The sequence below is a fragment of the Anomalospiza imberbis genome, chromosome 8, assembly GCF_031753505.1.
Source record: "Anomalospiza imberbis isolate Cuckoo-Finch-1a 21T00152 chromosome 8, ASM3175350v1, whole genome shotgun sequence".
In the NCBI taxonomy this organism is placed as follows: Eukaryota; Metazoa; Chordata; class Aves; order Passeriformes; family Viduidae; genus Anomalospiza; species Anomalospiza imberbis.
The window spans coordinates 9282994-9859709 of NC_089688.1; the positions used below are offsets into that span (position 1 = coordinate 9282994).

The 576716-nt window shown below is 39.9% G+C and overlaps 6 protein-coding genes and 4 long non-coding RNA genes across 27 annotated transcripts in view; 4 read left to right on the forward strand and 6 right to left on the reverse strand.

Moving 5' to 3' along the window:
- Positions 1-9775: 9775 nt before the first annotated feature.
- RGR (retinal G protein coupled receptor) lies at positions 9776-52048 on the reverse strand. 2 transcript variants are annotated; one of them, XM_068197274.1, is made up of 7 exons: positions 51916-52048; positions 19381-19537; positions 18541-18662; positions 13366-13519; positions 12690-12807; positions 11147-11260; positions 9776-10243 (listed from the first exon to the last, which is right to left on the reverse strand). In XM_068197274.1, exons 1-7 carry the CDS (start codon positions 51941-51943, stop codon positions 10100-10102), a joined length of 837 nt encoding a protein of 278 aa, XP_068053375.1. In that variant the 5' UTR covers positions 51944-52048; the 3' UTR covers positions 9776-10099. The 2 variants fall into 2 exon arrangements, with proteins under 2 accessions (XP_068053375.1, XP_068053374.1); XM_068197273.1 differs by lacking the exon at positions 51916-52048 and adding an exon at positions 22379-22671.
- LOC137477904 (uncharacterized) lies at positions 12701-14605 on the forward strand. Its single transcript, XR_011001263.1, has 2 exons — positions 12701-12816; positions 14230-14605. It is a non-coding gene; the product is annotated as an uncharacterized lncRNA (long non-coding RNA).
- On the forward strand, positions 31877-42745 carry LRIT1 (leucine rich repeat, Ig-like and transmembrane domains 1). The gene is made up of 4 exons (XM_068197272.1): positions 31877-32795; positions 35190-35656; positions 38868-39173; positions 41502-42745. The coding sequence occupies exons 1-4, from the start codon at positions 32674-32676 to the stop codon at positions 42485-42487; spliced, it is 1881 nt and encodes a 626-aa protein (XP_068053373.1). The 5' UTR covers positions 31877-32673; the 3' UTR covers positions 42488-42745.
- On the forward strand, positions 49467-52747 carry LRIT2 (leucine rich repeat, Ig-like and transmembrane domains 2). The gene is given in 3 exon segments (XM_068197275.1): positions 49467-49638; positions 49641-50435; positions 51928-52747. Coding segments are annotated over 3 exon segments (1773 nt in total). The 3' UTR covers positions 52734-52747.
- A 3239-nt stretch (positions 52748-55986) lies between these two features.
- Positions 55987-397846, reverse strand: CDHR1 (cadherin related family member 1). 9 transcript variants are annotated; one of them, XM_068197287.1, is made up of 21 exons: positions 397788-397846; positions 106944-107065; positions 103772-103829; positions 99486-99629; positions 98635-98730; positions 90574-90719; positions 89721-89771; positions 88808-88897; positions 88234-88320; positions 86385-86501; positions 84676-84819; positions 82318-82396; positions 79430-79530; positions 77460-77663; positions 74286-74438; positions 70081-70245; positions 67968-68035; positions 65258-65486; positions 64092-64346; positions 63893-63993; positions 58139-58294 (listed from the first exon to the last, which is right to left on the reverse strand). In XM_068197287.1, exons 4-21 carry the CDS (start codon positions 99544-99546, stop codon positions 58279-58281), a joined length of 2163 nt encoding a protein of 720 aa, XP_068053388.1. In that variant the 5' UTR covers positions 99547-99629; positions 103772-103829; positions 106944-107065; positions 397788-397846; the 3' UTR covers positions 58139-58278. The 9 variants fall into 9 exon arrangements, with proteins under 9 accessions (XP_068053380.1, XP_068053382.1, XP_068053381.1 ...); XM_068197279.1 differs by lacking the exons at positions 58139-58294; positions 63893-63993 and adding an exon at positions 55987-57514; XM_068197281.1 differs by lacking the exons at positions 58139-58294; positions 63893-63993; positions 397788-397846 and adding exons at positions 55987-57514; positions 112106-112257.
- On the reverse strand, positions 127355-137581 carry GHITM (growth hormone inducible transmembrane protein). 2 transcript variants are annotated; one of them, XM_068197277.1, is made up of 9 exons: positions 137511-137581; positions 136028-136179; positions 134404-134503; positions 134053-134164; positions 132633-132774; positions 131445-131553; positions 130144-130332; positions 129408-129579; positions 127355-128585 (listed from the first exon to the last, which is right to left on the reverse strand). In XM_068197277.1, the coding sequence occupies exons 2-9, from the start codon at positions 136154-136156 to the stop codon at positions 128498-128500; spliced, it is 1041 nt and encodes a 346-aa protein (XP_068053378.1). In that variant the 5' UTR covers positions 136157-136179; positions 137511-137581; the 3' UTR covers positions 127355-128497. The 2 variants fall into 2 exon arrangements, with proteins under 2 accessions (XP_068053378.1, XP_068053377.1); XM_068197276.1 differs by lacking the exon at positions 137511-137581 and having other exon boundaries at positions 136028-136214.
- LOC137478560 (uncharacterized) lies at positions 138979-170852 on the reverse strand. The gene is made up of 3 exons (XR_011001651.1): positions 170572-170852; positions 140977-141097; positions 138979-139045 (listed from the first exon to the last, which is right to left on the reverse strand). It is a non-coding gene; the product is annotated as an uncharacterized lncRNA (long non-coding RNA).
- Positions 194957-196387, forward strand: LOC137478561 (uncharacterized). Its single transcript, XR_011001652.1, has 2 exons — positions 194957-195011; positions 196247-196387. It is a non-coding gene; the product is annotated as an uncharacterized lncRNA (long non-coding RNA).
- A 5160-nt stretch (positions 397847-403006) lies between the features above and the next one.
- On the reverse strand, positions 403007-435097 carry LOC137477907 (uncharacterized). Of its 4 annotated transcripts, XR_011001265.1 has the most exons (5): positions 434951-435097; positions 421397-421482; positions 421050-421112; positions 403871-404038; positions 403007-403063 (listed from the first exon to the last, which is right to left on the reverse strand). It is a non-coding gene; the product is annotated as an uncharacterized lncRNA (long non-coding RNA). The 4 variants fall into 4 exon arrangements; XR_011001267.1 differs by lacking the exons at positions 403007-403063; positions 403871-404038 and adding an exon at positions 410479-410497; XR_011001264.1 differs by lacking the exons at positions 403007-403063; positions 403871-404038 and adding an exon at positions 416025-416491.
- An 8297-nt stretch (positions 435098-443394) lies between these two features.
- The window catches only part of NRG3 (neuregulin 3), a 343618-nt gene continuing 210296 nt past the window's right edge, over positions 443395-576716 (reverse strand). For 3 of the 5 annotated variants that reach the window (XM_068197289.1, XM_068197292.1, XM_068197293.1), the window contains exons 3-9: positions 542932-543005; positions 509154-509180; positions 470877-470979; positions 465788-465914; positions 458564-458691; positions 451351-451521; positions 443395-447323 (exon numbers count right to left, since the gene is read on the reverse strand). In XM_068197289.1, the coding sequence (XP_068053390.1) occupies positions 446816-447323; positions 451351-451521; positions 458564-458691; positions 465788-465914; positions 470877-470979; positions 509154-509180; positions 542932-543005 (1138 nt within the window). In that variant the 3' untranslated portion in view covers positions 443395-446815. The remainder of the gene's footprint in view (positions 447324-451350; positions 451522-458563; positions 458692-465787; positions 465915-470876; positions 470980-509153; positions 509181-542931; positions 543006-576716) is intronic. The other 2 variants (XM_068197290.1, XM_068197291.1) reach the window with 2 other exon arrangements.

Consider the following 576716-nt stretch of genomic DNA (forward strand, 5'->3'; position numbering starts at 1 on the left):
AGTTTTCAGTCAGAAAAAGAACAGGCACTGTTTAGAGACATTTAAGAAGAGAACACCATCCCTTTGGATAATTATTTGTAAATCTTTGTCTGAGGCATTGTGGTGGTAAATCAATGGAGTAGATTTCAGTGGTGTCCTGGTTTAACCCCCAGTCGGCAACTAAGCCCCACACAGCTGCCCACTCACTCCCCCTGCAGTGACATGGGGAGGAACTGGAAGAGTAAAAGTGAGGAAGCTCATGGGTGGAGATAAAGACAGTTTAATAGGTAAGACAAAAGCCACGTCCATAAGCTGAGCAAAACAAGGAATTCATTCAGCACATCCCATGGGCAGGCAGGTACTCATCCATCCCCAAGAAAGCTGAGCTTCCTCACATATAACAGTTACTTGGGAAGTACTTCCTTCTTCTCCCAGCTTTATATACTGAGCATGATGTAATACGGTCTAGAATATCCCTTAGGTCAGCTGGGGTCAGCTGTCCTGCTTGTGTCCTCTCCCAGCTCCTTGTGCACCCCCAGCCTTCTCACTGGTGGGGTGGGCTGAGGAGCGGAAAAGGCCTTGGCTCTGTGTAAATGCTGATCAGCCATAAGGAAAACATCACTGTATTATAAACACAAAATATTGCTGTACACCAGCTGCTATGAAGAAAATTAATTCTGACCCAGCCAAAACCGAACAAATGGCAAGTTCGGGCCCCTGAAATATAGCAAAAAGAAGTAAATAAATGCTCAATATAAGCAGAGACTGTTGGGTGATATGATTCTGACATGCCTCTAGTCCTGAATTCCTTAGTTTTGTTTGTAATACTCTCATTTTTGCTGGTAATTAATTCTAAGAAAGAGTCACTGTAAAAGAACATAAATTTTATAATTTGGTCCATGTAACACAATGGTATTGCTTGTCTTACTGATGCTTGCAATGCTTTCTTCTCTTTTAATTTCCTCCTAATCCTATTTCAAAGCACCGAGGTTCAGCCAGCAGTAGTTACACAGCTGTTTGGTGGTAGATGGGAGTCTTTAATTGTGGACAATGCCATGGGATTAATGTTTCTAATTTCAGCTGCTGGGTGGGGTTTCACTGGAGTCAAGAACCATGTTTTTTTCACTGATGCTTCAGGTAAAAACTCGTTGCTGCTTCATGTGTTGTATTTATAGGTATGGCTGCTATATACATTTGATTTCAGATGCTATCTTTAGGCAATTGTTCAGAGGTGCTGACACTCTGCTCCCCCGATCTGTCTATCCCACAGCAGGTGTATCTGTCTGTCTGCAGTGCTCTCCAGTGTACAGTTTCCCCTGCCCCTGAATAAGCACCTGGTGTCTTCTGAACTTTTAGACCAGTGAAGTTGGCTAGTGTGACTCCCTTCAGCAAGCACATTGGGATCAGATCTGACTGTATCTGTGATGTGATCCACTTTCCAAGTACTCTGTGGATGAGTTTGGAGAAACCAGGAAAATGTTTCAAAATAGTTTTGACCTTAATATAAAGGAAAGCATTCATAGCTTCACAGGGGTTGATCACTCTCCACTGCTACCCAAGAAGATTTTACACTTGGTTTGCATCCTTAAGAATGAATGATCTCTCAAACACCTGCTATCAAAATCTTACCTGACTGTTTATGTCAGAACAGGACATAAGGTTACCCTTTCTCCCTGACCATCAGGCCAATGTGGCCCTACAATGCTAACCCTTCATCCTTGCCAATCACAGCCCCTGTAGCATCATTTGAGCCTTCATGGAATCACTGCAAGCACACTGATTACAGTATAGGCAGCCCTGTTTCACCAAAGGCTGAGGAAATAAAGCTGTGCATAGGGAAACTAAGGGGTCAGGGCCTGCAAGCCAGGAAGGACAACCATTATCATCTAGTCTGAAACTAGGCCAAAAATGTATCTTCAGAGCTATCTTTGTCTAAAAGGTTGCAAGTGATGGTGGTTTCACTAGTTCCCCTGAAAAACTGTTTCTGTCTTTCATTACTTTGTTGCTGGGAAATTTCCCCTTATTTCAAGACTGAATTTTTCTGACTTCAACTTTTATTCATTGGGTCTTTGTCAGCCAGATTGGAAAGCTCCTCACGTATGTCTTCCCCAAGAGCAATTACCTATGCAGTGTGGTGAAGGTATATCTACACTTTCTCTTCTGTGAGCTGAATATGCTGAGCTTCCTACCCATCATGTCAGAAGGCATGGGCTTTTTTTAAAGCCAGAGAATTCATTTGTGACACTCACTTGAACTCTGTCCAATGTCTTCAAATCCTCTTAAAATGCAGACACTAGGACAGCATTCAGTAACCTAGTAATGGTCTTGGCAGTGCTGCCAAATGATGCTGAAATCCTTCATTATTTCTGCTTCATATTATTCTCCCCTACCCATATTCAAGAATCTCATTAGTCCTTTTTGCAACAGCATTGCCCCGACAGCTTACATTGAGGCGATTATCTATAATGACCCCTAAATCCTTTTCTGAGCTCTGTTTTTCGAAGCAAACTCTTCTGTCATGTAAATATAAGCAACTTCCATTCTTGGATCTCAAACAGCTGTTCTTACCAAAATACATTTTTTCAGGTTACGACTATTAACCCTGATGGCTCATTTACCCATCTCTCTCTTAGTTACTATTCCACACAGTTTTATGTCATCTGAAGATGGGACTACAGCACAGAGAAGCAAAACCAAAGAGTCAACGAAGAAAAATTCTCTGGTTTTAAAATGTCCCCATTTAGTGGTGTCTACCCATGAACTGTATTTTAAGAGCTGCCAGTAACCTAGTATTCAGTTCATAGAACATGTTATGTGGTAATTCCATTAAAGGTGTAATTGGCTGTATCTTACTTATCCTTACAAGTATCCTGGAGAAATTCAAGTTTTCACTAGGAACACATGAGTCTTTGCATTCTATCCCTGGAAAAAAATATCATGATCTAAATTTCTTCACATCTAGTCAAGTCAAATAAATTCCAAATTACTTGTTCTCATTCAGTTGGCAAAACCAGGTCCAACCATTAATTAAAAATAATTATTCCTAATTGGTAGTACAAGAATATGATTCTAGGAAGGTCTTTTCTGGCTTAAATAATTCAATGATGCTGAGTTGCCTAGTCCCAGGTTTTGAAACCTTGCTGAAAACAGGCTGCAGTGAAATGGCTCAATGTGCTGAGAAAGGACATGAAACAAAAATTCCCCCTCTTTTCAGATTTATAGTCTGTTTAAGGTGCCTTTCCTTACTTTCTTTGTGGATTCCAATTTTGGGGAGAGCTTATGTACCAAACTCAGGCTTGGAGACTATCCTCCAGGAGCTGATGTATCACATGGTGATGGCACACATCTCAATATGCAGATTCTTTGTAGATAAAGGGCTAACAGTAAATCAGCCCACTGTCTTGTCTCCATTAAGATTTTTGTTTGTTATCTATTTCAAGAAAGGTGAACCTTCCTAGTAAAGGAAAGGCTTCAGAGTTCTCTGGGAAATGCAGTCTTTAATCCATGCCTCAGAGGCACCATTCCATGTGATACCTAGGGCATGCTGCCACTCAGTGAGCTGCTGAGACAGAAGCACAACTACAGGGTGCTGAAACTTCAGCTTTAAAGTTTGAACTGACTGTGGTTCAGTAGTGAAAGAGCTGACAAATATTGCCACTAAAGCATTGGGTTTGCCTTCCTTCTGTTTGCTTGATGGCATTTTCCCTGCCCCAGCCGTAGATAATAACATCCTTAGCCTGCTGCTTCTACAGCTGATTTCAGCACAATGGTTTCTTATGTGATATAATTTAATTGCAAACTGGTTCTTTGAATGATGGGTCAGCTTATTGATAGAGAAATCAAGAATGTTGCTCTAGCACCTCACGGTGTAGATCAGTGGAAGAAATCTCAGGACAGTCGGCATGAATCAGTGAACACCATGAAAAAATCTGTTTTCTCACTGTTCACCAAGAAGATTAAAAGAGTGGCTTCTCTAGCAATTTGAGCCTCCAACTGTTGCTGTCAAAGTACAGTTTGTTTTCACTGTCAGGATCTAAAGCACATTGGAAATTTAGCACTCTTGCTGTAGCACTTGCAAGTTTGCTCCCTGTTTCCACTTAATATTCTTTGCTGGTTTTTATAACATAGAATGGCTTTATTTAGTTTGGAAAGGATCTTAAAGATCACCCAGTTCCAGTTCCTCTGCCTTAAGTAATGACACCTTTAACTTGACCAGGTTATTCAGAACCCCATCCAACTTGGTCTATATGTAAGTGAAATATTGCTGTCTCCATTTAAAAAAAGATATATGTTTGTAGGATACAAATGTTTGTCTTCCTAGAGTCATACTTTTGTACTACAATAATTAGAATTATTTTTTAAACTTGACTTTTGACAGAATTGTAGAAAAGTATTAGGCCTTGCTTTATAGCTACACAATTATTTTTCTAAATCCCAAGAACAAATTGTTGGTAAAGAAAACACATTTTCTACCATTAGAGACCGTCTGAACTAGGTATTTTCTTCTGAAACATATTTCTAAACGATGTTTAATTAGTTTACATTAATTTGAGACCTGGGTTAATTAAAATTAGCTTCCTTTAAATCAGGTAATTGAATTTGCATCTGAAAGACATTAAATTGGCATTTAGGTGTAAAATCTTAATTGTCTTGACCATTTCTGTGGGTCAGAGTCTCAAGGGAGGCATCAGCTCTCTGCAGCTCCCTTTGCCTCACCTCTCTGGCACTGCTCAGGGGTATTATTCCTAACCAGTGAGTCTTGTGCTTGTCTCCTGCTTCTTCTGAAACAAGGAAAACCTGTAGCCCAGCACAGCCCCTTTACACAGCACTAGCTCTCCTCTTCTGACAGTTCTGTGATCTGATGTTCTGTTCTGAACAAAACCTGCTTTGGAAATTTCATACATGGCGGACACTGGAAGAAATTACAGTCTGCAGAAATCCAAGGATCTCAAAGTGTTAAAAAATAATTCTTAAATGTTGCATGTACAATTTAAATTGTGTTAATAATCATTCAGACTTGCATCTCACTGAGAAGCATTTTTGTGCTTCCCAATGCTGTTACTGGATGCTTTTGTCTTTTAATGATATACACAAAAGATTACTTTACATTATTAAGCTTCCAAACAACATCTAATATAGATGTGTAGGCATGTGTGTTCACCATTCAAAAATTCTTATTATTTTACATAATATTAATGCACCAGGCCCACCCTCCTTTTATCTCTGCAGAAGGTGGAATGCCTGTTTTCATAAAAAAAAAAAGCCTTGTGAGTATTTACTGTGTTGGCCTGGCCAGGGTAGCTCATACAGACCATTGACTGTAATCCTCTGATGAACAGTCTCAAATAGGAATATGTATAAAAATGCAGATGGTACAAATATTTTTTGCAGTTTAACTCCAACATGCAAACTCTCACTATCATGGGCTGAGGTGTGAGCCTCTACTTTGTCATCCTTGCAGGTGGAACACAAACAGAAATTTAAGTGAGATATAACAGGAAGGATGAGTACTTGTGACTAACACTTGCCATTCATCATGCTATAAGGATCTTATATTTCACTTTTTGTGTTTGTATCCCACATTGTTGAAGCAAACCAATCACTAGCACTTGGTCCATGTTTAAGATTTTGGCAGTCCTTTTTTTTCTCTGTGATGACAAAACCAGCTCACTGCCCTGTTTTACAGTAATGCTGTTCAAAGAAGTATGATGATAGACTGGGAACAGTGCAGATTCCTCCTCTGGCCCTATTGCAGAATTGTTGTGTAATGCTCCCACCTGTATTGCAGGTGCTGGGAAAAACACATCACAATGTGTGTGAGGCACATGAGGAATGTGCACTGCAGAAAAGCCTGACTCCCTTTTATTGAACTGTAGGGTGTTTGTGAGTGTGGGCAGTGAAGGAAAACTGAGTCAGCCAGATCTGGATTTGCAGCATTATTGAGGACACAGTAACTTCATTTGGAGTTGTGGGTGTTTAATAACCTTGAAAATAGAACTGTGTGAAATGCTGTTTGAGGTGTGAGGCATTTATGGCTGCTGAAAGAAAACCTGATGAAATTACACTTTGTATCTAGAGATAAGGAGGAAAAATTGCCTTCTGTTTTTTCTTTGAAAGTCTGTTTTTCATCAGTGTGTCACAGTGCTCACTCTGACACAAATGAGCAGAATTAGTTTGCCTGTGAGAGGCACAGGAGGGTGTTTAAGTGATATTGGATATAATGCTGCAGATCGCTGGGCATTAAGAGGGGTTGGATGCTGAATCAAGTAATTGAAGCCTAAGGAGAGGCCCACCTTCCACTTCTATTTTGGTTGTGTTCAAAATCTCCCCAATAAAGAGTTGCAGTGGCTAATGTGACATAACCTGAGGTGTCATTTAATTACTTTTAACAGTGGGCACACAGTTTTTGTAGTCACTCTCATCTTTAGTGACAGGACAGGTATTAATCACTGCTGTTCATATTGGCCGTACTGGCTTAAGCTGAGTCTCCATTTTTTTGCTCTTATGCAGTTTGCTTTAGAGAATAGGTGGGATACTATGTGTATAGGTGTGTCTTGCATGCCCTGTGTAACTCCCTAGCCTGTACTTTGGTTAGGGTAATGTAAATCCTGTTTCTAGCCATCTGTGACTCTTCAGAGTGCAAAAACAATAGGGGATTGTGTATGCTTCAGCCTAAACTACTCAAGATAACACCTTGTTGTGACAGGTGTTATCAGGATGGTAAGAGATACCCATTGGCAAGACCTGGACAACCTGCAGTGCCGTGGGGCACTGGGCCAGCACATTGTGGTGAAGGCTGACTGTGCTAAGGATAAACTGTGTAATTAACTGGAAATATGTGTTGGGCTTCTTGATGCACTGCAGTTTGCTTTCAGACATTTTCCTGAAGCACAGTACGCTTCTTTAGGCCATCAGCCTAAACACTTGTTAGTGGTCATCTCCTCTTCTTAACGTGGATAAACCAGTGGTGAGAACTAGTCATAGCCAGAAGAGTGACCAGTTATCAGGTACTGCTAGGTCTTGGTGACCAGTCCCTGGAAACTCTCATGTTTATTTCCATGTATTTTTTGTTTCAATTTTTTTTAAAGTATCCATAATCCAATAAATGAGCCATGAACAACCTTAGTTCCTCCCCTCATAGGCAGGGAGTCAGCAGCCAAGGCTATAAACTAGAGTTTGAACAGTTTGTTAAAATGCTTTGTTTACCCCTCTTCACTCAGTCAGGAGCTTTTGTAACTTGTATAAAGGAACCCTCAGGTTGGAACAGCTATGAACCTGACTGGCTGAGAAGCATTCATTGAAGATATTTAGTGGGGAGATAAATGACAGGAGAAATCACTCGAGTTTTGTGTACATCTTTAGGTTTAGAGGTGCAGAGTGAAACCAGGTGAAATTTCTGACCCAATGTGCACAGAAAACCATCTGAAGTGAGGTCTCTCACTCTTGGGTGGGACAGGCTGTTCTCATCTCACTGTAATGCACTCTGCTGCCTCTGCTTAGTCCCAGGCTTATAACACTACGCTGGGCCATATGAACACGCCCTGTGTTCTTCACAATCCATCTGTAAGTTTTGCACCATCTGAAAGGTTTCAGTGACTTTGTTACCTTGCATTTCTTCAGTGGGGTCTAGAGGACAGCTTTGGTTGCTGCTCGGGACAGAGGCCCCATTTGTCTCAAGGCTTGAATACCATTTACCAGTTTTATGCTCTCTAAGTCATGATATTCAGCTTTACCCATCACTACTTCTCAGTAATCAATATGAAAAAGAGTGCACAAACCTGAGCAGAGGCACGTTTAGATTTATAGGTGTCCAACAGAATGAAGAAACAGCTCTGCTGCTTTCTACTCCCACATTACAAAGTTTGTAGCAAGAGCAAGTCTAAAGTCATTCTGCAAATGGACTAAGAGGCAAAGTCTGAGATGAGTTCCTGATGTATGTTTCCTTTAAGCCAATGGGACTCAGTCCCCAACCCATTGTCTTTAGCTGTTATTTATTAGATTATTACAGTCTTTTTATGTAAGCCATAATGTGTTTCAGTAGGCAGATATGAAGAACTTTCCTCAAACCATGAACTTCAGAAAATGCACACCTCAAACTAAGTTTACTGTATGGCCCATCATTCTTCTGCTACTGGGAGCAGCAAACAATCATTCCATCTCTCATGCCCTGTATCCCTGGTTCAATAAGGCTGTCTCTGTTCTCCTCACCAGACACCTCTTCTGAGCCTACACTCTCCTTCATTTCCTCCCTACTGTGTTCAAACTGCTCCCTGTCTTTGATCATCTCTGTAGCCCTTTTCTAGTTTATCCTCTCTGAGCTGGAATGACCCAAACTATGCACCCTGTTCACTAAGTCTGAATAAATGGTTTCCAAATGGTGTGACTGTGTCCTGTTTTGTTACCTACTCCTTTTTTAGTTCTTTTTTAGTATTCTGCTGGGGTTTGTCTTTGTGACCCTGCTGACAATGGAGCTGGTGATTGCAAGACCTACCCAGGCCTCTTTCCTGAGAAAGAGATAATTGCATGTTCAGAACCTGTCACTGTAGATACATACTTAGAGATAATTTTGTGCCCAGATGCATTATTTTGCACTTATCAGTGCAAACATTTTGTCATCTGCTCACTTTATAGTATGTGTACCTAAGATGTAAGTCTTAGCTGTCAGCATTAGATGGTATTATTCTGCATAATTTTGTCATGGTATTATTCAGTACTCTGTCAAATAGTTTGTGACCAGATTGAACCTCATAAAGTCCCAAAGCACATCTCTGAATGGGATCCTGCTGGTTAACTGCTGACAAAATGACATTTATTCCCTATCTCTAGACATGTTCCTTCTACCCACTGATTGTTTAGCTTGCAGGATTGTACCATTTACCCTTTTGTATCTCATAAATAACTGGTTTCTCTTTTAGTGTGTTGGAAGGCATCAAAAGGATGGGTCAGCTTTTTCTTTGGTTAGTTTCAAAAACCCTTTCACTGTCAGTGCTTGGAAATGAACCATATGATCCCTGTAAGTATCAATTAGGTTTGCTTTTTTTGTGCACAAAATCTCTCCTAATCTTTGTCATGCACATATTTTTTTACAAATGGGCAATTCTGAGACACATCTTGTAATAACAGGCAATATCAACTGACAGTTTTTCATCCCATAAGCAATATGAGCAACACGGGCAAATACAAGTGTTTAAAATGGACATTTCTGAGAGTTTAAAATACATACAAATTATGAAAGTGCCTTTTTAATTGCTCAGACTCTTTAATCACCACTGATTCATGGATTTCTCTCTTATGTAGAACATAGGGGAATTTAATGGAAGATGTGAAGTTAATTTTTATTCTTATGACATTTTTGAACAGAATCTGACTCATACCTCCCTTTAGTTTTTGCTCAATGTTCAACAAAAAGATGAATGGTTTTTATGAGAGACTATAAGCTTTTGATTGTCCTACTAAGCAGCAGCTGCACAATCCAATGCAGTTTAGTGTGTGACAAAGCTGAATGTCATGCAGTAACTCATTTGAATAGGAGCCAAGCCAGTATTCCTTACTGGGGAAACCTGCTCACTGAAATGTTTTTATGGAACTAGGATGTCAGATTCATGATAGAAATTTGGAAATGCCTGTTTTGGGTGCTCTGAAAATGAGTTGTTCAGATGAACAAGCTATTTATACAGACATGTGGTCAATACTGGATACTGGTTTAATCTTCTGGTAATCCAGACATTACCATATGGACAACCTGCACAGATTGATCTGATGAGGCCTCACTGGGTAAATTAATATCCTGCTCCAGTTAATTTGCTGAGCTTTTATGTTAGCTTTTATCAGGAGAAAAAATAAATGCTTTCCAGCACATAGTTTATTCATAGTGACTTATAAAATGAGACTGATGACAATCGACACAGGTTTAAGGCTGCTTGTTTGACGAGCAGCTCATGATGGTTTGGACAGTTATTTGGAGGGCTTTCTTTCCATACTTCATTGTTTGTAGCCAGTGCACAGTCTTTCCAATGTGGAACCACCCTTGCACATACATATCAGATAATGCACTCAGTTTTCTCTTGAATTTTGCTTTCAGTGATGTACCTGCAGTAATTTTGTTTAATACCATAATGGGTTATTTAGTTTTGTTATCAACCTCTGCTTTCTCAATCTTCTGTCCTGTGAGGAACTGCCATATTCCTCCTCTGTAGTTCTCATTTCCCAGGGCATATATGAAGGCATCCACCGTTGGCACAGTCTTGGCAATAAGAGCAGGAATCTGTCATGAGACACAATATTTATTACTGGGAAAACACACCGAGAAGCCAATGGGCTGATGTCAGCCTATGTTTAGTTTCCCTTTACCAAAAAAGAAAACCTTGTCTCCAATGGCATTAGCTTGTTACTCAAAGACAGGGGAGAAATAAAAGCAGTGTGGCTGGTGGGGAGCCCTATTCAGGAAATTATAGCTTCCAGGAGAAATAGTTTAGGTTGGCATTGCCTGAAACAGTGACAATTCAGTTGAGAGTGAATGCAAACACTTAGGAGGAGTGAAAGGTGTGGACACCTTTGGATGGATAAATAGGCTGATGTTGCTAACACACTTAATGTGGGATACTGAATACAATAATGCATGTGGTGACCTAAAACTGGGCTCATTTTGGGGAATGAAAGTTGAAAGGTTTGATGTGATATTACTGAGTCCCAGCAGTGGCTTTGGAGCAAGACTCGTATAAGAAAGGGGAAAAAGGAGGCAGCAGAACTTTAAGAGTGATCAATTACAGCTTCCTTGAGGAGAGAGAAGTATTAGAAATATGCATGAGACAACCAGTCTCTTTAAAACTGAAAATTCTGAGCTGGTACCTCACTCTGGGAAGGACACAAAAAGCTCCTACATGGCACAGAACAGTACAGGTTACACACCCCTAACTAATTGCTGAAGAAAAATACCCCTGACTTCCTAAATCTTTTGCTTGATCAAAGCAGTAATGCAATGGCTGTTGTATCACTGTGCTTACCTGTTTTCACTTAAAAATTGTAGATGAACAGAATGCTTTGAGGAAAAGGACTACTCCTTATAGATGTTTTTACAAGTAAACCCAGAAATGAGTAAATTGGCAATGTTCCATAGAGATAGAGTGAGGAGATTGTCAGTTTGGGTTCTGGGGTGGCACCGACGTACCATGCGGTATTTTGGTGGAATGAACATCACATTTTCCACTGCTGCGTAGGAGCACAGGAGGCAATAGGGACCCCAGCAAACGACCAGTGTCTTCAGTGGTAAACCAGTATTAAACTGGAAAACAAGAGCAATCGGTTTCTTTGTGTTTCACAATCACACACTACAACAAATGGATGGGAGAGGTCCTGTCTGACCGTGGTATGTGTTCAGTAGCAGGAGAGGATCAGCCAACAGGATATGGGACAGAACAGCGCAGCAGCACCAAAGTCCTGATCCTGGGCGTGGGTGGGGAGGGACAGAGGTGGCAAAACACCTTATGGTAGATCAGATAAATCTGTGTGTGCTAGATATAGAAGTCATGGCCAGAAACTGCTCCTGAGGGGAGAGAGCAGTGTGAAAATTTAAAAGCAGATTAAAAGGAATGATATTTTGCTGACTTCCTAGATGATCTGGCAGACAAACTGTGAAGCCACTGCTATGCTGGCACAGATGCAGTAGCTGTGCTGTGGTAGGAGAATGTCTCTTGTCCATTATGCTAGGGCCTATCCATGGTGTTCGTGACCAGCTGTTCCCAAGTATTTTATAAATATTAATGACTAAGGAAGTAATAATTTCATCCTTAAATTTTCTGCATTGTAACTTGTCTGCACAGCTACAGAGTTTCATAAGAAAGAAATCACATACTAGTGCATACAAACTCACTGGAAAAAAGTAATAGACATAATAATGAACACTGATATTTGTTCAAGAAATATATAGAGGGCACAAGTATTTATTCCAGTCAGCTACAAACAAGTCTGCCTGACTGTCTCTGTCAATATAACATTTCTCTTGAGCTCTGACTGTCTTTACGGAGTGCAGGGGTTGGGCTGTGCCCACCAGCCATGCACAGTGCCCCATACTGTACAGCCTGCACCTCAGCAAACAACTCATCACCACATTAGATTGCCATAAACCTGCCACACCAGAACAATTCCTTTGTTTCCAGCTCATAAAGATTTCTGAATTTCCTCAGCCAAGTGTTAACACAATGTGGATGGGAAGGTCCTTCTTCCCCCATGGGGTGCCTGTGTGTTTCCTTGCAGAGCTGTAGTTCTGTCTGACTTTCTCAGCCATAAGCCAAAGGCCTGTAGCAAAGCAGGAAATAATCCTTTCTGAGATAAATTACCCTGGATAAACATTTATATGCTATTGGCAAATATTCTGTATGCTCTGTGTTTGTTTTTTGAGGAGAGTTGGGCCAGTGTTGATGGAGGGAAATCTTCAGGATCACCAGTGCAACTTCTTCTTTGCTGGGGAACTGTTTACAGCACTAGGTTGGGGCAAATGTGGCCATCTGGTAAAATGTTGACATTTTCAAGGATGGTGTTTCCATGAACTTTCTGAATGGCCACATCCTGTGTTGCACTACCCTCCTACTCAAGTAGCACTGGGGCAGAAGAAGCTGAGTCAAAGTCATTGTGAAAGAAATTGTTTTTTTTCCAAGGACTTCGTCTCTACTATTTTGTCACGGTGATTTCAGGGGTTCAGAGAGCTTTCTTACCTTAAAGTGCCCAGTTTTCCTGAACTTTTGGTGTATGGACTGATAGGCTGTCAGCATGATGAAGCCTGGGATCATGAAATTGAAAGTGGACAAAGCAAAAAGGAATGTGACATAGTTTCTGGGAAAGGTGAGGAGAGAAGAAAAAAAGAGGGTGTTAATTCAACTCTAGTGCATCTATGTAAACTTGCTGTAAGTATTTACCAAATCGTAATTTTAAAATTGCTAAAACCACTTTTGTCAACGTGCTTCAGCTGCAGCATTTGCTGAGGGCCAGTTAAGCTGTGCCATGCTATTGTGTGTGGGATGGTTAGTCTTGTAGAAAATCACAACAGGTATTTGTATTCTAAACCCAAACACCACTACTCAGACATCTGTGCTGGCCTGCATAAAACCAAAAGCATTCTGAAATAGTTTCAAGCCCTAAACCCAGGAAAGATGAGTGAGGGAGTGGCAGAAAGTGGAGCACCAGCCTCTCCCACAGAGGAAGCCGACTTTAGCTGTTCCGTGTGCCACCATGCAAGTCCAGGCAGCCTGGGGTGGTTCCCGCCTGCTGGGGAGGGACATCTGCCCCAGGAACAGTGCTGGGCACAGCTGGGGGGGTTTGTGTGCCACCAAGGCTATCCCAGGGGATGGCAGCCTCCACTCTGCTCCTGTGGGAGCTGGCCCTGGCCCTCACCTGTCCCCTTTGCTGTAGTCCAGGGTGCAGCAGGTTCGGAGCGGTTCATAGTCGTATTTTCCCCACCCCAGTAAAGGCATCACGGACCAGAAGGCAGCAAACAGCCATGCAAACACCATCATGGAGGCAGCTGTGCTCCACTGCAGCCTGCTCCCTGTGGGAAGAGGAAAGGGGGTCTCCATGCCCTGAACAAAACCACTGGAAACAGCTGGCAGGCCCTTGGGCCTCAGGCAGAAACAAGCAGTTGTTCGTGCTTTGTATCCTGAAGCTGACCTGAGTCTGGAGGAATCAGTCTTCCATAAAATATGAAGGAAGCTTTTAGGAAACAGCAAACTGTACTTCCCTTTTGTGTGTTTTACTTAGACAAATGCTGTATTGCTGCTCAGCTTTGTACCACACCGGAGATACAGCTGCCTTTACAAACATTATATTCTTGTGTTTTGGGAACGTGTTTTAAGACACAAATGAGGCAGCAAGTAGAATGACCAGGGTGTTGCAATAAACAGTGTTTGGAGGAACAGAGTCCCACTGCAGAGTGTGGGTCAGGTCAGAAATGTGACTCTGCACACACTCCCCAGCCCCTGCCTTCTTCCTTCCTGCCAGGCCAGGAGTGCATGGCATGTGTGGATATCTCATATGCCCTGTTCTAAAATTACTGGTCATCGATATACATGTGAATATATATATACACAACCTGAGAACAGAGCTTGCTCTAAAAATACTACCTAACAAGTAATTTTGCCCTTAAAATCATCACTTAGCCTATAACAGGAAATGTGAAGCTTAGCATTAGTAATTTTTTTCTAATTTTATAATAAAGTGTTCCCTTGTGCCTATCTCATCTGGTTCCATCAAATACTATAGGAATGTAATGGAAGACTGGAAAATTGAGAAGACACAGGAAGTATTTATTTATGGAGAAGGCAGGCAGGGAGGCTTCCTTGCTGCTGCAGGATATTGTGCTAGCCTCACTGCTTGCATGTAAAAAGGTCTGGATAATTTTGTTATTGAGGCCAGTGTCTGTCATCATGCCCACGCTGAGCAGCCCATGACGCCAGCAAGGAGAACAGTGACTTTCCCCAGCGCTCCTTTCTAATCCAATCTCCCATTAGGGACAAGTAATGATGTCATTTTTACTGAGGTTCGGAAGCAATCTTTTTGTCTGCCCTTAGACAGCAGCATCATGACAGCAGGCAGGAAGATTCAGGCCAATTCTGATCTGTCCCTGAGAGGTGAAAGACTGGGGATGAGGTGCATTTATTTTTAGACCTGGTGAAATCAGCTGCTGGTTGACCCTTCAGAAAATATTCACACACACATCAGAAGCTAAAAATGTATGAATGTAAAATTAAACAAGCTTGAGATTATTTTAGTTTTACTCAGAAAAACACTTTCAGTACAAGAACAGTGAAAGAATCGTGCTGTCCTCACGTGGCAAAAATGTCCTCTCCTGAGAAGGCTGAAAGCAAGAGCACAAGTTGAGAGCAGTTATGTTGTTTTTGTGCACAGCAGGCTATTGCTTTACCTTGCTTTCTTGGCCTGAAAAGAATTTATATAATAGCTGTATAGGTTCTAATTCAATTAAATGCACATGTATGGGGTTCAGCATATGCTTGCAGATATAATTCTTAATTAGGCCCCAGTGCTGGCAGTTCGGTCCTATTAAGTCCAATCACTCTTGTGCTCTGGTTTTCTCTCTTTGAAAAGCAAAAGAGAAGCCCCTCTTTTCCACACCGTGAAATAGTAATACAGGTAATTTAAAACAATTTCTCTAATTGCTTTGGAACAGAAAGACTGCTCCCTCATCATTCAAAGATTACTAAAATTGTGATGCCAAAAGATGAACTTTTAGCAAGTGCTAGAATAGAACAGGGAACCTTAATCCTTTTGATCATGAAGCCAGTTTTTAGTGATATAATCATAACTATATCACGGGGTTTAGTTTTTGGTAACATTTATGAATGTATGATTACAAACATTTATGTTTGTAAGATTTAGGATTTATTCAAACATTTAGCTGATTTTCACAGACTGAAAAATACATCTCTGACACTGGGCTACCTTTCAGCTTGATTTCAGTCTGCTGTTCAAAAGGAGTGTCTGAAATAAAAGGTCAACAGGATTTTCTATGAGGGAGGGGAAGAATAGTCCCTTTTTCTCATTCTTGCAAATGGTTAAGTTATAATAGCTGTATAATATTAAGTTATAATATATACCAGGACAGTATATGGGTTGTACTAAACTTAATGGCATGCATCATTTAAAAATTAACTAAGCTCGTCAAAGGCAGAAATATCTGAAAATCTGACAAGGAAAAATATATATCAGTCATAAATAAAATAGGTGTTAGCACCTACTTCATCTGCAGTGCAAAAAGCACCAATCACTGGCATTCACAAGTATAAAATTTTTGTAGGAATAAGAAAGCTGTAATGTGTAATAGCTTATTTTGTGCATATCATTATAGAAAGCTCTTTAAAATAATTAAGGGATTTTTTTTACTCAATTTTTAAATTTATTTTGCTGTGGTTCACCATAATCTTGGTGACTGTCTTGGTGATTACCTCTTGCTTCAGTGAAAAACATGAGATCTGTAAAAACATCAGCATTTTGTCAGGGAAAACTGATACAGGTGCAAAACTAGATGAAGGGAATACAGTCAGTGTGACAGGAGTTTAGGATTTACTCCTAATTTGACAGAGCTGACAGCTGCCATTTTACCAAATGGTAGTTTGGTAATCTTTGAATACTGATATAACAACCCAGGTACCTCGGTTGTTAAGGATTAGATAAAAGTCACTGTAATGCTACTTTTAGAAATTGAATGCTGCTGTGAAATCCCTGCTGGTTTTGTTTGTCTTCTTTTTTATAATATTGAGAAAAGTACTGATATAAATCACTTCAGATTTTCTGTTTTTCCCTAATTCTTAAATGCAAGTTAAAAAATTACATTTTTTTCTTTCCTTATAAATCTATAACTTCATGCTGTGCTTATGAACTGACCAGGATGCTTCCCCTCTTCCCAAACTTCTAATGGCAATGTGAATGGAGTGTGAATGGCCAGAGAGGAGCTGACAATGTCTGCCTTGATCTAAACTGTCACCTTCTGTCCTGAATACCTGGCTGCTGAGAGACAGCTTCCTCAAAATCTGCCCTTTTCTTCTTCACTGTCAGGCACTAACATATAACTACTTCTGTTTTCTCCTTTCCCCCTAATGATCAAATTTTAAAATATTTTTTCCCATCTTGCTAGAGATTGACACTGATACCCTTCAGACTACCCTGCTATTTCTCCTCTTATTGCATACTTTTAGGTTATTTCTCTAGTTCTCTCCTCTTTGCTGTGAAAGTAGCATCTCATAGACCCCAGAGCCACACTTAGGGGATAAAAAGAGAGTTGCCCAGTGTGCTTGCCTAGAAGTAAAAAAAAAAAAACCCAAAAAAACAAGAGAGAGGAGAGTAAAATATCCTGACCTTCTCTGTCACATGGGGTGATAATACTATTTTCTTCCATATGCCAAGCAACGTCAACCTGATTTCTGGTGAGTGACTTGTCTAGTTATCAATACACTTTAAAGGTAGAGCTTTGTTGCTTAGGGCTGTGCTGACTTCCAAATCCAAACACCTAGTCTATTTTCAGAGTGTTGGTGAACAAATTTGTGATATTAGCATCCAGAATGGTTGTAATGTCCCAAGCTGTCATCATAGTAATCTCTTACATTCTCATCAGCTCTTTCTTCCCAGAAATACGGATAGTGAATAATTAGGTGAGAAGCGGAGGAATACCACATTGAAGGTTTTCTTGGGAAACAGTTAGAACATAACAAAAAACTGGGGATGATGTAATTGAGCCTGGAAGGAGTACCAGATCCTGGGGAATGAAGATAAAAGGCTGATAGCTTTGTATTTTAGGTAAAGGTATTTTGTACCTCCTGTACAGGCGTGCAACTCGCACCAGTGTCAACAGGAGTTTGATGTATGGATTGAGAGCACAGCCTCTGGGCTTGATATAGCACAGCTATGAGATATGACTTAATCTTCCTTGCAATCAGCATGTGAAGAATTGAACTAGAAAGGGCTAGGTTTACTGGAATAGCTACAGGGCATGAGTACCTTCTGGGTTTTTGGTTTTGTTGTTCAAAATGTTCGCTTTAGGAGCCATGTTTGGCCATCAGTAAGTAACAATTTGAGCAAAGTAAAGAAGCTTGTGCCCTTAAGGTCCTTCTGTCCTCTTAATGTAGTGTATGTTCTTGACTGGAGGAGCACATGACACAAAAGCATTAAAGTCAATGTGGCAGAGAGTAAAATGCCTTTCCCAGACATGCTTATTTTCAGGTTCTCTCTTGTAAAATACAGATGCTCCTCTTCTAGCTCCAAATGCATTTCAGTGTCCAAGGGGTGTTAGTATGGATTTAGCTCACAGCCTGCATTATTTGGGGCCTTTGTCTAGACATGAAAAAATAGATGTCTTTGCCTGAGCTGGATTCCTGCAGAAATTGCAGAACAAAAAATTTGGCCACCTTTCCTCAACAGGATCATCAGACTGACCATATTCCCTGTGTGCTTTGGGTGTGTTTTGCCATTTGCTGGTGGAATCATGTGGACACTGTGTCTGAAAGGCTCTGTGGGTAAAAAAAGTCTCTTGTACCCCAAAATGCCTGTGTGTTGCACAAAGGGGCTGCTGAGCTGTGTCTGCCCAGTCATGCCTCTGCATGGGCTCTGTTCCAGCCACAGTCTCTGCAGAGGCAGCTCTCTGCTTACACCAAATTTATCTGTCAGTAGTAAACTCTGCATGGACATGATGATCTCTTTGGTACACAGCAGGGTGTTGGATGAAAGCCCAAGATGAATAGATTTTCCTTCAATATGAAGAATTGGATTTTATCTGGGATTTGTTTTAAAGTTTACTTATGGATTAAAAGAAAGCATGGCAAGAGGGTCACAAATTGGATGTGATCTGGACAAGGAAATATCTCCTGAAGGTGGTTGATAATTTCCCCTGTATGGGAAGAGGTCCTTTGGAGAAACTGTTTATATTTGCTCTATCTAGTTTGAAAGAAAAACAAACTTATATATAAGATACACAAATATGTGCTTGCTTTGATTCTCAGAAACGTAAGCCAGCTGCCCTTTGCAGCATGTGGGTAAGGTTGTGAGGTAAATTGTGGCCCTTACTTGTACAGTAGTGATGGTATCGGTCCCAGGCGACGGCAGCGCTGGAGCTAATGCTGGCCAGGGCTGTCAGGAAGCCTTGGAATCCATGGATTTGACAGCCATCGGAGCCATAGGGCCAGTATCTGTTATCAAACAAGGAATATGTTATGAAAATGATAGAGAAAGGTGAAGACATGTTGGGAAATTGCATTAACAGAGAGGGTAAAATGATAGCCTGTGCTCGTCCTGAGACTCTTTCTTAGAAACACTGCGAAAATGTTACTGTGCTTGTTTTTAGGTATTTGACAGCATTTTTCTTGCTGTGGTGTCTCTTACAGTACAACAACTATTTGTACTCTTAATACTGAGGAGAAGATATAACCCTGCATCTGTGTATTAAAAAGCTGGGGTTTTAAAATTTGAAATCTACATTTCATCCAATTATCCAGATCTTCAAGATTTGCTTCCTTTGTGAGGAGCTAATTTGTCAATGTGTGCAAGTCAGTGCAACACAACAAACAGAAAAGACTTGCAGACAAATTTAGGGTCAATCTAGATGTTTAGTGAAGTGATATTTTGATATTCAAATAGCTTCTATAACCACTGGCAAAGCTGTCTGGCTAAATGTCTTCTCTAGTCAGTCTTATAATCTGTCAGTGATGTTATGCAGTAAAATCTGATTTTCTACTTGCCTGGTAGAACCATGTAGGGTTTTGTTGTTTCAGATTGAGGGAATGAGAACTGTGGCCATGACTTATGGTAGAAAGAGAGACATTTAATTAGTTAGACCTCTTAGAACTTAAGCAGTTAATTTTCATGTGGTTCTTCTGAACTTGCTTTAGGAAAACCTTTGTGCCATACCTGAGGAAGCTGGAAAAGGCAGCGATGAAGGCGTTGATGCAAATCCCGCAGTCGGCCAGGGCAATGCTGAGAACCAGCAGATTGCTGGGTGTTCGGAGCTCTTTGATTTTTCGGAAAGAAATAATTGTCAAGCCATTCAGACAGAAGCCAAGCAGGGCTGAAAGACAGAATTGTTTGGTGTGATTCAACCTGAAATTGAAAATAACTACAATGATAGTGCAGTTTTCTTTGATGAAAGAACAATAATTACAGTGGAATCTTATGCACAGGGAATAGATCTGTAGTGGTCAGTCTGCACACAAGTTACAAAGGCTTTCAGAAGAGAAGTCCTGGATGACAGCTCAAGCCAGTGCTTCAGACTTCTTCAGTCATGTGGAGCAGAAGCAGTTTGATCTTATTTGTAATTCTGACTTTTCTTGTAATAAGAGAAACAGGATTGTCAGGCTCCATGCAGGAACACACGGTTCAGGGTTCAGAGCAAGTGAGACGTAGAGGAGGCAGTTTCAAGAGAGCTGACAGCCAGTGCATGCTGCTGGTGTACACATGTCCAGGCCTGACTTTGATAGAAAAATGGTTTGTATTTAAAATCCATCATAACATTCCTTTTTGTTTAAGCACAGAAATCCCTCAGCCATGTTTCAGTCAACCTGCCTCCCTTTGGGCTTCTGTCTCAGGGTAGCCTACACAGTGCTTGAATTACACCAGCTCAATCTTATTACTGTCCCTCGTCAACAGACTATACATGGAAAGGAAGAATCTAATTATGAAAAGCAGTCACTGAGATTTAAAAAAATAAGTTTATGTTGTTCCTAAGAGAGGGATCCAAGCAACCCGAGCTATTCACCCAGCACAGAGCTGTGCCACTCTGAAGCCCATCCTTCACTAGTTTAAACTCAAGCTTTGTCCTTTAATGCCCTTTTCAAGGCGACCTGAATTATTTTAGCTCTGATGAGGATCTGACTCAACATCCACTCTCTAAGTCTCAATCAGATGAGAGGCACTATGCCTTTGTGCTCTTCTTGGGAAAAGAAATGCTGTAGCACAGAAAAAATCCATATCCCTTAATTCTGTAAAGTAGTGTAGTTACTTATGCCTTTTGTCTTAATTCTGTGGTTACATAAGATGGATGATTTTTTTTCTAGTCAGAAATCCTGCTTCTACCTTTATTGCATTAATGGCTGATGGCATAACCATAGTAATAGCTGATGTGTGTCTATCATTGCACAATATATAACAAAATATTTCCAGGAGAAATATTTGGAGTCATTTGAGATCTGCTGTTTTTATTTCCTCCCTGCCAGATTACCTCCCATCCACAGGGTAAAAATTATGTCAACTCTCTCAAATGCAGAGAAGCCTTTAGGAGAAATGTGTTCTGAGCATATTTAGAGTAGAGTTGAAGTTATTACTATATGAGATTTTTTTCTATCTTTTCCCTCTTTTTGGAAGCCTCAGGCTTTACCAGATTCTACTTTCTTGAAGGTCAGCATGAGTGTACAAATAGAGAACTTACTTAATTATTTTTTAAAAGCGTTGAATTTTCATTTCTAGATCAGCAAATATGTTCACTTAATAAAGTGAATGCAAGTCTTCACCACAACCTTTTTTTTTGCAAATTGCACTTAGAAGCTGCCACAAGAAAAGGAGAGGTCTTCATTGCCTTTGTCTCAGAGTGTTTCAAAAAGTGAATTAATCTTTGATTGTTTAGATTGGTCTTCTAACCCAGATGACAATAATAAAGTTTTAATGCTAATCTACTGGGCGCATTCTGCCTAAAACTCGATGGAAAATACTTATGTTTAGTAAATCACAAATGTATTAGACTACACCTAGTTTTAACTGCAGGTTGCCACAGGGCTCTTTGCTGGAACTTCCACAGCTGCAGGACCCTGGCAGAATGCAGCCCCCGGCACAGGTCAGGGCTGGCAGAGCCATGGTGCCACAAGCAGGTCCCCAGCAGGACCCAAGTCTCAGGCTCTGCCAGCCCTCAGTGCTGTCCCTGTCCTTCTGCTGCTTCCCACCCCTCAGGATCGGAGCGCAGGTCCCGCCAGGCTGTGCACATGGCTCAGGGACTCCTGGCCAGGCTTAGTTCTGTTTAGGCAGCAGCCTGGCCCTGGGCAAGAGGTAGAAGCTTTTTCCCCTCTCTTCCAAGGAAGAGTGTCTGACAGCATTTCCAGCTGTCCTTTGCAGCCAGACGCGAGCTCAGGTGCACAGCAAAGGTGAGTGGCCATGCTCCACGGCCATGGGGTGAGCTAACGAGCATTTATCCCACTCGGAGGGTGCTCACAGCTTCTCCTCCTCTGCTGCTGGGCCCCACAATTCCAACATCCCCCTCTGATCAGCACTATGCAAGGAATGGGATCCCAGGCCCTGGGACTGACACCAACATTATCCTGGCTATGAGCCTTTGCTAGCTGCCAGGTAGCTATAAATTCACAGCTGTGTTGCAGTCTCTCAATAAGTGGAATATGACTAAAGAAAAGATCACATTGGCTATATTAAATTGATATGGTTTGTTACTTTTCCCAGCAGCCATTAATTGCAGTGCTACCAATACAGTCTGGATGTATGCTAACAGTTTGCACGTTTCTTTGGAGCTGTCATGTTTGATTGTAAGACAGCCATCACAACCCACAAAACAAACAGTCCAATTTTATTGAGAGACTCAGTCACTTCAACTTCTTTCCCCACAGGAAGATAAAGTTGCCTTTAAAAGTCAGCAACAAAATATTACACCCCAATTTCCTGAGAAAAGAGCTGAGTAGCAAGTACTTCACTGCCACAGCTATGCACAGAGTGCAGATCTTCACAGCAAAAAGCTTGCAGCTCACCCTGATTTACTCATCAGAAGTAATGAGTGGGGGGTGATGTAGCCACAGTAGCCAGGGTCAGCATACCACAAATGCTTCTGTTCACTTCAATTTTCCTTCCCCCCTCTTACCAGAAATAAGAGGAGGAAAAACATCTTATTGCTGCCGAGGTCCTACACCAAACTTACCTTCAACCAGCAGGGCAGTGCCAATGGCAAACACTTCTATTTCAGTGAAGCCTTCAGGGAGAGGGTGTGCAGTGACCATTCTTATGGTAAATATGCCAAAAGGTTTAACCTCTGCCCTCTGATATAGCTGTGGGGCTGCCTTTTCTCTGGATCTCTCTACTTCCAGTAGCCCAAGGCTTCTTAAAGGAGCAGCTCACGTGCAAACACATGCTGTTATTATATAAAAGCTTTGGGGTTTTTACTCCCACCACTACAATCCCTGCAGGAATGTTATTAATGATGGGACTAGCATCAACCCGCACTCCCCCTTCCCCTGCAAATCGTATTTCAGACACCAGCAAAATGAAAGCATTCATGGCAATTACAACAAGTTCTTTGTAGATACAAGATTAAGAAACCTGTCCAGTTAATTTTGCAACACTGGAAAAGAATTAAATGTTGTGGAACAAAGGAAACATGTAATTGGGGAGTGACCTGAAAAACAAAGGGGCATTCATTAAGTTGATAATTACAGGAAAAGTATGAACCAATAATTTCTGCAGCTTGTGGATCTTCCCCTCACCCATTTTTTCAGAAACTGGCCAGCGTATTTTTCTGGTAATGACTGTTCTCTATATTAACATATTTCATTTTTGTAACTGAGGCTTAAATTAATATGCACACTGGCACAGCTTGATTAAAGACAAACACAAAGTACTGATTTGGGGCCCTAAACATACAAGGACGTGAGTTGCTCAGTTGTGAGCACTCACAGGAATCACCTTACTGTCCTTTTGGAGATGTTTGGGGACTGGAGTCTGGGTGTACAGCGGCTCTGGAGTATGTGCAGCCTGCAGCTTTCCAACCTCCAGCTCATTGCCTTAACAAGGCATGCTAGCTCCTTCTTTGATACATAACTTTCTTCATCCTGATAATCCTACTGCAAAACAGGAGCAGAAAGGGATATGAGCACAGGGGATATGAGCTTCCCCCAGCTCAAGCCCCACGCTGTGCTGACCTGGCTCCCTGTTGATTGAGGTGTCAGAGTGAATTCACTCCAGATGCCACCAGAGCTTGTTCAGTTCTCCTGACTATGTGGTGAAGTTTACATTTCAGGGGTGCATTTACAGTCAGGGGTGTTGGTTGAAGACGGTGGATTTTTTGCAGTTTTCCTGAAATCTGTGCTTAAAGGCTGTGATGCCAAGGAGAACTGATTAGAGCTTCAAGGCTGTTGTGAAATCATCTTGCTGAGTTTTTTTGATATCTGGTATTCAATTTTCAGCTCTTTTTGATGTAGGTAATTGCCTTGATGGATATGCTCTTAGATTTTGAAGTAGAATTCAGGAGGGTATGATATTTGTTAGGCTATACAGATATTTGGTTTAAGCAGAGTAAAATTACATTGCACCTCATAAATCCATTGTTATATTTGCCTTTCACTCACCTACATGTCTTGATGACGAAGAAGGTGATAGTCCTGCCTCCTAGCATGGCAAATGAATGATATAAACCTGTGCTTTAATAGTGATCCATTGTATGTTCTTGCAAAAAAATTAGTGCTACATCTTGTAATTGTGCTGTAGATCTTCCTAGTGTGATAGTTCTGAAAATGGATGGCTCATTGCAATGCTTGTCAACATAAAGCTGCACAGCTCTAGACTGGGGACAAAGTACCCAGATATTTGAACTGCCCTCCTGAGGCCTGTCAGGTACTTTTGGTTGCCTGCCACTGTACTTCACCTTCGCTCCCAAGCAAATCTCCCAGATGTGTTACACTGCTGGTAGTTTTTGTGGAGTGTATTAAAGTCTGTGGGGCAAACTTTGCTCATTCCAATACTATTTCTTCCATGAAAGTAGGCTACTACCCCAGTCCCCTTGGATTTAACAGACCTTTATTAGAATGATTATTAGTAACTTGTTGACTGCTTTTCTTAAAGAATCTTTTCATGTCTAAATCTCATTTAATTTATCAGTGCAGAGTCTAAATGCACAAGTCAGTCATAGACAAACTTTCCAATGGCAGTTCAGCATCTGACTCAAGTGAAATTAATGTTGACAGAAACTTCCTGCATCAGTCTCTTAAGTCCTTTGCTGATGCTGTGTTAAGCTGACTTTTAAGGGGACGTTGAGATAGTATGGAATGATATATGGTCCAATATGGCTGCTAACTTCAGTTATAAGTTCAGGTTGTAAATGGTTTTCTTCAAGCAAAGAGGAGGTGCAAATAAGGAATAAATTACTGACTTTGATAGAATCTTCTAAAGATAGTTCTTTTTCCAGTGGTAAAACAAAGCTGCATTCATTTCCTTTCTGTCCTTTTTATGTAAGATGTAACCTCACATTGTGTATTCCTGTGAAGTCAGGGAAAACATGCAGATGATAACAGGTTTGCAAAAGACGCTCATTAACTCCTTAGTGATGAAGTTTTTAGTTATGACTTTCTACTTTATGCACTCTTTCAATAGCTACTTGCTCTTTCCAAATTGAGGGGGAAAGGTCTTTAGATCAACCTGATGTTATCCTAGAACTACATAATTTGAATTCCACTGATCTCCTTTCTGCATCAATAACAGATCCATTTCCTTTTACCCTCTCACTTAAGAATATTTCACTGGTTACTAATCTGTTTGCAAGGAATACACAGAAAATTATATGATAGGTTCTTGCCAGATGTTCCTATGGATTTCATAGAACTGTATAGATTTGGTGGGAGCATATTAATCTCTGTAAAATATGCATTGGTACCAGCACAACAAAAAAAGGTGCAGTGCAAAGATAACAGAGTGCTCATGCACTCTGAATTTTCTTCAAGCAATCAATGCAGATTACTGACACAGTATTTTATATTCACAGCAAGAACTTTGCTAAATTGATATGTTATTATTCCTCTGCCTTCCTAATCTTTTCTTCTGATTCAGGTTTAGCCAAATTTGACTTTTTATATTGAAATACGCCTTTAAATGAAAAATGGCAGCATTTCAGCAGAAGCAGGCAGGGAATGCAGTCACCCAGAACTGCAGTTTGGTATCACTGAAATGAGTGATAATCTTGGTCCTCATGGGAAAGGCTTCTTGCCAAAGAAAGGAAACAGAAAGTGTATTGTCTGGAGACCTTCTAGTTGCAGTTGTGTAAATGTGTTTCAGTCTGGTAGGGGTGACAGGGAATATGACCCAGATTGTAAATAGGCACCTGGTGTTGGCCATAGGAGGGATGATGCAGGGGAAAAAGTCATCACAGCAGTGTGCGGACAGGCATCAGCCCTTTGGAAATGCCTGCAGCCACATAATAACCCTTCTCCTCAACAGTCGGTATAACACAGTATGGCACTCTGTGCAATCTGATTTTCTCTGCAGTTGTCTCAGAGCTGTTGGAGCAAGATGTAGTGGTGAAGGCCTGGGCGGGGCCCAGGAAGCTTGGGGCAGGCAGGAGCCAGTGGCTGTGCTTTGAGGAGTGAGCCCCAGGTGTGGTGGGGATGGTGTGAGGGACCTAGGACAGGGTGGGGTCCAGGGGTGGAGATGCTGTCTGTGCAGAGGAAGCTAGAGGAAAGGGCTCACTTGCAAGTACAGAGAACGCATCAAGATCAGGGATAATATCTGGGGAAAGCTTCTTGGCCATGCTGAGCAAAAATGAAGGAGCTGTAAACTTGGTGGGAAGTAAGAATGCCAGGAGGGGCAACTTCAGAGTCAGAGCCAGAGCAGTGCTGTGTCAAAGTCTCTTCATAAAAGGACACAGATCTATCACCTGCTCCCCAAATATCACACTTTAGCCCTGTGATTGGCTCCATGAGGATGCAACGCCTGGGACCAGGCAGCGCTGAGACTGGCTTCTCTGCCTGCTGCTGCACCTCAGTCTTTTGAGAGTCAGAACTTCCTGTAGAGCTGGGAAGCATTGCCTCTACTGTTTGAGTTACCTCTCCAGAGACAGGTAGCTTAATTCACCATAAATTGAATGTGTAATTCATAAATATATGTATATCCACCCAGGCTAGAAAATTAATAAAGTTACTAGAACATTTATTGCATCCTAGACTTCTTAGTCTTTGCTGGATGTACTAATCATGATCGTTATCAAATATGTATAACTGTTGCCCTTGTCTGTTACCCATCCCTCAAAATGCATTCTAGACACCTATAAATATGTTTTTCTTTCAGTTAGCCTACTAGTTTTAGAGGCATATAAGTATTCACGGTATAATGAGATATGCTGTCTCTCCCTGCTGAACAGTGACGTATTTCAGGACTTTGAAGGAGAAGGCAGTCCTACAGAATGCAGGATGTACCTAACACTGGTAGTGCATTTCCCCCTTGGCGCTGAGAATAACAACTCCTCCAGGGATTACAGTTCAAAGACCAGTACCCAGTTATTGAAAAACCCTCTGCTTTCAAGAGGTGCTTTAGTTGTATTAAGAGAGGATTTGCACACCAGTTCTCCTGTTTATTATTGCTCTTGTAAAAAAGCAACGTGATTCTCCCTGAACCATTTCTCATGAGTCTATGCTACTGACCATATATGTAGATGAACTTCCAGACCACATATGACATAAGCACATCTTTTTTCCTGTCACTGGAGTACTGTATATCTTGTTTGTCTTAGCGGTCTTCTACCAGTGTCTGTGTGTCGGGATTTCCCCGAATTTCCTGCTATTTCCTTCACAAACATTACTTTAGCCTGAATTCTGCATAGCTTTCCTCAACTTCAGTGTAAGATCTATGTTTACTTTTACAGGGATTAATCACATCTAAATTTTTTCTCACATAAAACCCTAATTTGTTAATTATCTAGTCTAAGCTAGGCTTTTGTTTACTGTTACTGGATGGAATGGACAGAAAAGAATAACATAAAAAAATAAAAACAAGGTAAAAGCTTTGCTTTTCTTGTTCTTTGTACTTTTTTTTTTTGTTGTTGTTTTGTTTTCCCAAACATTTTCTTGGTCCTTGTAAGACTTGCAGCTTCCAAGAAGTATACTAGAATGGCCACAAAGGTATGTACTCAGCCTGCAAAATCTTGGGGCTGTATTCAGGTAAATCAGAGTAGGAAAGCTGGTGACTGTCAGACTGGCAAGAGGACAGAGGGTGGCTGTGTAAAACACTGTGCTCCATCTGCATTCAGGAGCCAGATAAACAATGCTGGAAGTTCTTGCATGCCTGAAGAAGCAAAATAAAACAGCCACTGTTTCCTTAGCAGAGGTGGCTCTGCTGGGCTTAGACTAATACTATTAAGGTCCAAATCAGAAAAGGTGGTTGCAGTCAGCAACATGACTGCATGACTCCCTTTGTCATGCAGCTGAAGATGCTAAGCCCAAAATTAGCTGAACTAATTGTTGAACTGAGGGAACTGCACTGGATTTTAGGCAATAAAGGTACAATAGAGATATGGGACCAGGAATATAAACCTAAGAAAGCGTCGCTCATTTAAAATACATCAGATATGACCATGGTATGTCCAGTCATTAAACTGGACTACTGGGGATGTGTATGTGGTTGAGGCATCTCGGAGAACAGTACTATTGTCAGTGAGAATGATGCTGCTGGACAGACATTTATGCTGTTCTAGGTGTATGTTTTGGTAACTCCCTGATAATCAGTTCCTCTGCTGCCTTCCCTGTGTAGAGGAGTTCACAAAGGGCTTGTCCCAGAGAATTTTGCTCTGGGGCCCTGAATGTCCAATCTTGGTGGAATTTGCCTGTCACTGTGGGGCCTTTGTAGAAGAGTAGAAGAGCTATGGCCATGGTGGCTGGCCCACTCCTCCCCTAAGGTGAGGCAGGGGTTTGTGTCCAGCTTATCTCACTGGTTGCTGAGGGGCTCATTCTCCCTTGGACCTGGAGGCTCTGCCCAGCCCTTCACATCTGCCTCAGCCAGGGTGAGACCTCTCTCGCTGCCTGAGCGCAGAGGGAGCAGACAGGGAAACACCGGAGGGGGGTTGGGTGAACCCCTCCATCCTCTGCCAGGCTTTGCCCTGCTGGGCACTGCTGACCACAGTGGGGCCTCGTGGTGGCTTCTGCTGCACGGACAGAAATGGGTACAGTGCAGCATTCATGAGGGAGGTGTGTGAGTTCATCTCCCCCATGGGCCAGAGGTCTGCCCTCACATCTGCTCTTCTGCTCTGGCTGTAACAACCATGGTAAATATGCACAAAACAACTACCACTGACAGGCTTGTAATGTGCCATGCCAAAAGCTGTGTGGGTTTGTTTTATTTCTTCAGCATGTCCAGAGCTCTGGTAATGACTTTGGTCCTATAGGTCTGGAGGAGCTGCCTTCATCAGCATTAAGTGCGAGATCCAATTTAGAATGACGTCGTGCATTAACGCACGCTCGGCTTGCATCAGTGGCAAGGATTTTCCACTTTACATGTGCCCTGCCAGAAGCTTCTTGGAGGTGCATTTACCTAATGAAATTGATTGTGTCTGGCCTGTGTTGCCTGCTAATAAAATCTTTCATACAAAATCATGATAATAAGGTATTTTATGGCTTTCACTTATGCTAATATATGCTGTTTGATTTGTTTTATGCCATATTTTTCTAAGTATATGGAGAAAAGAAATAGAAATAAATTCTGTCTAATTGCCATATTAAAAATGAACTACTTAGTGGAGCATGCTGTGTTTGTCACTCAGGTTAAGCTGGAGAGTTTGTGAGGAGAATCTTCTGATAAAACATTTCTGGCTTTTCTGGGAAAAAAATTGAAACTATGATGTCAAATAATTAACTTAATCTTATTAAATACAAAGCAAATTTTTTTCTCTGCATTATAACCCTACCTAAGAAAGATAAGAAAGACTGCCATGGCTGAACACAGCTGAACTTTGCTGACAGTAGACTTTGACCCCATTTGCTTTGCATTTATTTACACCAAAAATATAAATGGGAGATCTGGTTCTTCTCAGAGAATGAAAAACAAATTACACTTCAGATGAATGACACTTTATGACTGCTTTTTTGTATGTTTTTTCCTACAACTGCTATTTTTAGTTTGGTGTGGAGAAGAAAGTGTTTACTTCCCTTCCTAAGTAAACAGCAAGGAGCACAATTATTATGATTGGGAGTGCAGAACTGTACTTTTCTGGAAGTAAAGAGCCTAACTCCCACTAGTTTCATTATGGAATGGAATTGTCTGTCATGAAAAAAAAATGTTTTTACTCCTGCACTGCAAAATATGGTATTGATTTTAAAGTCTCAAATAAATATCACCTGCACTTACAAGGAAATTATCTAATGAGTGTTCATTTTACATTAGATAGCATAATGTGTGAATTACTGTTCAGTAGTTGGGAGGAGGTAATACACTTAAGCCTTAAAAATACCATGAAAATCTAGAAAGCTGTTGTACTGCAAACAGTGCTTCAGGATAAACCAGAATTTTTTGTAGAAGCGAATTCATAGTCTTGTTGAACACAGCAATCAGATTTTGCTTCCAGTTTTATTTCTTCCATCTCCCTGAATTAGGGAGGGAGCATGAATATAAGCAGAAGCAGCATCTTCTTGCAGCCCACTCATCAATGCTGCCTCATGCAGTCCTTGATGTGCAGGTACTGGCATCTACTCTTACAGCTTTAAGGATCTCGTTTCATTGTCTTTGTTCCATTGATCCTCTCTGCTCTCTTCTGCTTGCTCCATTCTGAGACTTCACCTCGAGTACTGCATCCAGTTCAGGGACTCCCAACAAAAGAAGGACCTGGACCTGCTGGAACAAATCCAGAGGAGGGTCACGAAGATGATCAGAGACTGGAGCATGTCCCCTATGAAGACAAACTGAGAAAATGGGTGTTGCTCAGCCTGGAGAACAGAAGGTTCTGGGGAGGCCTTGCAGCAGCCTTCCAGTACCTAAAAGGAGCCTAGAAGAAAGCTGGGGAGACTTTTTGCACAAGGGCATGTAGTGGCAAGAGGGAATCACTTTAAATTGGCAGAGGAGAGGTTTAAATTATATATTAGGAAGAAATTATTTACTGTTTATGAAACAGTGAAGCATTGGAACAGAATGGCCACAGATCTATGTAGCCTGTGAACCAGGGGAATATATTTGCTCCCTGTGCACCAAGGCCTTCCCCCTCTACTTCTTTCTCCTCCAGTTCCTTATGTCCAAAGCCTACCTGAGCTGGTTTCCACTATCCTGATGAACCTCTTGTTGAGTTTCTGCAGGGTGAGGGCAGACTCACTCTCTTGACCATTCAGATCAAGCCTAACATGGTGTCTGTGTCTTGATGGTTAACCCATCATTTGCATCATTTGGTGGTGATGTGTCGATGAAGGATTATAAAATAATCCAGTCAACAGGGAGGGAAAACTCCAGCATGTAAGGGCTGATAAAACATTAGCTGGGTTAATAGTTAACTGGTCCTTTTCCCTTCCTTTTCCTCCTTCCAGAGACACACTTGTGAATACACTCCAAGATGTGAAACCTGTTAATGTTACCTCTTTTATTTATCTGGTTTTATTAATCTCTCAGCCTACCTCTAGGTCATTCTCTTTCTTGTTCAGAAGTGACTCTGTCATGTTAAGTAAATAGCAGCTTTCTCGACAAAGTGCAGAGCATTAGCTGCTGCTAAGGTATGCTTTATTGATTGCTGTTGATTTTTACAAATTAACTTTACTTCTACTGCTCCTGACATTTAGTGGTAACTTAAATGTTTCATTAATGAGGCAAAATTGAGGTTCATGAAAGCAAACTTTACACTACAGTTCTGCTTTCTAAAAGTTTATTATCTAAGAGCTCCAATGGAGGGAAACTACTTTATCAGATGCATTGAAAAGAAAACAGATGCAAGAGGTTAATTATCTTGCATTGCCTTTTCAAGTAGAATTTAATGTCAGATGTTTCGGTCAATGTTGTAAGTATTGAGCTGAGGCAGAGTCTGGGCAGCAAGGCAAGCTGACCAATGAGTACACTAAAAAAAAAAAAAACAAACAATAAGCTTGGTCTTAGTTTGGAGATCATTAAGGGAACTGGGAAATCATTAAATCTAGAAATGAGACCTAATGGAAGTCAATGAGAGCACAACTATGGATAGTTAATGAGCAGCATTGCATTATGTTCTCACCTCTTCAGAGATAAATAATAAGATATTTGAATTTCTCTTTGAACAACAGTATTTGTAGAATGTGAAAATAGCAGGGGGGAAAGTAATCCTTTGGGCCATCCTCTCAATAAATTATTTTTGCAAGCCTTAATTAATTATCAGAATAACTTGTGAAACAAGCTTATGTGAAACTACGGCACCATAAAATGTCTGTTTAATAGATAGCCCCAAACCACATCTGGATTACCTTGAAACTTCAAAAGTTCATTACCAAAAATTATTGAAAAATCATCAGCATAATTTCATTGCGAAGAACACAGGTTGAACTCTGCATGAGAAGGTCTCCACTCCAGAAATCCTGGCGAGCAATCTGTTAGGAACAAACCTGATGTAAGCACAGTCATTAACCTTCAGGTAGATTGTACATAGATAGGTGTGTTATTGCTGCACATCTGAGTGGTAACTTCTCATTATGTATTCCAAAAGGAAAAGCAGTACCAACAGGTCCACAACAGGGAGGAATGCTGGAAAAGTGAGGTGAGTCTTTGGCTGACCTTAAGAGAGAGCTGAGCTTTTCTTAGCATTCCTGAATTCCTGCCACTCAGCCCTGCATCAGGTGGCATCTCCAAAAGGGTCGCTTATCTGAGCTTAGCTGTGTCAGCGAGTCAGAGCACAGTGGTCAGTCCTGCAGGTGTGTGCTAGCCCTGGTAGAAACTGAAATATGTACATATTTACTGGGTTATTAACTGTTTATCAGTAACAGGCTTGTTGCCAACAGTTCAATAACTGCTTTATCAAACTAGGAGTCTTTAAAAGAAAATAAAGCCTTTTAATAACATCACTATATATATATTAATGTTCTTAGATAGAAGGCTTACATTCTATTAGCACAAATAACTGTTTTAAATCTTCCCAATACCTCTGCGGGGAACTAAATTATTGCTAATTCCTGGTTAGATAATAGTTATTTTGCCTGTGATGTAGGTCCCCCAAAATATATTTGCTTTTTTCTTGCATGAGAGCCCCAGACTGCCAGAGGAAGGTGTTTTGAAGGGGCTGCTGAAGGAAGAAATGCCGTTAGTCCGGTTCTGGGAAGCAATAAGCACCTTCATGAAAATAACTCAAGTCCCCATCCTTAATCCCTGCCTATCCTTTTTTATCTGATGGACTCAGCGAGGGCTGGAAGATCACAGTGCGGCTGAAAACAAAAGGGAGTTAACAAGATGTGAGCGGCCGATGGATCAAATAGGCGAAGCCCTCCACGCTGCCTAGAGCCAGGTGTGCTCCATGCCCAGGTCGCCATGTGGGTGGCGGTGACTCTGCTGTGCTGCTCGGCGCTGGCGGGGCTGCCCAGGGCGAGTGGCTCCTGCCCCTCGCAGTGCAGCTGCGCCTTCCACAGCCTCGGCGAGGGGACCAAGGCCAGGTACGCCGGGCGCTCTCGCGGCAGGGTCGGGGGGTGTTTCTGCTCCTCTGCAAGGATGCTCGCAGGAGAAAATATTGTGTCTGGACTTCGTGGCCATTATTTTTCCGGTTGCTCCACACTCTAGCTATATTTGCAGAGGATTAGCTTCTGAAAACACAGTAAGCTGATTTCAGAGAAAGCGTTTGGGCATCTCTTCTGTGAGAACAGAAGTGATATAATTATTGCTGGTGTAATGGCAAAAAGGGAATAAAATTTAAACAATATATTTTTTTTATTTTTCTGCTGAAAATTCTGGTTGTAAAAGGTTTTATTCTACTCTGCTGACTTGTTGCTAAAGTGTGACTAGATTTGATTCATGTTGTGGTACAAAAGCCAACAATTTACTTAAAAAATCCTTCAGCTGGAGATTTTAGGCATAGCAATATACTTTAGACAAGAATGAACTAAAAAAAAACAGACAGTAACAAAAAAAAAAAGTTAATTCTCAGACTAGAAACTTACCATTAAAAAAGAAGGCAAGACCAGAAGGACATCCATCTTTGAATGCAAAGCCATTGAACATACATTTCTCTGGAGGACTGTTATAAAAGATTCCTTCTGAAGGGTAAGCACAAAGTATCTGACTTAAAGAACATAGAGGCCATATTTTTATAAGGTGTGGTTCACAGAAGAGGAGGTTTTGTGACAGAGATACAGGATTTGCAAAATCCTTTGTAACAAACTTTTTCTAGGCTGAAATATTTTTTCATTACTGAAATGAGATATTTTGGAACCCCATGAAATAGCTCTACTTTCTTATTTCTTTTATGGTGCTATAGATTTAATACTAGAAACTTTCACAGTAAGAAGCATGGTAGACACACAAGTAGACTGCAATTGCTAAAAGGGAGTGTAACAGTGTGAGAGCCAATTATTTCTCCATAACTGTCACAGTTCCCAGGGGAATTTCCTCTCAATGACTGGAAAAAGATGTTGTGCATTTTAGTAAGATACATAATGAAGCAAATATCCATTAGTCCCTTAAGGAGCATAATGCTGCCTTTTTTCTGTATTATGACTCATATTTCTCACTAGAAGGAGATTATCCCATAGATTATCCCATAGTTCAGTGCTCACTGACATAATTTAGGGACACTATGAGAAGCATTCTGCTTTACTGCCATGGTGTTTCTGTTTAGTAACATTTTGTGACATGACTGCACAAAGAAAAAATGTTTTATTGAAAGTGGATTTCTGGATTTTTCTTATTTGATAGATTTTTATCTTCCTCAAAATCTCAACTTTCAGCAGAGGGTGGGCAGGATTTAATGCCACAATAAAAGTGTTGGGTGAGAGTAATGTACTGTGTTTTGATTATAAATTAACAATTTAACTGCAGGCTCAAATAGCATTTAAATCTGGGAAGTGTGCCTGAGCAGTTCAGCAGTGTTATATATTTTTGTTGATAGTAGAGGAATAATTGCTTTCAGCCAAAACCAGCCTGGTTTTGACAGCTTTGTAATATTCTGTTTATAGAGACAGTGTGATAGGAAAACGTTACTTATCACATTACATTTCTTGTGGTGTCTTGTTCAGCAAGTGGACTGGAACACGCCCATCCAACCTCTTACCTTTTGCAGGTGGCTCGGTGTTTTGTTAAGAATTTGCTTTCCCCTACTTGCTGATAGGCAAATTAAAATTCAGTCTGAGAGACCTGTTTTGTCTCTTTTCATTTCTTATGGCGCTTTACAATCCCAAGTCACAATATTTTTATGAAGGCTGCAAAAATGCAGCACAGGCTTTTCATGCTTTGACCTTTAGAGATTAGAAATGAGGAGGAATGATTAAAACACATAAATCTGCCTTGCTTTCAGTATAGCATTTTCCAAAGAGTTGATTTTCTGTGCTTTCACTCTCATGACTATAAGTGCCTATGGTGCAGTGACTGCTACCATATTTACACACCCTCCATAGTAAAGCAGAGCTTACTCCAGAGTATTTCCAAGGAGTTGTTACCTGACTTTCTTATTCTCATTTCTCAAACCAGAGTTCCCGTGTCATATTTAATCTATATAACTTCTTGCCCTCCCACATGTCAATAAGGCTTCTTTTTGTAGGGATTTCGTAGTCCAATTTATGGATCCTTGTTTTAACTTGCACTAGAATCCTCTGTTGTGCATGAATGCTGTCACTGCTATCATCAGTACTCTAGAAGACCTGATAGCAAAACCCAGCAGGACCAGGTTCGGACTCACACCACTCCAGTGATGCAGAGATCAGCAGCAAGAAAGAAATGACAAGAAGAAATCTTGTGAAAATAGAAAGGCAGATCAAAATCTTGCATTAAAATAAGGTTTCAAATATTTTCAAAATAAAAGAAAGACATCTTTGCTTGTCCTTGTCTTTCCCCACCAGGACAGTGCTGTGTAATGACCCAGAGATGACCCTCCCTCCTGTGAACATCCCTGTTGATACAACCAAGCTTCGGATAGAAAAGACAGCCATCCGGAGGGTGCCAGGAGAGGCTTTCCACCTGCTTCACAACCTGGAGTACCTCTGGATGCCCTATAACTCCCTGGCCAGCCTCAGCAGCATCACCTTCAAAGGCCTTCGGCGTCTGCAGGAGCTGAGGCTGGATGGGAACAACTTAATATCATTCCCCTGGGACAGCCTGGCTGGCATGCCACAGCTGAGGCTTCTGGATTTACACAACAACGAACTCACCTCAGTCCCTCCAGATGCTGCTCGTTATGTCAAGAATATCACATACCTGGATCTGTCTAGCAATAAGCTGATGACTCTTCCTCAGGCTCTCATTGCCACCTGGGCCAACCTCCAGGCTGTTCCCTACTTCCCCAGTGATAACTCCAAGATCATCCTAGGTAAGTGAAATGCCTGCCATTTTGCAGGGGGCACAAACGTCAAGAGTTCTTCATCTCCTTACAGCATTTTCACCCACTGTGGTTACCATAGCAAGTACACTGCTATTATATGTATACTATTTCATACCCCAAATAATGTGTGTAAATTCATTTGCATATTAACAAACACACCTCAGGCTCATCCTATTATGCCATAAATTTGATTACTTGCTTGGATCTTTGCAGCACAAAATTGGTGACTCTTGTTCAAAGCTTTTTTAGTTATTGCCACTGCCATTTTGGATAGAAATACAAATATGTTTACAGCTCTTCATAATTTGTGTGCTCTTTTCTAATAGCATTGTGTTTGGAATTGACCCATTTTAAGCAGAACTAAATAAAAGGATGGATCATTGATTATGTCTAAATTAAAGAGGAATAATGCCATGACTGAGCATAAAATCTGGGTCAGAGCTGCCAATTTGTCTCTTCCCAGAGCCTTGTTTATCTGTTCACAGAGAATTAAACCCTAGTCTACCCAAACACACCAAGACAGTGCTGCCTTAAAGGGCAGCTATGAAGCTCCAAGAATACCCTTTCTGGTGGCAGCTCTAGGCTCCTCAGAGGTACAGCTTTGGGGCAATTATCCATTTTTGTGTCAGGGTTTCTCACAGCTGACTCCCAGTTGCAGGATGCCCAATTGAGGTTTTGAGCCTATTTCCTAGTTCAGGGGATTATTACATGGTCTTTTAGCATTGTTCACTGTTCAAATCCACGGCAGGCTGATGATGGCTCAGAGCTGTTGCCATCTGCATGTAGAGCCTCTGCAGCCAGGGGTGTGAGCTCAGGCACCTGCTGATAATCTCAGCAGAGGCACTGCTAGTTTCATCTCACTCTGGCAAGTACTTGCTGCTCTTTGTTCCCTTGATAAATTTAGGGAGGTGAAGTTTTTAAAACCAGATTGCATTGGAAAGAGATAAAAGACTTTAAAAATATACAAAATACTACCTACATAGCTTTTAGTGCCCTTAGCAGATGTTGCTGAAAGTTTCACTAGCATCAGGAAAGGAGCAGGTGTTTCATGATCCTGTTTTGCTAGATGCAGTAACAAGTTCTTTAAGCCAAAATTGGCAGTTTGGGATTGCCCATTTCATTCGTGGCAAAACTGCCTAGATCATACTTTTCCCTTCTTATTTTTAGAGTCAAATTATGTGTAAAAATGTTATTCCATTCAATACAGATTAGGAGAGTGTTTTATCATGAACAAATCATGCCTTGATGCACGTGGCCAAATCGAGTAGTATCCAGCTATGCACAGGCTGATTGTGCCAGGATCTTAAAAAATTCATGTAGTACAATGCTAAAATTAATGTAGTAATGTACATACACTCCAGCTTCTAGGTCCTATCCTGGGGACACCCATAGGAACCTTGGAGATAAAATGCATGTCCCTCACAGGAGCAGGCTGGGAAAACACAGCTGCATGTTTCTGTTTCACTCTGCTCACGACTGTTTCTCATGGAGGCATAAAAAATCATGAATAATAAAGAGTCAGCCCAATCCATTCCTTGTCTGCAGTGCATCACTGTGACTCCAGAGCCACCGCTTGCAGACTCCTTCAAGAAGTAGTAATTCCTCTGCTAAGTTGCTGGATACTAGTCTGTGCCAAGGGTGCAAGCTTTTCCACATGAGGACTGCCCACGTGAGCCCGTGGAACTGTGCTGTGCAGGGCAGCAAAGGCCTCACTGGGCTTTGTGGTGCTGCTGCTTCAGCTGGAGCTGGGGCACCTGCTGGGGAACCAGGGACCAATTGTTATCTAGTGCATGAACGAGAAACTGCTAGCACAAATGCCATAAAACCACAAAGCCAAGCTGAAGTCCCCTTCACTTTAATATATTAATTTACAAGAACTGACCTCCTGCCAAAACCCATCATTTCTAGATCCTCTTCTGAGCCCTGGGAAGAAGATATGGAATGCACTCAGAAGTTTTTTCACAGCATCTTAAAAACAGTTTGAGGGAGTATTAGTACTCTTCCCTTTCAGGCAGGTGCCAGCCCCCAGGTATGTCCTCGGGCTGTGCGTGGAAAAGAGGAGGTGCAGCCCCCCCAGAGGGAGCAGAGCTCACCCCTGTGGCAGGCAGCATGCCTGGGAGCCATGCTCCTGGCTTAGGCTTCAAATGTGTGCCTGGGGTTTGATGGCATTAATATCCCTGGTGCCAATGCTGCTAGCTAAAATCATTAGAGACCACAACCTGTCCACAGCACAGCTGGATGTGAACATTTGTAAGTAGGATGACACAGATTTAATCAGAATGCAGCAACTTCTGTACATGGATATGCATTGCTCCAGTTCCAAATCTGCTTTTTCAGTACTATCTTCACAGGTCTATTTTTAATAACGTATAATTTTTTCAGAATTGGAATTCAATAGGTGCAAACTGGGAGAGCAGAATAAAGAAGAGAAACATTCCAAGAGTCTGAAACAGGAGTATGTTTTTCAATATATCTCTTTCTGTGTCTATAGCCTTAATATAGTTATGGTCTATCTACATTTTTTATATACTGTAACAGGCATACTTTCCAATTTAATCCTTAAAACAGTTCTTTCATGTTATCCAGTATAAATGAGCATTTCAGGAAAAGCAACTGATCACCAAAATAATGAAAATAACTTAGACTAACAGGGCTGGAAGAGAACTATGACAGGCAAGTAAGATCAGCCACAGTTATTTCAGGTGTGAAAAGTGGCATGACAATCTGGCTAGTATTTTAAGAATGTCCAGTGACAATTTTCTGGCCTGTCTGAGACTTCATAGTCTCCTCATGCCAAAAGAATCCACAGCCCTTCTCCCGTGAGTACTTGTTTCTTTTATCCTGGAACAAAATGTGTTTATAATAAATTCTTGTTTTGCTTCTTTAGATGCACGAATCGCAGTGTTTTCATGATATGAATAATCCTGCTTTGAACTTAAAGAATATTATTTCAGATCCAGATTTGGAGATACTTTAGCAAGTCACATTTATTCCATCCTGGCAACTGTGGGATCCATCAGATGCAGCCAGCAGCAGTGGGGGGACACACCCATCCCTCCCCACATACTCCTGCACAGGCAGTTCTTGTAGAGCAGACTGGGAGTCTACCACACTTTGTCCTGCTGAAAAATAGACACGAAAGTGGCAGAAACAAAAGGTGCTGTTGGAGTGACTTAGTGCCCCAATTTCTTTTTGACAGGCTTGCAAGACAATCCTTGGGTGTGTGACTGCAGTCTGTACGAAATGGTGCATTTCCTAAATTTCCAGTCTCCTAACATAGCCTTCATTGAGCCCAGGCTGAAATGCTTCACCCCCCGGAGCCTTGCAGGAGTCTTCTTCAGCCAGGTGGAGCTGAGGAAGTGTCAGAGCCCCGTGGTGCACACATCTGTGGCCAAGGTGAAGACTATCCTGGGCAGCACGGTGCTGCTGCGGTGTGGCACCACGGGTGTGCCCATCCCCGAGCTCAGCTGGAGGAGAGCTGATGGGGCTCAGCTGAATGGCACAGGTGGGTTTGGTTTAAGCTTTTCTGCACACGTAGAATGAGTGAGGCAGACCTGTACTAGCTGCAATCCACTCTTGCATTGATTTTCTATGGATTATAGAATTACTTATATGTTCATCTTAATATTATCAGATAAATGTCTGTTATCATGTGCAGGAAGTTGGCTTTGCCTTCTTTCATAGCAATTGTGGTGGTGAGACGAGGATTTCTTGTGAATCTGTTGGAGCTAAAGCAGTGAAATATTTCCAACAGTAGCAATTAGCTGTTTTCAGTTAGTTAATTATTCAGTCACTAAAAAGGCTTCCCACTGAATTATTCTATATTCTATTAATCTGTTCTATTGCTAATCCATTAGGAAACATCTCTGGCAGAGAGATGTCTGATGTGAATTCAACTGGGATTCAGATCAGCTGTAGAAGAAAGAAAAGGTTGCAAACATAGAGCATTACTGATATATTAAACAACAAAAAAACACCCACTAAAATGCTGAAGGATACAATACTTCAGCGGGAATGTCCCCAAGGAATCATTCCCTCTGACAGACTGACAAGCTGTCCTGGAAAAAAAGGCCTATGGAAGAAACCCTGACTACCTGGTCTGAGCACCTCTCCTGGGGGAAGCCTTCAAACAGACACTGGTTTTGTGACTGATCATGATTTCATTTCCGTTCACAAGAAAGTTTGGAGCTGTAATTGCAACACTGGTCCTTTAATTTGTGGGGAATTTAGGGAAGAAACCTTTGTTCTGCTGAAGACAGTTGTCCTTAGCTTTTTGTCCTAGAAGTTTTCAGTCAGGACCTGAACCTTCTTGCCTCCAACCTGCCCTGAATACTCCTGTATCCTAGTCCTGCCCTGTCATAGAGGCTCTAAACCCAGCAGATAAATTGCTAAGTATTGGGTCTGATCTTCCAAGGGTTACAGGGCTCCTCGGTGCACATAACAGGGAAGAGAGCAATTTTCTCTCTCAGTAGTAGAACCATTTGTAATAAGTATCGTTTCCTGGATCTGCACAAGTCATTGCTCTGCTGTACATGATGTGCAGGACGTAGCAGAGCTGCCCCTCATGATGATGTGTACCCATCATGCTGCAAACATCCCCCCTACACTTGAAAGAGAGCCACTACAAAAAATAGAACGGGATGATTTCCTGAAAGCCTATGTTGAGTTTACTTTGAGCTACAACTGAGAATGATGGATTTTGTGCCCAACTAAATCAGATGCTAGCATCTTTCAATAAAAAGCTGGCTGGAAAGATAGGTTATTTCTCAGCAATGGCAGCTTCTGTGCCAATGCTATAATGTGACTATTTGAAATGCTGGTGTTCTGAACAGAAAAGAGTGAGAAACAGTCCACAGTCTGTATCTACAGGTTATTGCCATAGGTAGACACATAGCTTTATGTTTTTAAAAATACTCATTCAATAAATAATTAAACTGAAAAAGTAACTTCTTTTACCTTGTATTTTGCTGCCATTGGAAGGGACCCTGGTTGCCAAGGCTGGATCCTGACCCCAAGAGGGTTTGGGAGAAGTTTGCATTCTCTTACCTTTGCCTTTCAGATATCTACCTGGTTTACCTTTCAGCAGGAAAGGGCTGAGACAGCACACGCCCATCCTAAGGAGGCTGGTTAAATCATGAAGAGGGTGCTTTACCCTTCCACAAGATCCCAACTATTTTTTTTTTTTTCTGCACCAATAGAAAAAGGCAAAAAAAGCTAGTTTTAGTCTGCAAGTAAATCACATGAGCAAATCAACACTCAGCTATATACATATCATTTGGTGGTAACTAAATGTACACCTGTGTAAGGATAAACATCTGCAATAATTAAGCAGTAGAAAGGACATTATCTTTCAACTATTTTTCCATATACTCTAGGCTAGTCCGTGTGTGTTTATTACAATAAAATCTCCATTGTTTGTATTTTCTTTGCCTCCACAGACTGCATCTAAAGCTTGAATAGATCATGTTGCTGCCTGCTCCTTCCACTCTTTCAATTATTGTACCTACATAAGAATTTTAATTTTGCTTTTATTTTTAATGGAAGAACCTCTCCTGTTATGTTTTCAAGCTGTACATCAGTTTGGAGGAAACAGCATCAACTGTTTCACGTATATTCATTCTGAAGCAGTTCAAATCCTGACATAATCTAATTATAGTCCTTTTCTTAGGTTTATTTTGATTTTGTAATGTTCTTGGTGGCAAGCAGAAATGATGATTCTTTATCATATACTTTATTGAGCAGATATTTGGTGATGGAGTCTTAATATTTTACAAACTTGGAATTAATTCCATTTATTATTGCCTGTTTATTTAACATTTTTCCTGCCTTGCAGTTCACCAAGAGATTTCCAGTGATGGGATGAGCTGGTCTATCCTGGGCCTGCCTGTAGTCTCTTACCTTGACTCTGGAGAGTACATCTGTAAAGCAAAGAATTTCCTGGGGGCAACAGAGGCGTTCATCTCGCTCATCATCACAGACTCAGAGAGCACGGATGACCCTAACTCTAGTGCCAAAGGCACATGGAATGGCAAGGCCAGTGGGATGGAGGCAGCTGCCTACAATGACAAACTGGTGGCAAGGTATGTTATCACCACCTCCACCGTGCCCACCCTGGGGGCTGGGGCGGGCACCGGAGACAGCGTCCTCCTCCCGGACATGGCACAAGACAGCAACCCCCAGAACCTGCTGGTGAGCCCCACCACGGGCCAGCAGGAGCCAGAGAGAATGGTGAGGTCTGTCAGGGTCATAGGGGACACCGACCAGAGCATCACCCTGGCCTGGAAGGCGCCTATGGCAAAGAACACCACAGTGTTCAGTGTCCTTTATGCTGTCTTTGGGGAGAGGGACATGCGGCGGATCAACGTGGAGCCAGGGAAGACCAAGGTCACTCTTTATGGGCTGCTGCCAAAGACCAAATACATCGTGTGTGTCTGTGTGAAAGGGCTGATCCCCAGGAAGGAGCAGTGCATCATATTTTCCACAGATGAAGTTGTCAGTGCAGGAGGGACGCAGAAGCTCATCAATGTGGTTGTCATCAGCGTGGCCTGTGTCATTGCTCTTCCTCTGACTCTGGTGGTCTGCTGTGGAGCACTGAAACGGCGCTGCAAAAAATGCTTTGTGCGAAAGCCCAAGGACGTGCAGGAATCGTACGTCACCTTTGAAAGCCTGTCTCCTGGGGCCAAGGCGAAAGGCGTGGAAGGAGAGTACTTGACCAGGCACACCCCTGACGAGTCCAACAGGCTGCTGTCTGCCCGCTCCAGCGTGGACTCGGAAGCCATACCAAAGATAGAGGGACAGCCTAATGAATACTTCTGCTGAGAGTACCTAGGCTGACTGGCAGCTTGTCCAGTGGGAAGCGTGTGGCTGTACCTGTGATTCCACGCCAGTACTGCAGCCACCCTGTCCATGCTTCTGACATGTTCTGGAAGAGGATGCAAGAGAGTAGATGGTGCCCAAGCTTTATGGAAACATGTTGCTCACACCACCTGGGGTTGGCTGCTTTGTATCCAGTCAAAAGCTTCTCTGAATATAGCCTCGTTCTCCTGGACCGCTTTTTTTTTTTTTTTTGTTTTGTTTTTTTTTTCCTGTCAAATGAAGTATGCACACTAAGTGTAAGGACATTAGGAAACATTTCTGAGTGTGTTCTGCTTGGTATTGTTTAGACCTGCTCTGCAATATGCTACGTATTTTTTTTCTCAGCTCTTTAGATGTTCTTTTGGTTGACAAGCCAGGGGAGTATTTAGTAATTTTAATAAAAACACTCATGAAAGTGAAGATTGAGAGTCTTACCTTTTACATCCCCCATGTTTGCATGAAACATGCAGCTTGATGCTTAACAGATCACCAGAGATGTACAGCAACCCTTTTTAATATGTCCAACATAATTACAACTCTATGCTCTGAATTCAGAGAAATGTGCAAAGGAGATAGAAATGAAGAGACAAAACCCAATCCACTGCTAAGAATGCATAATAGAGAGCATTTGCTGATTGCATTTTGGCCCTAAATTCTGTTCTGAAGATATGCAACAATAGCAAAGGCCTTTCAGTATCAGTCCTAGCTGGCATTTTGTATCTGTATTGTAATTAGTAGAATATGTTTTATACCAGCTGTGCTAGATTACAATCATACAATGGCCTACTTTGCACATTGTGTGTGGTGGTGTAATGCTTTGTAATCATACTGGAAAACCTACATTAGACAGTTTTGCAAAATTCTCCCAAAGCAGCTCTGTCACTGCTGTCTGTGCTCCTGGCAAAACTGATGGTGAAAGCCCACATGATCAGCCAGGTACTTGTGACTTGGTCATGGAAAGAAGTTGCTTTGTGAAGAGCAGGAGATAGTGATGTGGTGTCAGAGGCTCAGTGCAGTCTTTTTGGGTTTCAAACGTTTTACAAATTCAAGGACCCTGAAAAAAGCCTGTCTAATATTAATCTAAATGTAGTCAGGGTGAACTGATCAGTCATTTAAGTTCTGCAGCTTCACTGGAATTTGAATCTGAGTGCTTATCACAAGCTAATTCCCAGATGTGTAATTTTCCACTCAAGTCCCTCATGTAGTAATACTGTATATAACATTTTTCTCTTTGTAATAAATATTATTCATGAAGAAAATTATATCTGTTCTGCCAAATGTTGAATGGGAAAGATCCGGTCAAGTTGAAATGCTAATGGATAAAGCTTGCTGAATTGTTCTGAAATGTGGTTTTAAATTTATTGGAAGGACGTCCACTCACATTCTGGATGTGTATGTACAGTGTGGCTTAACAAAATTCACTGGCTGGAATGGAGCCCTGTATGGATTTTGCAAGTCCTCCTTGTACAGAAGGGTTTCACTTATGTCCGATTACTTGGCCTGATGGAAAAAGCAAGTCATTTGATCTCAACATAAACACCAGCAACAGGGACACATCACAAGAGTTTTTGAGAGGACTCCCTGTATTCCTTGCATTTATAAGGAACTTCTCTTGTATTGGGAGAATTTGTCAGTCCCTGTATAAAATAATTAATGCTATTTCTATCACTGGACTGTGTAGATTTTTAGATTTACAAATAAAGTTTTGTAAAATTATATATTTTAATGCAACAAATTGACTGATGAAAGATGGTGCGTAATAGATCTATTCCTTATTTACAAAGTTTAATAAAATGTTTTAAAGTTTTGTCCCAGCCTGATTATTAGAGTCAGGGAAAAAGTGTCTTTCCAGTAGCAGTTTTTGTGCTAAGTTGCAAGGATTGCTGTATGTAAGCCTGGGTCCTGCCCACATACGCAGCAGGAGCACTGGGCTGTGCAGAACTCTCCCTACCATGGCACTCGATGGGTAAGCTCCTGAAGAACCAAGGTTGTCCTGAAGTTTTCCTGTGGTGAACAGAGTGCACCTGCTGCCCAAGGACTTTCCTGTAAGTCAGGTCTGCAGGAGCTGACTGGGAACCAGAATTATTCACTTTTCAGCTGACCAGAGACATGAGCTGGGCCATTTGCTGCACCGGCCCCGGTGAGGAGCAGCCCTCACCTGCTGCGAGCCTCGGTCTGTGAACTGGCTGTGGAGAGGACACCAGCTGGGCCAGTGCTGGCCCTCTTTGCTTGTGCTCCATCGAGGGATCATCCTGGGACATTCACTGTGGATGTGCTCAGTTCTACAGACTTTACTGGATATTTTTTGTACTTGCAATAAATAGTGATCCCAAATAGAATAAATGTGACTTCTCTCATTCCTGTGCCTTCTCTCATGGTCTCATAGCTGAGGCATTGCAGTTTATCATCTCAGCTGCTGCTGTTCAAGACAAGCCTTTCTCTACTGTACTGATGGTTCATGCACAATTGGCAATAGGAACAAACTTGCACAAGCTCTGTCTTGTCTGGCACTGGTCAGAGAAGAAACCCTGTATTTGCTAAATTATGAGAGAAATTTCAAACCATTAAGGAAGCTGATGTGACTTTAATGCTCTGGGTCAGCTTTTCAGAGGTATCAGACATGTAAAGATGTACCTCACTGGATCTTCTGTTTGTCATGGAAGGGCTGTTAGGCACCTAGTTTCATCCTTACCTCCAGGTAAGGAGGAAACCATTTCTTTCTTGATTAAAGTCAATTCTCAAGATGTGCTGTAAGACACATCTGCTATTGCACTCCCTCTTAACAAGCCTGGGCAGGATATTACCATGCCCACTAAACCATATTATGTCAACTAATTTTTTAAGCACTTTGATACATGCACTGTGTAAAACACCCAACTGTAGCCTTCAATGCCTATGTCCTGCCCAGCAGTGATTTCTAACACTGAAAGCCATGGCAGAGGGACTAATTGAAAAGCATCAGCCCAGACTTGATTTCTTACAAGAAGAAATGTCATTTCAAGATGGAGTTTGACTCCCCAGCCATAGCTGGCAGCACACAGTGGGTGATCTCTTGGCATTTGCTTTGGCAATCAGCGCAGTCTCTTAAACTCCACTTCCCATAGACACTGTCTCTGTGGAGATTTATTTTGACAGCTTGAGTTTTAGACAGCTTGTTCTACATTTTGGCTTCAGCCGGGATGCCACATGATGTTAAAGAGCAGCTGAGTGGACATCTGCTGTCACAATAGTGACCATTACATTTACAAGCAGGCATAAACTGGGCAGAATTAGAAAGGCAGCAAAATCCCAGTCCAGCAGGGAACATAAGCATAATGATTGTGGCTAACACTGGGCGATTTATTTCCCTTACTTCCCCCTCCCCCCTTCTCCTCCCCGTTCTCTCTACCCTAATTCATCCAACTTAGGTAAGTGGTTCACCACTGGACTCTCAGGTTAATACTGAACCTTCTGAGTATACTTGATATATTTAGATAAATGGCCTCTCAAGCAGCAAATAAATATCAGCCTGAAAACAGCCAGAGCATTGGCCCATGGTACTGAATAACACCACTCTTTGAAAGGCCATTTTCTAGCCCTGTAGAAGATAGGTCAGACTGGCAGGAATTCTCATGTGGGAAAAGGAAAACAACTGCAATTATTTTTTATTGTTTTTTTTTTCCTGTTAAGCAATTCATTTATTTAAAATAAGGTATTTCTAACAGAGAACCCTGGATATCATTTTGCTTCTTGCATCCCAGGACATTTGGCATTGTGCTTTAAGATGTACATGGAGGGAAACACCAGTAGTTTATAAACCTGTAAATAAATAACACTTCACTTTCCATGAAAGATTTTTTGAAGACATGACTTAGCTGCCACATACTTTAAGACCCTCCCCATGGGCCATGGAGGAGGGGTAGGAAGGTGGCAAGGAAGGGTGCTTCCTTTCAAGCAAAGGAGGTTTTGGGCCTTAAAAGTGGTGAATCCCTCCAGCTGTCCCTCCTGGTGCCATTGGCACAGCCAAAGCATCCCACCCCAGAGCCTCCCTGGTACCATGTGTGCTGTTGTCTATCCTCCCTGCCTGGCACTGATGGGTGTCTCCATCCCTCGTGGCTGCCACCTGTCCAGCCTGACTGAACATGCCAGTGATCTGGGGGGGCTTCAGCCACTGATCCCCTCACAGGGAGGTGTGCCATCCCCTCTAAAGCTGAACATATCAAGGCACTGATTTTCTTCTGACTCTACTGGAAGCTTTCTGTTCCCAGGCCCTGCAGCTCACACATAGCCAAACTCCAGGATTCACTCCTGACACCCAGGAGTGTCTAACTAATTACATCATAAATAGTTTATTACTGTTATTGCCTGTTGTAAAGGGTAAAATAATATTACTTTATTACAGTAAAATTATATTATTATGGTATATAATACAATATGGTATATTATATTTATTATATTACCTATACTATAATATAATTTGATATACTATAACAGGAGGGGGAGATGTTGTGATGCAAGACCCTCAGGGCACATGACCAGAGGGAAATCCAGGCACAGGAGTTGAACTGAAACCCTTGGAGAAACAGAAATATATGAAGCCACAAAGTGAAATAGAAATAGAAATATAGATTTAGAATATAGATATTAGCTTTTAGCAGAAAATTATACTAAGTGTCTTGAGTATATAAAAAGCTAATAATAATACAGTATAATATAACATAATATAATATAGAATTATTTTATGGTTCTATTTTCTATTTAATATTTTATAATATAATACTATATTATATTATTTTATTTATTTATTATTTTATTATATTGTATCATTTTATTATTGTAAAACTGTATTTATTATTACTGTAAAGTGTAAAAATAGAAAATTATTATAATAAAAAATATAACTGTTTTATTAGGGAATATTTTCATGGCAGACCACAGAAAGAGACTAAAGGCACCAGTGACTGCGGCATTTGCTGGGTGGGAGTGGGGGTCCCTGAGTCCCTCTGCTTCAGTGGCTGATGGGTGATGGGGAAGGACACACCCTCCCATGGCAGCTGCCACTGTTGCTCCTGCAACATCCTCAGTTTAGCCAGCCAGCCCTGCTGATGGGTGTCCCCTCTATGTGGCTACATGGGAAGTGCACAGGGAGTGTGTGCCTCAGGTGACGGGGGCTGTAGTGGTGCCACCCCCACTGCAACAGCAGCAGCTTCACCAAGAAACTCCCCAGCAGCCACCACCCCCCAGTGGGGGATTTATAGCTGCTGCATCTGCTGTGCTACAGACCAGCAGCCTTTCCTGTTCCCAGCTCACTGACAGGTTTGAATGCAGGGCAGTTGAAAAATCAAATACTGCACTATGGACAAATAAGGAAGATTTCAGCTGAAAAACCCAAACCATAAAAATCCCCTATGCCTGTGGTTAGATGTGAGTCACTGCCAGAAATAGCATCTCCACAGGCCCATTCCTTGTGGCCTGTTCCCTGTACATGGAGGACAGAAACAGAGCACTGTATCAGTCCCCAAAAGTTCCCCACCAGTTCATTTTGCTGATTTGCCATGAAATAAAAGCTCCTGTTGATTTAAACACTGCAGAATCAAGCCTGTGTCTTTTGTAGGCTGAAAGCAGCACAACCATGAGAGCCACATATAGCTCTAAGCTGCAACACTTTAAATACTTTCCTATCCTGGTCCCATAGGTTAGAGGTTAAGCAGGTCCAGGGTAATCTTGCTTTGTGACCCAGCATCACACACACGGGCAGCGAGGTGCAGCCCTTTTCCCAGGCGTGCTCCTGTGCAGGCTGTAGTGAAGCCCATCCACACTAGATGGCCCCAGGAGAACGCATAACTGCTTGGAAAGCATAACTAAACCTGCTATTTTGGCTTAAAAGAGGTCAGTAAATTTGGTTACTCAAAATCCCTTCTCAGAACGGCTTAGTTTTTCAAGATGACTGAAAGGTAGTCAGCATGTATCTTATGAGGAAAGCCAGAGAATAGCACTGAAAATTTGTATTTATACAAAAGAGATTGACTTCCTAGAGACTCTTGTCAGAGAAACCCATGGACTGGCCACAGCTGTGTTTCAGAGGAAAAAGTTGCCATGCTTATGCTTTCATGCTTTTAGGTTTGGGGAGCAGGCTTCATGCTCACCATGAGCAGAACACACCGTGCACAGTGCTGCAGGGAGGGTTTGGGGGAGGATGGACTGTGCATTGGGGCACTATGGAAATTACAGCTGAAGTCTGGCCCTTACTGTGGCTTTCTGCCTTGATAAAAGTCATTAAAATATAAGAGATAGAGACAGACCTGGTGAAATTAAAAAAAAAAAAAAAAAGAAAAAAAAATTTGGCCTGGTTAATTATTTGCAAGGGCTTGGCAAAAGAAGTGGTTTTGGCTCCATCTTCATATTCCCAACCAAATAAATACGTCTGTCAGAATCCCCTCAGCTGGAGAAGAAATGCCAAGAGTGATACTGGGGGTGGTTTTTAGCACTAGGACACAGACTGAGAACCACACTACATGTCTTCCTTAGGGTTGGGTCCCCAGCAGGATTTATTTCTGCGTCAAGGAAGATTACAGCTAATAGGATTTGCTTCTTGGAGGCTGTTGGCGTGTTTGGTGCAAACCCCTGCACAGTGCTTTCTTAAAGGAGAATATGGACCCTGTCTGTCATATTTTTCTTCTTCTTCTGGCCTTCCACAAGATAAACCCATCTGTTTCATCTTGCATCACAGGATGCTCTTGTTCTCAGGACAGCTTTGGAAGGTAAGAACACTGTTACCCCTGTTGTAGCATCAGTGAAGTGGCTCAGACAGCCCCAGTAGGAACTTGCTGATTATGTGAGCACCAAAACCAAGCAGATTTATGCATGGAGTGCCACCTCTAATACTTGAATTGTGTTGTCTTGAGCATAGAATGAGATTTCTCCTATTTGTCTGAGATATGTAGTTACATACATAACCATTTTTATGACTTAATTGCATTCTTTATGGCAAAATTGGTGTAAACTCCAGGGATGGATGGATGGATGGCTTATGCATGCCCTGTATACAATAGCTTATAATTATTCAAGTGCTTGTAGACATGCATAGGGAACTGGTTTGTTGGCCTCAAATGTAGTCTGTGACCTGGAAAATTTTCTGGTTTCCTCCCTAGGAGTTTGCTCTGCATGTCAGCACTGCTGAGGCAGATCCCTGCAAACATCCCTCAGGACATCCGGAAAATCAGAATAGAAAATTCTCACCTAACAGAATTGCCTCGTGGGTCTTTTGAGAACGTTAGTGCCTTGGAGTATCTGTGGCTCAATTTTAACAACATCACAGTGATGCACATCAAGAGCCTGGAATATCTGCCAGCTCTGAAGGAGCTGCGCTTGCAAGGGAACAAATTAAGTTCGGTGCCATGGACAGCATTTCAAGACACCCCGACTCTGAAAATCCTGGATCTGAAGCACAACCGGCTGGATGTCCTTCCAGAGCACGCACTCCGCTATCTGCCCAACCTGACCTATTTAGATCTATCCTCAAATCAGCTTACCATCATATCCAGGGATGTCTTCTACAACTGGCCCGTGTACCAGAGAAGCCAGAGGACAGAGGGGCCGCTAGAAGCTATTTCCAATGTCGTCCTGGCCCTCCATGACAACCCCTGGATTTGTGACTGTCGCCTGCGGGGATTTGTCCAGTTTATCAAGTCTGTGGGTCCGCCTATTATTCTGATGAATTCCTATTTAACTTGCTCAGGCCCAAAATTCAGGACAGGGAAGTTTTTTCACGAAGTGGAGCTTAACAGCTGCATGAAGCCCCTGACCTCAGCCCTTGACACCAACCTGACAGTCCCAGCAGGGTTAAACATCACCCTGACCTGCTTTGTGCAAGCCAGCCCTTCCCCGGCTGTCTGGTGGACCTATGCACTCAAACTTTTAAGGGCATTTAATGGTAAGCAAAGCTTTTTCTTCTTCTTCCTTTTTTTATTTTAATTAAAAATTTATGCTGTACTATTCTACTTACATAGGTCTGCAGGCCATCACAGTCACCACAGCAACCCAGCCCCTTTAGAACACCACAGTTATTGTGGTGGCAGTAATCCAAATGATCTCAATCATCCTGGGCAACTAAGCACATCTGACCAGCATAAGAAGAGCTGCTTCATGCAGGATATCAGTCAAAGATAAAAGGAGCATGGCCTCATTTTTATACAATTATCATACTTGTGGATTTTAAGAAGCAGCTCTTTCTTCATGATACTTGTCATACTTGTGGATTTTAAGAAGCAGCTCTTTCTTCATGATACATGACTGTAGGAACTACTAATCCTATATTAGTTGCACATATTTAATATAAATGTAGTTATCAAAATATGAATGTATACTTACTATATATTATATACTACACAATTTACTATGTCATATACTATATATATTTGCACACATTCTGTATAATTATATGTACATGTAGATGTATTTGTATGAGCCCACACCCATATACACAGACTTGTATGTTCCTACACTATTCCCATGTATTCATTCCCTCAAGAAATAGAACACAAACCACAAAACTGTGCAGCCCTGTTTCCTGTCTCTGCCCATTCATGTTCAGAATGAACTGAAACGGAGGTTGTTGTTTACCTGAAGTATTGTTTATTTACATTCCTTAGCAAAGGTGTTGTAATATGAGACCTTTTCCTCCCAATCCATCCTCCCTCATGTTTATTTTTACTAAGAGCCTTCAACAGGACAAGTTGCTATTTTCATCAGGTGAAGTAAGACACACAGGCAGCCAGCACACAGGTTCTGTGTCCCTAATAAACCATCTAACTAAATAGGATAGCATTAGCCCTTAATCCTGGGCTGATATTTGCTACAATTGCAGTGCAGTAGCAGCACTTGTGTGTCTTTCCACAAGCACACGCTGATTAATTACATACAGTTTCTTCTTAACCACAGCCACACACCTCTGTTTGGGCAGATGACAGGGTTTCACACTGTTCTTAAAACTGCATTTCACTTCCAGCCCAACACTTTCTAGCTTCATATACCTATTTTGGTCTGAGCCTCTTGAGTCTGACATTTTAATCCTAACACAGGATGTGTCCAAAATGTAGGTGTGCCTCCTCAGTGCCTCTCTTGGTTTGCCCTGGCCTAAGAATGCTGATGGCAATGGGCAGCTCGGCCTCTGCCCACAGCAGCTTCTCCAGCTGCTTGTACTGGGTAGGGGGCCGGACACACTCCTTGTCTCCCACGCCTGGGTGTCCCAATGCGTTTATTGCCCTTCAGACAGACAACGCTTTGCTGTCAGCTCTGTGGGGTCTGGCACATTCCTGTGCCCCTCTTCCTTTGTCCCTGGGCAGGGCGGGTCCCGTCCCACACCGGCCTTGGGGCTGCCCAAGGGCACGGTGGCTCCCAGCTGACCCACTCACCTCTGCCCGCAGTGTCCACGGAGCCCATCAGCGAGGACACCGTCCGCTCGGAGCTGCTGATCCCGGCGGCACGGCCGGCAGACGCCGGCAACTACACCTGCACAGCCGCAAACTTCTTGGGCAACACCTCGGTGGCCATCAACCTCCGCGTGGTGGCCCCGTGGGCGTCCACCACGCCCCGCGGCTGGGCGCCCATGGCCCCCGCGGAGCCGGGCGCCCACGTGGAGGTGCGCATCGCCAAGCAGACGGTGTACGGCATCACCCTGGAGTGGTTCGCGGCGGCGGCGGCGGCGGCGGAGCCAGGGGAGACCTGGTACACCCTCCTTGTGGGCCGCTACGACGCCGCCCAGAAGGACACCATCTACATCGGGCCCGGCGTCAACACGTACTCGGTGACCGACCTGCTGCCCGCCACCAAGTACGAGGTGTGCGTGGCCGTGCGGAACCAGGCTCCCCGCAAGGGCCAGTGCGTCGTCTTCGTCACCGGCAGCGACGTCAGCCAGATGGAGCAGCGCGAGAAGCTCATCCACATCGTGGTCATCGTGTGCGCCATGGTGCTGGCCGTGCCGGCCGGCATGTACGCCTGCACGGCCGAGGCGCTGCCCGGCTGCCTGGCCCGCTGCCCCAGCGCCTGCCCGCGCCGCCGCCACGGGCGCCCGGCGCAGGCCGCGGGCAGCAAGGAGAGCACGCTGGACAGCCTGCCCGCCGGCAGCGAGGACGGGCTCTGCCGCCCCGACGGCGGCGCACGGCGGCCGCCGGACCGCCCGGAGCCCGGCAAGGCCCGGCCGCCCCACAGGAACAGCGCCGACCTCTACTAGCCCGGCCCTGCCGCGCTGCGGCACCTTCCGCACGCCCCCGCGGGCCGCAGCCGGTGCCGGCTGTCTCCCAGGGCAGCGCCAGGGCGGCTCTGCGCTGCGAGGCCCGGGGCACGGTGCCGGTGCTTGCCGCACGCCTGGGGAGCCCTGGAGTGGAGGTGCCCGGGCTGCCCGGCCGCAGGGGTGGGTGGAGCTGCGCCTCGTAGCCCCGGGCTGTCCCTGCAGCACTGTCGCGGAGCAAAGCACACTGACACACCAAGAAAACCAACACTAGCAAAAAGCAACCCCCGAACCAATAGCAATGCTTGTGGCCAAAGGCAGAAGTGTCCCCTCACTCACCCACACAGGTGTGTCTTTACATATTTGTGTCCGCAGCTCTGTCCAGTGCTCGGTGCCAGGTTCTCCTGTGTGCCAGCTGCTGGGAATGGACAGGGAAGCTGGGCACGCCTACCATCACAGCCCAGCAACAGCAAATGGTGGGGAGGATTGGGTCAACATGATGAAGAGATTTTATTTTAGTTGGAGAAAAAATATTTTTTGACCAGAGGTGTTGGTGTTTGGGGTGGGATTTTTGTTTGTTTTGATTTTTTTTCCTTTTTTTTTTTTTTTTTTTTTTTTTTTTTCTTTTTTTTTACTCCTCCTTAAGGTTTACGCAGCCCTAAGAGATTCACAGCTTTGGTTGTACCACAAACAGGAAAAGTGCAAGTGCTTGAACCAGGCTAGTGGGTAAGTGGACAGGGGGGCTAGGAGCTGAAGATGCAAGCCAGGCACATTCCCTAAGTGCAAACAGGTGCCTGCCTATCTTGCTGCTTTGAAATCAAAGCTCACCTCTTTGCTAGAGGCAAACAACCCAAAGATATATGTAAAAGCAACTGCCTTCTGCTTGTGAAGCAGCTCAATGCTGTGATTCTCAGAGGTCTGAGGACATGTGACTTACTATTTTTTTGACCTCATGCTTTCCAGCACAACCAAAGCATGTGGCCCACAGACCCACAGCCCTTGTTATATGTGTTATAGATCATCTCAAAAAGAAAAATCTAGACTAGACACCCCAGCTGTTGTGAACTTCATGCTGTGGTAGCTTGGCTTTCTAATTGTGGTGGTGTGTGTTTTGGTGTGTGTTTTCCATGCTGTCTCTCCTCAGGGCCTATGATTCCTCTCCCAGTACCTCCTGCTGTACCGTACTGCACAGCTTTTGAACAGAGCTCTGTTTTGTCACTGCTGACTCTTGCTGTTAATAGTTCACAGGACTTCCTAGGCTTGTCGGTCTTTTAGTGTCAAAGGAATAAACACGACAGGTTTTCAGAATACACAGAGGTCCTCTGCTTCATCTCTGGCCTTTTACAGTTACTAATTGCAAAGAAACCTGGATTCCAAGGAGCTCTGGGGTTTGGCTGCAGGGATGGAGGAGGCCAGGCAGCTTCAGTACAAGTCACAGGGGTCTGAAGTGGTGAGGAAGGGGCAGCAGCAGCTGGCCAAGCAGGAAAACTTTGTCCTGGGAAAGCCACCCACAGACACAGCTAGTACAGAGTGAGGCATGAGCTGATGCTGGTTGAAGACCAAAGTGGGGCCGTGGGTGAGGGGGAGTAAATAACAAAGCACCGTCAGTAATGACCGGCCTTCTTCCATCCTAGTCAGCAGGGAGGGACAACAGCACACTGTAGAAACTGGAGTGATCTGCTGAATCACAGTGAGGAAACAGCCAGGGCAAGACAAAACATCCCCTGACCACGTGGAGGAACTTGATAGCAAAGCCCACTGGACACGGGCATCAGACTGAACCTCCCTGCCCCAGGACCTTGCTGCAGTGGGCTGTACCACGGGAGCTCGGCCAGGGGCTCTCTGTGACCCTGCCCTGGGCCTGTGTCAATGGCGTCCAGCTTCTCATCTCCCCTCCTTCCAGCCTGGTGGTGTCCAAAAACCACACAGCCACTCTCCTGACTCACAGCCCACAGAAGGGTCTGTTTGGCCATCCTAAAAAGTGGCCTGGCTGCCTGTGGCTGTCTGGTACGTAACAGGTGAGCACAAGGCATCGTTGCCAGCAGAAACACACAGAAGCACCTTTTGCAGATTTTAAAAAAGTTTATTTATTAAAAAAATCCTTTGAAGTTGAAATACAGAGTAACTGGGAAAGAGTCTCACAACATAGTAATAAAACATCTTTATTGCCTCTTAAATATAATCTCTAAGACTATAAGCCTGTAATTCCTGTTAAATCTCACTTAATTGAATGGTCTTTACAGGCTTTCCTCATTAGAGAATGAACACAGAATACTGGCAATAACACAAAACTGGGAAGATAGTGGAACGGGGAATAAATCAGGAACTTGGGGAAACATTGCAGAATCTGCAGACATTCAGCCAGCAGAAGTCAGGTGCTTGCACAGGGCAGCAGGACTGGGGTCAGAGGCTGCACGTCCCCTCCCTCCAGCCAGCTTATGGCCAGGGGACAAGGACGAGGCGATTGGACAGGTGAGAACTTGGCCTCACATCACAGTGCCCCAGGAGGAGGGATAAGCAAGAAAATAGTAGAGAAAATGAGAGATGTGACAGGAGGGGCTCTGGGAGCAGCGCTCCTGCCATGGCCCCCAGCTGGGACTCTCCTGCACCTCTTGGCTACAGCTGCTGGCTCAGCTCACGGGTGACATGAGCAACGAGCACTATGGCTTCTAGGCAGATTGAACTGAAGTTAAAAAATACAAGATTTTCCTTGTAACTGCATAATTTCATATCCAACCAGCCATCCTCTAAACAGATGAAGTCCTGGTGCAAAAAGGGGAATTATTTTCAGCTCCTGGAGTGAGAGGAGATTCTGAGGGCCAGGTCTGCTGGTTCAACTGAAATGACAGCTGGAGAACTCTCATGAACCCCTTGAATTAACATGGTGTGCTCCCCACCTTGATGTTCCTGGTACCATGACAGCACAGCTTCTCTGCAGGGCTGGGTCTTAGAGAGAGGGTGCAGGGTGCTGCTCCCCAGCCAGCTCGGTTGGTGCTGCCTTCTCCCCGGGGGATGGGAAACAGGCCCAGCTAAAAAACATCTCCTCAGAAACCAACCTGAGGGGGAGTCTGTGGGGTAGATCCAGTGAAAAAAGTGCTTTGCTCTTGGGTCTTTTTTACTGTCATGTAACAGGAAAAAAAACCTGTCAGCTGCCCTGCCAGTCCCCTCCCATTAACTGTTGTTTAATTCACTCAAAAATACTGATATGAAATACCTGAATATTTTATGGAAAATTCCTTTTGCACACACCAGTCCCTGCAACAAGCCAGGAGACACGATGACATATATTCCTTGACACCTTCTGCTAGCAGTGTACAACACCACATGATCTTTCCAGACACTTTCCTGACCAACATATGCAACTTTCCAGCACTGGTCTCTGTCTTCTGCTTATCATTTGCCTCTCAGTTTTATCTTGTCTTCCCAGTGTTTTTATTCATGTCCTTCTCCTGCTGAGCTCCTTCTCTTTTGGGGCTCAGTGTCAGAAGAGGCAGTGCTGGAGTGCTGCTATTGAACTTCTGTGCTCAAATCTTGCCCCTGCTGGTCCAGGGAAGGCTGAGGTGCCCATCCCATCCCTCCCCAGCATGCAAGTCCAGGGCAGAAGCAAAGCACAGCATCATGTCAATGTGCTCTGGCAAAACCCAGCATAAGCTGCAGGAAAACAAAGAACTTCTCCAAGCCTGCCTGCTTACCTTTTGGGAATGAAGGTACTCAGGCCACGAGCACATCGCTCCGCCAGCTGTTGCAAAACACATTGTGCACGGGACAGGGCAGTGTCACTGCTGTACCTCACACCTTGACTCAGTGCTGCTGCCACAGCCAGGCCAACATCTTCAAAAATGGGTCTGGGATTTGAAGTGATGGATTTTCAGACCCACCTCAAACCAGGTCAGAAGAAGCATCCACCAGGGCCTTGGCTGCAGAGCATCTTGTTTGAAAACCCAGGCTCTGGGTAGAGATCTTCAAACCAGGGGCAGCCTGAGTCCCTGTTCACCTGCGGAGACTGTGGCTGGTGCACTCAGCACCGTGGTCAGACACAGCTGCAGGGAGGGCCCACGGGACACGGCCGAGGGAACCGCAGTCTCGATGCTACTTGCAGAAGGTGAGGGGTGGCTATCACAGCGAGAAGCTGCTCTGGTTCACAGGGTGCTGACAGACACAGGGAAGAGACAGCAAGCAAAAACATCCATGCCCAGCCACAGTCTGCAGTCTCTGGGGGCTGCTGAGAGCACCTAGATGTGGGGCTCCCCAAAAGCTGCATTCCTCTTCTCAAACCTCATTTTTAGCTCTGACACGAGGGCATTGTGGGTGCTGCTGTGACCTTTCTTCTTCGGTGGCTTGATTATATGCTTGGGAGTGAGGGACCCAGACACGGTTGGCACCCGCCACCCTGGGGCATCGCCCCGGGGAGCCAGGGCAGGGGCTGGCGGGGGCAGGGGGGCTGCTGGTGGCACGGGGACAACCTGGACGTTATTGTTGCTGTTCTCATTGTGTAGGCTCTTCTCGTCCTCCTCAACGACAAACTTCTCTGCAGCGTTGCTGGGCCTCTTGAACTTCAGCCACTCCATCCTGACTGTCCGGGATGGCGGCATCTGTCTCTTTTTTATGATCCTTCTCACCGGCATGACTTTGTTGGACCGCTTGTTGCGCCAGAACATGGCAGTAGAGATCATGATAGTTATCAGCACCATTATGCCCATGACACCAGCTAGCACTCCTAAGGCTTTCATGGGGTTATCTTTAGTTTGCATCAAAAAGGCGGCCATAGGCCCTTTGTGAAGAGTCTGTAAAGGAGTACAAAGAAAACACATGACTTACTCTTGGGGACAGACAGTGACCCAGGAATTTCATTTGTCCAAAATATGTTACAAGTAGAGCTGATTGATGAAAGTTGTCTCTAAAACAAAATATGAGAGTCACACAGCCAGTTCAGTCATGGAGAATTTAGATGGGGCTGGAGACTGGGTAAACATTATAGTATTGTGAGGTAGGTGACTTGAACACAAAAGCTTACAGAAGCACTGCCACCAAATTAGGGCAGATTCCTGCATGTCACCATAGTGTTTAACTTGCAAGAATGGAACAAGAAAATAATTGGCTCAATAACTGAACATAGCATTGAAAAGGATTAGGAGAAAGCTTCTGCTTATAAAATGTCAGTGTACAAATGAGTAGTTAGCAGATATGTGCTGCATTCTGTTTTCAAGTACTCTTTTACAGACATAACAAAACTCTTTGAGGTAGGGGAGATAAGTGGAGCTAAAGAGCTTTGTTTATAGAAAGAAATCAGCAATGACATGAGCTACATATGGCATATTAAGGACAAATGAATGGCCAGTTCACTTTCCAGCTCAGCACACTGTGCGTCTTGGAGGTCCCCGTATAATTTTGCGGATTTTGCCCTGCGGGTGGAGCTTGGATCTTTTCACACTTTTCCAGTACATGATGGTGGAGATCACCATTGTAACAGAAATGGTGGAAAGGACGCCACTCATGCATATTCCATATATTGTCCATGGACGCTTCTTGAGGCCTAAAATATAGGATTTTACCCTGGACTTGATCTGGAAATATCAAAAATAAGAGAAATGGTCAACCCTCACATGGTTATATTTGAAAGAGGCCAGTATATATTATAAATACAGCTGGGGAGCTAGGCTGAAATGTGTACAGGATAGGAGCCTATAAAATAAATGGAGCTAAGTGTTGAACTAGGCACAGGAGAGGAGGCAGTTGCAGTGATGTTGAACTGAATCCAGAAACAGTAATAGAACTCAGGAAGCACATATAAACAGCTGCCTGACTGGGGACTAAAGGCTAGAGGCATGGCACATAGATCACCCTTATTCAGGGTGTGGTAGCCTATCCTTGGACTGCATTTCCAAGGTAAGCTCATTGTGAATATAGGCGGTGTCTGAACAGACAGTAGTGCTATGTAAGGCCAGGAGATCATTCAGAAAGGGCACAGTCACATGTAGGTTTGGTTACTGAGAGTTGGTCATAAAGTGATGTGTGGCTGCAGAAAGACAGGGCTGTCCACTGTGCCCTAGTCCCCTGTCTTTGACTACAGGAGGGAATCCTCACCTAAACTTTGCATGTCTAGTGATCTGTGTTTTAGTTAGAGATCTAAGCTCCCAGGCTTTTGGTCACTGGGGAGAAAGGGACCCCTCTGGAGCAGTAGTCACCATGTGCCAAAATAGGTATCACAGACAGTGTGTATAAGGAGAACCTTGTCAGTAGCTTGGACTTGAACCTCTGACTTGTAGATCAGGTGGATTTCCCTGTATGACTCTAATCTAGGATGCTCATCTCTTTGTCCTCCCCAGTCTGTGGGGGAAGATGACTAAGAGTATACCAGAGTGTGCTTCAGAGCACCTCTCACCATTAATGTTGCATCAGTAAACTTGGGGCATGTATATTAGCTAATAAACACCTCTTTGTCTTAATTTCTGTTTTTCACAACCTATCTCAAACACATTATCAAGCTCACTCTTCTCCTACCCTGAATGTGTCCCATTGCCAACAAGAAAGGGACAAAAATGCTAGTGAAACTCACAGACCATGTCACTGGGCAGGCAGGGACAATTTTAATCATTTTGCTGTACAGAGAGTTCTTCCAGTATTTAATTAGGAGTGGACCTGAAACCAAAAGCAAAGCAGCCCATGGCTTTGGTGGAGCTTAGACTCACATCAGCTTTGCTGTTCTGCATTACATGGATTTTTTTTTTTTTTTTTTGGTACTTAAATACCATCAGATGATCGAAATTCCATCCTGGCTTACTTAACTTCATGTGAAAGTCAGATGAATTAAGTGTCAGATAAACCCTGCTAAGTAGTACATGACCTGAGTCCACCTGTTATGAGTTTTGTCAAGATCTATTTTATAGGAAGGCACTGATGGCTGAAGAGTATCTGACTAGCTATTTGAAAACCTTGAATAAATGAGATTAGACAGAAGTATGTGTTGCCTGTGCTCTACAGCTGCAGAGGTAAGAACAGATAAAAACTGTATGGAGAGTTTTGACATTTGGCTTTGTTCAGTCATCTGGTCTCAGAAAGTCTGGCATCTATTCAGAGCTTCCAATGATGAAGAGATGATTAATACCAAAACTAAACCCATTAACAGCTAGCTGGTTCAGCCTCTATTTTAGTTACTTGACCTCTATTATACAAAGCTTTGCCTGGAATTAGCCTTGGACAGCAACTCTTCTGCATAAAGACATCGGACATTTTGTAAGCACACAGTGGGAGAGTCTGTTTGTCACGGCCATGACACTGGCAGGATAAATAGAAGGAATAACTTGCAATACAGGCTAGGAATGCCATAATCTTAGCCAGGCTGTAGAGGGACTTATGGGAAGTGCACATTTAAAACATCAAGTCCTTGTGTTGATTACCAGCAGTGCCATGTAGCCAGCTCAACAACCAGTGCCACTTTGCAATGGCTGAAGCCGTTGTTTTTTCCTAAAAGACATGCTGCATTTTAAAGGGTACTAGTTTTTCTGGTACACATAAAATAAAAGCAGATACATGACTAAATTAAAGAGGTCATATCTCTGTGGGCCAGGACCTGGAAGAAACACTCCTTCTTAACAGACATCAAGGGAGTTAAAATACAGAAGATTATGCTCTGCTGCTTTTTTTTTTTTTTTTTTTTTTGGCTGTGGTAGCTTCTCAAGAGCCTTTCCTAATGCATGGGTTGCAGTGAGCAGAGCACGTGGGCCAAATATCCAGAAGCTGGACCCAAAAGGAATGCAGTTGAACTCTTCAATCACAAGAGCAGCTAAGGCTCACCAGCTATATTTAGGAGTCTAAGTAAGTAAGCAAACCTGTTAAGAGCCCAAGCTATTGCAGATTGTTTGTAGATGTGGCACTTAAGCGACATAGTTTTGTGATGGACTTGGCAGTGCTGGGTTAACAGTTGGACTCAAATGTTTGGTTCAATGATTGTGTTAAAGACAACTCGGGCTGTGTTGACTTGAGCAAGTGGATCTCTACAATCTGTGCAATGAACCAGCTGGTTCTGAGGAGCCCACTTCACGCATTCAGTGTTTCTGGGGTTTTGTTCTAGCCTGGTTGCAGGGAGGGACTGCCTATTGGTGCCCAGGCACACTAGGTGTGCTCTCAAAGCACATTTTCATTTTCCTCTGAAAGAAGTCCACCTTATGTGCTTGGAGCTGTGTGAGGAACAGGCCATCCCACAGTATGTAGGGATGATCAGGAGATTTGCTGCAGAAGTGACTCCTGATCCGAGGTAGAACACCAGCTGCCCCTGCAGTGCTTATCCCAAAGCTCAGTGCCATCACTGTATATGAAGGCTGTGTTTGCATCATTTTGCAATAAAAACACCAGTGTGAAGCAAGACTTCTCAAATCAAACCAATATTTTTTCAAGTCCATGAAACTGTGGAAAGAGGATAACTGCTCTGCAAATGTGGCAAGGGCTGTTCAGTGCCACCAACCACAGCTCCCATGGTTGCCATTAGTACGAGAGAGGAAAAGATCTCCATGTTACTTCAAATATTTTTGTTGAACATTTCAGTTAAGAGAATCTAAAACTGAGACTCACCAGCTATATTTAGAAGTCTAAATGAATGGTCAAAGCTATTAAGAACCACAGATTATGCTGTCTAAATATGGACTTAAGCCTCAGTCTGTGAGGAGGTGTAAATAAACGCCCCCTCTACATTTGCAGAACCTCAGTGGAGTCATCACGAGACCAAGGGATGCCCCCATCAGGCCAATTTTCAGGAACAGGAGTGGGAATCAGCCTTCTCTGAAAATATCAGGCAGCAGGAATAGATTTCTGAGTGAGACATATGGATGGAAAAATACTGGCTTTACCAGCACATGTTTTTTATTCTGTAAAAGGGTATTTTTTATTTATTGTGAAAGGATAGGATATTAACAGATGCCCCTCAATACCAATTTCCATAAAATCAGACAGTTAAATTAAAAGGCCTTTGGATTCTTTTAGCACTGTATTATTCCAAGAGAAAGTCCTTTTGATGTGCAATACTGCTGAACTTAGCCACAAGGCATCCATCTCGAAGGGCACAGACTCGTGCTAATTGCAATGGTAAACGTTAATCAGAAAATATGCCTGTTTAATTACTGACTGTGATTAACACTGCAGGAAACCTCTAGAGGATGCATTCAAAAATATCCTCCTTATCCAAAATCAGTAATACATAAATGCCCACCAAACAGCGAAATAAGAGCCTTTGTACAGCTGGAGCACAGAGGGATGAAATGCACATTTGTAACAGCCTCAGAGAAAGAGAGTGTGTATGCAATATGCCTACATCAAGAGATTGTTTGCTCCACAAAGTGTTAGCAGTGACTGTGCTGTCCCTGGGACACAGGCAATGACCAAGTGTTTTGCATCTCACCTACCTGCAAACTGAAATCTGTTCCTGCAAAAAAGATGGCATGCTATGGGATAAAAAAAAATCCCCCAACCCAACCAACCCAAATCATTACAAGCCATGGAAGAAGTAATAGACACATGTACAAAAGGTTATGGAGGATGTGACACTAGATTAGTAGCCCAGATACTGCTGAAGAAACCCACTCGAAGAAAGAAGATGCTGTTGCTATCTCAGACTCTCTGTTGGGACTTGGCATCAAGAAGAGCATGGGAAGAAGGAAAAAAACTGTGTCTGAGAAAATCCATGTCATCACATGCTCTCTGCTTCCCCTTTAGACTTTATGAGGAGGGCTCTCCCTCACTATGTGCTAAATATCTACCCCTGGAGGGGGAGAAAAGGTAGCAGGGACATGCAGGGAGAAAAGGTTTTGTTTCATACAAAACACCATCTTTCATCAGGTACTGCTATTGCGTCAAGCACTAGAAGGAAATTCAGGAAACTCCTTATCCCAAAGTATCATCTACTTTTGTTTTCCTTGCAGTTGTCCTTCATCAGCTGGGGACATGCTGTTCCCCAGCAGGGGAGGTGTGGGACACCCTCCCTCCACTCACACCCATCAGCCCCACATGCTGACAGAGGTTTCCAGCTCATCTAGGAGGGAAGGGAAGGCTGGTGGCCACCAGCAGGGACATGCCTGAGGACTGTGCCTGGGTCCATCCACTGCCATGCACTCCTGAAATGTGCAGCCTGTGAGGAGCCTGGAAACAAGGCAGGGAGGGCAAGTACTCCCACTCGGCTGTGGGCAGCAATTCTTGTTTGTTGTATAAAACCCACCAAAACTTCATTTCCATGAGAAATCCAAGTGTTGAGCATATCCTTTGTATGTGTAAGAACAGCTAAATCTTACCACAGACACCCCACATGCAGAGTCCCCCAGCTCCACATGGCAGAGCCTTGCAGCAGCAAGCTCAGCCCATGGCCACAGGCTGGCCAGCCCCAAAAGGCAGCCCCATGCCAGGCACTGCCCTGCTAGGGCAGACCCAAGTCCCCTGGCAGTCCAGCAGGCTCTGAACCGTGTACCAAACCTATCATATGAATATGTCTCATATGGAGTATCAGTGGAATAAGAGATGGAGAAAACAGAGAAAGATTATAACAGACCTAAGAGCCGTGGGAGCATTATGACCAAACAAAGAGAAGGCCAGCTGCTGTCTGTAGGGTGAGATTTACATCTTTTCCCAGTTTATGTACATGGTCCAGAGACTGTTAGGCTAATGATGTGTTTCTTTTTTACTTTAAAGCCCATTTCCTTCCTGCTGGTACCTAGTTAAAGGCATGGGAAGGCAGTTACAATAAATAAGAATCATGCAAGTGTGTGCTGCACACCATAAATCGCTGCTTGTTCTTCAGCTGACATAAAAGCTGGACTAAGGAAAATCTCAACCTACATGTGCAAGACTCTAAAAGAGTCTTCTTGTTTCATCTGCTAATAATACTGCAATTATTAAACTCTCATCCAAAGTTCTATGTACTTTAAAGTATTTCTGTAAATTTTTTTCTCACTTTTTCTATGTCACTTGGGTTGATTTCTCTGATTTATTTCACTCTGACACCAGCTGTTTTCCACTCACTTTTTGTAAGGCAAAAATATTTTTTTTTCTTCTGGATGAAAATAAAACAGCAGAAATTTAGCAGTTGGGATTTAGCTTCACTCTCAGATGTCTATAGACCTTAATTCATATCTAACAATCTCAAACAAAAAACTCATCTCCCAATTACATTATGCTCCTACCTTTTTACCTTTGCAATATTTCTGATCAAAGTATCTTTCACATTTGTGACTGTAGAATCCAACTTCACAACTAGGCTATAGAAATACTCTGCAAAACAGAGCTGGCAAGAAAGTCTCAGAAATGGAGTAAGCAATGTCTACCCTTTGGTGCCTTTCAGGTATTGTCTCCCATAAGAATTTTTCTAAAACATTTGCTTACCTCTTCTGTGATATCAATCTTCAGAACTGCTGTGGTACTGAAGGACGGGGAGCCTCGGTCTTTGGCCTGGACCACCAATGACCATATGCAGTCTTTATTGTTTGTGATGTTGTGGATGATGTCCAGAGATCGGATATAGGATTTCAGCTTGATTTCCCCAGTGCTTTGGTCTATGTCAAACACATTGGCTGGATCTGCTTGCATGATGGAATAATCCACAATGTTGTTGGGTTCTTCTGCATCTTGGTCTATAGCCTGGTAGGAGAAGTGTGAAAAACAAAGGTGTTATTGTTTGTATCTTTGCCTGAGGACAAACCCCTTCTGAGCATTCAGGACAAACACCTTCTGAGCATTCACTTCTGATAGTATCTTTGCCAAGACTGGGCTGCTTTCATTTCATCTTGGAAGCTAGGCTACATTTTCTAGTGAAAAACAGCAGGACTAGGCTCCTTTCTTTGTAAATTATTTCCATTTGACATGAAATAAAATCAGAGGAAAAACTGAACCGTAACCTATCTGTAGAATGCAAAGGGTCATCAGCTGGGAGCTTCTCACACAGTGTGGGGGACAAATGTGGAGTGATACAGAACAATGGGATTAGCTTGATGCCATAAACTATAGCTGCCTTAATTTTTGTGCTGTAGTATTTATTCTACTAACATTAGGTGTTGTGTGATCAGGCTTCATGATACGCATTTAAATGTGTGTAACATAGGATGTTCTGCCTGGGAATTGTTATTGCATTTTTTCACCTTCTGTTCCACACTGGATTATTGGATATGGTTCTTCAAAATTAAGAGAACTACGTTGTGTGGTTGAACACAAAGGGGTGTCAAGAAGGTTATGAGTTCAAAACCCTGTACTTTCATTCACTTATCTTATTTGGGCTTCTTGTGATCACTGTATAATCCAGGACTGTCTCCCAGCTGATTGTTCAAGTACTATAACAAGACTTTATAGTCTGCCTGTAGAATCATTTCTCCTCAGCAGTCAGTAAATACTATAATTCTACACTTTAATCCATTTGTTACATCCAAAAGGATGTGCAAAATAAAGCTGCAAGAAAAGGCAACTTTCAGACATTCATCATGACCCCTGAGAGCAAACAGCAGAGCCAGGGCTTTTCCAAAGCACTCTGCTTTGTGACACATGGTGCCATCTCTCACCTCTATCTTCACCGGTGACCCAATGATCATCGTCTTTTCCTGGATGTTTTCATTGAACTCTGGAGAGTGGTCATTGACATCTAGCACGGTGATAAACACTTCAGCCAAGCTGTATTTCCCATCTGTGTCCTCTGCTTTCACATAGAAATTATACTTAGAGTTCACTTCAGCATCTAGTACAGCCCAGGGCTGGGTGTAAATTATACCTGTTGATGGGTGGATTAGGAACCTGGAAAAGAAGCAAGAGAAGATTTTTGGTCACTTAATGTGTGTTTAGATCCCACCTTTGCTCCAGGCTGTAAACACTGAAATGCTGTACCACAGACACTGGTACTCTTCACCTAATTCCTCTCTGGGTGATGCTTCCAAATCCTTCACTCTACCTAGTTTTTGTCTAGTTCCTTTAGGCTTGAAAACCAGAGAACTATCAGTGTCTCATAGTTTTCTCTCTCTTATGCCATTTTAGCTGCATTTTTCATTAAAAGTCTTTGTTCTCAGTAAATGCTCAGTGTGATGGCCTTCTCCCAGTGTGATTTTCTTGCATTAAAAGAAAAAACATTAAACCTAATTTTACTTTTTTTTCCAGTTTAAAAGTACAGTGTAATAGACTATGTCCTGCATAAATGAAGATTGATTTATTGCACCTAAATATCTAAAAGAAGTGCGATGAACATCATATTTAAGCTCTTCACTTGGGTAGGAAATGGGTAGGGAAAAAATCTGCTCTTAAATCTCCCAAACTACAGGGCAAATTATCTTCTCCAAAAATAATAATTTTTTCCATAGACTGACACTGGGATGGAGTGGGTGTTCAGATTTATCTGTTGCCAGTTCAGTTTTACACATTTGTAATTACAGAGACACTGTCAAAAGTGTCAGCCCAAAGTTTGGATTTATAGAGAGGATACCAACACAGTGTCTTTTTAAAATGGACTGCCACTGTAGGCTCCAAGCAGTAGTGCTTTTAACAGATGAAAGTTTTTATATTTCCTTTGATCAATGTACAGGTAGCAAAATATTTTCTGTATTCCAAGTCTGAATACAATTGAGAGTGATTATAAAAGGGGCATTTAGCAATCCAGAATCTTCAATTGTTCTCATAACCCAGTTAAATACAAATACAAGTTTTGATGAAATCCAAGATCTGGAGGTGGGAATAGCTGTGTAGGAGACAGTGCCTGTGCTGTCTCCTCAGCACCCAGCCCAGCCTAACCATGCAGACAGCACTCTCATAATTCCCATTTTAGTGGAAGAAAAGAAGTGCTCCCACTGGCAGCTTGGATTACCATAGTAGGATTACCATCAGATGGGCTTCATCTTCAACACTTAACACTATTTCTCTTACTCCAGTACAACTCATCTTTCCGCCCACGCAACTGCACGCCCACTGATGTAACATCCAAGACAGAAACATCGTGCCTCTAGTTGAAATTCTCCTATCTGCATCAAACTGTGTGTTCAGCACATCTAGAGGTGCCAGGGCTAGAAAATCAATCCAGCCTCACAGAGCTATGCCATTCTGGCATGAGGAAAACAAACAAAAATACTTAAGAAGGAAAGGAGAAGTTCACATCATAATGTCTTCATTCAACAGCACAAGAAGAGTGAATTTGAGCATCCCCATAATGCCAATCAGAATAAAGTTGTGCTTACATTTTTTCCCCTGTAAATCCTTTGTCAACAACCTTCTCAAGCTTCTTTCCACCAGCTGCTACATTCTAAACCTAAGAGGTCTGCCTGCATGACATGACCTTTTCTTGCTTCTCTCTGTGCAGTTAGCAGCTAGCTTAAAGACTTAGTGAAGAGCTCAAAATAATCCATCGTGGAAATGCTCCCATATGTGTATCCTTCTGGCTACAGAAGAGGTTCACCCTTAACATCTTGGATTTTGGACTTTGATTGTGCCTCCTAAACGACTTTCACCTTAACAAGAAGAGTTCAGCTTTAGCTCCAGGTGGATAATGTACAGAAGAAAAAGATTCTTGAGATGAGTGCCTGAAAACCTCATTCATTTCCAGCATTCTGCCCTGCAGAATGCAGGTTCCAGCAGGAATATCTGTGACAGCCATGCCACTGATCCCAGCCATGTCTGGGAGTTGGGATGGACATGGTGTGACGGAACCAGTGTTTCAAGATGTTCTACCCCCTGCACTGTCCCCAAAGAAAGGGAGAGGGAGGGAGGCATTATTACCAAATCAAGTAAGCATCAGGTTCCCTTTTTCCTGATGCAGGACTATTATGTTTAAATCTATGAAAGGCTTTTCACACCCAGTGCAGCTGACCTCCAAAGCTGAAGTGTGTATCCTTGAATATCTTGTCTTCCTTGATTTATCTTGACAAGAGCTATTTGTAAAGCCATATGGGAAGGCAAGGGGAAAAAAACAAGAAATTATTTTTCTGTAGAACTGACTTTTCACAACTAGACCAAAGCCTCTCTTTCTGTTACAAGTGTTTTTCAAATGGTGATTGAACAAATCCTGTGTATTGATACTTCTCTTTGGGGGTTTTGGGTAGAATTCCTTGGGATCATGAAGCAGATGTTTAATGATCACAGTAGTTTTACTGTTGTGTTCACAGAACTCACAAAGAGCATGGCATAAATGTCCTTGGAAATGAGCAGACCAAGAATGAGCCTGCTAGCTTTCTTTTAAAATTATTTTAGAACTCTGCTTAGAGGTTATATAGTTTTCTTTATTTACTTGTTACTTACAGATCTGCTCCTGTTCCATAGATAGAGTACTTGATTTCTCCCCAAAGCCCTGAATCTGGATCTGTAGCCTTAAGAAAAAAAGAGAGTTTTACTTTACTAAAATGGAAAAAGAACAGTTTAATTTTTCTTTTAACAACAGGCCCAAATGCTTTTCACTCTCTTTGCCATCACATTTTTAGTGGGAAACCTCATGAGCAAATATGCACCTAGAAATTGCACGACCTAACCAGGAAATGTCCCTTCCAGTCCCAGGAGCACTATCCCTGGGGCCCGGGGGCTCTGGCACGGAGAGCGACGCTAGATGGCCCCATCCATCCACAGTTACCTCATCCTCCTTTGATGGAGACAATCTCAATGACATGAACACACTGCCAGCTCTCAAACCCTCCTAATTATCAGTTAAACTTTAATGAATATTCCCTAGACAAAATTATTTACTTTATAGATTGTATTTTTAAGCTTCTGCTTATTTAATTGAGTCAATTTATAGTAATGAATAACAAATGTTTCAATCTATACATTGTATTTCAGCTTTGTTTATTTTTTAATCACTCTTGTGCCTGTGTGACTTTTAATAATGCAAATACTACTACCAGATGATATCTTTGTTTCATACTCTTGTTGACTTCCTTTCTTAGCTCAGGCTTAGGAAAACTATTGATTTGGTAGCAGCTATTTCCATAAGCTCCTGCTTCTCTGGTAGCTCTGAGGAGGTGTTATACCATTGTATCTGGCCATCAAAATTCATGGTGGTGCTGGTTGATTAATTCATCTTCCTGTTTAAATATTTGAAAACTGGAGCAATGTCTTTGATTCCTGCATGATTAACATAACACACCTGCAGCCCTACTGGTAGATGTAGTTTTGTTCTTTGGCATGAGCTTGTCAGATTCTCTCACCCCATAATTTTGACCACAGCCTAGTTTAGTACTGTCTAACTTTACTTATAACATCTGCATACCTGGGACTTCTTCCAGAATTGCTATTCTGAGTACTTGAAACATCTTAGTTTTTCACATATAGTTGTGAATCTGGGTCAAGTACTGAGTTGACAGAACATGACTAAATTTTACATGGGATCCTCAGCTACAGCTTCCCCTGCACTTTAGCTCAGAAGTTTTGTTGCTTCTGTAAACATTTTTTAAATATCTTTTTTTTGCCGTCCACATCATAGAAATTTTTTATTCCTCTTACCTCAAAGATAGCAATGTTTAAGAGTCTCTAACAGATATCCTATTAGTTTCATGCAATAACCTTTTCTCTATTGTTTATGTTTCAGTTCTTTTATTCTTTCATTGCTAAAATTTGCCTTCAGCACTTTAGTATTCTGATTATTTAATTGTCTTTCTTACGTGTTGCCAGCTTCTGCTGGAGATCTCTGGCAACCTGCCCCCACCATCCTTACCTGTGTGGCCTCTGCAAGGTGACTTGCATCCCCCACCAAGGCCAAGGCGGCCAGGAGCTTTCTTGGCTTTGTGACATGAGGGCTGTTTCCAGTCTCAGCAGTTGCATTAGAGCGAGGCAGCTGGAAATGCTCCTCCAGCACTCAGGGCCCATCTAATACCCTGGCTTGCTTTGTATGAACATGCAAGATACTGGAAAATCTATAGGCATATTTTTCCCACTGTGAGAAGATACATACATAGGGATCTTTTTTCCCCAGTCCTAAGCACTTTAATTTTATATTCTTGCCCTCATTAACTGTTTAATTATTCCTTTAGCAGCCAGGTTCTTCCCGAGAGGAGGACACTAATACTGATTAAGCAGCCATCTTGTTTTCTTTTTACTCATACTTAAGCAAGCAAATCCAGTAAATCCAATTCCAGTTAGCCATAACTGAATCTTCCCACTGGACACTGATTTGGCTGAGGCTTTCTTAATACCCAAAGGCCATGTGATTTCTCTTAAAAGCAGATGGCCCTTGTTCTAAATAATATTTGTCTAAAACTTTTTTCCCAAAGTGTTTTTTCTGGAAGGGACTTGAAGTTTGGTCCAGAAGTCAAATGTTGAGTAAGATTTTCTATTTGCCCTGTCCTCTATTTTTACTGTGCTTGAACTGTCTCCAGAGACATCCAGAAAAGAGAACAATTCTTAAGAGGTGAATGAAACTTACTGTGACAGCAACTACATTGGAGCCCCCTGGGGAGTTCTCGGGGATCCTGGCAATGTAGTAGTCAGAGGAGAACTTCGGGACATTGTCGTTGGTATCCAGCAGGTGAATCACTACGTCAGCTGTCGAGCTGAATTTCTCCGGTGTGTTCACCTCTATTGCAAGAAGCTAAGAAGAGAAAAACCAGAAATCACTACAAAGCAGCTATTAGTTCTCTTAAAGGAGCTTCCTCCACCACCCATAGCACATCAGTGCATTTTAGCTTGGCTGGACCAGACAGCTCAGAACCAGGGAGATGATGAGCCAGGTCAGCGTGTGGCCTCAGCTTGTTTGTGTGTGCTTGCTTGAGATGGGCAATCAAGCTGTGGGGAGAGGCCTCCAAACCTGTGTATTGATATTGGACTTCATGTGACAGATGTGACTAGTCATAACTAACATAACTAACCAACACACATCTAAAAGCCATAGCAGGAGCTGTCAAACAATCATCTAGGCAGCTCCTAGAACTTCAGGAAACATAAGCACTGAATTATTTTCAATAACCATATAAATTTAATTGTGATCTTTGTAAAGGAAGTTCTTCATCAGGAAAAGAAGTCAGGAACAATAAACTGCCAAACAGGGTAAAAAGATGAGGGAACCAGTTGTTTTGAAGCAGCATTACTCCCACCCCAAATGCTGGATGGTTGGGAATCCGATTTCCCAAAGATTGTGAGGACTTCTACTACCAACTTCATGGCACTTCTACCCTCATTGCCTCTTGCTGATTGGGACTTTATCAGATACTCATGGGGGCTTTTGAATTGCCTCACTGTCTCTGAGGAGAACAGAGCTCTCTGACATCACACATTCTGCTCATCTGAAAGGACATGCAATCACATAGAGTAAACTGGGTATTTACTGTATCTATCTGCTCCTTACTGAGCAAAATCTACTGGATTTGGGGAGCATCAATAGGATGCCTCAGCTGGTACAGCAGCAAGCTCAGGTGGTCTGTGGCTGAGCAAGAAAGAGCAGTTTCTACAATGGGTACTGAGAGACACCGGGACCTTCACAGCGTCTGTCCCATGGGTGGCTGCGTCACACAGGATCAGCAGTAGGCCATGAGTCCTGGGCTCTGTGGGGGCTGAGCCCAAATGGCTAACACCAAAAGCAATGGTCTAACGTTTGCTTTTCATGCTTGGGCAGAGACATTGTTAACACAAAGCAGGAGGGCTCTAAGAAGACAGCACACCACTAATAGACTAGAGCAGGACATCAACTGAGATCTAAGAGGCTCAGCTGAAAAATCTGGCTGCAGGGGTTATAATTCCTAGGAGATGTGTCCCAGGAGCTTCCACAAAGAGGGAGTGCCTAAGTGAGCTTTGGCAGGAGCAGCAGGGCTGCCACAGCATCCCCTGCTCCCCTGGGCCACTCACCAGCAGTGGCACCACTGACTGCCTGGGGGACACATGCTGGGCTCAAGCCTCTGCTCTGCCAGATTTGGACACATTTGTACCACCTCGAGGTGAAAGTAGAGGGTGGGGAGCTGTTCAAGTAGACAGGGAAAAGGCCATCTCAGTGTCATCTCAGAGCTGTGCCTGCTGTGTGGACACTTATAATGTTTGGAAATAAAGAGAAGAAATGAATCTCGAAGGATTGCTTGCAATTACTGCAGGACACTTCTGCTCTAAAAGGGGAGCCTGATCACTCCATTGCTGTGCTAACTTTTGTGTTTGGGAGTCTCAAGTGGTGTTACAGCAAAAGAAATTTTTGAAGGGACAGCCATGCAGACATCAGCAAAAACCTCCTCATGACAAATCTCAGCTCCTTAAGCAGTACAGAGGTAAAATCTTAGTGCTGATTGTGCACATGGAGCTATTATTAAATTATAACATCTGCTGTTAAATCAACTTTGCTGCTGCAATCAGCCCATCTTAGTGCACCTTATTAAAGCTCACTGTTTTTACTTTTTTTCTACATTCATTTTTTACTCCCTTTTCTTTAAGCTGCACGGTCCTGCTATGTCAACATGCTGACATCATCTTCCTTCAGGGAGGAAATTTTGTCAGCTTACTTGCCTGCAGTCCCTTATGCAGACCTGCATTGTTTGTTTCATGCAGAGAGAAATAAATAGTGTAAAACTATTATCTCACAGGACTACATATCAACCATTCATACGTAAGTGCCAGAAGAGCAAACTGACATGCAATCTTAAAAGTGGTAGGTAAATTTCTAAAATAGAGCTTGATTTTGGCAGCTGAAGATAATTGCAGCCTCGCCAGGTCCCAGTCTCTAGATGTGAGTGTCTGCAGCATGTCCAGGCTCCTGCCAAGGCAGGATGTGCTCTAAGCTGAAGGAGATGGAGGCAGAAGGTTTGCCCCCAAAGCATGGCAGACCACAACAAGGGACAGCAATATCTGGCCCCTGTGGCAAAGGGATTGGAGAGATGCGTGAGTTACCACAGCTGCCATACTCTGGGAAACACATTTGAGCTCTTAGACAGCTGAAAATGAAGGAACTCCTGACTACCACCTACAGTTAAGAGCCAGCACTAAATGGAAGATAGGTTTCTTTAGTAGCCTTTGCTTCAGAAAGTTTTTCAGTGCATCTCCCAGACAAATTAGCTTTAATTACTCTCTGGCATTTTACTCTTCAAAAATGAACTAGAGGAGAGGGATCATTGCTTACAGAAAAAAAACCAAAACCCTGAGGATAACCTCTCAAAGCTGTTGTGAGATACACATTAAAGAGAAATATATTTCATCCAAAATTCTAACCAGAATGACTATACAGACAGCTAAAACTGGGTAGGAAGTGATTTGAACTTTGCAGGAAAATGAAGCCAGGAATGAGGTCTTTATGAAGTATTTGCTGCCATATATTGCTACCATATCATCCATCTGCACCTTCTCCATTTAGAATCCAGAAAAAGGCTGCACTTTTTAAGCCAAGTCTTATAGTCTCCAGTGGAAATAATTTTGGAAAGTCTTTCTCCAGTGGAAATAATAATTAAAAAAAAAAAAAGGTGAATAACTGCTTAAGCTGTAAAAATATATATCCTTTTTCCTGATAATTAATTCTTTTGGTGTTCATGGCAATCACATTAACTACTTTGATTTCTATTGGCATTCATGAGGAGGCCATGTGTAACTCCTTTACTGGTCTTTTGTTTGTTTAACCTGAATAAATGTGCACTTGTTATAATTAGTTTCAGTAGCACTTTATGGCCCTTTCAGAATCTCCCACTTTAATACAGTAATGATGCCTCATATTTTTGTAGCATCTATAACCTATAAAGCTCAAAATGGCTTAGGAACATTGCAAGAAGAGGCCTAAAACATACTGAAGTGAAACTTGCTAAGGACACAAAGAAAACCGTACAGCAAGGGGGAGAACAAAACTGTGGGATTTTGGCTTTTGGACTGTGCAAGAAATGCCCCTCTCTGTATGTTACAAAACTAGCATATGTTAATACTCAGCTAGATTGTTTTGGCAGTTTTTTAAATGATTACAGGGATTGTATATGCAGTTCTTTGCAGTCAGAACTGAAACATCTACACTCGTGTTCAGAGGCAGCTGACAGAAAACCAGACTACTTAATTATCTTGTTGACGAGCCAAAGAATCCATCAGGGAAGGTGATAATGCGAGGTTCCAACTTTTGGATGAGACTGGTTCTTGCAGGGCTGGTTTAGAGCCTGGGTGAGCCTCAGGTCAGCCTGCAAATGGCCATATAGATAGATAGACTCTGACAAAGGCAGGGAGCAATTTTGGGGAATTATCTTCCAGTCAGCTGGGGTCTTCAGGCTGCCAACATCCAAAAGCATGATCATGAATCAAATTACTTAGCACTAAGTAGGTAAAGTTCTTGCTGCAGAGAAATTAGGATTTCATCCTGTGAATCCTGTATCATTGTGAGTGCAGAAGTAACACCCTGAGGGTTCAGTCTAGAATGATTCAGCGCCACCAACACGTACAGTTTCCAGAGAGACATAAAAATCAACATTTTGCACTGACTGGACTAAAACAGTCCATAGGTGCATCCATTAAACCTTGTGAAGGTGGTGAACCAGAGGCAGAAATGAGTTTCCCTTACATGGACTGTCATATCTCTGATAATGCATCAGACAGCTCTGGGTGGATTAAGAAGCTAAATCACATCAGATACAAAAGCCATCATACTCATACTGTATATACTGAAAAAGAGGACCTGGAAAGCAGAAATACCTTGAAGGTTAACACCTTGAAGCTTTCATAGTCAATAGCAGCAGAATTTTCCACTATTATTGTAACCTGAGCCTCATTCAGGACAGTTTGAGGAACCACTCGGAAGATGCCACCAGGTCCAACAAGACGGAGGTTGAATTTAGCATTGGCTCCCTGTTAATAAAAGCAGATATGACATTGATTGTTTTCAGTAATGCCACATTTCTTACAGCCTAGATTGCTCTGTTTCTTCAAACTGTATAAAATGAGAATGAGCCTTACTGCTGAGAGCCCTCTGCTCTCCATCCCCTGGGCAGGAGATCACTAAGAAGCTTAGTTGTATAATTCCTGCAGCCCTAGTCACAAGACAGACACAGCTTTTCTTAAAATAGATTGACAAGCTTGGTTATTCTTTCAGTCATAATGAAAAAACCCTGCAGCAGGCCTGGCTAAGAGAGGAATCTTGTGGCAAGCAGCCTTGGGTTTTGGCTTGCACATGGCAAGCAGCCGTGTGTATATTGGCAGGGAAGTTCTGCCTCTTCCTGCTTCCTACCAAGGAAAGACAACTGAACTGCTCGAGGAAAGACAACACAACCCTCACAAACCCAGTCTCATAGAATGGTTTGTGTTGGAAGGGACATTTGAAATCACCACATTTCAACCTTCCACTAGACCAGGTTGCTCAGAACCCCATCCAGCCTGGCCTTGAACATTTCCCATGTCCAGCCTGTGTCCTAATAACTCACATGATGTGTGAGTTCACGCATTCTGCATGATGTGTGATGAAAATGCAGAATCACAAAGATAGGCAATTTCCAAACAGAGGTGGTACTCCACATTTTACACTGATTGGATTAAGCTAGCCCGGAGATGCAAACACCAATTTTTTTGGAAGTTGATGCACTTATGGGGAGAGAGGAGCTCCACTTGTGCAGGACAAAATCTGACACACACGTGACAGCTCCAGGTGAAGTGAGACGGCAAATCTCATTACACAGATAAACCTTCTAGCCAGAGAAAACATGGGAAGCAGCAGTATCTAAAAGGTTATCACCACCTGTGTGTGTGCAAATTGGGAAGAGTGAGCCAGAGCCAGCTGGCCAAGCTATTCTTTCAAACCAAACTGGAGCATGTAAAAGAAAAGATGAAAGGGGGATCATCATATTTCTGCCTTACAGGGAAGATGTGAAAATGAGCTGAGCCTACCTCACCAAACTCTCTGAGTTCACCAATTTCTCAGTGTCATGTATACATTGTGACAAACAGCCAGATTTACTGCCTGCCTGGTGCCATATTCTGTCTGAGATGATGAATTTCTAATAACAACTTTCAAATAGGACAACTTTAATTTCAGCTGTATCCCTGGAGAGCTTGTTATGAGCAGTTCTTGAGCAGCCCTAGCTCATGTCAAGAGCAAAAGTATTCAGCAGTAGTCCCTTAAAGGAAACAGAATGACCTTGTATCCAAATTCAATGGTCTGTGTTGTTTGGTCACACAAACCCACTCCCCAACTGCAGAGATGATAACGGGCTCTCTTTTTCTGGTTGGTAAAGCCAAACACACAAAGCCAGAGCTGCTGGACTATGGACAATAGTGCTGATGGGAAGAGTGGACAGAGTGACAACACAAAGTCAGAAAAAGTCATACAAAGAGTGTGGCACATGGGACTGTACATGACTAGAAGGGTGGCATGGGATAGGGGGAGAACGGCCTCCCTCCAACAGCTGAGTGATTTCTGCCACTGATGTCCACAGAACCCAGATTGCTCAGAGCTGGCCATGATGCTGCATGTCTCCAGGGACATGCAGCCATGGGACTGCAAGGGGCAGGAATGACTGAGGGAGCAGCAGCACTGAGTTTTAAGCCGTGTTGAAGAGGTCTGGGAGAGAAGTTTCTGTATAATTTTCTTGCAAGTAAGCATGGCATTTCCATCATACTGTAGACCTAAGCCAGATCTTAACCACAGCTTCCTCCTCCTCCTCACTTGTATCATCCACTCCCCCAAAACAAAGTCTCTAGCAACTGTGACAGAGACAGACACATTTTAAATTTTCTTCTCTATGGAATCATCTTGGATAGAAGGGAAAACATTGCATTCTCTGCCTTAGAAGAAGAGCAACCCATCCCCCCTAGAGTGATGCCTTACGCTGTACTAGGAAGCTTCTTGAGAAATCTATACAGTGTATTTATCAGTGTTTTCTGCTTATTTTATAGCCTAACTTGCAGCCTGAATATTTTGTCAGCCTAGATATATATTTTGTCTCTAAAGAGAAGAGATGGGTTTTGTTTCTCCCCTTCTGCAGCACCATCCCCCATGACAATAGCAGGATAGACATAGCACTGCTTTGAAAGCAGTCATTTATCTGCTCGCTGCAGAGCAGCAGGAGGGAGGGGGAAGAAGCCAGTGGGTTTGATAAAGTACAATACCATCAAACCAGCACAATACTGAGCACAGTTACAGAAGAGAGTTCTTTCCAATCGTAATACAATTCTCAGATGCATTAAGCTTTTTTCTTGTCACTACCTAACCTGAGGCTAACTCAGATGGATGTCATTCATACAGTATTTAGCTTAGGGGTCCCTATAGCAACCACTGCCATAGTACCTACAGGCATCACAGGTCAGTTAGACAGCAGGCTGAGATGGATGGAGTCTTCTTTCCTTTTCCTTGATCTGGTAAGAGTTAGTTTGGCTCAGGCATAATTTTTAAGACTACCTAAAAATATAATTTCACTGGGAATGACTAATCAAAACATGCACTGCAGACCCTGACTGTAACATAAAGGCCAGAAGAAGATGCAGAAAGTTATTGCACCTGAAGTTACTAAAGGGCTTGATACCTCCAAGAAAATCTTCAAAGGGAGTATGTTCTCAGAGAATACACTGGCAACAAATGAACACAACCAGTAGTTAGGGAAGTTCATAAGGATTGTTCAACTTCAGTTGCCACAAGACCTGGGCTGCAGGTTTAGGACCACCCTTCCCATTGGCATAACAGTATTACGACAGACTAACTGAGCTCCTGGGTCCAGTCTCTCTGTGGTACTGGACCCTACAACTACTTTGTCCTAGGCTTTTAGGGGATGCAGGTGAAACAGCTGAGTTTCTAAAATGACATTTCTCCATCTGAGAGCTCTTTCTAGTCTTTAGGAAAATAGGACAGGAAAACAGAAGGTCTGCACAGTTTCCATTTACCTGATCTGAGTCACTGACTGTAATCTTCAATCCCCTTAAGATTTCACCTTCTGGGGGATGCTCGTACATGGTCAGTTCAAACTTGTTCTGGGGACCATTTTCTCCATAGAACGTTGGTGGATGGTTGTTGAGGTCCACCACCCGTATGGTCACCATGGCAAACGTGTGCTCCGAGGTGTCACCTTCCTGACTGACTTCTGATGCCTGCAGCAGGCAAGAGGGAGAAAAGAATGATTAAGCAGTTTTCTCCTTCTTCAGATTCATGTTCAGGTATTATTCCACATGTACAAAGCATTCTAACTTGTAGGAAGATTCATAGACTTATATTTCTCTAAAACCTCAGTCCATTTCACACTGAAGTTTATGATGATTAGAAGATTATGGTAATAAACCACTCCCAGTAGAGCCCCAGTTGATTCTCTCTCTAATTTTGTCATCTCAGTAACTCACTCTAGGTGAAAAAAAGTTCTCTAAAAACAATCCAATAGAGGTAAGGTAATTGCTTGCCTAAAGTGTTGATAGAATAGGAAAGGAAGACAATGTATAAATTTGCTGTGGTACCACAGGCAGTTCATTGTCTCATTGCTGCGAGGACTGCAGCCTTTAATACTGTGAGAAAAACTGTACTTGTGGCATTTAGGTAAATATTTGAAGAAGTGCCTTTTTTTTTTTTTTTGAGATTGAGTCTGATTCAAAGTTCTACTGTAATGTTTAGATGAGCTTAATTTAAAGTGGATATAATTTAGACAGACAGGCAAACCTAGCTGGTATTTTTCTGAACCACAAAATCAAATCTGTCTGGGTTTCAACAACTGCAACATGTGGCCTGATTCACTGGATTGAACCTGAGACTTTCTTCTGCCAGGACAGAAACTGGCTGGTATTTTTGTCCCAACAGCTGTATCTAACATGCCTTTTTGCTCAAAGGGCTCAAAACCAAAGGCACTTTCTCCAAAGACACTAGTCTGGCAACTGAGGTGCCTGTCACTGTGGGTAATTTAACATCCTTAATTATGCTGCATAATTTAACACCCTTTTGGTTCCTCTAGCAGCTTTTGCAGCCCACATGAGCTCTGGGTCACCACATACATAATTAGGAGATCAGAAAACTTGCAAGGCTTTAACCCATTCTGCAGCTGGGTAGTGGTAGGAGACTCAGTGAAGCAGAGCTGATAGAGGAAGAAATGGTGCCTGAGTTTAACTGAGCCCATGAGAACTCTGTGTTCTCCCAGGTACAGCTCACTGCTTGAGCCCAGGAGCAAGCAAGTGTCCTTTGGGGTGCTGCACACTGGTTCTGGCAGCGTGCAATTCCTCAAAGCTGCATTTAAGCCAGTATTGTCTTTATCACAACAATAATGTGCAGTTCCAAATGTGCTGGAGAAAACTGATAACAATCTTCACAATTTAATTCTACATTTTTAAACACTTTTCCTTTAGAAACTGCTTAAAATAACACAGCCTGTCACATGAGTACCAGCTCATTGAGGTGTTAGCTCATCAAGGTGTGAGCATGTATTTGTATGTGGCTGATAAGTGCCTCAGGACTGGATGCTGACATGACACTGCATGATCTGGCCCAGTCCTAGTACTACTCATAGACTTGAATGTTACCTATCTGTTATATCTGTTACACTGAGATTTCCAGACATTAATTCCCAGTTTAGCAATAAAATCTGGAAACACAGAGAACAGTATCTACGGACTGTAAAGCACTTTGATTCTCTAGCCTTAGAGATGAAATTAGGACAAGATGATTTAATTTGAAAGAAGTAATTTGAGATACTAATTATCCCAACAATAATATCCCAACAAAAGCAATTAGTGCTGCTTTATACTATCTGGCACTCTGCTCAAATATAGGAGGTAGTTTCTGAAACAGGTAAAGTCAGCTATAAATGGCACAATTTTGGACAATCATGCCTACTCATGGCATTTTAGACCAATAGTCTTAAAGTGGCCACAGTACCTACCTTAACTTTTAGTTCATACACTTCTTTCTTGAGCTGATTTGGGCTTTTTATCACAGAAATGGCTCCAGTTGTGTTGCTGATTTCAAATGAACCTTCACTTCCTGCAATGAAACCAAGATGCTCTGGTTACATGCCACACTTTCTTTCTTTGAACGAACATGGGCAAATCAATTGTACACTTCATTAAGCACATCTTTGTCCATAGTGTATCCATATGTATCAGTAGATCTGAAGCTATACTTCAAAAATGAAGCATTTCTGTGACTGGCCATAGTGAGATGAAAACACAGATGAGGGCCTAAAAGGGTTTTCTCCCCTAGGAACGACACAGTGGAGTTCTTCCCTTATGGGCAACTGTCAGCATTTTCCTCTTCCCATCCTGCCTGGGCTCCCCTCAAGCCTCAGCATCCAGGCATTACCAATGCAAATTTGGGATTAGTTTTTTTAGTTTTTGTTGTCTTCTTTATATGCTAGTTTAGACAAAAATAGACATTTGTCATTGTAATTAGCAAATGCTTAATTAAGTCTCTGAGAAACAAGAACATTTCTCTCACTAATATCAGTTAAAGTGAGAAATCTGACAATCTGCCAAAAATAAACACAGTCCCTTCCCTCAGACAGCATCTCTGGAGAAGCATCTTCTGGTCTTAAACATTGAGTTGTCAGAAAAAAGCTTTCAGCCTGTTGCAAGGCTTTCCTGAACAATAAGGTTTTTTTGGAGTATCTGGGGTAAACCCCAAGGTTTCTGAACTGAGGCAGAGTCTGACAGAGGCAGGACAGGGCTGCAGCTGACTTTGCTACTGCTATCCAACTTCCATTGATCTGGAGAGAATACCAGTTCCAGGCAGCAGTTTATTGAGATTGGTATATTTGATATGAAGTAAATGGCAGCTGGCAGAGAGGCAGCAGTGTCTCACTAGGATGTCAAGAACCATCTCACATCACAGCCAAGGGCAGGCTGGTGCCCAGGAAGGGCAGCCCTGATGCTGCCTCATGTACAGTATTGGCCACATCCTGTGCTTTGTGGCAGTCTCCAATGAAAGGAAAAGAGAGGAAATCTCTTTAAATGTAGGAGATTTTTAATGCTGATTTTTAAGCCATCAGATAGTATCCTCTTTTGCTAATACCCACAATAACTGCAACTTCATTAAAGCACTCTAGACACAGCATTGAACAGATGTTGACTCACAATACCCAATTATTAAGATACATTGGCCTGCAAAATACATTCTGACTGAGAAGAAGCTTAAGTCAATAGTGGTTTCAAACCACCATATTCTTGTTATTGTCTAGTTATCCCAGGGAAATTGGTAACCTGGAGTACATGTGTGTACTGTGCTCCTCCAGACAGCATGTTCAGAAGATTGGAGCATGTCCTATCATTATCCCACACCCCTGGGATAAGAAATGCTTATTAAGAACAAACATTTTCCTATTTGCTGTTAGTGTTTTCTTGTCCTTTAACATCCCAGCCTGCAGTTATTGGAATAATGGCTTGTCAGAAATAATGCCAGTGTCTGAGGTGCAGGGGCAGAAACCTGTTGCAATCTTCTGGTTCTATGTTTTTCAACTTTCTATTTAATAAAAGCCTATTCCCTTCCCCTCTTTTCCATTTCACACAAACAAAGCCCTTTGTTAATGGGCATGAGAAAAGCCTGCTCCCCATTAAGTCATATTTTGTTCTACTTATTTGTTATCCTCTTCCATCTTCCTTTCCCACTCTTTCCTAAACACTTACATTTTTTTTTATCCCAGAGAACTCTTTTGGTCCTTCTCTATTTTCTTTGTCAATCCAGTGTCTTTCCTTATTAATCTTATTTCCCTTTGACATTTTCCCTGGTTCTTCTGCCTTCTTCATCTCCTTACTTAATTTCTCCCTTGTTTAGCATACTTTCATCCCACTTACTTGTTTTTGCTCCTCATTTTGCACCTTTCTTTTTACCTTTTCTCATTGTCTTCTGCAACTCTCTTTTCCTCAATGTTTCTGCCTTTCTTTTACCTGTTTATTTCCTCACATTAAGAAGGAACCTCAGCATGGGTCTCATCATATACCAATGCAAAAACTCAGCTGTATCTCTCTGTTCTGGCTGTTTAGATCACTTAACACAATGAAGCACTTACTCCATAGCTCTTCAACTACACCTCAGATTTCTCTTAGGAAGTTTTAGGATCTTTCACACCTGTGAGTTGGGGTGCCCAGTTGCTGCAGAAGCCTTGTTGTGGAAAGGGAGAATGTAAAAAACCCAAAACTCCCAAAGCTGTAGCCTGGAGTTTAGTTGCTCTAAGCTGTTGTCTTCACCACCTAATGAATCACCAATTCCACTAAGTTTCACATTCATGCTATTAAAAGATGTGTGACAGACACTCTCAGAATAGCTCATGGAAAGCATTAATCTTCTGATAACATCTGTTTTCTTCCACTTCAGTGTACAGCCAATGTCTCTTCACTGGTAAATATAATTTCTTCCAAGAAATCAGAAGTTTGACTGTTTAGCCACTTTTATCACTGTATTAATAAAAATATCCTTCTAAATGCCATGTCTGGATCTCCCAGTGAATTATCTGACCTCCCAGATTAAGTGATAGAGATGCTCAGAAGAGTGAATGCCTCTCCCTTTACACTTTCTGAAATGACAAGCAGGCTAATGATGCCTAACAAATCAGCAACATTAACAGCTCCATGTGCAGTTCTGTGAAGATACTAAAACTTACTGAACTGCATCTTGGCTATACTCTGCTAGACAGGGCCCTGAAGTTGTTTGAGGAACCTGACATTATTTCTGAGATTTTGTCTCAGGTTTATTAAACTCTAGCATATTCTGTTCTAATTTAATGCCAGATGGAGTTTTGAGTGCCCTTCAAATTTCATACAAGACAAGCCTACTCACCATTCACGATGCAGTAATGAATATTGTTAGGCTTTCCTCTGTCTCCATCAAGAGCAACAACAGTAAGGACCTCAGAGCCCTGAGGAGAGATGGGAAATCACAGTCTGTGTGCTGAGATCAGAGCAGTGAAATTACAACTGCACATTAATAAACGGAACTCCTGTAAGTATTTCTGCAGTGAAGTGCTGGGGGCAGAGTGGGCACTTGTTCTTGTGCTATATGGGGAGCACAAAAAGGGCCAGTGCCCACTGCTCTGGGTGAACTGCCTGTATACCCTGTGTGCCCATGGGTGCCTCAGCCCTGGGGGCTGGCTGGTCACAGGAATGGTTGGAAGTTGTGGCCAAGGACCCCTGCCTGGAGCCACAAGATTTGGAGCAGCCAGTCTGAAACCCAAAGTTGAGTTTGGGGCACTACCAAGATTCCCTCAGGCTGCCTCTGTGCAGGCTCCTGTGTCCCATGGCCACAGTGTGCTGAGACACAGGCAGCTGCCAAGAAGTTATTGGGTCACTTTGGTCCTTCCTAATTAAGTTCAGACAGAAGCAAACATAGATCACAGAGCAACTTGATCCACAGAACATCTAGGACATAAAATTGCGATGAAAATGATGGTGATTTAACTGCCCTTAAACCTTCCCTGTCTTTCTGCACAAGTAACGTGGCCGTGGGCCATACGTACAGAATTTGTGTACTGAGGACCTATTGGCTCATGTGACTGCTCCTGTCAGCTCAGAGGGATGATAAGTGTCACATTAAAATGCTCACCCAAGTGGCAATGAGCTGTACAATTCAGGCCTCTGAACTAAAGTGTTACTGTTTGAGGCTGCAGAACCAGGGAACATTGAAGTAACTGTCAGTGAATCACAAATGGCAACAAGGAACATTTTCATGACAACCCTTGAGTGAATTTTTCAAACAAGAGCAAGGCTCTGTTAAAGCAACTGGAAATACAGAACTGTGTTTATTATTGTTTATGCTGGTAGCAGCAATAAAATCTGCCTATTGGGCAAAATGCAATGCAGTCCCTTTGAAGGTGACAGAGTACTTGTAAATCCTGACAACTCCACCAAAGGAGAAAACAAGAAAGTTTACAAAATTAACACCAAATGCACTAACACCACTAAAGTCAGCTATTGCCTCTTTCTCTGTGGAGTTCATTCTAATGGCAAAACCCACACAGGGAAGGACTGATTCGTGCTTCCATCATTATATCATAATGGTGGAAGTTATGAGCTCAAGCTGGATGTAATTAACATTTATTGATTCTCATTTCCATAGTAAACATTAACTCCTGTGTGCACCTGATAGTTATTTCAAGACCTATATGTAACTATGCGGAATAAATCAATATACATAATATCATTCATTTTAAACACCTGCAAAGTACACAGGCATTACTTCTCTGCCCTGCTGAAATGTACCAGCCTCTGCAGTGAACAGCAGTATATAGTCATGCATGGGCTGCAGTGTATCTTTCTGGATAGAAAGGTAAGACACAATCTTTCCTGAAACTCAAGGGAAGGTCAAATGAACAGAGTGCAATCACACTGCTAAAATGATCAATAGCCTAATGTTGGGCAATTTCATGGGTAGATACCATTTCTTGTCCTATATATGAAGAAAATTTTAACTAAATCTTATGTATCAGGGTGAAAGCAGATCCCTACACAATCATGTCACTGCTTAGATATAGAGAAAATCCATTAGTTTGCAGCTTCAAGAATATGTGGCTGAAAATGACTGGTTCTCCTAATTATGTCCCTGCTTGACTGATAATCTGGTTGAGTTTAGGCCTAGGAGGCCTTCCTGGCCCATCCTGCCTAACCAGCCATCACTAAGCACAAAGCGTCCTGCATTTTGGGGATGTCAGGGTTGCTTCTCCCCAGGTGATGTCCATGGGACAACAGAGAGTCTGGAGTATTTGGGCATGAATTCTGTCTGCACCTTGTACAACTAACTGTTGGCAGCAGACTGATCTGAGCTAGAAAATAAAAGCACTGTGAGACTACAGAGCAAACAGACACATGAAAGCTTTCAAGCATGATGTGCTCAGGTGACATGACTGGCAGCCTGCTTCAGCCTTCAGCCAGTGCCTCTGGAGGTCTGAGCTACAGAAGAGCTCTTAGTCACTGTCTGGGTTTAGACCAATGTAAATGGGCAAAATCTTTTTTGACTTCAATGGAAAAAACAGGAAGTCTTGCATGGCAAATTTGCAGTAGACATAAGGAAGAACAAATGTGAGATTTGGTCAGCTCAGTTCACCTAGGAGTCAAATCAGAGTTTAGGTCCTATTTCCAGTAAAGCCTATGCTAGATGGGAAAGGCTGTACTTGTTCTCCCACAGATGAGAACCAGAACTTACTGCGAGCGTGTCCTCATAGACATATCCATAGTAGGGAGTCCCGATGAACATAGGAGGAGTGTCCTGAACATCCTCCACATTGATAGTAACTGTTGTTGTAGCTGAAAATACTTTGTTGTCTCCCCTGAGCTTCCCACCACCATCCTAGAAAAGAAGCCATTGTCAGATGCCTCTGCTGAAGCATGCCTGCAGATCAGCTGAGGCATTGCATGGACCTCCTGAGCCTTCAGAAGCACAGTTCCAGGAATCCTTTCTCTCTCTGAACATATCGATTTAATCTGTGCTGCCCAATTCCCTTCTCTTTTCCATTTGTCCTGCTCTCTCTCTGATTATGAAGACAGCTTGCAGTGCCTCAGAAGTAATTTCTTATATTAAAAGTGATTGAGCCAATACATGCAGTCATAAATGATCTTTAGAGAAGGGACAGGGAATTCAAAGATCTTTTTCAGGAAAAATGAACACTAGAAACTGATGCAAAAATTAGTGACCAAGGTCTACAGCTTTTCATCCCACATATGAACACAAGAAAGTGCACAGTAGCAAGGTAGTGCATCTCTAGAGGGAAATAAACAGTGTACATGCTCAAAGTCTCCTAGGAACTCCAAAGTGATAAAGTGCAAGCACAGAGGAGCTGTGCAGCCAAAACCTGCGAGACAGCCACACTGTGTAAGCAGTCTCTGGGGACTTGGCTACAACCAGCTCTGTGTGACTGATACACCAGAGCCAATTAGGAAGACAACTTGCTATTTCAGAAGCTTTTAACACCCTCAGTCTCAGAGCACCAGCTGTAGGTCAGTAGTCATGCTGGTGTGTAAGAGTGTGAATTGTTCAACATGTCTGCAGTACCAATTCTAAAAATTACAATTTTTTAAAAAAGATACACTGTTTGTTTTATCTCCTTACTGCCCCAAAGGCAGAATTTAAGCCAAATTTTGTCGCTCCTCCTCAAATAAACCTTGGCTAAAAAATACATGAAAAGGTCCATACATTTTTTTAAAAATATGAGCCACTCCAAGTCCTCATAAGTTCCAGCAAAATTGCCCTCTTTCCACCCATGTGAGTCTGTGTGACAGGTCCCCACAGGACTGTGAGAGACTTCAGAATCTACAAACTTGTAATGCCTGTTAGCATGTGCAGTCACAGGCACAGTACTGCTGGGGAAGACAGTGGCAAGAAGGGACGTGCAGCAATATTGGCAAGATTTAAATAAGCTCCTGCCACAAGGCAGCAGGGAAGTGAAAAATAGAAACATTCACAGATATTTCGAGAAAAGACATCCATCACTTGTGCTGTGCTGGGTCTAGCTGTGTCCTGTGTCTTACTGTGGGTAATGATTGTGGCCCATCTGCCTGCCAGGGGTTTGTCCTTGTGGTGGTAGGGCTGTGCCCTGGGCAGCATGAGGAGCCCTGGATGATTCTTGAAGCCAGGGCTGGATACACCAACCCTTCACTTCTAGTTGAGTCTCATGGCACTCAGGTGACATGAATGAAATGTGGGAAACTCCCTCCCAAATCCTCCAGATGTTGTTCAGCAGCAGACACCTGCTACCTTTCCTCCCTCACCTTTCCACATTACCCCCCACACCTCCAGATGTTACAGCAGGAGTAACTCTGCTGCCTTCATGCTTCAGCAGCACTTGTATTCAAACTAATTGGTCCCAGTCAAACACAGCACCCCATCTCCTCTAGTGTCACATAAAAGCCTTTTACCTTGGCTATGATGACAACAAAATGTGTCCTTGATTTCTCATAGTCCAGGGTGACCCCTGGTTTGATGCGCAGGACACCGCTGTGACGGTCTATTGTAAACTTATTAGCATGGATGTTCTAGAAGGAAAGAAAAGAAGAAACATCCAAGGATTACACATATGGAGATAGGATTGCCATAGGGATCCATCTTTTATTTCATCTGCTAAGGGAGAAGACTAGAATAATGACATGGTTTGGGCGAATAATGTATTTGATGGATTTCGCCTCTGTGTGTTTATGAACAATTCATGAACCGACCCCAAGTCTCTCATTATTCAGAATAAATCAATTACTTGTAATGTAGATTTTTGTAATATTTTAGTATTTCATTGTGAAAACTTACACATTGGTTAACTCAGTTAATTGCATGGAAAGAGGTAGGGAGACTTAACAGTAAAAAAATGAAGGCAAAAAGGAAGAAAAAAAATAAATGCTGTTATCCCTTAGTGTTTCAAAGTTCTACTAGTTTCAAAAAATAGCTGGAAGGTTGCATGTATACATTATTGTCAAACACAGTGGTGGTCTGGTGATTTTTGTGATGCACAAACAAAATCTAAAGGACATCTGATTTTAAAAGAGGCCTAAAAAATGCCTCCCTCCATTCTTCTGAACTGGAGATATCTGTCCAAACACTCTGTTCCTGTGTCCAGACACAATGGCCACTGTCAGATAATCTTGGCCATTTGAGCAGACATCACCACCTGCCTTTATCATACTTGTGGAGAGGTTTTTTCTGTGCACCTTGAGAATTCTCAGAAACTGTGCCCAAAGACATGGCAAGATTTTTTCAACAAATACACATATTTATTATACTTTCTGCCACACAAATATATTATAAACTAGACATAAAATTTTGAAATTGCTGTCCCTTGATTCATAGATTATCAGCTCTTTGATAAAAGCCCTGTGCAAAATTGAATCCTGCACATGGACCATAATTTGTGAAATCAAAGCTGAATTTCAACAAGACACTCAAGGTGTTCTTTCACAGTATGCCCAAGTTCTTAACAGGATTAGCTTTAGTGCTATGCAAATAGCTTCTAACTTGTCTCCATATTCTTATCCAAAATTAAATTTGGATAAAATAAATTTAAACAATATTCTTATCCAAAACAAATTTGCTTTGTTTTTTTTGTTTGCTTTTTTCATGTTTCCTTTTGATTAAAGGGAACTGCAGATAACCTGGATGAAACTGTCTGTAGGAAGAAGGAATTTGAAGAGCGTAATGCAAAAAATTACCCTTGTGGCATACAGAAGATCTGTAAAACAGAGGTTCTGCTTTAAATCTGGAGCCCTTTCAGTTCTTCACCAGTGGGCAGACACTGAAAGGGTGGTTTCAGGCAACCACTGCTTTGTCAGGGAGAAGATTTAGTACCTCTCATTTCACACTGTGATCCAGGTATCAATTATGCACCAGCCTGCAACACTAAAGGGCACATTTATGTTTCCAGTGTGTTTTGCTCCTATTTCATGCTTTAGAAATCCCATAAGCATACAAGATTACCAGTTAATCTCGCTCTCTCTGTCACTCCAAAGGGAGGGCCAGTAAGAGCCCTGCCGTGAGGGGTCCTGCTGGCAAGCACAGGAGTGTCAGTGGCAACTCCAGCTCCCCTGACTGCCTGCTGGATCACCCTTGGCTGCTTGCAATCAGACAACATCCCTTCTGCCAATGCTTATTTTCTTGTGTGTGGTACAAAATTGGTCCTATGGGCACTAGCAGCGTACTCAACCCCTAAAATAATTTAAAAATCTGCTTTCTCAAATCTCAGTAAATGAGAGATGATTTGTGAAGGTACAGACAATACTTTACCTGCAAGAAGTAGGTAATGCTTCCTCCAGAACCCGTGTCTTTGTCTATTGCCTCGACCTTAAAGATACTGCTGCTCGAGGGAGTGTTCTGTGACCAGAAAGAGTTAGCAAAGTCACACAGGAACAGAAAACCAGGTGAGGTAAAAGAAATGAAAAATGAACATGCAGGGAGGCAGAAAAAGAGAGTGATGGTAGAAAGAATCTAAAAGCACTGAGGGAACCAAAGAGCAGAAAGGAAATAAGGAAGAGATTAAAACTGGAAAACAAGAAGAAACACTTTGTGAAATAAAAATAACAGACTATTTAGCTGAGACTGGGTGTATCCTATTCCCACTGTACTAAATTCCAAAAACTCACATTGACTCACATCTTGGAACTTACCCCAAAAATAGCACACCTTAAGTACCAACTGACTTATTCCCCAAGTTTGCAGTGAATATTAAATATCTACCCAAACCCTAAACCAAAAGAATGCAAGTCTGTTCTGCACAACTCGTTATTTTACTGAAAACATATTAGCCCCTGTTTACATCCTATAGGAGTATATTTCCAGTATGCAAAGGAACTTCACCAACCTCTGGGACTTCGACTATGTAAGGTGTATTGATGAACTCTGGGCTCTCATCGTTGGCATCCATTACAAGGATCCTGACTTTTTCAGAAACCTGGAGTAGAATATGAAGAGCATATTATGACTTCTATTATTTAAGAATCCCATTATTTCCTTTTTACAGAGGTTTCCAGGGCAGTTATGCCTGTAGGAGGCTGGAACATCCCAAACATTTATTGTAATAATCTCAATTAATTTCTTTGAGATGAAGAAGAGCTCTAGATTTATCCAGCCTTGTGGATGTGAAGAGGGTCCCAGTTTTGTGGTACCTCTAGTGATGAAGCCCACATTTTCCTACTGGCAGACTGCCATCCTGGCCATGACAGCATCAGTCCTTAAACTGAAAATACCAAGAAAATCTGTGAGAGTAGGAGAGAGGCTCAGTGCCTCAGATAAGTCCTTAATGATTAGAAATGAACAAAGCTTTATCTAGCAGCAAACAAGAAACCCCCACCACCTTAGCCTAAGCAAATCTTCTTAACATCATGCTAGAGAAACACTGTGGGGGTGGGGACAGGCAGCTCTTGGGTGCCCAACACTAGCTCCTATAATGTCACATATTTCTCCAAAAAGCCTCCAGATCTTAGGCACGAATCTGACTGTGCTGGCAGTGAAACTTCATAGGAAGCTGCTGTAATTCTGCAGGCTGCTCAGTCAGTATTTCAGCTCACACTTCATTGCAATTATCCTCAAATAGCTGAGCAAGGAGATGTAGTGAGACTTGAGTAACGGAGTTCAGTGGCTCTTGGAACAGGAGGTAAGACTTTAATGAGATTATGTTTTCTGATCAAATGAGATGGTCCCTTTAAGATAATTTCATAGAAGTGGGTATGTGAGGACAGGCAGTTTGAAAAGCTACAGCATAATTAAACACTTACTGTACTCAGGCCATCTGAAATACTGACAATAACTTCAATCTCATCTTCCTTCTGTAAATGAAGAAAATTCTTTTGTTAGAGAGATGGTGTTTGTCCTGATTGGAAAAGGGACTGCAGATTTAAACCTGTCTAGGCAAGCAGATGAAAGTAGCAACTATTACCACAGAGCAATCCCAGCAGAGGCTCGAGCTCCTTTAACCTTCAGTGGCTACTGTCAGGAGATAGTTGCTCTGGTAATCCCTATTGCTTCCTACAGTGCTCATAAAAATCAGTCACCTTTTTCAAGAAATGTTTCCTAAAATGGCACTTTGGTTCCAAATTCTTCTGTCTTAGTGTACAGATTTTTAAAGCGTTTACCAAATATTGTGTTTCTCAGTGAGGAGATATGAAGATTTCAATGCCTTCTTCCCAGAATAAGGCTGCCTTTAGGCATCTTTAACCAGCATTGTTACATTGGCTAAAGGGCTATGATGTACTAGAGGAGTGTCTTGGAACACTGCCTACACAAATCTCTACTTCTTCCTAATGATAGGAGAGTTCCCTGTCTGAGGATTTGATGACTGCAGCTGCCCCTAAGCTCTTGATGGCATGTGAGTGAGGGAAGATAAGAAATAAAGAATATACTTCTCTTTTGAAAAAAGCTGGACAGACAGCAGCTGAAAATTTTGATAGCAATGTTAGTGGAACAAGTCAACTGGAATGCAACACAATGGGTGAAGTATAATGTCTTAGAATTGCAAAGTATATTACATGCTTCAGAGGCTAATAAACTAACCTTGTCCCTCAAAGCCTCAGATCAAATTAAACTGAAAGAAATTCCACAAACACCTGGAGTAGTGCCATTTGATTGTACCTCTCTGTCCAGCTCCTCGATCAAAGTAACATTTCCAAGATTCTTGTCAACAGAAAAGTAGCGCCTCGATCCAGCTTCATAGGTCAGGCCATATGTCACAGGATCTCCTTCTGGGTCAGTTCCATTCAGAGTGTACACATGGGTACCTGAAAAATTGATATTCAACAGCATTTCCCTGTGGTTATTTCAATCAGTGAGTGTTTCACTGGTCTGTCCCTTAGGAACCTGACTACCCTGCAGCAGGAAGAGGTTTTGTCAATCAAACCCACTTGCTGGGAAATATGGATAAGCAGACAGGTCAGTGCTGGTTTCTGTCACTTTAGGCCCTTTCCTGTGGAGCTGCACCCAGGTCAAGACTGTTCATATCCAAGGGTTACATAGGATATGTAACCCTTCACCAGCTCTCAGCCCAGGTGAGCCAGAAGTGATGCTGCTGTTCAACTGAGTGACAATCTCAGCAGCACTAAAAGGCCCTCACAGACCTCTTCTTTGTAGGAACAACAGAACTGCAAAGTAGCATGCAGAAAATCTGGCAATCTCCCTTCAGGGAGAGCTCTCTCAGGACTGGAACTGAGATCTGGAACTTGGGAGGTGCAAGGACATTTCATACTTTCCCACTCAGAATTAACTGATGCAGAAGTCTTCTTTCCTATTTCACTCCCACTCATTAGCTCTCTCTCATTAAATTCTTTACTTGACACACCCACTCATGCTCATACCAATTATTAAATTTTTCAAAATCATCAATGTATTTCCTTCAGAAGCTGGAGAAAGATTGTTATTTCTATTTTTAAGCATCGAGAAGCTGGTGCCAGTTTTTCCACTAAACTGACTTTGTGTATTATAAATGATAATTCCTGGGGGAGTTATAACATCCATATTTTCCAAGCATGGTGAGAGTGTTTATTAGTATTATTTTTTTAAACTTACATGTCTGTCACTCTACTATGCTTTAACAAGTTCATCTAAATAACTTCAAGCAGTTTACAAACACCAGTTAACTGAGCCTGAAATATAAACCACTGTTGTTTCCTTCCTATCTGCTGTGCCGTGGGTAAATTACCTGAGACATTCAGGTTGTAGAAGTTAAGCTTTATGGAAACTGCATTACATCTAACAAAGCCCTCTGCAATGGAAATACTGTAGCAAGTGACTCACTGTCCCTGGTGAGTTTTGCTCGTACATGCAACCCAAATATAGGATGGAAGCATCCCTGCTAAGGAAGTTAGGATAGAGTTAAGGAAGAACACTAAGACTCTCAGTTTTGAACTACTTTGGCCCTAAGTTTGGCAGATGTTTAATTTAGTGCACAAAGTAAGATTTTTATTCTTATCTCCTCTCTTCAGTAGCATAGATCACTGACCAGGTCTGTAAGCTTGTGTTTAATTCTAGAGCATTGCCCACACAACTGACAGGTCAGCGTCTCAAAGGTTTCCTCAGTTTTGCAAGGCAACATTTTGGCCATCATTTGCTTCTTCCTTGGCATGCAAACTCTGAAGCTGCTCAGGGGCCTTAGTGGCCGTGGGACATCCAGTGGTGGTATTTGCAAAGCATGGCTGTCTTCTTGTCATAGCAAGAGATTATACCCAACCATGTGGAATCTGTGCTCACTTAGGAGTAACTCTCTTATGATAATTATCAGGGCAATATTTGGGCACCTTTGTACAGAAAAATGTTACATTGCAAAAACCAATGCATCCACAAGGGCACTTACAAGAGACCATGTGATGAGCTGGTTCAGCCAGCCAACAAATAATCAAGACTACAAAACATTTTCCCATATTTTTCTTGTACTTTTCCCACAAAAACAGAATGGAAAACATCACATCTGTAACTGTGATTCCTGAAAAATATTAGGGAAAGACAATGAGCGGTATGATGAGACACTTCTGACTGTTACAACTCTCTAAACACAAGGAAATGAGAGGAGAGGAATTAACTGGGACTGATAGAAACTAGTATCCTGAAAGGACACCTGCTTCCTGATACAACTATCTACGTAAGAGAGAGAAATTTGAAAACTGGAGGGTTCTGCAGCATCACCACTGACTTATTTCTCAAAAGCTTTGCCTTAATATCACAGCTGGGTCCAATTGGAGATTGAAGGTGTCAATTGTCATCATCTCACTTATATCCTTATAAATATATGCTTTAAATAAATATATGCTTATAAAATTATGCTTTTCTGCAGCTGTTTTTTGGTCACTAGCTGTCTCTACTTCTCAGTTGTTTTCTGCCCTTCTTACTACCTCTTCTGTCTCTTGCACTTGACACAATGCTGGCTGTCCTGCCTGTTTCCAGCTTGTGTGGATGTCTGCAGCAGCTGCTGAGCAGCGCTCTCTGTGCCGTGGAGAAACAGGATGGACACCACATCTGGGCTCTCTTGGAGCCTGAGAGCAGCCACCAGGCACAAGGTCTCTGCTGTGGCTGCCCTGAAATACCAATACCAGCAGAACACAAATGCAAACCACTCCTCAGGGGGCACAGGACTGGAGAACAGACTGAAAGTTTATGTTACCCCATTTGAACCTGGGCTGGTTCTTGAAATCTCAGAGTTTCCTTTCCTACATGTCTTAGATTTTTCTTATAAGGAAGACAGGAACTTTCTTGCTGCTTAAATGTGAGTAGAAACATTGATATTGGTACAGATTGAGAATACTGAGCTTTCTGAGCAAGTAATGATGGACTTCATTGATCTTTACACTGGACTCTGCTTTTTAGCTAAAGCTGATACTTCATTTTTCCTAATACAAAATACTCTCATGCCTTTTAAATTAGATTGTGGATCAAAATTTATTTTCTAACTCATTATATTTCCTTATTTTTTTCCAAATTGTAATTTCACTGCACAGTACTCTCCATATCATTAACACCCCCAGGAACACTTCTCACCACAGTGTTAATGCCAATTAAAAATCTGTTCTCAGTGTGCTGCCTCTACTTGCTGAAAAGGAAATAAATTAAAAAGATAAAATCTTACCAGAGGATACCAAGTAAACACCCTCTCCCTGTCATAAAAATATGGGAATAGAAGGGTCTTTACTTGAGGATATGGCAAATGCCACAGTTAGGAGAGCTGGATACTCTGAGTACCCAGAGGATGATGCATCAGTCTGGGACGGGGGAGTCCTGGGGAGCTACTTGCTGCTTCCTGCTGTGGCTTCTCTCAGGAGCCATGCCAGGCTTTTTCACTCTGTTTTTTCCATTCCATCTTAAAAGTAATTTGCTCTCTGCTCTGCCACTTGGGCTGAATAGCTGTCTCATGATGCCATTGCTCCATTTTACTTCATTTGTGACTCAAATTTTACCACCACAGCTGACAACTGTTAACAAGATGCTGAGAGGGACATGCGTGGCCATGCTCCCAGGACAAGACGCCTCTGTTCCTAATGTCACAGCAAATACCACCTTGCCCGGGGTCACATGTCTGCTCTCCACCTGTCTCAGCTGAGGGCCCATTTCCCCAGCAGAAGAGGAGATGGACAGTTAAAGCTACAGTTGGCTGTTTTCACACCAAATTCACCCCAAGCAGAGGGGAGCTCAGGCTCCTGGAGGCCATGGACACACACCACGACAAAGTCCCTTCCCCATTCACTGCCTGCTACTGCTCCTTCCAGACCATGCCCAGGTGACTCCTGCTCCCTCCCTGCACCCTGGTGTACCAGCCAGCTGGCAAAGCAGAGACCTGGCAGCATCAGCAGCCCAAAAGGCACAGCTGCTACAGCAGCAGCCAAAACACGCCCTGCAGCTGCCAGCGCCTGTCCTGGAGAGATGGGATATGGCAGAAGGGGCTCAGCACAGGGCCCGGACCCATGGACAGCAGCAATGTGTCCCTGCGGCACCCACGGCAACCAACTCCAAGGAGAAGCCAATCCGAGTGCAATTTTCTGATGTATCTGCAGTTTCTGTCAGAAAGATCTAAACAAAATTGAAGGCTGCAACACCTGGGAGTCCTCAGATCATCTCTGTGCAGTGCTCAGCTTTGCTCTGTGCACGCTGGCACTGCCACAGGGGTGCAGAAGGCAGGCTGTGCTTAACACTTCTGTTCTGGTAGCTCCCAGCTTTCCTAGAGGTGGACCAGGGTGACAGAAACAAGGAAAGAATGATAGGTACCACAAGAAGGCTTTCCTCAGTCAGCTGTGAATGATGGGAAGAAAGGAGCCTGTGAGCATGTAGGAACAGAGCAAGCTTGAAGGATGGAGGGATCTGAAGGGATCAGTCACACAGTGGTGAGTAGGTGGCAGCTGTAGCTTTGATCAAAGAACTGCCACTGCAAGCTGGCTTTTAAGGGAGTAAGTGCCTTCTTGGGGGCAAGGGAAAAAAAAAAAAGGAAGGGGAATGCAAGCAGATCATGCAGAGATCTACAGAGCACTGATGATGTTTAGGCTTTGAGAGAGTAATGAACTTAGACCTTCTGAGTGCGCTTCAATCCCCTGCTCTGCAGCTGCTCCCAGCCCCACTCTGTCCCCACCATGAGGCTTACAGGGATTATGAGGTAAGATGAAGCAAACAACCTGAAATAGCATCCCACTCCTGCCTTAAGACCTTGATTAGGAGCACACGCACATTTTGTATGTACACATGCAAAGAGCTAATCACCTACCTGCCCTGCCAAACCACAAACACCAACTGCTATTTCAGTAAATATAACTGAAATAAAACATAAGTATAACTGAAAGATAACATAACTTCTCCCATTCTTCTTAAATGTGGGACTGAAAGAGGCTGCTGTCCTGGCCCCTCTTATCCTGAGGGGTCTCAAGCCTTGCAGCAATAAATAGGATCTGGGAATCTGCAGGTACTTTCAAGCATTCATGCAGAAATAGTACTTGCTGGTTTTATGATAACTTGGTACAAAAGTTACAACTAAGAAAACCTGGACAAGGGAAAAGAAGGTCAAGTTAAGGATGATACAAGAATGGTAATGAATTTGATGTGTTCACACAGCTGCAGAACTGCAATGTCTCTTTCTACAGCCACACAGACTACATTGTGTCCTTTCACTGTTCCCAAATGTTCCATGTCCCTTGCCTACGGATATCTGGGAATAAAACTAACACATATTACTTTGCCAACCACTTGCAATCTCAGCAGGGTCAAAGACTGTAAAATTTCTGGAGGTTTATTAAAGCTGCTGTGGCATTGCACAGATCAGATACCAGCTGCTGCCAAGAAAAGTATCCTGCCCATGGCTCCAAACTTTAAGGACAGGGAAGATCTAATAGCAACCTGTCCATTTTTGCAGCACATAAACCTGAGTGAAGCCATCCAGAATCAAACATATGGAAGTTTTAGTTCCCCTGTTTTTTGTTTGATCATCCAGCTCAACCTGAGAGATGGACTGTGGGAGTGTGGATGTTCGGGACTGCACATGGACATGGGAGACCAGATTCCTTCTCCTGCTTCTGGAGGAGATCAGAGCAAGTGATGAAGAACAATATTCTCCTCTGCAGTGCCACAGAAAAGGGCCAGCCTGGTAGCCATTTAGCACTGAGCTCTGGCACAAAGCTCTGGCAAAAAGCTCTGGCTGTGGTTTGATGTGAACTCTGGTCCTCTTGCCCTGTACAAAGCTGAAAGCACTCCCAGCACTGAAATGTCAGTGCTGTTTGTGCCCTTCTCTGTGACTGCCTCTGCCAAAGCTTCCCCGAGGAGTGGCTACGCTGACGTGGGCAGCAGCAGTTTGCATTAAGCAAATCCCAAGCAACCATGTTCCAATGGAACTTCTAAAAGTGCTTTCAGAAGAGAGGACCTTGCAGTACTTAGAGCTGTTTGTCAAGGTATTCTGGGAATTAGCCCAAAGAAGCACTGGAAGCTGTGTGACAAAGCAACCACATTTGGTCTTCGCAAAAGTAAGGTCTTACCTCTCTTTCCCAAGGGTTTCTACAGGTCTTTTGGAGCTTTCAGAGAGAAGCTGTTTCTCTCTTGTCTTTTAAAGCACATTTACACATCAAATTAGAAGTACGAGCCAGCCAATTTAAACACATCCACAGTCTGGATGAAGCTAGCAGGAAGGAAGCACAGCAGCTCTCAAGACAGAGCAGCCTGAGCTTCATCATTGCTGAAAGCAAAGCACGAACTCTCCCGAGACCTTTATGTTTCTAGTCTGGTTGCTAATGCTACAAAAGCACATACAGAAGCCTATCACATATATCTCATTATTCTTACTCGGGCTAATTAGGAGAGCACTAACACAGGCTCTGATCCCTCACACTGCTGTTTTGCTGTTGAGGCACATGGTCCTTTTTTTGGCTGCTGGAGCACCAGATCAGATGCAGTGGAAATTACTGCTGTACTTCACTGCTGCAGGGAGTGCTGTCATCTGAGACCATGTGGTGCTGCAGTCCTGACAGGAGGGACATTTTTGCCCATGTTGTGGCTCTGTGCCATCTTTATCTCCTCATCCCCACGCAGGTGCCTGGAGGCTCCCAGTGGTGGCAGGGAGAGGCTGGTGCTCTGTAAATGTCTGCGGGTTGGCAGCACACCAGGGAGTGGGACTTGGATGGCAAGCAAGTTGTACTGCCTGCAGTTTCAGTGGTGGAGTTGGCAAGAACCACCCCAAACAAACTGAGTTGGGGTCCCATTTTGTGGCTGTCTGGCATTACAGCCTTATCTACACTTGGACAAGTGATTCCACTGGCTAATCTAACTCCAGCTATCAGCAGAACCGTAGGGATTGCCAAGGCTGAACTAAGTGTGGTTTCCATGAGAATCCAGGCAGAAGTACAGCAAAAATTGCAGCTCCTTGGTCTGCCTCTGGCTTTTGCAAGTACCACTACATTACTATTGGCCTTCAAGCTGAGGTTTCCACTTAAGCTTGACCAAGCTTACAGTAAATTCCTGCTGCATCATAAGCAAGCTCCTTTTAAGTTCATTGTCAAGATATATCACTTCTACACTATATGCTGCCTTCTCCCCCTCCTCTTCTCTAGCTGAGCAGGCAAAGGAGAATTTGCTGCTTCCAAATACCCCTCTCCTCATCCTCTAGCAGGCCCAGCATGGGTCTTGGATGACATTAACACCACTGGGTCAGAAATGGAGACTTTGAACAAAACCAGGCAGCTGCCTCCCAGAGCAGAGAGTGACCTTGGTCTGCTTCAAGAAGGCGTGGGTGGCAGCGCCAGGCTTGCAGAGCGGGCTGTGCCCTCTGATCACCCCTCTTCCTGGCCTTCCCCAGCTGCCTAAGCCCTGGGAGGGGGTGTTTGGCTGCACCCCCTGTGCAGCATATATCACTCCTCTCTGAATGAGGCACAAGTAAAGGGGTGCTTCGGTACCCAGTTTGCATTAACTAAATATTTTTCTGATTCAGCCTGTGAAAGCTACAGATGAACAGAAAAAAATCCTAAATAAAATCTCAGTGCAAAGTTTGAAGTAAAGGTAATGTTCATCACTTAATATATTTTTAAATGTAATTGTTTAGGTGTTAGGTGATTATTTTCCCCCCACAGAAAATATTGATTATAAATCACCTTTTGTTCTCATTTAACTTTTCTTAGTGCAACTACAGTCAAAAGAAGCATAAATAGACCTGCCTCGGAGTGCTGAAATCTGAAAACTGTATAAATTTTTGAATTTTTAATAAAACAAAACCTTTTTACAAAACATCAGTTATTTAGACAAAGCAATTTTCACTGCAAGTGGAAACATTTTCTACCATTTGTACATAAATATTAAAAATGTGATTAGAAAAAAATCATGCCCCTTACTTTTCAGTGTACAGCTAGCTTTTATCAAGGCTGATAAAATTACTAGAAACTAGGCTTTCTTCTCATAAGCATTTACAGAACTGGTAAGAAGCCTCTCACCTCAAATTTATTTCTAACCCCAAAGGTCTGTTCTCTGAAGAATAGATTGGTGGACAAAAAAAGAGGGAGCTAGAATTCATGTTTTAAATTGCAGCTACAATTCAAACATGTCATTTTAAATTGAGGTCAATTAAAAGTTTGGGAGAAAAATATGTAAGATCACAGCATATAACAACAACCTACAAGAAAATATATACGTTAATCATAAGAGCAAGCAATGCCAGTTTCACAGTTTAAACATACACATTTTAATACTGACCAACAGGCGTGTCCTCTGAAAGGCTGAGAAGTGCCATGTTCCCATTTGTGCTTCTGGCTCCATTATCAAAGAAATAGGGGGCATAATTTGCCTGAACTGCAATAAAAACAAAACAGAAGCCAAACAAAAGCATTTTGTAGGCGACAGTTATTTGGCTGTCTCAGTTACCTGACTCTCAGTAAACAGGAGCTGTTTAGGGAATACAGGGAGTGTAAAACACACCCAGTTGCTGCAAAGGACTTTCAGAACTGTATCTGTATAGATATTTTTAATAAAATTACTTCTACATGCCACTGTGCCAGTATTTACACAGCAGGAAATAGAGTATATAAAAAACCTCCCAACCAACAGAAACAAAACAAATAGCAGGATCTCCCTTAAAAAAAACTCAACCAGGTCCAGACAGCTTCAATGAAAAGTTAACTTCTTCAGTTTGCAATGATGGAACACCTCTCCCCTACTGTACACATACAAGCCTGAAACTTTGCAGTGCCTTGGTACCTTACCCAGTATTCTAAGCACATCCTGACTTAAAATTATGCCTACTACATGAGCAATTAGCCATAATTAAATACTTACTTGCTGCCAGACAACAGCAAAGTTAAAAAAAAAAAACAAAACAAAAAACAACAAATTAGTTGTCATTCCACTGACTGACTGTTAGAGATCAAAATAGCCCATTTGAAACAAAACTGCAAGTATATAAACACAAAGGGTAACATTTGCACAAGCACCAGTTGCCATGGAAAATATTTCAGAACAACATTACATCAGTAAGGATACTACAGGATTTAAGGTTATGCTTGTATTCTCCTATATTTTTTACTTAGCAAAGTGATTATTGTACTCACCCAGGCAAACATGCACCAAACTGAGAAATAAGGAGGGGGTGAAATGCCTTACATGCTTCATCCCACTGAAGAAAGAGCCAACTTCTTCTGTGTTTTAAGGGCTTGGTTTTTGTTGGTTTTATTTATTTTTATTTTTTTATCTCTCTGAAATGTCCAGGAAAGTGCCCTTCAGACTGATGTAGCAGAGAAATGTGGAAGAGGCAGTAACAGATGCTAAGATGTTAAGCGGATGACACGTCTTAATTTCTGAGGAATTTAAAGACGCTCCTTCCTACCACCTAATTAGACCAATTACTTTGCAGGGAGCTGTGGGACTCGTCTCTGAGACAAGATTTGGAGGAATCAGTGTAACTCTCATGTTTTGCCGTTGGTACTGTATTTGTGCTGTCCAAACACACAAGTCAGGGAGAAGGTAAAGTAGAAATTTGTTTTCTTTCTGAACTCTATCTTTAATTCTCTAAGACAGTTCTGTTTTTAAGTACTAAAAGAAGTTTAATTTTATTTTAGCTCTGGTAATCTTGAGAAATTACAATAGAAGAAAATCTAGTACTGGCAAAAACAATATAAATGATTGTTACAATTTAAAACAAAGCACTTATGATAGCAAAAAAATACACAACATTGCTTATTAAAAATGCAGAAGTCAAAATGTTCTTTTTATGAATTGGCCTGATCATTTAATTCTTAAACTGCATGAATTGCTGAAAGCATCTTTTACTTTCAGCAGGAAATTTTCAACATACTAAGAAGTGTGTTTAACCATCAACACATTGAAAAAGTTAACAGGATAGCTTTTTAAAATTGCTTGGTTTGACATATGAAAGGTGTTTCCACTAACTAAAAATACATCTATTGCAATACACTATATAGTTAAAAATCAGCCACACTGAGGATGCTCACAGATAAATGTGCTTGAAAGGAGCTCCATCAGTGACAGCACGCGACTCAGTGACCCCTGTGGGCCCTTGCAGCTCAGGTGAGTCAGTGCAGCACCCGGCTGCCAAGCGCTGAGACGTTTACCTGTGAGCTGAGCTCTCTCAACCTGACCTGCAGCAAAGCACTTGCTCCTTGAGGATGTGTTAATGGAGTTTTCTGGGTTAATCGAGAGCCAGAGTGAAAGACATGTCCAAGGAATTAACCAGAGTCCCCATCCCAGGGCTCTGAAACCGGCAGAAGCTGCGCGTGCTGGGTGGCTGCAGTGGCACGGGCGAGGTGGGCACATGCAGTGGAAGCGCTGAACGCAGGTGCAGGGCCAGGAAGCGGCTTCACACAGGGCAGCAGTGGAAGCTTGGCCTCCCTCAGCCACCCACGTATTTTATCATTGCTAGCTGAAGCTGCAGAGGGAAGCGGGTGATTGTTACCCAGACATAACCCCACAGACAGAGTCTCCCCTCCCAGCCCCGGCCGTGGGGTGCAGAGCTGAAGATGGGCAGTGCTCCAAGGACAGCTTCCATCACTCAGGGAGGGGAGGGACAGGCGGGGCAGCTCCAATGTAACTTTCCTGCAGAAGGAGATGACAGCTAGGTTCTGTCACACATTTATAGTGTACCTTACCCTGACAGATGCTGGAGGGGGCCATGGGGAGGCCTTTGCTGCAGACAGTGCTGTGCTGCTCCCATGCTGTGGACAGGGCTTGTGGGCACCTGCAGATCCCCTGGGATCCACAGTGCTGCTGGCAGGACACCTCTGCCTGCAGAACACATCAACTGTAAGGCTCTCTGAAGGAGAAAAGCAAAACTCTTGGGTCAATATTAACAAAACTCATCATGCATAATGAAATTTGCCAGAGAATGGTACAGAGAGCAAAAGAAGGCTGCAAATGGATGAGACAAATCAATGAAGACTGGGTTTGCTAATGACTAACAAATGTGATGACACAGATGCAAACCCTGGTTCAGTACAGCACTACATTATCACCTGCCAGAAGCTTGGAAGTCAAACCAGGGGAAGGCTCTTTAACATCTTGATCTCTTTCTGACCATCTCCTATGGGATCAAACCTTTGTTCTGACTCTATGATTATATTTGTAGAGCACTATTTACAAAAGCTCCACGTTGAACCAATCTGTGACTGCAGCAGTGGCCTGTAAAGCTCAGGGAAACCTGCAGCAGGCAACTATGAAAAACAAATGTATTTTTAGTGCATTCAAATTCATGATATGGGGATCCAAAGCTGAAAACTGTGTGGGAGCAGATACACATATAGAAGATGGATATAAATTTAGTCCCTGTTACAGATTTAATCACCCACCTCTGTCAAAAATAGTATTAAACCACTGATAAAAATCACAGAAATAGATCTGCATGGTGCCCAAAAGAAAATATAAATAGTATCTAAATGTCTTCTCATCTGCCTCCTCAATCCAGAACTAACAACATGATTCTTTTCTACAGAGAATTTTCCTAGAAGAAGTGATGAAGAGCTCTTGTCAAAGTTAATAGCTGTCTGTTCCCCTGGGGATCTGAATCTCTAGGGCCTGCATCTCCAAGGAAGCAAAATGCCTCCCTCCTGAATTTCAATGAGTTTGAGCTCTTAATCCCCTTACATAGCTAATATGTGTCTATGCACAGTCAGATCCATACCTAACACAGCAACATTCAGAGTTGTTTTTTTCTGTCAGAAAATACACTTTGATCAAAACCAACACAGCTCATGGATCCAGGGTTATTTTGATGAATTTTCTCCTTTGGAAGAAAAGGGGCAGGAGGGGTTTTCAGGAAAGCAGTACCTTCTGTCCCAACATTTTTGGGAATGGTAGCATGTCTCTCTCTATGTAGAAGAAACTTGCTATTTTGTACATGTTTAGCATATCAAGTAGCAAGAAACATAAAAGAAAAATGAAATATACCCATCTGATCTCAAATATACCCACCTGATCCGGACCAACTGGTTTCCCAGGGTTTTGTTTACCATTCAGTACAAAAAACATTCAGAAAAGATTCCCATACCTTCAGAACAGAAGTTTGGGTGACTGATTAGCAATATCTACTGGAGCTTGTTAGACAACCTGAATTTTTATACAATTTAAGTTCAAATGTTGGAGGATGCTACATTAATGCAGTGAATATTTTTCTGACTTCCCCACCTCTGAGTGCAGCTGGAGTGTACTGGGATATACAAGTGCATGGCTGTAAAACTGCTGGATTGTGCACTGAGAAGCCCCTGGGATGCCCTGAGCCATGGGTGCTTTTCTTCCCCCAAGACAAAGCTACTTCCCAACATGAAACTAGATCATTGCTGGGCACAGGGGCCAGACACAAAACCAGCCACATGCAAGGCCAGCTCCTGCCCTGCTAACTCTCATCTCTTTGAGCCTTTGAGAATCTTGGAGAATCCTGGGCCCCACCATGTTCAGTTTTAGCCCTAAATGTTAAGCCTAAGACTAGTAATCCTCCTTAATCAAAAATGGCTGACAAGAAAGGGGCTTTCACCGCTACCAAGAGCTGCACTTTTTCTGTTTACATAGCCCTGAATGGGGGAACTGTGGTCCCACAAAGACAGCTACTCTCAAGCCCAGTCCCAAAGCACAGCCTAAAATGTTGGCCAGACTAGAACGGGCAGCAGATGCCAAAATAAAATAGCACCTAAAGTTCCCCAGGAGCTCAGGGTGGGGGCAGTGGGAGGCCTGCTCACAGCTGAGGGAGTGAGTGCCCTGCTGTGCCACTGGAATCCCAGCTGGCACCTGTGCTGGCAGGCTGAGCACAGGGCATGACTGAGCTGGTACGGAGGGAAATTACTCATTCCACATCGTGAGTGGCCCTTCCACATCAGGGTGATCACATCAGAGCTGCCCACCTGGGGAATGCCTGCTTGGCATATAAATGGGAGGTTTTCATGAGTTGCATTTCGATCAGTTTTTGGATGCTTACATGCATTTGCAATTTAAAAATAGTGAGAAAAATAAAATGAAAGAAGTAACAGATATTATTTTCCACTGTCCTGCTTTGCTTTTTAGCTACTATGTACTGTCTTCAGATTTTGTGTTTCCATTTTCCTCTGTTCTATGCTCTGGACAAGTATTGATAAGTAATAAAGTTCACACTCATATAGCAACAGTTAAAGCTATTTTATATGCTTGTCCTTGAATTTAGGGTGTATATAACATTAGGCATTACCCTGGAGAGGAATATTCAGCATTTTTTGTGTGCACATTTGGGTGTGTCAATAAATTCAACGTAGAAAGTGCTGCACATTTTATATAAACTCAGCATGGGCAGAAAGACACCAAGTCACACTTGTGGCCTACTCTTTGTAAATCACATGCTAAAAGGGGCTGTGGAACTTACCATTGATACCTGGAGGCATTATACACAGCACAGTTCACTCAGAATTCCTCATGCAATTCTGCAAAGGAGAGAAGTGGAGACTCAGTCAAATTTTCTCAAAACTCTGTGTATTCTCACATCTTTGAAAGTGATTGGGAAGTTCTTTTTTAGCTTGAAATCAAAGGAAGGGGCTATGACAAAAACCATAGGTAAGACAGACACCCTAACGACCCCGGCCCCAGCTGGGCTGTCCCTTACACACCAAAGTTCAGTAGCAAGTCCCACAGCATGGTGTGAGCAAGAATTGTCTCAGCTGATCTCCAAACACCTTAGGAGCAGCAGGACACGCTGAGGTAAGGTAAATGTAATGATCGCACTCGTTGCCTGGGTGTTTGCTCCCTTGTTGACACCTGGGAGGGGTCCGAGCACACTTGTTTCACCAGAGCTGAGACACAGTTAAACACACAGCTCCCACCACAATCCAAACAAAACACTCTGCCTGCCCAAACGACATCATTCCTCCTCCTAAACAGCTCCCTGCAAAGGACTGAGAGATGACTGCTACTGGGGCATATCATCACTCTCCACCAATTTCCATTAATACAGAATACAGGTGATGCTGGAAATACAGGAACAGCTGTTGATGACATTTCAGATGACTGGTTTTGGTGGTGAAGAATTTTACATTTTCGTAGCACAGCACCATACCTTCTGTCTGATTGCAGGGAGAAACTATAGGAGTTGGGGAATCTGCAAGAACCTGGGCCAGTTTGTTGGTAGGAGAGAAAAGACTCAAGTCCCTCAGAAGTCTTCAAGGTCCATCTCTACATTTTGAATTACCAACTGCGAGAGAGAAACAGACTTACATTAGGTCAAACCTTGCTCAGTAGGAACTACAAAAGAGGATTAGTCCTATGTTTTGGGGGTTATATCTAATCAGAGATGTGTGCTTGAGTCCTTGACATTGTCACTAAACTCTGTTCCTCCCAGTTGCCAGAACAAATATACCACCTCCTAAATGAGAGTTTCTGCATCTCTCCACAGCCCACTCTCATCACTTAGGATAGGCAAATTTGTTAAAATGACATGAAAGTTTTAGTAGTCATGACACATTAAAATGCAAACAAATAAACACCTCTTTCTTCCTCTCACTTTTATTTTCTTGCTATTAATGGAATGAATTTAACATTCCAAAAGGAAAATGAGCTCATTGTTACAGTTCTGACACATGGGGGTTTTCATATCTAGCACAGAGAGTCTATAAATAATCAGCCAAAGATCATTAAATTCACATAAAAGTAATCAAAAGATACTGATGTTATTATGAGTGATCTTGATTAAATTTATAAACCTCTCTTACTTCAGTAATTCCAGGCTGAAAGTGCCACTGTACTGTTTGGTTTAAGGAATTTAATGAACAACATGAGTTCTAACTCAGCTGTCTACACATCCTTTTTTATATTGCAGCTCCACTAAGCAGCTACGCCAAACCTCAGCAGTGTGCAGGAGAATGGTGAAACCTGGGTCGTACCATAGAATGGTTGTGCTGGAAGGGACCTTTAAAGCTCATCTAGTCCAAAGCCCTGCAATGAGCAATGACCTCTTCAACTAGATCAGGTTTCTCCTGAATGTTTCCAGGGACAGGGCATCTACAGCTTCTCAGGGCAGCCTGTGCCAGTATTTCAGCACCCTCATCAGAAAAAATTTAGTCTGATAAAACACATTGCATGAAAAAGACTTTGTAACTCAACTGATTCAGGAAGATACACCCAAAGAGCAGAAGAAGGAAAACATTCCCAATTTATGGAAAGAAAAGCCAAGATTTAGAGAGGCGACTACCAGCATTATATCAGCTTGAGGCCCTCAGGTTTGAACCCCCCCCATTTTGGGTAACAAGAACAGGAATACTCAGCTATGATGTTCTTATCACCAAAGGAATTTAAATATTACAATGTCAGGAAAACAGAGGGAGAGCAAACACCAAATATTTACCAGTTTTAGCATTTCCACAATGGCTTTAAAACAGACAGAGTGCTTTCCCAGCAAAATGTGCTGGGCATTTTTTCCACACAGGTAAAGAGATGGTACTTTCATCCCATCAGAAAAAAATGCTAGTCTACACACCAAAAATCTCAGAGCATTTGTCTGCATGATTTATCATGAGTTATTGTCATTCACTGTGGGTGGCAGCAGAGGTTTGGGGAACTCCTGGGAAAAAGCAGTAACTTCATCTCAGATACAGCTTCTCCTGGTTTTAGTCTGCCAAAAAGTGTTTTATAGCAGTCGCAAAAAAGGTGCTGCAGGTAACTGAGAAAAGGGGAACATTTTCTGCAGATGCTAAGTAATTAAAGTTCTTGCTATCCATTTTGGTAGCTTAGAGGCTTTTAAAGACCACTGCAAAATCCATTTACAATTCAGTAACTTTCCTTCTTTGGAGCTACGAATCAGTCTCCTCGTTTTCTTTTGACAGGGATGGAAAATGAACAAATAGTCCCTAGAATATCCAGGTATATTTAGCTAGCCTACATTCACTTCAGCAGCATGTTCTGTGATGGATGTGGTGCTGTGGAGCATGACACAGATCTGTGTGAAGGATGCCATTTAGCAGCAGACCGGCAGTCCAAGTTATTTATGAAAGAACTAGTATTGTTCATTGTTTTGCCTGTAAAAATTATACATATAACTCAGAGTTGGGGTGTGAATAATGAATAAATCAAGATTTTATAGTTTACTCAGTGTGGCTGAGAAAAATAACGAGACTTGTTTAGGCAGAGCAAAGAAACACTTGTGTTCTCCCCATAAATCTCCTGGCTGGTGTGCAAGCCATAGGCATCCCTGTGTGGATGTCCTGCTTACAAGACTGTAACATGACTTGTTGAACATGATGTATGAAAATGAAACATGCTCCTTTCAGTGCCTTGTCTGACCAGTACAGGAATGGCATGAATGCAAAGAATACAGGTGAACCAAACTCTCAGTATGGAGATCAGCTCTGAACCACACCAGCCCTGTGGCCACAGGGGCTGATGCAGCCCCCAGATTTTACTCAGGTAAACAAATGCATGACACTGTGACTGCAGGTGGCTCTTCCTATGATCTCTCTTGGGAATGCAGGGGTGTGCCTAAACCATTCTCAAAACGAAATCACACAAGTCAGCAACTCTCACACTGGACTAAGTGACAAGGTACTTACCTTGTTAGGGTATGGAGATCCCATTGGCCAGGGCATACACCAGCCTTTGCCTTGGATTGCTGTGTCCAGAGGAAACCTGAATATCCAGGCAGCCTTATACCAAAGCAGTGCTTGTCCTTAACCTAAAAAACAAGATATGTGTTACAACAGATTTTCTATTACAAGAATATTAAATACTCAGCTTTGAAGTAATTTACCTCCAAAACACATGGGACTACTGCTCTAGTCCCACTCGCATTTTCCATCAACTATCTACTCTTTGCCTGGAGAGATTTCTACAATCAGCGTGTGTATATGCTTCTCAAATCAAATAGCTTAACCTGGTGAAAGCCCAAAGATTGTCTCTTCATTCCTACTAGCTGTACCTATGAGCACTGTGCTCTCACCATCTCCTCCCACAATTTCTAGCACTTTATCTCAAAATGCTGTACTTACTTGGCTTTTCTTTTAACAATCTATCAATAAGATAAATCAAAAGAACTACAAAGCAAGAATCTCAACAAGAGATGTTAAATTGAGGAATTAATAAAATATCTGAGAAAAGACTTTCACATCTGCTAACTAAGATGACACAATCCAAAGTTACTGCAGTGAATGCTTAAATACAAATTAAATGACAAAAAAATCCCTTATCATACTGTGGCTTTAAGATGATTATATGGGGCCTTGAAACAGAGATGTTAAAATCCTGTAAGTGTCCTTGGTACAAAATTAGCATCTGAAAGCAAAAAAAAAAAAAAAAAAAAAAAAAAAAAAAAAAAAAACCACACAAAACAATGCAGTCCCATTTTACAACATATTTTTTGAAAATATACACTCCAGTCAGTCTCATGGACAGAATTTCATGAAGACAAATGAATGTAGTTCAGCAAAAGAGGAAATTCAGACCACAGAATTTCTTTGAGATCCCACATAGACAAAGAAGGGGTGAAGGACCATTGTGCCAAGAGGCAAAATATTAATTTTCTATTCAATGAGAACTGACAAGGAAGAAGAAGACATGACATGTTTAGGAGCAAAAGAAAGCATGGAAAGAATGTTGAGGAAGGAAATAGAAAGTTCTGTTCAAAAGACAGGAAAAAGTGCAAAGCACATTTTATAATAAAATTATGAAAAGTAGATTGACTTTACTGCTCAGAATCAAGGATCTGTTTTAAAAACTGCTGAGTCCTGACTTAAATGGAAATTTAAGAGGAGGTCCTTTCAAAGACTATCAGAGATTGAGTTTATAAGATTAAGGTCAAGACACACAGAGTGCTTTCTCTCTTTTCATCAACCATGCTCCTGAAGATGTGTGCAGAATAAAGCAGCAGCATTGGTACATATTTAACTAAGTAAAATAAAATGATGAATTTTTTAACCTTGGAACACTCAAACAACATCAAGATAAGAGCTCAGTGACAACTGCCATCATTTATGGTTTCCCAAGTAATGGAAGCTAACAACAGGAAAGCCACTGAGTCAAAAAGAACACTTTAAAGAGGGACTTGGAGACACTACTGCATTATCTCAGCTCATACAGAATCATTATCTCACCTCACTGCTTCTCTGATAGCATTCATAAACAGATGGACTTCGTCACACTTTTTTTTTTTCCAATGAAAACATCTTCCTATACAGGCATATTGATCCCTTGGGGAGAAATCTGTGATGCAAATAGGTTTTAGCATTGTTCAGTGAACAGAAGACACAACTGGCACTGACTGGGACACAGGGTTCCGGGACAATGCAAACAGGAAGTTTTGTGTGGAGGTCCCACCTAGCAAAGACAGCATTTTCCAGTGCACTTCAGTTTTGGGAGACAATTTGAAGCACGTGTGACAGAGATTTGCTTTTCGCAGACCAGGTAAGCACCAAAGGATGTCCCAGGAACATTTTGCCCCCTGAGGCTGGCATCAGTGCTGAAGATCAAACAACACAGCAAAACCCAGAAGAAAAGCACTCTTCTTCACTGACCTAAGGAGCACCTTGCTTGTCAGGTGTTTGACAAGAAACCCTGTTGCTGTTTGGCTTTTGCACTCAGAGCTCCTTTAGCCAGGATGCAACCATTGCTGTGACTGTAACACACATCACAAATGGAGTGCACAGCAATGCAGTTAAATGATCATACATGTTGCAGTTGAGATGGCCACAACACACAGAGTATCACCACACAATTTCAGAAAGCTTCAGCCCATACAGAGTAACACCTTACCACATCAGAAGGCTTCAAGCATTGCCCTTCTTGCTCTTCAGCCCAACCTTTTATAGCCCTGATTGTTCATGCAGTGCACCTGTGTGCCCTCTGTTCCCTTTGGTGGTTGCTCAGTGCACCTGGGCACTCCTTGGCTCATTGCTGCCAATGCTGCTCACCTGCTTCTCACAGCTGTGCCCACTGGGGATGAGGCTGGGCCCAGCCCCACCTCAATCACCACACTCTGTGTGCCTACAGGTACAGGTGCCTGGTGGGCAGTTAACAAACTGGCATATTTGTGTGGTGGAACCTTTGAATGCTGGGGCTCCAGTGCCTCCTAGACCAGGTGTAAATCATCAGCCCTGAGTGCCTGTGCTGTATGAACAGCTGGAAGCAAGCAGCTCTTAAAAGAACATCCCAGATGCAGCCTGAGTGTCTGACAGAAACTGGGCCTGGTGTGAGAACTTCTTGGGAGAACTACTATATGGGAAACATATCTATATATCTATATATATATATATATATATGTGAAAAGTCAGAATTTTAGAAGCATATAATGTACTTAGGCAAGTGGGGGAAAACAGAAATATATATATATATATATATATATATAGATAGTTTATTTAACAAATTTGCCAAAGTACAGAACACAGTTTGTTACCAGAACATAACCTGCTAGGTAGAGACAACTTATAACAGAACACATAAGAAATTAGTTGCTAGGTAAATGCCATAAAGATAAGAAAACTTAGTAAAGCAAGACTCGGGTATTGCTGAAACCCATAAAGCAGAACCTCTTGCTTAAGGAGCCAGCAAGAACCAGGCTCCTGGTTTTGGCCAGGACAAACTCACCTGAGAGAAAGCCAAACCTCCACTGCACCTGCCCAGAAGAAAGGGTCAAGCAGTAAACATCAAGGAGGATGATGTTACTTCATCAAAGATGTCCACCCAGGACCACCAGGAGATGTGGCACCACCAAAGACTCTGGGAAGGCAATGGGCAGGCAGAGAGGTGTGGGCTTGGGGGATCAATGTGTATTTAAACCTGGAATCTGTCTCACCAGGTACACATGTCTTTGGTGGAAATATCCTCCATGCGTCCCAGCTGGAGTAAAACATACCTGCAACATTATTCCAGTTGGAATAAAACATACCTGCTTTACAATTTTTAATTGTAAAGCCCTTATTCTGCAAATCAGCTGAGGTTGTTGTGGCTGTGAGCCTGCAGAAGCCAGACCAGTCACGTTCACCTGAGGATTACTCACAGACACATAGCGACCTGATTTCTCTGATAAGGTGTTCAGAGCCTGACCAGATGGCATTGTGAGTGTAAGGTGCTTATCCTATAGGAAATCTGTCCTTAGCTCCCTTGTGGAGCATCAGCCTGGAAATGTGGGCTTAAATCCCTCCTTCACACTTACAGATATTCACAGTCAGTACATCTTAAACACACAAACAGATGTTGGCACAAAGGCTGAATGACAGTGTGAACAAATCCATATCCAGATACTGAACTTTTCTAGCAGACATCCACTACTGAGACACTGAAAGCAGAAGTAATTCCTGGGAATTCCTTCTGTACCAAGAGTCCTGCTCTAAGATCAGAAGACAAAGCATAATGAACAGTTATATGTTCAAAAGCAAGGTAGATGATCCAATGGCTGCTGTAAGTCATATGATACTGAAGGCTACTGGAAACCACAGGCATACGTGGATTGGAACCAACACCCTTGCTCCTGCCATTAGAGGGCTCTCTTTGCTCCCCAACAGCAACTGAAAAATGAGTGCTGCAGAGCAATTATCTATGGTAAAGATAACTGCTTATATCTAATGACAACTGAAGTAAAAAAGACTGTGTAAGTGGGTTTTCCCCTCAGTCTACAAGAGGGACAAAAGATACAAGCTTTGGATAAATTCTTCTCAGAAAAAAATTTGGTAAAAAGTGCACATGCATCTGACCTGCCTGCACAATCTGACAATATTTTCCTAAAACTAGCTAGCAATAACTTTGGACAAAACAGAGTCAGGCAACAGGTCCTCAGACTTGATCCAAAGAACACTGAAGCCATGAGTCTTCTATTCAGTTTTGGCAAGAGTTAGCCATGCATCTACACAGGAAATACCCTTCTGCTTTTATAGTCCAGCTGAGCTTATTGTTTGAGATGAAATTGTTCACAGAGGAGTGTAGTTTTCCTTGGCAAATGGGATCACAAGAAGTTGCCCCTTTAGTCCACACTTTGGATAAACAGAACTTTGCCAGAGCCAAAATCCTGAATTCCTTGAGGACACCTGGGCCCTTGCATCAGTTGTAAACCAGTCTAGAGAGCTGAAAAACCAACATCAAGAGCCCCCATTACACCTTTTGGGATAATATTTTGTATAAAGAAAATATATTTTATTTCTCCTACTCCACACTTAGAAAAAGAAATCCCAAAACTTGCCTCTAAACCAACAGTCCCTGTCAGCAGGGATCATTTCTCCCATGCTCCTGACAATTCACAGTCATAGTGCCAAATAAAACAGACTGATTTGGTGTTAGCTAGTGGTATTAATCTGTGAACAAAGTGAGGAGGCACCTGGCTCACTTAATTGACAGGGTCAGACCAGGATTCAACATCTGTTCTGTCAGGCATAGAGACACTTCAGAAACATCTTTATTGCAACTTAAGGGCTGTGCAATTTTCTTGCTTGACAGCCGACTGCACACAAAAACACAAGACACAAAAAATGCATTTGTCAGCTTGGACAAGATAAATTTAGTTTATATAAGCATACAGCTTGTGTATTTTGAAAAGCCACTGAGCAAATGCGTTTCTCTTCCGGTAATGCCAGACAAATACATGTAGAAGTGAAAGGAAAATAAAAAGGAAGAACAGATGCCTGTAAGTGAAACCATGATCAGATGGTAGCTCTGTTGTACCACATGGAGAATGGCCTGGTCAAACTCTGCTGAGGAATTACTCTCAAGAGGACACACAACATTCTGATACCTCTACATGAAGCAACAAATAATTTGGGCAGCAGTCACAATACATGCTGAAATGATAAGGAGGTTCCTGCTGTAGTCTGCTCAGCCAAGGCTAGGACTTCAGACAAGTAACATCTTTAACTGCAATAGCCCCCAACCAGGGAAACTTCATGAGTGCATTAAATTATGTCCTGGGATCTCTCCAGAGATCCAGAGTTGTCACAGCATATGCCATAGCACATACTGCAGTCGGGACGGCCACCACACACAGAGTACCACCACACAGTTTCAGAAGGCTTTAGGCATTCACCTATACACAGTAACACCTTACCAGATCAGAAGGCTTCAGCTGCCTGCCCAAACAGAATATCACCATGTCACTTCAGAAGGCTGCAAGCATCTGCCCTTCTTGTTCTTCAGCCCAGCCTTTTATAGCCCTGATTGTTCATGCAGTGCACCTGTGTGCCCTCTGTTCCCTTTGGTGGTTGCTCAGAGCACCTGGGCACTCCATGGCTCATCGCTGTCAATGCTGCTCACCTGCTTCTCACAGCTGTGCCCACTGGGGATGAGGCTGGGCCCAGCCCCACCCCAATTACCACACTCTGTGTACCTACACAGAGTATTTCTGTGAGAATCATTTTAGTGGTCTCTGGGGCTTATGCTTTTTTTTTTATCAGAGGGAATATCTTGCGTGGAGGAGGGTTGGAGAGTTTGGAGCATGCTGTTTGGAGGGTGTAAGGCAAAGAGGAAAATCTTAGAGCATTTTTTCAGATATAAAAGAAAAGGCCTTAAACTCACATTAGAGAACAGAATCTTCAAACCTGTTAGTGAAGCTTTATACAGAGCTGTAAACTTATGGCCATATTTTACAGAGAAAAACCCTGTTGCAAAAAATACCAAAAATGCTTTTTACATTTACTTGCCATTTATATTCTACAGATTCTTTCTGTGAGCTCCACAAAACAATAGAAATAAAATAGGTTGGCTCTCTGATCAGCAACTGAACAATGATACACAGTCCTTTCACCAACCTCCTGACTCAGAGGTCTTGCAAGGAGGACTGGCAGTTCCTTTATACTTGATATAAAAAATGCTGTACATGGTCAGGTCTTGAAAAATAGGAAGCTGAGTGTCATATCTACCTACTCTCAAATCCAATATGGAAATAAAGTAATAGCAAGCACACAGAAAACCCAGAAATAGGTTCAATTGGTCAGTACAATAGAAACATTCTCAATAAAGAGCAGGACCCTGAGCAAGTGCCCATAAACCTGACCTTTTGGAATTGCATTTGCCTGTGTGAGTTACAACAGACCTCTGACTGTTCCCATTCAACTCCCCCAAATTGTGAAGGGCACCAAAACCATTTCTATCACACTGACAATTATGTTAAGAGAAAGAGTAGTACTATGAGTACTGACGGAAAAATTACAATTTGCAATCTGCAATTTACCCAGCAGCAGAAAAGGTTTCTACTCCTCCTCATATTCACTAGAAGAAGAACTGAATTTATGAACGACCAAGTAATTCAGTTTTAAGGCCTCTCCCCCAGGCAGAGAAATAGCAACAATGCAGAGGACAGTTAGGAAAGGACAGAAGATACATGGCTAAAGTATCCGTGGGTGCTTCAGTTTCTCTGTAATTCAGCCTTTTGGTATTATTCGCATTTATTTCATGCTCCAGTAAGCTTTGTTTATTGAGGTGATCACACAACTCCGTTGTCTTGAAAGAACAGCTGCCTTCTGGCTTCAGAGGAACAGATGAAATCTGATTAGGTTCAATATCTTTTCAGTATGCTCTTCAATAACCACCTGATGACACTCTTAAGGAAGTTAAAACAAGGCCACTTTGATTTTAAAGTCAGATTTAGCCCCCTCGGAGGACATATTGAAAAGCTTACTTGAATCTGGGACATCACCACTATTTTAATAAACTGCTTATCTAGTTTCTCAGCTCTTTGTAAATGATGAGATTTTTATTATTTGTAGAATTCTACTTCCAAGTGGATTGCAAGCACTGAGCACAAGGGCTGCAGGAAAAATCATCAATGATTGAGGATCATAAAAACAAACACCTTTGTTAATATAAAATATATGATTCAAGAAAAGGTTAAATATGCATGTGTTCTGATAACTGGAAACAAAAGCATCAGCCCTTTACCACCTTTTAGGCAATGGAATGCAAACCAGTGCAGTTCAGCTACCTCTTAATTCTCTTAACTGAGGAGCTAAATCCCTCCTTGGTGCAGAGCAATATTCCACAAAGTCTGGTGGCAGCCAGACAACTTTGCCTGACTCTTTCTGCCAGGTTAATTCTATCAAAGGTGCCTGAGTGAAGGAAGGAATAAACAGTAACGAAGCCTTTCGCCAAACACAAAGCAATGTACACTCATGTCCTGTCTGTGAAAGGAGGGTCTTCAAGATAGTGAAGCACTGTTGGCTGTGCATGTAGGCAGATGCTTTTCACCCTCCTCTCAGTCTGCTTATTTTAGCTGTGGAAGTGGTCCAGAAAACACAGGGTCTCGCCAACGACAAGGATTGCAGTGTCTTGTTTCCCTTGGAGTAATTTTAAAACTTATACCTGTAAAACAAACATGAAAAAGAGAGAAAATTGAGAGATTTGTTTAATTGGGAGTGTGGAGAATGGCACAAAACTTTAATATCTGAAGTTCAGCCCTGTTTGTGTGGGCAGACTTAGATTAGCAGTGATCTGAAAGGGACGTGATGGTGATTTTTTTTTTCTTTTCATTAGGTTGCTGGAGGTCACTGACACGCAGCAGCCTATTATCCCTTTAGTGAGGGTACTCAGTCACTGAAGGTTTGCTGCTGCTGGAGCTTTCCATAGTCAGGTGAAGGTCTTCATAGACACAGGATGGTGCTACTGTCTCTCCAGAGCTTGAATTCTGCAATTGACACATTAAACAGTATATTCCCCTTACTATCATCACATTCTCCCTATTTCCTGGTCAGAAGCCATAGATTGACATTGGCTTGAAGCCTTTGCTTTCTGGGACAGCAATTGTTTCTGATGGAATGACAACATCCTAGGAAATCAGTGGTTTTCCTTCAAAAGAAGTAGCCAGTGTGGTTATATATGGTTATACATAACCCTCTCCTCAAGCCACACTGAGCTGGTCTCCAGGTGGCTTCGCAGCTTGCCCATGGCAATTGCCCAGCACAAAGAACAGTGCAGAGCAATGCTGAAAAACAGTCCTTGTGCTCTGCCTGCAGACTATAAGGCAAATAATATCCCCCCAAAAAAGACAGCACAAGTCACCCAGAAATCTCATAGCAACAACAAAAAACAAAGCCAAGATTGTACAATTCCAGTCAAGAGCTGCACATTAAACAAAAGAATTCAGCTTTGGGCAGCTGCTGCATTAGGCCCAAGCTTTTACAACTGCATTTCAGTAAGAGTAGAAACATTTCAGATCAAGCATTTTGATTCAAGCAGATCTGAGGAAGTAATTTGTAGCAGAAAGATGCATCCTATGAGGAAGCAAATAAACAACAATCCCTGACCTAAAAAAGGTTTGGCTGGAGGTAAGGACAGGAGATGATTACAGTAAGCATATTGGAATGCTCTGAGAACCAGGGCAGAGTGTAATGGGACAAGCAAAGATCATAAAGTATTACTGTGTTTGCAGCAGAGAAAAGCATTTCACATTCCCTCTGTAGGAGACCTTTGTGGTGAATTTACAGGTTTTAATGGAGTGCTTCCTTTGTACTCCTTTCTTCCTCCCAGCACAATAACCTTCTATTGCTCTGTGAGACCAGCACCACTGGACTTCATCCCCAGGAAACAGCAGTCTGCTTTCAAAGGAACATTCTCTTTGCAAGCACTTTCAGCAGAGAGTTTTCATGCCTGTTGCATGTAAAAAAACCTGAAACACCCCCTATTTTGTCTGATAGCAGAAAGTACTCAGATTGAATAGCCACAGCTGTGCTGATCACATGAAGTCTCAGTAAGGTGGAAAAGGCACAGGATGAGGCAGGCAGCAGCACGTGCAATCCAGCTCAGGCAGGAGTGACAGAAGCTACCTCTGTGCCTCTGGCATTGCACATCCCCCCAGGCCTTGTGGGCCAGCTGGGAACCTGCTATTGCTCAAGTCCTCAGTTGCTACTACACCTGCTGATTAAATGAGGAGCCCCAGACAGCTATAAACCTCTGACCCATAATAATTTTGCAATTTGTTCACTGCTCCTGGTACCAATGGGACTCTGCCTATAAAACAGAGCCCATGATTCAGCACTGGGAGACTGGACAGGAAGGAAAGGCTCCAGTTAAAGGAAAACTGTAGAGTAACACAAAGATTTCCACCTAAGATACCTAAATATAAAAAGTAATAAAGCATTTAAGATGTTCTATCAGCTAGAATGAATTTGTTTGGAACTTGAAATTAGTAATTTTATGATTAAAAGATTAGAAATAGGAAATAAACTATTTTAGATCAAATTCTTTATCTTTAGAGTTTAACAGAAGTTATCAGCTAGACATTTTATTGAATTTAGAAACATTAAGATTTAAGATGCTAAGATTCTAAAGAGAATACTAACCCTTTTATCTTAGACTTCTTCAGGGTTTAGCTTTTTTTCCACTGGGGTCTCAGTGAAACCAGGGATATTATGTACTTTTACTTGCACAGTCTTTAGATGCACATATTTAGAAAAAATTCAATCTCAGCTAATTCTTGTTCCTGGTAGACCTGTGGGTTCAAAAATAGGATTTTTGGGAATTTACAGAACCACACTTTGGCTGATCTCTCAAAACATAAAGATGAATGGTGACGGAATACAGCAGAGCAAAGCCAGGATAATATTTCACTTCTGCAACTGTTATCAATGAGGAACACTGATACTCCTTTAATCAAACTTGATCATATTTCTCTTGATTGTTTTATACTGTGGGCATTAAATGGATTCTAACCTCTTCTAATCTTATTTCTTCCCAATCCAAACACTCAGTAGTTTCCTAAGAAAAAGAGAACAAGTTCTCAGTGATTCAATGAAGCTAATATTTACCTGCATGGAAAATTCTGTGAAGTTTGCATCCTATGGAAAAAACCCAGAGTGCTGTGATTTCTTTCTAATGATCACCTAATTCATCTAATGAAACTGTAAACCTTTTTACCTTCATGTGGATTTTTTTTGCGTTTGGGTACTTTTGGGCAGCAGCGTCTTCTAAGCTTCTGACCTAAGGGTGAAAAATAATAATGTGTCAGAGTCCACAGACATTTTGCTACTGTATTTACCACTGACATTCTTGTATGGAGAGATCTGTAAAACAAAGGATTATCATGACTGATTTTAGATCTCTGCACAGCTTTGTCCCTAGTGTGGAACAGGAATTTATTTGCTCTTTTTCATTATTACTCATAGATACATCAGATACACATTGTAAAGACTTCTTTGTCCTTCAAAATGACACACTGGCAGGTGCAACAATTATAGTTACACCACCTTAAGAAAATATAAAGAATTACCATCAGGAAAAAAGGGCATCTCTATGTCCAGATGCACAGGAGTGTAAAATAAATTGTTTTGGATGGGCAAAGCCACTGAAATATTCCCTCCCACCACACCTAAATAAGTGAGCTGTTGACTGCAGTTGACCACAGTGCTGGTCACAATAAAGGGGGAAAAAAAGGTTTACTCTGGAGCTGGGATGGAGCAGAAAGGACAGAGACAGATGATTTCTCATCAACAAAGTCTAACATATGGTCGATGTTTCTAGAAACCACTGAGGCACAGTTTACAGCCAAGGCTGGTGATGGAGGCTGAGCTATCTTATCACCATTATTAAGTTCTGATGTAACAGGTTTAACATACAAAGTACATTTATCTTGCACACCCAGACACTGACACTTTGACATCAGTGTTTACAGATAAGCAAGAGTGTCCTTTGCACGTTTCCTCCCCACCTTCTGACTCATGGAAGTACCATGCACATCAACAAAAAGGAAACACTATTAAGGGAACTGGCAGGTATTAATTTGTGTTTTATTGATATGGCCATATCAATAAAGCACAAACCTATCCTTCCAGGACAGGCTTCCTTTATGCTCCTGAAGACACATCTAGAAATTCTCCAACTCCCTTTGCACTGATCCTAAAGTTTCCTTCAAGTGTCATGGAAAAACCTGAATAGAAAGAAGTAGAAAAGGCAAAGGGAGCAGAAGGGCTTCAGGTACCACTGCTCTGGCAAATAGCTCTACCAGCACAGACACCAATAAATGAGAAAACTGGGCAGCTGACTTAACCAATTAAAAACAGTTTCCACATGTTTCTCCTTGCTCATATTTACACATAAAACAATTCTTAGAAGGTTTCTCGAAAATATCAGGCATGGCAAGTCTGCTGTTCCTGACCTTTGGACACTTAGCTTATTTGTTTTTCTTTATCTCACATTTACTCTCTAATTCTTGTATAAAATACACATTGTGAAAAATCATGGTGAGTCTCAGTGATTCACAATATTAAACCTCAGAACACAGATTAAGGTAAAAGTTAATCATGCTGTGCAACAGGCAATAACAGAGGAAACACTACTGTACAAACCAAAGCACTGATATGCCACCACATTCTGCAGTCTAAGTCCTTTTCTAAGTTCAATCTTCTTTATTGTCAAGCTCTGTTTCTTTCCTTTAATTAAAATCAACATAGTAATTAAGCGTTTTATATCAAAAAAGGAAAGAACAGGAAAAGAGAAGGCTGTGTTAGAAGACTATAATACTGTACCTTCTGCAGCAAAGACATTGAGGCACAGAAGACAGACAAACAAAAAGCCACAAAGTGCCAGGAGCTTCATCCTTCCAACTTGTCACGAGAGGTTTTGGAGGAGGCTGAAGGAGTGTCTTGGTCTCCTCCAGCACAACCTCAGCTTTTTATAAGATAGACCCAAAGGAATGTTACATTCAGAATGGGTGGAGAGTTGGCCTTTGTATTGCACCTCAACAGATGAAAAGAAACAGCACTTCCTCTTTCAAGAAGCAATTTACTCAGAATGAGGCAGCATAGAGAGTTCCTTACCAGTTACACAGGAGCTTGTAGCATTAAAGTACTCGGGGATGTTCGGAGGCAGAATCCTTGTCCTGTGCTTCACAGCAGCCTCTCCAGAGGACCTGGTGTGCTCCTCTGCATGCTTGGAAAGGGAGAGAGCACAGCAGAACTGAATCTGTACAGACAGTGATCGGGGCTTGAAAAGGCAAACCAAACCCAGCGTGTTTTAATCAAAGCAATTGCCAGTGTGTTGTTAGCATAATTAAGAAGACAGCTGGTTAAGCAGCAGATTTCTGAGTTTATTATTAACTTCTCAGTTTCTGTTATAGCTGAAAAATTAAGTTGTGAATAGTCCAGCTAACAGTTGAGATTAGGAAGTCATCAAATTCAACATAGTATCAAGTTTCACAGAGTGTACTTAAAAAAAAAAAAAGTCCTTCAAGGAGGGATCAACTATAGAGCTTAGAGCTGTGTCTCTTAAAAAAGGCAAATAGTTCAGGTTTGAGAGCATTCAATTCTCCCAGCTTAATCTGGTAAGATTTGGGTCTCTAACAACAGAATATGTTAAAAGCTATGTAGCCTTAAAAGGTGGGAACAGTATCTGCAAGCCACCCAGACTTGGAATTACAGCAGGATAGACGGCTTCACTCTGGTGAACAAATATTGCTCCCAGCCCCAATTTTAAAGGTTTCCTATCTCAGGTTTGGGATTTGGCTTGTTTCTTGCATTCATCAGCAGCCTTCCAAATTCGGTCACCCCTTAATCTATCAAATTTAGCCCCAGAAGCTTATTTCTGCAGTCCTACCTAGCAATATCCATACATGGTGAAGATTGCTAATGCCTGACGGCCTTTCTTGTTTGCCAAGGCCAGCATTACCAAGGTTCAAGACTCAAATCACTAACAAATCTTGCTACAAGATAAGTATTACCTTCAAAGTGCTTTAAGAAAGCCCTGCCTCACACTGGCACACCTTGCTCAGCCTGCAGTAAGGCTGTTAGTTCACATCCCTGCTGGGCATGTCAGGAGGGACTTCTACAGTTCAGTCGATGCAGAGAAAGATGAATGACAACAGAGCAACAGTGTTGTTGTTATGGTCTCAGGTTTCTTTTGAATACTGAAACACATGGGTGTGAGTCCTCATTTTGTACTTTTAAAGTCAACTCTCTTGCTGGTTAAGACTGAATCAAATAACATAAATTCCCAACATAAACTGAGCATGTAAAATGGAGCTGGTCAGCCTACTCACAAAGGTTTGCAGAGGATCTGAAATGTCAATAAGGCACATGAAAGGGCTGGTAGGAGAGTAATTTTTCTGCAACATTCAATCAGGCTGTGCGAGTAGTGGTCTCACTGAAGCAAGCACTGAAGCACTTGGCAGCTACAGTATTTTATCTCCATTAAACTTTCTGAGAAAGTTCCAGGTAAGCTCATGTACTGGGGAATGTGAGTGAATGGCTGTGTGGGGCTTAGTTGCCTGCTGGGGTTAATACCCAAATAATTGTTCATGTATTTTTAGCCTTAACTAGAAGCATTACCTTCTCTTTCTGTGTGCATGATAATAAATAAAAAAAGAATACAGAAAAGTAACCAGGTAAGATGGGAGATGACTTGGAAAACAGAACCTCATCACATGATGGCTACTGACATTTCCAAATATGCTCATTTAAAGAAAAAGTTCTGCCAACACCTACCTCAAAACTTTTCTTCTGAAATATTTACAACATAATATTGGCAACAGAAGTATTTACAAAGACTTGTTTTTCTAAGCATACATCACTGCACTGTAACTTTACCAATCACCCCAAGCAAGAAAACAGCATGTGCTACCTGAATGCCCCACTTGTTTTCTGTGTGGAAGAGGCAGGCTGCTACTTGGTCTTTGTTACAACAATCCAAGCCTTCCAGCTACTGTGAGGGAAATGAGGCAAACCTGTACAGTCATCACTGCACACCCAAAAGTCCCAGAGAGGGGCTTGGTAGGAACAAGTGCCCATTTTTTCAAGGACAGCATCGGTTTGAGGAGCTTGTGCTGTCTTACTGTCAGGCTGCTCTAGGAACGCTAACAGAAAACCCAAAAGCTTTCTAAAACTAAAATACTCCATGAATTTATTGATATAACTTATTGGGGCGGGGATATTGTAAGCAATTTATTTGTTTATTTCCACCACTTGAGAGGTCTAGTTGCAAACCTTGAGAGATTCTTTTGAGTAGGTATTGGGGTCCATGCACTATATCTTGCTTAGCAGTTTTGAGAAGAAACATAGCTGAGGAAGACTTTTTTTCCTCCTAAACTGAATACTTTCACAAGAAATTTCTGTGCTTTATATCTTAACTTTCAGGCTGTAAAAGCTGATCATTGCTGTGGTTAAACCCTGTAATTCTTAATGCCCTGTTTCATATGCTTCTATAAATGCTAATGTTACAGGAAATGTTAAGCAAACTGAAAATGGAAGATTAGAAGCAATGACCTAGCATAATCTTTAGACTTGTCCTGAGATAAAAGTCTTTGCCAAATAAGGTTGCAGACTATACAAAATAATGAGATAGAATTGTGTCAAGGGAGTGGCTGGAGACAGGAGATGGAATAAAAACACAGATTACTAAATAGCCTGATAACCTGGGTCCTTAGGGTCTGTCAGCTGGAAGTTTGAGGCATCTGTGTGATAGTCTTCTGTAGGACATGAATTTTATGAAATGAGCAGCAGCTGCTGTACATCTTTTTAGTTGAAAAAAAGTTTAAAATTGAGTGCAGAGGTATTTCTGAATCATCCAGGGAAATAAGGGATGCATCCTGAGATTTGCATTATCTTCACATTAATACCCGGTGTTCAAAAGTCATACAGGATGTCTCTCAAAATCTTAAAGAAAGTAGTTTGATTTGTTAATGTTAAATTAAGGCATGATCCAGAGTCTCCTTTTGTGCTTTCCAAAACTCTTAAATTTGGAATCTTCATAGAGTCATTATTGCTGGAAGTGGTATGCTAATAAGATTCACTAATATTTTTTAAAGGTCATGCCATTCTAAGAAGAATCTGCATTTTGTATATGAAAATTTCTTCTAACCCTGTTGAAACAGCTGTTTGTGACATAAGGAGAATAACACAGAGCAAATGGTCTTAAATTTAGAGCTAAAAGAAACTAACTTTTGAGCTGTGAGAAGGCAGGAAATGTTAAGAACTTTAAGGATACAAAGTTAATTTAATTCAAGGTAGACCACTTATGGTGAACCAACATAGTTATCCAGGAGCATGTGCTGGTCTGTTTTTGAAGGAGGGAACATAGTGTAGAGACTGAAGGCTGCAGTAGCAGTCACTGTATGAGAAGCAGTAATGACAACATGTGGGATATACTAACTATACTAACAAAGATCAGAATGAAGAGCAAGACTGGGGTTATAATTTCTCCTAGCAGTTTATGGTGAGCTGATAAACACTTTGAAGACGGTACTGGAAGAGGGTTTAAAGCATCTTTGACACAGCTTTTTCAATGAGTTTCCTCCCACTCCTCACATTGTGCCTGCAAGTAAAGCCTCTGCAGAGCTGCCAGCTGGTGTGTCTGTGAATCTGTGTGCTGTTCAGGGTGTCCAGGCTCCGTGTGTTCACTCCATTCTCTTCACAGGTCACTGTCCTAGATAGTTGTATTAAAATGGAACTTGCAGCTGTTTTTTATTTTGCTTGGTTTTAACTTTCCTCCTGCTGGGAAACGTGCAAACACAGATGTTTTCCCCTTCCCCCTGCTTAGTTAATGTGCTCTCTCTCTAGTTTTTCAAGCCTTAGATGTGGTTTATCTTATTGCTGTAGGCTTCTAAACAGCATAATGAAATGCGGCAAGGGTTCAGGCCAGAAAAATTTACATTGGGTGCAGTGTTCAGTGTGCTATGTGTGATGGAAACATTTCTTTGTGGTAGCCCAGTCTTCTAGTTCAGGCAAGACGTGATTTAAGAGACTTTTTGACAGGTAATCTGCCAGAGCTCACACTTCCATGACAGGGTGGTGAGAGGAGCTGTGTAACCTTCTCATTATGGAGTGTAACCTTCTCATTATGGAGGCAGATCTGTTCCCACTGCATGTTACTTCCCCCAGAGTAGGGAAAAAACAGGCACCTAAGCAGGGAAGATTATCCCTCTTGCCACTTACCATGGCTTTAAAGGATTCGTCCTTGTTTCACTCAGCACTTTGTTTTTCAGAAAGATGATAGAAGAATATCTAGTCGATCTGGTCTTCTGTACAAAGTAACTCGTCTGGCTGCCCAGTGCTTAGTTCCAGAGAACTTGGTAAGAGGAAGTGAAGCGGTACAATGACAGATGTCTGGGCAGGCATCTCATTCTTCTTTCTCCTGAATCGATAAGGTGTTTACTTCAGCTGGCAAGCCTCCAAAATAGAAAAAACTGTGCAGATGTCAGCCCCTAGGCTTTTGGAAAGATTTTGAGATTGTTCTGCATATGAATCTCTTTCTTAAAGACATGAATTAGCCCAGTCTCTGCTATCTGATAGGAGGTGGTTGCAGAGATAACAGAGTGTTTTGTCCTAACGTTGTTACTTGGCCACTAGCACTTCTTTCTGGTTATTGTGTGCATAGTAGATATGCTAATCATTTAATACAAATAAAATTAATTGGTAATAAAGTCCTGAACTTGAACTAAGGAATTTAGAGGCTAAAGATTTTTCCATTTCTGTAATGGTATGAATTTCAACTTTTCTTCCAGCCACCTCTGACAGAGAGATGTTTGAGGAGAACACTCCATTGTTGATTTACTGTCAGCCTGCTAAAATCCCATAATCCAGTTTACTGGGCACCATTTCAATGCATTGAACACAGTCTGTCCACCAAAGCATTTATGGTCACCTCAGTTGCACTTAATGTGACTAGGAAGCAGTAAAAGAAAAAAAGACTTCAGCAGCAATGGCTTTACTTTCAGGTGAAAGTTTGATGGGACAAGAGAACTCTAGTGAAGCTCTTAAGAACCCAAGTTCTATACGAATCCATCTGTATATGAGACATAAGAAGAGTAAGATTTTTGCATTTCAGCTTAGCTAGTAGTTCTTCTCATCCCCTTGGGGCTCAAATATAATTTGTAAACACATGTGGAATTTTGTTTTCTTATATTGTCTTGGGCAGGAGAAGGAATCTGATCAGTGACTCTTGCTCCTACAAGTTCTTCAGAAGTCCTTAAGAAATGTAGTGCTACAAGACATGCAATTTGTGTTTGGTTTTGCAGTTTGTTGGGGTTTTTAAACATGTAGCATCATTTTTCTTAGAAAATATGGTGATGGGTGAGGATGTATTGCACTGCTTAGGAAGAAAAAAAAGAGATCTTTATCTCTGAATGGACATCTCAACAGTTGGTAGGGTCAGAAGATGTGCAACATCTCATGTCCAATCTAGGTGGGATGATGCAGTGATTTTACGCTTGCAGGCAGTAAAGGAAAGACCTGTAATTCCAAGACCATTACCTTGATACATGTACATTACCATGCCTCTGCTATCTCGCTGCTGCAGTGGTGCTGACTTAGTGTCCAGGAAGAAGTCTGGTACTTCCATAGATATGCAGATCACTATGCAAGTTATAAAAATGTAAAGTTAGTATTTTTCACGGGAGCTATATTTAATCTTAGCATTTCCAGTAAAAATTTATATTTTTTCTCTGATAGTGGTTAGAAGCTTTTCATTACCTTCCCTATGCCACTTTAATTTTTGTTGACCAACATTACAAGTATGTGATGTCATGCTTTTTCTTTAAAGGAAACTGTGATAATTTAAAGAACAGTTTCAGTAGTTCTTTTTGGTGTTCTTTACTAGCAAGAATACAAAATGTAATTATGTACTACATAATGTAGTACATAATGATCATTCATACAAGGAAAAACAAACACCACTATATTGCAGTAAAGGTTTAGCTCCTGTGCCCAAGCTCATAAAAGAAATGCCTTACAGCAGAACTAAAGATTTGCTCAGAAGCTTAATGATGTCTGCAGGCACACACCAAATGGTGTCAAAACTGAGCGAAGGAATTAGCAAAGATAGTATTTTCTGGACATACTCCTATTCATCACTGGCAGAGGAGAGGTGGTTAGATCTAAAAGCCATCACTCTCAGACATGTTGGGTTTGTGTTTGCCAGTTGTGTATTTGGAAAAACGGGGTGGGGGAAGGCTGGGCTAGCGCCAGATGTCACCTTGTGCCACAAGGTCATGTGCCTTTGTAGCAGCTGCCCCTGCAGTGACAGGTGACAAGTCTGAACAGCCACCCCCACCACTGCTGCCACAGACTGATGGATGGTTTCCTGTGTTGCAAGAGCCTGTCTTGCTTTCCCCATCTCTCCTTCTTATGATGTCTAAAGGTCACTGAGATGGTTGAATATTGAAATAAAAATCCAGTTCTTACTTAAATACTCTGTTGAGGGGTTATTTAAATGCATTTCCCTTTTTTATTTCCAGATGGTCTATTTCAAAATTTGAAGTGAACTTATGACAACAATTTCTAAATTCCAAGTTTGCTCTAAACTTAAGTTCGATCAAAATTATGCTGTATTCCTAAATTATTTTCAAATATTGATGAGTTAAAAAAATGTTCTATTCTTAAATGACAGCAGGAATATGAAGGAATAATCTTTGTCTTGGGAGCAATTCAAGTTACATCAAGACAGGAGGCAGCTTTGTTACTGTGTCACAGGTGAACTATTATAAAGGTGTCATGAAGGTAAGTGTGTATTACCTGACAGCTTTTAGCAGCACCTCTAAAGGTGCGGCAATCTGGATGAAAACTGCACAGCTAATTACATTCAATAATTTCATTAGATGAGATCTAAATTTCATGTTACATTCTGCTATGCAAACTTAAAATATGTGTATCAGTTGGACTTGGCCTTCTTAATTATACTAGATGCCAGTGAAAACCACTTTCTTAGGAAAAGAATTGGTTTATATTCTTCATAAAATTGAAGTAAATGATTAAATGATTATGCAGCTGCTCATTTAGATCATAATTTAAAATAATTATTTGAAAAATCATGAAAATCTGTAGAAGCCAGTTATAATCAGTAGCAAAGATCAGAATTTAATTAAATTGTGGACTAAACACAGTATTTATGTCTTTAATGTCCTCTGGCACACATAATAAGGAATTACCGTAGGTGGGGAATTTTTAGGCAAATTCAATTTACGTATTGATGAGTCACGCCTGGATCTGCAAAAAATCCCACAGAGTTTCACCATCATAAGTAGGTGTGCCACTGATGGTGATGCTGGCTTTAGATTACCATCTCCCATCAAATCAGAGCTGTCTTAATTAAGATATTTACTTTTTGACTTAAGACTTCAAATGTAAAGGAACAACTCAATTTTTTTTCCTTCTTTTGGAGACAAACACTAGGAAAATACTGCTAGTGCTGTAATGTCATCCACAGAAGCCAAGTCACAGCTTTCCACAAGACTGAGCACAAGTGATGCTCGTGTTTCTTCAGGCACTATATCTGAGGTTATTACATTTCCTCTTGGTCTCACTTTCCATGCAAACACCTCCCGTAAGCAGTGTGTTGCTTTCTACACCTCACTATTCCAAACAGTCCAGAATCCCTCCCTTGGGTTATAGTCAAGCTCTAAAACTTCAGCCTCAGAATCTGGACAAAAGGTCTTTTACCTGAGTTTTCTTTTGTAACAAGCACAAATGTCAGAATTTTAAGACAGCTGCCTGTCCATTTCAGATTTTGAGAAGCACAGTGCTGTTTTCAGGTACAGTAAAATAAGAAATTAAGAGTATCAAATTGCTTAAAAAGATAAAACTCTCTGAACAGGCTTCTTACAACTGACATGATCCAAAGATTTCTTCTTTCTCAGAACTACAGGTGTCTCTCCAGCTGTAATAGTACCAGGAACTAGACTGTGCCTTATAATCTTTGGCACAAAGGAGCTGCAACAAGGTTCTTCACAATCCACTTTCTTCCCTCTGTTTGAAGAGTCAAAAAATACTACAGTGTGTGATAGACATAAAAGCAGCAGTGGCTGCAGTAAGTGGCAAAAAGGTTACACCAACAGAACAACTTCCAGGTGTAGCCAGTATCTTCCAACTGGGAAACACCCTCAAAAAGGTGCTAGGCTGTTAAACTGAGAATCATCTTTGCAGATTTTTTTTTTTTTAACAGAGGAATATGTACTCTCTTACAAAGGAAACTGTAACCATAACCAAAAAACTATTTACAGTACTCTTCACCAAGCTGTTAGTGCAGAGGTACTAAAATAATTCTATTAACATGTGGAAAAGGAAGAGTAGTCAACTTGTGAGGCCAGAATTTTATTGTTCATAGGTCAATACATAAACATAACATATTTGCCAGAAACTGAAAATATGAGCTGCTGACATTAGGTCAAAATTTTCATGGCCCAAGAACTCCCCTTTTGTTCAAACATACAGAAATAGAGTCTGGAAAGTATAAATTTCTTACTGTTAAATCAATTTCACTGTTAGGAAACATTTCTTTTAGACCACATTTAACATATCAATTTGGAGAAGAGTTAAACAGACTAAAGCACACAACAGTATGGCAAATTTATAATCCTGGGGTTTACAGCATGCCATCCTGAATTCCCAGTTTCTGTGCCAATTGTACAAGCTTCCAAGAGATGATGACTAGAAGCTCTTCTGGACAGACCTTCATCTGCAGTACAGGAATTTAGCCACCAGAAGAAAGACAGAGCTATACTGCCATTCAACAGTTTTATAAATCTAGTATCAAAATAAGGTAGCTATTATAGCCAGTCAACATTAAAGCAAGGAATTCTCATGTGTACTCCAGAAGGAGACTGAAGTTCATATGAGACAAATGCTGCACAGTTCCCTTATCTTGTCTCCTTTTTACACTTTTCGGTCATCTAACCTGTCAAATCCTGCCAAAAGTATTCTGAAATTTCTGCCCAGGTCAAAGTCATGATTGCATTTAGGGCCATATACAATTTGTTCAGTTCTTCAGAACGACGCCACTAAAATAAAATTTATGAAACTTAACAGAAAATTGATGCACCTAAGCAGCATCTCATGAAGTAGCTTGTATTTCTATCTGCCTGTGGGATACCAGTTCAAAAATTACTTCCTTTACTATGCAACAATAGTTAAAAAAAAAAAAAAAAAAGAGTTGAACTGCCATCAAACCCCTTAAAAAGCAGGTAGGACTATTTTATTCATATATTAAAAATAATTTACTTTTCCAAAATAATGTACAATTAGAAGAAGCAGTTCAAACTCTTTTAAACACAGAGCTGGAAAGTGTTTGAAGAAAAACTAAGACTGAATCACATTGCACTGAACCAATATTCTGAAATGCTTTAAAACTCTCGCTTGGAGCACTACTGCTTTAATCATGAATGTTTATTTAATATGTGCACTAGGTAGGCTGTCAGACAGTTGCAAAGGTGAGTCTCCGTTTACTTTTTCCTGCCACCTCCACCACCTGCAAGCATGGTGGCCACCCGAATGAAGATGTTCAGTGTATCAGTGTAGATACCCAGGCATCTAGGAAACAAGAAATCAGTTACTGCTGTTGAACACACACAGAATTATTTGCTGTTTCACACCATTATATTTCATTTGAAGAGCCTGCATGAACCATCTTTACAAAACCCAGCTATAACTGCCCTCAGTGCTTTGGATGTCAAAGAACATCTGTGTTTTGTTCTACCACCTCTGCCAGCAAGAACTATTTACAGAAATCCTAACAGACAGTATACTGCTCTCATACAGGAGCCTCAGCTTTTATATTGAACTTTGATCTGTTTATCTCCAAAAATTTTCAAGAAGATCAGTATTAATATACTTTAATTAGAATAAAACAGAACCAAAGGAGGTAAGAATTTACCTAGCATCAGACAGACATTTACAAGAAAGTTACTTGTTAGTCAAGCTTGGTCTTTACTGAAGAGTCAATCCTTCCTTCCTTATCACACCATTTCAGCTTTTTTATTTAGTGACAAAGAATAAGAAATATTAAATGACTATGGGAAGATTAACTTTTTTGTCTCAACTGATACGGACAATTATTTTCAGAAAGCAGGTATAAATTCTGGCAGCAATGCTTTAGAAAACAAAAATACATTTTAGAATGTATTGCTGGAAGTATGTGATATCACATGCTCAGTTCTGTTTCTCACGATGACTTCAGTTTTAACTTCAGTAGCTATTTTCTCACTGTTGTTTTCAAACCCTGTGATTCTTCACAATTAAAGCAATACACTTTTGAACAATGAACAAAAGGCTATTTTCAAAGCATACTTCAATCTAACTCGAGGCAAATTCTTATCCAGACAGAGATCAGCTGTGGTAACAGAGAACACTTACGCATTGATGGGGTCATATTTAGCCACTCCGTAGAGGGGCAGAGTTTCAGCCCGTTTGACCACCAGCTGTGTATCATAGAGCAGGAACATGCCAAAGAGCACCAGGCCACCATAGACGGCCACCGAATACAGGCCGGCACCAAAAGCAGAGGTGGGAGGCAAGAACATGGATCCTGGAGAGGAACGTACGAGGCTGTTAAAGGTAACTGTGTGTATCTGCTACACCGAGTTAGGTCCAACTCCAGTCACTGGAGCGCACATTTTCCAGTACGTGCTCAATTCTCAGTTTGTGCTGTGTGTTTGATACTAAGAGCTTTAACATGCACACTGAAGATGTCACATATACAACCTGATCTGTTAATTTTGAACACCCTGGGGAACTGCACATTGTTCTTCAGGTGAAAGTACCTATGACTACAACAATGACTAAAACACATAAAGGAAAACAAGTGGATCAAGAGCTAAGATTACATTAACTGCCTTCCCTACTCACTGGGAGTATCTAAAATATAAGGCACCCCTATCAGCTGTTTGTTAGACTAATATCTGCCAGAACCGTAACTTCATGTTCCTTTTTTAAGAACAAACGTGACAAATATTTTCTGCTGTGCTGGAGGTGCAAGGGCTATATTTAAGGCAAATCTTCACTGGGCACACCAGCCTGCAACTGTGAGCTGCACCTTAGCAGCTTAAATTCATAATCTACTTTTTAAGACAGTACTGAAACAGTATCTTACCAATTGAAGAAGCAATAACAAAGCCTAAGCCTATGCCAAGTGGTCCTCCCATGTTCAGGAATTTTTCGCTCGGAGCACACATGGCTACAGTTGAGAGCCCCCCAACGATTCCAGCAGTGTACCAGGCAGCTCTGATCAGCAGAGGACCACCAAGGAAGGCCAGAGGAGCCACCACGGCACCCATGACACCTAGGCGAAGCAAAACAGAACACAGGTAAGACTTGGAACACCACATGCCAAACCCACTTGATTTTCATCTCCAGCCAGATGGCATGGCTCAAACTAATCCATAAATGACAAAACACCAACGCACTTGATTGTGCTCTTATCTAGAAGGAAGCACAATAAATTAGCAACCTTAAATTCCATTATGTACTTTTATTTAGCACTAGAATACTTCAGGGAGTTTATCGTGGAAAAAAAAAAAAAACTACTAACAAAACTCAACATACTGATTGTTTCATAACAGAGCTGGTAAGAGGAGATATTTAGCATGGACTTATCAACTACATAATAACATTAGGAGCATGCAACACTGAAAAGCAGGACAGATTTCTGATACAACAATTAGTTAGGCAAATAAGATTTTTTTTTTACTAATGGCTTGTAGGAAATGTGTATCTAGCCCATTAATATCTCATTAGGTTGTTTCACTTAATAACAATCACTACAATAAACCTAATTTCTTCTTGCCAGACATGTTAGCTCTGGAGAGGCAAATATGATTCCAGTGCCCAACATCCACATGTCTTTTCTGAACTACAAAGTATTTCTATCAAAACAGTTTTGAAAAACGAGAGCCATTGCTATTTGAAGTAGGTATCATTAGTGAGGAATTGAGATGTGTGTCTATCAGGTATTTTAGCTGTGAGTACAAATCAAAAGTAAACTAATACTAAAAATCTTTTTTTTCTAGTCAGGTTTCAAATACCTCCTCCTTCTGCACAGCTGAAGAATGGTTAGTGTAAGCAAGAGCACTTACAGAAGTGGTAGTGTTAGAAAGCAGTCACAAAACCAAAGCAGCCATGAAACCATCTAATTCTATTTTCAGTGTGGAGTGTATATACCTCAAGTTTAACTTGAGCATGACTTTCAGAAGACTATGAAAAAAACTAGAGTTCTGTTAAGGACACTTAAGACATCTTTCCCTGACATTCAGGAGTTCTTTCTGATCTCTGAAAAATCTCAACTCCCCTAGACCAGTGCATAAAAATTTACTTTAAAGCTGGAGTTTTGTTAAAGTAAGCATTTGGTCACACTGAAGCACAGATATCTCTACGACAAACACTAAAACCACATACCTGAATGCATCATCCATGCTGCATGTTTAGCCATGGGATTATGTTCATAGGATATGGTCCTGACCAACATCCCAGCACCAATCATGGCTGCAAAAGTTGCACCAATTGCCTGAAGAAACAGCATTAGAGAGCTCAAGTTAGCATATGGACATATGGTCTCTAGTCTAATCTCCTAGTCTAAAAGTCCACACTGATTCTGAAAACAGCAACCTAATTCACAACTGGAGGAAGTATTCATTGATTCTGCTCCTGTAAGGTTACAGTCAAATCTTTGCAGATCTTAGCTTGCAGAAATTTTCTTTTATTTTAACTCAGTTTTCTAGAAATCCAAATTTAATTATGAAGTTGGCAACTCTCTTGGCTGTGTAAAGTAAGAAAAGGAAAACCCATGGTTCTGCCCCTCACTCTCATGAAGGTACCTGGAATGTGTTAGCCTTCCTTCTTTTCTTGTACATTTCTCCACCCAAAACCAACACCTGGTTTACCAGCTTTTGGTACCAATGATTTTTTTAACCTCAGTGCCTCTTCTTACTCATGATTCCAAGCAGAATCATTCAACATCTACCACACTGGTCAGAAATGTTCAACTTTTATCACCAATGATGCTTTAGCAAATTAATCTCCCTAAGTTATGTAGGTGTTGGCATTTAATTGTTAATGTTTCACTCCACTTAATACACTGAATACATACTAAGTCTATCAGTATTGTTTCAGCCTTGGCAAACACAGACAGCTTTGAAAGTGCTGCATGGCAGAGCACAGGGCAGAGTTAAAAAGCACAGGGAGCACCTCAGTTTCTATTTACAGACAGCAAAAGAATCTGTGCCATTACCTTTAGGTAGCTATTTCTGAGAGGTTCTTATTTGCGCATACACAGCTGGTAAGGCTAGCATAGCAGTTTTTGCTCATGTAGTTTATATTTGACAAACCATCAAAACAGCATAGAAAAACACATGTCAGAATGTGACTAGAATCACCATATCTTACATCAAAAAATATCATCAAGATACCTGAATAGTCTTTATGGATAAGGACACTAATGTAGGTTAAGTTTTGCCTTACTTTCCACCAAGTAGTTACATTTCTCAGTTTTTTTAGTATCAAACATCATTTGGTGGCATTCATCAGCAAATACTTTTATTTTATTATTTATATTTATTATAATATTTATTTTATTTACAAGCTTACCAGCCAGGAGCCCTTTGTCATGAGGTTCATGAGTGCAGGAGATCTGCTCACTGCTGCAGCAGACAGAGCTGTCATGCCAATGCTGCCCGCAAAGTACATGTATGTAGACTGAATTCTGTCCTTCACATACTGTGGCCAAATACTGAAAAATAAGCAGTCATACAGAGCTGTGCAGTTACCAGGTTCAGAACAGAGAGCAGCTAAAAACACAATCAAGCTGTTAAGTGCATTCATAGCCATGGATATAAGGGAGGTTTCATTATAATGATGTGGTCTAGCAACTTCTGCCATGAGTTTACTTTACAATGGGGACTGAACTTGTCAATCTTGCTGATTTAATCTAATGTTAACTCAGTAGAAACACTGAAAATGACAAATAATGCTAACTACAATTCAATTCTAAGCAGGAAGCATGCACGGAAAACAGTAACAAATGCTTTGAACTACAGAAAAAATAAAAGAATGGTGGGTGTATATAACAAACTGGTTTCAGGTAAAAGGTCTACACAATGTGTACTGGTCCTCAGCAGCCTGCTGAGCAGCTCACAAATTGCTGAGTCACAGTGCACATGGTTATCTGACACCACAGGACACAAACGTCATTTTGAGAGCTCTAACAATAGCTACAGACCTAGACATAAGTGAGTTTCTGCAGTATCATTTGCTCACACTATGGGAAGAAAACTTTCCCTGCTAACACTAAATTTGAACACAGTGCATATATTTTTTCTCACTTCACTCTTTTGACCTGCTATTCAAGACTTGTGAAGAAAAAAAATAAGACATAGCTCTATCTATGACAAGCTTCTCATAGACAAAAATGGCACACGTTCATCATAAATGCAGACTGCCACTTCCAATTACGAATGCAAAATAAAGCAAAATGTCCCCAAAACATTTCTCCCAAGCCCATGCTGATTATTACCTATCTTTCAAGTCTGACTACAGAGTTTTGCCATTAGCCAGGGCTTTTTTTTTTTTTTAACCAATAAGCAATTCAGCAAAGTTTCAAGAACACATTTATTAGATCAAAGCTTATGTCAAAATACTGTGTTTAATGAAGACTTTCTTAACAGTTGAACTAAAGTTTAATTAACAGTGTCGTAAGAACACCAGGGAAACTGGTCTTCGCAATGTTTTTCAGAAGACCACACTTCCTAACTTATCTGGAGCACACCTCATAAGACAAGTTTATATACTTTTCACATTAGATTTAGCAAAACAAACTCATTCAGGTTACTACTATCCATTTAAGGCTGAATAATTCTAATTTTGCTTTAAAAACCTGCAGAGACATAGCTGGGGGGTTACTCTCCAGAGCTTAGAAAAGCCTAAGCTGAGTGTACACTGGGTGATAGCAGCTAAAGAAGAGACTAAAGAGGAGATTGGCTTCACTGAAGAGGTAAAGCATCTTACTTACGCAGCCCTTTCGATAGCCCCGATCTCACTGGACATGCCCATTCCATAGTAGCAGAGGGCTCCCAGGCCAACAGCAGCGCCTCCAGCAACAATGAATTTCCCCAGGCGATCAGCTGTTTAAAGACATAAAAGCACACACTCTCATTAATGCTTTTTCCTGGATAACTAACAACATCCTCACATGAATTTTCATCTATCTGCAATAGCTGCTCCACTTTACCCCTCCTTCTAACAGCTTCACTTAATTTCAAGTCAGTTCACTACCAGTTTCAGTAGTGAAAAACTTATTCCTTCAAGGAAGTTTTTAGTTCAGGCTGAAAGATTCTCAGTATTTAAAGAAGTGCTCCTCTACCTTTAAGTGCAGTTTCTGCAGATGGCTCAAATGCTGCTTCTTTCACTTCCTGGCTAAGTTTTCCACGCCTTACACTCGTCCTTGCTCTGGTGGCATAACTCTGTTAAATTCAGGAATAACATAAGAATTATTTAATAAAATAAGATAGAAGATAGTCTTTCCAACTTATTTGCTACACTTAAAATTGTTAATTAATCTCTTATTAATCTGTGCTTACCTTCATACGTACCAAGCAACTGTGCCCAAGGAAAACAAGTGAACATTAAAGTTTAGGAACCTTTGTGAAAAACAGTCACATATTCTAGAAGTACAGAACCAATGCAGTGAATTCCAGAAGCTGGATTTTTCAGACTGCATTTCTTCTACTTTAGTCCCACTGTACTAAACACTGCCACAAGCCTCTCTGTTAAATATAAAAACATAATCATTGCTTTTTTGTTTTGTAAAAAAGCTGTTTGCTTTCTATGCTAAAACACTGTTCGTGCAAACACTTCCAATGTAAAAAAAATTTTGCACAATACTTTTTGCTATTTTAGAGACACTAAAGCTGAAAAAGCAGCACAAATTTATTGCTTTCAAGTCTAACCTTGATTTATAGAACAAACCTTGAATGAAGGCCTAGAAACTCAAGATTTTTAAGGTCAACAAGCTCCAAGTAATTAGAGTATGCTGCTTGAAGTCTTGGTATGTTGCAGGAGCAAGGAAAATACACTCATATTTAAGTTCAAAAACAGCTATGTTTTCTTACCATTTTTTACAGGATTTTAAAAATTAATATTGCATCTGAGCAGTCAAGGACTCGCATCAAGCTGTGACTTTGTTTCAACACTAAAATACAAAACCTACAAACATTATTCAAGAGCCCTTAGAGCACTACAATTCAAGGGGTTTACCAGAGCCCTTCATTTTGGCTGTGCTTGGCAGCTAATGAAATCCAGCCCAATGCTAGAAAACTGACACACACACACAGAAAAGCCCACCATGCACCCACAAACATAGAATGCTTAAGAGGTAAATACAAAAGAAATGAAGAATTTGCCACTAGCACTTACATCAAGATGGCAGAAGAGCAACAACAGCCCCTAACAGCTGTGAGCTGCAGGTCTGTGACATCCTCTCTCAATGAAGGATTAACAATGTCTCAGGATAATGACAGTGTGGTTTTTTAAAAATGCTGCTTAGATCTGTGACTGTCCTGCCATAGCTCAGAAATTGCTCTAACCTACACTACAGCTTCAAACACATATAAGGACTAAAATAATTGAAAAGAAAGTGTTAATTTTAATGTTACATTCCCGTTTGGGAACAGGGAGACAGGATAAGAATTTCTGTTCCTCGCACCTTACCCAGTAAGGCCTGTCCATCCATAACTACCTCTTTTACCCCTTAATTTCAAGACCCAAGTCAGTCATTGAAACAGAACATTTCACTTCATCTGCTCCGAAACCCCTGTGTTTTGACTGAAGAACATTCTTCCTTCAGTAAATTAGAGCAGGTACCTCAAACAAGCAGGAGGCTCAAGCTCATTCACATCAGGTACTCCATGAAAAGTGACTCTTTTAGCAATACACTCATCCCTTTAAAATATGTGCAGTCAGGGCAAACAGAAGGAGAATTACCTTACCTGGCTAGGCTGCCACAGCCTGTATGCTTTTATGCTGGAGCTCCTCAAAGCTGGGGAAGCCTGAGTGATGGTGGGGCGGATGGTCTGGCATGGCAGTGCCCTCAGGCACACCAGCCTGGCAGCCAGCATGGTTGCTGAGAAAACTTAACACACTGTATTCCTGCAAATGCACAAGAAAATGTGTTTTGCTGTTTTGTTACATGGTTTTCAGACAAAGTACACTTAGTACTTACTCTCAACTACAACAGAAATAATAAAAACCAACCAACCAAATAAAATCTGTAGTAAAAACAGTATTACCACCGAAGTACTGTAATAGGAGATAAAACCTTAAATACACAGTTTAACTTTGCTTTACCTGTATTTGTCTCTCAGGTCCAGCAGAGACTTCTCTCTCACAATTTACTCAAAAACAGGAGCGCATTCCACTTTTCACATGCATAAATTAAATCAAGACCCTTTCTGTATTTATGTTTGAGTTACTTTGGCAACTAACCTTCGTTTTGAGAAAACACTGGATGACTACTCTGTTCTCCAAATTTACTTAAAACTCCGTATAGGTATAAACCCAAATGAGCAAACAGCACAATATGTATGATGGAGGATAGCAGAGAGATTTTCAGCTGTACTTTAAAGAATCAGCTACCTCAGCGGGCACAGCATTCAGTCAAGGTCACAGCCCAGAACACTGGTTCAGATCACCCTAAGCAATTCTGACGAGAAAACAGTGACACCACTCACGGGTAAATCCACAGCACCAGCAGAACCAGCCTGCGTGTTGCACTGGGAGCATGAAAACTACCAGCTCAGTGCCACAAATGGTGCACATCATACAAAAAACCCCAAGGCCTTGGAGCCGCTTTAATGTCCTTTAATTACGATTACACACAACCTCTGATATCACGGAACACCCCAACTACCAGTGCCCTTTTTCACATGACCGGTCATACATTATGTGTGCAGTGACCCACATAAGCTAAGAGAATTCCCAAGAAAAGCAGGTTTAAACCCGGGCGAGGAACAAGGCCGCACAGCACTGGACAGCTCGCATTAATCACAGAGGAGTGACAGAGAACAGAAGAAGCCTGCTGCTAGGAAGTCACTTCGCCCTGCAGCGCAGTTCTGAAATGCTGCTTCTGTGACGGGAAGCGCTTCACGGGTACATCCCGACCGAGCCAGCAAACGCAGCTCTCGCACGGGGACGACACGGCCTGCAGGAACTGACAGGGCCAGCTCGGACGTTTTAACTCTCCTTGCAGGAAACTGCCATTTGGAGCACGGTAACCTCACGTGTTCTATCAAAAGCAAGGAGGACGGAGAGCCGAGCGCTAAAATTCCCACATATTAACTGGCAGTAGCGTAACGCAACGCTGGGGAGTCACTGCCGCACCACAGCGCGCACAAACCCCTCCCAGCCCGGGCCGGGCCCTCTCCCGCTTTCGGCCCCCGCCCCGCCCCGCCCCGCCCCGGCCCGGCCCCGCACCTGCCCCGGCGCGGTCCCCGGCGCGGTCCCCGGCGCGGTCCCCGCCGCCTCCTGCGCGCTCGGCCCCGCTCGGCCCCGCTCCGCCGCCGCACCAGGCCCGGCCCTCTCCCCCCGGCAGCGGAAGTGACGCCAGCAGCCCCGCGCACCCCTCGCGACTGGCTCGCTCCCGCCACGTGACCCCGGGCCCGCGGGCGCCATTGGCCGGCGGGGCGGTGACGCGCGCGCGGCCGCCATCTTCGGCGGCGGCAGCGATGGTTCTGGAAGCGCGCGGGCGGCGCGCCGGCAGGGGGCGCGCGCGGCGCAGGCGCAGGCGCAGGGCCGGGCCGGGGTGTGCCCGCCCAGCGCGGCGGGAGCGGCCGCGGCTTCGTCTGGGGACTGCGGCGACGGAGCGGCGCCACGGCAGCGAGGAGTGGTCTGGGAGCGCGGCGGGAACGGCCGCGGCTTCGTCTGCGGGACTGCGGCGACGGAGCGGCGCCACGGCAGCGAGGAGTGGTCTGGGAGCGCGGCGCTACGCTGCCGGCCCGCTGGCCGTGCCCGCACCCAGCTCACGGCCTCTGCCGCCTGTGCGTTTCAGTCGCGTCCTTGCCTGCGTGTCAGACAGCTCGGGAGCTCTGCGATTCCCCCCCTTACAGCGCAGCACTCCCCCTCTGTAAACTCTTGGGAGTCGCGTCTCTCTTCCTTGTGGGTATAGTGCATGCCTTAAGGCTGGCGCTCACGTGCCGGATGAGCACAAAAAGCAGGGTTGTGTATGTACATTTCAAAAGTGGACCCTGCCGGCTCTGATCCCGGTGTTGCAGGGGTGCTCCACAGCCTTTCATGGCCTCAACATTCCGTTTTGGGCTGAACTATTTCTCTACTGGCGGCTTTCTTTCAGCCTCACTCCAAATGGAGCTCTGAAATTTTTTCCAGGTTTAACTCTAATCCTACACTAAGCCTTAGGAAGGACAGAGTAGCCCTTCCCTGGACTATCAAACCCTCAAATTGCTATTAAATTTTGCTTTGGGAGCCCCTTTCTAGCTCCACTCCAACCACAGCTGTGTCATTTCTTTCAGCCTTAACACTACATATGGCCATGGTTGTTCACTGCCAAGTAAAACAGACTGTGAAGGGTCTTGAACAGGATCAAAGACAAATATAATAAAAAGATATCTTTAATATAGAATTAAGTCCAGAAACAGAATGAGCGTTACAGATATGCTTTTGAGAATTGTGAGATTAGCCTTTCTGTATCTCAGAGCCTCCTTGTTTAAACTGTAAGAAAGGCAATACAGTGACCTGCTAGTTCACAAAATCAGAGTCAAGATAGGAGAGATCAGATATGGAGGAAATCTGAAAGTGCACCAGCATGTAAGATTGTGAGGAAGAATCTGAATTTAGAAGAATGAAGCAGAGGAATACATGACAGAAAGATGGAAATTCTATCAGAAGAGACCAGACCTACTGGCATTTGAGATGTGATTCTTATTTTGACATTTGTTTGCTCTGTTGGAGTAAGTGAAAATCCAGAGCTTTGATGTCTATTGTACTGAGGTCTCCTACAACACAAGAAAAATAAAATCAGTTTCAGGCCAGGAGTACGTTGTTTATTTAGAGACTTGTAGTGCTTATTTCAGAGTTTGTAACACTCTATAATTGTTAGGTACTAAAGGATTCATTATAATAATTAATATTTAAATTTATAATTAAGTTATTAATAGTAATAATTTATGCAAGGAATCAAACTTACCTCTTTTACTACAACATATAATCATGTAAAGAACTCTCCTGAGACTTTCAAATAAGATACTCATCCCAGCTTTTCCCCAAACTGTTTCTTAAATACCTAATTTTGTCAGAGGCAACCCAAATCTACCCATGGCCCACCCTGCAGCAAACTCAGCTGTGGAAGCCTTCTCACAGAAATTTGCCTGCTAAGAGATCCCATTTCCTCCTCGATGGTGAACGCCTGTAAATGCTCCAGCTGGCTCGAAGGCGTGGGTGCTGCACCCCCTGCCCTGGTGCTGTTCAGTGCCGCTGTTCACGCCTGGCTGGTAGCACACAGGTGCCCTCAGGTTTGCAGTGGCACGGAGCTCGAAGGCGTGGGTGCTGCACCGGGTGGTTGTGCTGCCATCCAGGGGGAAGACCGGCCGGAGAATTGGGCGAACAGCAATGTCATGCACCTCAGCAAAAGGGAGTGGAAAGCCCTGCACCTGGGCAGGAGCACATCCACCAGCACAGGCTGGGGCTGTCCAGCTGGAGAGCAGAAAGATGCAGGCACACTAGAGAGAGTCCCCAGGGGCGACTGGCAGCCAAGGACAGGCTGAGCAAGGTGGGGCTGCTCCACCAGGAGACAGGGCTTAGGGCACTTCATCAGTGTGTGTAAATAGCTGATGGCAGGAGCAAAGGAACCAGACTCTTAGTGATTTCTGGTGACAGGGCAATGGACAATGGACATAAACTGAAATATAAGACTTTTTTTTTTTAACGGAAGAATTTTTAGAGTTTTTTTTTCTTTTTTACTGTAAGGGTGGTTGAACAGTGGGACGGGTTGCTCAGAGCATTGTGGAATCCTTCTATGGAGATTTTCAAAAGCTGACTGGACATAGTCCTAAGCAACCTGCTTATGCAGGAAGGTTGGCATAGATAATCTCCAACCTCAGCTATTCTATGAGTCTACAAATTATTGATGATTCCTGAAGGATCTGAAGCACTTTTGGCTTTTTTAGGATGGATATGCACCAATAAGAGGTATTTGGAAAACAGTAAACAGTTGTCAAAAAAGTTATTTTCAAAGCGACAAAAATAACAGTAATAAAAAAGAAACCTCATGAAGGTACTGTTTTTTGAAAATAGGTGATCAATTCCTCAGTAATCAAAAGTATAAACAGGAAAATTTGTTTTTCTTTTCAATAGGCAGTGTTTTTAACAACATGTTTTGCATGTGTTGGAAATCTTACATTTCTCTTGAGAAGGTCAAATAGAGTTTGATATTAGAGGGTTAACTTCTAATTAGAAATTCTGCAAGATCAAAAAATGCCATTATGAGGGGACTTGAGTATCCTGAGGGAAGTGTGAAGTCAGGCTTCAAACCCTGCCTCTCTTCCAGGCAGGAACCAGGAGAGGAACAGCCCTTCTTCCCCTGCTTCCCAGCCCTGCTAGCAGTGACATTGCCATAATGCCAGGCATTAAGGGATGCCAGGGCTTAAGGGATGGTGGTCTCCAACTGCAATGCCCAAGGGGAAAGCTAGTCTGACTGCCTGTCTCCAAAAGAGACAGTCTCTGCCCCCCAAGTCCTGTAAGAGAAACATCATGTGTTTTCAACAAACAGTTTCAGAGAGAAATAGTTCCTCAAGAGATTTTGTTGCCTTGCCCTGAAAGTGAGGATCCCAAGCTGTGCCGGCATCTTCCAGGAGACACCGAGGGGTGTATCTTCAACCACACACCCTGCCTTGCCAGCTGCCTGCATCGACACCAAAAGCACATTTACATTTAGCCCTCTGCAATCCTGGAAAGCCATGGGAGCCACAACAAGCCCATTATTGTGCTAATAAATAGGGTCAATGCCAGTTTCGAAGCTTAGCTTTTAACTTGGCAGCTCTGGCACCCTCCTGCAAGAAAAAAAAAACAACATCTCAGTCATTCACATGGCTGTGTTCATCAGCAGGAAAGAAATAAATCTGTGCTTAGTACCATTTCTCCTTAGGATAAACTTTGCCATTGAAGTTTTCAAATTAGCTCTGAAGAAAAATATTTTGAAGGTTTTCTGGCTGTGCTGACTCCAGCACTCCACATATCTCTCCCAGCAGATTACAGGGGACTTCTGGACTTAATCTGTTGCTGGTATTAATGTGACAAATGAATATTCATTAGGCACCGTGTTCTTACTTTAGATATCATTAAACACTGCAGTGGGGAGGGAAGTCTGGGGAGACAGTACTGATGACTTTCTTAAATCCTGGCAAGAAAAAAGTGCTATTAAATAGAGTGTTACTTTACTATGGAAGAATAAGTCCTTTCGTGCAGGAATTTGTGCACCAAGATCTAGTGCCAGGAGTGAAGCAGTGTCTGTATTTTCTACAGGTGTGATAATTGTCAGGGTCTTGGATTATTTGGCTAGATCTGTTTGAATAAATTGTACATAAAAGGACATTTCTTTTTCTTGAACTCTGTTTTAGAGGCTATACCATGAATTATTTATTTACATCAGACAATAAAAAATGCTAAAACAGTTTAAAAATATTTTTCAATGAAAGTGTGAAATCTACATTTACAGCCTGAGACCTCTCAACCACCAAGAAATTGCTATTCATTTTGTTTAAATACAACAAATACTCATTTTCTGAAGTGCCTGTGAACTCTATGCTGCAGCAAAAAAATGACCCAGGGCTTTGTCTGAAATTGCTGTTTGTGCTTTCTAATTACTTTTAACATGCAGAGCACTGTTCTTCTCCAACTTCTCGGAAAAAAAACCTATTTGAAATTCAGTAAGCTTTGATTTAAAGTGATTGGTTTCCACCTGGATGGAGTGAAATTTTCTACTTGCAAAGTTTATTAGTACATTAAAAGATGCAAATTAATTCATAATTCTTTCAGCTCATTCTCTTGGGAACAATTATACAAGGAAATTATTAATGTACAAGAAAACAACAGTTAAAAATCTCAAAGGGCAACAGAGGTGTGGAATATATAAAAGCATTTAGACCTAGCTAATAGGAGAACTCAGTTATAATGATAACAGTTCATAAACCAATTTTAATTTTTCTTTATTTGTAAACTGATAGCAGCCACATGGTGCAGACAGGAAATCAAAGGCTGGCAAAAGGGGTTTGCAGTCAAAGGCCCTGTTCTCAGTGAACGGCTGAGGAAACTCAGTGTGAAGTCTTGAACTTGTGCTACCAGGATTTCCAAGGATCCCAGCCAAAGGTGAGGCATCAGTGAGCTCAGCTGTGCCCATGGCTCTGCCCACACCATCCCAGGGGATTGCAGACCAGGCTATCATTTCAGTGTAAGCCTTGTCTCTCTGATAAAAAAGACCTGTACTTTTCATCTGGATAATGAAACCCCCCGGGATCCAAGTAACATCTGATAAAAAAAGAGCCAACAAACTTGCTTTTTAGGCTTCATTGATCCACCTATTTTTTGTCCTTTTATTTAAGGTGTTAAACAACTCAGCTACTTTCCGTTTTTCTTTTCATAATTTATGCAGCATGCTTTTAATATTACATATCTGATGAAAATTTCAAATATTTTTATAGTCAGAGTCATAACAGTCTCTTATCACCAGGACACCTGTAGTGACTCTGGGCTATCTGCTTGCAGCACTCCCTGACATAAGGCTGTCAATGAAAAGACTGAGAGGGAAACACATGCTCTCAAAATACTGTAAGACAAGCACCACTAACTGAGAGAAGTTTGTCCTAAAGAACTTGCCCTTTTATAACTTTAAGCAGAGCCACATAAACATAATACAGATCAAAGTTCTGCTGACATAGTTTAATACACTGGGACAAGACAAACAGAGGCCTCACGTGAACTGAGAACAAGGTTATGTTAGGGAGATGCAGGAGTAAAATAACTTGTGTTAGACTTGCTCACACATGCCTTTCTCTACAGGCTCTGAGGAGTACTATTTACAAATGAAAAATGTTTACATTTGTAAAAATATCATGCTCTACAAATATTTTTCTCAATTTTCAGAATAGCATAAGAACTGAAATAATAAATATCTAAATAACATGGATTGACAAAATAAAATCCTGAAGAAGAGTGGACACATAACTGTTGTACATACAAGTCACCCAGGCAGAAATCCAGGTTCTAAATACAGCAATATTATTGAATTTTTTTGTGACAGTGGGCCACTTCCAAAACACCCTCTCTCAAAAACATTCCCAAATTCCAAAAGAAAGACTTTGTTTTGATGATGCATATAAGGGAAAAGATAAGTTTCTACATGTTAAAAAATGGTAGTGTTGAAAATGCTGGACGAATTCCTGTTCTATTTTGCTTTTGCAGTTGCATGACTAATGAATGTATTTCCTTTTGCCAAGTGAAAATAAGCTTCCAGGGAACAATTCTATTTCACAATTCAGCTAAAACTACTGAGAGAAATCACTGATTATTACCCATCTAATGCCATTACTCTGTATATTTAGAACATATGGAGTCACTGGAAAAATAGTTAATGTAACACCCCTGTGCAACTCAAATTCCACTAGCCTCTTGTAACTATTTTGTTCTCTGTTGGTTTCTGCTAGAGACCAAAATCCCCATGAACTGAGGGAGAAAGAGCTGTCAAAGAAGAACAGGTAGAACATTTCTGAGTGACAGAGGCCATTATGGTTAAACAGATTTCAAATGAAAATTCAACAAATTTAAAATGCATACCCATTTTTTTCCTGAGGTCAGAAGAATAACAGTTATTTTAAATGTCATGTTTGATTTTGCCCTTAAAAAAATCAAACTACCAAAAAACCTAAAGCCACAATATAGAAAACTCCAGAGAAAGGATAATGTCCTATGAAGAGGTCTGTGATATGCAGGGGGCAATAAGAGAGTAAGGAGAGAGAACAATTTTTACAAGCAGAATTTTCATCCTATAAGACTTTGCTTGAGGCTCTGAAATGTGAAACAAGCTGATGGCATCAGTTTGATTCTGAAGGGTCATGTACCTATATGAGAAAGCTGTGATTTAACTTAACTTGGGATGGCATTTCTGTAACTTTAAGGACAAATAGGACAGAGATAGTCCATGTCACCATTGAAGTGATTTCTTGCAAGGCTAGCACCAAGGTTCAGTGGCTGAGATCCCTCAGCTGGTGCTTCTGTGATATGCCTCTTTGGCAGCAAACCAATAATGTCAGCCTAGCATAAATGTAAGTGCCAGATCCATTTTTTTCCCCTTTGAAGTGCACAATCCTAAAGGATCAGGGCAAAGCCCTGGAGAAAACAATATTGAAGTTAAATATCATCATTGTTCTCAAGAAATTACTTTAGTAGCTATTCTAATTAATCATGGTCATTCCTTGGCTGTATAGGGACAGAGAGAAGTGTCATATAAGGACAGTCTTTCAGAAGGAGTTTTCCCCCTTTAGACACGAGCATAGAGGCTTGACTTAACATCGAAACTCAGAAGGCTGCAGATAAAAAGATGAGAGCTCCTCTAAGTATCAGGCTCTTGTTTGGTTACTGTGTTTTTGGGATTTGGCCCTTAGCATTGTCGTCATTCAGAGACTTGCTGTTGGTTACTACCAAAGCAAAATCTGTGATATAAATGTGTGAAACTGTGAGACACTGCAAGAAATCACTGTGGAAATGCAGCGATGCCTCATTGACCCAGCGAATTCACTTAGGCCACTGAAGTGTTTCCATCCCTGTTATCAAAGCATTGCTCATCTACCAGAGGTGGCCAAGTGAGACATACCTCAGGTGGTGCAGTTTCCTTCCCAGTAACCAGAAAGCAAATGAACTGAAATTTTGAACCTCAGCATTAAAAATACTCTTTTCTTTGAAATGGATATTGTTTAAGTTGTGATGAGAAATAAGAACGAGTGGTGAGCAAGTGCCATAAAAATACCTTGGTTTAGTTTTAAAGGTATTTATGGGAAGATTTACTTTTTGCTAAATGATGGAGAACAGTTACAATCTGTTATAGTTAATTTACTACTATATAAGTGAAAATGTGCTAAAAGCAGCACACTTGTTAAATTAAAGCTCACTTAATGATTACACAGCACTTGGGAATAACATCTAGTTAAAGAGTAAGCAGTAATGGATGTTTTCTATAGATACATTCCTTTTGGGAAAATAAGACAACCAAAGCCCTTTACATTTTTGCTTATAACTAAAAGATTCAAAATACCAGGAAGAAGAGAAGGAGGGATTTCCTCTTTTAGTGAACACTGGAGTACTTACTAGAGCTACCATGGGAAGGTTACTGGCTCTGACTCTCCACCCTATTACAGTGGGTTGCACTGAAGTCAGTACTATTATCTTGCTGCATCACTCTACAACAGAATGAAAGAAATCTGATAAAATCCTGGACTGGATACTACCTATTATCTACCCCCTTTGTAATTTTTTTTTCTCATCACCACAGTATCTGAAAAGGTGATTATTAAATCAATAGTAATAACAAAATCCCAAGACTCAGAAAAAAACTAGTATTTTCCTCTTTATGGGAGTGACAATTTTAGCTGAATCAGGGCTGTTCTTTGGGTAGGGAGTAACCTTGTCCTGGTTTAACCCCAGCCAGCAGCCAAGCCCCAAACAGCCACTCGCTCACTTCTGCAATGGCAGGACTGGGAAACAATCAAATGGGTAAAAGCTGGAAACTCATGGATTGAGAAATAGGCAATTTAACAGGGAAAGTAAAAGCCACACAAACAAGGAAAGAAAAGCCATGGAATTAGTGTAACACTTCCCATGGGCAAGCAGGTAATCAGCTATCCCTGAGGAGGCAGGGCTCCATCACACCCAGCAGTTACTTGGGAAGACAAACACCATCATTCCAAAGATCCCTCCATTCCTCCTTCTTCCCTCTACTTCAAATACTGAGCATGATGCCAAGCCAATCATTCAGAAGCGTGAATGTGGCTGTACCCTCATCGATCTCCTTTTCCAAGATGGCACCTCTTCAACAAAATACGACCTTTTTGCATTGAGTACTTTTGCAAAATAACTTAATTAAAAAAAAAAATCATGAAGAAGCCTCTACAGCAATGCCAATATATGAATGTAGGGTATGAGTTTTGTTACTATCTTCTTACATAGGATTTTTATAAAAGCATTGCTCCTGTAGTTCAGGGGCCATGTTAGTGGCCATCCCATGTAGCAGCAGGAGTGGCTGGCTATGGTCAAAGCTCAGTCCCCTGTGGATGGCTTTGCTAGAACCTGCTGGAGCATAGCTTGATGCCAAGATGAGGAAGAGTATAGTTTTGGGATTATCAACCCTTCATGTGCTAACATGGGATGAAAAGTACTGATAGCTGGGGAGCTTCCTGCACATTGTCTTTGAGTGTGGCAGAATAGCTCCACAGCAGAGGCACTGTGGAGGACTGGAGCGAGTCTGCTCTGTGGATGAAACTCCAGGTAAGTTATCACAATTCACAGCTATGAACCAGTGCTTGCTTTTCCTCACTGGCTGTCAGAAATCCCTGCACGTCCAAGCTCCAAACAGAGCAATGACAACTCATAAAATGGATCTTGACTCACTATGTGCATCCATATGTCTGGTACTGATGGTGATGCTACAGCATCAGATCATTATTTTTCTTTTTATACACATGCAGTAATTGTGTGCTACTGGCCAAGAAGGTTACAAACATAGTCACTCACATTTTAATGATCCTTCATCAGAATGGGTAGAGCCTGGGGTCTTAATGAAGACCAGTATTCTCTTTGTCTCATAAGAAATTTAAAGTACATTTTTTGTGGTTTGTAGTATGATCACTAAGAAGGCTGGAATTAGTGAAATTACTATATGATTAAGAGAAAAGCATTCTAGCCTTTTCTGCTCATTAACAAACGAAGACTCTGTATATAAAAAAGATTGATTGAAATATTATGTTTCTTTTCATGCAGACACCACAGGTAAGGAATCTGAAAAGTGCTCAGCACTGATCATAAGAGCTACCAAAAGCTGAGAAATCATCCTATGGAGAGAAACACCCTTCATCCATGATAAATCATAAATATTGAAAACTGCAGTGGTTTTTCAAGCAAGAGTTCTTAATGGTATTAAGGACCTGCTCATGCAAGACCCATGCAAATCTGTGTTTGAAAAAAACCACTTTTAATTTCAGAATTTTGTCCTCAGATATTGTGATATTTTCTGGCTGTATTTGTTTTCTGAAATTCTTTCAACTCAGTATAGACTTCTGCATTTAAGATGAGGCCCAAAGACAGAGCCTCTTATTCTCCTGTCCTGTATGCTGTGACTTTTTACTTGAAGTGGATAGAGCTTTTCTGATTATAAAAGGCAGCTGTGTTTTTTGGGTTTACAGTGGAAAGTAATTCTCAGCTGTAACTGTGGAGCAAACACAACCTGCACATAATAATGCTGCTATGTAATTTATTAATCTAAAATGTTCCAGCTTACTACAAATACCCATAAAATCATATTGGTAAATGCACAGGCTCTGAAGGGCATATTATATAGAAGAGCTACACAGTGGAAGCTTCTGCCTGTGAAGACTTAATATAACTAGATAATGTGCTTAATATTTATTCATAAAAGGCAGGCTCTGCTCTGCAGTTTCAATCTTACAAATAATTTAGCATGCACCCAGGAAAGTTGAAATATCCTAGTAGCAAAAAAGCACAAACCAAACCACACAAACATGCAAGGATAGTGCCCGTATTTTTGAACATGAAATAAATGGCAATGTGCAACTTTTACATAGGCTATCTATACCTTCTGTGTCTGTTTTCCTGTAACTCATGACCTACCCATTTAGCAAAACAGCACAATGAACTGGTAAAGGTCAAAAATGTATTTGAGTAACCATCTTACACAGATTTACTGAATTTCAGCCTGAAAAGGACTTCTGTACAACATAGACCCTAAAGTCGCAAATGATTTCACAACCAACTGTGGAACTTCTGATCAAGGGGAAATCTCTGGATTTTCCTTTAGGAAGACACCCAGTCTGTAAAGGGTAAATGGCTACATCCAGATTGAATCTGAGTCCATGGCTGAAATCATAACTGTGGTAAATGTATGGGTCACTTCCAGTCTGTGTCTCTAATTTGCACAGAGAATACAAAACTGTGCTCCCACCACATCTGCCTTCAACTCATTTTCTCCCTTTCCCTATTCCCATATGCCCATGGAACCTTGCAAGTACTTGATGATGTATCTTCAGGACTTCACAGTGTAATTTGGAGTACTTCCGCAGAACACTGCTGGGCAGCAATAAGGACACTGATTTCTGTTGCAATCTCCTAGAATAACACTGAGAAAATCACTGGAAGGTGGGAGTGACCAAAGGAGCTGGAAGCTGCTGAACACCGAGGACAACTGGTTATATTTGTTTCCTTTGGCTGCCTCTGTCTCACTGTCTACCACAGTAAAAATGGGATTTAGTGATAACTCCTTTTAACATGAGTAGAAATAGTTGATTGTAAAAACAAACCCAATTAAATATGCAGTAATAAAATGGTCAAGTCACTAAATAATGCATCCAGCTGGCTCTAGTGCTTGACCTTTGCAAAATTCCTCGGAGGTGAAGTGCAAACTATTTTTTTTCCCCTGATGGTGTATTCCTGGGGAAACACTGCTATGAGAACACTGTATTTCACAGAGAAAGCAGCTCATTTTTTAGCTTTAATTATGCATGTTCTTCAGTGGGTGGCCTTCTTCTTTCTTAGTATGTACTGAATCAATACCATGGCATAGTGCTAATGGGCACTGTGCTACTTGAGATGCTGTCTTTCAGAAAAGAGACTGAAAGCAAGGTCTTGTCTGTTTTTGATTTTCCTGGCTCTCGTGACATTTTTTTTTTTTTTTTTTTTTTTAATAATAAAGGTGTTAGCATCAGTGCCTTGGCCAGGGTCCAAGTTGGATAATTACATTCTGTCTCCCTAAATTTTGCTTTGTGCAGTTTTAATTTAATATGGTGCCTTCTCCTCCTGCCCTAAGTTGCTTTGTGTCATTACTGGGCACTATTAAATAACCTCCATATTTCCCCCGAGACAGCTGCATTTAAGCTATGGCTAAGGCAAAGCCCGTACATGAATTCCGTGAACCGTTCCCACAGAAGCAAACACAAGCTCACTTGCAATTATTACATGCCAATATTTACCTGGACAAACTCCAGCTTCTCTGCTCCCCTCCAGTAGTTTACATTTATTTGGAATTTAACCACCCAAATGAAAACAGCAGCTGTAGGGAACACTGTCCCTTCTCATGAGGGCACAAGGCTCGTGCTTGGGAGGACATTTTCAGCAGATAAATAGTTTTATTCTCTGTATGAGAACATAAGCTGCTACAAGCAACCTTCCTCTGCAACAACATGTGGTATTTAGCCATAAGCTGCAGAGGGTTATCCTGTCTCAGTTGTGTGGCTGCCTTCCCATTCATCCCTCTTGGAGGATCAGTTTGTCATTCAAGGGCAACTGAACAGGTCCATGAGCTCCAGGGCAAATGCTCCATGTGCTATTGCCCATGCTACTCTCAAACACTGCATTCTGAATACTTCTACAAAACACTGTATCCCTATCTAGATGTAAAAGCATCCAGGAGACATCCACACTGGACCCAATTAATCCAGAGAAGCAAAAGGCATCAATATAACATGGCTTTTCATTGGCATAAAGCTCTTTGTATGTAGACACTGCTGCTCAGGACTGAAGTCAATCAGATAGACAACACTGTCATGAGTTTTTCCATTTGTGTGTGCTTTTAGGAGCTGTAAGATCAGGAGCACATTACAACAGTAGGTAGGAGTGATCTTATGGCACAAATCCTTCAGAGGGTGTAAATCAAGGCAGGCAGATTTCCATCAGCATTGACTGAAAAATAGGTTAAAACCAAATATTACTTACAGAAAATTTCAGATGCAAGCTGTGTAACCAGAACCATCCAAAATAGGCTTATGGCTAGAGCTTATTAAATATTTTTGAATGAATGTATTTGAAGTCTTAACTCGAAAATAAAATCATAAGAGCATAAGAGCAAAACTCTATTGCTATAAATCAGCAAGACCCCACTGATTTTTCAATTTACTATATTTGAGTTATCTTAACTATGTATTATCTCACTCAGCTTTAAAACATTGCCAGAACTGCAGGCTTTGTGCTTTTCATGTAGATAGCATTTTTACTCTTTCTTCCATCTTTTTCTTTTTTTTTTAAATACAGTATGCTTTTATTGTTTAATTTAAAGCTATCCAACCTTCTTCCTGCTATCCAAAGACATTTTGCATGTAAATCCAACAGTTTGGACCCAAAATCACCACCATCTGCTTACTTATAGCATGATCCAAGCAGTAAAGGGGATCTCTATTAAGCCCTTAATGGGACTCATGTGAATGTGCAATGAACTTGGTTTTAATTTTCCTGATTGAAGTGATACTGTTTCTTTACTGGTCTCAGTTAATATTTTGTGATGTTCTACAACAAGAAGAACATTAAAAGAACCTTCATTTTGAAATCCATCCCCTTCACCTGACTGTGGCTGTTGCTTTATCAGGTATGTAGTGTGTAGTCCTGGCATGCCATTAGGTGTCAGAATTAAATGTCTTTCTAGATTTGTTTTTATTCATTCAGTGTTTGAGGGGGAAGGTAAGCTGCTGAGTATGTTGCTTTTCAATATGCTGAGCTATCCTTGATGTGACCCTCAGAAAAAAATCCCCAGACAACAAACCCCAAACCAAAACCCTGCAATACCAGGGTTTCAGTGGTGCAAAAAAGCCAAACAGCTGAAGAAAAAATGAAGCCAGTCATTGCTAGTAGAAAGTAGAAATTAAATAATTGAAGAAACCTGCCTTGTTTAAGTACTAGCACCAAGAAAAGACTCAAGTAGATTTTAAACTTGCATGAAGTTTCTCATAAACTGTGATCCTGAGGGACCTTGACAATAAAAAACCCCTTAGCTCAAAGAAATTGTGTGGGAAAGAGCAAAGTTATCGACATCCTACTTTGGGTGAATCACTTTCCCTCTAATGAGAATACATATCAATGGCAGTGCAGTACAAAGGCAGAAGTCTGCAGCTTGCAGAGTTCACTCCTGGACCTTAACATGCAGTGTGTGGCGGTAAGAAGTTTTTACTTTAGAATCTTTTTTATAATCTTAGTGTTACAGTCAAAACTATCCCAACATTCTTTAGCTGGCAGAGCTCACTGCACTACAGAGATAGGTACCTTTTTCTTGCCTTAGATACAAAATATACTTTATTTGTCTTCATTGAGATGTATGGCAAGTGCTCCAAGTTCATAGCACAAAACTGATATATGCCATAGTAAACCTACAGACAAAGTTCCCAGAGTTTACTGTTTCAGTTTTATATACACAGTTATACTAGAAGGTAAATGAAGAAAAACTGGGTCATTAACACGTGTAGTGGTGACTTTTGAATACAGTTATGTGCTGATGTACCTCACAGACAGGGGTTCTGTCCAAAAAATTGTTCAAGTCAGGGTTATGAGACCTTGCACTGCTTATCCCACTTGCCACTAGGGCATTATTCCTGCCCAGCACACATGAGCAGGGGTTTGTGTGTGCAAATTACAGGTCTACAAAGCAAGTATCTGTATCTGAACTCCCTGGCTACATTCTCATTTCAGCCATGGGGAGAAATAGCCATTTCCAGATTTATCTGCTCCTAAGGTAGAAATTGAACCAGCACACATGGGTTATGCTGTAGCAACAGCTACTCTTATCCCTTGACTATGGAAGTGTGCACACACTGGCCCTGAGACACATCCAACCCTCAGCCTCTGGCCGAGTTCTGCATCACTTTGAAAAGGGTAGAACTTGCTGGTGGTGCTCTTTGTAAGGCATGTTAAATGCAGCTTCTCTTTAGCTCTATATAGAATGACTGGGTATGAAGGAAATAGCAGTATCTCAGTAGGAATGAGGAGGAAACCAGGCAAATCTGTACAAAATGTGGTACGTGCTCCTGTAAGAACACACACCTTACATCACTCAGGTGGTGGGCACTTTACGAAGAGACCACGTCTGGACCAGTTTGGGTGAAATCCTGATTCAACCGAAACCAAATGGAAAACATGCAATCCTGAATAATCTCAGGACTTCAGCCTTTTTCTGAAGAAATGGCACATTCCTCAAAAAAACTACCACAAAGGAAACTCTGAGGTGCTCTTCCAAGGAATGTCAAGAACCTTAAGCCCATCTTGATAGCTCACTGATTGTGATGTTCATCCCACAGAATATAACAGGGATCACAGACAGGCAAATGAGAGCCTCAATCTTGGGCTCTCAGAGGGCTGATGAGTTTGAATCCTCCAGTGAGAAAAGAGCTGCCAGCAGCTCTCCCTTCCATCTCTGTAATGCATGGAGAGAAAATAAATCAATATTTTTTCACTACCTCCTAAGGAAAGCAGCAGATGCTTTTTTATTCAGATGACATTTTTCAAGACTATCCATAGTGTTCCTGCTCTGGCCACAAATCAGTGGCTGCTATTGAGCATTTTGACAAGTCTGCCACATCTAGTAATAGCCAGTGGTGGTGGGCAGCACAAAAGAAAAATTAGGTTATGTGAATTTAGCCAGCCAGCTAATTCTGAGCTCTGTAACAGTCAGCAGGAAGAACTTTTAAGCAGTGTATGTGAATACAAAAATCAAAGATACCTGATCTGTGTGCAAACTGTAGCCTGACACACAAAAAAATGTATGACCTTTAAGTCCCTGAAATACCTGCCAGCCAGCTGTGCCAGGGAGGAATCTACATGCAGTGCCTGTGATATGTTGATTCTCTTTTCAGGTCATCCAGGGTTTGTATCTTTTATTCTAAATGTTAGAAAATGAATTGACTACTACCACAGCATTCATGTAAAAGCAACATATCTGATCTGAGTGATACAGATAACAACACCTTTCATCAAATGATCCCAGGGGTAATATGCATCTTATTCACAATAGTTCCAGCCCTGCAACAAATTCTTGTTTAAATCTATACACAAGCTGCTCCACTGAAATCTAATCATATGTGTAAGCCCTCTCAGAATCAGGGACTAGCACTGAACAAGAATTATGTTTGTCTCTGCTGATAACAAGACTCTGTAAGGTGAAATACAAAAATAAACCCTGTTAACTCCTTGAATTCTTTGAAAAAATTTGGATGTCAGATCCATATTTTGTCCAAACTAAAGGACCATCATCCTACTCTGTCTGAAAGTACTCCAAGTTACTTAATGACACAAGATATACAGGATTTTCTACATCTGAGAAGATGAATATTCTTCTGGGAAAGTCTGAGCTTTTAAGTGAACTCAACTGGATTACTAATGCTTTAGCAAAGCCAGAAAAGCCCCCATTATACCAGTGAGGCATAAGAATGGAAGAAAGAGTGTCTGATGTCCTGAGAGACCTCAATTTTATACATCATACCCAGTGACTTCAGAGGCAGAAAACTATGTAACATGCCACGATAAAATTCAATAACCCACCTTCCTCCAGACTGTTTTACTAAACTAATGGGTTTCAATGTCTGTACAGGTGAATACAGAAGCAAAAGAAAACATTTTATTTTATTAAAGAAGAGTGGCTGCTCTTGTAAACATATACAAAATGAAAAAGCTTTCAGTCTCATTCTCATATAGCCTGACAGATAGCATTGGTAGCCAAGTAAAGATTGCATCAAAAATATGTGTCTAAAACATGCCACAAATGTGAGAGCAGTCTAAACCTTACTGCATAGCCCGTCGCATCACACAATTGAGATGTGGAGAATTTCACCAGTCTAGAATTTTGGTTTTGGTCAACATCTCCTATCAGCAGGAGAGGACAAATTTCAAGAGTTGATTTTAAATATTAATGCTCTTTTTGTTCAGATCTAGCAAATGCCACATGGAGTCAGTCACACAGTCCTTCCTTCCTCTCTACTGGCAGTTGCCTCTTGCTGGTATCGCTCCAACAGAAATAGTGAGGAATGATGAAAAGCAAATTTCAGATCTAATTTTCCCTGAAGTTTAGGGAAGTTCCAAACCTGTATCTGGATTCAGATGTGACCCTATGCCAACATTACACCAAAGTAAAATTTGAAGTGGGATTTATATGTTGGTTGCTTTGAAAAATTATCAACATGGAGGTCTGCTTGCAATTTCTTTGGCAACAGCTAGCTTTATTAAGCTTCTAAAAATCCATACTTCTAAATATACAAAATAATAAACACATGATGAAAACATTACTAATGTGCATCCTTTTCCTCTTCCCAAGCATACCCCTTCCAACATTTTGCAGGCAGCATGGGAATATCTGTATGATTTTTCTAACATGCTATAGTGAAGCAGCATAAATGCTACACAGCAAAGCTGTACAGCAGTGTGCTATACAGTGTGCCCTTCTGTTCCACTGGCACAGAAGGAGGGGCATTCTTACCAACCTTCTAATTCAGTTGAGGTAATTCCTCTGAAGTACACACTCCCTCCAAGGCAGTCATTTATCAGTGTTATCAGATAACTGCTTATTTTGAGCTGTTAATGACAATACAGTTGTCTGCCAAGAGTACTAAAGCTCCTTCCTTCTGTACTGGTGGAATTCAGCAAATTAAATCTAGAGGAAGAGATCTTACCTCTAATGGTCTTCAGGGGAAACCTTTTCCTGTCTTTCCTAAACCAGTAAAAGAGCCCAAGCTGTGCTATTTGGCAGCTTAACCTCAGAGGAAGTACAAAGTAAAGAAATCTCTGAAAAACAAGTAAGTTCAAACACATTCCACTGCCAAATCCTCTTCACTTGGAATAAGTCTTAGGTAACAAATCCAACCTCTACTTCAGGCTGCATACGCTATAAAAAACCAACCCAACCTCATGTGAAAATCTTGAAACATCACAAAATGAAAAAACTGTATCAATATTTTACTGGAAGTCTAGATCTGTTTTAATGTCACTTAAGTGATTATTTTTAAAATACTGGGATTTAGGTGGTGAGAGAATAAATTGACCAAAATTTGATCTCCCACCTACCTGGTTGCATTTCAGAAAATGAAACTATACTATTTTACACTGATGGCTTTATAGTCCTGTGTTTCCATGAACTCAAAAGTCTCCTGTGTCCTTGGAAGAGATAACACTTGCTCTTCACTCAGCCAGTGATGTGGACACACTCAGCAAGCACTCACACCTGTTTGTGTGGCCCTGCCAGGCTGCTGCCCTCTCCATGTGGGTACAGTGCAGACACTCAGCAACCTCTCAGGACAGAGCTGCTGCTCAGCTCAGCCCAGCCTGGCAAACAGGAGAAGGCAGAGCTGCCTCCACACCTCTGGCTCATTCAGGCAGTCCCCTCAGCAGTCAGGAACCAGGCATGTGAAGGCCACTCTGGCTCTCCAGTCCTCTTTCCCAGCCTGACACCTTCCCTACAAAGCGTGCCTAATCTTGCAATTACTGAGGAAAGCCATCTGCTAGATGGACCCCAAAGAGAGCCCAGAAGTCCCAAGGTTGATGGCCAACATGCTGGCTCCATCTTCAACAGCTCTAATCTCTGCCAGCACAATGCAGAACCACGGAATCTCTGCTCTCCTGGCACCTCTACTCTCAGGATTATCAGGTTCCCTCCCTTTCATCTTACTAGGGAAGATGGGAGAAACCCAAAGCTGGCAGCATTCCACCAGAAAGTGCCTAGTGTTCATGGAGGTGGTACTGCAGAAATTTTATAGGTCTGTGGAAGCAGAAGTACATCCTTCCACGTTGACCTCAATGCTAGAAAATCCATTCCTCCCTCTGCTTTACCCTTGGAAACACCCAAGGAAACATTCACCCCAGTCCACTTCGCCCAGCAGAGCCTGGTCCTCCCACTACCCTGTTGTGGCACTTTCCAATCAACCATGAGTGCCACAGAGGATCAGGCCCGTCACATTTTGGTTTTCCATCCTGCAAAGTATTTTAAATTTTTCTGCATTTAATAATCCACATACCATGCCCCACTTTCTGACTTAAATCCTTTTGATTCCTTACGTCCAATTGACAAGGTAAGGGGATCTTTTTCTTAAATGTATATCTTAACAAAACCTATATGGAACATGCTCACTTGTTTCAGTGATCTGGAAAATGTGCTTTGTCTATTTTCCAGAGAATGTGCACATTTCAGATTTCCCTTAAGCTTTTATAATTACTTCTGATCTTGATGGTTTTACTTTGTCAGCCTAGCTGATACCAACCATATGAGAGAAACAATTTGAGGGTGGCTTTTGTCCAGGAGGTAGCAGAGAAGAAAACCAGCAACAAAATTCTGGTAATTTCTCGTTTCATTGTAGAGACATGTTATGGGGATTTGCATATTCTCTCTGTGAAGCAAACAGAGCTAAAATCAGATGATATGGCAAAAAAGGCTTGAAATGTTGTTCAAGACTTCAGATGTAATGATTATTAAACAAACCTTTTGTATGAAGATTGCTCAAAGCATCATTTCAGGCATCTTGCTCAGTAACCTGAGCAATTCTCAGAAATACCATAAAGATTGACATACTGAACAGAAGTTTAGAGTGAGGTGTGTGCACACTACAGAAGGCATGCACATGCCCCATCAGTTTAGCCCACAGTCCTGGTAGATAAAGGCCAGTTCCTCTGGGGCTCATGGCATGCTGAGACCTGCTTTCGGCATTTCACCCATCTCTGCATCCATCAGCTGGCCTCAGAGTGGAAGGGAAGATGAGAAATGAATTAGAAAGATACAGCTTGTAATGGCTGAGTCATAACACTAAATGCCTCTAACTCAAGCTAACAGGGTCATTTAGAAGGGATGACTTGCTGTGCATCAGCTGAGGAAGAGAGAAAATTCTGGGTACTTAACATTTTAGAATAATACTCAGACTTTCCCTTCAGCTGCGTTTAGTGTCTGAACAAACTCCAGGGCACAAACTCCAGTGCCAATTTAATACAGGCTTCTATTTGCAGAGACTCATTAACGTTGTGCACAACTGCTTCAAAAAAAGGTTAAAGTCTTGGCAGAAAGCAGTAATAGCAACTATTGATTCAACTCTAGAAACTCTCCAGCACTTAGTGAGTCCTGCCAGCCGGGGAACCATTGAGGCATTAAGCAGAGTTTTAAGCAGACACCGAAGCACAGAGCCACAGCCAGTGGCACAGAGGGGCTGCAGGCATGGGCAGGTCAATATCATGTCCCTGCAGTAACTACAGGGTCCCTTGCTGTGCCAGCTGATGCAGCCTGCAGGGCAAAGCTGCTGGCATCCCAGCTAACTGCTCTGCAGCAAATCAAATCTGCTTATATACTTTCCTTAACTGCATGCTTTAGCTTTTTATAAAAAACCAGAGCTTTAAAAACGAGACGCCACCATTCTGTACTAGAATAGGCTTATACTAGGCCTTATTCTATACAAGAATACTATGGATTTCTTCTCTTGTAATTCCTTTGGGTGTGGGGTTTTGACTGTTTCTCCTTTTGTAGGTACTTGGGCTCATTAAAAAAAAAAAACAACAACATAAAATATATAGAAAAGCAAGTACTGAAAGCAGGTTCTGTTCATTCGTAACATCAGTGACTTTAGAAATAGCTTGGAAGAAACTCAGGAAAAGCCTTCAATTCAGTTAGAAATTATCCAGAAACAATGAAAAGCCAAAATTGTGGACCTGGAGAGGCACTGGCATTATGCAAGTTTTGATCAGTTGCTGGGCTTGATGGCCCAGGCTCACCTTTTATTACCTGCATCTTGTCTTGTTTCAGACCTATGGTGTACAGTAGAGACTCCATGCTATTCCACGAGCAGATATTATTTTCTAAGAAGTTACTGAAACACTTTTGGGGATGAGATTTGGTATGAAATGCTTTTTACCTCACAGAATTCTCAAAGCACTTTACCATTCAAATGTAGTGATACAGATGGCTCACACTCTCACTGCTCAGCTGTAACCAGATGAGGAACAGACAGCAAGAAACATTTAGTTTTCCCCCCCTTAACTCTACATAAATATTTAGAAAAAGAATTGAAGTATACCTCTCTCCATTGAAATGGGAAGGGAAATGTAGGTGGAAAGAATTTAATTACCAGAGTTGAAATTTGACAGGGGGAGTACATCACACTTTCCAGTGATATAACATTCATCTGCTCTAAGTGGTGCTCTGCTTACAGCACGTACAGCAAGCAGTCTGAAGTGCAGCGGTCTGAAATCACTGCCTCTCCTGAAGAAATTCCTGCAGCAGGAAGACTGGTTGGTAATTAACACCACTTAACATGCTTGAAATCCTTAATTATCTAAGGGGCATGGGAGGAACACTGGAGGCCTCAATCCTTTACCTGCAGGGCAGTGGGATGGTACAAGAGCTGTGTGCCCTGTCTTCTTCTTGGCACTGCCATTGCAAAGCCCCACTGAAACAGCTCCTTACCAGGAGCCATGAAAGCTCAGGCATGGAATACCCTGATGGCTGAAGGGCTCTCAGAGATGCAGAACTATGTTTTTAAGCTAAGGTCCAACTTAGTACCTCATCTCATGCCTGGAGGTACCTAAAAGTGTCACTAAAAATTTAATCAGCTTTATTAATTACTTTATTAATATTTATGACCCCCAACCCCAAAAAACTCATACAGTGGCAGGCAATGAGTTGAACTTGCAGAATTTATTGTGCCAGATTAATTGAAGAATAATGATGATGCAAGGGATCTTGAATGATCACCAGGTTTAAGTTCCTGCCCCAAACAGATTAAACTACACCTTATAGCACTTCTGGTGAAAAATAATCTAAACTATTCTTAAAGCCTTTTACTCCTGGTGAGACCACCTACCTAAATAAGTCTACTTCATTGTCCTCACTGTCAGAAAGCATTTCTTCTTCTCAAATGCATCTCTTGTTCTCCTGTCCACTGTAAAAATGCAAATGCATTCTTACTAAGTGAATTTGTTTGGACTAATGCTTTCTTTAAAAGGGTGGAAGAAATAGGTGTTGGCTAGCATTACATTTATGGAGAGGGGCAAGAAAAGATGGTATTGGGAAGAAAAGGCAGACAGCTGAAGCATTAGGCAAAAATAAAAGTTAATAATGAACAATGTTTTGTTGAATGAATGAATGCAGATTTGATGAGGTTCATAAGTAACATCCTGCAGGGTCAGCAGGGAAACCCTAATTAGGCAGGATGGCCTTCCTCATTATTAATTAGAGTTATGTGCTTGATTAAAGAGATACAATTCTTCCTAGTACTGCAGGAGGCCAACAGGAAGCCTGCAGCATGCATTAAACCTGTTTCTACCTCTCTCTTGCTTACACAGGCACATATCAAGTGTTGCTGTGCAGTCTTTCTTACCCTTGTTATCTTCATGCACTCACAGACACGTGGTGTGGGACACCTCCACCTCCCTCCCCTGCCTTCCCAACAGAGTGCTTATTGTGTGCCTGGCTGCAGAAGAAAGCAGGCATAATGTCCTTCTCTAGATGAGGAAGAGGCTGTTGAGCATGCTGTGGTCAGTTGACAAATGAGGGAAAACCAGAGTAGTAGTTGTGTGCAAATTAATCGCTCCCACCGCTTCGTAACACACGTAGATGCCAGCAGCATCACACTTCGTAATCCCAGCAGATGCCACAGGTAATTATGCAACTGAGGGTTGTGCTTTTGGGAGCACTCATAAAATACAGCTTTTATCTTGCTGCTTCCAGGCCATGTCTGGTAATGTATAAATAATGTTAACAGCATCCACCCAGACGGTCAAAGATTGGATGTGCACTGGGTATATGCATGCCTGGTGAAATACAGATTTTGCTGCAAACTTGAGATATGTTAGAAGAAGGGAAAAAAAAAGGCCCTTAAATATGCACCTACTGGGGTGATACCTATAAGTCACAAGAACTCCTTTTTAGATAAGAAAAGCTGTGTATTTAAGGACTTTCTGAGTGTCCCTTTTGGCAAGCAGCCTTCAGACTGATTCAAGATAGGTTATGAATATGGGGTGGCAGCTGCTTGACATGGGTCTGGCTCCACACAGCAAGCTGACAGCTTCATATCCCAGGACACTTCAGCAATGTGACAGCTGGGATGAGCAGGAAACTCACTGCAGTATAGTAACAGGAGAATCCTCTGCCAGTGGGGCCAACATTACTGTAAAGATAGATGCCAGTGTGCTTAGGAAAACAAGCAGGAGATCAAAATTAATTTTTGCTGCATTTGGTTTCCCAAACACTTGTCTAATTCTTCCATGTGTGCTTTGTACATGTTCCAGCCATACCATCTTGCTCCACAAATGTGCATAAGCATAAGCTTTTCCCATTTTATTGCCTACAGATCATAGACACAGTCTTGCAACTGAGAATGCACCAAGTATATTGTAAATACTATCCAAAAATCTGGTGACAAGATGGAGAAACGAAGGAGTTGTGAGGAAGGCATGAAACAAGAGCATGTCAGTGGAGGAGCTAAAACAGAACCCTAAAATCCTGAACCACTGGTATTTCCCAGGGATGGTCACAATGGAGGGGCTGCTACAGCTGCTTCTTAGCTTTGGTTTTGTTGTTCAAGCTTGTCAAAATGAGAACAGTACCTGAGAAGAACAATTCTGCAACGCAGGTGAACATCTTTTTGTAAATTAATTGCATTTAGAAAATGGCTTTAGGTGCATTGAAATAAATCACATTGTAGTTTATCAACAAATGCATGCAATATAGCAGGCTCACAGTGGCTACAAAACTGAGAGAGATTCGATTATCTATAAATAATTCCTCATTATGTATCAACATGAGGAAGTACAGACAGAAACGTGAGCTGAATAGAGGAAGGAGATCAAAGGAGCTGAGCTAAATATTCAAATGCAACAATTTGATAGAGTAAGGGAGCAGAAAATAAAAAAACTACCTACAGTGATTGCTGATTCTGGGAATTGATGGTGGTCATACATTTTTACTGTTATTTTCCTAATGATAAAAATGCTGGGTTTTAATCTGAAGTTGAAACATTGCACTGCTTTTCACCACTTTTTCTAAATTTTCAGTGGAACGCTGTTTTGTGATGCAGCTTATATCACTTTATGGAAAAATACTGAAAGTTTTTTGCAATTCTATCTTATGAAAACTAAAGCTGTTTTGCCACTGAACAAAGAAAAAAATATCTAAAATGGAAGTATTTTACCAATGCTTTATAAATAAAAACATGCCATTTGGCATATCATCAGTTTGTGTTAGTACACAGTCAGTGTCACAAACGAGAAAAAACAATCTAACTGGGAAAAAACCCTTCCCAAACCTCAAAATAAGGAAGAATGTTCATTCTGAAGTAAGATTTATTAAAAAACACCCTAATCCTTCTGAAGTTTCTCTTTCACATGTATTTCTCTATAATAGAAGAAAAAAAAACATTTTAACTGCCAGCTTTTCATGCCCCAGCAATTCTTAACTTTGGTTGGCTTTCAGGAACAAAGCCATGAGAATTGTAGGAAGAACAGATTTCAATTATTGTTTTACTTTTAACAAAGTGTAGTCTATCGTGTCTTTTAGTATCAAATTCCTAAAAAGCACTCACCCTATGACATGTCTTTCTATAAAATTATTAATATAATTACATAGGCACAAATATCAATATACAGAGGAACTTAATTTTATGTTGTGGCAAAAACACTTTCTAAAATAGGTTTTTACAGTTTCATACCCATGACCAATACCCAGGCCACTTTATGGTTCTATTTTTAAGCATAAGTGATTCAGTAATTGTATCCTAAAGCACATTCACAACATGTGAATGATAAGCTTTTAAGGGTGGACTAAATCCAGGGACAGTTTGTATTCATTCTAGTAAGAACTAGTAATTCTAAAAAAAGTATCAGCATCATAATTTCAGATTACCTAAACCCAAGAAAGTGCAAGAAAGCCCAAGAAAGCCCTGTCATGTCCATCTTCTGTGATTCAGCAGATCAGAGAAAATATTAAGAACCTCCCCCTGGTACTTACATCTCAGGATATGCTCCCTGTAGAAGTGAAGTGGGGATGCCCTAGTTACTGATTTCTCACTACCAATAGTTTTGTCCCACAGTCTGGCTTTGGCTTGGCAGAAATCAGTAGGAACCCGTTGTTTCTTTAAAAACCGTCGCCGTGGAGTGTTGGAAATTGAAAGTTCCTTGATGTAGGTCCTAACAGCCCTCAGTGTCCAGCCCTGCCCTTAGGGGTGATCAGCAGCAGCAGAGACCTTTCGCACTGAGCTTCTCTGGGATGTAGCAAGTTCATGAACCCCCAAAAGTCCCCGAGGAGCAACAGCTCTGAACCTCACTGGGAGTACAGTCAAGTGAGAAGCTCTGCTCTTTGCATGCAGGATTTGAATTTCCAGGGCTGCTTCTTCGGCTCCCTGACAGCCCCAAAATTCCTGCAGGAAGCAGTTGCCTGTGCAGCACTGCTCTGCAGAACCTTGGACAGCAGCCTCTCGCAGGGTGCGTTGACATTAAAGAGTAATGGAAAAGTAATCTCTGACAGTGGATACCAGTTCGAGTCAGAAAAGCCCTTGCCAAAATATGCTTTCAGAACAGGCACAGCACATATATTATTGAAAAGCTTTGTTTCTATATAGCAAGCCAAGTTGGCAGAAATGCAAATTTGAAATTTAGAAGTGATTGCTAGGGAGCTAGTCAAGAAAAGGGAACCAGAGAGGAAGAAATTAATAGTATTTGTTTCTTTTGAATAATAAATATTCAGCTATTTTTCCATTTTATGACAATCTTACATTATTCATCGGTCTTTCTAGGTCAAAAACTAGAAATATATGTTATGTGACACTCTCTTGTAATCCAGTGGTACAAAATGGACTCTCACAGAAAGCTGCAGTATTTTACTCTGCTCTCTTGGCACATAGGGAGATGAATTTTAGGGCCCTTTGTAGTTCATGTGCCTGGCAAGATCCCTATGTCTTTTTGAGAAGGGGAAAAATAAGACAGCACAAAAATTATACAGGAGTAAAACTAAGTAACACAGACTCCACATCAAGGATATTATTTCCCTAGGGAAAACTGGGATGATTTTTCATCCTCTTTGGATTCTGTCATCTTTTTCAAAGTATCTGTTTAACCACAGAACTGACTTAAAGGACAAGCACTAAGGCTATCAGAATGCATTGCAGCAAATTCTTATCCACTGCTGAGAGAATGAGGGGGTGGAAGCAGGGCTGACACAGCTGTGATTAAAAAAAAAAAGAAACCACACCAAACTAACACTTTTATAATAATAAAAAAGGAAAAAAAAACAAACAAATGAGCAACAACTGATTACTACAGAGAAATCACTGATTTAGGTGAAAAAAATTTCCAAGAAACTTCACCTGCTACTGTCAAAAGCTTTTGTTGTTATTATTCCTCCTTTCTGTACAAGAAGAAATAAAATTAGGCAGCCTTTTCCACTTCATGAAAATAACTTGTAGCTCAGACTTCAAGAGCTGATAATGCTTTTATACTTAAGATGACCACAGCCAGGTATAATTCCTATGCTTTATTACCATGTATAAGAGCAAATTCTGCAAGACTAAATCTGGGTTACTGGCTCTGGAGAATTAGTGACAGTTGTCTACATGTTCACACTGTAAGCAGAGTGCAGGAGAGCATTAATAACATTCTAGGTTAGGTCATGAATACTAATATATTTCTGCAACATCACAGAGAATGCCTACAGCATCACCAGAACCTCAATCCAAGTATGCAAGTCTGTCAAGAAAAGAAAAAGAAAAAAAAAAAAAAAAAAGAAAAAAAGAAAAGAAAAAGATCCAAGCACAGTTAACTCCTTTCACCCTTGTCCAAGGAAGATTCATTTTATGCTAATATAGTTTCACCACAGAAGGTCAGACATATTTTGAGCTAATTAGAGAATAAGTTGTTGCACAGGATTCAAATGTCTAAAAGTAGTTAGGGATATGATTTCAACAGAATTCTCAGTACATGCCAACGAGACATGCCGTTGGTACCCTGTCTTTCCACTCTGTGGATCCACAGAAGTGAGATAAATAAATTCCTGGCTCAGGCATGAAATATGTCTTGAATTCATTACTGGCTATGCTTGAAGAGTCTGCCAAGAGGTAAGTATTAGGTTAAAAGTTATAGGAGATACTAAATCCAACAAAGGATTCAGCTTGTGAGACAAGTACTGTAGTGGCATTGTAGTGATTTGACTTTAGATGAGGCTCTTAAGCAGAAATTTAGCACAAAAAGCAATTTGTGCATGAAAGAAACAGTTGCTATTTGCAAAACTGCTTAAAGAAAGCTCTGTCACTGAGGTCATTGATGCCTGACCTCACCATAGCAGTGTTTATATTACAACAGCAGTATCAGAATTTTTTTTTTTTCAACAAACATAAGTCCATTTAGCTTGTGGTAGTGAGCATCCAGAGCTATGTATAAAACTCCTTCACATGTCAGTTTGCTTTAAACAGTTATAAAATTCTGATTTTATAACAAGGGTAACAGGTCACCATAGCATTTAAATAAATTAATAAATAAAATAGCAATGGTAAAAAGAACTACCTGGTTCCACACCTCCAGAATTGCATAAATTATGAGTCCCATGTCAAGTGGAAGGAAGAATTAAAATCGGACTCACAAAATCCCCACTAAAGACCTGGCTGAAACCCAAACACTTAGGAATTTTATGGCCTGAGGATTATTCACCCAGTTACATTTTCAGTTTTTGACACATGAACAGCAGAGCTCAAGAACATGAGCCAGAAATTTTGGCACTGCTGTGGCAGTTCATCCTCTCCCCAGATGATCAAGTTCTGCTTGTCTTGATACAGACTGGAGAGAGCAGCTCTCTCTCCCCTGTGCACCTGAAGAGACAGACAAGCAAAATATTAAACAGCTACAGATGCTGAAAGAAAAGCAACTGTTCAGTCAGCTCTTCAGGGTTTTTTCAAAGCTTTGCTTGTAGGACAAAACTGATGAGAATATCTGATGATTATTCAAAAAAAAAAAGAAAAAAGGCAAAGAAATTTTTTTCTGATAGGAGCACAGCTAAAGCTTAATCTATTTATGTAGCAAAACAGAGGCAAACTGCTGTTAATATGCTAGAGAGGCACAGAAATTTCTGCTAATCTATTAACAGGGGACAAGCTGCTCTTCTGGCACAGTGAGGGCTGACATCAAACTACCAGTCTGACAACGCTTATTGCTCAAATCCCTCACAACCCCTTTCTGCCTAAGACAGGCACTTGTCACTGTTTTATGCTTCCAAATGGCTGACACACCAGAGCAGACTACATCCTATGTCCCTTTTTTTTTTCAAGCTACAGCACAAAACTTCTCACTCACAGTCAGTGCAGTCAGTGCATGGGGCATGGTTTCATCACAGCAGGAAAAGCTTTTCCCTGCCCTGCTGGCTGAAGGGTTCTGTGGTTGGTAGGAGTTGGTGCCTCCCCATCCCTACAGCTCAGTAGTTGCCTTGTTTTGTCCTGTTCAAGCAGGCAATGCCAGCTAAGGTTCACAGCACAGATTCAGCATTCAACAGGGGAAATGGCAAAGCCCTACAAGTTTCTACCGATGGAGTAACACCACAGCACTACTCTGCACCAGAGCAGCATCCTTTCCATGGGGAAACCAAACCAAACCAAAGAAATCTCTTTTTAAACACATCCCACTGAAAGACTAGGCTTAATGGTAAAGTTCTTAAAGTGCCGAGGTTCCAGGTCACAATGTTCCCTCTTCCTATGAGCAAAGCACCTTGGGAGAACACAGTTTTATTGCAATTTCCATATCTCCATTCACAATCAAAAGAATAAAAAAGAGAAAGGAAAAGGATTTCTTTCCCTACTACCCTGCACCATACTGCAGGCACTGAGTCTGTTCCCTCCAACAACAGTGTACTTCCTCAGTGCTTTTCTAAGTGTGCTGGAAAAAGAGAATTGCAGAAGGACTCTCTCCTAACCAGGTTTACCAGGTCCAGGGAAACCCATCAAGACGTCTGTCCATTCCCAACATGCTCCCTGTACTGCAGCTCCTCCAGAGTGAAAGATAACAGCTAGCAGGAAGATCTACATGTTTCCTGAGTCATATTTTAGGCTTACAAGATGCAAAAAATCTTGGTGAGAATCTGTCCATGCGTCTTTGACAAAGATATAAGCAAGAACATTTTCCAAAGGACTGTTCTGTCAACACACCAGAGGTCATGACGAGAAATGGAGAAAGGGAGAAGCCACAGAAGAACCAGCTGTCACACAGGCTGCAATAGTCGTAGTGTGGGGAATAAAGTGGAGGCCCTTGTCCACAAGTTGTCCCCTTTGCTAATTTCATAGACATATTTTATTGGTGTCCTCCCTAACTGTGTGTCTTAATTAGCAACTCTGCAAAGTACATTAAGGGATCTGACTATCAGGTCTTCTGCTGTGACTCCACAGCTGTTGCATACAGAACAACCAGGGAACATAGACAGAGGTGTGTTTTCCTACAGAAATTAAAGCATGTCAGTAGATTTTTCAGCCTCTTTTGCAGCTGATCCCCAGTCTAAGTGGTGCCATCTGTTAACCGTGTCGTATACATGTTTTCATGAAGGAGACTAAAAGAACTAAACTAAATTCTGCTCAAAGTAGCATAATATTGATAATGAAAGAAAACCACTGCAGTGCACTGGCATCTTGTATCCAAGGGACTTTGTTTTCAGAGTGATGTCAGTGAGCAAGGGGCTGCTATGCAACTGTTCAGCTTGGCAAACCCTCGAAGCATTTCCAATCTCATGCTCTGCATCGTTCCAGTGAGACATTTACCTGTGTTGCCCCTGCTGAGCTACACTCTAACATTTGATATGCTGCTCCACTTTTACATGTGCCACGGGAGTACTTGAAAAGAGTAGATGGCCACCAAATTCAAAGCAAAGTCTGCTCTGCAATTCTCCTGGGAAAAAGTGGATTGTTATCTCCCCCCATCTACTCTTCCCTCTCCCACCAAACTTTCTACTTAACACAATTACATGCAGTATTTGACAACAGAGCTGATAAATTATGTGCTGTTTGAATTGAAAATGTGAAGGATAATAGGGATAAATATCAATGCATTCACAGATGACACAAACACATTTAATCACTTTCAAGGCTTTTTGGTTGTGCTCAGAAATGACTTGCATGAACTAATTCCTCAGTGCATTGTCTTAAAAAATTCTCTAGAGGAAAAATGGACTATGCCTAAGATGTAGATGACAGACAAGAGTGAAAACCCCACAAATTCCAAAGGGAAACCTGCCCAGCAAGGCAACAGTAGGATGCTGCCATCAGAAAAAAAAAAAAAAAAAGAAAAATACTGTGTGGTTGCAGGACAGGTTTGTGCTTCCAATTTTTTTCCCATGTCTGAAGCTCTTGCTTGCAATTTTCTAGTGCCATTTAGGGGAAACATGCACCTAGCAGGGGATGGAAAGAGTATGGAAAGAGAGCCACAAAGTCCTGAAGCCTCTCAGATGGAAACACACATGCTGTCCTCATGCTTCTCTTGTCCTCTCAACACTGACATTGCTGTCATGGCTTTTGATCTCTCTCTAGGCTTTCTGATCTCCTGGAGCACATCAGGGCCTTCCCATGGCTTTGGGGACCCTGACATGTACTAAGTTATGTTTTGCTGCCATCCCTCCCCTGCTTCCCTCAGCTGCAGGAACTGGCTGCACAGCTCCTGAAAGAGAAACTGCTCTTCAGTTTCTGACCACGAGTCACCCAGAGGCAGGAAAACAACTGCAACTACAGAGAAGCTGCATACATCCTGTATTTTTAACAGGATTCAGTACAGGATGCTTTAGGCCATGGATCATGGAGTTATTTCTGGTGCCTGCCCTTGAGATTTGGTCTGCAAGTGGGAACACAGGACTGCCTGGCAAGAAACTGCATCTCAAAATCCTTTTAGGGGTGAGAACTGGCTTTAAAAGGAACAACCATCACAAGTGCTTGATTTCACAAGAGACAACTAATCCTGCAGGCAGATTTTCTTTTTGCGAGCTGTGCTTACTGGACTGACTCTCCTCAGCGAGGCGAGTGTTTGTTAGCTAACAAACTTAGTGTTTGCTAGCAAGGTGAGCAAGGTGCGGCTGCAGGGAAGCACCGGGGGGTGGCCTCTCCTGGCACACCATGGCCTGGCACTGGCCAAAACTGAAGAGCACCCGTGGAGAAGCTGTCCCATGGAATCTGCCCGCAGTTACTGCTCAGGGCCCCGCTGTCGGGCTCAGCAGCACCAGAGCCACACAGCCAGGCTCTGCTCAGCGTGGCAACAATTCATGCCATGACATTTCCAGCAACTCCAACATACTGCCGTGCAACAGAGGGACAGGAGGAACCCTGTGCCTCGAGGGACAGGGAGGAACCCTGTGCCTCGCTGCACAGCTCGGAGAAATAAGAGCCAAAACCAGAGCCGAGCCAAATGGTTCCTTTCTCTGCAACTCATGACAAGCAAATATTTTGAGGTCAGGAAAAACCAAGCTTTTGCTGTCTAGAGGCAACCAGTTGTCTTCTATAAACGTGTCATTTTGTATTGAGTCCTGTGCAAATTGGAATGAGACAGTTCCAGACATCTTAAAAGAAAAAATGGAAGCATCAAAAAAAATTATATACCCCTACTAGCTATGTGCTGATCCAAATTAAACCATATTTATGTCTTTGAGAATGAAAAATGTATTATTTGTATCATTTACTTATCACATAAAAATACCGTGGGGTATATTTATGGCACAAATTCTTTAATTTTGAATAAATGAAAAATATTCATAGTATTAGAGTTGGAGCTGAGCAGCATAATAAGGCATTGAAGTACACTTTTCACCTGTTGGCACCTCTTTTTAAGGCTAGAAATTAAAATGTTGAAAATAGAAAGCATCGATATTCTTGAAGGTTATATCCAAAAGGCTCGGTAACAGTATGTAAGTAGAGAATTAATGTCATAATGAACATAAAAATCTCACATTTTTAGACGAAAAAGCTTGGAAAGCAAATGATGCACATTTGTTCATTACAACTTAATTAGCAACAGCCTGATATTAAGGACCAGCAGTAATACTGAATGCAAATTGAAGACTGCTTGTGGGTTTATCTATACTTATATATATATTTATCTATATCTATCTGTGTATATATATATATATATATATCTCGAGTAATTGCCAATAAGTGTTGAAATAAAGACTGTTAAAATGCTTCTGGGATTTGAGTGAAGGAGTAATGTCTCCATTTTAAACCTTGTTTCAAAATAACTCTCACTATTTATTTCTGAGAAAAAAAAATCTGAACATAAGTTTGATTAAAATCATCTTTCCTTAAATTTCCAGCTTTTCTTTACTGAGTTAGCAAAGAGAAGAGAAAAGAAAGAAGGAGGACATTTTCTGGCAGTTTCTGCATTTCTCACTTGTATTTATTAAGAAGTGAAAGGCACCTAAGTGTTCATAGGTACCATGTACAATTAAAAGTTGTTTAAATGCATGGGATAAATGATAGATTATTTGAGGTAGGTGACACCCCACAGATGTAAAGGCAGGTAATGATCCACACTGACAAGCCTGCAATAAAGCTCTTCTAAGCAATGCAGAAGGCAGCAGTACAAACCACGTCACCAGAAGTCTTGTCCCCAGGAGAGCTGCAGCTCAGCTGTGCAGACCAAGACCACCTGCCTGTCCCTCAGCAGTTGGATCTCAGGGCTCTGAAACTCCCAGTACACACGGCCACCTTATTTTGACTTTGTTTTTCATTTGTAAGCAAGAGAGGATTTTTCTTCTGTACTGTTCACCACTACTTGTTAAGGATTATTTAACCCTTATTCAGTAAGTACACTGCACAATATTTTTCTGATAAAGGTCAAATAGAAATGACAGGAAAGTAAATGACAGAACAATCCCCCTCTGTTGTTTTGCATGAATATTCTCAGTGCAAATCAGACATCAGACAGCTCAGAAATAACCACAAAGTGTTAAACAAAGCTCATGCCTGCCAAAATCTGAACAGACACTCTTTTTCCAGACCTTACATGCAGCCAGTTACCTGATTCACCTTGCTGGTCTGCTCTGGATGTTTTGATGCCATTTTAATATTTTACTGGAGCTGGCAGTAACCTACTTCAAATGCAAGTGACCCCAGAGAGAGCTATGGTCACAACATTGAGAAGTAAAGAGTGTTTTTGGCTCTTAATGAGTTAAGTGACAGTCTGGCAGAGAGATGGTGGTAGAACTTCAATAAGGAAGATCAGAACACAATTATGCATGGCCAGAAATGTATTCAGTAATAATCCATCATGCTGTCTCTGGCTACTTTGCATGCAGAAAGATCATCTGCTTTAATCTTCCCAGTTTCCAGACCCACACTGAGCATCATATATTATGCAAAAAGGTACTCTGGGTGGCACCACCGAGCTCACCACTGCAGTAGCTCTATTGTTGAAAGGTTTTTTTTTATTTCCCACACCCTCCCTCACCAAGTCTATACTAGGCATCCCCTTTCAGAGAATCGTTTTAAAGTATTTCTGTCTCAAAGGAGAGGTTCTTGCTACTCACTGTTTCTCCTCATATCCTGCAGCCACACAGAGATCCTTGCTTCCTCCTGCTCACACACATGCCTCTGTCCATCACTGCCTTTCTCCTGTGCTGCAGAAAAGTAACCAGCAGGATGCAGACCTTTGCATTCCCTCCCACATGAACGATTCAGTAAATTCACCCTGGATGGCTCCCAGGATAGGTTTTTTCTGTTTGTTTGTTTTTAAATCAATTTCTACTGGACACAGTGCATGTGTGGTAGAGAAAAACAGTGTCCTTCAGCAGCATTCAGGGAGTTTGCTCTACCAAACAAAAAGCATTTTCTGCAAGCAAATGTCCTGGATAACAGTCTGTGCTAAAAGGAGGGGCCAGAGAAGGACAGTCAGGGCTCATTACAGGCTTCCCTCTCGTCCAAACTCCTGCACCTGCTCCTGCAGAGGTCAGGGACGGATGTCTGTCTGCTCACAGCAGGCTTGGGGACAGATCCTCACATGGACTAAATGGTCACAGTTCCCTGAGAGTGCAAGGCATTGCACCATGCTACACCTGGTGAGGAGCTGGCCTTAATTCTCGCTTCTTTTGTTCGGAGCCCTGTACATTTATCTGACATATTCCTAAAACTGCTTGTGAGAGCAGAGTGCAGCTTCATTTACTTCCACAGCATTGCCTCAGACTTTCAGGGAGAGAAGAGGAGCTTGTGCCTGACTCGTCCCAGGCTGGAATGATTTCTGTGAGTGCAGAAGGGCTGGGAGCTCCCCCGTGAGCGCCACTGAACCGACGTGCCCGGGTGCCCACCTGGGCTAGGTGGCAGTGCCTTGCCAGGGGCCAGCATGGCATGGAGCCAGCTCAGGCTCCCCACACCTCCTCTGACAAGGACAGCCTGACTCAGGAGATGACTTTTCTTCTTCTTGTGTTAGCAGGGAGCTAAAAGCTCCCGAGGGACTCTTTATAGAAAGTGCTTTTGAACCTCTGCTTCAGCATAGATAGTTCCCATTTAAAGCTGAAGATGGACCTTTTATCAGAAGATGTGACAGGCTTTCTTAAGGGTAACTGTCACAGGTAGAGGTATAAAAAGAAGAAAAACCCCCTTTTCTCTATTGTTTCAGTTTTTCTGTAATTTTACCAAGCATTCAGAGGGTGAGATAATGCCAGATACATCTGTCTTTGGTGTTTTTAGTTATGTATCATCTTGAAATCTAAGTGCTCAGGCAATATGCGATTACATCCTGAAAAACTTCCACCTCCTCAAGCTTCTCTCTCATTTTTCTTTTATTTAATCTCAAATGAGTTCAAGCAACTTCTGATTTTGCATTTATCTAGATCAGCGGTACAGAAGAAAAATAGACTTCTATAATTTAAGAACTGGTAATAACATTACAAGTAAAATTAAAATCTCTAAATCAGGATGAGTACTGAATTAGGAACAGGGAATAGATGATCATAATTTTCTGAGTATAAGAAGGTGTTTCAAATTATCTCTTTGAAATATTACTATTACTTTTCTTGTGTATGCTCTGGTCATGGAAGGGAGTATTTCAAAGCCTATTTGTCCTTAAAATTATATCCAACAATAAATCTACCTGCACATAATGATCAAATGTCAGTGTAAAATCCCTACCAAAAGGGTTATTTTGCCCTCACATGAGGAACCACTTCACTCCTAAGCAAAAAAAAAAAAAAAACAAAACAAAACTAACAAGTCTCCAGAACAAACTTGCCCCAACACCAAAATCCCAGCAAATACTGCTGAGATAAGAATATTTAGTAGAGGTTTAAGTTCCATAGACCTCAAACCTCTGTTTCCAGAATGCAGAACAGACAGTAGCTTGTGCTTTAACAGAGGTGGAGATTTCTCTGATACTGCAAAGATGACTGTCATTCAAAAGGAGATCAGAGCATGCTCAGCTAGTCCTGTGCAGGTGAACACATGCAAACTCTTGCAGCTCACTGGATGCTGTGTGGAGACTCAGTTGGATATATTATCCTAATTTAGGTGTTCTGCTGATGCAACTGCACGGCTGCCACCTGACTCAGAGCACGGGCCAAGCCTGCTCCCCTTACACACTAAGTGGCTTAAAGCAGCCAAAACCCAAATGGCCCAGATAGGAACATGCCTTTGAAACCTGCTTGAGTTTTAAACCTTAACTTGGCCTATCAGAACAGAACTAACACTTTGCACCTTTGGTTTTCATCCAAACCAATCTGAAACACACAGATTTCTATCAGGATTTTGAAATGGAAGTTTCCTTTAGCAACTGCGTTAGCTACATCACATACACATGGAATCATTGGGGCAGGTACATCCCCTGGTAGGGGATGTGTAGGTCTTTTCCTGATATATTTGCTGTGACTTTTTCTTCAATAAATTCTACTTTCTCCTGTTTCTTTGATTAGCTATAGCTGTTACCGCACAATCTGTTTGGCTTTGTCCTCCCTGCTGTGTTTGAAAAAATGGCTGCCTTGCAGAAAGCACAAAAAAATCACGTATTTGTGATGCTGGTGCTTAGTCTTTAGTCAAAGAAGTGTAGGTATCCTGGTAAGTTTTAACCTCAGTTATTTCTATCTCTTGCATAAAGCATTTAGCCTTGTTTATTTGCAGAATCAGTGCTTCAGAAAACTCAGAGTACTACCTGGGTGAGGAAATAAGAAGAAATTTACTTCTTCAGAGTGCCCATTTCTGGTGCATTACTGTTTCCCTCTTTCCCTCTTCCCTTTTCCCAGGGAAAACCCATAGCCTCTGCTTATGGGCTGACTTGGTCCCTGTGCTCTGGGCAGGGCACTTAGCTGTGTAACAGCTGCACAGCTTCAGGGTACAAATGAAACCCAAGAATGGAGTTACAGAACTAATCTTCTTATTAAAAAATTACATCACTTAACAACACCTTTTGCACAGAGTAGTCCAACTATTTCAGCTTTCAAGAAAGTTAAATTCTACAAAGAGTGATTTGAATTCAGCCCTCCAGATCTCAGAGAGAAGGAAACCCATGTGCCACCCAGTGTCGCAGGAGAGCTGCAAAGCACTGGCTGAACCAGGCAGTGGGGAAGGGGAGTCAGTTTTAATCCCAAACAACCAATCCAGATTACTCTTTCTGCCATAAAACTTGGTAACAATGTGCAACAGCAAAAGCCCAAGTAAATTTTAGGTCACTTATGAATATAGCATGAAACAGAAGCACATTTGGATGAACTGTACAAATGAGAAAATAGAGACACTGGAGTGGGCATGGATGGTCTCTCCCTATCTAAATGATACCTCATAAGATCCCAGTTTCAGTGCTCAAAGAGAAAGATATAATTCCTTTAAAAGGTGTTAGATGACACTAAACTAGAAACCTAATCCACCTCAAAACTTCAACTGTTTCTCCCCAAGGAGACAATCAGTCATGAAAACCTCAGGGAGAGTGCAATAAATACCCCTCACAATGAGCAGAAAACCATGCTATTACTAAGACAGTGAAATGTCATAACACAGGCAAATTTAAAAATTATAAAGGCAATGCAGGAGCCTTTCCCTTTTAGAAGGGATCTTCCCATTTCTGTTCCCTCAAACACAGGGAAGAACAGTGATTTCCCAAAAACATTTCCCTGTGGCACGCTCTGTGTTTGGCTGGCCTGACAGCTCATATGGGAAAAACCCTAAGGTTGACAGTGAGTTACTTCAGTAAACATGTTTGTATTATACTTGGCTTAATATGGGCCATTTTCTTAATTTTAAGAAAAGAACCATGGATTAAAAGAGGTGAGAGTAGTGAGGAAGCACTTCATTTATGCTCCACCTCACTGTGTTTGCTCAAGGGGCCATGTTGGCACCTTTCAGTCAGCTCTCATCACACGGTGCACACCCTGCCTTTGGTGTTTCACCTCTGCTTAACTGGGAAAACATTTCCATCATGATATGGAGGAACACAACGCGAGTGTTATTAGAAACCCTGGTCAATGTGGAGCATGTGATGTTATGTCCTGTATCACAGAAAGTGAAAAGTACATTTTACATCCTCAAGGCTGTTATTTGCCTTCTTTTTTGCTCTTCCATATATTAATGATTTAACTAAGGTATTTCTCCTTTAGAGGGTAGAGCAAGTGACATCAAAAGAAACCGAAACAACACCAGGAAATTAGTAACTTTTGCATCTTTCCAGACAGCAGTACAGGTCACACATATAGTGAAAAACCTAAACAAGCTGCAAGAACTGTTATGTTTAACGAAGTGAAGGACTGGATGGATTATTCTTCTAGCTAGGTCATAAGTATATGATATTTCACACCCTATCTGGTACACAGTTGGAGTTTGCTCTCCTCTAGGAAAAGGAGTCAAGTATCTTCTATGTCTTGCACTATTTGTACTGAAGGGGTCAGATGTTAAACCACTCATGCTGGAGCACTAGCTGCTTGAAGTACATTCATTATGGATATCATCTTGCCAGTGGCCAAGGTTTGATAAAGGTCAGTTGACCTTCCTGAGAATACCTCAAGCAGCAGAGACAGCAAAGAAAAACCAACCCACACAAATTCACAATTCTTTTAGTAGAGCCACTTGTCAAGAGATACAAAAGAGTTTGTTGGGAGGAAATGCTTCCCCTGCAGAAACTCTCAGGCTCAAAGATCTGGGAAAGCACTGCTCTGGCAAAAGACGGCTGTTTACAGAGCATTACCTACCAGGCAAGGATTGCATAGGGATGTAAGGATGTACATGTGAAATCTAATTACTACCTGGAACAGAACAAGAACCTGAGGAGAATGCCTGCGTGAGCTGAGCTCTTGATAACAGAAGAGGGCGTGCAGCTTGCTCATCATTCTGGTGACAAAATCAGTCTTCTCTGCCTACACTTGGCAAGAGCCTGCCAAGATCAATGCAGAGACTCCCACTGACTAGGAGAGGCTGGAACTCATGGATTCAAATGAGAATTGCACTTCAGGAGGAGCATCATTTCATGCTTTGAATGTAATATAAACAGTGAAATAAAAATCACTAACAGAGATTTGAAACAATTGCTGTTTTTTATGCAGCAGCACTTGCCCATACCTGAAAGCTTCAAGCACTGCTTAGATGCATTCCTAGTGCCTTTTTACTAAAGTGAGTTTAATTCTGTCACTGTGGCATTTGGCTCTTACTGAAGAGCTGAGGTTTAAAGAGAGCTCACTATCTGCTGAGAACAACGTTCTTCTTATGAAGGCAGAGATTTTTGTACAAGAAGCCACGCTTTTTCTACAAACAGATATTCACATACCCATCTGCAACAAAAATCCAACCACATTATGGATGGGGAAGGCAAAGGCATGTACAGCTGTGGCACAGCATATGGCTACACATGCTGCAACAGACATATAAGAGGAGGGAGAAAAACCTCCAAAGTTTCTGGAAATCTTTCCTAAACTAGCAAGACCGTTCTCTCCAGCACTAGAGACTGCATGTACAAACCTAGGCAGGCAATAACACAAAGAAGTGCCTAGGAAAAAATTGGGGGCATCCAGGAAGACAAGACACCCAGGAAGCATGAGCGTCTTTCCTATTTGAGATACGTCTTGATCATCTCCACCATCTTTCTAGCTCTTTGTTATAGAAAAGTTAAACTACAATTTGGTCACTGAAGGTTGACAGAGACCCAAACTGTCTTAATAGGAAAACATGCATTGCAACAGAAGCAGCAGCAGCAGCAGCAGCAAAAGACTGGTTATTGCTATCAGTGTCACACGAGGTTGAGCACTCCTCCAGCATTGTGACAAAATGTACATTCTTTGACAGGAATTCTGTATGAAATCCTCACTGTCTTTTCCTTTTTTCGTGCTGGTAGAAGCTCATCAAAGGCTTCAATTAAAAATCACTTCGTTTGGGAGGGCAGAGACTTAAAAACCCTCTTCCATTTTGCCTTATCCATTGGGACCAGGTTTCAATCTGTTCCAAATAACAGAGCACAATGGAGCATTTGTAAGTGTACTTTATCTTTTATAAATAAATCTGACAGCATTAGAGATAAATCCACAGTCCCTTGAGGGTGAGATCAGTACACAGTTGCATGTTTGTATGAGTGTACACCTACCATTAGTCTGAAAAAATCAGAACCTGCTGACATAATGGGTAGTTGTGATCAAGGCAGAATAAAGCTTTCCACCCAGTTCCTAAATTTTTCTGTCGCCATTAATCATCTCTGTTTGGAACAGTGTTTCTTGTTTACTAGCAAACAAGTGCCTGTAGACAGGCTAAGTATTTCTCTCTCAGTGCTACAGTACGCTCATACCAGGATTCAAACCTGAACTGCCAGCGAGAGAGATGCTTTTCCCCCTTCCCTCTCCCACAAAGTCAATGTGCCTTTTGTACAGCTGTCTTTCCGTGACACAGACCAGCAGGGCTCGCCTAAGGGCCCTGTCCTAAGGGTCTCCTCTTTCCTTGACACAGGCTTGGATTAACGAGCAGCCCTCCCTGCACTGAGCCAGCACAATTAATCAGCATCCCTGGATGTTGCCAACACCTGCTCAGGTGCACTGCCAAGGTCACAGCTCTGCTCTGCATCCTGATGGCAAGAGAGCAAAGCACAGGGTGTTAGTCTGCTGAAAGCCCCGCATTTGTCACCCTGCTCCTTGCAGGTTGTGCTGAAGGTATCCATCTTCCTGCTTGCACCGAACTGAGCTGATAAACAACGCACCTCTGAGAGCTGGAGGAGGACAGGGAAAGGCTAAAACTGAAACAGAGTGCAGCTGATGGTATAATGGCAGCTCTCTGGCAGATGCCTTTGGAGGTTAATTACCTTTCCAAAGAGTAATGATTCATCTTTTCACCCATACCACAATATCCTGCAATGCTAATTCTCATTTTGGAGACAGGAAAACTAATGACAGAGAAAAGGTTTTATATATATAACTCTAAGGAAAGGATAAATTCGCCATAATGGGGTACTAGACTCCATCAATAAAAACTCCTACCAAAAGATCACAACTCAGAGTATTCCCAGAACATAAATATTTTGTAGGATACACCATCATTAGCAAAACCCATCAAGCTTTTGTTTCAATAAACAGCATCTGCCAGGAGCATCTTCTCTGAAACAGACAATATTAAACAAAATTTGGTCTCTCATTTATTAAATGGGCAGCCTTCTGGGCTCATGTCTCAGGAGCCTTCCAAAAGCTCTAAAAAACAAAGAGACCTTTTGAAAGAGGCTCATCTCATCTGCTGCAAGATTTTACATCTTAAATACTCTAACAGGTGTTATGAAAGTACCAATGTTTTGGATCTGCTGAGTGATGCTCCTGAATGCCTCAGCTATACTAAGCAACTGCATACCCACCTTACTGTCTTAGCAATAGAAAGGAACTTTTATTTTTTTTTTTTTGCTGTTAAAGAAAGTAAGTAAACGAAGGGAGAAAAACCAGCTGTGAAGGGAGTCAGGTACGAAGGCTTCAGTGTAGGAGCAACTTATCCTATCCATATCCTAACTTAGCTGTGGGAATAATGGCCAGCCCTAGCCAGGTCCTTGGGCTCCCAACAGTCTGCTAGCAAGACAGAGGGAAAAAGCACCTGGAAAAAAAGATATTTTCCTCCTTCTCTGTGAGATGCAGAGAAATAAGCAAAGAGCAAGTAGAAACCCCAGGGTTGTTGCTGCTCTTGGTAGGGACTGAACCAGTGATCCCAAAATGCAAGGTTCCTTCTTGATTCTTTAATTCCTTAATTTACTACTCATTAAAACACCTGGTTAAAATGCCTATTAGCTTATTTTCTGCTCATGCTTACCTCAAATATTTTGTGGTGTTAAAAAAAAGATTAAAATGTTAGCAGCCAAAATATGATGTATCTCATGACAAAATTTCCTCAAGTCAAAAATCCATAAGCTGAACACTATCAAGTTTTCCCTGACCTTGTGTTTTTTTTGGCTAGGTTTGTTCTGTCCTCACTGTGCTGCTGCTGTGCTGTACAGCTCCATGCCTGAAAGCCACTGGTGTGTCTGTCACAGAATCATAGAATAGCTTGATTTGGAAGGGACCAACCTAGTTCCAACCCCTCTGCCAAAGGCAGGGACACCTCCCACTAGACCAGGCTGCTCAAAGCTCCATCCAGCCTGGCCTTGAACTCTCCCAGGGATGGAGCATCCACAGCTTCTCTGGGCAACCTGTTCCAGTGCCTCACCACCCACACAGTGAAGAATTTCTCCCTCATATCTGATCTAAAACTGCCCTCCTTCAGTTTAATGCTGTTAACTCTTGTCCTATCACTACATGTCCTTGTAAAAAGTCTCTCTCATCTTGTTGGTTACCTTTAGGTGCTGCAAGGCTTCTCCAAAGTCTCCCTGGAGCTTTCTCTTCTCCAGGCTGAGTAACACCTACTTTTTCAGCTCATTTCCATGGGAGAGGTGCCCCATCCCTCTGGCCATCTCTGTGGTCTCCTCTGGCCTCTTTCCAACAGGTCCACATCCTTCTTATGCTGGGGACCCCAGATCTCAGTGAAGTACTCCAGGTGGGGGCTCACCAGAACAGAGTGGGGGGAAGAATGACCTCCTTCAAGCTGCTGCCCTCAGTGCTTTGAATACAGCCCCAGACATAGCTGGCTTTATGGACTGCAAACACTGCCAGGTGCTTCTTGTCAACCAACACTCCCAAGACCTTCTCCTCAGGGCTGCTCTCAACCCCTTCTCCATCCAGCCTGTATTTGTGCTTGGGATTGCCCTGACCAAGGAGAAGGACCTTGTCCTGGCCTTGTTGAACTTCATGGCCAGTGAAGACTGAGGGAGAAAAAGTCCTTGAGGACCTCATATGACTTTATATCCTGGGAAACCAGGTCTCCCATTTCCTTCCAGAGAGTGTCCACATTTTCCCTAGTCATCCTTTATATTACTTTATATATTTTTTAATATTTTGTTTGTTTTTAAAGAGAGAGCTAAAAACTAAAGTCATCCTAAAAACACCTTTGAAATACAATTTTTCAACTAACTCTAGCCATGCTGAAATAGTCATTGCAGTACCACAGGCAGAAGGCTTTACCTTTTCAGTTGCTGGAGTGGCAGGATTGAAATGTCCTCTAACTCATGGCTGAAAATGATAGAAAAATCAATACAAACCTAGTGAAAAGAAGGCAGTCCCATTACAAGAAAGTAATTTTCAGGCTCTCCTGTGGTACTAGTTTCCAGAAAGAAAGACATAGCATGTGGTGGGTAACACTCTGCCAGCTGAAAAATTTTATGTCAAATATTCCCATTAGAAATTTATTTTAAATTAGTGCAATTTATGTTGAGAAGCTTGAAAGACCTGGTGTCATGTCCAAGCACTTCCCTGGACTTTCCAGCGAGCAGATTAAGGCCAGACCTATGCCCTGAAGAAAACTGTGAGAAATGAGAGGCAAAAAGGCAAAAGCCAAACATTTCAGCAGCGCCTGTTGATTCTCTCTGCCTCAGGATTGGTTGGTCCCTGCCAGGGCACATCAGCAGTGCCAGCTGATGGCAGTGCCACCCCTCCAGCCTTCACCCCACGGCCTCTCTGAGCTGCTGCTTCTGCGCCTCTGGCCCTGGGTGACCAGACTGTGACAGACAGAGCCAGCAGCACTGCGAAGAACAAACCCAGACTGCAGGTTTCATACTGGGAAAGCTGATCCACAGCTCACGTGTCTTTGCAGGGTGTTATGTTCCACAGTTCTCTTCCCTGTGCTTTAGGCACCTGTGCTGCTCTGAAGGACATTTCTCTCAGCAGTGAAGCTCACCTTGGATGCTGCTTTCATAACATTTCAAAATGGTCTGATTCCCTCATGGACACGTGAGTGAACAGGTCTCCTTTCTGAGGCACTGGGGAACGTCAGGAGAGCCTTCTCCAGCATTAACTCTTTCTGATTTTGCAAATCCTCCAGAGATAACGAATAGGAGCTTTCGTCTGGCTCTGCAGATGGATTAGCGAGCAGCAGCTCCCAAATATTTTAAATTCAAGTAATATTAAACTCAGGTTAAACTCAGTGCTGCAGAAAAGAAATCAATAATGTTTTTCCATGTTGATTTTTCTTTCCTCTCATTTCATTCCTCTCCTACAGCTGCTGCAGGGATACTGACTGCAGTATCTCAGATACCATACTGCAGCTGGCAGCATAACCTCACTTATGACATGCTCAGAAACAGATGTTTTTCTTCACATCTACCCTTCCTCTCCTACCTTTGGAGCAGAATAATGAGATACTCTGCAGCTCTGGTTCAGAGCATGGTTATTAAACAGCCAGGGAAAATGACGCTGGCACAGCACACAGTATCACTGAATTACTCTGGAAGGTGGTGATGAGAAAATACATCTGCTTTGAAGGAGAAAAATGGCCTGTTTTCAGTCAAGAGCTCTTTCCTGTTAAACAGCCCAGCCCATCAGCAAAGTGTTTGCTAGTGTACACAGCAATTTGTAGGCCACACAGAGGGCAGCAGTTTGTGCCTAGAAGCTGTCACACACCTCCCATGGTGGATGTATCTACCTAAGGACTGTTCACATGATGAAGAATTTATGAGCTGTGATTATTGGGGATTTGTTGTTCTTTTTTTTTTTTTTTTTCCTCCTGCTTATCTTTAGAGAAATGAAGCAAAATAATATAGTTTTCCCTGCAGTTTCTTCTGTGCAGGATGTTGATTAAAGCTCTGTTGCTCAGCAAGTCTTACCAGACCCTTCCTGTGTGCTCATTCTTGAGAGGCAGAGCACTGCTTTCCAGAGACATTGGCTAATTGCTTCGCTTGGAAGTTTGTTTAGCATGCCATCGAAAACTCCTCATTGGAGGAAGGGAAAGGCTGACTTGCACAAGCCCCTCCATATTAGCCTGAACTCGCCAACTTTTTGGAAAATCCCATATCTCCAAATCAATCACCTGCATAATTTAATAAAAATTATTTTAAATCCTTTTCAATATAAAATTATTAAAAATTTAAATAATAACATGTATTAATTTTATGATGTTTTGTGACACAGGAGATTCCATTTCCTCAAATGAAGGTTCTCCCTAATGGAAGTGGTCATAGCAGAAGCTCCATGATCCTCCTTGACAGAAGCAAGCAGAAAATGGTGGGCTCCTGCTTCCTCACCATAATTACCTAGCAAGGAGAGCCCGTGAGCAGAGCAACATTACCCTTCCTCTTCCTCACGTGCTGGCTGTGCTATTACAGCCAAGGAAAGCTGTCACTGGTGACACAGCATACAGAATGTGGCTTTCAGATTCTCACCCAGTCATGAGGGATGGCCACAGACACAGATGCTCGTGTCCTGCAGCTTGGGATGGTCCCTGGAGGCTGTCTGGAGCTTCTCAGGTCCCTAGGACTATCCAGGATGGTAGGAAGTTTTAAACTTGAGTGAAATAAGCAAATAAAGTGGAAGATTTGATCCCCACTGTCAGCTGGGCAGCACCAAGACGAAACCCAGAAGGATGTAGTTGTAGGGTGCAGACATCAGGATGTTGTCTGTTTCTCTCTCTTTTACCTGTTGTGCTCTCTGTCACTGTACTTCCAAGGTCCCTCCTAAGTACATGCACCTTCCCACATGAAAGATGAAACCAGCTCTGGTAAGTCATTTGTCAAATGTCACATGGATGTTTGCATCAGCCCCCAAACTATCCTTCTTTCTGCATTTAAACCATGGGCTGAATAAACTAAGCCTGCCTGTATCCTAGACAACAGCTTCAATGAACTGCAGCTGAAGGCAGGAAAAGGCAGGCAGGGATGAAGCATAACTCAGACCTGTACCTAACTTAAAATGGATTTGGGCCAGCTCTCCTCAGCCTAAGCCTTATCCAGTGTCTAATCAATCTGGAGCATTTCTTTATTGGTTCATAGATGGGTCTTTTATGCAATCTGCCAAGAACACCAGGCTATGTATCTCAGTTTAAGAGATTATAAATAAATAGAAGTGCCTCTTTCTGCTCTTTCAGACAGGAAAAAAAAATACAGAAGAAAGAGTTAGTACTGCTCTGTGGCAAGTTAGAAGCAAAAAGGAGAGCCTCCAAAACTAATTCCAAACAAAATCCTAAAACTCATTCTTAACACAATCATTCAAAAGACATTATCCTTTTTTCTTATCCTCACATCAACCACCAGATCACATGGTCTATTTTGCAAGTTTCCTTTTGTTTTCCTAGCATCTATATACACTGCTGCTATGTTTTTCAGATATTCTGATCTTTCTGCATGCAAATAAATACGTGTGTTTCTATAAGAAGAGATTCTTACATCCAGAGACTTCTTGACTCCAAAATTAAACTTTAAGAAAAATTATAAGGCATGGAATAGAACTAAAGTAACGGGCATTGCTGTCCTAAAATGGTCATTCTTACAAATGAACTTGAAGATATGAAAACAGAATCCCTTCTTAAATATGAACTTCAATTTAAGATGTCCTCAAGGGAAAAAAAATCAGGGATACAGAACTAAAAAGACCACATTATTATTCATTTGGAAGGAAAAACTGAGAAAAAAATCCCAGGTACTCCACAGACTGGTGAGCTGGTGCAGTAAAGGAGCCAGGTGTTGCTACAGCCACTTTGCAGAGGGACAGCGAGGGAGAGTCAGTAGACAGACAGAGCTCTCCATGAAGGCAAACAGCCAGAAACAAAGGGCAGGTTTTCATCCTTTCCTATAACCATTAGGAGAAACACACTCTTCACTGTCCTCTTCTTTGATTGTTTTAGAACATGATAGGCTATAACATCAGCTTTTTTGCCAGGTGTCCATTTCATCATATTTGTCATATTAAATATTCAATGATGTCTCTTTTGAATTTTTTTCAGTAATGGGCTGTGTTCTGCTGTTTAATAGTATTCTGATTAAGGAACTAACCATTATCCTGCCTACATTTAATTTCTCAAATTCCTTAATCTAGATTTAGTGTGTGTGGGAGTCTAAGTAAGTGCTATCACTCCTTTGATAATCAGCAATTTGTTATCACATTAGAGGTGGCCAAAGTATTCAAGTAAAGAGCTGCCACTAACCTAGATGTAAGCAGAAGGCATATTATTGAAATACAAGGAAGAGGCAATGGATAACTATTAAGGAAAGTAAACAATATGATCCCTTCAAAATCAATTATTAATATTTTGAGGAGTGAGGAAGACAGACCACTTGCAGCTGCCAAAACAGAGAGGGGAGCAACAGATTTACTGAAACACATTTAGACATGAGGAAGAACTACACAGAAAAATGAAGGATGTCAGATGACCTAAGGGGAGAAAAGAAAAATATCCAACCCCCCCATCCTCCCTCTCCCTCCCCTGCAAAATCCCCCAAACCCCAGCAACAATAAAACTCAACCAAAAAACCTCCCAAACACAAACAATCCTCCAGCAACTACCAGAACAATAATCTGGACTCATGGATTTGCTGCAGAGAAGGTGCAGAGCAGGACTGGATCTGGCCTAATGTGCTGCTATGCTGAAGCCATCTGGGGACCTGAGCCAGCACCAAATTAGGAAAGAGAACTTCTGTGGTTCTGGTTTAGAGGCTTTAAATTGCACCAGACTCTGTGTTGTGCTAAACAGCCATTCCAGCTCAGGTGACAGCAAATGCACACCATGTCTGAAATGCTTTTAATATGGCAGTGCCCCTCTGCCAGTGCCAGAGTGAAGATCAGAGTTGCTCTGGTTAGTCCATGAATCTTTCCTATGGGAAGGCAGGATTCATGGTGATCCATTCTGAGTGTTATTTGCTCATTTTTTTATGTTCAGGGTAACATAAAAGGGCACTAAGTTTACAAACACAACTGTTATCAGCTCAAATCTCTGCTGGGGATGCAATACAAAATTATATTTCTCTGGGTTGTGCCACAGAACTCAGCCTGTGATCACAAAGGCAGCCCTCAGAGAACCCTTCACTAAATGCTGTAATGAAGTGGGAGACAGGGAAATCCTTGACCCTAATGCTCAGATGAGCTAAACACTGTATTTTTTTCCTTAATATCAGAATCAACATTCACATTTGCCCATCCCACGTTTGTCTATCTGCAGGTGCAAAATCATATTAATCTTTGCTCAAATTCTCATGTCATTTTAAATTGAACAATGGTCTTAAATAATCAGCTGCCTGGATGAACTGTGCACGACACAGACATCCTTTGTGAATGGCAGTTTTGTGACACAGTTCCTCTCCTGCCTTTCTTTTCGACTGTTCACCTGACAGGATCACTTACCTAAGGGTTTAGGGAATTAGGGCAAATGTTTTCATAGAAGCACACACACCTGTCATTTAAAAATCCTGCCACGTGGAGTGAGTTGGACTTTAAAACAAGCACTAAAAGTCAAGTTACACCACATGCTGCTCCAGGCAAACTTGAATCGCCAGCCTGGCACAGAGATGGGAAGGCCAAGCCCTTGCAGTGCTAGCTCGGATCCAGGTGCCCTTCTTCCCCTCATGGTTGCCCTCACCATGGGGTCACTAGCCCAGGTCACTGCTGATCCTGCTGGCCTGTGCACCTCACGGCCTTGCTCGTACTCTAAGGTAAAAGCTACCACCTTTTCAGAGCAGGGTAGCAGCTGCTGCAGCCATGCCAGCTTCTTTCCCTGCTGGGGAAGCTTTGTGGCAGCTCTTGTCAGCCTTTCCCAGTGTGAGGCTGGCAACCTCCCGGTGCCACTGCCTTGTTGGTGTCCCCTGGATGGCAGGGGTGCCATGTGTGCCCGGGACAGGGCGCTGAGCAGCCATTGCACGGCTCACACGCGTGTGCCACACACACTCTGCTGCATCCCTGCATCAACTGACTGCGAGGCAGCACTGATTCCCTGAAGCTGTGGAGCTAAAGCAATGCATTTAGGAGAAGTGTGCTCCAAAAGTCCACCCTCTCACTCCTCTGCTGGAGAACGTAAAGCACCGAGGTGTAATTATTTGTTATGGCACTTCTAGATGATTTAACACTGGATGCAGAAAAGCACCAAGCTTTTCTGTAGCGGACAAACTGGCTTTGTCTGAAAGCATCACTTTCCTCTCCAATTTCTAGGAACACATGAGAAATGAAAGGAAAAAGGATTTAAAATCCTTAGCCATTGTCAGTTTATTATGTGGAACAAAGGCAAAACAAAGCACATGCTATCCAGAAATGTGAATGAAATGCTCCAGAGAAAGACAAAACCAACTGCCCGTTGTATCCTCCTTCCCTGCCGACTGGCTTGGTGCCTGCTGTCCTCCGTGGACAATCAATGAGGCAGCCCCAGTCCCACCTCTGTGAGGGTCAGCTGCTCTCCTCAGTCGGTCATCTCCTCAATGAATGAATGACAGAGGCTTCAGCAGGAACCTCTTGGGGGCATGGATGCTCAGGATGTAATGAACCTGACAGCAAGCAGCTGCACAAGCTGGAGCCATACATTTTGATAGCACGTAAAACACAGGGTGAATTGCCTGGGATGTCTCATGAGCCATTTTACCAGCCAAAACTTCATTAAGCGTCAGATAAGAAAAATTTAAGAAAATCAACCACAAACAACACAAACCAAAGAGCCAAATCAAAACAAGAACACCACTCAAAAAAACTCCCAAACCCATGCCACCCAAACGTAGAATAAAATCCACTCTCCACAGATTATTTTAAAATACCTCCAAAATTTTGTCCAGTAACTTCAATTTTCCTCCTCCTTCCTCTTGAAAAATAAGCAAGAAAAATGTGTTTATCATGAGAATTTTTTTATAACAAGGATTCACAGTAATTATGAAATACTTTTCCCAAGTGACTTGAACCTTCCAGGCTAAAACCTGAAGGAGGTGGGCACTCACATCTTAAAATCTACTAAGGCAGCCAGTTAGAAATCAATCTGGTACATGGTAGCTAAACAGCATAAACGAAGGTCTAATCCAAAGCCACTGAAATTTTTTCATGGTTTTATCAGATTTGGGAACGAACTTCTGATTAACATAAGTCCCCAGTCCTGCAATTATACTTTGGCAGAGGTCTGTCTCCCCAGCTCCAGTGTCAATCCTGCTGCTGGGTAGTATTTTAGAAGTCTGTTTAGGAGTTTGTAACTGAGACAAATCTTCATTGTAACCATGGGATTAGTAAAGACTGTGTGCAAGTGAAAGAGATCTGTGCCCCAGTCCCTCTTTGCCTGTCTACGGAAGAGCAGACTGCACTGCTCTGTTGGGTTGCTTGCAATGAGTTCAAAATGAAATTCCTTTCATTAAGCATCTGTTTCTCTTACATTTGGCAGAAAATTGGAAGTTTCCTTTAATTTACACCTGTTCTGTGATTAATGTCTCTGCACACAATCCATGCAGCACCCACTCTCCACAGAATCCACATAACTTTGATTGGCAATGAATGTGTGAGCATTCCAGAGCAGCAGAACCTCAAATACTTCCACCCTTTCATCACCCTTACTTCTATTGAACTGGATTAGACTTGAGAAAGGTACGTGTCCAGTTCAAAACATCCTGTCTTGAAAGGTCTGTACACTCTTGGTATGGAGTTCCTAAAAATTGAGTTATTCTTACACTTTTACTCTCTCTCTCTTTTTTTTTTTTTTTTTTTTTTATATGCATGTCTCTGTAAGAGGATGGAACAGTACTTGTGGTATTAATCTCTTCATTTTCAAAAATGCAGTGCTGAGGATGGGAGAGCATTCCTCTTTGCTTCTTTGACCCCATATGGAAGCTTCTCTAGAGGACTCAAATATGCCATGCCAGATGGACTTATTTCAGCAATGGACCCTTGCCACAAACTGTCTGTCAGTGTAAGACCTGAAAAGCTCAGAACTGAGCTGTTGTGAGTGAGGAGTCTTCACCTGTTATTTTTTGTTAATCCACAGATAACTAATACCACAAACAGGCAACATTGAATTGCCCAAAAGGGTAATGTCACTCGTCATCTTTCAGGTCTACTTTACATATGATTTCTAGATAATTGATAAAAGTGATGAGATTGTTACAAATCTGCTTGAAACTCTCTTCCCTCAAAAAATTCTCCCTAAATTTTTCAGTCTTTGCCATCCATATTTGATCATACTTCTCTTTTGATCTAAAGTACTGGCACCAATTGTTAGAAGATAATTATTTTCTGCAGCTTTTCTGTGAAATAAGCAATTTTTGTCTCTGTTAGCCAGTCTGACAGAAATGCCTCCAGACTGGTTTTAATTTGCTTAATTGCATAACTTGTCTGGATTTTATAGTGTGGCTTTAGGAGAAGAGAGCCTGGGGAAAAAGCCCAGAGTGGACTGCAGCTGTGAAAACTCTCATTGACCACTGGTGTGTCTTATCCCTCCACTGTATCTCCCTGGCAGTCCCTCATCTTTCTGGCTCCTTTATCCCTTGTACGTGAGCCTGGCAGCAGAACTGCCAATTAGTGGAGATTAGCAGACCTTCTAACCCATAGATTTCAGTGAAAGGAAAAAAAAAAAAATAAAAATCAACCAAGGGTTAGCAGCCAGCCTGCACTTTCTTTTCCACATCTTACACATCTTATAAATAACTATCTATACTTCTGCTGCTCAGCAACAACTTGCAACTCATTGTGGTCTTGTAGCCAGATGTGTCAATGCCTTTGTCCCATTCTCCAAGTGAGATGTCCAAATACTCATTTTTAAAGCCTCTATCACCCTTCCCTCTCATCTTGACAGACACCATTGCCCCCCACATCTCCTTGTGCATTGTGCATACACATATCTGCCTCCTTTCACAGATTTTCACAGGAGTCCTTGACAAATTAATCAGTGCCTTGTCCTCTCTGCACAAGTGGCTGTCAACAAAGCAGATGGTGCTGTCCATTACAACACCTTGTCTCTCACATCTCTCTCTCTGCCTGTGTCCTGCAGTTTTCTGACAGGAGCTGCTGCATGGATTTATATATATTTAGTGGTATTGAAGAGAACAGATAATGCCACAGGACATTGCTTATCTGGTCACAGAGATCGTTGCAAGAAGTAGATGAATGAACAGAAATGCATGAAAACTCACTCCTGAAAAGCTCTGAGGATGATTAAATAGTCTGTTGGCACTGGAAAATGTCCCCTGGGAAACACGATTTGTGAAGACATGGGAGTACCCATGGCCCCTACTCAGGCAGGTCCCTACTCCCTTGTACAGGAGGGAACTGTCCCCCTTCCCTGAAATGGCCTATTGTTTTCTAACAGAACCTTGGAAATCTGGAGATCACAAAAGCAGCTAAAACATCTAAAATGACTTATGGTTTCTATGAATTTCCCTTGCTTTCCCCTATATTCCCCAAACAGAATGAAAACAGACAAATGAAAACAAAACCATAAATTATTCCCACAGCTAAACTTTCCCTTCCCTGGTATTGTTTTTTTCCAATACACACCAAACTCCAGTTTCCAGGACTAAATTTTTAAAATGGAATTTATTAATGAGAGATTTCATTTGGAAGAATCATTCCAATTAATACCAGCAAATATCAGCAGTGCACCTCACCCTTCCTCCCCTTTTTGATTTGCTGTTGTGTAATACACACTTGGAGTTCAGTGGAAACTGCTGGACAAAGAAATAGGAGTCCCTTTGATGCAGAATACTTAATCCAAACCCACACATGAAGTGCTCACAGAATCACAGAGAACACTCAGTTGAAAAAAAAAACCCTCCATTGAGACCACCCACTCTACATGAGCCAACACCAGCTTGTTACACTGGTATCAGACATCAGAGCTATCAAAGAACTGCGGAGGAAAAATTCATTGCTAATACTCAGCTCAGGCTGATGAATCAATATCTGTGATAAGATCAGTGTCATCCATGAATGAGATTTCTACTGTGGCAAGCATTAAGAAGAAGCTGAGAAATGGTGCTGTGAGCTCAGTGTGTCACTGAAACACCCACACCACATCACTGAGTGAGTGAGGAAGAACAGACTTCACCATCTCTTTGATGTGAATTTGGATGCAAGAGGGGTTATTTCTCTTGCATATATATATATAAAGCAAACATCTATTTAATATGCAGATTTTGCTACAGCCTCACTGTCTATATAGAAAGGGCTTCAGCCCTCTTCCCTTGCTCAAGGCTTCTGGCTATGGCATTTTTGGGCTTCCTGATCCTGGAGGACTCTGATATACCCAAACAGGGTGAACTGGGACCCAGCCTGCTGATCTAATGACTGTGGTCCTTAGGATTATTGCCAGACACAGACAAAGGCATTTCAGCAAAGTAAGCAAAACTAAACTCTGGAGCGACAAAACTGGGATAGAGAGCCAGAAACAGCCCTGGAGAGTTGGGGAGGCTGCTCTTGTGACAGAGAAAAATGAGGTGCAATGGCAAGCTCTGCCTGTGGAAAGACAGGGAGTGCTTCTCTGCTATTAATGTATCCCAGTGGCTGTGGTCCCACATCTCAACTCCTCCCTTAATAGCAGCAAAAACCTTACTCTATGGGGCTCCAGGTCATGGTCTTTTATGGTCTTTTTCTCCTTCTAACTAACAAGGTACTGCCCTAGATGGCAGTTGGTTTTGGCTATGCATAGAGCCAATCACCCTGGTGCTGCTTTTTCTGGAAGCAGCCTTCTGTTTGGGACTTTGAGTAGGGAGAAAAAAAAGAAAGCTCAGGACAGGCTGCAAAACTTTTCAGTCCTATTTGAAGTCTTAGCTCCTTTTCCTCTCCTGCTCAGCTAAAGCTGTGGAGTAGATACAACACAAGACACCTGGGTCCTTGAGGAATGATCCCACTGGACAAGAAAGGCAAGAAGGAAACATCAAAACTGCAGGCCTGTTAGTCTCACTTCAGTGCTTGGTAAAGTTATGGAGAAGATGATTCTGAGAGGTATTGAAAAACACCTGAAAGACAATGGAGCTATAGGTCAGAGCCAGCATGGCTTCATGAAGTCCTGCTTATCAAACCTGATTTCCTTAAAGACAGGGTAACCCATCCTGTTGACCAAGGGACACCAGTTGATGTCATCTTCCTGGATTCCAGTAAAGCTTTCAATATTGTCTCTCAGAGGATCTTTCTGGACAAAATGTCCAGAGCTGGATAAACACATTATGGGGTGACATCAAATTGGAGGCCTGTCACTTGTGGAATCCCACAGGGCTCTATTTTAGGCTCTGTGCCCTTCAACATCTTCGTAAATGACCTGAATGCAGGACTGGAAAGGATACTGATCAAGTTTGCAGATGATACAAAACTGGGAGGAGCCTTTGACTCCTCAAAGGCAGGGAGGCCCTGCAGAGAGACCTTGACAAAGGACTGGGCAGTCACCAATCATATGAATTCCAAAAACAGATAGTGCTGGATTCTGCACCTGGGGTGGGATAACCCTGGATGTATGGACAGACTGGGGAATGGGATGCTGGAAAGCAGCACTGCAGAAAGGGACCTGGCTGATGAAAAGTTGAACATGATTCAGCAGTGCCCTGGCAGCCAGGAGGGCCAACTGTGTCCTGAAGGGCACCAGGGTAGATATTAGAAAAATGATCTTCACCCAGAGGGTGGCAGGGCACTAGAAAAGACTCCCCAGGACAGTGGTCGCAGGACCAAGCCTGACACGGTTCAAGAAATGTTTGGACAACACTCTCAGGAACATAGTGTGACTCTTGGGCATGGTGTTGTGCAGGGCCAGGAGTTGGATTTGATAATTCTTGTGGGTCTCTTCCAGTTCAGGATATTCTGTGGTTCTGTAATAATTCTTGATCTCAATGAGATAGGTTTATCAGAGGAACTATTGCTAATCAGGGAGGGGAGTGGAGGATATTTCCCATTGATAGCAGTGTTTTCTCTACAAATATGATATTCCTCCTCTGCAACCCATTTCTGCAGCCCAATTCCTCCCATACCTATATCCCCTCCTGCCCTTTCTGTTGTCTCTGAGAGTTTTGACACTGACTTACACAAGCAGCTTTCACTTCCCTCTTTCAGCAATTCTTGCAGTTCAAGAGGTTTGAAGTCAGCCACAGTGTTAGACAGGAACAAATGCAAATGCCTAGGGCCAGACCTGTTTAGATTTCAGCAAAAATATAAATCACCTCTGATTCTGTTTTTATTTGCTGCCTTAAGCTAGTCATTAAAACATTGAAAACAATCTGGGTGCAATCATTTTCTTGTGATCCAGCTTCTTTCCCCCATAATCAGCACTCCAAGAGAACATATGGGCTTCCTCTGTCACTTGGCCTCTGATTTACACCACGGTAAATCTCCTGAAGTCAACAGAATTCCCCAGGAGCCACACTTGGCTTCATTGCATGTGAGCAAGGGCTGAAATTAAATGAGCACCTGGGTCACAAAGAGGTTGCCTTGTACGACTGTTCCTCGAGGTGGGGAGGATGTGTCAGTGATGGGAGGGTGCAAACAGCTACACCCCACAGCCCCAGCGCACCGATGGCTGGGAGAGCTGACATTCCACTTCCCTAAGCAGGCGCTTAAAGTCTCAAGTGGCCACCAAAAACCTGAACACATCTAGTTTGGGAGGAGGAACTTCAGCAGGCTCTTTCAATTTTCAAGTGGGGGCCTGTTTGGATAGGGAAGGTTAAACTTTTTCACGGTATGTTAAGCAAGGAAGAAATTATCAGGAGACCAACAAAGACAGCTTTGCAGAACTGCACTGTAGGTTTAAAATGCAGGTTTGTCAGAGCTGTCCCCAAGAAGAGCTTTCTCATCTAGTGGTGTTAATTCAGGTTTCATCTGGACAGTCAATCAGTTCAAATAGTCTCTGGCTGGGATTTCTGCTAAGCTTCTCCTTCAGAGACAATTCCTACTCTCCTTTCCTGTTACAACACGTTTATTTATACTCCTACTGTTGGCAGACCCCAGCCAGATAAAAGAGGCTAACAGGGTACAACCTTTCCCCAATCATCTGCATTCCCCATGCTACAATCACTGAAGTTTTAGAGAAGTTACATTTAGAGTCTTCCCTTGTCAAAACTTGTAGACAAGAAAAAAAACAAAAAAACCCCATGCTCTCCACTTGTAAAATGTGTACAGAGATAGTGTGAATATTACACTGCACAGCATTTCCATATCAATCAGCTCCACCCAGAAACACAATATTCTCTGAAGCTGATACCTACAACTTTCTATTACCAATTCTCACATTTTTAAACCTTCCAGGATTAAAGGAAGAACAGCTTCCTAGAACTGCTTATGTCTAATCAGGTGAAAGGAAGTTCATGAAACCTGAAATTCACTTTGATTGTGACAACAGGAAAACAGTTCCTAGGAAAACAAAGCAAACCTAGAGACTTTTGTGATAACTAGAAACAGGTAAGCCAGGAAAGGTAGTGTTTAGTTTGCTTCGTGAAGATCTGGGATGTTTCCCCTTATTCCCACTGATTGGTTGGATGAATACACACCTTGCTTATCCCATGGCTGTTGGATTTTTGCAAGTGCCCAAGGGAAACAAAACTACCTGTTCCTTGTTGCAGGAGTTACCAGAACTTAGATTCAGTTTTGCATTGTACAAAATACATACATTGCACTGGTGTCAAGCAGCAGGACAGCAACAAGGATAAGAAATAGCTGTCAGCATCCTGCTGAGACCAACAGCAGGATGAGCTCAGGCAGAGTCTCACTGACCCCTGGAGTGTGCTGAGGGTTTGGCATGGGAAATGGACACATCCCAACAGATCCCACCCCTCAGAAGAAAGCAGGGCTGAGAAGACAGCCATCAGCCATCTTCCCAATCAGGTTCTTCCAGATGCATGACCTTGCTGCCAGACCCAGTAAGAGGCTGCTCTTCATGGTAACCCTTCAAATTGTGTGGGACCCTGGGAGTCTTACACAGCTCTTCACAGCTCCCCACCTCATCAAATCAGATCAGGTTTGTGGCACTTTCACGTGGACCAGAAAGTTGAGAAACTACAATTACAAGCTTACAGGCAGTAAAACCATGCACATTATTCAAGGCTGAATTTCAGGATTAGGCATTTGTCATGGTTTGATGCTGGCCCAATGCCAGGTGCCCACAAAAACTGTTTGCTCACCCTCCCCTGCCACAGCTGGGCAGTGGAGAGAAAAAGAGAAACAAAGGGTTCCCGAGTTGAGATAAAGATGGGGAGGAAACACTGCAGGGGAAAAACAGGCTCAACCTAAAGTTGCAAAGTGAATTTATTATTAACAGGATCAGAGGAGGATAATGAGAAGTAAAATAAGCCCTTAAAACACCTGTCCAGGGCAGAGAGAACAACAAATTGCACCATCTGAACCACATTGTATCAGAGGTAGCAAGCAAAACAGATTAGAGGTATCTAATCTCCTGAGCAGGACTTCTGGATATGTAAATCCACAGAGTTCCTTTGAACTCAATCAATGCTTATTGATATAAGCAATAGATCTGAGCTCTTCTCTCTCTAGGAGAAAGCCCTGATCACCACTTTTCCCTCAAGGGAAACTAGTTTTACAAAAGTTTACATGCTTAAGTTATTGTGACAGATTTGGTAAACTGTGAACAAAAGCTGATTTACTTAATCGTCATGCCCCTATTGACCTTATTGAAATATCCTCCTGGTGAAAAACAATTTTTCATTTTTTAAACCAGAATACTTAACTATCATCCACATTGATTTAAACCTATCTTAAACTCCAGTGATATTGCACTCAGAAAAAATATGAGGCAGAAGTTATCCCTCCTGCAGTAAGCATTCTCACTGTGCAAGCATTTCTGACTGGGCAGGTTTTCCCATGGAAGGACTTTCCCTCAGGAAAGTAAACCAAATATTTGCTGGATTATCCTAGGGGATGTTTAGCTTCAAAATGATGCCTTGTCATCTCTCTTGGGTAAAAATTACTGTTCTGGTAAGGTAGGGTAATAAAGCTACAGAGCTCACAGCAATGAGCTCCTGTGAGCTGAAGCAAGCAAGTGCCCGTCACCCCTGACTCAGAGCAGAGAACCAGCAGCAGCAGGGAGGTGCCTCTGCCCTGTCAGCTCCTGCCTGCTCAGGCTGCAGTCACTGGACGTGGTCTGAGTACACCCTCAAGCTCTCTGCAGGCAGCAGGGCACAGAGACCACTCTCCAGTGCACCTACTTCAAAAAGAGTTGTCTTAACACCTAGTTGAGTTTTTTTTAATTCAAAGCTATTTGTTATGTTTTTTAATGATACATCAAATGCTCCAGCTTTCATACATTCTACCACATTAAGCAGGAAGTCACTATGTTGAAACATAGTAAATTAGTGAGAAAGAAATCTATAGATTTCAGGGCAAGAAATTAAAAATTTGTACTGTCATGCATTTTCCTTCTCTTCTTTCATTTAAGGATTTTACATGGTTGGTTACTATCTTACTGATTGCCTGTGTTCACATCAAATAGGGAAAGAAACCTTCCACCCAAACCTAAAAGGGTAGATTCCTTTGTCTCTTACTAATGGGATGAGTATGTAAAATCCACATGGACCAAGTCAGCCCACTGCATTCCCACATACCTGCAACTTTATTGGCTTGTGAGCTGAAAACCAGGCAAAAGCTCTCAAGCAAGGAGCCTGCTGATGAGTGCCTTGGAGATGTAGCAAGTGAAAATGAGGCCTCTTTTCTTTATTCATTTCTAGTTAAATATGCAATATCTTATCTACCACAGGTAGCAGGGATAGAACGACTGGCTCCCCAGGATAAAAACTTCTTTCATATTAGTAAGTATCCAGGAAAGGAACTATTTTCTCAGTAAATTATACAGCTATCTGTTGCTACAGAAGGGCTGGCTGCTTGTCTAAATGCAAGGATATTAAAAGAAGGGATCACAGTGTAAAAGGTGTATTAGAATAAGCAGAACATATCTGAGGGAGGAATATAGCTATCATCACATAAAAATACTGAAAATAAAAGCAATAAAGTTGGCAAAGGTACTGCTTTGGTTTTACCACTTTGGAGCCATCATCTGTCAAAAGTCAGTTCAAGGAAAATGATAGTAATTGGTCACCTCAAGATTCCCTGAATTTGCTCACTCTGGCCTTGGCAAGAGAACATTCCCACTAAGTCCATGTAACAACAGTAGTACTGGGTATTCCCAACCCTGAAAAAAACAACTGCTGATTGACATAACCCTTAAAAATGAATGAGACAATCAAGAGAGCTGCTCTGTGCCAGAAAACAGCATCTTTTATTCACCCTCCAAAACCTAGAACAGAACTGCCAATTCATGAGAATCCCATCTTTTGCCAGTTCTTTGCCTTACTACATGAGCACCTCCTTCACCTGAAAGTAGAAAATTAATTTTTAACATACCCTTGTTAAATCACCATTAAAAACTACTGCTGAACTACTATTTGAGGCATATTTTTCATAGTCCTCTTTCAAAAAAAAAAAAAAAAAAAAAAAAGGGAAAAAAAAACAAAACCAAAAAACAACCAAAAAGTCAAGTTTAAAAGCTAACCAAAATACAGAAGAATCTAAGGATCTTTGACCCATTTCAGTATGAGGGGATTAACTAACATATTTACTAACCTGACTGTTCTCTAATCTTTGTGTAGCTGAAGACCTAACCATGAAATAGAAGAATCTATAGCAGCTGGTGTTAACAGACTTTGTAGCCACTGTGGGCAAAGAAACACTAGCAGTCCCCCAAGGAAACTGCTGTTATCACTCAGCCATGTATTTAGACTGAGGTGTTTCAGAATTTCTGCAAAACCATTTGGATTGCCAGGTAATTTTTTTAAGCAAAACTGTGTTTTCTCTTAATTCCTACGAGACCTTTATGTACCTGTATTTAAGAATCCATTAACAGTACAACCAAAATAGGAAAATAAGCATTTTGACAGTAAAAACAAGTTGTGAAAGACATGTTCCCCATACAGTCGGAAGAAAATCTCAATGCGAACAGAAGCCTTATTCTGCAACCCACTGATGTCCCTCTCTCCATTGCAGGTAGGTCCTCACATTTTTCTGCATTTAGCATTCCCCAGATTTCCCAGCTGCACCAGACCAATGGCTCTCATGAGACCCAGCGTAATCTAGCTCTGATTTTTTACAATACAACCAAACCCTCATTAATAAAGCCAGTAAAAAGGAAGACACTCTGCACTCTTCAAGTATCTACCTCTTCAAGGCAATTCTGTTTTAGGAGATTAATATGCAATCTGCTAATTTTTTTTTTAGGAATCAATATTTACTTAAGAACAACAATAGCACTTCCAAGGCCATTTAAGTTTATCATACCGCTGTGATGCTAATCTCTCTTAATGAAAACAAATTACTTCCACAAAGGATGAATCTTTTGGGCATGGTTCTGATTCTGTTTGCACTGCTTTATTCCAGCAGCTGCAGCTAATGGGGTCTCTACTGATTTACACCCACTATCAGGATAAGCTTCTTTCCATTCACAGCAAGCACGGTGCATGTGGTGTTGCTGAAGCCCAAGTGATTTGGAATACAGCTGAGAGTACTCTCAGAGTCTTTCAGGTTTTTTGAACTTTTATATCATGCTGCTTCTGCTCACATAAGACAGAAAATGAAAGCACAGTGTACTTGTGTGGCGTAACTAAGCAACAAGGCACAGCAGGGAGACCCAGTTATCTGGTGCTAATCATACCCCAGGGATATGAAGCTCATGAATTAAGGGCCATTTTAACATTTAGCATATTTCTCTTAATTTAAAGGTAAAAATAAATTATTTCTATAAGCTCCTTTGATCCCTGGAAAATGTCTCCTGACATTAAATCCACTCCATCTGGCTCTCAGAGATTACTGTACCACATACTTGCCACTCAAAACACTCAGTCCAGAGCACTAGGTGGTCCTCATCACTAACCCATTTCAAACATCCTAGTCCAGAGTCACCTCCTCCCAGATCTGTACATCACTTCTGCAAGTCCACGAGTCCTGGGCTAGCCCCAGAGGGCAGCCAGAGAGCTCCTGGTGCTCCAGCTTCCTGATGGAAGGTTGCCTTCATGCCCACAAGCATTTCAAGTTTAAATGTCTCCAAGCAGTAAATGAAATTAATTAAAATTCCAATATGTAATTTATGACAGTCTGCTTAAAAGCTGCCTTTCAGCTCTGTTGGAGATGGGAGCAGTCCAGAATTCCTGTAACAGGTAACATATCAGCATGTCTCTCCCCCATCAAAGTAGAGCAAACAAAAACTTTCACAAGAGACTGCAAATGTAGCCTGGGCTCCTTTTGGCTCAGCTCAAATAGTGCCATCCTATCTTCTTACCACAAATGCTGGGACCGCAGGAACTCAGGGCAATGATGGCCTCACTCAGTTCAGTGGCAGCATAAACAGAGCAGTGTCACACACACAGTGGCTGCAGGTGACAGCACTAAGCCTGAAGCACTCAATCAGTGCCATTATGCACAACTTGCATTTAGCCTTTCGGTGGGCAAACATTTCTTTTGAAAACTGCTTCGGTTTTTACATTATCCTGCCTCAAGGCAGGGGCTAAGTGAGATAGTTAACACCTATGTTCATCTACTAGGTCGTTTCATGTATTTTGGTTCATTCAGTCCATTCTAGCCAGAGGAAGTCATCCCAGTAAGGTGACCTGAAAAAGCACAGAGACAACGCCAGTGCTGTGTGTAAGATCAGTGATCAAGGCTCTTCAGTGGCTGGACACAAGCTGTAGCAGATGGCAGCTCTGTGGAATGAAGTTTAGTCTTTGAGCTCAGATATTAGAGACAGGACTGCCTACTGTTGGGCACAGGCCTACACATACATGCAGCCAAAAGGTTTGTTGCACAAGCAATGCCAGAAGGCAATTAGCACAATTAGGTCATCTTCTTGACCCATTTTAAATGGACAAATAGCAGGGGTTATTATCAGCTTGTATCTTGTTCCAGAAATGATCTAGATCCTTCTGCACACTGAGGATTCAGCACAAGCTGTGCAAGCACAGAGATAATTTTTGTCTAATTTGTCATAGTGCTGAGCTAAGGAAGAGGAACAGGGGGCTGCAGGTAAGGAACAAAGGCACAATCCCAGGCCCAGGGGTGACCAAGGCTCACAAATCAATGGCAGAGCTCTCTGCAAGGGCTCTTTGTTTTCATGACTGTGTAAGTAATGGTAATAACAGCAGTTCATGGCTGCTGCTTCATCTCCTTGCACAATTTCTCATGGCATGTGGAAAAAGGCAAGGGAATACAGCAGTGCATAATTATCCTTCTCAATTCTAACACTGCCCTCCTGGGCAAGAGCTGAATCTCAGTGCTGGGAGGTCAGCTTTTTTGTTAGCAGTGGATACCCTGGAAGTGAAGACACCCAGAAGCACAAAACTGAGCTCGTTTGATTCAAGAGGGAAAATGAGCTACTGCACTTAGAACCTGCTGCTAAAAAAAAAAAAAAGGTAAAAGAACACCTTTGCCCATTAACTAACAGCAGGAGGAAATAAGGTTTGCACTTGGAGAATGACAGGAAAACAGACATTTCCCAGAGGAACTAGGAGAGTGGATGCAGGATTAACCACTAGAGGTTTGTACACGCCCCTGCCCTCACCCTTGTGTCATGGCTCTCCTTCCAGCACACCACAGCTCCTGCTCATCACCACGGGGTGTTCTAAAAAAAGGGTTAATGCTTTCTGAAGCCTCAGGACAGAAAGTTCAGTTTACTCCTCTGCCATTGCTGCACACAGGGCTGTTAGTGGGCTGACAGTGCAATGGAACTTGCTAATCCATTGACTGCCATGAAATCAGGCTGAATGGAAGATCAGCCAGTAAATCAAGAGGAAGATCTTGTAAGTGCCTAGGTATGGTCTTTGGTTTTTTATAGATTATGCATTTCCACTTCATGGATACACAAATTGCAGAGTGAATCATTAATATCCAATCTGGAGAAGCTACTGGAATGTAAGTGCTGAGTAGGCAAGTGAAAATATAAAGCTATCAGCAATATACTAATTTTGTAGTGCTCCACACAGACTGAGCAGCAGTAGTTTACAGATACAGAATTCCCTTGCCTAGAGGGCCAGCCTTCCTTTTGCCTAGATTAATTCCTAAGAAAAGCCTAATACTATTTGGCACTTTTCAGATTAAAGTAATTTGTTTATTTGGAAGACTGAAGACAGTTTCCTTGTAGTGGCAAGTGAAAAGACAGCCTGAGGATCTGAGGTACCAAATGCATCAATTTGCATTTCTCTTGAGAGCACTGTCACTTAAATGCCACTGTTCACTATCTTGGATACCATTCATGTTTTGCAAGGTATGGAAAAAACATAACAGGATACACAGAAAAAAATCCTTCTCCTACTTTATGAGCCATTGTTCCTGGATATTATTGGTCTTCTGCCAGCATAAGTGTAGCAAAGATTGTTTTTTGGCTGAGATTGATCCAATACGAGCAGGCATCCCTGCATAGTCAGAGAACAATCAGAGATGCAGAAAGAAGCCTTGCTTTGATTACATTTCATGGACCTGTGCAAGGGATAGGTCAGGCAATGTCTTACTGAACATGAAAATTAAAGATTCTCCAAGGAAATATGAACTGAAATGGAATTGGGCTTTTTACTTTTAATATCCTAGTGTTTGCCATCTGTTATTTGATGTCCTGAATTTTTATTTAAAATCTGTTTGACAAACAGAGCTCGATAGACAAAAAATTAGAAGTTGAAATGAACACAAACTCTCACAGAAGTCTCATCTGTATGTCTTCATCTAAATTGATCTTATGTAGTGGCTCACTAAGCTGAGGTTGCCATAAGAAAAACATCAAGTGTGATAGTCAACCTTAAAATAAACTTTTGCATAAAAAATTTCCTGACATTCTGGGAGGAAACATTATTCTCTTTTGCTCCTCATCCAAAAACATTGCAGAAGGCAGCTGTTTCCTTCTAAATTTTTACCATGCTGCACTTCAAGGATATTTCAGGAGCACTTTTTGTGGGTTTACAAGCATATTCCTAATGTAGATACTTTTCTCAATCTCTCCAGATTAGATACACGGCTTTAACATCCCTCAGTTCACCTGTAGAAGTGGTTCACCTCAATGTCTCACAAAAATGAGCCTGATATTTTTGTGTTAAGGTTTCTTTGGGACACATTTATTTCTTTCAGTACCTTTTGAGAAAGTTATTTTCTTATGTGAAAGGTGCCTGGAAAGCCTTTCACAATATTGCACAAGGTTTGGAGCCAGCCTCCCCACCTCTGGGCACAGCACCACTCAGCTGAGAACCTACTTTCTTCTGTGTTCTTGTTTCAGGAAAATGTAACTCAGATTAATCTGAAATTAATACTTGGGTGCTTCATACTGCAAAGTACCTGGTGCAAAGTACCAGGTTCCTCAAGAGAGCTGCCACAGGATGGGGTTCACTTGAGATGGGTACATTTTAGCAGAGCTGGGCAGCCATCCCAAGGACTGCTTTTGATGCAGATTTACCATTAGCCATCACACAGTAAAACGATAAAGAGTGCTGCTCTGGCACATAAGAATTCAGTTTGGAAAAGCCTCAGTAACAGCTATTTCGCAATGGTGTTAATGGCCCCCAAAATACATATCAGTACTGAACTGTGGGGCTGGGATCCCAACAGAAGTCACCAATCCTGTGTCATGAGATTAATGCCCCCTCTGAAAAGAACTGTGCATTTTTCTTGCTTCATCTATTGTCTATCTTTTATATTGGCTTAAAAAATAATAAACCTGCACATTACTTTGAGGGAAATTAAAGCTGCAAAGAAATAAGAAAATAGCTATTATCTTTTTTGTGTGAGTATGAAATGGAATCTAACCTACAAAACCTTGCACTGGAGATGACCTTGTTTGTCTTACTCATTTCTCCAACTTTGTTTCACTTAAGAAGTATGAAAATCAAATTCTTTTTGCCTGGTAACAAATAACCAACACCAGAAACCCTGTGAGGGTTGTGAATGTCAGGGGAAATTGATAGTGGACTGAGTGAATTTCCCTAGTGGAACAGCACATCAATGACTCATTCAAATTGTCACCTGAGACCCCTAAAAGTCAGTCCAGTGTCAAACATTCTCACCCCCTCTCCTCAAGTAAGCTTGTTTATGCTTAGGTCCTCATTACCCTTCCATTAACTTCAGGCTGACAGCCCAGCAGACATAATCCAGTTAGTAACAGTAGAGATCCATCAATACCTCAGGCATCACCCTCATTTGGGCTTGCCCTTCTGGCGCAATTCCTGTATTTTAAATGGAAATTACATTGTTATGTCTTTTAATCTCTATCACTAACACCAGCCAGATATGAGCAAAGTTAAATGTGAAAAAAAAGACCAAAAAAAAAAAAGTAGTAGAAAACAATAGTGTACTGCATTTGGCCAAGAGATCTCAAATCAGCCCCTGTGCAGCCCAGACTATTTGCAGATTTAAATCCTTTTGCACTCCACGAAACCAGCTATGGATTTTAGCAGTATCCTTGTCAGTGAGCTTTAGACGTTCAAATGAGATCTGTGTTTCCCAGAGCTGCCAGGATTTGAATTAGCAATGAACACTAACTCCAGCCTCAGAGTTTTACATCTCATGGCAGATGAGAGGCAGAGCCTGTGCTCCAGGCTGAGCCCCTGTGCATCCCTCAGGGCCAGTTTTGCCAGGCAGACACTGAGAGACGTGGAAGCAGAGGCAGAGCGTGAGAATTACACACACTGAGCTGTGTTCAGCTCCCTCTGGAGCTGCTGAGCTCTGCTGGGAGGAGGCTCTGTGGCCACATCTCTATAGGGCACTCCTCCTTTTCCTTGGTGATTGTTCTTCTCTCTTCTCCACAGTTTACCATACACCAGAGATCAGTTTCTGCTCCCCGAGGACACAGACCTTGTCTCTTCGACCATGCCAGTCAGTAAGCAGGTAAAATGAGCTGCTTTCATTCCCTGATGACCATGCCCACTCAATGACAAACCCGGGCCATCATCTTCATAAAAAGCAGCAGACCTTAGTCCAGTCAGAGGAAAAAACTAAACTCTCTTTCAGGAATAATTTCAGTATTCTGTAATTGTTCAAATGCCCAGAAAATCTCACCCTACTGCTTTCATTTCATATTTGCTCACTGTGCATGCCAGCTACAGCCAAGAACATACACTCACTACTTAATCTGCTACCTGTGGTCCAGGAACAAGAGCTACATTTCCCATCTACCTATTTATGTAGTCAAGCAGCTTTTTAATTTTTCTCAGTTATTCCCCTGCACTAGGAACGCAGGAACACTTTTGGTTGTGCTCCCAGCCCAAAGGAAGCATCTAGATTCTGCAAAGGCATTAGCATGCTTTGAAATGCAGACTCTTGGAGTCATACATCAACCATAATAAAGTTTATTTGCTTTTCAGTTTTCTGCCACAATGACTTTAATACTCTTTTGACGCTCTGATGGAATAAATATTTGCCAGTGTTGGCACTGGAGATGGAGACAGCCTCCCATGTAAATTGTGGGGATGAGGAAGAGATTTTGCAGGCAGATGCAGGCTTCAAAGTATGTCAAGCACTTTTGGACCAATGTACCTGCTAGTGCACTGGGGAGGCCTAAAATCAGCTTCATCCCCCTTCTGCTGTTGCAGCATTTTAAGATAAATCCTTCTGAGCTCTGAGGGTAATGCTACAGAGCACTACAAACTAATATTCTGTGCTGTTTCTGCAGTCCTTGTTATAAATGATGAATTCTCAGTTAGCCCAGGAAGAGCCATTTCAATGGCAACCTCTTACAGAGCTGCTGATTCCTAAACCCAGTGTTACCCTTGCTTTCACCTGTAAAGGCAGATGCAAGTAACACTGTGGAAGGCTGCTAGTAATCCTCAGATGTCTTCATCTTGCTTATTGTGAGATCCCGGGGCTGCATTCCAAGAAAAGCAGAATGCAAGATGTGTGTACTGTACACATGCACAGCTTCTAATTATAGCAGCTCTTCTCTCATTAATACTTTCTGACCCTGGAGGTTATTTTCCATGGGATACTGCTTACAAATTCCCTTCCTCCTTGCCACTGTCCTCTTATGCTGACAAGAGCTGAGACAAGCTCCTGCTGTGTTCAGAATGCTAATAATTGCCTGAGTTATCAATCAAAACAGATGGAGACAAAAGTAATCAGCATCATCAGAATATCTCTATGATACAGCAAGGAGGAATTCTGAGCTCTGCCCGAATGAATGGGCCCAGCTAAGAGCTAGCTACTGCCTGAGAATTACACTAATGTGATGTGACATTTGCTCAAAGCCAAGTCCTGTTAATGAGTTTGAGTTCTAACAGCAAAGTCACAGCTATTGTTCAAGGTTCAGAAAATCTGCAATTGGCAGGTCAGAATAATAGCAAAGGTGAAAAGAAACAACAGTGAAATGCCGAGGAAAAGGAAGTCAGAGGAAGTGAACTATAACCTTCTGGGATCTTTTGAATTCAAGAGACCATAGGAGTGTGTCTCTGCAGACACATCTCAGGCAAGCTGACTCAGTCTTCTGGACCACCACTTCACTTCAAACAGGTCATCTGTCCCCATGCCTTAGTGCTGAGCTGGATCAGGCAGAGCTTTGTAGCAATTCATTTCTGTGTGCAGCAAAGGGACACTCATGCCCCCAACATTAGTCATTTAATCAAGCCATGTTGTAACTGGAGCCATCAGTCACTTAGAGAGCATCACCTCAATTTGGGCAGTGCAAAGATCTCAGGAGTCAGACTTGCAAGGCAGCAAACAAATGAAAATGTTTATTTACCTGTTCACTGACTTCCTTAAACATTGTGTTTTGTTTCTCAGATTACACACATTACACTGTACTAGTCTCTATCTAGTGTACCAATTTCTCTGTCTCGCTCAAGGCATAGTTGCATTCATGTCAATGGATTTAAAAATAAAACAATTATATAATTTAAAAATAAAACTGTTAATTCAGGTCTGTGTTAGCTTAGTTGGTTCAGTAGAAGTGGCTGTCAAAAACACATCATTCCTAGGCTGGCTGTTAAAAACTTTAGCAATTCCTGAGCTCCTCTGCTGCCTCTCCCCAGTGTCCATGCTGGCCACGGCTGACTGGGTCACTGTTCCACAACCTGCAGAGCCTCTCAGGCTTCAGCCCAAGTGTCTCCTGTGTCAGGAATGGAGAGGAGAGAGCAGAAATAGTCCTTGCTGATCTAGCCCACCTGTTGCTATCACCAACTGCTGCCTCACTATAATTTGACAATAGTTTGACAGCGCTTTACTTGTTAAATGTGTAAAATGGATTTTAAAGCCATTTTCAGTATTAATACACACCTTCCCTCTGTACTTTAATTGAAGCATATAACTCAGAAAAGGATCCTTACACACTCCCTAGCATCTCCAGACAGCTTAAGGACTTAGCTAGGCACTCTCAAGGTATCTGAAATCCTCTTCTATTCACATAACACCCATTGCTGAAGAGTTAATTTCTGTACTAACTTTTAACTTCTTTCCCCTCTTTGGATTATTTATATGCTTTGATTAGTCCAAGATCACTCCCTCTGATAAAATGACACCACAGAGAGAGAGGAAAAAAAAAAAAGAAAATAATATTTTTTTAACATGTGTGCCCTTGCAAGTGTACAATACACACAAATAGAAGTAAAGAAATATTGCTATGAGTAGGCCCAGAATTTAGATATAGATTCAGAGATGAATAGTGGAAAAATTTATACTGGATGTGCCTCGCTTTAGCCATGACTTGTAAACATCCATTTAATTTGCTTAATTTGTGGTTTCCAGTTCTCTCCTCTGACTGTTGGAAGGGGTCCAGCAGCCATGCTCCCCACCAAGCATTTTAGGTTTGGCTGCCTTGCAGGGCATGACAGATGACTCCATTTTGCAAGGCAGTGCTGAGGAAATGTCTTTATAGACTCTGAAATATCTTTAACACTAGGGCTTGCCTTCAGCCAAGCAAGGTAAGGTCCTTCTAATTATAGATCTCTAAATTTATTATTCTCCCCTCCTGTAATGAAAAAAAGACTAGGTAACAGCCTTTCACTTTTAAGTAAAACCTGGTTTTTAGATTAGGTAGATTATTAATTTAATTAGTTATTCTCACTGTGCTTTGAAGACAAAGATATAAGAACTTCAGGAGGTTTGAAATGATAAAGTGAAATATAAAGGCGAAACCAGTTGCATTCAGTTTAGCACTTGTCAAATATTTCTGTCAAAAGTAGGTGCTAGAGGCACCTGTGCTGTCCCCATCTGTCCCATCAAAATAAAGGCTGGCCTGAAGTCCTGCTAATGCACATGCTCATGGCAGTCATTCCATTTGGGATTGGCTCACCTAAGGGAGGGTGCAACAGGCGCAAAGGGAATTGTGGCCCTGTGTTCTGTGTCTAAGACCACAAACTCAGCTGTGCAGGAGAGGCCTGAAGAGCTCCCTGAATCCCCCTTGACAAAAAAATCCTGTTGTTTTCAACATGCAGTGTCTTGGGCAGCTCAGGGATCCGTGATTGTCACCAAGGGCACTCATGGAAAACAAACAGAATGGCCCTTTTCTGAGCAAAGTTAACTAAACAAAGCAAAATGTGAAAAAGCCAGATGAAAACTCCTTAAAACATTACAGTTCACATTTAGGACTAAACTAGATTTTATTTTTGAAGTAATTCAGAGTGAGATAGTAAAGAAGAATCATTTTGTGACTTAGTTTCTCAAGCTGTGCTTCAGACATTTATGCGTTTCTAGTACCCAAACCATGAATTTTAATATATCAAAGCCAGTGTGTAACTTTTAGATAATTTCAAGTCTAAACTATTTGATCTACAGCATATAAACTATAAGTCTCAGATCTTGACTATCAAGTACAATCTTCAAAGTTCTATTCCCATATCTCATTCAGTGGATAGCTTAAAAAAGAACTTGCATTAGCTTCCAAGAGCTTCATATTACTTGGGCAATTTCTGGACTAACAGGAAAAAGGCAAAATTTGTCAGACTAATGATTCATTGTGAATAATTCCCTTACTGCTGCCAGAAATAGAGTGGCAAAAGCCCTCCAAACCCTCAAGCAAGATGCAGAAAGCTTATGTGCTGCCCAAATTGTGCTCTGATGTGTGTCACTATTTATCTGACAGTGTTCATGGACACCAAATGAATTTAGAAGTGGCAAGGAAAATAGGAAAGGGGTGATTTCTGGCAAGTTTTGGAATTAAAAAAAGAGCAAAACCAGTTCTGTCATGTGTGTGTGTAAAAAATACCTACGTTACTTCAAAATTAACAACACCAAAAAAGCTTAAAATAAAAATGTCTTCCTGTTACATTTTGAATATGAGAAGAAACAATTCATGATATTCTTGATTCACATTCTGAAGTTTAAGAACATATGCATTCATCCTATTTTCTTTCATATACCTAATTGCCCAGCTAGGTTAGAAAACAGATCAAATTGAATGAGATGTGTTCATTAGAGTGTTTTAAAGCACAACTTGATTCACACAGATCCTCCCAGGCTGTGTTCCAAGAAAGAGATGTTTTCCTATTTACACACTGACTGTGAGTCCTGAGGTCACATGAAATTTGCCAGCAGTTGACATTCCAGCAGGGTTAAACCACTATTAACATTTACAGCTCAGCCCAACACAAAGTGCTAAGCATGATAGAACAAATAAAGGAGTCTAGGAACTACAAAACATCATTAAACCAGAGCAAGCATTAAATTCCCAACTTTTCTGCTTTTATTTTTATGTTACTTTTCTTCAAGTTGAAAAGTGCATTAGCTCTTTGAAGTCCTAACAGTCATTATTAAAAACATTCTCTGCTCCCTTTTCTAATTGCTTTTTCTGTTTGCGGAAAGTCAATTAAAAATCCCACAGATTGCATTTTCAGCTTATTCTGGCCAGCCCAGGGAAACAGTTTGGATATTGTGTCACACTCTTTTATTATTTTCCTGCCATCCATTGTTCAAAAAAAAAAAGTCTAGCAAACCCAAAAATTCAAAGAAGCAACAAACATGGCTCAATCTTTCTGTCCTTATCATTCCACCTCAGCTTTTATGTATCATTAAATCTTCCACACTTTTAATGTATAGGCTCACTATTACAGGACAACTATGTCACAAAAGTAACGCTTCTGAAATAAAAGCACTACAACAGGTACTCCCTCTGAGGTTTTTTCTAATGTAAAGCTACAAATTTTGGAGTAGAACAATTGTTGATTGACATAAACCAATAAGGGTACAGCCTTTGATGGACAAGTCCCCTTATACATGTGCAAACTCCCATGGTAGTTCAGGGGCCCCTCCCACATATTCACCTCAATACTTTTTGATAGTCAAAACAGTATAACTGTTTTCTAAAGGCTTTGTGTAAGACACCAGCATCTCCATGTATAATTGACAGAAGAATTCAGACCTGGATACTTATATAATTTTATAATTATTTTTTCCCTGGGAGATATTTAGTAATGAAAAAAAAAAAAAAAACAAACCAAATCCACCCTAAACCAACTTTTATAACCTTGCTTTTATATATAGGCAGAATTATTCATTGCATGACTGTTAATGGTAAAGAAATGTTTTAAGAAGAAGTTAAAGCATTGCTAAAGAACATATTTTTGAGGAGGCTCTTCCAGGTGGTTGTGTGCACACAAAGAAAACTCATAAAAGCATTTTTCCACTCTGCTCCCCATTTTAATCAGAACCAACTTGATCCAGATAACAAAATGAAATCAATCTCTGTCCAAAGGATTTCATGATCTATGGCTCTGCATACTATGAAACATTAAATACACTTTAAAAAGCTTTAAGAGACAAAGCCTAATAAAACAATTCTGAACATTTTCTTGGTGAAAGAAATATATTCAACATCGTAGACAAATGTAGTGAACAAAAATAGATATTTTCAAAATGAAACCTACTGAATTTCTGATTTTAACTTCTTCAAAATTCTATCAATTTCATTTGAAATAAAATAAACACCACAAAAGCACAAAAAGAAATATTATGTTTCAGGATAAATGAAGCTTGGAGGATTCACCAGTATGAAATATGAAATCATTTTTCATGTAATTTTCATTTGAAAAAATGCATCTATTATTCAAAAAGATACACAATGAATATTCGCAGACTCCTGCAGCCTCAAGTGAACTTCAACACTCCCAGAGTACAAGTAAATAAACAAAGAAAACATGACTGAATAGAGAAGCCAGACAATTCCTTTCCTACCAAAAAACCAGCAAAGTTCAAAACATTTTTAAGACGCAGGAAGCCCATAGGGACTATCTCTGCTTTCAGATGCAATTGAGCTGTAATGGAAGAAGGGGAGACAAACTTTCCTTTACACACAGTAATAAATTCCTTTAAAAAGGAGAGTTTGCACATTGCTTTCCATATTAAAAGTGATCCGTTTCAAGAGAAGACTAAGAAACAGCACAACTACACACATAGTAGCTTTCATACTTTCCATACCACTGAAGCAACTCCACATCTTCTGGGAAGACAGGTTCTGGTGGTCTGGGCTCTGTTCTGAAAAGAGCTTTTCCACAAGAGCCACTCAGGGTGGATGTGCTACATGAAGCAAAGGGGAGGCTGAAGCCCCCATGCTGGTGGTTCCAGTCCTGCAAAGGGGAGGCAGCTGTTGCTTCCCCTAGGGTCCCCCAGGCTTCCCAGGGTGCTCTCTGAGCAGCTGAGCACAGGTGAGTTCCTTTAATTAAAACAAGGGCAATTGAAATGCCCACTTAGAACATGGCCCAATTCCTTCCCACTGAGATCTGATGCCAGGGCTTGGGCATCTGCTGCCTCTCAGCAGCTGTGCAACACTGGTGTCAAAACCAAGGTGCTGGTGTGAAGAGGCAAGAATGTGATAATCAATTTGAATTACTGCCTAGAGCTTGTAATTTCTACTCCTGATCTTGCAGAGAAATCCATGATGTTGGACTTCACACCTTAAGGAGAGTGAGTTGCAGGAGGGGCAAATTAATGTTCAGTAGGGGCCTCTGTACTGCACTGACAAGCTGCACGTGCAAGCCAGCCTATTCTGAGTTGTACATTTTATTACCTTGTTGTTGTACTCCCAGACAATCTAGAAAATAACAGGGGGATGTCCTCCAGCCTCTGCTGTATGTGGGGCTCATGTGTGCTGGAGACATCAGCTGTTAGCTGAGGCCACCTCATTTTGTGCTGCATAATGACCTTACAGCAGAGGGATGGGATCCACTCAGAATTCCTTGTAGTGCTCTTACAGATTTCATTTGCTAGTAAATTCAGGCAAGCAGTGGCTGTGCTAGATGCCAAAGTGCTTTGTGCCACTGCAGATCTGCTACAATAAACAGCAGAGGTGTCCAGTTCTGCCTGCCCAGGCTCGCTTGAAAGAGAGAAATCAAGTGTGGGTTTGCCAATATCTCCCCCAGCTCTCCCCCAAGTCATTAAACAAATGTGACTTTTAGCCACAAAATAGACACAAAACACAGGTGTAGCAGTTTTGCAGTTTCTAAAAAAGCAGTTTTGCAGCCATGCCTTGGAATAGCCTCCCTTGCTTATGAGTATGGCAGAGTAAATAAGCCAGCTGTTTTGATGATGAGTTTTAGTTTCCTACAAAACCCAGTCTGCTGGGCTGGCCAAATCCAATCATCACCTGTCTCTGATTGGCTTTTCCACATGCAGTTATTTCCCCTAGGTTTGCAAGGTGTGGATTCACACAAAAAGTGCATGAATAATTAGTGCAATTCTTTTATTCAGCTGTTTAAGGGCATTTTCACCTGTGTTTTCACCAACATCTGTGACACCACCAACCCCTCCCTTCAGTGTGAAGAAGAAAGCTGGGGGTTTTCTGCTCCTCCCATGCCAAGGGACAGGCAGGAGAAGGCAGAGGTTTAGCCCTAAAGTGCTACACTCTTAGGGTGAGCAGCTGCCCTGCAGCAAGCTCTGCCCTGCAGCTGTGTCCCGAACAGGCTGCTCAGGGCAGGCAGGTGCCCACAGCTCCTGGAAAATGGGGATCCCTTTGTAGGGCAGCAAAGTGAATGCCCTGCAGCTCCCCTCACCTCCTTGTGTAGCACAGCCAGCAGTGCCCCTGGGCACAGCTGTGAGCAGCACGGGCGGTCCAGCCAGGGCAGGCTGTGGTCTGCTGCCTTCCCAGGCTGGGACCTTCTCTGCTGCCCCTCAAAGCAGTGCTCTGAAAGCGTGCAGCAGAGGCAGTGCTGTGCTAAGAGACGCCGGGTATCAGTTCCCACTCATCCCAGACCTCAGGGACAGCCAGGAGCTCCAGCAGCTGTCTCTGAGCATGGTAAGACATTGCTCATTGCTTTTCCCTGTCAGTCACCAGGAGACAGCAGGAGCTAGAAGGCAGAAGCTTTTTCCTACCCAGAGAATCATACCATTTTGCTTCCAATCTTGCTCCACTGCCCATGGATCAAGAGCCCTCACACTGACTTTGCAGGGATTTTTAGAAACCACTCCTATTAGAGTCTTAGGGACACCAAATCCTATGTACTTCTCCTACACTAAGATCTTGAGAGATGCAATTGTATTTGCTAGTGGTGCTTGCACCTTCACCTTCCCCATTACCAGGTAGGAGATCAATTAGCACAGACTGTTGTAGTCTCCAAAATAAATGGGTTTCATAGATCACAGCAGTTTATTCTGTTAGATCCCAGAACTTCAGCCTTCACATTTCAGCCTAGAGGACAGTGTTTATGAAGCCACAACAAAGATACAGGACAGCTCTTTTTGTTACTTGTAGTTGAGATTTGGAGAAAAGAGAGCTTTCTTTGTTACAAAATGGCATCTATTTTAGTAACAATAAATGGTCTATCCAAGCACAATAGACCAGGCATGTTCTTGAAGACAGATGCAGAGATAGATAAGGATCTATTCATATAAAAGAATCAAATAGATCCTCTCATGAATCAGTAAAGATGGTATCTGTCAGAGAACAGTGCTTTTGTGATGAAGAGATGAGTAAGGAATTTGTAGACCAGGAAAATGAGGAAGCAATAGCAATGAGTCTGACAGAGAGCTACTATTATGGAAGTAGTCTCTTCATGGGTCCCCAGTAAAGGTGCTAAGAACATCTGTTTTATGTCTCCTGAGCTTAATAAAGACATCAGTGATTGCTGCCTTCCAGGCAGGAGCAGCTACAAAACCTAAAGTAAGGGGGTGGGAGAAGAGCAAAGAAGCAGCAAGAATGAGATTGGTTGAGAAATGCTTCCCCATGGGAGGCCCTGAGCAGACAGCCCTGGGTGGTTTGTGCTGTCCTGGGGAAAGACCAGGTGGCCAACAGAGAAAAGGGTTTGGAGGGAGGCTGAGCAGTCACATCACTGCCTCATACTCCAGAGGATGTGTCAGCCCAGCCTTCCTGGAGACGAAGACTGTTTCTTTCTGCAGAGAGAATAAAAACCCCTGTGCAACTTTCAAGTCTTAAGACCCTGACCCTGTCCTAGACATGCTTGGAAAGTTCACAGTATCCAGGTCTTTTTAAACCTCAGCTGTTCTATGGAAACAATGATCTGTCTCATGGGTGCCACAAACAACCATGGCTTGTGTGATAAAACCCTTTTTCCAGCAGAAGCTGGAGAACATAAATAATTTCAGCCAATGAACACCTGCCAAGTTATATCTGGTGTGGTGTTGGCACTAATCTGAACTGTTTTTTTATCTGGTAGCCTACAGGTGAAAATCTCTGCATTCCCCTACACTGAGCTATCCATTTGCTCAGGTTCAATATTTTATGTTTCCCTTGGTGTTGGTGTTCATGCAATATTTAATGGACATATCCAATGCTTTGCAGATCACAGTATATCACGTATTTCTGCAGAAATAATGCAAACCCTGACCACATGAAAGATCTAATGCCATGCTTGTAAAGTGCATGCTTTTATTGCATGTTGAAATGAACCCTATGGAATTGTAAAACAACATGCCTTAGTGCAGACAGGCTAAGCCAGAGTGCAGCAACTCTAGTTTGAATTTGGTGTTTACATCTGAGTTTCATGGAGTCACCACCCCCAAACTGGCAGGTTTTAACTTGACATTTTGCTTAAATCTTACAAGAAAGGAGTTGTAAGGGGGAATAACAACATCCACTGCTTGCTCAGAAGAAAGGAGTTAGCAATGAGAGTTATGCTATGGTTACATTTTTATCACAAACCAAGGCTGTGGTTCCCATTCAAATTAGTAGGAATTCAGCAAAAATCTCTCCAAAAGCAATTTTATGATGCTGTGATTATTCTTTCATGTTCTTACTCCCTTTGTGATTGTGATCATCACTGGCTCCAGGCAGCTGAAAAAGGATTTGTTCAACATCATCTGTTGGAAACACTTTTGGAGGAAAGGCAAGACTTTGATTACCTTTTTTCATTTTATTGCACTGAAAAGCATGCTCTTCTACAAAAAGTTTAGATTTTTGCCCAAACCAATTTTTTTCAGCCAGACCTTTTAAAAGTTTGCATCTGACCAAACCAAACTAGCAGATTTATCCAGTGAAATTAAAGTACAAAAGTTGGTTAGAATGTTAGTTAGCAAAAAGATCCCCTGCAAAATCCCACTTTTTTTTTTTTTTTTTTTTTTTTTTTTTTTTGCTATAGAGACCAAAAAAACCCTCATATACAGCCTGGATACATTTAATTCCTTTCTCTGGGGCACTGTGAAAGAAGATAATCCTACTGCTTTCCCTGGATCTATGTTTGTGCTTGTTTTTGTATTTTCCTGTTCTTAATTAGCCATAAAAATTATGTGTGTTTTTGTAACAAGAAGAGTTTGGTTTTGGCTTCCAGAAAAGAGTCCCATCAAACTACCATTATGGCTATGAAGTCCAAGGATAAGGAATGACAAGGAATAGAAGGGAAGAGATACAACTCCTTTATTGCTCATCCCACTAAATCCACTCTTCATATTTTTCCCCAAACCAGCAGAGTAGCTGTAATTGAAATTATTTTTAATTTTTCGCCTTAGTTCAGTTACAGCAAAAAGCTGTTCTCTGTTAAGTACTGACAGGTGCTTGCTTCAGTGAAATAGCACATTGTAGGCAGGAGGGCAGCCAGGGCAGAATGAATTGCACTGCTTCTCTGATCTGAGGGGAGAAAACCCTTTCTTCCACCTTCAATGGGTAACATTTTACTTACCATGCTCTGTGCAGGGAAAATGTGATGTAACATTAATTTTCTGCGCTGATTTATCTGTGGGCAGATTCCCATTTTCCAACAGCAAAGCGGCAAACCAAAAAAAAGAAACAAACAAAAAAACCCAAACAAATAGTGAACGTCCAAACCCTTGGAGTTAAAAATTTGGTGGCAGAAAGAAAGGAATCAAAATCTTCACTTCATCCCAAAAAACCCAATGACTGCTGGAAAAAAACCTCACCAAACAGAAACCCACTGGTTTGACAGTCACAGAAAGGAATTCCCACAGCATGCAAGCTATAACAAACCCAGGGTTTATACAGTACAGGAACATTAATAGCACACTTAGTGAAAATGTATACATTGCACTAGGCCACTGTATTTGCTGCTGCACACGACAGGAGACTAATCTACCTCTTGTAATAGCAAGTGCTAAACACAGAGGAAGATTTTGTCACCCAAAGCAACTGTAGTAGGTAATAACACAGCAGAAGTATGAATGCTGATGCAAATCTTAAATGTGAAAACCTATTTGCGACAGAGAGTGAAGTACAGAAGAGCTAACAAGGCCATTAAGAGGATGCCATGCTAACCTTCCAATCTTCTCACAAACCTTTCTCAGCCAGCTGTCTCATCTGGCAAGCACAACCAGAATTCAGCTCCGCTTTCAGTGTGCTGACATGAGATCTTGGTTTCCTGGAAATATCTTTCTGAGGATTTGTGAGGCAAGAAAGCACACGATCCCCCAGGACCTTCTCCCAGGCCTTCAAGCAGTCTGGGCAAGAAGATGGGGTGTGTGTAAGGAGTCAGACAGCAGCTCTGTTACAGAATAAACACCCGGCAGCTTTGCTGTGCTGGGGCTGCAGCAGGGAGAGCAGAACTGCCTCGACTGAGTTTAGGAGTGTGTCAGTTCCCATCCACTGACAGCCAGTCCAGTGAGATAAACCTTTAATAACTTCTCAAGAAGCTATGCCCTGAGACAGCAAGGACCCACAGAAGCATTCCCATAGGATAATGGCTATTTGATGAGCATTAGCAATGATTCCATTTGATGCTAAATAAAACTTAGGCCTCTGAGGACAAGCCATGGTCATATAATTGTGGAAAGCAAGATCTCTTTCCTCTTGCAGTAAAGGATCATGTAATTATTGCAAGCACAAATTAAAATTTAAATAATTGATAATATTATTACTAAAGAGCTATCTATAGCAATGTCAAGAGGCCTAGAAAATCTGGCAGTAATTGAATTAAGCATGTCTAAGGAGCAGCACTAAGCAATCTTCCCACACACATACCCAAAACAAACAATGCCTGGCCCAGAGATATCCCTAGCACAGAAAATGGTGTGGGAGAGAACAGAATAATGTTAAATAAGGAATAGGGCCACATGGCCTGAAGCTGTTCATCAGAAGAGCCACAAGCAGCTCAGCTGCATGAAGTGAAGATAGTGATTTGTGCTGTGCAAAGCAGAGGAACTACTGAGGACTGTAATGAGAGCAAAGGACATTTTATAGCATTCAGAGTAGAATGGGAGTTTCAGCTATAGGTTTAAAGTGAGCATAAGAGCACCCTGTCCACTGCAGCAGGGCTTTAACACAGGAATAGCTGGGCAGTGCTGACAACAGGCCCACACAGCAACAAGGTGGCATTAATGGCTAAATCCTTTGGAGGAAGGGAAAACATAGCAATGGCCAGAGAGACTTCATCAACAGGACGTTGGCTTGATACATCTGGTAATGAGAGCTCAAACAGCAGCTGTCAAAGCAGAAGAATTCAAGGTGCCTCCTGTTGTCTCAAAACCACAGCAGTACTGGCCAAAAGCTAAGAACACTCACTGACCCCCAAAGCTCTTGTGTCTCTCAGATCACTCCTCCCTTGTTCAGGAATTACTTCCCCTTGCTTTGTATCCAATGGCTTCTTTCCTGTTTTGTAACATCAGAAGTCTGACAGTGAAAGCTTTTTCCCTCGATGCAAGGGTCTTTCCCTGTCTGGCATTCGTAAAAGATTACATATGGAATGAAAGCAGAGTAGGAGAGGACTGGGGAGTGGTACAAAAAATTATCTTATTGGCGATCATCATGAACAATTTACATGGGAGCTTGGAGCAGTGCTTCTCAAACCCAAGCTCCTGTCACTATTAAAAAGAATTACTATCTAATGAGCTTCTGTTTCCTTTAATGGTGTGAGATTAAGGCTGCTTGCCATCAGGTGAATACTAATAGACAATTTTTAAGCAAATGAGGCCCTCATTCCCTTAATTTTAATAAATGATGGAATAAAACATGCTTTCTTATTTTCCACTTTGTTAAGCAGAAGCTTCACTGCAGACTCTTTGCTTCAGCAATTGAAAGCATTTGGGCTTACTTTGTACCTTTCCCTTTAAGGTTTTATTTGGGGAAAAAGTTTATGATAAAAATTGAAGAGAAACATTATGGCAAAACAATTACCTTCACAGAAAGCTCCTTTCAGTTTAAATATTCTGCTGCAGTGTGAACTGAGGGAGAACAAGAGAAATCAGCCTCACTCAAAGCAAGTGTGAGGCTGACAGGTGAAGCTTGGTGGTGTGACTTATGAGCAAGTTACTGTGAGAAAAGCTGGAGGGGAGATTTCCAGCACATTAGCTGAACCATGGGAACTGCCTGTGCTCATGCCTCCTCCAGAGGTAAATGTGTAGCTTTGCCCCCAGGTGAAAATGGATCTTGCCATTTCCAACACACAGAGAGTCACCGGCTTGAAAGAAGCACCTGAAGGCAAATAATGAGGTAAATCAGCATAAGCTTACGAGGGATTCTTCCCAAGGCCTGTTGATGGCAGAAGGTATAAATATACTTGTTTAGAAATCTAATATGTGGACTAATAATTATTCTGAAGCAGGAACCGGACTTTAATCACTGGATGGGTGCAGAGAGGATCTCTGAAAGCCACATAGGAATTACAGCCTAGGGAAGATGGAATCAGGATGCAGAGGGGAATAGAACATACTCAGCTGATGGATTGGACAAAAAAACTTTGCAGCAGCAGTTTGGGGAATGATATATTTGTTGAGAACAAAGAAAATAGTGTTGCAGCAAACAAACGTACAGAGAGAAGGGCAGAACTTAAAAGAAAGCATGCCAGTTGTTAAGATGCACACAGTAGGCCATCTCTATAAGATCTTACAGAATAAATATCTGCAGGTTCTAGAAGTATCCAATATCAAAATATGTCTAATTAAAGTTAAAATAAAAGGTAGGATACTGGTATTTTTCACAGTAAAATAGAGTACTATGGAAGGTTTTAAGGAGAGCAATTAAGAATTCTCTGTTAGCCATCATCAGCTAGAGTTACTGGAGAAGACACACAACAAGGGATGGTAGATTTTAACTTGTACTAACTGAATCATGTATATCACAATGGTCAGTCTTGATCATCTGCACAGATACTGTAGCTGAAGTTACATTTGTAGAGGAGAAAAAGAGGAAATGAAAGCCAGAACCTGCTGAAATCTCTGTGGAAGTTTGGATGGGTTAAGCAGCACTTCCATATTGTGCAAAACCCTAAGCACAACTTCAATCAGCTCTTAACCATCCTAGGCCTCAATGCCATCTTAGAAAGCAGAATTCGTCCAACTGCAGCTATATTAATTGGGCTGAAAGAAAGCATATGATGAGATTTTATTTTTTTTCAATTCTGAGTGTAATTACAGTTCCCTTTAACCCATTTCTTCCTAGTAGTTGTGTTATATAATTGCATTATTCCAAAGTCAAAACAAAATAATAATTTATAATCACTAAAAACACTCAGATGATTTTTCAAATGCAAGTATTCCAGAAACAATTACATTTTGCTTTAAAAGCAGGAACATTCAGTGCTCTGCTTGTTATTGGTGCTCAGAGTACAACAATCATATGTTATTCAGGATACTTACTGTCCACATAGGTGCCTGGCAAATTGCTCTGAAAATTTTCAAGTGCAATTATGGACAGATTGCTTAAAGGTTGAGTCCAATAAATGGAACAGCATTCTGACATGGTTTGTACTATTTATAAGAAATTATAAACAGCTTTAAATCCCCTCCATCTAATGGTGTAGAAAGACTTTAGACTATGTTGTGATTATCAGGTAGCTTTTATAATAAAGCTAAAAGGAACAAGCCCTGAATGAATAACTAGACAACAATTACAATTACTGACATTTTAAATTATACAGCACTGGTTGGTAACTTACAGTGTTTTTAATTACAGGTGTTGTTTTTCTTGTTTAATTCTTCTCTGTATTAGTTCTTTAATTTATCTGACTGCTAAACTGCATCTGCTGACAGGTGGAAGAGGCTGTACAGAGTGGGAAATAGCAGGGGGAATGGGCACACAGGTTTTTCATGGTATTGCAAACCTAAAACCTTAAAAATACCTCCAATAAAGTTCAAAAGCTTTCTCTCCAATTTGCAGATTACAGAAGCCAATAGATCCAATAGAGCTACAGGACATGGGTTTAGATAGTTGATTTGAATTTGGCTTGTGTGCATATGCTTTTCTCCTCCTTCAATACTGCATAGGGACAGCCACCACCATTTACAAGGGTTATCACACTTGGCTCTAATGACCCACATTCTAATTTTCAGAGAGGAACCTATTGGTTCAGTTCTTACTCCAGTGGAAGATGTAATAGAAGACCGGCATGATTTTTCTAGCTGAGATTTTTTTCTGTGCACCTGGGATCCATTAGTATTTACTAATAAGACAAAGCCATGTAAATACACAGGGTGTAGTTTCCCCTCAAATTCCATAGGGTACTTTGATGTGGAAGGCTGCTTCGGTGGTGGTCTTGAATGTCTGGCTTAGGTTTTCAAAAAAAATACCCTTCCACAGAGATAAGTTGACAGATCCTTGCTCTGTTTTCTTCAATTTTAACTGGAGACTACAGTAGTTGTTTTTACATAAACACACAAAATTAGAATGGTCATTCAGTTTTATGGTACCACAGAAAACAATGCAAGAATCAGTTCAAGAGGAAGAATCACAGAAGAGCATAACACAGCTCGGTCTACAACAATGAACAAGTGCAGTGCAGTGAGACTCCAGCCTCATTTTTACTTATTGAGTCCTTCAGATCCAAATCCAGACCCATACAACCTGAGAGACTGAGACAAAGAGTTAATTTGACACTTGACTTTTTTTCCCCCTACAGTTTTGCATTTTTTCTGAAGGTTCAGAGCTTGTCCTACTAATTTTGCTCTGTTTTTCAGAAATCCTTCACAATTTCAGCAAGCAAAACTTTACAGCAGCTTTTGAAGCTTCCCTTAATTTCCAGAGCTGATCAGGAGGGAAGCTGACCCTGCAGGTATTAACTGGCAATTTGGATTAAAATGCCTCATTGAAAGAAATTACTCCATGGAAGAATGGTTACCTTGCAGGAAGACAAAAATAAACGGAAGGACCATTGAGCTGGCATATGTTTGTGACCTGCAATAGAAGATCCCTGGGAATAATTGCAAAAAGGAGCAAAAGTAAGCCTCCTTTGCAAAAGCACTAGGATGAACAACAGTCATACCTGTGGTTTAATTCCAGGTTACATAGGGATCAGTCTTTCCTCCTCACTGGAGAGAGCTGTGAGAGTCTGTGCTCTTGTTTTAAATTCACAGACTTCAGGAGGAAAGCTTGAGACCACTTTAACATGAAGATTAAAAGTGAAGCAAAAAAAAGGAATAATATTCAGATGGCTTGCTTTTTCTTATTCTAACACAGTTTCCCCTTTGCACTACAAAAGTGAGGTACACAATGAGGGAGTGACAACAGCCAGATTATTTTTCAACAAGTTTACAACTTAAGTACACAAGGCACAGAAAATGGAAAAGGGAATGCGTCATTTCCATTTTGAAGGATGGTCATACAGAAACTGGGAGATTCAGTGATTTGTTCAGAAAGAGCCTGTGCTATAGAGCAGGAAAATACTCCAGAAGTCTCATGCCCACCCTCTCTTTCTTGATGATTTATAATAGTATCCTGTTAAAAATTTAAAAATTGCTTTTCAAGGGCATCTGTTCAATATCCTGGCTTCCATCTATTTTTAGCATGCATGTGAAAGGAAACAGTTTCAGCACTGAAATGAGGATGAAATCCTTCACCAAGTAGGGTTGGTGGAAAGTAATTTCAGAGCTATCTTTTGTTGGGATTGTCAGATCCACGCTTGCAGGGCTCACGGGTTGAGGAAAGCTCTATAATGCCATTTTGGATCTACATCTCACCTGCTCTGCTCCCCAGAAGTAGCTTCTAAGCAAGGCGGTTGCTCAGAGATCCTGTTCATGGGGAAGGCTGTCTTGATATGGCATAACCCATGGGTGTGCTGTCAAAAAACTGTGCATGGTCCAACTCAGCTGTAAAACATGTTACATACTTTTTTCTCAAAGCAGTAACTTGGCTGTAGGCACATACCTCTTTGCCCTCATTAAAAAAAAAATAAAAGATACTTTGCTTCTAGCACAAATCTCTTTTAAACCACAATTTCCCATGCCTTCTGAAAAGGCACCTAATAGTTCATTTGGAAGGTCCAAGCAGGAGCAGAAAATGAAAAAAATTGCCCAGGTTTCCCAAAACAATTAATCCCTAGTGAATCTTCCTGATTCGCTTTCTTTTCGGCAGGTAATTAAGACCTTTAGCAAATTACTCATGTGCTAAGTTATAAATGTCATTTATTTTATAAGCCCTTTTTCAAAGCTGGCAAATAATCCTAAAGAGATGCCATGGAGAGGGTGGATGGAGGCAGAACCACAGAAAAAGGCTGACAGCTTCTGAAGGGAAAGTGCAGTGAGTGTTACGGACAGGAAACCAAAGAGAGAGGAGGGAAGGACAGTGAGCCAGGGAAAGAAAACCTGCAGAGCAAGAGAGGGATATAGTGGAGGAAACTGGAGAAGAGAGAAAACATGACATGAAAATGGAGTAAATAATAAGACAAGGTTATTCCCAGTAGCGCTGCCCATACTAGCCATCAAAACAAAAGGGGTTGCTTCAACGACTCACATTACGACTTCACATTAATCTACGACTTCACATTAATCTTTTCTGTAACCATTATGTCCATTTTAAACACAAGACCCTATTTCCCTTTTCCCCACCCTCACTTTGACTTTTCCATCAAGTTTTTCATCCAAGTGATGCTTCTCCAGTTTAGGAGAACTTCTTTACAGCACTCACAGAGGCCTCAGCCTCACGGCCTCTAAATACTACTGGGAGACAAATTGCAGTAAGTAGGAGAGAAAGACAAGAGAGAACTAAAAGGCCCACGGGTTTATTTCCATCCATGTACATAATCTGTCTTTTTTTTAATAATGCATTAATCCATTAAAAAGGGATTTAAGCAAAATAAATGCCCTTGCTCTTTTTAAAGCAGTTTACACAGCTGACTTTTTTTTCTCTGACAATTTCATTGCTCTGTTTATGGCTCTTTTACCACCTATAAAACTCACACTTTTTTAATAAAACACTTGAGTTCCAGAGAAAGGGTTTTTATCTCCTTAATGAATAATATGTCTCTAATCCGCTTTACAAAACTCAAAATTAAGCCTATAAATGTATTGTGGGTTTTTGATGATGTTTGTCTGCTTTATTAGTCATGTAATACAGCACTGCAATGCTTTTTCACCTTGGATTTTGAAGTACTGTCCTTGGACCTTAACTGCTTGCTGATGGGTTTGGGACTGCAGTGCTTCTCCCCCTCCTTCCTGCCTGCCAGGCCTCCTCCAAGCTCGAAGCTTTGGCAGATGGTTTGGGACCAATGTTTTCAGAAGGGAGGTACCATCAAAGCCAGGGTGTGTCTCACTGAGCATTTCTGCTCTGCCCAACAGCATCACAGAATATTCTGAGCTGGAAGGGACCACAAGGATCATCGAGTCCAGTTCTTAAGTACCACAAATTTACAGATCCTGGAAGATCCCAGAGCAGGCACGTCCTGAGCTGCAGCTCAATGCGTACAGCCAGCTTTGCACTCCACCAGCCCTTGGGCTTACCTGTGCTAAGCCATGTCACAAAACATAGGCCAGAAAATCTAAGTCAATGCTGGCTGCCTGAAGTCCCTGAGGGCTCACCCAGCCACCACTCTGGTGTCCCAAGCTTGGCTCGGGTGGTGGCAGTGAGAACTTGCTGGGGGATCTCCGCACTTCCCAAGGGCTCCTGCACCTCTCTGCAGGATGAACCAACACGTTGTTCTTAACTGGCAGCAGCTTGGGTACGAGGAGTGATGTTTCTTGCATGTTTAATTTTAATTTTTCCACTCTGTAAGTCAGAGTCACTATTTTGAAATATTTTTCTTAGAAAAAAATAAAGACCAAAAACTCATGATCTCTCCTTTAGGTTGGAAAGATAGACTGGATCCCCACCAACCTTTCACACTTTGTTTATTTTTCCCTCAGGAAACAGATAAAAAATGTGCTACAAAAATGAAAGACTGGCAATATTCTGTGTCAAAGCCATCCACCTGTGCCTTTGGGGAATGTTGTATTTCAGCAGTTTTGCAGTGTGCTCCAAGTGCCCACCCCTCACCCGCTGGGCAGCCAGCCCCCAACTTGCTCCAGAACCGACCTGTGGGGGATTGCTCATCTCATGGCAGCTTGGTGAGAAAAACCCCTGTGTGCTGCTGGAGCCAGGACCTAAGTAACAGGGCTCCATTACCATTGTAGCAGGTGTTTTGGAAGCCAGATGAGTTATTAATTGCTTAGGTAAAAGAATGAGCCCATTTCCATCTTGAACTCTGCCAGGATCCCTCAAGACTCTCCATAAAATACTGGTAAAATGGACATCTGATTTTGGAGGCTTAGTATATTTGCAGAGTCAACCAAAGTGAAATTTAACTGTAAAAATATTGCTTTAAAAATAATTCCATGCTGTGAGATGCAAAAATTGCTATTCATTTCACTGCCTACATGGAAGGGGTGCTTCTGTGATACAAAATAAACAGAAGCAACATTTTGGTCAACCAGAAATGAGGGAACTGTCAGGAAAACCTAAACTAAGCAAAATGGAGAAAGAAGTTATATTTTGCCAGTGCCTGTAAAACAAGCCAGGCAGTGAGATATTCTTAAGTTTAGTTTTAGTCTTACCATGCTTTTCATCAAGCTGCCAGAGAAATCCTGAGTTTTTTTCTCCCTCTTTGATTTACTCCCCTCTGCAGAATTACTGTGTAAACCTCCAGCTTTAGCTGCCTTGGAGACCAAGTCCCATAGCTGAGAAATGGTCTCAGGCAGGCAGTGCATCACGAAAGCAAACGTGTCTAATACCCTGCTGAGGCTGTGATTACAGGTTACAAAAGTGCAGTGATCCTAGGCCAAAGTTTACTGGCAGATCCTGCCCACAGCAAGCTCTCCCATGTTTCCCTAGAGCTGATCCACAGTTTCAGCAGGGCAATACTATCCGTGCATACCAAAAGAGAAGACCATGATGCTTCTCTCTTTCTTTTCCTCCCAAATCAAAAGTCCCTCAATTTGCTACACTCTAAACTAAACTAAAACTTTAGTACATTTTTCATGTTTGCTGACAACAATCCCCAGCTTAAGAAAACCAAAGATGAAAGGACAGTTCTGAGTGTGACAGCTGATTGCACCCAGGCTATCTGCATGCTCTTCCTACCATTTCTACACTTTCCTTGCTGGGTGTGAGCTTGACAAGGCTCCTTCAGCTTGAGGGTGATACCTGGTAAGTGCTATACAAGCATAAAGCTGATTTTATTTGGTCCAGAAAAGAAGCAAGCAGATATTCTCCAAGGCAGAGGTAGTTCTGCTTTGTGGAGTCATGGAACACTTCAGGATGCTCTGTGCTGGCTTTCTGCATGTAACAGTTGCAATGAAAAGTCAGATCTTTCAAATAGTGGTAAAATTCAACTCCGTTAAAGAAGGACTCCAGGCAGCAGCAGTGCCTTCTGCAGGTCATCATCAGAGAGTTACTGTATTTTCAGGTACATCTCAGTCACTCTTTGCTGATTGTGGAGAATTATTTGCATGCTCTTCAGTGTACCTCTAGAATGTACTAAGCAATTATTACCAGCTGCTCAGGGAGATCACAAAGGATCTTCCCTCCACCTGTGAGTTGCCTTAGAGCAGACCAATATTCCCAGATGACACACTGGACACTTGGTCTGACTGCTGTATCCTATGGAAATGACAGATTGCTAACCTGGGAAAAAGAAAGTAACTTCTCACCTAATAAAAAGAATTATTTTTTTCTTCCTCTGCATCATGAGCATCTCACTGTTGATAGCTTTCATTTTGCAAGAATTTTGTGTCTCTGGCCCCCACTGACATCTCCTGTGCATGGGCACTGAGGCAACCACTGAAATGTGTTAAGTTTTAACACATAGCAAAGCTTTCCAGAAAACCATCAGTGTTGTCTTAGAGGTTCAGGAAAGAACAACTACCACCTTACCAGTAGGGAGCTTTCAAAACCATACAGATATTATTTACATATAAAAAAAAGAAATCTAGTAAGACCTGATGGGGGTTTTTTTCTTACAAAGAGAAGGTTTGTCAAGGACTCCCACCATTTCAAACCAATATTAAACTACACGTGCTACAGGTGCTAGCACCCATCACCCAGAGGGGACTCTCTCACATGCCAGGTGGGTTTGTTCAACATTTAATGAGACTGTTCTAGAAGTGTTCTGGCCATTTTGACCATATGGTTTTGCAACCTGCAATGAAAGCTCCTATCAAACAATCCATTTGAATAATCCTTAAACATTTACCTACATCTTTAAAAGTATAGCACAGAAATAAAGGTACAATTTACAATTAAATGGTACTTGTAAAGGATAAACAGTTGGTTTATCACTCTTACAATGGGAGTGATAAACTGTTATTGCTTGATGCTTCTTACCAGTAAAAAAAAATAACCTCTCCTCACATTAGCTTGAGCACTTCTTCTAATAAAACAAGTAACCAGAAATGGATCCATCTGCTTTTACAGTTGCCAAACACCCCACACATAAATAATGAATCTTCCTTAATACAGCAAGGACACATGCAAGTTTATAGTGACCTAATGACACAGGATTATGATAACAATAATAGCAAAACCAACAACAAAAATAATAAACCATTGCCATCAATATTAAGATGTAATCTGTGTTTTTCACAATAATTTTCCTGATCTCAGTCTTCTATTCATCAGTAGAAATTTTGGCCAAATGGATTTGATTTGGTAGTATTGGAAAAACATTAATCATTGGGTTAATGAGAAAGAGCTAAATAAATTGCAGAGTATATTTTTTTAAGAATTAAAATTATATAGGTAGTAATAACTTGTAGCAACAAATGTTTGTTTCAGAATAGATTGAGTAGATTTGGTAATTTACCTCCTTGCCAAGTATGTTTTTTATGGTTATTTGAGCTGGAGGGACTCACAAAGCATTCAGAATCCTATCCTTAATCTGTTCCCACAAGCTCATATTTCATATTTTGAATTAAATCCAAAATTGCCTCCTTGGTGTTGATGGGATAAAAATTCACTTTAGCCTGTAAGATGCAGCAGCACTGCTGTGGAGAAAACAAAACAAACCCAAACCCACTCATTTGAACAGATGAGAAATGCAGCCTGAAAGAATTTCTGTAGTATTATATGGGAGGAATTAAAAATAAGGGCATTTCTATAATAATCACAGACATTTGTGACCATTAGCTGAACAGAAAATACCAGGTAGCATTCAAGGAAAAGAGCAGTTTACCTACCACCCCCAATTCAGTTTAGAGCTACTGCATGGCAAGAGTTTCATTACCTCAGTTCATCACTGAAAGCACAGAAATTTCTCCCAGACATTACCACCGGGGAAGGCATTAAGTTTCCAACCATATTTTGGCACAATTTGTCATGAAAAATATCAAAGCTTTCCCTTGTAGAGTGGATATTTTATCATTGTGATTGGGCCCAGAATTCCTGGGAAGGAGGGGGAAGGAATTTTGCCCTTTTATTAGCTCCAGATCAGTCACTTGTGATGGTGACAGCCACACCACCACCCATGCTGCGTCTGCTGCTGAAAAGAGCTGTGACTCCTTTCCCTCGTCTCTCTCCCTCCCCAGAGGTAATTTTCAAGCAGGTAGTGATGTGAATAAGGTGAATGGACAGACATTTTATGGGTCATTTGTCATAGTTATGCCAAAGCAAGGAAACATCCATCTGCAGTTAAAGAAAGGTAAGAACTTTGGGAAGAAGCTGTAACACTTCTTTCACCTATTTGCTGCATGCATTCTTCTGCCTTTCCAGAACTGGATTTAAAAACCATAAATGCTTTTGAACTATTTGAGAACTCCTTACTTCTAGGTGATAGATTTATTCCTACTAGTGCTAAAATGCAAAAAAAAAAAAAAAAAAAAAAAAAAAAGTCCAATTTCTTGGAGCAAGGGCTACATCTTGGAAGATAGTAAGCACTGCCGTTAACATCACAAATTACTGTAAATTGAGTCCTAGCTGTAATTTTAACTTCATTTTATTCTATCCTGATAGATAGGGCTTGAATTTGATTACATTTGATGTGTGCGAAAGCAGAGTTAAGAAAGACTAAATTTGCAGCTCCCTGAAGAAAGTACACAACTGTTAGGATAGGGAATGAGTTAATTGAGGTTGCAGGTGTCCATCAGCTAAGAGCACCAGGAAAGTTACCAGGAAAGTAACAAATAAGTCAGGATTTCTGACTGTTCCCAATTGCACCATTGATTCCCTATATGACTTTTTAAAAGTAATTTGTGACATTGGTGTTTGCTGAGAATTTCTGTGTGTGCACACATGAAGAGTAACCAAGCTGGGACATCAGCAAATTAATTTTTCATTAATGGAAGTGGTAACTAACTTAGGAGATATGAAAATTAATTACATAAGAGGAAAAAAAAGTCAAGTTTAGCACATCACTACCATTAGAGTGCAATCCTTTTCAGAACAGATCTTCTCAGAGATGCAGCTTGTTAGTTGTTTTTCCATGTTCCAATGTGTGGAAGAACAGTAATATCTTCTCTGTGGATAAAAAGTAGGAGCAGCAAGTTACTGTGCCAGGTTCCTGCAGCCTCAGTGGTTGGAACAAAGAAGTCTGTGGCTAAAACCTGCTGCCCACCTGCAGCTCTGACCTGACAGGTCAGCCCTAACCAGTCCCAGGCAGCCAGAGGCCACCTGAGCATTAAACTGTCATTGCAACTAGCCAGGCATTTTAATATTGCAGGATTTTTATGGGATTGCTTGGAATATACCAAGCAGGATCCTGTACATAAATAATTTTAAAACGTTTCAGATGCCTTTTATTGTAAGAAATAGCTGTTATTTCCAGCTGAAATTCACATCCTGCTCCAAATATCTTCTGCCTTACCTCTACAGAAGAAGCAGCAAAACTTCATATTGGTGGCCTTAACCACAGACTATGGTCTGCAAGATTTTGTCCTAAGCAACCCAGCACAATGAATGCACAAAAAATCTGTTGTGATGTTTCTGCTGAGCAGGCACCAGCTCTTTTTCATGATGTCTCATCTGTCTGGGAGTACCCCACATGAGGAAGATACCCAGACATCCCATTTAGGTGACTCAACACAACAAAAGGAATCTCTGCCATCCTTGCATGAAATGGAGTAAGAGCCCATTTCAGAGGGAGATATAATGGGATGTGAAAGAAGGGGAAAAGGAAGAGAAAGGAAACACAGAGTAGCAAGTGGATGACCTTTCCAGTGACACGGCTCCTGATCACTTCATGAATTCTATAGCTCCACTTTTAGGATCTGGTTCAGTGCTGCTGTCATTGGCAAAGCCTGGCAGCTTCTCTTTTCTGAGGAGAGAATCTATGTGCTGCAGAGAAAAAAAGTGGATGTAAGTAAAAAAAAAAAAAAAAAAAAAAAAAAAGATCAGTGATTCTGCATTTAAGCATTACCATGTTTAGTCACAGGCTTAAAATGTGAGCACAACCTGGATCCAATTTTTCTTTAATTCAAACCCCAGGCTAAGTTTTAGCCTGCACACAGCAGCCTTGCCTGAACAGAATTCCCCAGTATGTTTCACCTGGCAGAATGTTTTTGTTCCCACTATTGTGCCATACGCTGTTAAACACCTGCTACCTCCCTCTCACGAGGGTGGCTGCATTTCTGGGGTGGGTGAAGGGATTTCTCTAACTAGGGTAATCTCTAATCAGCTGTTCCTCTTTCAGAATGAAAGGTGATATATAAATGTAAATGGTATTTCAGTGCCCATCTTTCACTTTCTCTTGCAACATGGGGAAACATGGTTTCTTACAATACATTTCATCTGCAGAAAAAGCACTTTCTAAGACATCTTTTACCTTGCTGCTGACACATATTAACACCTAAAGCAGAAAAGCCCTCCATTTTTACTTTTAAGTTATGAAAACACCATTCCATCTCAAACCTGCCACCTGCTATAGATCTTAATCAGCTTCAGTCCATTATAGAAATTTATGCTGCAGTGAAACAGGATTTGGGAAGAATTTGTTACCCAGGGAAAAAATATTTTCTTTTCAATGGGATCCACAGCATTAAAAAAATTATGGTAGCATATGCCCTCTGATATATCTTATTGAATGCTAAATGTTAGAGTTGTATAAACCTCAAATTCTGGATAGCTTTCAGCTTCCTATTGAAGGTCTGCCTTGGAAACATTACTAGGGCAGGCTGCCAGATGAAAGAGAGAAGAAACACTCTTAGGGAAGACACATTTTTTAATGTCTTTTGCCTTTACAAAGTGGTTGCAGTCAAATGATGTGTGGCTGATGGTACTTAAACACACAAAGAAGCAGACATTGGGGAGTATTCTTTTTTGCTCTAAATAATCTTCTCTCTCCTTCTCTGGCTAGCCACAAACATATTATGTTATGACAGATACACCTTTGATACTACCCTGACCTGTGGTCCCATTTTTGGACCATATTTCCTCCTTTTAAATGTCCTGATCATTTAAAAACACCCGACAGAAGAACCCTATATAGAGAATCAGGTATTTGCCTAGATGCTAGTTGCTTTGCTGGAAGTTTCCTGTGAAGGCTGTGGGTTCTCTTCACCCAATTCCCCACCCAGCTCAGTCCCTTGCAATTGGCAATATCCAATTATTTTTGGCAAATCTGAAACCTCAACCAGACATTCTCAGGAGAGACAAAAGGTGGCATGTGTAGGACTACAATGAATATCTGAAATGCCATTGTCTGTCCCCATGGCACAACATCAGTGGTCGGGCAGAAAATGAAACCATCATTCTTCATCGTGCCATTGGCTGGCAGAGCAATCCCAGATAAAACATCTAATTTCACTCAAGTCATCTTACTTAGGCCATGAAGTGGGACTAATAATTCCTATATTTTCCAGCCCATTCTGAGATTATAAAACACAAATGTATTTATATTTGTAAATAGACTTCTGCTAAGAATTAGGGTAGAAAGGATATGTCTATAAAGAGGCCCAAATTTGCTTGCTTCCCCATCACCAGAATTCTGGACCACACTGTGTTATTAGCAATCCAGTTATATTTAATAGTAAAGTGCTAAAAACCAAATAAAATAACCCAAATGAACAAAACAAGAAAGCAAAACTCTGATGCAGGACAGAGGAACTGGTTCCATATTTCATATCCCCTTTATTTCCTAGCTCCTTTACTTGCCTTCTTGCAACACAGTAGAATTTGTTGCTTTTCTATACGGGGTTTTATGTGTCTTTTATCTATCACTCTGGTATGAGTTTCACACATGTAAGACTGAATGCACTAAAAATTCCTTACTTCTGATTTATGCCAGCATCACATTCTTATTCTCCATTTGCCTCTTGTTAGAGGTTACAAAGATGCAGACAAATAGAGACATACTGCAATTTTCTATGCTGATGGCAAAATAGAAGCAAAACAATTTTGTTTATACACAGATTAAATGTCTCCTAAAGGATACCTTTACATTGATGCTTCACTGTTCTTTTAGGAGCTCTTTACCAATACCTTGCATTCCCTCGATTGCTCAATTGGGCTCAATTAAAAAATAAATACCTAGCTCCTGCAAAGTGTGGTTTTGTATTTAACAATACTGGATTTTAATTATCTCTTCCTCTATTCCCCTTAATTTTAACTATCTTCTTGTTTATCTTGATAAATTAACTGTTCTTTTCTCCACTTACATATTATCTCTCCAGTTAATCATTATTATGCACTACTTTCGACTTGTACTAAAGCAACCTTTTTGACTTCCCCTGTTACTAATTACTTTTAAACTCTCTCCTGCTGAACATTTCTTCTCCAGTAGGATCCAGTTTAATACTCCATGTAAGCAACTGGGTACTATAACTGAAATGAGGCTGCATTTTGTCCCTGAGAGAGACAAAACACCTTCCCAAATTTCTGGTTTGACCTTTAAAAGAAAGTTTGCTGGAAAATAAAGGCATAGACTATGAATTGCACACAAATTTATACAGGAGATGACTTGCCTCATCTGTACAATATGGCTTCCCAGTTGGTTTGGCAGCAGCCTGAAAATGCAAAACAGGAGGAGCATCTGGACATCTTTTTAGCATCATCAGTAAAAGCACTTCTCCACACATGGAGAGCCCAGGGGCTCAATCTTGGCAGGGCTGGCCTCAGTCAGCAAGTGAGAGCTACCTCATCCCACAGAAATGGATTTTACTTCCTGCAAATGGGAGAAGGGTGACACTGAGTTGCTGCTGCTCTGTCTCTGCCCACAGGCACCATGAGCCAGCCTACACCAAGTTCAAAGGAATGGAATGCCCTCCTCCTCTTTCAGAAAAGACAGCTTATCTGTACTAACAGCAACATTTTCTACCAACAGACTGGGGAAGTGTAGCATTTTCTCTGCTCAGCCCTTCTGAGATAAAAATCCCCAAAACATCAGTGACCTTGCCTTCCTCATGGGCTAATTTCTCCATGTGTATTTGTATACATTACCACCAACTACAGGTATGCCTAGCTTACTTCTGTTGCTTCACTTGTTGAAGTAAATTTCTAAAAGTCTTTAATTCCCACCTGTATTTTGCTAAAGTCCCTAGCAAACCCACTGCACTCCTGAAAAATGTGAATGAGACCAGTAACCTTCCCATTAATTGCCCAAGCATGTCTGGATACTGTGTGTTCAGAATTAGTGCCAGGGTCCTTCTTTAGGAAAGCCAAAGGCAAGTGCATACTATATTCACTTTCCCAAGCTGATGCTAATGATATTGTACTCTTGGAATTATGTTTGTTTGTACTTGAAACAAGCACTGCAGATTAACAAAAATTTCCAGTTTGGAAAGAGACTATAGAAAACACACAGAACGTGACACCCTAGTTTCATGAGAGCTGATTTTCTGGAGACATGGCAGACAAAATTATCTGAGGTCACCTCACAAAGGAAAACAATTACCCCTCACATTAGAGAGGGTTTACTGCTCGAATCAGACTGGCTCTACAGAGGGTGGAGCCACTTTCCAGTCAGCTGAGCCCAAATGGCAGAAGGGAGAAGGGAAAGTCAGGGAACAACAAACACGGTCCAAGCTGTGCACCTACTCCAGATGCAGGTTTAAAGCACAGCCTATGGAAAATTCCTGCAGATATATCCTCAACAGACTCCAAATACACAGGAAAAACTCCACTAGCTCTGTCTAGTTGTGTGTGTGTGTATATATATCTATATATATATATATACACATACATACATACAGTGTATGTACAGTATAAACACACAATAAATATATTGGAAATTGATGTCCTGCAAGACAAATCGGGTACAAACATTACATGAAATTTGTGAGAGTATGTCCTAATGCTCCAAATGAGCACAGGGATGTGATATTACTTGTGCCAGAGGTGGCTGTTACGAGCACCAGTAGAAATTTCCCTGGACTCACTGCTCACACAGCTACATACACTATTTGTGTTGCTGCTGTACTGGGAGAAACACAAGCCAGTGAATTGATGTCACTTATGAGCTCTACAGTTTCTATACTGCCCAAGCTGTTTATTTGCAAAAACACTGGAATTTTGCCAGTTAGAGATCTGAGGTGATGCCTGGTCTGCTAGCTGTGGCACTGAGCTCCTCTGCTTGGTTACCTGCTGGTAAATAGGATTTGGGTTCTGCAGTTGTTGAACATGCTGCTGTATCAGCAATACTAAAGGCAGACAGTTTCCTGTACTGAATACATAAATAGTAAGTGGATATATTACTTCAACAACCAAATGTTAGTACATCACATGCTCCAGTTTTGCCTAGATGGATTCTGGGAGTACTGAGAAAGTACTGTGCAAAACATTTGTTTCCAGTTCAGCATCTGTACTTTAGAACTGTATTACCTGTCATTTTCCATGAGAGATTCTGCATCATAAAAGCTTGAAACAAACACCTAAAATGACATTATCAAAGGAAGTGAAACTTCTGACTGATGCTCATCAATAGTGGTGTCAAGAAAGAAGAGTGGACAGATTTGTCTTTGCATGGACTTGAGAGCTAATCTAAGTTACAATGATTGATAGTCATCATCTGAGCACTGAGGAACTGTGTTTGCAGAACTCAGTGGTATAAAGGGCCTCTCTATCCCTGATCTACAATATGAATGGAGGTTACATTCTACAGGAGGAGAAGAGAGGCCTCACAATAGTTAACACATGCTAGATTTTACCCCTGTTTTATAGGTGTGCATAAATAAGTATGTATTTACACTTATTTCTTGCCACAGAATGATTATCAGTGATCAGCCATGTAGGTATAATACAGGAATGGAAAAGCAGAAGCTGAGTTTTACCTAATTCCTCATTAGCAAACAGAAAATGACTTTTTTTTTCCCCTCTGGGCACATCGGCTACTAACTGAGACTGAAACCTGACCTAGACAATGCCACTCTCCTCGAGGAACTCACATCAGCACAACCCCACATTTTAAATTCCTGCATCACAATATTAGACATTAGTAGTTTGCAAAATCTTGTGCTTGTTTTTGAAAATTTTGCATTAGCTGTTAGTTTCAAGATGCCTTTTAGAGGGATATAAATAGATTGGGGCATTCACTGACCAGTGACAGCTGGGATGAAACTCAACAAGCCACAAAGCCAGATTCTGCATCTAGGATGGAGTGACTCAGTATAAATTGGGAGGAGTGGCTGGAGAGCAGCCATGTAGAAAGGGACCTCGAATTCAAATATCTTACTGATCACTACTGTTTGATCAATCAGAAGGACTCGGGTACGTGGGGATGTGAATTGTCTGAAGATCATCAAACCTGAATGGAAGGAACTGAAAACATGACAACTTCCCTTGTTGGTCCTACAGCTCACTAGAGGCACAGAGAGATGATGACCTGGTATCATGAGTTGCATAGTTATTAATAGCTCAATACCATACCCCCACTGCAGCAGAGTGAATCAAAGGTGCTTTCTCAGGTGTCAAGATAAGAACTGTTTTTCACGTCCTTAGTAGTCCCAAATGATACTGCTCCTAAGGGTATTACAGCAACACTTTAGAATCAGAATGAAATTTCCTTGTTAGAGATGTGATTTAAAGTGATTAACTTACTATTCCGGAATGCTTAAGCAGTAAATCTCTTAAAGCCAGTACTAACAGCTATTACCTCTACAGTTCCACAGCACAGGGATAGAAATAGCCACCACACAAAGGAGTGTCCCCTGCTCTGCATGGCAGGCATCGAGCTTGCTGTCAGAGTGATCCTGAAAAATAAGGTTTGTTCCTTCCCTTTGCTTCTATGGGTACTCGTTGCCCCTGAGGAGCAGAGAAAGGAATGAGTGGGATGTTGTCTGTGCAGTGTGCAGGGACTATTGGCACAGAACAAAACACACAGAACAAAACACACAGAATAAAACACACAGAATAAAACACACAGAATAAAACACACAGCCTCTTTTCTCAAGGATGTGCAGCAGTGTCAGCTCCAGATGACATTCTGGTCAGAGGGGACAAAGCAGCCCCACACCTCCCTAAGGACTAAGCCAGTACTCTTCACAGAAACAGCAGGAGCAAGAAACTCTCTTACAGAAGCAGCATTTTGACAAGTGCTGTAGTATGGCACAAGGTCAGTCATCTGTGTTATCATGTAAATCAAAGAGAATTTTTAATCCTCTGCTCATATGTGCTGATGCCTGGGAAATTTAACAAAGGCACAGAGCAGTACAATTAGCTGAGGAAAGAAAATAATGAGAGCTTAGTTGCATTTGAATGAGAGTTCAGCTGTATTTCAAACCATACCCACGGTGCAGGGCACTGGGCTCTGTCTCCAGCAGATGTCCCTGTGACACAGGACCTGGCGTCAGCTTCCTCACAGACACGCAGCCCCTGCGTGCCTTGTGGCATTTTCCTGAGTCACCCCAGCTGTAACACGGGTGAAGGCATTGCAGAGGAGCTGGGAGCAGACAGGGTGTCTTTCACCTTATAAAGTCCACTTCCAGTAATTACCTCCAGGCTTGGAGCTACAAAGGCTCTTCACACTGCTTTGTCTACTGCCGAAGTACAGCCTAATAATAATTAATTACCAAAAAGGCTTAAATCATCTGCCTGCAAAATATGTGCCATGCTAACACATTTAACTGGAATAATAGTGCCTGGAGAATGCCCAGTAGGGCGCCCCACATGTCAGCTAGGACACAATTCCTACTCTCCTGTTTGGTAAGGAAAGCTGCTTGGAAACCACCTGGCTGCTCTGGTCCAGGGAGCTGTTCCATGCAGGCCCTCTGTGCCTCACCCAGCAGCAGACAAATGACAAAATCCTGAATCCACTGAATTCTCTCATCATCTCCAAGTGTATTCCATTTAAATCAGGAAAAACTGCAGTTGCTGAGTCCATAATTTGTACATGTACCCCAGTGTGCCTATGCCTGCTTGTTTGGAGAAAGTAGCTGCCTCCTTTCTGGCTGTGCTAGTCACTACGTGGATTTCATCAGCAAAGCAGCAGCAAATAGAGCTCATGAAGTTGGGCATATATCCATGGTCAGACTGCAAACATCAGAACAAGGCAGACTAGATGGCTCTTCTCGGCCTCTGTTTCCTGATCTGTCGATTTAAGAACAGCAAGGCTGCCTGCAGGCTGGATTTGGGCACAGACCGTGCATAGAGCAGGCTGAGATGGATCTGCCTCCAGAGCCACTTGTGCCAGCTCTGATGGGACGCTGCCTCGAGCGGAAGCAATGGCACAGGAACCATTATGTGCCAAGGTCTGGCTGCATCAGATTTGCTGTGAGTACCCCAAATACAGGGATCTAAAGAAATGGCAAGCAGTCTGCTCCTAATAGATGTGACATACTTGTTTCTTTGGTGTTGAGGAAAAAAAATCTCACAGATAGAGAAACAAACTGGGAACAAAACCAAAGACAACACAGGGAAAAGGAACCAGGAATCTAAGGCTAAATGAAGACATACCCATCCATATAAGCTCTGGGGCCTCAGCTGCTGTTATACTCATATGCCTAATGATGTTGATTTATGCCAACTGAAGTATTGGCCCACAGTACTGAAGAGTGCTAGGTAAAATAATGAAATGGAGACATTTAACCTAGTATTTTTTCCAGATAAGGTAAAGAATTTAATCTAACCACAGCAGGATGTTCACCCAATTTTAACATTCAGATTTTATACAAATAGACCATTGCTGAGAGCCAGCTATACTTAAGGGACTCATCCTTGCCCTGATTCCCTTTCTCCTTTGGGTTGATAACACAAGGTTTAATTTATTTCTTTGGGAAGAACCATTTTAAGGTCCCAGGTTCCAGGATGCTGGAACCATTTTAAGGTCCCAGGTTCCCTATGCTTGCCACTAGGCCTAGTGCCATGTGGCCTGATGAAATGAGAAAATTCTTTAGCTGTCTGAGCTGCTGTGCAGTATTCTCTGTGAACTCTGGCAAGCACCCACAAGAGAAGTAAAATGGAAGGTTTTGCTGTCTGTCTCAGGCACTTCATAGCCACTGGCAAGTTGCAGCAATCATCGGCTCCTACTTTATTGGTATTTAGGACCTGTCACCATTCTCCCAGCCTCTGATGCAGAATACAATCTGCCATTTAGCCACCACAGTGGAGCATGTTTCTCAAGCCATTACAGTGAGCTCTCGAGGCAAAGTCACCTCATGAATACTAACATAGCTCTGTCATATTGACCTGTCTGCGTTCCTGTAACCCAAGAAGAAAAAAACCCTTACCCTCCAGGCATCTATTCACCATGTCACGTTTCCTTTCTGAAAGCTTTTCAAGGTAAGACATCCAATTTACTGCCACTTCTTTCTCTGCAACCTGATAAGAACTGATAAAATTACCAGGCACAAAGACTCTCATGAAATATTCCTATTTCTCAGCACACACAGGAGTTAAGCAAGAACAAACAGTTCTAGGCAAAAGTGTCACATTGTGGGGGACATCACGATCGTTTGTGAAGCAATGAAAAAAGGAAAGCCGTGTTTGATAAAAGCACCGTACCTTATGCAATAAAGGGCCCTACAGGAATCTGGTCAAAGCCACCTGCACCTGATTCAAATGTTCTGGCAGTCTAAATTTAAGCAGATAGAGTATTTTTTCCTTCAAAGACATCAAAGCAATTGGCAAAGCACTTGCTGTCACAATAGTCCCAGCAAAAATGCATTATCTCCACTTTAACACAGAGAGAAACTGTGGTAATGAAAAGTTCAAGCTATCAGAGAGTGAGGGTGTAAGGCATAAAGCTAGTATCCTGAATCTATCCTTTTCTGCCCTCTAAAGTATTAGTAATTTTTTTTCTTTTTTAACTCCTTTTTGAACAAAGTAACTCCTTCCATGTCTAAGGACTCTTAAAAAGTCTGGTCTCAGTGTCTACTTTTGCTATGCAGAAGCTGGGAGCATCAAATATTCTGCAAAACGCAACATGAAAAGCAAGATATTTCCCATGCTCACTTGCAGTGGGCACAAACAGTGGTTGAAGGGAGACACATTTTAGACAAAGTGTTGGATTTTAATTCTTTTTTATCCAAATATTAAGTAAAATTCTGGATGTTTTCATCAAGTTAGTCATCACATCCAAAGGGCTGTGATGCCAGAACCTGAGATACCTGCATTTCCTTCTCACATGGTCCTCACAGCGCAAAGGTGGGGCTCTGTTGTGAAGCTGAGTCCAGGAGTGTAATTCCAAAGAAATTCCATTTTTCCTTTGACTGTTGGAGGTGTCCCCAGAGCTCTGCATGCCTGCAAAAGGTCACAGGTGAGAAATGGCAGAACAATATAGGTCAGCTTTGGTTTAATCATGTCATACTCATAAACCATAATGTATGCTGGATACTGAAGGTCTTTTTAACACAGGGGATATTATTTATATGGTTTTGCTGATGAAGTTGCATGGAAAGCTTGCCTGAAAATTGAATACATTGGCAATGTTAATACAATTATTACTTTTTGTTTTCCCACAGCTGGTCAGGATTTGATACTGGTTTTCCTGCAGACATATAACTAATTTTATGCACGCTACTTTAAATGAGCTTGGTTGGGATGAAAGACAGGCTTTAAACTGAGCCCAGCTTCATGTATGGCTCCTGGCAAAACACCCAAACTTCTGCTTCCTCTAGTTATGTAGGTTGACCCAGGTTTGAACACTCCTGAGCAGTTTGGTCATCAGTGAAAGAAAAAGAGCAGTTCTGAAATCTGAATAATTTCTTCCAAGTTTGGATGTGGGACCCTTCTTCAGATCCATCTCTAACTCCTGGATACTGCTTCATATATCCTCATGCTGAAATATGGTAAACACTGAATTAATTTTTAAACTCATTAAAATCTTTATAAAAAGCAATGAGAAAAGTCATGTTTTTAAAAAGGACAAGATGGGCATCAGTTTGTGTTGGAATGGCTCTCCCAAGCAAGCCTGGTATGACTTTCCAAAGGCATCCTCCTGTTTCCAGGCAACCAGGGCTGTGCTCCTGCCTCTTAAATTGTAACCACTTTGCTTATTAATCCTTCAGCAAATGGAGGAAAGTTTCCATTTCTTTTGATGGCTAATGTACTTTATGGTTCATGAAACAGCCCTGGATTTGGTAGTTTCTATTTAGTAGAAGCTCAGACTAAAGTGAAAGAGCCATCCAGGACTTGGAGGTCATAGGAGGATAACAAAGTTCTGTCTGCTGCAACTATGAGAGCTGGGAAAACATTCTTTTACCATGAAGAAAAATAATGCCCAAGTATTTGGACTGACTGAACAGCTTTGCTAATGTTTAATCAGATGGCTTCTGGAAGAAACTCTGTTGGGAAAAAACCCCACACCACTTTGAAATGAAGACATTTGATTTGATGCTTCCAAGATGAGAGGTTTAATTATTTTCCTATCTTAAAGCATTTTCTGCTTTGAAGGTAACAGAAATTTTAGCCCAAATTTAGCAATGATTTAATTTGAAGAAAATGTTTAACTTGTTCTGAAATGTTTATACATACATATATTATTTAATATTAATTTAAAGACAGTAAGAGAGCAAATTTGGATCTTACACAAATTCCTATCATTGCCATACTGGAAACACTCTTTCACTTTTATTTTAGGCAATTAATTTTTGCTTTCTTTCATGACAACACCATTGCCCTGTACAAAATAAGGTAATTTGAATAAAGAAGTACCATTATTTTGCAGGAGGGAAGAAAGGAGACCAACATTTGGAACAGATGCCCAGATGCCCCATTTAGATGATCTATTAAAGTATTTTCAGTTTTCCAAGAGAGCAGCTAAGAGCTAAGTGACTTCATTACAGCCCAGCATTATGAGTAACTGGAACAGGGACCCAATCTCCAGAGTCCCCTTTGGTGCCTACAAGGTGTTGTGAAAAACTTACTTACCTTAGAAATCACCTGCTTTTATTTATCAGGATGCATAAAGACTTCAATTTTAATGCAATTTGGGAGCAATGCAGAATGTTTTATAATCAAAACTAAAACTGCATGTTTGCTTACAATCACAGCTTCTTTGTGCTTTATATCATTAAATAACATCCATTTGTAATGATGGGAACAGAGGGCAAACCATGCTGCACACAGTGATTTTTTGGGTGGTTTTGTAACCTTGGAATGATTGAGAGCTGCAGAAAGAAGCAGCACAAAACCTTAGGGCAGGCAAATACATTTTAAGATCCCTGTCTCAGTTGGCTCCACCCCTTGCTCACAAGCAGTGAAGATTCAAGGAAGACACAGAGAAGGGGCAGCTCAGGACAGCACTGAGTCTGCTAATTGATGACACCAGTTTTCAGCAGACTTTAAATCCATGGAGAGAGGAACATAAATGGACTAGCAAAGAATAAATGTAGAACCAACTCACGATCGGGTGTAAATCAGAGTATTCCTACTGAAGTAGAGTATATACACAATTATGCCTTGCAAAATATCTGAAGTGGAAACAGTCTCAAACAAGGAGCTACATGTTCTGAGATAGAGAGCACTTACTGAAGAGATTTGCAGCAGGAAAAGACATTCTGTTTAATCTAATACAAGGATCCAGTTAAGCCATTTTTCAGTGACATTTCAGTTTGATAATTACTGAGTTATGCTTTGCACATGCTTACATGAAAAATAAAATAAAAGCTAATTTTAGAGTCCTCAATCAAGCCTGCAGTTAGTCCTAAATCTTGATGAGTGGCTCCAGTTATTATCTTCTATTTTTAAAATATTTTGATTGATTTTCCTATTCTAAAGAACTAAACTGTAAATCATTTCTGCTGATTCCAAAGTGTTTTTCTTTTAATCAGTAAGAAACAAATGAGCTCTAATACAAAGAGAGAGAAAAAAAAATCACTGAGTAAAACCAAGTTCTCCCAGTTACTGGGAATTTCTGCCTGGAGAAAGCAGCGTGCATTGTCAAGTTGCTCGATACGGATCTTTTTCTGAAATCAAGTTACTTCTCCAATACTGCTCACTCATACCCTTGTAGGCTATCAAATCTGTCCCAGTAATAGCTGACAGCCTCGGCCAGCAAGGCACGTGGAGCTGGTGCCAAGGTGTATTTATTCCTCTTGTGGCTGGCACATGGATATAAAACTGGGACCTGCACAGCAGTTCCCTGCAGTACTGGGCATCCCAGCAGAACTGGGCTTGTCCTGTGCAGTAGCTGTGGGACTGCTGTGCCCTGCTGAGAACACCCCAAAAAACCCTGACCCACCTGCAGGCAGGAACGAACGCGGCAGGAAATGGTTTAATACTCCCTGTTGAAGTCCTTGTTTGGTTCCTCAGTGAAAACCAGGAGTGGAGAGGGTGCTCAGGGTTTTAATGACCTTGGCCACAGGTGTGATGGAAGACAAATCACACCGCCAGTGAGAAGCAGGTGGTGGCTCCCCAGATGGGAGAGCAGAGAGGCTCTCACCAGACCTACTCTGGCTGCTCCTCAACACACACATTTTGAGGGACAAGGGTGGAATGAAGACAGGCAGCTCCAGTAAGGAGATTGTCCAGGGGTAGAGGCTGTCTGAGATCTTGTGAGTTCCAGTGGAAGTGGTGCTGAGGAAATTTCTCTCTCAGGCTGATTTTTTTTAACACCATTACCAGCTGTTTAACACTTCCTAGGCTTTGCACAGGTGCCAGGCAAGAGACCCACTGCTTCAGCTGCAGTCTGTGTCACCATTCACTAGCACAGCTCCTGGCCTTCCCTGTTTTGTTATTCTAGCCAATATAACAAAAAGTTGCTTGTAAGAGAAAGGTAAATATTTCTAAATCAGGCCATCCTTAATGCTAATGTCTCCATGGAGCATTACAGAAATTTTGGCTGCCACCTTGCAGTCAGACACTTCCTGGGAGGATGAGGAAGGCTTTAGGCTCTTGCTTGCTCTGTTGTGGTACACATTGTCCTGGTACAACCCAGTGTAGTGGGAGAGACCAAAGAGAAAAATACATGAATCACTGAGCACTGGGCTTTCCCCTGTCCCAAGGGGGCACCTCCCACTTCTGCCATGGCAGGGGCAGTGCCCCAGCCATACACCTTACACTAGAAAGCTTAAGTGTCCCCAGAGTTTTTTGGGCAGAAAGGAAGAAATCACAAATTCCCCCCCCCTGCACCCCTCAAACCCCATTAAGCTGAAGCACTGAAGCTAGTTTTCATCTCAAGATTTTCACTTGGGTTATTCCAATTTGCAAACATCCAGTTTTTTCAAAAAGGTACCTATGACTCCACATTCCCTTTTCACTGGGTCAACAGATCACCTGACTGATGTTAAACATTATTTGCTTTTTGGCTTTCTACTTTGCCTAGTTTATTCCAACCTATGAAACCTCAAGAACATAAAATATCATAAAAATCAACAGCACCAGTAGCAAACTTGTCATTTTTAAGAACATTCACCTCACTAAACTACAGGATTTCCAAAAACACTGAAATGCAATTTTTATACAAAAAATTCTTCTCCATTTATGAAAAGGAATGTGGAGAACCTTCCCTCCTAGATCATTAGTGTCAGTCAATCTGCCACGGATTTGCACCAGAGACAATGAGGGAAGGTGTGACCTCTTCTTGGGCAAATCAGATCAGTGCAAGGACACAGTTCTGGGACACTCACGCCTCCTGCAGCAAATCAGGTTATGCATGGTTGGAGCTTGTAACCAGCATGATCACAGCAAGGGTGACAGGGCTTTGCAGGGCTGGTCACAGGACCAGAGGTACATTAGCATTTCCATGTGTTGGACCATTATTTGCTCTTAGTCTCAGAAAATGGGGGTACAGGAGTAATGTGCACAAGTTAACTACCTGGAACCAGTAGGAGAGAAGAAGCTATGCTTGCCTTCTCTTCCTCTGGCTAAGCTATACAGCTGTGAATTGATAATGAAGCCCTTAAAGAGCAGCTGGACTCGATTCTGGAACAATTCCCATGCCCAGCAGCATTCCATCACCTTGCCTGTAAGTAGGAGGTAGATAAAAAAACCCAGACAAACCTTGGGACTAAATGCAAAGGGGAAGAGCTGGCTGGCTTATATCAACGGGTGGAGAGCCATCTGAGGGAACAGCTTCTTTTCCTTGGAGTTCAGTGTGGTTTTGCAATCTGTTAGTGTGCCTGCATGTGCCAAAATTCTCTGTTAATGTTACTCCAAACAGGATACACATTGCCTGAAACACTAAGCCTCGTGCAAGATCACTGTCCTACGTGCTTGTGCCTGAGTCACAGAGGAAGAGAATGATGCTCTTTGGGTGGCAGCATCCAAAATGAGCTCGTCAGGCTCACCATAACAAACAAACGTGCCTGTTGAGGATTGGCTTCTGTCATTAAAATTGCAGGCATGCTCTGGGTTCATCCTTAGCTGCTTGCTGCTTCCTGATGATTCCTTGTGTGAGACAAACTCCAATCCATGTTGCAGCATGAATCATAATTCAGTTTATCCTCTGAGGCTTGTTTTTTTTTAATTCCACACATCCTTGCTTTTACTCTCTTCCTAGAGGTTTAAGGGCTTTTCATTCCTTAGGGTTGAAGATGAAGGTTTGAACCCCCAAACTCGTTGTAGACATTATGATATTATTATCAACAGCAAGAAATGAAATACAAGTTATTTTACCTATTTAGAGATTTAAGTTCATTCTGCTTCCTTCATAAAACAAGCTGAGCAAAGAGCCAAGTAACAGCCATTGAAAAATACCTTAATTTGTGATAATGCGAAAAATATAATGAGCTGTAGAAGCTGTGTCTGAAGTTCCCTGGGACTAGGACCATACAGCATTGTGTCCCTCCCAAAATGCTAAATAGTGAGGCTGAGGACCATGTGTTTTTCCCCACATACAACAGATCACCTTCTTAGTCTTTCTGGAATCAGAAAGTGACTTGAGAAACCACTGTCAGTTCACAGCTCTATCCAAGAGTGTCAGACCCTTGACCTGGAGTAGTTAATAACAGAAAGACATTTCTGTGTCAAGATTCCCCCATGATAACACAAGGACAACCTGCATGCATTTTATTTTTCTCTTGAGGAGTAGGGCTCTAGCTCTTGCTGAAGTTGCTGGTGTTCCTACACGTTGCAGACTTGCTCAAGGTTAGGTTTCATCTCCTAGTGCTGGCACAATCTCTTCCTGTCCCTGTTGGCTCTGTTTCCATCTCATCTCTTGTTCTAACTGCAGCCTCTTGCACTCTGACACCACAGACTCACCTTTCTCACCCACCATTGCATTTTCCTACTCCCGTTTCTAGAAGTTAGGAGGATGATGTTGAATGATGCTGCCCTTTGGCTCTGATGCAAGAATTATCCCATTTAGTGCCTTACAGTGAGTGACACTCTGACTTTATGTGGGACTGGTCTTCTGACTCCAACAGGAGCTTTCCCTTGTTATCTTCTGCACCTTCCTTGTCTCCTCATTGTGCTGTGTGGGAAACCTGGAAGAGTTACTTCTACCTGGGACAACATGCAGCTTTCTGGGCAAGACTGAAGACACCACAAGTCTGTGAAAAGTCATGAGCTTAACCCTGAGGGCCTGCTTTATTGAGAATGCACAGGCTTTCTCTCTTGGTCCTTTACTATCCCCCATGTTTTGCCACATTCCGAGGAAGAGAATTCCCCCTATATCAAAAATTCCCATGTGACAATTATGTGCCTGTCCCATCCCTCCCCTTATGCAGTGACAGAAATGCTGCCTCTGGTCACCTTGTGTCCTTTACACAGCGCCATGTCCCTGCTGACTCTGTGCCCAAAGAGAAGAGCACATTCCTGCAGCTCTGTCCCTTTAGAAGCCAGCACGTGGGTGCAGAGGGAAGGGCTGGAAGCCCACTGAGCCAAACTGTCTTTCTCCACTGCCACAACCACACGTGCTCCTTCTCGAGTCACAGCCAAGTGAAAAGAGGACAATGACCCCAACTCGTCCTTAGGCTGCCTGACTGAAATAAGTGATTTGAAGTTGAGAAGGACCCTCAAGGTTTGGGACAGGTTTTCTCAGGGCACCTCATAGGTTTGCAAGAAATTACTCTAATACCATTCAGTGAGGTAAAAATGCAGAGTTAAAATAGCAAAGAATTCAACTTTACTCTGGACCTCCACAATGTGCACCCCTGACTTTAATTAAAAGCAGCAGCTGATGCCTTCTGCCCACTCATCTTCTAACAGCACCTCTCCCCAAAACACAGCCCAGATGGCTGCTCTGCTCCCAGCATCAGGGAAGTGCCAAACCCATATTTTACTTAGACCTGTTGATTTACATTAAACACCTCAAGAGGAACATGGTTAATGATGAAAAATTAAATAGGGCCAAAAAACCAGCTGAGAGTGCAAATGAGAACAAGCACAAAACATGAGAAGCGGAGTTAAAACAGGACAGACAGAAATGGAGAGGAGGGAGGTAACAGCCAGGACACCTGACCAGAGTGCCAGCAGGCAAGGGAGGAATGGCACCTGCCAGCTGGGTAGCAGCAGCACTGCCAGCTCCCACAAGTGGAAGAGGGTAGCTGAAATACATGTCCAGGGGCTGGTTGAGAAACTCACCTGCCTAAACTACTTTCTTCCTCTGTAGTTCTCTTCCAGTTAGTATGTGAGTGCAGAGCTCACATGCACTTTGTTACTGCAGGCTGGTAATATCATCACGTATCCTTCCTCTCCCAATGTCTGCTTGGCCTCACCACCTCTAGGCCACAATCTATGGACTTGATGCAGGGTCAGGTCCCAAGGCTCTCTGCAATTGATGAACTCCATTCAGCTGCATAGTTTGAACTAAGGATTTTGCCCTTTTATGTGTAAATATTCCAGTAAACCAATTCCCTGTTCTAGTCTGAGGATTAGAGTTTATATGGTCAGCATCAGCATTTCTTTATGTAGCATAAAGAAATCTATCAACAATTGCAAGAAATACTGAGAAAGAGTGCTATACCATGATCAAGGGTAAGAAAGAAGGGCAGAATATGCCTGCTAATAGAGGAATAGTTACAAGACATTATGCTCCTGCTCCGGCCACTTTACATTTTGCATAGTTGGTCAAAATCCCACTTTTCAAGGAACAATAATTTTTTTGCTGAGTTTTAATCAAGTTCAGGCACTATTTTACCGTGCTCTGAGGTGTGTATGTGACAATAGCCACTGTCTATGACAATAAAACATAACATTTCTTATTAAGTATTACAGTGAAGTGAATAGAAGGGAGATAATAAATATGATATACATATGAGGAGTAAAAGCAGAAATCAGGAAAAGCAAGAGGAGAGAAAACAGCTCTAAAGACTTCAGTTTTGTAAGCTTGCTTACTTTCTCTCTATCTCTGAGACGCTGGGATTTGTTTGGGTACCCCTCTGTGCTGTGCCAAGCTCGGCTAAAATAGATGCCATTCATTTCTGTCTATGCCTTAACTCCTGATCCCCAGGCAGTTTTTCAGCAAGGCACACAGTTCACTAACAAACCTGACACTGCAGGGCATTTGAAACCTACCCACTGTAGAACAAATAGCTGTTCTTCTTCCAGAAAGGCCAAACAGACCTATGATTGCAATTGTTATGCAATTACTGTGATTGCAGCTTTGCTGGACATTTTGCTGAAATGTCTCTGATAATCAGTGAGGAACAGAACTGACTTTTCACAAGTGCCAATATCATCCATTTAGGACTTACAGTCTGTCTCTATCAACAAGGCAGGTAACGTTCTGTGCTCGTATTCTGCCACCTGTGGTATTTATTCATTCCCAGTCTGAACCAGAAAGACAAATCTGTTCCAACAATGCTGTAGAGCAACCAAATCTTTAAGGAAGAAATAGCCTGGCTATAGGCCAGACTCCTCTAATTAGCCCATACAGAGCACACACTAAAAAAGCCACCTAATTAGACACATGGCAAAACTAAAGCTCACACTGCTCAACAGCACACAAAAACTCCATTCTTTTCTGCTTACACTCAGCACATTCATTAAAGATGCAGAATACATTCAATTTCAAAATACAAGTGGAAAATCTCTGTAAGGCATGTAGGCATTTGAAAGATGTGTGTAAAAGAAGAAGAGAGAGATGGGTTTGTCACGTCCTTGGGAGTCTCTCTTTAGCAAGCACTTTGCAAAATGTCTCTGCATGTTTGGTGGCTGTTGTACTGGAGGGGTGGGGAGAAAACACACAGTCCCTGGTGGTCCACCTGCTTCCTTTTAGGTACTGCTGCCTCGGGCTCTGGGATTGGTAATTACTTTATGCAGTCGGCACCAGTTGTCTCCTGTTTCATGGTTTTCTCCTTCATGACTGGTGATTTGTACCTGTCAACATAATGGCATCAGCAGGTGCAGCCACGGTGGGTGCCAAACTGAACCTGGAACTGTGACAATGATTCCAGCAGCTCATTTCAGGCACTCGATGGTCTCATTTTTTCTAAATGCTCTGAAAATGTGCCCTGCTCCCAGACTGAACAAATCTGCTGTTGTGGAAGTTTTTATGCACTGAGTATGAGATATACATTTCTTCTTTAACCATCAATAATCCTGCTAGGGGTCCTGAAGTCCTCAACAGAGGAAGAGCCACACAATTACATCAACTATTGGGATGGATACTTACATCAAGGGCACCAGTAAAATCTTAAGGCTTAAAGATGACATATTTACTTATTTTCATTTGAAATTCAAGGCAAGATTGGAATCCAGGTTTCAAATGCTTAAAGGATAGTGGTCACCACACTTTAGTGCTTCTTCCCATCACAGTACACAAAGCAATTCTTACACAAATGAAGTTTCACTGCACTTCAGATGTCCACCTGGTCATGCAGATGTGATGTAAGGAGGAAGAAATATAGTAGCATTCATGTATAGTTCTCAAATATCTATGGAAATATATTATTAAAAGCACACAAAAATATATAATGTAATGAGTTTTCTCATTTTCATAAAAGCTAATGATCTGGATATTTGACTCATTTTCTCTTATTTTAGTCTACTTGGAGTCTTTGTAAATAATTTTTTTAACACTTTCATTGCCAGCCTGTCATTAGAACCTGGCAAAACCACCAGAAAATAAGAAGCAAGCTGAAATTCCAAACAAGTACCTTGACTACAGGAGATAAATCTTTAAGTGAACACTAACTATTTTGCAATTTGCAACAAAATTTATGAAGAATGTGAAAATACCATGCTAAACAGTATAATTGCTCAAGGTTTTATGGTTATATGCACTAGACAAACCCCATTATGTCTCGTGCAGAGTACTCAGCCATTTCTTTCTAGCCTGTTCTTCAGTGCTGTAGATCTCTACAGCACTGAAAATCTGGCAATCCAGAAGTGAAGCAAATGCTTTAGCACAAGGATGAATTTTATGCAAGATAAGGAAAAATTGTATACAGTAACTACTTGAATTCTGATTTCCAGAAGATTTGACATATCACAAGAGGCAATGCAAAGCAGGAGCCGTGAGGTTTCTTGTTTCTGTAGCATCTGCAGCATGCCATGGTTACACAACAGAGTCCACAATGCTAAAGAAAATTCCAGCTACAAAAAATCCTCTGCCTTTATTAATCTCTTAAGCTTCCCAAATTTGTCTACCCTTACTCCTTCATTATTGCATTTTAATATTTGCCTTTGCTCTACTCTAAAGCCTCTTGGAAAGGTGGATTCTATTTATTTATTTAAACACATAGCCTAGATCCAAGGTAGCTGTGAAGAAGTAAAATTGGCTACTGCCAAATACAGATGGAACTGTTTCAAAATCTGAGGCTTGTGTGTTTTTTTCTTTCAAAACTCTTAACAATAGCTGGCAGTGGCATTAGGGATGACAAGGTAAGAAATGTAACAACAGCAACCTCATTTTGTGGGTTAGAGGATTTGAAACAAACATTTTGGAGCATTATGAGATTACTGCTCACTGAGAGGAAGGCCCATCCCACAGTCTCCTCCCTTTTAGCTCATTCCTTCTCTCTTGAAGTGTCCCAAGATGTGGGATCTGGTAGGACACTAGTTCTTTGACTGCAGAAATCACTACTGAAAATCTTTGTTGTGCTTGAACCAAATTAAATCATAGCAATAAAACTTAAAATTAGACATTATTTCCAATTTTAAACCACTAGATCCTTTATTTTCTAAATAAATTTGCAACTTTGTGCTGAGGCCTCCAGTTTTTTAGCTCTAGTAGCATCACTGGATTTACTTTAACTCATACCATGAGAAAAACTCTGGCAGAAATACCAGCCTGCAGGCTCTCTAAGTCTGCAACTGACTCCACCTAATGACTCATAAACACACATACCCTGACTGTTTTCCAAGCACCACCAAATGGAATGTCACGAAATCTTGCCCTTTATTCTCAGTGTTTCTGAAGCACAAAGCCACAAGAAAATTCCACTGTCTCAGAGATTTGCTGCTCAACCCAGACAAGTTATTTACCTACTGGCAGGCTTGGGAGGGTAGCTATTTTCTTAGATAAGACACAGACATATGAAACCTTGTTGAAAGAAGTTGCCATCAGAATACAATTATTACTTTCCTTTAAGAACATGTATTTTTTAGCTGGTGTGAAGCAACAGGGTAGCTCCAGGATTCATCAAAGGCCTTTTTACAGTGCATTTTCACTGAACTCTTAATTCTTTTTCAAGAGACTCCCCCACAAATGCTGCATGAAAGCTAAAAGAGAAAGACAAGGCTGATACAGCTCCTTTTTCCCTTTTTCTCTGCCTAGCACAGAATCTCTAATCACTGTTTTTAAACATCTGTGGCTGAATTTAGTGTTACTAAATAAGCAATGGTAATGAAAAGAGCCATAGCCAAAGTGTGTGGGATATCTCTATGTAAGGTCCTGCTGCACTCAGCCTTATCTGACTTGCTCACCACAATTCTTGATTTCTGCTGCCTATTGAGAATTCCACACCTTTCCAAAGCTCCTGACACAATTGTACTGAAGGACTTTGTCATCCTACTGATTATCTTTTGGCTGTTGTTATACAACTGCTCTGTGCTAACTTTGAGAACTTGCTGTTTAAAGTCACATAATTATTTTGGGTTTAGGGTTTCTTGTTCTTGTTTTCTGCATTTGCTCAGCTTCTGTCCCAGGTGTGTTCTAGTCCCTGACTGATGTTCTATGGTACAGTCACTGTTGTCAGAAGATATGAACCTCTCATGTCCTTAAGCATCTCCCATTCAGAAGACAAAGACTGTAGCAGAAAAATTCAAGGGTATTGCCTCATGTCCTACTTAATGCCATTAAAATGGAAATGTTTCTGACTCCTATAGTTCAGCATTCCAACCTCTGCTCAAGAGAGACATGTTGATTAGATCTATTTAAGAGCTTCTTAATTTCAAGTGATAATTCATCTTCTCTCTCAGTTATGTGTTCCACTCCAATAGCCTTTGAGTGAATGGCACTCTGAGGGCTGGGACTCAAACTGAGGCTTGCCCTAGAAGACAATCAGCAAGTGTCAGAAAGCATTCCACGGGCAGCAGAAAAGTAAAGAGGGGAAAGAAGCATCAAACATGCAGCCTCCAAGTGCATTAGAGCCCCCACTCCTGTTATTGCCTTGTCCCATTTGCTTATACGTGCACACCTCCCATTGCTCTTTTGGCAACTGAGGAGACAAAGTGGTAGGAGAACAGGTCTGCTCCGCCTCCTTATACTCAGAAAACCATAAACCCATGATGGTTACTAAGGCATTAAAAATTAATAAAACTAAATACACTAAATAATTTTATATACAAAATTTATATACAAGATAAAATTTAATAAATAAATAAATTTACATAAAAAATAAAATTATATACAAAATAAATTTATATACAAAAATAAATTTATATACAAGTGGTTGAGTTAAGGTGGCCATGCAATTTTGCATATAAATTTATTTTTAAAACTCCCACTTTCTTTGTGTGACTGATCTGCAAATATTGTAGCAGTAGATCTCAAAGCTGCAACTGCAATAAAGGGCCGATGGGGTGTCAAGTGTTGCCCCTTTTTTCTCACTAGAACATTGAGCTGTCAACAGAAAGAGTGATCTGAGTTCTAGAAAAGATTCTCAGTGGTGCAGCTTTCCCTGCAAATGAGTTCTCTCAAGGATAGTGTAAGAGCCACTCTGGCATTTCTTTCCATTACTTTAGTTGTTGTAAATCATTAACTGTCCCTGAAATGTTGCTACAGTTGCTAGGCAGAGGCAGCTAATTTATAAAACTTCCATGTGGCAAGGAAATCCAGATTTAGGCTTTTGGAAGAAAACTATTTAGAGCCAAGAGGGTGGGATGCAAGGAGAAAAGAGAAAATCTAAAATATACTTAACAGTATGTTTTTCTCCCCAAAAAATAATTATGCCTAGTGAATTTTTGAGAATCTTTATATTATCACATATGGTAAATACTTAATTGGAGGCAGCTGAACTGACAAGAGTAATAGTATTCCAAAGTTGTTGGGTATTCTGATGTGACATCAGTAGATTTTTTCCCCCATTTTATAGATCATTCCTATTTTTTCCATGGCATGTGTTTGCAAGCGATTTCACCTACTTTTTATTTTTCTATCCAACAATGTTCCTGGCAAGTTTTTTCAAGTAGCAGGCTAGCTGATTTACTCTGCAATGTGTCATGTTGGGCAGCACACCCACCAGCTGATGCTGTACAGCATTCATTGCTTGCACCTTGAAAAATTACACAGTTCTGAAAACCACTCCTTTTACTGGGCTGCTGAATTGCAGGTGTGTGTGTCATCACACACCCCTGAGATATGGGAAGCAGAGAATTAGTCCAGAATTTGAGAAGCTGCTCTAGCTTCAGAAGAGAAGAGCCAGTTTCCCTGGATGCATGCTGTAAATCTTTGCTTCTCATTTCTGAGATGTGCAAACTTTTGTTTGGCAAATTCTATTTGATTTATTTTCTTCCTCCCTTTCTTCTATTATTGTTAAGAGTACAATGTACAGCCAAGTTAAACTTCAGGACTCAGAAATTAGATGTTCCTCTCAATATGCCATCTTTTTCACTTCCCAGCTTTTCACACTATACCATTACAATTGCATGCCTGACAGCTTTTTCATATTCATTGTACTGGATGTGTTCTTAAAAGAAAAAGAATTATTTCATGTCAAATACAATTGGAAGGGGGAAGGTCTTCAACAATAACCTCCACCCCACTAAATATGGAAATAAGTTATCTGTAAATATGACTTTTCCCAGAGAAAATATTATTCTTTAGTTCTCTAATGACAAAATATTCCATGAGGCCTTTCCCTGTGACTTTTATCTGACTACAAAATCTGATTGTTGAATCTTTACTGCACTTCGATAAGATAGGTGCAGGTTTTTGTGGATATCACCAGCCAGTGTTGTTTTAACCTCATAGTTTAAAATGGCCTTTCAATTGCCTGAGCCAGGATTGTTTTGAGGCATCCACATTCTGGAGGGCTTCTCATTCTTCCTATGGTAGCAGCAGTAACTGGGAAGTAGAAAAAGTTGCTTAAAATAGTTTAAAAATAATTAAAGGATTGTTTAACTTATGTTAAGGCCAAAGCCAATTCACTTGGTGCAGATTCAATCTGTCAACACCTCTTCCCATAGGCAATGACAAACAGATGAACATAACTGGAATAGAAATGCAGAAAGACTTCAGATGTGTTGATCTGTTGATGCAGTGCGTTACATTTCCTCTGCATCACCAGTCTGAAATACTTATTTTCTGTATACTTCATGCTTTTAGCCCTTCTAGGCCTACAACCTGTCTCAAAAAACTTCCTTTTCTGGACAAATTTAGACATACAAAAAAAATAAGTTGAAATCTGAAATATTTCAGCTCAGAATCAAAATATTTTGTTTTGGAAAAGTTGCACCTGAGACACTGCACACCTGCCAGAGACATTGTGGATGGCCCAGGATGGCCAGTGTCCCTCCCTGTGCCATCCACTTGCCATGCACACAGGCCAACCTTTCTCATGGGATTAAGTGGCCTACAGTGACAAACCCTACCATGGGACACAGTGAAAGGTAGATGTAGGGTGAAGGAGAACACCTCTGGACACAGAGAGCTGTTCCCCCTACCTCCCTGCTACTGTACCTCCTTTAAAAATACACATAAAGTGTTAACAGATTATTTTTTCTGGGGCAGGCAAGAAAATACATGGCAAAAAATTGTTTCATTGTAATAATTTCCCCATCATCCTGCCTCCACCCCAGTCCTGATTAAATTCACACATACAAAGTAGCACTCTTTATATTATCAGGTATTTTCTATGAGCCATTTTTATTCCTTTTATCTTCTCCCTACTTTTCCTCAGGAGCAGAGATTGTTGAACTGCTATTAAACATTATTTCTGGATGAAAAATAGGAAGAAAGGTTGATTTTCATTCCAGCTGAGCAAAATCTTTTAATTCACAGAACCTCCCAAGCCACTCTAATCAATTAGAGAATACATTTATATTTTGTTTTGATCATCAACTAATTTTGATTCTCCTAGTTTGTTGATTAAGCTCTGATTAACTATCTGCCTCTGACAATATCCAGCCTCTAAGTGGAGTCAGATTGTGAAGAATCCATTCAAAATACATATTATCTACCTTTATATGACACCAATTTGGAAAGCCGTAGCATAAAGAACAGTAGAGAGAGTGATCAACAGCTAGCAAACAAATCCTATTCACAACCAAAAGTTGATTTACATGTATTGTGAATATTTCTATTTGTCTATGGTAAATCTATGGATTCAGCTCAGGGATTACTGAATAGAGAAATATAAGCAACTGCCTGGCATACTAATAGGGAAAATCTCCACAGGGCACTCCACCTTTTCTCTACTACAGACCAAAACAGATTTTTTCAAACAATAGCACTGTCAAGAAAATGCTCACTGAATTAGAACTTTAGCTAGATATATTTTCATCACAGAACACTCTGATTAAGCAAGCTTATCTCTATAAAAGGGCTGTATTTTAAAGGAAGACAAATTAGTTAGAATAACACAGGGACTGATCCATGCCTTGCCCTATAGCATGAAGGATATATTAAGAACTCTAGTTTCTTCTTTTTTCCCCTCTTTACTTTAATCTCGTCTTCATTCAGTTGCATTCCTGATTTGTGACCTCCTTTTTGTCTCTGCACTTTATTTTTTTTTTCCTCACCAGAAGAGAAGAAGGAAGGATGGAAGCATGAGGGATGTCTGATAAATGGATGCGGAAGCAGCTCTGGACTCAGCAGGGCCCTGGCTGCCCATGGTACACTGGAGACCAGCAGCATCAGACCCAGGATCCCATGGGAAATGTTCCTTCCCCTCACCTCTCTTTTCTGCACTGGTAGTGAATGCTGGAATTCTGGGAGATGGTGAGGGCCAGGAATGTGGCACCAGAGCCCCGAGCTGGGCTGAACAGATGTGATCTTTCAGCAAAGATGGAACAGATAGCGGAGAGCAGTGGGACAGGAGATTAGGTCCTAGTTTGGAACATGGGCACACACAAACAGGGCTGAGCTCTTGAAAGGATTTCTTGATAGTGTCAAAAGGACAATACAGACACGTGGTGGTTGCGCAGGACAGGGAAGTGCTGCTGCCAGGAAGTCACAGCTGTACTGAAATCCTGGCTGATGGGGGAGAGACATAGAGGAGGGGAATCTTGAAAAATGCACAAATACTTCAGATTTAGAGGAACTCTGCTCTCAAATGGCAGGGCAACACTACCACAGAAATATCTCGGGAAGAAGAGTGGATAATTGTTAAAATCATCAGACTGCAATGAGTTCTTGGTACACTCTTTGATCACAGGGATATAGACACACAGCCCAACAGACTCCTTTTTCCTGCCTCTTCCACAGCTCCCAGTTTTGCCTGTCTATTCACTCACTCAAAGACAGGTCCTACCTACCACATGACTGGAATGAGCACTGGGTTCCATACATTAGTCCCTCTACTAGATAGAATTGGAAAAATAACAGAAAGAGAAAGCTACAGAAAGCTAGTGTTAAGGGAGACAGTTATTTCTTTGTGTAGGGTACAAGGTTAGAAACTTATTCTTTGTTGAGGTAAAATAGGTTTTGAACACCTGCACTTTCTGCTTTTCCAATAGTAAAATTAAAAACCAGCAATGCAATCAAAAATCACATGGGGTCATAGGAGCAGTCTGACACATCTGATGTAGCATATCTCCTCCACAGAGTAGCATATTCCTAAGGTACCTCTCTTTGTCCTTGTATTTTCTCATAATGTATCATTTCTGAATAAATGTAAACCCAAGACATATTTAAAGCATTCGCTGTTTTGAGCTGGCAATAGGACCTCTGAATTTATCTCTTTCTTTCTCTCTGCTCTAATTATTGACATTCTGAGATACTTCACAATTAACAACTGCTGCAGATGATTTGTTGGGAGGCATAAAAAATATGCAAATATATTAGCTTTATAAATAGCAAGATAAATATAAATAGCAATAAATAATGGTTTTGTCATATTAACAGAAAGTGAAAACATTCTTAACTCAAGTTTTCTGATTCCTTTTCTCCTAAAAAATCTTACACCTATGTGCAAAATATTTACATTTGTCTCTACTAATGGAAAGCCATAACTCTTCTCTGGTTGCAGAGTCTGGAGAAGAGATCTGGTCTATTAAGCATGTGATCTTGCTTGAAATACTACCAATTATATATTGACCCAGGCTAACAAATCCATCCATATTATGTGCAACCAAAACTCCCATCTGCTCAGGCAGTGAGAAAAAGCCACATGTGTGCTCTGTGAGATGCTCCCTTCTTGGTGTCAAGGATGCCACCTTGATGCCAACATACATTATTTGTTTTATGCTGCAGATGCCACCATGAGAAGTTCATTCATGCCCATCTAACAGAGCTCTACATCCATGTTTCTTACAGGGTTTGACAGTGCAGATTCTATAAACATTCCCTGGGTCTGATGGTTCTCATCTCCCTCATATCCAAGCCCTCAAATCCCTAATACAGGGAACACCACAAGTATGGTTACTTACCATAAGCACCATACCCAAACCAAGTCTATCTCAAAGGAGAAAAGTACTTTCTCCAGGGCATCCCAGTTGTACCTACCATCCATCCCTACTTCTGACTGTGGAATAGCTAATTCAAGATAGACTGAATGAAAAAGAAGACCTGTAAATAATTTCCCATTCATGAACTGTTACTTAAATGTAAACTACTATTTAGCAGCTCAAGAGAGGCTGGATTGTACTTTCCACTACTGTTTGGACTGTCCAGTCTTTTCCAGTAAAAAACTTGACTTTCAGGAAACCTGAAATGTCTTCTACAACTAAACCATTTTGCTCTAAAGGCTGTCTAGAGACTATTACACATGCTCAGGTAACAATGACAGATTTCAGTCTACTGCAGTTCAAATGTTTCACTTCAAACATGCTTTTAGACAGGATGCCAATATCTGTCATAATCAACTTCAAGCTCATGCTGAGTAGCCTTCTAGTCTTGCTAGTCCTCCTAAGGACCAGGTTAGACACTTCTCACAAGAACGAGTTTCCATTTTAATGTATCAACTTTTCAAATCTCAACCTGTAGCTACTATGTGAAAGAACAGAGACAGTAAGCACGTTGTTTCTATGGGTGTATTCACACCAGTGAGGCCACTCTGGGTGTGCTTTCCTATTAGTTTGAAGCTGTGGATTTGCAAAACATCAAAGCCTAAACTGTCAGTCCAATTAAATGTTCATGAACAACATTCAGTCCAAATAAGACACAGCACACCGAATAATCAATTCTATTTGCCAGGCTTGATGATGGCAAACTTTTTGTTTTCATTTAAACATTTCTGTATGTTCTGCTATATCCCATATTTTATGTTAAATTATATACATTTTACAGGCCAGGTAAGAAATCTAGTGAAATCACATAATGCTGATCTCACTGCAAAAGACCAAGTAGCTTCTTAATTATATGCAATTTGCCTATAAAAAGACATTATGGATAGGCTAGAGGTAGGATTTTTTAAAATGTCTTTACAGATAGAATAATAGAAGTTTATAGTAGAATAATAGAATTTGATAGTGTCATCTGAAAGCACCTTTTATCCTGAGGCCATTCAAACAGGGAACATCCAATGGAACAATCAGGGAAGTCTTCAAAAAGACAAGATGTCTGAGGGAAACACTGGATCCCTTTATGGACAGTGGTATGACACTTTAATAGTGGGAAGCTGCCTAGCTGATCTCGAGTTATGCTGTGGAGACTCTCCTTTTTTTACACATATCCAGGGGAACATGTCAGAAAATGTCTCCACAGGCCTAATTCTATGGTGTGGATTTTGACACAGATGCTGTTCGTAGTCATGAAAGTAAAAGCTCTATAAAATCTGAAGGAAGCAGAGTGTAAATTGAATCTAAATGGGCTTCAGCACAGTAAAAACAAAAGCATTTCTTAAAATAAAATTTTCTTTTCAATCCCCTCAATAGTTTGCACTTGCATTTTACTATGCAATTTTGCTGATCAAGCACTCCTAAAATAAAGCAGGTGAACAGAGCAGGTTCCTATCTTCTAATGATGAAACAGAATAGAAATTGGAGATGACTAAAAATCAGTTACTCACCTTTGCTGTAATTATGGTATTTGGCCAGTACCTTTTATTGAGGAAAGTTAGAATTTATTGCTCATCTGAAATAAATGCTTCTTTTACATGAACTTTCTGAGGTTGCGCTGGCCATTCAAGGCATAGAAAATTTCCCAGGTGCCCATTTAAGAATATAGAGATATCAAAAACTGGGTAATTCATGGAACTGTTTATAGGAAACCCAGGCTTTTAAACCTGTATAAAATAGTATACTGGTTCTACCTTGAATGGTGTGAAAAGTAGCTCATCCACAATTCAATCATATTAAGAAAATATAGTAATCCCAAGCATTACATAAGGAGAGCAAAATCTGACTATCAATCAGTGGAGAAAACAGAAAATTAATATCTTAATTCAGCAGCACTCCTTGCATGATTTCACTAGAACTGTACTTACCACTTCCACAGGAGTTGCTGCTGTGCACACAGCAGATGCCAAGTCTGCTTGCTGTTCCATGGAGGGTGAAAGAGTTATTGGAAGAACTGACGAAGTACTTCCACAGAACAGTGCACAACAAGGCCCAGTAAAAGTACAAATCTAATCACAAAATCATCCTGAACCCACTGGAAATATGCAGAAGGCTCTCAGGAGCAAACGAGTTATTTTCTAAGTACAAACTGAAGGCAAACTTTAAAAATGAAAACCAAACAATAAGCATAAGAGCATTAGAAATAAGAAATTAGAAATTTCTTAATTAGAAAATTAAGAGCTTTCTGTGGTTTTGGTGAATCAATCTCTTAGGGTTGGTTTGATTCTGACTCACTCAGTTTCTGGGTTTTAGCAGATTCCACAGTCCCCTCTATGCACCAGGAGGTGTCTCTGACACGTTGCACTTTTGTCAGGTTGTCTGTCCCTGTTCCTTCCAGCAGTCTGCACTGTGCCACAGATGCTCCCCTTGCTGGGCTCCCCTCCCTGTGTGCCCCTGGGCTCTGGGAGCTGCTCTCCCAACAGCATTTTCAATAGCTCAAAGAGCAGAAGAGTGACCCTTCCTTTCCAAGCAGTGTCTCATCCCACAGACATTTACTTTGTGAAGAGCAAAACATATGAATAAATAAAATACATATTGGGCACCATGATATGGAAAAGAACTCTTCAATATAAGTACATTTTTCTGTATATTTTCCCACATTTTCTTTTATCTCAGAGGTTCTTTAAATTTCTAAATAATTTAATTTGTGATTATTTTAATAAAAACAATAAGAGTCCATATATATACACACACACACACACACACACATATATATATATATCTCAGTAATCATTACAAATACACTACAGAAACAGAAGAATCCATCATTCTTTTTGTGTACAGGTACTTTATTCCTTGCTAATGGCAGGCTCATGCAGAGATGTATGATGGGAAGGAAACTTAATCAAACAGTTAGTACTCAAAATTTTCTTATATTGCCACAGAGACTAGCTTTGGCATCTTTATATCTTAATTAAACAATAATTTAGGAAAATAAATACTTATTATCTTCCATAACCTGTCTGATCATGATTTATAGCATTGGAATTTGCTTTGGTCCACCACCAGTGGATTTGTTCCAGAATTATATAAAACATTTCATTGGCAGAGAATACAGATTTCATAGAGCCACTATGACTAAGTACAGACACTAAATGTTTAGGAGGAAATGCTTTTCTTAAAAAAATATTTAGTAAGATGTCCTCTGGAAAGAAAGCCCTTTCATTCACTTCTTATCATCTCTGCCTGGCCACTGCTGTTCCTCCAGGTTTTGTAAAGATCCATACTTGGACAGGTAAAAGATTCAAGCCAGTGCCACACTGAGAGCAAGGCAGGCTTTGGTCATCAGGCAGATGACAGCTTAGCAATTAACATATGCACACATTAACACCTGCAGAAATGCTGCCTCTCTAGAGATGGAGACTTGCTTGGAGTATTGTGGCAGGAGAGAAGGCTTAGGAAGCAGGGAGAGTGAAGTCTGAAAGGAAATAGGCTTCAAGCTTGTTTCTGCTGCTGTGTGACAACAGCACACACCGCTATTACGGAGTAAGGCTGTTCAACAAGGAAACCACTGGGCGCAAGGTTAAAAACCCTGTCTTTGAGGCAGTAGTGTAGAGCACCGCTGCTCTCAGGACAGGGAAGCACTGCTCACAGTAGGTATTATATTATTAGAGCAACTGATATAGTTGGAAAGAATAAGTCCATTTTCCCTGTACTACTGTATTACTTCTCAGGTGGAATGATGTCCTTAAATCTTGTCCTTTCTCATTCTCTTCTTCTCCTCTTATTTCCAGCTTTTAGGCTGTCATTTTAATGTACTTTTCCCTCCTCTCCCTACAGTAGGGCTCCTGGCCTTAAATCTCCAAAATACTGTCTTACAGTCATCTAACAATTAAATAAGCTACCAGATTTAGAATGCAATTACTATAACCCATTACTTTTAGAACATCTATAAGGCTTGGATGATTACCTCCAGTTACTCCTTCCAATTGCAACTATTTTATGATTCTATGATTATAATTTATAATCTTAAAAATTCATGAATCAAGACATTCTGTCTGCTGAGAAAAGAGAGAACGCTAGCAGATTTAAACAATTCATTGGCTTTGCCATTCCTTTTTAGGGCTCACGACACTACTGTTGAGGGAATTCCTCACAACTGGAAGGAGCAGATGCCTGGCAATCAGAAAAGTCAGTTAAGTCATCTTGGTTTAATCCTCAGTCCTTAAAGGTTTTCCAAATATTCTCTCCTTTAAAAAACCAAAGCATCTCAGAGAAATACATTTTTGTATGGATGGCTGGCAGAAGGGAAGGCTCAGCTGAATTAAGCTGAGAAGTCATGCACTGGGTTTCAGTGAAAACAAACCAAGCCCTTAATTGATGCAAACGTATTTGGGGATCACTAAATATGTAATGACCAGAACCAGATTATTTTGGACCTCAGCCATGTTGTTCCCTACTGTTGGTGCAGTCCTTTGAGCAGATTGCTGAGTTACTGCTACTCACAGCAAACACTGAAAAACAACTTCTCAGCTTTACTGTTCATATGCTCAGGAATCTCACAACCTCCAGCACAGGGCAAGCAATGAGAACTGGTTATTTATCAGAGGTCTTGATGAGGAGAAAATGCAGTGCTTCTTCTGTTTTTTTTTGTTTTTCCTGGATTAAACTTATAAAGCAGAGCTTTTCCATTGTTGTTTGCTTTTCTCTTAGAGGAGTCATTAAAACTGATTGCTCTGGCTGATTTACAAGAACTCAGGTTAAAACAATAAAGAACTAAAATGCTTGCTGAGAGAATAATGCAATTTGCTTTTCTAGTTATATCAGTGCAGGTGGGCACAGCTCTAAGTCTGAGCATTCCTATAGAAAATATCCTCAAAGCATCATGTTAATAGACAATAGAAAACAGTCAGAACAGTTTTCACAGAAAGGAAAATTCCTGGAGGCAGAATATTTTCTAGTGAAATGAAATAAATTAACTTTTTAAATTAACACTGTGTGACTTATGCAGATATTAAAGACTAACTAACCCTTTCACCTCCAGTTAAAAATAGTTTGCTGATTATAGGAAGAGCAAACTAGATTAACCCTCTGTGCCATCAGGTAATTTTATTACTCAAAGGGCACAAAATATAAAGCAAAGCAAACCAAATTATCTGAGATGAGAATTTCTATCCTATTCCCCAACTTAATACAAATGTGCATAATGGCAATCCTTTTCAAACTGACAATGCTTTATTGTAAATCAAGCCCATGCACATCTCTCCAACAAATACTCCAAAATATCTCTTATTACTTTAAAGCAAATGATCCAGCAATCAGCAAGTGCCTGATGGGAAGGTGGCAGAGACTACTTGACCTGCTTGACTGGAGCTGCATAGCACGTGACAAAATTTGTTATTACAGCTGTATTTTCAACACTGGAATACAAAAGTCACCCTGCTGTGGATGCTTGGTGTAGTCTTTCCCCTTTCTTCAGGCTCTTACTGCTAAGTCCTAGGGAGGAGTAAGAAAGACTCAAATGGATCAGCTGGTGCATCCACCTGCCCCAAATCAGCTAAAGCATTTCTGACAGATGGTTCTGTAACTACTCTAAAAACCTCCAGCTTCCCCAGCCTCTATATGCAATCTATTCTAGTCCTTAATTATCTTTGCCACTGGAGCATTCTTTCTACAAAACTCCTCCTAAATCTGCTTTTGTTAGTTTAAGCATATTACATTTTTCCTCACAACTTGAAGAGAACAGTTTGTTCCTCTTCCTCCTTGCAGAAACTTTTAAAATATTTAAAGCTTGCTATATTGCTCAGATTTTTAAGCTAAAATCCAGTTCCTTCCATTTCTCCTCACAGGCCAATACAATATCAGACAAAGCTGGTAAGAGGACAAGAAAGAGAATATGAGGTTGCATTTTCTACCACTACCTGGAATTTCAATCTGAGGAAGTTAAAGCAGAGTTAAAAAAGAGTCAAGGCACTTTCCATACAGAAATTGAATTATGCTCGCATCTGAAAGCTTCTTCTACTTTGGTGCTTACAGAAGTCTTATCAAAAAAAACAAAGCAGCTACCCTTCAGCAAAGTCGCACAGGCAGAGTTCAGAAAGGCTACAGCGGCTTCAACTACCTCTGAAAAATACTATGAAAGAGCATCAGGAAAAGTTTTTTCTCATTTCTTCTAATCAAGCCAAAGATTCACATTTACATAGTAGCAAAGCTTTCTATTTGTAGAGTTTCTTCTTACGCTATGGGAAACACCAGAGCTGCTGGTGTTTCTTACGCTATGGTCCAAGTCACCAGAGCTGCTGGGCTAGCAATCTCAGCAATCTCTGGGTCCAGCTGAGGTCTTTTCCTGCTCAGAGCATAGGAGAGTGTCACCACCTTCTCTGCCAGTTGCTGAAATAAGCTCCAGTTTATCCAGCATACTGGGTGTCATTAAAGTTCTCCTGGTATTTCTGATTGCTTTAAAATCCATCCTGGGCCTTCCCCATTGAGAAAGCAGCATAACTATACTGTGCATTTGCCAATGAACAGATTTCTGTGGAAGGTCAGTTTTCAAAATAGGAGAAGCCTTTTTCATTCTGCTTTAACATGAAAGCAGACTGCATTACCAGTTTTTGGTTGTTTACTTCATACGTGTTAGAAGTGCTATGACAAGTTCAGTACTTCCTGCAGTAGCTGTGCCTCAGAAAGGCAGGGGCAGGCAGAAGCAGAGCTGTACCTCTAACACTGAAGCTGTGCAGAGGCACTTTGTTTAGCAATGTGGGCTGCAGGCTTCTCACAGAGAGCTGTACAATATTTAATGCCCACTACAAAGGGAGGATGCAATTCCTCACTAAGATAAGAAAATAATCTCAAAATTAAATCTGCAGTTGGATGTACATGGCAAGGCCCCTTTATGTTTCTTTGCTAAGGGTCCTGAGGAAGGAGACCATTACCATGATGTGTTCAAAACAGTGTAGAGGACAAAAGCATAGCTTCACAACCTCTGATAGAGATTAGAAATGTTTGGTCACATTCACAGATCAAACAAGTTAGAAAATCTATAGCTCTTTAGATAACTACTGATTAAAAAAAAAAATCAAATGTACACTATTTTTCCCTATGTTTTTTCTCTATAAATTGACAATAGGATAATTTCTCTAACTTTTCTATATATTTACTCTAGAAGGGAAAGTTAGAAAATAATTTTTAATGTGTGTAAAACAGTGAATTTGTAGGAGAGCACTAAGCCTCATAAGAATCCTTCTGATAATAGAGCTTGCTTTAATTATATAGATGAGAAGTCAGCAAATAGCATTTTATATGCAGTCTTTGAGGAAAGAAATGCAGTGCACAGTCCAAAATACTAGAATTCTAGTATCAAAGGAAACATATTAATCTTTCAAGCCACAGTCTGCTTATTCTGATTTTTAAACGTATTACTAAAAAAATAGAGATTTGTGATAGTCAGTGAATTTAGTACAGAATAAGAAAACCTAGTTTTAAATCACAGGCCCCAAGTTATGTGCTGTATCTTTGTTGCAGCTATCCAGCTGTGGGTACACTGGATTTCTTCTTTAGGTAGGGAAAGGTCTCTGAAGCAGAGAGGCAACAAAGAATTTCCCTAAGGTCACCCAGAGGCAGGGACAGAGCCATGCTGCCTGAGTTCCAGCCTGTGTTCCTTTGACTGCTAATATCAGGAGCATTGACATGGATGCAGTTTGCTGTTGTGCCAGGCAACACCACTCTGGGATCACTACAACCAGTTCAGGCAAGCAGATTAATTTATGTCATCACTATATGGCAAAGTGCAAATAAAGCAGCTGCAAAATAAGTATGAAGCAAAACCTTAGATTCTACGCTGGCCTTAAGCATTTTGCATTATAACCAATGCTTACTTCAGTGTTAGGAGCTTGAGGGTAATTGCCTTTCAGGCAGAGGTGTCTGTCACAGCGAGTCCTTGCTTGACCCTTGATGGATGACATTGACAGCCAGTTGGCATTTCAGGACAGTCCATGCAGACCTTTCAGGCTGTACAAGAAACAGAGAAAAAAAAAGGAAATTACAATCACCAAAGACACAAAGTTCCTTCTGCCTTCATCCTTATTCCATGAGCATTCCCCCTTCACCTTCCACATTATTAACCATGTTTTCAACAATGGAATAAAAGCTAGCACAGAAGCCACTCATCAAAGGCAGATGGGAAATGTCAGGTTAAAATCACAGGCTGGAATGTGAAAATACAAAAGAACCCAGAGCCTTTACAATTTTTTTTGTTTGATTTGTGAATAAAGTGTGGATACCTATGGGAAACATTCATTCTCCAAATGGCTTTGGCTAGCATAACTCTAAATAAATACACAAGCATGCTGGTTTTCTCTTAAAAATGTGGTAGTTGCATTCACATTATAATTGCTAAGTGATATTTGTGTTCAAAACAACACATTAATCATAAGAAACATGACCTTTAGAAAGATAACATTCTTGCTCTTTTTATTTTGTTTGGTTTTACCTTGGGACAAGATACTGCATAAGTTAAGGTAGGTCACACTTATATACAAATGGAAGAAAAGAGACAGTCATTTAAAACACACCACCTTATAATTTTACCTAAGAAGGATACAGTTATGTGGAATTGTTTCTATAAGGTTCAGTAGAGCACTGGAAATCTCTAGGCCAACTAGAACTTAATTCAGCTACTGCCATAAGAGACAATCAAAATGCCTCTATAAATATATTAGCAACAAAAAGGGGACTAAGGAGAGTCTTCATCCTGTGCTGGATTCATGAGGAAACACAGTGACAAAGGATGAGTGTAAGGCTGAGGTACTTAATGTCTTCTTTTCCTCATTCCTTAACAGTAAAGCCAGTTGTTGTACAGGTACTCAGCTTCCTAAATTAGAATACAAAGATGGGCAGCAGAATGAAGCCCCCATAAACCAAGGGGAAATAGTCAGCGACCTGCTACAAGTGATGGGATGAAAGGATATGGCCTCAGGTTGCACTAGAAGAAGGTTAGGTGGGATATTAGGAAAAATTTCTTCACCAAATGGGTTACTAAGCATTGAAACAGGCTGCCCAGGGAAATGGTTGGGAGCTATTTAAAAGGTGTGTACACGTGGTACTTAGGAACATGGTTTAATGATGGTCAGAATATCTGAGATGAAAAAAAATAGTATAAAAATTAAAACCAGTAACTTTCAGAACAAGTTATTTTTTCCATATTGTTTGAAGCTTTTTATCTGGACAAAAGAGGCACCACTGTGAAGTTGTAAAGACATCAAAGTTCAAAATTTCTGTACATCACTGTTCCAATATATGTACAGAAAGTTTGTTCTGTTTTACTCCCTTCCAGACTGTATATCATAGAGGTCATTTCAATGAAAGTCATAATGAAAAAGCCTGAAGAAAATATGCACAATTGTGCACATGCATGAGCATATCTATAATTCATAAAAACTTATGAGAAGAGGGATCAGAAAGGAAAAAAATTGAAGTTAATTCTTATCAACCATCCAAGCTTTTTGGTGTGAAGGGGCTTAGATCAGTGCCCTGCATTTGCAAATTCCATCCCCCATAATAAAATTATGTGATCTGTCAGAAATGAAATTGCATGTCATGAAATACTGCACAACTCCATAAATAATTAGCGTTTCCATTTTCCAAAGCAAATTGATAAAACTGGTATTTGGCTTAGATTTTTCAGTTCAAGAAGCTCTGTTAGGCTTGTGTTGTTAATTCAATCTTCCACAGGTGGACTGATAAAAGCAGAGATTTTCAAATTGACCCCTTTTGCCAGTATGAAGGGCAGGTTAGATTTAGAGGAGTTAAATGAGGTTCAGAATCAACAAAAATGCCTTTTAGGACACAACAAATAGTATGAGGATTTTCAAATTTACTTTTTGAAGAATCTATTCAAACTAGCAGTTCTGTTTAATTCACTGAGAGGAATTCAGTGGTTGTGTGGAATAAGCCATGAAACTTTCTGCCCATATATTTCAGCAGTCTGAATCAGGTGTCATTTGCACCAAAGGCATTCTGTATTTGTGTGATACTGATATAACCTTCCAGAAAAACCCCAAAGGAGTACAAACCTCAGTGATCAATTGATTCTGAAAAGAGATCTTGTCCTTGCATTTGAAAGCTGTAATTCTATGATAGATACCCATCTGTGCATCTCAGTTACACATCAACTATATCAACACAGCTTAAGGTCAGATATTTCTGAAAAGCAGATATTCTCTTCCTTAGGAAATAAAAATAGAAGCAAACCTAAGCAGATGAAGATACATATTTAGGCAGCACTCAACAAATACTACCTTAGAATGTATGCAGGAGTCAGAGAATTATTTTGATTAGAAGGAACCTTAAAGACCATCTTGTTCCAACACCCCACCATGGGCAGGGACACCTTTCCCTAGACCAGGAATCTTTAGTGACTCCTGTGATTATTAAGCCTTGAGATTCTGGCAAGACAGCTGCTGCTGTCAGCTGAGCAAGGCTGGCTGCTTGCTAGAAACATAACAGTTTAAAGCAAGGCAATTGTCAGTTTTGGCCCATCCTTTGTTTCTGGAGAATGACATAGAAATTAGGAATAGAACTACTCAAAACCAAAACCATCCTTCAGGGAGTATCATACTCATTCATATGGAAGTAATGAGTCTTGGCTTATTTCAGTCTTTTTTGCCAGGAAAGCAATTCAAAAATCATCCAGATTAAACCTTTATCAATTTCAGATGTCTACATTTCTATTAGTTCATCAAATTGTTTTGGGACACAGACTAATGAGAATGATATGACAGCTATAATTTGAGTTTGATTTTGTACAATTTGCAGTGCTTCTACAGAATCCAAACACTGTTTTGGACATTCAGAGAAATGGGGGAAAAAAAAAGAAGAGAAAAATAGATGAAAAAAATACTTAAAAATTCACATAAGGTAGTCACATTACTGGGTTTCCCTCTGATAGACTAATTTAGGTTTAGACTCTGGATCTTTTTCTTTATCTTTCACGTGGCAGAAGAAAATGGCAAAACCAGGAAGTCTCCTCTCTGCCGGAAATTGAATGAAGATTTTAATTATTGTTTTCATTAATAATCATGTATGACATTCTGTCAAGAAACAAAAAAAGACACACACCTATATTCCTATAGCTAATTATATCAATATGTTATTATTAATACACAGCATCAGACGCAAGCTTAAATATTTCACACGGTGTGAAATTCTAACCTTACTTTTCGGAAAGTGCTAAAACCAAGCAGACCTCATCTACCTGAATGCAGATGGGACAAATGAGCAAACCAGAAACAGCAGGTATGAGTGCCTGTACCACATGTTCTTCAGGAAGAGGCACTGTGGTGTTGACTGCGGTATTTACATGCCTGTGTAAGTTACATTCCTTTAAAATAGAAATGCTCACGCAAGTGGGAGAATTCATATCCTGAGAAAGGTGACACAGAAATGTCTGTCTGTGATTTATTGATTTGCAATGCCAAGTAAGGTCAGCTCAGCAGCAAACAGATATTCTATATTAACTATGCCTTTCCCTTGGGAATAAACAAGGAAGTTTCTGGTAACCAGATCAAAAGCATAACTTTTTGGGTTCACAGAAACTGTGGATGAATATGGTCACTACAGGACTCTATCTCCATGATTAAAACCACATTTTCAAATAGTTCTTCAAGCCACAGAGATCACCTGAATATGTATGAATTTGGAACAGTCCATCTTGCCCTCATGGTAACTTGCACACTTGATTAACCTAGAAGAATTTACAAATATATGTCATAATTATATCTCTCTGTCAGTCTTAGCAAATGGCTTTTTTGAAAAATACAGCAGGGGAAAAACCCACAAACGCAAACAGACAGGAAGTACTGTGGCTATACCTTTCTATAGCCTGCCCCCCTACTGTCTGCTGACAGCACAAGGCAGACCAGATTCCCTTTCAATACCTGAACCTTGGCTTCTTGTTAGTTGATCACCAGGAATGATATGCAGGGCATCTGAAGGTTAGTTTGGAAGCTGGGCAAGAAGCCAAGAAAGTTGCGTGGCAGCCACACCAAAACCCTTCCATTTCACAGCTTTTCTACCCTTCCAGAGACTTGGTAAGAGTTAAAAGAGTATGAGGAATATGGAGTGAGGTTCAAGAGCTGTTCAGATGTAGCAGCAATGATCTACGTGCACCACGACACATAACTCAACCTTTGAGTGCTGTGTTCAAAAGGAGCAATGAAACACCCCTGGTTCCAAACACTGAAAAGGAGTATAAAACCCAGTGTGCCATGAGAAACAAAGCACCATCAAGGGGATCAGCAGATCTAAATGAGTGTTTCATGGTAATAAGTGCTGACTGACCTTGACCATTAACTAACTCACACGTCTACAGCAGACACTGAAATATTCTAAGTGCACTAGCAATAGGTTAAGTGGGCAAAGTCATCCTTTAGAAAGAATTAACTCATCATTTAGAAAGAATTAATAGTCCCCATTTATAAATACAACTGTTTTCCTGAGAGACAATTTTCAACAATGTACTTGAGGTATCTATCAGGTCATATCTGAATAATACCACTGAAAAATCATTACACTTTATGTGGAACACCACCCCAAGCATGGGACTTGAGTAGAACTGGACAGAATTACCATGCAACTGAGACACTAGCCTGTGGTTCATTAAGTGCTTCCAACAGTAATCTGGGACTCTGGAGATTGGGGTTTACTCTCCTGCTTTGGAGCACATAACCAGTGAAGTCTGATGAGGTGGCCTCATGCAGCTGTGTCTAAACTTCTAGCCTGCAAAAAGGGAATATTGTACCTTACTTCTCAGAATGAAAAGAGATACATTAGGCAATTAATTCTGTATGCATAGGACAAATAAAGCTTCTGGGTGTGTACATTTCCCCCTTTCCCTCACTTGCTACAGTGTGTTCATCCTTTTTTTGTGTGTCTCCATGACATCTGTGCCAGACAAAACAGGGATGTGTAATACCTAGTTCAAATAACAGCTGGCACTTTATTATATAACTTTGCCTTTGCACTGCTTTTTCATCCAAAATAGCCCTTAAGGATGTTCTTGACTAATGTTTATCTGCGACACAGTCAGTAATAAGAAGACTCTGTGTATATAACATGGTCGTCTTCTGACCAGTGCTTAGCTGCTACTAGTAATCTAAAGTGAATACAGAAATTCACCATTTTCAACACAAAGCCATGTTTTCAGACAGCACTAAGCACATGATTTAAGTGAGAGAGAGGTAAAAGACCAAAGAGCACACAGAAACTAGAAATACCACAACTGGTACAACAGAACATTTGCTTGCTGGAAATACTCGGCTTCTTCACAGAATCACAGAAGCTCTGAGGTTGGCAGGGAACTGTGGAAATCATCCAGGCCAACCTCCCTCACTCAAAGCAAAGTCTTCCACTGCAGGTTGCTCAGGACTAAGTCCATTGCAGTTCTGAGTAAGTCTGAGGAGGGAGACTCTACAACCTCCCTGAGCAACCTGTTCCAGTGTCTGATCATGCCTACAGCAGGAAGTGTTTTTAGAGTTTAAATTTCCTGTGGTTAGCTATCTGCATTCTGAGTTCAGAACTGTGTCAGTGTGAGTCATGTAATTTTATGTCACAAAAAGTCTTCTAAGCCAGTTGAAACACAGGCAACATGTGCAATATAATGAGAGAAGACAACCAGCACCTTGGGATCAGCATTAGAGTAACACTTCTGTGAGACATACTTTGGTGAATGATTTCACTGGGTTGACTGAAGGTTGAACTGCAGAAGGTCAGCTGATTAGTTTTGTGGTGTGTTTGTGGCAGTTTTTTATTCAGAGGGATAAGAAGTTGCTGGCAGAAGCAAATTAGGTTTGATTGATGTCTACATTTGTCTAGTACATTACAAAAGCCACAAGACCTTCAAACCATATTATAACTGTCCTCGGGCAGCTCTGTGGAGAGCTGTGCAATAACAGAAATAGCATGACAAATGCAGTAGAAAAGGGTTACATCATTTCATAAAGATGCTTCACTTAGGGTTGCTCATTTTATATTTTAAATCAATTGTACTTCATGCTGAAAAATACATCAGCACTTAACTGCTCTTTTAAAAAAGTGAATTTCTTGAGGGCAAGGAAAGACAAATCATTGACTTTAATAAAAAAGCAACCTAGAATCTGATCTGGAAAACAATTCCCTATGAAAAAATAATTGTGCTGATCCTACCAAACAATTACACAGGTGCTTCACCTTATTCACAGCAAGCCCCTAGATAATGACCTCTTTCCTCACTATACAGAAGCATTTCCAGGCAGTCTCAGTCCCCACAGATTGCCACAACTCACCATCCCAGTGTGCCTGCACACCCATAAAAATGGACTGAGTGCTTCTGTCATCCTTGCATGACATGGAACCATCATCTAAACTTCAGTGTTTATGTCTCATATATTTCCTCCCAGAACACCACAACCAAAAATATAAAATAATCTAGTGCCAAGACAGACTCCCTGTTGATCTCAGAGACCTGTGATAGTTCAGCTCTTGTTCATCTTTGAAACATTAAATTCTGAAGCATCTTTTTATGTTCTTGGAAAACACATAGTACCAGGAATGTCATGAAAATTTAATGTCATGAAATTGATCATCATCCTGTTGTCAATAAGAATTTTATATAGAAGCCATCATTATTTTTCTTTGCTTAACACTTCTCTCATTTCTTCTGCTCTTCACTGAGCCACTAATAATGTTTTAAGACATATCACCTCACCCTATTCTCCTTTGTCTGCTTCTCCTCCTTTCTTTTGCAAGACAGGTGTGTTTTAACAAATCTTTTAATTTCTATACATAATGTCATAACTGTCATCTTTCTCATAGTAGTTTACTGGTCCTAAACTCCTTCCATTTTGGTGTTCATAGGTTTCTGACACAGCAATACCCTGGGAAAAATGCAATTTTCCAGACAGAGCCGTACTGGAGCCAAGTCAACATAAATGATTAATTCCTATTCCACAATACATGTATCCATAGTACTACTCAAAATCCTTCTGACCATTTGTGCTGCTTTGTTTCAAATTTCAACCCCCCCACTCCCTTATCTAATAACTCCCTCTCTGCACAACAGGTTTACAGATTTCTTGTGTTATTTGGATTATTTTTCCTACAACAATTTTTCATTTTTCTAAGTTGCATACTAACCTTCCTATCACCTCTCTAACACCTTTAGCCTTATCTTCTAAAAATGAACAGGAGCCTTTCTGTAAACTCTTCAAGCACTGAGTCTGATTTGATTCCATTTGCACTCGTTCTGCATGCAACCATGCATGATCAATACCACCAGACAATTGTATGATCACAAATCATATCTAGGGTGGACCTGTCATGTGGATAATTGCTCTCAGGATCAATAGTTTTTGATCTCACACTGACATCAGTAAACTTTTTTGAATATGCCTCCTATATATTTATATTTTTAAATAATGTACATGTGCTATTTTACTAACATTATTTACATTATGTGAATATTTGAACATTATGTATTATTTACATTATATGAAAACATATAAAAAATGAAAATTTAATGGGATAAAGATGAAATAAGCACAATTTTTAAAAAATATTATACTGATTATACCTAAAATATTTTCTTCCACAACTCAATAGCTGGGAGTGCACTTTGAAGTGCAATGCTCAAGCTCTTGTCCAGGATACATTTCCATGTACAACTCTAAAGAAATGAGAAAAAAAAATGCCCAATATTCCCAGTTTAGACAACACAAAAATTTTGACAAACTGAGGAAACAAAGACCATTGCTCAATCTAGCCTCATTTACCTAGCAGTATTCCAGGATTGTTATTTCTGCTTTTATCTTTACAGTATTTGTCTTCTACAGCTCGAAAGAGGGCTTTGTAATTCTTCATTTGAATGAATTAAATGAATTGGGATGCCAAACTTGATATTTTTCTTGTTCTTTTCAGCACATTATAACCTTGATTATTTATAAATGAAGTAAAGATGATTTAGGTGAAGATGAGTAATCATTTTTAATAGAATAAATGAGGTGGTGTGTTCAGGAAGTTTCTCTTTTAATTATGTTTCCCTTAAATAAGTCCACCATAATTCATACGACAACATATGAGATACTTTGGTATATTTCATTTTTTTATAGCAACTCCCATTTTGGAGAAGCTCCTTTTTAAAAAGATTTGTTCTGAGGCTTTTTTGGTTAGGTCTTTTTGTTGATTTGTTGTTTTGTTGAGGTTTTTTTCTTTTTGTTTTTAATTTGACATAGGCCAGGGCAGTTAAAGAAGGATAGTAACAAAATAACCTCTCTGAAGTAAATATGATCAGCACAGTATCTAAAAATATAATGAACTGAGGTGGCAATAATTCCAGACTTTCTGCCAGCTTAGTCATTAATATTTTTACATTATAGACTGCATTTTATTTTCAGTCAATGTTCATTTTAAATGAAATCCTGTTCTCGGCTCACCAGTGATATTACACTCAAACTTAAGAGCTAAGCCAGTTATGCTTTTTACTTTGTCCCTAGCACTCCACAGCATTTTGTAAGAAATGCTCATTATAGTTACCAGACATAACTGGCATCCAAAAAGAGGACAGCTTCCCTGTTTAGTGTATTTAATGAATACCATTATATACTGACATCCCATTTTGGCTTAACTATTAATTTTTTAGCATTACAATTAATGTACAGCTCAATTCACGCAGATCTAACTTCTCAGGGTGGGGAACAAACCACCAAACCCATCACCACTAAGCAAAAAAATTATGCTGGAAACTTGAACAAAAGACTAACACAGCCTAAATAGCAAAATAAAGTAATCCAGTAGTGTTTTCATCAAACCAATATTAAAAGTATTTCTTGGTGCATTTCATCATAAAGAAAATACCTGTCAGGTATCCATAACTCTTCCTTGCTTTTCAGTGCTAAAAGGAAAGGAAGCACAAAATATGTTTTGTTCATCTGCTCTTCATGAAACTTTTCTTCTTTTGATAGATCAAAAGCCTCAGTTGATATGTTTGTGTTTCTGTTTTGCTGCCACTGCAAACATCCTTCTGTGCTCCTTACAGCCTTCAATTCATTTCTCTGGGTTAGACAAATACTACTCTTGAAGCTGTCTCATAAAGCTGTAGACTTTTTTGTGTGTTTCCCGGTATACACTTTTTATTGCCTGCTGTGCCTATCATACCTAAGGAACTCATTCCTGGTGGCTCAGCCAGGATATAAATCCAGAGAAGACCATGAAATTACATTGGGACTATTGTCTGTACAGGTGGGACTGCTTCCAGGACAGGAGCCTTTTTCCAAAGAATGGAGCAGTAATTTAGATCACGGCTTGACTGATATAAATCAACATAGGTAACAATGAAAAGCTAAAGTATTGGCAAATTCACTGACCTTCAGCCCTTGGTTGAGACACTTAATCTCCAATATCAGCATGGAATCATGCAGCTACAATTCAATTCCTCTTCAACCTGGACAAGCTTTGAATCCATTTGTAAGTGGGTGAAGTGAATGTCTCTAAGTGATCCTGATAGTGGTGATGAATAAGCTTTGAGCTTGTTCTAGTTTGAACATCATTGGAAGCAGGATACTGGCATAGACAGACCCCAAAATTTTTATAGGTGTTACTGCCCAAGTCAGTACAAGTCTGTTGACCTGCAAATTCTCTGCAGAATTTGCAGGACCTGTAGTGTACAAGCTGACATAACCTGATGATTATTCAGAGACTACAAATACAGGGTGCCAATTTTAGTGTATGCAAGGTAAAACATTAGCATTAAGTAATTCAGGAGATTCACACCTAAAACAGGCTGGGTCTATGAAAGCAGGTTCCTGCTTTCCAGAAAAATCAATGGGAAATTTGCCACTGACTTCAGCAGAAGCAGGATTTCATCCAGAGCACGTAATTCCATGTCTATCAGTGTGTACACTGATGGTGGCTTTGACTGAGAAAGTTTGGAGCTGTGGCAGCATGCCAGGTGGGACTGCTCTGCTGCCTGCAACGATGTCAGCTGGCTACCTCACTAAACACATGCAAAATTCCCTGGGTTTTTTTAACACACACCAGTTTATGTGCCCTGCAAGTCATTTGTTTACTCTTAGCTGCAGGCAGGCTTCCTGCATAACATTTATAAATAACGACCCCAATTGAGAACAAAAGGTTTTGAAAAGAGAGCTAATAATCTGTAGCAAATTTCTCAGATACAACTGCTAACAGGAAGTCACTGTGTGCTTAGGAATACACCTCATGCTCTGTAATAATGAACACAAACACCAAACTGGTGACAGAGAAATAGCATTGGCAAATCTACAAAATAAACTGTCTAAATTCATGTATCAATCACAACAGTGGTATAAATATTCTGAGCATGAAACTGTCACCACAATTTCTAAATGATTCTCTTTTTTTTTTTTTTTTTGATGGGCTGAGCCCCAGTTCTGGAATTGAACATCCCAGAACATTAGGATATTAAAAAGTCACATCAATGTTTTTATAATATAGGACACTAATTTTTCTTGAATTGCAAATTTATGCTTTGGGGCATTAGATGTATTCTGAACACCTTCCAAAGCCTGCTTTTCTTTTTTCTTCCTACAGAGGAATATTTAGATTGCCCCAAGGCAGCCTTTGGACTGTGGCATGATGCTTTGTTATCTGTTAAAAGCAAAGCTCCTAGCTACAGAGAACAGTGGAGGAAAATGTTTTCCATCAAGGACAAAGACGAGCTTCTTCCAGTAAAAAGTATTTGCTTGTAAGGCTTACAGGGTAAAAGACTTCATTTTTCACAAGTCACCAATTATTTGTATGACAATAAATAGGGGTGGGCAGAAGCTAATCCTAAATGCAAATGAAAATTGCATATAAAAAAGCATTATTGAAATAAGCCCACACTCTGAAAGTGGACTTTGATTACAGACTAATTCTTTCTCCCTTTTTCAGCTAAATATGGTTTTCAAAAGGAAAACTATCTGCCTGCATAAGCTATAAAAAACTTGGAATGCTTTTATCACTGTGCCCAGGAAACCAAAGAAATACATATTTTACTCAAAAACTAGATAGCAGTTCAAATATTTCAACCTTGCCTGAGTGGTGTGTGGGAATCATGGGTTTCTCTGAAACATTCTTTAAAGTGTATACTCTCCCACTACAAAGCAGTGATGCTTTTTTGAAAATAAAAAAACCATCAAAGGATAAGAACTGCAAATGAGGTGAAAAAGTGTGTTCGTGGAGGCACTGATAATACCGGCAGATCTTTTGGCAGTATAAATCTAGATAAGGACATGGCTTTCAGTGAACCTATGCTCCATACACTTTCTGCAAATGTGGCTAAACATACTTCATTATTCTTTTTACTTTTACTTCATTTGGCTGTAGGAACTTATTCATCTCTAGTTTTCCTGGCAGATAAATGCTGTTATTATTACTGTTTTAAAAGCTATTCCAGCTAGTAAGAGCTTTTCCTCTAAATAATTAACTAAGATCTCATTTTATTAAGCAACTAGGCTCTCAGGGGCAGGTTAAGGGAGAGTATACAGCTAAGGTTGTAAGCATCAACTATGGAAGTTTAAATGGATGATCACTTCTGATGCTTAGAAATATTGGTTGACCTCCTTCCAGAAAGCTGAATTCCAGCTACCCTGCTTGGGATGGAAACTCCAGACAGCAGCAGCCAGAAGGAGCTGTGAAGAGCTGAACACCTCAGGCTTCCTTGGAGAGGAAGATCTCAGTCTGTCCACCACAGGACACAAGATGCAGTGAAACCTGCTGGAACTGTGCCTTCTTTGTAAGGCTCACATAACTCTGACACCAAAGAATCTCCACCATCCTCCAGAATATTAACAATGCTCTTTGCACCTGACACGAACCATTGTTTCGTGTTCCCTTAAATGTCATGGGTTGCACATGAGAGATTCAGAACTAAAGTAAAATTACAAATTAATTATCCTTCAAATTGAGCTTGTCTTCCTCAGGTTAGATTTCATATACATCTGAGGAGAACCGTGGTTGGAATGATAACATAAACCATATTGCCAAAATCCTTAACCTCACTAGGTGTGTTAATTCAAAGTAACAAATGCTTCCTCATGCCCTCCCAATTTACATGTGAATTTTTTAATCACCTCCATTTTTTTTAAAGTGCTGCTTGCCACAGTGAGTATTAAAAGCCAAATTCTAAAAGAAAAACATATGAAAGGAAATTAAGAAGAAGCATTAAGAGACAGTGGTAAGACTGTTCATTGAATTTGCTCAGTACCACATCAGCCTCCTCAGAAAGCAAAGTCCAGTGCTCTCAGAAGATATGTAGGCACTTTAGCACATCAGAATTACAGCTTCCATCTAATGAACATTTACCTCCTTTTAAATGTCACTCTTGGAGGGAGTAACCAAAAAAAATGTCACTGAAGTTAACATCCCTCGTGGACATGACACAATAAAACCATCACTAGGTCCAGGTGAAAAATCATTATTCAGAACATCATAGAGGCCCTTCAATTATTTCTCCATCTGTGAAACTGTTGTCAAGTGTCCCCCAAAGTCACAACTCTTCGGTGTGCAAAGATGGATTTTTGAAATTTTTTTTAACATTATTTTTAAAAATCCATTGCTTGAAGGAAAACAGGGAAAATAACAAGATTGAGCAGCCCCAAAATTTTGTTTTTTTAATTGCTTGTTTGAGAGAATATTTAATTTTCTTGCTTCCATTTCTTTACATTTCAGAGTTAATTACCCCAAAAGGGTGATTTTGGAATGATAATAAACATTAAGATTGGCATTCATTGAAAATGTGAAGCACCACCCAAATGCTCAGCAGCACCCTAACACTAAGTACAGATGAGCTATACACTATATTCAGTGGCCCTGGGAAACTGCTGGAAACAGGTCAGAAATGGTTAGAAACTTTCCATGGCAGTTACAGTTCAAGTCACTTTTACCAAGTGTTCAGATGGAAGTCTGAATTGAAAAGTTCTGCACATCTCAGAATGAAAAATGAAACTAGATTTTTGTGTCTGTTTCAAACCTAGTGGGATCCCAATGGGAGGCTTGTCAGAAAAGCTGATTAGGATAAATGCTCATAAATCATGACTAACCTGGTTGAATTAGCTCTTCCCTGCAGGCTTGTAAAAAGACAGAATTTTATCCACTTCTCAGAAAGCCAGCCTAGGAGGCATATGATATCAGCTTTATAAATCTGTGCTGAAGCACGAGACAGAATAATGACAGTAGGACAATTGTCACCATAGAATTAGAAATGCAAACTTCCCTCCCTCCTTGCTGTAAGAGAAACAGTTGACTTTCTCTGTTATATTTGTCAAAGATTTTAAACTCTGCACCTGATAAAGTACCATTGGGCAAGAGCTCAACAGATGAGCAGAGAGAGGTAACTATATCTTTAAGGGGAAAAGGATGGTTCTGAAATAGTTGCGCTTTGGACACAGTCATATATTTAATTAGCTAGTGTTACTTGCAAGTTGTAGATAAAAATGGGAAAAGGTGAGGATGTATTTAGGATGAGATGCATGCCCAAGTGCTAAAGGTGCTGGCTGGTGTCATTACAATGGCACTTTCAATTATCTTTGAAAGGTCATGGTGATCAAAGGAAGCTCCCTAGGACAGGTAGAAATCAAATGTCATTCCTCTCTTGAAGAAGGGCAAGGAGAAGGATCTGTGGAACTGTCGGGTGGTCAACCACAACTCAATCCCTGATGGAGTAATAATCCTGGAAACTACTTTTAGACATCTAAAACTAAGCAAGAGATTTGGAGTTGTCAGCATGGATTTCTGAAAGGGAATTAATATGAAAAGTGAGGTATCTGGTATCTTCTGCAGGGTATCTGGTATCTTTCTTACAGGCTGCTTTAGGAATAAAGGGAGAAAAAAGAGAATACATTACATTAACTGAAAAAAAAACACCCAAACACAACCTAACATTAGTAGACAAGTCAAACCTACAGGAAAATATAATTAAACAACACAAAGTAATTGCCATCAGAGTAATCACAAATGTGATTCATCAATGGCAAAATTATCCAGAGTACAGGAGAGCTTTGGCCTTGAGCATGTAATGAAAACCAAAATTAACGTCCTTTAATTGATTTTTGTTTTTAACCATATCTCTATCACCCAGAGACAAATGGCTATTAACATTAAACCGCCACGACCACGATACTAATGCAGCTATCCCAGTGCCAGAATATGCATGGGACATACCCTCCCTCAGTAGCTGCCCTTCTCAAAGGCACGAGAGGAGCCGAGTGCTCGCAGCAATAGCATGGGCAGCTACTCTGTTCTTCAGCCCAGAGAATGCTCACTGACTCCTTCAGAGCCTCAGGACTAGCAAGAACAGGATGAGATTAACAGAAAAGAGTGTAGCATGGAAGCTGCTCCCATTACAGAACATATATTTTTTTTTGGTGGTTCTAAAAGCATTTTGAGGAGAAGAGAAGGACAAGGAAGGCTCATGGAGTGATCTTTGCTTTGTCAGGCAGAGAATGTGATTTGCACACATGTTCTAGCAAGAGTAGTCACAAAGATTAAATTGTGGCATCTGAATATTTGTCAGTAAAATATTACTCCCAGCAGTGCAGGAGCAATTAAAACAGAGTTGCATGGATGAATTTGCTAAATCCTTCTAAGTCCATTCTTAGTGGCATGAAGCCAGTACTTACCTCCTGAGACTAACTCTTAATTTTTAAAGTGAGAAGCATTTTTTATGTGTAGACAGTGACCAAATCACCTGCTGGAAAGCCAAAATGTGGAAGAAACCAAGAACCTCTTTGTGAGGAACTGAGTAATGTAATTTGAAAGTACTAGGGTCTGAGCAGAGCTATGAGGACCCTACCTGCCCCTTACAAAGTCAGTAGCAAAATTCATGCCTGCTTCAGTGGTCAGAGGCATTGGTCCCAAGACACAGAAGACAGTGAAGTGTAAGCCATGCACAAACTTTTAACAAATTTTTCCATTAGGGTTTTTTTAGCCTTCCATTTTTCCTCATTTACAGCTCACAGGACCATTATAAATCCAAGGCATTAGGCAATAAAAACATGATATTTTGCAAATTCTGAAGCAACAGAAATAAAATGGGATCTATTCTAAAAAATGTTGCCAGTGTATTTTCTGAATACATATGGTCAAGAATGGAGGTACTTCAGTAAGACAGAAAGTGACTTCAAAAATATAATAGGTTATTAGAAGCTAAAAATACAATAAAAATATGGAATTTAATCTTAATTACAACAGTTGTTTTAAATATATTTTCTTCCCATTTGATCAAAAGCATCCACAGAAAAGAAATGAGTTATGATATAATCCAAAATAGCCAATTATAACATCTAAACTACAGTCATTTAGTTCAATAGCACAGCTTTGTGAAAGCTCTCCCCAGCCTAGATCTAGATTACATTTGAAATGTAAAGTTTTTTGATTAAAGTGGGTGATTGTTAACCTCCCACTGCTATACCTCTATCAGTGAGTGTTCATCTTATTTAGGATGCCAAAAGAAAGGGAGCTGCCACTGCCTCTCAAAATCTGTAGAAAATGGCACATTTTTAAAAATTATAATTAGATAGGGGAGAGAAAAAATTAGAAACTGGAGGTACATTTATAAATGACAAGAGAAATAAAATAAAAATGTAATTTATATTAGAAATGGCAAGGACAAAGTTGTAGGCTTTCTTTGATGTTAACTCCCTCAAGTCTCATAAAACACAGGCATAACATATGGCCTGGGTTACACGGAGGCCCATGCCCAAACCAAACCCTGCTCAAGGGCAGAGCCAAGACCACTTTTACATCTGCATCATAAACCTTATTCTTTGCAACCATTTTCTGCTGGAATGCTACAGGCTAAAAGCAAGAGGCAAGTTACAGGCATGCATTGTTCAGCTTCCCCCTCCACCCACGCACCTGTCATCAATAACAAGGCTAACACTGCTCTCATGCTGCAGAAACCACAACCCCTCCCAGCTGGGGAGCAGCTCCTGAACCTCCCCACTGCTCAGGGACCGTGTTTGTCACCTTCACCCTCACACTGTTGGACACTGGGTTTGTTGTTCACTGTGCAAAGCCACATTGCAGCTGAAGAACACCACACATTAGATTCACATGATTAAACAATGGGTACATCCCACAACTCTGCTTAGGAAGCTACAAAAAGCATTCTCTAAACTGGCAGATACACAGCTGAAAGGGTTTGTGAAACATATTTCTATGCAGAGTGTAATGCAAGCATGCAGTGAACAACCACAGACACAGACAACTGAATCAAGTAACTCCTTCAAACCCAAGCTGACACTTAGCTATACTGCTAACTAAAAGCTAGAGAAAATAGAGTTGAAACAGCTCTCTGTATCCTAGAAAGCAAACAGCCTTCAGCTGGTTCACTGTCTTTTTCATTCTTTTTTTTTTTTTTCTTTATTTTAAACAGCTATTTCCCAGAGACTTCACAGTTACAGATTGCTTACATAATTGAGTTCAAAATACTTACTTCCAAGCATATGTATAATAAAGCACTTTTTGGGAAAAGGAGGTCTTTGCAAAGTGGAGTTATCAAAGTACAACAGTTGGCAGAAGCCAGTAGATTGTCCCCTAAGGAGGGGAGATTCAAGGCTCTTGTACTTTAGAGCAATGATATTCAGTTGTATTTTAGGATAGAGATATAAAAGTTGGTTATTCATACTAGGAAGTCAAATCACAGAAGATAAAGGTAATTGGTTACCCCTGATAAATGATGAAGTCCAGAACACTTCAAATTTGCTGGCAGGATGCTAGATAATATTTATTTGTGTGAGGTTCTGAGAAACAGGAATTTTGATGGATATAATAGAGTCTCGTCCTTTGTCCTGTTTATCTGGTTGAATTTAATTAATTAGGCTTGCACATCAGTGATATGCTCTGTATTTATTCCCCTTGCAAATGTAATTCACATGCAGACAATGTAAAATGTGCAGAGCTCAACAACTTGGCTTATTCTTTATCTTTTGGCATTAATAATCTACTATTGCTCTTTTCCAGACAAGCTTGTCCTGCAAATTTAGAAACTAAGTGGCATGAAAGTGGTCATAAAATTGCCTTAATGTGGTCAACACATATTCTCCTTAGCCAAGGAAATTCCCTCTGCATATACTTCTAGATGAAGCTATGCCCTTATTTCTAATCTGCTCTGCTCTCCTCACACATGGGGATGGCACCTGCGTGAGAGGTCATATGAACAGCAGAAAAGGCCTTGGCTCTGTGTAAACCCTACTCAGTGATAACAAAAATGTCTTTTTACTATTACCCTGTGTTCAGCACAAATCCAAAACACAGCCCCATACCAGCCACCACAAAGAAAATCATCTCTACCCCAGCCAAATCCAGCACACCTGAATACATACTCATAGTTATTTCAAACAAACATTTAAAGATAATCACTTGAAAAAGTAAGCAAGAAAATGGGATCATTAAGGACTAAACAGATAAATGCCATTATTCAAAGCAGATTAATTGATGTGAAGTAATTTTGGCCACCCAGTGGATACGACCTAATTTAGCATTCATACTCTGAAAATATCAGGTGTCGGGGTGGACAGCTGCTGTCGGGGTGGACAGATATTTGTACCTTACTTCAGGACAAATCTTGGTGTCCCCGATGTACGGTCCACTTGCTGTGAGAAACCCTGCCCTCTGCACAAGGGGCCATTTGTTTTACTGATATTTAAATATTGCCTGACTCTATCATGAGATCATTTGGTGTTTCACAAGGGACTGCATTAGGCCAGCATGCTTTATCTCAAAGATTTTCATGCTATGCTGCCATATTTCTGGTTGAAAATGTTGGATATCTGTTTATTAAATATTTTGGGAACACAGGAAGTTTATGGCTGCTGTTTCATAGTCTGCTAATTTTCTTTCTTAACACAGCTAGGAAAACAAAAGTTCATTTCTTTCAGTCACTCTTCTCCAGGCATAGAAGAACTCCAATGGCACTGAATTTCAATTTCATCAGAGATAGAAGTGTACCTCAGAGACTAAAAAGTGCTGAGGTTAGCAGAGCAAATTTATCATGAAAAGCATTTTTACCATGTGAATGCCAGGAAAACTTTGAGTTAGCCACATGGCTGCTGGAGCAATGCAGCTGGCTTTATTACCAGCAAGCATTCAAAAATCAGCATGTCAGCATTCTTCTTTCTTTCCAGCTCCTCAGCCTTCAGGGGGGCCTTTACATCAGTCTGAAAAGTGGGGTTTTCTCTGTGATGAAAATGTAGCAGTAAATTATATCAATTTGCAGATCTGTACAGTAGATCTGGAGCAAAGCCATAGAGGACCCTTCCATTCTGACTTAAACCCACAGGATGCCATGTTAGTCAATACTGCACAACAGAGTATGGGGAAGCACTACAGAAGTGACAGGAGCAGATGTGCATAATTCCCTCAAGCAACATCCACATCCCCAGCCTGCTCATTCACAGACCACAGCAGAAAATGTGGCAGTAGTCCCTGAACACATTATTCACCAAGCTGAGTTTGCCCTGCTCCTTGGTAGTGATTTCTGTTACAAATTACTTGTCATGGTCTCTAAATGGTGTCACTGTCATAGTGGCAAGATATTGTGAAACTTATCACCAATTTCAGCTATACACTAGAACTACCCTTGCATATAACTTGCTTTTTGTCCTTTGTGTTTGAATAATAATTGCTGGCCTTAATCCGTTGCATATGGTTCAGCAAAACAAGCTTAATACAGCAATTAGTCCTGTGAAAACTACCAGTGTTTACATTAAGATTGGCTGCTTACAGAAATTACTGATTTCCCTCTCTGCAAACCAGTACCAGCCTCTAGAGGAAGTCCTTTTACTACAGCTGAACAAATTCCTGAACATACAAATCCTCCCAAACATGACTCTATTCCTTTAGCATAATGCAGAAACCCCTCTGCCTCTCAGCAGTTCATAAAATGTCACCCTGCAGCTGCCTCAAAGTTCTACATAATTTCCCATACAAAAGGTAACAAAATTTTTTCTTCCAAAAAACCCTACTCAATATATACAGAAAATAACTCACCCTGTGTCTCAAGAGACAATTCTCTCTGCGAGGAAATGCATGAACAACTGAAAGTATCCAAGGACACCTATTTTGGCCAGTAACCCAATGGTTAAGCTCAGTCGATATATTGTCCTCCTGATCACTAGGGCAAACAATTTATGGACCTCGAGGCACTTACACAAGCCACCCAGCAATTTGACAATTCTATAAGGAAATACTTGTAAAGATGAAAAAATGTGAAAATACAATATGTTGGGGCAATGGTACACATAGATATACAAATAGGGTGTGTCTGTAAATTTTTGGCAAGCCTAGAATTTTCCTGGATTATGGCTGCTTTTATCCTAGAGAAAAAAGTTGAAGATGAGACTCTGACAAACATGAGTCCAAAGTATCTGAAACTTTAAACAGCAACTTCTGATTATGGAAAATTAAAAGCAGAACTATATCACATCTCATAACTCCCCAAGGAAGAACTTTGACTTCAGGCAATAATGGTGGCACATAAGTTCAAAAATTTTGTATGATTTTGTCAACTGTCTCAAAGAAGCAATAAGCAAATACTAATAATTTATAATTTATCATTATCTAAACATTCTTTTTCACCATTTCTCTACATAAACTGGGTTTAGACCCAATCAGTTGTAACAGGAGCGAGAGACTTTGCCATCTCTGTGCACAAAGAAGTCAGATTAATCCTGTGCTTTACTGAACCCACTTTTGAAACAAAGCATTTTATGTGTGAAGAAGAAAAATGTTTTTATTAATGATTATGCATTAAATACTTTCATCTGCCTTAGGTACAATCTATGTTTTTACAAACTTCCTCATCACAAATCTCAAGAGACCTCAGGGTCTACTCAGTGCCTAGATTATTAAAAAAAAAAAGAAAAAAAAGAAAAGAAAAATCAGGGACTTTTGTCCCAGATTTATTTCCTGGACATCAATTTCTTTGTTCCAGTTTCAGACATGCTATGCTCTTGAAATTGCTGCTAGCATTATGGCTGTAGTTGGAAATGCCCACAGCTCTATAATTTCATTACACAGCTAACTTCATGGGGTTAAAATGTAAGTTCAGCCAGTATCTCCTCTGTTTTCCACTTGAGGAACTTCTAGAAGCACAACTAAGAACATGGGATTCCCAAAATACCATGAGACTCCCATCCTCCGGGATATTAAACCCATGCAAATAACTTTCTGTTCCAAATTCACATTGAGTATATACTTTATTTCAGAAGAACATCTCATTGCCATTGGCTAGTTTTAATTTCTGGTTTAGCTTTCAGACTAATTCACTGTGCAAACAAATACAGAAAAGAGTCCTTTCCCTCAGAGGTTTTACCACTCTGGAAAAAGATATCGCAAAGTAGAAATTCCAATACAAAATACATTAGGAACTGCTATTTCCTTAGGAACATGCAAACAGAAACCTCAGCTGCTGTTAACAGTGTCACAGCACCAGGCAAGCAGGGGCTCAGGGAGCTGCACGACCATGGACCATATTCACACAAAACCAACCCAGAATGCAAATGTCCTCATCCTACAGAACACTCAAATGTTCTTCCCCCACACAATGAGAGCACACCAGAAAGTAAAGATTTCAAATAAAACTTATTTTGTCAATAGATTGTAGAAGCTAATCACAGGAACTACTAAAATCAGCAAGGAATCGTGGCTGCTACATGTGGTGGGAAAACTTTTCTGCTTCGACAAATGTGTCTCCCATTGGAACAAGGCTGCAACCCTGACTGCTAAAACACTCGAGCAAAATGACATTGCTGTTTTCTGTACACTCCACAGGAGCCAACGTGAATCTAACTCACTACATGTCCTACTGTGGTCACGTACATGGCATCTGTAAGCCACACAAATCTCTGGAGAGCTTACAGGTACATCAGGTTAACCTCTGGAAGAGCTAGTTCAAATCCTAATTTTGACTAAAGCTGTCACTGGCATTTGCCCTGCAGAATCCTATTCAGACTGGCACAACAATCTTCTATGAGCTTAGTGTAAGAAATGTAGGGATGCTACAGACCTGGAGAGATGTGTGTGCAAATTCTGTGGAATAAATTCAACACTAATTTATTATTACTTGAGACCTGTTACAATTATGGTCATTTCTGCAATAAAAAAGGTCACTGAGAAGTGGAGGACAAGCACTCAAATGAAGAATTTTGTTTTGCTTTTGTACAGTACAGGATTAAACTATTTCCTCTTAAAGACTTCACCCACTTTAATCCTCCAATTTACAAATATTTCCACCAACTTTCAGGTTAAGTCCACAATCAGCGTTTGAAAACATATCCATAGAAATAAAGAAATAGGAGGCTGGAGTTACAAGCTGAGCTTGCCTCTTCTCAGTGGTCCTTGCCCAATGGAGAAACACATATTGTCAAAAATATTAATTATGCCATAATTATTCAGTCCCATTGACATGCTCCCTACCTCCCTAATCCTTATGAGAACATATAAAGTGAAATATTTGACATTCACTCTTATGTTTATGGAAGCTGTTTGTTTGTGTTCCCTCCCTGTGAGACGCTGACTTTGGTTTTGACAGTAATGACTGTAAATCTGCACATGTCAGACCAACGCAACAATCAGAGCTGTCTCTCTTACAGGAGGTTTCAGCAGCAGCATTTTCAGCATTGCCTTTTTCAATGTCTGAATTACTGCCCAGCAGTCCCCAGCACCTCTGCAAACTGCTCCTCACAGCCACCCTAGCCCAACCTGAAAAAGATCAAGGAATGCAAATTCTAAAATAATTCTTCTTTCTGGACAGGATGTCAGATTAGTTACTGATGTCAATTTACTTTTAAATGCAGTAACTTGTTACACATTGATCAAAACCCAGGTCCTTGATTTCAAAATACAATTCTGCTTAAAAGCTGAGGACATAAGCCCAAGTTTTTGACAGCTTTGTCGCCTCACCAAAAAAACCAAAACTACCACTTTGCTTCAGCTTTTCAGTTATGCTTATTCACATCCTCTCTGGCTTCAGAGATTCTTAGTCTTACAATTCAAATTAAAATTTAAAAAACTGTCAGTTTTATAAGCATTCATTTACCTCCCATAATAAAAGCATACAAAAGTTAGTATCAGACAGTGTTTTAGGTGTGTACAACCACATTTATCTGTGCAGAGAGCAGAAGAGCTTGTGTCTGACTATTTTCTAGGGTGCAATTGTGGACTGGACTTTGTTCACAGAGGCAGTGTTGTTTTTGGAACTTCATCTGAGCAGCAAGAGTCAAACCCTCTGTGGTTTGACAGCTCCCCCATAATAGCCATATGCCAGTTTTAGCCTGGTGGTGACAAGGACTCTCTGTTTAAGCCTTGGGCATCTATGAACACAAAGCAGATGCGTGTAGCTGCACCAGACACAAAGTCCGTCTGGAGAGCAGTTTCCAAAAGGCAGCAGAAGCGCTATCTAACAGTGCAAATTTACTGTACAGAATGAAAAAAAGGTCAAGACAGCAAACAACCAGAAGAGCAAATCTGGTTATTTAGGAAGTTGCAGTAAGCTGGAAAGCAATTTTTCTTTGGATCACCACTTTTATTCCAGTCCTTAAGAACACCCTGTGGAAAGATCATGTGATGGTGGTGGTGACCCTCCCAAACCTGGTTTGAAACAAGTCCGTGGGATAACATGACAAATCAGTCTCTGATTTTATGTCTCAAAGGCCAACTCTTCCATGTAAATTTCCTGCTTTCAAGGGTGTATCCTGTCTCATATTTGGGGGTGAAGGTGGTCGAATGGGGAAATTGTCACTGTTTCTTATAGCTCACACTACATTAAAAGCTGTCTGAGATAACTGAAGACACATTGAATGCAGCCTGTAATTCTCAAGGGGAAGTTTAAAATCTGGAAGATTGTAGGTAGACTTTAGGAACCATGAAAGTAGAGTGAAAGGGGTTCCTCAGTGCTGGCTGAGCTCACAAAAGGATCAGTCCATCTCTCATCTGTGGATGCAGACTCTAGCAATTCCATTTGGACACAGCTCTGTGCCACGGGCTCTATGACCCTGGCTGAGCAGGGAGGTCGGACCAGGTGACCCACAGTGGTGCCTTCCAACCTGACCCTTCTCTAATTCTGTAACATTAATCTGCAGTAGGACAAGTTCTGGGAGTGAAGCACTGCTCCTGATCAGCAAAACTGAACATGAGATTTCTGCATAATCATAAGCCTCCCTCTGTCTTGCACCACCATCCCTTTCATTTTCCTTAAGAATTTTGGTTTTAATAGCATGTCATGTCACTCAAATTGTACCAGTTATCTCAATTTTTATACATCCAGTATGAGTTTCCATAATGAAGACGCTGTGAGAGACAAACCATTCAAAAACCCTGAGGGGAAGGATAAGTGAGTACTGACTGTATAAGTAGTAAACTGTGTATTTCTGAACAAAAAAATCCTCTGGACTCAAGTTTTGAGCCAACAAGCAGATGCTGTCAGTGGGGATTCTTAGCAGTGATGATATGAATTTGGTTCCTAACAAGAGAAGCCAGCACAGGACAGGACTTTCTGCCAAAGGACTGGTCTGAACATCTTTTTTGAATCCACCAGTAGCTGGTCAATGGGAGAGTAAATAAACCCAGCAGTTGTTTGCTACTGCTTTTGATAAGCACACAGTACAAGATGCATTAGCCATCACACAATTCCATCTGTGCTGAGCAGTTTGGCAAAGTCAACCAGCAATTCTTCACCCTTCCAAAAGAATGTGGCAAAAATGATACAGTGATTCTTACTAAGTATGAGAGGTGCAAGCATTATCAACCAGCAATGGGAAAATTTTAGTAAGTGCATTTTATGCAACCTATTATGCTGCTGGACAAAGGAGATCTTTTAGTTCTCAACTTCATTCTGTGAAGCTCAATAAATAGGAAGACCAAATAGGTTTAAAAACCTGCCTGTACATCAGACAATTATTCAATTACAAACTGATATTTTCTTTAAATTGCTTCATCAATCTCAATAATCAGTTCTCAGAGTTGTTAACAAACCTCTGATTTAATAGTGGCAAATGACAGAACATGTACAGTACCATTTTCTGTATTGTACTGAAAGTAGATGGAAAGTATATTTGAGGGAATTACATTTTACCTCTACAAACAAGCAATGAACAAAGCCCATTGTACAGCAAAGCTTAGAAGCACTGAACCATTTTCTCATGGAGTTCCTTTCTAAGCTATGCATTGTCACAATCACAGTCTGCTCCAAATCACCTAGGGCTGAAGCAACTCTAACTTACATTTCTTTGTGAAAATAAAGAAATAAGGATTATCAGAACATTCAGAACTACCTAAAAGCTGGCAATCAACCTAGTTACTCCACTGCTGTGTCTCCAACAGACTGCTATCAGAACTGTCAGGTCTTGGAAATCTGAGGCAGGCAATTGCAGATTAGGCAGTTTCTTCCCAACATCTCAACTAAAGATTGGCCGGTTCCCTAAGGCATAAGAAAAATACATCTGCTTTTCAAGTTTCCACAGCTTCATTAAGCAAACTCACTGGCTGAAGAATGCTGCAAAGGACATAACCTAGATCATGCTGTTAAATTCTGAAGTCTCTGGGGAAATCCACTGCAGTTCATTGCAATTCCTTTTGGATATAATTTTGTGATGATATAATGAATGTACACGCAGGGATGAAGTACTTTGAAGAGCTCAGATAGAAGCCTCACCCTATGGAAAAACAATTATCTGAATCATGGCCTAAAAACTAACAGATACAAGAAGTTCAACACACCAATTTTTTCACTTATTTATGCAATCAGGTAGAAAATTATTTTTCCTGAGACTACAGCGTTTCCCCCCAGGTGCTCTGTTAGATTTTTTTTTATCCTTGAAAATGCTCATAGAGAAAGTCTAACACAAGATTACCAAGATACTGATTATGAAAAGATGTTGTGTGGGAGCAAGGGCATGCTCTGTTTTTAAATAGAGCTCTGTTTGCTTGTTTTGTGCCTAGAGGGGAATAAAAATGAAAGCTAGTAAACAAACAAAAGAGAACTCCCCCCTCCCCCCGCCCCCATCACTTCATTTTAGCCAAGCCAATGAGATGAGACCAGCCAGGCTCTGCTCATCCACCTTTTCTCACCCATGTTTCTTTTGGGAATACTGATCAACCAGGAGAGGCTTTGAACTTCTTGCATCTAAAGCTTCCACTGTGGCTTTAAAGAATAAACAATACAGATATATTTAAAAGAAGGGGGGAAAAAGGCTATTGCAACAAATCTACTTTTCTTTTACTCCCTTGTGGAAACAGCAACAAAATCCTTTCACCATTTAGGTAAAAACCAATCTGTACCTGAAGGATTTCCTCACAGACTCTTGGGATGAAGGAATTTAAACTGATTTGAGAAAAGACCAGGGGCACCAAGAAGAAAAAAGTAAGAAACAACAGGAGAAACAATCCTTTCTACTGAAAAAACAGGTAAGAGAAAATCAAAAGGAAGCATCTAACAAAATAAATGGGGAAATTCCCCAGAGGACTTGACTCTGGTTCCATGCTGAGGAAGCTCTTGTGCAGACAGGATTGTCCTGGAGGCAAGTTCTGCGTGGAACACCAAAGGTGACTGTACTTGCATGATCACAGCAATTATGAGTGCTCTCTCTCTAGCAAAGCCCCTCAATGAAGTGGGAAATTTTTCTGTCCAGCTGACAGACAGTTCAGGTAATACTGAAGTTACTCCCGAGTTACCACAAGGGTGTGATAGTGAGAATGAAACCTCAGAATCTTATACAGATTGAAAATTAGTCTGACCCCTGCAGCTTACATGGGCTACTACAGAAACATGTACAGCTTCCCTCCTTGAATTTACACACACAGATTGATGGCAGAGAACCACACACTACTCTGCCTGGAGGACACTAAAGAGGAAAATACATATAAATACTATATATCTATCAGAAATTGGAGACAAATACAAATATAGTATATTATACTGATACCTTGCTGAATTCTGAAATCATGAACTAAGGGCCAGCATTAAAAAGTGCTCACGTACATAAATAAAAAAGCAATTTTGCTGTGAAGCATTTTGTATGCACTGGTGTTCTGGGAAAATAATCAAGAAGGGGAAAACATCATCAGGACAGCCTTGCCTTGTGTGAGCTAGGGGAGCATGATGTTTTTCAGTTGGATTTGGTCTGCTTTACAAAATAAAAGAACATATCTAATGAGAACAAATTATGACAAAATATTCTGATTTCCCATGTATTGGTAAAAAAGCCTTGAATGTGAGTTTTGATGTCTTAATTTTCATTTAGTCACTAAAAATATTTAGTGGGTATGTTGAACTTTGGTGAAAGAAATTAGCTGAAAGGAGGAATGTCTTAGGAAAATCTAAAAGGAAGTTTTTACTAGTGGAAAATATTACTTTGCTATTAACAATTGGTTTCTCTTTATTAAAGGGTTACACCAGATCCATGACATGTTTGCCACAGGCTCTGCTTACTGAACAATGGATCCTATAATGGCAAGCTGAGAAATGGAGCTTGAAACACCTTTATTGCAATTCCGACTTTTCTTCCAGAGTCCTGAGTGACTTTAGGCAAGTTTTCACTTAATTTGAGGCCTCAGTTTTCCCCATCTGCAAATGAGAAGAGTTATATCTATTCTCTTCTCCAAGCACCCCCAGATCACTTAGCTATTCAGATGACATTTCATTAAGTATTATTACCACTACTCTCAATTTTCAATATAGCTAAGCCAAAAGTGAGATTGAGCTGACATTTCAGTAGCAAACTCATTTTATAACAAATTCTACTAAAACATTTAAGTACATGACATAGATGAAAGCATGTGGTGGAATAAATTGATAGCAAATATACAGACTAGAAATTATATTTGGACTAATCAGTATCCATTTTTATATTTACTCTGCAAACTTTTCAATAAATGCATTTTACTAGTTCAAATATGTATGAATTTGAAATTCATGCATGCAACTATTCACTCAAAGTATCAAACTGTATAATGGATTGGGGGAAAAAAATCCCATTTTAGAAAACTGATATAAAACACCCAGAGCTAAGAAACCTGGGATCACAAGATGTAGGTAAGTAATTCCAGAATAAAAATGGTCAATATTAGGGCATTGGTTTGGGAAAGAAAGGAGGACATTAATTATTTACCATTTCAATGTAAATGCAGTAATAGAGAAAACTGATAATGCAAAATCGACACATGGGAAATCCAATGACACACAAAGAGACAGAAATTAAAAATATAAATTATTCACTGAAAAGTTATTGCTAAACTGTTTTATGACCAATCTTTTACTGGTCTGAAGGACCATAGCTTGATATTCTAGGAAAAGAAATAATTCCCCATTTTTTGTTTACTATGTGAATATCCTAATTAATGTGAAATAAATTGCATTCCTTCGGCATAAACCATCCAAGATGACAGTAACAAATAATTTTAGAAGAAATACTGTCCACTTTATTCTACTAATAGTAAAATTATTATTATTTAATTCACAAATTATGAGCTGCCTGCACAGCTGTTGTGATTTTTATTTAATGTACCTTTACAGGGAAAAAACATAAAGCTACTCTAAACTGATTTTTTTCATTAAGTATTTGAAGTTAGAAATAAATGCAGTGAGACATTATATTCATTAATATCTGGTTTTTGACTTGCTGGACAGTGGGGAAAGTGGGAAGGAACTAAAGGACTGCAGAGTTACAGCTGTAAGAGAGTTTCTCAGCCCAGGAGAGTGAGTGCCAATAATGAGGAGATCTCCCTGCCTTAGAGCACACAAGCATCTCAGAGACTCAGTACCTGTTTGTGTTTTAATAACTCGCACGTCTCTGCTGCACTCCTGCAAGAGAGCCTTAGGGCAGCTCCAAGCAAGCTGAAAACAAAAGCTCCTGTGCCGGACGGACCCAGGCTCATTAACCTTGCCTCTGAGCAGGGTTAATTAGATCAGACTGGGCCTCGAGCTAACACAGGGACTGTTCTGCTCTGTGCCATTTCCACACGCCCTTGTGATTCAGCTGCATCAGCAAGCGTGGGAATGCAACTTTGTAAGGTTTCAGATTTGATTATTTTCCCTCGTAAGATCATTCTTCTTACTGGTGGGAAATCACTATCTGAAATCACTCAATTTAAGATAATTAAAAAAAAAAATCAGTTTTCTCAACAGATTTTAGGTCCTGTAGTTCACTTAATACATACTGCCCCTTTCTACTCAGTAGCCAAGCTCTGTCAGGTTGCTCACAACTGGGATGACACCACCTTTATTTCCTGAAAGGAAGAGACAACTGCATAGAAATTATTGGAAAGACAAGTGCATGAAATATTACAAGCTTCCACATGGCAGCTGCAGGGGCTCCAGCTGCCCTGGGAATAAGGAAAATGGTTCTTCAGATTAGTGGTTTAGTTACATTCTAGACAAGAGAATTATTTAATAAGAGGGAGTTAATTACAAGTAGCTCTATTGATAGGCAATTCCAGCCTGAGAGAGGAAATTAAATCTATTCATTGAATGTGTCTATGTCCATTTGTAGACGTTTGCTACTATTATCTGAAGAAGTTACAATAGCAGTTGCAGTTTACTTTCTCCACTGTAATCAAAGGACAGGATTTACTTTATTCTTTCATTCCACAAGGGTCTCTTAGGCTTGAAAATTTAATTGCTGCACTATGACAGACGACATTCAGATCTTTTTAATCTTTACTCTGTCAGTAAATATTCCTGCAGCAAATTTTCTCATAATTACTGCTCTGATTAAAGTAAGCATTTCCATAGTTTTGATGGCTTTGTAAATCACAATTACTAACTGCTCCTCTTAAGGTGAGCAGGAATTCACTTTGTAATGAAGTTTTACCATGAAAAATTTTTGAGCAATAATGTAATTAAAATTTATGTTATTTCTCATGCTTTAATATAAATACCTAGCCCCTCCTTGTATGCCAGGTATTGAACAAGCCTTATAAAGTCTCACAGGAAAAGGAGCCAGGTAGTGACTTCACTTTTGTTTTAACTCTGTAACTTGGAAGATGTGAAATCTGAAGTTTCTAAGTAATATAGTAATGAAAATCAGAGATAAGAACCTCAAAAGCAACCAGAAGTTATTGCTTTTTGAAGAAGGGTTGAGAGAGGATGAATAGCTTACATTTACTTCACTGTCATATAAATCCTGCCCTCCCACATGTGCTTATTTGCAAGCATGTGGCCTTAATCACAATATTACAACTATCATCAATTTGGTAGTGAGAAATTATCTTTGAAATAGTCACGTAGACACAATTTACAGAAATAACATGCAATCATATTAAATTGAAGAGAGAATGCAACAATTCTTGCAGATTTAATTGGAAAAAACCTAAATAAGGTAATAGCAAAATTCTCTGGGGTTCTCTGGAAGTTCATTTCCACAATGAGATCCAGGTGTGACTTGCTTGATTTCCTCCAGAATAAAGTCCTATAAAGCCTACAGAACTAAAGCAAACAACCAGTGGAATAAATCAAAAGAAAAATTATGAATTGTCCATGTATTGATACCTGAAGTGGCAAACAGTTATCTTCAAGAAAATTGACTCAGCTCTTTATAAGATTAGCTGGGCAACACTGTAAGTACAGAGGTCAAACTATGTAATCTAATATTTTCCCTTTGACTTAAAAATATAATCTGTCCGTGCAATACTCCTTTTGCAGGTCTGAAACCCAAGAAAACTATACTTAAACTCTATGCACAGAGAATTTATTGTGAATATAAACTGTTACTTTTTTGGGATGAGATCTGCAAAAAAATGAAGATCCAGACATGTACCTCAAGGTACAGAGACCAGACAATGTTCTGGATCAAAGGCAGAGGCAGGCCACCCAAGGCAGCAGGGCACTACAGGGAAGACATAATTCTCAATTTCTTATTTCTTAAATCTTGCTAAGTTAGGTTTGCCAATTGCCTTACTTTGGATGTCTTAAAATCTGCCAAGTACATTATTCATCTAAAATTTGCAAATAAAAGTTTGTTATTGAACCTCCTGAGAATTTTGTTGTTTCTCCCACAAACAATCTTCCCCTAAAACTCGTTGATTGGACCAGGACATGAGATAATGCCATAAAAACCAAACCACAAGTCTCACAATACCAAACATGTAAATACTTGCAAATACATTTAAAAAGGCAAATTATTATTTAAGCAGAGAACCACTGTAATATTGCCATATTGATGTATTAATATTTGCAATTTGTACATAAAATTACAATATTAATGACCTTTAGCCATGTCAAATCCAGAAAGTCACTACTCTAAATTGCAATGCTTATTTTTTGCTTCCAGAAGTGCTGTGCTGGGGTTTTGGGCCTTTGAAGACTTTTTGTGGCACTCCTCAGTCTTTTCTTAAATTGGATAATTATATCCAGCTCTCTAAAACTTTTTCTCAGTGCTCACATACCTTGGAATATTCTTATTGCTCTCCTCTGCTCTACTGGACCCAGGATTTTCCAAGTATGGTGCTCAAAACCTGACACAGTACATGAGCAGGGGTATTATTAGGGCTGAGCGACATGCAAAAGATTTCTTTTCATATCCAGTCTTCTTTTTAATAGGGCACCCATTTTATATCCCTCCATGATATTTGGTAACAATACAAGGCCAATGACTGGCTCCTTATCCACAGAGCTTCTGCCTGGCCCATTTCCTGTCCTGTGTTTGGAAGACAGAGCCTCTTATTGAAGCACTGCAGTTTGAATTCAGCTTTTTTCAATCCTTTTTATTTCAGGTGATTCCATCAATTGGCCAAGATTATCTTGTACACTTTCAGAGTGCTCAAGGCCTTTCCCTAGAGCTTATTACCATTTGCAGATGTAATAAGTGCACTCTTTATTTCATCATTTGTGATATTAACAAAAAACTGCCACAAAATAGTACCAGACTCAGGGTGCTGCAGGAAATCTGAAGCATTTCTCTTCCTAACTGTATATGTTGATGCTGTAAGCTAAAATCTGTCACGTACATAGAAAATAATGAAAACACAGGATAATGTAAAGTTAATTTAAGCTTTCTAAAGGCAACCCCACACAACAGCTGCTAAAAAGCACAAATGACTCAGTCTTCCAGATACAAGATTGTTGTTTTTAAGCAATTATTAATCTTGCGTCAATTACACAGCACGAGATCCAACCTCTGCATTACTATTAACACCACAGAAAGAAGTCTTTTATACATAAAACCATGGGATTTATGGTGCTGGACCTTTCTCTTCAGATGATTCAGAAAGTGCTCCCAGACCACTAATCAAAAATGTCTGACGTTCTTGTTCGGACTGACAAATGTTAGAGCCTGATGTTACAAAATCATCCAGAATGCATCTGCACTCTTTTGAAAAGCTGAACAATTGAGAGATCAGGGCACAGAATTTGTGTCCAAACAGGATTTTTTTGGGGAAAGAGGGAGAACAAACTATGACATTCCTTTGAGGAGGGAAGCACTGAGAATGAAAAATTAGGAAGCTTCCACTGCCTGTTCTTGTGGCACAAGATCAGTGCACGTATGTGTATCGATTTAATTTTCAAGGCAGGCACTTTTTGTAGGCAGCAAATCTTTTATAATTAAATCAAGGGGAAAAAAACTAAAATAAGAGAGAAGTTAAGTCTCAAAATTCTTATCTTTTGCCAGGCAATTGAGGATAGAAATGACTTTTCTTTCCCCTTAACATAATCTGTTGCTTGTCTACTGTGAATATATGAGAATTCAGTATACACAGCTTAACTAATTCAGCCTCAGTCTATAGGGACATTAGAGAGTGTTAGACTATTAGAGCAGAGACTCATCAAACAGAACAGGCATTAACATCCTTCCTGGATGTTAAACACTTTTGAAATACTTTTTTACCTATATAGATTGCAAAAGTTAAGATTCATATGGAATAGAATGGAATTATAGACAGTGCTATAATTCATTTTCTGGTGGCACTAAGAAAGGCATCGCATTGTTTGCAGGAGGTACAAGGTTAATGCTTCATAACAGACAATGTCTATTTTCCCCCTGTGAAGAAATATGATAGAATCATAGAATTAAAAAATATCTCAAGTTGGAAGGGACCCATAAGGATCAAGTTCAATTTTGTGTTCCTCACAGGACTACCTAAAACGAAACCATATGACTAAAGAGCACTGTCCAGACACTCCTAGAACTCTAGAACTCCTAGAACCGATGTCATGATCATTTCCCTGGGGAGCCCATTCTTAGAGGTAATAATTTTGTATATGCAATTCCTCTTTTACAAGGAAGTTCTGACTGTGCACAAGGCATTAGCTTTGACTCTCAGTTTATGATCTAGCACAACACTAGGGTTAAGTCAGACACCTGGAAATTTTAAGTAGCTGGCACAGCTCTCTCCCCTGACTGGAAACTCAGTGCATACCCAGTATTGGCATTTGAATTCAAGATGGATCCATACTGCTTTAAATCTTTTCTAAAAGCCACTACACACTTCTGACATGCTTCACTGAGTATGTCACAGGAAATGCCTGAGTTACATTAAACTGGGAAAATAAGACACAGCAACTCCCACCTATCAATACTGAGTGGGGGATGAACATACTGAGAGCAGCCTTGCTGAGAAGGGCTTGAGAGGCTGGACATGACCTGGCCATGTGCACTGGCAGAAAGCCAGACATGTCCTGGGCTGCATCCAAAGCCGGGCAAGCAGGGGGAATTCTGCCCCTCTGCTCTGCTCTCCTGAGTCCCCACCTGCAGTGCTGCATGCAGCTCTGCGGCCACAGGAAGGACATCAACTTCTTGGAGGGAGCTCAGAGGAGGCCAACAAGATGATTAGAGGGATGGAGCATCTCTCCGGTGAGGAAAAGCTAAAAAAAATTGGTTGTTTACTCTAGAAAAAAGAAGGCTTTGGAGTGACCTAATTGTGACCTTGCAGTACCTGAAAGGAGCCTACGAAAAGATGGAGAGAGACTTTATTATTTAGGGCATGTAGTGACAGGTCTGCATATTTCAAAAGTTACTATTGCCTTTAGAACCTCAGGTTGTACTGGGAACAACACTTAAAAGCCTCTGGCTCATTCTGGGGACCTGTGTGCCTAACCAGACCTGTCACACATTTGCAGATGACCTACTTGACAAAGGCGCCAGAAACACTGGGGGCTGCATTCTTGTGCCAGCAATTTTTGCACATGCAGGAAGAAGAGTGCCACTTGGTGACCGGGGTAACATTCACACGGGATCTTTTAAACTGCCCCCTCCCTCTCTGCTCCTGTACACACAGAGCACCCTCGGCCCTGAGCCTGCCACTGGTGACCACCAGTCCCAGGCAGCAGGGTCGGACCTGACTGCCTCGCAGGGCCCAGGTTTTGGCAGCACGCTTGGCTGGCCTGGTCTGTGGAGATTGATTTTATCAGCAATGCGGCCATGTGACAGCCCACTGGGGGCCCTGAAGGCTCTGCCCAGGAGCCAGGCTCTGCCTGCTGCGGGAGAGCCTGGGACAGACTGCACAGCCTAGCAGGAGAAGAACAGCGCGACGGGAATAAGCAGAGATGAATGCACATGACAAGAGACTCTAAATGCAGAACCAAAATAGACAGCAGAAATTGCTATAGCCTAAAATGCCATCATTAGTCCCAGCCAGGCAGCTCTAGCAGCAAAAAGGATTCAGACAAAAGATAAAATCAACTGAAACTAGGGAAAAGCAACGCAAAAGGCCCCACCAAAAACTAGCAAGCATTACAAGATCACTCGGGAGCCTATTGGTGCCATTTTTAGGTAGTCATTTGCTAAAAACAACAGAGAAAGAAGAGGTGCAGTATCTCTGGAGCACAGATGTGGCTCAGCCTGCCTAAGCCCCTTGTCCTGCTGTGCCACACAGCCAGCCCAGACACACCACAGTGGCCACAGCCACAGGACATCGTGTCACTCGTTACCACAGGCAAACAAACCTCACACAACCACGAGGAACCATATCAGCATCTCCATTTTGGTATTAAATAGAAAAATTCTGCAGCAAAAAGCCTCTCATTCACCAGAGCAATAAACCATGCAAGTTGCTGGGAAAAAAATCCCCAAACTCTAGTTCAAAGAAAAATCTGAAGTAATTCATTTGTGAAGAGAAAGTATCAGTCATTGAATTTGCTCATCCCAAACTAGGCCAAGTTGAGAGTTCAGAGCAATTCCTTCACTTTCAGACAAAAATTATTCCTGAAGGAGAATGTTTAATGCATACTGTGAAGTGTTTGATTTTTATCAGGAGGTTTAGGAATTTGGCTGCAGCAGTTTGCTGTGAAAAGACTTTGAACAGCACTAAAGAAAACCATCTCGGAGCCTTAAAGGAGCACTTCGCCCTTCCCTGAGAAGGTCCTTTAAAATGAAAAACTACTGCCTGAAGATTGATTAAATGACCACTTAATTAGATAGGAGAGATCTACTGATAATAGCTGGCACCACTGGAAAAAAAATGTGCCTTTAAGGAATTTGAAAAAATGGAATATCTTGTGTTTCCAAGATCCAACAGACACCATATCTGTAGCAGGAAAGGCTGTAAAAGTGCAGCTTTAGGGAATAAGCTGTTTCAGACTACAATGAAATTCACAATGCAGTTTGCCTTCACCTGTAATAATTAAATGAAAAATAGCCTTCAAATACATGTTCATATTAGTGTAGATTTCTAAAAAAAAAAAAAAAGAAAAGAAAAAGAGGAAAAACAGTACTACTGCATTAAAATCCTATTTTCAATCCAAATTAAAGGGTCTGAATGCACTCTTCTGGCTCAGCATACATAAGGGATAGGCTGTCTTGTGCACTCTAAAAGCTCTCCAGATCTTCTCAGGTTAAGATTCAGGATTTCAGCCTGCACTTCGATTCTTATCAGGATAAAATAGAAAGAAGAGCACAATCCTGTTCATAGAGTATCATTTGAAAAGAAAAAAGAAGGGAGGGCAAAACCCCCAGTATTTGTAAATGTAGTAGTTAAAAAACCAAACAAAGCCTAACTATAAAACAATCTTTGGATTTTCCTACTCCCAAATTATATAATACACATGCTGTAGAATTAACTATATGCATGACCTTTCAAACAGCATCCAAAGCACTTCCTCAAATATCAAAACTTTCTTGATATCATCATATAAATGGCAAATTTCCTGGGTAAAAGGAATCACCACTTTTGAAGGTATATGTACAATAGTGAGTGGGGAGCAAGAGAAAGTGTAGTCAGGAAATGCCAGCTCCAGCTGCTGCCTACTGAGCTGTCAGTTCACAGTGCTCCTCCAGCAGGGATGCACTGGGTGGGAAGAGGTGAGTGCTCCATCACAAATAACCCAGCAGGGCATCACAGGAACATCAGAAATGTGTCTTTCTAAAACACGAGTGGTCAGCCTGGCATGTACTTTTTGAGCACACTGAGGGGCAGGGCCAACTGCCTCGCAGCTGCAATTCTTTCAGCAGTCCAGGAGGACAGCCTGTCCCTGCAGAACAAGCTGAGATTGCTCTGGGACACGGCATCCTGAGCTGTTAGGGAGCTCTTGGCGTAACTCTCCATACTCTCTCCTCGAGTGGTTTTGCCAACTCAGTTGCTGCTCTGGGTAGCTCAGTGTCCCCCCAGCCTGAGCCACAGTCAGTGACAGAGCAGTTTTCTGACTTGAACCAGGCTTCTAACCAGACCTTCTCTTCTAACTGAAAGTAACAGAAATTCCATGCAGTATTCTACATTGAAAAATTAATGTGAAACAAAACGAAACAAAGGAAATTCCAAAAAACTTCTGTGAAAGCAAGTTTCATAATTTGTATGGTTTTTTTTTTTCTTTTACAAGGCACTGGTAAAAAAAAAAAAACAAACAAAAAAACAACAAAGAAAAAAGACATCTTAATGATTGCCCAACTGTTTAAAATTTTCATCACGTCCTGAAAAAAATCCTCCTGACATGCTTAGTTCCATTTGGCAAAATGGAAGTGCAGAAGAAAAGAGCCCTCATTAAATGCACCCCTTGGTTTAGGCAGATGGGAGTGTGCTCAATAGCATTTCAGTCCTGATCTCACTTGTTCCTGCAGAACAGATGCAATATGTAATTTACCATAGATGATGACATTTGAGACAATTCAAAAATCACTGGTAAGATGAAATTATATCAAGCTAGATACAGCCATCTGCTAGGATTTCAAGGATTCACCTGACACTCACTTTTCTCATTATTTGAGCTTCAGGGTACAGAGGATTTCCTACATAGACATTTGAGAGTGTGGCACTTAAAAGTGTTTCTCAGGGATCCACAAATGTGTTTTGTTCCATTGTTGGAAAAGACCTGGAGCCATTTTACAAATCTAGAGGCATGAAAATGTCTTTTGTGGTTAGGGAGATCTACCATGTTATTTATAACTCCTACTAGAACAGTGTGAGAAAATCCTCCAGGAACTTCTCCAGTGTGAGTGTGTCTATTCTGAATAAGGCCATCTGCATCCTTTGTCCTTGCTATGGTTTATTGCCAATAGGCAAAACAAGGAGGGCTAGCACACAGTACCAAATGACATGACTCAGAGTTTTCTAGAATGTATTCCACATGAAAGTCCAAGAGATGTCGAATTTTATGCACAGTATGTTGCATTCTCCTTTGTGGGTATTGCAAGCTTCACTCAGAGAGGCAGCCCTGAGCATGAAGGGGCTCCTGCCTGAAACACCAAACTGATAAGAATTGGCTCATGACACAAAATTTTCAAATACAAATGTTCCACAGGAGCACAACAAACATTTAAGTAGCAAAAGCATGGACCTGCTGGCTGAAAAATCTGCAAACACTTTTTTTTTTGCTTGCTATATCCTCCTTTGCACTCAGCAGCCTCCAGCACAGAGGATTCAGCAGATTGCTAGGATTACCAATGCAACTTGCAGTACAGAAATACAGAATACACTTTAAAATTATATATTATCAGTAGTGAATGACCAAGCCTAGTTTTCTGTATATACACCTCTGCAAAGTAATCAAAAAATTGAACCTCTCAAAATAGATCATAGCTGCAAAATGTTTTTCATGAGAGTTTTGTCTTTTCTCCTTATCACAAGGTACAGGATGATGAATTTCCACATTCTCTAGTTAGTTTTTGTGTGCAAAATGTATCTGACTCTAGAAGCTATCAAACAGAAAAAGATAACAAGATGCAATGGCTGGAAAGTAGTGCTAGAAACAGTCAGCTACACTAAGGATTTTTTTTTTTTTTTTTTTTTTTGCCTTGGAGGTAATGGAATTATCAGCTGTAATTACTCAGCAATTGGTTGCAGTCTTTTCAACAGAAAATTTACATTTCTCTAAAACCCTTTGCTGTCTCCAGTGAGTTTAATGTGTAACTGGATGAAAAAATCCCAACTGTCAATTGCAGGCTTTGCAATAGGTCATCAGAAACTTATGTTATCAGGAAAAATTGTTAAGGTGCTCTGAAATATACTTACACTGTCAATAGAGATGAAGGCTGATATGCATCATTTTACCCCTCTGCTAAATTTCTTAGGTAGCTTCAGTGAAACCAGAGCTACTGTCCTTGTGCAGCCCTGCCGCACACACTGTCACTTTGGGGGATGGAACACAAATCCTAGAGCTGCTAGCAGAAGCACTCCAGCCCATTTGTTCCTTCAGGAAGGAAACAAACTGTTTTTAAAACACAGCTTTAACTTCATCATAGCTAATGAATATTTACATTGCTCAATTTGAATTTTGCTTCAGTTCAGCACATATTAAAACCACTACATTCACAGACTGAAAATCCAAAGTCCTCATTATATAAAACATCCGTAGCAGCATCTCAATTCTGACTTTCATTACAGGGAGCAAACAAATACTAAATGAAACTAATTTCTTTATATGAGGTGTCAGTTTCAGACCTGATAACAATTAGAAACTTGTGTACACTTTATCAGTTTTGCCCAACATATTTTTTGATGTGAAGATGACTGACATCATTCAACTTGATCTGGCCTCAAAGACAAGCAGTCTGAAATACCAGGAAGCTAATATGTTGTGATTAATTTTCACATGGAAGCAATTTGAATGGCAATCTCTATATAGATTCAGTGGTCTTTGGTGTTGATAGATGGTACTAAATAAATGCCATAACACTGGAGCCTTCAAGACCTTCAAATGCTTCATTAAATGACCAGGAAAACAAGAAAGTACAAGCTTGTCTAACAGCTACAACCCCACACTGTCATTTATTACTCTAATGCTGCATGAATGCAGAAAGCATCAGCTTAACTCTGGCTTGGTTTTGAGCCATCGGTGCAGGGACTACCTTGTACACACCCATAACTCAAACAAACAAACCACTCCTTGATTAATCTTGACACACAGAGAAGTGGCCCATTTCACAGGATTTCAGTCTACTTCAGTACTTTTTCAAGTCTACTGTGAAAAATGTCTTAACATCATGCACAACATCACTGCATTTTCATACCTTTCATACTGTAAGAATATTCTATACTAGCACTGTCTTATTACTTTTAGAATGAATCCTCTAAAAACTTATAAATGAGCACTTGAAGAATTCTCATCTGCCCCTTTAATTACATCTCCAAGCTAAAAAGGTTGCCTGTGTATACATACATTTTGCAATACTGTTATATAAATATTTAAGTAGTTGCTGAAATTCAAAGATGCTTCCAACTACCTCAGTCCATAGCTTTAGAGACAAACAGTTAGGAACAGCAACTTCACACTTTTTAGAAACATTCTGGATAGTAAACAGGCTCTCTCACAATTTGTGTATGCAACTTGGACTTCAGTCTTCACTGAGTAGTAAAAGCATTTTAAAATGTCAGATTCTAATGAAAAATTAAAACACATCTTCCTGTGTTCAGACATATTCAGTTCTTGGCAGATGTCACAAGATTAAGTGGACTGGATAGTAGTTAAATTTCAAAAATTGCAACACTTGCCCTTACCTTAGTGTTTTTTCTAAACATCTCCTGTCCAGCCTACAAGGGAAAACATTAAAGGCTATGTCACAATATTAGCAAGCCCAACAGCAAGGCTTGTGGCAGAACTGCCAAATTCAAACATATCTAGAAGTAGACAATGGATTTAGTTCAGGGCCTCTCTCATCCAATTTTAAAATCTAAATGATAGTTTTCAAAATCTAAATGATAGTTTTCAAATACCTAACTAGGGCAGTACACTGAAAGTTGCATACATGTGATAATTCTTTAATTTAAAAGTACTGTACTGACTAGAAGTGTTAATGACTTGATAGAAGCAGGTTCTCAGTATCAGCAGGACTGCCTTGCCTTAAAGGAAGTTGTTACAGGCTGTTTAAGTTACAGTTGAAATAACTGTAGCTCATGTTGTAAAAAGCATCTTCTAGAACCGCTCTGCTGATGCATTGGGAGTCTAATACTGAGTATATATAGCCACGTATACTTGGTTCTTTGCATCTTACCTTTACCTCTGGGATTGCTACTTGAAACATGTAAAATTGGCCAGCAATTTCCAAATCAATAGAGAGGAAAAAGGGAGGTGGACTGCAGTTTGATTTTACAACATTCTTTCCATTCCTCTAAGAATTACATGGCACATAGCATTGTGTGTATGAGACATTCCCTTCTCTCATTTACTCAGACCCTTTTTGCAGGCTTTTTCCTCAGCTGGGGCTGATCAGACTTCAATACAGCAACACATTTTATACTGGCCAAAGGTCTGGCTTTCAGCTTCTGTCCTAAAGCTTTTATGCATTGTTTTTTCCTTTGGGTGGTTGCTACTCATAATCAAAATACATTTTTTAAACATTTTTTTGTCTTTTTGAAACAGTTTTACACCCTGTACCTACCCAGACATCTATGCAATTCCACTCCCCTCACGGCTGCTTAGCCCAAGGCAACACATAAGCCTGAACAAAAAGTACAACTGCCTAAGGTACCAAGCCACAGGCAGAGCCAGAACAACCAGCCTTTACCTCCATTTTTGGAGGAGAGTGGAAGAGAAAGGACAAGACAAAAGAGCTGCTGAGTACAGAATAAACTTCCCCAAAGCAGCAATTTCCATCCCACCAGGTCCCAGCTGAACAGCATGGAAGAGGAGTTGAGCTTAGGGCTCCAGAGTGAAATATAAACGTTGAGAGATTTAGAGATTTTAGAGTTAAGATTTTAGTTAGAGATAAGCCTTACTAGAGTTAATTAAAATAAATGAGTAGGCCTTTATGAAGTTAAGAGTTAGTAGTTAGCTAATAATTGATTGCTTGTCAACACTATGTTTAGTTAGCTGGGTTTGTAATGAAGAATATAGAAATGACAAATAGCTTTTAGGAACATAAGACATTTGTGGGCCTTCTCTGTTCTGAAACCAATTGAAGACAGGGAATGGGAGTTCCACCAAGAGTTCATTTGTCATATTTGCATTGAAAAGGTAGAAAGGTCAGAATGAGGAAGACTTCATTTACTTCCTCATTTTGGGACCCCTCCCCATGAAAAGGACCACTGACCCATTTCAAGGAACAAACTACACATGCTTAATAGCTTTTGAAATGATTTAGCATATGAAGCGAGGAATAGGATGTACCAAAATTATGAATATGCATTTGTATTTTGGGTATTCAATACTTGTATGGATAAAAGGACTCTGTAATCATTTGAAAGGTGCGGTGTGTATTTGGGAGCTATCCCGCACGCTGCCCGGCGTCGCAATAAACATACACTTTCTATCTTTAAACTGTTAGAGAGTTTTTGTCTGTCACAGTTGGATATCGGTACTAGATCAATATCCACATTTTTTTTAATAAATCAAGAGGACAGGAAAGCTGAGGGCTGACTCCAGCTCAGCTGCAGCTTCTTGGCCCCTAACAAACAACAAAGCAAAACCCCCTGAGCAGCAGGGTCTCCTCATGCACTGGCAATCTCTGGTTAATGCACCTAAGCAGTAGGAGAAACACGTTGTAAGCACTAAAAGCAGCTAAGGGGATCCTGACTACCTGCTGGGAACTGGCCTAACAAAGCACACAGCACTCGAGCTTAATCACTTCTCACAGAACTAAGGGCTGGCTTCCAGACCTTGCATCCTTAGCACGGCTGCTTCTCAGTTCACTTGCTTTTCTACAGATGTTTCCACAAAGACATGCTGGAATTAGAATGGAATGTTAATGACCTTTCTTCCTGTTGCTTTTGACACCATTACCTGCCAGTTAATCTGCTTCCATGTTCAGTCTTCCAACACACCCCTTCCCAATAGCAGACACTAAAAACTGTGGTACCTGCACCAACTGCTGAACACATGATTGGTGTTTTGGGTTCATTTCTGTCCTGAGGGTTTTAGTGTCATAATTAAGTTCAGCACAAGGTGATGGGAAAATAGTTTCCACACAAGTAATCCTGCTTTTCCTATCTGAAAAGAGCTGCAGGCACTCTAAATTAATTTCCTCACATCTCTTAGTCGAATCAGTTGACATCTGAATTGTTCCCATGTACAGTAGTCAACTGCATGTTGTCTGGATATGATTTTTTTTCTTCTTTTCCAAAAAGATAGTGCTATGTGTTTCTGCTGTCTGTGTTTAGTAATACATTGGATAAGCCTCAAAGCAACTTGAAATGTTAGCTTAAAGCTAAGTATGAATTTCACTAGAATGAACCCTGGTTTATCCTGATCCCAAGACTTCCAATAGTAATGGAAATCTTCAAATTATTATCAAATCATTATAGCCATTGAAGAACAAAACTATTGCCCCAACTCATTCCAAGTACAAAGGCTCACTCGTAGCAGAACTGTGGCTCTCCTGTGCTTTCAGAGGAGTTCCTGGATCAATAGTAACTCACGAGGCAGAAGAGACTCACTGCTGGGAGATTATTTGACATGGCCTCCAGCTATTGCATTTCATGGGCTGCACTGAGCCCTGCAACTTTGATTGCTCTATTTGTAATAGATCACAATGTTATCACTGCATTTTTGACTCACCCTGGAACCTGACCTTATGTTTAGGACAGGATAACAGCTAGAGAAATTCTCTTCCCTGAATAGTTTAAATTCAAACATTTAAATGAATAAATTGTAGACAGAGTTTACCAAATGCAGCATTTCTCAGTATTGCCGAGCACCAAACTTTGTTATAATTTTGTGTTGGCTATGTTCTTCCATTTTTGAGGAATAAGTTACATTTTGAGGATAGTTACTCCTTTCGAAGGTGCTGCTCCTCAACATGAGGTAAGACATTTTAATTCTCCAGAGTATATCAGTGCAAGTTAGAATGGAGCATTTCAACAAAGCACATTTGTATCTAACAATCAGCAGAGAAATCATGCCAGGCACTTTCCCTACCCATTTATCAGTGCATGCAAAAATTCCGTTTTCATGACAGATGAAGCAATAAATATTGAGCAAAAAATTCATCTGTATCCACTACATTTTAATAAATAAAATGCACCAAAATATCATGGCAGGTGTGTGGCATTCTAACAACCTTTTTGTTGTAATTTTTTACCATTTATTTCCTCTGCTGAAATGTAAAGAGAGCCCTGGAAATCAAAACCCACCGTGATAATTTGGTCAGCCACAATCCTAAAGTTCCTTTTCATTTAATGACGTGGCAAAAAATGCTGGACATAATGACAGACATTTGAAGACACATGGCTGGCCCATCTCATTGCTTGAGCAGGGAGGAAAAGATCCATGTTAAGCCTGGGTTGTTTCTTGCCATAAAAAACAGTGAGCTCAAGGGGGTTCAGCTTAGGCTCACAGCAAACAAATCCTCCAAGGGACAGACAAACTTGGTACCATTTTCACAAAGCTACAGTTCTCTGGGAGGCAGCTGTAAATATGTATGGGGCTCAGCAGGAGAGCTGCAAGTGCCCATCACAGCATTCCATTGTGAACTGAAGGGCTGGCAGGTCACACTTACACTGCGGCCTTTCAGCCTGTAGCTGCTCTTTCAGATATTCCTGCCTATTTGTAAGTGTTTCCTCAAATATTCCACATTTTAAAGGGGGTGAGGGTTAACTGCCAGTAAGAATAGAAAGACTGTGCAGCTACAAAAGGCACCAATGCATCTATGTACCAGCCTAAGGAAGTTATACATTGTGTCTGATCTAATTTGGCATATTTTCAGTACATTAATTTATGAACAGACTCATAACTATCTCTGGACAAGGAGGAAATATATATTTTTACTTGTGATTTGGACTTACTAAAGAGCTTCTGTGGTGGCTGTGGGTGTTATAAAACAGCTACCCCGTGTAAGGAAAACATGAAACTATTCCTTCAGACACTGATGACCAAGTAATCAGTTATATCATAATCTATAAACAGTTATTAGTTTGTTTTATCCTGCACTCAAGGGCCTTATTTTGTTAGGCCATAAATAAAACTGTCATAACTGCTGGGAATCTTTTTGGTGACACCAAAGGGGCTTGGATTTATCCTTCTGTGAAAAAGTTGTAACTTACTAAAACAACATTGGTGGTGTTCCAGGGGCCTCCAGGTGATGAAATCCATGTGGTGTAAGTTCTTTCCCAGTGTCATATGAAAATATTTCATATGGAAATGGTGGAAAATAACACATTTTCAATGCAGGTGATGTTCCTGTTGCCTTTAAAATTTTAGCCAGAGGTAGACTGTAAGGTGAGGGAAGAGGTGAAAGAACCAGATTTTCTTTTGACAGGGGAAGCAGAAAAACACTACTATTTTACTTTATCAGATGTGAATGCAAAGGACTTAGCTGTAGAGCAAGTGGCATAAATATCACAAAGGAAATAACATGAGATTTTTATCTTGAAATTACTTTCTATAACATTATTACTAGAATTGCTTCCTATAAGCATAAAAACCAACAGTGGGAGCAAAGATTAGCACTATCCCCCTATACATTTCAAAAGCTGCTTAAAAATCTTGTGAATAGACACTGAGTACTGAAATGAAATACTCTTTTTCTAGATGGGTGCTGTCAACTACATTCCCTGATTAAACAAATAGTTCTTCCTCCCTTAACCAGCAAACTTCTACTCAGGGAAGAGAAATCACACTGTTAAGGGAGGTAAGGACAGTGCCCATTTCCTTGGTGCTCCCGTAGGATGGTGTAGTGTTCCCAGTGTTTCCAGGGGCAGCAACTTCATGTTGCTAGGCTCTGCCTGTCTGCATAGAGCCTAGAACTACAGCCCCAGTCTGTGCAGAAGTCAGAGATCACAGAGGTGAGCTAGCTGGCTGTTGCTGTAGGAGCAGGCTGGACTCTCCTGTCGAACAAAATGCACACGCACACCTGTGTGGCTCACGGCAGGGGTGAGCACTGTGCAGCTCCTTGGTGATAACTGGAGTGCAAAGGCCACTAATTACAAGAAACCTGGTGGCACATGCAGGGTAACAAACACAGCATGGACCTGATGACTTCTGCCACTCAGCTGTGAAACATTTAATCCACTACCCAGATGCAGACTTAGGCAAGGAACTAGACTGCATTTTAAGATATGAAGGAGATTCCATAGAAGAAGCTTCCAAAGCAATGTAAGGCAGAAAAAAATCTAATTTGGTTAGTTTCCTCATGTCTAGCACATCCTCATTAAGTTCTTACCAACAAGGAAGCATTTTTAAAAGATTAAATAAAAAGAAAAAAAAAAGAAGAAATTGAAAAACTGATTTTTCTTGCTTTGATTTTTTGCTCTTTGGGCAGGCACGGTACTCCTTTACATTCAAAATCCAAACACCTTTCCTATATTGATAAACAGTCAGTATTTGTCAGTATTTTTCTTGCTGTTGATAGTAAATATAACAATTTTTTTTTGTGGCTCAACACAATTCTTTGTCTTCTCACAGTCATGATTTTTTTTGGCTGGATTGTGCCTATGTCAACTTCACTAAAACATTCAAAAATGTAGGAAAAGCCTTTACTTTATGGAATAGGATGAATTGCTTTTCCTCTGTAGACTCTTCAGTGATGGGTTCAGATGACTGGGATTTCTCATTCTTCAGTGGGACTTCTCTTTGAGAAGGCACTCTTGTTTCCAATCCCACTGGAAGAATTATGCCTGAGGCACCAATACTGACACCTCTCAATCTCAGCAGTCTGTACCGCCATCCTCTGCTTCTGACTGATAAGAAAATATTTTACAATATTGGACTGTGTTACAGTTTCATCAGCAAAGGGTGAAGAACTTGGACCACCCTCATATAAACTGCTTTTGAGAAGAAAACAGTAGAAATTAATTTATTGGCAGCTCTAAAATTAACAGAGTCTTCTTTGGCACGACTTTCCTGAGGCTGTATGAGATTAATAAACATTGAAGGTCCAGCTGAAGCAAATTGTTCACCTAAAACAAAATTATAAAAACTTATCCTCGGACAGTACTTTTGGGTGTCATGTATCAATGTCACAAAAACAGTACACCTGGGAAAATAATTAAAATACAGGACCAAAATCATACGCATCATTTGGGGTTCTACTTCAGCAATTAGAACAAGACCAAGCCTGGGGTCACATTTATGCATTTTGCCAGGAGGAACTTATTCCTTCAGCTGTGTGAAAAAGGCTTTAAAAGGAAGGAATGGCTTTAGGGAGATGGATTTATCTTGACCACAGCATATCTACATATTGGCTTGTGCTGATTTAACAGTGAGGCTCTGCAGTCGCTATCTAAGCATAAATGAAATTATGATGATGATACAGTTTCTTTCTTCTGCAGGTGAGCTATTTATCTTAATGGGAATGAGCCTGGCTTTATTACTATGCACCGATTTTGATTTTGAGCAGCACATACAAAGTATTTATGCAGCCTATGGCTTATTTTTAGGAAGAAAATAATTAAAAAATAAAAGTGTGGGCATCTTTCAGCTGATTGTAAGGAGAATTTCTCAACATATATTGTTCATAAAAAAGATGCTTTTTACTCTTGAGAATTTTAAGTCCACCTGCTTCAAAGCAAGCACATGTGGCTTTGTAATGTTTTTTTCCCACTTGAAAGTGACTGGTATCACCTTTATTTCAAGCTAACAGAAGCAAAGATGTCAAGGTCATGCTTTTCCAGTTTGCTAAGAAATCTAATACTGTGACTATATCTAGGCCAGCTGCCAGCTGAACTGGACTTTTAAATTTCTTATAAAAGCATCACTGCATATCTAGTTTAATTCTGCCTTGCAATTTAAAAGTCTAATGCAGGCAACTACATGAAAGAACTTCTCATTCAATCAGCCTCACCTTGTTCATATACAGAAAAGCATCACATTTCTTTAAAGCAATAGGGGAAATAAGGCCAAACGACAAGGGGCCTTTATTCCTTCTGAAAGTGGAAAATGGAGCAACAAGCAAGAGAGAAAGTCTCCTGGGAGGGAGTCTCTCTGTGGAAAGAATGAGACCTGACCTGCAAATGGCAAGTGAGCATTTATACCTTGCTTGTGTCTGAAGATGATATAGGATGATACAGAGGAAAGAACCAAAGGACAAACAAAACAGAAGAATCTATTTTGAATTTTATTGCTATAAACACTACCAGCAATGGCACTATGCCTGTCAATAGATTGAGCCTGATATACCTGCTGGCTACCAAAGCAATTTCAGGGCATTCCATAGCTCAGCTGAAGAGTTTTACAAAACTGCACCAAAATAAGACGATTGAGAACAAGAATATCCTCCTGTAGTCCATTGCCATCTTCTTTCAGCTTGATTGCTCTCACAGCTTATATTAATCACATTGCTTACAGTCATTGTGAAATGAACAATTAGGTTATGAAAATAAACAGTCAAGTGAAGGCTTAGCTCAATTGGTCTTTAGTTCTCCTAGACACACTACCACTTAGGGTTACAAATTAATTGTCTGCTGCTTTCCTCACAGGAAGTCATCTCCACTAAAGAATTTCATGGTACTAAAATATGTATCCAAGAGATTGTAAGAGTCCTTGTTTCCCCATATAGCTTAGAGGAAATAAATAAACAGCTGTATGGGCTGTCTAAATCCAATTCCCACTGAAAAATACTGATGTTAAAACAGAATATCTACATCTTTGACAATTTCAGGAAAGAAACCCAAATTATTTGCTATGGCATTGAAAGCACTCACAATGCTTTTCCTATAAGCAATAGGTACTGAAAGACGAGCACCTGCTGTGTCACTGCACATCTTAAGTGCAAGCATATAAGACAAAAGAAAGTGGTGTGGGGTATTGCTATTGTGGACTGAGTGTTTTATGGATTAAGAAAGGTTTTATATATTGCTTAAAGAACATTGTGGTTTGCCCTAGGTGGAAGGTCATGCATGGAGCGTGGCAGAAAGGAGAGAAAGATGAAACAAAGATGATGTAGAGAAATATCAGTGGCAGGGGAGGGGATGGGAAATATAGGCATTACAGTGCATTTCAGCTGAGAAATAGCTGGACAAATGTTTCCAAGATCTGAATTTGAGAAACAGTGAGAATGAAGTGCTACCGTGCAAGTACAACAAATAAGGATGAAGAATCAGGATGGTAGCAATTGCAGATCACTAAAACTACAAATGAAATATTCCTTCAGAAAGCATCATTCCAGACAGATTTGATACATCTTGACAGTGTTGTATGGAGAAAACCCAGTCTGTTTTCAGCTAAGAGCACTCTCTTTTTTTGTACAAATCTCTGCCTCTGTGCAACACCCAGAGAATGCCCAACACTACAGAGCACTGGAAAAGGATACAAGTTAAAATTAACCCACATTGTCAGTGAACTAACTCTCATCTTTGTTTAAGCTTAATGAGGCCAACCAACACAACCAGCAGACAATGGAATAGAGCAACTACAGATTTCTAGAACCATTTCTGGATGTACAGCAGCATAGAGCTGCCATTGCTGAATTCCCAGTCAACACACAGACTGCTCTGCAAAACTGCATGAAACAGCTTTGAATGCAAAAAACATTATAGAAATGTAAATGGTGCGGGTGCAGAGGTAATGTAGAAATTTTCAGGGTCAGTGAGATTTTAAAGAACTCAGTTAAACTAATGAATGTTCCTGCAGGGCGAATAGAGCTCACAAACTCAAGACACTTCTGGGTGTAGCCAGAGAACCTCTCTAGCAATGAAACTCTGCTACTGACCATCTCCCTTCTCAAATGCATGCTTTGGATAGAGTTCATTCCAAATTAACACTGGGGATCCCAGAGAAGGAGACATTAAACCAATAAAGTTCAAACCTAATCAAACAATATTAAAAGAATTGAAGGAGGGAGAACTCAGCACTAATGGTAACCAGTAGAATACATAGACATTTGTATTAGTGGTTGGAGTGAAAATGCTTCCTACAATTACCGGTATTTGTTTGCACAAAACATTGATATTATTATCCAAAATAGGCTGCAACACATTTCCTCATAAAGCTTCTTACGTGATATCAAAGATTAAAAGCTCAAAAGTATTAATTTTTATGGAGCAAAGTACAGTTCCTACATTTTAAGATCCACAAAAAGGACACTTTTCCTTGATTTAGAAAACTTTGCCCATGTTCAGCTTCATACATTACCTTTTTGTTGTGCATTTTGTTAATAGCCTGTTACTGAACTCCACACTGGTCAATGTCCCACAGTGTGAAACCTCTGCCAGCAGAAGATTGTTTGAAAGCACTGGTTCCCAATCACCTTTTTAGTACAATCAAAAATGTATAATTGTGATATAGAAAGAAATAAGAGAATGCTACAGCACGAAGCCAAAGCTCTTAGGCATTAACTGATGCCAGGAATTGCATTCCTCCCAACTTGTCTGCACCTTATGGTCAGTCCTGAATTCCATAACAGTACTAGGATCTCCATTTAGAATAATGCCATCAGCATAGGATTTTCCAAGACGATACATTTCCTAGAGATTTCTCTCTAAACAGAACTTAAGTAAAATAGTAGTCTTCTTCATTGTCAAGATAAATCTTTGATCTGAAAATTCTGTAATTTAAAATCCTGACTTCAAGCCACTGGGGTCCTTATCAGAGATACCTTTTGTAATCAAAATTTGCTTTCCCAAAGCATTCCCCGTGAGGTTCACCTTAGAGAGTTCTAATGGAGAAATCCTTCTGGATAAAGAATGCAAACCCCTTATCTGTTCACCAAATAAAATGTCATCCAAGTAGTAATTGGAAATTCTTCAATCTCAGGCTTTTTTAATAATTACAAATTAGTGGCATCTTTACTTCCTCACAGATGCAATTTCTCTACCATTTCAGTGACAGTAAAGAAAGGGTTTCAATATGTGAAGTTTTTGGTGCAGTGATTGAACACTATTTAGCTACAGGTAACTTGACTAGTCAGCTGGAACCTTAACTTTCCAGCTTCAGATGTACATACCACCAAGCTACTCCCAGCTATCTACTTCATTTTACATGAACCTCAGGTTAACTCTTTCACTCTTCACCATGTTTTTGGGCTATTTTTATCCCCAAGCAAAAGCAGAATCTAAATAAAACAAGCCACAGCACTTTTTAAATTGTGAGTTTTTGCTTATCAAGCCTCTACAGTCACACCAGTCTCATGGATATTCCAATCATACCAAAATTTGGGATATTTTTAATTGAAATCAGTCTCCTAAAAGAGGTTGTACTCAAAGCTTGAAAAGCTTATCTGGAAACATAGGTGGCATCAGTGGTGCAGACTGCCTCCTAAGCTATTCCATTTATTTCTCAGGAGCCAAGCCATTTGATTTCAGCAATCCAAATTTCACACCACATAAAACAAGCAGTTTTAGAATTAAAACTGGTTTAGAGGAATGTAGGGATTATAGGAAACTTGCACATGGAAGCTTACAAAGGATCAGAATTTCCCACTGTGATCAGCTTTGCTTCTCCCACACATTTGCTCTACTTCAGAGTAGCTGCATGTCAAATCATAGTCTCAATCCAACCTTGAAGCATCATAACCTGAATGTTTATATTTTTACACAGAAACCTCAGAGCTGTAGAGGAAAAAAAAAACAAAACAAAAAAAAAAAAAACCAAGAGAGATTTTGACAGAATATGACACTGAAATTAACTCAGAGCATATAATTTCCTGTCCCTTCTCATAATTTTTTCAAGGACAATGAGCTTCCCTGTAGTGTTAACAGGATCTGCCCTTAAAAATAATTTTGTCAGCAGAGTATACAGTTTTGGCTGCTGCTTCGCACGAGTTCAGTGCTAATGCACAGGCCTCACAGACAGTATACTAAACATTATTTAAATTATTATGGTTGTGGACATGGAAAATTTTAAAAGCTCTCCTGGACACTTTAAAAAGCATTTTGTTTACTGGTACAGAGCAGCACACTATAAAAATATCCCTTTATTATATTGTGGGGTAGGCTTGAAAGCATATTTCACGTCTGTAATCAGATGGGATCACATGTATTAGTGTCAATCAAGCATGTTTCTTTGCCCAAAAGCCCTTAATGCTTTTCAGATATAAAATCCCAAACTTAAATTAAGATCGTAAAAGATGTAAAATCAATGAAACCAGTATTTTGAAAAAACGGTTCTGTGCAGGTTTTAAAAACACTGCTATTTTTGGTGTCAGGAATTCTTTATGGGATTAATTATTTTCTTCTCAGGTTACATCATTACACAGCATCCAAGTCTTGTGCAGATCAGTATAAACTAACTGAGGAAGGAAAAAATCCCCACAGTTATCAGTTTTTCTTTTTTTTTTCCCTGACTTTAATGTGTTTTGATGACTCTGTACAAACAGAGTACTGCATCACAACAGAATGTGAGGCTGTGTCACTTCATGCATTGTTTTGCAGCTCTAGGCTCTGGCTTTTTTTCATCCTAAGACCCTTTTTAGACAGCAAAGGAAGTGAGCAGAACTCATGCATTTGATGGAAATAAAATCACCTTCAAAATCTCAAGCTGTGTTTCATGAAATGCAAAATGAGTTACATTGCATTGTAACAGAGCAAAGACACAGAAACAACTTCAGTGTCTGCTATTTTGGGGCCTCTTGTTCCCACCTTACTGGGCTCCACTCATCTCTGTCAAGGGCAGAAGAGATGCTAAAAGTCTGGGATGACTCTCTGATGGAAGATGCATTTCTCTTATCTCTTCCACCTCGAGCTATAGCATATAGATTGTAGTGTGAAGTCTCACACAGGTACCTGTTCCTGGCGCTGTCCTGCCTATGTGCCTACAGAGAGATCAGAGGAGCTCTGGAGGCTCACACAATGGGCAATGCTGATAGCATTAGACCAAGGCTTGTCCTCTTAGGGCAAATGTCATGGTCACAGTCCACAGGTTTAACCTGTTTGGCCTTCATGCCTCCACAAAACCTTTATGTTTAAGTTTGATTATCTCAGTTTTTTTAACAGAATCTCGTTTATATTCCAATGATGTTTTGTCCCTTTGTGTAGCTGTCATCAAGCAGTCAAGACTGAGGGAGATGTTTTGCAGGCTATCGAACAGATTATCAGCTATGGCAAGGACACCTGGGCAAGTAAGGCAGGGAAGGCAGAAAAGCAGGAAAAAAAAAAAGAGAGGAGGAGCAGACCCAGTTAGTACAGCTCACCTGGCCCTTCAAACTCTCCTCCAGACACATCTGCTCTAGAGGCTCTGAGGGTGAAAGTACTAATGCTGATTTAATAGATAGAATATACCTACAGGATGCAAGGCACTGTTCAGATCTAGTATGAAGTGGATGCTGCAGAAAAAGCCACCAGAACAGAGGAATTGTCTGAATTGGAAGGTAACAGAAATTTTTCAAATCATCTGTGAACTTAGAAATATATATGCATATCTCCCCATTCTAGGAGATACTGAGAAAAGAAACTGAAGCAATCCAGGATGATGCGGGCATTACTCACAAGACACACTCACAATTATGACTACAGAAAGCCAGTTAAACTGACAATTTCTCCCAGAAATATTTGTAATAATGAAAATCCCAAAAAATTATTCTGCAGGGCTAATGCCTGTTTATTATAAACATGCAGTGCCATTTCAAGAAACTGCTAACTCCAGGTGCAACTTTACATCTTTCAAAGGAGGGAGAAAACTTATTTCCATATCATCAGGTTTGTATTGTGGTTGTACTACTGTAGGCAAACAATATAAAACTACTGGCTATTTTATTACAACTTTTTCACCTTCCCTTTCATATATACCAAAATAAAACCAAACACCTCCTTCTGTTGTCAGTTCATAGAAGTATGATTTTATGAGTACAATGTCAGCTCTGAGCAAAATGATGCAGTTGCAATGAAACCACTACATTGCCATGAAATGCTTACTAGACAATCATGAAAGTAAAAATGGCCTCACAAAAAGCCAAAAGTGTTTAATTTACTTAGGGTTTTTTGGTTATTTAATTGGAAAAAGACCAATTTGATGAGACTATGTCAGACACACATTGGTCATCTCCTAGAGGATGCTTTTACATCAAGAGCATATGAGGGCAATTCATGGCAGGGAGATGAGTCTTTTCCTCATGTGAAACAAAATTATAGATGAAGACAGAAGTGTTGTTTTCTTTTAGACTTGCAGCTCTCCTGGCTTCTCCTGCTGCTGCCTGCTCCCAGACTAAATGCACCAGGTTTGTGCTCTTCCTATGTCCAGATGGGTTCTCATCCCACACATCCTGCCTGCTATACAGCTGCAGAGGCACAATTACCATCACTGCCACTCAGCTGCCCCCCTGTTCCAGTGTCCTGCCCAGGAGCAGCCCTGGCTGGCAGGACCAGCACTCACAGGGACATTCAAAGAACCCCAGCAGCCCCCATGAAAGGACACACCCTCAGGGACTTGGGCGAATTCTGACAAGCCTCTGCTGAATATGTGGAAGATAATGTTTTTCATCCTTGGCATCAGGCCAGGTGCAGGTGCAGCCATGATAGTAAATTAGCCTCCTGCCAAATTTTTAGTGTCTGTTTCAAAACACTGGGAATTCTCAATTAAACTGTTGCAAGGAACTATGCAGCACAACCACATATCTCACCCTACCTTATTTAAGCAATATGGTTGAATCATGTTTGCTTACATTAACCTGGAGATTTTAGATGAGGAATGTGTCTAACAGGAACAGGCAACCTGTACACACAAAGTCTACAATGCAACAAAGGCATCATCCTATAAGAGGAATCACTTGGGAGATGGAAGTACCCAGAATTTCTACCAGATTTTATGTCAGAAAGCTGAGTAGGAATGTCAGCCACTCACAACCACCTAAATATTCATTGAAAGTTACAGAAAGAATTCATATTTTGTCAAAGTGGATCCTTTGGTCTTAGAGAACAGCTCTAGCACATTCAGCAAATAAGATACCAAGGTACAGCGCTCTAGGTCTGAATTCAAGGGTATAATCTCTAAGCAACAAATAATGTTAAGAGACTACTTTAAATCTAATTTAGTATTTTGTAATAGCTTAGAAAAATTCCATTAATAAAGACCTGGTTTTGTGTTTGCCTTTACTATATATGTGTGTATATATATATATACACATATATAGCATTTTTCTTTGTGAAGAGGTATTATCATCTGGGTTAAATTACATTTTTCCTAGGAGAAAAAAAAATTACAGCTCAAGTACTGTGTGTTCAAAATATGTAGGAACAGAGGTTGTCTTTTTTTTGTATATTTGCAACTGTTCGTTGGTGCATAAGAGACAAATTCAAAAAATGAAGAGAAATAAACCTTTATTTTACTGTTCAGTTTCTGAAATTCTGCACTATATAACTGACCAGATTACAGTACTTCATTATATTTCCCTCCAAAACTTAAAACTTTTGAATCATTGACTTCTTCCCTCCTCTGCAGTGCTCCAACATACAATTGCACAGTTGTGTTAATAAGAGTCAGAAGTGGATTCTGAAGGAGCCAGGCCCTTCCTTCAGGAACAGGGATTTCTGTTGGCAGGTTATCCCCTCCCCACCATGGCACTGGACACACTGAATTCCTGCAGAGATCCAGCTGGAATCGCTGGATTTGCAAGTGGCAGGTTATATGACTTCATGGGACACCTGTTTGAGCTAATTAGTCTATTCTTGGTCTGCACATGTTAATTTAAATAACTGAATCCACAGAGTCTTAAAGTCTACAATACTTTACCATGTAAATGAGTCAACCAGCTCTGTAATTCCATTCTCTCCTTAAACTCTGTTTACTATCAGGCATCTGTCTGCCATCCTTTTCCTAGCCTCAATTTTATTCATCACTCAACGACCAAAAACATTTCCCTCATACGTTATGGAGTTCTTGGTTACAGTGTTTCTAAGGAAATAATAATTCCTGTTGATACACCGTGGCAGTTTTGCTCTCCCCAGAATGCATGTTCCTTTTACTGGTTGGATGATGTTTTAAAGAAAACAAAGCAACACGACCTCCATAAAAGCTACTAATAGTCATCATTTACAGGACAAATACCATTTATGAGTCTGCAAAAACAAACATATGGACTCAGAGTGGACCAGATGCTGACTTCATCAGCTGATTCTTTAAGACTCTTTTCACCATTCTATGGGATTATCCCCATAAGGGTGCCAAGATCATTCCTTTGAAGTCTAGTGCTGAGACTGGAAATGCAGCAATAGTGAAATAGTTTTTAGGTACAGCCCAGACTGCAGCTGGCCACCAGCAGGACAACCTCCCCTCAGGAGTGACTTGGCAAGAGAACAAGACGGGCCCTTCCTCTACAGCATGTGCAACTTTTTGGCTGATATTGCTAATGATGGCACAGGTCTCTAGGGAATCACAATGTAATTAACAAAACTAAACCAGCCTCTGGGTGCCAATCACATGCCACCACCTACATGAACAGGTGACTTTAAAGGCAAGTTTGCTGTCTCATGGTTCATTGTGCAGGAAAGTTCTTTCAATGCCAAGAATTTGGACACAAAGCTTTTGAGATGCAAGTCAGTGAAGTATTAAACTAAGTTACTGAAACATATGGAAAAACAACTTTGTAGAAATTTTAAGCAGACTTTCGGCGTTCTGATTGATTTTGTAAGTACAAATGCCTTGACTGGTTTTGAGTTTGTATCAAAAGCTGATAGTTCCATAAATACATTTGTATACATTTGATTACAAATAGTTTTGGTCTTTTTTTTTCCTTTTTCATATGTTGCTCTATGAAGCTAAACATTTTTGTCTTGCCCTATCAGGTCATGTGGAATAGCAGAACACACCTTATATATCCTAACACTTGCCAGCATAATCTGCACATTCCACTAACCTTGCTGTCTTTAATTACACACAATATCTGAATTTCTGCTTACTGCAGTAGTAAGGGTATCTCTAAGTACTTCTGCTTACAGCATTTTTCACTGGGGGAAACTATATTGAGCTCACAGGGACCATTTAGTGGCATTCACATATTTGCACAAAGGCTACTCGATGAGGCCCATTGCTTAGTGGGTGTCCTACCACACACAAAGGATGGTGCTTTGCCGACTGTGTCCCTTGAGGTGTTTTTCCCATTAATTTCTACAGCTGACTTGCACTTAGGTCAGCAGAAATAAATAAAATCATGGCACATTTTTATTTTTAAAGCAGTTTATAAAGGCATTGCTGTCAAATCCCTCCCACTGGTGAATAAGAAGGAGACAGGTTGGCTGGCAGGTTCTGCACAATGCCTTCAAGGAGCTGTTGTCACATTTTTATGTACTGCACATAAAACCTGAAGCAAAAGGCATTGCAGTCTGAACTATTGGCTGATGTTAGTTGAGGGTATTCCAGATGGGGTAGTTGCACCAACAGGTGCTCTGTGCTAAAGCATCGCCAGCCCAATAATCCTTCAATTTCTGAAAAGCATGTTTGCCTTCCCCTCCCAATAGCTCCACCCAAGCATAAATGACCCCAGCACGGACCAGAGAAGCAGAGAAAGAGCTTTGACTTATAGAGCTAAGCCAAGGTTAAGTAGATTACAACAGAAATTACTGTGATTAGTTCAAAAATACGTAAACTGATACTCCCTCTGTGACTGACAGAAGCAGAGCAGGACTATTCCTTTTTCCTAGGCCACAGCACAATAACCTGGCTACATATAGGAACACTGTATATTATCTGTTCCATTTTGCTATACCACATCACAATATTCCCTCCCTTCTGCTGCTGCTGGCTGTGGTGAGTGGGACTTGGGAAGACTTGGAAACAAAAGAGAAATTAGGCTTGCCTACTTTTTATTTTCTAACACAGAGAATAATATTGTGAGCAGAAGCGTGAAGGTTTTAGGGTGTGCCTTCCCTAAAATACAGGCAGTTTATTCTTTATAACTTTTGATACAGCAACAAAAGTGCCACCAGAGAAAAAAAGATATCTTTAGCTACCAGTTCCTCACTGTGTGCTGTAAGCTTCCAGTAACTGAGATGGATGGGCATTTTTCTTTTCAAAAAACAAATTAACAATAATTTTAATGGCAAAGCTTTAAGAGCTACAGTGGCACAGAAGAGTGCTTTTGCTGGTCACTGCCATGGCAATGCACTGAAGCTCCATGTCTGTGGAGACAGAAGAGTAAAGCTGTAATATGGGTGAGAGATAAAATCATGCATAATCAAGTTTAAAGAAAAATTATTAATGTACTCTAGTAGTTGTAACAATTTGCCCATGGAAGTGAACCTAGAACCTCTCATGTTTAGAGGCAGGTAAGAGTACTATTCAGAGATTTAGTTGTTATTAAGGCACTCATTGAAAGCACCCTCTCATTAGATACCACATGTTTAAGAATGAACTTCAGGCACACCTCAGCCCAAAGCTGTTTGGCATTTTCCTTAGTATAATTGGAAGGAACTGAATTATCAAAATCATGGTGTCACTGAACACACAAAATTACAAGCCAGACTTTCTGGAAAAGAAGGATGATAAAAATATTCCTTTGACTTTCTAGAGCCAAGAGTCATAACTGCCCTTTTGCAGAGTTAGGAAATCACTTGGTTTTCCATGCCTCGGGACACTGTCTGTAGAATGCAAACACCTGAGTGATAAAATGACAAACAGACATGAAGATCAAGATGTTCAGATCATTGGGGCATCTTAGCAGGCCTTTACAAAGCTCACATACTCCACTGCCTGGTGCAGCAGGAGAATAAATAGGGCACTCTGCAGTTTCACCTGTGGCAAGGTGGTTTTTGGGTTTTTGTTGACTTTCACACACTGAACCTGTAACGTTTAGGAGCTGCTTAATCATACAGCTGAAGACCTTTCCCACCTTCCATGTTTATGTTGGATCAACCATATATATTGAAGTATAATCCTTTGTAGTGTCAAGACTATACTGAACTGCTGGAGAGCTAAAAGGCAACAAAACAAAATCTGAGAAGAACACTTGTTTTGCACAGAGTAATTTGTTAAGTATACCGAGAGTTCTTTTCAACAACATAAAACTCTGCCTTTTGGACACCACATTGAACTGTAAGAAAATGCCAAGAGAAAATTCTAAGAGGTATCATAAATAAAGCATTTGTCATATTGCCCATAAGTGCAGAGGTCTCTCTACTTTGTTATGCTCCAGTAATGGGCATAATGGTTTTATTTGCATAAAACCCAGATCCTATTATAGTGTAGCTGCTTCTTCTGAAGCTCTTAAAATTACACTGGCTTCCTGAACTATCATGTTCAGAGCTGTCTGAAAAAAAACCCAAACCAAAACACAAACATTTGTTATCTTTTTATGAAGTGAATTATTTGCATAATGCATTTAGACTGGGAACAAAAAAAATATTTAGAGTAAAAGACATTTATTCCTGCAGAATTGAACTCATTGGAGTGTCTAACCAATGAAAAAAAAATCATTTCTGCTGCTGCTTAATGGACATTACCAACAGGCGGTACAGATACCACGGGTCCCTAAACGATGGGGAATTTAAAATGAGTCACCTTCATAAAGTTATGTTCAGGAAAGATTATTTGGGAAAAAAACTATTCTTTTTTTTTTCCTGAGGGAGATTTTCATGTGGTCTTATTAATAGGAGAAGAAAGTAAAAAATATTCTATTTCCATAATTCATCTGCTCACGTTGCAGTCCAGCCAAGCAGCACTGTGGAACTCAGAAGAGAAATAACAGTAGCTGAGGCTGTTGGAATATCCTCCATAGGGCCTACATCACTACATTTTAAGAATACAGGAAGCATGTTATTTACTGGATATCCCAAAGCACACATTATGTTTGTACAGCATAAAGAATTAGAGGCTCTACATCATAGTTCATTCAGCTTAAGATATTTTGAGTAATTTCCCCTTACCTTGTGTCAAGAGGTGCATCTGATACAGTAAGTGGCCCATGAAATCACTGTCATCCTTTTAACCACTCATACATATTTGCAGCAATTTTTCCCAGCTGTATTCCCTTCCCAGACTTCTCTAGAATGGCTGAAGGGTTCAAACTATAATTACCTGTATTCATTTTGAACTCTGTAGCTCCTCTGCCCATAGAATAATCCTTCATAGAGCAAGGAAATACCTAATGAGGAGGAGAGACGGCTGAGGATAACTCTTGGACAGTTGCCACCCTAGACTAGAGGAGCAGGTATTTGGTCAAAGATTTCTCATTCCCTTGTCATCCAGTGGTGCAGAAAGGAAGCAGCCCCACTGGAGTCACTGAAATTTGGTTAAACTTCAAACTTCTAGGTAACATTATCACATTCTGGTAAGGTGAAAGAAGATGAAAGCACAGTAATGAATATACAGAGTACAGGTATCAGGGCTGATAACTCCTTCTCCACACAGCACAGAATACATTGATGTCCTCTTCAATAGGTTGCTCAGCAAAGAGCTTCTTCTACTATTTTTTGTTTGTTTGTTTTTATAAGATTTCAAAGGAAGCAGTAGATAAACCATTCTTTTTATATCATGCTATTGAACTCCATGGGCATTTATTGTTGACTGTCTCAGAGAGAGCTAAGGATACATCTGCCCTGTGAAAGCATTGAAACAAGCCCAAAATACAGCTGAACAGTGGTAGAGATGCAAGGACACCACAGCTTGAATTGACTAGAAGTAACTGAATAAAAGGTTGTATTTCAAAGCCAATGCATTTTACTGATTGGTCTTAAAATCTCAAAGCTGTCTCAGAATCTCTGTGGAGTTATTTCAACAAGCTCAGGGCTCTTTTCCAAGTAAGGTATTCAAATTACAAAAAAAGGCTAAGAACAGCTATCACAGTAGGCATTGACATCCTGTCAAGAGCTCTGACCAGTCAGAACAGGAACAGAGAATGAATTGCTTTCTCACCCCTGCAGACAGATTGTGGCAGGGCGAGGGGAGACTGGCCTAGAAAAGCATTCCTTCTATGAGTGGTTTGAGGGTCACTAGCACAGATGGCAGGGATACACAACATGAAAACAGAGGAAAGCAACAACAGTGCATTTTCTCTCCTCAAAAAAATCCCAAAAAACCAAAAAGCAACCTGACCAAAACAAAAAACACAACAAAAAAAAAAAAAAAAAAGCAAAAAAAAACCACCCCACCCCAGAACAAAAAAAAACCCGAACAAATAAAAGCCAAAAAAAAAAAAAAGTCAGCTTCCTGGCTTGCCTGCATCTTGATACATATTTCTATGGGAAGCAGTGTGGTAGAGCTACACACCACTTTCTTGGTAAGTTGCTGAATTTGTAACAGGGCTTCCTCCAGGAATTCAGTAGAGGTCATTACCTCACACACCTTCTGCATCATGAAAAAAAAAAAAACCAAAAAACCTTCTCCATAAGCATCCATGCTTACTGTCAGCTCCTGCTGATCACTGAGCTGCCTGCCCTCCCTTCCCTCTACCTCCTCCCCAGCTGGATTACATGGCAACAAATCTGCAATTTCATTTCCTATATTTTCATACATTGCCAAATCCCGAGGATGGAATATTCTGATAGCCTTAAAACTTCTATTATTTGTTATTCATTATTTAAATGATCCCATTTTTTTTATAATCAAGCAGCGAGTATTGGTCCAGCCCCAGGAACATCACAGGCTTACATCCTGATCCCACTGTATTTAAAAGTAGGAAAGGCATCCCTAGATTTCACAAAGCAAGGAGACAACATGATTCAGTTTGTATGACTGAAACACTCATGACACAGAAGGATTTAACCAGTCCAAGCATAGCACTGCTTAGGATTTTTTTTAATCACATTTTCACAACACTTTTGTGATTTAGCAGCCCAGTTTCTAAATCTCACTGAAACTCATGGAGGCTTATGCAATATTAACAACTTACAAACCAAACTAAAACATTAGATGCTAGATAAGGCAGCTATCTACAGTCTTTTAATTGTCAAAACCCTTTTAAATTAACACACTCCTGTTAAGGCTCCCAAGATAATTAATAATAAGATCCTAATCATTTCCAGATTCTGAATTTAAATTCTTGGGATTTTAGTTTACATTTTCCCTCATCTTTGAAACACACACTATCAGAGTTATATCACACACTACTAGGATCTGAAACACCTCTTAGTGCTGTTTTGCTTTACATATGTTCTATGTGATAACAGAGACAGGCTTTACTGATTTAGTGACTCTAATGCTTCCAGTGGTTGAGATTAACAAAATCACAGCATCAATTATGTTGGAAAAGACCTCTAATGCCACCATGGCACTGAGTTCCACATCCAGTCTTCCCTTAAAAACCTCAGGAATGGTGGCTCCACCAGCTTCCTGGGCAGCCCATTCCCATATCTCATCACCCTTTCTGTGAAGAATGTTCTACCTGAACACTGGAAGCTTACTCATTTCTACCAAGCTCTTGATCTTTAGATGTGTTCTCTGTCAAGTTTTAAAACTTGGATGTGAAAGCATTTTATAAAATACTTGCTTAATAGCATCAAAGGTAATTATAAAGAAATTAAATACAAAATAATTTCCTTTGCTATTTTGAGAAATTGCCTGAAGTTTTATGCTAAGCCACTACAATAAATATGCCATTGGAAAAATTTCACGTGTTAACTTTGATTTTCTTTATGTCTGTAAGGCTTATATTATGCTTGCAGGGGGCTGAGATGTTTTTAGTTTGGTAACGTTGTTGCTTCTCATTCAAGCCATGATCCTAATTCATGTTTAATGCCCAAGTCCAACCCGTGAGCCCAGCAAACATCATTACTGCCTGAGATTAGGTTCAAGTTACCGTATAATCAGGCTGGTGTGCAGTCAGAAACAGCAACACAGCAGAGAACAGCAGGGAACAACTTCAAATGCCTTTCAGCTGGTGTGATAGCAAGTGCTTCTCAGGTATGCCAGGGCAAAGACAAATAGTGGCAGCCAAACCAAGTGGTGGAAAAGCTGGGAAAGTTTGTATGAAGGATGCTGAACAACAAAGCAAAAGCTGTGCTGGGAGATGGAAAAGAATCAAGTGCCCTGAATGCAGGAGGCTAACACAGGAATACAGAGGCAGGCTGCTCATGGGAAGTGTCTGGCTCCACCAGCAACAAATGCTGGGTGGTGTATCACACAAGAGCCAGTTAAATGGCAGCCTGTCCTCCTCTTCATCAGCTATGGCTTGGATAACTAGGATAACTGCTGACCTTCTTTCTAGTTTCACTTTGGAGTCAGGATGGGCAAATCCCTCTCTTGCATATGGTGCAAAATGGCAATTCATTTAATCATGACATTCCAAAGTACGACTGGCAGGGCTGAAAAACAGCACATCAATCACAGACCTTCAGTATGAGGATAGGAATCACTATCACCCCAGCAAGAGGTCTGAATAAATTTCTAACTGATTATTATTGCATCTTAGTTGCCTGCCCTTAGAGAAAACCACAGAAAATGTTTCCATTCCTCTTCTGCATAGGCAGGAGTTTTATAACCATTGAAAATGCTTCAGAAGAAAAAGTTTCTCCTTCATTGGTACCTGAATCTCCAAATAAATACACAGGACTTACAGCCAGCTGCTGTGAGTGGACTGTCCAAGGCTAGATTTATGCAACCTGTTAGGGCTGAAAGTACTGCCAGGCACAGTCAGCTGTAGCCAATACCCAGAAGAAAATGATGTCTACTTCAGCCTGGAGAAATCCTGGAAATAGGAGGATATCCAAATGGTAGATATAATGGTTTGTAGTCTAAGCAAATTCAAATCTAATGTACTTAAGGATAAAACCAAAACCTGAAAATTCACAGTGCTCAGAGATGTCATTTACCAGGGAGTTCAGATATCAATTAAAAAAGGTCAAGTCAAATACCTCTTCTGGCAAGGTTTTCTGTGGAGGTGCCAGCTGACCATTTAAGCAAGGGAGGACACAGAAAGCTCATGCTGTTAGGTGCTCTCTAATGAAGAGGGAAAGCAACACCCTTGCTGTCAAAAGGGAAGCATGAAGACAAGATGCTGCATGATGTAAAGTAACACAAAACATCTCAATCAGAAGTGTCCGTCTTAGTTTGCAAAAAGCTTTCTCCTATGAAATGCTGTCTCATAATGTGCTCTCTTGTTTAGGGTATTGTGTTGTCATGCAAGAGAACAGACAAATGAGAATATACACTGTGGGTTGTGTTAGCCACATTGTCTATGATTTTGGTTGTTTTTTAAAATAAATCGCCTCCAACTACCACAGTGAGCTCTTGTTTTTGGTTGTTGAGATGTTTTTCTACCTTTTTAGACCTAAAAAATCTCCTTTAATTAGGCCTAGAAATCTTTCTTTCCTTTTCCAAAGTGGAAAGGTACTGAATTTCCCTCCACTAAATTAGAAACCCTAGTCACAGCTGAGACCATAGAAGCATTTAATATTCTGTCCTGTAGGGTACTGTACATTCATCTCAATATTGCCCCACAGACAAAAAATACTGAAATCTGTTTGTTTGCATCAGGTGATTGCACATTCTCACTGTGCAAAGAAGCAGATCTAATTCTCTCTTTTTTTTCTCTACAGAGACAAACAAAATGGGCATCTTTAAATGCCCTTTTAAAATGTCCAGACTAGTACGATACCTAGGCAAAAAAAATTACAGACCTAAATATTGTCCCCTACGTTCCATGAAACTTAGTTGACTTTTCCCTGAAATTGCCCTTATCACCAATCACACCACAGCTGAATCTACTGAGCATCATGTGCAAAGAGACTGTCAGCTTCCCATCACTGTGGATATAGACATGTGGCTAGAAAGGCTATAATCCTCCATAATGAAAATTGCACTTGATTTTTCCTATGAATCTAGGAGAATCTTTGTGCCAATGCTGTGAATGAAAGCTATCCCAGTGAGAGCCTGACAGTCCTGCCACAAATTAATCATATCTCATTCTTATCCCAGTCAAAATAATTAGCCTAGAAATATCTCAGGTCAGATGCTTAGCAAGACAAGAAAACATGGCAAATATAGCTAAGCAGAATTGGCCCTCCAGCCTGTTGTCATTGTGCTCATCAGGCAGATGCTCTTGTTGCACAGAATTTGGGGAAGTTGGTTTGCATCATTTTTTGGGCCAGCAAAGGAATCCTCTGAACCTTTGTTCTTACACCTGCCCCCACTATGGGTTTTGCTTCCCTGCTGCAGCTCATTCTACCCTGAGTCTCACTAAATTGGTACTCAGTCACCACAGATACAAGGATATGCTTTCATGTAAATCAGGATGTCAGGTAAACACCTACAGGCAAATAGTGCTCTAGAAAATCAGCAATGGCTTAAGATGATGCTGAGACAAATGAAAATCTTGACAGTTTAAGAAAAAAAAAAAAACAAACCTGCCCTTTAGACCTTAGATTTTAGGTGATATTACTTCCTTGCTCACTGCTAAGCCCATCTGCTTATATATGCAATCTTTTTTTTAAGTCCCCTGTTTAAGAGATCTTCTGCAATCATTTCCATGGCAACTAATTTTCATGTCACAAATAGAAAGCAATGCAGGTTCAAGAGGTGAAAATCAGAGGCATATTGAGATAAACTTTGCAAAAGCTAGAATCATGCACCGGCAAAATCAGGTAAAAAAGGACAAATTATTTCAGTTTAAATCAACCACGTGCTATATTATTGATTAAGATTGCTGTGATACAGGACTTCTTTTTGCCAGCTAAAGTGTGCAATCCACAGTGTGACTCTAGTGTGAGATGTAAACTTGGTAATGCCTGAATAGGAAACATTTGGGCACAGGCATGGTACCCAGGAGGGCAAATTTCCTGTAAGGGCTCCAAAGTGGATGTGGCCCCAGAGAGCACCGAGCCTCAGGCTCTGGTCTGTCCTGCTGTGGCCACTGCACATGGTGGTGCTGCTTCTCACAGCACCTTAGCAAACAGTTGCTCTTTTTTCTGAGCCCAAAAAGGACTCCAGGCGTAACAACTTCCCCACTGCTGATCCCTGATGAAGTATAACAACACCGTAGTAACACCAGCTTAATTTTTAAGGAAAAGTTATTTTCCTTATGGTTTACTCTTGAGCAGACTTGGTACAGGGAATGATTATGGAACTCTCACACTGCAGGCCTAGTTTTTCAGAGAAATTCTTTCCCAAAAACCCAACAATGCTGAATAACCTACCCAAGAATCCCTGGAGGTAGTCAAAACTTCACTAGGCAAAGGCCCTGAGCACCAGGAACTAGATACATGCTGAGCAAGAGGTTGGATTGCAGCTCTCTGGGCTTCTCTCCTAAGAGTGAAGTTTTTGCAATTCTATGAATTTCAGTGTGGGTCTATACTGAACCAAGGCAACTTTATTATATATTAGGTATTTGCTTCACTTTTTTTTCCTAGAGAGAAGGCCAGAAAGTTGCATGTGATCACATCTCCAGGGCAATACCATGTTTCACCATATTCAGATATTTGTGTCCTGTGTTACATAAGGAGGATAACAGAAACAGATCATCAGGAAACCTTAAACTGCTAACTAGGACAAATTGACATGCTGCTGACCTCAGGAACTGCTGATGTAGCAAGCAGGAATATGTTTGACAGAAGAACCAAGAGAAATAACAATCATAAAGGATTTGAATGGTCTGAAGGAATGATTTCTTTGCATTCCTTTCATGCGCAGTAGGAAGCTCAAGTGACTTCCTGGTGGCTTAATATGTTTAAGTCACACCTACTGCTTTAAGTTGACATATTTTCATTATCAATGGAATGCTCTACTTGCATATGGACTAATCAGGCACTTGTGGGCCTCTTACCACAAGATTATTATTTAAAATCACAGAATCAGCTGGGAAAAAGCTTAGAGAGATAAGAAATTATGACTGGCCAGAATCGATATGAGAGGGAACTAAATCCTGATTTAGTCACATAAACCTAATTCCTAAGATTCAACACTTCCTAAATTTATTATGAGATCAGTATTCATTTACCAGAAACTAGAAGAGTCAAATCTTAGAAAAATATTAGAGATGCGGGGGAAGGCAAGTTTTAAAACACAAGCTACTGCAACAGTCTTTCTTCTCATTCCGGATTGACCACAGAAAGCAGAGAAAGATTGTTATGTGGAAGCAAAGAAGAAAAATCCCAAACCCACAAACCCCCCCCAAAACCCAACAAACTCAAATAAGGCAATCTCCTGCAAGTGTAAATGTCAGAAGCCAGCATAATAATCCACATCGGAATCCAGTATTCAATTTCTTGAGAAGTCAAGGTGGATTTCATCGTAAGAGTTGTGGCTTGGTCATTAAGTCACAGAAACTGTAAGACTGCAGTGTGCTCCAAGGCAGAGGCATTTCTCAGCTGTCACTACCGTGTACTTGCTCCACAACCCGTCCCGCAAGCAAGCTGCTCATCTAAAATGACATTCAGACACAACATTTGTCTAAACACATCACCTAAGTGAATCCATTTAAATCCAAGTTTAGCACCTCTCAAATGCACAAAGCCAAATCTAATAAAGGCCTGAAGAGAGGTTTTGGCAACTCAAGTTTGAAAAATGCATAAAGGAAGATATTTAATTTTCATTTTATCTCAAATGAAGGAGCCTAATTCCATTGTGGCACACAGAAGAGGATGAAACAAAGCAGTGTAAACTTATAGACACATCAAATCTATTTAAAGCATAACTATATGTGAACTTGGGAGTAAGGTGGAAGTGGCACTATAGGAAATGCAGTCACTGCCTACATTTAGATATGGCACCAATTAAAGTCTAGAAAGAAAAGAAAAAATATCTAGCAGCAAACTGATTCACTCAGTACTGAGAAACTGCATGAGAAGTCTTTAATCTCCAAAAAGCTGTGACCAAAACTCTTTAGGAGATGACAATCCTTAGTAAAGAACAGAAAAATCTTAGTCTTGATTTTGTTAGAGAAAATGACAGATCACAGAGAGGATCAAACCAGCATCTTAAAATGGTTCAGTCCCAAAGCTTGAGCAGAAATAAATTGGAAAAGCATTTAGAAGAACTACTTTTTGATTTTTTTTTTTTTGATATCAGGATCATTGAACCCAAGCATTCCCTTTAAAGTAATTAAAAGCAAAATTAATAGTACATTAAAAAAAAGCATTTAAACTTGAGTTGCTGAAATATTGTTGAATATTTCTGAATCATCTTTAGGAAAACAAATGACTAAAATCTGCAGCAATGATAAAAATGAGACCATGAAAAGAGGTTACTTTGCAGATTCGGCATTTCTGAAAATCTAGTTTTTTAATTACTTGGTTTTCAAATAAATTGGGTAGGCTTTGGGGTTTTTGTTGCATTTTCTGTTTGTTTGGGGTTTGTTTGCTTTGGGTTGGTTTTTTGGTTTTGTTTTTATTTTCACTGGGGGAAAGTCAGAGAAGGCAGAAAATCTATTTGCCTTCAAGTACCAGACGTGGTAACGGGCAATTATTTTGTATCTTCTGCAAAGGCCCATGCTGTTAAACCACCGTGGTTTTATGGTGGAGAAGACTCAGAGCAGAGTCTGCTTTACTGATGATTGTCTTGTCATCACTGAAAGCCTCATCCTGGACTATATTATTTAACTCAATAATTGAATGATTAAGAGTTCAAACCTGTCTGTTATGGAAAACAATCAATACAATTAAATTCCAATAATCACACAAATGTTAATTCAGCACTGAGTTTCAGGAAACCAAAAAGTTTTAGCTATTGAAATAGATTTCTCCAACACTTTTAATGTGAGCTTTTGCTACTGATTCCATCTCAGGAAAAGTTCAAATCCCGTTTATGACTGCTTGACTGAGTATGTTGTGATTCATTGGCTCCACACACTCCAGAAGATGTCAAAAGCTGATGCTAAATGTAAAATTCTGGGCACAATCTTGCTTTACTTTTCTCTTTATGCATCCTTTGCTTAGCAAGAAAAGGTTCAAGTGTCTTCCTGTGACAGGAGCGAGGGAATGGTTATGGAAAAGTCAGCATAAAAGGATGGACAGAAAATGTTTCCAATAGTGTCCTGGAAGCAATAATAATTAATTTTGCTACTTGTACCTTGGCATCCTCTGTTCAACATATGCCAGCTTGAAGAAATGCTTGCCAAGCCTATATTCCATTTTACCCACTGCTCCAAAAAAAAAAAAAAAAAAGTTTAATATGTAGCAAGTCTTCTCCCATAAGAAAAGTGTCATGAATACCTAAAAAAAATGTCAGTTTTAAAAAGAATATCACTACCAAACCTATTGATTTAAAAAAACAGTTTGTGTCTTACAACATCTAAATGTCATTTAGATTATTTCTTGCTAGCTGACAAAAAAGAAAAATGAGAATGGTTTAAAAAGCCACATTCAATTATTATTTCCATAACCATGAAACTCAAAATACCAATTTTTTTATCAGTCACCAGAGTCCAGAAAAGATTAAAATATTGCTTTGTGGGTTTGGGGATTTTTAGGCTACATTAAATTCTCTAATTTTTTTCAGTTTGAGACAATGTGATTTTTATTTGCCTGTCTCCCAGTAACAGATACACTCCCTGCACTGCCAGCTCATGACATGGCATAACTGGGAAACAGTTGATGGAAAAAATAGTGACCAAAGAAGAATTCTTTATCCTCTTTACAGGGCATGTGTTCATGACCCTCCCTGTCAACCTAGATTGTGCTGGGATCTTTCAAGTTCACAGTACTTTCTACAGGGTTCAATTCCAATTCAGGGTATCTGCTCTGAGCAATTCTCCTTGCTTTTGAGACCAAGGAAACAATGCTGACCTTATATCTACAGCCATTTCTCATTTTAATTAGTACATTTTTATATGAGACACCCGTAGCAATCGTACTTCTCCATATTTTTCTCTTCAGTTCACAGTATATATGTTCTGTGCACTGAACTTGAGCACTGCAGGTGAGAAAATAAGACACAGTGAGCTATTCAGAGTGCAGACAGACATGCAGAACCTCATTATTAGTGCTTTTGATCCTCTATTCTCATTCTAATGATTGTGACATTAAACAGGACATGGAAAACAATTTGGTTGGTGCACAGCCTCTAACTGCACATCAGTATTCTGCTGGTTGGGAGACCTTGGTTTAACTTTGTTCACCTTCTTTGGGCCATTATAACCCATACACTGAACCAAATGCACAAAAGCCATAGAGTCATAACCATGCTCTGCTTTTTCTTGTTGTTGTGCCCATGACCGCAACAGCAGTGAGAATAACCTCTGCTACAAACATCTATTATGTGTATTCTGCGTGCTTAAAATAGCATCTTGACCAGTCAATAAATCATACTTGACACAGAGGAGAAATAAAAAGTAGAGGGAATTTACAGAAATTCCCTTCCTCTTTAGAGGTAGACAATGAACAGGATTCAGTTTGATACTTCCATACAGGGCCATTAATAGTAAAACCAGACTGGCTGAGCCAAGCAAAAGGTCAAGTGTCCTTGGAAAAAAGATGATGGTGAAAGAGGATGAGAAACAGAAAGGAAGCCTGGTAGAAAACCTTAAAATGCCACTGTAAAGCAGAGTGCAAGGAGGAGAAGTATAACCCTGATGGTCCCACAATGCCACCTAGCACACAGTGTAAGGGGTAATCCTGGCACTGCATCCTGATACCTGCCGTGGTAAATTTCAGCACAGCAAAATATGTTTGCTTACAGATATATCCTGTGAGGGAAATAAAAACAGTTTAAAATCACCACAGTGGCCTTGAGCTGCTGTAGTCTCACACAGTAGATTAGCACAGCAATGCAATCTCACACCCTGTCCTTAGATAAGACTGTTGTATGCTCCCTTGTGAACAAAGGAGAGAAACAACTGAGGTCTTAAAATTGGCAAAGTCCTTAAATTAAGGCCTTAATTGCATCTCAGAATAAATTTAATGTCAGGAGTCAGTGGACAGAATAATGAACCTTATGAGACCTTAATATAGTGTGTCTAGAAAGCTACTTTTGTGACAGATCATTTGTTGGCAGTTTCTTTGAAAAGGCTGTCACTGTCCCAAACAGGCAAGGCTATCAACTTCATGGCTTGGTACCCATTTACCTGCTGCCCCGGAGTCCTGAGAGCTTTCACAGCTTGGATGGGCACTGACACTGGCACTGGAGGAAAGGTGGCACCTCCTAGGAGGTTACAAGATGGCACTCTTGTGATGTGAGATGGAAAAATAGAAACAGAAAAGCCCTATGCTATTAGGCTGTAAGACAAGAAAAGATCACCAGAAAAACAGTGTTACAAGCTAAAACAGGCCAAAGGAGAATAAACTGCCTTCTCAGAAGGTATTAAAGCAAGGCTTTTCAGAAAACTGAGGCATGATGTCTGAATAGAGATTTGTCAGTTGGGAGGAAAAAGATAGGGGCAAAACAAAACTCTTGTGGACAAACAGCTACTAACCAAACTGAATTTGTATTTGTACACCATGTATGATATTGATATCATTCGTAATGGAAACTGAATTTATAAGAAAACCAAGGTATCTTCCACTCCAAATTGGATGAGAATCCAATAAACATATGCACGTGGCATTTATAGTTCCATGTATACTTGCAATGTAGCAAGAAAAAAATTCTGTTCAGGTAAAACAGTAGTTACAGTCTATATGAATAAGTATAAAAATAAATCCAGATTCAAGAACATGAATCACTGTCAACCTCGACAGGAAAAAATACCCTGAAATATGAAAAATACATATGGAATTTTAGATATGTCCATGTATTTCTCTTTCTGTTTTATGTTTCATTTATTTATATAGCTTTTAGCATACTGGCTGCCCTACATTGTAGCAATTTATATCTGGGTATCTGCTCCCATATTCAGTTACCTGGACAGCTGTAGTTAAGATACTTTATCTTCCTTTAATGTAAAACAAATTAAACAAAAGCCTTTGATCTAAATACAAATTTTACTACATATAATTATTCTGCAGAATATAAACATTAAACATATCTTCATTACTGAAGACTAGCTAAGAGGGAATTTTTCTAGTTTTTCTATGAATATCTTCTGCTATGCCCTTCTGAACTACTTGCCTACAGAAGAACCTCGACTATTGCTGTAGAAGACATCAAATCCTCTACAGAATTTTTAAGTCAATGTTGTGATCATGCAATGGGGAAATTTGGCTTGATTTGGTTCTATGCATTCTTTAGCATGTAGTCAGTGTGGACACCTGCTTTTGTTGGGGTTTTGATTGGTTGTTTTTCATTTTTTCAGAGTTTTTGGGTTTGTTTTATGCGGTTTTGGGGTGGATTTGTTGCTGTTGGGGTGTTGTCTGATGTTTTTTTTCTGTTCAGGTTTTTTTGCTTATATCAAGATGTCTCCATGAGCCTGCTGCCACACAATTCAATATAAAGAAATTTAGGCTGGAATTAGATTTCAAGTACAGTAATTTATGCTAAGGTGATGTTTCTTTCCTGACAAACAGGGATGTCTGCAGAGGAACAGCATTTGCCATCAACTGGGTAGCTCCATGTTGCCCTGGGTGCATCTGGGAGAGAAGCAGGTCTTTTGCCCACCAAGCAAAGGAGAAGAGTTTCATGCTGCTCTGCTGTACTTGATATTTGGGCTCAGTATCCAGACTCCTGGCTTGTTAGAGATGAAAACAAGATACAATAAGACCTTGGATGTGAATCATGAATCCCTCCCTTAGCTTATTTGAGTGATATCAGTTCCTGCTTAGCATCTGATGCCATTTTGCTGCTATCTGTCACAGGTTTTTGAGTGGTGAAGGAGCAGACTGGTTTATCACCCTGGATGGACACTGGCAATTAGTCATAAAGTGAGCTAAAGTACCCACCAAAGTTCAGCTTTCATAATGGATTAAACAGCACGAGAGGATTTACAAGCTACAGAAGACACACTATTTAGGCACCATACCGGACCTTGTCTAGGCTGCAGTAATATTTTTATGCCAATTTTATTTATTACAGACTGTTTCAATGCCCTTAAATTAAGGAGGCATCTTCCTGCTTTTTATTGGCGTAACTCAGCCAGACAAGTGGCTGGGAGTTAGGTACAATCTCAGCAATAAGCACTGGCCACTCAGAACAGCAAACCCTATAGAGGTAGCATTTATCTCCTGTCCATCTGCTCCAGCACCAGTGCAGGACCAGATCCCTGGGATTCCTTTGATTTTTATTCAAGAATGTTTGCTGCTTTAGAGGTGAAATTCCACAATACATGCTCCAAGAGCAACAGCCACAAGCAATTTTGACAGAACATATTATTAGTTGCAAAATCTTAATTGAAAGAATACCTGCCCTATTCTCTAATTTTCCAGATGTGTAAAACTTGCTACGTGTTTCTTCCTCACCATTCAAATTCCCTAAAGAAGCTATTCCCAGTAGAAGTTCCTAGTAAAAAGCTATTTTACATATGCTTAAAAAACAGGGCATGTGTCCCACATTTTCCCTGTAGGGCTGCATCCACCAGGTGTTCCCAAGGCCACTGGAAGAAGAGAGGCAGCAGCCCAGCAGTTTTAACCTACATTTCTTCCTTGCTCCACAGGTATATCCAGGTAGTGGGGACAGTTTGCAACACTGACTGCTGCTTCCCACATGTCAAAAGAGCTTTCCCTTTTCCTTTACCCTTTCCTCCTGAGGTCCTAGACAAGATGACCATACCCAACACTTCACAATATAATTGAAATATAAGGATACAGAGACATCTCGGGCACTCCTGACACAGGATCATACAAAAAAAATTGAAACCATTCCTTAGCTGCAGCTACAAATGAGCCTTTTCACAGAGGAGACAAGCAACACAGAGATTATTTATCAACTAGATAGGTAGAGAACAAGGAGAACTAGGGGAGAAAAGGACATGTGATGCCAAGTAGTACTGCCACTCTGAAGTTTTTTCTCCTTTCTGACTTTTCTGTCTATTTTAAAATATATATTTTTATTAGGTACCAAGGTCATGGTACAGCTCACATAAAACTTGTAGAACTTGCAAACAAGGACACAGTGCCTGCTGCTCCACATAAACTGAAGGTTAATTGGGACTGAAATGAAGCAATGCAACAGAGCTAATAAAAAGGTTTGTAGTTTTTTTTCTACATTTTATTCTTAAGTGCATGTGCAAAAAGAATCACAAAAGCACCAAAATTATGGTTATGGCTCTGCAAGTATGAACATTTTTATACAGAATGTCATGATAAAATGTATTTTCTTAAAAGTGTTAGCTTAGGAGTGCTGAAACTTTAGAAAGGTATATCACATTTTACTGGAAAATAGGAAAAATAGAACCAGATAGAAAAAAAAAAAAAAAGGGAGTATGACCAGATTCTAGCCAAAAGAGAGAAAATGGCACTTTTAAAAAACATTCTAATGAATTCTGACAATTTTCTTTCTGCAATAAATAAATATAATAAATAATTGGTATGTTTCTCTAGTAAAGAAATCCAAACATTTTAAGTTTCTAATTGAAGTAACCGGAGTTGCACAATCATGGAAGACCTGTTCTCCATCTCAGTAGTTTTCATGCTGACAGAATTGCCTCTGACCATGATTGTGCACATGAAACAGACATTATGTTATTTACTTTTGTCATATTATTTAGATAAAGAGACAACAACTGCTGGCTAAGAGGATTTATCACCATATTCTGAAAAATCTGCCTTTTAAATATATTTTTCAACAATTATCACTTATACTTATTTTTCCCCCTTTGTCCTTGAGCCCAATGCAGTTAATGGTCTGTTCCTCACATCTGTAGCTACATTACTGAATGAACTCTGTAAGTGAAAGCACCTGTTGGATAGTCACCCTACCTCAGCATAACACACATGGAATTGTGGACAAAAACCAGTGCCATTTTGGGGATGCAACTGACTGCTGAAACAATGGCAGCTGGCCAAGATGAAAACCACCACATAAATAGCTTCAGAATTTCAACACCAAGCAGTATTTGGTCATTTAGTTCCATTGCTTCCTGTTCTTTACATTATATTAGCAGCTGAGTTCTTGGGAAGGGCCTGCTGAGTGACTTCCAAGGAGGAACTGCAAATCAGAAACAACAAAAATAGGACAGCAACAATCACTATTGACTTCTCCCTCCCACCCCTATGATTTCACCAGTATCAATACCTTGATAATAGGGGCTGCTTTAGCAAAAAAAGGGTACAATCAGAAGGCTAGAAAACAATCAGATTTAATGGCCTGCATTCCTGATTCTGAAATAAAAATATTTGGATGTAATTCAGTAATCAAAAGAACAAAGGCATATGCCATAATGAAGAGGGAAAACAAAGCATTTGAAGAAAAGTAGTGTGTTGTACATATATTTCACTTTCAGTTCACTCTTTCTTTCCTTCTCATCTCCCTACTACAAATGTTTGGTACACAAACCAAAATGGCAAAATATGTTTTTCACTAAGACAACCCTTTTCTGCTGGATTTTCCATCAGTTCTGTCTATTAGTCATATCTAGTTCAGATTTTCAGTAATACTGAGGAGGACCCAGGGGAAAGTCTTACCCATTATATTAATTAATCAGGTCAAAGTACTAATACAATTTTTCCAAGGTGCTTCAGGGAGATTGCTGGTGAGGAATGCACTTTTGCCATTAGAGTGGTATTAACAGTGCTGAACCAGTCACACCTTCATATTTCTGATTCCCTGCTGTTGCAGAAGCCATCCTCAAACTAAATCTGTAATTTGTATACTGTTGAGGAAGCAACAATGCAATGCAGTTTTACAATTAATGTGTTTCCCCAGCAATCCAGATTGGAACTCAGTGATTCCATACTCCTGCCACCTTTGCTACCTTGACTCAGTCTAGCGTAATGACAACATATGCATTTAAAGTGTTATCTGTCAACTCGCATCTCTCAGAGGCAGAACGACTTCTTGGTTTGCTGCAGCCTCACCTCAAATCAAGGATACAATGTCCTTCTAGGGGACAGAGTATAGTCATTATATAACTTCAGCTTGAAGGCTTTCTCATCCCTAATCCTTTCAGTGTAAAACAGGGTAAATGAAAACTCAAGAGCTGAGCTATAAATGTTTGCAAGGTCCTCTAATACGTGGAAGCAGCTAAGAGTCTTTCAGATCACAAATATGATGTCAGTGACTGAATGAAACTTCTAATGCAGAAATGCTGAAGGTTTGCAGCCTACTGTAGCAGCACTGTGCAAATTTAGCAAGACAGGGAAAGAGTCCTCATTCTGGAGGCCTTACAATCTAAAATGCAAATGGTGATTTACTAGCCATAGGACACACAGGCAGCCAGTGCTGAAATGCAGATTAAAATTCAGCGCTCTTGGTGCCCAGTTTAATCTATTGCTTTGTCAGAAAGGCACATGAGACCGCTCCTCTCAAATCTGTGCAATGGGACTGATTCAACACAGAAGTCTTTGCTTTGAGGATAATTGCAGAATTGCTTTGTTTTGTCTTCCTATGTAAATCTGCCATATGGGCCTCAAGCTACTGTAATGAGAGAAAAAAGTTGAGGAGTTTGATAATTCTTGGTTTTAGAAAGAGATTAAGTTCTGGCAGCTGGCACGTATGAAGCAGAAAAATTCAATCTAGCATGCCCAGCTGCACTGTGGAAGTAAGATGAGCCAAAATAGACTCTCTGCAGACAGGGGAAGCTTGCTCATGAATTGCCAAAAGGGCTCAGGTACAAAATGTCACATAAAATTAAGAAAAGGGAGCAGCAAAATCAAAGAGCCTTTCAAAAAGGTGGAAGCAGGTTGAGACATGAAAAGCACAATAATGGCTCCTGTAACCAAAATGTGGGTACATAAAAGAAGATTATCTTAGTAAGGAAATTATCTCTTTGATTGACTGTGGGTAGTCATGAGGAATTCATTAGATAGTGAAAGAGAATACACTCCATAGCTTTGCTGTCTAAGCAATCTTCACAATTGCACACACTGTACAGTGCTCACAGTGTAACTCTTTTTGAGCAGTGATATCTAAGAAATTCAGCTAGGCAGAGCTATAGAAAGGAAGCAATACCTTTTGATCCTCAAAACCACCACATTTTACAAGAGAAGACACAACAAACAAGCTAAAGACAAGAGGCCTAATTCAAGAACATAAAATCAAGATGGGAAGACATAAAAGACTTGGGATGATAACAATGTTGAAATTATACTTTTAAATAATGAAAATACACATATTTAGACATACTTTATATATTATGTAAATATGAACATTTACATACACACATGCATATGTGCACATAGTAAACTAAGTTTAGTTGATTCTAGTGCCACATGGCTGTAATGGCCACGATGCTTGCACAGCCAACTCTGCATTACAAGACAGGGGAAACAGTAAAAACATGTTCTCATATTGTAACTATTATGCCAAGCTCTGAACTCAAATTAAGCCAGAGAACACAAATGGAGATCAAACACAAAGTGTCTCAAACAACAGCATCTTGATCAATTACCAAGGCGTTCAGTAATAGAAAACAAGAGTTCTTGACTCATTGCCCACCCAATTGTTAATTTACAATTAAAAAAGGGTTTTACCACATGTAGAACATGGTGCAGAACAAGAATCTATTTTCATATAAAATAAGGTAACTAGCTTAGTGGCAAAACCTTTTTCTTGATGTATTACAAATCTGTGGTTTTTTTTATTTTGCTTCTTAATTTCTTAACTTTTAACTAAGATTCTGTGTTCTCTTCTATATTTTTATTTTAGGGAGTAAGACACTATTCATTGTCACACATTGTTTGGGCAGAAGGGATCACTATGCTTTCAGAGTTCTAGACAGACAAAACGAAAACCACAACCAGTCCTCAAGCTATTAGAAAACCTTTTGGTTGGTTGTGAGAGTTGTGAGTGCTGCTTTAAACAAAATTGCTTAAAATTAATTTCAATTCCTAATTAAATGATTATTGCAACTGAAAGCAATGAAGTACAAAGGTTGCTATGACAATATTTATGCTCGTGCTCAGGTAAGATCCATCTTTAAACTCACAAGTTAATTTTGCCGCATGAAAATGGTTTGATGAAAACTTGCAATTTTTGCTCAGTGAAAAAGAAGCTAATCCTTCAATTGTTATGAAGCGTGCACATTAATAGTCTGAGCTAATAGTGTAAGGTTCCTAATAAGTTTTATTTGCATTTATTTTTTGGCATCACAGATGTGATGCAACTGCACACATTCCACCTGAAAATATCACTACAAGTGTTTAAGTATTGGCATCTCCCTATAAATTATGACCTTTCAGTAGAATATGTTTTCCCTATAAAGTCAGTTCCTAGGTTCAGTTTTTTGGGTTTTCGCAGCAAACACTTTCATAACTTGAAAGAGAATAGTGTGGATACAGAGATACACAAAAAAACATGCAAATATTCGAACATGTACAGGTATATACAAAGGCAGAGCACATTCACACACACACTACTGGCAAAAGGAATTGGGAAAATGTAGAAAAGATCCCTTCCCACTGATTTTTTTTTTTTTGAGTGTTGCCTTTAAAAAGGCACTGCAATATTCACTGATGTGTTCAAACTAATTACTCCTGACAGAATTTGATCCTTTTTTTTTTTCTCATAGAAGTCATTCCTGGAACATTATTTTCACTCATGTACTTTGCTGACTTTCTCACTTTGAAGAGTTATTAACAACAGCTATTCACCTATAATCCAAATCACTGCTTGCCCAGATGAAAAATGGAATTGAAGACTATAGAAATTTTAGGAAAGAATGCATTCTGGCCCATTCTGGCCTCAAGGAACCATGAAGGCATGAAAAATCCATTGCATAGGCTGGAAAAATCAGTCCCTAGCTGCATTGCAGATTCAGAGCCCAGGAACTCTGATTCTAATAAAGGAACTAATAAAGCTAGGCAAAAAAGTAATTCCTTCTTTTCTGGGTTGTCTCAAACAAACAAACAAAAAAAAACCCAACCAAACAAAAAAACCCAAAAACAAAACAAAAAAAGCAGTAGATCATTCAAGGTTTCAATACATTCCTGATATCTTAAAGGAATCGGTAAGTTGGTTGAAATAAAGAAATTTTCCATCCTGCTGCTCCTTTGTAAATGGTAAAGCTGACTATTTTTCCCCTCTTAACACACGGCTAGAGAGTAAACCTTGCCCTGAAATGAACACAGTGCTCTTCCACACATCTCATACATATGAAGGTAGATACATAAAGCAAAGCCTTTCAAAGAAAGCTGTAAAATTAAATGTGTCTCCACTTTACAGATCACTCGATAAATGGACAAAAAAAGCTTTGAAAACTTTCTTTGATTAAATTTTCAGTAATTGCTGTCTCTGCTGCTCTTTGTGGATGAGTTTCATTCTGTTCTAAACCAATCTATTAAAGTTAGAGGAGGGAAGTTCTGGTTCATTAAACAGCTAAGGAGGTGACAGCACTGAGTTGGAGCTTCCAAATCACGTCTGTGTGCCCGTTAAATTGAAAATTCTGTTGCCAAAGCAAAATAGCAATCATTATAGAGGAGAACAACAAACAGGAAAACATTCTAAGGCTTTGAGCTACCTTCCAGAAATGCAGGTAACTCTTTCTCCTGAAAACTGTCCTGGGAAGGATCTCCTCCTGGGCTTAACATTGTAGTTCAATTGCTTTGCTTGTAAATACAACCCTGACAGAAGAGGGAAAACATTAAGCACTGAAGACACTGAATTTTGATCAATTGATTTGCTCTAATGGATCTCTTCTTTTCAAGAGAAGGTCAAGTAGGGAAAAGCCATCGTTTGTAAACTTTTTAAAACCAGTGTAAAGGAATTTCTCAAGTGAGTTTGCTCAATTAAGTCTCTAAAGACTAAGCTTTCTCAATTTATTTCTTTGTGGTAAGCATCCAGGTGCATGTAGAAAGAATGCAAGATCAGTTCTGATGGTCCATCTGAAATACAAGTATCTGATTATTTTACTGTACTCCAACTCCATAGACATGCTATATTCTCTACAGTTTCCTGGTTGGAGTAGTATTAGTGAGAGGAGTCACATTACTCAAAGGGTCTTTTCCCACAGAAAAGTTTATGAAACTTTCATAGTTTTTTTGAAATCATTAGTAGCCATTTCTCTGCAGGTTTGTTTTGTTCCTTCTACCCACCATCAGAAAACTCCATGGCAAAGGAATAGCTTGCTAAAATTTGGAGTTCACCCAGGCAGCTCTATTCTGCTCTGCTCATTGTCGGACTACAGCAACAACAAAAGAGAAATGTGACATTCCTTCAGTTTGCTTTATGGCAGCAGCCTGCTGGGCTCCCTTGTGCTATTCCCACTTGTGTGCCAGGCTGCAGCACACATGAAGCAAACAACGCATTTCCCAAGAAGTAAATGCTCAGTGCTGCCCTGGCAAACCGTGGCTTTCTCAAAGATAATGTAGCACATGCTGCATAACTTCTTTGTAGGCACAGATTACAACACAGACTCAGCAAGTGGATTTTGGGATAGGAATATTTCTTATACTCTCATAGCACTTTGCTCAGTTGAGTCATGAGAGGAGTTTTTAAAGTGCATGTAATATTACAGCAATAAGTCTACTCCCCACAACTTTCACTGAAGGTCTTTGTTGTTGTTTAAACCCTAAGCCCCACAGAGCTGCTCATGCATTCCCCCTGCAGGGATGGGGGAGGAATCAGAAGAGTAGCAGAGAAAACCTGTGGGTGGAGATAAAGACAGCTTAATAATGAAAGCAAAAGCTGTATACCCAAACAAAGCAAAATAAGGAATTCATTCACCACTTCCCATGGGCACCCAGATGTTCAGCCATCCCTGGGAGAGCAGGGCTCCATCATATGGGTACTTGGGAAGACAAATAGCACCATGCTGAATCCTCTTCCTTCCTCCCTTCCTCTTCCCCAGGTGTATATGGTCAGCCTGACACCACATGTTATGGAATATCCCTCAGGTCAGCTGGGGTCAGCTGTCCTGGCTGTGCCCCTCCCAACTCCCTGTGCACCCCCAGCCTCACTGGTGGGGTGAGGAGCTGAAAAAGCCTTGGCTCTGTGTAAGCTCTGTTCAGCAATAGCAAAAACATCTCTGTATTATCAACACCAAATCCCAAACTGAGCTCCATACCAGCTACTGTGAAGAAATTAACTCTATCCTAGCCAAACCCAGCACACACTTCTACAAATGTTGACAAGATTATGCCTTTTTGTGTTTGTATAAAGCTTGCAAGAGTTCAGTGACTTCATGCAGAGGCGTTGCCAAACACCTGTATTTCCTCTAGAAAACAGTGGGAAGTGCAGAAAAGGAGTTTGTCTTCTGAAAAAAAATTTAAAAATTCCCCTCTGCACAACGCAATAGCTGCTTCAGTAATGCCAATTGACACTAAACCCCAGTGATTTAGGTGCTTAGAGAATCTTTTTTATGCTGGTGGATCAGCAGGTGGAAAAGAAGTCCTCCTAGAATTTTTGTTCTATCCCTCCTCCCCATTAGTTACAGCTACTGATACATTTGAGCTTCCAGATCTATAAATAATATTCTAGCCCAACATGTAAATTAAAAGGTTGTTCAGGTGCCTTTCCACAAAGATGAAATTAAAAATTCTGAATAAAGAAAAAAAAATACAAAGCTTCTAATCCACACCACTAACCTAAGGTTAGTAGAAAAGCTTAGTTAAATACATGCAGTAATTTTCTTAATCAGCCAGCACTTCAGAAAGACAGATGCTTCTGTTTATGTTGGTCTATTATCAAGTCCTTTGGTGTTTGAATAATTCTTATGCCTATCCTGAAATTTCATTTACATAAATTTCTTCTGTATTATTCTGCCTTTTGTGAAAGATAGTACAAGTATTTTTATTTGGTTTGTTGGCTTATACTTATTGGCCTTCAGAATCACAGTATTTTGTGCATTTCCTGTATCTTTTATCCAACTGTAGCGATAAAAAATTAGGAATAATTACACCACATGTATGAAAATCAAAAGCTGTATAAGAACTAATTCTAGTCTTGAAACTTGTGCAGGAAACCTACTGCTGTATCTGTTTTTATTTACCAAATGTCATCTGTTGGAGTTTTCTAGAGAGGCTTATGCAAACAATGTAAATCACAGGCTGGCCGAGGCTGCCAGGGACCTCTGGAGATTATCTGCTCCAGCACTCCACTCAGCAGGCCAAGTAAAGCTGGCTGTGCAGGACCACGTCCAGAATGCTTCTGAGTATTGCCAAGCATGAAACCTCCACACCCTCTCTGGACAGCCTGGGCCAGTGCTCAGTCACCCTCACAGCAAAGCATTTCCCGATGTTCAGACAAAAATCTCCTGTTTCAGTCTGCACCCGTGGTCTCTGGTCCTGTCACTGCGCACCCCTGAAAACCTCTCACCCCTCCTTGCACCTTCCCTTCAGGTATTTCTATACACTGAGATTTGCAACTTCTCCAGGCTGAAGGATCCCAGATGTCTCAGCCTTTCCTTGTGGGACAGATGCTGCAGTCCCTGAATAACCTTGGTGGCCCTTTGTTGTGCTCTCTCCAGCATGTCCACAGCTCTCGTGCTGAGAAGTCCAGAACTGGACACAGCACTGGAGGTGGGGGATCGCCAGTGCAGAGTAGAGAGGATGGAACAACTCAATGCTGTCACTTGTCACTTGTACCTAAGTTGTGTAATATCAGAACAGCTCGGGCAGAAATATGAAAGCGCCAGCTTTGAAACTATACATCTGATTTCATCAATATTGCCTAACAACAGAATCCTTAAGAAAAAAAAAAAAGCCTGAAACAAGACAGATCTTGCTTCATAACATGTAGATTTCATAGGTCTTTCGTATTTATATTTTTGTGTTGTAAATAAAATAATTAATTACCCCAAATCTATGTTTTTGGTTGAAAGACTGAGGACTACATTTGTATCCTTAAGTGCACTTCACACAAAGCATCATTGTGACAGTCTGAAACTAAACAAAATTTTAGAAACTTTCATGGCAATAGCAGTGATTTATTTTTTGACTATGCTCTCTTGAGTAACAGGATGCTGAATGTCATCCTTTTCATTTTTTGTGGAGAGGGTTTTCTACAATGTTCTAGTGAAAGTGTGAAAAAATGCAAAAAAATTATTAAGAAAGCAACTTAATCTCGAAAGGAACTTTATTAAGAAAAGAACTTAATATTTTTTCTGTTCTCCATATCCCATTATTTTATTTCCCTTACGAAAAATACAACCCACAGGCACGCTTAAGTAAAGCAGTAAATCAGGACAGCTGTGCAGAATTTAGCTGAGTCTAGATTTAGACAAATTACTCAAGCCTACTTCCAGATTGAACCACCATGACCCTCTTAGTATAATATCAGCTCATTGTGTATCTGCTTTAGCAAAAGTCTCAGTTGGCATCCAGCATGCAAGCAATTTCCCCCTCTTCCACTGAGTGGCTATTTAAGAAACACAAATAACAATAGAACTCCAATCCATTTCTGTCTATTCTTTAAATCAAGAGTAAAGTGAAATAAACATACAGTAGAGTGACTAGGCTGCACAAGCAAGATTACACAATGCAAGAGTGGTATCAGTGTTCCTTGGCCAGCATTTCTCAAGTGTTCCAAAACAATTAATCTTAGAGAACAGGTTCCCATTCTCCCTGAAATCAAGAATTTTCCTCAACTAATAGATTATCAAACCCTACAAAATATGGGCTGTAGCTCATCAAATTGCCTACTAGCACTATTAACCTGGTAAAGAGCTTGCAAGTCTTGCTGCATTGACAGGTTTATGCCACAATTAACGGAATCAATGCCATTTTCCCTTTCATCTTTCAGAGAGCTGTGGATACAGCCATCACTAGCCTACTGCACAACCCTCACTATAAACAGTGGTATTCCACCACATAACAAAGGATTATTGAAATATTTGAGCTTAAGGACTCATAAACCTGTTGAATTTATTAGTTGATTCTGTTATAGACGCTAATACAAACTTATGTGTCTCTATCAAGAACCATTATAGCATCACAACTCATAGCACACATTTCCATATTCAAAGTATAGAGTACATCCTAGAATCTTGTTGTTTAAAAGGTGCTGTAAACATGTAGGACATTGCTACATGGCTCACCAGCCTTCACAGTCTACCAGTGCTTAATACTGCCTCTCTTTATCCCTACATGCAGTACAGAAAATAAAAAAGAAACAAATTCCTTCCAGCCTTCAGCTTTATAAACTAATTCACATTAAAATATGACACTGCCTTGTAGTAGAACAAGCCAGGTGAAACAAACTGCTCTAGCCAGGCTTTGACAGACAGCTTCAATCAGCCTGCTTATCCTCCATGTGGAAGGTGTAATCCAGGCTGCTGCCAGCTGCTTCCCTAAAAGGTTCTTCCTCTTTCTGTACATCAGTATTGCTACAGCAACAACTCACTCAGTAGAAGTCCACTGTGAAGCATGTTGAAAACAGATAAGGATATGGGAAATGTGCTTCTTGCCTGTGTTTGCACCATTCTGCTCCTTCTCACAGTCCTGGTAGCACAGAGTGACTGCTGCAATCTGAAACTCAGGCCGAGGCTGCAGAGTTGACTTTGGATCACCAGCAAAAATTCTACCCCAGCTAGCAACAGCTGGAGATGGCTCCGATCCACCCTGCCTGGGAGCACCATGCTAGGTAGGGGTCAGGCCACGCAGGAGCTTGTACTTGCCAAAATAGGCAAGGCTTCCTCTCCTGATCAAAATGAAGCTGTCACCAATCCCATAAGGACCCTAACAGACACATAAGCCTTCGTTGTTATTGTGTTTTTATTTTCTAATTGTATCACAGAACCTTTTCTGCTCAGATCTTTCCTTTAAAGGAAGAAAACCAAGCAAGTCCTGACAAAACGAACCAAAACAAAACCAAAAAAACCCCAAAAGCCAAACAAACAAAACAAATAAAATAAAACAACACCAAACTAAAACAAAAACAAACCCCAAAAAAACCCCAACAAAAACTAAAATACTTCAGACAACCAGAAAACCAAATCAACCCAAAAAACCCCCTACAAAAGTAGCACCCAGCATATAACGTATATTGTATAAACTGCAGTGATTATAGATATGTTCTTCAGCACAACAGAGGTCAAAGGCTGGTGCAAGAAGTCCAACAGAGCCTGCTTAGAGTTCCTGTCAGTACTCAGAATGACTCAGAGGAAGCCCAGACACTCCATATTTTCACAATAGTACTTTATAGATCTTTACTCTAACCACAGTCATCCTCTGACATGTTGTCTGCAACTGTTTTCTCCTAGACACACGTAAACATGACATATATATATATATATAAAGTTGTTAGGGCTGTGAGCACCAGTGTGGGATGACATCCTATCAGGGCTCATCACTGTGACATCCTGGGGGACATTCACCTCCCTGACTCCCTGCAGTGTGGGTCCTGTGGCAGAGCCCATTGCTGCAGAATCCCTCTCTGGTTAATGAGGCTCTTTTTGGTGATTCAGTAAGGACTTGAGGATGGTTAAGTCGCATACCCTAAAATCAGGTTTTCACTCCTCTCAGTATACAAATTGCAAACTTCCCAGGACAGAGAGGATCTTCTTTGCACCATGCTAGGCACAAAAGGGCATGCTAGCAGTATATAATAGTGATGGAGAGTGTCAGCTAGAGCAACAAGGAAGCAGTAACAAGCCATGCTGACAGCCTGGATAAAAATACCACTAAATCAGAAGACCACTTCCTTGTGGCAATGAATCAAAACTAACTGGGTGTTCCCTGCTGAACTCTTATGGAGATCAAACTGTGCTGAAAAACACCGCGTGAGTCAGCCAATAATTCCTCCAAATATACTTTCGAGCATCCTGTCTTCTTTAACATCCTCACTAACAACTTCTGTCATCTTATTTCCACAATCATGATTTTTCTCTCAAAAAATGTATGGATTCATCTTTTTTTCCCTAACTTCTAGTTGTATGAAATTTTATTTTGCTACAGAATTTTTGTTTCTTAGAGACAAAGAAACATTAAAAACACACCTTTACTGACTTGATAGTATTTTATTTTGCATTTTCATCTTCCTTTTTTGAAAGATTTCTTTTCTGGTTTTAGCAAAAATATCTGTTTAAAAGATTATTTCCCCAACTGTGCAAATTCATAAGTACTTGCAAAGAAGCTGAAGCATTTAAAGAACTGAGAGGTTTTTTTTTTAGAAATGTAATAATTTATCCTGATAGCAATAATCATATTCCATTAATGAAATATTTAAGGGTTCTGATATACAGCTTTAGATGCAATAATCTGTAAAACCCTTAGATGGCATAAATTTGCTTAATGCCACTGAAATAAAGGAACCTGCACAATTCTCCACTGGTAAAATCTTGGGATTTAAATTTTTTATAGTGAAGCTTGCTGGTCAACAGCAACAGTCATTGGAATTAAAGATTCTCTGCATCAGTTCTCCATGGTATCAGAATATAATCAGCAACTCAAAAGCAATGTAAAAAGCAGAATCTAAAAATAACTGTCAGGGCATTGCCTTTTTGCATTATTCATACCAATATCAAAGGTTAGAGTCTAACAAAAAAGAAAAAAACACCTAAAGATTAGCACTGTAAAACTGTGTCTCGTGTATCCTCTTCCAGCTCTTTCCCATTTTTCATGAATGGAATATCACACTCTTCTAAAATCTGTTCAGGGAAATCATAACACAGCCAGCTGACTCATATTCTGAGATACACATTTAGTGGTTGTACCTTGTCATAATCTAAAGACTAAATGATTGATCTTCAAGAAGACTCCTTCCTCTGACAAATTCTTAGCATTAACTAACCAGTGGGTTTCTTTTTCTAGATCACTTCTGAGCTTTATTCTTGTTCCTTTCAATTGTCTTGAAAACAAAAGGCAACGTTGTTTTGGTGGGACTTTGGTGTGTTCTGTGTTACAGAGAGGGATGCATTGGTACAAAATCAAATTTCCCAAGAAGGTGAATTAGCATTCTCCATTCCAACAGATCTCTATATGGTAAGATAGTCATTAAGCACATGATGTATAGCCAGGGCGTTTTTGCTTTGTTTGGGCAGGCATGGTGGGAGGGGATGACAGGGGGTGTGTAGTTTTTCCTGCCATCTGGAATGTCAATTGGTTCTATTTTTTGTCCTATTTCATGTCCACAGAGCTTTGTTGTCTTCCACTTGTGGAAACACACACTGTCTAGGGCTCCACTGGTGTTCTCTCTCCCTTCTTTTCCTCCCTTGTCTGGTTTTCACCAGCTTCCTAAATGTACCACAGCCTACAGTGTAGAACAGAAGCTCTCTCTGCTCTCTTCATTTTATGCCAGGCTCATCACCAGCAGCTTTCTGTTGTTCTTCCTATTTGTTCCAAGATTTACTAGTCACAACCAAGACATTCTGTTGTCATGTCACTGGATTCCCTCCTAGCTCTTAAATTTCTCATCTGGACTGAGCACACACGTGAGAGACACACTATATTGAGCAAACATATGATGTTTTTCCTGACTTCATGTTATTGTCCAACTGATTTAAAAAATTTTGCCTTCATGTTCTGAGGACTCTAACAAATGTATGCAAAGTCACACAAGAACATCCAAAAGATATTTGGTTCAGGCTTGCAATGCTGAAAGGACAAGCAAACTGTTAAAAAGAACAGAAGACTCAAGCCTTTCTTACTGCATTAGGAAGAAATCCTTTACTGTGTGGGTGGTAAAGCATTGGAACAGGCTTCCTTGAGATCTTGTAGATGCCTCGTCCCTGGGAGTGCTCCAAGGCCAGGCTGGACAGGGCTTTGAGGAATCTGGTCAAGTGAGAGGTGTCCCTGCCCATGGCAGGGGAAGGGAGGGGGAGCACTAGATGATCTTTAAGGTCCCTTCTAACCAAACCATTAGATGAGTCTATGATTGTAGCTGCTCTACCTGCTTGCCTCCTAGAACTTCCAGGTGGCCTTTCAGTCAAGAAATAACACTTCAGCCTGTTTTGTGTATGGGTGCAGTCAGAGGGCTAAGTAACAAATCAAGTCAAATCTCAATCTGTATCTGGCACATTGAAAACCCGTGACTGAAAGCAGCAGTGAGAATTCCTGCAGTCATCCATTATACCTATCAAAGTCTACTGTAACCTGTATTCTCTATTCCATTAGATGTTCAGTTACAAACTATTCCCCTGGACTTTTTACCAAGTGGGGGGATTAAAGAAATGTAATCACAGAATGACCTGAACATGCTGCACATACTGGGTCCCACTCACTCCCCTCCTTTCTGATCTGATAAGGACCTGAAATTCTTTGAAGTTCTGATGAATTTTAAACCCACTAAAGCTTTCTGCTAAGCTTTAAGCCTGACCAACACATGCCCTGGGCACCAGCTGAGACAGGACATTTTGCATACTTTATTTTGCTTTCAGAAATATGACTTCACATACAGAAAAACCTGGGCAGTGCCTGTCTGACTGGGACTTGATTATTCACCACTATCAATTGGAAAATTGTAAACTTCAAGGTTCCTTTAAAATTATGCAGGCTTCCCTAAGGAAACTCAGAAAATTGTCAATACTTTCAGGGACTGGAAAGTTCAGGCTATCCCAGTGCTAAGATAAAGCCTCAAGTGGTTTCCTAGAGGCTCACAACAAAGATGCTCCCAATTCTGTGTAGCTTCCCCAAGCTACAAAAGGTGGCTCTGAGCCACCAGATAAAGCAGCACTCCAAGGCTGTGACATCCTTCACATGAAGAGGCACTGACAAGCAGGTGCAACAGAAGACCCACAGCAGAATCCTGTGGTTACTGGGTAACCCACCAAGCACTGCAGAATCTGAGTCCAGTCAAACTTCCTACAAAATGATGTCTCATCCTAGATCACACAGTATCAATGAATTTCAAATGCTAATATTTTGCCAGCATGGAGCTGATGAAACAGGCATATTTTAATGAAATGGATGCTGCAGTGTTCACACATAAAAGGACTTGCAATTCCTATTGCTCAGACTTTTGCATACAAAGATTTTTAATACATATGCACAATGCCCTCCATATTCAACTTCTAGCCAAAATATACTTTAAAAAATTCAATACATGTAGTTTATTCAAGTTATCTACTCCAGATAATAGAACTGAGGCCAGCAACAGTCTAATTTTGAGTTGGAAAGTGTTATTAGTATCTCTGAACTACCTCAGATAATACACTAAGCTACATTATAAACAACAATTCAGTTGTAAAGTTTTATCTTAAATATGCGTACAACTTAGTTTTGGATGAAAAATGCTTTGAGGGAAGCAAAGAATTTTATCCAAAGGAAGCTGGTGCATGGTACAGCTGTTAGGGGTGAGACTGTCAGTACAAGAGCATCTCTCCCTTTGCTATAAAGGACAATTAGAAATAACAGTACTGACTTTGAGTAAGTCCATAGTCCTGTCCCCTCACACTGTTTTGCCTGATTACAGGAGAGATCTGAAGTTTTTTGCACTGTTACACACAATATTCAAAGTATGTAACAGAAGACTGCTATGAAAACTGAACACGGATAAAATATAGCTGAATAATTCCATATTTCCTTAACACTTCAGTGCAGTGTTAAGGATATGACGCAAAACCAGTTTTATTGTGGTTTTTTCCTAAAAACTTACAAGAAAAAATACCAACGACCACACAACTTGCTTTGATACTGTAAAGCTGTGCACATTTGGGCTCCCTTTGACTTTGCAAAGCTTCTTTGAACTAAAGGTGGTATAGCCCTAAAAGACAGATGAGAAGCAGACAGTACTTAGTAAGACAGAGAAAACTGTTAAGAGCTAGCTAGCTTTTTTGGTTTCTAGATTTTCAGCCAGAAGTAAATGCATTAGCTGGAAAATAATGAGTTGTTATTTCTTCACTTCAAATTTAATATTGATATTATTTTAATCAATTTTTTCAGCAGTAAAGGTGGAATGCATCATCTCCAGAGACCCCCTTGAAACATAAACTGCTCCACAAGTCTAATTCACTGATTTTTAATAAATATTGATATTTTTCATCAGGCCACTATATTTAACTGAAATTGTTAGATTACAGATTTTCTACTGAAGAGACAGATAAAAAACAAAAAGAAAGCAACATTTCTGCAGTCCAGGCAATTTTCTTCTTAGTTCTTGGAAAATTATTTTCTACTCATTTTCATGCCAGTTTTTCTCCTGCCCAGTACTGCTGTGGTTTTGATAACCCTACCACATTTTTTTGATGTTGTCTATTAAAACTGAGATTTTTATAGATGTATGCCCATGTTGCTAAAAAAGGACAAATTTGCTAACTATAAGCATCAGACTTAAATACCCAAGTTGCAAAAAGAGTTGATGGAGCATCCAAAACCAAATTAGTCATTCTAAGTTAATGATGTAAGGTATCAGCAAGTAAGCCAGGGCCAGAAAAAGCAACAAGACCTATCCCATCTCCACAAGAGCCTTAGCAATGAGACTCCTTTGAAATATATTTCCCAGAACAACCTTTTCTTCTCTTTTGTCTAAGTTGTGGTTCTTGGAAGTTCAAATCCAAGAGGCTATGTTTACCCAGGGGAATGAAATGGCACTACTCCAAAGCCATCCACAGCCTAGCTGGGATTCTTAGACTGAAAGCTCTAATGCTTACTGTGTAGATAAATAGAAAATGAGCATAACATCCTCTACATCAATTTTCTAACATATTTTTATATTAAACTCTTTTTAGAAAAATACTAGTAAAAATAATTTTTTATACCTCAAGTTAACTAAATGCTCAAATAACCTTGCTTATTTTTCAGATATTTAAAAGGAAGATAGCTGTATAGCCCTCATTTTTACTAATGCCTACTGTCCTTGAAATTAAAAAAAAATCCCTGAGCATCACATAGAGCAAAGTTTTCCTGTGATGTTCCTGAAAAGACTTTAAAGGAACCCAAACTTTTGCCTGTTCTGATGCACACAGTTACTCAGGCAAAGCTCAGAACCTTAAACATCACATGAAGTAACAGAACAGACATCTTACAAACATGTCACATTTTTGGTTTCACAGCTGATCTTTGCAGATGACATAAATGACCAGTGGTAGGTTGAACCACACTTAGATTCCTTATGTTTCCATGCTGAAGTGCAACACGCCCTTTTTCTGCACAGGCTGAACACAATACATGTATCACCACAAGCTCCTCTGAAAACAATCTGCTATAGCTTTACATTACTTAAAGTCTTTTTTTTTTTAAATGCTATTTAAAAAATCAAATCCCTCTAAGGTGCCTCATTCAGTAGCTTATTACTACTACTACTACTACTAAAGTTTCAGATTCAATCTCTTTTTATATCACCACATTCACAGGATATAAGAAAAGAGGCTGAGAATTTAGTTTCAAAGGCTGAAACAGCCTATATTAAATTTTCTTTTAGTAAGAATTCTCTAGAGCAACTGGCTATCTTGTGAGGGCAAAGAAGAGAAAGGCAGGCAATGCAAGATTGCACATAATTCACAAAGAAAGTTCTAGAAGACTAATGTCCATTTTAGTTCTCCCTGAAAATTCTAAATGATGTTGCTGATATTCAGCACTGGGCTGCTGATACCCAAAGTGAAGTTCCAGGCAGCCACAATTTCTGCCTAAGACACCACTAGGATAGGAAATGCAGGCAAAAGCAAGAGGTGTAATCACACTGCCTCTGCAGTCAGAACTTGTGGGTAGCTGTCTGGAGCAAGGTGACTTGTACCAGCAGATGGGTGTTAGTCTTTAACCAGATACATCAAACATGCTCAGAAAATGACACTCCTTCCTTGAGCTAAACAGCACCAACACGAGTGAGACTAGAATAACAGCTTGTGAGATGCACTTCTGGCTTCAGCAGGTTTTTGTCTTTTAAAAACTCCATTCACTTTCACTAAGTTGCACAGAAGATTTTGCCATTCCCCAGTGCCTTTTATACTGCCAAAGCACTGTACGTGGAATTGCTTTGCAACCAGAAAGGTCAACTAAGGACTGGGCTTCCAAAAGAAAGTTCATTTTAGTTCTTTAAAATGTAATTAATATGATTGGAAATTTTCCTTTGTAAATTCTTATAGCATATTCATCATGAATTAATATTAACTGTTTCTCTGAGCTGCTCCAGACATCAGACAAGCTGTTTTCCTTCTGTTCTGAGTCTAATAGACTAGGGAAAGTTGTGATTTACAGGGTTCAACTGCACTGAAACCATTAGTCTGAAGAATTTATCCATCTACAGTATTTCTGCTAATATTTTTTGTGCTGCAAAAGTAACAAACAAATTCTATCCTCAGTGTGAGCCTCTCCGCTGTTACCTTCTGTCCCTCTCAACTCTGGATACTACTGTCCCCAAACTTGCTTTTCAAAGCTGCTTTCATTTTTTACCTCAATAACTTGCTGAATATGGCAGCACCAGTGGGGACAAGACCTAATAGGAGCTCCCATAGGAGCTACTAACAACTGCAGTAAAGAAGAAAAAAGTCCAGATACACAGCAACACTTGGCTGTTAGCTTCTGTACAAACATAAGCAGGGAAAGCATAAATTCCACAGCAACTGAAGAATTTAATTATCCCCAGGCTACATGACAGTGAAGGCTATTCAGATATCAAATGAAAACTTCCCTGAAAACATGAACTGCAATTTCTCATCATATTTTCTGTTGTAAGAAAAGTATTCAGCAAAGTTGGGAACCAGTGAAAGCTGAAGACTGATGTAAAGAGGTTTATTGATCTAAGTCATGTGTGAATATCAATACCCTCCTCATAAGATAATTGTGTTTTTAAACAAATGGCTCAATGACAGTTTCCCTTAGAGATACAGAATTGCACTAGAACTACATGAGGTAGGGGATTGAATTTGCCAAGGTTTTCCATGACTTTTGCCATTTTGTCAGACATATTCTTTTGGTATCTACATCTTCAAGTGCTCATGAAAATAACTTGTCCCATGAACTCTCCCCTTTGCATGTAGTTTGTATGGGTGGAGGGGTTTTATATGAAAGGAAAGAAAATCCCTCCGAGAAGCATCATGGTTTTGTTTGACTCTAGGTGTAACACCTGCTTTGCCATACTGCTTCCTCAAAAGACACTTATAAGAGTATTTTAAAAGTTATTTCAGTCATGAACAGCTTTCACAGTACAGTCATGCTTACAAATTTTATAGAACTGCTGTGATCTGACTGCAGAATACATTTTTGATTAATCAGACCCAAGGTTTTAATAATGAAACAGCAGGTGGGATAACTACAAAATTAAAACTCTTAACAGCCTCACAGAAATACAGTCATAAATATAAAAGAGTTGAAAACAGCTCATTTGCATTTTTGGAAAACATTCCCAGGAGCTCTGCGTTTCTGTCCAGGAGAGGGCGGTGGTTCTGCTGGCTGTGAACTTCCTGCTGCCTTTCAGGGCTTCCAAGGGAAGGCACATCCCGTCTCACCCCTCCCTTGGGAAGCAGCTGCTGCTTTTCTAGAAGCAGTTTCTGGAACTGTAGGATCTTGTTCAGAGACTGCACACACGCTTTGATCAGCTGCTAAACACCGGGTATTTCCCGTGTGAGGAGAGTATCAGCAAGAAAGTGGTAAAAGAGGCTTGTCCTAACCTTGCCATTTGAACAGTCACCTTTTGTTCCCATGAACATCTCTGAGCCAGTTCTGTCCTTTCAATTAGCAGCAGTTCAACATTTGGGATATACAGTTGTCTTTTTTTTTTTTTTTTTTTTTTTTTAAGCTATCTCCTCCATGTATTTTAAGGATTTTGTAAAAAAATAAAAATTAAGTCTGCAAATCCATCCATACTGTAATTTATACCGCTCAGGCTTAAACTGCCAGCAGATTGACATTGTATAACAGTAACTGACACCAATTAAACTGAGGGCTAAAAACTGTGCTAATGAGAACACAATCAGTCTAGGTATTGCATCAAAGTTTAAGATGTTTTCAAAACAGTGACTTTTTATTTTCCTAGCTGAGGGAAAACTTCTGTTTGTAACAGTGATTGCAGAGACATTTCCAGGTCTAAACTGCTGCATCATAAATGAAGGCACTATGATTTATACCTAGAATTTGCTCTTTTCTACCTTTTTCTCATTATATAAAATGTCAACCCCGAGAAAAATGCAAACAGAATCCAGAAAGGACTCTGTTTAATACTTTCCCTTTTATATAAGAATACCTACTACATATATATAGACACATACATATAAATACCTTCTTCTGAGATCTCATGAACTAATCAACTTTTAATGGAAATTATTATTCAAAACCAAAATAATGTATCCTATGGACAGACTGTTAGTTGTATCCATAGCAGGGTTGAATTTTACATACCTCAAATCTTTGCTTTCAGCCTCAGGGTTTTGGGAAAAATAAACAAAAGCTTTTGACAGCAAATTGTTTACAACACTGACTTATATAAGAGTTAAAAAACTAGAACATTAAACAGATAAGTTTCTTTAAAAAACAGAAGAAAACAATTTATTTGCTAAAGAAAGCTAAGTACTAAGAGCAAAATGTACTGAAGCAGAGACAATAAAAGGATAATGGAAAAGTTAGGCAGGGTGAAGTAACACCCTGAAGAGTGATGAGATAGGAAAGACTTGCCACTGCTCTTTGTAAGTATTCAAAACTGGAACAGAGGCAGCATGGATCAGCTGATTCCATGTAATACAGCAGCAGAGAAAAAGATCAGTTCTTTAGGATATCTCAAGTACTTCTTCCATAATCCAATAAAAACAAATATCCAAAATGAAAAGAAAACCAAAAATGAACTGAAGCAATACAGAAAACAGAAGGAGCTTCAAATCAAAGGACCACAAAAACCAGAAGCAATAGAACCAACTTAATGCACTTTCAGGAATTAAAAGCTAATGATTTAATGTGTTTACATGGCTTGCTGAAATCCTAGAAGACTGATGATCAATGATTGACAGTTTGTCAAGTGCCTAGACATCCTCTGTTCTGAGCAATGGAAAAGCTTGGGAGCAGTTGTCATGCCGGAATATTCCTTTTATGCTATAAGAAGGTTTATGTAATTGGTAGAGAGTGAGTTTCTAAGAGTTTTCTCTTAGAAGAGAAGAGGTTGAATTCTTTGCAGATTTATCCTAAAATATTCTTAAGAATTAGAGGGATTGTATATATGATTCACCAGGCCAGCAAATAAAAACAGGCTCTCTCTTCTTTCAAGAGACAGAGCCACTGCATTGACCCTAAGATCCTGCTGGAAGTACTCATTAACTCTGCATAGAGCACATGTGTCCATCAGAATCCTGGTTTGTCTGCCCTCTGCCGTTTCATCCCATGACTACTAATTTAGTGAGATTAATCAGATTACCTCCACCTGCATCATACCAGTGCGCTGACCAACTGCTGTGGCCCTGCCAAAGCAGATCCAACTGTACACAATCCAGAATCTCCCATATAGAAGAAAACACTTGTAAATTCAGATAAAATGGGAGGAGACAAATAGTCAGAAAGGCAGAGATAGTTAATAAAGTTTTGACTACATTTCTTTAATCATAACACTGCCACACAGGATAACTGATCCAAGAATCTCTCTAAATATGTCTGTAGGTAATTATCACCTGTATTTAGCACAGGTGTAGGTAGTTAACACCTGTAATACCAGTAGGTGCCATGGAAGGGTATGGTTGAGGCTTCATTAAAGAGCAATATATTGTGTATATATTAAACAGGAGTTTACTCAGCTGTTTCATGTACTGGGATCACGAAAGTGGCTTTAAATTAAGGGAAGGTACAACCCAGGTTCAGATAGCAAATATCTTCAGGTGGGATTGAGCCTTGTGAAGGAGCAGCTTGTGGTTTGTCATGTGTGCAGCCATGCAAAAGAATCTGCTAACAGAGGTGGAAAACAGAAATGCACCAAATTTTCCCATTTCATGTATTTTTAAGGAACTGAGAAGTTACACTTGAAGGATGTAAAAGGTCCCGCATAAAGAGGACCAAATGGATCCAAATCACTCTTTAAGTAGGAAAGTTCATTTCAGTTTGAAGAATTCTGTTTAGTTCTAATGAGTTCTGGATGTGGAGATGGGAGAAGTGACTGCCAGATGGAATTTATTTCACACTGTCTGAACTCTTTTCCCCAGAGAGCCACAGGATTCTGACTACAAGGGGAAAGAATTTTAAGAAATTGAAGGGGTCTTATCTGTCTATTGTATTATACTCAGAATAACTATTCTGTTATACTTTGAACCTGGAACAGAAATTTGAAGGTGTTTTTGTTAAAAAGTATTTTAAAAATAAAAAAGTAAATGCATATATTCATTCATAGAATAACCAAGATAGATGGCTTTTGAAGATACCAAACCAACCAAAGCCTGACTAGAAATGCCCACGTAATCTATGGTTCAGCCTTTATATTTTCACCCTCATTCTTTCAATATTGCTGTATTCTTAGCCTCCTCAGAGACTTGGAAAAACCACAATATTATTGATTAAGGGGATAAGATAACTTCAAAATGAGGAAATAGGATGTAAACACCAACTCATTTTATACAGATTATCCATGTGCTGGTAGCTGCCAATAGATTCTGGTTATGCAAGAGTCACTGAGAACAAATCTAAAGCCCCCCTTGTATTTGCATTACTGATGAGCCCCTAAGAAGTTCACCTTTGGTAGAAAAAAGGTCAGTCAACTTAAGTGCTTCCAATCCTTTCTAAAGTAACAATCAACCTAAATTGGAAAACTTGTGACCAGACATGTCAGAGGGTACAAAAACATACAAAGCAGCAGTGCCACAGGGGCTTCTGATTAATAGCAAAACATGAAGAGACACCAGAGGAAACTGTACAAAATTGCAAGCAGAATTGCAAAATTGTTGCCTCTTCACAGGAAGAGAGCACTCTGGCATTGCATGACAAAAGTATTTTTTTCAAAATAACAGAGAATCTATTATAGATCTGAAAATTAAATTCAGACATCCTCAGGCCCTGAATCTAAACTTCTGTTGCTTCACATGTCTGGTATCTTTCAGAGCTGCACATTTCCAGTGCCTCCAGTTTCCATGTTAAAACAGAGATGTCGCTTAGAATAAAATTTTGAGTATCTCACATTCTATCAAAGGCCATTGTCAATAGTTCCTTTATATACAGATGGATACGTGCCCATGAAATACACAGAACATGTTCATGTCACTACACTTCTCAAAGAAAAACTGTCCTTCTGGCTTCTCCAGAACATAAAAGGTATTTGTCAAAATTACTTAAAACACAGCACACACACAATGTTTGGTAACTACTGGCAGGTTCACACGTCCAAGTGTTACCCTGGCAGTTGTAGCTGGGCCACAGGCCCAGAGAAAACAGCTACAGCATTCAAAAATACAGCACTAGACATACTGAGAATGAGCCACTTGTTCAAAGAGGGGAAAGATAGCAGGTATTATATTTACTTCCTCATACATAACTATTGCACTAAGTGTTCTGAGGGAAACAGGAGTGTAAAGATCAAAAAAAGTAATTGACTTAAGACTAACAGCATTTCAATACAGAGCATTGCCAAGGCAACACCACGGCCTTCCAGTCAGGTTCACACTTCACCCTTTGGCTCAACTGGATTTGTCACCACCACTTGCACAAAGTACCTAAGAAAAAATGTGCCCGTGACCCTCAATACCAATAGGTGGCATTTTAAAAGCAGAAAGGCTTCTGTGTATGTCACATTACAGATGCTCTAAAAAGCCCACTATATCCTGCAGCTGAATAGTCAAGCTTAATCACACATTTGACCTTTACAAATATACAAACAGGATGGCAGGAGAGATTATTTTAATCAACTCTGAATGCATATGAGAGGCCAACATGCAAATTAAATAGATTATGCAATTATGCTTCTATCTAACATTTCAGCAGAAAGCAAGAGAGATTCCTGTTGCAATTGCCACAAATCACAATAACACTCAGATTATAATTTAAAACACAGTTTATGAAACACTCAGACTACCATTGCCTAAAAAAATAACTATCTCAGATTGACTTTCTTAGATGCGATAGCACAGGTCCTACTGCAGTGTGTCAAACAGAACTTCACAGGCTCATGGATCTTTGCTGCACAGGGAGGGTACATTTGCAGTTATTTTTGTTGCACTCTTTCTCCCCATCTCTGGACAAGGTGGGGAACAGGAGCTCCAAAAAATGGTGCAGAAAAAACCCACACATTCTCAGTACAGTGGAGTGACACAAAGAAAACTCAGAAAAAGTGTTTATTGAGCTAGCTCTACCATCACAAACCGTGCTCTCAGCCCTCAAGAAAGCCTCTACATACAAGTTAGTAGCCATAGTTAGTTAGTAGAATAGATGACTACTGGATATGTTCACGGGTAACCTTTGTTCAAGAAGGAATAGATAAAGGAAAGAAACTAAATGAAGAGGAAGATGACAAATAAAGATGGAAGTTGGAAGATGCCCAAGAAACAACCAAATAAATAATTGAACCAGACAATGAGTCTGTTGATTCTATGGCCTCCAAAAAATTATAACAAATGGTGGAAAATAGTTCCCCCAGGGATGGACATAATTATGAATATCACTGGGCAGTAATGTTTCCAAGAACAAAGGACAGGATTAGAGTCTAATCTTCAGGCTGATCTCTTGGCTGTGGTGGAAAAGGCTGAAACCCCTGATTGATCAAAGCTGGAAAGGCAGCATGTTTCTCTGTGGGCTGGCAGGTCAGGCAAGAGAAGTTATAATTACAATGAGTTCAACTATGTTAGGCTTTTAGTTTCTTACATTAATCAGGGCCCTACCGAAAGTCTCCCACCATGTTTGTGGAGATACACCTTCCAGCTTTTTTCTGTGGTTACCCTAACATGCCATATTTCCATGGGATCTCTTAAATTAGCATAAACCACACATTAGCTGTTGTTCCAGACCACATATGCTGATTTTACAGCTTTGCTTCTGCTTTTGATCAAGCTAAACCTAAGTTCACTTTTGACCCTTGCCCCATTTCCAATCCATTTTAATGATCCAATAGCACGAAGCCCAGTAATTTTTTTTTTTTTTTTAGTCACACAAATTAAATTGTTTTCTGGAGCAGCACTGTCTAAGTGCTACTAATATTCTGGGAGGCACAAATTGGCAATTAAATAGATGTTTATAAAATCGCCATTTTGTTAGATGAAAAGCTGGCTAAAAGAATAAGGAGGACAATTTCAACTGCAGGTTAAGGGAAATGTAACTTAAACACCTCTTTTGGTATTTTATTTGTTTTTTGGTTTTATTTACACTATGTTGAAATACTGGATTATTCCAGCAGTGGAAGAGGACATGTGTTAGCTCTTCACTGTAGATACCATATTGTATCTGAAATAAAATAAAAGGGGTTTAAAAGGATAAAAAGGAAACATACATTACTCAGAGGAAAAAGCCATTGATGGATAACTGTTATTGAACCAGAAAGAAATAATGAGACCTTGGATAACAAGTGAAAAAGATGGGTTTAAGAGTGAACATTTAAAAGACAGTGACACATTGCATCGGGATCCTTCTGTTCTTTCTCTGAGAATGCAAAAGACATAATAAACAAGAAAGGAGGAATTCAAGTATGTGAATCTAAGAAGAAACATGAAGGAAATTGCAGCCTGTGAGATGTGGTCTAATCAGGAAACTGACAGAACTGCTTAACTTCCAGAATAAAGTCTATGGAAAGGATGGATTCCTATAGACAGAAAAAGGTGCAGAGATACATTGCAGAAGGAGGAGCAGCACATGGTAGAAGAAAGGAAATATATGCATTCTGACTGCAGGAGCACTGCCAATTTGTACTGAATTGAAAGATACATGGTTGGAATATCATAGGAAATTGCTGTAGAGCTCCAGGGCAAGATAAGAAGCCAGACATGGCAATTTAAAGCAGGGGAAAGGCAAGAGTAGTCAGAAAACGGATCAAGAAGGGTTTGGATTATGTACATCCCAGAGAGGATAAAGATTGCAGAATATTGAAAGAAAACATTTTCTTCCTGTGATTCTGAGAACATGTTCATATCCACTTCCTGGTTGATATTAAAAACAAGCAGAAATCACATGCTTAGCAAAAGAGCAGGTAGCTGATCAAAATGTGATGAAGACTAACAGAGTTTGAAGACATACTTCCAAGATGGCACTGCAATTGTATTTCATTCTCTTAAAGCAAATATTTCAGGCATATATAAAATTGCAGATATGCCTGAATCAAATCCCTTTTAGGGAAAAAAATGCTCAGAATACATTTACATTTCTATTGAATCAGCATTCAGGAATGAAACAAAATAGAGAAAGCCGAGGACAACCTCAGGAAAGAGAAGAGTTGCAGGGAGTTTCTAGCTCTGGAAAAAACAATCCACATTCTCTATGTTCTGCCAGTACTGGGAGCTGGGATCTCAGACACTGGAAGCACCAATGGCACAGACAGGGAAGACCACAGAACAATGCTATTGTGTAGGTGTTGGTAGGGGTTGTCCTTTCAAGAAGGAGATGTATTCTTTCTCAAAAGGATCAAACCTGATTCTGAACTCACCCTGATACCAGAAAGGCCAGCCCTCAGCCTAGGCAGTACAACCCTTATTTGCAGGGCCCAATTAATATTTTGACACTTCTAGATTGATCTATAACCTGACAAGTTATTTGCCTCAGTTTTATTCTAGAAGTTGGGCTAACATTTCATTGCTGAGTAGTTTGTCAGACCTTCATTTGTTGTTTTTTTTTCACCTCCCTTCAACACATTCAGCCAAAATAGGGCAGCCTGGTAATAAGAACTATCAGACAGGGAACCAGAGAACAAAGCTTCTCCATTTCATTTGATCTACTCCATATATAAATTTCCCAGTTCATATGTGGTAACAAGATTTAGAATGTCTATTATTTAGTTACTGACAAAAACATACAGCAGTCCATTTAAACAGTCTTATTGTGGTAATATATTGCAATTTTAAGTTTGGACTTTGCTTTTGAGAAGTAACAATGTCAAAAATATTTTAACTTCATAAAAATAGCATATATTTACCTTCTTGTCAAATCAAGAAAAGTTTTCCCTTCACATGATAGCAAAACATTTCGTCACTGTTGACTAAGAAACAACACAGACTCACCAGAAAGCTGGTTTGCACAGCACAGCATAGCTTTACTTCAGATTCTCCTTTTTATACATTGCTCTGATACAGATAGACCTGATTGGTCAATTAATCAATACATTTCACCTGCTCGGCTAATATTACATGTATTACTCGGTTAATACAAAACACCTTTCTTATAAACGGTCTTTGAGAAAAACAAGAAAATGGAGAGAAGGAAAACAACACCTGCAGGTTGTTTATAATGATAAACTATCATTGTTTATCTTTAACTCCCTGAAGTCTCACAAGCTAATTCTGGGACAACTTAGCTAGTTTTCTTGCTCTCTGACCAGGCTGTCACATCCACAACATTTGACTAAATTTTTTCTTGCCTATCATTATGCAAAGCTATTTTAAAAACTGTCATCTGTGATCAGCTTTGATGCTAGTTATATTCTTATACCTCAGTTTAAAAAGAAAAGCAAGTCCTCAGTCTAGAGCAGTCCACCTACCAAGTTGCCTTGGAATCAGGAGTCTTAAAAAGCCTGCAAGTTTCACCTTTCAAGGAGCAATGAGAACGAGTGCCAGAACCCCTAGTTTGTCATGTGCTGTTGTTTGTCAACCTGCCAGGCAGCTTGCCAAAGGCTGAGGCAGGAGAGCCTGCTACAAACCCAGCAGGGGTCTGTCAGAGCCGTACCTCAGCTTTGCTGAAATGACAATGTCTGTGCAAGCCATTCTGATTTCAGCAAGCCAGCAAGTTCTTCTGCACAGAGATTGGCCACTTTGAAAGAATGAGCTATGACTGAAGTTATCCTTTCCTATATTCCTCTGAAGAAAGTATTCATGAGAATTTTTCTGGCTAGCCTTACTCAGTTGAAGTCACAGACAAACCTTCTTCCCCAGGTCACCTTCAGATATGGAAACCTGCACTGCACTGTGTACACAGATTTGTCTCCTGTCTAAGGCAAACATCCTTTTCCTCCATTGTATTTTCCACAGAAAAGGCTCTGAAGGCTACCCAATGAACTCTGAAATTGCTAAGACTACAGGATTCAGTTCTGTAAGAGGTCTGGTCACTGCTAGGAATGATGTAGTAAGCTCGCTGAGCTACCCCAGTAATCATTCCAAGTTGGTCTGAGCACCCTCATGATGGAAGGCAGCTCAGAGGAGATGGGCAAAACCAGTGAGCTCGGGGAACACTGTAAAGAATGAGCATCAGTTATCAAAGCAAGCTGGAGTTCTCTCGGTGCAAGGAGGGCTTGGTGTAACCTTTGGTTTTAGGGCCACTGCTGCACCAGTGGCTGGTTGTGTATCTCAGCCTTTCCTGAGATAAGTCTCTTTTCACAACTAGAAGAAATTTAATGAAATTTTATGAGACCATCATAGAGCAAGGAGAAATTTAGTCGATTTCTATGTCTAGCAAATAGCACAAAACCTTGAATTTGAGAAAAAAGGATGTGAAGTTTATGAAGTAAAACACACTTTATTTTACAAAGAGGCTGTAATGATGTAAAAATTTATTCTAGAGCTTCTGAACTGGCACTAAGCATGTTAAATCTCTCAGCTATTTGATCAAATTTACAGTTTCAGTACTCCTGAATAGTCTCTGTTTTTCCATTATACTAACTAGCATATACCAAAAATGCCAGCATCAGCATTCACCAAAAAAGGAGTTCCAAAAAAAAATATTTGAAAACCATAAATTTTTAAGAAGATGAAAACCTATATAGAGATAAATGTTCATAGCAATTCCAAAGATATGTGACAGCATGAAGTGGAGTGGGTTGATGAAGAAACATTACAATTATAAAACCCTGTAATCTGGAACAGGGATAGCTGATTTCTGTGATGGTGTAATTCTGCTGGTTTTAACATTACATTATGTAGCTATGGTATCTGATTAGGTAATTTACATGGAGTGATTTGACAGGAATTTTAAAATATCCTTACCACTTTATATATCTATTGGAAAGGAACATTTCTATTTTACTGTCTATGCAATGAGGCAAGGAATCTTACATCTTTGAGAATATGAAACCAACAGACCAGAATTTAATTACAAAGTACTTGCTACAGAGTAGAGATTCAGGTGTGCTTTTTCTTCAAAGTCCTCCAAATAAATAATTTATAAATTGGAGGGATTCACTCATTTAAATGCCTACATTTTATTAAACCAGTCCTCAGACTACTCAAGATTTTCTGTTTGTTTAAAACTCTGATCTGCAATTTCCATTTACTTTGGCCTTCCTTTAACACTACTATAATACCCTATTTTGTTTTTCCATCTCTGATTCTCACTACAATCTGCTAGAGCTTTACTTTTCTTTTTTTTTTTTTATTAGAGGTTCCTTCTCCAACACTTCACAGCTGTTCTCCTTACTTTATCTTTGTGCTTTTCTCTAACCAATCTTACACGCATACAATTTTCACAACTATTCCAAAAACTGCATCTCACAGTTCTATTATCTGTTTCTGACTTTCTTCTTCAGACTAATATTTAGCCTTCCTGTATAGATATCTCCTCCAAGGTAGCACAGGTACTTTCAAAGGGTTGATTTCATCTACTTTGCACAGCTCTGCCTCATGCGCTGCTTATATATTCAGTGGGAAATTCAAGCAGACAAGTTAGGATAGGAAGAATTATTTGTCATTTCTCTATCAGCTGTTGCTCACCACCTTAGACTAGATTCCTAGATTTAAAATGAACCATATCTAAAGGTACATTTGTACTAGCAAATTAAGTAGTGCCAGAAAAGAGACCACCAGTGTTAAGAGGCATTGAAACTTGTTTTGACTGTTATATTTTTAAGTCTCAAATGGTTTGTACATGTAGCAAATCACACCCCACTAAACAATTCCCTGGAGACAGCAGATAACAAGGATCATTCCCAGAAAAAACATATCAGAGTGAATTTTGCCCACCTGTTTCTTATGCTGGAGGGTAAAATTGTTCCACAATACAGACATGCTTTTTTCCATGCCAGCTGCCCTCACTGTCTGAAAACGGTCCAAAGCACATCTAATTTAGTTGTAGAGATGAAACCAGTAAGGCCAATAGTATTCACTATCAATCCAGCCATTTTAAATGGCTGTGGAGTTTACTCAGGGGCAGGAGAGTGAGAAATACAAGAGTAAATTAGAATAACATAGCTAAGTGGGTCTTTAATTATTGAATCCTCAAGCAATGTCATTTGGGATCAATCAATGAGGGAGTTTGCACTGAACATCACATTAACTTCTCCAAGAGCTTTATCTCCAGTGTTAATTTCTTTTATACAGTTTAACCATTGAAAGTTTATTTTTAAATGTTTACATATGGAACTGGGAGACTGCTACAAAAAGAGCAAACATAAATGATGCATGTGAAACTTCCTACCTGGACTTTGCATGGGAATTTAGCATTCATGAGACAGCTGCAGTACATCTTTATTGCTGCTGGCATACTGATAGCACAGTGCTATTTCACACAGCACTTCAGCAATCCAGTATTCAGAGAGGTTGCATGGATTCAGGTCAGGACTGTAAATCCTATCTCCCAGGAGTTTCATGCTGAGCAGCTGACATTTCAGCAACTCCCCTCCTTCAGCAATAGAGAGTTTAAATAATAAGCAAACAAACCTTGCAAAACAACAACTCTGTCATTCACTTTCTTCATAAGAACTCTGTGAAATACATAGATCTCATGAACACACACAGCCTTAGAGGCAAACTAAAAGTGCATACAGCAAGAGTTTGACACTCTTGTTCTAAACCAGTAATATGCAGGCATGAAAAGACCTCAGGGGAAAAATATATTCCGTGACGGTTCTGCACAGCAGTTCCACAAGGGTTCAACACTACACCTAGAAGGGTCAAACCCAGTTATTTACAACCCACTTTGCAATGTTTCAGAAAACTAAGGTTTTCTACAACATCTGGGTTTTGAGTTTTCTGAAGCAATTAAGGCTTCCAAAACATTTTCCCAGTATTTAGTTATATCAATAGCTTTATTGCCAGCTGTGAAAAGTGACCCCATAATCTTGAATCACATTCAGTCAGTGCAGTATCTCCATTTTTAAGTTTTGTCAGTAAATAGAGGTAATTTTTTTCCTTTTCCAAATCTAGCATCTCAAAAGGTATGGTCCCAGCTGCACGAGAATCACATGCCTGCGTTTTATCTTTACACAGTTTACAAACCACCAAGGAAGAGTGATATCTCTGCTCCTTTCTCATCACAATTAAATCTGTTTCATCTTTTGCCCTTACAAAGGTTCTCATACCATTCTTATTTCCATAACACTAAATAGTTTTCAAGTAATAAAAGAGATGCAACTACTGTGTGTTTACACATCCCATTTAGCCTCACCTTTGCCAAGAATGAAAATCATGACTTCTGACTGTAGAAGAAGAAAGAAAAAAAGAAACAGCTGCTTTTCCCTTAAATGTCTTTGGCCAATGTCCAAAATCCACTGGCAGATTCTTTCACCTCTAGCTGCATCCAAAACCCACTTTCTTATTAATTCAAGAGGCATATGGTGAGAGATTCCTTCAGGAAAGACTGTGAGGAGGAGGGTAACCCTGTCTGTTTAGATCCTGCCTTATCTAAACCTTCATGCCAGGTTGAAGCACTTTTTAAACTACTTTGGCAACTGAGATTGAAAAATAAATAGCTAAGGCAATGTAAAATTGGTGTGGACAAGAAATTCCCCATTTTGTACAATTCAATACCAGTGCAGAGCACTCCCTCTATAAAATAAGCTCTCAGCATTGTGTAGTACCTCACAGGGGGCAGTCACAGAAAATGGACAGAGCTGTATGCAATGGCTCAGGTAAGAACGAGCTGGGGCTTCTACCAAAGGTCAGAGGAACTCAGGTGCAAACTCGATGGAACCACCGAGGGAAATTTCACCAGCCTCTCTGGCTGATGTCCTCTCCATGACAGAGCCTGGCTACTTATAGAGCAAAGATCCCAGTTAGCCCCTTGGAGACTCATGACACCTTTCAAATGAAGTTCTGAACAATGTGCTCAGATCCCCATCTTTCAAAAACCTAATACTCTAGATCTTGTCAATGAAACCCATAGGGAAATACCAAGCATAATACTAATTAAAACAGGAAAAACCCAAAGGAACTATCCTAGAAAAAACTGTGAAAAAACATTCTTCATTTTTTTTCCATTTGAAAGAGATTTGCCAAATTCAAATGAATATCAAAATAATTCCATGCAAAGCTTTAACTAGCTTTTGAATTTTTATTGTTGCTAACTGATAAGCACTTAGTAGAGCAATAAAAGTTACATCTACTACTACCTATGTCTGAGAAACCCAGATAATTAACAATGGAGTGAATACATCATTTAAATGAAGAACAATGCAAAAAGAATTCTAAAAAAATGAGCAAGCCTGAGCCTTGGAAAATTGATGCTGTTAAGAGCCACCTGAAAACTGAGGTAACTATACATTATTTGCATTAATCAGTGACTAAAAACAGAGTTCAAGGAAACCTGCAGAAGGGGTAGTTTGTGAGAAAAGTCACCAATAAACAATCTGTTCATGTTGATCTGAGTGATTCACTCAAAATTTGCACACACCATGAAATAAAGCCCTTTTGGATGGCAGAGCCATAAATGATACCAACACTGTTCTGACAGCTTCAGGTGGTACAACAGCCTAGTATTGACATAACTACCTGGGATGAAAACAAGGTGTTCAAGAGCATAAATCTACTAGTTATTAAGAGTTTCCATCACCAGTTACATAATTAAGATAAAAATAGCCCTCTGAGGGATCTCTACAACTTTATAGCGTAAATAGCTAAAAGAATTTCATGTTTTGACATATGTTAAAAGCAGGAGGAATCTGTTTGATTGAATGCCTGATCTTCAGTACAGTTATGCAAAATGTGGATCTGATTTAAAGCCCAGTAAGATACACACGTTTTAAAGAAGTAGCATTCCAGAGATAGGAGACTGTATCAGCAGCTGGAACTAACCAGGAACAGAAGCATACAGGATAAGTCAGCCATGTCCTCAGGCCGCTGATTTTCCAGTGAATTAGGAGGAACGTTCTATTTGTACATTTTGGGCTTTGGGCAGTTTGCCATTAAAAACAAAACCAGTGAATCAGTAAAATTTACGTCCCACAATCTGCATGATACTCATGCTAGATCTGTCCTCTCATCATGTCAGCTCCTCTAACACTGCTGCAGGTGTCAACTTTGTCCGTGACTGGCACAACTGAAGACAAACTGGCATTTTTTTAATCTGTATTTGCCACAGGATCCAGTGATAGACAACAAGAAAAACATTCAAACAGTACTTAAGTTCTGATTGCTTGACTTGCATCAAAAATACAAAAAAACCCTAAAAGCTCAACTCAGAATTTCATATTCCTTTTCTAACCAAATCTTTCACAGTGCCCTCATTATTCTGAACAATGTTCAGCATAAATTACCATGAGGGAAGAATTCACTTTTGGTCAAAACCCTCCAAGCTGAAACTAGTGCCTCATCCTGTTCCCACTTTCTCCACAATTAATATTATTTATGAAGGATTTTCAGCTAGTCATTTACTCACACTGCACTTGCCACCTTGAGTTTGGGTTTTCTTGGTCTTTTAAACCCATGTAATTATGACTTCATCATACATATCTAACTAATTATGAAATCACCTCTCCATAGAAAATAATGTGGCACTTTCAACTCTTGGGATTTTTGGAAGGCCTCTGATAGATGGAATTCCTCCACGTTCCTTTTTGTCTCTATGATTGAGTTTGAAGGAGCAGAACAAAAAGTAAGTGATGTTCTACTTGAGTACTGTAGTTAATCCTCTACTGGCTGGAACTCTGCCCACCAACACATTAACAAGTGTCCCCATCATTACATGTGCAGTTATACCATTGCTTACATTAGTAGAGCATAAGGCACCAGATTCCATTTATTTATAGAAAACTTGCACAGTAAGATGCCATTTCTTGCTTTGGACTTCCACGAGCCACTGTAAGAAATTTTTTAACTTTTATTCCAATAACAAAACATTTTTTTTCTTTTCTAAACATCTTGCTGTAGAATCAACAGATTAAAAGTTATTTTTTCTTTGAAGCTAGCATGTAGCAATGAATACTCAAACAACTGTAGAAAGGAAATGTGCAGAGAGAGTAAAAGAGTAGAGGTCTGTGCCAAGAATGTCAGAGTGAAGTAAGACTTCAAACATCAGTAAAATTCCAAGTTATATTCTCCTTCCAAAACTTATTACCAAGTATAGTAAGCAATGAAAATACTGAGAAATGTCAAAGCTGGATAACATATTTTTGACTCCCTGTGGGCTTTTTTATTTTTTTAATTAAAATCCATTACAACACCGGATTCCTAGAGAATAAGGTTCAAAAACCAAAGGAAGAACTGCTCTCTTAGCCCATTAACTTTATTTCAAAACCTGCTTTAGGCCTGACACAACTTAGCACAGCAGAACCAGAAGTTTAGATGTTGGGGGGTGGGGGGGTTCTCAGATTTTTCAGCATCTACCTTCATATGCAATGACTACAAACAATTTAAGCTAGGACTGCTATTTAAAGTGGCTCTCAACTCTAATGGCTTTATTATACACTTACGGTAACAAGAATAATTGCAAGCATCCTCCCACAGTTAGCATTAGAAAATGGAAAATAACCATCCTCATCAATATTTGTACTATATGAGGAGGGAGTTTTTGAATCACTGCCCTTTGAGCTATGCCTGTATTCCAAATGTTATTGTCAGATAGAGAGAAAGCAAGCCCATGAGATCTCACTAAAGCCAAGGATTGCTTTAGTATATTATACAAGTTGAATCTAGAAATGCAGCCCATTCCATAGAGCTTGACACCATAATTCCATCAATACTTGACACCAGAAGACAGAAAAAGTAAATCAAATGCCATGTCTAAAGCTAAATATTGAAGAGCATGTCAAATTAAAAAAAAAAAAAAAAGCTGATTGTAATTGCTTCCATTAAAAACAGAATTTTGCAAATGAGCACAGAAAAGTGACTTGTTTTATAATGATCTAGATGAAAATCAGCCAAAATAGCTTGACTATATTAATCAAATTCATGTAAATATTACATTGAATAATTTTGGTTGGAGGAAACTAGGAATCTTAACAAGTCCAACTGTTAACCTGACACTGTGAGTCCACCACTAAACCATGTCCCTAAGTGCCACACCTAAACCTTTTAATACCTCAAGGGTTTGGAGCCCATCTACTTCCTTAGGCAATCTGTTCCAAGGACTGACAACCTTTTCTGTGAAGAAATTTGTCCTAAAATCCAATCTAAACCTCTCCTGTTCCAGCTTGGGGCCGTTTCCTCTTGTCCTGTCATTGTTACCTGGGAGAAGAGACCGATCCCTACCTGCCTACAGCCTCCTTACAGGGAATTGGAGGGAGTTGTAAGGTCCCTCCTGAGCCTCCTTTTCTCCTCAACAACCCAGTTCCCTCAGCTGCTCCTCTTCAGACCCTAAACCAGCTTCATTGCCCTTCTCTGCCCCCTAATCTTAGATGTGCAAGATAAATGGACAGAATTACTACTACAAAAAAGAAACTAGCAGGTATCAAGTGATTAAATATAATAATGTTCATATCAAATGAGCTTCTTTATTAAACTTCATGAATCAAAATAAATTGGCTAACATAAAAACCTACCAAAAGACCTAATCACTGTATTAGGTTAGTGTGATCACTTAAGACATCAATCCAGAATTAGTGTAGTAAATTATTGTTTAACAATATTTATTACTTCACTGAGCCTACAAAAAAGTTCAGATGTATGAATTCAAATCTAACAAATTTGTGATCCTTGTGTGTCCCTTCCAACTTCTGATATTCCATGATTCCATGAAATTTACCATGAAAATAATTATGCATGATCACTGATGACTTAGAGATACTCTGAAACATGGGACAGTATTTCAAAATCCTTTACTAAACCCACAAGACATCACACACATTCAGCTCTTCTAAGATTGCTTCTTATTAGTAACCTTTTGTTGTAAGTTCCTCTGCAATGAAGTAGAAAGAGTTAAAAACTCCCCTCTCAGTATCCTGACAATTATCAGAATTATAAGGTGGCTTTGGATGCAAATAACAAAGCTTAATAAATCAGCTTCCCAAATTCTCCATCTTTTGGAGTTAGGATTTTATTACACCTCCCCCAAAAACCCCACAGATATGAATTTAACAAATTCTCTTTAGAAGCTATTGTGTTGGGAGTAAGATACTCTGGTGCTTTATTTGCTGGCTATACTTATTTTTTAACTGCAGCACTACTGAAACTGAAGGAACTCTTAATTCATGGTCTCAGATGAAATTGCAGTGCTTTACATTCCTAAATAATCACCCAGCCTAGAGCAGATAATTTTACCTGTGCAATTCCAATACTATAATATTGAGACAGCGAGTGCACAGAACTCCTTAGATTTATCTCAGAAATTGTCTTGCAGTACCCATGTTCATCATTTCATCCCCAGCCTGGATACTAAACTCCTAACAATTTGATCAGCAGAGCTTTTCCTATTCTAACACAATGGCCTGTTTACACTCATACATACAGTTGCCAAGATACTTCTTTTTAATAAACTCCCTTAATTTAAAACACATACATTGGGCATTTTGCTTGCACAAAAACCACTACACGACTCAGCACCATTTATCTATGGAGTCACAAAAGGCAACTCAAGATGCTGCCAGTGATCAAGCATCTCCTGTCTAGAGATACGCAGGACCCTATTTCATTTCTGCTTATGCTAAGTCTGCCTGCCTGGCAGTAGTTACAGTTTTCACTTCCTGAACAGAGTAAATGCTAAAATGTGTATCCATTTTACCATTAGGTTACAGTGATGAAAGGGATTCCTTAAAAGTAGCAGCAATTCCCACATCTGCTTCTTCACCCCATTATATCAGCTTTATGACTGTAGCATTATTGACATCAAAATGGACGATCAAGACACTACCTTCTTCATCTACCAATAGTTGCTTTAATTAGAACTCAGTATATTAATAATAATTACCTGGTAATGATGTTCATCACCTATATGCCCTAATTTTCAAAGCAGTGCATACATACCACATTAAGCAATTAATTCTCAGAACAACTTTATGTGACAAGCAAATTCTATCTCTATTTAAAAGACAGGAGAGCTGTAGCTAAATCATACTCCCATGAAACTTCATTTAGAAGTAAGATTAGACCATGAATATGACAGTATACTCATGCTTTCATCTTCTGCCAATACAACACAGCTTTCAAGGTAAGATTTATAACGTAACTGTACTAAAAGAGGTATAATTTGCAAGAAAAATAAAACATAAAATTAGCATATAATGTAGCTCAGTATATTATACTTTCAAATAAGGTTGGAAACCTTGGGCTACATTTCAGTCTTTTACACAGCAGAAACAAACCACCACCATGATTTCCCAAGTATTCATTACAATATTCTTTCCCAAAGTGACAAGTTCCATGGAAACCACCGCACTGAATTTAGCTTTCATTTTCACTCCTTAGTCATTCTAGAATTAGAGACCTAATTTCTAAGCATATAAGGATTTTTATGATGTCTGAAAAAAACACCAAAATAACTTCACTACTAGAAATAATAAACTTGTTCTGTGAATCTATATTACCTGTGGGACAGTTTGATGCTTTTTGGCTAGTTTAAAGGGAAGAGTGAAGCTAACTTAGTTACCATAGCAATATCCTTCCAGGATCAAGACTGTTTGAAGTTGTTTCAGGTTCTGCTCTTTTTTACCAGATGCTCCTCCAGCAGTGCCAGACTGAAGAAATTTTGGTTTTGTAAGTGTCAATTATTTGACAGATGCTTCAGTATTTCCACCCTAGAAGTGATGGCCCAGTTTAATCTCATCTTCTGCCTCTGTGTACAGGATGCAAGCAGCTGGGGTTAGCTCTGTTTGCCATGTCTGTACCATGCAGAAGTAATTGCCTTGTTGTAGTTTCTCGGTTCAGGATTGCCGGTTTCCCGCCTGCTTCATTTACAGATGGATCACACAATCAGGCAAACCAAGACAAGGGTTTACAATTTGGTTTTGCTTGTTGTCTTTTTTTCACCCCTCTGATCCCGATGTTATAAAACATGCTTTAAAGTTGAGCTCTACTATTTCTGCATCTCAAGTCACCACAAAGGAGTCCAGTGACTCTGAGCTTGAATCTCCTGTGTCAAATTCAGGCTTCCATAACCACTAACTCCAGCAATCTTCATTACCAGCTGTGACCATAACTACTTTGTTTTCCTCTGTAGTATTCCCATAACCTTAAAATATTAAGAAAAAATACCTCTGGCTAGTCCTACTCACTAAGGAAAATATAAAGAAAAGAAAGCAGGAAATTGGACACCAATTTCTTCCAAACGCCTGTTAGCAATGCCAGGTACTTCTCGACATAAGTCCTCTTGAAACAAACAAGCTGTAGTGTTTGGTTGGCTTTTAGAGAAGAAAGCAGACACAAGCTCTGTACCTTTCAGATCAATTTACCTTTTACTACTTTACCTGGCAGATTATTAAAAAGCAACAGCGCCAGCTAAATTATCAAAGTGTGATATAAGCCCTGTTCTCCATGCAGTCACAAACACTGCTGGACAGGCTTTTAATTGCTCCTGTCTGTATGTTAGACACTTCTAACCCAGCTGTGTGGAGCAAGGTGACTACAGGATGGGAATTGTACTGAAGACAGGTAACTCTCTTGAAAGGCTTGTTGAGTTTAGGAATTAGGTTATGGCCACAGCTCTTGTATTCCTTGCTTGGAGTCTCTGGTTGAAATAGCTCATCTCTTGCAGGAGAGGCTGACAACAATGCTCAAGCCTTTGGGAGGTCTTTTGCACTACGACCTTTGCAGCTGTGTCCTCTCTTGGCTGAAGTAAACTGTGCTCTAACAAGACTTCAGTCATATGATCTATAGCCAAGTACTGCATGACTGGGGCAAGTGCAATACTAATGATCACATTAATGAAATACAATGAAGAGATGCTATAGAAAAATCACAATTCATTTGAAAAGACATGTTTTTAATACAAATCCTAATTTATAAATATAAATGTGTCCCATCCCATGAAATGAGAAACAAGACAATGCCAGGTAGGTGACCATTAAAGAGAAACAGTAAGCTGATGGACCCACATCTACAATATCATCCCTAAGTTCTCCAACACTTGCTGTCATCACAACAGTTGGAAATAGACTTCATTATTTGAGTCATCAGACAAACAATACAATAAACAGCAGGAACTTGTTCAGTTCCTTGTAACTTCACAACTTGTAGCAACAACTCAAACCACAAGAGGAATACAAATTAAATCCCAGACGCAATGCCAACAGGAAATGTTGGTACAATTATTCACTAGGTGGGCCTCAAAAGAGTCCTATTTCAAGTCAAATGCACACCCCAATAAAACACTAGAAATACTCCTAACACTTCTAAGTCAGCCCATCCTTTCTGTGCCACTTTAGCTTGGAGCAGTCTCAAGTATGTGTGAAGAGCTGGGTGTCAGCTTAGTAATAGTCCATACCTGATACAATCCACACAACAGATTGTAGAAGACCTAAAAAGACATTTTATGTATTGCCTAGAGACTTTAAAATACAATAAGTAGAAGAAACTGCAAGTTGAAGATTAGTTAATGCTATTAAAATGGACAGTCATCCTAAGGGATAGTTTTGGACCGCAATGTTTAGCAAGTTTGTTTCTTTTTCAGCTGAAGCAAGAGCTAGCAAATGCCTGCCTGACATTAGGATAATTGGGACATAAGAAACTTTCATTAGAATGACAATCCAAGAGAGCTTTGTTAAAATACAAAATTCTATTTGCATTTGCTGCTTAGAACAGTATTGAACATAAACCAGATGTTACTTTCATATTCAAAATTTGGAGACTTTGTTGGAAGTAGCCACACATTAGGATAGAAGTTCACAAAATAAACCAAGAAACACAAAGAAAAATCCCCTCCACCACCTGACAAAACATAAACTGCTCCTATTTGGAATTCATGCTAGGCAACACTCTCAATGAAATTATGTGGTATGGAGGACTTGTTAGCCTGAGTACCCAAAACTACTGTTGGTAGTGCAGAGAGAACCGAAGCAAGGGAAGATTACAAGGGACCAGCCAAGTGCTCAAATCGCTGCCCTTCCATCACTGCCCTTGCCCAGGGGTGGCTCAGACAGACATTTCCTGATGCAGCAGCATGGGCAGTGCCCCCCAAACCCACCGAGCCCAAGGCAGGGAGCAGGGGAGCCCCGGAGCCTGCACTGAGGGGCAGCCAGCTGGGACCGCGGCTGCTCCGTTCCGTGGAACAACAACAACAACATCATCAACAATGACAACAGCCACCACCTGAGGAATCTTAAGATCCCCAGCTAAGACATTCCAGAGAGAAAAAACAAAAATATAAAACTCACAGCAGCAAAGCTGCCTGTTTGTCAAAAGCTAAAGCATGTGCAGGAATGGTAACAAAACTACTCCATATAAAAGGGAGGAACCAGACCCACTCCAAAACTGTCAGAAGGCAAAGAAGGTATCACTGCCAAGCCTTACCCAGAGATTAAGTAGAGCTTGAAAACAGCTTAAGTTGTTGTGAATAAACATCTGACCATAGAAGCTGATAGCATTCACCCATTAAATATTCCTGTAAAATAGGAAATAAGGAAGCACAGAAGCCAGTTCTTCCAGGCCTCCCAGCATGCTGCCGGCAGCACTGCTCCAGCTTCTCCAGCTGCACTCAGGACTGAGGGCACTGACACAATGGTGCTTCCTTGGCACTGACATTTTTGATTTTCTGTCACCATTTCCCTTAAAGTAGAAGTCCCTTACCATGAAAGCGTGTGGCATGTTTTAGGTATTAAAGGAACAAGATTTAGGGCTGTGTGCAAGAGGACTTCCCTTTAATGGCCTTTTCCCAATATTAAGGCATCCCTCAGTCACAAACCCTTTTATCTAACCTTGTCGGTACTTAAGCTTCCATACATGAAATGGCACAGGCTCTCACGTTTGGCTGCACTGCTGGCACTCAGCCCCCCATGTGTGCCAGCACAGGTCTGCCTGGTGTCTGGGTTATGCTCTCAAACCCAACCAGTGCTCACAGAGGCTTTGCTGCCCGTTCTGTTTGCTGGGCAGATTCTGTGGCATGCAGACTGCTGTGGCTTAGGAGCACAGAGTTAAAAGGGGCTTCCTGACCTGCAGGGTCCTGGCTCCAAAGGTTTTGTTAAAAATGCCAGAAATGTCTCTTGTAGACAAGTCCAAGCACCATCACACAGTGGGAGAGATACACTGCCTTGTGCCCAAACATGCTGTATTTTCACACAAATGAAGCAGTAATAATAGAGTCCTGGGACTAATGACATCCCTATAAAGGCAGTACCTTTCCTAAATAAAGCTCCCATGTGAGCCTGGTGTAATATCATGTCTCAGTCTGTAGAAAAGGGTAGAAAACAAACCTTAATACCTGCTCATGATCTGATGCAGAGACAATTCCCATTTGGCTCCATATCTGTGCTTGGCTTTATGCTAAGTGGATTAGCAAAACACCAACCAAACACATCTGAATTTCATGCTCTTTGGTTTTCCTGTCAGCTTACTAACACATGTTCTCCACAGAATTCAGATTTCCCTCTTGTGTGAAACACATAATACATCAAGTACAGATTACTGTGTATACCTTGCCAAAATCCTACCTGAAACTAAAGCCAAACTACAGTGCTGCAGAGGTTAGTAGAAATACTATTACAAAGCCAAACAAAATATCAAAATAAATAAATAAAAAAGTCTTTCTGATCCCCCATGGGTATCTTAGAAGAAACATGGAGGCCTGAGATTAACATGGTGTAAACACAGTGCAAATAAACCTCGTGCTTTTGAGCCTTCTACTATAGTTCTGCAGATCTGCAAGTACAGCAGGAAACTAGACATTAATAGGACAGGCTAAGGGAAGAATGATTTTCTTAAAGAGAGCATTGTTTATGAAAAAAAGCTAGTAGCCCACTTCTCCTATACTTCTTTTCCACACCTTTATCTTTTAAATTAAGTTACTTTAATTATATGTATCTGCTGGATTCGAATGCCATTATTTATCCATAGTTCATCTCTCTAAATACAAACCATCTGGCCTGTCTATTTTGACAACACTTTCTCCAGAAGTTTTGGGGATGGTCCAGCCTGCCTAGCAGCATAGTCAGCCAGATCTTTCTCTTGGAGTAGAGTGGCTCTCCAGTCTCCTCCTACCCTCTTACAATGGAGAAGGAGGTAGTCACCTGTACTTGAATTTGGCACCTGTTCTTCACCCAATAGAGCACATGTGCAGGGAGCAGGTGATAGATGAACCAGCACTCTGCAGATCAGTAGATGTCCCAGTCTCATGTCTCAGCACTTGGATGCCTTACAGAAACCCCAGTCTTAGGAACTTCTGGACACTGAGTCCTTCTAACCAAAATCTTCGCTATTCTGCTGGTTTGTTCAACCACAGGAAAGCATCAAGGGAATTTCATTTGAATGCCTGGGTTGACAACCTTTCCCACGGTAGACTTAATATTTGGCATATATTTCTCAGCCAGAAAAGGTGGTGCTGTTTCTAGAGGTTTTTTTTTAACTATTCCTAAACAGTTTATAGGTAGTTTATTGGCATTTGCACTGGGACTTATTAAATCTTTGTGTAGAAATAGTATTTTCTTCCAGCAGCTTTGTGTTCAAGCTACAGTGTACTGAGCTTAGGTTTGGTCACCATATTCAGAGAAAAGGCATTCAGCTGCTACAGATTTACAAATAAGGATTGACCACTGGGCTGACATCTGAATGAATCAGTGTATTACATGAGATTGTTTTACTGGCACCAACATTAGTCAGAGATTACTTTCTGGTAATTCCCTGGTATTCCTAGAGGATGATTGATATCCAGTGTCATGTCAAACTTGTGTTGTCCTTGCTCTCCCATGTTTGAGGGACTACATTTGATGTACCACAACAAAATCTGCTAATGGCTGACTTTGGACCTATAGACTTTTAATAGAATTACAAAAGCAAACTAATTGACATAACTGGAAAGAAACTCTCTATGGCAACTTTTAAAAATTTTGAAGTATGCTTCTTTTGGATAACATGCTTTCTTTAGAAGACTGCATTTTTGGAGAGGAAGAAGAGAGAGCAGCTGTCAGATTTCAAAGCATTTCTAATATTTGGGATGAGGGATTGCATTAGGAAGCCTGATGATCATGAAATGCTTCATGAATATTGTTTCCTCTGCTCTTGTAATCCTTGCTTGTTTCTTTCAAAAAGCTCTCCCTTCAGCTGTTTACAATAACATAGTGGCACAGAAAAAAAAGCTCAATTAGAGGTTGCCTATTCCTGAGTTGCTTTAATGTGTTTGCATTCCTCATGGGCATCACTAAGAACCTTTTTCCTCCCCTGCCATGTTATTGTTATCTCTTCATTCTTCCGTCTGATCTTTTTCTTACTAATTAGACACCTTTCACCTCCCAAGTTACAGAACTAAAATGTTGTTTAACAGCATCTCATAATTCACATCCCATTCATAATGGGATGTGTTATATCCATGGCCATTCCATACATTTTGTGGAGTACCTGGGACAAGGCAAAGGGGCTCTCAGGCTCAGAAAGTATGTCTGAATCTTGGACCATGCTCCTTTTGCTCAGAAGGGCAGAATCAAGGAGTACAACACTGGCAGCATGCAGAGGCCAGGAACTGTCCTGTGTGCCAGAAAGGGATTTAAAAACCTCCCAATGGTGCTCTTACTCTAGTCTTGTCAGGATTCAACTTTAGATCCTGCCAACTGTTTTAGGATAAGTGGGAGAAATCAGTCACAGTTGCTTCCTAGGCATTAGAGGAATTAATACAATCTTTAATAATCTATGCAAATATAAGGCTCTGAGGTTTTATCCAGCACAAATGCTAAGCACTGAGTCTGGATCAGGACTCATGTTTCAGAACTGTACATTAATCTGCTCTTCCGTATGGTCATAGTTTTAATATTTAATGGGGCTTTGCTGCTCATTTTGAGAAACCTTCCTCTAAATGAACCTTTCTGATTGCTGTCTTCTTCTCCATCGCTTCTCTAATGCTGTGTTGTACCTCAGCCTTTCATTCAGGTAGCCTGGGAGCTGAGTTTTTGAATGACAGCTGCACACTGGGTTTTCTTTTAGGGTAGCTCTGCAACCCTTAATTGTGTCTGAAAGCCAAATTGGTTCCTGTGTGCTTTTTTTAAGGTATCATACAGATTAAGAGTGCCTCTCATTTTCCATTTACCTGCTTCTCATTGGGAGACCCTGCACAAATATTTTTATTCATTGATGCTGAGATCATGTCTATGAGGATAATACATGCTTCATGCTCTAGTCACCCTAATTTCAATTGACATAGCCACCTCCCTGGGCATTTCACAAACTGCAGCCTCATGCAGTTTAGGAGACACTTTACCAAAGCAAGACAAAGAATCATGCACACGCAAACATAAGTATGTGTAAATTTTGAAGGATTTTCTAGAACCTAATAAAAACCAAAAATTAATTTATTATTGCAGACTCATTTGATAGATGATCAAACCAAATACACAGGATGAAAATAATGCCACAAAACACATTGTACTGAGAAGGTGTTAGTAAGAACAGAATTCTAGTTTCTTAACCTGCTCCTTTAATAGAGAAATCAAGAAATCCCAGGGTTAGATGTGGATGAAACTTTTTACATATACAAGCCTTTTGAATTAAGTCTTCCTTAATTTACATCAAGAAGTTAAACTTTGAATTGCTACCCTTAGAGATATAGATTTAGGTTTGGAAGTATCTGCTTTCATTAGTTCAAATGAGTGCTGCCTGCACAGCAACATGAAAATCCCAGAGGAAGAAACATCATCCACTGATTAGTCCCAACTGTAGTTTAGTGTAGGTGTGGGAACTCATGCACTTGTGGGCTTCAAAGCCAGCATTTTCCTTCAATTCAGACTTCACCAGTTCACAGTCTCTCCATGATCACTCCCTTAGAATGGATAAAAAGGAAAGTGCCACCAGACACAGCCCAACTGCAGGTCAAAACAAATCAGTTACCTCAGAGAACTGTATCACAAGAGAATTAGCCTATGTAAACCACCCATGAGCTTCCTCCCTTTCCCACTAAAATTAAATCTACCTTTTCACTCTGAATTCCTGTCTTAAATCACTTCCTCATCATTTTTTGCACCATTTTCACTTTGCAGCTCTTACGGCATTGAGTTATTTTTCTGCCCATCATGCCCAGGTGCAAGAGCTGCTCTATTGTACTGATGAAATGCCAGTGGTGGTAGCCTGCCAGTGAAACAGAATAGAGTGGGCCTTTAAAATAATTCCTGGGACATTTCCAGGGATGAAATGGTATTTTTTGGCTCTTTTTTCTGATATTGCCTACAAGCCTATAGATTGTCATGATGTTTCAGTGCAACCATTCAAGACTGGAAAATAAACTGAGACCCAAATTGCTCATCCCCCTAGAAAAATGAACAGTTCTGCTGGCTGAGTTGACTTCTCTGGAGTTCAGCCAGACAGAGAGAGATAAAAGACTTTTATTCCTCTGCAAATAGTTCTGTCCACTTCTACCTTCATATGGTTTGAAGAAGCAGAGAACTGCTTCTCACAACAGTAGATTAGAACTATTGAAAGAAATGGAGAAAAAATAAAAACATTAAGCAAGCAGCAACTGAAAAATATAATTGTATTGATAATGAAAATAATTATGTTAGTAATTGTGCCTTGCACTGTTTTTTATATTTTGTATTATCAACTTTACCTACACTTTAATCGGATTAATGTTGTCATCTACATATTTTAAATGCCAAAGACTTTAATAATATAGTACCAGATTAACTAATTGTTGGGAAAAAAAATCCACAGTTCATAGAACTACCAGAATACACTAAAGGCACAAATGGAAATACACACTCAAGAGAGAAGGAAGGCAAATGAGTTAAGAAAACCAATTTCTTTTACAGAGGGAAATACATTTTTTAATGAAGTGCAAATCTAAGTATTTCTAATCTTCTACAGCCTTTGTTGTCAAAGAGATCAGGTTCTGAAATCATGTCTGCTTTGCATTACAAATGCAAAGAGTGCTTTCCAATAGAGATAGTGCCAGGCAGCGCAGCTTCTCCCCTAGTCCTTGAGTATGGCCAGTGGAGGTGCCCGCCAGCGACGCCGGGGTCGCACGTCCCTGGCATGGCTTGGGGTGGGACTGCGGTGCTGCCTCACTGCAGCACAGCCGAGGCCAGGCACTCCTCCCACAGCTACAGCAGGCTTAGTCTCAATAACTGAAGAGGAATTTTCGTGCAGGTAAAAACAAATCTGAATTACACAAGCAGAACGAGGGAGCACTTTTATAGGAAGCAACAAATGAAAGAGCAGTCCAAAGTGTCCAGGGCTTGTGGTGAGAGAGGAGTAAATGTTCTGTGCATAGTAAACACTGGATTTATTGAAATTAATCCAAATCACTTGTGTGGGGAAATGAGTTTTAAATTATGTTTCCATATCTGTTCCCCAAAGGTTTCAAATGGCTTTTTCAAAGGAAATGGCTTGACTTTGAATTTTCTTCCTAAAATCATTTGGTGTCAGATTTAGCTACTCATTACATATGAAATTCAAGATAAGGAGGTCAGCTTCTGGTGGATGCCTCTCTGCAGCAGCAAGTGGGGTTCTTGAAAAGAGATACAGCTTTATTAGAAGGACGGTGCTAGGAAATTTAGCTTTTTGCTGACGGAAATAGAAACACATATAGGATGTACTTTAAAACAAAGACATTCAAAAGCTCATTTGCCTTTTTCATTAAAAACATCATGCCAGATTCATAAAAATCCATTTTAGTTTATGCTTGCTATATTATTAAAAGGAAATAGTAGTTCTAAGCTTTATCCCATAGGAGCTTGCATAAAAGAGAAATTTGACTTTGCCAGAGTAGCATCTTCTGTCTTCTCTGCATAATGCATTCAGTTCAGCTGCACACTGCTCTTTCCCCTGGCAGTCAGCATATGCAACAGTATGTTTATGCAAGTTTGACCTTCCTGTTATTCCCTGTCTCATTTCTGTTTGCCTGAGCACTGTGAGCTGATAAGTGAAGTACATTTTTAAGGTCTCTCTATTTTGAAAATCCTTGAAAAGAAGACATCTCTTTGTCTGACACAAAGCTATTAAAAATAGACCAGACGTATTCCTTCCCAGTACAATCATAACACAACAGTTAAAGCCCCTTGTTTGTGGTTCATGTGGGTGAATAAAGTCCAGTACACTTGTGCTGTGCCCAGCAAAGCCTCTGTGAAACACAAAGTTAATAAACCTGCCCTCCTGTCAGCTGGATAAGTGATGATTCTGAACATCTTAAGGACAACAGTTACCATAAACCTCTAAAAAATTATCCTTCCTAATTTTCCTTCTTTTCCTCTTTAAAAGAATAAAATAGTTGCTCTAAACAGAGCTGATGCTGTGCTCCCACATGTCTAGCCACCCTATGGCTCATTTGATTTTAATCTCAGTTGATTTTATCAGGGTTTCAATTTTTTTTTCTTTAATCTACACCTGAATGTCCCTTTCTACTAATAAAGTTACTCCCATTAATTAATCTTAAAGTTAGAATTAATTAATTTCTACCAACTAACATTATTGTCACATTGGCTTCACAGTTGTCTTTTCAAAAGCATGTTCAGTGCAACTCAATTAAATTAGCTAAACAAATAATGGGGATTTTTTTTCTGACATTTGAGCCAAAACTCAGCTGGTAATCAGTTATGAAAGGAAAAGCCCAGCTGTAGCTTTTCTAAAAATCAACATGAAATAATAAGAAAGGTTTAATTTCCATGTTCACATAAATATAGTTAAATGTTAATGTTTCCAAAAGACAAAAATATATTGAAAAAAGATCACTTTTCCTGCAGTGACTCATAGGAATATAAGGATTGGGCCATTTGATCAAATTAGCTGGTTTTCAAATTAAAGAATTTCTTTGAAATATATTTTGAAGATGGATGGAATAGTCAATACTACAAAAAATACAGGCCATTACAAATGCCAAGGCCAGTTTTTCCTAACTGGAGATTATTGATTTAATTGAACCTCCAAACCCAGCAGTGCTAGTTTCTTAACACTGTCAGTTATGGGAACCTATTATCAGTAGCTTATGGCTTTGCCACATTTTAGCATCATATTTTGCATAAGCTTTAAATATACCAAGAAAAAATCTTCTGTCAGTTATTGGGAACATTCTGGGGAGAAAGCTCATAGGTTAATTTGTAACACAAGTAATTTAAACCTGCTTAATTGGGAAATGTAATATCCCTGTAGTTTGACAAGCGAACTTAAAACATTGTGACCTAAAAAAAGAAAAACAGCAAATAAAAAACCAACCAATCACCACTAAATTACTTCGAGGGCATTAGGAAATTTTTCATCCACAGAGAGTCAGAGTGGTGCAGCAAATAATGCACTGAGGTCACACAATGAATGAGAAAGATGTAAAAAAAATACTAAATAAAGTGAGTGTAGGGCATAAGAAGAAATGTCAAGAGCAGGGAATGAGGCAGGAATCTGGTGGAAGAATAAAGCAAATTGATTTAAATGGTGAGTTAAATGGGTGCAGTGATAATTTTGATACTCCCTAAACTCTTAGTAAATTCATTTTACATTATTTTCTTTGCCCTATCATAATAATGTCAGCAGTGCTATTTTCTGTTCCACATATTTGCTTTGTACAAGAAACACATTATATGCAGGCATTTTTTAACAAATAGGTCAAAGAAAGTATAATAACAAAGTTATAATCAACACATGCTATAATTATATTGTACTTCATGGATAATAAATCACCCTTAGAAATGTTTCAGCATATATATTTTATTTTTTCAACAATGCATTTACTGTTCTTGCAGCACTCTGCTCACCAGGTTTTCTTTGTTAATGGAGAGTGTGAATAGGAAAAAAAAAAGATAAAAATGCATAGCTGAATTATTCATGCTAATGATTTCACACCTAAATATTATGTGAAACTATACTGTTAAAATAAAAGGTAGCTTGACTTACTAAATGATTCTGAGAATGTTTCACCTGTGAAAAGGTTTTCTGTACATATTACTTGATGCAATATAGTTGAATATTGCAAAAGTTTAATTCCAAGGTCTTGGGTATTGGAAGGCATTGGCAGGCAGTTGGTTTGCATTTATATTCCCTCAGGGGACATGGACAGCCATGCAGAGATCTTTAAAGAGAAGGCAGCCTAATGCCAGGTAATCTGAATCTCCCCTGGAGAATTTTGGGAAAGTTACAAATACACAAAAAGAACTGGGAAGTACTTGCTTGGAAGACCGGGCAGGAGGTAGCAATTTAAAGGACCTGCACTTGAAATCCAGTCTGGGGCCCAGCCTCATAAGCACATGACCCACCTGAAACTACATAAAACAAAACATGTGGATTTTAGCACCAGAATGGCAGTTTCATGTAAAGGATCTTAATATGATCTGTGAAAAAGTTTGATTTATTTCTCACTGCAGCTGGAAGCTTAAAAGATGAGTGAGTTTAGAGCATAAAATCACCTCCAGAGTGGATGTCTATATACAGCACAGAGCATTTTGTGGGGTTTTTATGTTGCCCAGACCTCCCTGTTTCTTTTAACACAGCTCTTTCTACAGAAAAAGACATCCCTGCTCTATTTGTGGTGGTGATCAAAATGTCCTGCAAGTGCAGTCTTGTTCCCTGCCCCCAGTCCTTAAGGCAGGGTGGGTACCATAGAATGAAGCTGAAACTAATGAGGGGGTCCCTCCAGGTGGGACTTTGGTGTCTGTGTTGCACCACAGCTCCTCACCAGCTCTTTCACACCATGCTGTCAGGAGGCTGAAGCACTGTCACTGTCCTGATGGCATCTGGAACCAAAGCAACACCACAGACTCAGGGCTGAAATGGCTGCAATGCTGGTTCTGTGGTCTCCTCTGTTTTCTCTTCTTTCCCTTTGCTGAATCCTGGAAAATAGCTCATGTGGTGTGTTTTGGCTTTTGGCAAAATGTTGTAGCTGAACTATTTTCAGCCTCAAAAAATTTACGTTTTCAATGACAAATTTAAACTAATTGCTGGTTTTGCTGTTGCTTCAGAGTCTTGTTTTTTGTTTGATCAGTTCAAATATTTATTTGTGAGTGCCACTCAGGAAGCAATTTAGCCCATCATCTCTTCTACAGCTGAGTGCCACAAATGTGGTTTTAAGCCAGAGCTTATCACCAGAGAGTGAGTAACAAGCACAAGTGGTGATTTGGCTCAGGCTGAGCTCTTCCTGGGATGTTGGCTCTTGCTCAAGGAGCAATAATTTGGCATCCCATGAAAAGGGCAGCCTTATCTTAGAACTACAGGACAGAGACATGTACTTAGAACTCTACTTCTGTTTTGGGCCTGGAGAGTGACTAACCTCCAGGTACAGGCACAGAACTGAGATGATTACAGACTTCTCATTTCTGTAGATAAAACTGACTTTTAAAACTCAGGTGGAATGGGAGAAAAACAAACTAAGGACTGGAAGAAAAGAAAATTCATATTTAAAACAAAGCTTTGGTTAAAGGATGAATTTTAAAGGTGAGTGACTGATTCTTTTGTTGCTTTAACATTTGACTAATCCTCCATTGCCGAGCATCACAGACCCTTCTGGGAACGTTGCAGGACATCTATATGGGCCTTGTGTTTGTGTGAGGTTTGGGTCCATGCTCAAGAGCAAACCTTCAGCCTTTTAAGCAGTTAGACTACTCCTTATGCTCAGCATAAAGGAGCATGCTAAACTCTGAGGGCTGTTTTCCTTTCATTGATACCCAAGCAGGCTGCCTCTCCTAGCATGGAGAGCTTGCCTTAGTGAGAAACATCTGAGGGAAATTAAACTTGGCACGGAGCTCACACTTTGGACTGAAGGACAGCAGGAGACCAATGTGTAACCATCTCACTGGAAAAATAAAGTAACACCATTTGAACAATAGTAACCTCTGTAGGCTCCCCTGATTTATGGGAGATACATATATAGGTGCCATTTGAGTTTGGAAAAAAAAAATCCTTCAGTCTGAAGTAGGAGGAATTTAGGTCTTGCAGCGAAAAATACCATAATTTTGATGTGAATGAAAATGAAAGAACATTTCCTCTTTACATTTCATTTCTATCTTCTTTGTTGTTTTTGTTTTTTTAATAAGAGGTTCAACATGCACAAAAGAGAAAAGAAGAGAAACAAGACCTGAATTTTAGTCCTTTTTTCCTGCTAGGTTTAAAAGCGAAAAAAAATTAAATTTCCTCAGACCGACTCCAGTCCTTTTTTTCTTTGCCTCATTGTGTTTGTGAAAAGAAAAAAGAAATCCTGAGTGAGACATCTCAACTGAAAATTTGGGCATGTAATTGGAAAGCTATGATTTTTTTTTTTAATTTCAACATTACAGAACAACATGTATACATACTGTATCTGACATGAGAGAGACTAAAATGAGGTAGGCCTCACTGGGGCTTCTCATTCAACAGTCTAGGAGAGGAAACAAAGGTGACTTCTGAGCTGCAGGCAATGTCACACTGTAGGAGAGCAGTTCCATGGCAGCAGCTTTCCTGCACCTGTGACAAAATGCAGAGCAGAGGGTTGTTTTGCTAGAGAAGGGATCAATAATTCAGACTTTGATTACTTAAAAATAATATAGGAGGGGAAAGAATATAGAGGGGAGAAAAAAGGTGAAAACACTAACTGAAATCTGGAGATGTTTTTCTGTGGCAGGACTGGAGTGAATTTTGCCCAGCAACAGAAGCAGTGACTACAGCATCCTGCAACAGGAGGGTAAGGCTCATGTCATCATCATGACCCTAATTTCTCTTTCAGAGCCTGGATTTCATATTCTCCCCAGAATATGAATATCTATAACATGCCAAATATATAGGTAGATATAGACAGTATCACCCGGAGTGCCTGAGATACTTCTGCTGCAGCCTCAGTTCTGAGGAAGCATCCTGGGGCCTGGGAAAGCCATGCTGCAGTAGCTGTAGAGCAAACAATAGACACATCAGAGATACTCAGTAAATATGCATTGAAGTAGCAGATCAGATCTTCTAGCTGTAGATCAGAAGCCTGAAAGCCTTTTGAACTCCAAAAAGAGAAAAATAAGAGATGCTCTGTGATGTTTGCCACTCCTGCTTTTCTGAAGAAACACAGATCTCACACACTGAGCCAGAGCAATCTCCTGTTATAAATGATCTACTCGTGCAGGACTCTGAGTGCAAGTCCAGATTTAGGAAAGACAGAAAGTGAGGCCTTGGTTACTCATAAAACTCCAAGGAAGCTTTACAGACAGGAGTGCCTGCAGGACTTGGCTCACAGCTTGGTATTCTCTGAGCACATCTGTTCAATCCCCCTAGAGCTGGGACTCAGCTCTATTTGGGGTGAATGGAAGGCAATTAGTATTTTCATATCATCTTTAGTCAGGTGCTCAGAATTGATGGATGCTTGCCTGGGGACTCATATTCCTTGATAGAAGTTATTTTAACCAGGAAGAAAAGACAAAAATTTGGTGAGGCTTAATTTGCCAGATAATTTGTTTACTTTCAGATGTGTGTGATAACCTTTGCAGTAGGTGCATATGAGAACATGACATTTTAGATGAAGAGGAGCATCACTGGGTTTAGCTGAAATGCCTCTTGGCAGGCAGCGAAATGAGTGGCTGCATATTTACATGCAAAATGTCATTTATATAAATCAAACCTTGAACACAAATACCTGGAGATATTGTTTTCCTGTTTGCAAAAGTTCATCATGATATTTTGTGTGTTCTTGAGTGCAAGGCATGAATTAATCATTCGAAACAGCATTCAGGAGTCACAGACAGTCACCACTCCTATCTTGGGCAGCAGGTAGAGAAATGGCAAAATCTGTTCCACAAACCAAGGATTTTAAGATTTTATGCCAGAATGTCTACAGTGTGAGAATGTCTTGCAGAGCAGAATCCTATGCACATAGAGACTTTAAGCTGGAAATAAGCTAGTTAATACCTTAAAAAATAGCTGATCACTCTTGAGAGCTTGAAACAGAAAAGAAAAAGAAAAGGAATATCTTAAGTGAAAGAAAGTGGTATAAGATAATTAAGCACAATGCCACTTTAATTCCTCACCTGAGATTGGATCCCCTGTTATGATCTGTTCTGTACAAATCTCTTAGGTGTTACACAGAGGGAAAGAGATAGGAGATTTGAATCAGAGATGAAGTAAAGAGGATATTTTTTGAATGGTATGTGGATGCTTGAAGATGAAGCTGGTGGCCTGGGGTTTACAAATTGTGAATTTTTAGTGGAGTGGACTCCACCGACTCTGGACCTTTGATTTGATGCCTGCTAACTCTGAAGAGGTTTTAGTCTGTCATTTGAGGAATATTCCATATGGATTCCACACCTATGACAGCAGCTTCTCCTCAGTTTAGCAGTAACTTCTTCATGTGAACATTTCAGGTTTTGTTTCTCCCTGAGTCATTCACTGGAAACAGACTCCACCAAAGTACTGTGCACTACTGAGCACAGCAAGGTATAGAACAGGATCGCTTTTGTTTTATGTCTGTAATTTGGAAAGTCACTTGCAGGTTTCAGAGACAAACCACTGTTGAAATTTGCAGTTATCCTTAATATAAATATAAGCCCTTTCAGATGACCATTGTAACACTTCTCTATCCGGAATAGTATGAAAGGGAGGAAAACAATCCTTTGGAATTCATCCTAAATGGAATTGACTACCAGAATGTTATCAGGATAAAGAAAAATTGGTTTCCCCCTTCCATGCAGGCTCCTTTAACTGCCCAAATATAAGATGGAATAAAATATTTTTGTGTCAAAGTCTCTAGAAGTGACTGCAGTGTCTACAGTAAAAGTGGCTTGCTCTGTGGAACTCTGTCTTTCTTTCAGTTTGAAATGTCACAGGTGCTCAGGTGATTTCAGCCCTAGTTAGAGACATTATCCTCCTAAAATTGCTTCCTGTGAAATACTCAACAATTTCAGACTGGATCCAAAAGCAACAGGAGATGTTTAATCCTCCTTGTCTCCTTATTGAAGAAAAATGGAGAACTGGGATGCATTTGAACAGGTGGAGAAGGGTTACTACAATCTTAATTTCCATTCTCTGAGAAAGCCCACAGGCCTGATATGAGTGATTTTCAATTGAATTTCCACAGTGGAGTCAGTTGTTATTTTATCCATCTGACACATGGAGAGATTGTCTTGTCACAGTCATTTCGGTCACGGACATCCCCTCTTCACTCTGCCCCGTATGCTTTCACAAAGTGTTTAGTTTCTGCAGGAAGGCTGGCTTTGCTTTTATTTCTTGAGCTGAATTTCCTCTTGCTGTCTTAAGCAATTTTACTTGGAGAAGCCGGGCACACAGGGATAAGGGATAGCTCACTTTTCAGGATGCCTTCTTCATACAAAAGATTCAAATCTGAGATTAGGTGATTTTTATGACATTTTTACATCCTTTTTGTGTGCTTGTTCTGTTATCTACAATGTGATTTTATCAGCAGATTGGGGATCTCCCTATTCTATGTTTTATGGGGAAAAGTAATAGTTTTCATTGACCCATCTGATACAGCTGGGAAAAAGAAAAGTGTTTCCTCGGGCCCATCACCTCTTTTCAGATCTGAAAAATAATTTGCATGCTTTCAGGAAGAGTCCTAGCTATGCAGCTGTCTCTTATCACACACTGTTCCCAGCTTCAGAATGTAGGAACAAATGTATTTGGAGTGATGAATAATAAATAATCTTTATCTCGACACATTCATTTAGTCCGCAAAGTCTCGAGACACTTCACAAAAAGTAATAAACTTCCTATAAAGAATAAGACCCAATGTGCTGCCACCTCCACAAGGGGAAGTGGCAAATCAAATATACACAGGCACTCCACAGAGGACAGATACACACTGTCATGCAGAGTGCTTGTGCATTGAAGCATACATAAAAGATAGGAAGAGTTTTCAGGGTTTTTCCTCATATCCACAAGCACTTGTCTGCTGATGAAAAGAAAATGGGAAATGAAAGATAACCAAGAAAAAAAATTGCATTATCATGATTTCTATATTGAAGTCTTAATTAGATGTTAAAAATACAGTAACCCATTTTTAGGTGAACTTTAAAAATAGAGTGGGACTGACCAGCTTGGAATTTGCCCAGAACACCAATTTTGAGGCCCATTAGGAAACCACTCAGTCCCTGTCAAACATCTGCATTTCTCGATATTAAGAAGCACAGGAGATGCAGGAGGGCAGTGCCCTTTCAGGCCAGATTCTGGGCACTTGTTAAGTGCCAGCTCACTAGCCTACACACAGGAATTTCCTGAAAATGTTACTGCACTGCAGCACCGTATGCCTGTCTTACAAATTTTCTCTGAGCTTTATTCTGCAGTTCCTTATATCATCGGGGCAGCTGGTGTGAGTTGGGTTGAAGATACAACCCTTTGTGCCCTGTGGCTGAGGACTTTGGCTGTCTCCTCACCCCAGCCTGATTTTACACAACACAATTGCCACCGTGGCAGAGTTTTAGAGAAAAATGCTGTTAAGGTGTGAGAAAACCTATGAGCCAAAACCACACAGGCTGAGCAAAGCAAAACAATAGGCTCAACAGTATTTGCTGAGTTGGGCTTACTTAAAGCTCAGGGATTCAAGAGGAAAACACTGAAAACATGAAAAGCTGTAAAATTCTAGGGAAAGAAGAGCAAAGAACAGGAAGACAGCAAATCTACAACATCAAAGATCAACCTACACCAAGCAGCGGAAGCAGACTCTTCCCTCACTTGATTTATGACTGCCTGTTCAGCAGAGACTCACCCAGAATGAAAATAATATTTGTGTGGCTGTGTAGCATAGTAGTCCCAGCTACCCACTGCATGTATTCACCAATAAATGTTGTAGACTCTGAAGTTGTTTTTCTTGCTTGCAGACTTGAGATACCCAAGCAAAAGCAACCCAGAGGTGAAAGACTAAGGGAGAGATGAGCTTTTGCAAGAGGGAAATCTCTTTCCATCCCTCTTCCTCTCATTAATTCCCTAGTGGCCATTTTCTCTGGGAATCCCAGACTATCCACAAACTTTGTGTTCATGGCAGCTGAAGAGAAGACAGGAGATACATTAGTGAAGCCTTTTCTCTCACCTTCTTCTTGGCTATGGGAGCAACAAAAAAGAACAGACATAGGTAAGGAATCCAGCAAGATGAGGCAGTTCAGAGTAGAAATACAAATTAGTATGACTGCCTTTGGTATGATGGTTGTGGAGCCTCAGAATGTGCTTGTGCTGATCCAAATAGGCCAGAGCCATATTTCCATTTCTGAAAGGAAAAGCAGGAAATAATCTAAAACTAAGTGTTCCCTGAAGAATGAAAGCAAATGCTTTTGACCCCTTCTAGATGTTCTTCCCCCAGAGATTCAGTAGTGCCGTATGATTTCCACCTAACCCAGGCAGTAGGAACGCAGGTATTTGCTTCCATCACCTACAGGCTTCCAGCAGCCCAAACAGGAAGGAACTGCATAAGCAGGGCTGTGGAGAAAGCCTGTGCTTTAGAGGACTGCCACCACTGCCTTCTGCAGTACAGGCCTATTCTGGTCCACATTAGCTGTGAAACCTGGCTGACAGCCCAAACTGGTAATCCTTCAAGCAATGCAGATTTTCTAGTTCCAAGTAAGTGTTCATTCTTCCCATTTTCATGCTTTAAAAGCCTCCCTTTTAAAATCAGGGTTAAATCACAAACAAACAAATGCTAATAGAAAACTTCACGTGCATAACCCCTGCAGTGTATTTACCTATGAAAATAACATGTAATTTTCACTATTTAATTACTGTTTCATGTCCCATTTCCTGCTATAGTCTATATTTAAATTGCATATTTACCTCTATCTACTTTCTCATAATGTGTCTTGATATGAATATTCATGCCACCATTGAGTGGTTGATTACTTCTGTGCTAACCTTGAAAATGCTTCCCTTGCAACACAGCAAACAGCCGGGTTCTGTGGTTGTATAACAGCAAAGAAAAGAAAACACAATAAATAATGCTCAGGCTGTTTGGGATAAGACCATATTCTCCTTTTTTTTTTTCCTCAGCAGGTATTTTTTCCTCTTATAAATTAAGCCAAGTTACTCCTGACTTTAGTTCCCTGAATTATAACTCTGGAGACTGGATTCCATAGAAAAAGAGTGGTGCAAGTAACAGGCAGTGCAGAATTTCTGCCTATGGTACAGACTTTTCAGATGGGAGAGAAAAACAGACTCTCTTGCAGCTGGATGCACATTTCTTCTTAATTATGTGAAATTTGAAAGAGTGTTCCTATTGTTCTAAATCAGAAAACAGTCTGGAGGAGTTATCTGAGGACAAAAGAAGGGAGCAAGACCAATAGAATTAAGCCTGATGAAGTAACATGGAACCAGTCTGAATTTGAACTTATATACATTATGATTGGTTTCTATCATGAAACTTTGATGTTCAACTTATATTTCAAAACAAAGGCTTTTTTTTCTCTTTTTAGGTGAACAGAACAATTTAATTTGGAAAATGAATTAAGAGACATTTTTTCAACATTTCTGTGTTTCATAATGCAAGATATAGGGAAAGAAACAGGCTAATTTTCCCTGATTTCTTTTGTACTTTAATCCCTAGGATGGAATGAGCCATGGCCTGGCAAAGCCTGTTTCCCCCACAGTGATTATGGAGAAAGTCTAGAGTCACTGTGAGCCTGTCAAACACAGCCAAGTGTTTCCCAGGCTGGGTGACTCTCCATATGCAGGACTATAACTTGTACAGAAAGACAGACAGGTTTGCAGGTGGTGGGAAAGGGAATTATCTTATTAAGGGGTGTCATCTTGGCATATCAGCCACATATAAAACCGTCACTCTCCTAGCTCTCATTTACCTCCTTTTGAGTGACACCTGCACTCCTCAGTTTCTCCATCCTGCTCAGTTTATCTCCTTAAGATTGGCCTAAAGATGCCTACAAGAAGCTGTTGCTCACCCTTGGAGCACTGAGCTCACAGCCAGGTAACTTGTCCTGCTTTTTTGTTTGAGAAGAACATATTACTTTACTTTACACTGCTTATACCTTCACCTTTAGGGGAGTCTTCTAAGTATCTTCACACCTAAGGCATCATTCCCTGACAACTTTGCAGTTATGACTCAGTAACTTCAGAGATTTCCAGCCTACAGAAGAGTGAAGACCGGTCTGAGGTATGAATTCACTTCTGTGAGAAGCCAGGGGGTGTCTCCTACTGAGACACGATTTTATTTCATGGCCTTTGCTGGTTTATCACGCACTATGGAGTGGTTAAGGAAGTGAGTTATAGCTGCTGAGACAATGCAAAAAGTTTAGGCTGATATGGATCTTCACCTAATTAATGTCCAGGGACTGAGAGTTTTCTCAGCTCTGCTGTCTCTCCACTGTCACCTGTAGAAGGCTCTTTGGATCTGTCCAGTGATGCAGCCCCACAGAGGCCAAATACATTCATTCACACTAAGAACACAATTGGACACAATCAGCATGGCAAGATTTTGATATGGCAGCCTTTCTCCTGGGCCCTTATCATATCTGTTACAGCACTGGCTAAGGACCAGGCTAAAATGCAGCCCTGCTATTCTACACGTGGGGTTTTGTGATGGACAAATGTGCCCTCACCATCAGTGCCTGTAGCTGAAAATCAGATCTTAATAACTTCATTTTATGGCCAGGTCAGAGCATTCTTTGCTGAGGACCTACACAGTATTTTTAAAAGAGTTCTACTGGGACAAAAAATGCAAAAGTACAATTGCCAGAGTTACTAAATTAGATCATTGTTACATAATATGCTGTCATTTTTTTAATCTATGCAGGCTGCACCTTGCTCTTTTACGTAGTTCAAAGTTGAGGTGGACTTTAGGTAACTCTATAAGGAACAACAGGAAACTATAAGTTCCCATAACAGTTCTGAGTTTAAATAAGATACATCTTTAATGATTTTGTTCTGCCTCCAAATAAACTGAAAAATGACTAGAATCTAAAGCTTATTTAGGAAGTTGCCATAGTAACAATTAACTACCTCTAAGCCCTTCAGCTTTATTTTATCTTTTTTCACTGAGGTGCCCTAAATTACTTGAATTCTGAATTGCTACAGTAATATATCCATGTCTTTGAACTAAATGACATGGTTTTGCTAGAACCCTCATTATGTGAATATTGATTGAATTTCTAATTGGGACTAGACATCATCTTGCTGACAGCACCACTGCAAGAAGTCATGTAAGACCAAGGAAGATTAACAGAAAAAAAAGAGAAAAAAATAGGAATGTTGTTTCTCTAGAGAAGCAGCTGAGATGATCAGACTGGGGAAGCAGTGAATGAAGTGGAATTAACTTTAATGATTGATTTTATATGGACAACAAACGTCCTCCAGATGCAGTGCTATTTGTTTCAACTATTATCCTCTTACACTTCAATAAATAAAAAAAATATCAGAGGAACCCAAAGAGACTGATTTTGACCTGTGAATTAAATAATTATTCATTACAATACAAAGGGCCTATTAACCCTAATTATTCCAATTTAGGTGCATTTTCCACTCACTTTGTCCTGACATGGGCAGTCCTAATATTTTAAATTGTTTCATGAAATGTTCTGCCCTATATTTTTCTTTATTATTTTGTCTGTAGTCATTTGACTTTATCCACAAAAAAGAAACATTTACCCCCTATTTCTTAGATGAGACTCAAGTCTGTAGCATTAACACATACTGGTATTCTCATATCTGTTCTGCATTCACATATTTCAAATCGCTCCTGCTTGTTTTTGCATAGCCCTTATTTATTTATTGTTCCAGAAAAGGAGTTCATTTTCATCCTCTGGGATTTTTTTACCATGTTTCCCAAGTGAAAGTGGGAAAACAACACTTATCTGTGGCATTTTTCAAAAAGGAAGTAGTCTTCCTTACATCAGATAACTACAAGCAGTAAATGAAAAAAATTGAACTTTAAAGGAAGTAGAGGAAAATAATTCCCAATTTCACTTCATATGCCTTTACTAATGTCAGTCCTAAGGCAGCAAGGAAAAAGCAGATGACTTTACTATTGCTTTGAAGAAAACAATATTCATCTGGATTACCCTTAAACCTGTCCTGGGGTTCAATAATCACTTTAACTGCAGATAGCTTAAAAGGAATTGCTCAATGCTGATTTTGTACTATTTTCTCCATGTCTGAAAAGAATGTCTGCAAGTCTCCTGAATGTCTTTTTGATAATAAAAGAACAATATCCTAAAGCAAAGATGTTAGCTTCATTCCTATATCTGACAGGAAGAAACACAATCATGCAATGCAAATAAAATCTGGAACAAAAGGGTAAGATATGGTCATTTCTGAACCAGAGAAAATGATTCAACAGCCGTAGATCTTTTTGTCTGCACTGCAGTTCTCGGAATTTTCATAATTTACATAACTAAGAGATGTTTGGCAGCTCAACCTTGTAATTCACAAGGAAATAGCATCTGGCTATTTAGACTATTATACTGACCTTGGAGAGCTTCCTGTACATATTTTTCTCCTGCAAAAATGCCTATTACTACCACATAAAGCAAAATAGCAGTGACACCAGTCTTCAGAACACTGTATAGCATGAAGTAGATCCAGTTCCTGGGCCACGCACAGTTGACACTCAGCATAGGACAGGGCAGTCACATGGCCTGGCTGAATGAGGGGAGTTTTCAGCCACAGCTGCACTGTATCTTAAAAGGTGCAAATTTGAACAGTACAAAAAGGTATCTATCGCCCTCACACATTCCAGCTAAATCACCCTTCTCCCTTGTTAGTCAGCTACTGGTTTCTATCGCCTCTTACTGTTTTGCTAAAATTGTTCTAACAGACTGTGCCTGCTGGGACAGGGTAGCTGGAGGTGCTGACTGTGACACATCTGGCTTGAATTACAGGTATGATGGATGAGTGGAAGCGGGAGAGCCACTGGGGCCGGGGACAGTGTCAACGGGGCATTGGCTGTGGCCATTACTCACTGACTAGCAGCGGGCTGCCTTATTGACAAGGGGTTGAGCTGGGCTGGCAAGGCTGGAGAGTACAAGCTCTGCGTCCTCAGCGGGTGCTCAAGGCAATGTGGGGCTGGAAGTGGCTCTCAACAAGCTGACCCCATGTCAGCCAGCAGGTGAGTGAGTGCCCACCCACACTCAGCAGCACTGGGACAAACAGGCAGCTTCTGTGAGGGCAAATCAAAGGGGAACAGCTGAAGGGCAGCTGTAATACACACCAACCAGCAGCAATTTTCAGAAATGGCTTCTGATAGTACTTCCCCTTCTCCCTGTTTTTCTTCCCAGGATGGACATACTGTACTTTCTGAAGACATCTCACCTTGGAAGAACTTCTTACTATGGGCAAGCAGCCAGGGTCTGTTTGCCCTGGTTCCTGGTGCCCTCTGATGCTCTGTCCTCCTTCTCCTCTGGCTCAGTGGGAGGGCTGTTTGCCAGTCCTCTCCTCTGGCCTTGACAGACTTGCATGAAGGCCGTGAAAACTTGCATGAAGGGTCTGTCTCCCTAACTCTTCCTCTGTCTGCTCTGCCTTTCCTGGACAAGCTGCAAGTGGCCTCCACAATATGCCCCACCACACGTGATGCTCAACACAGATCCTGAATGTACAAACAGAACACATGCTTTTTTATAAATACGCTTCATTCGTTCAGCCTCTTTGATTCACACACGTTGATTCATGCATTTGCTTTCCTTGGAGATATTAATACCAGCTCATACATAGAGAATGAGAGAAGTAGTAGTAATACCATTGAAATTGGCCTGTAACAGATGTTAGTGAAGATAGTTATGATGTCTGCCTGGCATGCATCTTTGTTTCTTGGGTGATGTGAGTGGTAGAGAAATAGAGGAGAAAGAGAGAGGATTGTAAACCTGAGGTGTAGGTCTGGAAATGAAACAATTTTGTACATTCATGGCTTCTGTCTGGAGAGGAGCCATTTTAAAACTATGAATTACACTCTGAACCTGAGGAGAAAAAGCTATACCTTTGATTTCTTGCAGAAACATGTTGAGGTTTTTCTACAGTGAGCAGAAAGCAGTGTGCTTTCAAAAGTAACTGGCCTCAGTTACAAATGGAACCAACTGTTAGAGTCTAGCTGGAGCCTGGTGCTAAAAGGCAAAATATTCAACGAAAGCCTAGTTTGTATCTTCAGTGAAAAGAGTGAATTTTAGACAAAAATACAGGTATTTTCCTTTGCTATTTGTGAAAGGACATTTGCATATTACCAAGGAAAGCATTTATACTTGACATGAGAGATGCAGTAAATGAATGACTGGCTGTCAAAAATCAAAAGTGATGGTTGGGATCACTGAAGTATGGATTTGCTTCCTCTTTTTTCCATACCCCTTGCTGCCATTACTTCTGCAGTTCTCTAATCCCAACATAATGGGATAACACCATAAATGGGTGCCTGGTATCTACACTGCAAAGATATTTTTGCTCTGTAAGTTTAATTATGAATGACCAATACGTGAGCCTTGCAGCAAGTTTCTCTTCAATGTGATTTTGCAACATATTTAAAAATGAAGTATTACAGTGGGAATAGACACATTTATGATTTATGAAACCTTTGGCTACATATTCAGTAGTACACTTCCTAGATTTGGGCTATGTGCCCCTTCCTGTTCAAAGTGCATCCCTTCAGACATATGCTTCAAGACCATAAAATCCAAAAGGAACTAAAAGTCTGTCAAAATACTTTCCTAAGAAAGCATTCTTTGGGAGTACTGTGCTGAGGACTCTCAAAATAAAAATGCCTGGCTATCACTTATTGTGGTATTTGCAGTTTCACATCCCTCAAAACAATCTACAAGGTGTCCCCTAAGGTCCGTAATTTTGGAGCTGAACCTTAATAATGAAGTGTTTAAGAACATTATTAACATTAAATCTCACAGAAATCAAAGGCATCTCAAATATTAAAAATTGATGACAGGATATAGGCATCAATAGGTGCTTAAGAGCTTTGCTGTGTCCAAGCATGAGTGTAAGGAATTGTGTTGCTAACAAGGCAGAGGAAGTTTGTTTTCATAGCAATTTGCTTAGAAATGGTATTTTTAAATAGAGTTCCTGGGCTGAATCAGTAAATACTTTAAGAGGGTACTTAATCTGCTTTTAACACCCAGGAATTTCAGTATTTGAACAGACATTCTGCAAACTGCAGCCCATTGCTTTAGCTCAGAGCATGCGACTCAGTACGCTGACATGGAGATAACGTGCCACTCACATGAACATCTCCATCAGTTACCTGCATTTCCAAAGGCATCCCCAGCTGAAGCACATTACATGCTGTGCTCATGAGTTAATGATCAGAGCTAGATTTGAAGGAGTCGCTGCCACTTAAGCACAGCCTGGAGCATTTCTTCAAAAATTCATTATAAGGATCTGCATGCCATTTTCCATGTGCTTTGAATCAACGCTTGTACACATCTGAGCTCATCCTAGATCAGGGTCAAATAATCTTAAGACACTGATATTGTATCCATGTGCACACTGCACAAGTAGCTTAGTAATTTCTTGTTCATATTTTCACATATATAGATTTGTATTTACATCCCTGGTGACTGTGTATATATTGGGCTAGACAGATTTTCAGACTCACCTGGAAGGACATGATTTACTTTGGTGTGTCTCAGCACATGCTGCAGTCGAGACAGCCACGATACACTGAGTGTCACCACGCAATTTCAGAAGGCTTCAGCCCATACAGAATAACACCATACCCCATCAGAAGGCTTCAGGCATCTGCCCATACAGAGTAACACCATACCCCATCAGAAGGCTTCAATTATCTGCCCATTTTGTCCTTTAGCCCAGCCTTTTATACCCTCATGTCCATGCAGTGCACACCTGTGTGCCCTCTGTTCCCTTTGGTGGTTGCTCAGTGCACCTGGGCACTCCATGGCTCATTGCTGTCAGTGCTGCTCACCTGCTTCTCACAGCTGTGCCCACTGGGGATGAGGCTGGGCCACAGCCCCACCCCAATTACCACAAATTGTGTGCCTACAGGAATGGATTGCCTTCCTCAAAGGCAGCAGTACCTCCTGAGACATTATACATACTAATCTCAAAAAGGTGCTGGTCCTCTCCCTGGGGAACGCTGTTTTTCATACTGCTTTGCATGGTAAACCCCCCTGTCTGTTACAAGCAGGAAAGAAGCTCAAGGAAGAGAGTGAAAACTGATCCATGATGGAATTGATGGATTATTGTAGTTTTTTTTTTTTTGTTTGTTTGGTTTTTTTTGGGTTTTTTTTTTGGTTTTTTTTTGTTTTGTTTTTTTTTTTTTTGTGGCTTGTCTCCAGAGTGGATGCTACCAATTTCAATTTAATTCAGCATTCAAGTTTTCATTCTCTTAGTTACACATAGATGGTAAATAAATGTTTCCCAGTGAATCAATTGAGCATATTGGGACTTGAACACCTGTTGCTAAATATAGATAAATAGTAAGTCAAAACTGATATTAGTCAGTAGAAAAAAAATATAGTGGCAAGATAACTACATAATAAACCAGATCCTAAATCACATTGTATCTTTAGTTGTCTTGGACTGCATTAAGGGAAGAGTTTGGAGACAGAAAGTTTCTCTCTTTTCCTGTTCTACCTCCCACAATTCTCTATATTAGTGAATGACCCTTAATAACTTGGAATTTATAGTTACAGCTGTGTGGCAGATAATCACTCGAAGAGGAAACGGAGGCTGGCAAATTCTATAGAATAACAAAGGTAAAAAGATTTCCAGGTCAGCATACTCATGAGATCCTCATATTGTAACTGGGAATCTTGGAAAAGATTAAAAAAAAAAAATCCAAAGCAGAGTCTTGCTGTGGGTTCTGCTGAAAAGCAAATAATTTTAAAGAAATCATGTAGTGTTTACATTTAACGTTGCTTAGCTAAGAACCCCTTTACAGACACTCTTTTTGGGTGTTGCCTTGCAAGGATATTATGGTTGCTATTGGAAGAAGTCAGGTAAAATTCTGCTGTTCAGCATATTGCTGTTGATAATTGTTCCTTTATTTATAAAGAATAATTATCTTAGTGTGCAAATATATTCAACATGGACCTCTCTCACCCCTCCTATTCATACTCCTTAGTGTCAAATACAGCTTTCCAACTCTCCCTGTTACAGAGAACTCCAGTTTCCTCTTTATAAATTTGATTTTGGCAAGCTGACTTTACTTAAAACTCATGTTCCTTTTGATGATGTACACTCTACAAAATGGACCATTCAATAACATTTGGGTTTAGAAGGTTTCACAGTTTGCACAAAGTAATTCAGACAGAACTAAGAAGTAACCATCTAGAATTCTAATGACACACTCCTGAGTGAATTTTCCCCTGTGGGGAGGTTCATATTTCATACAAATTCACAGGTTCCAGTAGTATTTGAGGTATCAGCAAATCAGAACTATGCCAAAAATCAATCAATTTCACTGTGAGTAACAACAGAACTGGAAGCAGCTCCCATAAGGCAGAGGACTTGAAGAAAAAAACAGGTGAGTGAGATAATGTTAATTGGATCTTTGACATGTTACCATTTCCTGCTGAGCCAAGTTTCAGATAAGACATTTGAATGTGGATAGAATGTGATAAGCTAGTTTTGGATGAGTTATACAGAAATTACGTTTCCTCATCTATCTACATATCATTATGGTTTACCATTAAAAACACTTGGTCTAGATGTATCTACAATTTAAATATTTGAGAGCTTACTACAGATTGAAGTGTTACATAGCCTCAGATTTCTCACCTCTACCATAAACTTCTTGAGGAATCTGAAGAAGGATCTGTTAAAACCTACAGTGAGTTGTGTCAGTGTGTGAAGACATCTATGTATAATATTAAATACATCTCTGAAGTTCATCTTCTCCTACCTAGAGAAATTCAGTGGTGAGAGGGAGGGGAACCTCATGAGAAATCATTCAGAGGATCTGATGCTGGATGAGAATCAAAGGAATCATCTGCAGATCAGTGCAATTATTTGTAAAAGATTACTTTCTCTGAATACTTATAACTTTGGATAAATGCTACATGCATTATAAATCAACGAGAATTCCTGTTCTGAACAGTAAAGATAATGAAGGTCAGGGTGAGATTGCTTTCTAATTCACCTTAGCCTGTAAACAATGGGCCTGGTTGGCTCTTATGCTCAGACTCTTTGGAAATGAGTCTGTGGACTTGTTGGGGCATAGATCGTAACTGAAGTCAGATTTTTATTCTTAGTGTGTGAATGAATATCCACTGAATGTTACTAATACATCACACTGCCTACTGGTTTTAATACAGCAGACCAGAAAAAATATTTTGAGGGCATCAAGGGCAAAAGTGAGATCAGGACCTATTATATATTATGGGATATCATCATGGATTAAATCACAGCCTCCTTAAATCTCTTAAAACAAAACTCAAACTGTTTTGTTTCACAAACCTTTATCTTTTTTCCCTCAACTTTATTATCCCCATTCCCCTCAGATGGCCCAGTGGTAGGGTGAAATAAAATATGATGGAATGACTAGAAGATTGATCCAGACAAGTGAAAAAAATCAAACACAACGCACTGCGTTTTAAATTATGAGAGATTTAAAACATTTTCTGCAAGAAGATGAAAAAGAGATTACTTGGTTCTTGGCTTTTCAGCCATGAACAAGCTGAAGATCATCCTCAAAACTTTGCTCCAACTCAGCCTCAATTCATAAACTTGTTCAGGGCACTGACAGGTGAAACCCTCTGCCTCTCTTATGTAGTAAGTCCAGTTTGATATCGTATAGTCTCGTTTTAGTCTTAAAAATTATTAATATGTTTTCAACCATGTCAAATGCAATAACTCTTCATACAAAATGGAATCTCTGTTGCCTTTATTCTCTTGGCAATGGGTACTGTTAGCTACAATTTAATTTGGCAAATGAAGACTCTAGAAGAGTGACATATCAGTCCTTTTTAGACTGCTCTGTGTTAATTCTGAGACTGCCCTCTAGCCAGCCCTTGCATTTCCTTTGCTACATCTTGCATATAAATATTTTACTGTGCTCCAGTAAAAAAGTTTGATAGAATTTGAACTAAAGAAGTATGGATGAGACAAGGATATTCAAGCTTATCTTTATAAAATAAAAATGGTTTTTATCTTGGCTCTCTTATTCAAGCATATGCGCAGAAAGTGTATTTGGTGCTCTGAGTTTTGCAGAGAGAGAGATTTTATGTTCTCCTATTAATCATGAAACACATGCTTGGATATTAAGGGAAGATTGTTAGATTGTTCTGAGCCATAACTTTGGAAAGTCATACCTTCAGAGCCTCTTTTTACTAAGATTGAAGTGTTTAGAGGGCAGGCTTTTGTATAAAATGATACTAATTTGCTAAATGTCTCTGTGATAAGATTTCTCTCATTTCACAGTGAGCAGAACACTGGAAGGAGATTGAAAAAAAGGTTTAGAAGTAAATTAGTTTTGAAATTCTGGGTATTTTTTTGATAGAAAGGAAACAAATTATGAGCTCGTAGGTAGATAAATATACTCCAAGCTTGAAAGTATGGATTACTGAACTGAAAAATTGTATCTTCTTGACTATAATTGCATACCCCTAAAAATAGCAAAAAGTGTATTTGGAGTGTGGTGTTCCAAGAGTTTGAAAATTAACGATGAAGAAGTGATGTAATTTGGGACCAATATGTTTCAAGAAATCAAAATGTGAGACATGTCAGGATTTTTCTACATGGAGACTGGAAAATGCTGCCCACCTTGCAGTTACCATCTCTAAAATAGCCAATGCTATAAATAGAAATACAAGTTTATGTGCCGTCTCTCCCTTTTAGCAGAAGTTTTAATGCATTGGCCTTGATACCATACCCATTCTTCTGTCACTTATCTTTGTTTTTTCCATTTCCAGAAACAAGATGCCTCTCCTGCAAAATTTGCCCATAATAATCCATTAAAACATGGTTTATTTTTATCCTAAGAAAGAACTTTAAAAATTCAAGTCGTTATACTTCCCAAACTGTTCAATGATGTTAACATTCTCCTTTTAGCTTTGCATTATATACAATAAGCATTTCATTTGCCTAATGAAAAACATATTTAAACTAATGAGTACACAGTGGTTTTATTTACATATGCAATTAAAATTTACCACTATTAATAGCTGACAGAGGGGAAGAGAAAGTGTGATTTATTCCAGTAAGTGCATACTTTTTCAAGAGGACAGCTCTACACAGGCAGTTTTAAAATTGTCATCAGTGCAGAAAAAACCAAAATTCTGGGGTGTCCTTGCTGGAATCGGAAATGTAGGGAAATCTCAGAACTTTGGGCCTGTAAGCCAGAGCTTAGAATTAAACACAGGATTTGATCTGAGACCTTGGAAAAGGCTTCCAAACTTAGGTGCTAGAAGTGAGAATATAGATTTATAGTTTAAAGTACACATTAAGTAGAAGGAAATTTAGAGCTTCAGAATACAGTACTGTAGGTTTGTGTGTCATAACATGATTGACTAAGAAAGCTTACACTGTAGTATGAGTCCATAAGATGAAATATTTAAGGATTAGGTTAAAAATATAAATATCCTCATTGGTAGTGTTTTACTGGTTAATAAATCCTTAAAAGGTCCTATACCTAGGGGTCTTGTGACTTTGTGAACCATCCTGTGAAGATGTGAGTTGAACTTGCCCTTCCTGCCTATGTAGAAGATAAGAAAAGTAAACACATTATCTAAAAACTCAGAAGCATTTTCTCTAACTCATTCAACATTTCTTCCAAAATCCCCTTATGTCTTTGTGGTCCATTTCTGAAGATGAAGCCATCAGGTCTTTCACCCTTCCGAGGTGCACTAGAGTTAAGCATCCTCAGCTCACGTTTCTCCTGCCTTCCTGTGGGTTCCTGGAGGAGCGTGGCTGGGTTCTCCCAGCTGGAGCCATCCCGTGGTATATTCTGTGAGAGCACAGCTGAGGGCATCGGTCACACTGGGCACTCCTCAGAGCCTGGCAGGAGCTCAGCTAGTGCTGCTGCTCTGCAGGTCTGCAGGAGAGGAAAAGAACACCAAATGCACCCAGAGTGAGGCGGAGAAGCAGGGTCACTTGCTGCAAATTGCTCAGGAGTGAGAAACCTGGAGATGGGGCTGCCTGCAGCAGGCAATGGCTATCTGACATTGACACAGAGATGAGCACAGTGAAATGAGATTAATCAAAAGGAGTCAGAGATACAGAGATCTTTAGCCTGCCCCGTTCTTAGAAACAGTTCAAAGACAAGCATCAGATGTCAGCTATCACAGCGTGGACAAACATGACAAAGGGTGCTAAATCTTCCACCTTTCTGCAGTTATCTCTCACAGATGTTACAGAGCTTGCCAGGGGAAAGCAGATTTCTGCTCCAAGCTGCACCATGTGCAAATATGGTCTTGCTGAACAGTGCTGTTACTACAGCACACTCTGTTCTGGCAAGTGAGAATTTTATCAGCAGCACTATAAAGGCACTCAAATTCAATCCATCCTTATTGATATGCACTGATATGCATTTTTCTAAACATTTTGTGAATGGTGTAATCAGAGCTAGGACATCAAAAGTAATAGTAATATACATTAAAATAAACTTACTGCAGTTTTACAAGCAGCAATAATTTCGCTTGGATTTGAAACTTTGGGTCGAGTTGCCCATTTTTTAATTTAAAGGAGGACATAAGAAGAGACAGCAGAGAAAAGATGAACTGTTTAATAACAGTACATGTACTGAACAGTAGGATTTTTTTTCAACTGCCATTCTTGATCAAAACCTTTTCAAGTGAAAAGAGAAACCACAGCTGAAAAATCCTGACTACAAAAGCATTACCTGCTTATCGCAGCTGAATGTTGGTTCCCTTGCAGATGGCTGGCTGCAGTCACTCCATATTTATGGGATGTGCTCTTGTGTGCAGTGGGAAAAGGGCTGGCAGTGCTGGTACCAGGGCTGATCGAAGTGATCATCGCTACTTTGCTTACACAGACTGACACTCACATGCTGCAATGCAAAAATGGGTCAAAAGGCTGAAAGGATGTGGAAAGTCCAAGTCGTAATGTCTAAATATGGGCTGTTACTGCAGTGACCTTCCCAGGTGGATAGCTTTGAGAAAAAGCTAACACACTGAGAGATGTATCTGCAGATCTGAGGCAGAGGTGATTAATGACATTAGGGGTAGTTTTGCACTCACAGTCTCAGTGCAAATAGCTGGACATAAGCCTGGCTAACCACTCCAGACCTTAGCTGCATCACATGGCACACCACTGTGTGCTCAAACACACCGTGTGGGAGCAGCTCAGTGCCTGTGACACTGCTGTGGCTCCAGATGGGGCTGTTACCAGTGGAGCCATACACTGTGTGGAAATGCAGGATTTTGTGCAGAAACTTGTCAGTTGTGAAGTTCTTTTTAAGAGCTGAATCAGTTATTTACTACCTATGTTATGCTTACACTCAGCTCCAAGGTGCTGTTGCTGTTTACAGCATACAAGGAAACAAAAGGAGTATCCAATACCAAAGGGAGATTCACTTCTGAGTTACACAGGCTGTAAGGAAACAGGCAAATGATAGAGAGTAGGCAAGCAAATCTGTAAACACAGACCAGAGGAGTCACCAAGTGCTATGTGCATTTAAAATCAATGCTCTCATTCACAATGGCAGAAGACAGAGTCAGGAACCTATATTTAGGTAACAACATCTCCCTTTCTTCCTCTACTCTCTTTTTATTCATGGCCATAATGTACGTGCTGGGGGGAGAATAATCAAGAGGATGGCTATGTAAAAATACTGCACTGTGTAAGAGGTGCTGTAAATCTCTGATTGGTCTCTCTTTCCAGTTATGCAGTACCATGAAGCATGAGCAGGGTTGTCAGCGCAATAGAGTCAATATTGCTGTGAAAGACTGAACTGTATTCTTTTCCACCTTCCGCTACATTAACAAAATTGCTTGCTAAGTTTTGACTCTAGGACATTTGCAATTTGCACTAGCTGATGATGATGCATGAAGCACAAAGAATATGTTGATTTTTAAAGTGGATTCAGTTGTTACAGTAGGAATATTTTGAAATTATTGCTTCCAAACTCTTAGGATTCATAGTGGAGTGCCCTAACTATATTAATTATGGAATACCAAGATGTTATTTTAAGAGAGTAAATTTTCTAACCAAACACTGCATTACAAGTGTGGTTATTAGATGGTTCTAGAATCTCTTGCCCCCTTCCCCAGCAATTAATTAGTATTTCAAAATTAAATAAATTGTAATGTTATGGTTAAATGACAGGTTCTAGATGGCTGTAGGTGATACACCTGCAGTGCCTTAAGTTTCTGACAGTCTGAGCTCTCAGGAGAAACATTAAAGAGCAGCGTGATACATGATTTATGCCTAATGATCACTGAGTTCCATTAAAACATGTATGTACTGGTTTGAAGAAATACACCTCAGGAATTAGTACGAAATGTCTTTCAATGAGAAAAGAGCTCCTCAGTACATAAGTTACTGCCCTGGCCTTCCTTTTCTTTAATCTTACAGATTCTTGTTAAGGTTTCCCCCTCCTCCCCTCAGAAGTTCATTGATGGTTTTGCTTTTAAAATTCATCATAGTTTCACAAGACTCTATTCCAGAACAACATGCAAAATGTGTTGCTGAAACGGAAGGATATTGCACGCAAAAATAAACTGGCCAAATAATGTAGCTGCTCTGAATTATTCACAGCTATCTAGCAAGCATTGTTTGCAGTAGAGCAACTAAGTAAACAGGATGGAAAATGAGTCCTGGCATGATTCTAGGAATTAGCATTCTTCATTTCTATGGTAACATTGATAAAAAGTTGTTGCTAATAATAAGGAAATACATGCAGAATAAAAATAAGTAAGCTAAATAGAAGGCATCTATTGTAAGCTTAAGTGTTTTTCCCTTTTTACTAGGAAACACATGTATAAGCTTGCACATATCTCAACTTTGGTACAGCACAGACTATTGCATATATTATAAGCTCAGTTTGCCAGCAAGTAAAGACAGATATTTGATGAATACATGTGTGACCTAGGACAGCTGTAGGAAGACTAATAACGCAGAAAAACCTATGAAGAGATGGTGTTTGTTTTACAGGCATTTTGTAGAATCACAGATTCATGACCAACTACTTATAAATCCAGGGTAAATTAAAATTTCTGGCACTTTTTCTCTGACAAGATTGCCCAATGATAAAAATACACAGAAGAAACTTTCTGAGCTGGGAAAATTTGCCTAACACATTTATAGTCTTAGGTAGAAAATAATTTTCTTTACCTCCAGCTACTAATATAATGTATTATATAATTCTTATCAGTACACATATGCATATTTATATTTTTATTGTTTTATAGATCTGTATCTAGAAAAAAACAATTTTGCCTTACCAGGGTTTCTCAAATCTCAGTTGCAGTGGAGGGAAGATAACAAAAAAAAAAACCCATAATGCAAATGATACTATCCCTTCCCTTAGTAGAAAACTTGCAAAAGTTCCTGATGATACAGAGGAGAAAAGTCTGATCCCATCATCAAATAAATCAAAATCCATTACAGGGAAACAAGGAAGAGCAGGAGGGATGAAGAAATGTAAAACCTCATGTGCATGCTAAGCTTTGCCTGAAATACAATCTGAACGTGCAGCAAAGCTCTACCAGCATTACATAAGCAGGGCTTCTCATTCATTTTCACAGGGTTCTGTATTTTCAAGTTCCACAGAGAAGGAAAAAACACTGAAAGTTGTCAAATATTTTCAGCTTTTGGGTGGAACTGATGCCTGATCTGAAAGACAGATTTAGCAAGTTTTCTGGGGCACACTCAAAAAATACAAATAATTTAGAGACACTGTGTGGGAGATGAAACATCTACGTGAACCAGCAGCAGTGAGAGCAGTAGAGGAAAGTATTGTCTAAATCATCTGGAGAAAATAATAACACAACACATACTGCACATATGCTAAGGGAGGTACAAACAGCTTTCTGCCAAAGTAAAACACATTTGGATCAAAGATACAGTGTGAAACATGACAAAAGCTGCTGAAAGCAGCTCCAGTCAGTGCTGCTAGTGAGTGAGTGTGTCTGTCAGCCTGTGCTCCTCAGGTGCCCACTGCACCTCCCTGTGCTGCCTTGTGCTTTTGCTCCTCCTCCTTTGGGGGCCAGACCCTGACTGTCACCTTAGATGTCATCAGGTCTGTACCAGGGTTCACACTTGCACTCTGGATAACGGAGTTTGAAAATTCTGCCCACAGAAATTTTTGGTTTGATAGACTTAATCAGGACAAGAAACAGGAGGCTCCTTTGAGAGTACCAGCCAGGAGAGTGGCTGGATTACCACTGTAGCTCCCTGTGGAAAGCACCCTGCTTGCCTTGCACACCAGACATACCACACAGCTGCTCAGCTCGAGGTAGAAATTGAAACATTGCATAACGTGCCCTGGTTTGCCATAGTTGGATGAAAGTCATGGGGTTATTTAATCCTGCTGCCTATTCAGATTGGTAGCTATTAGAAGGAATTTCATGACCAGCATCCGATGGTCATCCAGATCATGCCAGGGAGCACCTGTCTGGACAGCCTGGAACAGTCAGGGCCTGTGCAAAGAGGTGGTGAGCCCTTGGACCAGACTGGTTTTCTCTAACAAAAAAGGATGTATACACACCAGTGACAGCACAGCTTGGGGAGGAGCAAAGACCCTCAGGCTGCTCCAGCAGTTTTGGCCTTGGAGATAAAGAAACATCAAAGACTGAAGCCATTGGAGACCGAAGAACAACATTGGAACACTGATGTTGTCACTTGACTAGCCTGTTTGATAAGTGCTTGCTTTTTCAGTTGTTATAATTTAGATTGTCATGAACTACTTGCTAAACAAGTGCCTGCTTGGACTTTGGAGGTTTGCCTGGTTTCTCCCTCCAGCACAGCACCTCAGCTGTCATGGCTGTCCCCCAGGTCCCTTATCACAGCAGCTGTGACAGTAAAACATTGGAGAAACTTTACTTCCTTCTGACCCCTCTCATTGACAAAACAGAGTTAACACAAGGGGAAAGAAAGTGCTGGCAGCTCTGGGCTGCCTTGAGCTGGCCCTCCTGGCCTAGGCATGTCAGTGGGTGTCAAGGATAAAACTTGCAGCAATAACAACTAATTAAACATGCATAGTCAGGGCATCAGTCTCTGTCACTTCCCACCACACATCAGTGCTGGCTATTTCATTTCTCAGTTTCCCTGTGAAAAGAAACCTTTTCACTTGTTTTCCTGAGAATGCCATCTCCTAAGGAAGATGTTAGGAAAGGCTGAGGGTTGGGGAAACCATAGCAATTAATATCCGAACTGTTTGCAACCAGTATTACTGGGTTAAGCTAATCTGGGGAATGAAACACAAAACTAAAATTACAATCTTGAATTTGCTCAGGGAAAACATTTCAGAACACCATCCGAAATGCTCTTTGGTGAGGGATATGGAACATCATTTAGATGCCATGTATGTCACACCAATTATTTTGGAAATTCAAGTTGTAATTTTCTCTAGTCATAGCTGTACACAAATCAAGATAATTAAAAAATTATAATGCATAAGATATGGGTCTTTCAGGAATGAATAAAACTAATTTGAAGGGTAATTTTCATAAAAATTAAATAAAGAACAGATTTGAAGATGTGCAATCCATGAAATATTAAAAAAGTTTCATTTAGGTACTTGCTATAGGACTTAAGCTTCAAAAAATAATAAAAAAAAGTAATTTGAAAGATTGACTGGCCTCACAGGGTGAGAGACACAAACATTTGGATTATTAGTTCTGACAAATTCTTCATCTTGTTGTTTCTGCTTCATCCTTTTTCAAAATGCTAAAAATTTATTTCTTTACAGAATCTTTTAACTTGTTCTTAGAATTCCTTATGAGGAGAGGTTTGTATTGAGTTCATTTCCACCCTAAACACAATCAGACAGAATTCCCTCCCTTTTAGTACCACACTGTAAATAACGCAAACTGAATTCAAACAACAAGTCCTCACTGATGTCTTCACTGGTCAATAGCCTTTGTGAATCTGGCTAATTGACAAAAACCAAAACCATATCATAATCTCAGCACTATTTTTGTAAAGTACTTGAAAAAACCCAGATGAACAGGATTGACACAAAAGGCAAGGCAGAATCTGTCACTTATCATTTCTGTGTTTTTTTCTCCAGGACTTCTGAAGTTGCTCCTTGGTACAAGCAGACTGCTTTTGTCCTTGTTTGCACATCTGTCTCTATACATACTTATCTAGAGAAAGTGTTTTATTTCTACAGATAATAATCACACCTTAATATTTTATTGTACAGTATTTTTTCTCTAGAGTAGCTCTGTTTCTTCCAATTATTTACCCTCCTAAGCACACCATTCTCAGGTACTTCCTAGTAAATATAGTTTTTTTATCACTTCTCAGCTGTGCTTCTCTTGATATATGAACTCTTAAACTTCATGCATTAAAAAAACTCTATTATTACATCAGTACTTTTTAAATAACCACAGATTGAAATTGGTACATCATTACCTTTTCTCTTCCTGTAACCAGTGCAGCCAAGTCTAGATTAATGCTGGGACTTCAGCACAGAAATGCAGCCACAAATCCTAACATCCTAAGTATTTTCTCTTTTTAATCAATTTTGCCTTTAGCCAAAATTGAGGTAATGTAGAAATAAACCTGTCAGATGTAATTTCACTTCTCCAGTCCCTCGGCTGGAGAGCACAGAGCCATGCTGTTCATCAGGGTGGGTATAACTGCTGCGAAGCCTCTAGCCACAGTCTTTTTTTCAGTGTCTCTCCCCTTGCTTGTTTTAATTTAAAAAGAAAGTATTAAACTAATCATTTAGATGTGGAACTCTTCCTCATATTCAGAGGGAAAGCAAAGATTTCATTGCTTAGCTCTCACAGCATCCTCTGGTCATCCCATGAAACACAGTTCCCAGAATGGGACATTTTTAAGAATGCATTGATTCACTTTACCAGAACAATTCTTTGTCATGATTGCTTCTCTCACATCATTTATCTCTTCAACTAAAAATCAGAGTTATTCACCAGCTGAGATTTATGAAGCCTCACCTCTGCTGGAGCCAGCACCAGCAGAATTACAGAGAACCCTTCAGTAGTTAGAGGCCACTGTCTTAGGTGGAAACCCAGAGAACTGGAATGGTGTGCCAAGGAGTGAGAGAAAACTGCTGAAGTGGTTTATGAATAAAACCTGGGATTCAAGGAAGGGATCAGCTCTCACTCTTATCAGGCTACTCCCACGAGGGAAAAAATGCTGCTCTTCCAGGCGTGTGCGTGACTTAATCTGACAGAGTTGCTTGCAGTCCTGCCTTTTTATGTGAGAGCCACCATCCATGGGCGCCTGATTGTCACGGTGAGCGCTGCTTGCGGAGCCTCTCGCCTCTGGGCCGTCAGGGCAAGCACTGGTGCTCCTCACAGAGGCTGCCCTTCATCTAGAGTGCAGCAGAGGCGGAACAGGCAAAAAACACATGAAAAACATGGCAAACCTTTTAAGCTGGTTTTCCTGTAAGTGTACACCTGGAAGTGATTTGTAAAAGTGCTGAAGAGGCTGGTACCGTAGCACAATCTCTTGCTGGTGCACCTTGCACTTTGGCACATACGTCCTGCTCTTTGCCAACAGCCCCCTCACATAGCTTAATCCTTATTCTGGCAATTTTTAAGATGTGGAATTACAGGACAGACATGTAGGATTTCTCAGTTAGGGCTATGTCATATATACAGATTTTTCCAGGGGTCTCTGAGTCTCCTTTATGAGCACACTGCAAAGCAAACATGCAATGGCAACAACCACATGGTGCAGTTAATTCACCCTTAAAGAAAACAAAGAAGCTTCAGAATACACTGAATGACAAGAACATTTTTGTTCACTGGACTAAAGCCTGGAGATCCTTCCTTGGTGCAGATAATAGAAGCAGTTTTGTGGTGTGCTGGCCAAGAAAAACATCCATTGCTCAGCATGACATCCAGCTAAACTAATCTTTGTTTTTCACAGGAGATGTTTTTTCAATAATTTCTAAGAGCTAAAAGACTTAATTAAGAATCATGCAAGCATTGATCCAGATGTTAAACCTCTCTGTATAATGGGAAGCCCTCTTAGAAAGCAGTAAAGAATAATTGGTCCATTGTTGTCTGGTCTTGAGGAAAGAGAACAATATTGTCTATTTACTAAATGTTACTATATGGAGGAGTTTATTTTATTGTGTGCATGCTCTTTGAAATGCAATTTATTATAATGGTTTTGTGTAAACAAAGTATAGGTAAACATTTAATTTCAACCTATTGTAGCACTGAAATTCATTACTGTTTCTAAATCTTATCCAAAGAAAAGCTTAAAATGTGAGAAGTGAGAAGTGAGAAGAGCTCCTTTTTAAATAACCAAAGCTAAGCAAAAGTAATATTTCTCAGTTGTTCCTTGTAGACTTTTCCTTAGTTTTTATTTTTATATCACTTTTCTATCAGCTTTAAATTTGGAAAGTGATAATATTGCAAAAATAACTCGTAGGCTGATAAACATAAGTACACAATGTTCAACAGGGCTCCAGCTGAGACTCAAGGCAGTGTGAGGCCATGATTTCTTGCACACTGGATTGTGATATGTCTGGCAGCCACCCACCACCAGTGGGATCCTTCTCTTAAGCAGAGAAGGTTGTCCACCAACCACTTTAAGGGTCCCTGATCCCTTGCTGAAAGTTGCCTTTTCAGAAACTTGGGAGTTCTTTCAATGTGAGGGTCTGGACATGTTCAGTCCTTGGAGCACAAGATTTTGTCTGAAGATGAGCTTAAAAGCCGTAAGGGATGGCATGGCCGGAGGAGTCCAATATCTAGATTTTGTACTGTCTGTAATTGGATTTTCATCTTCACTGCTTAAAAAACCAGAAGGGTAATACGTTTAAAAATAATGAATGAGACGATTAGGGGTCTGAACAAATGTAAAAGGAAACAAAACTTTTTGTAATTTGTAAAACTTGCCAGACTCTTATTCTAACAGGCAGTTTAGAAATGCTCATTAGCACAGGCAGAGAGAGACAGGAAGGAAAATGGTATAGATCTAGAAAGGCTATAGATGTAATTATGGATGTCCTCAGAGTCTGACATATTAGGCAATTTTGAAACTAATTCCTAATGGAAATCCTTTTAATGAAACATATTAATGAAATCCACATTGATATTATTGTTGGGGTATAAGCAGAAATTTACTTAAAATAATTACTTCCATGTAAACAGTTTTTCCAATTTAATTTAGAGCTGCCTGAATTTACTGAAAACTACAAAATAGATTGATTTTTAAAGATCACATCTTGTAGAAAATGGCATTGTTCTGTCTGGGGAAGGAATTCGCCATCATTTCTCTCATGTTCTTGCAGGGGTTGGATCAATGCAACTTCAAGCAAGAGCCTTGACTCTGGCCCTTTTCCTGGAGAGGTCTCTGGAGCCTGGGCTGTGCCCGATGCAGGGCCTGGCGAGGGGCAGTGCTCTCTCTCTAGCTGTGGGACAAAGCTCAGGCTGCAAGCAGGACTGCAAGCAGGACCATGCTATTCCTTCACAGCCACAGACAACAGAAGCACATTTAAAAATTCTGTAGTTAATCTGGCCTTTTAGATTACTTTTGAAAGTGTTTCTTAGATGAAGGCAAAACAAACACAGAAGAATCCTTAAAAAAAAAAAATCTGTTAGGCTTTGAGTTTGGGAAAAGCTTCTTTGTTCTTTGTGGTCAGACCATCATCACTGTTAAACTTGAATTCTAAGCCACTTCTGATTCATGCAAAATAATGGTAACTACTGATAACTATCAAAATCTAAAGGAAACCCATTAACACTAGTCCCATATCATGTCTAACAGGAAGAAATAGTATTGGGAATGCCTTCATACATCAGCAGTGCCCCAGTAGATTCAGGGAGCTATATCACTCAAAAAACAACTCATGCAAATACCATGAAATGACCAGGACAGTCTTCAAAAGTGGCTGAGTAATGAACACAGGTATCTGAACTCAGGCTATCAAACACCTCACTGATGACAACACCCAGACAGAGGCTGTTTATGCCAATGGCAAGCTGTCAGCACATCCCTGTGTCACCATAACAGGAATTACCTTCCTGAGCACTAGAGGAAAGAGTCATTTTCCAGCCCTCACTGTTAAAAGGCAGACCCAATCCAGAACCCAGGCTGTGCTCTCTTTGCACCTGTAGATCTGCCACGGAATTCACACAGGTACCAGTAGCTAAAGCAGTAAAAAACTCTCAAAAAAATCCAGCTCTCTATTGAAAACTGGTTTTCTGCAGATGACATAGCTCCTGTAAGCAGTTAAGAAGCATTTAGTAGAACATGCATTTGCAAACAGTATTTCTGAGCTGTCAGAAGTATTCTGATTATAGTTCTGCCCTCTGTAGTGGGATGTGGGTATGTTATAAATTGCTAGGGCAGGGTTATAAATATTTTGTTTTACTATTCAATACAACTCACTTCTATTTCAGCTGCATACTTACACACATGTTCATTTTTAGCCTGCAAGCTGTCATCCAGAGACAGCCCCTGCCTTGGCTTATCAGCTGGGGCTGATGCTTGATTCACCTGCCAGTGCCCTACTGCCACTTGTGGTTTTTTTGGTTATTACAACAGGCTTTCCAGCCTCTGCAAAAAAGAAAACAATTCACCTGACATGTACTTTGAAAGAGAAAAGCACATTTGTTACCATAAGAAATACAAAAAACCCTCCTCCACTTCAGACATATAAACTGAATTTCTATTAAAACATTTGCTTCACCTGACAAAGGGAACTACAGCCAGAAGGGATATTGATTGCTCTGTATGAATGCTCTAGTGTTGGTTTTAACAATACTGTCAGCCTGCTTCACCAATCATGCTAATACATTTAGCAAAACCCCATCAGTAGTCTGTCATTTACACAACCACTACACATTCACTATTTTAAATTCTCGTTCCATCACATTTATACGGTTACCACCGTAGTCCCCCTCACAGCACACAGATTGCCACATCCATTTGAATTTCTGAAGCAGGCAGAAAAAGCCTGAGGCATGGCTTTTAGTGGAGACACACACCCCTATAAACTCCTTTCCCTTTTATTGGAAACGAAGCTTCACCCCTCCATCTCCAGCAGCCTTTAGACACAGGTTTTGCTGAGCAACAGAGCTCTGCCATTCCTGCTTTAAAAGTGAGTGTTTGGCTCATCGACTCTGCCAAACCAACCCATGTTCAGACCCAGTCCCTTGGTGGGGCCATGGCTCCCCAGGGGAAGGGACTCGGACCCTGCCCACGTCTCCTGTCATTCCCACCCTGCAACCTTTTCTTCCTGTGCCACATGACAGGAACACTGACAGTTTCAGAGAATTATTTCCTCTGCACAATTCTTTTGGGAAGCATATGTGTAATCAACATTTAAAGCGGGAATTATAAAACAATCCTTGTGAGGGCTGAGGACTCAATAATTATTCTGTGCAATTAGTCCCCAAGTAGTGTGAGACTGCATTCCCTGGTGATCTGAGCTATGGAAACATTATGAGTGCCTGAGAGAAAATAGTTCTCTCTAAAAGATGTTGACTACGAAAAGCAATCACTTTGCAAAGGGAAGGAAAAGGACTGCAGGTAAAAGAATAAGGAATTTGAAGTTATTTTCCTATCTTCTTTTGAGTCCTCTGTCTCCCTGAGGAGAAGCAGACATCTACTGTGAGGTGAAGCAAGTGCTTTTGCTATGGCAGCCATTGATAAGAGCACAGAAACTGCTATACAGTTAGACATTATCAAATCAGAAGAGAATGGTTTCATGCCCCTAAATACTGCTGCCATCTCCTCTTTAGTGGGCAGCCATCAGTTCACAGACTATTTTCCATATTTTTCCATGTGAAAGCTCCATTCTAAATATCTCAGCAAAAAAAGGATTCATCTTGGAAAAGATTGACTAAAATTTTGTTTGGGTTTTTAAATTAAAATGTCCTCTCCTGGTCTACCTCAGTATTTATGACAAAACAAGCATAAGATGAAGCATTTTTTCACTAAGGGGTGAAGTCAACAAATGGTAAATCTTTCTTGCCCTGCTGAAGAAATATGGCAAGGGGAATTTAAGGATGTCATGAGAGCCACTAGCCAGTCAAATGCATGGCATCTGCACCCTGAGAGCAGGCCCAGCGCAGCTCTTTGAATCCCTAATCCCTTCTCAAATCAATTTCTAGTCTCCTGTTCTAATTGAAATTTGTGGCAGAAGTGAAGCATCTCCCTGTGGGGCCTTGCCCCTCCCAGACTGTATCCCCTCCACAGAAACCTGAGCTAAGGGCTCAGAGAGCACAGAAAGGTGGTGCCTTGCATGTTGGGATGATGAAGGGTCACAGATGAACCAAGTGAAATGTGGGTGGCTGTTTGGGAAAATGCATTTTGCCTGAAATGTAGGTGCCTGTACTTAGACGAGTTGTGTCCTGCTGTTTTCAAATCAGTAATTTGAAAGAGTTGCTTGCATGCAGGATAGACAACATTGGCTCCCTGCACCACAGACAAGGGACACAGGAAGTGTTCAGAGGTTCTTTAAAGAATACTGGTCACTAGATGGGGACAATATGCCAGAGGAATACTTCTTTCGGATACCCTGAAAATGTCTAATTGACCTTGAGAGGAAGTAATACTGGAGTTAATTAGGATTGTATTAAAACTTAAATCCTGACAGTTTTGTCTGTTGCTTCAACTGCCAAGACTTTTATGTTTGAATTTACTTCCAAAAGCCTGCAGGTGATAGTCTGCACTTTGTCACAGTTCACAAGGTAGGTAGAAACTCAAAGAGAACCATGTCCTTGCAAGAATATTATTTTATCTGAAGTGTGACTAACAGGAAGGTCACATTCTACCCTTTTTCCTCCCTTCTCTCCCTTAAACACCTTATTTGCTAGAGCTACAGAGATTTAGAAAGAAAAATCAGGGCATCATATAATGATTCATAGCCAAGCACAGCAGAAGCATTAATCATTCACATCTTTAACTCTAAAAGCATATAAACTTCCAAGGATGATCAGTCAATGCGACGCATTTATATTTTAGCCGGAAATCAGATTTAGAAATGGAACATCCTGAACTTCTGACCAGAGAACAAAGTATATGAAATGCCACAGAGCCATTTTCAAAGAGCCCAAATGCACGGCTTCTACTCATGTAAAGAGGCAGCCTTTTGTATAAGCAATCCTATTATTTTCAGTTCAGTTCATGGTTCAAGAAAATATCAGGAAAGATGAGCCAGAGGAGCAGCACAGAGCCAAGCACGCTGGGTCTGCCTGTCTCTCTTAACAAGAGAAGAAAAGGAGGGATGCTGATGCTTGACAGAAGAGTTGAAAACTTGGAAGAGACCTTGTGTGATTCATTCTTCTCTCTGAATAGACCTTGGAGATCTTTCTGATGATTCTCACATATGTTTCTAGTGAATCTTCTGGAGTTAGAAATGTTGAAAGAGAAGGCACTGAATGTAGGCTCTGTCCTGGGATACATGGCAAAAAGAAAACATCTTGAGGAAAAATAAAGCCCAGCAGAGACAAATATCAAGTGCAAGTAACAAGCAGAGGACAAGACACACTGTATAATTTTTTAATATGTGTTGTAGCAATTTATAAACGAGCTGGGTTTCATTGTCTGCAGGGGTTGATGCAGCAATAAAGGCAGCTGCCAACAATGGGCACTGGAAAATTCAACGTGTCCCTTTTGAAATTCTGTATCTCCCTTTGTATTCTTTACAAGAAAATGAAATGCCTTCATGGTCTCCATATTCTCTTTTAAAATAAGACAATAATAAATTTAATCTGACAAAAGGAAAGTCTTGACCCATAACACAGGCTAAATTTCTGTGTAAATTAGAAACCCTCACAACTATTATATACTTATGGATTTCTCAATTATACAAAAGTCTGTAATTAGTACTAGGGGAGAGGGAAACAGAACAGGTGATAGGAAGACCCTGTCAACAACAACCAAAAAAATTATTTAAAAAGTTTAGATTCTCTTTATACAAGTAGGTTTCTGATTAAAAAGCACACACATTTTGTAATGTGCCATTTACATTATTTAGCTTTAAAACCAAAAAATATATTAAAAAAGCAAACTGTCTTTTTTCCTTCCTTCCCTTTCATGTTTACTGTATCAGTAAGTTAACATACCATGAGTCATATTTGAACTCTAAGGCTGTTGTATCTATTTAGTTGTCACAACAGCAGCAGTATCTTCTTGCGAACAAGGCAATAGGAAAAGAATTTTAGAGATAAGAGAAGATTCATTATACTGTCGATGTGACTTTTGCACGAAATACTAGAAACCGAACTAGGAACAATGAAATTAAAAACAAGTTTGAAAAGGAGTAGCAGAGAAGTGGCTCAGAAGCCTTAGGAGCATATTACATTGTTGAAAGTTTTTGTTGGTACTCTTGAAGAAAAGATTTCCTGGGAGAATTGATACCAAATAAACTGGGGGCAGGGTGGTCTGCACGTTTTCTGAGCACGCTCCACTAGCTAGAATTCTTGCTTTTTGCCTGCACCTCTGTGTAGTGACAAACACAGAGGGCAGCATCCCAGTAAAGCAGCATCTTCCGTACTCCAGAGATGGGCCCAGTGCTTGGCATGGAGAGCATGGGCCCCTCCCACCCACAGATGCTTTACTCACGCTGGCATTATCTATGGAAAGTCAGCTTGCTCCTGTTACTGAGGAGAAGCTCTTACAGGATAACAAAAAGCCACTACTACAAGATAAGAACTGTTAGCGGGAAGTCATTTGTTGAGGCGGAGAGCTGCCTTGGCAGCCCTGTCCTGCCAACGTGGCTGCTGGGGAGAGGTGGACCCGCTTTACATTCTAGATAACGCTACAATTCATCACTTTTCCTTCTGAGCTGCAGTTCATTTATCCCTGCATGGTAAGCTGTCATCTGTGCTCCTTTTTCATTTATAAGGAATAATAATATGGTAAGATGGTAAATATACCATCTTCTAGGATGTCACTCCATACTTATTAATAATACATGAAACGTTAGAATTATTTAAAGGAAAATCAGAAATTTAGCATAACCTTTATCATAAAACTTGCTAGAAAAAAGGTCAGGATGGCTGGTGCCTGTAATGGTCAGGAATCTCTAAGTAGCAAAGGAATTTAGGACAAATTCTGCCATTTGAAGAGTTGGAAAAGAGCTGAAACAAAAAAATCTAGCTCTGAAAGCATGTTATTAACAACAAGGTGTCTTGTTACAAGTAGGTTTAGAGATACAACTGTGGGTCAAGCTAAGGATATGTGGAAGAGGAGTTACACACCCTTTTTAGCTCAGAACCACAGACCAAACTGTAGGTCATTATTACTTTGCAGTACAGGGCATTTTAAACATCTCTGACAATTCTAGGAATTCAAGTTTCTAAGATTTAGCCAATGACCTGCATAAGTGCCATTGGAATTAATTTTAATTCCAATTAAAATTAACCCTGCTCAAACATTGGTGCAGCAAGATAGGGCAGCAAGAATGCCAGAAAGAATTCAATTTATCAAACAACTAAATCAAAACAAAGTGACATAAAAATTACTTCACCATTAGCATCTCATATGCCTGAGAGGTGCACATTCAAATATAATTTTCTGCATTTATATGGAAATCCAGATAGCCTCCAACTGAACAGTTTATTGCATTCTGCTTTAATATACTGAGCCTTGGCTTTCTGCTGGTATGAGCTTTGTCCCAGATAAGCATTGGAAGTCTGCTCTCGAGGCAGAAAACTCCTAAATGTCTCCATTTGGGTCACAACTGGTAAAAAAAACGCTCCAGAAGCCTGCAAAGAGCAGATTTCCATCAGAGAGAAGGTAGCTGAGGTACCTGTGTGTGAGAGGAGGGATAGGAAAGTACTCTGGGAATGCCCTGGGCGCCAAGGAGCCCTGCCAGGGGAGCCAGCAGCACAGTGGCATTCCAGAATTCCCCCCTTGGCAAGCAGGTCTGCGGGCAAGCAGCCACAGGGCTGAGCTGATCAACAGCCTCCTCTGCACAGCCACCTCTCTCCTGGGATTCCAAGCAAGAGTCCTTGTTGTGCCTGCCAAGAGAAATCTCCCTCTGATTGCTAAAAGCTCAGATGAGCTACTTCAAAAGAAAATAAGCATTTGTTGTTCCCTCTCTAGCAAAAACATATCCTGGAAGCTCAGGTTTATTACAGACTCCCACATTTGTGCTCCAGCTCCTAGTAACACACCCACAGTGAAAAGGCATTACCACAGAGAAAACCACGGGAAAGCAGACAGAAACCTGAGCAGCACACTCAGGAACAGTGCAATCAAGAGCTTCCTGCTGTCAGCAGGTATCTCTTGAGTGATTTTCCTGAATTCCTGCTTGGAATTCATCAGGGTGTGATGCCTAGAGAGTACAGTTGCTAGGAGGGCTGAGTACATGCTGGCAAGCACAACAGAGGTGAGGAGGACAGGGAGCCCAGCCCTTCCCCAGCACAGCTGGCACAGGCAGAGGCAGCATAAAGCAAGAGGAGAGCACAAGGAGCTGTTGAACCCAAATTGCCTGAAAAATTTGCTCCTTTAGCTTCACTCTAGAGCATCACAGGTAGTCTTAATGAGATTTATCAGTCTCGTTGTCTTTTTGATTCCTCGTTATTTAAGCTTCTTCTTGTGATCCTGATCGCTGCTATGATTTGTTAAGCCACACCTTTTCCTAACCCAGCCATGAAACAGAACCCAGGCCCATCTCATGGGGATGTCCTCTCTGAGGCATTACTGCATGCACACAGGGAACAATTCCTGTGCTCAAATGCACTTAGAGAGGAGTCTCCAACGCAGGGAAGCTGTTCTAGCATGTGGGAAGATGCTTAACTTTTCCCATGCAGAAGTTCTATCAACTGTAGAGCTAAGCAGTTTTTGAATATCACAGCTGAATATAGATTATGGAGCCCTCACTGCACAGTTACAAATAAAGGATCTTCAGCACAAATCTTAGATTTTTTTCCTAAATCAGTTTACAAAGGAAACAATGCTATGTGTGGCCCACAGGCAAGGATTTCCTCAGCTTTAGCAATAAGTTACTGAATATCTCCCTGTATCTACAATGGCTGTTCCCTCTCCCCCACCCCTGTGTAAAAGCCTTTAGAAGATACCTGCCTAAGTCAGAGGAGAGTGCCAGCAGCCCGCTGCTGGTGCACTGAAATTTGCTTTTATTTCTGACTGTTCAAATTGCATCTGCAGGAAGCAGCTGGACAAAAATAACTCGAGGTGTATGAGGCATTTGGAAATGAGCTGACATGTTGATTAGTAAATCCTGCAGCCTGTGCCAACTGGGGTTTAATTATTTTTTTTAATAACATCTACAGTATTAAAGAACTAAGTAGAAATTTCTCCCATTGTTAACCTTTTCCTTGCAGCTACATGCCACCATGAATGCAGCTGCAGTTTATGGGGTGTCTATATACAGCAGGACAGCTCCTGAAATGCTTTCACATCCTAGAAGGGCTCCAGACTTTCAGCAGCAGCCACATCACCACAGGCTATACCCACTTTTTAGCTGTACCTACTGCTGCACCGGGGAGGTGAGAGGGCAGATCTCCCTGCAAATGCCAACGCAGTCTGTCAGTGCCTGGTGTGGAGCTGTCCTGCTCCCATCGCTGCCTGAGGAACCTGAAGGAGTGGGGTGCAGCCTGCCCAGCTACAGCTATGAAATCATAAAGATGCTTCCCTGAGCATGCTACACATTATTCAATCCACTGTTTTTCTTCACAATGTAGGAATTTCACATGTGAGGGAAGTTATTTTTAATGCCATGTGGGTTCACTCACCTCACAGCTCTGGTTCAAGCCAGTGAAATTTAGGTGTTTTTTTTTTTTGTTTTTTTTTTTTTGTGTCCCTCCTATCCTGTTCCCTCAGCCCTAAAAAGGCTGAGTACTAAAGGGAAATATACCTATAGGAGTTTTTATTATCTTTTTTTGCCTGAACAATGTAGTATCATTAAACCAGTAAATTATTACAGAAGCAGATACCTGATTATAAAGCTGTTGTGGGACAGTAAATGGAATAGCCTTTGGATCTTCTTTACAAGTTACCTGCAGGAGAATCAGCAGGGAATTCGCAACAACTGATACTTGGCCTATGCTTGGCTTTCCAGGGCAGGTTTTGAGTGCCTGGCAGTAGAAGGGTGAGTGCTTCCTTATCTAGGCTGCATTGGAGCCATATCAATTTTTAATTTGTTGATGTAAAAGCCTGGTTTCCTGAGAGGTTGTTATCTTGGCTTGAAAGTGAATCAACACAAACTACATTTTAATATAGCCTACTATACAAGACCTGACAGTTTGCACTGCTGTAATTAGAGGCTTCTAGTGCTTCTCACCCTCTTGAAAGAGCAGTTCCTTTCAGGAGGCATGCTATCTTCTGCACATAGCTCACATGGGCTCCAGAGTACTGCTCTTTCAACGTCTGAAACATAATCAGGAAAGGTGGTTTTAAACACATGGCTGCACTACCTAGGAAATATATTGAGGGACCTGAACTCATCTTAAAAGTCCTTAAAGATATTAAAAGTCCTCATCATATTTATGGTGTTACTGGCCTGGGAGGAGACAGAAAACTGCACACTATGAATTTTTCTTATAATAATCTTTTGAAATTTTGGATTGTGAAAAATGCTGCTCCACAGGCACCTGGCTGCTATTTAATACAGGCACAGCCTCCTCTGCAGACTTCTAAAGAGAATCTACACTTGGAAAAAAATCTCAGGAGAGGAGTCCTCATCTGTGATCAAAATTGTGAATGTCTGTACTGTGGGCAGCACAAACTGACAAATGCACACTTGTATATACGAAAAACACATTAGCCAATATTTCTGCATGAGAGGGAGTCAGAGGCCTCAAATTTATAGCCAGGCATTAAATATAGAGAAGAGATTTCTTTCTCACCTGAAGCTATCTTTGACTGATTTACACCCTGAAGTATGAGCAATAGATTCTGCCTCATACTCTGTCATGTATCCTCTTCACTTATATCACTACGAAACACATGGTGGAGGTTTTGCCTGGTGGAGGGAGAAGCCATCCCACTGCAGCAAATCACACTTGAATTTTAAAGGAGAAAAGAATTTGATGCCCATGCAAGATGATGCTTCTGGACATTTAGAGACTTCCCCCTGCCTCCAAAGACAAAGAATATACCTCACAAACCACTGAATGCAGCATCAGGTTACAGCTGCTCTGTTCAAAATTAATTCAGTATTAAGTCATGGGTGGAGAAATCCTCTGCTCACTGCTCTGGTTCTGGGGGGAGCCTCCTGCACTGGTGGGGGTTCATCCTCCTCCTCTGCAGATTCACAGCCCTGACCAGATCCCCCTGGGTTCTACACAGGCACCCAGGGAGCTGATAGCACCGTGGGGCACAGGAGAGCTGGGAAAGGGGACACGGGCATCATGGCTTGCTATTCCCCCCGGGAAAGCGTTACATAACGGGAATAGCTCAGAGCTCCTGCTTCCAGCCCTGGCAGCAGACATGACATGGTTCCTCTGAAATAGTGTGAGCAGCACTTCCCTGGCACAGCAGCGATGAAGACATTCTGACTGCAGCTCTATGACACCATGCATCCCTGTTAATGCCTGCTTTCCTGCGAACACAACCCACCTTCTCTGCTCCCTCTCTGCCAACACACATGAAGAATTGGCTCATAATTAGAAAGGGTGACCCACTGAGAGAACAGCTGAAAGCAATTCAGAGTTCTTTGTAATTTGAATTCAGTGGGTCATTTCTCTTATGGTCAAATGATGACATTTAATTTTCAAGAGATTATGCAGTGCATGCTTGAATTGTGGGCACAGAGTAGTCAAAAAACGGGAAAGAAATCAATTTAATCTCTTTTTTTCCTCATTTAAATGTGTTTAAAATAACAGTTCATCAGCTGGGAGTCATTGTGGTGAATTAAACAGAGAAGAATAGCTCCACGTACATAGTGGCTACCAAAATTTGATCTGTGACACCAAATGAACAGAAAGGATACCTTCAACATGGAATATACATGCCATGAAAAAAGAAAATGTAGCAAATAATAGGCATTTCTTGCTAGCACCCTGGTCTTACCCAGAATATAAAATTAAATTAGTCCTCAGACACTTGGAAGAAATGCATTTGCTTTCCCATATGCATTCAAAATATTTTTGACATGCTTTTAAACCTGGATGTCTGTTAATATAAATGTGATGTTTCTTTCAGTTTAACAATATCAAGACACTTTCCTTGTACTTAGGCAACAATGTCTTAAGCAAGAGATGTTGAAAATATGATAAACAAGAGTATCAAGGAGAATTACCTAGTAAATAAAGTTTATTATTTATGTTTCAGAGGTTTTCAGTGTGACAGACTGCTTTAATTCTGTGCTTTGTTTCACTTTTCTCCTTTTCAAGTGCAGAAGAGAAAAAAACAAAATAAATAAATATAATGCAGCTGCCAAAGACTTTTTTAAAAAAGAAAACTCCTGGAGCATTCTTATCTTTAAACAGACAGCATATACCACAGTTAGAAAATTCATAAATAAAAGAAACATAAGATGACATGTAAAGAAATTTGACAAATATCTTCCATCTCAAAGTGCTCTAAAACCTGATTTCTGCAAACATAGCTTTGATACCTTTGCAGTTGTAGTCTTCCCTGATAATTGTATTTGACAGAAATTCCTTTGGAAGTCAAAATGAACCTATTACTAAGCACATTTCCCTACAAGGGGGACAAAAAAGCAGCTTTTACTAACTATTATTTTTTCCTGCATATTTTCACTGAAGTGCCTCTCTCTCTCTACATTTGCACAAGTATTCATAGCCTGTTCTTTGTTGCGCCATTTGGTCCCTGCCTGCTGCAGAAGGGAGGATTCTGCATTTCCACTGCTGGAGTCACTCCAGATCTCAGTGCTCAGAGAGCAAACACTACCCACCCCCACCTCAAGTCTGAAATGCTACCTTTAGCATTATCCACACAAACTGTAGCTCACATCCCAGGGGAATCCTTACAGATAACTCTCAGTGCAAGTGACACCCTGAGCTTTTTCTCGTTTAGGCTCCATCTTCTCTGCCTTAAAAACCTAGGGGTACATTCATGATCGTCTGGAAGAGGTTGCAGACACCCATCATTAAAGATTCATTCTAGAAAAGCTTCAAAGGGAAGGAAAACTTCCCTGGCTTTTCTTTTCCCTAGCTGTACCAGCTCTCCTGATGGAATTTAAGAGAGGTTAGTTTATTCTGCTTCTGGATGCTTGCCTACCACTTTGATTTTCTGCAACAAATTTGCAGTCATAAAATGTTTGAAATCGGCCTCCAGCCAGAATCTGCCAAGGTCTCCCCAGGTGACTTTTCCTCCCCATTTAGTTGATATATACCAAACAACACCGCAAATGCACAGAAACACATACACCAAAAAAACCAAACAAACCCCAAACAAAAAACCAAAGCAAAAATCCAAACCAAAGCAACAACTAAAAACCAACCAACCAAATCCACCCTGCATTTTTTGTCACAATAGTGTTTAAGTGACAACACCAGTCTTCAAAATGTGACATCAAATGGGTTTTCCCCTTTTAAAATTAATGCTTTCCATTTTTGTATATAAACCACAAAATATAAACATACTACATACTTTTGCTGGGTCTTTCTTAAAAGTAGTGCTACCAAATTAGAGTTAAATTTTTGTTAGCAACCATTGAAAGTACATGCATGAACAGCAATTTTAACATGAATTGTAAGTATGAATTGTAAATCACACATAAACAGGAAAATTTGAAAGTGAAATAGAATGCAGTAAGATTTAATTAAGAGCAAATTAAAGTATTGCCACCACTATTAATAGGCCTCTTTGCTACCACTTTCTGTAGAAAAACAACTTCACTGCCCAACTGCTGAAATAATCCAACTATTGAGGAGACATACAGAGGCAAATTTTACTGTGTTTTAACTTTTCTGTGCATGTTTTTTACTTTTTCCTCCTGTTCCATGCCTCTATTTCCCGATTTTGCTTTCCCTGCTCTCTAAGATTCTCTCATGCAATTTTTCCCAGCAGGAACTAAGTGTAATCTTTGGGCTGGAGAGCTTCCCAGGAGGAGTGGTGGGGGGCAGGAGGAACGTTTGCTGTGAAAACTGAAGCTGTAGGTCTCCAGGAGTTTCAGCAATCCCAGCAGTCTTTCTCTGCAGCCTGAGATGTAACTTGCACACATTATTGAGCTGCAGTATTTCACTTACAGTCCTATGAAAAAACACACCAATCTAAGTTTTCTGGAAAGCTATCAGTTCTTGGGAACAGTATCATTTTCTTTGGGCTTTGGCCACTCAAAATGTTTAGAGGAAATCAGTGCGTGTATATACAACCCCACTGTGGACTAACTGGAGAGGACACCTGCCCAAAACCCCATCCTTGGGGCTTCAACATGCACATGCTTTGAAAAATTCAGTCAAGTCTTTGAGGCTCTATTTCCTGGGTGCAGGGACTGTATTTTCTGTGTGGTGAGTGGTAAAAGTCTGATTAAAAAATCCATTAGCAGCACAGCAAATTTTCTATTAACCACTGAAAGATAAGCTTTGAACAGAAAACAATTCAGACAAGTAACCTAGAGTCCATCCTGGCTTTCAGAAGCATTCAGCCTTTTCTTTGATTTGATTACTAACTGGAAAGGTAAAATTATTCTTCAGCAGTGTGACTCAGTAATTTCCTACTGAATAAAGCAGAAGAGGAAATCGTTCATATCCATTCTAGTGATGGTCCTGATAGGAAGAGTAGGTTGCCATTTCCATAGGGAAGTATACATAGCATCCATATGGTAATATCTCCAGTGTGCAACATCACTGGTGAGCCATGAGAAAGCTAATAAAACACAAAAGTTGAGTCTTTTTTTTAAATTGTTATTTTCAGTTTTCCCAAAAGCTACTGTAGTGGAAAGAACCTTAATACTATTATGTCTTTTTTTTTTTAAGTGTGCTACATGTTAGATATCCCAAGACACAAATATTTCTTTCTTGGACCTTCATTTTGCCACACTGTTAATTATTAAAATCTATGGGAGAGGCTGCTCAGGCTTCTGTTCAGTCAATAATTGTATTTAAACATTTTAAATGTCTAATAAATCAATCATCTTGTACTGCTGAAGAACAGTAACCATGTTAAAAATTAATTTAAAAGACTTTTTTTCCTAACTGAAACTCCTACAGAGGACATTCAAAATATTAATTCCAAGAACATTAATTTGGGATAATTTTTGTTGGGTATCCATGGAAATATGCTTTTAAGATACACATGTAGTGTCATTGTGGCTTAGTGCATCTGTTCTTTGCAGTCCAAAAGCCCCATGTTTTAAATCATTCTGTTCAAATCCCGAGGGCTGTGCTGCTCACAGCACTGCCTGGACTTTGTGTGCAGTTTCACCAGATGACACAAACTGCAAAGCCTGGGGCACATCAGGCACCACAAGTGTCTGCCTGGGCAGGGGGAGCACTGTCAGTGCTGGCCCAAAACAGATCCCTCACACCTGCCAGCAGGCAAGAGAGCTGCTTTATTTCCTTGGCTCTGTAAATAAAATAGAGCTACATGGTTTATTAGCACACGCTGGCAGGATCTTTCTCAAGGCAAGCAGCCTCCATTTGATCTGACAGATTTCTGCTTGAGTCTCTGCATGTCAGGAGCCTCAAAACTTGTGTTTGGGCACAACATAAGCTCAAAACTCATGTTTGGACTTCTGTGTCCCTGCCTTTGCAAATGCTTCCCTTGGGCTTTGTGGAGCTTGCCTTAGAAGACATTGCTCCAGCCAGTTTCTCTTCAAACAGTTACACACCACCTTTAAGGGCTCCATGTGAGATGGAATCACTGAAGAACTCCAGCAGAGTACCTCTGAGAAATAAGTGAGGGTGGGCAGAAGGAAGAGGTCTGGGCTAACCAATAAGCCTCTTTTCTTAAAGGATACCAGAAGGCAGAGACTATTTGTGGAAACACAGAAGGAAATCAAGGTATTTCTGCTCTCAAGTTCATTTATTCAATTCATTTGGGTTAAGTTTTACAAGAGTGTTCAGGTACTAACAATAAACATGGGTTTATCAAATACTAACTTTTAGCTGTGCAATTTCCACCCTGAACAGAAGAGGCCTTGTAGGTAGGAAAGTCCCAGCAGAGTCATACTTTTATTATAATAAAGATTTTTGACACTCTGTCTGATAAAACACAAAAAAACATGGACTAAATGAAACCACTGCAAAATGAAGCCTGAATGGTAAAACAGTAGTTGGTATCAAGTTTTAATTTTTGTAACTGGGGGAGACACTGGCTGAAGCCTTCCTTGGTGGAAGGGAGTGGTGAGGAGGGCAAGGAGGCTGCAGAAAAGAACACATGAGGAGAGAGATTTTTAACAGTCCTCAAATACTCACAGACGTACAGACAACGTGGAAAATGGAAAACTTCTCTGCATGTCAAAGGAGAAGAAACCAAATTAAGTCTTACAGTAAAAGCCTTAAAAGGTTAGAATATTAATTAAGTAGAAGAGGTTGTCCAGGGAAATTGTGCAAGCTTTGAAGTTTGACAAGCACCCATCCAAAGTCCTGATTTTACTTTGGTTTCCTATTGTCCCTTTTCAGCCCTATTTCCTGAAGCTGCAGCATAAACTTCTTTCCTTAACCTTAGAAAGGGTGACTTATTAACAGGTGTTTATTCTTCTAGGGTGTAAGTACTTAATATAAGTGATGCTAAAAGTGACCAAAACCAGATAACATCAGCATCTTAGCAGTCCTTAACTAAACAACTTTAATTTGGCAGAATGATGTTTTTATGTCTTTGGGACTCCTATTTCACACAAACACACAATTGATTTTTATTACAGTCAACACTAGAGTTGCTTTCAAAGGTTTCAGTGTTTTTAGCACCTACAAAAACACCCCTGTTAAAAAGGCAGTATCTCCTTCCGCAGCAACCTATAGAAGTAAGTACTCTAATTCTTGAAGCAGGTTAACAAGAGACCATACGCACAAACTTTCTGAAATTCTGCCATGTTTGTGGGAGGCTAATAAATGGCTGCTCTATTAACAGAGAGAGAGAGACGTCATTTGTGTCCAATACAGCGATTGTTTATGATTCTCACTTCAGCTATTTGTGCTGGTGCTTAAACTCAGTGGGCTGCAGTCGTGTAGAACATGCTGGGGAATACCATGTCCCTCTCCATCTGCTTGTTTTGATCACAAAATTAGATCACCTAAAACAGTAGAAATAAAGAAATCTAGAAGGCAGTATGTTAGGACAATATGAATAAGCAGAAGGAGAACTTCAGCAATTCTCATTATATCAACAAATCAGTTCCTTAGGTACTGACACAACAGCATAACCACTCTCTCCCTAAGCTCAAAAAGCTGTTTGCAGTACCTCAAATCTGGCTGACCCACCCTGTACTTGTCCTTCTCAATCTTGCCCACAGCCACAGAAATAATTGAAACAGGATTAGGAGCTACCTTGCTCTGTGGGAAACTCCCTCCACATCACTCTTTTAGCAGACACTGGCTCCCATGCACAAGGTTCAGGGAAGCCCCTGAGTCCAGCTTCTGGCTGAACAGAGGCCAGTGTGGCTGGTGGCAGAGCTGGGAGCTGCTGTCAGGGCACACACAAGATTATTTACTGCTGACAAAGCAGCAGGACCCATCAGATGCGCTTCACTGCTGCTTTTGGTACTCCTGCACTCTGCTGCCACAGTTATTTGCTACATTTAGAAGGTTTGATTGTCCTCCTGCATGGGAGCAGAAGCCTGGACTGCTCATTTCAGGCCACAGAGGCAGCCCAGGCCCCAGCACAGGCACTGGGGTCTGCCAGACCTGGCACATCCCCACACAGCCCATCCTCTGCAGCTCTTCTCCCCTGAAAGTCACACGTGCTGCTGCTTCAGCAACTGCCAAGCACAGACACTCCAAAATGCTCCCTCAAAACAATGGTGCCACCACAAAAAGCCTGTTAATGGTACCAAATGCTCCTTCTAAGCAAATGGATAGCAGCACCCCTGTGGAAGTAGGGCTATCTCTTAAAACTCACTTGCAGGTAATAAGGAGTAATAGACATGAAATTCCAGAATGTGCTTTGAAACAGCAGCCAGAGCAGGAACACCCCTTTGATGCTAAAGCATATCAACCCAAGGAATAAAATGGAAACTCGATTCGGTCTCTCCTACACATGTAAGCAATAACAAGCTGTTTCAAAGGGAGCTCTGCTGCAGCAGCTGCTGTGACAGCAGGGCCAGGATGGGAGCCAGGTACACAGGGACATGCCCAGCCTCAGAGGGTCTCAGAGCATTGCTGCCACGCTGCCTGCACCAGCCCTGCTCACTCAGGAGGGCAGGGAGCTGGGGAGACAGCACAACTCTCTGTGCACCAAAGAGAGGGACCTGAGCTGGTGCAGGAAGCCTGATGAAATCCTCTCTGCTAGCTTCAGGCTCCAAAATATCATCTCCATGTTCCCTGTGAAGGCTGAGAATACTGCTTTGATTTGGAGGAGCTCTTCTCTGTGCAACAAAATATTTTTAACAGCTGGCAAGCCACTTGTGTGACTCTGAAGAATCCAATACTCTGGGAAATATCCCGCTAATAATGAAAGCAAGTATTCATGACCTCAGCAAGCAATACATATGGCACCAAAGAGCCAGAAAAGCCCTGGAAGATTTGGTACTGGAGAGAAACCATCACAGCTGAGAAAATGCCTTTCACAGAAAGATGATCAGGATTGACACAAGTTTTCCTGCCCCACAAGGAAAGAGATTAGGGCTGTTAAATTAGTGTATGCCTTGGTCTCAGGTGGTCTCCCACATCTTTCAAGATGACAAGAACATGATTTTCTATATGAGAAATAAGGTAGGGGAGCCATTTCTTGTCCTCCTGTCCAAGAACCCTTCTAACCCCTTTATCTTTGCTTTTCCCACATTTGCTATACTCTCCTTTCCACATCACTTTCAGTCCTGTCATTAAGCTCAGCTTGTAAGACAAAGATAAATAAACAGCTTTCTTTAGTTTTAAAGTAATGTTGTTCCATACATTCTGAAATTGAAATTCTGTGTCCGTCCACAGTGTTTTGTGCATTGCTGAGGGCCCTCCTTGTTACTTGTGGTTGCTGCTTCTTTGGGACTGCTGGGGCTGGGAATGATTGCCTTTCTCTCAGTGGTTATTGCAAAATGACAAAAAATATCCTCGGCTTCCTTTCCCCACTCTCCATCTGAATACAGATAAGGTGTATCACTAGTCTTTGTCAAAAATCTCCACACTTGGATTACAAATCTTCAAGTCTCACTCACATTCAGCTGAAAGCTGCTTAATTTCCCCCCATGTGCAGGTAAGTATTTTAGGAAAATATTTATTTCAGTTTTGCTATAATAATGTCAGGCCAACTGTTAACCCCCATCAAGAATCCAGGGCAAAACCTGAATTATTTGAGTAATTAGATATAAACTCCTTCAAGGCTGCTAGTAAAAATAGATAAACTAGATAAAAAATAGATAATAGATAAAACTTCTAGTACCTGTGTCTTTGATCAAGTTCCCAATTCTTTGCTAGCATTGTGAAGTTAAAAATAAGACCTTTGGGGAGGGGGGCAGTAGGGAGAGAAAAAAAATGAAAAAATAATCTGAAAACTAAAGCAAGAGGGCTGCTTTCCTAACCAGGCATAATTTATCTTCAGCTTGACAGAAAGCACCCCCACCCAAAGTCTCTGGCTGGCTGGATTCATCACCTCTACAGGTATCTTCCTATATAGTTTCTTTCCATAGCTATTTTAGTTTCTTTTCGGAGTCATTTTTATGCTCCTCAAGCCTTTTTAAGACTTCAATGCTTGTATCTTAAATGGCCTATTCTAGAGTACTCAACAGAAAAATTCCATTTTTTCCCCCCTTTACCCACCCCAAATATCCCAGGGGTATGCTATACATTAATCATGTTTCTTATTATCTTCTTATTCCAGACAGAGAAGTTTACACATTAACTTCCAAACTGACTATCATTTTGGTAATCTTGCCCAATATTTCTTGTTTTTTTCAGAGCACAAATCAACCACCTCTACCCTCCACCATGCATTGCTTTGGGATTTTGCATTGTCTAGATGCATTTTTATTTTCCTTCAGAAGCCTCCAATCTTTTCTTCTAGATTTTATTTTAAAAGCTGTGTTTAAATTGTTTCTTAGGTTTTATAATCATGGATAAACTAATCACAAACTATCAGACTTCTCCACTCTCGGCTTTTATCCACAAGTGTCATGCAAATAATTATGCATTGGTAATACAAAGTAGCAATTATTTTGAATTACACAGTAAGTTTAATCTAAGAAAAAATCCACATACTCTCCCAGCAAAATACAGCAAAAGCACCAGAGCAGATCGTGCAGAGGTAGTGTCAGGGACCTCTGACACCTTGGTTAATGAGCAGCCCCAGCATTAGTAGAAAGACCACATCCAGCTCTTGCTAATCAGTTGCTAAAGTAATGATGGCTTCAATCACCCTGATGAAGTTGATGACAATGATTAAGCTGGCTACTTAAAATGTCTTCTTGATTAAAGTGATATTTAATCCATAAATCATGAATTTCACTCCTGTTTGGCTTCATGATGCATCTTTCATGAAACTTAGGTGAGAAGTTTTTCTCTCTGGTGACAAACCCCTTTGAGTTCTCCCCATTTAATTTCACAGAAATGGATTGAAGGAGGCTCTGCCCACCTAAGAAATCAGGTGTTAGACAATCAGCAAGTATTCAGCTAACACCTCTTCTTCAGCTAACAACAGCTCAACATTTTATGCCTCTAAACACAAGAAAGAGAAATTCAGCCTTTGGCATTGTGAATTTTGGACCCTAGGCAGACTCAGACTGCAAACAGAAATTGATAACCTTATTTTTCCACCATCTTCAACTAGATATAACAAAGTATTTCTAGCGCACAAAAGAAATCTAACAAATGCTAATAGGGAACACTTGCTTCCCCTTCTCAAACATGCATGTGATTAACTCAGTATAATCTAGGGGAAAAAAGGAATACTGTTATGTTAGAGTATCCACAGCTATTACTTTGATAGTGCTGATTGAAATTGTCTCTGTGCACTGTTACTCCTTCCCAATATTTGTAAGACATCAGTAGGAGCAGTATATTTCATCAGAAGAGTGCTAAACTGAAAGGTTTCCAAGTAAAACTGGGGTTGTAATTACTTCAGGTCACCGTGGCCATATAAAACTAGTAACTTACTGAGGAAAGGAATTAATAGTCCAGTACAATAATATAATTAGCCATAGCTTTCTAAGAAAGGTTAATCCATTTAATTCATAGAAAAAGATCCATGCTAGAGAATTTAAACTATGTTGGCTTAATCAACTGGGTAGGAATAAAAAGTTCATTTGATGTGAAACCAGAAGTTATGTATCTATGCCTTGCTACATTTACAGTAAAAATTATCACAAAAAATTTATAAACACTGTTCAATTCAAATTAAGAAATCTTCTAGAGCAAGGCATACCCTACAGAGTTTGGGTCAAGAAACTGTTACAGCCAATGGTAAAATACAGACTGTTAAGAGAAACAGTCAAAAAGCACCAGATTTCTTGAAGACTTGGCCAAACCCACAACTATCTTTTATTTTAAAGAAAGAAAATCCTGAATAGTTGTCATAACTGTTATTTGTGGTATAAATCCCAACCTAGAAAAGCAGCTCTATTTTTAGAAAAAAACAGCAGCAACCTATCAATCATGACCTAGAAAAAGAATAGAGCATGAGATGCCATAGGAGAAGCCCTGAGAAGGGCAACTTTCAACTTCATGTAGGACACTAAAGAAACAGCAGGGGACATGCTGCAGCTGTAGGCATTTGTATTATCTGCTGAGGGGAAGCCATATTTTCTCTATTCCCATCAGCCCAGACCATTGCACTGGAACATGCTCTGAAATAAGAGAGGTAATGGGAAGAGACTGTTCCCAGAGAGAGATGCAGAGTGCAGCATGACAGGCACGTGGATGTCTGCAGTACCCAGTCTGATGGGAGAATCAGCACCACCCCAGGCTACAGGAACTAGTTTCAAGTTAGTTCCTAAAATTCAGTCCCTGTAGCCTTCTCTGGCCTGACTTCAGGAGAGAAAACACCAAGTAAAATAACTAACCAAATCTCTCAAACTAAACAGCCTTTTTTTTTCCCTCCTCTAGTTTCTTTGATGCTTGAAAAATAAATCAACTCTGCTGAAAAACATAATCTTTCCATTGGATTATTCAGTCTGTTTCATCCATGATTCCTAGTCCATTCCACCTGTCAGTCTGAAGAGTTAGGAGGTACAGTTGTGGGTCAAGAACACCCAGGCACCACTAATCACAGCCTCCACCTGCAAATAATCCCTCTCTGGTTTTGCTCTCAGGTGATTATGCTGAGTAAAAATTTATATTTGGAGCCACCTGTTTTTCTGGTAGATAATTATCACTAAGTCTTATTCTCAGAGTAGATTCTCCCACCTAGTTCTGCAACCAGCTTCTCTTTACTCACCTGGAACTGTCCACTTGGCTTATACTCGTCTGAATATGCAGCAGGTTCACAGATTTTGTCCTCCAAGTCCTTGGCACACGGCTATCCCAAAATATGTCTTCATTTTAAGTGAGAGACACCCTTTCCCCAGGCCTTGCCTTCCATCAATTCCTCTGCTGCCCACTGCCACAGCCTCCCAAAATATCAGCCTCCTCTTTGCATCTCAGCAAATCTTATTGTAACAATGCTTATACGTAACAAAGATACAACCACAAAGAGGGCAAACCCGGGATTTTGTGAGTGGTTGTTCTTTTGCTGCCTGCCCAACTCTAATTTTGTCTCTCACTGTACTGAAGGAGAAAAAGTAAAGAGAAACAAGCTCTTTGACTTGAGGTTAAAAAACATCCAGAACCTCTAGACATAAGTGCACTATTTTAAGCAGTAATTAATTGGTAGAAAACACTTTTTTGGGGGTAATAGTGCTACACCTGTGACAAATTAGATTTACCATCATCTTTGCTTCAGCTATGCTGGAGCAGAAACATTTTGCAAGCAAGTAAGCACTTCACTGTGACCTCCTTGTGCAAGGCCTGGCAAAAAAGATATTTTCAGTAAGACATGTTCTTATTTTGCACAGTACCAAAGACATTCCTATAAGCATTTAGCTAGTAAGCAACTGCAGAGCTTCCCATTAAGTTAAGCAGACATAACTTTATCTGTAGCTTGAGAGGTACATGTAGGCATTTTTAACAGCTTGCCATGGATAGATGAAGAGTACAAATTAAAAATATTTAAGTGATTTGAGGAAAGTTTTTGCTCTGCAGATGACTGCCTAAGCAAAGTGGTTTTCGTTTTCAGGGTACAGATCATCCCAAGGCATTTCTGATGCTTCGTGATACCTGCTGCAGCCTTGCTTCAGAAAGAACTCACAGTTAATGTGTCTTTGGCAAAGGGCATACCATAGGAACATGAAATTTTAAGTAAGTATCAAACATGACTCTTAGCAGGAAATTTACAAGTTTCTCTCATCATTCTTATTTGTTATATTTGAAGTTGAACCTTTGAAAGTTCACAGAGTTCCTTTGCATATAGGATGTTTTCTGGGATAGTTGGACAGTAGGCAGTGCCTATGTAAATAAGCTTCGGATTTTTGCATTCTGTAAAGGAGCAAACAAAAATCTTACTCTTGCGTTTAGGAGAAATCTAAGGAAATTTTCTCTTAGCATGTAGGTTTTTGAAACAAGCAACCATAGCTCTAAATAATATAAATACCTTAATCCCTACTTAGTCTAATAAACTAAATTACTACACCATAGAATAAATACCTACTTCAGGAAATATTCAGCACAACCCAAAGAGAGAAAAATAAACCCAGATGCCTTTAAAAAGAAATCATATTTAGGAAAAAAAGCCTCCTACCACACCATACCTCCAGAGCTGCCTCCTCCCAGCAAGACAGGGCCCTTCTGGTGCAGGCACACCAGGAGAAGAAACCTGAAAGGTGGGGAGACAAAGGGTGTCCTCAGTGGTTACAGCTGCGACTGCAAACCAGGTGAACAGCTCAACCCAACACAGGTGTGGGCTGCCCATGGGTGGGAGCCTTATCTGGGGCAGCATTATGCAACCACCCAAATCTGCTCAGAGCCCCAAGCAAGGAAAACCTCCTACTTAGTCCAGGGGACTTCAGCATCAAACTCACCCAAGGGTATGAGGTGCCTGGAAGGGCAGGTTTGAAAGTAAAACTCCTTTTTTTTTTTTTTTGCTGTTTTGTAACATCAGTGTGTTCAAAAGCACTTGGACTAAGACTGCTCAAGTAAGGCAGATTGCAAGCAAAAATCATGCATAAGCAGAAGCCAAGTATCAGATGCAGAGAGCTATTCTGAAAGACACAGAAAAAGAAAAGGAAAAGCCAACAGAAAAAGGCCAAGTGCAACATGAACTTGAGGAGCTGCAAGACAGCATCCAGGAGTAATGGGGGAGCTGAACTGAGCTGGAGCGGAGCTGGGGAGCACACACAGGGACCCACAAAAACTCGGGACATTGCCAAGGGGGCCCTGGTGTCACTAGAGACACATTTCAGAAGCATTTGAGCAGAAAGCCTCCTTGGGATTTGGATGATGAATAAGCTCATCATGGAGTGGTTCAGCACACACTTCTGGGGATGTGCTCGGAAACATGACCCTGGGCACAAGGGGAAAGCAGGGACTTCCATGCCAAGCAGCACGTGAGGCAGTGAGCAGGGGTGGGCACTGTGCCCGCTGTGGCAGCCCCTGGCTGGTGCTGGGTGTGTGACACTGAAATTCTGTCCCATCCCCTTGGCTGCTGCTGTGACACTTTCACTGTGTTCAGGTAAGAAGCCATTTTGCAAAGAACCTGTGCTTTTTTTTCGTCGGGGCTCCAGAATGAAAGATGTTGCCATCTCTGCCTTTCTTCTGTCTTGATCCTCCTGGCAAATGCGTTATTTTGGCTAGTTCAGCCTTTCTACCTGGTTCATTTAGCCCAAAGCTGACAGGGTTGCAGGCAAGACTGGAAGGACTGACTTCAGCAGAAGGCTTGGGTTTTCCAGGGAGGGGCCTCTCTGTGTGCTGAGATGTCAGAGATCCCAGTATCTTCTTGTCTCCAACCCCCACTGATCCTCCCACCAGTGAGGCTGCATGAACAGAGATGGCAGCTTCAGATGGGTCTGTCTCAACTCTCTTTGTGGCCCTGAGAACAAATGAAACTTCTGCTTAGAGTGAGAGATAGCTGGAGACAGCAGCAGCACACCACTTGAGCAGGGGAAAAGGACTGAATTGAGGAACACCATAAAATTCACTTGTGGCACTAAATAGAAAAATGACACTGTTCAGCTTCACATATGGTAAACCAGCCTGGGTGTGGGGAGTATAAAAACGAGTCAAAATACAGATTGATTCTGAAATAAGTTCTTTTTTTATCCTTTAGAACCATGGACAGGAATGTACAGCTCCACAAAAATGGAAGCCAAACATATCGAACCAAAACATTTCCTGGGATTCTGTGTGACAGTTTTTCTAAGGATATTTCCTTTTAACCACACTCAGTCTAAGAGCGGCTTCCATTTGCAGTTAAAGTAATCGTGGTACACATCGCACACTCCTTGAAACACAATCTTTGTCATAGGCACTATGATTATTTTTCTTCTCTTTTTATTTGTTTTTACTGGTGAAAAAAATAAACACAGGTGAAAATGAGCACCTTTTCCCTCTCCTTCAATGTGTTTAGACTAAGTGATTAAGTGGAAATTTTCTCCAGCTATTTAGATGAATAAACTTTAAGTTGGAGCATTCATTTCTGTGATCTAAAAGAAAGTTTATGTATGTAGCTTTACATATACATATATATATACTCAGAAGTCCCAAATCCAACTCAAGTGTTTATCAGTGATTTTATTGACAACAGAATCCATTTTGTTGAAATCAAATAGTTGTCTTATTTCAGTGAATGGTTCAAGACTTTCGGCTGCAAAAAAGTTTTCACAAGACTTGCCCTATCATCGAGAGCATCGATTTTATGTTCACATTAGGTGCTGTTTCAGGCATATCTACAGATCAGTTTTAAGGTAAACATAATTTTATGTGATATAGAAAAGATTTAGTGATAAATAAAGGAAATAAAGGAAAGCATGAAATCAGGTATAACTCTACAATAGGAGTTCATCTATTTAAATGAAGCCTGATTGACTCTACTTGCTAAGTGCTGAGCAAAAAATCTGAAATATTGGATTTGTGACCATTAAGACTAGTACTGGGAACCAATCATTCCACTTTTATTTCTGGACATCTTTATGTCCTTGTTGACTAAATAGGAAGGACTGAAAAACTATTTAACCAGTAAATCAGGCACATGATTTGCAAAGGCAATTCTTCCCTTGCAGTTATTCCAACTATCCCAGCTGGATATTCACAGTGAACAAACCATGTTTCCATCACCTCTGTTCCATTTTTAATTGCCTTTAGTCTAGGGATTTGCTCCAGGCCTCAGCAGCAGCCTGTGAGCGAGGAGTGCAGGGCTCTACCTGGTCTTCTCTCCAATGAAGGAAGACAGGCAATGTGCTGGTGCCCAGATCCTGCCCACAAGGATGGAAGGCTGCCCATGAGCTACAGCACCTTCCTAGAGCACAGCCACTCCCACAGTGATGGGTTCTCTTTGCTCTCTGAAGCCACCTAGAGACAGCTTTAAATTAATGGAAATGCAAAGCGACTCCACTACGTACCAGAGAAACTGAAATGAAAATCACAACTTTGTTGCCAATTTCTATGAGGTTGGACAGGAGCCTTATTTAAGAGGACTGTGATTTCCAAGGTGTTTTTCCAAGTTGCCCAAAACCTTGGGACAGTTTTTCATTTTCAGCATCAGAGGCCTGCCCTGCTGTAAACCCTATTATCTGCCCAAAGAGGGATCTGAGCTTCGGGGATGCTTCCTCACCACCCAGACCACTGCCTGCAAGGCTTCAGGAAGGGCTGGTTTGTCCTGCTTGCCAGAAGGTGATGTGGGACTTGGTGCAGCCCCCTTGCCAATGCCACAGAAACATCCATCAGGCAAATGAAACTGAGATGGAAGTTAAGGAGAGTGGCAAATGCTGTCCTGAGCATTCTGAAAATCTGCCCAAGGTGTTACAAACCATAGACAATTTAAAACAGTTTATATATGTCACAACCTGCAAATAAGGCTGACCAAACCATACCAAGTCTTTTTAGCATCATTTGTCTGTGCAAATACTAATGGAATCAGCTGAAGAAGTTTTTGGTAATTAGCCCTTACTGATGCCCCTGTCCCTTCTGCATGGAAGACAAGAATACATCTCTTGCCTTAGCTTTGCTGAATGTTTTAGATGTTTTCAGTAATAAGAGCTGTTGGAAGAAAGAGGGCTTCTTGGGAAGAAATACAGATTGGATAAGAAAGCACATGGACAAACCATGTTCAGCATAACCCCACTCCCCACAAGGAGCTCAGAAATTTAGAGCTGTCTCCTAACCTGCTTTGGAAAAAAACATACCATTGTTATCTGAAATGAAAATTCAGACAAGCTGAATTTGCCTTCATGCTTCTCTATATAACATCCAGAGAAGCAGCATGGAAATTACATATAAGAGATAGCTTTGTTAAATAAAATTGATAATGTGAACGATCAGCCTGATTGTGCCAAGATCTGAATGCATACAATTGCTGCAGAATGAGCATGGAGAGTTTTCCTTGTACTGTTTGTTCCCTGTGAGGATGGCAGGCACTGGCACAGGCTGCCCAGGGAAGCTGAGGCTACCCTTCCCTGCAAGTTTTCAAGCTCAGGTTGGATGGGGTTGGAGTAACCTGATCTATCATAAAGTGTCCCTGCCCATGGCAAGGGGGATGGAAATAAGTATCTTTTAAGGTCTCTTCCAAACCAAACTATTTTATGGTACATACATGATTTTGGACTGCAAGAGCCAGCTCTGAGCTGTAGAATTGGAGTCAGAACTGCAGCTGAGTGACCAAAACTCTGGCAAAGACAGAGCAGAGATGACAATTTTAAGACTTTGGAAGCAGCTTCACCTCTGCAATAATCAAGGAGAATATACAGTGAAGTAAAAAAAAATGAGGTTAGTTGGAATCAAACTGCTTTAACGATTCTCTGAAGTTGCCCTGATGGGCAGAGACATTTCTGCTTAAATTGCCCCAGCTCAGGTGGTGGGAACTAATGAATTAGGTCAAACCATGGGCCACAGGCTCAGAAATTGTAAATCAGCACTGCTGCTGACACTCCATATAACCTGGCAATACCTGGGAGAATCCAGCCCATCAATTTTTAACTCATATTATTTCATTTTGATTTAATGAGAGGAGCCTTCACAGAAGTCAGTGCTGACACCTGCCTTTTGTCACAGTCACTGGTGGAGTAGCTCAGACACCCTGTGGGTCACCTTTGGAAAGAAGCAGAGGTTAGCACTGCACAGGAAATAAACCTGGGGTTTATTTCAGGCTGCTCAACTGCTGAGCCACCACAAATATCCTCATTTGGGAGCCTTCACATTAACTGTGCTTGCAGTGAAACAGCTGCCACTTAGAGTCTGACCTGGAAGTTTCATGTAGTCCAAATATCTTATTTACTTTTACAACCTAAAGTCATCATTTATGCATACAGAAATTTCCAGCTTTTTGTGGGCAACTTGAAAGAACTAACTTGAACATAGTTAGCATAATTCAGGTTGGAAGGTCATCTAGTCCAACACCCCTGCAACAAGCTGGGACATCTTCAACAAGACTAAGAGAAACATAAAACACAGATCTTAGCCATCCCCTATTATCAGTGTGTAAATATAAATATTTGTAATTTAGGTTTCCAACATCTGATTTTTAAAAAAATAGTTAATGTAATACATGCATTTGTAATGGTTTTAAAAAATTACAGAAGAAATGTCACTTTTTTCTTTGGAAGTCTCTGCTTCTTAAATTCAACAGAATTTAAGAAGGATTGCAGAATTTGGAAATCCCTAACTTAAAAACAAACTAGTGCTGATGACCAGAATTTCAGTGAAACAAGAATGATCCGGGAAAGAAAGGCAAGTTTCTCAGATGATGTGGATCTGGCCCGACACAAATTCCATCCCTCCTCAGCCATGGAAAAAACTGTGCCACAGTCAGGAGAAGCTCCCTGGCCTGTTCTCCAGTTGTTCCCAGTGTGTCTTGCTGGGGTGGTGAGAGTGGTGATGCTTGTACCACCTCCTGTTTGCCCCATCAAGAGCAGTGTAAGTCTAAGCTATTTCTAGAACACTGAAGTTCAGCAGATAGCTTCAGTCTTAATAGCAATTGGTCGATTTTTGATTTGAAAAAATTACATCAAGTATTCAAGTCTCCTTTCTTTTCTTTTTGGATATTAATTTATTCTTTCCTGGAAGAAATCAGAGATAATCTAAAGCAAGAGAGTTTGAGTCAGAAAGCCAAAGTGAAGCCTGTACTGTGTTTCTGTCCTGCTTCTGCTGAGGTATGCAATGTATAGGAGTGAATTTCATGCTATGAAAGAATCATCTTAATGTAAGCAAGGGAAACTCCAAGCCTGGATTTCCTGTGAAAATACATATGACTTATAAACCAGCCTCACTGAGTCTTCATGTCTCTGATGCATCTTGATAACCTTTAACTACTACTGTGTATTTCAGAGAAGGCAAGGAAGTATTGTTTATTTTAGAATATTAATTATTAGTAGTATTCTTTTATATTCCTCTATTATCATTTGTATTTTTTTTTTCCAAATATTTACACAACTGGGAGCTCTTGTTCTGTATTCCTTGAAGGAATGGCAGGAAAGTGCCTTGCAGCACGGGCTGCATAAATCCTTCTTCAAGGGAGACATTGCCCATCAGGTCAAACCAAAGCATACAAATGTTAAGTGCATTAAAATTTTTAAGGCCTTAAATTTATTCAGGGTCCCAAATGTCAGGCTGATACTCTTGACTGTGAGGGCAAGGTAAAACTGAATGTGAATGAAGAAGCTGAATGGTTACAAATTCAGTGAATTCAGTTAGACCAAAGCAGGCATGGACAGCACAGAAGTGGCTCTTGCAATGCAAGAAATAAGGACAGGGGTACATCAGTGCCCAGTCACCACAGAGATGTGCTACAGACCACAAGGTCCCCTCAAGGAAAGAAAAAGTATAAACTGCATGTAGGTGTCCTGATGGTGTGAAGAGAATGTATTATTAAAAGCTATGGTACAAATCCAGGATTTCCATGCTGCTGACATACATTATATCCTATAGTTTATTTACATACTTCAGTCATTAATAACCCTTCTCCATCATAGCTATAAAGTATTATGTTTCTTATATTACAAAAAAAAAAAAAGAATTATAGGTGGTTTTGCTGTATTTTTATTACTTATCTGGTAAAACTTTCACAAGAACAGTCTTGTGGGGTATTAGAAAAATCACTCCTTGTTTACAGGAGTGTTGATTAAAGAAGAAACTGCTAAATATTTTCAAGCAAGGAAGAGTCAGTGCAGGCTGTCAGTGAGGTGTGAGCACTCTGTCTCTCAAGCACTGGAAACAGTGCTTTAATAATACAGACCCAAAACATAATTAGATTTGTTCCAATGGACAAGGCAAGCAGGAAAAAACTGGAAATTTCTCCCCCTTTTCCTTTAATCAAACACTGCCACTGTGGTCAGTAATAAATTCAGATAATTTACCTTTTCTAGCAGGTAAACCTTTCAACAGGTAAACAACTGTACTGGTTTTTACTATTAAGATGAAAGCACTCTCATCCCCTGCAGCAGATACTGCATGAATGTTTCCTCCTCCACTGTGGCTTTTCTAGTTCTGGGCTATAGTGATGACTTTCCACTGTAGTTCTTGCAAGAGACTACCAATTCCCACGGCACAATCCTCTGACTGCCATGGAATAGAATGAAAAAAAAAACCAACCCACCAAACCAAACACAGGCCTACTTTATTAGTAACTTTACTGCTGTTGTAGCTTTTTGATTTCTACATCATGTTTGAACTTTGCTATGGAAAATACAGAAATCCTGCCTGATACCATGATTTGGAAGTGCCAAGTCTAAACTTGAAAACTGGGTGTCAGTTGATTTCCTGTAAGTAGACTTCAAAACAAAGGAAGTATAACCTTGCTGTGAATTCAGCAATAATGCAGTCCAAAACCAAAAAAAAGTTTGCATCACTTTATATTTTCAGCAAGATAAATAACTGTATTATTCTATGAACAATTTAAAAATAAAATTAGATAAAATCTTGATCTCTTTAAGGAAATCCATCATTACAGCTTTTGGACCACAAAAGAGGAGACTTTATGTGTCAGACAATACATATAATAGGTTCATTGACCTGTTAGGCTGCTGAAATAAAATTAAAAAAAAAAAAATCAGAAAAAGCTGAAAAATCTATATTAAATATTTGCTTTTTCCCAATCTCCTTGAAGATAAACATTTTAAATTCATGGCAAGGTAATAAATCACTTTATAAGCTCATTGTTTTCCTAAGGGGTAAAGAGTTTACTGGAAAATTTCATTTTATTGAAAGGCAATTGATATTAATACCACTTTCAAACACAGTTTTTATACCAGGTCTGCTCCTTCAAGCTTCAAATTTATTTACTGCAGGTAGGACTCTTTCAGAGTTCTTCTTTGGTATTCATTTTCAGAATTTCTTATAAGAGTAAGAAATGTTCAAGTAATGTCCAAAAGGAGACTACAGGAACCTGGGGATAAATTGGGAAAAGGAATCCAGATTTTCTCCCTACTTACATGAGAAGTAGGTGTGAATTACCTGCTAACATTTCAATCTGGGAGCATATTGAGCACATGCTTGGTCATAAGCACACACCATCAGCTCAGTGTTTTTTTCAGAATTTAAACTTGAAGGATGCTGCTGAGTGACTTTGGGATCAGCACATGGTGGCAAGTTCACTGCTGCTGAGCCTGGCCAGGGACACAGCCTGTGCCAGATGGAGCTGACAACCCAACCCAATCACCCAGCCAAGGAGCTGAGAGGGCTCACACTCTGCTGGGATGCTCAAAGGCAAAACAGATCCGTGTAGCAGTGCTGACATCACATGGGAGACTGCTAAGCTTTGTGGCACTGCACTGGGCATCAAGCAGCACGGATTTGGGATGTGATCCTCCATTAACACACGCTGTCATTGCTGCACTGCCCACACCAGCTGAGAGCGTGGCCAGGTACCAAAGGCATTCTGAAGGGCTCATGTTCCACAGAACTGTTTGTTGATCTAAACATGTGCCTGAAAAATTTACAACATTCCAGCTTTGGGCCTAGGGGTACTGAAGAGTTTTTCAATGGTAAACACTGCAAATGTGCCCATACTTACCCACATCTATTTGAAATGCTGGGATTGTTCTACTGGTTTTTAATTTTTTAGGGTTATTTTGGATTGTTTTTGAAGAAATTCTAAACAGAAGTAATATTTTTTAAAAAGATCAGGATATATACCTCTCACAATTCTCCATGGTGTTGTGCTGGAGACACAGGCTTTCTCTCTGCTCAGTTCAGAGAAAGTTCAATTTATTTAGTCAGCTGCTCTCCCAGTTTGTTTGAATGCAATGCTCTGTGTGTAAATTTTCACACCAGACTACACCTGGAACTTCACGGGTCAGATAAAATTTTTAATTATGATCCACATAAACGACTGAGTTCAGAGCCTCTTCTAGGGGGATTACAGACTGTCTCCAAGGCTGGGAACAGATGTACTTCAGGAATGAATTGCATTTCTCAATGACTTGCATCCCTTCCAATCCACAAGTTCAGTGGGACCAGAAGCAAAGCAAAATTTGGCCTACCATGTCGGCTTTTGAATACGACTTTCAAATGGATGCTTTACACAATTAATTGTCAGACCTCAGAGAAAATGTTGCCCCATTCACTGTAAAACAGGAAGGTCCACAGAGGAAAACAGTTGCATTAGAAAACCACACAAACAACATTAAGGCTACCTAGTTGGATGTTTTCAACCCTTTTTGTTTTCCTCTGCAAACAATGACAATTTCAGTAAGATCTGGAGTGATGCTCTGAACAAATAATACACTAGTCTGTCATTAGTTAATATTAACGTCTCTCTATTCAAACATGCTGAGAACTGAATAGAACAGTTAACATATAACAGTCACACATCCTTTGCTGAGTACAAGATCGTATCTCTAACATGAACCAAAGCTACCCTCACCATTTCAGATCTTCAGCTAGCATCCAGTAAAACATTTCATTCTCTTAAATACATTGCTCATCTCCTCTTTCTGGGTGTCTCGGGGGTGCTGCATGAACACATTCTCACCCTAAAGGCATGGCCTATGATATGGTTCTTTCTTCAACTGAAATCTTGCTGTGTGTTCCCATTATGTTGCCAGAGATGAATTTGCAGAGCTTGGGAACATCTTGAATCTGAATTGAAAAGATTGAATTTTTAAGCATCAGTTTAGGCAGGATTCTGCACTGTATTGCAGAAAGACCATCTTGAAGAAATTAATGGTGAGCAATTCATTAATTGTGATCACCGTTTGAAAATTGTTGAACCAGAGCTCTATACAGCACCCAGTTTTCATATAATATGAAAATTCAGGTATGTTCACAGGGCTTATGGGCAGAGGCTCATAGCTCCCTTTGCTCATGTTCTGAGATGGGGGGATGTAAATAGTGTTGACAGAAAAGTCCAATGACTGTAGGGGTGCAAAGCTGAGCCCCACCAAATGCACCCTGTCTTTCAGAGGGTTTATCTGGTGAGGGCTCGGGGCCATGCCCACCACAGCCAGCTCGGCTCACGCACAGTGAGCTGTGCCCAGCCACCACATGTGGCAGGAAAATGCCAGGGTGAACCCAAACCCCACAGGGATCCTGCTGCAACAAAAGCTCTGTCTTTGCAGAAGGGAGTCTGAACACCTCACGCTCCATCCTGGGGCATTAAACAATAACTTGCCCTCAAATACATTTCTGTTGAAAACACACAGCAAAGATTGCAGTCATGGAAAATTCTGTAAACAGGACAATTTCATCAACTTTATCTTTAAAAGTACCCCCAAAAACACAAAAGCAACCCAAAATAAGACTTGCTGAATGAAGACTGTAAAAAATAAGTTTTTTTACTGCCTTAACAAAAAAAAAATGACATACACCTTCAGCACTTCTTTTCCAAATTTACTTGACAGAGGTTAAGATATTGCTTTATTCTGACTCAACATACAACAGCACTGCAGGATTGATTGTGCTATTTTGGGAAGTCTTGAGACTTGTGAACTAGAAAGTCTGGGGCACATTAATAAATATAACAATTATTTTGCTTCAAAGGAATATTTTAATACATTCTGTATATACCCTTTTTTTTTAACAAATCTCCTGGCACTAACCAGGGAAGGCTATTTAGCAATTATTTATTATGGTTGATTTTTTCCCCCGAGAATAAGCAGATATTTTAACACTAATAAACCCAGTAAGGTGTGTCACTGAACCCAATTCATTGCAAAATTGGCACATTTGTTTACAATTTATGGGGGGAAGAGGGAATCAAAAGAAAGTTAATGGAAAAAGGGCTTATAATGTGATTAGGATATGGCAACCAGGGAATGACACATCCTCTCTAAGGCCTTGATTCCCTGCAGGGAGCAACTTGGTGGAAACCATCTGCTCTTAGAAAGCTCCATTAGAGTCAGATCTCTGCATGCCTGTGGGTCTGCCCATACTGAACCATCTGCAGGGTTGAAGCTTTAAAGTTCACAAGCCTAAGCCATAATTAATTAAAGTGACTGGAGAACTGAATGCGGGAACAAATTAGGAAGCGTGGACATTTATTGGCTGGATTTTGATCATACTGGATCTCCCTGACTCTTCTCTGAACAAGCCATAATAAAAAATAAGTTAAAAAAAATACACACACACCGAGAAGTGCTCCTTGAGAGCTTACAAATGCTTTTAAAGTGTAAAAGTTTAGAAATGTTGAGGGGTGCTAATGAACAACAAAGTTTATGTTTCCACTTAAAAAAACCAAACCAGAAACCAAAACCAAACCTGTTGTAGTACACACTTATGCATTTTCTCTCATTCTGCCTCACTCTCCACAAGGCAGCTCTGATAGGCAAAGCTCAGAAGATGGTGTAGTTGTGGACTCACTGAATCTCTGTAGAGTCCAAACCTCCTCCCACTCTTGGACAATCCCAAAGCTCATAAATGATTCCATTGACTTTTCTGGGGCGACTGACACATTGAATTAAGGTTGAGAGGTAAGGATCTGCTCAATTCAGGGACATTGTCATCATTCCACAGCAGGTACCAGAACTCAGAACTAGGTGTCTGGGTGCCTGTTTTTGCGGTGTGAACCTGGAATCAAGAGCAGAGTGGGGGAAGGGACTGGATCTGTGTTGAGCTTACAGGACATGTTCTCCAGGGTCTGAATCCCTGCCCAGCAGCTCACTACAGTGCTGCCCTGAAACAAGAAATGCATCTAAGGACAGTACTTGGCCTTTACTGAAAAAGAGATGCATAGCCTAAGCCTTTGGACAGCTGAACAGGACCACGGAAAAATCCTCTGTAACTGGAACTGTGTAATCCTGCCTAGAAAGCATCTAAAAGCGCGCTTCATCCGTCCTGGAACTTTTCCCTTAAAAAAATATTTTGTTAAAAAACACTATGATATGAGGGCGATTGACTATTTGGTTTCTTCTAAGTAGATGCTCTTAAATTAATGCATATAAATAATTTGTATTTAACCTCCTCCCTTCCTGTTTAGCAAAGCGTCGAATGCACAGACCTCTCGTTTCCCCTCCCACAGCCCCCACACGGAGTCACTTGGTCAATACCGAGTCTCTCTGCGTTTCACTTTTCAGGACAAACTGTGCCTCTCGCTCTGCCTTGGCCGTGGGGCTCATGGGCAGGAAGGCCGTGTTCTCACTCGCGCCGCTCTCCGCCTCTATGCTCGCCAGCTCAAAGTCCTCCGACCGCCGCGCATCCGTCAGGATCCGGATCTGCTCCTGCACAGTTTCTAGCAATATTTTCACTTCGTGTTGTTCTGCTATTAGACAATTACTGACTGGGGAACTCACATTGACAAGTTCAGCAGAATAGGAGTTTTTGCACCATTTGATGCCTGTTACTTCAGGAACATTTTGCATTTGCATGCAGGCTTCGTCCAAGCCCACAGACGGGATGATGGGAACGGAGTTGGCCCTTGAAGACGAATAGCTGACCAAGTCCTTCTGATCCACGTTATTAAAATATGGGGTTGTCTCTCTTGAAGGCAGTTGCATATTTATTGAAGGATTCTGAGGAGTTTTTAAACCACTGGACGAACACCTGGAAAGAGTAAAAAAGAGTTCTTGTTGGACATCAGGTGGTCAGAGCAACCAGCAGCAGGGACACTGTGTGAGATTCAGTGAACTGTGCTGAAGAGATACACACTATTTTCTCCTGAAATAGAGGAGTACTTGACCGTGGTGGGGCCCTGGGGAAAACAACAGGCTCTGGAGACTGGTTTTGATTCTCAAATCTGCCAGTGGCAAAGCACTGCTTTTCTCTCTGTCTCATTTCACCCACCAATATATGAGAATAATGGAAATTTCTTTTTAAAACATTTCAGAAGTTACAATGTATTAATAATTTTCTTTGAAATAATTTTCAAATTCTATTCCTACATTTCTGATCGGGGAAATGGATTGATACTTTCTTCAGTGTCAGAACTCTCAGTGTCAAATAGTTGTTTTAGGAAAACACTTTTAAAAAGTGCAGATAAAAAGAACATTAAACACTCATGGCTGTGTAGTCTTGATTTACATAGGAATGATTTTCTGTATTCTCCTTCTGCACAAGCAGAGCATCTAAGTGCAGTGTACCTCTGAAAAAATATTGGTTTTCAATAGCCCATACTCATAATGTTGGCCTGATTTGGTTTATTAGATTTTATCTGGAAATAGCGATGATATATAGGACTTGAGCAAATGTCTGTGTTCTCTTGATACTGTAATACTGTTAAAAAATCCCATCCTTTATCCTCCACTAACACATATTATACCATGATTTTTTTGATTGTGAGGGAACTTAGTGAATTTGTATCAACATTTCCATTTTGTTTCAAAGCCAAACTCTGTTTTGTTTACAAGAAATACTTAAAAAAAAAACCAGAAATGGAAAGTGTTATAAATATAAAATAAACAATGATAAAAAAAGGAAAATATGTTTCCCATCTGAAATTAGTACTTCTAGAAATATGGTGCTCTAGGAGTTACTCTATTACCAGTCATGGTTGCTAAGGACCACAGACATCACCTCAGTACCAGAACATAATTTATTTATAATCAGCTTATCACTATTTTATAAGGCAAGGTAATGGTGAATCTAATACATTTATCCATGGATGAGGAGAGCAACATTTAGATCTGGTGTGGAAGCAGGTGCTCTGACTTGAAGGGTACTATTCCAAAAGCTCCTTAAGCCTTCAGGACCTCACTAGGAATATCCTTCTACTTATATGTGCCTCCTGCTTTTTGGGATGGGCAGAAAAAGAGTTGAGGAAGAGAAACTGAATCACGTGAAACTGCTGTAGTCCAGTATTGGCACAAACAGTAATTAACTGGAAAGGCTTCCTCTGACCCCATGCTCCTGGCCAGGTGTCAGACAGGAGGGAGGAGGACACAACTTCAGGCAGAGTGCCACTGACCTGTAATTAACTCGTGTGTGGTGGCACTGAGCTTGTACAACTGCTGCACACATCCCCCTGCCCACGTGGAGCTCGCACAGCCCCGTACCAGGACTCTCCCGGCATCCCCAGGAGGTGCATCTGGGAGCTCTGCGATAAGGAGGAAGGGCTGGGAACTTTACTGCCAGTGAGGGAAAGAGATACTGCTTTGGGAAGTGGCACCCAGGGGAATAACAGAGCAAGCAGCTTTCTGGGACGTGTGCTAGAACTTCCTGTCCGTGCTCCACAGCTGCAGCTGTTTTACACCTGAACGTGGTTAATTACATTGGCACTATGCTCCGACACACCTGTAGCCATTCATGGAGGGGCTTTTTACACCAGCTGTCAAGACTCAGGATGAATGAAATACTGATCAGAGGTATTATTCCTGAGGGAGGACAATTAAAAAAAATAAATTAAAACAAAACAGTGCAGACCTTTGGGTTGTGCCCATTCTTGTTTCCTTTGCTTATATATAATTGTTCAAACGACTATAGCTGGAGAGATCGCATCAGTTGCATTAGTCCCTTTTTTGGTAATTCAGGCCCTAAATATATTCTGGGCTGCACCCTGAAAACAAAGGGAGTGAATGTTTTTAATGAATTTCACATGCAATGTAGGTATTATATGGATGATATATAAGCAAAACCAAGAAAAGATTGAATTAAAATGGGTTTGGTGAGAAAACAGTAACATTTGCCAGTTCCACAATAGAGATTCTTGGTATTTTGAAAACTAGCTGGCAGCAGCAGTGACATGTAATGAAATGCCTGGTGTATTTCCATAATATTTTTTTGAAATACAGATAGACATACCAATTTTATGCCAGAATTACATGTTTCTGCCCTATGCTCACAGGGCTTTCAAAGGAGAACTGAGGTTGAATTAAAGTGCATACACTGTGTGCAACAGGTGAGGTTACATCTAAACCATGTGAGACTTGGCTTTTAGTTAATTACAAACTGATCCATGCTTCTGTGTGTGACACAAGACTGCTGCTGTTTTCAATAGACTGAGACTTAGAACTATAATTGCAGAACCTTAATTACATTTTCCTATAATTAACTTTCCCAGAACCACAGTTCCTCCAAAGAAATATATCTGTGTTTTTATCTGAAAAACTATTTTGTCTGAATAAATTAATTCATGTGCATGTGCTTCAAAGTGCAACTCTCTCTCCACTCTCTTCCTACAACCAAGCAACAAAAGCAAACATTTATAAATATTTAACAGTAATTATGTTATAGACTGTGCAAGAGTCTAAATTAAAGAATGAAACTGATAGAAGCACAATAATTTTACTGCCCCCTTTAAGAATAGATATCAAAGAGAGACAGAAGAGACTGAAACTTTAAATATGAAATGGATTTTACTTAGCATAGTCCCAGCAGCTTTGCTGTAAGCCCTGTGGCTAAAGGTGCACAGTGTACAAGAATGACAACAAGGTCCATTAAGATGGATGGGAATCATTCCAGGGGCTCTGTCAGGCTCTGGGCCAGCCTTGCAAGCACTTACACTGATATACACACACCCCCATCTTCTGTAGACCTGACTACACTTCAGCCAGGCTGCTGGTGGATGAAGTTCAGAATGCTCAGAGAATTAGGGAGACAAACCACTTTGATTTGTGCATCCCAACAGAGAAAGATGGAGGTGAAAAAGGAGAAGAAAGGAAGCAGTGTAACTTATGCAGGGGACAAGGGAACTTTTCGTTTGGGCTGGAAATCTCACGAGAACTGGAAAACCAGCAGATCTTTAGAGGGTAAATATTCTTAGTGCACAAAATATAGATGAAGCGCTTGAGCGGATTGAGGCCAGAAGGGTCACAGTCTGGTCCCAATATCAAATTTTGCAGAACTGCAAATTTAAAATACAGGCCAGTACAAGCCGATACTTGTAAGGTCACACACTGATTTCCTAGACAAGAGTAAATACAATTACCCACAGCTTTGCTGTACCTCACTCCTCAGCCTGGGAGGAGGCAGCGGCACCTCCCAGAGCCTGCGTCATACGACGCTGCCACTGGAGAGGAAAGGCTGCCTGCCTGCTCCTTTCTGCAAGGGTGGCAATTTCAGTAGGAAATTTTCACCAGGAATTATATGCACATATCACAAAAGTTAACAATAACATATTTACTGCAAGAGACAATAAACAAATTTTCCTCAGAAGCAAATAGTAACAATGACACAAGGGTGAATCAAACTTGTTTAAAAGAAGTCACCAGATACCCAACCCCACCAGTTTCACCTGTAAGTGAGAGTGAAGACTTTCACTGACTTACAGGTGAAACTGGGTGGGGGTTTTATTCCATTCCAGATATCACTCTTGTTTTCATATAAAATATGCTTGTAATATTCTGGAAAGTCTTTGGAAATCTATAGGGATATGTAAATATTATGCAAAGTATCTCAGCAATTGCAAAGAACTTCAAAGGCAGCTGCAGGTTCTCAGGAGCATTTCTGAAACCCAGACCTTATGTACAGCTCAGCTCAAAGTTCTAATAAACTGAATTTTAAAAGGAAAGAAAAACCAGCGTATTCTTTGTGCATTTTCAAAGACAAACCTGTGTGAAGCTATCTATAGAAAACCAACTTTGCAACGTACATTATTTTATTTTAAAAGCCCCTAAATGGCTCACTCATTACTCACCCGTGACAAGGTATCGTGTCCTGGTCCGTGATCCTCGACTCTTCGAGCTGTTGATATGCTGGTCCTGTAATTCCATTGAACCTACCCCGAGGCAAGGGAGGAGTCCTCCGAAAGGCATTTCTATGGAGCATCCCACTTTTTTGTCCTGGGCTGCAGCATGAAGAGAGACTTCTAGGAACAACACCAAGAGTACAGTAGAAATTATCACACCAAAAGCATAAATTTCTGCAAAATAAAGGTTCAGGATTAATAACACATGAATTACTGTTCTTATAAACTTTGCTGCGGCAGCCTATGATGTCAGTAAAAACTCTCTAATGAAATATAATAGTACAATCCACCATTAGCTGCTGTTTATGCCATTATTTAATACATCACTTCTTTTCTAGCAATGAAAATAATTTCCCACTATATGAACTGTTTTCTTGCACTTGATGAAGGATGCTTCTCCTTTCCATGCTACTTATCATAATCCTGCTATAGAGAGCTGAGTCCTCAGACAGCATAAACAAACAATACAGCTCTCTCCTATCCACAGCTGAATTCAATATTAGATCCTAAACTGAAAGCCCAATATATTATCTATCAGCCTGTGAGGTTCTGCTTCCTGATACAAAACCATTAAATTGAGAAAAAGTGTAAGTGAAGAATATAAGCAAAGCTTATGAACTGCAGATTGAAGAAGCTGTCTAAGACAAGTTTTCTCCACCTTGAACAGTATTTCTGTATTATTTTATTCCTGTTTTATATACAGATTGCTTTGTTGTTTATATACATTGATACCATGCTCTTTCTTTATATGATAAAATAGAAATTGAACTTGATAAAACAAGTCATAGTTTTCTACTTATTTTAGAAAATTGGTTTTGTAAATGTCTGGTGTTTTGGAAGGAGAATGGATTTTTTTTTTCATTTCACACAGGAATGAAAAAGTATCTAGAATCCACGGGTTTGGTATACAAACCATACACTCGCTAATGCAAAAATATGGGAACAAAGAACTAAGGCAAGGCATAACCCATTTTTACTGCTGACAGGTCTCAGTACTGCATGGCGTGACTGAATATTCATTTTTCAGCTAGTCCTATTTCTCTTGGCATGTTCTGGGTCTCAGAAATGCATGTGTTACCTCATATTCTCTTACATCTTTAATGATAACTTAACATAGATTTTGTAGATGCCTTTTATGAGTCATTATTTTTGGCTGTGTGAATAATTCCAACTTGTGACAGAATTCAGCAATGCAAAAGACTTTGGATAAGTTTGCTTCTTTTTTCCAATTATAATGTGACTTAAAGTAATCTGCATTTTTTACCTAGTGGGAACTTTTATTATAGTTAGGGCCACATCTACTCCCAAAGTAATTCTTCCTTGGAGCAAGTACCTTGGACAAATTCTCTTTGAGTATACATTTCCTTTAAAATCAACCTTTTCTGCCCAAAATTTAAATAAGAAATAAATTCAACACTTTATATCCTACTGCTCAGGCTAGCAGTGTTCCATTGCAGTCTAACCTCTGTTTTCTTCCACACCTTTGCTTTTCTAGTGTTTTTTATTGAAAAGACCAACAACCCATAGCAATAACATTCCCTCCAGGATTTTTCATGCTTGCTTAAAAAGATTTTTCCTTTGCTACTAAGAAGGCTGTGAAAAAACATTTTTAAAAACCTGAAATACTGGCCTCTCAGTTCCGAAGGCTGAGTCTGAGTTGCAAATTATAGTTCATATTCTGTAAAATAACACTACCACATCACAAAATAATTGACAATTTCTGCTCAGGAAAGCCTGAGATTAATACAGCAGGGAATCTCAAAAGATGCAGGGGAATGAATAATTTGTGATGGATAATGAATTTTTGGGGTTTTTATTGACTTGAGCATAGTCATCAGTGGAATCCAAAAGTAAAAAACAAACTTTAGATTGATTACAAATCTTTGAAGTTAGAAATTTTTATTGTTTAATTTGTGGTTGGTTTGATGCCCTTGAGCATCTTCCTTGTTGGATGAGAGCACATGATCTTCATATGCAAATTCACAAAATCTCTATATGTAATAAACCTAATTTCAACACATACAGCTAAACCTAAGGTAATGGGTATAAACTGCAGAAATGTTGAGACCAAAGGGATCTGCCACAGTCCTGCAACCACAGAACTTCTAGCCCTGACATAGTCTAATTTGTTGCTAATGTGAGGTTCTTATGCTTTTAATATTTCTGTCAGAAAAAAAACCAAAACAAACAAAAACAACAAAAAAAAACTGAAGTAAGAACAAAAAAAAATCATTTGAGGTCATGGACAAGACAAATTCACTAAAGATCAGGAAATGCTTACAGACAGTGCAGCTGCAAGCTGCAGGATAACAGTTGTTTCTCCAGGCAGCAAAAAACCCTCTAAGAATTTCTGTTGAAACTTCTATGGAAAAAGACCTCCAGCACAAAGCTTTTCCTTTTACACAAAACTGATATGAATATCAGCAATGCAAATGTAATGTCCCTCTCAGACTTCTCTATTGTCCATGTGAAAAATTTCTCCCACTCAGGCAAACGATGGTTTTTGGATTTCTTCAGGGAATTTATTTTCCTTTAACCAACATTGTGCTTTCTTCCTCCCTGAACTCCAGTCTAACTGGGTAAAAGAAACCAGCCCACATAAGTGAGCCATTCAATAAAATAAACCAATACATAAAGCTGTAGCAGATATGTCCTTAAAATCTATCAATCCAGAAGAAAAAAAATCAGAATATGTATGAAGTGGTTCACAAGTAATGCATAAACTAGAGAGAAATACAGTTCTGATGAATTAATGTTTTAACCATCCTAAGGTTAATTAAGAACTTGGGATTCATTCTTGCCAGTTGCTTTGTGTGAGAATCTTTGGGTTGAGCAACTGAGTGAAAACAAAGTCTGATCCTACAGGTGGAGTAATCTCTTGGGGCATACACAACTCCCAAGTGCAGTTATCCATGTTCATGAAGAGAAGACCAGAAGTCTTTTTGCAGTAACTCTGGAATCCTTCTGTACTACTCCTGAGTTAATTACAAACCACCCAGTAAATACATACTCCAAGGACTGAGCCAGCTGCCAGGCAGTGCCCTCTGATATTCCCTCAGAGCCACCTTTTTAGGCTGTTAGACAATCTACTGCTAACATTTCTATGGATCAACTACTGAGACTTTCAACTGATTTCAGTATTAATAAAGAATAAAATCTCCTCTTGGTTTCTGAAATGTGAGCATTATTGGTTCCTTCATAATATTCTTGTATTTGGGAATAGTCTGTTTTGAGGCTACTCAGGGACTTTGGAGCTCTAAGAAAATCCTTCAATGCTACTTGTGTCATCTGGTCACCATCCTGGTGACAGAACAATAGGAAAAGGGAACAGAGCATTCGAGGTACATCAGTTGCAGTGAGTTTAATCATCTGCCATAACCTCATCATATACTTCCCATAGTGTACTGATCAACCTCCATCCTAAATTTATGATGATATCCATGCTACTATTACACAAAGTTGTTTTGTATTGAAAATTTTGAGACTTTTCAGTTTAAAATTATTTCTGATGAATATTCAGCTGGAATATGCGCCACCACACTCCTTCCTTTTAAATAGGTCTTTTACTTCTCGTTTTACTTGCTCTCATGTATTCATAAGCCACAGTCACACACCCTTTCCAGTCTCCTGAACTGAAGACTGACCTAAGTCTAACACTTTCCATGGAACATGAATCATTCGTTCCTCATCTTGGCTTGGGAATGCAATGTGAGTCCATGGCAGCTGGGAGGCCACTTTTACCAGGTGAGATAACAGTGGTGCATTCTCATGCTACGCTGTGTTTCAGCTTTGTTCAGTGACCTTGGCACCAAAAAAGTCTGTCCCCGGTGTTGACTAATTCTTTGAGTGCTGCCCTGGTGAATGTCCTACCTTCTCAAGACAAGTCCTTCATATCTGCCTTTTAACCTGTCCATGCACATTAGAGTTTTTCTGCCTCCCCCTGCTTTCTCCCCTTAAAGGCATTAGACACATATGACAACAGTGACTGAGCTTGTGTAGAGATCTAACTCACCCCCATCAAATACAAATGCAATCATCAGTGCATATGTTGCAGTACCTGCTGTTGGTAAGATACTAAACAATTTTTTGTCTTTTTTATATCTATCACAAGAATTCTCTTCCCCCACATTTGTCCTAAAGTCTGACGATTCAAATTCAGCACAATTGGTTCCTGCTTTGATAAATTCCTCAGCTTCCTAAATATTTGACACTTTCTAATCCATAATCTCATGTCACAGTTCCCATTTTTATAGATTTTGCTCCCAGATATGAAATTTTGTGAACTGGTTTTTTCTTCCAAAATTTTTTTTTGGATCAAGATTAACCAATCCATCTTGAGAGCTTTGATTTCCACATTTTACTTCCACTTTGACTGTAGGAATGTCTATTTTCATGCATTTGATTCTGTTCATATTCTACCCTTGTCCTCAAATAGTCATCCCAACTTTTCATTAAAAAATGAAATCTATTAATTCAGGATTTCCTTAACTGCTTCAATTATTATTTCTGTCTCACCATCTGTTTTGCTTTTTCTTTGGGAAAATAGCAGATTCCTTACACTTTCTTCCTTTCAGGCTTCCGCTGCCCTTACATACTTAGTTGCTTCAGTTTATCTATACTTGTTTTTTGAAATTCAATAGCCTTATTTACAGAACAACTTTAATTTACTCTTTCCTCTACTGTAAACTGAATCACTTATATTAGCAGCATAAAGAGTAAAATGCTTACCAAACAAAAAAAAAATCTTTTTCCATGCTTTTTCTGGTGTGAAAAGTTCATTAAAAATGAAAACACAAATTATTATTAATTTTAGGGTAAGTTTATCCTATTTTGACATTTTTGTAAGACAATACAACTGCTCCAGGCTGAAAGCCTCTGCATTTGGCTTTCATCATGGCGTTCTCTGAAATGAATCCCTCTAAAATCAAGGATGACTGGATCCATGAATGAAAGTCAGGATGACTAATTACCATGGAAACTGCTATTCAAAGGGATCACAACTCAACCCATAATTAACAAAACTCTAATTTATTTCTATCTATCAGAAAATAAGACAGTATGAGTTTCCTTCTTACCAAGATCAACAGATAATCCAAGACAAATTTTTGAGCATATTGTATACATTGCAGGAAATTTACTGATTAAACACATTTGTTAATTTTGAATTCTGACAGTTCTAGGAGTTATTTTACATATGCAAGCAGAAGATGTAACATTCTTCTATGGTAACAGCAGCACACAACGCAGGCAAAATGTTCTAGGAGATTAATAATAACACAGGCTAAATATTTTTTGAGATTAAATTTCAGTTTTCAACTTAATCTCTGCATTAATTCTTTTTGTGTAACTGAGGTTTGTTGAGACAGAAAATTGCTATTATCCATAATCTGAGTGCAATAGTTATCAGGTCTCTGTCAGTCACATTTCAGCAACTCCAAATGATTCCCTACACTGACAGTTGTACTTCCAGGCCAAAGGAAACAGCCAGCTCCTGATTTTAAGAAATGATTCACCCATCATTGGTGTCCTTGAAAACACAAGCAGAGAAAACAGGTCTGGATGTAGAGCAAAGTATTTCTGTAGCAAGCAGAAATAAAATAACAATAGAATATAGAATAGCATAAAAGAGAAAACCTGCAGAGCTGATATGATTTTTCCAGGTTCAGTCAGGTTTGGAATGAAATGAAGAGATATTTAGTATAAAATCCTCATTTGACCACATTTGGCCATTAGTCCACAGTGAACACTATTTAGAAAATAAATTAGGAAGCTCTTACATGGTCCATAAATTAAAGACAGTCTTGTTAAGTCTTAAATGTTCATATAAATATTTTATAAAACAAGGGCCTTGTATAATAAATCTTAAGCTTTAACACTACAAAAGAATCCTTTATAAATTAACTAGTCATCCCACTTCTTACATTAGTTCTGAAGCAAAGACATTTCTTGGATATTGCAATCACAATATTAAAAGGTAAGGGAATGAGTTTTTTTCTGAACTTCATGTTGTGACTAAATGGTGATAAAATTCTTCCCAGAACGTCTGTAGAAAGCATTCTAGGAAACAATCCCATAGTTCATCTATGTTTAATAGAATTATTGAGCATGTTTTGAAAATTTCTGTGTAATAAGGAAAAAAAACTAAGAAATGGATTTGATATGACAACTGGCATTATTTTTTCATGGCAAATTAAAGGCTTAAGTAAGGTAAAATAGATAGGACCCAAATATCCCTTTCTGGTTTACATGTGGCACTTTGTAGGTTAAGTAGATCACTTATTCAAATGAGAAAAAACACATAGCTGGCTGAGAGACTGCACTGAAAATGCACCAAATACTGCAGAAGCCAGATCATAACCTCATGCAATCCCAGACTTTTTTTAAAGTAATTAAAAAAGAAAATCCTTTTAATAAACATGTCTTCCACTCCAGATTATCTAGCTGAAAAAATTCCAAACTCATTTTTCTCAGCCTTTTTTTCCTTCTCTCTGTGCACTGGACCAGATGTTACCACTGTCATTCCACCAACATTATTGCTTGTACCAGACTCCAGTTTGGTTTCTAGTCCTGTAATGAAACACCTGCATTCTTTCTCATCCAAAAAAAGTTAGAAGCAGAATTCTAGTCTGAATCCCATCCAGTGATGGGTGACATTCCTCTTTTTTTTCTCTTGGAAACAACCATCCAAACATTTTTAAGCCTTGTTTTCAAAGGCCACCATGTTTTCACAAATAAGTCATTATTCATTTGATGTATGTTTTGTTTAAGGAAACAGTGGAAAAGGCTGGAAGTTTGCAACCAAGTCTTTCTGCAGCAAATGAGTCATTAAATTCATGACCATCGATAAGGAAAGTCTTGTTTTTAGTGTCTCCTCCTCCTACAGCTGTTCCACTGGCTGGGCTGTGCCTGCAGCTCGGATGGTGTCTGTAAAAGCTTCCTGCAGGACTGGCATGACCCACAGAGGAAGGCAGTGAGCATCCCTATTACCTTTTATGTCTGCAGCTAAGAAAATACTCGGACATCTGCTTCATAAGCTGGCTGAGGCTCTGCTGGCACCAGGGCACTCAGCAGCTCACCCAGCCCCAGCACAGCATAACCTTGCACATGGATCAGCAGCTCTACAGCCTCTCCAGGCAGCTCTCACAGACAGATGTTTGCTCACCTGTGGTGCTTGATGGGCTGGGTTCCTCTGTCAGGAGACAAGGCCTCTGGGAAGGACTGAACGCCTGAAAAGCTAGATTCCATAACTTTGTGCAGAATGGGCCCCGGGTGCCTATCTGGCTTTGAATACTGCAGCAGAGAGAATAAAATTAATTAATACTCACAAGACAAAGTACATTGTTGATGCTATTCACTCTGAATTCATATCAGAGCAGGGTAAGAAGTGCTCTAGTGCATTTTTAAATCAAAATTAGGCAATGCAAGTGATACATTCATTCAGTATTGTTTACACAGCAGAAAGGGCTAATAACCATTACCCCATTACGTTCTGCACATCAAAACACTGATATCAGCCTTAGCAGCAAAATTACAGACTGATCTGCCCACAGTGATGGGAACAATGATCCCTTTGACTAGTAGTCTGTTTTTGTGGCTGTCCATGCAGAGACAGATCACAAAACACATCTCAGAGCCCGCAACTGCTTGGGTCCTTTGGTGATTTCAGTCAAACACTGCATTCATCATCAGCATGTACAACTATGAAAACCAAACTGAAACATCACTTGTGTCATCAGATAAGTAAGAAAAATATTCGAATCCTATCCACAGAGCCAGATATCTTTCTGAACCAGTCTGAAACTTTGGACCTGGGAGTATCTGTGCTAGTAAGAACAGTGTAAACATAATTCTTCTTGTGGCAGGTGTGGGCGTAGGGCGGTCTCTGGGCACAGAGTGAGACACAAAGGTCTGCAAAGCAGACACGAGACATGAAGAAGAACAGATTTGTTCTTCTTGCTTTGTGATTCAGCTGCAAAAACAAAAAAAAAGGTCTCTCAACCAGAATGGGGCCATAAAGTTGAAGTATAGAAAAAGCTGCACTTGGGCACGTAAGAAGATTCCATATTGTTGGTGGTCACTGGTCAATATCTCAGAGACATGAGAGAGTAACTCATGTTTCCACTCAGGTGTGAAGAATAAGCACTTTTCAGACTTTTTAGTTTGCATTACAAGAACCTGAACTAAAACTTATAGGTCTGTTTTCTTTTTGCTTTTTATTTTTAGTATTAGACACCTAGATATTCATGCTATCTTTAAAATAGGTTGCTATCATGGCAGCGATTACATGATTACATATTTTAGGAAGAAAATACAAATTAAAATATTAGGAAAAAATCACAGTGGTGAAAAATGTCTTGTTATGATACAATAACATAAAAATTCATGGAGAGGATAGTAAGCATTCTTTCAAAAGACAGTTCTTCATAATTATTAGTTTTGCCTAACAAAAGACCAGTAACTCACTAAAACAACAGACTATTATTTTCTGACTCTTATTCTTATCTACATTTCTGTAGACTGCAGCAAGATCAAAAAGGAAAGTCATAAAAGAATATTCTCTTTTAAAAATAGGTTACATGTACTTTTAGTCCAGTCAGTCAGACTTCTTATGACCAATTTCTATAGATAAAATAAAATAAAAGCTCTTCAAATGTTTCTCCACTGCTCTTCTCCCTCTCTCTGTTGAGTGAAATACCCATGTTAAACACAAAATCATTGCTTTTGTGCTTCTGAAGGCAAAGCTGTGAGTGGCAATATGCAAAATGGTGCTGCATGCATGAAGTAAACACAACTGAAATAATAAGAAGAAACATATTCCACTCCCATTTCTTTCAGTTACCATGATCTTAGATGTCACTTGTAAATGTTGCAGATAAAATATTCAGACAGAAATATGATTTTTAAGGTACTCCCATCGGTAAAGGTTTTAAACTTTAATAGTTATCTTGCCAGCTGCAGAAATGAAACTGGCTTTGATTTCTGACCTGAATAAATCAATTTGAGCTATGTAAAGAATGGCTTGCTCGCACCAAGAAGCTATTTCTGTCCTTTTTTTGTGTTTGTTCATGGTACAAAACTGAAGGCCTGAATGGTCTTTGAGACCAAGAGTAAGAAGTAAGTCATGAAGAGCAGAGATAAGCCGTGCCTTTTGCTACATCCTTGTTCCAGGTGGATGTGGGCTGGAGCAGTGGTACACAGAGCCTTTCCTCATCACAGCTGAGGAACACCAGGACATCAGAAGCTGCTCTGATGCTGATCAACAAACTTTAATGAAGGTCCAGCACACAACAACACTCAGGCACAGCCTACAAAGGGCATTTTTCCCCTAATTGAACATTTGTCCCCTTTTCAGATATGCCACTAAATACACAGTCATAACATTCATAACATTTCATTACAATAGAAATGTGAATTAGAGTTTAAATTGAGGGTGTGAATATACAGGGAATTCTAACAATGTAATTGAACAGATCTGGATGCACCAGGTTATTAATACATTTTAATATATTTAAACACAGTTGGGTTTATTCTCCTTTGGTTTAACTCCAAGTGCCACATCCATTCTCTAAGACCACCTCTGGAGGAAAACACCTCCATACTTTTGTGAAGAGCTTGCAGCAGTATCAGTGGTGCCCCCAGAAGTACATTAGGGGATCGTTCCCCAGCCACATCCCAGCAGGACTCATCCTGCTGCTCTCACAGCTCAGTTCTCACCTGGGCTGAGCTCCATGGAAGCCTCTGACTATTGTGAGCTGCTGAATACTCAGCTGTGATGGAAAACAAGCTGTGAGACCCTTTCAAAGGCCTGTTACAGTAGGTTGAAAGCATCACTGAAAGCTTATCTGTATTTGGGTTTTTTAATGGTTTTATTGCCTTGGTTAATTATCTGCTCTTGTTTGAGCAATTACTGAAAAACACTGAGGCACTGGCTAAATAAATTAAAGAATAATGATAGCTTAAAAAAAAGCATTTTGCAAATTTTCAATTTTTCATTGTTCCATGGAGAAAATAATCTATTACGTGCAATTACTCAACTCTCTGACAATAAAAATTCTACCCCCTGCTAGTTAACGTTAAGTGAATCTGTGAAGGCAGCCTGAGCCAAGAGACAAGAAATCAGCCTTTTTCACTGACCTGCTGCATTACTGTGAGCACATAACTCCTCTGCTCTACACCTTGAATTCCCTGTTCTGAAATGCAGGGCTCAGGGACAACAAATGCCCCTCGAATGCTGCAGAGTAGCTTGACACTGCTGTCCTGGTGTTATGCAAACCAAAACACCCATCCCTCCCACAGGCTTACTTAGCTCCTCACCCTCAGTGATTCCTCCAAAATAGTAAAAGGTCCAGAAATTCATGTGGCATTGGAAGAGAGGTGATGTGGGAATCCCATTTCAAAAAGAACTGAGAAGGCAGAGGGGTCAGCTTGAAATGGCATTCAGAGAGGTCGCCTCAAGGAGGAAAAGAACCAGTGATTTTTCTGAGGGGACTGAGCTTGCACAAAAGCTCATCAGGTGGTACATTTAGCATCCTTACTGTTCCCCTATGCTCTGTATGTTTTGTTGCCAACACTGCCTCTAGACAGAGGACAGTAAATTCAGGTTTGTCTATTCTGGCAGCTCTTCCTTAGTAGCCATGTGATACAGAAATGGGAAATTTGCTCTTGATCTCAGCTGATAAATCAAATGGTAAATCACGTAAACCCACAGAGTACTCCTTTAAAAGATTTAAAGTATCTCTTGCTTGTCATATAGTAATTGCATTTCTATCACAGTGACTGAAAAGATTTTATTCCCTACAACTATGAACAAAAGGCAAAAAAGATGCAACAAGAACATTTTTTGTCCCTCGTTACAAGAATTGCAGAGACCTGAAGGTAGAGGTTCCAAACGACTAGAAACAAGTGTAGTGAAAATTGAAACCACACAGTACAGCCTGAAAAGCATATTAACCACCTCAGAGGGACAGTGATGGGAAATTAATAGATCCCCTTGGTACCATGGAAGAAGATATTAAAAACCACGAGGATGAAAAAGGCCACTCTAAAAAGCCATGACAATTCTCAGAATTGCTAAAGGAATGTCAAGGTTTCAGCTGACTCTTTTTAAATTTTTTGTCCATGACATATTTACCAAGTTGTGAGAATTTGAAAAGAAACCCTCTACTGTAAGTGGAAAAAGCAGGTAGGAATCAGGAACCACCCCACCTCCTTCTGCCACCTGCATGGTGTATGAGGGTGCACCAAGCACTTGTCTTTCTAGATGGGGAGAATAACAATTTCCTTCCTTTTGATTATGTGGAGACCTAATTGTTTGCTGCAGCCCTTTAAATATCTCTTGAAAGGAGCATGATCTTTTTGGGAAGGGGTACATAATACTTGGGAAGCCCTAGGTTTTATGCATTAGGTGAAATTAATCTCCTATGTACCACAAAGGTCCTGAATTAAAAGCTGGCACATCTTTTCCTGGCTGAAGAATTATGGCAAGATTACCAGTGCATTAGTCTTTAAATCCAAGAGGCTAGAATTCCTAGCAAGAACCACCTAGCAAGAAATTAAGTGTGTTGCTGCCAGAATGTTTGGGAAAAGCAGTGGACTTGGAGGAGATTCAGGAAATCCTAAGAGCTGTGTTGAAACAGATATTTATGAATCCTTCTTACAGTACACAGTATTTTTCATCTAATTTGTACCTCTAAGAAAATGAAATTGCTACCGAGGCTAAGACAGGTGAGCACAATTACCAGTGATGAGCAGCAGGACTTCAGAGAGAACATAGTTGTCTTGACAAAATCCAACCCTTTATTTCAGTTTTCAGAATCACAATGGAGCAGAGGCAGGGAGTTAAGAAAATGTAATACACTTGAGTATGGGAGGAAGAATTACTTCACTGAGATTGGTCAAGCTCTTTATAGCCACAAACCACTTCAAACCTTTTCTGCTATACCCTGGGCCTTGGGAAATAAGTTAAACCTCATTCTAAAGCAACACATTTGGAAAGATAGATGAGCCCTTAACTAAATATAGCAACCTCTCAGTCAAAAGGTGATGGTTCCTTCAGAATAGTCATCAAGAATAAGGAACCTTATGCAACTTTTCTCAGGTCTTCTCAGAGAAAAGCATTCTCTGCAGAAGAAGAAAGAGCTGTGTGAAAAGCCTGAAAGCATCACCCAGTCTATTCAAGAGAGACAAGAGAAAAGTCTGAGATAATCTTCTAGGGAAAGACAGAAATGTGGCAAAAATGGGAAAACTCTCTTGCTTGTAAGGGGAGCACAAAGTGGAGTGGAAAAGAAACAACTTCCAGGATCACCTAAACCAAAATGCCAGACTGGAGGAGTAGTTTCCAGAAAGTAATTGCCCTCATTTATTTAGGCTTATTATTAGCTCCTGGAAATGAAGAGAACTAAGATTTCTCCCCAGGCCCATGCAGTGGCAGCTGCAGATGGGAATGACAGTGGGATCACATCCAGGCTGCCTGATCCCCTTTCCACCCAGCAGATATGCCCGAGGCAGACCTCTGGTCTCTGAGGGGGAGTCACTCCGCCATTCCTACAAAATACCTTCCAAAGTCCCTTTTCTGCTGCCTCACCAAAACCCTGCCCTCCCCTCCCCACTCCAATCTGGCAAGTTTTGTAAATATTTCATGAGCTGCCTGCATGCATTCCTGCGCTAAAATCTTCCTAACAATAGAAACCGTTATTACACTGTTACACTACATCCTGCACAAGGTCATTCTGTTTTTCTTCCTTCCTATCTTCCCAAAGGGAGAATGCATTAATAGTAAGGAGAAAATAGTTGCCTGCAAACAGCCACAAGAACAAGAAAATGGTGTGTTAATTACCAGCACTCATAATGTCAGGCTGAACAGCAATAAAAACTGAAAATCAAATTTGGATTAAAATAGTAAATATAACGATGGTGTTCAATCTCTATGTCCAGAATCTATGAACTGCTATTTCAGCCATTATGACTATGGTCACAGCAAAAGAAAATGACAAAATATTGCATTGAATTACAGTGAGAAAATGCCAAAGAGCATATTCTTAGTGTTAACCAAGGCTTATTTCACAGGATAGAACAAAAGGATCATGAACTTTACCTTTTGTTGCCATCATTACAACCAATAACACTCCCAACAGCTCTTTTTAGGGGCTAGAAATAATATAAGGCTGAATGAACTGAAAGTGAGAGAAAAAATTGCACAAGGTTCCCCAAATTGTGATTATGTCAATTTAGTGGAGCTGTCTTCCTTCTTGAAAGAGTATATTTTTCTTGAATTACAAAGCATATCATGAGCATATATAGGAGCACTACAAGAGTGTTCCTAACAAAACAGAACTTTTAGTGAATTCAAGCAATGCTCTCACAGCCTCTGCGTCTTAGCAGGGAGGCTCTGGTTACTCTAAATTGGTTAAAAGGGCTTACATTTATCTCTAAATTAATTGGATGTGAACTAGGAGTTGAGAAGTCTGGTTAAGTGGGCATGAGTACTCACTTTTGCTAAACTCCCGCTATTTTGATGGAATCTGGCAAATAAGGTAGTAATTTAAGCAACACTAAGATACTTTTTTTTAAGGAGTTAATAATTTAGAAAGGTTTTAATACATCTTCTGTATTTTCCTATTACATTGCTACCAGGACCCTTTTTCCAAAAGTAAGACAGCGCTGACTGTGTGTGAGCAGGGGAAAGAGAATGACATATACTGGAAAATATCTTCCTAAAAAAATACCAGGGCTAAATAAATTGGTTGTCTTCAAGTTCCTTATTTCAAACACGCTTTACATATTTCATGATTGTGAGATTGCAATGACTTACATATAATTATATTCAGAAAATGATTAAATATATTTCAAATTTAGTTTGAACAGACTAATTTCTTTCTGTAAACTAAAGTACCTTTAAATAAAGACCCAGAGAAATGAGACCATCTGCACAGTCTTCCCTTGGGTATTTGTTTACATGTGTAAATTTAGTTCTAGATTTGGAATTTACTCTGAATTAACTGTGACGAATCTCTATGTTTTTTCACACAGGTTCATAAATTATTGGAAGGCATGACATCTCTTAATTTCAAGGACCCCCACTACACATACAGACATGTACGACCTCAGGTATTGCTGGAAACTATAACAGCAATTTCCACTGCTGAATGCAGAGCTGGGGGGCTCAGCAAAGTCTGCTACATGAACAAAATGTACCAGGATCCATTGAAATAACTTTAGAAAAAAATGCCTGCTTTCCATTAAGAGGCCTGATAGAAAACATTTTATGAAGGAGGTGAGAATTGTGGTTCCCATTGCTCAGATGTTAATAGCAGCATGACGATGTGCTGCCATCAGCAGCAGGAACTCAGCCAGGCTATTAAGTGCTGTAGCTGGCAGGATTACTTACATTTTGCAGCTGGACTTGGCTTTGTGCCATACACTCCGACTTTGCCATCATGCTGGAAGCATTTAGACTGTAGGTTTTCCTATTCTGTGTTTCTTTCAGCTGTTCATGAATCTGCTTGGTTTGTTTCCTGCAGAGAGAAATAAAATTCATGTAAGAAAGAGCTTGCTTGATCTTCTGCTATAGCCATGATACTTTTATAGCCAGAGCTCCCTTTGTTCAAAACTTCACCGTGTTAGATGAGCCAGCTGAGCTAATTCACTAATGTCTGATATTCCAATGCAGCCATTGTTTCCTGGCAAGTCTTAACAAAGGAAAAAAAACCCCTCTCTTCTGTTTTAAAATACCTTCTATTCTCAGATTACTATAATAGTATGCTCGTTGTGCTAGTGCAGTTTTGTAAGATCATCTATTGCACATTTAACAATAGCTTGCAAGTCAGTCTGAATAATAAAAAAGCATTTTGCTCTCATTTGGAAAAAAGGTTTTGGCAAATAAAACAGGCATTAGCCCCTGCTGGCTATAAAAATTGATGAAGAATCAAAGATTCCTGCCAGCTGATTAGACTTGATCTATAACACATCTTGTACAGAGCAGCTTCTGCTTGTATGTTTAAACCTGGAAAAAAACATCACTATGGCCACTGAGACTGTGTTTTTGACTTATTATACTAAAATCCACCGTGTCAGAGCTAGGAATACCACTGGATGAATCTCTTGCATTATTCAGGAGATAACTATGCTGTTAACAAAGACTTTCTGTTTCTGCCACAATATATTGAGTGGAAGTGACAAACAGTTTTTAAGTTCTGTACATGATAGAGGATATGAGACAGCAAACTTTAAATATTACTTTTATCTTCTGTAAAAAGTTATCTCAACTGGGCAAAAACTGTTAGCAAAATACATTTAAGCTCTTTTATCAGCTTTTTTTTTTTTTTTTTTGTGATAAGCTACATTGTCTGGGACTATCAGCTCTAAATAACGATGAGCAAAAAACTTCACAATACCATTTTAATTCTTTCCTTCTCTGCTTTCTTTCTCTCCCCACAAGATGCATCTCCCGCACTGAACATACAATGGCCTTGGAAACAACCCAGTAATGTCAAGGACTCACCAGTAGCAGCATTTAATTACAACACCAGCAGGTTTTGGACAGCAACTGGTGCTGGGCCAAATTTCTGAAGGAAGTGATTTCTGGCAAGTATTTATAAGAGATAAACAAAATACGGCCTTTCTATACTGAAATTTAAATTTTAGCAAAGCAGCTTCACCAGTATTTTGAAACATTTCTGGTGATTTGATTTTGGAAAGACTTACGACATCATTAAGCTTGATAGGATCTTGTATCAGACAGTGAATTTGACACTGAATGAAGTATAAAATTAATTTTAATTTCTTATTCACAGTGGAATCTCTGTCTACTGCTGGAAGGTACAAGAAAGCAGAGGAAAATTACTTACTTATGTGTTCAGTGAAGGGGTCTGTGAGAGAGGACAAGTTCCCTCAATATAAAAGTAAGAAGTATCGCAGTTCAGATATTCAATTTTAATAACATAGTTTCAATATTTCTTTTTGGTTCAGTATGACACAATTGTAAGCATTTGCTTAAATTCAACAAATTGTAAATACCTGCTTAGAAGTATTTGTTACAGCTTGTTTCCTGAGTACAGGTCATAAGCCATAACAAATCCAGGACTCTAAGCACCTCTTAAGCTTTCTACTTGCATCCTATTTTGAAGCAAATGGAAAAGAATTAATTTATATTGTAAGCATGTTACAAATATGAGTGGCATGTTTTGAGTATTGCTAGGAACTCATAACTAGTAAAATCTATGAATAGAGGTAGGTGAGGAAATAATTTCTCAAAATAATTTCCCAAAAACATTCAAGATTTTCTTTAGCCAAAACTGGTAGAATTAATATTGGTATAATCTGAAGGAATATAGTGTCAAATTAAATTAGTCAGTTGAGTCTAAAACATCTCTTTTAAAAATGTTTTTAATATCCACTAATTTTTGAATTTAATGAAATTGAACAATTTCATTTGTAAGAAGTCTAAATGAGCTCTTCAGCATCTCATAAAATTCCAGGGGAGATTTATAAAAGCAACTTTAGCGTTTTTATGAACTATTTTCTGATCAGCTAAATTACATACACTGAGGAAATTAGCACATCCATTCCTATGTCCTGCTGGAAAACCAGTCTCTTGCTTGGTCTCCAGAATGGTTATGGAAGCTTCAGGAATTTTTTGCATGACTTTATGTAAGGTATGAACAGTGATATTGAAACATGATCACAGCATCAGATGTTGGGTACCTCTCATATACATACAAAATGACAATTTAATCAGGAAAATAACAAAACAATTTTTGGATTTAGTTATAAAAAAGAAATAGAGTTGTTTCTATATTTATAAACATGTGTAATTAAACTGCAAAAATTCAGCTTCACTACTGCAGTCTTTAACATTACAATTGAAATTCCTGAAGGTAATTTGCTGAGAAAAACAATCCAATCATTAATTTCCTTTTATGTTCATGCAACCTAACATTAATATCAGCTTTATGCATATTCATTTTGCCAAACTATAGGATGCACAGCTATAAAACTAGAGACCATTAATAATTCAAAGTTATTTGCTGATTAATAAATTTATTTTATAAGTTTTGTTTTCTAAACAAATGGGCCTTATGTGTTCTACTTTAGAGTTATTTGGCAACGAAGAGTTGTTACTTCAGCAAGAAATAAAGTCACTAGTCATCTGTAAAAGTCTAAGCTGTAAAGGGCAGCCCATTACTGTACTCTTCATCTGTTGCTAAGACTTCCAGCACTTTCTTGATTAACCTAAAAGGAATAATTGGAAGGGCACAGAGTTTATAATTAAACTTTCTCAGATTGAATCTATTTTAAAATAGGACTTTTAATTCAATGGCATATAGGGAAGTGCCTATTTCTAGCAGCTGGTATTATAGAATTGTCAGACTAAGTCAGGATCTTCATGGAAACCTTTCTCTTAAGAGATGTACTATTCAGAGTTTCTATATCTGTTAGCAATATTCTAAAATTTTTGTATGTCAAATGAAACCCCAAGATAACCCCCATGCAAGAGGAATGCTTTGATAATTCTTAAGCGCAGTCAGGGTACATATGCCTGATAAAGAAGCTCCCAAAAACCTGCTGACTCAAAGCTAACATATGGTAAGTGCTGAGGCACTTCAAATTTGTTGGGTTTTGCACCCTTAAGAAACCGACAAATGTTACATTTACAATTTTACCTGGGCTCCAGTCGAGACACTTATTTTCTTTTTGGACAGCACCAGATGGAGCTGCAGCCAGGGTGTGAGGGACTGATCAGTCTCCCTTGTACACTGTCTGAGGCCTCCTGACTGAACCACAGGTGCTCATTTTCTCATAACTCTCCAAACTTCAGTTCCCAGAGTCTGGCACCAGCCCACTTCAACTCTTCTCAGTAACTCTCATATTTATAATGCAGACAAAGTGCCAAACCCAACACCCCCTCCTGAGTTATGATGCACTATTTTCCTGTAAGTTCCTCTTTCAAGTGTTATTTCCACTCATTATTTTCAGACTTAGCTCTCCTCACCACCTCATCAAAGCCAGGGTGTTTTGCACGCTGTTCCAACCCAGCTCTCACCACTCCCTACAGCAGTGCTGGACCAAGAGGGGCACTGTGAATAACAGAGGGGCTTTTTATTCACAGGCTTTTTATTCTTGCTCATTGACTGCATGTTCTTCCTACTGACAATCCCATCCTGCCTTTCTGAAACTCTCTTCATCAGCAAAACCCTCAAGCCTTTCCAGGGAGATTCTCACTCACTCTTTCTTCTAAGATCTGCAGATCCAAAATGCATAATGACATTCCTAATGGCAGTGCCAAAGTGGCTGTCTCTGCTCACAGTTTACACTACAGAGGAGTTTGCAGGGAGGAACTGTCCTGCCAGCCTGTCCTTCCCAGCTAGCATAACTGTCACTCTGAATGCCCACAGAGCAATTAAACAAAATCCCTCAAGACATCAGAATAATTTAGAAAAAAAGGTGAGCCAACTCAAATCTTCACTCATGGCCAACCCCTGAAGTTTGAGGGGAAAAGGGGTAAAAAAGACCTGGTGACTTCCCCCCGAATAGAGAAGTCAATTTTTTTTTCTAAATAAAATCCAATCCTCATTAGATTTCCTAGACATTAAAATAAATTCTAGAAAGGGGGATTCAGATAACATCCAAACTGTAAAATAGTGCCAAGCTTCACATTTTTGATGCTCAGCCACCCTGACTAGCCTCATGCAGGTACTTTTTTATATTGATTGGTGTTCTCTCATTAACTCCAGCTGGAACAGGAATGAAGGATGACCACCATACAAAACATATTTATTGTTACAGAGGCACTGACAAGCATGTCATGTAACTGCTATGAGGTTTTTGCAACTCAGATTACACACATAATGATAAATATTATAAAATAATATTCATTTGGGAATATAAAACAATAGAGTGGACAGTATTTCACCTGCAATTAGTTTAGTCCAGATGACTTCACTACTTGAATAGATCTGTGTTACAGACAGTAGTGAAACCTATGTGCTTCTGTGTTACTGACACTCATATGCATCTCCATCAACAGGCTGCTCTACTAGCTACAGGTTACAGATATTTGCAGAGGACTTGTTTCTGCATTTCTAACTTTAGTTTTGCTGTCATCATACAGAAATGGACTTCAGGGATATGAAATGAAATGCAAAAAGGAGACGGTATGCTTAAACTATCACTTCCAGAAGAGTAAAGAGATTATTGCACTGATGGTAAATGACACAAAATTATTACTGTCAAAAAAAAAAAAAAAAAAAGAGAATTGGATATGACACAATCTATTCTTTCATGATACCAAAAGATAGAAGGAAGAACACATATTGCTCCTGGTTATGTTTTGGGGAGGACTTAGTGCAGCCATGGGGAACTGCTGTAGCCAGACCAGAGATAACAACAACTTCAAAAGGAGGGGAGAAGCTGAAGAACTCTAAGGCTATAAAAAGAACAGCAGCTAAGCCCCAGACACAGCAGAGGAAGGCTCTTACTTTGTTTTGAAGTAGAAGGCTGCACAAAGCATGCCCACCACGACGATGCCAAAGACGATGCAGGCGATGGACAGCACCTGGCGCTGGTACACCTCCTCGCTCTCTGTGGACAGCAAAGGGCACGGTTAGGAAAGCACAGAAAAGAGCAGCTGCCAAAAGGAGACTGCAGCACCTCATGGCTTCACTAATAATGCACCGATACTTGGAGATCTGGGCTGCCTAATTCCTCCACAGAATGGGTGCTTCTCTGAAGCTCTCATCTAGATAAGGTTCTTGCAGCTGTGACCTCCTCAGAAGTTTTAGAGAATGGCCCCAGTACACTCTGAGAGATACATAATAATGACAACCAGGACAGTTTAGTCTTTTCTCTGCCCTACATGCTGCTTTTCAGCTTTTCTTAGCAAAGATTTTACCATCAATAGGATAAAGAGCCCTACCACCATGGAGTTTCTCTGGCTTAAGGAAAGAACAATCAGAGCTCTTCTAATATCCCACAAGAGTCAGAGATCTCCTTTACCTACCCCAAAAATATAATGTTTTTTTTTATTTGAGTGGTGACTACAATGCCTTACTCTCATGTCCTGAAGCTTATGCAAAACATGCCAGAGTAAAAAATCAACTCAATGAACTTGCATGGAACCCAATGACTATTTTGCTATGAAGCACCAGATATTGCTTTGAGAGGTGTATGTTTTTAGAAAAACAGATTTTCTTTATAAATCTCATAATATTCTAAATAACTTTAAAACAGAAACAGAATGAAAAAAAAATTAAAAAGCTAAGGAAATAAGAGAAAACACTCATTCATGACAGCAGACAGGAGCTGATAAGCAACTGAAGATTCACACATTCAATTCAACAGCTCCTTAAGTGTCATATTTTATGTTTATTCTTCCAACCACTTTTCTAGTTCAAAATGTGAACATGCCAAACAGATTGCTATTTTTAAAGATCAGTTTCTCCAAGCATGCAATGTACAAACCAGTATTTTCATCCACATATTCCAGGTGGAAACCCAACACATAGGATTATCAGAGCACAGTACAAGTCCTGTATGCTGACAAACCTACATTTCCTTCCCTGGCTGGAGCTCCTCAGTGCAGACACCCCCATCAGTGTGAACAGCAGGCACACATGTCAAGTGGGTGGCAGTAACTCCAAGTTTGTAACTCTCAGGTTCATAACAAATATTGTATGACAACACCAAGGTAAATCCAGACAAATCACTAAAGGCTATGTACAATCACCTAATCAGTACTAATTAATAATTTTTCAAGAATGAATATCATAGTGCTGTTACTAAACATTTGGAATCTTAAACACAAGCATTTGTCTCTTGCAAGTATCAGTTATTTTTTCTGTAAGCTATTAAAAAGAAAATAACAGTATCAAATCTTGATTTTTTAATTACTTGTCTACTTGCTCTCTCAACACCATAGTGAGCTAAGATTCAAAATATCCTCAGCTCTCAGCTTCTGCTGACATTTCTCCATCATTTAAATTTGAAATTCTAAAAGTTGTACTTCTAAAACACTATCTTAAAGATAAAAAGAAGCAAATAGACTTTTCACCTGTCTAAAATATAACTGGAAAATTTGTAATTCAAGAGGAAATCCTGTTCACATTACACTAAAAGTGCTTCCAGTACAGCTTTAGGCCTATTCCTCACTGGGAGGTACAAAATCTGGATCTAGACAGTAAATCCTTACTGGCACTGAATGAAATGTTTGGGGTTTAATGTCTTTTGTTTTATTTATTTGTTTGCTGTTAAAAGCAATTGTGCAAACACAGTTACTCAGCTTCCATTTCCACAGTAATACACACATCTAACAAATTTGAATTCTTATGTTGATGTAATCACACTGAAACTCATTGAAAAACTCTTCATTTCAGCAATTGTTAACCTGTTCTGCCTGAATAATGATGTCAGCACCTACAGCCTAAGCCCCAACTGAACCATACATAGTTATGAACTGCAGTTTCACTCAAACATTCCATATAAATAAGAGCTAAAAAAATCTATTTATGAAAACAAACTGATTTAAGTAATGTGTGCACTAGGCTTAATTTTGATTTCCTTTCAACAGAAATCCTCATTAAATACTTTATTTTTTCTCTTGCTATTTCTTTTTGAGAAATTGGAAGTTTAATACAGCTATGCTCTTTTGTTAGTCCTGAATAGCGATCACTGCCTAGTTAAAGATGCTTTAGAATTAGCCTTACCAAGATAAAAGCAATTCAGAGACCAGACAATATTATCTTGCTGAAACAACTATGTGAAGATTTAAGTCTTTTGTGTAGTCAGATTAATCCCTGTCACCAGCTTTCAACACATGCTGATCAATATTTTCTTTCCTTTTTGTTTATTTTGTACAGTGCATATTTAAAGTAGTACTTATTGATTACTCGTACTCCATTTCTCTAGGCACCTTTGTTCATTTTTCAATATGAAAAAATGGTGGAAATCCAAAAAATGGTGGAATCCAATGCATAAATAAATATTTATGCATTGGATTCCACCATTTTTTTGTCTCTAACGTCTTTAAATATAATCCTTTTGGCATTTTTCCATTCTCTAATCTTCCGCACTGGCTTTATTTAATATTCACCTTCTTACTAACAGCAATGCAATCTGTCTTTCTCTGCAAACGATGAAGTTCTCCTCATGGTTGCCTTGATCTAACCTCACTATTATGCTAAGCACATGTAGCACAGCTGAGACAAGCAGCATCAAAAATGGCTTAGATCTGGAGATGGCTGTAGCCAAGCACTGCAAAGCATTTGGGCCCTCATAGAACAGAAACCTGGAGAAATTCAAAGTGAATACAAGAGGAAAACTGCAGATTCCTTCCCCTTTGCTCAAGAATTTGCATCAGCTGGTGCATACATGTATTTACATACTGAAACTAACTTCCAAGGTAAACTGAAGTGTGAATGAAATGATAAGTCTCTCTTTATTCACATATATTAATATATTCCTTGTGAAGTACATAATCTCAATTACAGTCTGTTGAAATAAATACTCTTGGGAGAGAATTCTTCATTTAATGAGCAGCCAAGAAAATATTTCTGCTAAAAAACAAAATATAAACTGCCGTGGATGTTCCTGGATAATCCACTGGAGGATTAAGACTACAGAATGTGAATTTCACCAAGCATTCAAATTAGAAAAAATACACAGCCTCTACTGAGAGAGATACAACCACAGTGCTGAAATTAACCTAGTAAAATGTTTAGGTGCAGACTATTTGTTTAATAAAAATTATGGAAAGAAAGGTCTTCTCAGAACATAAAGACAAGACAAACTCACGTGGAACATGGTGCCTGTTGCAAGGCCGAGCTCCCAAAGTCCCCATGCACTGTATGCCCTGTTACATGTGGAGCCAATTCTCAATTATGCTATCGATTGTTTCTAATTTTCCAACTTGCTTCAAAATTTTCTAAGCTTATCTCACTCGTTTGCTGCTATTATAAAGCACAAAATGACTACTGGTGACCCATTGCTCATAGCACAGTTAAGTTTCACATACATTATGAAAAGAAAATGCATGTAACAGTCCAAGTACTGGGGGTCTAGGTTTTTTAATTTTCTTGCTCTTTAAAATTTACAGTCTGTACCCTGTTTGCTTTATGCATGTGGAAAGACCCACTGAAACATACAAGTACGTCTTCAGAGGATTAAAAAGTGTAGGGTTTGACACATTTTTCTCATGATTATTATTTCTGAAGGATATGGTAGTTTTTTTTATTGTACATAAGCTGAAACTAGTCTTTTCTTTTGGACTTTATTATAAAAGGAAGATTACTGATACAAGGTCCTTGAGTATGATTCTAACCATATTACTGAGGAAAAAAAATATTAGTTAATTAAAACAGATTATGTTAGGCTTTGTCAGCACCTAAATCCACAATATCATTACCAGCCATAATCACTGAATGCTCTGGTTTTATTGTGTGTTTTGAGTTGAAATATCTTTGAAAGGGATTTCAAATATGAAGAACAGCATTGTGCATGTGGCCTATACAAAACAATAACAAAACAAAAATAGTAACTTTCCCCCTTGTGCTTATTTCAATGGCTTATGAATAAAATCTCAATATGGTCACAAGCATCGGAGAGAATAATTACTGACTATTCAAACCAAGCCAACTGAGAAATTACGACATTTACCATACAAATGCATTACTTAACCTTTGCTCTATGAAGAAAAGCCCCCCATGGAAATGAATAAAGGTGCAGATTAATTTTTATGCTGAAATTTTTACTCCCAGCCCAAAACGCACAAACCCTAACAGAACCAGCATCCCCTTACCTTCCTCACTCCCTCCTCCTAAGAGGATCCCCTCTGCATTACTGCAAGTAACAACATGCTATAAACAAATATGGGAAACCCTTTATCTTGTCATTGGTATACATGAAACCCAATAGCTTTCCACATGCACAGAGCCAGCTTTTCCTCAATAGTATACAAGACAGCATGCAGGCAGGGCTTTGGGTTTTTTTTTTTGGTCTCCATGCAAAAACTGGGTCATGCAGAGGCAGTGAATTGGGTGCTGTGATGCCTGCTGTGACCTCACTGCCACACTTTTTGCATTTCCCTCCATGCCTTACCCATACTTTTCCTGCCACACCTCAATTCCACATGGCATTGGAATATCCTGCAGAGCCAGAACCTCACTTCTGAAGTGAACCTCAAAAGTATCGTTTGGCACTTAAACTCTCTTTGGCGTCCAGCAGCCTCAAAGTGCCACAGACAACAATGGAGAAGGACTACATGGAAACCTCATCCACAATATCAAGATTTTCAATAAAATACAGATTCCCATAAGTTAAAAGAGAGTAGTTAAAGCATGTTTCTCAATATAGGTGGATTTATGTGTGAGAAGTACTGAACTATATACAGCATTCTAAATTTATTTCATGAAGAGAATAAAAAAAGCCTGCATGTTCCACAAAATCTGTGATTGCCTCAGCATCAGACATTCCACTCTCCCAAGAGTTTTCTCTGTTCTTGCACTTGCAAAAACCTACTGCACAGATTCTCTGCCATATGCTGTGGCTTGTGCTAAGGCATAGTGAAACCGCTGAGATGCTACATGGCACAGCTCACAAATTTCTCCTTTGACCTTGAGAAAGTCAAGACCCTTGTTCTTTCTGCAACCACAAGGATATTGCCTCTTCCATTGCAGAAATTAACATGACAAAATGTAATATAAACATATTAACCTCTAAAGAAGTCTTTGCAAATACATGAAATAGATAAACCCACCCCAGACAACTCTGTTTCAACATCTTCAAGAGCATATGGATTACTTCACATAAAATATCATGTTTTTTTCTAAGTCTCAGCTACTTTTAAAAGACACGGAGTTTTCTTCCTTAAGACTTTCATCTGTCTGGGTAGAATTTCCCTTTTAAAATGGATTCAAGACATTTAGGTTCCCAAACCAGAAGCAGAAGTTTTTATCTGCTATCGTTTACAGAGAGGACAGAGTCAAGGTTAATTGCACAGATTCCCATCTCAGACTAGAAACAAAGCAAGCTGACTTCTGCTGGCACAAGTTCATAAAACATTTCACAGTTTTCACAGTGATTCTTTCTTGGGAAGAACTATTCGATAATTCTGACTGTAACAAAGATGAACAAAACCATTTTCTTCTACTAGTGGAACGTCCACAGCACAAGGATTTTAATGAATGCAAAGTGAAATAGATGCAGCCCATTATATATTACAACTGCATGATATTTACATTGTTTGAATATTGGCATTTAACACTAGTGAGATAATTTCCTGCATGCACAGAAGACAGGAAAGAAAAGAAAGACTGTTCAACATGTCTGACTGACTTATTTTGAGCACTTGGTTCTAAACCATTAATGCTACACTGGCACTGGTTTTGCATGAGATTAGAAATGAAGCCATGAATTAGGCGTAATGTTATAGAGTCATCATGAAAAGTGATGCAAAGCTATGTGCTGTAACTCTGAGGCTGAGCTCTCAATTTTAGGTTGGTGAGTGAAAGGTGAAATCTCAATCAAAAAGTAATGAAAAAATATCCTCAAATGAAATGAGCTGAATGCTGGAGAGTTACCTGCAAAAAAACCCAAACAATAAAAAAACCAAATGTATAACCTTACACAGCTCTTGTGTTGTCTATGGTTACAGCAGGAGTGAAGGTGCCAATATCTTTAGCAAGTACTACTTGTTATAAAGTGAAAATTTGATTAGCAATTTTAAACAGCAAGATCTTAATTGTGAAGGTAAATTAATTTTAACTTGGGTATCCTAAGAAACTATCTTTTCTGTTTATCTGCAGGGAACTTGGGATTTGTGCCAGCTAACTCCAGAGCTGAAATCTAACAAACTCTCAAAGCCATATCTAAGTACATTCACTGCAACATATTCATTAAATTTCAGACTTGAAACAGCCCCATAGGAAGCTAAGGGATGAGAGGTAACCTTTTCCTTTTAAGAAAAAAATCTTGTTACAAGTTCTTTTGTATTGACAATTTACAAGTAAGACAAATCAATCCTATTACAAACTTTATCTATTTTCCTTTTATTTCCAAGATGGATAAAGTCAGTGACTAACCAAATTCACTACCTAAATCTCATCAGTTCTCTGTGTGTGAGCACTAATTTTCCTTGCTGAACGATTCAATTTTAGAATTTTTTATAGCAATTCTAAGTTTCTCCAAGACTTTCTACTGTTGCAAAAATACACCCAGTATGCCAACCTGTAATACATTTCTATTATATACTAATGAGAATTAAAATTACATATGAACCTTTCTTTTTTAGCATATTAATTTTTGATACAATCTGAATATACATGTTTTAACTTGAGTTTTCTAAGTATAAGAGAAAGATAAATATGGAGGACATTCTTCCTCCCTCCCCAAAGTTAATTTTCAGAGTGGATATAAGGGAAAAAAATTTATCGGGGTAATAGAGGCTGACAGCTAAAAATCTATGGTGATATTTTAGACAATGAGCTCACAGAATAAAACTTATGATAAAAGGGTAAAGCTGTCCAAGACTGTGATCCTCTGGCAGTAATCTTCCTGCCTGATGGCTGCCTGCACTTTTGCTGATGTGTGAAAGGGATAAGAAGCAAAGAAACAGCCCCCTAAGGAGTAGAAGTCCCACAGGAGAGAAACTTGATAGCTGGTGGAGAGAAAAAAAAAACCTAAATGATCTGAAACATTTGATTTCTTTTTTGCATTAGTCCACTATTGACGACATTTCTACTAAATGCATCAGGGCCCTGAATAAATAGTACCATAGTAATAGGATGTGAAATTATGGGCCAAACAGCTACACCTAAACAAGATGAACTCTTGCCCTAATCACATGTGAAAGCTTGCAGATCTGAGATATAAAGCTAAAGATTTGTGCAAGGTCCTCCTGGGCAACAAGGACTGCACGTGGCCCTGAATGCTGTGGTACCCCAGCAACCGAGTTGTAGTAGAAAAAAGCAATGAGCAGCTCTTGGCAGAAAAAAGCAAGGAAGCAGCAGGCATTTTCAAAGAAACTCTTTCCCTTCTCCCCAAATCACCACATCATGTCTAAAATGGAGGAGGGGGCCGGCACCCCACAGAGCACCTATGGTTTTTTGTCTTCTATTGTTCAATACAGAAGGGCACAGGCCAAAAATGACACTCGTCACTAAGCCAAACATACCCAGCTCAGTTATAACCCCATGAGCCATCAGCATTTAGCCCCAAAAGCAGCCTAGCAGCTACTGGTTTCTGAACACAGAAAGCTCTGCCCTTGGTACCAAAAATGAAAATTAAAGAGAGATTGAGGACAACAAGAGGAATTAGACACCAGTGAATATGAACAAACCAACCTTTACAGCACAATGAGGAAGAACAATTCCCCCCCTTATTCTTCCATTGGGAAGAACCTTTGGAACCCAACATCCCCTCTCTGTGTGCTTTTGCCCAAGAGAGAACCCTGATGTCAGTGCTGTGTGAGTGCTTCTCCTGGCACAGTGAATGAAGGGACCAGGGAGAATCCACCATGAATGGGACAGCACCAGCAGCAGTGACCCATGCAGCCACCAGAAAATGAATGGCAGTGGAGTAACATCAAAGAAACCAACTGCAAAAGCACACTGGAAGAAAATTCCAGTGGAACAGCAGAAGGGTTTTTAAACCTTTTCAGTGCTCTGCATGTTTAGGTGGTGCAAAGCCTCTTTATGGCACTCTTGCCTGCTAGTGCCTCAGTACTGAAGCAATAGCTAAAACTGGTATTGGCTGGTACAGTGCTGTATTTTGGATTGACAAGTATGAGAATTATGTTGATAACGCCCTGATGTTGCAGTTGTTGCTAAGTAGTGCACACCACCACTGAACTTACAGTTAAACCCACCTGAGTGCTAGGTACCGACACCTCAAAGTTAATATCTAAACTTGATCTACTAGGTCTACCATAAAGTCTTTAGGTCACTTTTGCTTACTGAAAATCACAGCTCCCAGCATCAATTCCACTACACATCTTAGGGATGCAAAAATCTTCAAAGCATAAAGAACATAAGCTTAAAGACTGAAAAATATTACAACTGTATGGTGATTTGTTTTTTAACTAAATAACATTTTTTCCAGAAGGATTTTGTTTTGGAAAAGTTTTTTTTTCCCCAGTGCTTAGGTTTCCACATCCATTCTTGCGGAATATCAATTATTTGCCAGGTCCTAGAGCCCCTTCTCTTCCTAGAGAACCTATGGAAAACCATAGATTTCCCACAGAAAGTATTATTCATGGAATTGGTAAGGCTGGAAGGGATCACTGGTGGGGTCACCTGGTCCAGCCTCCCTGCTGCAGCAGAATCATCATGGCACAGGATTGCCTCCAGTTTGTTCTCTTGCTCACTCTCTGACAGAACTTGTGAGCTCCACAATTCTGTATGAGAGCCTAAAGTGTGTGTGTGGGGGAAATGGTGTAGTATTCTGCCTCAGAATGATGACTCACTCCTTTTTCCTATCTTAATTTTTGGCTGCTTTTTGGCACTTCACTACATCTTCTCTGAGTCTGTTACTGTCCCTTCTAGTCCTTATTTTTTATTCTAAATCTTATAACCACACCCAGTTTTGTACTGTTAAAATGTCTTTGATAATGTATTTTCCCCCCACCACCAGTATGAAAAATCTTCCAAAGTGAAACTTCCATTCTGCCTTTATTCTTCTTGCACTGTGACCTTCCATTTCTGCAAAATCCATGCTGAGCTGAGCTTTCCAGCTCTCCTGAGGCCTTTGTTCAGCCATGCTTTGTGCTGCCAACTGCAGGAACCAGAGGGAAGGATATTTAGATACAAATTTCCTGCATGAGTTACTGTAGAGTTTTTCAAAGTTCCTTTAGGATGTATACATATATACAGGGATCAATCCAAAGACCATTAAGTGCAATAGGCCTTGGATAAGCGACATAATCATTTTATATGTAATTCCATAAAGGCAGTTTCTGAGAAGTTTATTCCATAAAAATATTATGGCTTTATAAAGCAACAGCATTCTTTAATTCTGCTTTAGTAATTCCTTAGCTGATGAGGATTATTATTCCTAAAATCCTAAGCATCACTAACACATAATATAATAACTTCTTAATTTCCCAGCTGATGTTTTATTTGATCTCAGAGCTTGCATTGCTCCTATCAACAAAGCCCTGTCACTGGAATTTCTCCCAATATCTTGCTCAATTGCTGGTATTGAACATTCCACTCAATTCTCAAGCTAACCTCAGAGCTGCCAAAGTGCATTTGACAGTTACTGTTGATGGCTACATTGTCAGGAGCTTGCAGCAAGTCAAGCAGTATCATAATTAAGTGCCATTTCTTTTGACTGCGACTATTTTGACCAGGGTGCATTTATGGATTTTTTTTTTTTTACAAAAATGTGGTGATAGCAGTGACAGGAAAACCACAGAAAATGATTTTTAATAACCTGAAATGTATTTTGCTTTTCATACACTTAAACAGAAAAGTGATGTTCTGCCTGGAGGGCTCTGGAGGGTGAGGACTCAGAGGTAAGGACAAGGGCTTAGTCAGATGCAGAAAGATGTGACAAGGGACACTGTGCTCCCACTGAAGTACTACAGTTTCTGAACAGGACTCTGCAGGCACAAGACTATGTATTTATGCACTGCCTTCTTTTTGTTCCAAGCCTCACCTTCCCACAAGCCAGCATTCAGGGATGTGACAAAAGGAGAGAGACTGACAGAGTGTCCTTCACACAGAGCAGTGTGCCAGTCTGTGCTCCACTTGAAGCCACCTCCACTCACAGCCCCCAGCTATGTGGAGGATCGAAGGACTGGATACCTTTGTGCACATTTCTTGTTCTGCTGATTTTCCCAGCCTACTCCATGCACCAGTGGAACTTTGAGACAGAGATCTGGCTTGGTGTGCTCTGTCCCTCACCTCTACCGGTGCACTGGTGTGCCCCTCACCTTGTCACAAAACCCCCCTTCGCCCAGGTCCCCAGCACAGAAAGGGCACGTTTGCTCACCACAACGACTACGGCACTCAGGTCTAGGCTGGGCAAACGATCAGAGGGAAAACCAGACTGTGCTGGCAGAGAGAGAAAAGTAAATATGGTGACTGTAAGCAGCCACAATTTTCCTTTAACCCTGCGGTCTTTTGGCCAGCGAGAGAGATAACACCCAGCTGTTCATAGTGAGCAATGGCAGGTGCTCAGAGGCTCCTAATGTGAGCAGCAGTGTTAAGACAGAGTGAAGCCCCCAGAACGTCTAGCAGGGCGCTCCCAGCACTCACCCACGTGGAGGGATCTGCTCCATGAGCTTGGCAGTGGCTGCAGGTTGGCAGCAGCTGCCAAAGCTGAGCTGCTCAAATGCCAGCTTGTCTGGTGTGACTGCTGGGACTCTGTCTGCGAGCCTCACCACAGCCCTGTGCTTCAGAAGGACTGAAGGAGGACATTTCAATCTTTAGCAATTGACATATTGCATGACATCAATAATACACCCTAATTGTGTTCTCAGTTAAAAGAAAGTTCTTACAGTTCTTGAGAGCACAAGCATTCATCATTCTTGTATTCCTCTTCCTGGCTCCCAACAGATACGTACAAAACCCAATATATAGTCCAATCTCTCTGTATTTAGGTGGATTTTGAACACGTGCAAATTGCAGCTCAAAGGGATACAATCACATGTTTAAAGGCAAGCAGGTATATGTACAAACTATGTAAACGTACTATCCTTCAGGAGAAGATAAACTTTGGCCACTCTCTCCTTTACTAAAATACACATTTTTTACTAATAGCATTTTAAATTTCAAAATCCCTTACATGGGCTGATTTTTTTTTCAAGAGTGAAGCACAATAATTGTCAGAAAAAACCCATAAACTTGACACTTCAGAAGGATGCATGGTTATATGAAACCATACAGTGCAACAAAGTTTCTTAAAATCTACAGAATAATATGAAATTAAACACAACAATAAGAAAAGTATTTTCAGAATGACACACATAATGACTTAAAAGCTAAAAGTGACTTTTAAAATAAAATAAATACCAAATTATCTCTGACCCTGAGGAGGTTATTGAGAAGATGGAGCCAGCAGTGCAAGGCAAAAGAACAAACAGACAATAATTGAGACAAGTTTCCCACTGGGTGTGAGGAAGAACCTCTTCCCGTGGGAACAGCTGGGTGCTGGGCCAGGCTGCCCAGTGAGCCCATGCTGTGTCCATTTCTGGAATCACAGAATCACAGAACATCCTGAGTTGCACAGGACCCACAAGGGTCCTGGCCCTGTAGAGGACAGCCCCAAGAGTCACACCATGTGCCCAAGGGCATTGTCCAAACACTTCTTGAACTCAGCCAGCCTTGGGGCTGTGGCCACTGCCCTGGGGAGCCTGTTCCACTGCCCAACCACCCCCTGGGTAAAGAACCTTTTCCTGACATCCAACCTCAACCTGCCCTGACACAGCTCCAGGCCATTCCTCGGCTCCTGTCAGTGTCACCACAGAGCAGAGATCAGTGCCTGCCCCTCCTCTTCCCCTCAGGAGGAAGCTGTGACTGCAATGAGGTCTCCCCTCAGTCTCTTCTTCAGGCTGAACTGACCAAAGGACCTCAGCCTCTCCTCATATGGCTTCCTCTCGAGGCCCTTCCCCATCCTCATGGCCTCCTTTGGACACTCTCCAGTTTTATATCTCTTTATACTCTGGTACTCTTTATACTTTATATCTCTTTTATACTGCGATGCCCAAATCTGCACACATCACACCAGTGCAGAGCAGAGCAGGACAATCACTGGAGGTTTTTTGGCACTCAACCAGTTGACTGTGGAGCTCCTGAATTATTTTCTGACTGCATGAAAGGGAGCAGCTTTACACAGTCACTCTATGACAAGATGAAGGACAGATTACACCAATGTCAAATGTTTTCAACAAAAGCCTGTCTGGTGGCACCAGTAATAAACACTTCTCCACAGACTGCCTGGGTGGGTCTTACAAGCCAGAAGCTGTCATACACAATAGTGTTTCCAACAGCACAAGGCAGCTTCTGATGTGCTTTGTAACGTTTCTGGTCATGATTTTTATCTAAAAAAACAGCAAATGGAAATACCGTGCCAGAAGCAAGCACTACCTCTGGCTCATCACAACGTTTTAGCACAAAACTCACTTTGGAAGCAGTAATGGCCAAGTGTTTTCTGACTCATGCTTTACACGACAGCCGTTTCTGCATCACTCAGCCTCACATCTTTTAAAAATATTCACATTACTTTCTGTGGCAGTCATGATGGACAGCTCATAGCTAGAGGTCCTGAGCCTTGAACAAACACTGCTGAAACACCAAAGCTCTGCGTACAGCTTAATGAAAGGAATAAGCAGACTTGAAGAGGCTGAAGAGAACAACTCAAACAAAAGCAGCTGAATAGCAATAACTTGGCCTACTTGGGCTTGCCTGTGTCCCAGTTTTCTTTCATTCCTGGGTGAGACATATTTTGAAGAGCTTGGGTAGCACCGAGAGACCGAGGGTGGGCTGATGGCGAGGCAGGAGGCAACAGCTGCTGCACTGCCCTGAAAGCAAAAGGGGAAAGAACACCAAAGAACAGACTGCAGAAGAACGTGCTACTTCCAGTGCCAAGGCTGTGGGCAAAGTGTGAGAGTTCATGGAGATGTCTTTATGGTTGCAACTGAAATTCCACACAAAAAGGCTTCCCTGCAGGCCAACCTGATGCCTCTGGCTCTAAGTCATTGCTTTCTCCCTTACATCTGAAGTTACTAATTTTAAAATGAGTTACCTTCATATTTTCCAGCAGCTTTAGATATTAATGTCATCAATTCAGGAAAAATCCAGTTTGAAAAATTATCAAGAAGGCATTTAAGTAAAATCTCTGCACATCTTAACTATCTTTGAAGTTTTCCTTTGCTGTCAGGTGTTGCAAAAGCCAAAGAAAACATATTGCAATTCCACATTGCTCTTCATAAATCCTCTTTGACAGCTCCTATCTGTTTTGCCTCTCTGAGCAGGACTAAAGAGGAGATTCCTTCAGATGACCCCTTTCTACTCATCACCTTAAGGGTATGCATCTTATATCAACTCTAAGAAACAATCAGAAAACAATATGATTTTTCAAGTTGCCTACATATTGCTACCATCAATTTCATTTTTAACAATATTGTCAGAGAATGCAGAGGTGATATGCAAAAGTGGTAGCTATGAACTAAGATAAATGAACTTAATAAAATGTTCCTAAGTTAAGGATTTACAGATTCCTCAGTTGCTAGCAATAAATGAGACATCCACTCTCAGCTTAGATACTTTTCCTCTAAACCAGTTTTGTTTATATATGTGATATATATCAGAAATATGTATAAATATGTGTTTATACTATATTAATAATATGGGAACCCTGTTCAAGAACCTTCCAGTCTGACATTCCTCAACTCCCAATTCTTCTCACTTGCAGCTTTTATTAAATCTTACTGGGTATTTCCACCTTGTTTAGACTAATTTTTGAATTGGAAACATTTAAGAAGTACTTTTTAAGGATTAATCTGTGGAATCCACCTGTGAGGAGTCTTGCACAAAGTAAATCAAGACTTGCTAGAAAAAGTGGGACTGATTCTGGTCTACTTTGCAATATGCAAGCAAATTAAAGCATTGTTACAGAGTAGAAACACAAGAACTGTCATTCAGGCGCGAGGTGTCCTCATATTTTGTCTCAAATGGCTCTTATTGAACAAAAAAATCAATTTCCAGGTATTCTTGACTGGCACAAGGAACATCAAATATTCCAATAATGCAGAATTAGATCTTATAAAATACAGACAAGAGAATCAACTCCCACATACGTGTTCCAATAGGCAAATCCTTCATTGATCATGCCTATTGGGAAACAACAGATTTCAGCTCACTAAGAGTATTTTCACAAATGCAATTGCACTATTTGCCTAAAGGAGATGTTTTCGCAGGCAGAGGCTTGTGGATCCTCTAACCAGACATTTTGCAAGGAATCAGAAATGCTTACCGGGATGCTCTCTGAATACATGGTGTTTTTATGCTCACCTGTTTCCTGCTCCATGTTTTATTGTTATATGTCTCACAATGGAATTATGTACTAAGTCATTCCTCCTCTATACTTTTTTGTTTTTAACCTTTTGACAAAAAACAGCATCATACTCCAGATATTCTGAAATCAGCCTAAATTTGCACAACTTTATGAGCCAAACTATGTCCTGCAATGATTTCTGACCTCTATTAGTTGAATTTACAGAGAGAACCATGACTGACATCTCCTTCAAATGCTGTGAATATCTCCAAATTCATCCAGTCATTGAGGCCATTTATGTTGACCTTCAGTAAGTGACTGTGTTAAAGTGTGTATTTTTACTTCAGTGGATTCAAAAGCATAAGCCAGTCACTAGGAAATCATTTAGTGGTAACTCTTGCAGTACATTTGTAGTTTACTATCAGATTTATCACATTTTTAATAACCACCAGTAAGAATGCTAAAAGAAAAGATATTCGAGGCCTATTTATGGAAACCAAAGTCAAATCGTTGAAAAGAATCCCATTATTTTTAGTAGAATAATTTTATGAAACTGAGAACAGTTTACTCCAATATTTCTGTGACCAGAATAGAGAGGAGTTATTGGCCGATTCTTTTCACAGAAACAAACAAACAAACAAACAAAAACAACAACAAAACCAACTTTAAATAGTTGAGAAATATACAGGGATTTTTCAAAAGAATCCTTAAGTTTTATTCTGTTGATAAAAGCTAAACAAAACTGCAGTGAAGGCTGTCATCATTTCCCTACCAGGCAGAGAATAACCACAACCCAGAAGTAGAAAAGAAATTTTGGAATTGTTTCTGAAAGAATCCCTGAAAAATTAATTTCCAAAACTTTACAACTAACATCCAATAGCACAAAGATACGTGAAACACTCTCCAGATGCAAGATCAAAATTGACCCTGGATCAAACCTTACCCTTTTACACTTTCTAGCTTGGTGTTGGGCTCAGTAGCTGGAAAGGTGCCTGGGAAAGGAAATAGAACAGTGAAATCATCCTCCCATCAGGGTGTTTTGAAAGTCTGTGTAAATTCTTCTGAATCCCATTGCTTCCTCGACTATCTTGTGTAAGCTCATGTGGTCTACATGCTGCAATTGCATACACATGCTAGGATTTTCCCCAGAGCTTCCACAATGGCTAAAGAAAACTCAGATCTTGTTAATTAATCTTTAATTTGAAATTGACAGAACAAATTTGTGCCTGGCTAGGTACAAGTGGTATAAAGCCCTCTCCCATGAATAATGGAGCAGAAACATCTGATATAAAGAAAGTCTCAAAGTTTAAATATCTGTCTAGGGACATATGGGTTTGCTGCCTTTTTTTTTTTTTTTTTTTTTTTTTAATTACACTTCCAAAGCCTAAGAATAAACATTTTTAGATACCAATTAAGAGACATATATAAGTATTCCTCTACTTTAGGGAATTAGCTAGAGAGAGGGATAAAATGATTAAAGATAAGAAAGAAGGATTTGAAGAAATAGAGAAGACTTGATTTCTCAGAGCACCCCACATACATGCTGGCCACTTTTTACAATACTGAAATGCAACAGACTTCTGCTTGCACGTTTGCAACTTCAGTAAACTTCAGTGCTGCTGTTGAGGAAGAGATGCTGAATAACATGCACACAACATGGACAAACACTACCTTGTCTTAAAGACTGACTGGAGGCACCCAATATGGGCTAAACTCCAGGATTTTTGCAGCAGACATTATCAGGTTTTTATGCAGACACACACACCTCTCTGTCAGTCAGTCTTTCTCAAGTGCTCCTGTCCCTGTGAGCTAAATCTCCTGTGGCAATATTCCATGACTAATCATTAGAGCAAGTTTAGGTGATGAAGAAAGTACCCAAGAAAGCTCTTTCCAAGTACAATCAAAACAAGCAGTGCATTTCCTGAGAAAAGTCAGTGGTCCAAAAAACCACTAGGTTTTTCCAGGGGAGCAAAATATTTTACTACCTGGAAAGCCTTTCAGGTTTAGCAGAAACAAAATAAATGATGATGCCAAACATCTCTCTTAAAAAAAAAAAAAAAAAAAAAAGTCTTCTAAATTACCTTATCCCAATATGTCCTATCTGCCTAGCTTACAAAACAAAAAGACAACTGCTTTTATTAGTCACTGCTGCTCTCCAGATGAAAATGCAGATCTCTGGAATAATGCAATCATTTATTTTGAAGTACTATATGAACTTTATTTCAACCTTTCCAAATGAGAGCTTTGCCTAGTGTTGAAATTACCAAATGTCTAACCAGATTTCTAATAGCTTTTATCTGCTTTTTATTTGTACAGAAAAATAGCATATATATAAGCATATATATGCTTATATTTTATAACAACTAATTATAATTATTTAATTATAAATATCTTTTACAAGAATCCTACCTATTAGACTACAGAGATGCTGGTCTTAAGGAAACATTTAAAAGCCCTCACAGTTTTGAAGCCATGTATATTTATCTTTCATTCAAACCTCTGGTTTCTATTATCTTTTAAGAAAGGAATGAATTAACAACTGCAATAACTTCTAATACTGGGGTTAATTCTGAAGCTTATAGAAAATATAATATATTTAGTTTTGCATTTAAGAATTCAATTAAATATTTTTGCTTGATTTGCAACAAAGCTGGATCATTTTGATATAAAAGTTATCTTGGGACACAAGGACCTTTTAGGACCTATGAAGTCAACGTAGCTCAGAAACTTCTTTTGAGGTTAGAATTTGCTTTATTTCCTATCAATCATAACTTTTATTTATTATATAGGTTTATTCAGTACCAAAATATTGTCCCTAACCCAGTTTGTAGTATGATTCCAGTGAAAAACTACAGGCTGAAGAACTCTGTAATCTCATAAGATCTCTTCAAAGACAAGAAACAAAACCATCTGCTCCCCCCAACAGGCTCAAACTACTGTTTTCATACCCTAAAACTAGAGATTGAACAATGCAATCAAATGCACACAACTTTTTTTTGTAAGACAGCATGAAACACAAGGGATTTTGCATATTCAAAAATATTCAGATATGAAATGAGGCAAAAACCTTTGTATGTTAATCAAATAGCCAAATGCCAGCAGCAGCTCTGCTATTTAGCAGCTCATCGAAGCTGCAGTGAAAGAGGGAAAAAAGTCTAAATAAATCCAATCCAAACCAAACTGTACCCTGTTAAAACTTTTCTACTGAAACATTTCAAGCCTATGGGAAACTATAAATATCACCATTAAATTAATTTTTATATATATTTATATAAATGTAAAATAATGCCTAAGCATTTCTTTCTGGACCACTGAATACTCTTACATGCTCCAAAAAAAATTTCCTCTCCAGAGAAAAACACAGCACTGAAAAAAAGATTTTAGAAAATTTTAGCCATGTGACATAAAAGATACTATAAAAAAAAATTAGGCTAAATTGTAGGAATTATTACCATGCAATAAAACAGAGAGCTATCCAAGTGAAGTGCCAGGGGAGGAGAACGTTAGACAAATGCTACACTGGAAACCTTTGGCTTTTTGTTGCTATTTCTGTGATGTTAACACATCCATTACAACTTTTTTTTTTTCACTAACAAGCAGCAATTATCACAAATAAGCAAGTGAAATTATCTGGGAAATGCAGATAATCAATCTACCAGGTTTACCTGCAATGCATGGTGAACCTCTTGGATTGTATCAAATAGCTTTTCTCTCTGTTAATTGAAAAAAAAAAGTGAGCTCCCAAAACCCACCTCTATATTAACTGGAGTAAGACCTAAGTTCATATATTTTACTGAAAATTGCTCTTTACATATATTTAGAGATACTTGCTGTCTCATATCCTAATGATTTTTAACATAACAGTTACTGCACTCAGGTAAGATATGAATCTCCTTCCTGTTTCTTTTTTTTTTTTTTTTTTTGGAATGTAAATCCCTTTTCCAAATTGAATATTAATGTGTATGACCTTTTCAATATTTTTTGAAGAGCAGGTTGATTAACTCAGATTGTGTCAAAATATTTGACTGAAGAAAGGAGTGAATTAACTTCAGTTGTATCAACAGAAGTAAAATTATCTCTGTCTCAAAGTCTGCCCCTGCAACAGATTTTGTATCAACCAAGTCCAAGACTTGGTTTACTCCCTAAGCAGGTGAATATACTAATGGCACACGATTAATTCCTCAACAGAGAATCCCAGGGATAAATGCCACAAGACCAGTGATTCCCATCATCCTGCTGCTACTCCACCTGAACGCAGCTGATGAGCAGAAAAATTCAGTTCATGATTTATACTGCTTTATACTGAGGACTTCAGTTAAGACATTATCCAGTTAGCTCCAATTAAGACATTATTCTGGTAGCATGAGCAGTGGCATCTGATTAGCCCAGTTCTGGTATTTTAAACACAAATCACTGATTTTTTTTTTTTTTTTTTTCCTAACAGCTAACTGTAAGAGAATGCAACAGAGGAAGTGAGGATTTGAGATTATAAATAGAGAACACACACACTAAAGAAAGGTAATTATGTTCTCTGAAATTTTACTCAACTGCTGCTAAGAGTAGGAGCAATCTGGACTCAGTGAGTGTCCAGATCACAGCCAGGGTTAACTATTCTCTGTTGACTCCACTGAATGGCAGATTTTAGTACCTCTGACGTGGGGAAATGGCTCAAGCCAAGTAACCAGTGAAAGATGTGCACTCTCTGGTTTGTGGTAGTGCTATCTATAATAATCCTACCAATAATACACGTGATAAAGATCACAATAGTTAAAGCTTTGTGGAAGGCACAGTGACAATAGTCAGAACTGATATTTATGTAAATTATTGTACCACACTGGAACACTACATCTTCAGTAAAAAACTGTAAAGTAAACAAGCCTACCACTCCTCCCAAAAAATTAAGACGTAAAATTTCAGTCAAAGCTCCAGAACTTTTTGCTGTTAAGAAAAAAACAAACAAGCAAACAAGCAACAACTGGTGAAAGTATTTAGCTTTGACAGTTAAGATGAGAATTTTCAAGAAGCCTAATGAATGCTCCAGCTGCATTTTGGATTAGATTAAGTGGCTAATTTATGTTGTGCTTCTTTGTTAGCTGCTAGTGATGGGCAAGCCCAGCAGCACGGATGCAGAACGGCAGTAATGGACTTTGCATGACATGATTATTCACCAGTAAATGAGGCTGGGGACAGCCCAATACTGCTGTCACTTAATGCTGTATTAAAGTGCCTGACATGGGCAAGTTTAACTAAACACTGAGATGGCAGCTCCCAGAGTGATCACTGGGAGTGTGTGGTTAGGAATGGCAAGATTTAAACCAAAGGAGCTCTATTCAGCAGTAGAAACTCCAAAATCTGCTAATAGGCTTTTTAAAAGATTACCTATTAACTTCCTTTCAAATAATTATATCTTCTCAGATGCTCCTAGGGTTTATTTCGTACTTCACAAAGCAAACTGTTCTCCTTACTCTTTGCAAGGCTTAACAAAAGAGACTGAGTACAAATGTCCAAGTCAGTCAGTATTTTCTCAGAGACCTTGTTCCCAGTTATGGCTAAGACTTCATGCTGAATAAAAAGAATAAATTATAGGAAATAAAATATGAAAGTGAACAGCAGGCACTGTGCTTGTTCCCAGTTGATCAGATTCTTATTCAAAAACAAGAAACCTAAGAGGAAAATATTGCACTTGTGCTATTACTGGATCAGTCTGGATATTTTATTTTAGTTTGAGGTCAAGAAAGATATATATCTCTATATTTGCAGTGTCAAACCCACATTGTCTGAACAACACCTAACACTTTGCACAATAAACTCTCGGGAGCACTGAACACGAATTGAGCTTAATGTCCTGGACTCTCTCTCAGGCTCCCACATGCTATATAAAGCAAATAAACCGCTTAAAAGGATCTAAAACATTTGAGGAAAAGCAGCAATACATTAGTCTTTCCACCTCAAGCTCAGTGGGTATTTGCTGGGATGTACTTCACACAGATAGAGTTTCAAGTTCAGAGAAAGCTGACTAGAAGATAAAAGGTCCTGATAACCTTCAAAGCTCTGCATTGCTGTTGAGAAATGCTCACTTCCCATAAAGGCCTCCAATGGATTAGCAGCTTTGTGGTGTGTGAGCCCTCCCCACAGCCTTTCATTATATTTCATAGTCACTTAAGCCTTTTGCTAATAAAAAGACAATGCCAAGGGTGAGATTATGAAATACCCCAAAGTTAAGTTGATAACAGTTTAATTAAATGTTTCTCCCTAACAACATTTCTGGCACGGTTCTGGCAATAAAAAGGAAAAGTGAATGTTGAAATTGCATCCTTTGCTTTTCCCATGACACTGCCTTCCAGAGCATGCTGCAGAAGGTCTGGTTACATGACATGGTTGCTAAATTCAGTTTTACACTGAGCACAAAGAATTCATTTTAACTTTGGGTTTGGTATGGAGAAGGCTCTGTATGATCAGCTTTTGTCTGCTGCTTTTTAATTAAACTAATAGGGACAGGTCCTCAAAGGGAGTAAGTGAGCATAGCTCTACTGAAGTGACTATTTTCCAAGCCTTCCCTCAAAGTGAATAGTAAAAACTTCCTATTAAATCCACATTGTGCTTTCTGTGGAGAATGCACATCTTTGTACAGAGGAAGCTCATGGCACTTATAAGCAGGATTCATTCACTTAATCAAGACAATAAATGCACATTTCTCTTCTGTAGCTATTCTTTTGGATGCTGCTTCATTCCTTCATGCTGCAAGTAATGGCTCTAAGTGCCACAGCCTTGCTTTCACCCTACAAGTCACCTGTAATGGATAAGCAGATAAGTGGTTTCCTAGTATCTTCTCTATGATAACTCCATCTGTAAGCCAGCTCTGATTCAACTTCAGCTTGGAAATTTTACTTTGATAAGGGCTTGGGGTCAGTGCCTCATCATCTGCTGTTGTTGAAACAGGCAATGTGTGACATGTACCAAAATGGAGAAAACATCAGCTATTTTCTGTGGAAGACGTGGAGAGGAGTGGTTAATTTTACACTGCCCCTTAAAATTGGACTGCTCTTATGGCTCTGAATTATATGACACAATAATTGTGTCAGTTAAAACTCCATACATCCTTCTAGTTGACTTTCAGCACAATTATCCCTTACAACACCCCAAAATAAGGACACATTTAGATTGTGTTAAATGAGTAGTACATGAGGGTAAATAGGAGTTGTACCAGGGCAAACTGGATTAAATAAACTAAATCAAAAAAAGTCATAATGTCACAGAAATTAAAGAAAAAAGATGAGTTATTTTCAAAAACAGAAATGTCAATAAAATATGTACAAGGAACACTTGATCGCATGAGAAGCAAAATTAATTAAATCCCAATGTGACACTTTGCCATGGTGCATTTGCTAGGCAGTGTACAAAGCCATGAACTCTGACTCAGACATCCCATATCATGCACAGAACAGCCTTAAAAACATTTCTCACATCTGCAAAAGCAGCAGCTTGCAGCAGTAGTTCATGGCATCATAGATCTCACCCACAGTGGAACATCCTTCACTCCTCTCCTGATCCATAAGGCACATTTTATTGATGTTTGTCCCCAGACCAACACTCATTTTCTGACTCAGCTGCAGCACTTACTGATTTGTCTCCTCAGCAAAACTGCTGGCTTCACTTTTGCCATGAGAACCATCATTCCCAGACTTGGCTTTTAGGGTAACAACAGGAAACAACCCCTTTTCCTCTACAGCAACAGAATCACAGTGTTCCATAGGATCACTGCTGCCTTTTCCAGCTGATTATGCTGCCTCCTAACCAAAACCTGAAGGGGTTTCTTTTCTTGAAGAGGCACTGAACTTTCCCCTGTTTTTAACTTTACCTTTCCTGCCCACATCAGCTTCTGTCTTAAACGATTTGGCATAAAAACACGGGTCAACAGGAGGGCTGACTGCATTTTACAACCCTGATCCGTGGCACTCCATGCTGAGCAAACAGCACTGGGAAGCAATCCAGCAGACATGAGTGTTTTTCAGACACTACCTGTCTCCTCTCTAAAAAGCTGCAATTTAGCAGTAGGTGCAAAAAGGCACAGCAACAAAGAGAAGGGCTCAGACACTTCGTACACTGTATTTTGGACAATAGAACATTATTTCTTCACTGTATTCATAACAAATGCTCTTGAAAACACCAAGTGCAACACTAACAGCTAAACATAAATGGCATTTGATTATTTTATGAAGTTACCCCTGTGGTTTTGGACACAGCTTCAGTTGTTTATTTACCCCTACAAAAGAAAGACTAGGCAGAACAGATACTGATGTGTGTGGCAAGTGGGTGAGCAGCTCAGCTCAGCTCCTGAGCACAGCACTTGTGCCTCTTCAAGCAGGTGGAGGAATATGAGCACTGCTGCCGCAGCAGTTCTCCCACACAGACTTTGCTTTCTCTAGTAGTGGACTGTTTGACTGATCCATCTCAGGAGCTGAGGTCTTCTAATTCAGTGACATTAAACTAATGAACTGCATAACTCCTTACCTGTGTGATACTTTGGCTTTTTAGAGCAATAACAAACTTATTAACCAAGAATGATTAAATTTACAGTAAGAAACCATTTTTCTTTGTAATACTTCCTAGTAGTAGACAACCTGAAGTGGTTCCTTTCTGCTTTCTGTTAAAAAAAAAAAAAAACCAAAAAAAAAAACCCAAGAAGCAGGGCACCCACAACATGATGGTTCACATTAACAGCATTCTTAAGGAAAGGAACATTGATTTTGTACATTGCTATATATGTGCCTGCACAAAATGGGATGGATCATTACATAGCACATGATTAGATCAGTGAGGTAGATTGGAACAAACTAGAAGTTGTGTGGTTTTGCATAACACAAATGGAAAAAAAAGTTACTTTAATTAAATGTGTGTGCACATGCTTTACTGAAAATAGAAAACTAGAAAAGATTACTGAAATAAAGGAGGAAACTATACAGTGGATAGCTGGCTTAGGTGTTCACACAGACAAAAGGAATTTGGGAGATCAGTAATTTTCCATTTACAACTCTTGAGTTGTAGTTTTGCTCATGAAACTTTGGATTTTAGAACTGATTCCTCTCACATTTTCTGTCATGAATTAAGATTTATTTTATCTTATACAGTAATGCATTTATACATTTAGCCACTTAACAAATTTTCATAAGATACAGGGGCATTTGTCAGCATTTATCTTTCAATTCCCCACAGTGTAAAACAAATCTTTGACAGATGCAATGATAAAAAGATGCGAATGCCAGATTACATAAAGAAATCACAATAACATTATTTCTTGGGAATTATTATTAGAACTGTAAATTAGTATCTATTGTGACACCTGGGATATAAAAATAACGGTTTTCATATATTTTTTAATCACTTATATTAATTTCAGATACAATTTTGTCAGCTTGTAAATGAAATTTATTATTTCACCTGAAATTACTTTTGTTCACTAACTATACAAAGAGTTTCAAATCAGTTTGCAAACACAAATTTTATTGCACTGCACAAGAGAAATCTCACGTTAATATCCAGGAGTGCAGCAGAATCAAATTCTTTAAAAAGACATAGATCTCTTCCTGGTTAAGAAAGCAAAATTATGGTCAAAATTCTCTTTTCTTGCCATCACTCTTTCAGGGAATTCATGCCCTCCTGCAACTCTGTTTCTGTTCTCACCTGTGCTCCGATACCAGATCACCTTTCCATGAAATCAGGTGGAGTCACGGCTCTGCAGGGCAACTCTGGCCTCTGACAGATCCCTCTGGGATGCTCCCAACTAAATGGGTCAGGCATGATCAAAGATGGCAGAGTTATTTTACCAAATATTTCTAACAAATTGCAGGAAAGAAAATTAAAAATACCACAAGCGACGAACCTAACAAACAATGCTGTTGTTAAAAACACAAAAGGTTACCTTTGGTTTCCAAAATGGAAGGATCTTCTGTGATTATGTTTTTTTCTGTTTGGCTAAATAAAAAATCTCACACAGTTGCATTCAGGCTTCTTAGTGAATAAAAGAACTTAATGCATAATCAATTGCTGAAGAGAATGAAAAATAAAGTAATGAAAATTATGATGTCATTTTACATTCAAGTCAGATGACAGAAAGAAGTATCAATATTTGCTTTTCCTCTCTTACTTATTACGAAAATAAGAGAGGAGAGTAAAATGGTATCTAAAGAGGAATTTTAATTATTTTAAAGTTATTAAAACTTTAATATAGTTCATGTGTTTGGAATATATAATGCAGCTAAAGCAATTTAAATATAGACAATGTTAGAAAGGAAAACAGCATAAGAGCAACCAAAAACCCCTTTTTATAGATTTTCAAAACTGAGGGTGGGAGTCAATCCTGACTGTTAATCCACTTTTCATGTTCATGCTCCTTATACAGGTTATTGCAAAAGTATATGTTAATAAAAGCACTTATGGAACAAAGTGTGTTTAAGTTGTTTAGTTAAAGCCAGGCTTTATGTTGATGGCATTCTCTGAAGACTAAACCTCTTTTACTAAGGCTCTTTGAAGAGGAGGCTGCATTATGGGAGCTGTATCAAACAGGATTGTTAAACTGCTTTGCACATCTTTGTGGCCATTAGAAATCTCAATACTTCCAGTTGGTCCTTTACATTTTTGCCTAAATACAGAATTTAATGTGAAACCAGGTACTAGGTGAGAAATTCTTGATATCACAAGCATACACTAAATAAGCAAAGGTGTCTAGAATAGAACAACTTCCTGGCATTTCAGTTGTGATGATCTAATCTAAAACAATGGACTGCAACTCATTACTTTTAGAACTTGCTTTTGCATAAAGCTGATAAAATATTGTACTATAGGCCTGGATAATTACAAAGCTGCAGAGGGAAGTTTACTTTAGAGTTACATCACATACTTTTTCTAGCAGTAAAATTACATAAATAAAAAAGGACTAGTATAGCTTCGACAGGACAAGAAAATTAGGACTATCAAAACTAAGACTAAATTCTTTTCTGCCTACCCAGAGCACAGCATATAAGCAGAGAATTGAGTATCAATAAGCAATTATTTGTCTGAATCACAAAATATCAAGTAGCAGAAAATACATTATTCCAGAGTATTTATAGAAAAATAACAAATTTTATCTAGCTATAAGGAAAATCTTTTACCACTAAAACAGTCAAGCATTGGAACAGGTTGCCTGGGGAAGTTGTGCAGTCCTAGGTTTTTAAGATTAATCTGGATAAAGTCCTGAGCAGCCTGGTGGCACCTGAGTTGACCCTGCTTCGAGCCTCAGGTTAGAGACCTTCAGGTTCTACCCTGAATCATGCAGGGGTTCTGGGATATCCATTTTACAAATACTTTTTAAGTAAGAAGGTAACTCACAGGCACACCAACTACTGCTCTAGAGGACAGAAGTTACAGATAACAGGGAACATAAGTAAAAAAGTACATGTGGGAGTATAATAAGTGGCATAAAGCTTTAAATAAAACTTTAAAAGATTGAACTAGCACCTCCTTAAAGGTAAAAAGGCAATAACTATTAAGTAATACTCTCAGATAAAAGGCTGGAGAAAAGAATTGGAGAAAAAAGATTTGTATGCTAGTAAATAATAGACCAAGAACCACTTCAAACATATTGCACAAAGAGGCCAGTGCATGAATACAGAGATAGCAAAGAGGGAAGGGATATCTAAATTATTATAACAAGTCTGTAGCTCCTTGCACTGCAGGGGTTGCACAATTAACTAAAAGACAGTTGGGAGATAAACATGAGGTTGGCAAAAAAACACTCTGAATAAGCTGAAGGCTCTCATTTATCACTGAATTATAAAAGAGGTTCTAGGCTCTAGAGTAAAAGAAATAAGGAGTTCTGAATAATAGATGCAGGTGTTCATATATGGCCTTATGAAAAATTCAGAAAATTTAACATTACAGACTTTTTTAAGGGAAAAAAGATAACATTGGCATCAGAAGCAATGGTGATACCAAAATAAGCAGGGAGTGAGAGATGGCTGCAGAGCTGTGACAAACGATGGAAGAGGAAAGGAAAACACCCAGAGGAAGTAAAGAGCTAAAAAGCTGTTCTTCAGAACAGTGACACGAGTAATGACAGGGAGAGACACACTCCTTTGAACAGCAGAAGACTTTGCAAGCAGGTTCATCAGCACAGCTGTGCTACCAACATGAGCATCCACATTTTTTAGAACACTGAAAGCAAAAAAAGGAAGGTGAAGGTATCAAAGTGATTGAGCAAGCAATAAAGATGACAAAAGTGCAAATTAAATGATTGATGGTACACATCTTGGCACCATAAAATGGGCAAAAAGTAACATTACATCATGGGGGGTATTATGGGAAGATAATTCCCTGATAAGACAATTAATATACTGCTAGTTTAATGAATTTTTATTAGTATACTTTATTAAGAGAAAAAACACTAAAATTCTAAATTTAAGAGAAATTTAGGGAAATTGAGCATATTTCAGGGTTTGGGGAGGTTTAGGGAACATGTTTGTCACAGTTCCAAAAGGGGAACACACTATTTTTGTCCCAAAAGGGGAACACACCATTTTTGCTAAACTAGCACCACCAGAACCAGGAACACAGGCTGGACATCCAGTAAGGTGTCTGGAGCACATTTCAATTCTGAATTCACAAGGCATTTGCCACAGTAAGAGTTATACCTGCAAACTTTTAGGTGATTCTGAATTTTCTTTGCACAAGGACTGTTTGACTTTCATTGAACATGGCTGAGCAGACTGAATGGGATGTTTACCAAACTGATTCATGACCTACAGATGTTAAACCCAATCCACAAAGGTGTTGAGGCAATGAAACCATCAAAATAGCTGACACATGGATACTAACACATCTTAAAAGGTATAGAAAAAATTACAAATCACTTGAAAAAACAAGGCAATGTCATTACATTACTTACCCTTTGAGGAAACAACTCCTGACATAAGAGTTGGATAAAGCAGCATCAGTGCACCAGTGCCAAGGCATACATTTGAATTTTCTTTCAGCTGTCCTCTCTCCACATCAATTGCATCAGAGTCAAATAAGAACCTTTGACCCAATACTGAGAAGTAAGATATTGGCCATTCAGTGTGGTTCTCACAAATCACCACTTGCATTCAGCAAAAAATAAATGACAGAATTTCCATATTTTCCCTGAGGTTTAAATCAATATTTTTCAGTTTTCTTAGAAGAAAAAGTTGACTAGAACATGCGCTTAAAAGTATTTTTTTGAAAAAAAACCACATGAATACCTATTTAACTTCAAAGAAACAGCATAATTTAAGACAATTACATCTACTTTTTCTCTCCAGTTCACCTTTAAGTAACTTTATGGAATAAATTTAAAGTGACTTGATTTGTTCTATAGAATTTCTATAGGATTCACTCACCTTCTCCCACCAATGGTCAGCCATCTTATTTCAAGACAGGATTCACTACTAATTGAAAGATGCCATGATACCACCCTACCTTGAAAACAAACTCCATCAGGCAAGAGAAATTTTTAAAACACACTAGATAGATTCACAAGAAATAACTGACAAATAAAATATTCACTTGTTTTTGTAATTTTCTCTTCATCATTCATTAAACAAACACTCAACCGAGGCCACTTTCTTGGTTTTGACTTAAGCACATTACCTAAAGTACAGAAGCATAAAAAACTTTCATGTAGCAAAATTCAGCAGAAGTCACAGTCTCACATTCTCACTGAGGCAGGTTGTTAATTTAAGAAAGTCTTATATTTTTATGATACACTTCCTAACAATGCACTATGTGCAATTGTTTACAGCTCAACAATTTTAAAGGTCTACTCTGCCAGTCCACTGTAATGTACAAAATCTTCAGCCCAGCTGGCTTTATAATCAGTGCATAGACTCTAGTTCACAGCCTCAAAGAAAAATATGGCACAGAAGACATCCAGACTTTTCTCATCAGCAGCAAATAGTCCTTGTCTTGAAAGCAAATTTAAATTATTTGAATGAGAGTAATGAGCACGGTGTAGAATAAACCCAAAAAATGATGTATCTGGTATTTTTCATTAATATCCCATGCATGTACAAATTATAGTGATAAAACATATTTTTGTTTTTCTAAAGCTGATTAACTGTATTTAACACTGCTGTATTCATTTTCTGAACATTCATATTTTATGAGCTGGTAAAGTTAGTGTATATTGTGATTTCCATTTTTCAAATGCTGCATCACTTCTGGGTACAGGAGAGGGCATAATGATAATAAATGAGTAAAACTTCAGTGTGTGCATGCTGTACCCTCCATTAAAGCTAAACAGAGCAGTTTGTGATACAACTGATTTGTAGTCACTGCTGTGAACAGCAACACACTTAAACTGAGTAAGTTCATTGATCAGTAGATTTATGAAACTAACACAAAAAGAAAGTCCACAGGGGTACATTGAAAAAAAAAAAAAAAAAAAAAAAAAAAAAACAATCAGGAAGGTACAAAAGAGAAAAGGTAGGGAGTAGAAGAACGGAAGTTCAAGAGAGGAAACAAAGATACTCCTAACTTTGCACAATTGCACCAAATTACTTGTACATACTCAATTTTGTACCTACTGTTGAGAGATTTATGTAGTTTTTTAGATTTAGGTAATTTGGAGTCAATCAGGAAAAGGACAGGCTCACTTCATATGTCAGTCTAGTCACACACTGGATCCTGATTTCAGGTTATGTACATTGTATTAGAAATAACAGACAGGATTCCAAAATATCCACTGACTTCCATGTCTTTTAGTCAGAAATCAAGAGCAACACAAAACTCTTATTACGTCCAACTGCAATTCTCAAAATATACACTCAACTAACACTCTGAAAACACTCAAAGACTTTGAAGGCATAAATTTTAAATACTCTTGTCTTGCAGTGAGATACTCAAGCCTTTACAGCCCTGAAGAACTTTACCTCATGGCACAGAGGACTGGCAAGAGCTGGAAGTGCACGAGGGAGGCCAGGCTTAGGCAGGCAACCTCCAACACTGCCCCATGGAAATGCATCAGCTGGCTTCACTCTGTGTTCCTTGCATTACTTAAGACCTTGAACTTTGGGTGACTAAGGTCATTATTTCAATGAGGAATCAACTTACACACCTGGCAATTAACAGCAAGCTGGGGGAAGCTACTAATAGAAGTAGTAATGCTCTCAAAGGCAAATAAACTGCTTTTTCTCTCACTTTCATCCCCTCTATAAACTGCTTGTTCTAATTAATTTTGTCTGGCTCTTCCCTGTTACTTTGTATTTCACAATCAAACAGTGAAGACCCTAAATGGTTTTAGTTAATTCTGCTGAGAACTAATATACTGTCCCATTTGATGCTTCTCCATTACCAGGTTATTTTTTGTATTTCCAGTTTTTATTTTCTATTTGAATGTGAAATGTAAAATTACCAAGAGACATAAAAAATAACTATAGAGTAATACTATATTACAACAGAGTTTACTTGGTAAAGAAGGCATGGAGTAGTACATAATTAACTCAGCACAAAAATAAAAAGATCATATTAATTCATATGATAATTACAGGATGACTGATGCAATAGATATAAATGCAATGAGTAAATGACATGAACATGATCCAAACGGATCTGGATCCCTAGTAAATGAAAATACCTCATGATGATTTATTTAACCATTCAATGAAGAAAAGCCACCAGTGGTAAACAAAAAAGTCCATTTGTCATCTGAATGTAACAGTTTACAAGCAACTCTGATATTATTTCCTCTGTTGTGAATAACTGAGCATACAAGAACACCACCTGCACACTCATACACAGGATTTGTTTTTCCCTCTTCCTTTTGTGCTGCTCACACTTGTGTCCCAGATAATTGTTGGCTGTTAAGTCTGAAGAAATCCCACCAGATACCGTGGGCCACTGGACAGAGTGTTTTTCAGCAAAATCATTCCTGAAATGAGGATAAACTGATGCTGATTAGAACAGGAAATGATCACGAGACAATTTTCAATTACGATAAAAATATCTTTATTAGAAACTGTCAGCCAGAGTAGGAATATCTCTGTGCTTCTCCACGTGCCAGTATCCAACAGCTCCTGCAAAAGAAGAGAAAAGGCAGTGCATGAAACAATAACGTAGTGCTCTATGCAGCACATTGCCAATTTTTCCACACAGCTTACCCTTCTCCTCTGCTTCCAGCAATTACTGGCAGGACAGCGTCTCTACTCATTCTAGGCAGGACACAGAAGGACAGAAAAAGATTTAGTTCACTGTCAAAACCATTGATGTTTCTGTACAACTGTAGTATACATTACATGTGCACCACTGCAATGGAACATCTATTGGGATACTTACATTCTGCTTTCCAAATCCTTGAATCATTTACAGAATAAGACTTGACATCTGGGTAGCACCTCCAAGCAGCAAAAGGGCAAAGTAGCACTGATTCACCATGACTGCACAAACATGGTGCAGATCAGGTGTTTGGAGCCTCTCCTCCTGTGTCAAGATAACCTCAACACACAGTGAGCACCTTTCTACTAATAACAAATCCCCCCCACCCCAAACAAGAGATCCCAAGTTCTCACAGACCTGTCCAGATGGTACTCACTGCTTTGAAGCCTCCTCCCAGTCCTCTCTCAACTGGAAATATGAAGTGCCCCTGGCAGATCTTGTGGCAGCTGTCTGTAGCACCACCTTTGACACGTGGATCTCACCTTTGCCCTGCTAGGCTTGTTTCAGCAGTGTACAAGTTACTGTCTACATATTTTTGCATCTGGTTAAACTGCAACTGAGCCCAAACAAAGGCCAAATCTCAGCACTGCAAGTCATCTAATTGCATTAGCATACCGTTGTGTCACTTTTAACAATTCCTCAGGCTCAGAGCAGCATTTACCTAAATACCATATTCAAAATGCAGGTTATGAGACTGACTGGGTATAAGGTCACATTTAAATACACAGCTGTCTGCTCAGTGTTGAAGCCATCTAATTACCTGTATTTCATAATATAAAGTGTTTAACTCTGAGGCACAACAGCTGTGCAGGAACCGAGGGCACACGCCTAATCCCAAACCAGAACGTACACATAATATGTGTATGTAGTAACATGACACAGCAAAGCCCCTCTGTGAGCAGATGAGATGCTGTATCCTCAGATGAAATCCAACCTGGAAGTCCATGCCCCTTCTCCCTGAGGTGCCAAAGTGTTTGAAGCTGGCATGATGAAGAAGAGGTTGTACCTGGCACTAGGAGGTACATGGAAACTTACCTGGAGGCTTGTATACAACATCCATTTTTGAGGCTTCACAAATTCTTTTCTAACCCACAGTTAACACTTGGACCTTATTAGTGCCCCCACAGTCAGCACACAGTGGAACTCAGTCCACATTCACCTTGGGAGTGACAGAATAACAGTCCTTATGTATCATTAGGGATGATGCACAACCCCTTTTACAGTCTGATACAGATCTCACCTAATGCAACTTTCTCCTCCTCCCAGCCCAGACCCCAGCAAAACAGAAAAACCCAGACCAGCTCTGGCTTTCTCAACTTGTCAGTACACCTTGTTATCAGTTTGTGTTTTTTAAATTTCTGTAAGTTTCATCACAAATGATTAGGAGGTTCAGTTAGAGAGAATAGCAAAAACCAAATACTGGGGAAGGTCACCAGAGTAAGTTATATATATTAAAATTATTTTGTCCACCCAGTTCATGGAATTACTATTTTGAGGAAGCATCACAAGAGGCAATTAATGACACACATAAGTTAACCATATAGTAAACCTTTTAAATATAATGCAAGTTGATCCAACCCAGTTCAGTGTCAATACAAAAAGTGCAGATAAATTGGAAAAATGACATATCAAGAAAAGTAAAGATTGTAGCACCGAACTAAGATGGTAGATAGGTGACAAAACATTTAGGTAAAAATCTTTCAACTAAACTAGAACCATATGCCCTAAACTGAGCCAAGATGTGAGGCAGCCTGCAACTTATGCAGCAGATGCACGCTGACTTTCATTTAGCAGATATGTTTTCCTAACAGGTACAACCACTGGCAGCCCCTGAGGAACCTCTGCTCTGTCCGTTGCTCTTGCAGCACTCAGGCATCAGCTGTTCCTCTAAAACTCTCTCTTCTGCTGCTCACATCTCTTTTCTCTAGAGATGATAAATAACTCTTCTTCCCAGCTAAGTAAATCCTATGGAAAGTGCTGTCCCTAAATCCATTTCATGCCTCAGGATGCTATTGTTATTTTGCAGCATACTTAAAAAGGACAGGTATTTCATAAGGCAAACTGAAAGATGATGTCCCAAGAGCAAAGCCTTTAGTGAATCTGGAAAAGATCCCAAGAGCAAAGTCTTTACTGAGTTTGAAAAGATAAAAGCCAGAAAGAGGTAATGAAAATCTGAGGCAGGATGAAGAACAAAGGGATTCAAGGAGCGATGATGATGGTAGAAAATATTGCAAGTATCAATGCCTCCCAGAATAGCCCTTCTCAGTTTGTCAGAAATTTACCAACAGAGTAGAGATGAAATCATTTAAATGCTTATTGATTAATAACAACATAATTATTAGAAAGATATGGTCTCATAGTTCTGGGGGATGATTATGATCAGAATCTCTAATAAGATTTTGTGCAAACAGGAGCATAAAACCAGTCCGTGTTCCATATTATCAGCAAAAGATGTACCTGCTTCATACTATTAAAATGGAATATAGGGAAAACTGAACTTAATTTCTTTATTTTTTAAACAGCTATCCTTTAGAACACATACAGTTTTGGTCATGTAATTCAGTGAATGTTCATTCATCTTCTCTTCCAGCAAGGCCTGGAGCATTACAGGGTTTTATAACAGATAAGAGTTTCTAAGTGGTAACTAAGGCAAGGACCATCCATGCAGACACTGGTTATTTATTATCATTTTCTGGTTGCTACTGCAAAACATTGAGTTTCAGAGGAAAGAATCCATGTTCCCAGTTTTTGAGCTGTGCAAGGACTAATGAACTTCGCCTTTTTATTTCTGGCATACTGGAAAAATACTAAGTTGTTGCACTATTGGTTATCCTGCCCATCAGCAAAACTAACTTTTGCAGTTTGTAAAAATCAAAATGCATCAGTCACAGTGCGTGACACAAGGTCACTGAGTCAATCTGGTTAACTGGATCAGGTATTCCCAGAGTCTTACATCATCTTAGCACAATGAGGAGGCAGCAAAAATAGTCACAGTGAAAATACAGCATGCACCATCTTTCTCCAGTGTTAACAGCTGCTCAGACTACAGAAAACATTTCACACTATAGTCATTGCAAGGAGATATATAAAGTTTAATAGGATCCCATTCTTGAGTTACTTTATTACTCTGCTCAATTAAATGCTATTTAATGATTCAGCACTTACAAAGTATTATATACCATTCATACTCCATTGATTTCAGTGAAGCTCCTGATTTTTCCAGAAAAGATGAGTCGTTCTAAGGAAAAATATTAACTTTCTGTTTAAGTCTTAAGAATAAACAAATTAAAAGTAGTGACTAAATATAACGACGCTACATTGGTTTTCTGTAATTCACACAGGGGACATTGAGATTATCACATCAAAATTGTTTGCACCACTGATACTGGTTTAACTGGTAAGCAGCCCAAAGATAAAGACTACTTCATGTTATGTATGTATTTCCATCAAAAACTGCAGGAACTTGGCTGTTGCAATTTATTGGAGCATTTTATTTCCAGCTATATCCACCATAAATTACTGTTACAGCATAAAAGATCATCATTCTGGATCATCAGAATCGGTGGTGTAGGCAAGTTGCTGAAACAGTTGTGTTTGCTCCTGTGTTGTAACAGGTTATTCCAATACTCACCTTTGTGTTTCATGCCTTAGCACACCTTAACTCTACTCCTCCTCAGTGTAAGAAATGAGTTGAAAAGGCATCTCCTTGGCTCAGGCACCGGCTTGCAGCTCAGAACATCCACATATGACTCTCAGGTAATGATTTCACCCTGCAGCTGGGAGAACATGCACCAGGCCAGTATCTACAACAGCTTTCAGCTGCAGCCTGTTACTCCAAAGTGACCATGTTTACTGTCACAGATATTTTCCCTCATCAACAAAATTTTCACCAGGAAGGTCAACCATTCAGCCCTGAAGTGCAGTTAACCACTTGGGTCAAAAAATGATTATAAGCTGTAGATACTTGTATCCCCATACTCGAATGCTAATGATACATCACTTAGTTTTTTCATTGTATATAACAGCTGCTTCTTTTGATTTTTTTTTAACAATCTCTCTTGCTCACATACATATTACCAACCATCAGCCTGCTTCCCACTGATGCAGAATTGTTAATACTGCTCATATGTTTCCAGCTTGTAGGATCATGGTGACAACTTTTCCTTACTTTTGTGTTGGAAATGTGAATAAAATTGCATGCATCCTTATTGGTGAGACACAGGGCACCAAAGCAGACCAGGTGAGCTGCACGGGGCTCTCCTCACACCACTCTTCTCCCATATGAGAAGAGAGGACACAGACAAGTCTGAACCCTCTTGCAAGGAAGAAATAGTTTCTGTGGTACTGAAAGATATCCCCCTGAGAGCTAAGGAATCTAAATTCAGAAAGCCTGAAAAAACCTGCTGCAATTGAGAATCTGAAGCACAGACAGATTAAAAGATGTTGCCCTAAGCCTGTCCGGGTGATTGCATCACAGATGGATATTGAATCAAGTGACAATAAGACACAAGACTTTTTTTTTTTTTTTTTTTTTTTTTTTTTTTTTTTTTTTTTTTTGACTTGATGTACTAGAAAGTATAAACCATTTCTTTATCACCAAAAGTTTCATAAAGCTGGATCATGGAAGAAAATACTTCAACCCACAATTTTAAGGACATAATGTCCCTTGACCATATACTTGGCTTTCATTTAATTCAGGAGGTGCTGCACATGAATACATCAGAACCATACATTAATTGCTGCATTTGCAACATTTTAAAACAGATGTGCCACATCAATATGCCTGCCTTTGTTTCTGCTATCCATACAAAGAAACAGTGTAAATCAATATCAGCAGCAATATTAAAGTAACAGGTATTCAAGTTTTGGAATACACAATGTTGAGTATTGTACGGAACACAAGCCTGACAAGACCCAGACAGGAAAGGAGGTGTGAGACCATGAGCAAGGTTAACACAAAATTCAGTATGGTACATAAACTGAATGCATAATTCTTGTTCCCAAAGTACTGTTTGTGAGAGAAGGGTCCAGCAGGAAGGAGGTTTTAACAGGTAATGGAAAAGCAACAAACACTGCCTCTACTGAGCACTGGTATGGCCTGCCACAGGAGCTTGTGGGGGAAAACAGCACCAAGTGGTTCACAACAGGATACACAAATTCATGGACCACAGCTCCCTAACAGGACAGTATAAGGACTGGCTTTGTATATACACTTCACTGATTCTTGAGAGTCTAGCAAAAAAAAAAAAACAAAAAAAACCAAACCAAACCAAAAAAAAAAAAAAAAAGGTAATGAATACACTTATCTACCTTCCTTGTCAAATGCACACTAAAGTAGGTGTGTAGTTTCAGTGCACATTTCATCTGTGCCCTTGGACACATCTGCAGACAGATGTTCCCACTGACATGAGATTTAAGTGAGGTTTAAGCTTTGTCTACCATGGAAGTAATTCAGCTGGCCCTGGCAATCCAAGTTACATGTTTACATGGTTTTCAAACAAAATTTCTGGAAGATGATGATGAAAATAGAATTTCTAAGGCAACTGAGCCCACAACTGCAATGAAAACATGAGAAAGTGTTCTCTGGGTTATGTGCAAACAAAGCAAGTTCAGCACTATCTCTACATTGTTGTTTTTCCTAGCTAGAAAACACTCTCTGCACTAATTGTCATTATTTTCTACAGTCCAGAAGTAAACTCATCATAAAGGCTTTACAGGAGTGTCCCTAATTTGATGAGCATATTGTCACCTGAACTCTCTGTGCACAGGGTGTGGATTTCTACTTTGCTGCACGCACAGCAATGATTCCATGCATGATTTCATTTCCTAAGTAAGTCTTCATGAAGACTAGAGGGGGATTTAAGAAGCACAAGCATTTCACTTCTGCATATGATTCCAGAACTTGCTTTTTTCTAGCCCACAGAAAACAATTTCAAGGTTCATTTTAGTCTGCTGTCATAATATTTTCAGGCTTGAGACACAAGATTTCATTAATTTTTATGCCATCAGGATATGCTCCAATATTAAATAAAAAAATCTGAGAGCTATTCATATGAGAGGACTATTCTGAGCCAAGATTTCAGGGATTGGCTTTAGTTCATGCCTTAAAGAGATATGTTAAAAAAAGAGAGGAAACTGAAAGTCTCAAAATAAAATTAAAATAATTCAGCTTTGACTCTTGGGTTACACTTTCCTGCTTCTTACAGAAAGATTCACTCAAAGGATATATGGGAAAGCATCCCATATATCTATACTTCTTATCCTCTTTTACATACATGCTTGTCCTTCAACTTGTGTGCCTCAAGATTGCTGCTCACAATTTAAGCTAAGCAGGAAAAGCAGGATATATGCAGAGTCTTTCAAGTAACCATTCCCCAGCTGTGCTCGTCCACTAAGTCTGTGAAGACACTTGCATCGATTCCACTATCCACTTTTTCCACATTGAGGCACTTTACAGGCCTCACAAAAAGTGAAGTGAAACACAAAACTTCTGGACCTCATGAACAAGTTCCCCAGAGAGAACAATGCTCTAGGATTGGCACAAAATCCAAAAGCAGTAGGAGAAAATCCCTGAACCTGCTGGCTACCCTCTTGTTCCTGCAGCCTGCCATGCAGTTAATATTCATCACCATATTGGTTTCTTGACAATTTATACTTAACTCAACAAAATCCCCACTTTGGAACTTAAAATTGATAGGTTATAAGGCTCTTAATTATAGAATCTAAAAAAATCAAGTAAAACTTAACATAGGAAAAGAACATATTAAAAGTAACTAGTTTGTGACTTCAACAGGAATTTGCCTGCTTTTTATTATAGTGTTTTCATTCATATTTAATGGTTTATGCAAGCTGTTCTTACACAAAGGACCACTAACTCTGTTAAAGATGGATCTCAGCTTCCTCAAGTCTGAAGATCACCAGCTGAGAGGTGATCTGTTAAGCAAGTCATGAGGCTATGAACACATCACAGAGCTGCAGCGGAGCCTACAGAATGTTATCTTCCTTTCCAAAATTGTAAGAAGCAATTATTCACTCAAGTTTTAGCTTTTTTCTAAGAAATTTAACTTTTTTGACAGAATGATGGATCTTATACTCTTTTCTTAGAAGTATTCTTTGATTTGAATTATCTTCAATAAGATGTTTCTTATTAAGCCTAGTTAAATTTAATATTGTAAATAACAACAAATTGTTAACAAAAGAAAAAAAAATCCGATTTAAAATTTACTTTCCTTTACATGAAAAAGTTAGTAACTCTACCCTAAAATCACATATAAAATACTATTCCTCAAGATGATATGGTCACATAACCTTTATGCTATGTTTCATTAAACACCAATGAAATACTAAAGCATCATTATGTAGGTTTTAAGCTCCATAGCAGTGGACAAGAGAAAAAACTGAACCTTCATATAATTTCAAATGTAATTGGTAAGTATGAAAAGAACCCAATCCAAAACCCAGAAGTGGAGGTCATGGGAGTCTTCCCATTAACTTCCATGTTCTTTGGACTAAGGAACCAAGATAAATCTGAGCAACTGAAAGGAAGAAAAGTTAAAACTTACCCATGAATTCAATTCCTAAATGGTCTGCTATACTCATGAAAGCATGTAAAAGAAAAAAGAGAAAAGAAACAGAAATGTTAGAAACAGAGTAAAATATAAATTAATCTTGATATGGCAGTGCTGTAGAACAGCGTGGGGTCAGGGTCCACTGTGTGAGTACAGGTCCAAAACAAAAGCACAACTCTGACCCTCAAAGGAAATCCTAAGGTGGATTTTAGGGCACTCAGCTGTCACATGAAGGGACATGTATTTGGGGAAGGACATGGATGCCTTCATATTTGACTTTATGTTCAAGTCAGCTAACTAAAGGGATTTCGCTTTCCCATCCTCCTGAACTCTCTCATCCTGCTAAGCACTGTCCTCAGTTAGACAAGGCTCTTTCTTTCATTTTCTCTGACAGGGACCAAAAACTGAAGCAATGAATGGAAGGCTTTCCCTGAGTTTGGCAGCTCTCACCACAGCACAGCAGCCACACTTGCACCCAAGGTGACTCCTATCTGGTCTCTGCTGCACAATAAAATCTGGCAGCAGGAAAGAGAAGCCATGTTTCCCAAGCTGGCCATCAGACAGACAGGATGCAATAATTTCAAGACATCTCAAAGTGAAGCAAAAATCTTAATGCTTTTAGAATATTGACTGAATTATCACATGGACTTCTAAACATTTCAGGGCCCTTTTTTTTTTACATGAAGAATAAGAGTTCTCTAAGAACAACACAGCAAAGCTAAAAGATTTTCCAGCATAACCCAACAGTTAGTTTAAACACTTCATTTTATTGCCAGCTCTGCTACCTGTGAGAAGATCATGGAATATTTGGGTTTCTGTTGAAAATGCTGGGAATTCTTCACCTTTAGCACCCTTTCAATCCATCTAGAAGGCACTGAGCATCAGCTTGCTCAGTTCACTTAGCATACAAATCTATGGAACAGCTGATAAACTCCACATTTTATTTTCATGCAGAAGGCACAATATGCACTTCAAAAGCAAAGAACACAAAACGATGGTACATGGTATAAATACCTTGTTAGCATGGTGTTAGGGAAGGCACATTATGCAAGTTTAGTGAATGAATGAAAATTAATATTTCCTTTTGAAAACACATAACTCAAAATCATACATATATGTATTCCATATAATAATATTATAATCTGTATTCTTGCATTCATGTACAAATATCATGTACAAACATCCCTAGTACATTTGACAGGAACGTAATTTTTATAAGAATTTAATTTTTATAAAAGCATGAGATCAGATATATCAAAAGTGCATCAAACATACTATATTTACAGAGATTTGTAGCTTTTCTCCCCGTCTAATTTTCTGTACCTGTGAAATCTGCAAATGTTATCTACATGCAATTCACACCTTTGCATCCTTCTGTAAATCAGATCAAAATGCAGTTGAAAATTTCTTACTTTAAAAAATGATAGCAGAGATCAAAGCACCATAATCTGGTCTCCAAGGAACTAAAAATATTGACACATGGAGGATGATCATATAGTATCATCTTTTTAAGTCTATGTAGAACAGCTGAAAAAAAAGTCCTTCTTTCCTAACTTGGCTATACACCTTCTATACATGTTTCCATTTGCAACCTACAATTCTCTCTTTGAGTTCACCAACATGGTTAAAAAACACTTCCTCAAAAAGTAGATACAAAACATACCTTTCCTTTCCTTTAAAAGGACGAAAAAAGGCATTTCAGTTCATATTTGAGTGGCTTATACATAAGTGAGAATCAAGGATGTATGGAACCTTCCTGGGAAACATGTTCACCTGGAAAGGGTGGAAGCATGCCAGGTGATTTCTTTTAAATATCTCATGTGGATACAACTTCAGCAACCAGCATAATATATATTGCTGACAAAGCTGATTTCCCCAGATTACGATAAAAGGATGTCCAGTGGGATAAAGCTTTACAATAAAATATCCAAGCTGCCAATCAAGTAGTAGTTCAACAAGCTCTGTGAGCAGCTGTTTGGGAACAGAAAACAAGGAAATGGTAACTCTGGCAGATGCAGCACACGCTGGCACTGGTTATGACCATCACTGGGCCACCCCTTGGTGACCAGGCACCAGCCCAGCGACTGCTCTCACATGCACTGCTGTGGTGCAAATCAGCGACTCTGCAAGCTCCAGCTGTGGAGATGGCTTTGTCCCCTCTTAACAACAGCAAGAAACTCTCCCAGCAGGTCCATGTGAGAGACACACAGCAGCAGGAAATAACCAGCTGGGGTGGTGGGGGATGTGAGCTGTGGTGGTGACCTGAGACCAAACCAAACACTAAAATGTGAAGCATTGACCCTGGCAATTCATGGTGTGACAAAGAACTCTTCTATTGCTGTACAGCCGTGGTGCACAAATGATGAATTGCCTGCAGAGCACTTCCCTGGACACAGCAAGTGCAATGCCAAGTGATTCACCATCAAGAAATGGACTGTGGTAAAAAAAAAAAAAAAAAAAAAAAAAAGCATATGAGAGCTATAAATGTGCTGAAGCGTGGGCACTGCTCCACAAGATGGGGTCATTAAACAAATAATGCCAATCTATTTTACTTTTGTTATTGTGGTTTCTTGTTTCTTTCTGGTATTGCTATGTTCTTAGAAACTAATATATTTCTCAGATTGGAAGATTATTAACTTTTATTTTTTATTTTATCAGCATTTCTCCATTTTCATGTTGATGTGGGAAAAATACTGTGCCTTATGGTCCTGACACTATGGTAATATGTTGCCAGTATTAAATCCCTTTTAATTTATACTGTCTAAATGCATACACACCTGTGAATACTTGATAACAAGGACAAGAGAAAATTGCAGTCACTAATGGATTAATTTATTAGTGCTCCACAAAACAACATACTGGCTTGTGCCTGGATTGTGGTTTGCAGCAGCTTTTTTTTTTAGTCATATTAAAACTATGAACAGAAATACAAACTCAAGATGTAAATCTAACTGAAAAATCTTGGACATGAAAATACCCATTAAAAACCTCCACAGATATTTTAATCTTTTCTAAGGACAAGCTGACTTTGGCATGAAGACAGCTTTAGGAAACCAGAGCAACAGCAAAGCATTTTCCTCTACAAATGAAATTTATCACTTCAAATAAACTCATATGAGTTGTTAAATTGTCCTTGGCAGATGATTTTCTTGACCACAAAATGCAACATGATAATATGCTGGGAGCTACCTTGGGCCAGCTCAAATACTCTGAACAGATTATCTGTCTGGAAGGAACAGGACTAAGTTTTACTTTTAAGTATTAGACCAATAAAACTTGGTCTGAAATAAAGGAAAGTCCTTCCATTCATAAAGCAGCTTGATTAGGACACTACCTAAAGATGACCTGCTGCTCTCTTATCCATTGTGCTTTCTGATGTTTGGCAGCACATGGTTATCAGCCTCTTTGTATATCTAATGAAGTGAAAACCATAATCAGTTACTGGTGTATATATATACACATACACATGTGTATATATATGAAACGATAGGGTTTCTTTGAAGCATATTATTTTTGGTGCTTCATTTTGTGTGTGAGCACACAGAGTAATGGGACAAGGGATTTGTCTATTCAGTAGGAAGGGTTCATTGCTTCTATCTTCTCTCCTCAAGCACAAACTGACCAATGCTCTCAGAAGTTCATTGTTTTGTTGAGCTTTTTTTAATATCAAAAAGAAAAAAGCAACAGCATGTAGTAATGTGTTTTACAAATCTCAGTTATTAAAGAGCACAAAATCTGATTTTGCTGTTTGCTTTAGAGAAATTCTAATCATTAGTTTCTGTAATTAATTTACACAAAAGTACTCTTCAAGATATTTGGTGGGGTAGGAAAACTGACTGAAGCTGGTCAGGGGAATCAGAGTCATAAAATCAAAATAAATCAACTACTGATTTTTTTAAAATATCGTCACTGAAACACATGACAGAAACTTCCTTCTCTGAGACATTTAAAAATGGATCAAACTAAATCTTGAGAATGATCTTGAATCAGCTAATACCTGGACCTTCCTTTTACCCTCTCTGATAAAGAGAATTACTAAAATTTTTCCAGATTAAAAATTTCCCTGGCAACAGGTGGGCTATTCACTACATGTTAACTGGTGTAATAGCACATATACAGAATATTTTGGTAATTTGCTCCATCTGTGTCTAGACACAATAATGAAAATCATACATCTACACATCCCCTACAAGACACTTGGTCTGTTTTTGATGAAATTATGAATTGCAGTTAAAGAAATTATAACAACATAGAAAGAAGGCAATATATCTATAAAAGAAATTTCACAATCTGCTAGATTCTCAGTGTAAACAGTGAAAGAACATTTACACTCCCAATTTCCATAGATGCAGTTAAGTCTTTGAAGTCCTCAATGCACAAAAGTAAATACTTAAGACAAAATGTAAAGGTTAATTGCTTTATTCATTTTTTTGTTAAAAAAAATTACAAAGGAGGGAAAAAACCCTAGGCTTGCTGTGAGTATCTTTGTGGTTGTGGAAATATTTATAACATAGCCTAGGAGGGGTCCATAGGATCCCCTCACCCACTATCAATTCTATAACCAAGAAAAAACTTGAAAAACATCCATCAAAACTTCTTGTTATATGAATTATACACAGTGCTGACTAATGGAATAAACAGTTGATTTTCTTTACCTTTGAATGACTAAAGCCCATGGCTGTGATTTTCACTGCAAAAGTGGAAAGACTGTTTCTAGCTCCTGCAAATAAATAATAGCAATGCTCCCATGTTCATGTTCAAGATAACTTGGAAACTCCAACTATTTACCTCACCTGCAGCATGCAGACCCAGAAGATTAAGCTTGTCTCTTTTCAATTAATTTTTAAGATCTTACATTATCTCTACAGCTAATAAAATAAGTTACTTCTCTTTGAGGCACTATGTTGGATATTAATGGAAAGAACTTATTCTCATCAAGCAACATAAGCAATCTGTACTGATATTCATAATCCTGTAAATCAGTACTGATTAATTTTTACTACTACAGCTAAAAATTCAGCAGAAGAAATAAACATGTCTAATTTCAAATCAGGGAGTAGCCTATTGATATTGTATTTTTGAGCTTCACCTGCAGAATGTTGTAAAGAGTTTTATCAGATTCAGGCCAAAATGTTTATCGTCATGCAGCAGTTTTATTTCTCCTTGTATAACCCATTGTTTTCAGCAATGATATGAGAAAGCAGGTAGATATTAAATGCTGCTGCTATATTGAGACATATTTTTACTGATTTTCTTAGCATTCATAAATCAACACAAGTGTTCAACACATACAAGGACTTTAATTCATCCCAGAGTACCAGCAAGTAAACAGGATGTCCACACAAAACACTTTGTCTCCACGCAGACAACTGGGGGAGCTTTCTTACTGTATTTGCTAAAAATGTAATCCTGTTTCCATGAAAAGTATCAAATGTAAATGAAGCTGCCCGATGGACCTCATAGCTGATGGTGACAAGATTATTTATGAAGTTTGCTTTAAATATACGTGGGAAATGATAAAGCTGTGTGATCACTGTCAGATCAACCTCCCCCGGCACAACGGCCTGCAGTAAACATTGCACATTACAGTCTGGTTACTTGATTACTGACATCAGCACAAGCTGCTATAACCAATGAGTCTGATAAATATTCCCAGAAAAATCAAGGTTTCTCTGATATTTTGCAGTTTTGACAGATCAGTAAACATGTGTTAGCACTGTAATTGCAAAAACTGGGCTATGGAGAAATATATTCTTCTATCCATTCGTGTCATTTTATTAACACAACTGTTCCTGAAGAGCCCAGACTTGCCCTGCCTGAAATCCTGGTCCAGCCTCTCAAGCCTGCTCCAGGTCTGCACAGTGGCATCATGCTGCCTCTGCAGATGGACCTGCCTTTATCTGCAGGAATGCTGGAAAATGGGTTTAAATGCATTTAACTACATTGAGCTTGGATGTTCTCAGTCATTAAGCACTTCCACTGAATTCCAGTAGCAATTGACACGATTGGTGATGCAGAGTCCTTTGGAAATGCCAACCTCTACATTAGCAAAAATGGTCCTTTCCCACTGTGTTGCGACAAGGTCTCATAAAGCTAAATAGGAAAGGGAAGGGGAATCATATTTATTGTCAAAACCCAAAAAGCACATTCATTACTTCCAAAAGATGTGATCTGAAAAGTTTTTGGAACCATATGTATGAATTAGATTATTTATCTTGTCAGAGGTGTAAAAGATTTCACTTGACTGCAGTATTCTTTAGGTGAAAAAATTCTGTTCTGGTTAAATAAGTGACATAAAATGTCTGTTAAAGTGGGATAAGCCTATGAGTTTCTCAGAAATTACTACAGGGATTTTTGCACTATTATTTCCAAATGGGTGTTTGGTAATATGAGTCTGTAAAATATCACCAACCTCACAGAAACATTAAATGAATTGCTAATAGCTCCCTCATCTTATGAGCATATGACATTTAATAAACATTTTTCACACTAAATGTTACTTTATTCCTTCCACAGATCATTAAGCTGTCCTTCACTTGCCTACTACAAGAAAATGTATCAGATGCAATCCTGTTTACTGCTCTCTAAAGGCATAGAAAATTTTGTAGGTTTTTGTCAATTTCTTAAAACTAATTACTTTCTTCAACTTCAGGATAAGGAAAGTACATAATTTGATGGAAAAAAAAAAACCCACAGCTTTATTCCCTAATGCTTCAAGTAATTAAGTTCTACTGCAGTCAAAAAACAAACAGGCAGAAGCAGAGTGCAGGTATTTACACCAAGATTTTCCAATTTTAACAGAAGGTTTTAGAAGCTGTGCACTGTACATCTACAATGACAAGAAAGTTGACATATTTATTGATACCTTGATACTATTGATACTTTGTTGCCTAGATAGCTGGTCTGAATTTTGCAGTGAAGAACTTGAGAGACTCAGAGTTGTAGGGCTCAGACCTTTTAGAAAGATGGTGTTTTTTATGTGTGTTGATTTGGGTATCTACTTTAGGAATCCAGTTTTGACAATAACAACTATATTTACTGTACACTTTCTTATGTTGCTTCATTTAAAATAACTTAGGATGAGGAAAGATAATTACTTAAGCTTACTCCAATTACTCTGTGCATGTTTTTCACACATGGTCTAAGCTGCTGAACTACTGAGCCTCATTTCCAGCAGTTCTGTGCTACAGGCTCAGAAGACAATACAAGAGTATAAAGTTTTCATCATAATTTTATCAATTAAATTTACTGTCTTATGGGGAAATACTTCTGCATGTCAGGAGTCTCTCAACCCACCCTCCTGAACCATCACAAGTTTAACACCAAGACCTCCAATGCTCTTCCAAATTTACTGAGTCCTTTCTCTAAGAAACCAGGCATGGAAGTGCCTTTATGCCTCAGATCCAGCTGCAAATAAGCAATCCACAAGTGTGGGGTGCTTAAAAGGGTTTGATTCAAAAGAGGTTGTTCTCAGCTATGCAGATCTGCCCTATTTGGTTAGGAAGAAGAGTAGCATCACTCCTACTTGTTACTCCTTTCAATTTCACAGAGACACGTGAAAACTTTAAAGACTATTGCAGTGAACTTTATCAGAAAACACAGCCTTTGTCCAGCATCTCTTATGATTCAAGGGAGGAAATACAGAATGACAGTTCACAAAAATACTCCCATTACTGTGCAATTCTTCCATGCCTGCAAAATGTATAGCAGGGAATTGAGCTAGGCACATCTCTCCTTTTGTCGATGCTACGCCCCTTGAATAATTTTCTAACTCGACTACAGCGTTGTGGTTTCTTTTGAAAAGCTGCTGCACATTTGCTTGCCATCACAGTGTGCAAGCCGTGCACATACACAGCACAGCTTACTCTGCATTCATGCTCTATGTGGTGTTAAACATTACAGGGACAAAAGTTCAGGTATGTGTAAGTGCTAGAGAAACCAATTTTTTGGTTTCTTTTTGTTAACTGAAAAATTTCTGTCAAGACACTTTGTGAGTCCATGGAAATATTTTATTTAAGGCCAGTAAGTAAAAGACATTTGAGGTGAATATTTTGCCACAGAGTGTTTTCAGATTCATAAAAAGGCTCCTTGAAGGACAGACTGCTTCAGTACTCAAATTTGAGTGCTCTCTCAAGTCACCTACCAGATGCCTTTGCCAAATTCAGTCCTTTGGGGTTGGTGCACTTTATGAGCAGTACTAATGGAAATACACTGGCAATTGTCAGTTTGTTTATGACATTAAACCCCAATCATAAGATGGGAGCAGAAGAGCTCTGTTTTCCTCCAAACTAAAATGCTTTCTTGACATCTGAGGATGATTTGTTCAAGCTAATCAATATGAAGGCAGGCCTGATGGGGAAGCACTGTGACTTGGACAAAGCTCTGTGGCGCACAGAGCACTGTGTCAGAAATGCCAGACTTTTAAAGTGAGATACTGAGATATTTTTTGAGATGTGAAAGATACAGAGCTGAGCTATCAAGGCACCGAGGAAATGTCTCTCTTACTTGGAGCTGTAACAATTCAAATGGTGCCACTTTATTTGACCATGGGTGTTGGCACACATGTCCTGACAGCATCAGACCAACATGTGTTTATGACCCCACAGACAGTATAACAGACAATGTCCCATACCATGCAGTCATGCAAATGCAATCATGGCTTTTTGCCATGACTATCCTGCCTTGCTTATGGAAATATATTCTGCTTAGAAGTCATTAGCTAGTAATGTAAACAACCAAGTAGCAGCAAAAATGAATGGCAAGATATTATTTTCTTCAGAGTCTGAGCATCTTGTGCAATTTTGGATGCAAGCCATGAATTCATGACTTCAGATATGTAGGAAACAATGGGGAAATTACTTAACTGCTTATCTGTTTGAACACTGTTAAGGGTTCAAATCCTTAACTACCATGACTACCTTAGAACATTAACTACTATAAATACCCATAACAAAGGTAGTCTGAAATCGTTAATGTTGGGAATGAAAAATATGACTCGTCCATGAGATTTAAAGCAGACAGGGCTGTGATAAAAAGAATCATTAGCAGCTATCATCAGCAGCAGCTATTAGCAGCAATAAAAAAATAGCATATTGGAACAAAAGTGTGTGATGTGCACACAACCCAGAATCACCTACAGCGAGAGCAGCCAAACCAAAGCTGCTGTTTGCCCTCATTTGTATATGGGGATGCACTGCAATTAATTGATAGGAATATAATGTGAGAATGGTGCCAAAGGGCCCCATATATAGAAATATTAAACTCATGGAGTGTAGCTACTCTCTCAGAGCCATTCAAACAAATGAATTGCCTGTGCACAGATCAGATGCAAGCCAGAACCACCAGGATGGTGCCTTGTGCTGATGCCTGCAGCACTGGCAGGGACACCTGGCCCTCAGGGCAGCTCACCACTACTGCAGCACCCCACACAGAGCAACATGGGGCAAAAAAGGAGAAAATTCCTTCTTCCACCTTCATAAACACAAACCATTACTTAAATCTAGGCAAGGTGGCTCAGATCAATGTGCAACTTAGGACTTCATAGAAGACTGAAAGAGCTACTATGGCCTGTCTCCCGTGAGATACCTCAGTAAAACCTGACCTTCAGATATCAAAGTGCATTTGTTTCCTTTCTTCTCGTTTCATCTCCATTCCACAAACTTTAAGGTGCCTCAAAGAATTTAATACTTCCCAATAAAAGAATTTAATACTTCCCAATAAATCTCAGAGAATATTCCCCCATCAAAGATCTTTTCCCTTCCAGGTTTGAAACACTTTATCTTACTCTGAATAAGATCTTAATAGTATTGAGAACTACAATGTTTCCCTTATAAGACCTTACTACTAGGGCATAAATTATTTTGACAAACAAAAACAGGGCAAAAGGAAGGTCTGTATTCTTTTCCACTACATCAAACTAGATGTGTCAGCAAGCAAATTAATTTTGTAGAGAAGTCTAGAAAATGGAAATAAAATAATGTTATAACCTGCTTAGATTTGTAGATTTGTTTTTATGGTTTGTTTCAAATCAGTAGGACTTTGCTCAGAGCAAAGCTGTGAGCTGAAGTCACAACTTTTAACTCTTCTTTGGGCTATTCAATTTTTACAGACCTTTGATGTGGAAGAGATCTCCTTTTCCATGCTTGGCTCCATCTCTGGACCACCTTTCACACTTTGAGAAACTCTTGAGCTCTGCAAATGGGCACCAAGTGCTCTGTGAGAACTGACCCAGTGCAACCACAACCCCAGAGCAGGGCAACCATGGGTGCACACACACCTCAGAGGGCAGGGAAATCCCCAGACATGGCTAAAATACATCAACTGTCTGCCCAAAGCAGCACAAATTATATCACTACAAAGTAAATACAAATCAATACAGAAAACATCTGGGTTTTTTCTTTTCCTTATTATCAGTAGAGCCAGGGGTATGGAAATCACTTTTTCATGAGAGGTAAATGGATTTTGAACCAAGGCCTATACAAGAGGAAAATGACTGAACACTGCAACATCTCCAACTTATAAAGACTTTGGGTAATGTGCTACCCACATGAAATAGGACTTCCCCTTAAAATGTCAGACTCTGAGAAATCACACATGTATATGGTCATCAAGTAAGAATTATTGCATCTTAAAAGTAAATTCCAATAAAGTCTCTAGAAAACACTACAAGCTATTTCTAGCAGAAATACAGGATACTGTATTGAAAGATCTTAGCAAGTCAGAAAACCAAAGGTGCATGGGACCCAAAAAGAAGAAAATGCTTTTAAATTACAAGAGAAATACATAATATATCAGCATTTCAGAAGGAAAATAAAAAAATCCTGCTACCTATGAACATTTTAATTTCATTTTTCTTAGATGAAACTGCATTGTGAATTCATTCATTTAGGAATACAGTTACGCTGACAATAAAGTGGGTTAAACAGACTTGAATATTATCTGCCAACATAGCCTGCTAAATTGAGGCAAAAATGTCAAATGACCTCACAATTGACAAGACCATGGCTGCTGTGCTCGAATCCTCCATGAAAATCCCATTTTTTTGCAATGGCATTATTACAGAGGAAATAGTCATAAAGGTGTGAAACACACTGTAATATGCTCACAAAGCTCAATATGGTGAAGGGAAAAGACACAAAGACAACTTTGCTGCTGTGATTTTTACTTGAGGGTCACAATTTCAGGTAACAAATATCAGTAGGAAAATTAACCTAAAAGATGGTGAAAAGGTGCCAAAGTTTCGCAGCACAATTTTCCAGTCTCTGCTCCAAACCTCACTGAAGCAGAATTGCTTCTGACCTGAGATGAAAACTGATTTCACAGTAAGCTTTTGGAAACTGTGCTAAATTGAGTATCATCATTTTTTTTCTTTTAAATTTACTTTATTTTAGCTGTATATAGTTTCAAAATCAGGAAGTCCAGCTGTCACCTCTTTTTTCTCTAGCTACACATCTATTCCACTGTTACATTGGTGGCAGGGTTACAAAGGAAACAGAAAGGTGCTATAATCAGTTAGAAAGACAAGTCCCCTTACAATGGCATGGAGATGCCAGGCAACCTAAGGCTGGTGTTCAGTGAGTAGATTCCACCTGCATCACTCTAACCAAATTTATTAATCAGATTGCCAAGGTATTTTTGCTTTGGAACATGGCTAGGTTGGAAAACAGCAGAAAACAGCACTGTAGAATATTCTATTGATCCAAATCCTCCCTTTTCCTGAATATTTAAAGAAAGAGAAAGACTTTTACAATGAGCTGCAAGGCTCTGGCAAATTATGTCTATTATTTTTATTTTGTGGGACTCTGGCTGCAGATCTTCCCAGTCAGCTGTTCCACTCATCACATTTACCAGGAGCAGTCCTTTTTCCCTAGAATGCTGTACAGAATAACAATCTCATTCTGCTGCTTCCTCAGTCCATTAATTCGAATATGGTTTGAAATCTGTGTGAAACAAGAGACTGTATTGCTGCTTAAGCTGGCAAGAGCAGCAACAGGTATTTCCATTTCTGAGTAGCTTTATAAAGGATCAGTAAATACCCCAGCATCAATGAAAAAGTACTTTCTACTTTGCTATAAAAACATTACCTCTACCTAGCATGCAGATAAAAAATAGTTTTTTCCTCCAGAAAAAAACATTCTTCACATGTTTGTGAAGAATTCAGTAGCTTGTAATATCAGAGAACACTGCTAGCAGCAGCAGCAACATTTTTCCCTCAAAGGAAAACAGTTGTCCATTGCAAACTGCTGTGCCCTCCTTTATTTTGCAGCTGTGCATTTTCAAGAAAATTTTAAACTGAAAAACCAGCTGTCTCTATTTTTCATTTGCCAAATGCCTTCCCATTGAGGATTAGAGATTTTCTTCCCTTAAATAAAACAGAAAAGAGAGCTTAACCCATGATTAAAAATAAATTTAGCCACCTAAATACCTTTGTAAAAGATCTCAATACCTTTACATTTGTAAAACAAAGTTAAAGTCACTTTGAAATTGGAAACCACTCATCTTAGATTCATACCTCTTAAGTGCTCTTGAAAATTTTATTTCTTTGGGGTAACATCTAGATTGTGGGGACAAGTGATTCCTGCACCAAGCCTCACATTCACACATTCTGCCAGGCTGAAGCAGGAACACCTGCATGCAGCTATTGGTGCATGGAAGAACAGCCACTCAGGAATTATCCCAGTCTAGCAACACCTCGTGCTCTTGCAGCTGGCTCTTCCCTGACATTGCTGCTCCTGTTCCTGCCAGGTACTTCAGGTCAGCTTTCAGGTCAGACACCTGCATTTGCTCTGAAATATCCATTTTGCTAAGGTGTCTACTCCTACTTTTGCCAAACAGCTGCATCAGCAGAAAACTCACTGGGTAGTAACAGCTGGAGCCTTTACTCTCATTGGCAAAATTTCTTTGGAGATCCAGCAACTGCAGAAGGCAAAAGGCAGCTCATCTGAGCCACCTGTAGGATCATATTATGCTACCCAGCTGAGGCCTTAAACCCACCTTAAGCTCCAAGATGCAGAACCTGATTTTTCTAATGTGTAAGAATTTTCCTTTGGTTTTCAGTCTAAAATTATATTGCACCAACTTAAACCCATTCATTCTTGCACAAACACTATCTTTCAGCTTCAATCATTCTTATATTTCCTTTATATTTATCCACTTGGTGTATTTATAGACCCAATGACATCTCTGACATATTTCCCAGGCCATCATTCCATACAGCTGCAATTTCCTGACAGGCATTGGAACATCTATCAATTACTGTACTGGATCAGCAATATTTCACTCAAAGAATGGCATTCAAATACTTTAAAAAAAACTGATCACTGCTTCCACCACCACTTCCTACATTCTTATAAAATACAGTAACTTAAGAAAGCCCAAAAGATATCACATACCTATTGGTGCTGTCAGGACGACCAGACACCAAACAAAAACTTCCATCCATTAACAACATCAATGAGGTTACAAGCCATGACTAGAGCCTTTGAGTCAGACTCCTCGTGGGACAGGAGAACACAAGATCTGCCCTCCAAAGTGCAAGTTCACCCAAAAAGGAACAGCAAGGGCTGTGCTGGCTGGCACAGCAAACTGTCACAATGAAGCCAGAGATTTTAGTTAAAACCCTTCTGCCTATGAAGGAAATTTCTCTCCCACTAAATAGATTTTATCTCGAATTATAAACCAGAGAGAATGTAAAAGAGAAAATGTGTTCCTGTCATATTTGTGTGACAACTTACAGATAAAGTAAATCAAAACAGTTTAAAATCTAACTCTTTCCTATAACCAAGATCTGCACTGAGGAACAGTTTTTAGAATAAAAATATTTTGGTTTTAGAAAGGAATATAAAATTCAAGACAGAGGTCTTAAGATTGCACTTCTGAAAGCAACTTTAAAAAAGTCATGTTGCGGTAATTACAGGTTACGTACACACATAGTCATACAAGAAATGCAGTCATATGCTGTGCTTTTCTGTCTTTTGTGTAGGTGCTAAACACTGCTGCACAGACATTATAACACAAATACATTTTTATTTCTCTCTTTTTTTCCTTTCTGTTATTTTTTCTAATGCTTCTTAAATTGCTGGGACAACTTACAATAGAAATTTTGATGTCTTGCTGACTTCTCTTTTCTGTGCAGTCTGCAACTGCAGCAAGTTTAAATATATGCAGAGTAATTACATGAGAGTTGGTAAATACTTGACTGACAACTGTCACAGTACCTGAAGAAATGATTGCTGAAAAATTAATATGAGTTGAGGCCTGCAACATGAACCTTCTTTCTAGAAGATAATCTCAGTCAGTGCTAGAGTCATCTACGAATCTCTAATAATTGTCTGAAGACAGATAGATATGACAAATGCCATAAAAAAAGGCACACAGCCCTAGTCTGCCTGACTTGAAGTCAGTGTCACTGTGTTGGAGCCTGATTAGCTGCTCTGCAATTGCACATTTTCATTTTCTTACAGCCCATTAGGCTGCTTTTAACAAAATTAAACACACTGCAGGGCAAAATAGCCAAGTAAACCAAAACAAAACATTTACACTGTTTATAGAATGTTTATAAACATTTTCTTAAGAAATTGCCATTTTGAGGATAAATGTTTCTCTCTTGAGCAAACTAGACATCATTCTTCCCAATTTCTGCCTTTGGACATCCCAGAACTGGGATGGGGAGAGCAGGCTATTGCTGTGAAATGCATTCACTAAAAATACACCACATCTAACTGGACACTACTAAATAAAATACATGTAGACTACAAGGGAAAACTAACCATAAGAATAATAATACAAATCAAGCTCCACCATGATGAGTAAGATGAATGAGATTAATTAGCATCCATCTCAGCAAAGTTAATGTTACAGGATGCTACAGCTTTGTATCCCATTCACTGCTTTTCCTAGGTTGTGGTAATTTCTGCTTTCTCTGTCCATGGCCATCGAACTCAGCCTGCTCTCTCTTTGTGGTCCTGTTTCTTTTTGTACAAAATCCCACACATTGGAACGTGGCTTCCCAGTTTTTTTACACATGCTAGCAGGAGAAAGGTGGCAGTGGCATTTTAAGCATCTGCAAATTTTCAGAGTCGGGATGCTCTGCTCTGCCATGGCCTCACCCCTGCTTCAAAGGGGAACGGTTAAACATGAGAATGGATACCACACCTTGTGCCTGGCCTTGTCAGCCACTGTCCCACTCTTACCTGGAGTGCTAAGAAAGCAAAACTGGAAGACACTCAGCACTGAGCAGCAGGAGGTGCTGCTACCTGCAGATAAAGCTGCTGTGTGCTGGTCGTTCCCTTGAAGGGAGTGTTTAATGCAGCTGGGAAAGATGCTATTTGTGATGGAAAGGTACAATCCTTGCAGTTGTTCTGGACTGCAGTTCACTGTTAAATAGTGTATTTTAGTGCATTTTCATCTTAGAAAAAAAGGCTGACTGCTTACATTTTTTTTCTCAAGTTATGCCATGGAGAAATATAATTTGCCTTTTAATAGAAATGTCAAGGACCCATTCCCTCCAATTTACTATATAGATTTTTAAATCCCATACAAAAATGTTATAAGTTTAATTGGAAAAGACAGCATGACAGCATAATTTTATACAACTGGTTACAATTATTACAATAGCAGCTTCCACAGAGCTCTCAGTGATTTTTCAAGAGCATTTACAAGCATAAAGTGTGAGTTAGGAAAAAAATAGTAATTTGTTATAGCTGTGCAAAGTGTATTAAGAAAATCAATCAGCAGTGACACAGATATTTAGAAATGAGGGATATTTTGCCCATCTGAGAGCACAACTGTAAGATTTGGTGACGTTAATAGGCTTTTTTTTAATGACCAGATTATATAAAGCATTATATCTTAGCTCAGATATATGGCACATAAAAAAAGAGGCAGACAAATGGGTTAGAAAACTATTCTGGTTTTTTTTTTTTCACTTAAGGGGAGAGTGAGATCAATATGACAGAGTATGAGCCAAGGAAAAAATGATGACAAAGACACATCTCTGGCAACCTTAGTGCTGGAGTTGTGAACAACTTCCTTCTGTTCAAACAGGAGAATTTGCTCCTTCTTTTGTAACCATAACTGCATCAAAGATATCCAAGTATTGCCAGCTTGTTTTCCTAACTGCTAATTTCACAGAAGGTTCAGTTCTGGCTAAGCCCTTGGGTCCAAATGAATGTTGTTATTATATGCAACAGACACAAAGCCTTTATTTTAACAGATGATGCAGAATGGAGACTTACACAGAAGACTAGAAAAGCAAGCAAACATGTCTTAAAGGGCATGTTGAACACAGATACTAAAAGGAGCTTTGAGAGCATGAGGGCAATAAGAGAACAGAACATTTTACTTAATTAGACAATAATGAAAAAAGCTTATTAGGGAAGTTTAACACACTCACAGACACATTTATAGAAGACAGCAACCCAGTTCTTTTCCTGAAGTGATTTTATGGTGATAAAAGTTCTGCAGATTCACTGTGCTCTAGATTTATTCTTTATTTACTTTTGAAGATATTCTCATGGGCCAAAACACCCTCTCTGACCTTGAACTTTGTACTTTTGTCATTCGATTTCTAACACACTCAAACCAGATCAGAATAATGCAATGAGGTCAGGCTGTAAAGAAACAGCTGTGAATAATACATGTAAATGATGTTGAAAAGGGACCTGTGAGAGTTCCACCTGTGAGGGTGGAAGATGGATAAAATTGCTTTTCTTCTTTAGGGAGAGGGGCAGGCATACCAGTATTTATACAGCAGGCAAATTAATTGGCTTTTGCTGAGCTCTGTGCTGCTGCAGCTAAACAGCTTCCACAACCTGACCTACATAACTTTCCAATTTGCTTGGGAATTTCCTCATTCAGCCACAGGACAGCACAGCACACAGTGAACTGCAGAAACGATCCTGGAAAGTCATATAGCCCCACATGAAATAAATTTATTGCGAGTAAATTAAAACTTCATAAAATATCTTTGCAGCACAAAATTAATCAGTCAAATCAGAAATTACTGGATTAAAACTAATATAATATAGTCACAAAACTGGTATAGTAATTTAAAAGTACTGTCAATTGCAATTAGCAATAAGCACCTAATTTATGGGACACTCCATATCCAGTGCTTTGCAGCAACACTTATATTTATACACTGACAGCCCTCATTTTCTCTGCTGTGCTCATTTTTCAGTCTCCTAATTTTCCTGGTATACTCAAACTAGGAAAAGCCTGTAAGTTACCCTGCCATATGAAAGATACAAGTTTATTTTCCAGATTGCCTACTCTGAAAATGGCCAAAAAGTAGCTAACACGATAGGTTTGATAGGAAAGAAGTCTCATGAAAGCAGAATTTCTGTATAGGGTTGGTTGAGCTCCAGACTCTGTCCCATTTGCAGGATTTGCACTCAGAAACAGTCTCAATGCACATATGTAATTTAAGGACAGATTCCAGGAAAATTCTGTATAGTTTTGGGGGTCAAATGTTCCTCCACAAATGTTCCTGAGTAGATCTATAAAATCTTCCAGTAACAGTCCCTCTTCTTGTGCCAGCCAGATGCTGGACAGGGAATCAGACAGAAACAGCTGCTATCTCACCAAGTAGTTTTTACATTACCTTCTATCCATTACCAGCTTTCCAGTCCAGTGTTTGTTCTCAGATATCCTATCCACTACCAAGATAACCAAACCAAGGCAAACACTAAAAATATCACTTGGGATTCAAAGGAGAGAGACCTCCCAGCCCTAAAAGTATGTACGAAAATGTACAGCAGCCATTGCTTTATTTCTGGGCATTTCAGAGGCATTAAGAAGTTAATTTTCACACAGTCCAAGTATAATTTAAAAAAATTACTTGTGACATACAGGATCCTACATATTTTTAAATACTGACAGGTGCCAAAACTCCTCTGATAATTTTGCGCTTTCTTTTTACTTTTTACTTTTGTGTGTGCGATTTTGCATCCTTATGGAGCAGACACAATATATTACATCCAAATACTGGTGCAGCTGCTACTACCTAAAGCTTGAGAGATTTATGGATAATAACACAAGTGCAAAATACAAGAGTACATTTGGATGCATATCAAACAGCAGCTGCATGAGTCAATCAAACTGCTGGATAACAGATTCAAGTCTACAGATAAATGTAAAACAAAATAAAATTCCTCAGCTAGACCAACTTCTTCAGAAAAATACATTATGCACTTCCCAGTACTGACATGGATAATGTAGTACTTTTCTCCTTGACCAAAGCATGCCACACATTTGTTTTCTAAGCCAACGTGTGTTAAAGCAGAAAAGAATAGCCATTCTTCTGAATTGCTATCAATAAAAAAGTAGCTACTGTGTCAGTCAGCTTGTGTAACAATAAAAAACAAGATATGTATCAATGTCAGAATCTCAGCACATCTCACTCTGCACACAAAACATCCTCCGTTCATATACACAGTCACTGTTGCAGGATGCACACACTGCTGCTTCCCAGTCACTTCACTTATTCTGACATTTAATTTTAACAGTGTAAATACCACACTCTGCCCAAAAGAAAACCCCTCTGTGTGTGCCTTTTTTTGTCACGAGCAAGAGACCAAAATAAATGACAAAAGCAGTCCCACTCAAATCTGACAATTTCATGCAGTTGTTTTTTAGTCTTTATCAATCAAAACGACTGAAATAAAAATAATGGTATAGAGGACAGCTTTGAATTCTTGATTGAAAATCTGTACCAAAAGCCAGCCTTGTCTGAACACAGCTCTCATTAACAACTCTGGCAGTAAATGGCATTTTGAGTTTACCATGCACTAGGGAAGAGCAGATACAAATCAGGGCACCCTGTGGTCATCACCCAGGGATTAACATTCCAGTGCATGATCAAGCAGCTGTGTCTATTCTAACTTTTCTTTCACTTCTAGCTTTTTATGGCCAGCAATTTAAGACACTCAGCAACCTCAGAGAATCCCAAAGTCCCTGCTCAGCAATGTGCCTGACCTCAGAGCCAGATCCTGACCGTGAGCCCAAGAGAGCAATAGCAGACAGGGCCCTGCAGACCTGAACACCAACTTTGTTCACATCCATCACACTGAGAATGATTTTCCACCTGCTCCTCCTGGCCTTCCCCCTCTGCTGCTCCACTGTCTTACACAATTAAAGCCCCACAAAACTCATCTAAAACACAGTGTTTTTCTTGTATTCCCTGACTAGGTTTTGAGGTTTTTTGAGCCAACCATGGACTGCTGAAATATTTATCTACTACCACATATAATCTGCTGGTAGGGGATTTTGTGTAAAGAATAAAATAGGATGTGCTTAGGCAGTAATATTAATTCATTTTCTAATCACATATTTTTCCAAACTCCAAACTGAAGAATCTCTTAGCTAGTGCCCAGTACACAGCTCAATTTACCACTTTTTAAACTTTACTATCTCTCTTGGCAATAATATTTCCTTTGCTGCTGCTCTTTCTTCTGCTCAGACAGGCCATCTGCCATCCTGCTCTCCAAACTATTTGTCAGCAATAATCTCTGTAGGCACTGAAGGATATTATAGGTGTGAATTACATTGATATTGTTCTTCCTGTATTTTGGGTTGAGGACAGTGCTATGTTGTAATGAGACACTGACTGCAGAGAAAAAGCAAAAGCCCACAGCAGCTAGAACAGAAGGTACATGTCATAAATTTTCAATGTGCACTTCCTATCCCTTAAAACAAATTTATTCAAATTCTCCCCTGGCAATCAACTTTAAAAGATTTCCAGCATATGTAGATGTTGGCAAAGGATTCCAAGTTATACACATTAGGTTTTCTCCCTAAAACTGACCAATTTTCATTAAGCAAAGGAGACACATTTTTTTCAGTGAAAAATGTGTAGATGAGACTCAGATTAATCAAACTGAAGGATCTTTGGAGTGATTTTAGTGGAGTAATTCTAAGGATTGAAGCTCTGACAGGCAACTTGTCAGCCAATGAAGGGTTGTTGAAAGTAAAGCATATTGTAAAGATGAGATGTGACTACTAAAAATTTTGGTTTATATCAGCAAATAAGAAGGAACATTTTTATATAAAAGATCAAAATGGGACGAACTCAGCCTGGTTGTTCCAAACCACTTGATTTAGGGTCATGACTGGAAGGCAGGGAAGATCAAGCCTCTTATAATGCCTTTTTATTTTTGACCCCTCTAAACATAAGCAGTTTTTATTTTAAGGTTTGAGTAAGTCTCATTCTCATCTTAGTAAATCTCATTCTGACTTAAAGCTTCAGGAATTTTCATTTTCAGGACAAACTCAGCTGGGAAGCTAAAATGTACAGGAGACTTTGAAGTCTCATTCTGGGAATGCAAAAACTCATTTAGAATTCACTTTAGCAAGTCTCTTCACTTGAGCAAAAACTAATTGCACAGTATATAGAAAAAAACTTTAAAACAATGAAAAAAACTCCCACAAAAGCACTTTTTCTTTAATCTTATCCACCTTTTCCAGCATGAAGATGCTGTGCAGCAGGGAAGTGTAGAAAGATCTGGATTTTGTGTAACATAAGAATAAGAGGTTAACTATAAAAATTCTGCTGAATTTTAGAAAGATTTTATAAATACTGAGCACTATTGACCCAAGAGGCAGATTGCTATTGTTGCATTATTTCATTCACTTGAGATATAGCTAAAGCATTCCAAATGAAAAACCTAAGCAAGGTCTAGTTCAACTTAACCCAAGACTAAATATATATATATATATATATATATATATATATATATATATATCTCTAATCTAAATTTTTATATATATAAAAGTTTTATTGCCATCTTCCTTTTCTTTTTTACTTTTCTCTTATGGTTAAAAATAAAAAAAGAATAGAAAAATAATTTCATTTTCATACATGCTGAATTTCAGCAGTCATCTTCGTGATGCTTCCAAGTCACTGAGTTTAGCTGAGCATTTGAGGATTTGTGATGTTTGCCAACACAGCAGGGTTGATGTCCCTGCTCTCAGTGCAGATGTGCACTAGCAGGTACTGAATAGTTCCCCTGTACTAAGGAGCAGACAGACAGTGAGCAGCTATGACTTTGAGTCTTCCTCAGGTTGTCTTATTGGAGCTTCTTAAATAGTTAGAAGACTTAATCTTCTCTACGTATCACCTTATAACATCTAAATTTGGCTTTTTCTTAATTTCCCATATCTTAATTAGCCACTGATCGAGCAGGAAAATACAACAGGCCCATTTACTACATAGGAAAGTTAATCTTAACTTTATTCACAGATATGCAGGGTGGCATGAAAAATCAGGCAGAGCCTTTCCTGCTTTCACAACAACTTCTGGTAAGAGCTTTCTGACTAACACAGGATTGAGGAAAGCAGAAGTCCTGGAGGGAGAAATACGTTACCCTGAATGCACCTTCAAAGGCACAGAAAGCTCATAAAGCAAGAACCAACTGAAATGGGTCATGATCTCCCCAAGCAGATGCATCTCTATATTTAGCAACCACTATTATAGCTGTTGACACCTTAAGGAAGTGTCCTTATCATCACCCCAACTGGGCCCAACTTGTCATCTTCTACTTACAAACTCATGTAGTAACATTGCCCCTCAGAATCTCACAAAATCGTTTTGTTCAGAAAAGACCTTCAAGATCAAGTCCAACCACTAACCCAATACTGTCAGGGCCACTGCTACACCATGTCCCCAAGTGCCACCTCCAGATGTCTTTTTAATACCTCCAGGGCTGGTGACTCCACCACTTCCCTGGACAGCCTGACCACTCCAATTCCTGACCACCCTAAACCCAACCTAAACCTCCCCTGTCACAACAGAGGCCATTTCCTCCTGTGCTGTCACTTGTTACCTGGAAGAAGAGACCAACCCCACCTGCCTATTAGCCTCCATTCAGGGAGTTGTAGAGAGTGATAAGGTCTCTCCTGAGCTCCCTTTTCCCCAGGCTGTAGTCACTATGTTTCCAACGCCAATGGAATGAATAATAAATTACTGACAATGGCATTGGTTAGTAGCATTTTTACTTGGAGTTCTCCAGACAACTGTCTTAACCCAGTTTCTTCTGAAATAAGTAATCTTTTCTCCAGAAGTGTACCGATTGTATTTTAAGGCTTTAAAAACATTTAAATCTTTGAATATTAACTGAACACTAAACAAATCCTGACCACAAGGATTGCTTTAAAATGTGGAGACTGATAAAGACAGTAAATTAATATGGCATTAATAGGAGACCAAACTGTCAAAGACAGCTAGATCAGACTGGAACACAAAGTCTTCACAGAAACAAAAATACCTTTTGCTTTTGTATATATTACCATATATACATATTTATATTTACAATTGCTAATCTCCACAGACCAACAAGCTCCTTCAAAAGGACACTCTTCCCCCATCAGTGCACTGCATTGTCTGCCAGATGCAGATGGAGCCATTCAGGGACAGCTCCTCCATCAGCAAGAGCCAGGCTCCCACATTAGAGCTGCTCAGCTTCTAGAAAAAGTCTTTTCAGAAGGACTCATTAAATCCAGAGTTAAAATGCACTAGGTCATCTCATTATCAAGAAAACAGCAAATTTATGATGTAAACCACAAACTAATGCAAATGATTCAGCTGGATGCTTCAAATCTGCTCAATATCTTTTATTTGAGTATTTCTCTTGAGCAATGATACCCACCAGTATTTTTTTTTTTTCAGAATTGAGACCTAAGTCAGTATCTTACATTTTGTAACTCTAGCACCTTCTATAATATAAATGAGCATTAAAGCAAAATTCTGTGTTGTGCTTTGTCTAGGGTACTTTGTCTATACTGTAAAAATACATGTTTCACTACAGTAGAAATTTCAAGTTTACCAATTTACCACTAGAACTGGCTAGGAAATAGCAGAAAAAAGTTTAAAAAAGGAAAAAAAATCTACAACCACAAACCCAAAAAAGGCACTGAGTGACCCATTCCCTTTTTCTGTGCTGTGATCTAGGCATTCACCTCCAAGACAGCAAAATCAGGTCAAGGACTTGAACCTGTCTTTCACCTGTCATGGACAAGTATTCTGTTCTCTGATAATTCTGGGCTTTTTTTCCTGTACCAGATAAGATTCCTTCTGAACCTGAAAAAGCTTTCACAATAAAAGCACTGTCAAGACACATAAAACCAGTCTGTATTGAAAATGCAACCTTTTTTTCAAGAAAAAATCAGTTTTACTAAAAGCAAACAAAACAAGAATCCAAGTTAAATTTAGATGCTGCTTTTCACAAGCAGCCCACACAGGAGATATTTCCTCCTGATAAGCATTAGGTATTAACCTCTCCCTGTATCTTCAGAGATAATTGGAGCAAACTCCTTTGGAAACAAAATGAAATGTGGGCATCTGTTCATTGTAAACATTTAAAGAACATTTTGGATACTAAATTAAACTGTGAATTATATTTTTTTTATTCCATTATGGAACAAAAGTAAACATTTTAGATAGAGAAGAAAGGGAAGCCTAAATGAGACAGACCAGTCAGCCTGTGAAAAGCTATTTGTGATTAAGACATTTATCTGGAAGAATGCAAACAGAGGAGTCAAATCTTGGTGTCAGAGAGGGAGTAAAGGCCACGTGCAGCGACAGTGTGGGAAGGAATCACAGAAAAGCACATGGCAAATACTGAGTGGAAGCAAAGACTAGCAAAGAGAGAAGACTCACTAATAGAAATATAATTCAGATGCTGAAGGGAAAAGTCCCTCACAAAAGGAGCAGTACATAAAGTAGATATGTTAGGATAGAAGGTAAAAGATTAAAAATCAAACAATCTGGTATCTTAGCAACATATGTAATGCACTCAATTCTTCTCCTCTTGCTAACTCACCTGAGGTGTTAAAGTGGTTGGGGAAGACAAGGACAAAGAGCAGAATTACTTGCAGAAAGGCAATGAATGGACAATGACAGGGAGGGCTTTGGCTGTTACTTGCTCTGTGTTTCAGTACTGTTTCTCTGTATGACTATGCAGAGCTGGATTGTCAAACCTGTTACTCAGGCTGTGTGCAGAAGTCACAAGAGAAATGAGCTTTCTGTTTCCCAGGCCCCTCATTAACTTGTGACTGTTGATGGCAGCAAACAATTGTACTTTTTCCTCTAGAGCAAACAGGTACTTGCAGTGAGAGCAAAGAGCCAGGACTCCTGAGAGCAGGGTGCTTGCTGAAAAGGCTGGAAGTGAATCTGGTCCTCCAGAGTCTCATCAAGAACTGCCTCTTCGAGTCTGCTCTTTGGTTTGCTTCTGTGACAGCACTGATCTGGTTTGTCTTTAGAAATTCCTGCCATGAGCAAATTATCACTGAATAATATGAATACATATGCTCATGGCTGGCAGTTTTGACTCCCTAATGGTCAATAAAAAGCCCACGAGAAAACAGTGGTCATACATGGCATAAAAGTCATGTGAGGACAATGCCATCTTGAAGGATTCATTAACAAACATTTCCAGTCCCAGTGAGATCAAGATTCTATCATTCCATCTTTCTGATCCAGGAAATAATAGTTACACAAATTACTGGGTTTGCACAGTAAAGTTTTAACCAGAAGTGGCTATTCCCTGTTGCTAAATATAAGTGTTTTATGTTGGGCCTAAGAAATGAGCCTGGAAATGCCTTCAGGAGTCTCAGTGCTGTTTTTATTCTTAGCAAAAGATTATAACTTTGATGTGGTAATCAAACTCATAGTAATACTGACCAATAATCTTTTCAGTAAGATTGCCATTCTCGTAGGCAAGTATGTACATACACACATTGCCCTCACAGAATCTGGTCTTCACAGCAACACAGAGCACTCATTACTTTAATTTTAAATGATACTTATTCCTGGTTTTCTGTCATGAGCAGAGATTGTTCAAATTAGCTGAATCAACACTAACAGCTCTAAGCGAAGTCAAAAGTCTAACAACAATAATTGCCCTAATGAGCATCCTTGTAGTGGAGTAAGGACTTAATGCAAACAGTAAAGATCAGCTAAGAGCACAGAGGTTCTTCTGAGGTATTCATTTTGAAAAGATGATCAGAACACTCAGCAGAAATCCTCTTGGAAGAAATTTTAGCTCTCACATATGAGCCTCTTAATGTTTTCACTCTCAAGAGAGTGTGTGTTGGATTGATCCTGAGCTTTGTGCTTGTGCAGTGCAGAATTCATCTTCCTGCTGTTCACTACTTAGTCATAAAACTGTACTCTGGACAGATCACAATATGAGGAACCTCACAGCACCTTCCCCCACACTACTGCATTTTTTACTAGAATCATTTAATGCAGAACCACTCATAGGAGATGGCAAAACATTCAATTCAAACTTAGATTTAACACAGACACTTTCAAAGATATAGGATTAACTGCCAATAAGAGAAACCCATCTCTTTCCCCCATGTGTCCTTACTAGCTCCTGCAACAGGCAACGACATCTTAAAGAAACCTATACCATGCCATCTCAACCAACCATGAAGAATTCAACATCAGAATTGTGATGTAAAGTGAAATAGTATTGCTAAAGTAAGATCCTCTTGGACAATTGAGTAGCTAATTTACAAAGACAAGAACCAGAAAAAATGAATGCTTTTCAGCTAAGTTACAGTCATGGTTTGTGTAATTCTCCTAAATGTCATTTCATGATGGCTCATCTTTCCTTACACTTTTCTCCCTGAGCGTGAACTGTGGCTACTACAGCACTGAATTTTCCTCTTAGGAGGTCCAAAAATGTGATCTGACAAGTCAGTGACTGACTGCACCTTATTCATCTTCAAGGGAAGTCCTTCTGAAAGACGGAGGGAGATTGACACCAACAGTAACATGTCACTAGTGAGAGTACACAAGTCAGAAAAGTTAGTTACTTAGGGTAACAGGCAAAATGAGGGGCTTCCATGGTGTCACAGAACATACACTTCCAACTATATTTGTACTTGCACAGCCACGAAATGGCCAACAGCAGATTTAGGGAATCATAATGTTTTTGTAAGAGGGATAGGAGGAGTTGCTGTTTCAGAGGCTCATCACTTCAGAAGGCGCTTGTTTCAGGAGAGCTGCACCGCCTCTCACGGAGGCCCCAGGATGTTCCCGACTGGCGGCGGAGAGGGAACAGCGATTCCCAGCCGCGGTCCTTATATAACACTGTAACCTCCTTCACAGCCATCTGCTGGAGCTCTTGTGTAACGAGCCCTAGCCGAGCAGCTCGACCATCAGATGGTAAACTTCCCCAAAATACAAGTGCAAAAATCACTACACAAAGACCTGGAAATTCTTTAAGCAGACACAAAGTCCCACATTTCACAGATGAATGGTAGTTTGGAAAGGCGGCCTTCAAACTCCCCTGCATGGGGTGCCTTTCATTTCCATTTTGATTTATAGCAATTATGTCTTACAGAAAGACATGGTGATGAAAACCTCTTGTTGGCTGGGATTTGCATTGCTAGAGATCCCATTTTCTTTCTTCCTTGGGATTTGTACCGACTCCATATAAAATGAATTGTTCAATTTCATTATTATCCTTCCACATACACGCAATTTTTAAAGAAGAAGGAAACAAGTGGTTTTGAGGTTTGTTTAGAGTTTTTTTCCCTGCTGTCAAAGATACTGCACTTGCCTGATTCCAGCTTCTTTGTAGGAATGCCTACAGAGATGCAGCCTGCACAAGCTGAATTCCAGAAGACCATCTATGGTGTAAAAGCCATGGCAAAACCAGACATAATTGAATACTTCAAATTAAAAGTTTTGAAAATAAAACAATCTTGAGTAACCAGATGCCAATACATTCTTGTCTTCCAGAAGAAGAGAAGAATAAGGAACTAACGCTTCTTTAAAGCTAATATAAGATTTTTGGTCTAATTCAGATTGAATTTTTCTCTTTTTCCAAATAAACTTCCAAATAAACTATGACTTTTTTTTTTCAATGTTATTTCCACTAATTCCTAAATAAAAATCCATATGAATTTAGTAAAGGCTGACATGTAATTTAAAATGAACTATTAAATGGAAATAAACTGTAATCCCCTTACTAATATTTCCAGAAAGAAAGCCAGAAGGTGTGGCGAGTAGTTGTGCAAATCCACTGTTGCTTTTTTTTTTCTAAAAGGACTGGTAATTCAAAGAAAGTAGGGAGAAACCACCTCTGTTATTGCACACAAAAGTCATGAAAGCAATTCAGCTTAATATTTAGCAACAGCACGCACATAAGCACATTTTTTTTTCTGTTTTGACTTGAGAAGAGCAGTACAAATTTAGAAGATGAATGAACTCACAATACTCCCCCCCTCATTAGAAAAATGAGGATTTCCAATATCCTTCTGATTTCAAAAAACTTATTTTGCAGCACTGACAGAGAAAACAATAAATTAAAAAAAGTTACTCAAAAACATCTACACTGCACGTTCTGGACAAGTCACTGTTAGCTTATCCATGGAATCAAATATTATTAGGTGTTTCCTACAAATTTAAATTTTGTGTTTAGGATTGTAAGAAATAACATTATCAAAACTGGTAGTGATTTTCTTTGCCCATGGCATTAGTGGCAAACCTGTGACTTCAATTAATCTCTCTGACTTTAATGTTTCAAGACATTCTGATAATGAACACATTCACACTTCCAGTTATGACCGGTGAACACTTTTACTGAAGTTTTGTTAATGTCACACCTCTGGTTTGGAACATTCCATTCCAGCTCTGCAGAATAAAGCCTAAGTTCTTATTTGAAGGAAAAGAAAACAAAACAAATCAAGACATTTCATGCCTATTCACAGAAAGTAAAATTTTACAGCTTCCAAAGAACTCAGATTTGAAAACCCATCATCTTTTATTGATCATATCCCAAGGTCTTTACATGCCCGTTGATCAAAGAGAAAGGAAAACATGTCCCTCATTGCCTGAGGGATTTCTTTTCTTATTTTACCTTGCTGATGTTTCATATTCCTCAGCCTGTCTCGCATTTGAGGCATCTTTTCTCATGTACAGTTAAACTCATTGAAACTTCTGGAGAGATTGTGTTGCTTTTCTTCTTTGTTACTATTTCAATTAAGTCAATTCCTTCCTTTCAATCCATTAATGCATTAGGACTAATCTAGGGTAATTTGTGATGCATTTCAACTGGAGGAACTCTGGTTACACACCTTTATAAAGAGACTGCAGTTGAGAGAAATATCAGATCTACTTCATGGAGACTAACAGATTTTCTGGGGACTTGTCATTTTTGGGGACTTCCCTTGACTGTAGTCACTACATCTTTAGCTCTTTAAACCTAATTCTACAAGCCAATAAAATACCACCTATTGATTATTTCATTTTTGTAAAAGCTTAACATCCTAGAGCAACATTAATATTTTTTGTGAACACACAGGTAGTGTAGCACTCTGCCATTAGTTTGATAAGACAAAATAAAATGACAGCCACTATAAAAGAAGCTTGGTCAACAACCTCTCTCTTCATATGCTTTTTCTGAACAAAAAGTCTTGAACAGATGAAATAATTAATTCAGAGGGGCTTAAAACCTTTTCTTTTTAAGACTAAGTTAAGCCACAAAATTCAGAAGACTTAGATCTACATTTTAAAAGTTCTTTCTAGGATTAAGTAAGTCCCATGTTAAATCTGTTAAAGAAGGACTTGTCTTCCACGAAACTCAGATATCCACCTCTCGGTAGTCTCCCACTTCTAAGTGCCCCTATTTCCATGCAACCTTTGAAGTCTTTCCAACAGCAAAATCTTATTTTCTCCTATGCCTTCTAGAACTTAAAATAGGACAAAAAAAGCAAATTCAGGAGGAAATTTGAAAAATTCAGATAGGTTAAGTAGAACTGACAAAGAAATTATCCAGGCCCTAGAAAATCAGTCATTCAGTGAGGGGCATAAGTTTAATTTTATGTATTCAAATTATTTGGAAACATATTTTAGAGATATTTCACAATGGTGATGCTCCTTATCCTCTATTTGATAAGAGTCCCTTTGCAAAAAACCTTTGTGGTGTCCAGTGCAGTAGTGCAGACTTCAAAGCTCTACTTAAAGCAGGAGGCTGAACTTCCTGAGTTCTCCAGACTTCTCCTTCAACATAAATTATCCTATGATCTTACATATACAAAACTTGGTAGGGGGAATAAAAAATTTGACGACATTAGTGGGGGTCTTGGGGTTTTTAGTACATATTTGGAAAGAAATTTTTTTATTTGCAACCTAGCTATAGTTTTTTTTCTTATCTACAGTCCCAGTCTTCCAGAAGAGGGAGTTTGATCCTTTGCTACAGTAATCTAAGAATGAGCAACTGCATGCTCCAGATATGACACTTGCAGGTTTCTCTTTGATGAGTTTCAAAGGGAAACATGTGTGCCATGTTGTCACAGGTTAAAGTGTTAGAAAACCACAGGCTATAGCTCACTCAGTAGGAAGACCTATGACATTTGAAAAAGCCATTTTAACAAAGCTCAAGCATAACAACATGGAAACCAAGAGGAAAAAAAAATCAAAATTAAAATGAAGCATTTTAATGAAACACAAAATTGACACCTTTTGGCGCAAGTTTTGTCTGGAAGCTGAAAAGTCTTGAAATCCTCAGAGTAGGGATGCTAAACAAACCCTGTTTCTGGTGGCAGGTTCACACTGATTACGAGTGAAGTATGATCAGATTACAGAAGAAATTACATGATGGGGTTTACTGCAACAGCAGGAGCATGGCCTGGTGACCTATAAGCTTTCCAGCCCACTTTTATTCTTCAAGGAAATAATGCATTTATTCCGCAAAAGGATTGGATAACATTCCCAATATTGGATAGGGCATCCCTCTTTACTCAAGCTTCTCAGTCAAATGGGAAAACTTGAATGTTAATATGATGAATAAAAAAATTAATACTGAACATTGTAAAACTGAAATACACAGTTTGCATAGAAAAGTAGCTTTCAATGCTAAGAACCAAATACTTGTAGGTGAAGAGGAGAAATTTGCTAAAAATGAGGTAAGGTGATAAACTCATTTTCAATGACTCACTCCCCACTTTGGAATATGCCCACAGAACAGTCAAAGCTTTAAAGGTTTTACTTTGCCTCAGTATAAAAGCAGATTAAAAGAAATTTCTGCAGCCTATATACAACTTACCTTTCAGGACTCATTGGGCTAGTCAGGTATATTCCAGAGCATTATAAAGGATAGTACAGGAGTACATTTCTACAATTTATGTCATAAATAAGATCCCAATCCTATAGATACACATAGAACTACAGAAAAATTTCTTGTGCATAATGTTGTATTCAGGTTGTACTTAAAATTCTGAAAATAGAAGTGTTCTACCATTGCTGTTAGCTGTATTAACAGAGGAGGTAGCCCAGATGAAGAAAGCTGAAGTAACATTCTAAATATACTTTCCTTTCAGCATGCGACTGCTATTTCTGTTCCTTTTGTCCCATTATTATTTCCTCTATATAATGGAGAAGATGACAGAGAGAGAGAGAGTTCAGGGACTTCTCCTGCACACTGTTAACATGGCTGACAGATTTCCTCCTCTTGACAGAGACTGTGAGAGCCTGGGTGGCTTTGCCATGTAGCCTGTTCCCCTGCTGGTGACATTATTAGTTTTGTTAGGTTCCCCCATGTCTGAGGCTTCCATGGTTTAGGCAAGTTTCTCTCATATTCCAAGATTACCAAACTTCTCAAACTACTTGTGTTTGGATTGTTTTGGATTCTTTTTTTTAACAACTTTCTCTTATAGTCAGAAAACCTTGTTAAGAGTAGAGATACAAAGGGAAGTGGAAGCTGTTACACCTGTGATGCGTAAAGGTCCAGTCATAGGAGCCTGTGCCTGAAGTGTTTTGACACTGGTCTTTGTGTATTTTTTTTTTCCTTAGGACTTTAATCCTATCTTTGAGCTGAAGGAAGGAAGCAGGTGTCAGATCTGACTGGAAGAAGCCATGGATGCCAATTCAGGAACTCTGAAACACCATCAGGTAGTTTCAAGAGTGTTTCCTGAAAACAGAAGCTTAAAGGCCTTCATGGGTTAGTTGAATTAAACTACATGTACATGATCTAGCATGCATTAGTCCAAATAAATTATAACATAATTTGTATTAATATCTGTGATACAAAGTCAAGCCCTGCCTAACATACATTTAGAATGAGGTAAGAAGCTGGTGTTAAAAGTATTGCAGGGCCATAACACACAATTTTTCACTATGCAAATAATATGCAGATAATAGCTACACTGAACAAGCTTGGTTTGTTTTAGCAGGCTACTTAAAAAACAACAACCAAAAAAAATCAAGATGCTTTGGCCCATGTACATAAGTAACACCTTTATAACAAACTCATTGCTATTTATCAAGTGACTGGTGCAGATTCACTTCCCAGTCATGACAAGGGTATATTCTGAAAATACAACCTGTGGTATCACAGGTAAGGTAAGACAAAAAACATTTCAGTACTTCATGCATGCAAACTTCAAATAAGCTAAATGTTAACAGATGTGTCATCAACAGCACATCCACCACCAGGAACACCCTAAGCAATCCCATGAAACTCAGCTGTGCTGGACTTGTTCATAAAGCTTGATTGGCATCAGCCAGTGCTGGCTACGTGCAGCCCAGACAAAAGAGCCCTCATCACATTTTCCAGCTTTCAGAATTTTTGTGTTGCATTTAAAAAATTGCTTCTTTCTGAAGCCACCTCCAAATTCACCCTTCAGCCATTCTCTTTCTAATCCAAACACATTCCAACACAAACCTAAGTTTTGGCAGTGCAAACCCAGAGTCTTTGATGATAATACTGTGCTTGACTACTGTGTCAAATACTTTTTACACTCCTCAGGTTATGCAAATAACAAACATTTCTGCCACTGAGTGCTACTTATCAGTGTGGTATTAATTTTTTTTCTCTCACCAGAAGTAAGATGATTACTTAACTGATTTAACTCCTGAACAAATTGTTGTCACTGTCCAGCTGCAGCAGAAAGTTCAATTATCTTCGTTCCAGGCTGAACATCATTAGAACAAGTGCATGTGCACACACATACACTGGGATATACTATATTATGCCAGCACACAGAAATGGACATGAACTGGACCTGTCTTTTCCTCTTTTGAAAACACACAAGGCTCAAATATAAAATAAATTTCAAAACTGACTAGAAACATACCTAATTCATGTTAACCTTCTTCATTCATACCAAAAGAGAGGCTCCTTTTGGGCCACAGGTGTGTCCAGTGGACTCATGACAATGTCAAACCAAAGCCCCCCTTCCTTACATACTCTAAATAATATAATTTTGAAACAAAAATCTAAAAAAATATATATTTTTTGTTTTCAGAAGGTATAAAAAGGATGTTTCAGCAGCACTTAGCCTCACTATCATGTGGCTGAAAAATGCTCTGGAAACAATCCAGCCAGAACCTAACTGGAGTAAGCATAAATAAAGTAAATAAAGAGAGTAAGTAAATAAAGAGAAACAAGTCTGTGCAACCAACAAAAAGAAAGAAACAAAAATACTGTCTGCACCAGATAAACACTAAGGGGCTTTTATTCTTGTTAGATGCAGCTTAATCTGGGAGCCTTTTTGGGGCTTTGTGCTGAATCTGCACGGATTTAACCTCTTCTCTTGAGAGAGTAAAGCCAGAATCCCCTATAAAAGCCAGGTCAGACAGGTACCACCCTGTCCTGTTGTTAATCAACTGTCCTTTCCCACACTTTTAGGATACTATAAGAAAAACTACCTTTTTCTTTGAGATATACACAGCTTCTACACTGACACATGCACATAAAACTTGGCTGAGGTAAAATCTGCCTGTTCACTTAAACCACTTAAATCTGCACTTTATCATTAAAGGTCAAGCTAAGGAGAAAATAAACCAAACACAAAGCAACCTGCAATGGGAGCTCCACAACACAGAGAACTACAAAGCAACAGGTGCCTTTGGAAACAGATTTTCATATGGAAAAGCACAAGGAAATAAATTTAAAAGCACAAAGACTAGAAAAACAAACATTGTTCTTAAAAAAACCCAAAAAAACCCAAAAAAATAACCCTAAAATCTAATTTTAAAGAGTACCCAAAACAAGATGATTTAATATGCTTATGCTACATTTTTCAGGTATATGAACAAAACCAAGAGACTGGATATGACCCTTTGTTGTATGTCACTTCATTTAAAAACATAAGTTAAACATAATTAAATGGATTCACCTTAAAAAAAATCATCTTGGATAATATTTTTGGCATAGTTTTATTAGTCAGGAGAATTTAGAAAGGGAAACAGTGGAGTAAGAGAAGATTTATGCAGAAGTTATTCTGACATGTACTGGCCAGTGTAATAGAAAGTTACTTTGTCTCCACAGTACTACCTGAAACTACATCTTTATTATTTATTATTTATGCAAATAGGCAACAAATCACTTGTCAAAATGAAAAATAATCAACCTTCATGTAAACTGATAGAAACTATTTCCAAGGAGATTATAATCTCTTCAGTGCCACACAATGTGCCTTTATTTCCTTTTGAAGGAACCACTTTGCACTCTGTACTGGATTTCCTTTTATATTAGGCATTTTTATGTGTTTTTGAGTCGAAAGTAGAGAAACACAAATGCTTTGGCTCTAAGCAGGGACAGTATTATTCCAAACCACGTGCCCTGCTGGAGCAGCACATGTTTCACAAGAACAGAGACTGGATGACGTGGTTTTATCCGACAGCAAGAGCGTCGCTGTTCGTAACACACAGCTGCAGTGGCCCCAGCAGGGACTGTCTGACTACAGGCAAAGGGTCATCTCACATGGCAAGAGCAGCCTCCAGCATGGATTGGAAATAGAAGAAAAACATTTGACGTACTTGGATCTGACAAGATTGAGTCGGTTTTCGGCAAAAATTGGTCACAGCGGACTCCTTGGTAGCCCTCTTTGCACCTGAGGAAAAGGGGATAAATGACAAACATACGCATGCGGTAGTAAAAGGTTAATCTTCAGGTACCAAATCAACCCTGCCAACACTGCAAGGGACTCACAGAACTACAGTGTGCAAGTTATTTTGACTCTAGTGGGTGCATGGTTATTACTGGAACACAATGGAAGCAGGTAAAATAATACATATTTCAAAAAATTTCCCCTCAAACCTTTGATTATTTTAGAAACGATGAGAATAAACATCATTCTATCATAACCATTCTTTTAAATATCAATTCAGTGAAACAACCAAAGAAAAAACCCATATAAATATGCATATTTGCAAGTAAAATAAACTCTTTAGGTAACATAGCACTTTATAAAACTCCCATACTGCACAAACCACAAGACAGATAACTTATCTTTGGCTGTCTGAAAAAGCAGGGAACAGTTAGCTAGCCATTAATTTTAATACCAGTTTATACTGTGCTTAAAAGATAAAATGATAGACATCATCAGGCATTGTTTGCAAGCAGGAAGTTTGCAAGCAAGATGCCTGTGAGATTAGATTTTAAAGCACATAAACCAGAATACCCTCCCGCCTCAACAAATAAGAACTGGCTTTGACTGAGATTGTAATACTATTATTTATCTTGAAGCCTTACTTTGAAGAAATTCCATTTGCTGCTTTTGAACTGTTCTCAGAAGTCTCATTTCAGCTAAGTGTATCAGAATCAGATCTTTAATTATTTATTCATCAAGCAGTTTTTCAGAGGAAAGTGATGGACACTTTAATTATAAATGATAGCACCAGGGATTCCTTATCTCCCAAAGCTCTTGCACATCACATAAGCAATATGCTCAAATCAGCATCACCACCTTTCATTAGGGTTGACAACTGCAGCTTGAATGATGTGATAATGTCAGGAGAAGAAGTTATCTGTTCCTTCACAATGTTTGTACTCAGGCTTCCTCTAAATGTTGCCTTTTAATGCGCTTTTGGTTTTATAAATTAATAGTTCGATGAGAAGTGCATCTCACCAGCATTGACTTAGGGATTAGTAAGAACATTTGTGAGAAAATATGTAAATTATGTTCCTATTAGACACAAAAATGTAGCAAAAATCTGCAGTAAGAAGAAGATTTAAAACCCCCATACATATAATATTTCAAGACCTCTTTTTTGGCCTTTCTCCCTGATGATATGAGGTACTGCTTTGGAGATCAACTTCCTCCCAGTACTTGCCTATCTATAAAATAACTGACTTGAAAAAACTGTTCAGGTTTGGTTTCATTCAGATCCCATGACAGCAGTCATAAGTTATCAGTCAAGGAAAAAATGTTTCATTAATTAAAACAGTCCACTAGTCAGAAAAATTGAAGAAGTTCACATATACTCAGATACTGCTACATGCATCTTTTGCCTCTGATTATGAAACATCAGAAGCTGCCTCACGTCAAAAAGAAAGTCGTCTTCATAGTCTTGAGAGGAGCTGGAAGACCTCATACCAAACTAGGTACAACCTGCACTGGTGGGGAACCTTGCCTTTCTATGAGCATTTTCTATTAACTTTTTGACACACATTTGCACCTGACTTGGTTATAAATACCAAATTACAGACTTAAGACCCTCTATCCTAAACTGTTGATCCTAAAAGCATATGAGGAGAGTGTCACAGAGTGGTATCTCCTGGAAGAGCTGTGCCAAGTACTCATCAGTGGGCGTGGACGTTTTCACTTACCTGTACCTCTGAGGAACAAGCCTTGGTGGATGATACACCAAAGAATAATCTTTTAATGTAACACCATAACCTTACACTCAGATAATACCTACTATGGTGAGACTGCACCTTGAATCCTGTGCCCAGTTCTGTGGCCCTCGATTCAAGAGGTGCTGGAGTGAGTCCAGACAAGGGCAACGGAGCTGCTGAAGGGAGTGGAGCACAAAGGAGGAGTGGCTGAGGGAATTGTGGTGGCTTAGCCAGAGAAAAAGAGGCTCAGGAGGGACCTTACTGTTCTCTATAGGCCCCTGAAAGGAGGGTGCAGTGAGGTGGGGGGCTGGTCTCTTCTCCCAGGTAAGAAGTGACAGGATGAGAGGGAATAGCATCAAACTGCACCAGGGAAGGGTTAGATTGGGTATTAGGAAAAATTCTTTACTGAAACTGTGGTCAGGCTTTGGAATAGGCTGCTGTGGGAAGTGGTGGAGTCAGCATCCCTGGAAGTACTTAAAGCTGTGTAGCTGTGGTGCTGAGGGACACGGTTTAGACATGGGTTTGGGTTAACAGTTGGACTTACTGATCCTAGAGGGCTTTTTCAGCTTCAGTTATTCTACAACTTGATGGCCAAACATAGTTTGGTTTTTTTAAACTGCATTAAGGTTTTCAGCAAAGACAAAAATTAAGTTTTCTAGTTCCCTTAACAAATAGTTTTTTTAAATCTGTGAAAGCCAATATTAGCAATAATTGCTCTGTCATTATGACACCGAAGTTCAAACTTTTGCATGTTAAGTCATTAGGCCTTGCAGAATATATATTTGACAGTTATAATGCTACAATATGATAAAATCTGATCATGTTGTGGCATCCCATAATCTTAGCTAAAGCATCTGCCATGTGTCCTAAATAGGCAGATGTGGTATGCACACATAATTCTCATTGGTATCACACCTCCACAGAGGAAAGCACAACAACCCACTGCAGAAAACCCTATGAAAGCAGCACTGTGGTGACACATACAGAAGTCCAAATGAGGTCACTCATTATCACCATATGCAGTGTGAATGATCAAATACATATTTATGGATGCATTAAAAAAGCCATGAGTTACCAGAGAACCCTTGAGAAATGCTTAGGTGCTGCTCATGGTTTCAGAAATGATCACTTGATTCTGAGATAAACAAATGTTCACTAGAGATACCATTAAAAAATAAATAAATAAAAGAAAAAAATAGAACAGAAAAATAACCTGGATAAGATATTGCTTGTAGGGAAGCAACAGCTCTGATGTGCATGTGGGACCCCGGCAGTCAAGGCTGGAAAGCACAGCCTAAGATCCATTCCAGCACCAGGAACAGCTCCTCTGTGGAAGCGCTGCACTGCACCAGCAGGCCTGGGCTCAAGCGCACACCATGGCAAAGGGGTCTAAATATGGTGTTAATTGCAGCCTCTTTGCAAAGTAAATATGAAAAAGGAATTCTCTATTTTGCCTTCAGATTTTCACCCAAATGAGTGTGTCTGTCTAGGCTCTAGACCAAAAATATCAACAGGATTGTATTGTATGAATGGAATTAGTTAAATCCTTCTGATTAAATGGCATGAAAAGACAAGCAGAGGTAAAGCTAATCTGCATTGCTAAAATGCTTGCAAACAGCATACCCCTAACTAATAAGTGCTAAATTCAACTAAGATTATTTTATCATGTCTTCTCATCTTTTTTTGGCAATGTACTTTCCCAGATGATTTTTTAAGGTCACCAGTAACAAACAGCATTGTGCATTGCACGTTGTGAAGTCAGCCACAATGACTTCTATGTGAAAACATACACGCAGAAACACATCTCTCATTCCTAGTGAGAAGGCTTTTTTCCTTTTTTACTTAAACACATTTGCACCTAAGTACTAAAAAGTACAGTACAAGACTTTATTCATTCTTTCACTCTTTTTGCTAATGTTAAATAATACTAATGCATGTGTGTTCTAGTCAAAGAGATCACAGACACTTTCTGTGGACATTTTCCAGAACTGTTTCTTGTACTACCTTATGGAGCCAAGGGAGATTTCAAATAGATGACTGTGTCACACATAAGACTAACACAGCACACCAATTTCCTAGGTTTCAGTTTGGATGCATTTGAAAAAGTAAAGTGAAGGGGGCAAATTGTGCAATAAAAATAAGATCTAGAATAAAATAGATTTAAGACAGCAGAAAGGGAAGAAAGAGAACCTACTTAGAAGACTTAGGGTAGGACATAAATCTTAAGGCCAAGAAGCCAATACTATCACAGTTTACATTTTCCCCAAACACTTACATATAGAGCTCCACATCCCTATTAAGCCTAAATATTTACTTGTCAAGAGATAGCAAGGTAGAGAATGCAGGAGAGAGAGTGGCACCAGCAAACTGGCAACACTATGAACCCCTATCCCTTTCCTCCTTCTCTGTGATATCCGCCCATCTGAAATGGAAACAATTCTCCCTCTTCACCAAGTGTGGTGATCACATTGCCTCTGGCCATGTGAAGAAGTATGCAAAAAATAGTTTTTCTGAAACAAAGAATTTGGCAAACATGAAATATGTGAGTAAATTTCAAATGAAAATTTTGAAAATGGCATATGACATCTCAAGGACAGACTATACCAGAAGTGAAAGCTGTAGGACTACACACCAGGAAAACAAGCATGTCCTAGGCCAAAGGTGATTTGTGACTTAAAAAAAAAAAAATAAAAAAAAGTCATAATAGCTCAGTGCCCAAAAGATTAATTTATATGAACCTATAATCTGATTCCAGCCTCATAAACAGGAGTAATCCAATTTGAAAGATGGAATTAATAGTACCTATGAAAAATGAAATTTAATTTTTGCAGTGAATCCAAATCCACACACATTTCCATCCCCTTGTAAAACTGCAAATTGGCAGTCTCAAAGATGATATTAATTAGAATGATCCATCTCAGTGGATCAGTTGCAAATTATTTTCTCCTGACATAATTATATCCCCTGTACTAAGATTCAGATGCCAATAAGAGAATATACTGCAGCTCTTACTTATTCTCTCTCTAAGAGAGAAATCCAAGATTATGATAAAAAATATTCTAATGGTCTATAAATTTTGATCAAGTATTTATTTTCACACAGAGAATGCAATACTCTTTGTCCTGGGTCAGAGAGTCTGTTACACAATAAATCTATGATAGAAAGCCATGACATTATATAGGCCATTGGGCTGTCCCACAGTCTAGGCTGAAACATGCTGTAAATAATGAAAAATAATTCCTTTGCTCTGCAGGTAAGCTAAATATAGATCTCTGTGCCTGCAATGAGAATGACCTTAACTGGAATACATAGAAATTTATATCTATTATGTGGATTGTTATTGGGTGAAGATTTTATTCAAAAGGGAAGAAAAATTAATCTTAACGGTGAGGGTCAGACAGGATATCTTGTCATTTAACACATGCAGGCAGTCTAAGTAGAAAAGATGCTTCCTTGGTTCCTCAGATCAGGCCACCAAATCACAAGCGAGAACGCAGTGCTCAAAGCCAGAGAGAAAATGAACCCTTCATAAAAATCAGTGGTTTGCAGTCTCCTGGTCCCACCTGAGATGCGAGATTCACATTCAGTTTTTGGTGTGAGAATGAAGCACTAGAGACTCAAAGCCAGGTTTTCTATATTGCAGAAAGGTCCTGATCATTTGGGGGTTATCTATTCTGAGAAGAAGCTCCTTTCTTCAAGTTCTACTCCTATGGTCTATGCTGTGCACAACATAAAACCTACTAACTAAAATTAAACTAAATTCAATATAAACACATAAAAAGACACTAAATTAAAGTAAAATAATGCATGGCATTAAAAAGAACAAACTGGGAATCCAATAAGGAACTGGCTAAAGTAACATACTGCTTCTTGACCATACTCATGAATCCCTTCAGATAGGAAGGCCTGAACAATAATCCAGGACACTCACCCTCCTCCAATTTTCCTTTTTTTTTCCTTTCAAAAAAAGTAAATTTTAGATAATCCCCACAACAAAGAGGCTACTTAGTGTATAATAAAAGTTTCATACCAGGGTTTTAACTCACTTGATTTTGTTAAGACCTTGAAATCTATTATGTGACTGAATAAGATATGTATCTGCCTCTTCTTTTTCTTTCCTTAAAGAAATTGTACAACTCTTACAGAATGGACAGCATCAACTTTAAAAGGAAGATCAAAAAACCCACTTGTCTGTCAGTTTTCTTTAAAAATGTTGTAACTATTAAAAATAAGTAGAGCAATTAACCAGAAAGTTAATTATCTTGAAAAGGTAGACAAAGAAAAGTAAAGAAAGGAGTTTTTTTACATTATTTTCTGTGGAACCAGGCCAGCTGAAACACTCTAACATCATAAAGAAATTATAGTCAGAAAAAAAACCCCATATTTATAGTTGGTACAATTCACTGTATTCTTCAGCATGTAAATTGTCAGTGCAGCTCTCTGAAACAAGGACGGACTGTTGTGCTCTTGGAGAAGATGGCATAAAGAGTAGAGGTCACAGCTACAAAACCCTGAGACAGTGCCCAGATTTAGATAATAAAACTATCAGCTAATTTGTTGACTCCAGTGTTGCAGGATCCTTTAGCCTTGGACAAACTAAATGGGGACACTTTAGTAAATCCTCTGTAGGAACCACTGAACTAAATGAGGCTTTTAACATTTGAAAAGGAGTTATGTGGATTTGACTTAAATGCCTCACCCATAATTATGCTGGAACTACTGAATTATCATTCCTCTCCTCATATAGATGGCTTGCCTTCTTTGTCTTTCCTAAAAGGTAGGTCATAAAAACAATTAAAATTAACAAGATATGTTAGTAAAGCCATTCAAGCCATCCAGACCTATGAGAGCACCTGAACTAATGATAATTTCCCTTCCCTCAACAACAGACCAATTTTCTTTAATTTGAAGGTGTTTCCTTAAAAGAAAAAAAGAAAGTTTCATATTCTTGATCAATACACATAGCCTAAGCAGAATTGTTACAATGGTTCCAGACTACCAAATTCACTTACAACTCTGGTTATGTTCTGTATCCAAAAATATATAAATATATGATTGATAGTTACTCGGTATCAAATTCATTTGTGGCATTTCCACACCTGGATAAACAGTTCACACAAATACATGATCTTTGTGCTTTTCAAGGGATAAGAATTACCTTTGCCATCTGCCTTAATCTCCTTAACAACAAACTTTCATCTGTAAAACACAAAAACCTTAGAAACTGTCTGTGAGTATCACTTAATAAAACAAATGTTAACCAACTAACACAGCAATCATTTCTTTGCTGTTCTGAGTTCAACCAACCAGAAAAACTGAAAAGCTTTGATTAGGTTTTTCCACAAGATAACTCTGTGATCAATGATTTACTACGGATGATAAATGAATAGAGTCTTTTTTATGCATGGCATTCATCAGCCATGAGAAAGATTTTGAATAAATGGAAAGTGATTTCATACCATATTCAAAGCCTCACACAGCACAGATGAAAGCCACATTCAATACTTGAAAAAACAAGTGAAAACGAGACCCTTGCTTTATATTATGGCTGCCCAAGATTGCCATCTTTATAAATAAAAACCCTCCAAAACTCTTCTTGAAAACATCTGACAGGGACTAGACTTAGAAAAAATGAAATCTAAGAAATCAATAAAAAAGGACTAAAATATGTAAGATTTATATTTTATATCATGGTGTTTGGTGCCCTTCAAGAGGCCATTTGTTAAAGATGACAATTATAACAACAAATGAGGTAATTGTAAGGAGAGGTGCAAACTCACTTCTAAGTGGCTTAACAGGTTTGCTGGATGTGTCATTTCCCACTTTCCTCCCCACAAATATTACAAGCCCAACATTAAACTCTTTGGCTTCCAGCTACTTAATAAAAGCAACAGAGCCCTGGACTTTTTTCAAAAACCGTCAAATACATTTTTCACTTTATTACATTGAATATTTCCCAATTCAAACGTACGACCAAAAAGTACTCAGAGAAATTATTTTTTGTTTGTTTCAAGCCCAAGCTAGAAGTACAAAGGATCCTTTGCTTATCATGGCAAAAGCACGCAAGACTTCCAACCTGTCCCTGCTGAATAAAGACCATTTTTCAAATTGCAGCAAAACTTTCTATTTAATTTTTTGGACAAAATTTAAAATACACATAGGAATTCAGCTTGTCTAGTAATACTGTCTACAGTGAATACTGCTTGTCACATCCTTCTCTCCTAAAAAGCTCAAGGTCACATCAAGCCAGTGCTTACCTATAGAGACAGAGTGCCTCTGCCAGGAACTCAAAACCCCTCAGTAATTCAGTGAGCCATTTGCTTTGTACCTGTTTTTATACCTGGTTTGAAAAAAATAATTGGAGCCACTCAGAGGGGTCAGTTAAAATATCCTTAACTACTACCAGATGGTCTACACAGGCAATGCCCTCTGACTTTAGGGCAAGAGATAAACATGCCTCTGCTACTGCATTTTCTGTGGTCTGCACACATCACATTTTAGAGATAAGAACAATTTAAAATGCTGTGTAATTGCCTACCAAAGTTCAAATGCAGGAATATTTTGCAGAATAACCCTTCCTTAGCATATTAAATATCATTTAGAACCCAGAGGAAGACTAGTTTTAAAATTCAAATAGGCCACTCTCTGGAGATCTATAAAATTGCTGACTGAAAAACTAAAAATCTTTAACATTGCCCTATTATACAGAAAGTTTTAGTCTTGTGTAGAATATTCTTTTTTCTGAAGAGAAAACTATGCATTGTAATGACATTATGGCATAAGTATCACTATATAGATTTAGCCTTCTGAATGAGTTTCTTGTATGACTTAAAAGAACACACAACACAAAAAAAATTCTAGTGAGCCAAGTGTTTTGGTCCATGAGTTATTAGTGCAACTTGATAAAGCTTCACCAGCCAAAATATTTGTAATTTAGTAGGGTTTGGATGAACATGTTTCAGACTACAGGGTGTATATTAGCTGCAAGAAACACCCCTTGACTACAGATAGTACCTGACCCATCAGTGACATTATTATTTATTTGTACAAAATGGAAACTTTCCCAATGGAAAACTAGGAATGTGGTTATTTTCTATCTAAGATTAAATTATGCACAGAAAAGAACAGCATTCACAAAAGGACCTACTACATTTGAATGAACAATTTTCATCTCTTCTCAATACTTTTTGTAAAAGTAGGCAGTTGCATGAGAAGCCACCCATGCTCTGCCACCACCTGCCAAGCCCAACAAAAAGGAAAACTTTGAGGACTGGGATATTCTGAAATAACAGTACTCCAATAGGTAGCACAGATCTGACGTGCTTGCTGCCAGAACATACTGGTCATACATACAAGACTTGCTTCATTCCATTTTCAAAATAATGGCAGCAGAAAGCAACAATCAGGAAAGTCATTGTGTCCCTTTAAGATGATTTTGTGGATTAGAATTAGTCTCTGACAAGACATCCCTATGAAATTTGATGAATACATTTGCTTCTCTTGAATTCCTAATCATAAATCAACTGAACTGAACTCAGCTATGTGTTCCTGATAATTCTCTTCTGAATTCAGGTGAAAGAAAGGCAGCAGAGTTCACACTGCCTGTAGACAGTGCTACAAAATCACATACACACAAAAGGAGCAGAACAGGTCATTCTGATTGTATTCATTCTTATTTCAAAGGAACTAATTTCTAAAACCTAAAACCTTTAGAAGGAAAAGAGCAGAGGTTGCCTGCTCAGCAGCTCAGCTCCAGGAGCTACTCCACTCTCCTCCTGTGTGACCTTCAGCCTGTTACTGAACAGCATCATCCCTTCCAGTGCTGCTGGAATAGCTGTGTCATAAGATCAGCACAGTCTTCCCTGTGGCTGGAATTTTTTGAGGTAAAATTATCAAGAGATATGCAATTATGGTGGCAATGTAAATGCTAAAGCCATTTGGGTAATAAAATAAATATACCTTTGTCATTTTCTGCAGAAAGGAGAAACTGTGTATTGTCAAGCTCACTTATACATTATATTTTTCTTCAGAGAAAAAATACTGAGAATTTTTATAAAGTGAAGCAATGTTAATGAAACGTGCATGAAACATTTATTACAAGGAAAATTAGGACATTCTAATTTTCTTTTTTAGATTGAGCTTCTAAAACATTAATATACTGAGTAACAACAAAGCAAATCTTGGCATTTCTATCCACTGTCATGCAGGATATGAGCCCCTTTCTAGAAACAGGACATAAAGGCTCCTGGTGTTTTGGAGCACAGAATAAAAACATGCTGGCTTTGGCCAGAGTAAGAGTTCATCTTCTTCATAGTAGCTGCTCCAGAGCTACATTTTGGATTTGTGCCGGAAGCGGGGTTGATAATACAGGGATGTTTTCCTTACTGCTGAGCAGTGTTTGCACAGTGCAACAAGGCCTGTTCTGCTTCTGGCACTGCCCCACCACTGAGGAGGCTGGGGGTGCACAAGGAGTTGGGACAGGACACAGCCAGGACAGCTGACCCCAAATGACCAAAGGGACCACACCACATGGTGTCATGCTCAGCAATCTAAAAAAGCTGGGAGAAGAAGAAGGAAGAGGGTGACATTTGGAGTGATGACATCTGTCTTCCCCAGCCATCTCCAGCTGGGGGTGGCTGAACACCTGCCTGAGGATGGGAAGTGGTGAATTCATTCCTTGTTTTACTTTGCTCATATGCAGGAATTTTCCTTTCTCTATTAAACTGGCTTTTCTTCCACCCACAGGTTTTCTCCCTCTTCCCCTTTCACTTCCGATCCCATCACTGGGGGAGAAGGAGCAGCTGTAAGGTTCAACAGTCTGGGATTAAACCATGGCAAACAAGCAGGGAGGAAAGCCTTATGTCAATGACCTCTGAGGCTGGATGCTGGGCACCAGCCAAACCACAGATATGCCAAGGCTAGGACGGGTACATCTTCCAGACATGCTCAGCTTCACCATTAACTTCAAGAGTTTTACTCTTTTTCCCTCCTTTGTTAGGGCCTTAATGCTAGTAGTGCCACAGAGATTCAGAGGAAACATTCTGCAAGTTGTTGTGGAGAAAATCTACAGAGAAACAGGGGTTGCTGAAAGAAACCTGTTCTTTGCTTCTCCCCTGTAATTTTCCACCTGGGCAGACAAGGAAGAAAGTACTCAGCAAACCAGAAGAACTTTCAGGGCTGCTCTGGAACAGAGCATTGCAACAACAGAGCTGCAAACAGCAGAGGCAGGGGCTCCTGCAGGTACAATTGCCAGCTGAGTGCCCAAAAAGCACTTTGAAACCAACCGCTCTGCATTTGACCCAGTCTTCAACTTGTCAGAAACAGCACTAGTGTCTTTATGACTTACAGATTTCACTGTCAGAAAATTCACTGACTACACACTTCAGTCTCATCCCTCTACCTCTCTTGATACCTTGTTCAGTTCTTGAAACATCTCAGAAGCTCAAGGTTTTGTTGTTTCAGTATAATGCTTTAGTAGCTTATTCAAATACTGTTTATATCATGGCACAGAGGCAAACAGCTCAACAGAGACTACTACTCACAAATTTCCCGTGCTTTTTGGTAAATTTTGGCAGCCCAAGGTGTGTTCCATGATGCAGCAGTTATTTTATTAGGGTTAACTGAGTTAGCTAATCTAAGGTTACCTTGGACATTTCTTCATTCCCTTAGTTACAGACTATTCCAAATAAAATATTGCCACCCTTGATATTTTCACACTGTTGCTATTTACTGGCATTTCTCTCCTCATAACTGCACAGCTAAATAACTGCATTTATATAGAAATTGATTGTTCAGAAGTCAGACTAGCCCTGCAGTGAAACAGTTTATCTCACTTTTGTGCATGAAACTGATATATGAAAATATTTATACTGTGACTGGAGTAATTACTCTATAAACTCATTATATGTTTACCTATGCCTCTAATGAGGCTTTTTTTCCCCAGTTGTACGTAGTAAGTTCCTTTAAACGTCAGTACATAGATCAGAAAATAAAAAATGACCAGTCTTGCTTTTTCCAATAATACCAAATAACCTTTTCCTTCTTGGTTGTCTTTACTGTCTTTCACATTTATTAGAAATGAGACACTCATTGATTTTATTTATTTTTACCAACTCAGTGTGTTTTTAAACAGAAGAGAACAGTTCTGAAAAATATCCTGATCATGTTTTGCTTATTGCTGAAATATGCTGGCTCTTCCTTTTAGAATTTGTTGCCCCTTTACTCCCCTCCACTACTTAAATGATCTACATGGCAAATTCAATTTGGATTTCATCCTGCTAAGATGATTTATAGCATATTTTTCATACAAAACAACACTTTTTGAAAAATGGAAAAAGCATAAAACCTGATTTAGAGCTATGCTATTCCATTTTACAGAGAAAAAGTAAGATTCTGTAACAAAATGATGCCTTATTACATCCACTTGAAGAGCTGAAACCCATAGATCTCCAGCCCAAATATGTTTCTAGCAAGTGCTTAGTGGGAAGAAAACTTCTCAAAATATCTAATATTTTAATGAAACAGTTAAAATAACCAGCATAAAGTGAGGGAATCCATATACTTGTAGTTTAAAATACTCTTAATTTACTTCATACAAGTCTGAGTTCAAGATTCATAAAGAAAGAAACATCAACTCCACTTCAACTTGGTATTGCTTTCAATTTATTTTGTGCTAAACAATCTGTAAGCATTCACATGGAACTTACAGTGAAATGGTTTAATTTGATTTGATATAAATTTTTTTAAATGGAACTTGATGCTATACAGATTAATACAGCCATGCTACCAACTTGAAGTTAACATAATGACTAAGCATCTCAAGTCTTAAAAATAATATTAAGGAAGATACACACTGCTGTCCTTTTCTTTTATACACTTATTGAACTTTTTAAAGATTGCACATTGATTTAAATCCATGGGTTTTTAAATCAATGTCCATATTAACTTGTTTCTAGTATTCCTCTGAAGTAAAAAAAACCACCCAAAAAATGAATGAAAACAGATATTTCTGGGGCAAAAGTCCAGTCAAACCTGAGCTAGAAATTAGCATTTTAAAGTCTCAGGTTAACATGATCTAATGTAAAGTATAAAATTAATTACTTGGGTTTGCTCTTTTTGACATGCCTGGTTTTATCATTTAACTCAGCCTAATTACAGGCTAAATGTTAAAAAAGGAAACAACAAAACAAAACAAAACAAAAAAAAACAACCAAAAACAAAACCCAAGAAATTTAAACTTTGCATCTGAATTAGGAAATTGAAAAATTTCCACTGATTTTAGAATATATTTCTTGCATTACAAACCATATGGCTACTACACAAAAATAATAGAAATAAATACATCTGCATTACTTTTAGCAGTCAGACAGGTAAAAATATTTTTTATTCCTAACAATGCTTTTCAAGAGTCTCATCTTTTGATGGTAATCATAAACCCAAGAAAATTGTTCATCTTCATCATCTACAAAAATATCTTCTTGGCTTCATAAAAAATGGTTTTCCCAGATATTAAATATAAAATTATGACTTATTTAAACCAACTCAATCTGCAAAGATTTACAATTTAATATAAAGGCTTCTATCTCTAGAGAAAATTAAATCCATCAATCCTAAGTTTTTTTTCCATTGAAACTTCAAAATCTACTCGAGTCAGAAAAAAACATTTCAAGTAATTAGAAGAGTTTTGCATATCTATCACTGCTAACAGCCCGAGTCCCAGAGTGCTGTGGAAGGGAATCAGTGAAGTAAATAAATAACATGGGTGTGTCAGGGAAGAACTGCTTTCCTCAGCACCTTCCTGGAGCTCGCTTTTGGACAGCCCCAGGCCCTTCTCTCTCCTCCTGTCCCTCCACTTTCTGTAGTTTGCTTTCATCAATTCTTACAGTGTGGGAAAGAGAATCCCTGGCAGCAGGTTTGGAACTCTTCCCCCACCCTGTACGTGCACACTGGATTAGTTCTGCTCCACCTCAGGAGCAGCACAAACTCTGAGTGTCAGCATCCCCTACACGGCTCAGATCCATCCAGAAGTGCAACTCCCAAGGGCACGCTCTTGGAAGAGCAGCACGTATGGAATCTCATCAACAGCATCAATCTGGCACAGGAGCAGCTCTGTGGTGACTAAAGCCCTAGTGTGTCTGGGATGACTGAGCTCGAAGACAAGGCTCAAGAGGGATTTTATTGATGTGCAGAAATGCCAGGGAGGGAGAGGAGACACCACAGAACACAGAAATAAACTCTTCTCACTGTTATCTAGTGAAAAGACAATGAAATCACACTGAAGTACAGAAGACTCCATTTAAACACCTCTGGTTTACTGTGAGGGTTGCAAAATATTGTAACAGGTTGCCCAGACTATCCATCTTTTGAAATATTTAAAACTCAGGTGGAAAGTCCTGAACAGCCTGAAGTAACTGATCTGCTTGAGAGGGGGCTGGACCAGATGATCTGTCGAGGTGTCTTCCTACCTTAACAACTTTCTGATCAATGAAAAGATCATTTCTCTGACAATTACAATAGTTCCCACTGCAAAAACAAACAAACCAAAAACCAACCCCCACACCAACCCCTTCTCACCCAATCCAGAACAAAATCTCCACAAATGAAATCAATTCTAGAGAAGCAACCTTTACTGAAGCCCAGTATATTTCCTCAATCTCACTATAATTGTTAACAATCATTCAGCATCACGAGCCACAAATGGGAAGAAAAAAGACTTCCAAATCTGAAAATAACATCCTCTGCTTTGTAAGTAAAGTGCCCACATGAATCATGGAAATCAGTCACAGAAGTTCCTTTAAAGCAATCTGGGATATATTTCTCTCTCTCTCTCTCTCTCTAATATATATATATATAAATATAAATATAAATATAAATATAAATATATATATGTGTGTGTGTGTGTGTTTTCTCCCCTCCATGCCCCAGAGCTTGAGGAGGTCTGGTTTCATCACCATTGCTTTCAAAGTAACTCGCCTCACTTAGCGCTATAATAAAACAAATAAATGACATAAATGAAATACCATGTATGAGGTGATTATATTAGTTCCATTTCCCCCCATTTTTTATAAAAACATTTGAGGACTTTTGACCTTTTTATCCTATTTTGATTGATACAGTACATTGCACCCTGAGGAGATAAAAAATAGGAAGTATGAGCTAAAGCAGAGACAGTGGCAAAGCAAAAGATTGCATAGAGCTTGGAGAAAGCAATTTACAGCTAAGCAGATGGCTGTAAAAAAACAAGCCATTTTTCTCTAGTCTAGCTGATGTGATCTGTACTAATTCACTACTGGAAAGCAACTACCAAACCCATCAACACAATAAAAGCATTTGTGAAACATTGCACCTATTTTTTTCAACCACCTCTATCAGAGGCTTACTGAATTCTTCCTCAAGACACTTATTTCCACAATCACCCATAGCCTTTCTGCATGTTCCTGCTATCTCTGTATATGGAGCTGAGGATTTCAGAAAAAGGAGGGCCTTTGATGATTCATAAAAGGAAAGCATCACTAGTAAGCTTACAATGAAAGTGCAGCAAAACTACTTCTGAATTTCACTGTGTATAACTGAGCTTATCCAAGCCTTAGGCATTCCTTGGGAAGAAGGATCATGCACACAGGACAAAGGTTTCTCAGAGCAAGTGGAAATGAAAATAAGAATTAGTCTTGGGTCTGCTCTTTTAATGTAGAGCCTTAGCTTTCCTCACCTCCACCTTAGTGTCCAGCCAGTATCCAACCATTATCTCAGTGAAATTCATTGCATGGCCTTTCTACTGGCCCTGTAATCCCAGGAGGAAAGGATGCTCTCTGCTGTTTCCATTCCTTAGAGAGGGTCTGTGGATACCTGTGGATAGTGACACCTATCCACATGACACCTGGGTTTAGCTGGGCTCACACACCCCCCAGCTCATCCCCCCACAGCAGGACTAGAAGGCAGCTGGGATAAACTGCTCTTTTCTACAAAATTGAAGCATGCCTAGCAATTGAATGTTCACGGAATGCAAGGTTCACATGCTTTAAACCCACAGTCTGTTTTTTCATACCCACCTCTCTACCACACTTGGAAAACTTTTAAAACTCAAGCTGACTTCCAGCCACTGCAACTGAGACTACCAAACAGCTCAGCACAACCTTGCTTATCTTCAGGAGGAAGAACAGCAGTGCTCTCAAAAGGCTTTTTGCACTCTAATCCCCTTATCAATTTAGCACTTACTCTTTCCTCTCCAACCCACCACAAATGTTTACATAACCCCTAGATGTCCCAAAGTTTGCCTAATTCAATTTTAGAAGGACAATATTACCCCTTAAGCATTCTGCTCTACTTCCAGATGCAGCCACAAGAGCTGCTGTCTGGTGGTGGGATTTCAGTTAATTAAATCAGTGTTTCATGATTTCTGGCCATCTGCTGAGGCGATAAAATTTCCTTGCTGCAGCAGTGAGGAAATGCACCCAGCTGAGCTGTACTCACCAGTGCAATGCCTCCTGAGTGAAACCAGCTCTTCCCTCTCGGCTTTCTTGACAAGCAGCCTGGAAAGACCTTCCTGAGAGGAAGCAGCTCAGGCCAAAGGCTATGCAGGCTACTCTGAAGCAGAATTCAGGCTATGGCCACTTCGACATTTTGGCACCTCAAGAACACTGTATTTAACCTGAAAAGCCTGCACATCACAGGGGCAAATCTCTTTAGATAGAATGACGTCTAAAAATTAAAGCGTATTGTGGACCCACACCTCTCATGGGAACATCAAGTTTTGGGAATCCAATAAAAATGCAAGGATGCAGACAGCATCAGCAGAGTTATGGTCTGATTTGAGTGCGTTCTCCTCCTCCTGTGCTGTGAGGCTGAGCACTTACACCACTCTGAACTCTCAGAAAGTGCAATAATTTCCTTATGTTCTGCAGGGTGGACCAGGCTCCCTTCCTACTTGGTGTGAGACAGAGCCCTTTCCATAAGCCAAAGAACAAGTTTAAAAAAGAAAACTACAACTGTAGAGAGAACTAAAGACTCACTCTTTGTGTTTCTTCTCTTTTTATGCTAGCACTGTGCTAGTTGTTTGGTATTATATTACTTTTGTTTGCCTGTTTATGCACCTACTTGAGCTCTCAATAAACACAAGTTTTACAAGTATAAATAAAACATACATGAAATATGTTGCTGCCTACAGTTTCAACTCCCTCTGCACATTCCTAATCTTCTGCATTTTATGCAGCCTATGTTCTGTAAACACAGATCCTGGGGCAGTTCAATACTCCTGTGGATGCTCCAGCAGTAGGGGACTGCTGTCATCTCTAACTATTTTAAAACTCTGAACAGATGTTTGACTGCACAACATAACAAATAACTTCAGACGAGCAAGATGAGATGATTTTTCCAAGACATTCATAAAATTCAACTATGTTTGTTTTTTTTAATCCTGTAACTGTTCCAAAGCCAAAACCTGAATTTTTACAATAATGTGGATATTCTATAGCTTACCTGAATTTTTCATTGCCCCTAAGATACTATTCCTTAGTGACAGAGGCTATAAGAATTACAGAAATGCCTTTTTAAATACAGAATATTACTGAAGGTCCCAAAATGATGGTTTCAAAGTTATTCATTTAAATCACAAAAGAAACACCCTTTTTATGCACTGTAATTATTAGTCCTTATTTTCAGAGCTCTAATATGTGCAGGTCTGTCAGTGGAACCAGCATTTGGCCTCACAAAATCATCCTGTCACACTCTGAGCTTATCTTCTTCCTCTAAAGAAGCACTCAATCACATCTAACGTTCAGAGTGAAGTTTCAATAAAATCACTCTCACATCAAAATGTAGGTGATTTTTGGAAATGCTGGATGAGTAACATCTCTTGTATATTACAAAATATTACCTAATTACGAACTCTATCCTAACCCTCTACTGGACAAACTACAGCTTCCCTGAGGAAAAACAGCTCTAAAACCCCCTAAAACTCTCAAAACTTGAAGCCAATGTGTCCAACACCCATTTATCCCAAGAAGTGCATTGCACACATTTATACAGACAGGGAGCTTCCCGCTTCTTCAGAGAAGCTGCACAAGACTCCTGCTAATCACAAAGCCTCAGTACAATTAAAGTCATACATCTAGGACTCAGACTTAATCTTGGATCTAGGTGGACTGTATTCTAGGTCCTTAATCTAAGATCTAAGTGGATTGAAGTTCACAGTTATTTCCTTACTTATTTTTGAATTTTTTTTTTCAGAAGAATAACCTATGATTCTAATTATCATAACTGTAGTCTAAACTCAGTCACTTTCTAGTACTTAATCAGTAATCTTTTTCTTAATAGAAAAAAAGGTCATGTTTACTTATTTTAAATGAAATACTAGGTTTTGATGGTAATACTAGGTAACGATGGAAAAAAATTGATTGATTTTGAATGGATCAAGATAACACCACCAGGACTGAAATACATAAATTTAAGCTACACAAAGGATTTAAAATCTTGTGAACTAACTCAGTGAAACTGGTTTCAGTATGGTTATAGAAGCTCAGAAATGCACTCTATTTTTGGCCCTGTAAGAGAATTACACAGAACATCTTTAAAGTAAACAATAAGCCCAGAGAATACTGAAAGATTCCCAAGAATGCTACAACTTTATATAGAGCCTTTTATTCACAAAAGGCTCTATTATAATTTTTGGAGAATGCCAACATCATCACTTTTTGCATCTTTTGGTAACAGAGAGATTTGCCCTGCTGTATATAATTTAAATTAAAATGTCACATGTCATAAGGTTCATGCCACTGTGGCTTCCAGGATATCAGAAGGCCAAGAATAAGTATCAACAGATTTTCTGCATAAAGGCTGATATCCAGAAACAAGCTACAGTCCATCACTCATTAGACATATACAGAAAGACAGTAAGAATATTAAAATTAAAATACCTAGAATGAGGGTGGAAAGCACCATCCAACACTGGACTATCATTTTCAATTGCAATTGACCACAAGTTGGCCAGTTGGCTGATTTTTGTAAAACAGTAATTTGAAAAGTAAATAAATAAAATTTGAAGGTGCCTGCAGTAGGGCCCAGTGATATCCTTATCATGTGCTGGGAACCATCTGGAACAGTTCAAAGAGATCACATGCCAAGAACAGCTGGATAGGAACCAGCCACCCAAACAGTTCCAGTAATTCAAGCATGCATTCATACTTTTTTGTTGCTATTTAAAATATTTATTCATATCTTAAATGAAAAATAAAATCATGTCACAGACAGCTGGATTCCTCCCTCCGCCCCCACCTCAAATTTAAATCATTGAAAGATTTGATGTTCTTTATTCCTTTTCAAATGCAATATGGAAACACAAAAGTGCAAATTTAGCACATAGAGGAAGTAATCTAAGCAGAAAAGAATGGTGGGAGACCTCCCTCTTCCAGATAAATCCAGGAATAATGAATGCTGAAACTTTTTTCTCATTCTGATTTCAATTAATCCTATCATCTGCTAGGAGCCACTCTCAGTACAGCAATCCCCTTGTTCATTAACTCCCAGAAGACCATCATCACCTCAGGCAGAATGAGACTCTCTGCTCCCTGTCTCAGCACTAACCTGGAATCACAATAGAAAATGCAGCACAGAAGGATTCTTCATTGCTACTCTAAAACTATCACTTGTCTATAAAGAAAACAGACTTTGGCATTTATTCCCTTTCTTAGGAATGACAGTTGTATTTTGAAATGCTTTCTGAGGAAACAAAAATCTCAAAAATAAATCCTTTTATATGCTTCACAGTTTTCTTACAAATGTTTTCAATCAGAAGTCTGCAACTCAGAAGTTCCACCTACATATTGGCCTGGAGAACATCCTCTCAACTTTTACCCCAGGCCAATTATGAATTATTGACATTCTTGCTCTATAAGAACTTGTAGAGAGTCACAAACCAAGACAACAGCAAACAGGCTGATTTGTGGATTCCTGAAGTCTGGAGTTACCAGTCTGGATAGAAGAAGACAAAGAAAAGAATCACCTCACTGGCAAATGCTGATGGCAGGACGACTGATGTGGTCACCAGAGCCAGCATCTTCTTTCCTCATTTCCAGCACTTATTTTCTTGATTAAACTGCTTGAACACCAGTTCTGCCAGTATCAGTGCTTTCACTCAGCCTCAGGTTTTTCTTTTAAGTTGTGTGACAGTATAACAGCCCCAGTTATTTAAATAACACAGGTACCTCAGTGTAGAGGATGCAACCATTGCGTCAATGCAATTTCCAGATGGATATAAGGGCCAACAAAAGAAACAGTGTGCCTAGCTTGAATTCCATTCCCTTAAAATATCTGGTAGATATGCCCTAAATTCTGACATTAATAAGAGATAGAAAATAAAATGTTGCATTTATACTTGTCTCTGAGCACCTTATCGTTTGCTTACTTTAAAAAGAAAAACTTGTCTGAATGAAAAGAAAGCAAAACTAGGAAGTTCGTTTAGGCAAAATGCAATTTCTCTATCACAGTGCCATATTACTGGAGGCAAATTAAATGAAAACCAAACACAAATCAAACTGGCAATAATGGAAGACAGACACCCAGGAATCAGGAGAATCCCCTTTTCCAAGGGTTCCCTAGAATTTCACCACAGACCGAAGGCAGCCGAGCCTCCTGTGCACTGCAGCAGGGCTCTGCATGCCTGGCTAGGATGAGAATTACATGGTAATTGCACCAAACACAGACAGGCTGCACAGTTTTGGCATTTGCCCATGGCAAAGCAGCACCTTTTTCGCCAGCAGTTCTAACTGGAATTTAAACTGGCTGTCATATATATTTATGTATATTCATATATGCATATATATACACACACTGGAATTTGAAAGCACATTACTCTTGCATATATCTCATAAGGATTGGAAAAAGGAGAAAAAAGCCTTGTGCAAAGGACTAACACATCTCTGGCTTGCAAACCATCATCATGGTTGCAAATTATTTAAAGACTTCTGCAATTTTGCAGCAGGTGTGTAGGTTTATATACACAACATCCATAAAAACCCCCAAAACCACTGAACTGAGAAATATTACCCTATCATTGTCTCCAATAACACATAAAAATACTTCATCCTGTATTCTTTCTTCTTGAAGAAAACACTTTATAAAGAAAAAGTGCTCACAATTTACTCTGCAAAACAAAATTGTCAACAACCACCCTTCACTATCTTTTGTTAAATAACTATAGGTTCAGACTAGAAACCACCATGATGGAACTATGCTTAATTGATTTCTGTAAGTCTGGTGCTAGAGTGCTAATCATAGTTTACGTACAAGAAAATGAAACTATTACATTTGGTAGAAGCAACGTTCACTTGAACATGCTCCCAGCCTTTTGAGAAAAGGCAGAGAGGGAGAGAGTTCCTGGCAAGTAATGGGAGTGTCATGTCAGTCAACCCACCCTAAGATTCACCTCATGGTGCCTGTTTCACTGTTTGTTTAATTTTCCAGAAGATTGTTTTCCATCAGCTCCCACAAACATAAGAGAAATAAAGGATTTCACGATGTCAAATCCATGTCACTACACATGGATTGATTTCATTTTGGCACCTCTGCAACATGACACTGCTAAAAAGCAACAATGACCTCAGGATAATTAATTAATCCAAAGAGATGCGTTAATAACTTCCTTCTTCACTGACAACAAGCAGATCCACAGAAATTTAGAACATCTAAAACATCCTCAGTTTCAATCTGAAATAAATATTTGGCAATGATACAAAAGCAATAAATATCTGATTGTTTTTCCATTTCTGCTTTTATAATTGTCTATTGATTACCACTTGGATGTATCAATAAAACACGCCACTGGTTTGATTGTGGCTGTTGTTACACTTGTGGTTTTACCATGAGATGTTATTCCATACGCAGCACACGCAGGGATACAACAGGAGCTAATTGAAAAAGACAGCAATGCCTGGAAGGTCCCCACGTGGAACTGGCTCATGCCCTTTCTGCAGCTGAGAACCCCAGGACCACTCGAGGGTATTTCTCTAAAACTCCCACCACATTCAGCATTAGGAGGAAAGAATGGGTGAAGTGAAAAATGTAATTCCCCATGGGCAGAAAGGGCTGTAATCATGCAAAGAATAGATTTTACAGTCAGAGCAGCAATATCCTGAAGTGAGAATGAAAACTCCACTCTATTGTCCATGCACGTGATAAGAAAAAAATGTTCTCAGACAAAATGAGTATTCAGACTTCTCGACATTATAATGTTATTAACAGATTCAGAAGCTGCATTTTTGGAGAGAAGATCCTGCATCCTGGAGAATAATCCCTTCCAATATTACAGATCTATTTAATAAAGTCACTGTTTATCTGGATTTCTACAAAGCATTTTATGTAATAACACCTGACATACTAAAATCTTCCTTATGTGGAAGTAACTACTCATATATTAGCTTGATTAAGAGGTGCCACAGACTTTTGTGAGTAAAATCACTCAGGTCTTCTGCCTGGCTGGCTCTTATTTTTGCAGCTTGTTTGGGGAAAGAAAAAGGTGGTTATTGAGGCACTTTAAAAATAAATAAAAATAATGGTCAAAATTTTGATGATGGAAAATTATCATGGCAGAACTAAAGCAGGTGTCTTCAAAGGAAACTGGAGCTAGGTTAAAAGGAAATTATAAAAATTTTCATATCTATTTGAATAATAAGATTTTAATAAATTTCAATTCTGAATAAATTTCAATTCTGATTAATGATCGCTTTTATATCTCTGAAGAAGAAAACAACAGCTAAAAAACTCCATATTGGAACTACTATACTGAAATAAGAAAGAAATCACTTGCATAAAATCATGTAGACAATAATGGCAAAAACTGCAAGGGGACTCAATCTCTTCGTTCCAGTCAGCTTCTCCAAGTTCTGTACTGTACAAATTCATAAAACTAGTACAAGGTTTACAAGACAGAATAATAATTATGTTTTATAGCAATGTTGGAAATAATCTATTGCTATATAAAATGAAACAAATCTCACTGCAGTTTAGCTAGCCTTGTTTATAGTTACACAAACATTTAAATGACATTTACTTGATGCATCTTATTCCAGTTCTAGATTACTCTTCTCACAGTGAGTTTCCATCCAGGGAAAACTGCTGCCAGAACTCCTGTCAGAATTAGTCCTTCAGACTGGGCTTATGGAAATGGCTGAAAATGATTTGTTCATTATCACACTCTGAGGATATTACAGAAAATAGGCACTAAAGGATTATAATTTTACTTATAAATGCCCTTGGGCAAGAATTTTCAGAGAAAAAAAGTGCCACCAACTACCTCCAAAGTAGCTGATTCCATAAAGTAAATCTTAGCCTGAAAGTCAAATCTAATATGGAGAAATTTCAAGAGGGAGTCAAAGACTCAAAAATTCTAATCTGCTAACAAGAAAAGCCACTGATGAGAGTCGATCACTACTGATCTGTCATGTCAATTAAAGCTTGAAAATATACTTAACTACTGTGAAATAATCCCATATCTTCAAAATAAATTGCTTTCCTGAGTGAATATAAATTCAAATAGAAGAGTAATTTAAGATGATTTACTTTACAATCCCTAGCACATTGATATTTTTGTTGTGTTTTTGGTAAATTCAGTCCTGTTAAAACACAGAAGGAAAAGGTTAATGCTCACATGTCAGTTGACAGATTAAATCAGCTTTGCATCAATGGCAAAAAGAATGGTTCTGTGACATTTTACAGTCCAGAGAAGGAAAAGTTCGAGTAATCAGCTTCAGTGAGAGCAGTGGAAGTGGGAGAGGGAAGGCTAGGCATATGAGGAGGCACAAACCTTAGCAGATAATAGAAACTGTTAATAAAAAGAAAGACAATTTTGCTTGAATCTCTTTCTGAGGGAAAGAAGATCAAACGGTGGAAAACACGTAAGAAGGAGAAATGATGGTACAAGCAAATAAAATTTGAGCTTTAATGAAAAAAAGAAGAAAAAGGAATCCATTGCAACACAGAGAGGCAGTGAGAATCAATGAGAAGTCAATTTTCCAATATTTAGACCAGCAGATAGAATCCTTTCTTTTAGCTGAGAAGTATCAAGGACCAAACTCATTAAAACAAAAAAGAATTGTGAAGTCCTACATTAGTTCCACAGCTGTGACCTCTGAACAGAGACAGAAACCTAAGCAGAAAAAATCTTTCATGACATAGCTTGTTTTGTGTTCAGAAATAGCTATATTTAGGAATCAATAGAAACACAAGTTTTCTGAATGTAGATGGATCCCACCTCCACCAGAACACAAAGTGCTGCAAGACCAATGCTTCAGCCTCAAGTGTCTCCCAGAATCATAGATTGGGTAAGCTTGGGAGGGACCACAGTGGCTCATCCAGAGCACAGGAATCTGCACAGGAATCCTCGTGGATCCAACGTTCCTTGTTCCCTCCACTGGTATGCAAAATGACTGAATTCACAGAGGGTACAAAATCCATTTTGAAAACAGAGTTTAGGACCACCTGGTGCCAAAAGCGATTTCTTTCCTACTCATTACACACATCAAAGCTCAAGATTTTTCTACAAAAAATAATAATAGCCTGGCTTCTACAGAGCCCATACTATTGCTTGGCTAAATTTGCCACAGAGGAATTTCTGTGCCCTGTAGTAATCCCAATAATTAGAGAAAGATGGACATGTGAGAAAATAGGGTTTTGTCAATGTTTATTTCCCTTTCTCACTGACATTCAATAAAATGAAAAAGTGGCATATACTGGATTAAATGTCCTAAATGTATGGCATGGCTATGAGTAGTTTGGATTAAACATGTTTTCAAGGATTTAACAAAACGTGTCCCACACAAATGGACCCATCTTACATCTTATTTTTATCATGAAAGATCAAGAAAGTAATTATAGAAGATTTGGAAAATTACTTTATCCTTCTTATTTACAATTTTGAAGTCTGAGTATTCAGTGCTTAAACAGAAATCCTGCCAATCCTGCTGGTGTTTCTTTTCTTCATTTTTAGCTCCAAGTAATGGAGAGTTCAAAATTTCTAAAAAAAAACCACCCCAGGTCTTACTTTTAATTTTGTGGTTTGCATTAACTGACATCATCATTGATATTATTACCCTCTTACTGCATTTATGTTGACAAAAACCAAGACTCATTTATAGCTATATTCAGTCCCATAGGGGAAAAAAAGAGAAAAGGTTCTTAACTGAAGATGTGGTGACACTGACTGGAACATTTCAACAAATTTTAACATGGTTTCCACATCTGTATCACCTTAACAGGAAAATATGAGTCAGGTGAAAATACAGTTGATCAAATACAACTGTACTCTGAAGAAAATGTTGTGAAGTGTTCAAAATTTAAGTCCGACTTGACCCTGAGAAAAGGAATTCACAAATTGAATCTACTGCTAAACTGCTCCAAATACCTTTACAACCAGAGGGAGCAAGCTGTTAATTGAACAGTGATATATATATATATAATCTATAAATACCACCAGAATTCCATGCCTGAACCCACTCCAGCCAACTCAAGGAAGAAAACACTGAAGCAACCACAGGACTGAGAGAGAAGCACATCTTATTTGGCCAGCCTGTGAATAAAATAATCTAACATTGATGTCTTCCAGTGCAACCTTCCATGACTAAGAGCCTGAACTATCAGCATTTACAAGCAAAATAGGTATTTTTTTGCTCTCTGAGCAATTTCATTAAGATTTCAGCCTTGACCCCTCTCTTGTTGAATGAATAAAGGACAGATAATTTTCAAATGGAAAGACAAAGTGAATGAGGTAAAAACAAAGTAAATCTTTAATTAGGAAAGTCCTCTTTTGTTGCCTGGTTCGGGCAAAAGCGCTAGACCATATGTTTCAAGTGTCTAAATCTGCCTTCAGGTTTCAGATGAATATGTCTCTGTGGGGCTGTTTCTGTCAACGGCAACATTTTTTTTATGGCTTAGAATTTGCTTGCTGGCAGCAACCTGCTAATAACACCACTACAAATTAGTAGGGTGCTTGGGAACTTGGACACAGATTAAAAAATAATTGAGAGGGTGGTCTAAATCACATCTAGAAACCATTGTATCCACTTCAAGCTACCTCCTTCTTGTTTTGGAAATAATTTCTCTTTAGGACATTCAAGGCATCAATTAATGAGTGGAAACATGGGCTGTTTTCAGTTGTGTAACAGAGCAGTCAGGAAGCTCCATTTCCAATTCCCTCTCCACCATCGCCCCACACCGTCTGTTTCAGGCGTGCACAGACACTGCACTGACCTCGATGTGAATATCGAGCTAGCATAAATTCTGATCTCCTCCACATCACTGCAATGCCACAGCACATCTAGAAGATGTAGAAATCAACCGTGACAGGATGTTCAGATAACTATGGCTGAGCACAACACAGGACCTCATCTGCCTCTGGAGACCCGAGATGCTCCCCAGATAAGTCTGTCTCTCCTGGCTGAAGTCTCTTTTCATTAGCCCCAGCCAGTTACTGCACTCTTTTCAAATCTGTTTTGACTTGTTCAGCCTTGCACTTGGCCAGGGAGCAGCACTAACCAAGGGCACCCTCACATCACTGGGATTTACAGCTCCCAGCACTCAGCCAGTGTCCTCTCTCAAACCTCTCTCAGCCAGAGACACCCTGGGCACAGGTTCCTGCTTTACCTTGATCTTACCATGCCTCATTGCTCACAGAGCAGATATGTGAGTGACTGGGAACACTTGGCAAAAAAGAAACTGTGAGACCTGTGGACTATTGAAAGACCATCAGGGAGCCTTGGGTCTTTTGTCTTAATAGTATTCCAAGGAATATAGCGGCTCTGTAAATAACTGAACGGGGCAGCTTCCACAGTATTTCAGTTTCATATAACTGCTACTAAGTGACTGTAGTTTGACAACCTCTGTGAAGTTCAAAAAGCACCTCAGAAACCTACAAAGTTTGATGCCATGGGTTTATTCCTTTTTTTTTTTTCTCCTGTTGAAATCTAAAAGGTTTATCCTCCTGTAATAGGTAATAATGAAAAAGAATTCTTTAAAGGTCAGCAGGAAATGGTCTGTTTTTACAGAGCCAATGAAATGTAGCAAGTTTTTTATAGTCATTGATCTTTGAGGACTGAGATAGCTATGGATAATATTTATTTTTAGCCATATTTATGTAATCATTTGTGTAACACCTGCCCACAATAAGGAGGAAAAAACCCCACTGTTTCTGCAGTTTATATTGTTTTAATGATTTGACACAGTCTATTTGGGACAAAGTCAGTGGTTACACCAGCTTATAGAGCACTAGGGTTTATTTTAGCAGATCAATCTGCCCCATGGTGCAGTAACCCTAAAAGAACAGAGACCATGGCTGTGTGTGACCCAGCCCTCGTCCCTGCTGGCTGTAGCACTGCTGCAATGATGAGCCCTGATGAGGTCAGTTTCCTTAAAGCACGGGATTACAATATTCCAGAACTTACACTTCCATCTAGAGCTTGCTTTTCCTACTTCCACCATGACAACAAATTTGAGAGCAGCAAAGTGCAGTTTGCTGAAGCAGAAGCAAAGTCCTGCACTCTCACATGTTGGGAGGAAATTGAGGGCACACTTCAGTTTGATTTGCTCTGCCTCCACTACAGATGGTATTTACTACTTCCAGAAGGGGTAGGAACCCCTCGGTTCTAGTAAGAAGTGATGGCAATTGAATGTGCTTTCATCACTATGTACACTAGACTTTCTCTATTATTTTTCTTCAGCATTTACTCTTTTTTACATTTGAAGACCTTGTGTACCCAAACACATCTTTTCAGATGTGTTTGGGTACACAAGGTCTCCAAATGCAAACCTTACTTAGCAGAAGAGAGCATTTGGGTTACTTTTTGTTTAACTTGGGAGAAAGAAATGTATCTCCGATAACTCTGACAAATTCTTTTCAGGGAAAAGACAATTTATAATTGACAGGTGAAGATCAGAGTTAAATACATGGATAAAAATGGGAACTCCACCTTACTGAAATACAGATAGGCACGTGGGTCATATTTAATGAAACAACTAAGCTAGATATAAATGACCATTTAAGGACAGTCTTTCCAACACAAGAATATTTTATCTCAGGCCCTAAAGATAAAAACTGGGGTTTTGAAGCTCAGATCCCAGACTGTCTTTGACTGAATCGTGTTCCACATGGGAAGTTTTAGAGGGAGTCAGAAACATGCCTTCATCTTCACACAATAGCATCAGAGAGACAAAGAAAGAAAACTTTGAATGCTGAAGTTCATTTCTATTATAAATCCTTGCACACAAAGGCTTATTCTTTCCTAATTATTACCTTAGCAATGATGAAAAGAATTCATTTGTAGTAGTAAAAAAATATTTCGGTAACATGGCATGATTAACATTTAACTCCTCAGATCAGTAAACAGTGAAAATTGGTGCTAGAGTTTAAGTAGGTACTTAACTGAAAAGTAAATGAATACAGACCTTTCTTACTGCAGTGCAACACATATTTCACTGCATTTGCACAATCATTATTCTTCAAAATACTGACATTAACAGCCATGCAAATGACACCTGATTTTCTGTCCCTCAACTGCTCTTTTCCTTCATGATTTTCCTTGAATTGATAAATTAAACTTACAAATTCTGTAGAAACTGTCACTAAGAATGTCAAAGATCTTTACAAAGTGAATTAATCAACTAATCAGAGCATCACAGTGATGTATTTTATGCATGGCTATAGTAAAATATGAATGCAAATCTGGAATACATATAAAAGGAATTAATTCAAATGTCATGATAAAATATGTACATTGTAATTTGGTGTAATTGAGACTGAAAACTGGTGAGGACATAAAAATAGAAGGCCTTTAGCAGGCGCCTTCTTTTTTTTTTAAAAATAAGTAATCCTTTATTTCAGCCACAGTACAAAATGAGAGAAAAATAAGGAAAACAGAGTGCTGTGAAAAGTCATTTCCATTCTTTGTGTGATGGTCTTAAAGTAATCAGCAAAATCTATAACTTGAATAAAACGACTCTGGGTACTTTGAACTGTGTAGCTGATTATGGACTCTGCTTTACTGTTCACTTATTTACTTTTCTAAAACTTTACAAGTGCCTGGCTGTGCCTGTAGCTCCCCTACAGCAACACAAACTGGGGAGAGCTCCTCCAAAGGCCATGACTTTGGGTGTATTTGGGACAGCAGCTGCTCTGCAAGACAGCCTAAGCATTTGGCACTCATTCAAAGATAAACAGCAATCATATAATTAATCAAAATATTACCTGTGGCCAGAGGCCTCATACCCATACTCATTATCTTAAGTACTGACCTGTCCAGAAAGCTGAAGTTGAAGAAACACACCTACCCCCAGCTGCAACCACAGAATACAAGGAGGCATGGAAGACATTCCATTATTTTATTTGTAACACTATAAAATGAAAATTGCTAATTAAATTCTCAAATATTCTCACAAGTGTTGATATTTGATACACAACCCTGCCACAAACACCTGCTGGTTCAATATGAAAAAATAAGGCTTGCTAATTCTCAAATTCAGCATAGAAAATTAAGAGAGCTTCAAGTTTTTTCAAATTATATATCAAGAGGCATGAAAAAGAAGAAATTGACAAGATTATGCTATTGTAATTTTTTTTCCAAAAAAGATTTCTTCTTAAATAATGCTTCGGTATTACTGTAAGAAGTTTTCCCTATCAGCAGAAAGGAATCAAACTTGAAGGAAACCTATAAATCCATAATTCACCTTCTGTTTCTGCACATCATTGTCTGGAAAGTTTATGCAGCGGCACAGTTGACCAGGGAATGGGTTAAAGTCTGCACCACAAAGATACTTCTGTCTCAGATTATAAATCAAGAGTTTTCTTTTGCTGCAAAGGTGGAGTCTATGGTAGCTCAAACCCAGATTGTTCGTGCTTGACAGATTTCTCATCACAGCTATTATCAAAATATTTATCAAAAGTATTACAAGGTGAGAGGCTTCATTTCAACAAAACTTGGCAAAACATGTGAACTTCAAGCTCTTGAATTCAAGAAAACAACTTACTTTCTTTAAATTATTTCCTTAGATCAGGACCTAAAATCCAAATCCCAGTCCACAGCTTCAAAATATGCTCATGGCAGACTTTCCTTTATTTCTGTGTGCTGTACATAATACACATATATGCCTTCCTAACTTTTCTTTATTTTGGCTGAAAGCAAATGATCCAAAGTATTCCATAAAACCAGACTGCAAAACGTAGTTATTCTGGGCAAGAATGAAGTGTGTATCTCTACACAGAAACTTGTTTGTTATCTTCTTCCAGATAACAATGTTATCCATTTTCAAAAATATGTTTCTGATTCAGCAAGCTCTATTTATCTACTCCCCAAACCAAAATTATTTAGAATCACATCCATTTTATGAGTGAGTTTGTGAGTCACCATTACTCCTCCTGCTTTTCCAGGAACAGGCAAACTACATCTAAAACATATTTACACTCTGCTGACCAAGAAAATCATTGATGGAAAGCCATACAAAAAGTGGGGTTTCCTGTTCTTCAGCACCATGCTACACAAGTAAACAAGTCATTTAGAAAGACCTGACTAGATGTGCTCATCCAGAAGACCGCAGTAAGAGACAAAATGCTTCAGAACAAAAAAGCAGGTTTTCAGTCCTCTCTTATTTAGCACTGTTTCTGCTCTGCAAGGCAGGGGTGCAGGGAACCTGCACCTGCATGTTGGACCTGCCACTGTGATCTACTACCAGATATGATATTATCTGGTGAAACAGCAAGAAGAAAATGTTGGTTGCAGTTCTATTTCACAAACCCTAAAACTGCAGAAATAATTTATTTCTGTTGCAAAACTACTACCCACACACTCTTCCCCAGCTACAAATTTTGGCTGCCACAGAAACCCTGTCTCGCCCAGTGCTCTGAAACTCAACAGTGGCACCCAGCGGCTACTCCTTATCACATCCAAGTACCTACAATACACCAGGGAGTTTTTGAAGCACTTAAAAGCAATTTTTTGTTTAAATATATGTACAAATTATTCTCATTAAAAAAGGCTCTGCTATCTCTGCCCCCTTTAATGAAGTTAATTTTCTCACTTCAGTTTTCTATTTGCTTCATGTTCTATTTTCTTTTGCTTGTTTAGGTTTTTCTTATTTTTTTATTTTTTTAAATTTTATTTTATACTACATACTTCTAATTAGCTGGGCATTATTCTAACAGCCCTTCTCTGCTTTGTACAACAGTAGGTGCTGATTAAGACTTCCCCCCTGTTTGAGATTGTTTATATGTCTCTAATCAATACACCTGAGCACTGCAAGGAAATTCTGCATTTTAAAAATCAAATAGTAACATAAAATTTAAGTAATACAGAGATTGGCTTATTAGATTTTAAAAGAAAAACTAAAAAGGGAGAGAGCTGCTAAACCCTTTTTCTATTAAATAACATGCCAGATCTTTCCTAGAACCCAAAGTTTAATTCTTGTCCATAGGAGTTTACAGTTAAGGCAGCAAATGTATGTGTCCTAAAATATGACAAAAAATATATATAAACCTGCACCACGTTGATGTACATACCACCTGCCTGAGCTTATTAATTTGCATTTAGATGCATATTTGTTCTAGGGTTTAAAAATTTACCATTATCCTTGAGATCAAGCTTTAAGCTGAGAACCCAACATGTCAGATGACAACAGTGCACACATCAAGGAAAATCTCTTCTGACAACCTCAGCTTTGAATTTACAATACAAATTTGCACATATTACTTCCATATGAAGATGCCAGGCATAATTTTGCTTCTCTTGCTTTGTATCTGATTCCCTGAAATATCCTGCTGTTGTTTCCAACAAACTCTTGCATTTAGAGGAGGACTTATTAAAATATCTCATCATCAGTATTGTAACAGGACATTGGGGAAGGGTTCTGGAAAGCTGCTGAGGAGCATAAACTGTCAGGGAGGGTGTGAGAGAGAATGCTTTTTCCCTAAATTTTACAGAGCATAAGAAGCTGCTCACATTTTCAGCTGTGCAGGGCAGTACAGTCTCCTGAGCATCAGAAATGGCCTGCTTGCAAAAAGTAGACAATTCACCTGCCTGTTCTTCAGGAGGTCAGTGGCCAAAGCCTTTCCCCCTGGAAGCTGCACTTCACTGATAACCACACAAGAAAATAAAAATTGACCAAGGTTTCCATGGACACTGACTGAAAGGAAACAGTGCCTTGGTGACAGAGCCATTTCTTCACCGAGCTTTCTCAGGCTCATTGCAGGTATTGAATGAGGGAAGCACCACACTATCTAAAAGCAAAGAATTAATAATTTACCTTTAGTATAAATATTCAACTTCTCTGCTACACCACCCACTCTAGCATTCCCTACAAACCTGACCAGTAAGCAAGGTGCAGCAGGTAAGAGCTCTGAGAACATCCCACTCTATTCCAAGTATACATAAGGACATGATAACAACTTATCATATTATTAAAAATACACAGCCATATATAGGACAGCGATCTAAGAAAATGCAGAGCAAGTGCGCTTTATGTAACTACCAAATGTTTTGGACATATGGTAAAATATTGGGCAAATACCTATCCCTTTAAAATATATTTTCCTGGAAAAAGATGCCACTCAATCCATTGTAACCCCTTCAAGCATATATTAATCTCAACCAGAACTTCTGCACTGGGTGGAACACTCCTTACAGAATAAAAATAGCCAAAGGAACCAAACACCAGAAACCAAAGATGATGTAGAACCTGGGGAGCAGGGACTTAAAATGACTTTCTGGTATGAGTCTGTACAACATTACTGGCCAACATTTCTGCCTGCCTAATCAGTACTCATCTAATGCAGATGGTGGAGCAAAAATTATATTATTCCAAGAGGTCCTCAATTTCAGACATTAAATACCACAGAATAACAAAAGAAATCATTCCAGGCCCCAAGCAAAAAAAAATACTCAGTTTTTGACTGAGAATCTTAAATAAGACTTATGAGCTTAAATGCCTCATTTACTCCAAATCCTAGCACACAATGGTGGCATAGCTCTTACCTATGATCTGAAGATGCTCCTCAGGACAGGAAAAGTCATCACCAGATTGGCACTGGTTTTGTAGTCCCTTCCTACTTCAAATCACACCTATTTGCAGTGAAATCCTGGTAATTATTTTAATACCAGGAAAGGTGAAGCTGAGATTCTTCATCCTCTATTTCCATCACTCCATCTTGTCCTAGTTGAGAACTAAGCCTTTCTTCCTCTCCGAAAACATGTTTCAAAGGGGTTCATTAGGCTTCTTTGGCAATAGGTGCCACCCTTCCTGAAGCTGGGATTTAAACTGGGAAGTATAAACTCATGTTCATGTTAAAAAGGAAAAAGCTTTAACTTCCAGATATGTTTTCCATATGTGGCTCTGCTGAATCAAACAGTCCCTGTACTTCAGATCACTTCTGCAACCCCTGGAATACTGAGAAGTCCTGAGGTCCAGCATACACCAGCAACCCTTGCCCTGAGTTTTCAGGGGACTTACAGGGTTTGGCTGGCTGAGGTGGTACAAAGAGATTCACTTAGCCAAATAGAGAAATAAATAATCTTCAGTGTTTCTGTACTGTCCACAGTATCGCTGAAGTGTAACTAAAATTCAATTATGTAGGTCCTTCCTGCCCTAAAGTTATGCAGCAGCTGTTTTAGAAATGCAGCTGTTTTGGAAAATCTTATGCATTTGGAATAATTATTCCAAATATTGATAGCAGTTCTTTGCTGTGATTATAACAAAAAAAAAAAAATTATTATCTCTTACTTGATATTTTTCCTTGAACAAGCTACATCACTATTGCCTTTTCCAACACGAAAACAACACTTTCCAAACACCTCTCTAAAGTAGGCTTGTGGACTAGGCTGTCAAACTAAAGGAACTTAGCACACAGTTCCCACTGAGAAGCTGTGGATTTTTCTGTAAAGCCAACTACTAAACTAGCAGGATCCATAAATACAATTGCATTTGTAAAGATACATACAGATCCGTGCTTTTCTTAAATAAT

Coding starts and splice junctions, on each gene's coding strand:
- RGR (XM_068197273.1), bottom strand. CDS start 22,457: ATGGTCACTGCACACCCTCTCCCTGAAGGCTTCACTGAAATAGAAGTG. Junction 13,520..18,540: donor ATACCATCACTACTGTACAA/GTAAGGGCCACA, acceptor CTCTTCCCACAG/GGAGCAGGCTGCAGTGGAGC. Junction 10,244..11,146: donor TTCCACCAAAATACCGCATG/GTACGTCGGTGC, acceptor GTCTCATGACAG/ATTCCTGCTCTTATTGCCAA.
- CDHR1 (XM_068197279.1), bottom strand. CDS start 99,546: ATGAAGCATGTAAGGCATTTCACCCCCTCCTTATTTCTCAGTTTGGTG. Junction 98,731..99,485: donor TTTGGTGCATGTTTGCCTGG/GTGAGTACAATA, acceptor TTTTTATTGCAG/TTCAGGCAAATTATGCCCCC. Junction 86,502..88,233: donor GCATTACCTACTTCTTGCAG/GTAAAGTATTGT, acceptor CTTTCCTTCTAG/AACATCCATGCTAATAAGTT.
- LRIT1 (XM_068197272.1), top strand. CDS start 32,674: ATGTGGGTGGCGGTGACTCTGCTGTGCTGCTCGGCGCTGGCGGGGCTG. Junction 35,657..38,867: donor TAACTCCAAGATCATCCTAG/GTAAGTGAAATG, acceptor TCTTTTTGACAG/GCTTGCAAGACAATCCTTGG. Junction 39,174..41,501: donor GGCTCAGCTGAATGGCACAG/GTGGGTTTGGTT, acceptor CCTGCCTTGCAG/TTCACCAAGAGATTTCCAGT.
- GHITM (XM_068197277.1), bottom strand. CDS start 136,156: ATGCTGGCTGCCAGGCTGGTGTGCCTGAGGGCACTGCCATGCCAGACC. Junction 134,504..136,027: donor GGCTGTGGCAGCCTAGCCAG/GTAAGGTAATTC, acceptor TGAATTTAACAG/AGTTATGCCACCAGAGCAAG. Junction 130,333..131,444: donor AGCATGGATGATGCATTCAG/GTATGTGGTTTT, acceptor TGCTTCGCCTAG/GTGTCATGGGTGCCGTGGTG.